The 477,798-nt window shown below is 43.1% G+C and overlaps 2 protein-coding genes and 2 long non-coding RNA genes across 7 annotated transcripts; 2 read left to right on the forward strand and 2 right to left on the reverse strand.

The window, feature by feature from the left end:
* Positions 1-7,570: 7,570 nt before the first annotated feature.
* Positions 7,571-216,933, forward strand: COBL (cordon-bleu WH2 repeat protein). 4 transcript variants are annotated; one of them, XM_084857680.1, is made up of 17 exons: positions 7,571-7,637; positions 8,560-8,689; positions 63,597-63,803; positions 71,422-71,632; positions 74,895-75,123; positions 85,694-85,738; positions 88,376-88,467; positions 97,396-97,485; positions 125,761-125,958; positions 164,411-164,531; positions 166,754-166,924; positions 192,058-192,364; positions 204,733-204,839; positions 206,097-208,111; positions 208,805-208,924; positions 212,806-213,054; positions 215,505-216,933. In XM_084857680.1, exons 2-17 carry the CDS (start codon positions 8,643-8,645, stop codon positions 215,520-215,522), a joined length of 4,227 nt encoding a protein of 1,408 aa, XP_084713806.1. In that variant the 5' UTR covers positions 7,571-7,637; positions 8,560-8,642; the 3' UTR covers positions 215,523-216,933. The 4 variants fall into 4 exon arrangements, with proteins under 4 accessions (XP_084713806.1, XP_084713809.1, XP_084713807.1 ...); XM_084857683.1 differs by lacking the exons at positions 8,560-8,689; positions 85,694-85,738; XM_084857681.1 differs by lacking the exons at positions 85,694-85,738; positions 215,505-216,933 and having other exon boundaries at positions 212,806-213,126.
* LOC146344583 (uncharacterized) lies at positions 125,004-236,196 on the reverse strand. The gene is made up of 3 exons (XR_014792263.1): positions 235,900-236,196; positions 128,046-128,139; positions 125,004-125,908 (listed from the first exon to the last, which is right to left on the reverse strand). It is a non-coding gene; the product is annotated as an uncharacterized LOC146344583 (long non-coding RNA).
* A 69,765-nt stretch (positions 236,197-305,961) lies between these two features.
* Positions 305,962-315,838, reverse strand: LOC146344584 (uncharacterized). The gene is made up of 3 exons (XR_014792264.1): positions 315,445-315,838; positions 311,698-311,818; positions 305,962-310,059 (listed from the first exon to the last, which is right to left on the reverse strand). It is a non-coding gene; the product is annotated as an uncharacterized LOC146344584 (long non-coding RNA).
* Positions 315,839-315,921: 83 nt separating this feature from the next.
* GRB10 (growth factor receptor bound protein 10) lies at positions 315,922-463,011 on the forward strand. The gene is made up of 17 exons (XM_084857685.1): positions 315,922-316,424; positions 356,494-356,592; positions 383,189-383,285; positions 396,415-396,631; positions 399,191-399,332; positions 427,124-427,280; positions 435,993-436,108; positions 440,496-440,570; positions 442,652-442,789; positions 444,078-444,188; positions 446,784-446,882; positions 447,709-447,786; positions 450,498-450,614; positions 451,823-451,889; positions 455,566-455,653; positions 456,626-456,719; positions 458,662-463,011. The coding sequence occupies exons 2-17, from the start codon at positions 356,542-356,544 to the stop codon at positions 458,806-458,808; spliced, it is 1,794 nt and encodes a 597-aa protein (XP_084713811.1). The 5' UTR covers positions 315,922-316,424; positions 356,494-356,541; the 3' UTR covers positions 458,809-463,011.
* The last annotated feature ends 14,787 nt before the right edge of the window (positions 463,012-477,798 follow it).

Below are 477,798 nucleotides of genomic sequence, written 5' to 3' on the forward strand. Positions count from 1 at the left end.
ATTCCAAAAACAGTGGCTCTGACAATGCATTGCATTGCTCTGCGGCGCTTTCTGGGTGAGCTGAAGCTTGTTTCATCCGCTTCCAGGCCTAGAATACTTTTCAGGATGACATGGCCTGGCTGCCCCGTTGACAGATCAGCAGAACCCTAAAAAACAAAATTAAGAAAATACTTTTGGTGTCTCCTAAACACACACACGCAGCATGTCTTTAATAACGATGCTACAAATAATCACACGTACTTGTATTTGAAAGTTTCCTATTAAGGCCATCTTCCATAATGCCACCGGTGATGGCCCCTCTGCTTTAATTTCAGCAGTTTTTCCAAGGCCTTCTGCACCAACATTATTCACACAGGGGTCCTGAAAAAATGGTACAATCTATTATGAAGCTGTATCCTGCCTGTAACCCCTTTGCAAACTTCGGAAACCACCATAAAATATCCCCTCCAACCATCCATCCATACACATAGATAGAAACATTGAAATCTTACCTGTGCTACAATGTTCTCTAGTGAAATGGCTTCCAACATGTTCTGCCACATTTGGGAAACCTCGGCCTCCTCCTCGCGTAGAATTTTAGGTGGTGGAAAAGCAGAGTCATCATAACTGGTACTAATATACCGTTTTCGGTCACGTCCTGCAGCCGGTGGCAGAATACCAGATGGCCCTGGAGAGGTGCTTGGCTGCGCCATGTTCTCTGTGCAGAAAACGTGTCTGGGCATGATAAAAGGCTGTTTTTCTGGGGTCAAGGTGGTCCCTATTGGTCAATGGGGTTGCGGGGCGTGACCTTACAGGGCTAGGCTCTAACACCTCTTCCTATTGGTCCACGGCGGCGTGGCGAGCTCGTAGAGGGGTCACATGACCCCGCAGGACCAATCCGGGCGTGGCTTGGAAAAGGCCCCGCGGGCCATCTCTACACCCGTACCCGCTAGGGCTCTAAAACCAATTCCTATTGGTCCACGGCGGTGTGGTGAGTTCGTAGAGGGGTCACATGACCCCGCAGGACCACTCCGGGCGCAGCTTGGAAAAGGCCCCGCGGGCCATCTCCGCGCCCGTACCCGCTAGGGCTCTAAAACCAATTCCTATGGGTCCACGGTGGCGTGGCGAGTTCGTAGAGGGGTCACATGACCCCTGTCAGGTGACCCTGAAGGTCATATGTGGGGCTTCCGGCTAGGGCGGGACTTCCCATCTCAACGGGGGGCGGCGCAACTGTCACCTTCGCAAACGGGGCGTGGTATAGAGTTTGACGCGGGCCCCCCTCCTTTACTACTGATGGGTGAGAATTTCATTTCAGAATGTTTTTGATAACAATTTGCCAAACTGTGCACAATTCTTCATATTTGGGAGAGACAACTTGAGATTTAAGAAGCTTTAATGCAGAGAGAAACTGACAGATCCGCTCATCCCTATACTCAATCTCCTTCCATTTCCTAATCTAACCAAGGCATCAGTGGTGTCTGGTGATGTGTAGAGTAGAGCAGTTTCTGGTCACAGTAGCCAAAGCTGGAAGCAGAGGCATGCAAGTTAACTGCCCTACACTGTTTCACACAAGATCATAAGTTTAAAGCAGAGGGCTTTGGGGGGGGGTGTCTAATCCATGCTACAACACAAAAGCCCCATTTTGAGCATACACAACTCACAAAAGCAGTCCTTTGGATTCACTTTTTTTCCCTGCCTGGCAATATCTTTGCATGTTTCCCTCTCTCTAGCCTGTTCCTCCCCACAGGGCAGTTTGTGGAAAGAGAGGGAACAATCTAGCTGCAGCAGGAGCAGGAGCCTGGCGTCATCTTCACCTGCCCACCTCACTCTCCTTTGCTTAAAAAAAAATTAAAAAATTAAAATAACTTTGGCATTTATTTTCACAAACCAAACATAGCTGCTATTCTTGGAAGACTTTCACTTGTAACAACTTGCTGAAAATTCAGTATCAATTATTAATTGTGATCTTGGGGTGGGAGGGGAGCAGGTGCAGGAGGGTCCAATGTCTTCTTTACATGCCTCCCAGTACTCTTTATTTTCCCATAGGGCAGCTGGTGGTAGATGGCTCCTTTTATCCATGCATAGTACTATTTTGGCTACATAAGAACTGGCACTCAGGGAATTGAGATCCAGGTAGTATACATTATGCTAATGGAATCTCCATAGAAGCTCTCTGCTCCATATAGATAACATTCCTTGTGGGGTGGAGGGAAGAAAGCTGCACTCAGATTTACTTCTTTGAAGTGAGGAAGACACTGTGTTTTTAGAGTGAGTAGGTATATCTTCTTTCCTTGGTAACATGCAAAAGGAGTGATAAATGATTGCATCCAAGACTGGACTATTTGACAGATATCCACAGAAAATGTACACTTGAACATTCAGCTTATTCATTCAAAACTGGAATAAAGTGCACTCATTCCTTGGATAAGAGAGGAGCTTGAAGATAAGTTAACTCTGCTTAGCTTTAATTGTTCCGGCAAACCATACAGCATTTTGTACACCGAGAGGCCAATATCATGCTCTGCTGTACAGCAGTAGCAAAGCAGGTATTTAAGTGCAGGGCTCACTAAGAGAGACTAACAAGAGAATCTCTTGTCACCCTTGCTTAGTGAGGAGGAGCAAGCCCTCTTGTCTATCCCAGGGCAAAAATAGTAATTAGGGGTGATGCGGGCACCTGATTCTGTCCGGGAATCTGGTGGAACTGCCCCTGCCCGCACCCCCAAGCCCCGCTTGCCCAGTCCCCTGCCTGCACTTGGCGAACAGCCTGCATTCACGTTGCAGCCTCGTCGAGCTTCGCAGTCACCATTTTTTGAGAAATAAAATGGCAATCGCAAAAATGTGCATATTTGTGTATGCATGAGCATGCTCATTTTTGCAAATGCGCATAATTTGCGTATGCGAGAGTGCACATTTGGGAGTGCACATTTTGTGTATGCACAAAAAATGTGCACTTTCGCAAAATGCGCATTTTCACACATACACAAATATGCACATTCACAAAAATGTGCATTTTCACACATGTGCAAATATGCACATTTTGCGATTGCTATTTTATGTTTCAAAAAATGGTGACCGAAGAGCTCGACAAGGCTGCTGGTGTGAGTGCAGGCTGCTGGCCAAGTGTGGGTGGGGCTTGAGCACAGTCCGGGGACCAGCAACTGGAGGCAGGGGCTGGGCAGGTGCTCCAAGAACCTGGACGGGCATGAGTTCCCACATCCCTAATAGTAATAAGAGCTATTCTGAATTTTGGGAAATGCCCTGGTCTGATGCAGGAATATGTCATACATTCCTTGGTCTTGCAGACTCACCCTCCCTGAGTGCGCTCCCTTTCCACTATCATAACTCCCCATTCAATCAGGCCTTGTCTGATTACTGCCCAGAAAGAGAGGTCAAGGTGAGTAGAGACTGCTCCTCTTTCCCCTTGCTCATGTCACTGCTCATGCATTTGGAGAGGACAGGTGAAGAGGCAGAAACATCAAGAAGGAAGAGGATCAAAGTTAGAGGGCTGGCAATGCCCCCCCCCCCGCCCCCCGTTCGGCTGTGGGCCACAGCAGGCATCCAAAGATGCCAATCCTGTGGGAGGTGAGGGGTGGTGGTGCTAGAGTTTCTGATGGCTCCCTGTATGATCCCTGAATGCCATGTCCACCTACCACTGGAACAAACTGAAACAACAAAAAGATGTACAATGGAGGGGAACACTGAAAAACAGGTGGAGCAGAGCTGAAGTTGTGTTTCCCTTGCATAATATGCTGCTATAGCAGTTGATGGTACAAGCGTTTGCTTTTAACATAATACCAGCAGATAGGATCAGACTAAAATAATGCTAGTTATCCCCTTTCTTATGCTTCATAATCCCTGAGGAACAAAATACTAGTGCCAAAAAACTGCTTAACAGTTCAGTTTTGAAATATTGTAAGCCACACTGAGTGGGCATTTTGCCTAGGAAGACAGGGTGTACATTTAATAATTAAATTCTATACATGCTTACTCAGACATAAGTCCTACAGTGTTCAGTTGGCCTTACTCTCAGGTAACCATGCATGGGACAGCAGAAATAACTTATGATTAGCAAATTATTTTTTTCCTTCATTTTCGGAAAAGGTTAAAACTGGAACCAACTAGGGCAAACATATTTTACTTACAAATAAGTATAAAAATTATTGTGAAACTGTTGTTTTGGAAAGCATGGTTAGTATATTCTGCCAAATTTAATTGACAGCAGAATTTGATTAAAAACAAAAAGTGATTCTGTCAAATAAATGAACCCTTTTTGTCAAAATCTGCATGTTCATTGACAAAGCTTCAGTTAATACATGGGGATAGTTACACATGCATGTTTTTACTTGGCTTCACCACAAAATTTCTAGCAGTGAACTCATGGTGGACCTATAGTGCTGTACTCTCCAGTCCTTTCATACCAGCTAGATAAAAAAAGGCTCCACCTAGCATAGCTTACATGATCATAAATTGTGAACCATGGTAGCAAGGTGGTGAATGCATTCAGGTGCAATGTCCAGTTACTATAAAGCCCATATGAAGTCCATCAAGATTTTCACCATTCTCATGTAAGTAGTCCAGAACACAAAATCTGGGCTGTCATGTGTTGGGCATTGAAGCTCTCTATGATACCTTTGAAGAACTGTTCAACTAGGGATGTGCAAATCAGCAAAAGTCAAGCTCACCGAAGTACTCCGAATTCCATTTCAAAGCTTGTTCCAACTTGAGTCCGTATGAGATGCAAGCTTTGTTTTTCTTTCTACATGAAAACCCATGTGTATTTTCAAGCATATTTTTCAAACTGTACACATCAATTCTGTGCATCTTTTAAATGTATGCATTCTTCCATGGATTAAAGCGTATTTGTGTGCATTTTTCAAATGCTGTCAAACAAATTTTTTGATCCGCAAATCACATTACAATCTCGGAAATCTATGGACTTCAACCACGGACTGAGTGCAGATCCATATTCAATCCGGAAGGTGCGAACTGGGTAAATCCTGATGAAAAACGAAGTGAATTTCTCATAATCCCTACCAAAAACCAGTACCAGGCCCACCACCGCACTGTAAGATAATCTCCATTAGCTTGCCCTCTATACCAGAAAGCAACTACTACTACTTGTAACAGGCTTTTTCCCCTTATTTTCATGTAGGACTCATGATTGGTTGCCAGTGATGCAACATGGGCGAGTATATGTGCTATAGTATGTCTATAAAACAGCTATCAATATATGCATACATACAAGATAGTAAAATGCTTTGCCCTCCATCATAGCATAAGTATTGTTAGATGCATAGAAACCTGATTCTGTCCACAGAGCATCCAAGCCAACATCTACCATGTGCTGGCCAATTGCCAAGGGGTGTAATGTGGTTTACATTAATTAAAATAGTCCAAAGCCATGTTTTGGCCATAATTTCTGGTGTTTTGTCACTCATTACACCTGTCATAGCATTACACCTGTCAAAGATAGACTTCCACTGCTACTATATCCTTGATAGCACAGCTCTTCACCTTCATTTTGGTGTATAGTATGTCCAAATTGATTCATTATTTTCAGAGTTGTCACAGTTTCCCTAAAAGCAGCCTAACCCGTGCCATACAGTGGTATGTGACCTTACATTTTTATTTATTTATTTAAGAGCGCAGTCCTATCCAGATAGGTGGCTGACCGCCTATCCAAAGCAGGGCAGGAGAAACATGGAGGGGATTGTTCCCGCCGCGCTTCTCCTGCCCTGCACTTTCAGCCGATTGCTGCTGTCTAGCTGTGGGAGGGCTGAGTGGGGAAGGAGGTTGCTGTACGACACATCCAATGTGTTGTACAGGCATTTCCACCCTCCCCATCCCAGAACGCCCCCAGCCACGCCCCTTTTCGGCTGCTCCGTGCTCCAGTGGGGGGAGGTTGGTTCTCCAGGAACTGTCCTCGGAGTGCGGACTCCGAGGTCAGTTCCCGGAAAACAAGATATCCTATGGCCATCTAGCTGCTGTCGAGTGGCTATAGGATTGCTCCCTATAGCATTTTACTCTGCTTGGGGGGGGGGAAGGCTCCCAGAGATCAACAATTAGTCCCTGCCCTCAGGGTTACAATCTAAGGCTTTAAAAAACACACCAAGGTCAGTATTTGAGGGTGGTATCCACCTACATCTTATTTGTCATCCAATGTGCAATTGATCTGACATGGGTGCCTGCATTTAACACCCCAATGTCAGTAACAAATTCTCTGCAGGAATTTCTGGGTGTTGACTGGCCTACGTATAGTACATTCTGGCCAAGTCTCCTACCTCCCACATTTTTAAAAACTCAATTACCACAGGAAGGGAAAATTGGAGTAAATAGAATTAGTGATGCAGAGACTAATGAGTCCAATAATCTTCTTATGGGGCACTACTGGGAAAAATGTCCACCTTATCAGCAACATCCTATCTCTAAAGCCTTTTAATTTGGCCTCACTGAACACAGGGCAAACTGCATATTATTGTTGTTATTGATATGAGCTCCATGTAGCTCTAACTTCCATGGAGATGCTAAGGGCTGCAGATACTGTACGTGCTAGAAATGGATGTGTAATAGACTGGAGTTGGACTCTGCCCACCAACTCTCTACCCCAATCTTTAAAAAAGAAAACCCTTTCTGCATTTAAATAGCAGTGTAAAGGTTTGGTGAGATGGCTGCTGAAAGAGAAATCGTTAAGAAACACTTTGGGGCGCATGAACTATTACGTATACTCACACACGATTGCTTGTGCTAATGCATATCACCACTCTAACCATTTGCTTGAAACATAACCATTTGCTTGGAAACAAGTACTATTTATTTTATGTAACCCAATTCTGTATATGGCTGTCTTTGGTTCCACTGAAATGTATGCTTCCTACTGCCATGTCATTGAGTTTTGGGTCATGATGCTAGACTGAATTAATTTCAGTGGTATTAAATGGTTTTAAATGAAAGTGTGTGACTGATCAGACGATTCAGCTGTTATTTACATTACAGAAAATAAATTGATTAGGAATTAAGTTATGGCATGATATTGCAAAGTGGTTACCACCCCCTCTTTATATACCTACATCGGTGTCGTGATCAGAGCTGATGTATCCGCGTTTACATGTATTCAGACTAGAGTGGCAGGGAAGCAAAGACTCCTGTCCTCGTGTTCTGATTTCCTGGTATCTTTATAAACCACACACGTGACCCTTGGGAAACTAGCGATTTGTGGGATAATAATGCACAACTCCCCTCTTGTACTCTGGAGGGCGGGTGATTTCTTCCCTGTGCCCTATTTGGGTTACGAAAGCAAGGAGTTTCCTCTCGCTCCTGGTTTGGCTAGCTTTTGCTTATGGGCGCGATTAAAGGGCGTGCTGCGAGGCTAGATCCGCGCGCGCCCCCCCCCCTCTTTGTTTTGTTTCGTTCCTGAGAGATTCCTCCGTTGCTGTGTTTGTATTTGTCTGGGCAGTCACATGGAAACGCAGTGCTCGCTACTGCCGCAAGACCCAACGCCGCCTCCCCCAGTCCTCCTGGCTTAAACTTCATTCTGGCTCGCTGCCATTTGAAAAACCTTGCTCGGCGAGTTCGCCTTTCAACCTGTCGAAGGGGACTTGCGGCGTGACGAGTTCCGGCCCGGGCTAAAGCAAGAGTCGCTGTGCACAGACAGCCACAAGGTAATTGGATCGGAGCAGCGTATTGGTAGCAATTGCGTTCACTGCGCTGCTGCAGTTTGTACTATTCCGATAGTTTAACTTCTGAGACAGGTGCTGCCGCAGTTTGAAATCCAGAGCTATGAAGGCTGGTTGAGCTGATTTACTTGGTCCAAATGTATGCATGCTTGCTCGAAAGCGAGCCTCACCACGCTGAATGGGAGTTGTGCACATTATGACACTGTAGCCTTCGCGGTAATTTAAAAATACTCCGCATGTGCTCAAAGGCACTTCTTACTTGTGTTCCAGCATTGTGCTTGCCTCCGAAACCGGATTCTGGGACTCTCCTAGCTCGATTTCAAACCAGCTCTGTCTGGTTTTGCATTCGCTCACCGTTAGCCTTGTGCATTCTGCCACGCCGTTGAGGGAATTGTGTTACGTTCTGGCTGGCTGGCCTTGTGCAGCTGCCAGCGAGACTTTCACCTTGTTTTAGACTAAGCCGCTTTGCTCAGAAAGAAAATACCTGCTGGAAGCATAAATATTGTATCGCGTCCCTCGGGCGTCCCCACCCACCCCCACAAGCTGAGGCTCAGATACCCAGCGGGTATTCCTGCCCCGCAGCCGGGACGCAAGAGGAGAGGCTGCCCTTGTCGGTGGCCCCCTCTCCCCGGACTGGTTCGAGCCCTGGGACCGAGGCTGCTTCAGCATTTGCTCGCTGGATGACAGGCAGCAGTAACTTTACTCTCTGCGTAACTTTACGCTCTGCGTGCTGTGTGCCTCCTTTTAGGCGCCTCGCACAGATGAGGGCAGGATGGTTCGAACTCCTCAGAGCGAGAGTGAAGCGTGAAGGAAGGCAGGCGACCGCGCGCGAGAGAAATCGGCTCTGCGGAGGTGTTTCTTGTGTGTGTTTTTAAAATTTCGCCTCTCTCCCTCCGCCAATTGGAAGTTGACCAAGCTCCAGCAGTTGCAGCTTCATTCAGAAAGCAGCTGAGGCCGCCGCCGCCGCCGCCGCTTTCCAGAAAGCCGACCATGGAAACTACGGTGCTTCAGCCCGGGGATTATAAACCCCCCAGCGGGTAAGAAAGGGCCCTGGGAGGACTATAGGCAGACATTTAAATTTTGTGTGTGTGTTTGTGTACTTTTTGGAAACCCTTTTTTGGTGGGTGGGGAGAGCAAGGAAGAACTGCTGTTATTTATTTGCCCTTCCACGGTGGCCCGCGCGTCTTATTTCCCCCCTGCGAGCTGCTCTGAGGAAGGGAGGGAAAATGCAAGCCTCGTCCGATGCATTGCGCTAGCCGCACAAAGAAAAGCGCGCCGTTTTGGTGAGTCTGTTTTGCCTTTCTAATGGTCCGGGAAACTTTTTGAGGTTCAACAGATGTAGGTTGGGCGCTCCCTCCCTCCCTCCCTCCCTCCCTCCCTGACGTTCCTTCGCAAGACCCCTGCGCCTTTCAACGGGGCAGTCAGAAATGAGGCAGGCGAATCTCTTCCTCGACGCCGGAATCTCCCTGCTGGGGGAAGGCAGCCCAGTATTCCTCTGCGAATGGCTACCGCCGAGCCTCCACCGAACAAAAGGTGCTCCTGCTGGCGCTTGGGCCAGGAGGAGCGCCCTGGGATTTCGCCCCCGCGCCCTCTCGCCCGCCCCGCCTCGTTAGCTGTTGACAGGGCTGGGGAGGAGCTGGAGCCCGGCTGGCAGCTGAGAGGATGGAGGTGGAAGGCGAGCCGCTCGCAGGCAGCGAAAGGGCAGGCTCCCTTCTGGGCGCTTGCCGAGAGGAGGCTCAGGCAGACGAGCGTTGCGTGACAGGTGGAGGAAGAGGTTGCTCTGGAGGAGGAAAGAACAACCCCTCCTCAGACCTCTCCTAAAAGGGGAAAGAGAGAGTGGGATGCTGCAGTAAAAAGACCCAAAACGAAGAACCTTGGAGGGGCTTCAAAAGAGAAGTTCCTGAAGCCTGGGAAAGTGGGAGGTGGGGTGCAGATGGTAATGAGACAGTATGTCATTTCACATGTCTTACGGGCAATGCACTTTAAAAGCCCAGGACTTCTCTAAGCAGAGGAGCTTCTCTGCATCAGCCTAAAATCCTGCATTTAAAATGGGGCTTTCTGCTTCCGTTTTAAATGCAGGATCACAACTCCCTTTTTCACCTGCTTCCTTTCCCCCTCCTTCTCCCTGTATCTGAATCTTCCATATCTTTCATTGATCTTGCTCCTCTTCTTGCCACTTTTCCTCTTTTCACGGAGGGAACTCAAGCGGAACACAACTGGGTAATTGGATAGCTCATTAGCTGCAATCTATTTAAAAATGGAACAAAGGGCATTTGGTGCAGGAGATGCCCTGGAGGTTCTTGGTGGCATCTAAAGAGCCTGCAAACTTCTGTGATTGAGCAGTCTCAATAGGATAAAAGCTCCTTGTGAAGGAGTCCTAGATCTATGCTACTGCTTTATAGAGGTATTGGAGTGCACTGATAACTGTTGGGGCACATTACACATTCAATATACTGCTTATGTAGTGTTATTTCCTGCTTTTTGTTCCACATTATCCAATATACCGCAACAAATGTCATTGTGTGTCCTACGAGGAATACATGTGCAAGAGGGATATAGAGTTACCATGATGGGATCATAATCATGTGACACAAGGTGTAGATCTCGCCCAGGTTTCCCTACAGTGTTCATGTTCACAACATGAAGGAGCCTGAGGTGGGTGGGTAAAATTGTATGGATTGTAATTTGTGAGCTGGCTATGTGGTGAAGAAACTATAGATCCAAGAGAGGATACCCACAAGTTCTCTTGTTTTTGTGGGGGATACACAAAAAACATTGTAAATTCAGAAGTTCCTCTGCCTCTTTGAAACCCAGCTTGTACTTCCGGTAGTGACCTGAATTAAATTCACCCATGCTTGTCCATTTTAGTTCACTGATTCCCAAGATGTCGATGTTCAATCTTGCCATCTCATGTTTGACCACCTCCAGCTTACCTTGATTCACTGATCTTACATTCCAGGTTCCTAAACAATATTGTTCTTTACAGCATCGGATTTTCTTTTCACCACCACACACATCCACAGCTGAGTGTCCTTTCGGCTTTGGCCCAGCCGCTTCACTCTTTCTGGCGCTACTTGGAAATTCCCTCTGCTCTTCCCCAGAACTATATTGGATACCTTCCAACCTGAGGGTCTCATCTTCCGGCGTCATCTCTTTTAGCCTTGTGATACGTTCCATGGGGTTTTCTTGGCAAGAATACTGGAGTGGGTTGCCATTTCCTTCTCTGGTGGACCACATTTTGTCAGAACTCTCCGCCATGACCTGTCCATCTTGGGTGGCCCTGCACAGCATAGCTTATGGCTTCACTGAGTTACGCAAGCCCCTTCGCCACAACAGGGCAGTGATCCATGAAGGGGAATAGTTAGCACTATGATGTAGTTAATTTTCTTTGCTTGCACCAAGACATTTTCTTGAAACAGCAAAGATTTCCACTCCATTCAGCTCTTTGTCTCCATTTCTAAAGGTGTTTATTCTTTTAATTTTTTTCTTTCTTTTTAGCAACAAACCATAACACAGTTCACTCTGATGCAGAGTTGTAAAATGAATTCATTAGTGGATAATTACACTAGATGCTAAATAGCATCAACAAATGTTGGTGATCACTTGGGAGTTACAGATGCTATTTCCTTTGTTTCATTTCTCAAAGCTTAAATGTGGTTCTCTTAACTGCAGTTTTTATTTCATGTAAAGCATAGCGAGTGAGAACAAAATAATTCTTAATCCAGCATTTAAACTGTTTGAGTTCTTGGTTTCAAGTTTTTTCCATGTCTAGTTCCAGTTTTTGTTTAGGATTAACATTAAAGTAAGAGACTTTAATCTCAGAATCTTTTTGTTTCTCTGATATCAGAAGTAATACTTGGGCTGATGATATTAAAATTAGATCAAATCTAATGTCATGCAAGTGGATGTCTACTAGCGCAACAAGACTTTCTCCCTCTCTCCTTCCCCCTACAGCCCCCCCCACCACTGCCCTATAATCTGCTCTGGAGGGTTTCCCAGACCCCCAGAACAGATTTTGAGGGCAAGCCCAGGGGCAAGGATTGCTGCTTCCTGGTTTTGCTGATGGAACAATTTCCATCAGCAGAACTACAGTGTTAGATCCAAACCTATGTCTGGATCTTGAGTAAATTCTTATTAAGGGCAGTGACATGACCAAACTAGTTATCAACATGATCTGAAACTATTGTGATGCATGGGAGAATGAGTTTGTCACTATAGGTATGAGTACTTAATCGGTGGCAACATAATATAACCAGACAAAGAATTAGAAGTGATCCAGTGATTTTAATTATCTGTGGCAAGCATGTTTTGTAGATCTTTGATGTGAGACTTATTTTTGTGTGTCTTTTGGAATAACGTAAACTATACATATTTAGTATCATAGACATTTGGGGAGTAAGGAGTAATATTTTATCTTGTGTATTAAATCCGTAACCTTCAGGGAGCATGCAGGCCACATCCTAAGCTCATGCATACCTTCAGTATAAATTAATTTTATTTATATACTGCCTTCCTACCAAAGCATTCTAGATGTCTTACTATATAATACTAAAACAAACAAAAGTTATAAAAGTACAGACTTGTCTCAGGTCATTGGTGGTCTCTTTACAAAAGCTGATGGTATAAGCTCCTTTCTTTTACTTTCCTGAGGGTACACAGGGTTTTTTTTTGTGAACTACTCAGAGGTTTGGCTATTGGGCGGCATGGAAATGTAATAAATAAATTAAATAAATAGCAGTCATTGTAAAGGTGTGGGAGGGTATGCCCTAAATTTTCTGCCATTCTGTTGATGTTTTTTTCAGGTGCTCATGCCATCAACTCCTGGCCTTCACGTCCCTTCTTCTGCCTTCCCTTCAAGCCACACTGGTCTTTTCTTAGGTTAGCGTCTACTTCATGACTCCACCAGAAACAGCATGATTTCAAGCTACCTCTGGCTATAAGGTCTGTGGTGGCAGTGTCATGTGCCCTCCAACAGCAGACCACACGTCTGTCTTCTTAAATTATAGGTAGAGACTTGAGTTAGAGGATGAAGTTTGGTCCGAAGCAAAAAGTGGGTTGTATACAATGTGCAAAGACGCTTATGCAAGGGAAATGCCTTGCCACCTCTTCTCTGCTGTAGCGCATTGGTTGGGGGATCCTCAGGACACTCCTGGGATGTGGGATGGGGGGCTGCAGTGGCAATGGGGAATTGGGGAAAATCAGATGTAGTGGTGGGAAATTTTGATAGTTACAATAATGCTTGTGTACACTTGTGAATTTATATTAGAGCTTGTTCTCATGTTATCAGAAACCCTGTATTATATGAACAATGAATTCTCAGAAATATGTAGTTAGCTGTCATATTATTATATGGGACTTTATTGTGTAAGCTGCCCTGGGGGGCTCTTGCCCTGAAAGGTGACGTAGAAATATTTTAAATAAATAAAATATACATTTTACTTTTTAAACACTTGCTAGCTGGGTAGATGCATAGGCCAGTGCATGGCTGAACTTATTGATGTTAATATGGACAACAGAGTTCCAGGTAAAGTTTTAGGGCCAAAACCAGATGTGAAATCGCATCAGAGATCTGTGATCATATCTCCTAATTTTAAAAAAGTTGAAAGTAACTGTGGGGAACTTCAATTTTGATAGGAGTAGAGGTGCTAGATGGCAGAGTGAGGGGGAATGGTGTCCTAATCCGTTCTCCCTTTGCTGTTTTCCTGATTGAGAACACCCCCCTGAAGCTGTTATTAGCCCTGCAGGGGGGTGGGAAGGCAGGCATAGTACAGGTACTTGCAACTCCCTGAAGCTACTAGCTCCATCAGGGGAGAATCTTGATGAGGCGGAGGGTTAGCCCTTCTTCATACCACCCCCATATTACATCTGATGTTAGTTTATGGGGAGTCATTTCAGACCTTTTACAAGAAAATCACATGATGGTTGATAAGTAACAGCAGTTTTAAAGATGGCTACCATATGCTCCGTTATGTACTCTGAATAATGTATTTTTCTTACCTAAACCAAGAGGTAACAGCTTTCTGTATTTGGACTGTAGCCAGTCTCTCATGTCTTTCATACTGGAATACTAAGCGGGTGCCACCGATTGTCACTGGGAACGTGTGACCTGTGGCATTGTTTGTTACCTACCCTCCCCCCACAGATCTAATTGGGCCAGTATTGAATTTCTATGCTTACTATTTGATACTGGTGGGAATTTGCTTCTTTTGCCTACTTTATCTAGAAAATGGATGAAATGGGTGAGGAATGCCTTTTAGATTTCTTTCATTGGCTTATGTGTAATATTAGGAAAACTGATATTTTAAAGTTATGTGAATTATTGCTATGTCTTTGAGAACATTGGTTCTGCAAAGGGAAGACCTAGAAGAAAATAAATTATGCATAGGGAGGAAACAGGCTTATTGCTCCATGCGCAGCACTCACTTAAAATAGCAAGTTTCAAGGACTTTTCAATCTGCACTTTTCAACAGAACTATAAAGCAAGCTTCCATCGTTTCTGGTTAAATCATTAATAGCAGTATTATTTGCAGTCGTTGTTAGATGTGAGCAAAATTAATGTCTTGTCTAGTATACTGAACAGATTTGCTGCAGATAAATGGTATTATAAAGTGTTGTGTGGCTTCTGAAAATTGATACTGGTCTTTGTTTTAAAATAAGTTGAGGGCACAGTCAGCTGGAGTCTTGCCGGATTTATTTTGGTATGTGTCATCTTTGTCAAACATTTAGAATGTATGACTTATTACTTCCAGTTATCAAAAGGAGTTAACATTTAATAATGCATTGTTTGTATTAACTTTGGACATGTATTAAAATAATCCAGTTGTTTTATTGAATTCATTGGGTTTAATTAGCTGCGATTTTACTGACTGCTATTTCTGGTTCATACTTGTTTTTATTTGTATTTGTTGGTTTTAAAATTTTAATTCAGTTTTTTTAAGTGATTATGGTAGTTTTGGGCTGTTTTGCTAGTGTCAAGCTTGGGGCCTGGCTTGCAACATGGACAGTGGGTCTGATCTAGGCTGATTGGCCAGAAACATGGTCATGAACAGGATGGAGGTCAGGTACTGCATGAGGCGAATGGGACCAGAGGCAGGAGACATAATCACAGACAGGCTAAAGGTCAAGTACCAATGACAAGGTGAGCCAGGTTAGATTTGAGGCAAGAGAGTGAGAGAGTGTCTGTAGTGCTGCCTGATGGGACAAGTTGCTCAGACTGCCAGACCAGCCTGAAAGGAGAAGGGTTTTATCAGGCCTGATGCCTCTCCATTAGGCTACAAGGTCAGCTGACCATCTTCAGGCTGTGAGATCAGCTGACTGCACTTAGACCAGTTCTACAGCCTAGAGGGTGCCCTTGGCTGGCTGGCTGGCTGGCTGGCTGGCTGAAGGCCCAGGCTACTGGTGGAGCAGGATGTAAGGTGCTAAAGGCTGGCTGTTGCAGAGCCTGGTTCAAAACCCTTCTCAGCACCGTACAGTTAGTTGCTTTGAAGACTTTTCATGGAAAAGCAACTCATAAATGTTTTACAGTTAAAATGCATAGTAATAAGCCACATAGTGGGGGCTCTTTTCTTAGTGTTTCCTCATAGAAGAGCCTATACAAAGGACTCTGCGAAAGGATTATCCATTCCTTGATTTGTTTTTCATTTTCAATGGATTAATCAACAAAATTAAATTAAAAGCACAGTTAACTACAGCTGGTAGAAGTGAGGTAGTTGTTGCTCTGTGCAACTTCTAGGTTTTCTTCTAGTGAGGGAACAACTGGTCATATATAATCCTCCCTTTATAACCACTGATGTTTTTGAAGTATTATTAATAACTAACAGAAGTGATCACTTGTATTCTCAGTCTTTTTATTACATTCAGCTGTGTATATATAAGCTGCTAATATACTAACTAGAGTGCCTTATATGCCCATTTTCTTCCCAGTCCACCATTTCTTCTCAGAGAAAAATCTCTCTGGCAAAATTTCGGTTCAACACTAGACTCTCTATGAGGGGATTGGGACAGAGAGAGGACATTCTGAGAAAAGATAAAGATTGGAGAGGGGACAGAGAGATTAAGGTGATTTCAGAAAGGGAGAGAATAAAAAGAAACCATCCATGTAAGACTGAAGGAGAGAGCAGCCACCACCTTCTGCCCTCACACCGCAACTTTTATTCAACAGCAGGTCCACCACCAGTGTGTGACAGAGCCTAAGGCCTATACTTGCATTGCAGGGACAAGCCTGAGAGATTCTGAATGCTCACCTTTGTCTAACTCCATCCACTTCTACTTTAGTAAGCAGGGAGAGCAATCCTGTGCCCACCAGACAGTGTCTGGCGGGGCATAGGTTTCTTTGGTTTCCTGGCTCCGATCTCAGAGCCAGAAAACCATGCTCCCCACCCCCTCCCCTAGCTGGTGTGGAGAGAACCATGCTGGCTACCTCTCCATGCTCAGGAAACAGAGTGCAGAGATGGGGAAAAGAGTACATTCCTGGGGGAGAGGAGGAGACCAGGGTGGCAGCCATACAATGAATCCTATGGCCACCCCAGCCTCCTTCCCTCCCCCTCCCTGAAGCCTTCACTAGACAGGTGAAAACACCTATCTAGTTTAAATGCAGAGCAGCAGGCGCAATGTGCCTCTTGCTCTGCACAGGATAAGCCTCTGAGTTCAGAGGCTTACGAGTACCCAGGGCGCATCCCATAGGATTGTGCCCTTAGAAACTTACTTTAAGTTGTATGCCTACCTAAGCTGCTCCTCTTGCTTCCTCTCCTTTTCTCTGCTCCCTTTTAAATAAGTCCTAGCTTTTTTTCTATTCTATCAAGTTGTACAGTGGTTGTTTCCCCTATCTCCTTTCAGAAGAGTATTTTGGTGGCCCTGGCATTCTTTCTCCTCATCTGTTCCATTAGCATTTTAACCAGAGTCCTGAAGTTCCCTCTTCAACAAGGGATTGCTGGTAGAGAAAATGTGATTTCATTTGGAGGCACTGTTGGGATTCCATTCAAAAGAGAAAGGGGCCACTTGTTTCCACAGCGAATTGTGAAGTCCTCAGTCATCTTGATGATCTCCAAGCAAAACAAGAACTTGTCTTCAGCTTTTGGAGAATCTCTGAGACATTTCGGGACTTTGCTCATTTTTCTTTCCTCAGCAACTGCTGGCACAACATGGGGTCTTCTCTAATACCAAGGTAGCTCTGGACTGTAAATTTGTTGACCTGCATTAGAAATGCCACTAACCCGGCCGCCACAATGAATTCTAATAACTAGTTATTTCAGAAAAACATCTGAAAAAATATTCTGGAAAATAAAACTAAAAGTACAGAACTCCTCCTGAATTCAGTCTTCAGACTGTTATAACTGTGGACTTTGCTGCAACAATATTATGCCCATTTTTTCCCTCCCATCCCCTCGTGCATTAATAACTTGGCTCCTTGCGCCTGACTCTTTACATAGGGAAAACCTACATATCTTTGTATAAGTGGCCACTTTTTAAATAAAGCAAACACAGTTTTTATTGAAAGGAGATGGTTTGTTTAAAAGAGTCTGGAATGCCACCTAACCCGTTTCTGGGCAGTGGGCTCTGAGTAGAAAGTGTGGAGACTCTCTTATGCTTTTTGTACACATATAAATGTGGACATGGGAGAAGTAATAAGACATAACAGAAACAAAATAATGTACAGTAAGAATCTCTGTATGCGTGACACTTTGGCGGTGAGTCTACATCACTGGAGGGCCCAGTTAGCCTATAGTATAATCCAGGGGCATCCTTGCAAGGGACCTGCACATGAGATGTCTCCACCCATATGGGGAGAGTAATCCAGAGGATTGGGTATCAGATGGGGTGATTTTGGGAACCTGGCTATTGTCAATAGTTTGATCTTTGGGCTGGTTCACACATTACGTAAGCCAGAATTGCTGAGAATTCTGACTTAACATGAACGAGCAGGTGTGCTCGTGCATGCTGCTTAGTTCCTCCTGCTAGTGGGAACAGCTAAACAAAGCAGGGAACCTTCATCCATAATTTGTCTAATGTTATGTCTGAACCGGGATTTCTGATTTGTTGCTCTCCTAACAAGCCAGAATTGTAAGATGGGACTTGTACTTGGCTTATGATTCTGGCTTGTTAGGAGAGCAACAAATCAGAGATCCTGGTTAGCATTATGCTAAACAAATCACAGAAGGAGGTTCCCTGATTTGTTTAGATGCTTCTGCTGGCAGAAGGAGCCAAGCGGGAGAAATCAAGCTGTGTACACTAGTATACTTGCTCATTCATGGCAATTCTGATTTGCTGTGCGAAATGGGCCATGTGTATATTTGTAGGCAGGAAAATGTGTAACAAACACCTTTGTAAACTGGGCAATTAAGTGGGACATAGAAGATACAAGAGCTACAATGTTTTATTTTTTAATTCTCTATTCAGAAATACCCTGTGTATTTGGGAACTGTGGATAATCATGCTCTTCCTTAAGTGATGGACCATCACTTAGGCAAGCAGACTGAAGGTTGTGGCCTCTGCATCACAATGACTGCAAGTCTTAACAACTGAGCTCCAGTGTCAGTTTCTGTAGCTGAAGAATAGAGAGAAACTGGGTTGACAGCATGTATATAATATCTTGGAATGGGTGAGGGTCTGAATTAGGGTTTTGGTAAAATTGTCTCTTCCCCACTTTTTATAGGGTTGAATGAGTCCATATATTGTCATTGGTTTAAGCATGGGGGTTTGAGGGTATGTAATAATGGCTTTTCACATGATATAGAAGCAGGCATGAGTGAGTTAAGCACCCTCTCTGTATTTCCATGATCTTTGGGGAATTAGTGCATTTCCCCTGCAAGAAGATTAGTATGCTCTCAGTGAATGGGCATCCTGCACATCACAGGGAGAGATGTATGAGTTCCCCTTTCAAACAAAAAAGTGGAAGCATGGGAGACAATGCACAAATCACTTGTATGTTATTACATCATATGCAAAATAGATATGCACATCTCTGTCTGTTTTCAAGACAGAGATAAATGGTGGGAACTAGAAAGAGATTTTCATTCTTTTAGGGAAATTTGGGGATTTTACCAAATTTAACTTTTCAGAGTAGTTTGGCAGTCAATATAATATGAATTCTACTCATTAAGAGGCTTAGCTGCTGCAGTACCCTGTAATGGATATGTAATGTGAATTGTTAGAAAATGTCTAAATTAACATACGGTGTATTTTCGGGATCACTAAGCAAGTGATCTTGTGAATCAGTATATCGTTGTCATAGTTTCAGTATGACAGCATCATAAATGAAAGGAGCCAGGATTTAGTGCATGCCAAAACATGAGTCAGAGTGATTGCATGGCATGGCATGGCTGGGGAATGAAATGAAATGCAATATCTGATACCTACATTTAGAACTTCTCCAGTCAGAAGCAAGTTTGTCTTCTGAATGATTTTGTTGTTGCACTATCCAAATATCTAGCAACATTTTTAGCAGCGAAGCACATGTTGTCGAGCCGGTAGGAAAACTTATGTGGAAAAATGGTATGGATTACAACTCATCTTACTATGTACAGAAATAAAAATGTTGTGTTGTTCATTACCACTTATTCTGTTATAACTTATTTGACATGAGAGGCCATCTCCTCCCTCTATACTGTGTTAACTCTGCTGTCCCAGAATTCCCATGAATCCACACTGAAAGCAAAAAGATGAACATAGGCATGGGAATAAACAATTTACTAATTAATAATTTCAGAGAGAAAAATGTGAGGAAAATATTTTGGGAAAAGACGAAATAATGACGTGTGAATAACTCCTCCTGACTTCAATCTTCAGTCTATTATTCTCCCCCTCCGTTCCCCCCCCTTTTGTGTAGCATCCAGTCTAATGAAGAGTTCTGGAAAACCTGAGAGCCTGCTCACAACTTGACGTTTTGGTTGTCAACCAGGGATGGGGAACCTTTTTTTAGGCTGAGGGCCACATTTGCATCTGGGAAGGCAGTCAAGAGCCTCATGCCAACTGTAGCGAGGGCCACCCACCTCCCCCTGCATCCCATTCATACAAAGACAAACACACGCACACGATTAATATCACAATACACTCATACTGGAGAGCACAGGGGAAGATCATTGGGAGGGGAGGTTTAAACCTCCTACTGCACTGCTCAGCTCAGTGGAACTTCCAAATGGCTTTGCTCTGCCCTAAACCTTTCCTGGCAGAAAATTTGTTTCATACTTTATAGAAAGCTAGATAGAGATCAGAATTATTGCCACTATTAGCATTTGAGAATTTTATAGCAATACTAAGGGAATCTAGACTTCAACTGCATAGCCATCACTAAGACATCAGCATTTTATTGCAGTTCAATTTGAATACAGTTCATTTGAATGCAGTCCTAAGTTTGATGTCAAGATTGGGCAGCACTGGACTTTAAATTGCTCCCATCAGTATACTTTCACAAGCAGACAATATCCTTAATTCCGTTAAAGGTGTTTATGGGCTAGGAAAGGAAAAATAAACTGTTAGCAGACAGAATATAAAAGGTGCAACAATGGTGCTTAAGTGAAGGACTTGTGACAAGTGGGTTTTAAAAAATGTTTAAAAGAGGAGAGGGAACTGGCATGATGTAAGACGGCTGTAAGAATTGATATGGCAGATAGTGCAAACGGGGAGTAGCAAGGGAACAAGGGGAACTCAGAGCACATGAACTTCTGTACTGTAGTGGTGGAGCAGCAAGGGGAGCTTAATGATTCAGAAGGTGACAGGAAGTTGTTGAAGGGGAGACATGTCTGACTGGTCCACAGTGGAGCTTCACTACCTCCTTAAAAAATAGTTTCTAGGTTGTGTGTTCCCAAGCCAGTGCTGGAGTACATTTAAACGTTTTCCTTCTCTGTGTTTTTCTTTGCTTCTTTCAGGGTGGATTTATTTAAATCAGCAAGAAAAAAGGCAGAGCATCTCCACACCAGCCTAAAATCCCGCATTTAAAATGGGGCTTTCTGCTTCTGTTTTAAATGTAGGATCACAACGGACTCCCTCTACACGTGCTTCCTTCCCCCTTTTCCGCCTTATCTAAGTCTTCCATATGTTTCATTATACAGCCGCGAGATGGCGCTGTGGTCTAGCTCCTCTTATTGCGGTTTTTCCTTTTTCAGGAGGGAACTCAAGCATGGTAATTTGATAGCTCATTATCACCAATCTTTAAAAAAAATGGAATAAAGGTCATTTAGTGCGGGAGACACCATGGAGGTTAACGGCGTTATCTAAAGGACCCTTAAATTTTCGTGAGTAACCAATCTCAATAGCAGGATAAAAGCTCCTTGTGAAGAAGCTGACTGATTTGAATTACTGATTGAATCAAGTTTCCTATTAATACTTCTTCATATATTCTGTGAACAGTGGCACAAATCTGACCACTAAACCATGTTAATTTATAACTATATATAGCCAGGGTGCACAACCTTTTTGGCCCTGAGAGCTGCATGTGATGCATTATGAGTGTTGCTCATAATGAGTGTTACTCCCAGCCAATCACAGAGAAACTGCAGCGCAGTCCCCCCAGTCGCCTTCCCTGAGCCTTGGAATTGGTTTTTTGCTTTTGCTTTCTCCCCTTTGCACTGAGTGGTGCGTGGGTGGAGGGAACAACAAGGAGCTGAGCTGGACAAAGATGTGTGTGCAGCCAAGGCAGCAGAGAAGAGCTGAAGCTGGCTGCAAACATGTACAGTTGGTGGAGGGGTCTCTCGGGTGGGTGAGTGGGAAGCAGCAGCTCACTGCCCTGCCTGCCCTAAATGACAGACAGTCCGGCATTGCTCCTTTTTCCTTCATGCTGCCTTGGTCTGGCCCAACCCCCACTTATCAAAGGAGCAAACAAAAATGAAAGCCAGTGACTGATAGGTTGAAGGAAGCTCTGATAGTTACTGAGGTGAAAATATGGCTTGGATCCAGAGAATAGCATATGTAAAGGGACTGGCAGAAGGTGACTTCAGCCAGCCCTTTTAAGTGCATTTTTCTCTGGATCCTATCATTGTTTAGTAGGTAGGGTGTAAATATTAATATTTAAGAAATGATCAAATCAGGGCACAGTTGGGTGGTGCCCTTGATGCTTGTAAGCCCCTGAACTTGGAGGTTTACAAGCATCCTATGCAGGGCAGGAGGAGTGGCAGAAGTGATCTTTGCCTCCCCGTCTTCCCAGCCTGCATTTTTGCCTGATGGCCTTTTTTGCCCATCTAATGAAAACATTTTGGAGGGGGAGGAGGCTGGAGAGGCCTCAGGATAGCTCGTATCCTGGCCTCTCCAGTCTCCTCCCCTCCCTCCCCACCAAAACACCCCCTTTTCCCCCTCTCCAAGGTCATGTTCCTGACCTTGGAGAGCAGCCGGCTCTTTCTGCACCAGCTGTGGGGTGGGGGGAGCACCGAATGCTGTCTCCGACTTCAGAGCTGGGAATCTGAAATATGCTATGGCCCCTCAGACGCTATCTGGAGCCATAGGATGTCTCCCTTAGTTCATTGACATAGAAAAACCTCCTTTAACTCAATGTATTTGGTAGAAAGCATTGATTCAGTTTAGAGATTAACTATAGGGCTAACATGCTTTTATTCAGATTATTTAATATTAAGTCATTCTTTAAGAGAAAGTGTGTGTGTGTGTGTGTATATATTGTTTAAAATATTAAAAATCCATTTAATTTTTTGAAAACCCTGATTTAAATAAAAACAAACATCTTTTAATCCACCCTAGCCTTCGTGGACAGTTTGACCTTCCACCTGGCCAGTGAAGGCTTATACTGTGCAATGCTTTGACTCTCTGGTAAACAGATCCTGGAGCTCTTTAGTGCTGCCAGCCCCTGATCTTGTTGGTACCCTCTAAGTTCTGGCTCTGGTGGTGGACACTGGAAAACTAGAGGAGGATGTCGAGTTGTAGACCAAGAACCTTCCTTTCCCATCCACAAAGAACTAAGATTTGCTGAATGCCCCCTGAGTGAAGCCTCTTTGATCCATATTGGGTTTTTGAGGGCAATTACTCCCCTGCCTCCCTATCATCTCAAACTGATTTGGGTAGGAAGGGGTACTGCTTTAGTATAATAATGCTTCTCTGTATATTTTCATTTCATTTCTATACCACCCAATAGCCAAAGCTGTCTGGGCGGTTCACAAAAATTAAACCCAAAAAGCGCAGGGTAAAATAATATAAAATATAAAAGCATTAAAACCACAACATAACAGTACAACCAGAATAAAACCTAGCAGCAGTGCAGATATTTAAAATGCAGATTTAAAACACCAAAACTAAAAGACTAGAAAGCTAAAATGCCTGTGAGAATAAAAAGGTCTTCACCTGGCTCCGGAAGGAATACGACGTAGGTGCCAGGCGATCCTCACTAGGGAGCTCATTCCACACCTGGGGTGCCACAGCACAAAAGGCCCTCTTCCTAGTAGCCACCCACCTGACTTCCTTTGGCAGGGGCTTACGGGGAAGGACCGCTGAGGATGATCTTAAGGTCTGGGTAGGCACATAGGGGAAGAAGTGATCCTTCAGGTAACCTGGCCCCAAGCTGTTAAGGGGTTTGAATATTAATACCAGCACTTTGAATCAGGCCTGGAAAAGGACTGGCAGCCAGTGCAGCTGGAAAAGTATTGGCGTAATATGAGCTCATTGGCCAGTCCCTGTTAACAATCTTGCTGCCCTATTTTGGACCAGCTGAAGTTTCCGGACCATTTTCAGAGGCAGCCCCATGTATAATGCATTGCAGTAATCCAGACGAGAAGTTATCAGAGCATGGATAACTGTAGCTAAGCTATCTCTGTCCAGGTAAGGGCATAGTTGGTATAACAGCCTAAACTGATTAAAAAGTGCTTTCTGCCACTGAGTTCAGCTGTGCCTCAAGTGACAGTTCTGGATCCAAGAGCACCCCCAAACTATGAACCTGATCCTTTAGGGGGAGTGCAACCCCCTCCAGAACAGGTTGAATATCACCTAGCGGGGCAGACAAACCACCCACTAACAGTACTTCTGTCTTGTGTGGATTGAGTTTCAGTTTATTGGCCCTCATCCAGTCCATTACCGTGCCCAGACGCTGATTCAGAACAGCCACTGCCTCACCTGGTTTTGATGAGAAAGAGAGGTAGAGCTGGGTGTCATCCGCATATTGATGGCACCTCAGCCCACACCTCCGGATAACCTCCCCCAGCGGTTTCATGTAGATGTTAAACAGCATGGGGGATAAAATAAGAGCCCCTTGGAACCCCAAGGCATAATTGCTAAGGCACAGAGCAATAATCCTCCAGCACCACCTTCTAGAATCAGCCATCCAAGTAGGAGCGGAACCACTGCAGTGCAGTGCCTCCACCTCCCAACCAGACAACCTATCCAGAAGGATACCATGGTTGATGGTATTGAAACCACTGAGAGGTCCAGGAGAATCAACAGGGTCGCACTCCCCCTGTCCCTCTCCCGGCAGAGGTCATCCTGCAGGGTGACCAAGGCAGTTTCCATTCCAAAACCAAGCCTGAAGCCCAATTGAAATGGATCTAGATAAGTTGTCCTGCAACTCAAGCACCTTGCCCAGGAACGGGATGTTGGCCACTGGCCTATAATTGTTATCATCCTCCAGGTCCAGGTTAGGCTTTTGCAGGAGTGGTCTGATTATGGCCTCTTTTAAAGAGTCTGGCACCACTTCCTCTTTCAAGGAGGAATTTACAACCTCCTGGACTCAGCCAGACATCCCCTCCCTGTTTGATGCAATAAGCCATGAAGGGCAAGGGTCAAGCACACAAGTGGTCAGTCGGACTTGGCCAGGCACCTTGTCCTCATCCTCAGGCCTCAATAACTGAAACTCATCCAATAAAACTGGACCAGACGGTGCTCTGAATGCCTCTACCAATGGAACTGCATTAATGGTGGTGTCCGATTCATGACAAATCTGAGCAACTTTATCTTCAAAGTGCCGTGCAAACTCGTCACAGTATGCTATCGAGGGTTCCACCGTCTCTCTCCCTGGCCCAGAATAGAAAAGGATTATATAGATGGATATGGATATGGGAGCTGGTTGAAGATCTTCTGTCCTATTCATCTTGTGTTGGCACTGTTGAATTAATGCTCTAGTCTGCAGTTGATTTATGCAGCCACACACTTATGACTGTGTTCAAGGATCTATGCATGCTCAATGGCAGAACAGATGGTTGGTGCAGAAGAGAGAGGAAGATCTTAAAAGAGGCCAAGTGTAAACAGTTTGAGAAACTCTGCAATACTTGGTTCAGATCTCCATTTGGCTGCCTGTAGCCCAATTATGTCAGAGTCTTTTCCGGCAAAAGTCCACAATTGTATTTTAAAACTAGGAGGTTGTGAAGGGTTGTCTCTGGTTGCCATGTTGAAAGGTAAGGGCTTTTATTGGGACTGGGAGGGCCTGAGGTTTTTCTTTTCTTGACTTAAGGACACTTGAGATAAGGCTGAGAACCTTTTAACCAGTTGTCTGGAATCTTTTCAGACTTGGGATCTACCTTTGGACTAAGTGTGCATTATGGGACCTATTTCTTTCCCTTTTTTAACCATATACAGTACTGTGCAAAAGTCTTAGGCCACCATTAGATTTGTTGTTTTAGCAATGGTATAATGACCATATATAATTATTTCTCCATCTCTTCATTAGAATACAACCAGAAAATACAGGAAATTTGTATGCAGTGTTCAACAATAGAAAAAAAATCAGAAAAAACTGCTTCCATAGGCTAAAGTGGCAAGTATTTAGTGTGACCTCCCCTACACTAGAGTAACAGCAGGCGCCTGGCTAGGAATGGTCTTCGTGGAAGGGTAGCAGCCAAGAAACCACTTTTGCGGAAGGGGAACAGGGTGAAAAGGCTGAGATATGCTAAAGTTCACAAAGATTGGAATGAAGATCAGTGGAAAAGAGTATTATGGAGTGATGAATCCAAGTTTGAAATTTTGGGGTCCAATCATTGACAATATGTGAGAAGAAGAAGAGTTGGAGAGAGATGGATGAATGAGTGCTTGCAGCCTTCAGTGAAACATGGTGGAGGGTCTGTCCTGGTTTGGGGCTGCCAGTGGTGTTGGCGATCTTGTCCATATTAATGGGATCATGAATGCTGAAAAGTACAGACAGGTTTTAATTCATCATGCCATTCCTTCTGGAAAGCGCCTGATTGGGAATGGTTTCATTTTTCAGCATGATAACGATCCCAAGCACACTGCTAATGCAGCGAAATCATATTTAGCAAGGAAAACAGCTGATAAAACACCGACAGTCATGGACTGGCCTCCACAGAGTCCAGACCTGAATATTATAGAGGCAGTATGGGATCACCTGGACAGAGAAAGAAATAAAAGACAACCTACATCTAAGGAAGAACTCTGGGAAGTGCTGAAAGAAGCCTGGTATAATATACCAGAAGATAACTTCAGAAAACTTCAGGATAGTCTCCCCGAAAGAGTTCAAGATGTGCTTAGAGCCAAGGGAGGTCACACTAAATATGGCTTTTGCCTGTACATATTTCCTTTATGTACACAATTTACAAACATTGTGTTTGTATCTTAATACAGAGACCGAAAAATAATTATGGATGGTCATTAAAACTTTGCTAAAACAACAAAGTTGGTGGTGGCCTAAGACTTTTGCACAGTACTGTATGTATATAGCCTAGATAGCATCACCAATGCAATGAATATGTACCTGAGCACACTCCGGGAGAGAGCGGAGGACAGGAGGGCCTGGCGTGCTGTGGTCCGTGGGGTCACGAAGAGTCGGACACGACTTAACGACTGAACAACAAGTATGTATATAGTGGCCCACATATGTATATGGGGACACTCTTTTTAAGTCAGACTGTGACTAAGTTGCAGCTTCTGGCATTGAAAAATCCATGTAAATTAAATACTGACATTTATAAATGTACTTCTATGCTGTCTTGTACTAGAAAGGTTTTTTTAAAATAGCTGTTAGATATTTGTGTTAGATAGTACAAATCCTTTTTTAATACTTACAAGTAATAGTACTATTTTTCACTCTTGATATTCAGAAGTAAACCCCACCCAGATTAGTCTCTATTTATTACAAAATGTTCTCAAGTCAGAAAACAATTTTGAAACTCAATGTCACTCCTTGCCCTCCAGTAGCTGAGGGCTTTGTTTTTAGTAGCAGAAAGCATGTGAGCCTACTAAAAGAGGATATAGCAATGTAAAAAGTGCCTTGTTTGCAGAGCCTATTTACACACAGTCCTTGGCTTTCCTGCAAGGAAAAAGCAGTGCAAATTTTCCTGTTCTGTTTTCCATAAAACATTTGGCACAGAATGGCATTTTCAGTGCTGTTAGGATTGCCTGATTTTCAGTGGCCAATTTAATACATGAAGCTACTGTGTATTGCGTGTGTGTGTGTGTGTGTGTGTATGAGAGAGAGACAGAGACAGAGAGACAGAATATAAATTCACACCAAGGTTAAATAGATATGGCACACTTGGAGAGTTCTCAAGTTCGGTATAGATATGGATTGAAGCCTATGTGTAGTGGGGTCTCCACCGCAAGTGCAGCTGTTGCCTGGATTTGCCTGTCTTCCATGTATTGTGCATAATGTTTGAATAGGGATCTACATGTATATAGCTCAATGCACTTATGCTCAATCCATGTGATTGCTAATTCCTAATTTTTTAGCATTTATGTGGATTAGGCCTAAATGAACAGAATCTTCCATCTCACACTCCTGAACTTGCTTTGTCTGGAGGGATATTGCAGGGTGAAGGTTGTCTAGATAACTGAGTAAGTTGGCTAGGTCCAATACCATCAAAGGCAAAGTTGGATCTTGAGCAATTCTAGAGCCATTTCACAGATAATTAGTTTCCTATACTGTTGCTGCACATCCTCATTCACACACAGCTAGTGTGTGTATACATGTAACAAGCAACATGGATCTATGGGAACTTTTAACTAGAGGTATGCACACACAGCGGATTTATGTGCTACATACTAAATCATTTGGGGAATAGCTACTTTTGAATTGGGGAAATTAGTTCAAACACACACGCTTTAAATGTCCAAGCACATAGACTATTTTACTGGCTTTTGTTCTTACCATATACGTATTCATTACAGAAAGAGAAAACAGTTTGGTTAGTATACCCACTCCCTAGCATATGGGATGGCATACTGATTCTAACAGACCTAACTAATAGAAAAGACAAAGATTGGAGACATTAGCGTTGCCGGATAATTGGGGTAAAGGTGATATTAGGGAAATGGCAGAGAAGGAGATTGGGAGGCTATCCAACCACATGAGCTCGGACGCCAATGAAAAGTTGGACCATGGGGCAGAAACTGATAGAATTGAGGGAGAAAAGAAACAAAGCACAGCTATACTTACCTGACTCAGATGAAGAGGAACCCAATGGGCTTCACTTCTGGGTTGGTTGCAAAAAGTTATAAAGTTCCATATGCAGCCAAAGGCCTGGAAAATAAGGGAAATCCCAAAGAGTTCCGAAGGGCAATGGCGAAGAACAGAGCTCTGGAAAAGAACGCAGAGCATCGAAGAGCTCCCAACAAGCAGCAGAAAACAACATAGAAGAATGAAGATTTCGGAAAAGGATTGAAAACCATGACAGTACTTCAAGATGCAGGAAAAGTAAAGGATGGCCACAGAGAAGTCAGGAAGAAGCCGGAAAACTTTAGAAGTGCATAGATTGAATTCTGGCTTTTTTCAAGCAAAAAATAAAAGCAAGGATGTGTGGTGGAGGACAGTGGCTGGATAGTATGGAGAACTTCATGGGCCATATTGGGAGATGTGCTGAATTCACCCTGTGGGCCAAAGGTTCCCTGTCCCTGAATAGAGGCCTACCCACTCTCATTCTTTTTGGTGTCTAGACTACTGTAATGTACTCTGTGTGAGACTGAAAATTGTTTGAAAATTTCCCATTGATGGGCGTGGATGCCAATTTGTTTTTGGGCCCAGTTCAAGGCGGTGGTTCTTACCTTTTAAAAGCCCTACATAGTTAGCAACTTGATTATCTGTTTCTGGGAAGATTGTTTTCTGTATGAACTCTCCTGGCACTCCGGACCTTTTGATGAAGCTCTGTTATATATTCCATCTAATAGGTAGGCTGGTTAGCCTCTAACCAGAAGTTGGGATTTCTTGGTAGCAGTCTTGATACTCTGAAACTCCCTTCCAAGAGAGGTTCACACAGCCACCTCCCTGCTGCCTTTCTGGAGGTGGGCGATGATTCTTTCTTTAAAAGGTTTTGGAAAAGATTGGTGACTTACAGTCCTTTTTTACATACTTCTTTAATGCTCTGCTTTATGCTTCAGGTACTGCTGCTGCTGTTTTTTCTTTGTTGTGTTTTATTGGAATATTTTAGATGTTATAATAAGCATGTAAGCCACTGAGAAATTGCATATGAATAGTGGTAAATATGTTAAATAAAATAAGTGTGGCAAAAGAGAAATATGTGCATGTGTATATGTGGACTATGGGCAATTTCCTACATGACACTGATATTCATATAGTAAATTCATCACATATTCCTAGAATCCTCTATCTACAATGTGCTGAAGTTCTGTGTCAGCTGTGCAGAAGTTCCTCGATGGATAAGTCCATGTAAAACAGTTCCCTTTAGGTAGAAAGTTTCTAAAGCCACTGCTATAAATAGGAAGTTCCGTTGCCTGGAATATAGCCCACTAGCAGCACACAATGAATATCTTGGTTGTAATTTTGTTAGAATGTGCTTTTATCTTGAGCATGTACTCAATGGGATCATTTCATAAGACACAGCATAGAAGCTCAGATTGCAGCAGGCCCTTGCACTGTGTTATTACTTGACTCAGTGTGTGCTATTGTACCTGGATGGTTATAAATCTTTTATAAGTATTATTCAGATTGAAACAAATAATCACAAGCTACTACACTCAGCAAGTGAGGGTTTCCTGTATTAAATTTATTTCTCCTGAAATTATTTAAGGTTGAAACCAAATTAGTCAGGGAATGCTGTGAATGAAAGAAACCCCTTCACTATATAGAGGGAAAGCAGTCTGTGTTAGAATAATAGGTTACATTATTCTGATACTTTTGTTTTTTGAAAAATATACTTTCCCTAACTTTAAATACCTTATAGCAGTCCACCCAAACTGTTACATGTTTTGGGGTCAGTGGCCTTGCTTGTTCACAAAATGGTTGCCATGGTGGACGTGGTCAGTCGCAAAAAAACAAAAACAAAAAAGATCATTTCCCAGAAAGCAAACTAGTGAGAATAAATGACAGTAACGTGTCCAAGTATCTAAGTACAAGGCAGAGTTAGGGTCTGAACTCAAATACACAACGTCTTTTTTGAATCCACAATTTTGTGCTCCACCCATTTCACAGAAGAAAAATTGATGAGGCTCAGGGACAAGTAATTTGTCCAAGAGTCAAGATAGAGGTGGGATCTGAGTGCAATATGCCAAGTCACATATTTCCCCCCACAAAGCACAACAAAATATCCATTTCATAGAAAGCAAAAAGGTGATGCTCAGAGAGAAACACATACAGGCAAAACACACATGCATCCACAGGTAACTTCCTCCCCCCAGAGAAAACACACACAACAGGGAAAACACCCATGCAGGCAAAACACACACTGCACCAAAACAAACAAAAGCAGCTAAGGGCTTCTCTACACAGTACTTATATCATGCGATCAAGATTTGTTATTCATGGAAGTTTGTGGGTCCTTTACATGTCATCATCAATCTCCAGGGCCCCTCCCATAGTTTATGACTTTTTTCCCTCCTTTATAAAATGCAGGGAAAGTCCGCTTTTTCTCTAGGAAGCACAATGAAGCGCTTTACTTGCTGGGTGTACTTCCATAAGGGCACTCCAACAGCAGCACCATCTAGTAGCTGTAAAATGAAACATAGAATTTGCCAAGAAATATAAACAGTGCATGTCAGCCAGTGTAAAGTAGATGATCTTAATCCTGCAAAGAATCTGGAAGCAGAAGCCTCAGTAAGGATGTGGGATTTTAGCCTCGTGTGCTGAAGCCCAAAGATATATAACATACACACTTCCACCAACACACCATTGCCAAACAGGCAAAACGCTTACACTCGCACACATGCATACACAGAGGATAGGCAGAACACCCCCTCTAGCCCCACAGGACATTCCCTGCCACTTCCAGCTTTTTGTTTTTTCTGAGCATCTGGGTGTGCTTCAAAATGAAACACTGGGCCGCAGCCACTTGGCACTTCTACTTTCTAAGAAAGCCTCTAGTGCATTCGTGGTAATAAAGATGGTGCTGGAGGTCAGCACTTTGGTTTGCAGCACACTGGCTTCTGAGTTAAAAGAAGTAAATTACTTTTTTTTAGAAGTATTTAAAAATCGAAATTCATAGCAGAAGTGGTGCAAAATTAGTAGCAGAAGTGGTGCAAAATTACTAGTTGCAGATATCAAGGGAGTTGTCTGCAGGTACTGTGTTGGAGATGCTAGCCTTGCTGTATTTTTGGACAAGAGTATGATACAAAAATAAATTCCTTTATTTTACAGGTGACTTTAATAGGCCTAGAAGAGAACTGATTGGATGTTAGTGGACTAGGTGCATAATTTAGAATTTTTAACAGAACCGCTCCATTGGTGTTACCAGCGTTTACTCTTGTGCTTTCTACCAAACACTTCATCAGCTGCAATTATGTGTATTATTTTGCCTGGAGCTGTTACGAAATGAATGATATTTTGTGTAGTGAGGTGCATCGCTATATGGGAATGGTTTTGTTGTGATGCGTATTAATCTCATAATTGGTATGCCATTTTTGAATTGAGAAATATTATTTCTCCTGAAGTCTAACATCTGACACTTAGTCGTATTCAAAAAAGATTGTTTGGATAAACTTAAAGGGGGCTGTAGATCCTTATAGTACTGGCTTGCATTTGTCGCTGCCTGCTTTGACAATACTGATCACCAGAGGAGAGCTCAGTTCATTCTTCCCACTGAGCCCAAAATAGGTGATAGGTAGCTGTGAAGCTGACCATCTGTTTAGTGGATGTGTCCATTGACCTGATATGGCATGGCTCACTTGTACATCCGGACCTTGTTCTTAACTTACACAGCAGCCTTTTGCATGCAGATGTGATTTTGAGGATGATATGTCATGCATGGAAGCTTGCTTGAGTTGTTGTTGTTGTTCAGTCGTTCAGTCATGTCCAACTCTTCGTGACCCCATAGACCATAGCACGCCAGGCCTTCCTGTCCTCCGCTCTCTCCCGGAGTGTGCTCAAGTTCATATTCATTGCATCGGTGATGCTATCTAGCCATCTCATCCTCTGCTGTCCCCTTCTCCTTTTGCCTTCAGTCTTTCCCAGCATCAGGGTCTTTTCCAGAGAGTTTTCTCTTTGCATTAGGTGGCCAAAATATTTGAGCTTCAGCTTCAGTATCTGTCCTTCCAGTGAGCACTCAAGGTTGATTTCCTTTAGGATGGACTGATTTGACCTCCTTGTAGTCCAGGGGACTCGTAAGAGTCTTCTCCAGCACCACAGTTCGAAAGCATCAATTCTTCGGCGCTCAGCCTTCCTTATAGTCCAGCTCTCACAGCCATACATTACTACGGGGAAAACCATAGCTTTGATTATGTGGACCTTTGTCGGCAAGGTGATGTCTCTGCTTCTTACTATGCTGTCTAGGTTTGCCATAGCTTTCCTCCCAAGGAGCAAGCGTCTTTTAATTTCATGGCTACAGTCACCGTCTGCGGTGATCTTGGAGCCCAAGAAAGTAAAATCTGTCACTGCTTCCATTTCTTCCCCTTCTATATGCCAGGAAGTGATGGGGCCAGATGCCATGATCTTCGTTTTTTTAATGTTGAGTTTCAAACCAGCTTTTGCACTCTCCTCTTTCACCCTCAACAAGAGGCTGTTGAGATCCTCTTCGCTTTCTGCCATTAGGGTGGTATCGTCTGCATATCGGAGGTTGTTGATAATTCTCCCGGCAATCTTAATTCTGACCTGTGATTCATCCAACCCAGCGTTTCTCATGATGTACTCTGCATATAAGTTAAATAAGCAGGGTGACAATATGTTCTCTCACGCAAATTTTGAATCAGTGAAAAATACAGATCTTCACACCCATCCCACTTTTTTTTTAACCAGTAAACTTAAGATAGGAAGTCTTTGGCCTCCTTTTTAAAATACAGTGTCCTATTACTTTTCACTATAATTAAGTCTAACAAGAAAAAATACAGTGGAACTCTTGAATACTGCTAGATCTTGCATATTTTTGTTAAGTAAACACCATTTCGAAGTACGTTGGCTCATGTATTCCCAAGAGACATGTCTAATAAATAAATGGATCACTCTTCCCCTCATAAATCATCTTGAATTTACCAGTTGAAGAAAATATTAATTTCCATCATATTTATTTGGTACTAGGCAAGCTTTATTTACCTGGAGACCATTGATGAATCTAAATTATGCCTATTGCCTTTCAGAAGAAACTTTTCTGCTTCTAAATATACCAGCACATTTTAATTAAGAAGACCCTTGCATGATTGCTGTACATTCAGAGCTGGGCTCCTAGATGTGGAGGGCCTATTGGTAATCTGAGAGGAGGAGCAGAGGCTAAATTAGCCTCTAAATTGTTAATAGCAAGGCTATGACTGTCTGCTGGGAAATGATCCTCTTTAGATGTATATAGCTTGTTGAGGTTCTTCAGAATTCCTAGTATGCAGTTGCTCTTTGGCTGTGATTTGTATAAGTGTTAGACCCATAATTTGACCATGCATGTTGTTAGATGTTCAGCTTTTTTGCAGTGGTAATGAAGAACAAACTTACGAAGTAAATAGTGATATTGGGGCAGCAGCCCCATGCGGAGTTCCTTGTGCAATTTTGACCTTAGTAACAGTTGTAAAACAAAAGCATTTGGTTATATTTTCCTTTTGTCTTGTTCCACCATTTAAATGGAAAAATGACATTGTCTTTATGGGTTATGTCCCAAGTACACTATTAAAGTTGCTCTCTTGTGTACACTTGACAGTAAGATCCAGTGAACTCTATTTCAGAGAAGCTTCAGACATGCTGGCTCTGTGACATGTGTATTGTGCACTATATATCTAATTGGCATTACTGTGACACCTTGGCTCAAGAATCCATTTTGGTTCCGAGAGGCGCAGCCTGAAAAACAGCCAGGCGCGTCATCAGTAAGGCTCTGACTGCCTCAAAGGTATAGGAACTAGAATGTGTACGTGCTTCTTTGATTAAAGAGAGTTGTTCCCTGTCACTGTGGAAATAGATAGATGTCTGCCTGATTGCCATGCCGCCACCACCCAGTGGATTGAACCACAATGGTACCTTTGAATTTCCTAATCCAGGGTCTGGATTAGCAAATTCCAGGAAAAGTGACCCAAACCTGAAAATATCCACCTCCCAGACAGATCAGCTAGGACAAGAGCTAAATGAGCACTCATGATGACACTTCTTGTTTTGAATAGAGTGCTATACTGCTCTGTATAGCTGGCCAGTTTTAAATTAATCAAGGGACAAGGATCCTCCCTGAGATTTCTGTTCATTTGCCAGAACCAAAATATTGTTCCCTTTGTTTTGACCCATCCTGAGTCCAGCCTCTGAATCATCAGAGGCTGGACCCTTTATTTTGAACCCTATAACTGCCTTGGGAGTTTGGGCAACCGTTGTTAATTCTTTCTGCTTGGGCATCCTTTGCATTAGTATGCCTCTTTGCTCTAAGAATAACTTGGGGTCCAATTGGCTTTACTGTTCTTTGTGACTGTTCCCTAGCATGATTCTGTGCTCCATTCTGGTGCCTATCCCATATTTCCAGGGACAGAGTCCCCTGCTTTCCAACTGAATCACCTTACTACTGAGTTTTACTCAGGGATATCAGTTTGCCTTATATATCTGAAGAGAAACTTTTACCATCCCTGCTAAAGTGCCCACTGAGTTTCAAAGCCACATTCTATATATGCAGGAATACAGTTTGACCTGTGAGGCCACTCAGGCAGTCTGCAACCTCTGTTATAGTGAATTATTCTCTTTGAATCCAAGGGAGGTGTCAGGAAGTGAGCCTAGATATTGGGAAGCAGCTGCCAAAAAGTCTCTGCTTGAATGCAGTTCCTGAATCTTATTGGGAACTCTAAGGAGAAGCCCCATTGGCAAGGCTCTCCAGTGGAGTAAACATGCTTGTTCGGAGTAAACATGCTTGGATTGAGCTGTACCTTTGTTAACTTTATTAGCATCCTGATGTGCAAAAACGTTGTGGGTTAAGCTTTTCCTGGCATGAATAAACTTTATCTGCTTAATTTCCAAATGCCAGGCTGCTGTTAAGATGCATGTGCAATGTGCAAAGGCCCCCAAAAGTTCCTGAATGTTTCATGTTGTTTGGTTCTGGATCGCTACTTTGAAAATGGATGGTTGTGATTATCTGTAACCACTTGCAAAGTATTGTTTTCCTATGGAACTGTTAGGTGACTGATTTATCGACAATGAATCACAAATGAGTGGTGCTCTTAATTTTGGGTGTGTGTGGATGCTATAAAACTGCTACACCCTTTCAGACATGCCGTTCAGATACCTTCCTGCTTCCCTAGCAAGATCTATAATTATAGTTAAAAGTGTTACATTAATGTGGTAGTTATTTCGGACCACTCCTTCAGGACATGGGTGTTGCCGCAAGTACTGGATAACTCGTGGGGGAACAAATATTTGTATTTTTATTTGCAATGTTCAGACTTAAATATCAAAATAGAAACACGTACTCTTAAGACCTCACATCAGAGGTAATTTCTATGACTTATACATTCAAGTCTAATTTACTAGGAAAAAATGAAGACTCCTGCATCTCTAGCAAAGCTCCTGCTTTAATAATTTCTAGATTGTTGTTGTTTTTAATGGGACCAAACCATGCAGCCTTCATGTGGGAATGCTTTCTGTTTTGGCAGTCTGTAGAACAGTTACAATATGTGGAAGAACTTTGATAGATAAGGTAAAATGGGATCTGGCTCACTGCAGATTTCAGGCCAGAGGTCCCCAGTGTAGCACCTGCAGGGACCTCCAATGCACCTATGAAGCTCTCTGTTCCCTGTCTCCTTCAAAACATTTTTTTAAATAAAAACCTTGAAAAATATTAGTTGTCTTTCTCTCCCTTTTTAGCCTCTAGCCTTGTTCACGTCTACCCCTTTGCCTTGCTATTTCTCTCTCCCACCCAACCTCCAGCCTCACTGTTCCCCCCACCTCTTTAGCTCATTATTCCCCCCCCCCCCGGCCCTAGCTTCACTGTTTCTCTCCCCACCTCTTTACCTTGCAATTTCTCCCGGCTCCCAGCCTGTAGTCTTGCTCTTTCTTACCCCTCTACCTATTTGTCTTGCTATTTCCTCCTCCCTCCCAGCCTCTAGCCTCACTCCTCCCCACCACCTCTTTATCTCACTTTTGACTAGCCAGGCCCCCATTGCAGCCATTATGTGACTAGCCACATCTGCCATGGGAGCCCTTTTGTAGTGGTGTCCTCAGCTGTTTTTCAAATTCCCAAATGTGCCTATGGGTCCAAAAAGGTTGGGGACCCCAGCTTTAGGCATTTGTTAGAGATAGTTGTTGGTCCCAGGGGATTCATAGTCAGGCAACAGGTTCCTTATTGGACCATCTGTGGGTTTATATGTGAAACCCATTTATGGGTTTCAAAGAACTCTGCATTAGGAGGTGAAGTTCTCTGTGGAACTTGAATGTTTCCCCACCAGTGCCCCATTGATTCTTCCCATCTCTTATGCAGGGGAAATTGCAACATGATCCTGCCTTCTAAAACTACCTGTCATGGTGCCTGATTTGCATAATGTGTTCCAGTTGTATTCTTTCTCAAGTGTGGAATGGTAGATCACCTGATTATAGATTATGAATAAGTAGATGAAACAAAGAACTAAAAGAAGACATGCAAAACAATGTTGGCTTAACACCCACCCACCCCCAGTATATATAATGCCTCCCTACATCTCTCAAAATCCAAGTACAGATGTTGATTCTGAGCTTAGGCAGAAATTAAGCCCTTCTAAATGTCAAGCTTTAATTAATGAATCAGTTATATTTTTATCCTGCTTTTAAAGTACATCATAGCAGTCAAACTCCAATGTAAATGACAAATTAAATGCAATACAATACTGAATACATTGGATTGGATTCAGATTTAGGCATGTGCAACTGGACTGGTGGAAACTGACTTCTCTTCCCCCTCCTCTTTGCAGCAGCCCTTCCAGCCTCTGTGCTACACAGAGGGTCAGGGGACCTTGCTAAATGGGGGAGAGGGGATCTCCCAAAATTGGGCAGAACAGAAGCACCATCTGTGAGCAGAGCTCTTCCGTCAATAGAAGGCAGATCCTGGATTCAACCATAATGGGATTGATCCTGAAAATGTTGCACAGACAATACAAGTCAGTGTAACTTTCCCCCATATTTTTACCCAAGGGATTACTTCCAGTTCCTCCTTGACTATGGAATATCACATTATTTAATTATGGAATTTACATCCGCCCCATAACTCCACAGGACCATCGGGCAGTTTCATAACACAAGATAAAATAGAATAAAATACAGTATCAAAATCAACAGAGCAGAAACTCCAAAGCATAAAACATTAAAAAAACCCAAGCTTCCCTGTTGAATTAGCCTGTGTTCTGGATTGTCAGTTGGTGGTTGCCCGTATCTCTTCGCATGAAACTACAACCTGAAATCTTGGCAATCCAAATGTCTTCCCAGTTGTTTTTTGCTCATCTGCATATGTTGAGGGCACTTACAAGAATTATGGGCTTTTCTGTATGAGGCATTTATCATGAGCTGGTCATTCCCTACTTGTGGTTGTTTATGGGTTCTTTAGACGACATTGTGACCCTCCAGTTTCACTTCTGTGTCTAACCACCACTTTTGGTGAGTTTTTTTAGAGCAGGGAAAATGTGACATTTAATTATGAAAGCAAAAGAAAGCACGATTTCCTTTTGTGTATTTGTGCTGTTCTGCTATAACACAGTGTCACCTAGCGGTTATGTAGTGGAAAAGCGGGAAAGGAAACACTCCTCATGTAGTGCTCAGATCTCAATTCTGCAACAAAATGACTAACAGCTGATTAACAGCCTCATGTAGAAACGCTAGTATCTTGCCATTTTTATTTATATTTTATGGCCATGTGTTTCCTTTTTAGTTGGCATTTTGCTTACTCCAGGCTTTGACAATTTTGTTTTAACATGGAGGTGTTGAAGTAGCTTGGCTTACACTTTTTATATTAGCATTTTGACTTTGTTTCATTAAAAATGGGGTCTTTCATGCCAACTCAAAGCCATTAACCCATATTATCTACCTGACTTCATTCTAGAGACCTGGAGTAAAATACATGCTATTATGTGTTATATTATTTTTGGCCCGAAGGTTACTAAAACAACACAGGTGCACATGAATTGGTTTTGGAACAGAAGAGGCAAATCCACATCAAAGGATGTTGTACATATTTAGGATTTTACTATATCTCTGATCACATAATTCATTTAATTTTTCAAGGACACAGCAGCTGGCAAAAAGAATGGTATAGACTAGGAGAGGGGAACTTTGTTTCAGCCCAAGGGCTGAATTGGCTCCAGGAAAGCAAGTCAGGAGCCACATAACAGCAGTGGGAATGGCTACCCACACAACTCCCTGACATGATTGCCAAGGTCCTATTCACACCCCCATCCCTACTCATACATATCTCCATTCATACACCCCCCTCCCACTTCTACACATATACATCTATTATTACACACAATGCACACTTACCTCTCCCCAAAATGCCTCTCCGCATGGCATTTCAGCTTTTTAAGGCCTCCTGGTTGCAGCGTGGGGGGGGGGAATTTGGAGGGAGGGTCACAGCATTCGGGGATGGGATGGTCAGCCGTCCCCTCCCCAACATGCAGTCTCCTCCCCAGAATGCCTGGATTGAGGGTGAAAGAGGGGATCCCTGAAAACTGGATGGAGGCATGTCCCCACTCACACCACAGCCTACTCTATTCATCAGGGCCCATTGCCCTGTGTCACATTTTCAGGTGGTTGGAGGAGTTGCTATGGGGAAGAGAGGGTGGAGAAGTCTGCTTCTGCCAGCCCAGTTTCACCTACCTAAATCTGAATTCAGCCCTGTGTACGTTGTGTTGGTACTAATTATAATTAATAAATAAAGTCTGTGGATGGTTGCAAGGATTGGGAGGAGGGCATTTTCTTTTTTTTTTTGTAGGATCTTCCTTGTAAGGCCTTCTTAAAGAAAAAGTTCTAAATCCCAAAATTATCCATTATTTTCTTTGGTTTTAACACTAGTCTTTGTATTTATTTCTGTGCCTTCTACATCTGTTTTAGCAACAGATTCTGGTTCACTTTGCCAAAGTACTATCACTAAGTGTTATTAAGCCAACATGCTGTATATTCCTATGTAAATGTTGCTTTAAAGCAACATGTTTGATCCCAAATTCAGACTAAAGCGCAACATATTTTTGCAGTAAATTACGTGCTTCACTTTTGCCAATAATAATAATAATAATAATAAATTCAATTTATAACCTGCCTACATACAAATACTCTAGGCGGTGTACAAAGTAAAAAACAATTTAACAAAAAATCTAACAATAGAAACAACACAGCATAAAAACAGTATAAAAGAGTCAACAAACAGGAATGAGAGTTCTGAAAAAGGAAGGCCTGCCGGAATAATCTAGTCTTTAATTCCTGATTTAAAAACTTCAAAGAGGTTAGCAGGTGCATTTCAACCGGCTGGTCATTTCACAACTGAGGGACAGCAAAGAAAAAGGTCCTCTTGCATGTGGCTGCTAATCTCACATTAGGCAGCTGCAGCAGATAGCCCTCAGAGGACCTTAGGTGGCGGACTGAGATGTAAAGAAGAAGACACTCCCTAAGGTGCCTAGTTATACTTAGGAATGGTGTAGATCTCGGATCACATTTAATTTTTCCAAGGACACAGCAGTTGACAAAGAGAATGATATAGACCAGGAGAGTGGAATGTCAGTTTTGGTTTCTCTCTTTCTCACTTTTCCAGTCTTACATTTGGTGTGTCCCAGACCTTGAGAATATGTCCAATCCTAAACTTGGTTGAGACTGAATTCTGATAATTAAAAAAGTTTGCATGAAAGTTAATATGCATTTTTATGTGCATTTCTCCAAATAACATGCATTTTTATATGCAATTTTGCCTAATATATACATTTTTTTCAAGCAGTGTTCCTAATATAATGCATTTTAGTGTTACTTTTCATTAATATATGCATTTTGGTATGAATTTTTTATGGGAGAACTCCATTGCAAAATTTGGAGAAGTGTGAATTTCAAAGGATAACTGAATTTCAGTTTCTGTATTGGTTCAAAAGTATAAAATTAGGTAAGTTCACATTAACATGCAAACCAAAGTAATTTCTCCCCCATCCCTAGTTATCCCCACCTTTTTTCTATTAGAAATCCTTTTTAAAAGCCTGTCTCCTGTCCCATATGAAATGTTGCCTGTGCTAAGAAAGACCTTTTTGTTTTACTTCAAACAGAGGAGCTGCTCATGATTGTGATCAGTGAAGTTATGAATATAGAACCCAGATCAAAGAAAAATAATGCGGAGTTTTGTTTATGCAGTGAAAATAATTTCTTTTTCATGGCTACTTTAGTATAATATAGTACTTCAGGATTTGTGCAACTCTCAACTGCTCTGATATAACAACGTCATTCATTTCAGTAGGACTAGTGGCAGCATTTCACCATCATGTGTTGGTTTAACATAGATTATATTAGGGACGATGCATACTCTAGTTACGAGAGGGCACAGCCTCCAAAGAACTTTTTTTTAAGGCAATGTTTTAGTAAAATAGAGCTCTGGTGGGTGGATAATGATGGTTATATTGGTATAGTGTCATGCGTGTACATGATGCTTTACAGAATAACATATGCAGACAATTTGTTCCTGATCCAAGGAGCTTACAATCTATATTTAGACTCGGAAGGTGAGGGGAGAAGCAGGGTAACCAAGGGACGATGGGAACAAATGTTAGCCCTGCTGGTATTAATCACTTAACTACATGAGTGCTCCTGCATTCTGCCTCTCAAAAAGCAAGCAAACAAACACTGGTGTAGTTCACAAATTTATTTGGTGAGGGAGTTGTGTTACTATGATGTCACAGCAAAACCCAAGCCTGTGATACTTAAACCATCACATCCACTTACAATCACAAAGACTCGAGTAGGGTGTGTGTGTGGGGTGGGGGGATGGGACAGGATGAGTTGAGAACACATTTTTGGTTACGCTGTGGGGGGGGGGTTTATCGCTCTTGTTACGTGTATGTACACATTCATTCCCTGTTCTACAATCATATTATGGTAATGTGTTTGGCACACATTCTCCAGGGTGTGTATGTGTTAATATCTTAGAAATAACATCATTCAATTTTTTATAGTTGAATACAATAAGCTTACCCAACATGTAATTAAGCCTGCAATAGCTATCATATTTAAAGTATAAATACTAAGGACAAGATAGAAAGTTAACATAAAAAGCCTTTCTTAGACCACTGATATCTCTTAAAACATTAAGAAAGACTTCTACCATAATGTGTATCCCATTTTCTTGGTGGTAAGTTAATGCTTCCGCTTCTTTCTCACTCCAAAATTGGATACTGTGGAAGGGTTATTGTATGAGCACAAGTAATAGGGACAGTGGTCTTTTCTTGCGCACAATGGTTTACTTGTAACTATAAAGACTAGATTTCAGCTGTAAAAGAGCAGATACAGTAGGTCTCTTGCAGTTCCTTGTTTCACTGCAAATTCTTTTTGGCTTTAAAGCATAGCATTTTTTTTTTTTTTACAGATGTTTGATTTAAAATCCTGTGGCTTTCCCATTTATAATACAACAAAGATTCCAAATTGAAAAAGGGACCATTGTAAGCCATGAGGCACAATATCTCCCCCCCTCCCCACTTTAAAATGTTTTATAGTGAACTGTACTTGATGGAAGAATTCACTGTGCTAATTTGTACTACATATAAAAAGCAGATAAATCTTATGAGTTATTTTGCATTAAGAATCTTGGCTATGGTAGCATTTCTATTTATTGTTTTATTTGAAATTATTTTTAGGCCGCATTTAAGGGTAAAACCCTCGCATATCTATTCTACCTACCCACGTGGAGTTTTTCAGGAACCACCTGTGTGTACATTTTACATGTTCATTGTGTTCATTTTACATGTTCATTTTACAACACCTATTTTAGATCACCTAAGGGCTTATGTGAACCCAGTGGGATTTTTCTTCTCTTTTTTTCTTCTCCTACTTCAGACAGAGAACTGTACCATATTATAAACTGGTTTGAATCTCCTCTCAGCTTCATATGCTATTCAAATTGTTGAGTTGCTATAAACACCAGTCCAAATAAGCTTCCTTGGATTTATGAAATTAATCATGCACTTATTTGAATCCTAGTCCTTGAATGGTTTTAGGCAGTTACTTGGAAAGGAAATGTGGCTTCTTCTATTTCTATTTTTACATAGTCTCAAGAAGCTTCAAGTTGTAACAGAACCAGAAACTCTGCTAACTTGTGTGGAGAATTGCATGAAGACCTTTTCCCCCACCTTTTGCATAAATGATACTTTGTCTCAAAGCAGATATTTAGGTTTAGGGCAGTAAGCGCTGATCTTGAATCAGAAAAGGTTTCACGCATATGAACTAGGACACAACAGAAACATTGTATTAAACTTTTAAAAAATCCTTCAAAAGTGTTTGCTCTTTTGAGCACATCGCCCTTAGAGTTAATATTAGCTACAATTTCAGGCAGATAAAGCTGAGATGCAGAGATCAACAGGTCAGTCCAATTCCCCTCCCATAATGTCACTTGCAAACTTAGTAAAATACTGTTGGGAGGGACAACCTGTCAGTGCCTGAGTGACTACTTCTTTGGCCAGAACAGACTTTAAGGAATGAAGGCTGTACAAGGACCTCCAAGAAAGGTGCAGTTATTATTGAATGTGAGAGGGTTTTTTCAGGGATATTTGCTGCAGGCAATGGGTGGAATGGCTTAGGTGAGTTCTCATAGACAGTAGAACTTTTTACAGTTGCAACCATTTCAGGGTGTTGTTTATGGATGTTCACTTCACAGTCAGTTTGTCATGTCTATTTTGAACGTTTTGTAATGGACTTGTTAAAGCAATGGCTTTCAAACTGCATTTTGGGGAATCCTAAAGTTTTTCAGTGAGAAGATGAATAATGGAGACTAACATGCTTCCTTGGAAGACAGCATGCCTGCTGTTAAAAGTCTTCACTTGTAACATATGGCCACAGGAAATTGTTTAGTGTGTGTTCTGAGTCTCACACTCAGTTCACTTCAGTGAGGCTGAGAGACCTGGCCAGTTTTATTGTTAAGGTTGAAGGTTTTGTTGTTAGTATGTAAAGTCCTGAACACCTTGGGACTTGGTTACCTGTAAGTCCACGTTCTTTCCTGTAGGCCCATTTGATCCTTGAGGTGCTTCAAGGTGAAGCAGTCCTGGTGGTGCCACATACTTCTGAGGTCCACTGTACAGTCACCCGGAGTAGAGAATTTAGTGTAGCGGTACCCACCATGTGGAATAGTCTTCCCTGACATAAGACATGCACCAGCATTTTTTATTTTTAGATGGAGGTTGAAGACCAGTTTATACAAGCCTTCCCTGTGTAGTGTAGCCTACCATCTTCTGGAGATATGATAGATTCTATGTATTAGTCTTTATTTTTATATTTCTATGATTGGGTACACCACTTTGAGATAAGTGTGACCTAGAACATGTCCCAGAATATTCTGCAATATTTAAGTTGTTCCTCAGCAGACTAGTTGATGTAAAAAGGATTCGTAGAAGATAGAAAGTTTCAAAACCATTGTTCTGGTAAAAAGGACCTGCGCAATTTAGGCTGTGTCCATAGAACCACAGAATTGTAGGGTTGGAAGGGGCCCATAAGGCCATCGAGTCCAACCCCCAGGTAACTGATATAGCAGTGAAGTGCCAAACTGAAATGCAAGGAAGAAGGTACCTCAAGAAAAAGCACCCAAATGTTTTTTTGTTTGTTTTCTGCAACAGCCACTCTTCTGGATTGCCACCTGTGCTAATCCTGCAAGACCCTCGATCTGCTGTTTTTAGATTGGCAATGATCAGCATAGTCTAAGTGTGAATTATGAGTGTCATGTATGATGCATCAACATACTGACATTCCTCCTTGCACAGAGCATACCCCTCCTATGTCTGGAAGCGCCCATAGATAGTTTCTATGGTATTAATGGTATCTTGTCCTAATGTGCAAGATGAATATGCTATATATGAATAGCTGTAGATATAAATACTAAATATGTATTTCATCCCTGATGTCTCAAGGGCTTGGGAGGAATTAATTCTCTTTTATTTATTTTGGTAGTAGGCATTATATTTAGGCGCTGCATGAAAGGATGTGTGGAATTTAAGCTCAACCCACATACTTGTTTAACTTTTTTTTTTCCAGCTAGACTGGTTAAACAGTACCACTGTGTATGGATGATTTTATTTACACTTGTCAATCTAATTGCTGTTTTGGATGTTAGTTGAAAGATTATTGTTAATTCTTGGCTAGGAGGAGCAGTGAAGGCATAACAAAATTATACTGTGGTTTGTCTTCGAAAAATATGTTTGATCAGTTGATATTGGAAGTGGTGTTGATGTTGCCTAATTGTCTTAAGACAATGTTGATAATGCTTGTTGAGATCTCTTGTTGAAACTTCATCACTTCCATGACAATTACTGAATTATCCTATGTGTTCAAGTTGAAGGGGGGTGTCAGCAGCTGGTAGGGATCATTGTTTACTCCATCCCTCTATTGGTGCTGGTGCTGACTTGCTTTGGCTGCTGTGCTCTGATGGCTGCAGATGAGATCAGCAGCAAATTCCGGATGTCCATAGGCTGTCTCTGGCAGTTCACGCTGCAAGAGCAGTGCAAATAGGCGAGGAGGTCTTGGCCAGCCATCAGCTGGGGGATATTTAAACCCCAGCTGTCTGAGCAAGGGGGAGAGAAGGGTAGGGAGTGGGAGAGCCAAAGCAGGAAGAACATGAATAAGGAGCACAGGGGGGAGAGGTAGAGAGGCGAGGAAACGTGGGACAAAGAAGAAAGGAGGAAGTGGTCAGGAACTAGAGGAGCTGGCCGAAGAGATCAGAAGGATAAAGAAGTAGGTGCGATTTATTTATTTAATTATTAGCATTTATATCATACTCTTCCTAAATAAGCTTAGGTGACATGCGTAAGGTTCTCCTTGGAACAACCCTGTTGTTGCTCTGCAGCTGCAATTTTTTGCACTATCATGGTTCAACCACCATAAGATTCCTGCCTCCAAGTTCTCCTATCAGAGTAATGAGGCCAGTTAGGTTTATTTCATTCTAGGTTTTGTCAGGGAGAAAACTATTTTCACACCCACTTCTATCTGTAATACATTATTCAGAGAATATGAATGTAGGCAATGGTGCTTAATTTGATCAATGTACTCTGATAACTGAGTCTTCTCACAGGTATATTTAAAAGTTTTTCAGCGATAGAAGTCTAAGAATCTCTGCCATGTTTCTTTACCAATGTTTGACATTGGCCACAGTCCTCCAAGCACTGCTGCTATGTATTTTCTTATATGTTTCAGTGGGGTTTGCCTCGTACTTGCAGTTTTATCTTCTCATTCCTCCCAGAGGAATAAAATTCCTTCTCTTCCTTGTCTGTTACTATTAATTTGTATGCCAGTTTTCCACACAAGTGTTCCCAAAGCCAGTGCAGTTTAGTGGTTATAAAATAAAAAGAAGGACCAAATGACCTTACTGGGTATCCTGGAAGAAGTTTAAAGAAGCTATATTGATGTTTGTGTGCTCTCCTTCAGCTTTATCCGCCTGGCTACGTGACAAAGCTGCGCCCTTAGTTTACATCTTGATGCTTGCCAACAGGATGTACAAACACTGTAGTTCCACAGCTCTTTTTTTAAACTTTTTTTAGCTTGATAGGTCGTAGTGTGAATGTATGACAGGCCCCTTGGTTCAGCAGCTAATATCTCCTGTTTCTTCTTCGTGGTCTCTGTGCAGTCCCAAATATGGGTTCTTTGCCTGCGCAGAGCAAAATTCGGAACTTGCTAGAGCTAGGCAAAAGTGGTTTTGCCTATCTCAACCTTCATTGTGCATGCTCAAAGGGGTCCCGCCATCCCATACAACAGACCATGCCAGTGGTAGCATTAGAAGGAATACTTGCTTTTTCCTCAGAGAGTATGAGCTAGGCCTTCTTTCTTCATTACTTTCTCTTCTACAGTAGTGTTCTTCGTATAATTGCATTTTGTTTTAGTCCATTTTATGCCAGTGGATTCCTTCGCCGCTCTCAGATGGCTTTCGGAAGTGTTCTGTTTGTGGCAGCAAGTAACTCTTCACTGCCAGACATGATTTCTGCCTTAGTGTGGGATATGTAGCAGATACATGTTCTCACTGGCAATGTTTCACCAGGCAGGCATGCTGAAACTACATTCTGACTACATGCAATGTTGTAGGAGCGGGCCCTCTTGGCAGTCCCACAAACTACATGACTTGTCTCCAAGTTTCATTGCTGCAGGCTCCAATCTCCTTTCTACCTCACTCTTCAGCTGCCATGTCATTACTTTCTGCATTCACTTTGACCGTCTCATTGCTAACTTCCATGGCCTTCTTCATGGTACCTTCAGTACTACTGATATTGCTACCATCTGTGTCCTTGGTACTAAAGCTGCATACATTGTCTGCTGCACTGTGAGTATCTTCGTCCTTGGACTTGGTTAAGTCTGCTGACTGACATGTTGCTCCTTCGGATGCCGACAGCCACATATTGGACTCAGAAACCTTCTCCTGAGACTTTGCCTCTAACTGTTCATCCATCATCAATGTTGGGGAACGGAACTCTCCTTAATCCACAGAGGCTTCTCTTTGGTCCCCCATGGCTTATTCCAAGCAGCTACTCCATACCACCAAGGCTCTTGGCTTGTAAATCAACCAGTCCCCACTGCTTGTTAACAACGTGGAATTGCAGTTGTTTCATGCAGATACTACTGCACTTGTCACTATCCCCCCAATATTTGCCTTGCTCAAAGTTGCTAGAGAATAATGGGACAAGTTTTCTTTCATGCTCCCTTCATCTAGACAACTGGAGAATTTACCGTCATGTGAAAAAGAAAATACACCCTCTTTGAGTTCTATGGTTTTACATATCAGGACATAACAAAAATCATCTGGTCCTTAGCAGGTCTTAAAAATAGGTAAATACAACCTCAGATGAACAACAACACATGACATATTACACCGTGTCATTATTTATTTTACAGAATTGCAAAATAAATTTTTTGCATTTTACAGAATTGCAAAATAAAAATAAACGCATTATTTATTTTACAGAACTGTGGCACCTCGAGTATTCTCCTAGACTCTGTGAACAGCCATTATGCATTTGGCAGAGCTCAATTCCTTATTAGATTGTCTACCAGCATAGTTATTGGATGCAGCCACCTGGTCATCCAGATCCAGAGGATCCTAGAGCTAATGGTTCAACTGAGGATATACCCTCTTTAGTGTTGATTCCTAGATGTGTTCTATCTGGGGCTGGACTCTCAGGCCAAGTATCTCTTCCTGCCTTTAGAAATTTGATTTTATCTTTGGTAGTGGACACAGCCCTAGGCACTTGTCCATGGGACCTTGCTCACCCCTTGGTCCTCAGCTGCTAAAGTCACTACCAATGTGTTTTGACAAGTGTGGGGGATATACTGTGCAGGATTCAGGATCAGTGCTATGTGGTACCAGTGCTGTCCTGGTGGAGAGGCTTCACATAATTGCTTCAAGCTCTTGGTTGTCATCAATGCCTTCGGTAATTCAAGATCTCTTTTCACGCTCATGCTGTACAGGTGGCACTCCAGGTTGCCCAACCTTCCTAAATGTGCCAGGCAGTAGAAAGGTCCCTTTCTCTTCCCCCCACATTTTAAAAGTCAGTTTTGGCATGCGGTTGGGCTTGCTGAAATGCAAAGCAAGGATCTCCAGCCACCATTCCATCTTCCTTTAAAGAAGAACTCTTAGGATTCTGAGCCCAGAAGCATTCTGGGGATGGGAAAGGAAAAGGCTAGAGAGGCTGGAGATTGGTGTTTTGCTTTTCTGCCCAGCTGTCCAAGGTAAAAAAATAAAAATAAAACAGTGTTTTAAAAAGCAAAAATCAGGAGGGGCAAGGGGGCCTTGGCACATGCCAGGGGGTGTCCAGGGGCGCTATGGTACCTGTGGGCATTGCATTGGGGACCCCAGCCATAGAAAATTGTATGCACTTATTGTGAATAGTTAACTTAATTTATTATTATACCCTGCTTTTCTGTTTAAAAATACAAATTAAATTACAGAAAAACAAAATACAACCCAAAATACAAGATCCAATGACAAAACGGAACTAAAAATAGTAACATCGCAGCACTGAACATATTAGTTAAAAGCAGAGCAAATTCTAAAAGTTAAACATTGAAAGATTGCTGAAGTAAAAAAGTCTTTAACACATGCCTGAACAGCATACAAGGAAAGGAGCCCAGCACATCTTCACAGGGAACTGGGAACCCATTCTGGAGTTTTGCTCCTGTGGCTGGAAAGGCCCTGCCTCTTGCACTCATTCATCTAATCTCACATGACTATGGGACTAAGAGCAGAGTCCCTGAAGGTGATTTTAAAGCTTGGGCAGGTTCATATGGGAGAAAGCAAATTCTTGGTTCAATCTACACCATTGATGGTGAAACCAGCGTGTTAAATTGAATTGGGAAACAAATGGCTGGCAAATGTACTTAAAATGTTGGGTTTCAAAACTGGCGAACTTCCCCGATGTTCTTTAGAAATATTTGATACAACTTTAGCAAGTTAGTTGCTAACTGTAGTAATTATATACTCTCCACGGCATTTTCAGTTACATTAGTTAAAATTTGATAGAGAAATGTCAAGTATTTTGTTACATTGGAATACCTTACACCGGTATAGGCACGAAAATATGCAGAGGTTGTATACAGTTATAATGTTTGTTAACAGTATGAATGTTCTTCCTCCTCCTCCTCCAGTAAATGTCTTTCAAGAGTTTAAGGAAAACACAAGCTGAAATGAAAGCTGGCCTAATTCAGCCATTTAGTGCAAGAAACCCAAATTATATTAAACATGCAAATTATGTTGTGGAATTTTCTAATAGCAGCTGAGGCATCTAATCATTATGATCCAGCAACAACACTGTTATTGTCCTAAAGCTGGACACTTCATTACCTCACTGGCGATGCCATTAACAGTGTGAAACGCACTGAGAAACTGAACTTTTATCTGATTCCATCCCCCCTTGGTTCAAATTATGAACCAGCTTTGAATGTCAGTTAATATGTGTACAATGCCCTTGTACTCCTGTATTCAACTGTTACAACAGCAAATGCATATGTAGAACAGGATCTCCTAATATTAGGAAGAGGGAATGCTGGAAGCTTGATAAGAATGTGAGAGGAATGGGAACATGTTAGGAGAGTGACAGGAACATGGCATTCTTAACCAAATCATGGGTAGTGTGGCTCAAAATATATAGGTGGGTCAGGCAGTGAAAATAGACCTGATTGATCCTGTCTGGGTGGGCAGAGTGTATGGCACAGTTCATTGGTGTGCAATTTCCCCAGGTTCCCAGGTGAAGAACAGAAAGAACATCACAAGGTTTTAAGTCTCTAAAGAAAGGCTTGGCAAAACATATTTGAGATCTGTTGAAGTAAAATATACTTTGCAGTTCCTATATTCAGTATAGACAATGAACTGTGCCTTTGTGTACAGATTAATGAAATACTGCATCACGATCCCATTGAAAATTGTATATTACACCTATTTAAAGGGACTGTAAATGGTACAGTGTTTTGGTAACACTAGAGATGTAAAATTTCCAGAAATTTTGAAGCCATGGAAAAAAACGGGGGGTTTCCTGTTTTTTCAGAAAAAATGGACATTTTGGGAAAAATTGAAAAATAAGCAATACTTATTTTTAAGCACACTTTACAGATCTAAAGTCACTTTGTTGCTTTAGGTCAGCCTTCCCCAACCTGTGCCCTCCAGATATTTCGGACTTCAGCTCCTATCAGCCTCAGGCAGGATGGCCAGTGGTCAGGAATGCTGGCCATTGTAGTCCAAAGCATACGTAGGGCACCAGGTTGTGGAAAGTAAACTCAGTAAATTTGTCATTATTGTCTGAATAAACTATACCTTCAAAATTTAATATAACAAAAATTATTAATTTATGAGCAAACCAAGTTATACATAGCATATTTTAGATTCCTAGTTTATGTCTGACCAGACCAAAGGGAACTTCAGCAAGTAGTCCCTGAAACATTGTAATTATAGAAGCCAGAAGAATCGGGAAGAACTGGAGGCAAAGGAAGACAAGTCCAGAAACACAGGACTCTGTAGAACAAAACCCAAACTGTCAAGAATGTACCGTTTCTTCCATATTATGATATGGTGACTCTATTCCCATGTTGGGAAACAGAGCATGACTTGGAACATCTCAAAATGTCTGTCGGTAAAAGATACATTGGATCAATAATTTTAATAAGAAATGGAAGAAATAACTGTGCTGAGAATCTTGCAGAGATGATTGAAAAACATTTCCCCCCATGGCTTCATTATTTCCAGACATTTTAAATCTCTAGTCTTTCTATAAAAGTCTTCTTATTGCATAGTTTTTGGAAATCACTTTGCGGGGAGTAAAGACTAAACAAGATATAAACACGTCATCTTAAATTATAAAAGAAAATATTTCATAATCCAAACCTGTTGAATTTTTTGGAAAAAGCCAAAAATGGTACTTGCGGGGGGAAAGGGTTTTTTTTCCTGAATTTTCCAGGATTTTTTTTCCAGGCCTTCACATCTCTAGGTAACACCCACAGGTGATGTTACTTTTTTGTTTAGTGGCTTTTCAACATATGTGGAGACCTGCTCCCCTTCCACCAGTCATGGATGTATAAATCTGAGTGCCAGTGTTAATAACTACCTGGATTTTCAGCTTATCTTATTAATAACTAACTTGTTCATATTTCCAGCCCCAGAATCTCTCTCCCAAGTTTATCTGAACTTTATTTGACAAATAAAGATGCCACTGTGGAGCTATTGTGTTCTGGTAGGAAGTTGTACTATGCTGTACTGTGCCATGTTTGGATTGAGGGGGGCAAATACATATCCGCTGTGCTTGATCTGGGAAGAATGAAGGGAGACCACCTCCCCAGAGCTCAGATGGAAAAACAGGCTGCAGCTTTATTATAAACAATCCAAACAATTTGGCAAATAGAGAACTAGGATCCAACCATGGTAGCATACTACCCACCTGGGAAAAAAAGAATTAGTGGAGACTGGCAACTTGTGGAAGAGCCATAATTCTTTCTATTTTCATGTCCCAGGACTAGACCTGAGAAAAGTAGCTTTCAGCTAGGTTTTGTCCCTACCATATTGCCCCTGTCCAGAGCTGCCACTACAGTGGCCTGATTCAAATAATCATATCTTGGTTTAAGAAGCCAAGATACTCGTAGCCCTTCTGCTCATGCACACAGCTCCTTCACCCCTTTCATGGTGCACCTCAATAAGCCAGGAAACCTCTACTCAACCATGGTTTCCCATTTTGTCTGATCTTAAGTTTGTTTAAGATTCTGGCTTGTTCCAAAGCTAATAATATTAGTTTCCCAGTGTAGACCAAATGGGAAACTGGGGTTAGTTTGAGACTTTCTGGCTTATTGAGGCACACTATGAAGGGAAGAGCAAAGGGGCTGCATGCACTTGGCTTTTAAAGCCAAGATATGATCACTGAATGTGGCCTGCATAGCATCATCTGTTAGATGGTGGGATGTCTACAGGACAGTATGGTCAGAAGGGAAAGCCGAGATTTGTGTCAGCCTTCTGTGCCAGCTCCATTGCCTCATTGTGTCTCTCCATCCTACTTCCAAACTGACAATACAAAGACATTACCCAAGGTGAGAAAGACCTGAAAAGACCTGTAGTCCAGTGGGAAGGCCCTTCCTGCACCCCACTGACAAACCAGAACAAAAGGGAGGTAGGGCACAACAAATCAGCAGGAGGAAACAGTTTAGCAGTAAGCAAACACTGGTGTTTTCCCTGCTGGATATCCTGACCATATCCCGCCTCTTCATTCTGGTTGGTCAGAGGTGTGCAGGAGCAGTCTTCCCATTGGGCTATGCTAGGAAGGCCACCCCTGCACACCTCTGATGAACCCAAATGAAAAGAAAGTGGGGCACATCCATGAATGGAAATGCCAGGGCTTGCTTGCTACTGAACTGTCCCTTCTGCTGATTGGAGTGAAGCTGGAATCCTTGGTGAGCAGGGAACTAAGTTTACTTCCTAGGGAAGGTGAAGAAAGGGTAGATTTGGTCTGGGGCAATGTTGGGTGGGGGGAGAACCTCAGGGAGTTTATCCTGCTAATGTGGGTGGTGGTGGTGATGAAAAGAAGCAACATGAAACTTTGCTTAGAAGTAACTCCATAAGGTGAAATTAGGGGGATACCTATCAAGTGCCTATCAAATGCTGGTTGGTTTGTCATAGGAAATTTTGGAGACGAAAACAGTGCAGACTGCATTACCTTGTAGGAGGCAAACAAGCCCTTTAGAAGCAGAGAGAGAAAAAGTGGCATGTGGATTGGTGGCAACCAAGAGGCTTGAGAGAGAGAGAGAGAGAGAGAGAGAGAGTCTAAGGTGTAAATTAGCTCTTGATGGGATTCATTAATGAGTTCCAGTGGGAAAACGATGTAAGGTTAAGTGGAGGTGTCAGCTTTCCGCTTATTTGAGTCGTTCCCCTTTTTGCTTTGCTTACTTTTAACACTTCTCTCTCTTTGGGTTTCTCCATATTAGCAAAAATCCCACAGCATTACCGGGGCTTTGTCATCCATAGTCTTTGTAGGTTTAATGCTTGGCACAATAATGTCTGTGTGTCCCCCGCCGCCGCCACTTGTTTTTACTGGTTTCTTTCCCCTTGTTTCATTTATACCACCAGCAGATGGCGATATCTTATTGCACAATTTCAATTTATTACAGCATTTTCTGGGTTTTATAAAATGGCAGATTCTAACTTGAAAATGGCAGGACTGATGCATTGACATAAAAAGGACCCATGAACTTCTATGAGTGAACAGTCATGAGTGCATGATAAATGCCTTGTGTAGAGTTTCAGTCTCTTTCTCTCTCTCTCTCTCTCTCTCTTTTTCTCTCTCTCTCTGTGAGCAACCATTTTATTGCATGGAGGCTCTGCAATCCAAAAGGCAGAAAAGGGCTTAACTGTTCATTCTCTATATGTGTCTAGGAAGGTGGTGAGGACCACAGGGCAATTATGAGGGTGGGAGTGGTGAGCTTTCTTTACTAAGTTCTGTTCACTCAGTATATTATTTCGCAACAAAACCAAAGAGAGCGTCACCTATGGCATCTCTCTATGCAAAAAATGGTTAAAAGTATCTTTAGTGAAAAAAATATTTTAAGGCAAAATGGGAGTTGTAGGACTTTTTCCTGTCTAAACATGCATAGGATTGCCCTAATGTTCATCCCATTTTGGGCCTCATATGCCCTTCCTCAGGAAAGTTTAGGTTGCAATCATATGTATGCTTTCCTGGCAATAAGCAACATTGAACTCAATGGGATTTACTTCTGATTGCTCTGTGAGAATTGCTTCTAAGAGATGCTGCTTGCTTCCTCTCTTCCTCTAATATTTATTTTATTTATTAAATTTCTTAATCGCCCATCTGGCTGGTCACCTGGCCACTCTGGGTGATGAACAATGATACGAACACTTTAAAAACAATAAAATTGCACATTAAAACATCATTTTCTAAAATTTCCCTAGCCCACCCCAAATGCCTGCCTGAACAACCAAGTTTTCAGCACGTGGCAGAAGCTCATTAAAGAGCTTCTTCATGGCGGAGTTCCCTAGGGAGGGAGTTCCACAGAGTGGGGGCCACCACAGAGAAGGCCCTCTCCCTCGTCCTCACCAGCCTAGCTGTCCTGGCTGATGGGACAGAGAGAAGGCCATCCGAGGCTGATCTTGTTGAGCGGCCTGTCTGGTGTTGCTGGAAGGGCTCCTTAAGATAGGCTGGGCCGGAACCATATAGGGTTTTAAAGGTCAAAACTAACACCTTGAATTTGGCCCGGAAAACAACTGGTAACCAGTGCAACTCCTTCAGCACTGGAGTGATGTGATCACACCGGCGGTTGCCTTTAATCAGGTGAGGCGCAGTGTTCTGTACCAGCTGCAGTTTCTGAACCGTCTTCAAGGGTAACCCCACGTAGAGCGCATTACAGTACTCTAGATGAGAGGAGACCAGGGCATGTACTACCGATGGGAGCAGATGGTTGGGAAGGTAGGGGCGCAGCCATCGTATCAGATGGAGTTGGTACAGCTCTGTCCACCTCACAGTTGACACCTGAGCCTCCATGGACAGCTGGGAGTCCAAAATGACCCCCAGGCTGCGGACCTGGTCTTTCAAGGGTAGCCATACCCCATTCAACACCAGGTCAACATCCCCCAACCTCCTCTTGTCTCCCACCAAAAGTACCTCAGTCTTGTTAGGGTTCAGCTTATTCCTCCCCATCCAGCCATTCACTGTCTCCTGACATTTGGACAGGGATTCTACGGCCAACCTTGGTGAAGATTGAAATGAGAGGTAGAGCTGCGTGTCATCTGCATATTGATAAAGATCAACTTTCTGTCCAGTGGACTATATATCCAATAAGTGAAGCCCAGTTTGAATGGAAATTACATCCAAATGTTTCTACATCCACTTACGTTGTAAATCATCAGAACCTTCTATGTTCAATTAAGATTTTCATGTAACTTGGATTAAATGTGTTCCTTCAACTAAGCACACTTTCCAGGGAGTAAACACCACTGAACTCAATGGGGCTTACATCTGAGTAAACATGTGTGGGGTCAGTCTGTGTATGGAGATGCAATCAGGTTGCACAGGGGAGGCTGGGAGAACTTTAATTCCTTTTGTGGCTTCCAGCATTTGCAATGGACCATGCCTCCACCCACAGCAGCCCTTTTGTGGTGGTGCCTACCACACTTCCCAAGGGTCCATTTCACTGGTTCTCAACCAGTGGTATGCATACCGCTAGTGGTACACAGAAGTAATCTAGGTGGGACGCAGGGTTTTTATAGCAACTACTAAGAATTCACTCTCCCTCAATGCCCTTGTCCACCTGCAAGTGTGATATGCTGTCTCCAGCACCCTACCTGCCATGGATTATCCATCAGTGACCTTTTGGCATGCTAACAGTAACCTTTTAAACTACCAATGGAATTATTGTTTTTGTTTGTGTTTTAGTCATAGCAATAAAATGTATTCCAAATAATACTACTGCAGTTTTTAATTTATTATGTTTGTGTTGTACTGTTACTGGTAGCAGTAAAGTTTATACCCAACGGTATTATTATAGTTTTCAACAACTAATGCAATTATATTTTTTGTTTATTTGTGTTTTAAAGCCATAGCATTAAAATTTACTCCTAACAATACTGCTGCAATTTTTATGACCTTAAAACCTATCATAAATGATAAATATAATAACAGAATGCCTGTAAATATATAACGTCCTTTTCAGAAAAAGTGGGATTTTTGTTTCTATCATGGTGGGATTCATCTTTGACAGAGCAATTGTTGGGAGGTGTAAGATATGAATGACTGAGAATCGCTGCATTAGACAACCCCTGCTTAAGATGTCACTTTGATGTGTGATACACATTTGCATTTTGTTTAAAAGAACTAGGGTTTTTTTCCTCTGAATTCTGTGTGCTGTAAAATATTTAGGTTAAAAGTTACATGTAAATTGAACAAATGTATCTGATTTTATCCGTTAAGGTGGGGATGTGGGGAGGGACAATGAGAAGCTCATAAAATTTATATTTGTGTCCAAACCACATGTTCCCCACTTAATTCAGGGTGGTCTTTTCACATGCTTCAAGAGATCGTTGCTACACCCTTTTGGTGTGCCCTTAGGAATCCAGCAGCATTAAAAATATATTGAAAATTCTAGTATTGCTTTGAAATTTGAAGCAAAAAAAGGAGTTCAGTTAGCAAAGTTACATGAAGTGAAATTCAGTCTTTGCTCAGCTTTGGGGATGGATCTACATGGCAACAGAATGCGAAGCGCTTTCATGTTTAATGCAGATTTTCATGAAATCAGCTTTGGTCCGTCAGGGACACACATAGCCAGAAAAGTGGAGTATAGAGTACCTTAAAACGCACTTTCACAGGTCACACTGCACATCAATCCTCTTTTCTTTGGGGTTGTGTGGGCAGAGTCCTGCTACTTGCACTGAATGTCATCAAACACATAGATGCTGCTGAGCAAATGAGAGGCTTGCTCCCCGCCCCTGACCACACTCCCCTGCTCAGGGAAGTTTGGAAGCGGTGAATTAATCTCCCCTACTTTAACCCCACACCTCTCCCCTCTCATTCACCATTGGGATATTGTGAAAAAGTAAAGATTAAAACTGCGCTTTTATGAATGAAGAAAACAGGCTGCATTCTGTGAGTGAGTCAAGCCACTAAATTGACACATCGGAATTGCGAGGCTGCGACTTTAAGAAGGGAGAAAACAGGCTGGATTCTATGAATGAGTCAAGCTTCTAATGGGAAAGCAGCTGGGGTGGGGAGGGGTTCCGATTTTCGCAATGCGGGAAAGACGCTACAGAGATGGTGGGGAGGGCAAGTGGCAGCAGAACGGCATCTCCTTATGGTACCCCTTTGGCTCGCTTTCTTGCCTCTGCTGCTTCATCTGAGTAGACCTAGTAGGCTATTCTCCCAACCCCTCTCTCCAGACCAAGCACAGACACACCCCTATGCACTCCCAGCATGTAGGATTAAATTCGGGTAAATTTAGCAGCAAGAGCCACATTTAAGGTAAAATACATGCTAAAACAACTTTCAGGGGTGGCCACGACGTCATGTGTCTCGAACGACCCTGAAGTGCTTTCCCTCTGCAGAGAATCACACATGTAAATTGGCTTCAGGACCCAAGCATGGGGGAAGGGGAGGATACAGTTTCACCAGGGACCATCGATACAGGGGTCTGGTCCAGGTTTTAACCTCATTACCATGAGGAAAAATGTGATGCAGTGTTGTACATCATTTGAGGATATTTAAGGTAACCTACTTCCCTGAATCTATGTATCATCCGGATCTTGAGAGATTTGCTGGAGCCCATCAAAAAGCAGAACAGAACAAGTAATATTCTGAACAGTGTTGCTGACCCAGGCCCTTCCTAGAACAGAGAGTGTGTGCTTGTGCAGCACCTGTAGTTTGAGAGGCAGAGAGATCTGTGGTTTCCTACGTAACATACTTTTTCAAGAACTAACAGTCCCAGAGTTCTTTGTGCATAGGCAGGAGGGAGGGACAAAGCACCAAAAGGACCAGGGATATTGATTTCAGGTTGGATTTTATTTATGTTATGTTAAACATAACTAAGTGGGACTTATTTCTGAGGAGACATCTATAGGATTATGCTGCTAACCTTAAATCGTCATGGGTGCTGGTCATAAGAAAGACCCTATATGGGAATATTTTACAGACATTTCCTGTACAGGTAAAAAAGGAAAACATGCAAAATATATACAGTGAGACAAAGAGATGTAAAGCCTGCTTGTAAGAATGAAGCAGTGTAAATAATAGTATATTTAGTTCTAATTAACATGGTTTAGTGGTCAGGTTTGCACCATTGTTTAGGAAATATATGAAAAGGTTTCATTGGGAAAACTCTTTTCTTCCTGGTTTAAATCACTGAATCAAATCAATCCACCCTGCTGAGGGCACAAAGAGCCTTGTTGGTGCAGAGCGTCTTTGATCATCTCAGGTTGGTGTACCAACTATTACCCTATCAGAACAGAGATAGTCTAGCTAACTTATCTACGCTCTGGTTTGGAATTCCTGCAACGTGTTATATGTGGGGCTGCCTTTCAAAATGGTCTGCTGGACCAAAATAGGACAGCAAGATTGTTACCAGGGAGTGGACAATACAATCATATTGTATTGTGATATTCACTGGCTTCCAGTCCATTTCTGGGCACAATTCAAAGTGCCCAGAACCTTTAAAGCCCTAAATGGCTTGGGGTCAGGTTATCTAAAAGACTTTCTCGTCTGGGTAATGCTGCCAAATGAGGTGAGGTGGATAGCTACTAACGAGAGGGTGGAAGTGCCCTAATTGTGGAATACCCTTGCACATATGTTGCGGTCTTTTCAGCAGCAGGGGAAGACCTTTTTACATGTTCAGACTTTATAGACCTTCAGTTTGTAAAAACTGTGTTTGAGCTTTTTTGAACTTAGTGCTGCTGTTGGTTTTACTTTGGTTGCAATCTGTAGCTGGTTTTCTTTTTCTATTTTCAGTTTTATGTTTTGTTTTATTACATTCTTATATTTTATGAAGATCTATTTTGTGAACCGCCTAAAGTGCTTCAACTCTTGGGTGGTATAGAAATGTGATAAATAAATAAAATAATACATTCATGGAGGATAAAGTTATAGCTATATGCTACCTCTAGGAACAGAGGCAGCATGCCTCTAAATACCAGTTTATGGAAAACAACCACCAGAGAAAGGTATTGCCCTCATGTCCTGCTTCTGTGCTTCCCATAAGCATCTGGTTGACCAATGTGGAAAACAGAATGCTGGTTTAGCTGGGCCTTTGATCTCATCCAGTAAGGTAATTCTTACGTTCATTAGGGATATTCTGAGTTCAGGGAACCTGTTAGTAGCGCTTAGACAATCTCTTTGCATCCCTTCATAATTGTGCAGCCACAATCCAGAATGCCTGAAAGTAGGTTTCCAAAAGGAAATCTGCATACATGGACATTCTTCTCTACATGCATCTCTTTTCACAGAAGAAAATGCGTGTGTAAGGCACTCCAGGTAACATATTAACAGCTTATGTCTGCGCTGTTCAATGTAATAAAAATACTGAGAACATGTTATTGCTACTGATAGCCATTAGTGATAATAAATACTTCAAAAACATCAATGGTTGTAAATGGTAGACTCTAACCAGTTGTTCCCTGACCAGCAGAAAAGTCATGAGTTACACAGGGTAACTAACTCACATTTACCAGATTTTAATTTAATTTTGTTGATTAATCTGTTGAACAATCAAAAACAAATCAAGGAATGGATAATCCTATTGCAGAATACTTCGTATAGGCTCTTCCACAAGGATACGCAAAGAATGTGCCCCTACTGTGTGGCTTATTACTGTACGTCCTAACTTTAGAACTTCTATGAGTTGCTTTTCCACTAAAGTAGAATTTGAGTAGGAGCTCCATGATGGTGGCAAGGCAAACCATATTTATTTCCAAGACTGCCCTGTTCATGCATAAAGCAGTCGTGGTCTCATTTTAACATCAAAAGAGGCATGTGAGTAAAAGGAGCAGAACTTCTCCCCTGTCTTCCCTCCCTGTGGAACATTACCCCACCTTTCATCTACCCTGGCTCACTTCTGCTACTTCGAGCCAGGTGCAGGGAGATCAAGGAGTTTGGGCAAGGCTTCTTGTTGAATAACAAAGGTGGCTGCTGTCATCGTGCCTACCTAGAGATGTGAAGGCCTGGAAAAAAACCGGAAACATTCGGGAGGGAAATGTGTTTTTTCCCAGTTTTTTTTCTGAGGACCATTTTTGTTTTTTTCTGAAAAATTGAACAGTTTTGGATTATGAAATATTTTCTTTTAGGATTTAAGTCAAAGTATTTATATATTGTTACCTAGCCTTTACTACCCCCCCCCCCACAATGATTTCTAAAAACTATGTAATAAGAACACTTTTGTAGAAAGACTAGAGAGGTAAAATGTCTGGAAATAATGAGGCCATGGGGAACATTTTTTTTTAAAATCCTCTCTGAAAGATTCCCAGCATATTTCTTTCTTTCATTCCTTGTTAGAATTATTGATCTAAGGTATATTTTACTGATAGACATTTATGCTCAGTATCTCAACACATGACTAGAGTCACTAATGTGCATTCTTGACAGTAAATGTTAATTCTTGACAGTTTGATTTTTGTTCTATAGAGTCCTGTGTTTCTGATGCTGTAGCAGTCATTTAATGTAGTTCTATTCGGACAATAATTACAAATTTACTAACTGAGTTTGCTTTTAAAAGTTTTAGAATATAATGATAATTTTATGAGCAAACTAAAGTATATAGAAAATAACTTTAGGAACAGAAAGGCTGCTTTATGATCTTTAAGCAGCCCTCCCCAACTTGGTGCCCTCTGGACATTTTGGAGTACAGTGCCCAGCATCCCTGACCATTGGCCATGCTGCCTGAGGATAATGGGAGCTGAAGTCCAAAATATCTGGAGGGCACCCGGTTGGGGAAGGGTGACCTAACGCAACAAAGTGACTTTAGATCTGTAAAGAGCACTAAAAAAAAAGTATTGCTTATTTTTCAGTTTTTCCCCAAATGTCTGTTTTTCCAGGGGTGAAAAACGGGGAAAAAACAGTTTTTTCCATGGTCTCAAAATTTCTGGAAATTTTATCTCTCTGTGCCTACTTACTTTAGGTGCAAGACTTAGATATGAAAACTTCTCCTCCTGTATAACTTCATGTTAACAGAATCCTCTAGAAACATTTTCCTATTTAGCAAAATTCTCACTATATGTTTGTTTATTTATTTTATTTATTTATTGCATTTATATCCCGCCTTTTTTCCTCCTTAAGGAACCCAAGGCGGCATACATAGTCCTCCTTCTCCTCCATTTTATCCTCACAACAACAACCCTCTGAGATGGGTTGGGCTGAGAGTCTGTGACTGTCCCAAAGTCACCCAGTGAGCTTCCATGGCTGAGTGGGGACTAGAACCTGGATCTCCTGACTCCCAGGCCAACACTCTAGCCACTACACCACACTGGCTTGGTTTGGGGTGCTGCTCAACACTGTATAAACTCATGAGGTTGTACATAGTGTAGTTCTGCTCGCTCCCTTGCAAGAGACTGAAGCAGGTGAGCAAGTATATGTAATTCCCAAATTCATATATTTGCCCCCAAATCCAGTTAAAGACACAAGACACCAGTTTCTTGGGTACCTCACTGGAAACTTCGTTTGTTCAGGTCACATGTTTTGTATGCTGAAGGTGGAGATCTTGGGTTTGCTGCGGTTTTCACTTCCATCTTCATATATAGTACTATCAGTGTACATGGTGCCTTATGAAGTTGGCTTGAAGAAAGGAATGCTTAGTGCTTTCTGTAAAGCATCAGGCAGAATGCCATTTGTGTGTTCCTTAGTCGAGCTTGGTATGCCAAGGTTACATTGTTGGTGATCTTTATTAATAGATAACTAAAACAAGTATCGGTCCAAAGGGCTTTGACTTGTTCTTATTGCATTCCAGGGTCTGACTGTCTGTATCTCTTGGAAATTGTATTTATGTTACTTTAGTTCTGGGGTACCATTGCTTTTCCTTTTGGGGCATCTTCTGCCAAGATGTTTATTCTGAGAAGGAAGATAATATAAGCAGGTAATGTGTTTTTATCAGCCATTGAATTACATTGCTAAGGTATCAGGATTGCTCAGTTTGCAGTATAATGGTATAATACCTTTAACCTTTGCAAACATAACTTCTACACAAGGAGATGTACAGCATTTTACGCAATATAGGAAACAATATGCTTTAACTTAATCTGACACGTCAAACTTGAAATATTTTCAGCCATGGCTTTGTATTTTCTATAAAATTAGTGCAAAATTCACAGTTTTCTTTGGGAATGTATTCTCTTGATTGAGAATCTGATGTAGATTGAGGTTAGGCGAGTATAATTATGTTAAGCTTCATTTTTGTGTTTTGTACAATGTCCAGGTGTTTCTAGAGGGATATTATAAAGTATTTGCATCTGTCACTGACAGGTTGCTCTTTGTATTAGAAATATGTTATTTAGTTCTCCTTGTTGTCAAACCTAGCTTGTCATCAGTGACGTGGTCTAGCTGTATATCATAACTTGAATTTTTATTGACGTTGCTTAACAGCAGAATGCTTTTTCCCCACAGAGATGGTGCAGAAATCAGTTTGATTTGCAAGTTCAAGCCTGAGTGCATAGCATGGCAATACATTAGAAAAACATAAGAGTTATAGCATCCATCACAAAAAGCAATAATTCAGTTGGTGCAGCAGCTTGAAGTCATAAAGGAAAATCCCTTCACTAGGTATCACCCTCTTCTGCCCCTCCCCAAGAATTTGTAATAATAATGCAAAATGCCTTGGGTAAAACTAAAGGAATCTTGTAATGCTTTCAAAAGAAGTTATTAATTTCCCCTTTCTCAAACTGGTGCCTTCCAGTTATTTTGGACTTCAACTCCCATTAGCCACAACCAGCATGGCTCATGGTCAGGAATGCTTGGAGTTGTAGTCTAAAACATCTGGAGAGGACCAGGTTGGTGAAGGTATCAAAGGTTTTGTCTCCTGAATTTTGACTTTTATAACAAATTAGGGTCTGAATATCAAAAGCCCCGGTTCAGATGATAGTACTGCACAATAGTAAAGACTAGAGAGGTTGTCAGGCTCTGATAATTCCCTAAATTTGTTTTATTGCTCATCTCAGAGTATCAATGTTTCAATTACAATTGATCAGGCCTCTGGCAAGAGCAACCTGTCCCTCCCCCAGTAGACTGCTGGACAGGGAGGGAGGAAGAGAGGGCGAGTGTACAAAAGGGGTGACAGAGAGAAAAAGGAGTGGCCCCACCCATTTTCCACCTGTCTCTGTGCCCCACTGGCATGTGGCCTCTGACAGATTACCACCAAGGAAATGTGGCCCTCTACAGAAAAAAGATTCCCCACCACTGCTATATAAGGTGCCAAAGCTGGCACAGGTGCAGAACCTATATGTGTGTGTGACTGCACAGATGAATGCTTGAAGAAGCAATTACACATTTGCAACCTGTTGTTTTGTAAACAGGGAGGCATTTCATCATTTATGATTATGATTTAGATTGGAGTAGTTACAAATGGAGCCCTGCAACAAAATATTGCACTGTGGAGTTTTTATCTTCAGTGTTCCAGGTCCAGTCACTCCATTCTGTCCCCTGGTTCCCCCTCACCCTCGCTCAAAATTCGGTCAGCATTCCATGCTCACTGAGCATGCTCATGATTGATTTTTTTCTTCTTCTCCATTTGGGTTTTCACCCTCTCTTTTTGGGGGGCAGGGGTTGGAGTGGAGTGTCGTGGAACACATGTGTCCAATCCCAGCTAGCTTAAATTGTTTTATTTCTTCACTGAAGTATATGGGCAGCTCTCTCTCATGTCCTTGGGGACATCTAAAAATAGCTTCTTAGTTTGAACCAAGAATTGTTCTATCCAGAAGACTGGTTCTTCCTACCATATATTTTGCTTGCATGCATGCATATATTATAGGGTTGCTTTGGGGTTTTTTTTTTCCTGAGGATGCTTTGGGTATCTGAAAACCTCAGAGTTACCCCAAGGCTTATATGTGTGTGTGTGATGTGGTTTTGGCTACATACGCTTGAGCACGGGAACACTCTAATCAGTATTAGTATATCTGATAATATATACTGGCTTTCAATAAACCATCCTCAAAATGGTTTTTGTAGTAACTTCTGGCAAAACTAAAACACCCAAAAATAACTTCAAAAGTTTTTTTAAACTAGAGTTTCAAACACATTCTTCTTTGAGGCTTGTAGGCCTCATCATGCAGATTATATCAGCAGCTCCTGACATTTGGAACTTTTGGTGGAGGAAGCTGTTGGAGGTGCTGGGAGAACAGTGATGTAAAATGTCCTCTCCATAGGCCTCTTGCTGTTGCTGTAGCCTCTCTGGGCTTACAGTGGCCAAAAATAATTCTCCTGTCTTGGAAGTGTGTTACCAAGCAGTAGCCCAGGTTATTCAAGCAGATAGTGCCAAAAAAAAGCAGGGTCTTCTCACCTGGGCAGATGGTATCAACTGCTCTTATAGAGCATAAATAAAACCAACCAACTCTCTACTGTCTTTTTTGTTTTCAGGCGAAGAATGAAGGCTCGTGCTCCCCCTCCACCAAACCAACCTTCTACGGCCTGTAAAAGTAATAATGAACACAATTTAACCACAGAGCTGGGAATGCTGCCTGATCAAGCTATGATAAATATGAAGGAAAATCTGATTAGCAGGACAGTGGACTTCACAGTTGTTTTTCCAGATGGAGAAGAACAGAAAAATACTGTGCAGGGGAGGTAAGGCTTTCCAACAGTTGAAACAAATTGTAGTTCAATTCCTCTGTCTCTTAAAAATATTTTAATGAGGGGAGTTTAGATAACGGTGTTCACTCTAGGCACATGTTCTCCTTTTCTTCTAGTGTTTATTACCCACCAGTACATGTTGAGTTAAGAGCTCCTGTTTGTTTTCCCATATTCTTAGTTCCTTTTTAATCTAGATCTCTTTATCCAGCACAAGAAGAGTGGTTTACTACATTCTTGCTATTTGAAAGCCAGGCCTGCACAACTGATGATGCAGCAAGGCTGAATGCGGTTCATCAGCCATGTATTGTGAATTGCCAGGTGCTTGCAAGTTACCATCATTTTGCAGTCTCAGTCAGGAAACAAGAACAGGAAGTTTATGGAACTTCTGTGGAAATGGCTGGTTGTCTGTATTTGGGGTCACAAGTTGTTCAGATATGTTTGATGTACTGTGGAAAGATTCAAAGGCACTGAATCCTTTGTTCATGATATATATCTTGATATATATGCATTGGTCATGATACAAAAGAACCATGGCTCTCATAGCTTCCCTTTCTCTTCTAAGAGAAGAAAATTTCACATGTGCAAGGGCAGTCCCCTTGTGTTATACTGGGGTTTCCCTTTCTATGAAAGAGAAAGAGCTGCTCCTGTGGAGTGGGTAGTGGAGGTCTGGATAACAGCTGTTGTGTATTTTCTCCGGATTCATGTCTACCTTTTGACCAATTTCTAGAATGGGTGAGCAGCTTGAGGCCTTCCACATGTTTTGGCCGACAACTCCCATGATCCCTCACCATTGGCTATGGTGGCTAGGGCTGATGGGAGTTGTAGGCCAAAACATTTGGAGGGCCACAAGTTGCCCACCCCCCTGATACTTTGCTAGAAACAAGTGAAAAGCTATCAGGGCCATTTATTTAATGTAACAGGGGTAAATGTGCCCCAGATATAACATGTGAAAAATTCAGTCCTTTTTCAAACATTTCCTTCTTGAGCAAGGTGCTAGAGTGTGTTGGGGTCACCAAGCTCTAGATTTTTCTAGTTGAGCCTGATTATCTAGATCAGCAGTTCTTGGGCTTTTGTTTTTTGGCAGACCACTTGAAAATTACTGGAGGTCTTGGTGGCCCATTTAATAAATGTCTTTTGTTCTACGAATCAAAGCACATATGTAACTCATACTTTCATAATATTATTGTCTCCTGTGCCAGCATCGTAATCACAACCAATGCCATATTATGAAAATAATGAGCCCTAGGCCAAGCTCCTGAGAAGAGCCCCTTGAACTGGTAAATTTTTAGGGAAATATTAGACTGCACCATCTTTTGAAAATGATGGCCCCTAGGCCAGGACCTTGTTAGCCCTTTCAATAATCCAGCCCTAGTCAAAACAGCCTTGATCTCTGTTGACAGAACAAATAAATCAAGTGCAGGACCAAGTGCAAGTATTCTTGACTGTCCTGCAAGCTTGCTGTCAGGGTGGACACTGAGCCCATAGAATCCCAGAGTAGTTCTGATTCTGAGGAAGAGCAGTCGCTCCTGGGAGGGGAGCGCACTCCTCTTTCCCAGGGCCAACAGCTGACGGAGATTCCTCCCACCAACATTCCTAGCTTAGATAGCAGTCCAGGGAGTAACAGAGAGTGGATAGCAAACTTGGTGGACGTGCGACGCAGACGCAGAGAGCGGCGCCAGATGGAGGGCGCGGAAAGGAGTCGTAGTGCCCGGTTGGCGCGCAAACAACGGCTGCGCCCAGAGGATTCAAGGGAAAAGGGGAGGGACTCTCCCTAGTCCTTAAGTTCAGGGGTCTGCCAGTAATTCCCTTTCAAACGGGGACCAACTGTTCCAACTTAGGGCATAGGTACTGTGCTGCTCAGATCTAGTTGCAAACTGTATAGTTAAGTTGTACAAGAAGAATAAAGCTTTGAAAGGAATCCCTTTGTCTGTGTCTGGACTTGGCTGCTGGATTAGACTGAGAGAGGCCTCCAAGGAGCCCTTGACACTTGCATGCCACAGTTTGAGAATCTCTGATCCTGATCCTTTCCAGTCTACATTCTGATCTAATTTTGAGACTGAAACTGCCTTGGTTGCACTATAGGCCAATCTGTGTCAGGAGATGGGATGTGTGCATGTATCTCTGTGTATGTGATCCTATTGATTCTCCTAGACTTCTCAGTGACATTTGATACTATTGGCCTTTCTAGGCCACTTTGTTCATTTGGGGGTGCAGGATACCATACTTAGGTTGCTCCAGTCTTCCTTTGAGGGCAGGTTTCAAAAGATGGTATTGGGAGATAGTTGCGCCACCCATTAGCTGGTAGCTTATTGGTTTCACAGGGTACATCTTTTCTCCAATGCTTTTCTAGCATCTGCATGAAGTCACCAGATAAGGTCATGCAGGGATTTGGGCTGTCATGTTATCAGTAGGCTGACAGCATCCAGCTCTTCCCTTCCTTTTTCTCAGATCCTAGGGAGGTCATGGTGGTTCTAAATCCGTGACTGACATCAGTGATAAACTCTGTGCAAGTGAATAAACTGAAACATAATCCAGATAAAATGGAATACTAGCAGCTTGGGAATAATCTGATCTGGGATCGATTCTCCTTTTGTTTTGAGTGCGATTGTACTCCCCACTTAAGAAGCAGGTTTATAGCATGAGGATAGGGATGAGAGAGCCAGAAAGTTTTGAGCTTACCTAAATTCTTTGAAAATCATGTTGAAGCTTGTTTTCGCCAGCTCCTGTTTTTGTTTTTAGCTCGTTCAAATGGGAGAATTGCTAATTTTGAATGGTTAAAGTGCGCATCTCTGCATATTTTTCAAAAGTGTGCATTCCCCCATTGATTAAAGCGTGAAAAATTGTATTTTTTTCAAAATACACATTTTTTGGAACATGATTGCAAATTTAGGAATTTACGAACATTACTTGAAAAAAAGCACTCTTGCTCTCATTCAGGATTGTAAACAGGACATGTTTGCATGATTTGTGAACAGAAACAAAATTGTCATACATCCCTACTTGAAGGATGGTCATGGGTCTGGAATGGCTGGGAGTGTGTTCTACCAGCTTAGGCTAGTGTTCCAGCTGCTAATGTGAGGTAGAATTCCTTGTCCCAAGTTTAAAAGCAAGAAACAAAAATATCACACTCTTTCAGATTTTTTTAATAAGGTGGACTGCGTGTGTACTAAAATTCAAATTTATATCTAGAAGTACCTTAACAATGTTGATACCCTGTGACTGAGTAAGGCTCAGATGTCTCTTGACATATACAGTGTACTTGTGATCTGTCAAAAATGTTGTAAAACATTTTTGCAATCTCAACATATGTCATTTCTGTTTTTTCCAGTCCTTTAGTATAAATTTAGTGTGCAAATACTTCTAGAATAATTACAAACAGTAAAGTTAGTTACTGTTTAATTGTACAGTATATCTGCATTGGTGAGGTATAAGAAGGATGAAATAGTGATTGTAAAACATTTTTGCAATTTAAAAGGATAAACTGAAGACACATTCTCTCTCACTAACACATACCACAATCCCAGTCATGCATCCTCTTTCCATCCACCTACATATACACACCCCAAGACGGTTTTGCTGGAGGGTTCCCAATACTCCTGTTTTACAAGTTTGAGAAGCTAAAGTGTTGTATTCTGGCAGAAAGCAATTTTGCTAGGAAATATGTAAAAGATTTTAAGTTTGCATTGAATACTATTTGATCCAAAAGTACTGGCGTTCTTATTAGCAGAGCCCTACTTACTGTGTGCTGTTGTGCCAATCTTCCTGTATTTCCCTTTTTAATGTCTACCACCTGAACATTCATTGTTTATTGACATAAGTTATTTGCAATGTAAATACGTCTGTCTGTGTTGGAATAGGTTTGTATGAGTAAATATGTTAGTATTCATTTTGAGGGCAGGGAAATGGATAGGGCAGGGCATAACAGTCAAGAAAAATGTGCAGGAATTCCTCTTATTAATTAACCCAAGGCTATGTACTGTCAAAACTAAAATTAGGGTTTAGGTCTGTACTGTATTAATGTGTGTGGTAGACCCTGTGCCGAGCCATGTTTTGGTGTCCCACGCATCTCATTCTCTTGCCTGCAGTTATACAAGAACACTAGTTTAAGTTCTTCTTAAATACTTCCCCACAAATTCTGTTTTCTCCTGGAGCCTTGCCCTTGGATAACACTGAAATTATGTCTGCCATTTCAGCTTCAGCAACTCATGGTCATGTATCTAGATCAGGGGTAGGCAATATGGTGCCTTGGACACCTTTCTTCGTACCTGCTGAGATAGCCTACCCCTTCCACTTTTTATTTTAAAAGTAAATTAACAAATTTTCTTACCAGTATCTGAGATCGCTTCAAAGTAAAGTGAGGGCCTCCAGCCACTGCTGTCTTCCTTTCCAATTAATGCCTCTGGGCCATATGTGGGGCTCAGACACATCCTTAGGAAATGAAGATGGTGCACAGCTGCAGGCCAATGCTTTCCTCTGCAGTGTGCCCAGCCACCAAGAAGGGAAAAAGAGACTCCAGTCACTTCTGCCTGGTAAGCCAAGGTTGGAGGTGAAAAAAGCAGGGGAGCTAGGAAGGGCACTGGTAAGCCAGCTGGGAGCAACCCAGCTGGGTGTTGGGGCAGGTTGTATGAGTGCATGTTTGAATGGATGGGGGCTGCATGTGTGTGTGAGAGAGAGGGAGGGAGGGAGAGAGAGAAAGGAGTTAGGGGAAATGTAGGGATCCTGAAAAAGAGCGGGTGGGGTTTTTCATTTACTTGTAGTGAGGAAGAGAAGGGTGGGGTCAGCGTGTGTGTGTGTAAGTACGTATACTTGCATGATGGATACATGGGGTGTGTATATTGAGGTGGATGGAAAGAGGATGCATGACTGGGATTGTGGTATGTGTGTGTGAGAGATAATGAGTTAGAGAGAGCAAGAGAGAGAGTGTCTGTGGGTGGTGAGCTGGGGTATGAGAGAGAGACGGTGTGCGTGGGTGGTAATCCAGAGCTGGCAGAGAGGGTGCGGAGAAAAACAGTTTGACTTCTGTGATATAGTTTCTGTTGGCACTGAAAATTGTGAGTTCAAAGGAGTTGTTTGATATGTTAGGACCCAGACGTCACCTCTGACTTGTACTCAGTCTTTTGGGCAGGTTGCATGTCCTTTGTGACAAGCCTCCTATGGCACCCATTTTGTGATGGTGCCCAGGGTGGTTTATCAAATTGCCAAATGTGCTCATGGGCCCCCAAAGTTTGCCTACCCTGATCTACGTAATCTCACCCAAGGAAAGGTTCTAAATCATTTGTTTTGGGAGTTGGGTTCTTCAAAAATAGAGTGAAAATAATGTATCTGTTTATGTTGTGGGACATTTGGGTTAGTATCCAATGTTAGTCCTATGTAAAGTAGACCCATTGAAAGGAATAAATCTTATTAGTCATGACTAACTTAAGTCCCAGTCATTTGAATGGGTCCACTCTACAAAGGACTAACACTGGATAATACCCTTGGAACCAATTCATTTCTATCAGGCTTCGTACCAAAACTGACTATTTGCTAAAATGTTGCCTGATCTTTAAGTTCCGTTGCTTGAACTAGATCCATCCAAAGCTGGGTTTGAAATGCAAGTTTTTCCTTATATTCCTTTTTAGATTTTAAAAGCACTTCCATAGTTTGGGAAGTAAAATTTATTTTCTTCTTGTTGATTGATGGATAGATCTCTTTTTGAGTTGACATTCTTTATCAAATCCTGACTAGCCCTTCAGATGTAATATATTTTTTCCTATAGGGGTTGCTAAAGAAGATCTAACTAACTCAGTTAAAGACCTAAAGGTATTCAAAATCTGAGGTGAATCAAAATTGGAACGTAATAACTGTCCCCTTAGCTTAATACAATGTATTCAGAGGGAAGAAATCAGTTCATCCCAATGACATCTTTTAGGGCACAATCCTATGCATGTTTAGACAGAAAAAAAGTTCCACAACTCCTCAGCATCCCTCTAGCCAGCCATGCATCTAAACATGCACCGGATTTCACCTTCAGTGCCTTTTTCACATATGATTTAGTAAATCAGCCTGGTTTAGCCTTAGTCTGCCAGGGGTAGTTTTAAAAATGATTCAGTTATGTTGTGAACATACAGCTGTATAAATATACCAGTTACAAAAACATGAAAATAACAAATTGCCTCTATACTTAAAAAGAAAAGACCTAAAGTCTGAAACACAACTTCTGTGCAAGCCTAACTTACAGTCCAATTTAAAAGTCAGTCTGAGTGAAATTTAGGTTGGATTCAGAATGCATTGTGATGTAAGCCTCAACATTTTCCAGCTTTTTATGAGAGCATTGTAATCAAAAAGTAATTTAATTCTGTTATGTGATATGAAGCAGGACCCTCTATATTCTAAGCTTCTAATAGCTTTTATTATCTAGAAATGATGCATTTATACATTACATTTCATTGCTTGCTTCCTTCAAGGATGTTAGTGCAAGTGGGATTTAACCCATTTTCTCTTCACAGCATGAGGTAGTTAGGGGAGAATGTCAGTTTACTAATCAGGATCTTAAACCAGCATCAAACTGTGGTTTACGATCCTGGTTAGTGAACAGTCCATGGGCCAGAAGGGTTGGTCATTACCATCTGGAGTGAGTAAATGAGGTAGCCTTTTTTTGATAGCTTATGACCCTAGTGAAATAGCCTATGACCCTAGTGAAATCATTATCCATGATGGCCAACTGTAATGAGTAGCCTTCACTGAAAAAGCACCTTAATTGTCTAAAACAAAATAGCTGGAAATACATAATACTTGTTTGAGACTATAAGTTTGACACCTTTTGCCTGATTAGGGCCCAAAAGGGCTCAAAGTGACCAGAAAAAATCCATAACATATTGTAATAATTTTTGGAGCATAACTGAAACGGTGCAGAACGCACAATACAAAATCTGTAAGTCATGCGTAGAAAAATGTTTTTTATATTTCACTTATGCATAAAATTGTTCATAGAGGCTAAGGTGTGGTCCGTCTTTGTATATTATACAACAAAAATTTCCCCACTTAGCCTGTTATCTAGAACTGAGCAATGAGTGGTCATAACTCTATTGAGGTAACATTACCAATGTACAACAGTAACCCCACACAGTAATCACATTTGCCAGTACAGTTCCTTCCAAATACAATGGATCTTTACATGGAATGGTTGGTACCATCTTGAATGTGATTCAGCTAGTTTTTAAAAAATAGCCTATGACCCTATTAAAATTAGTAATGGTAATGAGTAGCTTTTACTGAAAAAAGCACCTTTATTGTGTAAAATAAAAAAAAATGCCAGAAATACATTATACTCAAATTTGAGCACAAGGTTTTGACAAATGCAACATATGCTAGGTGAAATAAAAGTCAAGAGAGATGAAAATGAAAGAGAATTTGATTCCATGAGAATACTTCAACGGGGAAATCAGTGTAGCAGCTAATACTATTTGCATTGCAGCAGGGTAGTTTATGCTAGTTTATGCTAGAGTAGTTTACACTAATTTACATTAGTGGTTGAATCCCATTGGATACTGTCTATTAACCCCTCCTTCTCTTCCAGTTTATTCTAGTTAGCCTGTTTCTGAATAACCCCCTAATGTCTTCTTCCATACAGTAAAGCTGTGATGGACTTGTTAGTTGACTTGTGCAGCCGGCACCACTTAAATCCAGCCCACCACACTCTTGAGCTGCAGTCTTTGGGGACCCAACAGCCTTTGCATTACAAGCCAAATACTTTGATAGGGGCACTGGATGTACAGAAGATACTTCTGAAGGAGAAAGTTCTTGAAGGAAAGACCAAGCGGCCTCCACCCAGGATTCCTGAGGTCAGAACTTTGTGCTGTGTAATTGTGTGTCACAGAAATGTAAAGAATGGTGGGGATAGTCTTCTTTCCATATGTATTATATTGAATGATCCTGATATCACTGACACTTGGTTTGGAGCCTAACATTATGGTCTTACCATTATAGTGTATTAATAACTTTATCTGACAGCCAGTGCGGAGCCTGGCATGTGAAGCAATTGCAGTGGCTACTGATGGTGAGGGCTATTTTGAGTTGACAGTGGCATCCCATAGGTTGGAAAGTGTCAACTTGTAAAGCATTACACAAATATGGTAGTATGGTCTTATGGAGCATGCATACAATTTAATCTGGACCTGACTGGTGTCCACTTTGCCAGTAGACCTAGGTCTCCCCACCCCTCTATCCATCAGCTACATCAAGTACATCAGCTACATCAAATGCCCAAAGGCTTGAGATAATTGCCCACTCCTTGGTTCATGGTTATATTACAGTATAGTGTTGTTAACACACGTCCTCTGTATTTATGTATAACCTTGCAAATTAAAGGGATCTTTGAACTTGAGGTGCAGTGTAACACAACTAGGGATGGATGGACTCACCTCCATCTGTGGTCTCCAGGTGCTCCTTGAGCTGCTGCCATCACCCACATCCACTCGCCTGTAATGTTGCATACATGGCCCCTTTACGGCAATATTACTTTTATAGGGAAACCCGAGCTGCCATTTTTACGCAAAATGGCGGCTTGCTAAGGGGACGGACAGCTGCTGGGCCGCATGAGTGCCCAGTGAATGGGTCTGGTAAGTAGTGACAGCTCAGCGAGCAGAGTCTGGGGGTCTGAGTGGGGTGGGAGTGCTGCAACATCCCTAATCACAATGGATACTTTTTACCTAGTGGGCATGCTCACACACAGACACACAGGTCAAGAATAGTAAAATTTATTTAAACAAGCAAATAAAAACAAAAAGTACAGAAAGATCATAGGGACTAGTACCATATACAGTCATTCAATCACAGGTGTGTGACAGCTAAAATGAATGGAAAGGACATTTCTGGGATGCAAGTTCAGAGGAGGAAGCCCTCATTCTAATCAGGAAAACAAGGGTAAGGAGAATGTGACTGAGCAAGGGATAAGCTTAGGCAAATAAAGAGCCTGAGTGCTCTTGGGAGTGGGGTACAGAGGTACCAGAAGGCTGAAGCTAGGAATGGAGGGGTCACTGATATGAGTAGGGATTGAAGCAACATGGTCTAGTTCTTGGAGATGGCAGAGTGGACCCAGCTTGCAGTATTACAGAAGTGGGTAAAGAGAGGGAGGGGGGATTGAAAACTTTTGGTGATAATTGGTATTTAGTCTGCTGATCAAATGGCACTAGACCTCTAGTGATCTGATGCTGCTGGGGAGAGCAAATTTAAAGTCAAAGCAAAGGTCCCCATTCTTCTGTAGCTGAAACTTCTAGATGTTGCAGGCGTATAGAAGAAATATCCTGGGGATCTCTTAGAGGCTTTGCCTCAGTTCTCACCACTAAACCGGGGAGATTGCTCACAGAGGGGCTAAAGCACAACCTATCCTAGACTAAAAGTAGATTTAGTACAACAGACATGCACACAAACATAGAGCAAATGAGGTAGGATAGTAGTGGTCGGAGCCTCAGAATTTGTGGGGAAATCTTCCAGAAAATAGGGCATACCTTTCCACTTGGTCTGCTGATTCCTGAAGCTGGATGGACAGGCATTAACAGGATGCAGAGGCAGCAGGAGACACCAGCCTTAGAATCCAGCAGTGCCGTAGCAAAATGCCCTTAGTTCTTACTTTAACCACAAGAGAGGTAAATCACTGAACCTAAAGCCATCAACTCATAACAGTCCTGCTATTTACTCCAACTGCAAGACAAAGGATTTTCCGTAGCTCCAAAAGAACTAACTCTCAAGGGCCCGCAGTTCCAGCGTTGTGTCTGTGCACACAGAGTGGAAACCCCTCTGAGCTCCCCAACCCCAGGCAAGTTGCCAGCTCCCAGTGTGGTTGGGCATCACCACTGAAGTGGAAATTGCCTAAATGCAACAATAGTGCTTCACAGGAAATGAAGCTGCAAAGACTTTGGGCCTAGAAACTTGGCTTTGGCCCCAGAATGAGGGATAGTATTAGGAGCAGATCACAAGGAACGAGCAGTGTGCCAGGTGAACACCAGGAGAATCTCAGATCAAGGCAACAAAGTGTCTGGATGTGCCAGATCCTGTGATCACAGCCTGAGTAGTAGTTATAGGGACACATGCAAAGGATTCAAAGGGGATAATGACTTCGAGCATGCTTGTGTTTGGTCAAATAGAAGATTCAATAGTTCAGACTGCAGACTGAATAGAAACCTTCCTTAGACTCCTGGTTTCATGACTGAATTTGGGCAGGCCAGTTTATGCATTAAAAAGCCGTGCTTCTGATAGAGGTACTGGTGGAAGATGACAGTTGGATGGGGCGGGGGGGGGGGGTGTAACTTTCCATTAGGTAACAAGAACGATCCTGGGTGCTTTATTGAGTTAGGCACTAGAAAAGCCTTTTGCAGGGAGTTGTCCATTGTTTATCGGTCTGGTTGTTTAACATAATATATATATGGTCACATCTGGGAGGGCTGATTCTTGCTGAGTCATTGACAAGAATATTCTCAGAGGTACAGGACTTGAGGTATTAACCCTTTCCTACATTTCCCACCTTGAAAACATTTATATAGTCGTCGCATACTGTGAATGCTAAATTTTGGAAGGGAGAAAGTAAAATGGACAAAGTTGCAACATAATGAAAGATTCTGCACCTGGTGGAGTTTTAGAGTTAGTTTAGTTTTTCAGTGAGGGAGGGGACTTCTGTTCCGAAATGGGAAAAATCTGCATGGTTCACCTGTAGGTCTTGCAACTACTTTATGAAAGACATTGCAGGGAATCTAGGGGTCATTATGGCTCAGATGGTTTCTGTAAGTTTGTGTATCCCTGATCTCTCTAAATCTGGTATTTGAATAATTGTTATCTCTCTCCTTCTCAGTTAATGTTTTTTCAGCATTGTATATGCAAGTACTTCATTAGTGATTTAAATGTGTTGATACCTACAAGAAAAATGCTCTAAGGAATCCTGTTCTTTCTCTATAGGGCCCTTTTGCCTCAACGAATGCAGACACTCCTTGATCTTTCATTAACCTTCTTGTCCAGTATTAATAATCTGTTTTGATTCTACTGTTTGAAATCTACTGTTGAGGTTCTGTGGCTCATAGACACTTTCTTCTGTTCCCATTTTGCTTTCCCCAGAAAACCGTGAGGCTGGTAGTAAATTACCTCAAGACACAAAAGGCAGTGGTTCGAGTGAGCCCCGAGGTGCCCCTCCAGAGTATAATCCCAGCCATTTGTGAAAAATGTGAGGTCAGTCAGGAATACCTTGTCCTCTTGAGAGATACCTTCAGTGGGGAGGAGTTGGAACTTACAAAATCATTGAATGAACTGGGGATAAAGGAACTCTATGCATGGGACAGGAAAAGAGGTAAGTCAAGACATATGCTAATGTACCATGAAGAAACTGTGTACCAGAACTGGGGTGGGCAGAGGTCAGGCTTGTGGGATCTTTGTTATTTCTAACTGGTTGTTGTTGTTGTTCAGTCGTTCAGTCATGTCCGACTCTTCGTGACCCCATGGACCATAGCACGCCAGGCCTTCCTGTCCTGCGCTCTCTCCCGGAGCGTGCTCAAGTTCATATTCATTGCATCCGTGATGCTATCTAGCCATCTCATCCTCTGCCGTCCCCTTCTCCTTTTGCCTTCAGTCTTTCCCAGCATCAGGGTCTTTTCCAGGGAGTTTTCTCTTCGCATTAGGTGGCCAAAATATTTGAGCCTCAGCTTCAGTATCTGTCCTTCCAATAAGCAGTCAGGGTTGATTTCCTTTAAGATTGACTGATTGGACCTCCTTGCAGTCCAGGGGACTCTAACTGGTGCCTGGTGCTAAAGAGTTACACTTAGAATTAAATAATTATACACCCAAGAATTTTTGGGAGTACCAGAACTGAATGGAGCTCATAGTCCTTCCACACAAAAATCCACTCCTGGTTATCCCAAACTTTCTTCATTCCAACAGTATAATTTAGGGCAGAAGGGGAGTCATTTCATTTCTGTTATTCTTTAAAAAAAATGGGAGTCAGAAATCATTGCTGATCTCCTGCAAATCATTTAGAGATATACCAATAGAGCCAGATCTACCTTCTGCCCAGATAGTGCTGACAGATGTGCACAGCGATGGGACAAGGAAAGTCATGGGGGAATGCATCCAGTTTTTTTTTTTAATTTGGGGGTGTATAGAGGCTGCTTTTTCCTCAAACTTATGTTTTGCAATGCACCCAAACTTCCCATACCCAACGTGGAACTCCCAGCAACTCTTAGGTTGAATGGCATGGATAGGGATGTCTCCATTATTCATTGTGTGCTATTGTAAGTTGTGTTGCAGAGTAAATGGAAGAGAGAAGGATCTCTGTCCTCCTCCCAAATTGGAGTGGTCCTTCTTAAGCCTACATTTTTTTATGCCAGTGAAGTAGTGGTGGTGGTAGCTTTTTGGAGTAGTCTTGGTTGAAAGCTGCAGGAACGTAGGGACAGTATTATTGGAAGATTGGAATAGAGCACCAGGTTACAAGCCAGAGAATGTTCTGATGCCTTTAAATGCAGCCATGGTTTCTCCTGCCTGTTCTTTCATTCACTTGCCAGGGAGAGCAGTACTCCGTGTGTGCTGCTCACCAGATGAGAGAGAGAGAGAGAGAAATTCGTTGTGGATGGCAAGGCCAAGGATGTTATGGGTGGGAGAAGCCACAATTGCCTTGTCTCTCACTGCAATGGATATTTTAAAGGTATATGGATGTTCTCCAGGTTACAAGCTGGCAGTCCTAAGCAGGAAGAGAAACTATGCTGAAGTAGATTTGAGGACACAGAATGGCAGTACAGGAAGCACAGCACAGAATGGATTATGGCAGGGGCTGGCAACATGGCACCCACAGGCACACTAGCACCACTGCCAGGACCACTGAGTGTGCCCACTGGACCCCATTGCCAGACCCCTTTCTCCTCCATACCTCTTCCTCACCCATCTGCTTGCTCACTGTCTGCTGCTTCCCTTCACCTCTGCAGCCAGGAAGCAGGAATTCTCCCAGTCAGATGACTTTCTGCTTCCTCGCTGCTAAGGTGACTCAGAAGTGGGGGCGACAGGTGGTTGCCAGGAGATGCAGCAGCAGATGGGCGAAGTGATGGTGGTGGCAGGTGTAGTGGCGGCAGGTAGCAGAAGTGGTCAGAAGGAGGGGGGTCCAGAAAAGCGGAAATTGAAGGAAGAGGTAGTCAAGAAAAGTGGGAATCCAAGAAGGGGAGGCAAGAAAAGTGGGAATCAAAGAAAGGGGCAAGAAAAAATGCCTGTGGCCCCGGAAAAGAAGTCACATGTGCCTGCGGGCTGAAAAGGTTGCCTACCCCTGGATTAGAGTATGGAAAAGGGTGAATTGCTTTGGCAATGTGAAGCAGGCAAGTTGCCTCCCTATCCCTGCTCCTCATGTTGTGATCACAGTATCTCCACTTATTTGGCTTTGCAACATGACTTAAATCAGAATAGCGATGTATCCTCCTCTCTGTTGGATCCATAAGTTAGCCTAGCAGCTGTAACAGAAGCATGTGCAGCTGCCACTGAACTGCAAATAGTGTGCCTTGTTCCCAGGCATCATGCCAGCTAGCAGCTGTCAAGCAGATGATTGGCCCAATCTGCGCGCACAAGGTGGGGCAGCCATCCCTCTGAATGCTGTTGTCAACAGGCAACTAAGCAGCTCTGGAGTCATTTCTAGGAAGGCACTGGTTATCTGCCTTTGTGGCAAGAGCCTTGAAGTGTTGAACGTACCACAGTCATGGCAGCTGTCAATGCTCAGAAGAGCCGAGATGGACAAGGAATCCTGCTTCTGAGGGACAACTGCAACTAAACTCAGATTTAGTTTAAAACAAACACAGGGAAAACCTGTTTACTCATCCTGAAGAGGAATAAAGGAGGTATCTTTATTCTAAACATTGCTTCCTTTCTCCTAAACTGAAAACAAGGCAGGTGCCATGACAGATTCCTAAAATAGCAGCTGATTTCAGATGACATGAATAAGTATTTAAGTTAACATTAAAAATCATGTTTTTCCTCGGAATACTTTTTAGCAGAATCTCTGGTTTCATTTATTGTATCACCCTATTTAAAGAACTAGGCAGACATGTTTTATTTACGTAGTAATTTATTCATGTGTAGTCTTTCCTTTCAAATCCCTTTGATATATGACCTTTTTTCTTTTTAAAAGAAACCTTCTGGCATTTAAAAAAACTTTGGCAAATTTAGTTTCTTAAGGGTATAATCCTACGCACACTTAGCTGTGAATAAGCCCCATTTAACATAGCAGAACTTGCTTCTGAGATACCATGCGTTGGCTTGTACTGTAAATAAACAAGGCTTGTTTATCATTCTTGATTTCTATTCAGTCTGAAGTGCTCATACCTGCATGAACTGCAACAAATGTTTCTCAGCTGCCCAGTTGATAACTGAGTATTTTGCATCTGTTGAACAGGAGGATTTAGATTACATTTATACAACATATATAAGGATTTTCATCCCCTCAGAGCAGGGGTATGTTAATGTCATATTAGAAAAATAAATGGTCTGAACTACCTTAAACATTTCTTTTGAAAATTAAAGATAAAATGCAAGAACATTTTAAAAAAACATGCAGTTCACTAGAATAAATTAATCAAATGTAGGCTATTGTTCTAGTTCTGAAATAATTGGATAGAACCTTTGTATCCTGCTAACAGTTGCTCTTGAACCCCTGAAGTCACAGTAGCTGACTACTACAGAATATGAAAAATAAAATGCCATTAGAATGATCAGCATGTAGTACCGATAATAAAATCAAACTTCCCAAATGGTATAATATTAGCATATAATAATATATATAAAACCTCAGCAGATTATTTTTTTTAAATCAGAGGTGGAGTTCCTTTCTTTCCCGTAGAAAGGAACTCCACCTGCATAGGAAAGGAACTCCACGCTGTCTATTACCTTTATAGAAAAACAAATGTATAGAATGGTCCTGTGTCACTCCTTCAACTCTTATGTCAGTGCAACTTTGTTAAAAAAGCAAAGCAAAATTACCCCTGGATCACAAAGCTTTACAATTGGGCGATCTTTCCTTTCAAAATTGTTGTCAGGGTCAATGTTTTTCTTTCATTTCCAAAACTCACACTGGCAAAAGCGCCATTGTATTAGATTAAAGACCCAGCCATTTCATTTTCAGGGCCTTTTAACACAGTGTACAGCTGCAGGTGCAGGTTTTCCCCAAAGGTATACTTGATAGGGATATACAGCCCACTTTGGTTCTATCATTGTATATGTATGAGAGAGAGAAGGGGGGAGAGATTTGGAAAGTCAAGCCTGTCTCCACTTGTTGCTCGATAGCATAGTAGTAGAGCACATGATTTGTTCAATCCCTGGCATCTCAAGGTAAAGGAGCTTAATTATCTGGACTGGGAAAGACCTGTGCGTGGGATACTGGAGAGTCCACAGCCACTCAGAGTAATGAATATTAGACTAGATGCACCAAAACAGTATAAAGCAGCTTCATATGTTCACATATTAAAGTGGATTCTTAAAATTGTTGTTGTTGTTGTTCAGTCGTTCAGTCATGTCCGACTCTTCGTGACCCCATGGACCATAGCACGCCAGGCCTTCCTGTCCTGCGCTCTCTCCCGGAGCGTGCTCAAGTTCATATTCATTGCATCCGTGATGCTATCTAGCCATCTCATCCTCTGCCGTCCCCTTCTCCTTTTGCCTTCAGTCTTTCCCAGCATCAGGGTCTTTTCCAGGGAGTTTTCTCTTCGCATTAGGTGGCCAAAATATTGGAGCTTCAGCTTCATTATCTGTCCTTCCAATGAGCACTCAGGGTTGATTTCCTTTAGGATGGACTGATTTGACCTCCTTGCAGTCCAGGGGACTCGTAAGAGTCTTCTCCAGCACCACAGTTCGAAAGCATCAATTCTTCGGCGCTCAGCCTTCCTTATAGTCCAGCTCTCACAGCCATACATTACTACTGGGAAAACCATAGCTTTGATTATGTGGACCTTTGTCGGCAAGGTGATGTCTCTGCTTCTTACTATGCTGTCTAGGTTGGCCATAGCTTTCCTCCCAAGGAGCAAGCGTCTTTTAATTTCATGGCTACAGTCACCACCTGCGGTGATCTTGGAGCCCAAGAAAGTAAAATCTGTCACTGCTTCCATTTCTTCCCCTTCTATATGCCAGGAAGTGATGGGGCCAGATGACATGATCTTCGTTTTTTTAATGTTGAGTTTCAAACCAGCTTTTGCACTCTCCTCTTTCACCCTCAACAAGAGGCTCTTTAGATCTTCTTTGCTTTCTGCCATTAGGGTGGTATCGTCTGCATATCGGAGGTTGTTGATAATTCTCCCGGCAATCTTAATTCCGACCTCTGATTCATCCAACCCGGCATTTCTCATGATGTACTCTGCATATAAGTTAAATAAGCAGGGTGACAATATGCAGCCTTGTCGTACTCCTTTCCCAATTTTGAGCCAATCGGTTGTTCCATGTCTGGTTCTTACTGTTGCTTCTTGACCCTCGTACAGGTTTCTCAGGAGACAGGTAAGGTGGTCTGGTACTCCCATCACTTTAAGAATTTGCCACAGTTTGTTGTGATCCACACAATCAAAGGCTTTAGCATAGTCAATGAAGCAGAAATAGACGTTTTTCTGGAATTCTCTTGCTTTCTCCATGATGCAGCGAATGTTGGCGATTTGATCTCTCTGCCTCTTCTAAACCCAGCTTGTACTTCCGGTAGTTCTCGGTTCGCATACTGATGAAGCCTAGCTTGTAGGATTTTGAGCATCACCTTGCTGGCATGTGAAATGAGCGCAATGGTGCGGTAGTTTGAACACTCTTTGGCGTTGCCCTTCTTTGGAATTGGAATGTAAACTGACCTTTTCCAGTCTTGTGGCCACTGTTGAGTGTTCCAGATTTGTTGGCATATTGAATGCAGCACTTTAACAGCATCATCTTTTAGGATTTTAAATAGCTCGGCTGGAATACTGTCATCTCCGCTAGCTTTGTTGTTACTAATGCTTCCTAAGGCCCACTTGACTTCACTCTCAAGTTCAGTGACCGCACTATCATGGCTATCAGGGACATTAAGATCTTTCCTGTATAGTTCTTCTGTGTATTCTTGCCACTTCTTCTTAATCTCATCTGCTTCTGTTAGGTCCCTGCCTTCTTTATCCTTTATCATGCCCATCTTTGCACAAAACGCTCCCTTGAGATCTCTGATTTTCTTGAAGAGATCTCTAGTCTTTCCCATTCTGTTGTTTTCCTCGATTTCTTTGCATTGTTCACTTAAGAAGGCCTTCTTGTCTCTCCTTGCTATTCTCTGGAACTCTATTCTCTGGAATTCAGTTGGGTATATCTTCCCCTTTCTCCCTTGCTTTTTGCTTCCCTTCTTTCGTGAGCTACTTGTAAAGCCTCATCAGACAGCCACTTGGCTTTCTTGCATTTCTTTTTCTTTGGGATGGATTGAGTTGCTGCCTCCTGAACAATGTTACGGACCTCCGTCCATAGTTCCTCAGGCACTCTGTCTATCAGGTCTAATCCCTGAAATCTATTCCTCACCTCCACTGTATATTCATCAGGGATATGATTTAGGTCATACCTGAACGGTTTAGTGGTTTTCCCGACGTTCTTCAATTTCAGCCGAAATTTTGCAAGAAGCAGCTCATGATCTGAGCCACAGTCAGCTCCAGGTCTTGTTTTTACTGTCTGTATGGAGCTTCTCCATCTTTGGCTGCAAAGGACATAATCAATCTGATTTCGATATTGACCATCTGGTGACGTCCATGTGTAGAGTCGCCTCTTGTGCTGTTGGAAAAGAGTGTTTGCTATGATCAGCATGTTCTCTTGGCAAAACTCTATTAGCTTTTGTGCTGCTTCATTTTGTACACCAAGGCCATGCCTGCCTGTTATCCCGGTGATTTCTTGACTTCCTACTTTAGCATTCCAATCCCCTATGATGAAGAGGACATCTTTTTTTGGTGTTAGTTCTAGAAGGTGTTGTAGGTCTTCATAGAACCGATCAACCTCAGCTTCTTCGGCCTCAGTGGTTGGGGCATAGACTTGAATTACTGTGATTTTGAATGGTTTGCCTTGGATTCGTACTGAGATCATTCTATCATTTTTAAGATTGTACCCCAGTACTGCTTTTCCCACCCTTTTGTTGACTATGAGTGCTACTCCATTTCTTCTAAGGGATTCTTGCCCACAATAGTAGATATAATGGTCACCTGAATTAAAATCGCCCATGCCTGTCCATTTTAGTTCGCTGATTCCCAAGATGTCGATGTTCAATCTTGCCATCTCATGTTTGACCACCTCCAGCTTACCTTGATTCATTGATCTGACATTCCAGGTTCCTAAACAATATTGTTCTTTACAGCATCGGATTTTCTTTTCACCACCAGACACATCCACAGCTGAGTGTCCTTTCGGGTTTGGCCCAGCCGCTTCACTCTTTCTGGCGCTACTTGGAAATTCCCTCTGCTCTTCCCCAGTAGCATATTGGACACCTTCCGACCTGAGGGGCTCATCTTCCGGCGTCATCTCTTTTAGCCTTGTGATACGTTCCATGGGGTTTTCTTGGCAAGAATACTGGAGTGGGTTGCCATTTCCTTCTCCAGTGGACCACATTTTGTCAGAACTCTCTGCCATGACCTGTCCGTCTTGGGTGGCCCTGCACGGCATAGCTTATGGCTTCACTGAGTTACGCAAGCCCCTTCGCCACAACAAGGCAGTGATCCATGAAGGGGATTCTTAAAATATCTTGCTTTAAACCTAGAAAAAGTCAGTGTGTGAACTGACCTTTGCAATATGACCTTCAAACCTGGGTAATTATCATTATAGTAGAGGTGCTAGAAACAAATGACACCACCGTCCTTGTATATTCATGAATAAGCCCATAAGTTCTAGAAACTAGAATCTTAAACAACTGGCACTGCCTTACACGTTCAGTTTTTCTGTTATGCTATGATCTCTGGTTAAACTGGTTATGTAGTAATTCAAACTGTATTCTGGAAAAGCCAAAACTAGCCCTCTGAAGTATAGCCGGTGCCACTGCAATAGTTATGTGTATGTTTTTCTCTGACCGTTACAGGCACTTCTTGGGTGGTGCCCATGATGAGTAACACAGAACAAAAGAAAGCACCCTAGAAATAGCCGTCTATAGATATATTGATAAATGAACTTTTGAAATGACAAACAGTACAATTATAATTACTGATGGTCAGGTTTGACTTTATGAGTCATTATAACTGTGTCAATTGCCTGTTACAATCACTGTTCTTTATATTCTTTTGTGAGCCTTGTTGTGAATTATTATATTTACCTTGTTCGGTCTAACTTGCTCAGCAAGTACCCTTCCATTGTCAGGGCAATTTTAGAATTGTTTCTAAGATTAAAAAAAAAAAAAATGAAAGGAAGAGCACTTATCTGCATAAGCACCCAGACAATGCATAAACATCTTCCGAGAGTGTGTGCTCCCCCTCTCCAGCCCTTTAATTTATATTTTAAAACTATTTGGACTTAAAGGTACAGATAGGCCTTTTTCTTTACAAGAAAAGTATTTCATCCTCCCCTCTATTGTTATTAAGACAATGAAGCAGAATTTGGGCGAGTGCTGTAATGGTAAGGGGAAGTTGCTCCACAGATAGATTTGTTCGTACACAACAGGAGCAACTGTCTTTTTCTCAGAATCAAGAATGGAATATTATCCTATAATTCAGGAGCCTACATGTCACCAGTTACTAACAGAGTTCTTAATATTAACTGAATGGAGCATAGGGTGGAATAGAGTTTCATTCCTTTTCACAGTTGAGGAATTCGAAACAATTCAGTAACTTGACCCATGAATCTGCAGAGTTGAGCCCAACGTCTTACTCTTTTAACCATCCCTGCTGCCATTCATTTTTTCATTGCATTCTTGTTTGGCACTCACAGCTTCTTTCTGTTTGGATGTCATGGAAGACACTACTTCCTGCTAGCTTAATTTATTTTTAATACAGTTCAGAAATAAAAACAAAATCTTCCTCTACTGACTGTCCACTGACTTGCCATATAGTTGTGCTTATTTTCCAAGTGTTTTATAAATACAACAGTTTCTCAGTTTGTATCTCATTCTATCTTTGCAACAACATCCTGCGATAGCAACAGCCCTTATTTTGTTGATCAGGGACCAAAAACAGACTTGTCCAAGGGCATCAGGTTACTCCCAAACTTGAGCTGGGATTTTACCTAGATTTCCTAGACACAGGTAAATTATGATGATAATACTTGGCGTTTATGTAGCTAGCACTTTAGAATATTGAAACCACACGTACTATTTCAGTAATTTTTCAACAGTCCTGAAAGATAGATCAGTATTGTTACCCCATATTGATGATGAGGGGCTGAGGCTGAACAATACAAGTATTGGCTGTAAATGTTCTTCACCTAAATCCAAACCCAACTCCACTCTACTTAGGGTCAAACTAGACATATATATCAAAGGGGTGGGCAGATATCAGACTTGTAGGATCTATTTTACTTTTTGACTGATCACTAAATTCTTCCACTGGAGCCAGAGACAAAATGGTGGCTTGGGGGCGGATTCAGTTATCACAGAATCATAGAATAGTAGGGTTGGAAGGGGCCTACAAGGCCATCGAGTCCAACCCCTATGATCAACCTATCTATGATCAATTATGAACCATACACTGATACATATACAAATCTACATGTGAGTTACTAAAGATCAGGGATTCTAACACAACACTCTGAAACGGGCTAGCAGAGCTGAACAAAGACCTGGTCAAAAATTTTATGGATCTGGAACACTGAGGCTCAGAGTTAAGCAATTACCAGAAGGCCACCCATGGCAAATATTTTTTCTTTTTAAAATGCACTTGATCTCATTAATATACTGTGAGTCTGGAGATGTACTGTGAATCACCCAGAGATCTATTAGTTGCTCCCAATCTACCTTCTACCAACCTTTTATATAGTAGACATTTCAGGCTACTATATAAGGACAGTCTTGAATAGAGGAGGCAGGGGTGGGGGCAGTGTCAGCTGCTGAACTCTTTCCCTTTCTGGCATTTTTCTTCTCAAAATGGCACTGCCAACCTGCTTTTCCACCCATGAAGAAAAGGTGTGGGTACCCATCTTTTCTCCTTCATAATTGGAAAAGCAATTTCAGGGTACCATTTTGAGTGGGGGGAAATGGTCACAGGTGAAAGGGTTAAAGTTGGAGGGGACTTTACTTAAGCTTGCAGTTCCCAAAGCTGGTTTCACATGACTAAGTGAAACATCTAATTTGGTTCTTATGCCTAAAACTGAGTTTATGGTAGAGGCAAGATTTGAACCCGGTTCAAGCTCAGTTGTTCAGCCAGTAATGCAGTAGCACTTTCTCCATTAGTTCTTATAATATAAATCTTACATAGTCTTGTGGCTTGTATTTGAGCATGGCTGAACCTGATTCAGTGAGTGGGCTTTAAAAGGGGAATAAGAAGCAAGAAGAGGTGGGTCCGAGAAAACAAACAGAAGCGCCAGAGTGTGGTGTGAGGTGAAGAAAGCTGCCCTGACAGGACCTGGAAGATAGAAGTTCCAGGTCCTGTCATGAGCATGAGGATCCCTGCTCTAGGAATATGCAGTGTCACCCATTTGATCAATAAGGAAAAAGATGATAATTCAGCTTGGAAGGGTTGGGGATAATTCAGCTTGGAAGATGCTAAGGCAAGGGCCTTAAGAAAAAGGGATTAAGTCCTAGTGATGGAACATGGGCCTGTTCCCTGAATATAAACCCTAACCAACTTATGTTTAACTCCTGGTTGATTATGAGTTGCTGCATTTAGCTAAGAGGGGGACATGGGGGCTGCTGCTCTCAACCCTGTGAGATTCATGAGAACAAATATTCAGGGCTAATGTGTTTATCTTTTAATAATTCTTTTTTTGTCCTTTCCACTTCCTGTCCTTTCCAGTTCTTCCATCAAAAGCTCAATCTGAACCTTCTCTGAACTATAGAGGTACTGTAAAATGAGGATTGGCGAGAAAGGATTTCCCTTTTCAATTTTTCTTCTGCATGCCTTTGATAACTAATGCATTTTAAGTTCACTGTGTAAGCTACTACTGGCATCATAGTACATAACCAGCAAATAACTCAAAGCAGACCTTTCTTACTGAGCTCATCCTTTATGAGCATGCATATAAACTGGCAAGCATTCATATCTGTAATCTGAAACATGTATGGCAGCTAACCACACATTTCAGAGCATTCATACATTTGCAGAAAATAAGACATACTTATCCCTCTTCGGGCATGTTTGTCTTCAAACTGGGATTTGTAAATATGGCCCCAGTTTCCTCATGTTTCTCTTTATGACATGCAGGCTCCATGGATACCCCTGCTTAGTTTTATTCTGTTTTATTTACATGAAGTGTAAATATTAGTTGAGCATGATTATCATGGTCTGTTTCATATCAGAGTTGAAACAAAAGACTGTCATTAGCAATTTTTAACATGGAAAAACTTGTGTGTGTTTGCTGCTGGAATTTGTTCATATGTGCAGTACTTATTCCTCTGCCATGCCTTAATATACCATTTAATGCATTTTAATATCACAGTTTGTAGTAATTTTATTTGATAGTTAACACGGTCTAAATTGTAGTGGTCAGTGCAAAAGAGATGGTACGTGCCATGAAATCATAGGACTATTTTACAATAGAGAGCCCTCATTACTGAATTTCTTGTGGGATGCATCATCTATGCACAGTATAAATTATCTTCTTCTTTTTTGCCCTATCCTTGGAGCAGTTAGTTCAGTCCTTATGCAACATTAAATGCAAGGATGCATATCCCAGGAAAACAGGGTAAAGTGGTATTATCTACAGATGATAGAAGGGCAGGAATGTTTGAAAAGCGGTGAGAGGAAGGAATGGTTGGGTGCAAAGAAGCAGTAGGAGGAGGACTGCTTAATACTCCCCATTCAAAATTAGCCTCAAATGGTTTCCGCTACTTGGAGTTAAGTGCCCCTTTCCCTGTTGCTTCTTTGTTCCCAATTGTCCCCTTCCTGAAGCATCTTTTCAGACAGAGAGAGGATGTCAGGGTACACTTTTACATGCATTTGTGTGTACTATGTAGTTTAAGTCCACAGTACATTTCCTTACCGATCCAACAAATCTTTCCAGCTGCTGTACAGAATATACATAAATACAGAGGGTTTTTTTTATAAATACATTATCAATTGCGTTATGTCGGAAGTATTTCATATTAACTTATAACAAATTGTACATATTCTAAAAACAAAATATATACATTTGTTGGGTAAATAGACATGGGAAATACAGCAGAATACCATGATGGTTTTAAGCCTAAATGCTTACTAGTAAAATGTTTGAAAGTTGGACTAAAAGACAGGTAAGTAAAATTGGGTCTAAATCAGTAACTTGGAAATATGCCACATGGCCTCTCTCTTGTGAGTAATTCATACTGCAGTATTGTGGTGTGGGTTTTCTGGAAAAATGTCCTATGTAAATTAGGGTAATTTGATAGGGTAATTTGCTTAAGAAAACTTTCTTGCATCTTAGAGAGTGATCTCATTTAGCTAGCTTATTTTACATGGGCAGTATCCAATTATGCCCATGTACCAGCGGGACCCACTACTGCTAGTGGTTCCTGAAGCATCCAGAAATGATCTGAAAAGCTCATTTCCGGAATGGAACAGTTCAGCGGAGCTAGCGGAAGGGAGCTCTACTGACATGTCCTGCTTGGGAAACTAACGTTTCGGCTCATTTCCGGGGCTGCTTTAGGAAGTGCTCGCTTCAAGTGGTGGGTCCTGCTCGCCCAGGATACTGAGCAGAGGCATAGCAGTGGCATTGGATACTGCTCTTTGCATTTGGTAAGTAACAAAGCTAAAAAACAAGTACCTCATGGGCGGTTTCTTTCTTTTTGTGTGTGTCCCAATACACCACAAGTATTTGGCCTGAAATATTTGATGGGAAATAATTAAAGCATACTTAATTTAAGTATGCTTTAAATCACATACTTAATGTGATTTAAATATTACATTATGTAGAAATTGTGGAATACTTGTAAAAATTTAAAGATGTATTTCCCTTAAATTGTTTTAATTTAAGAAAAAACTAAAGGTACTGAAAACTGGTAAGAAACTAATAGGTTTTAGCAACCCAAACAACTGTGCATGATATGCTGACAGCTGCTTGTCTATTTCAGTTTTTACAATGTGTACAATCATTAAAAACGAGTAGATTACATAATCACTCCTGATGTTTGTTGTTTTTATTCCCCATCCCCTACTAGCAAATCAGTGACACGTATGCGTTCTCTCACATATTTGCTAGGGATAATCATCTTAAAAACATTAATTAAATTTTTAAACTGCCAAGTTTGCCTAATAATGCATTCACAGTTGGTATCCATTCATTGTTACTAATGAACTTATGAAATGGAAAAATTTTCACAGAAAAATGAAGCACTGGAAAATTTTCTGCCCCACACTGCTGCTGCAGTAGCCAAGATTAGAAATGTTTGGTATATACATCCATGTCCTAACACCTGCTGATTTCTATGATCAAATAAAGTTAATAAATTTATTACTTAATCTATTCTTTGGAGAAGTTATGATAAATTGTGTGTATTACAGAAACAAGAAATTCTTCAGCAAGCTGCGATACAACCGAAAAAGAAAAGAAAAGATTTCTGGGATTTTTCAAGACTAATAAAAGAAATAGTAAGGTAAATGTTTTCCTTAATTTATTAAATTCCGTTTGGTTTGTGTGTGTGCTTTCCCCTCAATGATTTGTACTTTGCATTTGTTTGTGACAGTTGTGATTACATGAGTTGTAATCAGAATTTCCTAGATCACAGTGAGTAAGCTTTAATGACAGTTCTAATAATGGTTGCTGGGAAAGCTTTCAACGTTCTTTTATTTTAACAAGTTTATTTTCATTAATATGTGAAAGTAGTAGTTGTTGTTAATCATTAAATCGTGTCCGACTCTTCATGACCCCATGGACCATAGCACGCCAGGCCTTCCTGTCCTCCGCTCTCTCCCGGAGTGTGCTCAAATTCATGTTCATTGCATCGGTGATGCTATCTAGCCATCTCATCCTCTGCTGTCCCCTTCTCCTTTTGCCTTCAATCTTTCCCAGCATCAGGGTCTTTTCCAGTGAGTTTTCTCTTCTCATTAGGTGGTCAGAATATTTGTGCTTCAGCTTCAGTATCTGTCCTTCCATTGAGCACACAGGGTTGATTTCCTTTAGGACTGATTGATTTAACCTCCTTGCAGTCCAGGGGACTTGTAAGAGTCTTCTCCAGCACCACAGTTCGAAAGCATCGATTCTTTGGCACTCAGCCTTCCTTATAGTCCAGCTCTCACAGCCATATGTTACTACTGGGAAAACCACAGCTTTGATTATGTGGACCTTTGTCGGCAAGGTGATGTCTCTGCTTCTTACTATGCTGTCTAGGTTTGCCATAGCTTTCCTCCCAAGGAGCAAGTGTCCTTTAATTTCATGGCTACAGTCACCGTCTGTGGTCATCTTGGAGCCCAAGAAAGTAAAATCTGTCACTGCTTCCATTTCTTCCCCTTCTATATGCCAGGAAGTGATGGGGCCAGATGCCACGATCTTAGTTTTTTTAATGTTGAGTTTCAAACCAGCTTTTGCACTCTCCACTTTCACCCTCAGCAAGAGGCTGTTTAGATCCTCTTCGCTTTCTGCCATTAGGGTGGTGTCATCTGCATATCTGAGGTTGTTGATAATTCTCCCAGCAGTCTTAATTCCAACCTGTGATTCATCCAACCCGGCGTTTCTCATGATGTACTCTGCATATAAATTAAATAAGCAGGGCGACAATATGCAGCCTTGTCGTACTCCTTTCCCAATTTTGAACCAATCGGTTGTTCCATGCCCACTTCTTACTGTTGCTTCTTGACCCTTGTACAGGTTTCTCAGGGGATAGGTAAGGTGGTCTGGTACTCACATCTCTTTAAGAATTTGCCACAGTTTGTTGTGATCCACACAATCAAAGGCTTTAGTGTAGTCAATGAAGCAGAAATAGACATTTTTCTGGCATTCTCTTGCTTTCTCCATGATCCAGTGAATGTTGGCGATTTGATCTCTAGTTCCTCTGCCTCTTTGAAACCCAGCTTGTACTTCCGGTAGTTCTCGGTTCACATACTGCTGAAGCCTAGCTTGTAGGATTTTGAGCATCACCTTGCTGGCATGTGAAATGAGCGCAATTGTATGGTAGTTTGAACACTCTTTGGCATTGCCCTTCTTTGGAATTAGAATATAAACTGACCTTTTCCAGTCTTGTGGCCACTGTTGAGTGTTCCAAATTTGTTGGCATATTGAGTGCAGCACTTTAACAGCATCATCTTTTAGATTTTAAATAGCTCAGCTGGAATACTGTCATCTCCGCTAGCTTTGTTGTTAGTAATGCTTCCTAAGGCCCATTTGACTTCTCTCTCTAGGATGTCCAGCTCAAGTTCAGTGACCACACTGTCATGGCTATCAGGGACATTAAGATCTTTCCTGTATAGTTCTTCTGTGTATTCTTTCCACCTCTTCTTAATCTCATCCGCTTCTGTTAGGTCCCTGCCTTTTTTGTCCTTTATCATGCCCGTCTTTGCACAAAACGTTCCCTTGAGATCTCCGATTTTCTTGAAGAGATCTCTAGTCTTTCCCATTCTGTTCTTTTCCTCGATTTCTTTGCATTGTTCATTTAAGAAGGCCTTCTTGTCTCTCCTTGCTATTCTCTGGAACTCTGCATTCAGTTGGGTATATCTTCCCCTTTCTCCCTTGCTTTTCGCTTCCCTTCTTTCCTCAGCTACTTGTAAAGCCTCATCAGACAGCCACTTGGCTTTCTTGCATTTCTTTTTCTTTGGGATGGATTTCGTTGCTGCCTCCTGAACAATGTTATGGACCTCCGTCCATAGTTCCTCAGGCACTCTGTCTATCAGGTCTAATCCCTGAAATCTATTCCTCACCTCCACTGTATATTCATAAGGGATATGATTTAGGTCATACCTGAACGGTTTAGTGGTTTTCCCGACGTTCTTCAATTTCAGCCGAAATTTTGCAAGAAGCAGCTCATGATCTGAGCCACAGTCAGCTCCAGGTCTTGTTTTTACTGACTGTATAGAGCTTCTCCATCTTTGGCTGCAAAGGACATAATCAATCTGGTTTCGATATTGACCATCTGGTGATGTCTATGTGTAGAGTCGCCTCTTGTGCTGTTGGAAAAGAGTGTTTGCTATGATCAGCGTGTTCTCTTGGCAAAACTCTATTAGCCTTTGTGCTGCTTCATTTTGTACACCAAGGCCATGCTTGCCTGTTATCCCGGTGATTTCATGACTTCCTACTTTAGCATTCCAATCCCCTATGATGAAGAGGACATCTTTTTTTGGTGTTAGTTCTAGAAGGTGTTGCAGGTCTTCATAGAACCGATCAACCTCAGCTTCTTCGGCCTCAGTGGTTGGGGCATAGACTTGAATTACTGTGATGTTGAATGGTTTGCCTTGGATTCATACTGAGATCATTCGATCGTTTTTGAGATTGTACCCCAGTACTGCTTTTCCCACCCTTTTGTTGACTATGAGTGCTACTCTATTTCTTCTAAGGGATTCTTGCCCACAGTAGCAGATATAATGGTCACCTGAATTAAATTCGCCCATGCCTGTCCATTTTAGTTCACTGATTCCCAAGATGTCGATGTTCAATCTTGCCATCTCATGTTTGACCACCTCCAGCTTACCTTGATTCATCGATCTGACATTCCAGGTTCCTAAACAATATTGTTCTTTACAGCATCGGGCTTTCTTTTCACCACCAGACACATCCACAGCTGAGTGTCCTTTCGGGTTTGGCCCAGCCGCTTCATTCTTTCTGGCACTACTTGGAAATTCCCTCTGCTCTTCCCCAGTAGTATATTGGACACCTTCCGACCTGAGGGTCTCATCTTCCGGCGTCATATCGTTTAGCCTTGTGATACGTTCCATGGGGTTTTCTTGGCCAGAATACTGGAGTGGGTTGCCATTTCCTTCTCCAGTGGACCACATTTTGTCAGAACTCTCCACCATGACCTGTCCGTCTTGGGTGGCCCTGCACGGCATAGCTTATAGCTTCACTGAGTTACACAAGCCCCTTCGCCACAACAAGGCAGTGTTCCATGAAGGGGGTGAAAGTAGTACATAACGATTAATCTGGGAATGCGTTTGTGTCTCCTGCTGCCCCCAACCCTGAGAAATGTGTTTTCAGACTTTTTAATGTTACATTTTTTTAAAAAAAGTTCAGAATAATTGAGTCTGCCATCATTCAGCTTTAACTGAAAAAGCAACAGACTGTTAATTGCTAAGTGCTTTTGGAAGTCGGTATTTATTAATTCACTTCCTTTCTCTGTTAATAAATGAATTAATAAATTGGGCTAGAATGTCATAAATTATGGTTCAGCACTAATCTGTGGCTTTTTCTTCAAAAATACAGTAGAGGCTAGACTTGTATCTCAAGATAGCAAGGAAAACATACAGTTCTTACACACTTCTGTAAGCATGGAAAAGGCAGAATTCCACACTTCGTGTGTGTGCCTGTGTGTGACACTGGCAGATGTTAAGATAGAAGTCTTGTTTGGCTTTGGTTGATAGCTGCTGCACTCAGTATTATTTTTCTCAGACAGAGGTTGTTTTCCTTCCAAGGAAAAATCATGGTACACCTGTGTACAAAGTTTATTATTTAATTAATTAATTAATTACATTTCTATGCCACCCAATAGCCGGAGCTCTCTGGGTGGTTTACAAAGATTACAAGCATTAAAAATACAGTATGAGGAGATTAAAAACCATTTACATAAAAAACATGAACAGAAAATATACACAAAAGAAACATATATCTAAAACAACTTCAAACAAACAATCTCAAAAGCAAACAACCGTAAATATAAGACATTCTCTTAAGACATAAGAGTTGTGTATATGTTAGGGGTAATGTCAGTTGAACAGGCAGTGTGCATAACACCTGGCCATTGTGTGCATTCACTCTGCCTCATGGAGAATGTGCACACTGTCTCCGTCTCTCTCATTCTCTGTCACTCACTCACATGCACACACCCTATCCATCCATTCACAAGTCTCTTGTGTGTGTATGTGTGGATGGATGTGTGGGTGTCTGAGGGAAAAGGAGTGAGAGAAAATCACTACCCCCCCATTCTTTCTCACCCTCCAACACCCCACATCCATCCATCCATCCATCCATCCTCTCTGTCTGTCTGTCTGTCTCTCTCTCTCTCTCACACACACACACATACACACACAGAGTATTTGTGCATGTATGTGTGGTGTGTGTGTGCGTGAGAGAATGAGAGAGCAAGAGAGAGAGAGAAGATGGATTCACACACCTCCTCACCTCCCATCCATCCATTCATGCAGCTGAGTAATGAGGAAACAGCTGAGCAGTAGGAAGGAAGGGCTGCTGCTGCAGAATCTCACTGCTCAGCTGATCAGTAAGGCCCAGCTTCCCTTTCCCCACTGTTCATCTATTCCCTGCCAAGTAGTGGGGAGGTTAACCCTTCCCTCCCCTGCAATCCCAGTGAAGAATTGCCCTCTGCGTACACTGGTGTTAAGCTTTTTTAGCAAGCTGAATAGCAGCACAGGCGTGGGGTAGATTTCATTAAGATTTGGGGGAGAAGGGAAGGTTTAAATCTCCCTTTCCCCCATGATTCGCCCTCACACTGCTCAGTTAATTGTCAAGGAGCAGCTGAACAGTAGGGAAAAGGAGGCTGCAGAACCATACCCTTTTCCCCCCTGCTCAGCTGATCAGTGAGGGGGTGAGAATGATCCCCCCCCCGGTTGATTTATGTGAATCACATAAAATTAGATAGCAGGCTGGGGGCAACAGATTGCCCACGTCTGAACAAGAGATAGAAGCTAAGAACATATTTTCTGAAGAATATGGATATTGCCCAAAGAATGTACTAAATGCAGTTGAGAAATGCACATTTCTCAAAGCCTGTTAGAGAGTATGTATAATAACTGGGAAATGTGCACAATTCCCTCTGCATTAACAGATTATGCACGTATTCTCCATGAACTATGGTGGATGATCATAGAGACTAGTTGTTATGCACATTAGCCTTTCAACTTACATTGCCCTTAATATATATAAACTGGGAGGGAAAGCAAAAGTAACTGTGTTGACCAGAAGAAAAATCCCCCAATCCATGTTAGTATAATACCTTGATTAGGCCAAGCAAAAGATCACAAAAACAGTACAAGCTTTTGAGATCTCCAGATCTCTTCATCAGGCAAGCTGTTCAAAAAGGAGGTTTGGCCAAGGCAGGGTGAGGGTGGGGATTTATTGGTGAAGTCACAATAAAATGTCTTCAAATGTTCCAAGATGAAGTGGGAGAGGAGGGGTCTGGAGACATGCAAATGAAACTTTGCAGGTCATGTGATAGTTACAGGTTGGAGCTGCTCCTCAGGTTGCTGGGAGCAAGAAAATGAAAAAAGTTGAATCCCCCACTTTGGAAAGCACACAGACCACTTTTGTCAGCGGATCACAAAGAGAAATGAGATAGTCTTAATATTAACCAAGCTGGGGATAATTTTAGATATTGCAATAGGTTAAAAAAAGTCAGTAGAAGCCAAATTGGGTAGGTTTACCTAGTAGTTGATGGGATGAACCCTTGCAGGGGTTCCTAACCTTTTTGGGCCAGTGGGCACATTTGGAATGTTGACTGTGTCATGGGCACTCTCACAAAATGGTTGCCATCAGAGGCTTGCCTACTCACAAAATGGCTGCTATTGTGGGTGTCACAAGTCACAAAACACCAGTTTTCAAGAAGGTAACTGCTGAGGCTAAAATAAAAGTAGCTTGCCCAAGAACTTGAGTACCAGGCAGAGGTGGGATCTGAGTTCCAAAACACAAAACCACTCTTTTGAACCCACTGTTTTCTGCTCCAACACCCATTGCACAGAAGGCAAACTGTTGATACTTAGAGAAAATCACGCACGCACAAAGCACATACAAAACGCTTACCCTCTGTCCTCTCCAGCCCCTCTTGCCCGCCAGGATGTTCCCTACTATCCACCCAAAAAAGAAAAGGTGAGCTGATGGATAATAGGGATCATCCCAGAGGGCTTCCTCTGGACTGCAGTGTTGGGTGGCTGCAGCCCAGTGTTTTGTTCTGAAGCTGTTCCTTTTCTTTTCTTTTTTGGGTGGCTGGGCACGCTTCAGAACAAAGCACTGGGCTGCAGCCACCCAACACTGCAGTCCAGAGGCATTCTTGTAAATGAAGATGATACCAGATGCCAACACTTCACCTTACAGTCCATCTGGGGTCCCAGTCTGGCCCTCCAGGAACTGCAGGTGGTCATGCTCCATTCCCCCGTCCACCGATTGTTTGGTGGTTTCCCGGCTTTTGTGCAGTTCCTCCCACCCCCTTCTAAAAGGTTGAGATGCCTAAGTCTCCTAAGACTTAGTTACTGGCATTAAGAGCTTTAAGCTGAAATACGCTGATACTTTTTGTAGTTTTGGGACCCCTGTCCTCCACAGGAATGTGGTCCACAGGAGCTTCTCCAAAAAGCTTCTCCAAAATGGAGATTTTGCTTCTCCAAAATCTCAGGCAGGCAAAGATTCTATATCCCTACCTTACAGCATGCCAGCCTCCCAGTTAACAAACAAACAAACAAACTAAAGAAAAAAATCAGGAGGGGGCAGGAAGCCAGGTGGGCATCAAAGGAGGTGTCTGGGGGCATGTTGGGGACCCCCAGCTGCAGTGGATGAAGTCCCAGCTTCAGGTTGTCTAAAATCCCCTTCCTTTAGTGTACAGTCCTGCTATAGAACAGCTAAATTCAGTATTTTCCAAGTCACGAAAAAATGGAGGAAACACTGGAGAAGAGCATTTTACAGTACCTGAAGCTGGACTTTTAGTCTTTGTATATGAAGTAAATGTTTTGTAATAATACTGATTAGGTGGGGATAACCCACAAACAACATGTTCAGTGCAGTCATAAAGGCCCGGTTCACATGTCAAGAGAAGCCATCATGGGTGGATTTCCCTGTGGGGGTTTTGATTGTGGTGGCAGCTACTATTTTGCATATTCGGGTGCGGTGGGGGTGCACTGTAGCATTTCATTATATGTGGACTGTTGGGATGGTTGACAAGCCACCGTAGCTTCTCAAACCTGGTGAGAGTGGGTTGTTGGGGTGGTTGACAAGCCACCACATCCCTAAATTGGTCCATGGGTTCTGGGTGGCTTATCAACCACCCCAACAACCCACCCTCAATGGGTTCACACGTAACAAGAAGCTATGGCACGCTCCCATCATGCCCCGAATATTCAAAATGGCGGTGGCCACCGCAACAAAAAGCCCCACAGGGAAATTCACCCGTGGTGGCTTCTTGTTCTGTGTGAACCAGATCAAAGTCTCAAAGCTTTTCTTTTCTCTGGCTGACAGAGGCTTAAGAGAAATGAAGAAGCAGGTCCTTAATAGGAGGGCAGCAAGATTGTTGGCAGGGATTGGAAGATACAACCATATTATGTCAGTGTTTTATGATCTGTTCTAGTGTTCAATCCATTTCTGGACTCAATTCAAAGTGCAGGCATTAACCTTTAACACGCTAAACAGCCTGGGACCCTTACTTGAAGGATCATCTCCTCTCATATATACCCACCTGGACCCTAAGATCATCTTCAGAGGTCTTCCTCTGGGTGCCCCCATCAAATGAAGTGAGGCAAGTGGCTACTAAGTAGTGGGCCTTTTCAGTGGTGGCACCCTTGTTGTGGAATACCCTTCCTCAGAGAGAGTTGCCTGGTACTTAACATTTATATACCGCTCCACATCTAAACAGATTTTGGAGTGGTACCTATATTGTTTTTGGCACCAGATGAAGACTGTTGCTCTCCCAGGCTTTTTAGTCCTTCATATTTCAAAACCTGTGTCCATGCTTTTTAGATCTTTCCACTGCTGTAGGTTTTACTTCGGTTTTATTCTGTAGCTGTTTTTAATTTTTCAAAAGATTTTTATGCAATGTTTTATTCTAATATTTTATGGCTTTTACGCCTTATTTTGTGAACTGCCCAGCTTGGCTATTGCGCGGTATAGAATTGTAATGAATGAATGAATATGCCTCGGCTCCTCCTCCACACCAAGGATGGTTACGCTCAGCCCAGCTACCACCTCCTGGCAATAAGCGTGTTCCTCTTGGGGTGGGGAGGGCACCTACCTTTTCCAAGAGACCCCCATTGTATTCTGCTGTGCTGAGCAGGCATAGGTGGAGCTGGCGTGCTATATTCCCTAAATGTGACAGATGTTCTACACAGTACATTAGAGATTTACTTCCAAGTTTGAGGGACTTGTATGTATGCCCCAGTGTCGTTATTTCTTGTTCATGAGCTAATAAACTCGTTGTTTGGTTAATTTATGTTAAATACTATTGCATTCCTCTCTACTCTGTGCCCATGATGGGTTCCTCTGTCTTTTCTAGATTTTCTTTTAATATCAACATCACTGTGGCAGCTTTCCAAAATACTAAATAAATGACCTTTATATTGATGGTTAGCTTTCCCACCCACTCAATGGTCTATCCTGTCTCCATTGTTCATAGCTGACATGGAATGTGGAGAGTTGATTTTTTTAGAGAGGTTGTGTATTTCTGTTCCAGGCAGAAGAGTACTTGACAACAAAGATGGATGGGGCTTGTGGCAGTGAAGAGCCTTTAAAATCCACAACAGCAAGTGAACAGAGCCTTGATGTAAGTACTAACCTTACATTTCATGTCCACTAAGTGGTGCTGCTGCAATATAAAATAACTCTTATAGGCTAGTTGCTTGCTGGAACATTTCTTGAGCTGCAAGAGACTGTATTCTTGTGCCAGTGGAACTCGGTCCGTGTAATATGTCTGGGTTAGAACTACAACAAAACAAACTTAGGCACACGCAACGACAAACAGAAAAGGGAGAAAGGTGCATTCAGTACTGCATAGTAACCTTAAGGAGGAGCACACTCAAATAGGCAAGGTAATGAGATTCTTTATATCAGCCTTCCCCAACCTGGTGCTGTCCAGATGTGTTGGGCCAGAACTCTCATCAACACTGTGATAATAAAGTCCCAACAGAAGGACAATGCAGTGAAGAAGCTCTGTCTGCTGCACGCCAACATTATTTTAGAGCCTATCCATCTGTGAAGGGGTCAGAATATTCCAACCTCTGAAAGTAGGGTGCCTTCAAAAATGCAGACCTGGCTATCCCTGGTCTAAAGCAAACCAAAATACTAAGCGAAAGCTGCCACTTGATGTCTCTGTCTTCTCAAGAAAAGTGGATGTATATGTAATGCGAGGCTCATACCATTAAGGGCTAAAATTAGTTGCATTTATTTTAAGAGTCTTTATAGTTCCATAAATCAAGAATAAGGAAAACATATCCCAAGTACTGAACCATTTGGATATCAAATGTGCAGCTTGTTTACGTTCTCAGAATTGGACCCAAACTGAATTAGTCATGCTTTAGCCCCTCTGAAATCAGTGGGACAAAGTTAGTCATGAGTAATTTAAGTCGCAATGATTTTCAGTGGGACTGAAGCATTGACCACCTTGGTGTGGACCCAACTCTAAATCACTTTGTGGGGAGGGGTTGAAAAGAATAAGAACTGAAGCCAGGCTCTTTCCCAGAGGTTCTCTTCCTCTGGGGAAAACAAATAGGAGGAAAGTTTGGGGCAGATTGTGATGTTCGGAATGAAACCTCACTTTATAGACTACTGAGAAAAAACATATTATAATTTTTCTGTTGTTGTTGTTGCATTGGTTTGGAAATCGCAAATATGTGCTATATAAGTGATAGAAGATTTGCAAAGCAGAGTTTGCTGACAATCTGCTCAGTTGTGTTAAATGGATTGTGTCTTGTCAGGTAGTACACAGCCCAGGTATCTTCTTCAGTTCAAACACAATATTGCTTAGGCAGACAGTTAGTTTGTTGCAGGATTAAGATCCTTGGCAGTTAGTAGCATCAAGGTGCCCGAAGTGTTGGGAAACATATACACACCTGTAGCTAATTAGCTGTAGTTGTTAACTCTGGCTGGAGTGAATTTAATAAGGTTCCATGCAGCTGTGTGGGAGAGGAGATAATTAACAGGAGGAGTGGTGCTCCAAAGAACTAGTATATTTGAGTATGGTGAAACAAGATCACGATCAGGCAGATGTGTCAGGACTGATGTTTAGGAAGTTAACCATGTTCATGGAAAGGGGCAACAATCTGGTTATGCCAGTTGATTAGATGTCCAAAGGCAGAGGTGCAGGGCCATAGCCAGCCTTCCTCACTAGGTAGGGCTGCCACATTTCTAGCCAGGGATTTAAAGAAATGAATGGAAAAATCAGTGATTTTCCTCATGTTCAGCAGACAGTAATCCTGTTGCCATGCCCATGGGCATCTCTACATTAAGGAAAAAACATCCTTACCAGTCTTTCTTCTTGTAGAGTCTTTATGCGTTGACTGTGGGCTCCTTTAGATGGTGACCACATGATTTGTAATTGAAAACTCCCCCTATTGGCAATGCTCTGTAAGGTTCAGTGAAACAGCACCATCTAGTGGCTTTATTATAGCGCAATGCCAACTTTACAAACTAGGGACATCTCGTGATAATTTAAAATAGTGCATTATCTTCAATCTTTTTAAAAGCAAGATTATGGGGGGGCGCACAGGAGATACCCTGGAGGTTGGCGACGTCATGTAAAGGACACACAAACTTCTGTGAGTGGCCAATCACGAGCGTGCAATAACTTGGAGATGTGGAGAAGCCTCATGTGTCTGTGCAGAAACTTTTACGTGGAATGAGGACAGTTGTTTTAAGTTACCTACTTAAAGTGAGCAACTTCCTTAATTAACTCTTGGATTTAAAGAGGAGTTTAAGCGGTTTGGTGAAATTCATTAAAGTTGTTGGGCTGATGGAATTACTTTCATCAGTGGAAGTAGGAAGGGATGATTCCCCCTTGTCCTGGCAGCCCCCCCTTGCCCCCCCATCCTCAAATCTGTTCCAGATGGTAGAGGATCCTCTCAAGCAGATTTCAGGTGACAATGGGGGAGGAGGAGAATATTTTATTATTATTTTTATTTATTTAAAACATTTGTATCCCACCCTATAACATTAAGATCTCGTTGTGTGAATGGAAGTCACCCACATGACTTTGGATTCTGCCCCCTGTATGAAAGTTGAATTTAATAATTTTTTTTTAAATACAAACTCCTTGAACTAAATGACTGGTATATTTTTGTTTCATAAGAATGATTGTGTTAACAAGAGGTAGTAAAATGTGTTGTCAGAATTGTTGACAGTATAACTGGGGAATGAACAAAATAGCTACAGCTTATTTTCTTCTTTAAAAACCAGCAAATCAGCTCAAAATAATAGGTCACAAAATGGAGTAAGAGCAAATCCAGCCAAAGTTATACACTTTCAAATCTCATTGTTTTCAATGAGGGAGCATTGCTGAGCACCTGATTAACTTGCTGTTGAAATTACAGTGCTTAACTTGGTTCAGTGTCGCCCCAGATATTTTACAAGAAATACCAAATTTAAGAAATGCTGGTGAGTCATTGAACAACTTGTTGAATGAATGGCCCGTATTAGAAAAGAAAATGAACTCATAGCCAGCTGTAATACAAGCAAAGGTCTTTGCTGCAGCTGAAGTTTATATATGTAAATGTCATTATTTGCTGATAAATGGCTTGAAGGGACATTTGGATCCTCAAGAGTTCTTTTGTCGGGACCATGCAGTGATCATTTCATTGTTTCAGAAAAGTTTTGGTCCATTCATTCTGGATAATGTGTATGACTTCATTTTAGCCAGTATAACTGAGTTTGCCATAGTACTTAAAGGAGGGAAGGAGTCATAAAGTGATCTTGAAATATACATGCTTTTTAAAGTTGCTCCTTGTGCCTTTTATACTCTCTTCCATACTCACAATCATAGTGAGGTTTTTTCAAGGTATGCTTAATGCTACTTTTATTTTGACGAAAGACCAGCCAATCAGCAGCTGTTGCGGGCAAGGAGAGGCAATCAAACATAAATAGCCAGCTCTTCTCACTTCCCCTGCCCTGCAGGGTGGAAAAAAGCGGGGGGGGGGGGACAGAAAGACCCCTGGAACCTCCCCTCTGCAGTTCCTCCACTTCAGATTTCTTCCACTTCTACAGAGGAGAGTGGGGAAACATGCAAGCAAGAGGATTCTCTCTTGTGCACCCTGTCTGGGCACTGTTGGGTAGGATTGGGCTCTTAGTGGTTCTGCCTATAGAGAAAGTGAAAGCAGACACTTCTGCCCACTCACTCACCCTCTCTCCCTGAGTGGTATGATGTTGGGGACTGGGCTCAATTAGCTCTATCCTCACCGCCCAACGAGAGATGGTGAGTGAGAGGAAATTGCTACCTCCACACGATCATTACCTCTCTCGGTAGTCAGGATTGGGCAAGATTCGCAGTGGGTATCTTGGGTGGGCACTGCGTAATGGGTGGTGGCTGAAGAACTATCACTTTTGGGGCACCAGTTAGTATTGATTTTTAATTTATTTTAGTCAGATGTTTTCCTTTTCTGAAGGTAAGTGCTTGTTCTTTAAATGTGAAGTCGCAAATGTAAACGCCACTTAAAAAAACCTTAGGTCAGTGAAGCCATTGGCGCCACCCCTGACTAAAGCCCTGCAGAAATGGTATAGTAGAATGATGAACAGAGGAAGGATGAAGAGGCAGCCATGGGTTAAGGGAAATGAGAGCATCATGGGAATAGATATTAGGACCTATGTCATGGACCAGGAAACTGAACCATCATCCTCAGAGGTTCCTGACCCCTTGTCCTCTTATGAAGAGGCTTCAGCGTTAACAGTTCAGGGAGAAGATTTATTCACAGAAAGACATCACAAGGCTTCCACCTCTCTTTGACCCAGTTCCCCAGAAGGATTCCAGGAGTCAGCTTCCCTGCGTCCAGGGAAGGTTGCTTTGACATCTTTGGACTTTGAGGACTCTGGCCATGAGGCCACTCACATGCCACAGCCATTCCCATGTGGTTGCAGCTTGAGGCTGCAAAAACAAGCCAGGCCCCTTTAAGACACAAAGCTTCAGTCTTTGTGGAGGCGGAACCAACCAGCCTATAGGCAGCCATTGCTTAGTTAAGGCTCAGTCTCGATCTGCTCCTTGTTGGAGCAATATACAGACAACCTTGTCTGGTGTCCAACCCTACTCCGAGCTTTCCATGATGCTGTCAGGAGTGCCCTTGCTGCCTTCTGAAATCCTCAAGTAGCCAGAATCAACACGTAGATGATAGGGCTCTTTTCCAAGGCTTTATTTCCATTCAACCTAATGACGCTTGCAGATGCTAATTGCCTGAGCCTAAACTTAAGAGAGCTGCCTGTCCAGGGTTTCTAGCCTTAGGGAATCAGTTGGTCTCCGTTTGGAGGGAAAAGGCGGGAAGCCTCTGAACTTAAGGGCTAGGAGGCAAAAGTCCACCCCTTTCCCGTGGGGCATTGGGGCACTGCTGTTGCTGTTGCACCAAGCGGGCTGAGCACCTCCTCTCGGCGTCCTCCATCTCCCGCTTGTCCCGGCACCTAGTGTCCCTAAGCTCCAGTTGTCCCTCCCCCTGCCTGCCAGGGTCGCTACCACTCTCGGGAATGTGAGCCGGGAGGGGCTCTCCCTCCAGCGGCGCCTCTGAACGGCGCGCGCGTTCCTCTCCCATGATTTCTATCTCTTCCTCAGAATCAGAACTGCTTTGGGGCTCTATGGGCTCCAGTCCAACCCTGACAGATGCTAATCTCTCTCTGTCTTGCTTCCTGGAGGAACCTGACTGAACTGAACCTAACCCCTGCTAAAGAACTGACCTACAGTAGAACCCTGCAGCCCAGGCTACAGCAAAGAGCATCAACAAAACTCACAGCCTGAAATGGTATGGCTAGGGAATAAGGAACCAGAGCAGGGAGAGGAAATCCATTCCAAGAATAATAAATAGTTGCATTAAACCTAGCATTTGTAGAGTGCTTTTGATTATTCAAATTCATTTACATACATGATTTTTGTATAATCCTTCAAGAGTCCTGTAAGCTAGGTCAGTATTACCTCCATATTGTGTTGCGAGGGGTTGCTGAGAGAGAAAGGTTTCCCTAAGGCCATGTAATGCAGGAGTAGACAACCTTTTTGGACTGTGGGAACATTTGGCAATATGAGAAACTGTCCTGGGCATTACCACAAAATGGCTACCATGCGAAGCACAGCTAGTCACAATGGAGAAGTAACCGGCCCAACATACCGGGAACAAGGCAAAAGTGAGGTCTGAGCCCCAACCAGGGGAGGGCAACCTTTGGCCCATGGGCCTAATCCAGCCTGTGCTGGGGACTAGTCCAGCCCATGGAGGGTTGAGGACCATCTGCAGGCCCCTCACCTTGGGGGAGAAAAATCCCCATGTTCTTTCCAGTCAGAGATAGCACAGGAATTCCCCTTTGTGCCACTCACCCTCCCACAAAGGGCAAGCAATGCAAAGGGGAAATCCCTTTGTTGTGTTTGTTCAGAGATCAAATATGTGGTTTCCCCTGCACCACATATTTCTGTGCCCCAATCAGGACATGAGCGTGGTGCGGGAAGAAAGAACCAGTCTCAGTTGGGGCTTGCAGGCTCCATGCCTCTCTCTGCACAGAGATTTTTTTAAGTGGGTGGCATGGGAGCAGATGACACAGGAGGGGAAGGGCTTCAGGTGGGCCCTGCCCCCTTGATGGCATCTGGCCTCCTGGTTTGGTCCAGGGGGGTGGTAATCCGGCCCACAGACCAAAAGAGGTTGACCTCCCCTGCACTAAACAACTCTTTTGAACCCATAGTTTTCAGCACCAAAGAAACCTATTTCACAGCAACCCCAGCTGGTTGGGTAAGAAAATGTGTTAATTTCTTTTTAAGTGGGAGGGGTAGGGCACCTTGACAGGCCCCAAGAAAGGTGTCAGGAGGCACACTGGGGCCTGTGAGCACCACATTGCCTACCCTTGACCTAATGAGTTGGACTGAGGTGAGATTTAAACCAGGGAGATCCTGGATTGGACTGAAGTTTCTTCCCAAAGCTGCTGGTAGTGCTACTTGTGGGGAAAAGATAGGTGAGAGAGCAGCTTCAGGTGAGGTGAGGAGGGTTTCATTCAGGTAAAGAGCACGAGAAAAAAAGTTTGCCCTCCTGTCCCAGTGCCACTTCTGACCAAACAGCTGCTTTGACGTTCTTAAAACACATCTAGAAATCCAGTCCCAGAACTCCCATGTAATGTGTAGTTTGGCTGTTAAACAAGCTTTTGCAAAGCATGACCAATCTTGTTATTTTTACTTGGTGACTGGAGAACGTTGAATCTGTGGCAAAGTGATCAGTTACTTTATCATATGCCCACAGATTATGATTTATGCTGTGGTCAGCACGCTCAACAGATGCCATGCAACCTGCATCACATCACTCTTCAGTCGTTATTTGAATTAGCCTTTATTTTCAGTAATTGAAAGAAGAGCTGGGTAGGCAGCAAAGTTTTCAGAGGTGATGGGTGACTAAAGAACATCAACCGTCTTATATACTGTTTAAAGACTTTCCAGATAATATGTTTGACAACAAATAAATAGTGTGAACTGAATGAGAACACTTCCTGAGGGACTGAGATCAGCTGATAAGCATAGAAATAGGAGGGAAAGCTGGTAATGTTCCCATGCTGAGGATTATGATTACCTGGCAGGGCTGCTGTATGTGACTGTATAACCTCGGCTTTTTCGTCAGCAAATTCTTCACTATTATTTAAGAATATATAGTTTGACAATATAATCCAACCAAGAGCATCACATTTATTGTGGCATAAGATTTTCTGAGCCAGAGCCCATTTAGTCAGCTGTACTCACAGTGGGTTCTGACACATTAAAGCTTATGACTTAATATATTTGTTAGCCTATGTAAATTAGTTAGCCCCCTTGTTTTTGCCTGATTACTCTTCAAGGGGCCAAAGAGTCTTTATTTTCATCCCGATAGGCTAAAATCATCAGTCCTCTGGAATTGTATGCACTGTAGAGGTGCCTGTGTTAAGGCCCATTTGTACACTGAACATTCTGCCATGTTAAGTAGTTTGTGTGTGTGTGTGTTCTAACCTTTATAACGTTGAAAAGGTTTGATCAGATCTTTCTGAAAAGTTCAGGTGCCAGAAAGAAGTACTCATTATATATACTCTGAAGATTTCAGGAAGATTCATAAAATTTTGAGGGAGAATGAGCAGTTTAAGGACAAAAAAAGTAGACCCCCCCCCCATCAAAAATGAATTTCATAAATGTATTGGCAACCTTTGTTTAGTCACAGTTTCTGAAGGATTCTCACCTAAAACATTGTTAGGTTTTTATTCTTGTCTTGAAGTTGGTGGGAAACTATTTTTGTTCAAAGTTCATTTTGTTCATTTCATTTAGTTTTTCAAGTAAGGTTTTTTTTTACATGTAATGATAGTCAGTGGGTCTAACGGTAAACCCAGGCATGCTCAGAAGCTCTCTCTCTCTCCCTCCCTCCCCCATCACAGTGGATTTAGAATATTGGGAGGGGGGACGACTGCTGTTTACCACATATTATTAGTAGCTAAGAAGGTGAGCTACTTGGTGACCTGGGAGCAGGCTGAATCTGCTGGACCCCCTGATTCTGCTGGGAAACTGGCAGTTTCCCAGCAGATTCACCCCTTCACCAGCCCGCCAACAGAACTTGATAGGAGCTGGGAGGACTCCTTGAATTCTGTTGAAGGGAGTAAAAGTATAATGGTTAGACTAACAATGCTGTGTGAGTCCTGAGTCCGGGGGGCGGTTCAGTTGCCTCCAGTTGCAACTCCACTTCAGTTGCCTCCAGGAAAAGCAGACAGAAATTCAACTGGGAAAATTGGTGGTCCCATCTCTGTATGAGACGTTTGGCATGAACCAGGTGAACATCTGCCTGCCTTCATAGGAGCTGGGAGGATTCCTTGAGTTCTACTAAAGGGAATAAGGTACGGTGGTTAGAGCAATAATTGTCGGTCAGCCTTGGGCCCTGTCTAATGATGAATGGGGGGAAATTCAGTTGTGCATCGGTTTCCCAGTAAATTCAGGGCCCACCACCCCGCCAAACAGCTGTTTGGCAGGCTGCTGGAGAGGGGGCTGACGATTCTGCTGGGAAGCTGGCGCACGAGGTGGACTCTCCTAATGCACCCATTTTCAAGCAGATTCAGCACTTCACCACCACCCAGCTAAATAGCTGTTTGATGAGCTGGTATGGAGTGGGGGATTGTGGAATGAGATTACCCATGCAATCCTATTTGTCTGCTCAGAAGTAAGTCCTACTTAGTTCAGGGGGACTCACTGCCAAGTAAATAGGTACAGGATTGCAGCCTAAATGAAAAAAATAATAATTCACAGAAGCTAGCAGTTTTGGAAAGCAGTGATACCTGAAACACAGGTGCAGACCATCCCCACTTGCAGGTAAAATGGAATAATAAATCGTAAAGGAAACATTTTAATTATTTATTACTTCATAATTAATATTTTATTTTATTGTACATCCCAGTACTAAATGCATTTTTTAAAGTGCCATTGATTATGACGGACTTCCTTTCATTTACAGTGCAAACGTATATGTATCCCACTAAGTACAATGGGGCATAATCCCAAGTAAGTAGGGATGCTGGAGAATTCCGCTGCACTTAACCTCCAGGTCCAGAGGAGTTCCTGCGGGGCGGCTCTCCGGCTCCCTATAAGACACGATACGCTAATGGCAGACAAGTTATTGCAGGCAAGTTACAGCTGTAAATGATGTATTGTACGCCATTTGCAGCCATAAAGCACTTACTTTGACCTAAATACAGCCATAAACAACTGCAATTTAGGCCAAAGTCAGTGCTTTATGGCCGCAAATGGCATACAATATGCCATTTACGGCTGTATTTTTCCCACAATAGGCTAATGGCAGCTGCTGTTAGTGTATCACGTCTTATAGGGAGCCGGAGAGCAGTTCTGCCAACTCCAGTGGATGCAGCTGGCCTCCAGAGGATTCCACGGGGCCCTGAGCAGCCCAAATTGCCCCTCCATGGACTCCCCCCCCCCGACAGTGCGGGGTTCATACATCCCTACAAGTAAGTGAGTATAGGATTTTAGCCTTGGTATATTACTATCAGAGAGCGTAACTTTGTAGGCCCATTTATTAATTTGAAAATGGGTTTGAACTCATAACCCCGGCTTTGATTTTATATTAGATGTTGACATGGTATAAAGTCCAGGCTGCAAGTGGCTTGTTTGCCAACTAAATAATATCTACAGTTCAATTCCTCTGTTAAACAAACCATGGAATTCAATACACCAAAAACTGGTGGTTTACCAAAAAGAAGTGAAGGCTATCAGTTTTCAACCAAGCACCAAAAAAACAGGGAAATTGTGAGCTAAGGCTCTCAAGCCTTAACACTGCATCTTCCCTAAGGAGACAGAAAGTGCAACTGAAATTCCCATTCTCCCAAAATAGATAAACCATGTGGACAGGATTGATATGCAAAGGTGACTGTGGGGTTGTGAAAAACTGATGATGAACAACTTAAGGCTACCCACATTTCTTTTATTTGAAAGCAGCCTTCCCCAAACTGGTGCCCTTCAGGTGTGTTGGCGTGCAACTCCCATCACTGCCAGCCAACTCTAGAATTTACGTGCTTGACAGGGTGCACTTTAATTATGTATCGTTCCAAACCTATAGGTATGTAATTATAATTCCATTCCCTATGTCTTCTTTCCCTTCCCATCATTCTATTACTTCATTCAACACACACACAGTGGGTTGTATCCAACGTTAGTTCTACGTAGAGTAGACCCATTAAAATGAATGGGACTTAAGTTAGACTAACATTGGATATAACCCACAGCATCTAACGAATATATAAATGTTGCACAGTTAACCTAAGATTCAGGACTTGATTCTGACCTTGCTAAATATATACTTAAGTGTAATTAAAATCCAACTCTAGTAGAGTATGGTTATGTGATGTGCTCTTGTTAGACCCCTGTACAAAGTTGCTCATGTTCCGAGAGTCACACATCTGCTTATAAGGAATCTTTAGACATTGGCAAATACAGAGTCTATGGCTAAGAAGGTGATTCCCACCCAAAGAGATCCACTCTCAGACACTGTTGAAGAGGATAACGCCACAGTGGCGCATTTATTGAGGTTTACAGAGGTTCAAATGCACAAGCTGGTGTTGGGAGAATTAGCTGAGCGAATGGATTTGTTAACACGAGCACCAATTGGGGATGCTCCAGCCTTCACCAAGTTATGCCTTGATGGGGAAATTAGCTGCATTCTTGGCGAAGCTGAGCTCCAGATCTAAAAGTAGTTTTTGAGATCATGGGAAGGAGTCTTCTGAAGGTATGCTTGAAGCATACACACATACGTACACACGGGAAAGAGGGGTTGGATGCTACAATTTGTACTAAGAACCTCCAAGAGCAATACACCTTTCCCTGGGCTGAGGCCCTTTCCTGCAGTCAAGAACTAGTGAGTGTTGCAACTCCTGGTCTCAGGTGAAGAGGAAGGAAAACAGGAAGCCTTGACACTGGAAGGCAAGGCACCCAATGATGGCACCTTCCTCTGGCAAGCAAGGAGCCTAGTGATTTCAGTGGGAAGGAGTGATTTCAGCATGGAGCCTTTCCTCTGGGAGGAGAGACTGAGTGATTTTGGCAGCAGCAGCTTGGCACCTTACGCCTGGGCAGTGAGGCACCTAGTGATTTCAGGAGCATGGCCCCATGCCTTTGGGAAGAGGGGGACTCTGGCTGCCCAAACTTGAGGGTTCTTGTACAGTTCAGAGAAAAGCTGTGACATCACAACTTTGATGAACCAGGCAACACTCAGAACCACTGTAAATGATGATACTTGCTGTGGGACAAAGACCGAGCTGGCTCTTCATCCTGTATAACAAAAGAAAGATGGCTGGGTAAGATGGCTGTATTGTTGTTGTTGTTGTTCAGTCGTTCAGTCGTGTCCGACTCTTCGTGACCCCATGGACCATAGCACGCTAGGCCTTCCTGTCCTGCGCTCTCTCCCGGAGTGGGCTCAAGTTCATATTCATTGCATCGGTGATGCTATCTAGCCATCTCATCCTCTGTCGTCCCCTTCTCCTTTTGCCTTCAGTCTTTCCCAGCATCAGGGTCTTTTCCAGAGAGTTTTCTCTTCGCATTAGGTGGCCAAAATATTGGAGCTTCAGCTTCAGTATCTGTCCTTCCAATGAGCACTCAGGGTTGATTTCCTTTAGGATGGACTGATTTGACCTCCTTGCAGTCCAGGGGACTCGTAAGAGTCTTCTCCAGCACCACAGTTCGAAAGCATCAATTCTTCAGCGCTCAGCCTTCCTTATAGTCCAGCTCTCACAGCCATACATTACTACTGGGAAAACCACAGCTTTGATTATGTGGACCTTTGTCGGCAAGGTGATGTCTCTGCTTCTTACTATGCTGTCTAGGTTGGCCATAGCTTTCCTCCCAAGGAGCAAGCGTCTTTTAATTTCATGGCTACAGTCACCGTCTGCGGTGATCTTGGAGCCCAAGAAAGTAAAATCTGTCACTGCTTCCATTTCTTCCCCTTCTATATGCCAGGAAGTGATGGGGCCAGATGCCATGATCTTCGTTTTTTTAATGTTGAGTTTCAAACCAGCTTTTGCACTCTCCTCTTTCACCCTCAACAAGAGGCTCTTGAGATCCTCTTCGCTTTCTGCCATTAGGGTGGTATCGTCTGCATATCGGAGGTTGTTGAGAATTCTCCCGGCAATCTTAATTCCGACCTGTGATTCATCCAACCCAGCGTTTCTCATGATGTACTCTGCATATAAGTTAAATAAGCAGGGTGACAATATGCAGTCTTGTCGTACTCCTTTCCCAATTTTGAACCACTCGGTTGTTCCATGTCTGGTTCTTATTGTTGCTTCTTGACCCTGGTACAGGTTTCTCAGGAGACAGGTAAGGTGGTCTGCTACTCCCATCTCTTTAAGAATTTGCCACAGTTTGTTGTGATCCACACAATCAAAGGCTTTAGCGTAGTCAATGAAGCAGAAATAGATGTTTTTCTGGAATTCTCTTGCTTTCTCCATGATCCAGCGAACATTGGCGATTTGATCTCTAGTTCCTCTGATCTCTTCAAAACCCAGTTGATCTCTTCAAAACCCAGCTTGTACTTCCGGTAGTTCTCGGTTCGCATACTGCTGAAGCCTAGCTTGTAGGATTTTGAGCATCACCTTGCTGGCATGTGAAATGAGCTCAATTGTGCGGTAGTTTGAACACTCTTTGGCGTTGCCCTTCTTTGGAATTGGAATGTAAACTGACCTTTTCCCGTCTTGTGGCCATTGTTGAGTGTTCCAAATTTGTTGGCATATTGAATGCAGCACTTTAACAGCATCATCTTTTAGGATTTTAAATAGCTCAGCTGGAATACTGTCATCTCCGCTAGCTTTGTTGTTACTAATGCTTCCTAAGGCCCACTTGACTTCACTCTCAAGGATGTCCGGCTCAAGTTCAGTGACCGCACTATCATGGCTATCAGGGACATTAAGATCTTTTCTGTGTAGTTCTTCTGTGTATTCTAGCCACCTCTTCTTAATCTCATCTGCTTCTGTTAGGTCCCTGCCTTCTTTGTCCTTTATCATGCCCGTCTTTGCACAAAATGTTCCCTTGAGATCTCCAATTTTCTTGAAGAGATCTCTAGTCTTTCCCATTCTATTGTTTTCCTCGATTTCTTTGCATTGTTCATTTAAGAAGGCCTTCTTGTCTCTCCTTGCTATTCTCTGGAACTCTGCATTCAGTTGGATAGATCTTCCCCTTTCTCCCTTGCTTTTCACTTCCCTTCTTTCGTCAGCTACTTGTAAAGCCTCATCAGACAGCCACTTGGCTTTCTTGCATTTCTTTTTCTTTGGGATGTATTGAGTTGCTGCCTCCTGAACAATGTTACAGACCTCCGTCCATAGTTCCTCAGGCACTCTGTCTATCAGGTCTAATCCCTGAAATCTATTCCTCACCTCCACTGTATATTCATCAGGGATATGATTTAGGTCATACCGGAATGGTTTAGTGGTTTTCCCTACGTTCTACAATTTAAACTGAAATTTTGCAAGAAGCAGCTCATGATCTGAGCCACAGTCAGCTCCAGGTCTTGTTTTTACTGATTGTATAGAGCTTCTCCATCTTTGGCTGCAAAGGACATAATCAATCTGATTTCGATATTGACCATCTGGTGATGTCCATGTGTAGAGTTGCCTCTTGTGCTGTTGGAAAAGAGTGTTTGCTATGATCAGCGTGTTCTCTTGGCAAAACTCTATTAGCCTTTGTCCTGCTTCATTTTGTACACCAAGGCCATGCCTGCCTGTTATCCCAGTGATTCCTTGACTTCCTACTTTAGCATTCCAATCCCCTATGATGAAGAGGACATCTTTTTTTGGTGTTAGTTCTAGAAGGTGTTGTAGGTCTTCATAGAACCGATCAACCTCAGCTTCTTCGGCCTCAGTGGTTGGGGCATAGACTTGAATTACTGTGATGTTGAATGGTTTGCCTTGGATTCATACTGAGATCATTCTATCGTTTTTAAGATTGTACCCCAATACTGCTTTTCCCACCCTTTTGTTGACTATGAGTGCTACTCCATTTCTTCTAAGGGATTCTTGCCCACAGTAGTAGATATAATGGTCACCTGAATTAAAATCGCCCATGCCTGTCCATTTTAGTTCACTGATTCCCAAGATGTCGATGTTCAATCTTGCCATCTCATGTTTGACCACCTCCAGCTTACCTTGATTCATTGATCTGACATTCCAGGTTCCTAAACAATATTGTTCTTTACAGCATCGGATTTTCTTTTCACCACCAGACACATCCACAGTGGAGTGTCCTTTCGGCTTTGGCCCAGCCGCTTCACTCTTTCTGGCGCTACTTGGAAATACCCTCTGCTCTTCCCCAGTAGCATATTGGACACCTTCCGACCTGAGGGTCTCATCTTCCGGCGTCATCTCTTTTAGCCTTGTGATATGTTCCATGGGGTTTTCTTGGCAAGAATACTGGAGTGGGTTGCCATTTCCTTCTCCAGTGGACCACATTTTGTCAGAACTCTCTGCCATGACCTGTCCGTCTTGGGTGGCCCTGCACGGCATAGCTTATGGCTTCACTGAGTTACGCAAGCCCCTTCGCCACAACAAGGCAGCGATCCATAAAGGGGAGATGGCTGTATATCTGGAAACAAAAGTCCTACTGGGTTCTTCCTACTGTCTCTACTCTGTTAACAAAACATGACCTTTCACACTAATGACTGTGTTAATGACACATGTCAAGGCTGGAGTACAACAGTAGGAGCACAATGAAAGTAGTTGACCAGGTACCTTACCAGATATCACTCTTGGTTTTCAGCACATTCATGATCTGCTCAATTTTTACCCCCACCTTTGCCATTGGGTATGCATTTTAGGAAGTCCATTAGAAACTTAATTGCTTGATCTAGTCTTACATGGTCACTCTCAACCCTATTCCTGTGCCTTTCTCCCATCTTTGCTGAAGCAGGGAATGAAGACACCTGGCTTATTAGCTTTGTCTCAAAATGGAGCCAGTACCATTCACCAAGGGCTTCTTCACACGGAGCTTTTATCCTGCTATTGAGATTGGTTACGCAAGGAAGTTTGCAGGTCCTTCAGATAATGTCATCAGCCACCAGGGTGTCTCCCGCATTAATTGACCTTTATTCCATTTTTTCAAAGATCGGAGATAATGAGCTATCAAAATTACTGCCCTTGAGTTCCACTTGAGTTCCCTCGTGAAAAGAAGAAAACCCCCAATAAGAGGAGCTAGACCACAGCACCATCTAGAGGCTGTATAATGAAACATATGGAAGACTAAGATAAGCGGGGGGGGGGAATGCGTGTAAAAGGAGTCTGTCGTGATCCTGCATTTAAAACGGAAGCAGAAAGTCCCTTTTTAAATGTGGGATTTCAGACTGGTGTAGAGATGCTCTATAATGGAAGGGTTCTTTGTAACAGTATGATTTATGCTGGATCCACAGAACCTCTAATGAAGCTAGAAATAGGTGTGCATATTGAAGTAAAGAAAGTTTGCATTGCTAAAAATCCTGATGGAAATAGATTTCACCAACAGGGGTTAAAAACACATTGAAGACTATTAATCATGAGTTTCCAGCAGCAAGCGTTTTTTTGCTTTCACTCTGGCATCTGTACAGATGAGATATTGAGCAGAGACTGTTTCAGTGCAAACAGAGAGAGCTCTTCAAATGTAAACATTTGAGCAGCTGGCAACAGAGATTAACAAAGCTTGGTTGGGAGTGGAGGAATAGTGGACAGTGGCGCCATGTAAATTTAAATGAAGCCAGATCAGACCCTTATTCAAGTACAAGGGGCATAGGTCAGAAAAACGAATTGAACTTAAGAATATTGGCTGTTACAGTAGTGTGCGCGTGTGTGTGTGTGTGCGGGGGAGTAATTAAGTGGGCATTATAATTAGAGTTGTCCCCTTTTGTTAACCCTGTTTTGGGAGGAATTAAACAAGTTTTCCAGGGACCCAGATTAAACTTTGTTCTAGTATTCATAATAACCTGCTGCATAAGTTGTTTGCATCCAACAATAATGTTTCAACATGAATTGTAAAAAGACGGTTAAATGTTACATTAGATTTGTTACTTCGTATGTTTTTATAAATTTAAAATCAATCCTTATTGTGTGTGTGTGTGTGTGTGTGTTTTGATACTGGCCATGCCACATTTTTCATTGTTATATCTCCTTCTGCTTTGGTAGGCTGGACACATGAATGTTCTGTCACAACTAGATTCTAGATTAATTGTAAAGGGACAGTGGTGTATGCAAATCATAATCTTTCCTTAAGTAATTTGGGTGGTAAAGTGCCTATCAGTTTTGAAACTAAACAGTGCCAAAAATAAGGGAGTGGTTTCTACATGCTTGGGGGACTCCCTTTACTGCTGCTTAGAAATTTGTAAATTAAAAACAACATCAACAACAAGGCATGGCAAGGACATAAGCTTCCGGGATTGAGAGCATAGAGATAAGAAAATTCTAGAGTAACTCAGCTGATTAAGGGCATAGAGATAAGAAAATACTTCAGTAACTCAACTGATTGTCTGAAGAGAGAACTTCTGGGTTGACACTGGACACCAAAAGCAAGATCTCCTGTCTTTGCTGCTGCTTTTTGTTTGCGGGGGAAAGATTGCTATCCAGTCATAGATAACAGTGTGTTCTCAGGATGTAACAAATTATAATTCCTAGGTAGCTTTGAGGGAAGCCATCACAGTTGAAATAGTATAAGAAAAGTTTGTAATGCAGATGTGTCCAAGCCTTTCATGTGCAGTGAGCTTAACAAACTGGAGTGGTTCTGTGACTCCACCAGCCTCTCTTTGCCCATCAAACTTGATCTTTTCCACAATTTGTGTTGCAAACGCTACTTTCCCTATATATCTCAGTGTACAGAACTAAACCAAACTCCCCCCCACCCAATTATATACATTGTTTTTGACAACTGTATAGGTGGCAACATTTTAAAGGATTAGATGGACATGGTTTATGATGAAGCATTATATGTTATATGATAAATCCTACTTGCACTTTTGAATTTACAATCCCTAGCTCAGTAACCACCAATTTAGTAATTTAACAGGCGATACGTTACCTGATCCTGTGTATGTTTGCACTGAAGCAAGTCCCAGAAGTTTCAGTGGGACTCAAGGCCAAAACAGATGAAACGTTAAATATGTAAATACATTTAATATGACTGCATATTTCCTTTAACACTAGGAATTTCATGGCAGAAGGAAGCAAGCTGGATCAAGACCATAGAGTGCAAGGAAAGGGGCATTTAACTTTTCCCTCCCCCCCATGTCCCCATCTCATGGTCCCACTGAAAATCTCCACTCCCAAAGTTATTAGCCCTGGAAGGGAAACCTTTCTCCTTGGGCTAATAGCAGCTTTAGGAGGCAAGTTTTTTGGCTGGACCTCAGCATGGAGGGCGGGGTTAAATTCCCCCTCCCGGCACACCATGGTCCTACTCCTGTTCCCTCCTTTGTGGCTGCTATTGTTAGAGAAAAAAGAAATGTTAAATACATTCACAAATTTACCACCATGTATATTTTGGCCTTTACTTCCAAGTAACTGGTGCACAGGATTGTAGCCTTAGCCGTGACTTGACTCAGTTTGCTGTTGATTTACCAATCATCTTTCAAAATCATGACCACTAATTTTTTGGGTTCATAATCTGATGCAAATGAAATGCTTCAGTTGTTTCATTCTTGTTGCTTACAAAGCACACACACCTTGTTCCCATTGGAAGAACACCAAACCAGTTGAGAACTGGATGGAGATGAGTTAAGTGTAAAAGAATGCAAGTGGCTTGGCTGAACATAACTTGCTGAAGGAAATATCTGTGCTCTAATTAGCCAGAGTTTTTGAACATCAGGGTGAACTCCTGGATTTAGCTATGATGCAGATTCATTTGAGATGAAGATTCCAGTGTTCATTTTATTGCCCAAGGTCTACATAGTAGCTTATTTCAGCAGAAATGCTTGGCAGTAATTTACATGCATTGCACCATGTGCTATCCATCCAGGCTGTCCCTGGATTAGAAATATTCTCCTGCTACTTTATTGGCAGGAGGTTTGCTTGTTATTCATTCTAATTAATGGTCTTTTTATATGTTATCTACCTGTATCTTCCATCTGTCAGTATGCAAAGAAGTGTATCTATGCCGCACATTTGCTCCTCGTTCTCCCCCCCCCCCCCCCGATCTGTTAAGCTGCTGTGGGTCAAGGAGGTTGTGTTGGAAAGCAGAGTGGGAGGGCAAGGAAGAAGCTGCATTTAGGGAATCTATAACCCTTCATCTGGGAAAGAGCCCACAGCTCCCATAATGCCCCTTCTTCCAGAACACCACCAGCAGAACCCTTGTCTATTGAGTAGGGCGCCTTTATGACATCAGTAAGCAGTAGGTCAGTTGTCTTCACCTGCCCACACACATTTCCATGTTTGGAAATTCTTGTTGGCAAGATTATACTATGCCGTGCTGCTGATCACAAAAGTTAAGGTAGAGGTCTATGAACTGTTACCACATGCTGATTGATATACAGGTGTGCACTCACTAGGGATGGACAAATCTGTTTATTTCAGTTTCACTCACCTTCTCATTTTTTCCAAACTTAAGTTAATTTCATCATTTTTCCACATTGGTTTGTGATTTTAAAAAGAATACACATTTTTTCAAGCAATTTCCCAAATATTTTTTTTTCACTTCTGTACATTATTTTCACTAATATACTCATTTGGTTCCACATGGACCTATGGCCCAATTGGAGTTCTTCCGAAGAAGAGCCTGTGGTGGCCCCCTTTCTTTGGAACTCCTTGCCTCTGGAGGTCAGGCAGGCACCAACTCTTTGTTGCTTCCGGCACCTCCTGAAGACAATTCTGTTCCAGGAAGCATTCCTTAAATGACCAGTCACGGTTTTTATTGGCATTCTGTTTTTAATAATTTTAATACAGTGTTTTAATCTTTTATCTTTTTTACTGTTGTGCCTCTTATGTTCACCACTTTGGAATCTGTTTTAGATGGGGAGCGGAATAAAAGGTTGTAAATAAATACATTTTATTGTACACTTTTCCTAATAAATGCAATTTGTGCACCCCTTTTGATTGGAGCACTGCATTGCAAAATTCAGAAAAGTACAAATACTGAAGTATAATTGTGTCAATTTGCATATTGGTTCTGGAAGTGTGCATTAGGTAAGTTTGCATTACATTGCAAACCAAATAAATTTCTCCCCCCTTGCACCCACATGTTCAACCCAAACGTGGGTATAGGATTTTTTAGACAGGAGTCTATGAGGACAGGAAACTTTAGCGAAATCAAGGAGCTGGAGTAAAGGATTTTGAAAAAGATAGTATGAATTGTTTATTAGAATTAAAATTTAGAAGGTTAAACACTTTATTTAAAGCATATAAATAAGAATCAGCATTTAAAATATAGACATCCAATTATCCTAGCAAGTCTCTGTGAAAGCGGCTCGGTAAAAACAGAAGTGAACATGTGTTTTTTCTGGTAACTGGGCGTATAACCTAATATGGGAAGGAGGAAAGTATAGGGAAGAATGACATGGGTGGAATCCAGTTAGGGTGATGGTTTTCTAAATGGGAGAGTTCCTGGGGTGAAATTGCTAAGGAGGTTTAGAGCAAGGTTTAGAGTGCAAATAGATTAAAGATCGCTGCAAGGAGAGGAGGGATTTGCGGGTAGAGGGAGAGGTGTTCACAGGATGTGTTTTGTGGAGAAATAGGTTTTTTTTATGTCCACACAATGCATAATTAATTTACAGAGTTTGCTGCCACATAATTTGGTGATGGATACTAGCTTAGACGACCTTAAAAGGAAACCTAGCAAAGCTGGGTTCTTTCACTGTGTTCTGAAAGCACCCATACTTTCCTTCTTTATTTGCCTGTTGGCATAGTCCAAACTGACTAATATGGGCAATAACTATAGAGTACTAGGCCTGAATGAGCATATATGTTTATAATGAACTTGGAGTGTTTTGCAAATGTTAGTCCCAAGGACTCTGTATTAATGTTAAGACCTGGTATGTCCATTGTCTTTTTTTCTAAATTTCAGAATACTCATTAGTGAGTTTTCTATGGATACAGATTCAAAGTGGATTGTGAACTGAGGAAACTAAAGTGGCATGTGTGAGAATAGAGAGGACTGAAGTGGCTGAAAGTCCTCAGAGTGGCCCTGTTGAGATAAGGGCTATTGGTTTGAATTATGATTTCAAGCTAGATGTCTTTATGGGACCCTGGCTCTGATCTTTAGCCGTTATGAAATTAATAATGTGCTGTTTTGCCATTTTAGAGCATGCAAAATTCAAAAACATTTTAATGAAAGAAAAATTAGACCTCACCTGGAAGAAGTAAGAAAATGTTTGACAAACGTTGGATAGATAAACTTCACTCAGCTTGTCCACCTATGTCTTGGTGACATGTGCCAGGCTCTTCATCCACAATTTAATTTAATTTGTCTCCCCAGGCATATAGTGCAACACCAACATAGAGGTTTGGGAACAAGGCTTGCTGTCATCTGTAAGGAATCTGTCTCCTTCACCAGGAGACCAGTCCATTCAGATGACAGGGTTGAGTGTTTATACCAGAGGGACGGATTACATTAGGGATTCTCCTGCTGTACTGACCACCACATTGTCCATCAGGCATCCTGTCTGAGCTGGCTGAAATGATCCCTGGAGTGGTGTTAGAATATACCAAGATAGTTGTTCTTGGAGATTTCAAAATGCATGCTGGGGGCTGCCTTAGGGGTCCACCTTGGGACTTCATGGCTGCCATGAGAACCATGGAGCTGTCTCAATATGTTATTGGCCCTACATACTCTGCACAACATACCTTTGGCCTTGTTCTCAACTGAGTGAAAGGCTGGAGGTCTAGAAATAGGTGGGGTCTTGGTGACCCTGTCATGTTCAGAGTACTGGCTGGTGAACTTTACATTGACAGTGACGATACCATTCCACAGGGGTGGTGGGCCAGTTGAGATGGTCCTCCCTCCAGAGACTTATGAATGTGATAGATTCCTTCGTGCTCTTGGGGAGTTTTCAGTTGACATGGCTCGTGCTTCTGTCAAAGTTTTTGTCTCACTGTGGAATGGTGGGGTGGAACTCACCCTAGCTCCCTGATTTACAGAGGAGCTACGGTCTAAGGAGTAGGCTGGATGATGACTAGAATGCAGATGGTGCGAATCTCATAGTGTTTTTAATCGAACAGAAGTGAGAGCATACTGTCGTGCCTGCTTTGTGGCAGTGTTGTCGGTGAAGCGGTTACACTTCTCTGCTTGCATTGCATCCTTGAGTAGCCATCCAGAAAGGCTTTTCCAGATGATAAATGGGTTAGTGAAATCTTAGTGGGGATGTAGTAGAATGTTCAGAGGTGTTCTGTGACAAATTTGCAGCTCTTGGAGAGTAAAGTGGCTTATCTTCACCTTGTTCTTGACACTATTGTTGAAACAGTTGCTGTGGAGGTTGACAGAGCACCATCTGGACTAGTTATGTGAAACATCAGTTTCAGTTGATGTGGTCTAAGTGCTTGGAGGAATGCAGCTGACCACTGGTATTCTTGATGCTTGTCCACGGGGGTGTCTCCATGAGTGCTTTACTCAGAGCTGGCTTCATTTGGAGGTTGTTAGAGATATATGATGTTGTGGCCAGCAGCCACCCCGGAGCTTATCAGGGAAAAACCGGATTTCCTGAGACTGCTTAAAATCCTATTCTTTTCCTTAAGTCAGGTTCTCCCCGGTATAGTTACTATGTCCCCCCAACCCTTGCATTTACCTCGGGTAGGCTAGCTCTGCTCAGAGATGTGCCTTTCACCCTGACCTGTTTCCTGTGTGTTTCCCATCCCAACACAAACCAGTTAGTGTCTACTCAGAAGTAACTCCCATTGTGCTCAATGAGGCTTGTCCCCTGAATGCCCGCATCTGAATTTACAGAGATCCCCCTCAGTTGAAATAGCACCGTTTAAAGCACAAATTCCCTAAATGCTCTAAAGCATTATCTCGATTCTCTGATTCTCTGTTGTTTGGTTTATTGCCTTAGGAAGTAACTACTTTGCACCTTCATTATAGAGATCCTGTACATAATCAGGTTAGAAAGGGGGCTGGTTTCCCATCCCTGTGTTCCCCTGTTCTTTCCCAGCACAAGCATGTGTGTGTCTACTCAGAAGGAACTCCCGTTGTGCCCAATGAGGCTTGCTCCTGAAATGCCGGTGCATCTGGAGCTTCAGGGGAAAGGAGAAGGGGGGGGAGGGGGGAGCCTTTTTTATTGGCTGAGCAGCCCCTGCTAGTCAGATGATGTTCACTCCAACCCTCACCCAGAAGTATGCTCTGTAAAGCGACTTTTACTGGTGTGGAGCACTCGCTCATGGAGCCCTGCATGGACCAAAGCACAGCAAAGCTGATTCCTTTTAAAACATCCAGTACTGTATTGGCCCCAGGAGCATGGCCAAGTCATTTATAGTGTGAGAGGGGCCTAGAGATCCATAATGCTTGCTTAAGTTAATTACTGGTGCAACTCCCATGCTAGTAAGCCTCTGAGCATGTGCAGATGAGTCAAAAGGCCAGTAACAGCCTTCTCAGTGCATTCCTTACTAAAGACTAGAAAGCCTTATCAAGCACTCTGCCTGGGAAGCGAAGTTTTTTTACAGGTGGCTGTGCTTGAGAACCAAACACTTCTAGCCTAGGCTGGGAATGAACGCTAGGGGCGCTTGCTAGTGTCGTGCTGACATGTATGGTATAAAACCCATTTGACCCAGTGGCTCGTGGTTCAGAGACGCTATCTGATCCAACCATTGGGTACGCCTGTGTGCTGTAAGTTACTCAATAAAGTCTCCTTGTAAGCAAACCTCTGAGTCAGATTTATCACTATCTTGGCACTTCTAACCTAAGCGTTCAACGCCCACTGCAGGGGCGACACAAGTGCTCCTCCATTCACTCTCCTTCCGTTGTCATGGAAATACCCCCCCACATTGGCTATTAATTGCTAGCCACGGGCAGGGAATTGAGTGGGTGGATCCATGTGGTATTTGATGATTATTTACAAAAGGGGGTGGTCCAAGCTAAAATAGGTAGATGTGAAACCACTCTTAAGGAAATCCTCTCTGTCCCAAGAATTTTAAGAACTATTTCCCTTTTGGGCAAGGTCCTGGAGAAGGTGGTCGAGGTTCAACTCCAGACACTTTTAGATGAAATGGATTATCTAGACCACACTTCCACAACCTGATGGGAGTTGAAGTCCAGAACATCTGGAGGGCAGCAGCTTGGGGAAGGCTGATCTAGACCCAATTCAATCCAGGTTTAGGCCCACGTTTTGGTACTGAAACAGCCTTGGTCACTCTATGATTGACCTTTGGGGGAGTATGGCCCAGTTGATTCTCCTTGATTTCTCATGGGCTTTTGATACCACATTTACCATGGTTTCTTGGTTTACCAGCTCTGCAGATCAGCTATCAGAAGCATGGTAATATGGTGGTTCTGCTCCTATCTGCTTGGGGTTTCTGCTTGATACCATGGCTTTTGAGCTAGGGGTTCATGCAAGGTTCCATCTTGTAGCAACCCATGCTTTCTCACACATATATGAAGCTGCTGGGTGTAGTCATTAGAGCAACATCCAGGAGTCTGGGGGCTGCACACACACACCCCCCGCCACCATTGTTGAATTTGCCGCATTGGTGGAAAAAACCACAGTAATTTCAAAACGAAACAAGGCACACGGGGAGTGCACATCTTGTGTGCAGAACTGTGTTCCCAAGAGGTTTCCAGGAACACAATTCTCCTTGCGAACAAGGTACATGCTCCCTGTGTGCCTTGTTTCCTTGCCAAATCACCAGCTTGCTTGCTTGCTTTATTTATTTATTTTGCTGCTGCTGCAGCAAGCCCAGGAGGACACAAAAAAGGCCATTCATGCAGGCCACATGTTGCCCAGCCCTGCTTTAGAGGCACATCCTGCTTTAGAGGACCGATGTTACAGTCCTTATGGTGCCTGGTCAAAACTGTTTTGTTTGCCTGGACATTTTAAGTTAGGTTGTTTGTTTTATGTTCAATGTTTTATGTTGTTTTATGTCTTACTGTTTTTGCTATCTCTTTATTGTTTTGATGGTTGCATTTTATTATGTTACTGTATTTTGTATGTATATGACTATTTATATTCTTATTATAAATACTTTCCTAAGGATGAAGGACAGTTTATAAATTATTTTAATTAATAATAATAACTAAATGTACAATTAAAATCACCTGTAGCTTGAACCCAGCTAATGTTGACAACTATAGGCCAGTGGCTAGGATATCCTTCCTGTGCAAGGTGATTGAGACAGTCTGGTCTAGCATGGTGGTTCTTATGTTAAAGATGACTGGAGTTGGCTGGCAGTCTAGTTCAGCATTCTGTTCACACAGTGGCTAACTAGATGCCCATGGGAAGCCCACAAGCAGGAGTTGAATGCAACGGCACCCTCCCGCTTGTGTTCCCAAACAGATGGTATACTGAAGCATGCTACCTCTGATACTGGAGGGAATATACAGAAGGTGGTGCTGGGTGCTTACCTCTTGACCCTCTTGGCAGTAGGGATGTACGAAAGTCACTTACTTTTTTGCGGATTCTGTTCATGGGGGGGGGGAGGCGTTCCGTCCTTCCCCCCGGAATCCTCGACTGCCAGCTGTGCTCCGCGGCGGCTCTGCGGAGCAGCTGGCCAGGCCCAGGCCGGGGCTGTCCGCAGCCGGATTTCCGGCCGCAGAGAGCTCTGGGTAAAAAAAAAACAAAAAACGCCTACGCAAATGGCGGCTATGGCCGCCACCATTTGCATTCCTTATTTTTCACCGTCTTAGTCTACGTCAATATTTACGTAGACTAAGACGAAGAAAAGAAAGGGGAACGCAAATAGCGTAGTGGGCGCTATTTGCGTTCCCCTTTCTTTTCTTCGTCTTAGTCTATGTAAATATTGACGTAGACTAAGATGGCAAAAAATAAGGAACGCAAATGGTGGCAGCCATAGCCGCCACCATTTGCGTACGCTTTTTTTTTTTTTAAACCCAGACATGATAGGCTACATAAGTCTTTATGTAGCCTATCACGTCTATGGGGGAAAAAAAAGAAAAAGACTAGACTGCAAATGGCGGCGGCGGCAGCAGCTGGTCAGAAGACCAGCCGCCGCCGAAGCCACCGCTGGAGCGGCCGCCATCCGGAACATCCGCCCCAGGTAAGTCTCATCCCTGGGGGGATCCGGGGGGGGGGATGGCAGGCTGTTCCGCGATGGATTTCGGGGGGCCGAATGCACTGGCATTCGGCCTCACTGAGATCCATCACGGAATTCTCTGACATCCCTACTTGGCAGTCATGCTTCAGGCATGGTAATGGGCTGGATGAGGGTGAATAAACTCAGACTCAATCCAGACAAGATGGAGGTATTGCTGTTCCGTGGTTTGTCCATCTAGGTAAATGGTGTTCAGCCTATTCTAGATGGGCTGCACTCACCTAAAAGGATGAGGCTTGCTGTCTGGGGGAGATTACTGATCCAGCATTGTCATTTGAAGTTCAAGTGACCTCTGTGCCGTGAAGCACCTTTTATCAGGTTCAGCTGATACACTCCACTCTAGTGGCTGACATATGCTGGGGACTGGATGGTGGAGTGCAGACCTCTTGGCCCTGCTGAATATCTCAGTGGTATTTGACATGATTGATCATAGTATCCTTTTGTCTTGATTATCTGATTCAGAGTTAGGAGGTACAGCACAATGGTGGCTCACTTCCATTTGGATAGCCAATCACAGAAAGTTGTGTTGTGAGAATTTTGTTCCATGTTGCCTTTGATTTGTGGGGTGCCTCAGAGATCAATCTTATTTCCTGTGCTTTTCAATATCTATATGAAGCCAGTGGGTGAAGTTACCTCTCCCCTGTGCGGGTGAGTCCTGTCACCCCTCAACCCCCAGTGAGATCCTAGATCCTTTCTCTATGCTGTTGAAGCACAGAGGGGGGGAAAGGGGAGGTGATGTTAGTGGGCAGGGCCATGCCCCCTGATGTGATGTCAGGGATAGGGCCGTACCCCCTGACATCATCTGGCCTATGGTGGGTCTGGTGGGGAGCCATCCAGCACCCACCACAAAACAGTTCTGCACCCCTGCACTAAAGCTAACAAGGTTGTTTCTGTTTCAAGCCCTGGCTAGGGTCGACACTGAAATGGATCCAAATTATCTTCTTCTAGCACTGCCTGGAATTGAAGAGCCAACACCCTTTCTAGAACTTCGCTTTTAAAAGGGAGATTGAACACCAGACAATAATTGTTCCAATCCATGGGTTTTAAGCAATTTTTTTTTCCAGAATAGGTAGTTCAGTTGCCTTCTTGAGGTCAGAAGGGGCCTCTTACCCTCCTGCAGGCAGGCATTCACCACCTATGAGGTCCAGGTCTTCAACTTTCCCCTGGCAGCCTTGATGGGCAAGAATCCAGAGGGCAGGTAGTGGGTTGGAAACCTCCAAGCAATTTGTCCACATCCTCTGACTGAACAAACTGAAAGGTGTCCAACACAAAATAATTGTACACCACCCAGAGAATTTTAGTTATTGGGCAGTTTGAAAACGTAAAAAATAAAATCAATTCACTGTAAGAGCATTTATTGTGGATACTATTATAAGGTTATTACCTTGTAATTACCAATATTGTTGAGGAATAGTCACATGTGGTCTGTGATTGCTTCCTACCTAAATTGCATCTTTAGTATAAAAGTTGAAAAAGAGTCTCACAGTTTATTTTTAAGCAGGTCTGCTTCTTACTGTAAAATCTACAGTGTAGATAAGGAGTAAAATTAACTCAGTTACTGCAGATCTAGTGGGATTGTCCATTGAACCATAATTCTTCTGGAATAAAATGTGCTGACATAAATCCCTCACCATTAGCAATGCTGGCCAGGGCTGATGGAAGTTGTGGGCCAAAACATGTGGAGAGCCACAAGTTGCCCACCCCTTATGTAAATCCAGTATTACTGGAATGTATATATTTATGTGAGCACATTTTATTCCAGAAGAATCATGGGTCAATGCACAATCCCACTAGATCTGCAGTAACTGAATTAATTTGGATAATGCAAGACGAGCAATATGGAACGTATACTTTCAGTTCTCTGGTGCTCCAAATGGCCATTTTACTACCATTCAGTGCATCACCAAGATGTTCGTCCTACTAAAATGTATGCTTCCAAATTTAATAGACGTTCCTATTGACTGATGGATTTAATTGTACAGGCCTTGATTTCATTTCCCCAAAACATTCATACACAGAAATCTGTGTTTTGTCAAAGGTTGTTTTGTTTTGTGTTTTGCTTTATCTTCTTCCCTTCTGTCATGGCTACAAAAGAAAAAATGCTCCTGTAACTCCTGTATCTGTTAACTCTGACTTTTAAAACAAAGCCAATTGATTAATTTTGACTTAAGACCTTCATCTACGCATGGGGAAATGACTTAACAAGACAAGACAGTGCAATTAAGCAGGTTTTGTCACAGGGTTGCAGAAGAAAGGTTTACTCTAATAAATCCCCCTCCAAGAAAAGAACATAACATGTTAAAAAACTATTTAAGATGGAGGGAGAACAGGAAACCTAATCACTCCCACAGGCAGACTATGTTCCTTTTGTAACTGACCTTTAAATACTACTTTGTGTCCCGTGAAAAGAGAGGAAACTCCAAGAACACAAGAATTATTATTAAAGCAATGTTTAATAACTGCGATGACTTTCTGCATAGGTAGTATAAGTGTGGGTGACAACTTCAGTACAGTGTTCAATCTTACTGAAACCTGTAGCTAACCAGTCTTGCACCCAAGCTTATTTGTATTCCTCAGAGCAAAACATAAGGAGATGTGTGTTGGATCAGACCACAGGCCTTTATAGTCCAGCATTCTGGTTCAGCATTCTGTTCCCACAGTGACCAACAAAATCCCCACAGAAAATCCACAAATAGGACATGAGTGCAGTAGCACCCTCTTGCTCGTGTCCCCCAGCAACTAATATAGAGACTCATACTGCCTCTGATACTGGAGATAATATATAGCCATCATGACTAATAACCATGGATAATTTTATTGTCCATGAATTTGTCTAACCCCACTTTAAAACAATCCATGTTGGTGGCTATCACTACATCTTGTGGTAGCAAGTTACATCTTGAAGCTCAGAAATCAATGCTTGATAGGTTTGAGAGTTGGTGATGTTAAGTTGTAGAAGCAGCCACTTCTAGTACATTCATTCATTTTATTTGTACCTTGCCTTTCTACCAAAAAATGGCACTCAAGGTGGCTTGAGGGATCCAAAGCACACCCAAAGCATGAGGGAAATGTTTCAAGATAGATGTTAGCATAAGAGGACATTTATTTTGCTTAAGTTACTGTATATGTTATGAGGACTGGCTTTGAGCATTTATTTTAAGAGATTTTCATGAGGTTGTTAATCTACTTGCAGGGAGTTACGACAGCGCCAAATTCTCCTTCAGTGAATTCACGTTCCATTCCGCTGGGTCCATCACTGTCTCTTGGGAACATCTCAGGAATGACTGGGAGCACTGAATTAAAAAAGCGGAGAGCGCCTCCTCCTCCAGTCACAGTGATTCCTCAGTTGCAGAGCGGGGAGACAAATGGACAAGAACAGATACTGAGTCAGGTAAGGATTGTAGGTTAAAAATACAAACTTAGTTATGAAAGCTCAGTAAATTCTCCAGATCAACAGACACCAGCTAGATGGGTTGGTAAAGTTTGGCACAGAAGCAGTTACAGCCGTGAGTGGTAGTCTTCAAATCTGTAGCTTCAGCTAAATGTTTGAGATAAGCTGCAATAGTCAAGAGTTGAAGTGATCAGAGGATGGCCAGGCATCCATGCTGACATAACAGGTACTCTAGGCTTCCCTCAGTAGGTTCACACCTACCCACACACCCCCTCCTACCACGTGGCCAAATATTTGAGTAGCAGGTTTGGAGAGGAAATTCAGGTCTGAGGGCAACTTGCAACTTTAACTGTGGTGTGGCAATTTGTGCAGCATGTGTTGCTTCCACACTGCTCTAGTAACACCTGGCTACTTGGGAGGAGCCCTCAGTGTGGCTTTGTTCCTCTCTTACGTTGTCCCTCTTGGGAACTGGGATACTGGCATGGGAAGGAATTGTATCATGGTTCATCTTATGTGACTTGGATCTCCTGATATTCTGAGAATGACGTGGAATGGGTACATGCTGCATCAGCTTCCACACTGGTAAATGTAGCATCTCAGTGGGCCCTTAAAAAAGCTGAAAGGGAAAGAGCGGCAAGTCTTGGGCATGACTTGCAAGTCAGAGGGGAAGAAAAGGGCAGCATCAGGTCTCACTAGAAATTATGAGAGACAGAGCTGCACCAGTTGCAGTGTCTTGTTCAATGCAATGCATGTCATGCTGCCATTGCCCTGTGCATTGTCCGGCCCCACATAATTTCCTCTTTACAATGCATAAGATGATATATCATAATTTGTGTTCAAATAGACATTATGGGGTAGTACGGTAAAGGAGACACAGAGCGGTAGTAGCCCTTTTAAATGTCTCATTAGAATTTTGAAGAATGGAATTGTTGACTCTGAGGTATTTCTCACTTTCAGGCCTAATCAACTAAGATTTAGCTCTGGACCTGGGTAACAATATCTCTTATCTGCTAACATTCAAAAGACAATGCTTTTCTTCCCGACCCCATCAGATACTTTAGGTCTTGAAAATACCCCTAATTTTCAGGAATATTTAGATAATGGAAATAACACTTCCAAGAATAATTGTATTCGTTAAAATTCCAGAAGGGGTAGCCTTAAAGACTACGTATATATTGTAGCATAAGATTTTATAGCTTTTTATAAGATTTTATAAAATTTCATTGTAGCATAAGATTTTATGGACTAGATCCCATTTCATCAGATCCAGGAAATGGTATTCTAAGTTGGTAATCAACAGCAAACATTGTAGTTCTGAAACTCTCAGTTGTTTTGAAAGCTGAACATTGTCTTTGCTGAAGTTAATTTTATTTATGAAAGGGAAATTCAATGGTTATATTGAAATTTTCAGTTTGTTTCTGTAAGGTGAATGAGTTAGCACTACCACAGAAAAATAGAAGCACAGAAGGAAGGTTTTCATTGTAACACACAGAACTAATACAGAATGTAGGAAAGGGTTTTTAGCTTACCATAGTAGAGATTTTAATTTGGTTAAGCTCAACTAATAAAATAAGGAAGATGAGCATCCCAGAATCATCATTTCAGGGCCAAAGTAGATGTTATAAGATACTTGCCACTGTTGCCTCTCATATCTCTTCTTTCCATTGTTACAACCAATTGTGTGACATGTCGTTGAACTATGCATCTCTGCTTCCCTGGCATGCCAGCCAGTGATGTAAGATGAGAGTGGGGAGATGGACAGCATGATGTCACTTCATACCTTGTTTGTGTCAGATGTTACAAAGAAGGGAGAGAAAGAAGAGATACGAAACGGTGGCAGCCCTGAATAAAAGTTGTATTGCTGAGGCTTGGATGTAATAGGTCACTTAACACTGGATAAACCCTGTAGATATATTATGATTGAAAGAAACAGAAATTAGTCAACATCTTTCTCTGGCTGAAAACCGGGGCTGGATATGGGAGTACACTTGACATTTTTCTGTGACAAAAAATCTTATTGGAGGGTTTTTACCTGTATGGGTCTGCAAATCAGATATGAGTATGACAGAGAATCTAATTAGGCCTACCTGTGTATCTGCAAGTAGACTTGAGTGAATTGTCCCCACATCAACAGTTTTCATCACAAGAGTGAGACTAGAACTTGTAACATGGAAATTAGTCCTGAGGGAAGAAGGAACAGAAGGCATCATTACGTGGAAAGGAAGCAATGGGAGTAGTGTTTGTTTGGAAACACCAGCAAGCATACCTTATCTATGTGTAGGTTACCCAGTCTGCTGTGAAAATGGAATAAAAACAATATCAGTATGTTCATTTATTTCTTTAGTTTGTGGGGATGGATTTGCAAAAAAAAAAAAAAATTCTTTCAGGGAAGAACGTCAATTCCTCATTAATGAACTTCCTTCCATAAAAAGATAAGAGGTTTGTTTACAGAACTTTATTTATGTGCAACTGTTACTAACAGGAAGATCCTGCAATGGGAGAACATGTTTACTTTCAGAGAGACTACTAGATTTTTAATAGGAAAAGGAGGCTATATTTTGTGTACTAACTTACTCAATGGAATACGTTCTCTAAGAATCAAGTAAGGAGTACAGAATAGAAACTTTAAAACATTCTAACCTTCCTAAAGCCTTGCCTAAATCCTGTGATAGTGTAGCCCAGCATTCCCCAATCTGGTAACCCTCCAGATGTTTTAGACTTCAACTCTCAACAGTCCCAGCCAGCATGGCCAATCCAAAACATCTGGAAGGCACCAATTTGGGAAGTCTTGTGTAGAGAAACATATAAGAAAACTCTACACAAAAAGTTAGTTATGGCCGAGGCTTCAGTCATATGCAAGCTTACCTTGGAAAAAGCCCAGCTGAAAACAGTGGGACTTGCTAAAGTAAATCATACTACTTACTTGCAGACACACTCCAATGTCTTATTATTTTTCATACATTTCAAGTGTAATACTCCCTTTTTCAATGGCAGTAATAACTCCAGTGAGGAATTACACTGGACGGACGGACACACACACACACACACACCAATGCTTTATTTCTCCATCGGGATCCAGACATGTGTTTACTCTAGCAAACGTGCATATTGAGCCTATGAAGAGAAACCAGCAAGGAGTGTGATTTGGGGTGGAAGAATGGCATTCTTGTACTCAAAATTGCTTGCTCTTAAAGCTGATTTCATTTTAAAGGGTCTGAACTTTGTTATTTTTGTGTGTAATGTGTAGTTTGCTCCTCAGCAGCCCCTCACACTACAAGCAGAAGCATTTTCTGCTCACACAGTGCTGTTTAGATTCTGAACAATGTAAACCGCAAGGGTGTAAAAATGAAGCATGATTAAATCATATCACTTTAAATTATATTTTCTGTCTCTACCTCTTTATTGTTTCTTCTGTATTACTAAAAACATTGGGAGCATTTTGAAATTATTGTTAAAATCCCCTTTGGGCAATTGCTTTATAAGAAATGCATTATAGGAGAAAGCAGACTATGTCTTGCAGGGTAACTTTATAAAAATGGGAATCAATGCACTTTAATTGTAAGCTCAGTGGTCCAAGTGCTGATGGTCAGCTTCTTCACAAAACAGTCTTGCCCAAATGAGGAAAAACAGAACGGAGCACAAACTTGCACAAAGGAGATGCAAGCAGACAATAATAGATGCAAAAAAGCATTTTGTGGCGCCTATCACTAACAAATTCAAGGCCAACAATAAAGAATTCTTCAAATATATCAGAAGCAGGAAACCAGCTAGGGAGGATGACAAAGAAGTTAAAGGAGTACTAAAGGAGGATAAGGAGACTGCAGAGAAGCTGAATGAATTCTTTTCATCTGTCTTCACTGCAAAAGATATAGGACAGATATCTCTATCTAACAGAACTGCTGCTTTCAGGAAGGGAGTCTGAGGAACTGAGACAAATAGTGGTGACAAAAGATGACCTTCTCAACCTTATTGACAAACTGAAAGTTAATAAATTACCAGGCCCAGATGGTGTCCATCCTAGAATTCTTAAAGAACTCAAATATAAAATTGCTAAGATCAGCCTCTGTACCAGAAGACTGGAGAATGGCCAATGTAACAGTAATTCTTAAAAAGGGATCCAGGGGATCCTGGAAATTACAGGCTGGTTAGCTTAATGTCTGTTCCTAGTAAATTGGCTGGAAGCATTATTAAAGATAAAATTATTAAGCATATAGGACAAGTCCTGCTGAAAAAGAACCAACATAGCTTCTGCAAAGATAAGTCCTGTCTCACTGACCCTTTAGAGTTCTTTAAGAGTGTCAGTAAACATGTGGACAGGAGTAATCTCACAGACATTGTGTACTTGGACTTCCAAAAGGCTTTTGCCAAAGAGTCCTGAGCAAACTTAGCAGTCATGGAATAAGAGGAGAGGTCCTCTTATGGATCAGTAACTATTTAAAGAACAGAAAGCAAAGAGTAGGAATAAATGGTAAATTCTCCTAGTGGAGGGATCTGTATTGGTGCCAATGTATTTCAACTAATTCATACATGATCTGGAATTAGGAGTGAGCCGTGAAGTGGCCAGATTTGCTGATGACACCAAATTATTTATGGTGGTTAAAACAAAAAAGGATTGGAAGGAACTCCAACAAGATCTCTCCAAACTGGGAGAATGGGCATCAAAATGTCAAAAATGGTTTAGTATGAGCAAGTATAAAGTGATGCTTGTTGGGGCAAAAAGCCGAACTTCAAGTATAAACTTATGTGATCTAAGCTAGCTGTGACTGACCAAGAACAAGATCTTGGGATTGTGGCACGCTCAAAGAAGATGTTGACCCAGTGCGTGGCTGCTGTGAAAAAGGAAAATGTTAGGCATAATTAGGAAAGGAATTGAAAATAAGACTACCAAGATCATATTCCCTTTATACAAATCTATGGTATGACCACACTTAGAATATTGTGTACAGTCCTGGTCTCCACACCTAAAAAAGGATATTGTAGAGTTGGAAAAGGTGCAGAAAAGGGTAACTAAACGGATCAAGGGGCTGCAGCATCTCCCCTATGAGGAAAGGTTACAACATCTGGAGCTGTTTAACTTAGAAAGAAGGTGAGTCATGAGAGACGTGATGGGGTTTACAAAATGATTTATGGTGTGAAGAAAGTGAATAGGGAGACGTTTTTCTCCCTGTGGTCATCCCATGAAGCTGATTGGTGGGAGATGCAGGACAGATAAAAGGAAGGACTTCTTCACACAGCGCATAGTTAAATTATGGAATTCACTCCACAACATGTAGTGATGGCCGCCTATTTGGATGGCTTTAAACAGGATTGGACAAATACATGAAGGCATAGGCTATCAATGGCTACTAGTCCTGATAGCTATATGCTACTGCCAGTATCAGAGGCAGTGTGCCTGTGGACACCAGTTGCTAGGGAACATGGGCGGGAGGATGCTGTTCCACTCAGGTCCTGCTTGTGGATTTCCCATGGGCAGCTGGTTGGCCACTGTGTGAACAGGATGCTGGACTAGATGGACCATTGGTCTGATTCAGCAGGGCTCTTATGTTCTTAAAACAGCCCTTTAGTGTTCTAAAACTTGTTTTTGCACTCATTTTTTTATTCTGATCTTTAGCTCCAAGCCTCTGTGAGTGCTTCATAGTCATCGCAAATATGACAGTGAGCATGCAAGAAGACCTTGTAGCAACTTGTGCAGGCAGGTGATCTGGTGGCCAGGAATTGCAGCACACTTATTTGGGAATAAACTCCCACTGAACTCAGTGGGACTTTCTTCTGAGTAGACATGTATAGGATTGCACTTACAGAATAATTCAGCTATTTTACGGTTCCATGTTGGTGATTTTAAAGCAGATGTTTAAAGACTTCATTGGATATACCAAATGAGCCTGCAGGTATACCAGATGGGGTTTCAAGGTTGGCAGGGTGGGCATGGAAGATCTACTCCACTTAATAAGTCTATGTATGGGCCCGATATCATAAAGGTTTAGAAAGACTGCATTAATGAGAATAGTCTATCCATGCTGGTTCTGATTGTCTTACAAATGTAGTCTATTATGGAAGCACTGTAGGTGTTCTTTATTTATTAAAACTTAGGGTTGGATCCAGATTTAGCCATGTGTAACTGGGCTGGCTGAAGTTGACCTCCCCACAGTAACCCCTGCTAGGTCAAGGGACCCTGCTTAATGGGGTGAGCTGTGGTATAAGGAGATCCCTGAAAATTGGGCAAATCCCTAAAAATTAGAGCCCTTCCATCAACAGAAGGCAGATCCTGGGTTCAGCCTATAATACTTTGACATTGATATAATTCTCTTTACCACCTTTGGAAATGAAGTGTTGTTTTTTAACTCTTCCTTTTGAAGAAGTTTTTATTTTTTTTTATAGAGAAGATAGGATTATATGAGTCATTGTGTTGAGGCTGCCACTGGGAGTTGTGTATATAGCCTTTTTCTCTGTATTAAATTCCTCAAGAACATAGTCTGATCCCTTGGTAGGACCAGAAGAGTGCCAACTGGTAAAGAGCTGTTACACTTTCCATTTTTTATATGTATTCAATCATGTACTTTGTTTGACCTATTTCATTAAATCTCAGGTGTCACTTTTTTATTGACTTGCCTTGGTTTCTGACAAAGAACTTCGCTCTCTGCTCAAATATCTATATATGCATGTATGTGATTTTTCTTTACAAAAATGGAAGGCTGGTACTTACATTTAATTTAATTTATCATTTATCTTATTATTATTATTTATTGGCTGTTCTTCAACCCATGGCTCTCAGAGCCGCTCACAGTAAAGCCACAAAAAAAGTCCAACACAGCATACAAATCAGAGCAGGCAGTTAAAAATCCAGCATAAAGACAAACTGAATAACAGAAACAAGATTAAAAGGCTTGGACAGACAAAAAGGTTTTCACTTGGTGCCAAAATGAAAATAAAGATGGCACAAGGCAAACCTCTTTGGGAAGGGATTTCCAAAGGTGGGGTTGTCACAACTCTTATCTCTGGTCACCTCATAGGGTTCTTGTAAGAATAAAATGGGATAACCCCATGTATGTGTTTCTCTGTCCTCAAAAGAAAAAGTGGGATACAAACATGATAAAATCCCATGTTCCTTGTCCTGGGCTACTTTGTAAACTCAATTGAAGTTAATGGACTTTGTGCAGTACCAGTACTGGGGGGGACTGCTCTCATTATTGACCCTAAAAAATAGACTTACCAGATACTGCTGCTCTTACTATAAAGATGATCAGATGTCTCCTCCTCTTCCCATAATTCACATAAGACATCTAAAATCTGTTGCTTGAGCTAACATCTGCTTATGATGGGGCATATCAGCATGATGTCATAATCTTTTAGTGTTGAAAGTTGGCCCAAACTGATGTACTGTTGCAACAAGATGGGCTGGTATAATGATGTCCGATGCATTTTTGCTGGATATGGTAAGTTATCATGGGAAAGGGTGGAGATGGGACAGGGTGGAACTGCTCACCTATGCACCAGATATGTTCCTGGTGCCACGGAGCTCCCTGATGTGCTTAATAACCTGTTCTAATGGTGTTAGAGTTGGTTTGCGTCTGAGGAAGACAGCCTTGGCTCAAGATATTGCTGTAGCTATGTCAAAGCAAGTCATTATTTGCCCTGCTGCAAACATGCATATCTTTAGGATCAGTATGCCAGGCTTATCATACAAAATCAATTTTGACATGATACACTTGGGAAACAAGAATGGTGTCATGTAGGTCAAATGTATCTGCAAGGCAGTTTTGCAGCTGAATCATCTCATCGTTCTTATTTGCTGCAAAGGTGCTGGTTGGATAAATTAAAGGTACAGTTGAATATGCAAAGAACAATTATCAATATGTGATGGTGGCTTTTTGTTTGTTAGTTCATTTGTTTTTCCTCTGTCCTGTATAGACAGTAACACAAGGTTCCCTTGAACACACTTTGGGTGTAGGTTTTGTAGAAATCCCTCACTGATTCCGTGACAGCTATGTCACACTTAACAGTGCAATCCTATGCATGTTTACTCAGAAATAGCTTCAGTGGGGCTTGCTCTTAGGTAAGTGTTGCAGGCTTAAGTAGATGCCTCAGAGTTCTTTTCCCCTTCTTTTGCTGATGGTTGTGAATTTTAGTTTTACCTATTTAGCCTTTTTTTAACATTTGCCTTTGCATGAGGTCGTGAGCAGTTCATTGTCAGGAACATGTTCCAGTGGAAACATTGGTTCAGCAAAAAGGATGGGTGGGTTAAGATTATTTATCTCTTTTACACCTAAATCAGAAAACACCATCACAAGACATTGGGAAGTAGGAGTTTGTTTTTGCCTTTCTTCAGAGAGGAAGGGAGGTTTCCTTTGATGTCAAGGTCTGGTAGGCCCTATCTTCTTAACCTTTCTCTTATAACACATTTCCTTTGTTCCCTCAACTGAATGGCATCTCTTGTGCATCTAATAGTCTCCTGTGAATAAGAGTAGGTATTTTTCTCGTTCTATTTTCTGAGGCAGGATGTGGTGAATCAGCTTCTCTCATCTGAAGCAAGCTATTGCTCAGGACACATATTTTCCTTCTACAAAGTTTTCCAGTCTGGTGTCCAGTCCTACAAGTCTCCTCAGAACAGGAAAGCAAAGTCGGTTCTCATTTAATAGGGTTCAATTATATGTTGATGGCACTATGTAAATTATTGCATCTTGCAGTGAGCTTCTTTTGCAGAATGGGAATTGTGAGTTATGTGTTTAGCTTACTTGCTGTGCATAATGGAGGACTCAGTGAGGCCAGTGTGCTTAGGTTTTTAAATATGAAGTCTGAGGAGAGGTTCACCCAACAAGTTTGTTGTAGAGTAAAGAATTTGAGTGGCACTTAAGGCATTGCTGTACTCAAAACTGTAAACCAGTTTGAAAATGCTTTAACTGGCTTTCCACTGGAAATGCCCAAAATTGTAGTTTTGCCAGAATGCTAAGAATCCTTTATTAGCGATCTCCCAGACTGTTCACAAAACTACGGTCTCATTCATGGTTGCTTACTTGGGAATCATGATGGTTAAACAGGGTTGAAGTTTGTTTAAATGTATAGCGTAGACATGCCTTCAGCTACTTCCTGAATCACCTGAACGCCATTTTGCTATAATAAATGTTGAGATCCTTACTTTATTCATAGTCAAATTGTTCTTCTAAGGTAAGCACTTCTAAATCCCAATCTTTATATGCCACTTTTTAAAGTCACATTGAGTTCAACAGAGGAGTTATGCATGTGCTGTTGAATTCAGTGTGATTTTAAAATGCTTAACTTTGATTAGGTATGTCCAGGATTAGTCACATAATGTACTTACTACTAACTCTATGCTGGGTACGGCACAGGACATTAATTAGGGTGGCACTCTTTGTCTGGAGACTCTGGATTTCACCATTTTTACAGGTAAGGATTACTAAATCTAAAAGGTGTCTATTGCATTGCAGTAATTTTCTAGGTCTTTTTCATGGTCTGTGTGACTCACACATATGGGTTATGTGCCTGTGCAGAACAGTCATTCAAAACATTCTAGAGCTAAACAGAGCTTTATGCAGGAGTCCTGCACACCTCCTCTGTGCATGCTTTGGGTGTGTCTCCTTTTCGTCCGCTGCAACAACTAGCAGCATTTGGGATATTCTCTTGCCTCACGGCAAAATTTGCAAAAATTCTACTGGGATGCTGAACAGAGTCCTCCTTTCTTCTTTCTCCTTCTCTTCCTTTCTTATTTTCTCTGCATTTTCTTCCTCTTTATTTCACTGACCCCTTTGGGGCACATGGCCTCCAAGCCCTTCTTCAAAAATTGAACTGGTGGTGGTAAGAAAATAATGTTAACCGACTGACACTCCAACTGCCTTCTCTGCCTTGAAGAGGCACATAGGATGGACTCCTATACCCACTGCCAGGCCTTTACGAAAACTTCCAGAACTCTGGCCTCTGTTGTGGGAATAAGCCCTCAAGGTCAATGAGGTCAAATAGACCAAGTCCCATAATAAACACCCTCAGGCATCGGGATCAAAAAAGAGAAAGGCGTCTCATAGGATAGAGTCTGACATTGAACCCGAACCCATGCCAGCTGCCATCGGTACAGATGGCACCTCAAACTCTTATGCAGTCGCTGACACTGATCTTAGTGATGCTACAGCTGTCACATTCCTCCGTCCTCTTTCTTTGCAATTAACATACTCCAGGAAACAAAGCTGCAGACTAACACTACTTTATTGGTTAACAGACTAGCTTAATTACAAATGCAAATTCTAGGAAACTCTCAGACTGCAATGAACCAGCTAATCCACACATCTACGAATATCAATAGAGGATACAAAGTGGAAGTTAGAAAAGTTGCCAGCAGTCTGGGCAAGAACTTCATGGCCAGACTAGATTTGCAGGGATGCCGCTCCCTTAGGGTAGCTCCCTCCTATGTTGGCTGTCACCAGTGGCCAACCTGGTGGAGCGTCTTAGCTCTGCCCCTAGCTTTTCCGCTTTGCTGTGCTACAGACTCTTGTGTCCCTCAAGTCACGCCCTTGCCCCCCCTTTCAACTTGCATTCTCATCGTGGAGGAATGGGGGAGCCATTCAGTCTGTGCCATCTGTGTGTCAAGGTCCTCAGAAGAAAGTCTCTTCATATCTGGGCTCACTGGGGAGGTTGCCTCCTTCTGTTCTGGCTGTTCCCATTCTGAATATGAGCTGCCAGACATCTCCACTTGCTCAGGTTCAATCCTGACAACAGCTGTCCAGGCCCATAACTCCCCAGACAATATCCACCACCTGGGCTCAGTATTGGAGGATGAATCCAGGGAACATTTCTCTCCGGAACTGTGCGATCATCTTTTTCATTCCCCAAGAAAGTATAGGTCTCCTTAGTACTGACAAACCTCATCAGCCTTCTTGGCCTCTTCATGAGATTTTCTCTGCCATTGCTACAATATGCCATGGGAAAGCCATAGGCACCCCTGCTTCTACAGGTCTCCTTCCCATTATTATGAACACCATTCACCGCCAAGACAACACCATTATGAGTGTAGGGATAGAGACTGGCTGCATCACCATTCCCACTGCCAACATTCTCATTTCCTCATTTTCTAAAACGACCTAAGGCATCTTCTAACTGCGCAATACCACACGGTATTGCTAAACTGCCTGACACTCACTTACCGGAAACTACTGCAAGCTTTACGAGTCTGCCACTAGCTGTCTGTCTTCTTCCGGCCAGCTTCTTTCAGGACATAATCCTGAAAAAATTCATGGAACTACCAGCCGCTATGCAATCACCACAGGTGTCGGGTGTCTCTGAGTGCAGGGATAGCAGTTCAGATTCTGAAGGAGAACCATCAGACATGGGGGAGTTGTTTTCCCAGGCTAATCCAGATATGAGTAGGCCGGCTTCTCAGGTTACAAACGTACAGATGGCTGAGCTTGAAGGTCCCTCCTCACCCCTCACCCCCGTGAGAGGCAGCAAACAGGAGATTGACCTAATAGATGCCAGGTGCAGAGCAAAGAGAGAGAAGGCAGGGGTGGAACTTAGACGGTCTACCCGATTGGCCTTGTGTGAGAAGCTGTGCTTAGAGGCCTCGCGAGAAGAGAGGGACCTCCCTGCCTTAAGTTAGGCTAGCGAGACCGCCTCTCTCTCAAAACGGCGGGCAACTCTCGTAAATTCCATTTAGATCCCCTGAAGGCATTCCTTGTAGATGGAGAGTTTCTCTGAGAATTTGCATCTGTATGGCCCTGTGAAGTAATGGAATAAAAGCTGCAGACGGAAGCCTCTCATCTGTGTATGTTTGAGCATTTGAAGTGAAGTGGGGGCTAGGGAATCGTGACAATAGGCACTACAACTCACCCAGCCATCACCGGCCCCTGACACAGAGACACTGCCTAATGCCCCCTCTTCAGTGCAGGACAACTATTGCTCAGACTCGTCTTCCACTTCATCTGTTTGGCCCTCAACCTCCACACCGGACACAGCTGTAGGGGATCAGAATCCCCTCTCCCCATCAGATGACACAAGGCCATACACAGAACAAATCCTGAGAATGGCAAAATCTCTTGTTTTAAACTAAAGTTTAAGTTCCCTGTGGTCCTGGTCACAGATGTGGTCTTTAAAAGAGTACAACCAGAAGTAGACCAGTTACTATCCTGATGCTTCCAACATTATTGCATGTAATCAAAGAAACCTGAGCAAAATGTTCTACTTTCCCACCAATGTCTACAAATACAGAAAACTTGTATAAGGCCCAGGAAGAGAACTACTACTTCTTCAAACACCCCACACCAAACTGCATAATAGTAGAAGCATCCCAATCAAAGACAAGGCAAAAGCCTTACCCTGCCCCTGTGGATTCAGAGGGAAGGAAATTAGACTCAATGGGATGCAGAATTTATTCCACTGCAGCCCTAGCATTTTGTATGGTGAACTACTAGGCATGCATGGCAGCCTGCCAACAGTTCTTATGGGAAAAAGCAGCAACCTTCTTCGACCATCTCCTAGAAGATATCAAAAACCTAGCAGTGATATTCCAAGCTGAAGCTAGGGATGTCAGAGAATTCTGCGATGGATCTCGGTGAGGCCAAATGCCAGTGCATTCGGCCCCCCGAAACCCGTCACAGAACGAAGCCCCCACCCCCCCTCCCCACGAAAGGCGCGCGGGACGAAGTCCCCGCCACCCCCACCCCATGAAAGGTGCGTGAAACGGAGCACTTACCTGCTCCCAGCCGCACTGCTTTGCGAATGGCGGCCGTCCTGCGGCCGCCATTCGCTTCCTCCTCTTCAAGCTGTGATAGGCTACTAAAATACGTAGCCTATCACGGCTAATGCAGGGACGCCATTTGCATCCCTGTGGAGGCCGTGATAGGCTACGTAAGTATTTACGTAGCCTATCACGGTGGGGGGGGGTACCCCAGCGTACGCAAATGGTGGCGGCTACTGCCATTTGCGTATGCTGGGTTTTTTCCCCCCTACTGTGATAGGCTACGTAAGTATTTACGTAGCCTATCACGGCAGGGGAAGAATACTTGCGTAGCCTATCACGGCAGGGGGGAAACAAACCCAGCGTACGCAAATGGCAGTAGCCGCTGCCATTTGCATACGCTAGGGTTTTTCCCCCTGCCGTGATAGGCTACATAAAATATTTACGTAGCCTATCACGGCTCAATACAGGGACGCAAATGGCGGTGGCTTCGACAGCCGCCATTTGCGTCCCTGCAGGGCTGCCCAGCGGCCAGATGTCCGGCTGTGGGCAGCCAGAGCCGGCTGGCGGCTCTGTGGCTTGACCGCAGAGCGGAGCCGACCGGGCAGGATTCTGGGGGGAGGGACGGAGCGCCTCCCCCCCACCACGGATGCCCCTCAGCGGAGCAAGGTAAGGGATTCGTACATCCCTAGCTGAAGCCCACAGATTAGCAGGCCAACAAATTAACACAGCCTACCACATGACCGACTCTGGCTCCAAGGCTATGGCAGCAACTGTCTCTTTGAGACTTTATGCCTGGCTTCATACTGCAGGATTCCACCAGGAGTCCAGATTGAGAATGAAGGAACTAGGGATGTCAGAGAAATCCACTGTGGATTCAAATGAGGCCGGATTCTTTGGAATCCGGCCTCAGTAATCCACAGCGGATCGGGACCACTTACCTTTGCTCCAGGAGGACTAGAGGCAGAACAGCACTCAGCTGCTTCTTGCCAACAAGAGCAGTTCGCCTCCTCCCTGTCCCTGCCGATTGCCATGTCTTTTCTTTAAAAAAAAAAAAAAAAAAGGTCATTGGGAGGATGTGCCCCTCCACCAACTGACCACATCCATACTGCCAACGCCAGCGGCCACCTCAATGCCAACTCAACTCAGGCCTGAACTGAGCTTCCAAACAAGGCTTCAGAGCCCCATTCAGAATAAATACCGCCAACCCACTTGTGGTAAACACCCTGACTGATCCAAATGGCATCTTTGACTCCTACAGAGGAGCCTAATCACCATCTCTTTATACTAGAATAGGGTCCAACCTTTTCTCCCCCCCTGGAGATGCTTCACGACTGTCAGGTGGGTATTCTCTATTATCGCTAGAGGCTATTCCTCTGATTTCGAAAATACCCCCCCCCCCCCGCGCGCACAATATGGGGATCTTCCATTCTACTTGCCCTATTCAGGTTCTAAGAGAAGAAATCACTATACTCTTGAGCAAGGGTGCAATAGAAAAACTCTCCCATGCTCAAAGGATCACCGTTTCCTTCTTCAGGTACTTTACAGTCCTCCCAAAAGATGGCAGTCTTTGACCTATGCTCAGCCTTCAGGATGTAAACCACTACATTCACCCCCCAAAATTCAGGTTGACTACACTCTCCTCTATTCTTCCCTTCCTTCATTGGAGAGACTGGTTCGCAACAGTAGATCTTCGCAATGCTTATTGTCACATCGCTATATACCCTGCCTCTTGTCCCTTTCTCAGATTCACCTTGGCCAACAAACTCTTCCAGTTCATGGTTCTCCCTTTTGGGTTAGCCATGGCTCTGAGAGTCTTCATGAAGTGTACAGTGGTAGTGCTGGCATATCTGAGTCTTCAAGGGATCATCATCTTTTCATACATAGACGACTGGCTCTTCGTAGCCCTTTCTCACTGTTGCCTCAGTACCAACATCAACATTGCCCTGTCACTTCTGGAATCTATCAGCCCACAGGTCAACAAAGAAAAATCCTGTCTCATGCCATCTTGAACCTGACAATTCATAGAGGCACTTCTCAACTCCACTTGAACCAATGCCCACCTACCAGAAGACAGAGTGGACACCTTACAACGCCTCGCACGAGAATTAAAGGCTATCACCAGTGCCAAGCAACCAGCATCCAATGCCTTTCTCGGGCTCATGGCCTCCATCGCCTCAGTAACTCCATAAGCTCACCTCTGTATGAGACCACTCCAGTCATGGTTCCTACAAATCTTCAACCCAGAAACGGACCCCCAGGCTCATATCTTACCTCTTTCCAATGCAGTCCAATGTTCCTTACACTGGTGGATGGTTCCGACACACCTCTTCCAGGGGATCAACTTCTGGACTTCCCATCCGTCCCTGACAGTCACCACAAACACATCCCTTTGCAGCTGGGGAGTCCACTGTAGTTCACTCACAATCGGGACTGTGGTCCCAGCAGGAGAGAACCCTACACATCAATCAACTCAAGCTTCTTGCTGATGCCAAAGCCCTATGGGCGCTAGGGCTGTTGGAGAAATCCTCCATTGGCCCCTCGAAGTCCGCGGAGGATCGGATCTCCTACCTGCACCTCCAGGAGGAATCCTCGCTGGCCAGATCCTCCCTGCCAGCCAGCTCCAGAGCGCCAGCAATACAGCTGCCATTGCTGTATCGCTGGCTGGGCGGATTGACTGAGGACACAAATGGCATTTGGGACACCATTTGCAGCCGTAAAGGCCTTAGTTTAAGGTAAATGCAGCCATTTGCGTCCTCAGGCAGTAGTCCCCTTCAGCCAGCCATGCGGCATGGCAGCCGTATCTCTGGTACTTTGGAGCCGGCTGGCAGCTCCGCAGAATCGCCATGGAGTGGAGCCAGCTGAAGAGGATTCAGGGAGGAGGAATGGCTCGCCTCCCCCCCCGCGGACCCCCGCCCCGGGACGACAGGTAAGCGTTCCACCCATTCCTAATGGGCACTCAAATGTTGCATCGAGGGGCAATCCATCCTAATCACAACAGATAATACCATAGTTGTCTTTTGTATAAGCAAGCAGGGCGGGATGAGATCCCTCCTCTCCAACTCACTCTCAATTTCTGGACCTGGTATATATGTTGCCACATTACTCCCATTGCCATGCACGTTGCCGGAACGTACCACACTTTTGCTTACTCACTCAGCAGGTCAGGAACCACGCCCCATGAGTGGGAGCTCTCTCCAACAGTCACATTCAAATTCTTCTACATGTGGGGCATCCTGATTATTGACCACTTCGTTACATCACTAAACACAAAATGCCAATCTTTCTGCAGCAGAGTTGGTCATGACTCAGACTCTCTGGGAGACGCTTTCCTTCTTGACTGGGGAGCCACCCTAACTTACACATTCCTCCCTTTCCGTCTACTCACATTAGTGGTAAACAAAATACATGACAATGGGGGTCACTGGTTCTTGATAACCCTATGGTGGCTGAGGCAAACATGATTTGTGACATTTCTCCTCCTGTCCAACCACACTTTTCTCAGTCTCCTTCGCCTCCTGGATCTCTTCACAGTAAGCAAGAGGGAGATCAGGCACCCAAACCTGGAGACTCTATACCTCGCTGCATGGAAAGTGGACAACCTCACCAATTCTCTGACAAGATCCTAGCAGTAATGACTGCTTCACACAAACCTTTTACCTGGGTCTCATACACTGCTAAGGGGAAGGCCTTTCTGAAATTTCTCATACTACCTAAAATCCTGTGGTCTCCCAAGTATATTGGACTTTATTCTTTCTTTGAAATCTAGAGGTTTAGCTCTTTCCTCCACCAAAGTTTAGTTAGGAACCATATTGCCTAATCATTACAATACTGAAGGTTTTTCTCTCTTCTCACATCCTCACATTAAATGGTTCCTTAAAGAACTTGCTAACCTGTATACACCAGCCTCTCTGCCAGTCCTGGCCTGGTGTCTGTTCATGGTAGTGGTTCGATTAACAGCCAAACCTTTGAGCCTGTGGCTACAGCCAACCATAGGCTCCTCACAATGAAAGTGGCTTTCATCATTGCTATTACTTCGGCATGAAGAAGGAAAGAATTATGTGCTCTGAGGCGTGACCAATTGTTCCTAACTTTTCATAAGGATAATGTAGTGCTACAACCAGACTGCTCCTTTCTTCCAAAGGTTGTTCCACAATTCCATTTAACTCAGGATATTGTACTACCAGCTTTCCTTCCTCAACCCCAAAAGGGTCACCCGGTGTCATCACAGCACTTCTCCAAGTGGGTGGTTTCAGCTATACTTCTTCCCTATCAACTGGCACGCTTACTGCCCCCCCTCCACAAGTACAGGGTCACTCAACTAGAGCCATAGCATCCTCTGCTGCTTTCCTCGGAGGTATTTTGCTTGCACAACTGTCACTTGGCTCTATTCTGTGGCACCAACAGCTTATTCTAAGGAATCTGATTCTAATAAACTTAATAAATAGTAGGCTTTCCCCTTCTCAGATTGTGTTTGCACTAGCTTTCATTGCAAATGTTCATGCCACTGTAAAGTTCGTCATGGTACTTTGATTCCATTTTATTGAGCTTCTATTGAAGACTAGTGGTACATCCCAGGGACAGCAGGCATGGCTCTAGCATTTTGAATGATTTCTTCAGTTGTCCCAGGTAGAAGTAGATGTACTACAATGTCAGTATTAAATGTAGCATAATCAATGTGTGTAGCCATTGCACAAGAGTAAGGTGTGCAAGACAGTCATTCCCAAAAGGAAAGATATTTGAGAAATGTCATGCATGTTTACAACTCAGATATCTATAATGGAAGCAATGCAGTTACCACTGAAATCAGAACAGGACCAGATGTAATTTCCTGGCAAAGACAAACATACATGTGTGTGTGTTATATGGATCCTGGTATTAAAACCAAATCTTGCCCTAATCAGTTCGACAACTAGGGCAAGAATACAGGCAACAACAAAGTGACTAGACCCTGGAACTGCCAAATGCTTCCATTAATGTCTATTCTATTCCATTAGTATCTGTTGTGTTTGTGAATTGACTTCTGTATTTGAAGAGTGTCAGCTCAGGACATGTTCTGAGTAGCACATTACATAATTATCTGTGATGTGCTGAGAGTCCACTTCCTGTACTTACTATCCAGATTCACACCCACCCTTTCCATCTCTCTAGAGGTTCAACGTTGTTGTTGCACTACCAATGTCACATTTATACAAGTAAGACTGCAGAAAAGTTACAATAATATTTTCCATTTCAGTCAAGCCCTTCCCTTTCCCTGATAATGCTTTAAGCTGTTTTTTCTTCACCTTTTCAATCCTGCTTATAATTCTTGAAGTTTCATACACATAGAAAGCTAAAATTTGGTACAAATAGCCCCATATAACTTCATTACTAGAAAATATGAGAACAAGACATTTTAACCTCGAGTAGCTGCAAAGTAGGCCTCATAATAGCAAGCCAACGTTCCATCACAGAACAAGTTGAGCCACATGTGGGACAGAATGCATCATGATTTTCCTACACATTGGGAATGAATGGAGTTCCAATTGCAGCTAAGAACGTATCTATGTTTGAAGAATACAAGATATATTCAGTAGATGTGTGAGCTTCATTGGTCTATCAGGATGGTGAAGATACTTATACAACAGATAGAAAGATGCAGCTAGGTGCATAGAAAGTTGACTTATATTGGGTTAGACTCTTTGATCTTCTAGCCCAGTATTGTCTCTGGTTGGTGCAGGCTCTCTAGGGCAACCTAAACTTTTAACAGACAAAACTAGAAATGACAGAGATCAAACCTGGGACCTTCTGCATGCAAAGCATGTGCTTCACCTTTGCGTTGCTGTCCTTTCTCTATTCTCTTCTTATGCTGCCTTCTCCTAGGGATTCACTCCAGCTCAGAGGTCTCCAGTCCAGTGGAGTCATTAGGAGTCACTACCATCATTTGGCTTATATAATTTATTTCAATATATTCTACTTTCAGGGCAGAAAACCCTTTCAAGGCAGCTCGCAGAAATAACATAAAAACAATTTTAAAATGCAAAATACACCTATAAAATATTGAAAGTAAAACATCAGTGTAAAACAACTTAAACCCAGACCAGCAATTTCCCTAAAACATAACATAAATAATAAGTGGAAGTTTAAAAATTCAGTTCTACGTTGTTAGTTAAAAGCAGAGTGGAATAAAAAGGTCTTAAATGCCTGTTTTAAAACAGCTGAAGAGGGGGCCAAACGTACAAGCTGTGGAAGGCAGTTCCACAAAGGTGGGGCCATTACTGGAAAGGTCCTATCTCCTCTTCCTACCAATCTGATCGACCTTAATGTCAGGCTTGTGAACAGGGCTTCTACAGCCAATCTTAGGGCCTGAGCAGGATGATATGAGTGCAGGTGATTGTTCAAATAACCTGGTCCCAAACCATTTAAGGCTTTAAAGCAGGGGTGGCCAACATGTGTTCCTCCAGATATTGTTGGACTGCAACTCCCATCAGCTCTAGCCACCATAGCCAGTGGTGAAGGATAATGGGAGTTGTAATTCAACAACCTCTGGAGGGCCACAAGTTGCCCACTCCTGCTTTAAAGGTAACTAACAGCACCATGTTGGTACATTCTGAGTCACTGCACCCACTGGGAGGAGTGGATGTCAGTTAAGCCTATTGTATACAAGACCATTGCTGAGATTCCTGCACAAAAGGATGTCCACGCACGCATGGATTCTTGTTAGCACTATGATCACTGGCATGAGCTATCCTTCTCTCCCAAATGTTCTCATCAATGCCACCCATTGGCAATATTTTTCAAGCCTCCCATGCGGTGCTGAAGTGACAGGTACCAAAGCAGAAGTGACAATGGAGGCTGGTGTGGTAATAATGGCTACCTGGTGAATAGAGGTACCATGTGAAATACGTTTATGTTGGTGCTGAAAACTGGGTTGAAAGGAGTTTAGAGTGTTGGGGTTCAGCCCTGCTGGCCTTCTTAAGGTCTCAGTTGCCTGCAATCCCTTGCTGGGATGAGTCAATACTCCAGCCAATATCTCCTGCATTATGCTGTCCAAGGTCATGACAGTTCTTTGCATTGTTGAGACCCTGCTTTATTTGACATGCTACAAAACCATATTTCGTGCTTCCAGCCAAGCCAGGACAGGTAGAAGGGATAGATTTAAAGCAATATCAGGAGAAAGCCTTCATTTCTTTCTCTAAGTGGGTATATTTACCTATGCCAGAGGAAACAACAGACTTCATTTCTGATGGTTCATAGTTCCATGGAAATTCATAGAGGGCACAGGTACCCTTGCCTTTCAGGGCTGCTGGTCAGTAATGCACAATGGGGTAATCTCCCTAATCCAGAAGACCAACGCTGGTATAGGTGATGGTGGGGGACTAATGGCAGGCCGAGCCATTATTAGGAACTCTTGAGCCCTGCATGGTGCGGAATGCAGTTCAAAAATAGAATTTAGAATGGAGAACAATAAAGCACTGTCCCTTCTTGGACCATGACTAACCTAACAAAAGTAACAAACTTAGAGAGGGGAAAAAGGACTGAAGGAGAGAGGCAAGGAAGGGAAGCCAGCTAAGTGTTGGATGCTCCAGGCTCAAGATCCTACAAAAGCCTAGCATAGGAGTGTAAGAAGAGCCATGCTGGATCAGACCAAGGGTCCATCTAATCCAGCATTCTATTCCCACAGTGGCCAACCAGCTGTCCACGGGAAACCCACAGGCAGGACATGAGTGCAACAGTACCCTCCTGCCCATCTTCCCCAGCAACTGGTGTACATAGGCATACTGCCTCTGATCCTAGAGACAGCATATAGCCATCAGGACTAGTAGCCATTGATAGTCTTATCTTCCATAAATTTGTCTAATCCCTTTTTAAAGCCATCCCAATTAGTGATCATCACTACATCGTGTGAAGTGAATTTTATAGTTTAACTATGAGCTGTATGAAGAAGTACTTCCTTTTATCTGTCCTGAATCTCCCACCAAATCAGCTTCATGAGATGAGCCTGAGTTCTGGTATTATGAGAGAGGGAGAAAAATGTCTCCTTATTCACTTTCTCCACATCATGTATAATTTTGTGCACTTCTATCATGTCTCCCCTTACTCGCCTTACTAAGCTAAACAGTTCCAGACATTGTAACCTTTCCTCATAGGAGAGTTGTGCCAGCCCCTTGATCCTTTCAGTTTCCCTTTTCTACACCTTTTCCAACTTTACAATATCCGTTTGCGGTGTGGTGAACAGAACAATTCACAGTATTCCAAGTGTGGTTGCATTATAGATTTGTATAAGGGCAGTATGATTTTGTATGTTTTATTTTTTATTCCTTTCCTAATTATGCCTAACATGGAATTTGCCTTTTTCACAGCAGCTGCACACTGGGTCAACATTTTCCTTGAGCTGTCCACCACAACCCCAAGATCTCTTTTTTGGTCAGTCACTACTAGGTCAGATCCCATAGTGTATACTTGGAATTTTTTGCCCCAACATGCATCACTTTACACTTGCTTACACTGGACCACATTTGCCATTTTGATGCCCATTTTCCCAGTTTGGAGAGATCCTTTTGGAGCTTGGTGCAATCCCTTTTTGTTTGAACCATCCTAAATAATTTGGTGTCTTCAGCAAATGTGGACACCTCGCTGCCCATCTGAGCAGGTGTAGAAAGCTAACCTCTGCTTGATCAGAAGGAGTAGCCAGTGCCTCCTACCTAGTAAAGAGCTTTGGAAGTTTCTGAGGATCCTGCAGGGATCCCATTTGTATGACTATCCGGATGACCACTTGAAGAACAGGTAAGCATCCTGTCTCTGGCTGCTTTTCTTTGTTTAAAATTACTTCTTTTAATATTCAGAAGTAATGATAAACTGGTAGATAACACGTGAAACCATTCCAGCTGCAGTTATTCCAGTTCAGTCACCAATGTATGACTATGGAGCTTTTTAGTCTCAGAAAAATCTTTGGCATTTTGGGGAATTTTGCCAAGTTGTTTCTTAGCAGTTAAGACTCCACTAGAGTGCACTGATAGTCTGCAAACATTAAATACCTCATTCTTCAGTCTGAAGACTTTCAGACCAGTGTACAGCAATCAAAAAACACAGTAATAGTAAAATCAGTTTGAAAAGTTGTTAAAAACAGCAGAGCAGGTAAGAGTCACAGCACAAAATATATTGAAAGACTAAGATCTAAAAGTTTTTCGCCAAAAAAAATGAGATTCAGCACTAGGTGAGTCTCCTTGGGGAGAGCATTCCACAGCCATCACAGAATACTGGTAGCTTGTCACCCAAGGAGTTCTAACTCCTTTTCTGTTATAGACCACAATCCAGTTAGTTGTCTAGTTTGCGCAGTATGTACAGCATTGCTTGACAAGCTGCTTTTGAAACAGAGGGGCTTTTTAAACATTGTTTGCAATACACCATAGGATGCTGTACATGGGAATAGGGAGCCAAAACCCCTACTTCATATACACAGGGCTCCCAGACAGGGCTCCAAGCGCACCAGTGAGAAAGCATTGTGCAGCTACTCCATCTTTTCTTTGTTAATGGATTTTTTCAAGTAAGAGGAAAGACAAAAGAAGTGGTGGGAAAACTTGTGCGGGGGGCATTGTGAGTTGAAGACAGCAAAGTCTGTCCCCCCTGTAAAATTCTATGAACAAGACAGGGTGATTGCACCATAAAAGCCTCATCTGGAAGTATCCACATTAATTCTCTGTGTTTGCCCCTTAGCATTGCAGCCACAGCTAGCTTAGTAGTCACTAAGAGACTGAACTATGAGTCAGGAAGATCACAGTTCAAATCCTGCCTCTTCTAGAACTCAGTAGGTAGCCTTAGGCAAGCCACAATCTCTCGGCATCAGTTCTCCCATCTGCAATATGAGAATAATACTCCTCATCTACCTTGCAGGGTTGTTGTAAGGATTACAAAATAATCTGTGTGAGCTTCTTTGAAAATTTGAAAGTGCTATATAAATTATTAGCTCCATATACCTGACTCATAAGTGGTAAAGGTCCTACCATCCTGGAGTCAAAAAAGCTCAATTTTTAGCAATACATATTTGAGCTGGATTTCAGTAAACATTGCTAACTGCAAGAATGGTTGGACAGGTTTTTCACATGAAATCTCTTTCCTTGGAGCATTTTTTATTACAATAACCTGCCTTGTCCTCAAAGGCTCATAGTGAGTAACAACTCTATAAAAACAAAAAGTCAGAAGTAGTTATAAAACATTTCAGATATCATTTAGACTGTGTTTTAAAATATATTACCACATTTGCCTCCCAACTTTCTTCCAAACATTTCAGGGCAATGCACAATTACCCGATGAGACAAGTAAGCAATAATGACTGGCCCCAGGAACCCAGTGAGCTTTATTGCTAAGTGGGGATTTGAACCCAGTGTCTGAGAAGCTTCCACCAAGAATGCCTCTTTGTTAGCCCTTGTTTTACTGATTTGTTGTATGTATGGAATGGTTCGGAGGATGCTGTTGGTTGCTCTGCAAGATGGTAGTGACATGTAGGGGTAGAAGTAGGTCATTTATTTATTTAACACTTATAAAATACCCAACATTTTCTAAGCCGTGTACAGATATTGAAAGATGAGACAGTCTCTGCCCACAGGCTCACAGTCTAATCGACATTAAGGAAAAGGAACGGGGAGGCAAGAGTAGGAATAGGATAATCTGTCAAGCTCAGTTTCACTCAGGTTTTCAGTTTTCCATTGCTAAGTCTGTTCTGTCTAGGCTGACCATATGTACCGTTTTAAATGGGACAGTACCATTTTTTTCTTATTTCCCAACCGTCCTGTCATTTTAATATAAATGTCCATTTTGTCCCGTTTTTAATTTTTTGTAAAAAACTGAACACGTTTATCTATGCTAATCAATGCGTGCAGTAAAACTACTAGTGTTACGAAAGGGGAAGTTCCATTTACTTTATCCAGTCAGGACCAGGCTTCTTGAGCTAGCGACGATCAGACGCCGCCCCTTGCTTGTCTGCAGTGGCGGGGAATTGAAGAGGCGGTCGCTAAGCCCCATTCAGCGTGTGGGAGCCAGGAGGGTGAGTCTTACTGTTATTTCTACCATCATTCCCCCTATAGAGATTCTTTCTGCCCTACATTCAGTTTGATTCGGACTTTTCAGACTCATATTTCGGTTCAACAGGCTGTTAGCTATTTTTTTTATTACAGCGGAACTCTCCGGTGGGACATTAGCATATACCAGCATGTGATAGCAGTCGGGGTGTTCATTCCTTTTTTTTTTCTTTTTGGTGTATGTTTATGATTTTTTGCAGTCTGACCACTGCAGTCCTGCATTAGAGTGTTCAGTGTGGTATGCCATACAGATTTGCTTACTGCTCATGTGATATTTTCTAAGTATTTTATATATGTATATTTATGAGTGGTTTTTTGTGTGTATATGCAACAAATTAGTGTTATTCATTTGCGCCCCTTTCCATGTTCTTTTGCAGTGAGTTAAGTTGTTTTTTAGGTCTCTTATAGCCTGAGAGACCACAAAGGGAGCTGCAGTTGTTTTGTGATATTGTGTAGTACGCAATAGGAAGTACAGCACCTGTCAAGACAGTATTTTCTGTTATGAACGGTATGTGGTCAAAGGAGAAATCTAGATTAAGTGTTGAGACAATGAGGGCTATGTTAGTTGTAAAACAAAATTGTTTCACGGAGTGTGAGAAGTTTTATGATAAGGTGTTGAAAGACTGAAATTTGCTGCATAAGATTACTTCATCGGAGAAATATTCATGGTACGATCGTGATGAAATACAGTCCCCCTCTACGTCTACCTAAATTTTTGTATGAGTTCTGTCACTGAAGAATAATTGTTAGCCCAGTATGTTCATGTAATAAAACTTTTGTTATTGTCTTACTTTTTCATGAATACGGAATATTACATAACCCCGTCCCGTTTTTGTCATCCCAATATCCTGTTTTTGTCTCAAGGAAATATGGTCAGCCTAGTTCTGTCCCATTTCTGCATTGGATTGTGATTTTTTTAATAGTCTACATGAACATTTGTGCATATTTTAATGCGCTTTTTTCAAAATGTACAGAATGTTGTGTTCACAGTTTCAAATGGATGTATGTGTTTTTGTGCTCATTTTTTCAAATATATGTTTTATTGTGTGTGGACTTTATTGCAAACTTCATAAAAGTACAGATTTTGCATTCCAGTTTGTGTTCAGGTTCAAGGAATGAGAATTTGGTAAGCTTGCATTGAATCACGAAGCAAACAAACTTCCCTAAGGAAGAGGAAGGCAAGCATTGGAGTAGCTCACTGGCCAGTGGATGAGGCCAGGTTGGTCTCCATCTTACCATGATGTTTTTCTTGGGAGGCAGCAAGTTCAGCCTTCCAGTGGCCCTTGGTTCCCTGGTCGGTGGATGAGGTGAACGTCCATGATATACAAAGCCCAAATTATGAAGGCTTAGTGTATGGAATCTTTCCCCTTCCAGAGGGTTTGATCAGACAACCTTTGAGGTCCTTTCCAATCTTTCTGGCTGAACATCAGGAAAAACTTCCTGACTGTTAGAGCAATACGACAATGGAACCAATTACCTAGGGAGGTGGTGGGCTCTCCCACACTGGAGGCGTTCAAGACAAGGCTGGACAGCCATCTGTCAGGGATGCTCTGACTTGGATCCTGCATTGAGCAGGAGGTTGGACTCGCTGGCCTTGTAGGCCCCTTCCAACCCTACTATTCTATGATTCTATGATTGTGATTTCAAAGTGGGTCTCTGCATGCATTACAGAAAACCACTTGTCTGTTAATCCAATAGCTTTTGCTTTCCCCACCACACAATTTTGCTGCTGTCATGTTACATATGAATCCAGGGTTGATTCAGAGGTCTGTATTTGAAAAAGAAAAAAAAAGCCATGAACAGTTGTTGTCTTGTTTGTTGGTAAATGTGTGAAAGTTACAACCTTGAATTCAAAATAGTTGTACGAAAACTTCTTCATTCCCCCCTAATGTCAGAAATATAACATGGCTTCTGCAATATTACATTTGCTTCTAACTGTCAGTTTATGGAGCAGCTGCCAGGTGTTTCTCAACTGGCTTTGCTACCTATCTTGGGAATAATACCATAACGTACCATCTGGCTGAGATCAAGATACAAGCGCTTGACCTCCACATATAGTCCCCATCAAGTGCTTCATTCAGAGCTGGCAATATGATCAGTACCCAAACATATTGTCCTGTGCAGCCTTGTTATTTGGCAGCACAGAAATGTTCTTTAAATAAACTGAACTCCACCAGGCTTGTCAGACAAATAGGGGCATACGGAGATCTTATTAGGCCTGCACTCTCATGAAATGTGATAAAATTGTATGAAAAGCAGAAACTATCAAAGTTAGTTTTTGAACCGCATGTAAGGAAGTCCCAGTGTCCTAGACCTTGTAAGTTCCCTTCTTCCTCAAGAGCAAAGTAAGCTTTAAAAAAACAACAATTTACTTTGAGGAGGCATTCAGGAGTTTTCCTTTGTCAGGTCTGATCTGTTGGTTAGGGAAGAACTGATGTAAATGGTCATGTTCAGATTACTGAAAGGCGCAGTCCTATGGTTTGTGCTCTGGCTACTTGTAAGCCGCCGAACTCAGAGGCTTACAAGTATCCAATGCAGAGAGGGAGGTGCCTTGCACCTCCCATACTGCATTTTAGCTAGACTGGCGATTTTGCCTGTTTAGCGGAGGCTTCAGGGACGGGGAAGGTAGGAGGCTGGGATGGCGACAGGAAAAGGCTTAAGCCAGCTGCCCCAGCCCCCCCCCCCCCGGAACGCCTTCTTTCTCCCGTCTCTGTGCTCCATTTACCGAGTGTAGAGAGGCAGCCAGCGTGGTTCTCTCCGTGCCGGCTACGAGGGGGAGGGGGCAGAGAGCATGGTTTCCTGGCTCTGAGCTCAGAGCCCTGTCTTTGAGACAGAAAACGGAAAAATCCTATGTCCCCTAGATGCTGTCTAGGGGACATAGGACTGCTCCTTAAATCACTAAGAGCTGATTCACACCTGACATTTTGAATTTGGGTCCAAAAAGTGGCCACATTTAAAACAGAAAAATACACATTCGAGCACCATCAATTGTGAGCATTTAAATGTACATGCGTTGCTCACAATTGATGGATATCATCATTGTTTTTTGTCACTTAAATCTGGGTGTTCTTTTTGTGTCAGTGTTCCAAAAACTAAACTGTGAATTGGCCCTAAAACTACTACGATGCTTCCTATTGCCTTATTTAAAACTATTTACAGATTGTTAGGAATGCATGACTTTGAATAAATACAGTACATGGCTGTATTGAACATCTATAAGATCTTTGTTTGGCATCAGCATTCATTGGGTGCTAATGACTATCTCCATTATGGGTATGATATTGGAGTATATACTATATCCATGGTGTGGTTATATATTTGTGTGTTCACAGTTGTCTGCAGCATAGCCCATTGTACTGGGTGAAAGTTGTGTTTCAGTGTAATCTTGTGCCTGAGCGGGACTGCAATTGTCAAACAACCACTATAACTATGAAACTGAGCTCAACACCCTTCAGAGCTTTTGTGCAAATTTTACCCAATATCATGTACTTTCCCAGTCTGGTTGATCATATAAGTAATATTCATTTATTTTGATTTTCATTAATTCACCAATTCACATCCTAGTAAAACTAAGGAAATAAGTATAAACAAAATTTATCACAGTGAAATTTACATCGCATTGTTGAATATATCATTTCCCTCAGTATAGTCTGATCAGTGCTGGATGAGAGACTGCCTGGGAACCCCCTTGTATGACATCCATGTAGGAAAGGAAGGATAACAGTGAAGTAAGGAAATAATTTTTCTTTCTTTACAATAAGCATCAGGTATTGTTGGGAAAGCATTTTAATCCTGAATGCAAATTGATTGTGTTGGGTTCTGGAGGTTTCTGCACGTGTTTGGAATTTTTTCCCCTTTTTTCCTAAATGAAGACAGCAAAAAGGAGGGTTGCATTGTATTTAGAGAAACAGAGGAAGCAGAATTTTTCTCCTGCCAAAACAAACATCCGCAGACTGGTATAGTCTACACATTTCAATGCGTGTGAAAATATTTGGTGTCACAAAGTGACTTCCTCCAGTGATTTAATAATGAGATTGTGAAGAAAGAGGAAATCACAACTATTTTAGTAATTGAACAGGAGCAATTTGTTTATGAATATAATTTCCTATCTGACACATTCAGCTCAAGAGTAAGTGTTTCAGGAACGGGAGAGGGATATGAACATGTAAAGCTGCCTTATACTGAGTCGATTGGTCCATCTAAGCCCATACTGTCTGCTCTGATGGGCTGTGGTTTTCCAGCATGTTTTGAGTACAGTAAGCAACTACTGATATACAAACATATAGAAAAACACATACAAGTTTTTATTTTAAGAAAATGGAAGGAAAGGAATAGAAACAAATGGATGGAGGCATGCCTTCCCCCATTTACATTAGGGGTTGGTATACTGATACAGCCACTTGTTAGTCCTTGTTTACAGACCAAGTAAAGAACTATTATTCAAGAGTGCCACTGAAGAAGGATTTATTATGAAATGTATTGCTCCTAATACACATTTCCCTGTCCACCTGTAAGTCTCCTCCCTGTTTCTTTCGAAGGAAATCTCAACCAATCTCCATTTTATATACAGTCAGGGCCAGAAATATTGGAACAGGGATAACTGTTTTGGCAGTTGGCCTCTGTACACCACCACATTGAAGTTGGAAGGAAACGCACCCAGATGGGAGCGAAGTCAAGACTTTCAGCTGTAATTCAAGGGGTTTGACAAAAGTGGGGCACTAACCATTCAGGAAGTACAGCCAGTGGCATACACACACACCCATCGTTGGTGGCTCATAAGTAATGGAACAAACCAACATCATGTCAAACTTAAGGATTGCGTTTAATACCTGGATGAAAATCCTTTGCAGTCAATGGCTGCCTGAAGTCTGGAACCCATGGACATGACCAAATGCTGAGTTTCCTCCCTCGAGATGCTTTGCCAGGCCTTTACTGCAGCTGCCTTCAGCTGCTGCTTGTTTGTGGGTCTTTCTGCCTTCAGTCCTGTCTTCAGTAAGTGAAAAGCATGCTCTATTGGGTTGAGATCAGGTGACTGACTTGGCCATTGAAGAACATCCCACTTCTTTGCCTTGAGAAACTCTTGGGTAGCTTTTGCTATATGTCTTGGGTCATTATCCATCTGCAATATGAAGCGGCGTCCTATCAGTTTGGCAGCATTTGGCTGAATCTGAGCAGAAAGTATAGCCCTATACACTTCAGAATTCATCCTGCTGCTTTTATCAGCAGTCAGGTCATCAATAAAGACCAGTGACCCAGTTCCATTGGCAGCCATACATGCCCTGCCTCCTTACACTGCCTCCACCATGTTTGACAGATGATGTGGTATGCTTTGGATCATGAGCTATTCCTTCTCCATATTTTTCTCTTCCTATCATTCTGGTACAAGTTAATCTTGGTTTCATCAGTCCAAATCTCTTTCCAGAACTGGGCAGGTTTTTTTAGGTGTTTGCTGGCAAAGGCTAATCTGGCCTGTCTGTTCTTGAGCGTTAACAGTGGTTTGCACCTTGTTGTGAAGCCTCTGTATTTACATTCATAAACCGTCTCTTGACTGTAGATGTTGACAATGACATGCCTACCTCCTCAAGAGCGTTCTTGACCTGGCTAGATGTTGTGAAAGGGTTCCTCTTCACCATGAGCAGAATTCTGCGGTCATCCCCTTTAGTTGTGTTCCGTGGTCTTCCAGGCCTTTTGCTGTTGCTGAGCTTGCCAGTTAATTCCTTCTTTTTCAGGATGTTCCAAAGTGTTGTGTTGGCCACTCCCACTGTTTTTGCTATTTCTCTGATGGGTTTATTTTGTTTGGACCTCATGTTGGGAGTTCCAGTGAACAGCTACCAAATGCAAATGTAACACTCAGAACCACCTCCAGGCCTTTTATCTGCTTGATTGGTCATGGGATACCCAGGAAACAGGTCACACCTGGCCATGCAGCTCCTTGTCAGCCATTCATTCCATTACTTATGAGCCACCAATGATGGGTGTTTGTGTGTATGCCACTGGCTGTACTTCCTGAATAGTTAGTGCCCCACTTTTGTCAAACCCCTTGAATTACAGCTGAAAGTCCTGACTTCGCTCCCATCTTTCAACTTCAATGTGGTGGTGTACAGAGGCCAACTGCCAAAACAGTTATCCTTGTTCCAATATTTCTGGCCCTGACTGTATGTGTTAGAGAGGTTAGGCTAGAGGCAGACAATAATTTTTTAAGAGAGTTAAAATGATTTGACATCACTTCCCATAATGTCACTTCTGGGCAAACAGGTTTGGCAGGTTTTTGCTTTCTGTTTTAATGTGATGTGCACTATGACTAGTAATCTCTTTTTCAAAGTACCTTCAACTCTTTAAAAAAAAACCTATTGTCTGTTCTTGATTACAAGCCTAATACCTGGCTGCTGAACATACTTGTGTATTCCACTGGTACTAACTCTGTTCTGTATAAAAAGTAGACTTCATTAACATCCATAGGTACTGTCATCTCTGGGAAAAAAGTTGACTATTTATTCTTTCATAAGCAACTTCCTAGTTCCCTATTCACACAAGCTTCGAACCATGTCTACACTTGGCAAGTCAAGTGGAATCACACTCACCCTTCCCACCAGGTGTGCCTGTCCTGCATCTTATGTTCACGACATATGAATAGTGTCCATGTTTGTAGCATCCCACGAGGATGGTTCCAATCTGCAAAATCATCACCTCGCTTTTCTCAGGTAATAGTTATATGAATAGAGCCTACACATGTCGAACTCTCGTTAGTTGACGATCTGTGCCTGGAGATGACTCTGCTACAATAGAAATTATTTGCTCGCAAGTAGAGAATGGGTAGACTACAAAAAGGGCACAACTAAAGCTTGTGATGGACCTATTAAATGAAATCTGCACATTTTTACTTTTGTCGCTGTTCTTGGAAGCCTACATTTTCCTGATAACCTACATTTTCATGGGAAAGCATTTTGACTCATTCTCCAATAATGCATCTGATTTAGGAATGTCATGTTGTAGCTCTAGACATCGCTATTTCCTTTTGTTGTCACTCTTTTAAGCAATTCTATCTGCATTACATCAACTGATCTGATATGGGCAACATAGACTTTTACTAGTTGAAATTCTGGACTGTTATATAAGTGAATATATGCTATAATGCAACATCACTATCTCATAGCCTGATTTAGAATGCACTTTTGTTTATTTTGGGTAGCATGGGTAACTTATTTTGGTCTCCAAATCTGATAAAATGTATGGTGCTTCATATAAATAAATGAAATAGCTAAATATATTTGTGGAGTAGAAATGAGACAGCCTTCTGGTTTCATTGGAGTCCCAAGTAATGATTAAAGAAGCTCTGGTGCCATTTCTAATGAAACCATGGGAGCCTGATCATTCTTTCCAGCGAAATTGTAATGGCTTCGGCCGTATGAAATGGTCTGACTTGGGATTGGCCCCATGTAAAGCAGTCAGTGTGAATATTTTAAAATGCAGGAAGGCGATCTCCACCACGTAGTATCAGTTTCATCCGTGTATTTTATGATATAATGAATGGTCCCCATTACTCAGTTTTGGAGGGTTCGAAAGAGAGAAAGTCAGAGCAAATTTGGTCAAATTGGACAGTGTGGAATTATGTACACTATCCCCCAACATACAATGCTTGTTTCATCCATGTACCTTATCTCATAACTATTGGCCCTGGAATGTGGCTTTGTGGGGCTACCATCCCCTAAACACCCTAGCAGTTGCTCATAAGAGTTGCCGTTTTGGAGATGCCACAACCTTTGTAAGGTGTCTTGACAATCAAGTATTTTGTATCTTATGATGTAAGTATTTTAACACTGGCTGTTGGACAATATGTTTTTGTTGTTGTTGCATAATGAGAAACCCACCTAATAACTCTAGAAAGCTGTCTTTTAAAGTGCTACCAAAAATGAAATGACTGCTGAGAACAGCAAATTATCTGTTGCACTCGGCAAAGGGTATTTATAACAAAGTTTGGATGGGAAATTGCTTCAGATAATATTGTTAAGGCTTGATTTCTTTATAAAAGAAGCAGCCAGCCATAACAAATTATTTTCAACATCTATTGTTTTGCTATACTCCAACGTGAAACAGAAACACAATGTTCTTTGTGCTTTTGCCATTTACATTTTGCCTTCTAGAATTACCAAGGTTGACATTAGCAAACCATGTTTCACCAATTCTGTGACCCAGTGTTGAACTATACACATTTTAATAGGCTTGAATTGCTGGTTTTAAGTACGCTTTTCAACTTCTTCTCTATGTTTGTGAGTGCATAGCACTTAGCTAACAGTATAATGAGCGATGTGTGGGATGTAGGTGTGGCTGGCCAAACCTCCGTTATTGAAACAGTGCACTCAGTGTTTTTATCCTTTTCTTCAAAGATTAAAGTAATTTCTTCCTCTGTACAAGATGCCAGTAAAGAGTATACAGTGGTGAGAAAAAGTGCGTGAACCCTAATGAAAATGAGGGAAATTCCATAGTTTTACCATGATAGTCTTTGTGAATCAAAACCAGTCCTTTTCTAAATATCCAATAGGGTTTATATTAACCAATTTGTTGTCTTGTGAAATAAAACAATGTATAAATTAGGCAGAGAATGAGTACTTAAGAGTCAGGGTATGTGCAAAAGTAAATGAACCTCTGGTCGCATTAGCTCAATGAAAGGGAATAATTAGAAGCAGGTATTTAAGTAATTAGGTAGATCTTCAGGGGTGAGTTTGGGAGGCCCCACCGTATAACAGGATCAGAAACTTTGTGAGGTTGGTCTTCAGCATTCGGTTGTGTGGAAACACGTCATGCCACAATCAGAAGACATCTCCGAGGACCTCAGAAAAGCAGTTATTGCTGCTCATCAGTCTAGAAAGAGTTACAAAACCATTTCTAAGGATCTAGGGCTCTACCAATCCACTGTCAGACAGATAGTGTACAAAAAAAGAAGGTTCAAGACCACAATCACTCTCCCCAGGAGCAGTCGGCCTACCAAAATCTCTCCAAGAACAAACCGGCACATCATCCAAGAAGTCAAAAAACACCCCAGAGTATCTTCCAAGGATCTGCAGGTCACTGTCACTTTGACTAATGTGAGTGTTCATGCCTCAACAATCAGAAAAAGTCTGAACAAGAATGGTGTTAATGGGAGGATAGCCAGGAGGAAACCACTGCTCTCTAAAAAGAACATTGCTGCCCATCTGAAGTTTGCTAGAGATCACATAGATGATCCCTCAGACTTCTGGAATGATGTTCTCAGGACAGACAAGTTAAAGGCAGACCTTTTGGCTTCAATGAGAAATGTTACGTTTGGCAAAAACAAACACCGAGTTCGAACAGAAGACCTTCAAGATGGTGATGGGAATGTGATAGTTTGGGCTTGCTTTGCTGCCTCAGGACCTGGATGGCTTGCTGTCATTGACACAATCATGAATTCTGCAGTATACCAGAAGATTCTAGAAGATAATGTCAGGCCATCCATCTGTGAGCTGAAGCTGAACTGAAAGGGGATCATGCAACATGACAATGATCGTAAACATACAAGCAGATCTACAAAAGAAAAAAATCCATAGTTTAGAATGGCCTAGTCAAAGTCCGGACCTAAACCCCATTGAAATGTGGCAGGACCTGAACTGAACTGCTCATACAAGGAAGCCATCAAATGTCACTGAACTGAAGGAGTACTGTAGGGAGGAATGGGACAAGATTCCTCAAAACTGATGTGAGAGATTGACTAACAGTTGCAGGAAACTTCTTACTTGAAGTCATTGCTACTCAACGGGGTGCCACCAGATACTGAATCTAAAGGTTTACATACTTTATCACATGTGGATATTGAATATTGAATCAGTTGTGAATAAATAAATGTTGAAAAAGCATGTTTGTGTCATTTGTTTAATCGGGTTATCTATAGTTCTTTATCTAGGATTATGAGTTAGATTAAGATCTAATATCATTGTATTTATTTATTTATTTCTGTACCACCCAATAGCCAAGCTCTCTGGGCAGTTCACAAAAATTAAAACTACAAGTACAGCATAAAACAATATAAAATATGAAAGCTTAAAACCACAATATAACAGTACAACCAGAATAAAACCTAGCAGCAATGCAGAGATTTAACATACAGATTTAAAACACCAGAGCTAAAAGACTAGGAAGCTAAAATGCTAAAATACTGGGAGAATAAAAAGGTCTTCACCTGGCGCCAGAAGAAGTACAATGTAGGTGCCAGGTGAACTTCTTTAGGGAGCTCATTCCACAGCCAGGGTGCCACAGCAGAAAAGGCCCTGTTCCTGTTAGCCACCCACCTCACTTCCTTTGGCAGGGGCTCATGGAGAAGAACCGCTGAGGATGATCTTAGGGACTGGGCAGGATATATGAGAGGAGGTGACCCTTCAGATAACCTGGCCCCAAGCCGTTAAGGGCTTTGAATGTTAATACCAGCACTTTGGATCTGGCCTGGAAATGGACTGGCAGCCAGCACAGCTAGAAAAGTACTGGCATAATATGAGCTTGTTGGCCAGTCCCTGTTAACAGTTTTGCTGCCCTATTTTGGACTAACTGAAGTCTCTGAACCATTTTCAAATGCAGCCCTCCATATAATGCATTGCGGTAATCCAGACGAGAACTTATCAGAGCATGGATAACTGTAGCTAAGCTATCTCTGTCCAGATAAGAGCGTAGTTGGTATACCAGCCTAAGCTGATAAAAAGTGCTCCATGCCACTAAGTTCACCTGTGCCTCAGGTGATAGTTCTGGATCCAAGAGCACCCCCAAACTACGAACCTGATCCTTTAGGGGGAGTGCAACCCCCTTCAGAACAGGTTGAATATCACCTAGCCGGGCAGACGAACCACCCACTAACAGTACCTCCGTCTTGTCTGGATTGAGTTTCAGTTTATTAGCCCTCATCCAGTCCATTACCATGCCCAGGCACTGATTCAGAACAGTCACTGCCTCACCTGGTTTTGATGTAAAAGAGAGGTAGAGCTGGGTGTCATCTGCATATTGATGGCACCTGAGCCCACACTTCCAGATAACCTCCCCCAGTGGTTTCATGTAGATGTTGAACAGGATAGAGGATAAAACAGAGCCCTGTGTGACCCCAAGGCATAATTGCCATGGCACAGAGCAATAATCCTCCAGCACCACCTTCTGGAATCGGCCATCCAAATAGGAACAGAACCACTGCAGTGCAGTGCCTTCAATTCCCAACCCAGACAACCTATCCAGAAGAATACCGTGGTTGATGGTATCAAAAACCGCTGAGAGGTCCAGGAGAATCGACAGGGTCGCACGCACCCCTGTCCTTCTCCGAGCAGAGGTCATCCCACAGGGTGACCAAGGCAGTTTCTATTCCAGAACTAGGCCCAAAGCCCGAGTGAAATGGGTCTAGATAATTTATTTCATTCAAGAGTGCCTGGAGTTGTCCTGCAACCACCTGCTCAAGCACCTTGCCCAAGAAGGGGATGTTGGCCACTGGCCTATAGTTGTTACCATCCTCCCGGTCCAGGTTAGGCTTTTTCAGGAGTGACCTGATTACCACCTCTTTTAAAGAGGCCAGCACCACTCCCCCTCTCAAGGAGGAATTTACAACCTCTTGGACCCAGCCAGACATCCCCTCCCTGTTTGATGTAATAAGACATGAAGGGCAAGGATTGAGCACACAGGTGGTCGGCTGGACTTGGTCAAGCACCTCGTCTGCATCCTCTGACCTCAATAACTGAAACTCATCCCATAAAACTGGACCAGACAGTGCTCTGGGCACCTGTACTAATGGAATGGCATTAATCGCAGTGTCCAGTTCATGACAAATCCATTTTAGGTTGGAAATATATGACCCTAAGGGGTTCACAAACTTTATCTCGCCGCTGTAACTTCACAGGCTGAAAATGAGTTGCCACATTCATTCTTTGAGCACAATCCAGTAAAGGCTTGGGATATTTCACATTATATGTGGGTGTATTTTTATATAATAGTTCGGTATACACTTAAGATGATTTTACACCTAAAAATCTAACATGTGAATGTGACCAATATGCGTATGCAAGCATGAATATCATGGCAAACCCAAGTTTCGTGCCATGCAGTGTGCGAAACAACCTAAGCCCCAAATAAGTCTCTTTGGAATTGGTTGAACTTAATTTGATCACAGTTAAGTCACTAATGGCACAATCCTATGTGGATTGCCGGCAGCCCCCGAACTTGGAGGCTGCTGAGTATCCAATGCAGGGCAGGAGGACAGCAGAGGCAATCTTCACCTCTGTGCTCCAGCAGCACTGCATTTCTGCTAGATGGGTGAGTTCACCTGTCTAGCAGCAGCACCTCAGAGGAGGAGGGAAGGAAGCTGGGGCAGCTGTAGGATATGTTGTATCACAGCCACCCCGGTCTCTGCCCTGCCCCCAGGAACACCCCCTTTTCCCCATCTCCATGCTCTGTTTTCCGAGCATAGAGAGGTAGCCAGTGCCATTCTTTCAACACTGGCTATGAGGGGGAGGGGACGGACAGCGTGATTTCTGACCCTGGAGCCAGGAAACCGAACTATCCTATCCCCCCCGGCGGGGGCATAGGATCACTCCCTAACTAGCTTTTGTTGAATTGTGTCATCTTCACACACACTTCCATGAGGATAACATTCTCCTGTGGGAGTACCACAGACTTCTGCGTCCTTCTGTTTCCTGCAGTGCAAAAAGGGGCACCTTTAGAAGCAGGGGAACAGCCAGTGCTTTTGCAACATTCCCATGAACCAGCCTTCTCATCCTGAGTGCCCTCCAGTTTTTTTGGGTGACCACTCCCAGAATTCCTGACCATTGGCCATGCTGGCTGGGGCTGATGGGAGTTGAAGTCAAAAACATCTGGTGGGCATCAGGTTATGGCAAGCTACTGTAAAGTATTGTTTGCTAATTAGGTTAAAACATACATTTTCGTGCTTGGCATCAGTTTTAATGCTGCTCTTATTGATGGTTGAATTAGCCAGGATCTTCAAGAGAGTTGTCAAGCCTGGTTGAAGACACTAGAACACTCTGAAAGAACATTCTTCTTCATCGCTCCATTTTATTTATTTATTACATATGTATCAAGGTAGCCCAGATGGGGTTATCCTCACAGCATCTTGTCAGAGAGGTTAGGTTTAGAGAATATGCCTTTCCCAGCACCTTCTAGGGAGCTTCATGACTGAGCAAGGATTTGAACTTGGGTCTCTGTGGTCCAAACACACATTTCCCATCCCATACTTTGTTGAGGGCTTGGTTACCATTCCCTTAGCTAACCTCTTTGGGTCTCACTGTTTTGTCTTGTTTGAGTGAAGGAGAAGGCAAGTACATTATGCTTGTCAGGCAGCTACAGGGCACATATCTCTGGTCAACCCAGGCCAGTTTGGCAGCAGTGAGTAAGACACCTAACAGCTCACTGACAGGTGTCACATCAATGAAATTACATGGATTGGATATATAGAAAATGTGAAGATACTAGCCTTTTGAAATGAGAGGTTGTGCTTTCTATACAATAGAACCCTCATTATATAACATTCAATTATTAAAATTCATTGAATGGTCCTCAGGGCGTTCTCACAAATAATGCAATGTCATCTTCTAGATGAGCGTATATTTAATGTTTGGCAGTTTAATGGGCAGGCATAAGCTTAAAAAAACTAGGTGTACAATCCATCCTAGTGTGCACACAGAACCTGCCGAAGGAAGGATGCCTATATGGTTTTCATGTTGTATTTCTTACAGGTTATCAAGTAGTTTGGCTTTGTATGTAGCTTTTATAAAAGATATAACTGCATAGACAGAGTTGCCTCCAGTGCTGTTAAACTTTTGAACACATCTTATTCTATTTATGTTGTTGAGTTGCTTGATAAACACTCCTGCAGATATGTCCATAAACATACCTGTATCTTAATAATACCTACCTTTTACATATAAACAGAGTAGAATTTCCTCATAAGACTTTTAGGACGCAATCTTATCTGGATAGTCACTAGCCTCCATAATCGGAGGCTGCCGACTATCCTATGCAGGGTGGCTGGAGCACGGAGGGGATCCTCTCCTCCGTGCTCCAGGCACCCTACATTTTGGCTAGGCGGGCAATTTTGCCCATCTAGCTGTGGCTTCAGGGAAGAGAGGGAAGGAGCCTGGAAACCTGAGAGGAAGCTGCGTAAAGCAGCTTTCACGTTCCCCTCCCCTCCCCCAGGACTGCCCCCCCATCTCTGCACTCCATTTCCAAGATGTAGCCGGTGGGGAGAAAACCATGCCAGCCACAAGGGGGCAGGGAGCACAGAGGTCAGAACTCTGGCTCTGACCTCGGATTCCAGAAACTGAGCAACCCTGTGTCCCCACAGAAGCTGACTAGGGGCCATAGGATTGTTCTCTGCATCTCATAGAGTCTAAATTTGATGCATATGTCAGGCTTCATGGCTGAAATTTTTAGAGCCTTTAGAGGAGATCTCTCCCATCTTTATCATGCTCATTCTGGAAAGAGTAAGAGATGACTAACACTTGCAGTATGAGTGGGGACATATGTCACTGGGGACAAGGATCTCCACTTTTCGTCTGTTGTCTATAGAATTAAAATTTCTACAAATAAGCAAACATGCAGTCTTTCAAACCCCATTTTGTGGCACTTAAAGCCATTTAGAAATAGATTGTTGTTAAAAGTTTGAAAATAGTTATCCCAAAAAAATTGTTCATATATTTAGAAAGTGTTTTCCTCCTCTCTTTGACAGCTGTCCCAAAGCTCTTCACAAAATGAGTTGCAGAAGAAAAAGAGACGTGCCCCTCCACCACCAACTCCTACAATGCCAAACAAGACAGAAGAAATTGAAGACAAGAGGAAAAGCGCAGTTGGTAAGAATTCAGTTTGAACCCAGCGCATATGCTGTATACTGAACTGAACTGCTAGTTGTGTGTGCATTGGCAGTAATACTAAAACATTCTTCCATGGACAAGAAACTATGTTATCTGGAAAATTATTAATATGACAGAATGAAAGTCTGGAAATAACAAAGCATTCAGTATTTTAAGTAACTATTGAAACACTTTGCCAAATAGGTCATATTCTAAAAATATTTTTAGAATATGATAAATATGGGTGAAATTTCAAGATGGAACCATCTTGGCTTTCCCTCTGTACCATTGATCAATGTCTGCTTTACAACATTAGGGTATGATCCAGGTGAATATATGAACTCTCAAGTTACACTGTGGGAGAGATTTAGAGCACGGTCATATACATATCTACTTAGAAGTAAGCCCCACTGAGTTCAGTGAGGCTTATTCCCAGGTAAGTGGGTATAGGATTACAGCCTTAAGTATATAATTAACTCTCCCATTAAAATCAATAGGACTTCAAAGGGCTTGATTTGGCTGGACCATGCGCTGAGTTTTAACAGAGCTGAATGAAGGCCTTCATTGACAGTAATTTAAAATGTTAAGATCTACGAACGTGGGGTGATATATACTCATAGTTAAGCACCTTGAAGTACTATTATTTTAAATGGCAGAGATTTAAATTTAATTTAATATCAAACAGGGCTCTTCCAATGCTCTTCTTATGTGGTTAAAGAACACTTCTGCATGTATATGAACAACTAATTCTGGGTAGCACGTATTAATATAATGGGCAGAGTTATCCCACATTTAGAAATCGTAACATGAAAATCAATACAGGACAAAAAAATTCACACTCCTCCAAAGCTTGAACAAGTTCTGTGCTGCTGTAAATCCCTTTGAGATCAGTTGAAATTATGCTTGATTATATCCCTTGCAAACTGTCTTTTTGATGGATTTCTAAAACCTATGAGATAAGTCATACACAGCAGAAGTAATTAAGCAGTACATTAAAAGGATTGTGTTAAAAGTTCTGTGATGCATTAAGACTGAATCTCCATCTGATGCCTTTAGCCTCATGTTTCATAAAGCAACCAAGACGTGCATATGTGAATAACATAAACGAACACTCTCTCATGTCTAATTGCTTACATTATAAATACCTCTCACTTTAGAAGAAACCTCTTGGCTTTATTTCTACATTTATGTTCACTAAATGCCTCATATTTAATGCCCCAGTATTTAAGTCGCAAGAGGTGTCCATTATCTTGTGATATGCCCTGCATCGCTGACATCTTTATTTATATCCTCTAAGCAGAATGTTACTGTGGTATGGTGATGAAGGACAGTTTTCAGAAAATTGCTAATCTGTTTAATTGCTATAGATGTTATAACCTGTTCCCACCCCTTCCCCCTACAACCTCAGTACTTTTACTGTTGGCATTGGGAGTTATTAGTTATCTCCTGATAATTGTATGCCATTGCCTAGAATGAATGGAGACTGGGTTCAATCCTCTCTCAGTTATGACATTCACTGGTTCTATTCAGCCTGTCACTAACTGTCCACTCAAGTCTACCTCACAGGGTGGTTGTGAAAGTAAAGTGTGTGTGTGTGTGTGTGGGGAGAAATCCATGTATGCAACTCTGAGTTCTTTAGAGGACGGACAGGATATAAATGTAACAAATAAAATGTCTGTCTACAGCAATATGAGTGATGACTTGTTAGCTTATACATAATTTGGTGTGTGTTGGTAGAAATACTTTAAAGTAGCCTTAATGAAATTACCTCAACATAAACCATAATAGCTTCTAGGGATATATGCAGGCTTTAACAACATTTATGTGAATGGGTGTTTGGTTTGGGGTTTCTTTTATTTGTATTATACACAAAGACCAGGCAGAGGAAATAGAATAAAATATGATACAAGGGGATAATGATGGGTCATTTCTCCTGACCTGATCAGATGATTCCAAACCAAAAATGTTATTAAGTAAGCAATTATATGTGACAAGTTGATCCATTATGATATTGTATATGCATGATTTGGAGTTTGGGATTTTCTTGAAAAATAAGTTGAAACTTGCAAATGGCTTATACTTTGTGATAGTCTACTTTCCAGACACTAATCAGTGGGTGATGGTTTGGAAAAGGGTAATTATTACATACATTATAGCAAAGCTAAACAATAGATATTTGATTTGATAAAGTAACTAGTGAATTCCAATTGATTCCCTTATAGGTAATGGACGGCATGTGCCACAAAAGCCTCCTAGAGGCAACACGCGTGGTTCACCCCAGTTAGTGATTCCCCCACCCCCACCATACCCTCCTCCTGACACAGATACTATGGACCCAACTGTGTTGTACAGTGAAGCAGATGTTACAGACCCAACCAAGCTGGTACCTAAACGTATGTTTGAATAATTGTATATTCCTTTTTCTTCACTTTTCTGGCAGCAAAGGGTGGGGGGCTTTTCCAGACTTTCCTCTGTTCACTTTCCAGTCATACATGTGTTTTCCTTTCCAGTCTGTCTCCTTTTTTTAAATGCTCAATGCATTATATTAACTTGACTGATTATTATATTGAGTCCAACAATGTGAAATCTTTACTGATTATATCCATTATCTTGTGAAGATAATGATTGCAAATATGATGCTTCTTGCATTTGGTTGCTAAGATGATAAGGTTTGCTATGTGGTTTTCGTTTCATTTAACTTTGTTTTGTTTTCCTCCTTTTCACTGAACTTTGCAGGCCATTTTCTGTGAAGATACTCCTTTAAGGGTGCAACCCTATACATATTTAGAAAGAAGAAAGTTCTACAACTCCCAGCATTCCCCAGCCAATCGTGCTGGCTGGGGAGTTGTAGGACTTTTTTCTGTCTAAAGGTGCATAGAATTGTGCCCTAAGTTATAGTACTAATTAGCTCACATTCTACCTAGAAGGGTGTGCCTTTTTCAAAAACACTTGAGTTGTGTATACAACAGCATTTATGTGCAACAATATTTAATAGATTGAACCAATCAGGGAGAAAAATGCTTGTCCCAAGTAGGACTTTGTCTGATTTTAGAAATATCAGCAGTATTTTTCTGTGCATACAAATTAAAATTCAGAATCCAAATAATCTGTGATAAAAAGAAAAATCAGCATCCCTATTTATAGGGAACTTGCTAGAGGAATTCAGACAAAATCTAGAACTCACATCTTGAGATCTTTTCCCATATTATTTGCAAGGGAGCAATCTCAACCAGTTAAGAGCCTTGGGTTCTATTGAACACTACCCCAGCCCTCATGATGGGGAGTGGGGAGTAGCATCTGAGTCAGTCTCCAACTCCCATGTGCCCCAGCCTGAATGGCCAATGGTCAGGGATGATGAGAGTTGTAGTCCAATAACTCCTAGAGGGCCACAGGTTCCTACCCCTGCTTTTTAGTCTAGAGAGAATTCTATAGTACCCATTCAGTCCTGTAGGGCCCCAGTCTAAATGTGTACCTGAGTTGAGAATCCTCTTTGTGCAGCAAAAGAGCAGATGCATGCAACCCTCCATACATGTAAGGAACATCTGATAGGAAGGCTTCACTGTATAAGGTTGCGTTCACATGACCTTCCCCCAGTTTTTGAGAGGTAACAATTGCATGGATTGGGCCTATACACCTATGGCCCTACACACAGAGCTCTTGTGTCAGATGGTACCTTATGTAAGAGGCGTGCATCCATTCCTCCACACAAAGAGCATCCATAGCCTGGATAAGTGTATGAATCAGAGCTAGGTAAAGAAGGAAAAACAGATCTAACGATTCAAAATGTAGTGGTTTAAGTGCAGGTTCCAAGATTTGGGGGATCCTTGGGAAAGACAACTTCAGTGGATGCCTTAGAGTACAAATTTGAAAATTCTCCCATGCCCCCTCCTACTTTCTCATCAGGTGTCTTGCTGTGTAAAGAGAAAATAGTGCCCCTGTTGGGGTGGCTGGCACTTCTATGGCACTACCTGAGAAGTGCCTGACCTTTCTACCCTCTGAGGGTAGCTTCATAATTTCTGAAATGTCTACACAGTGAATGGTGCGCTATTCCAGCTGGTGTATGTCGATGTATATTAGATGTAAAATATGGACAGGAGTGTGCGGACGTAATCCCCTTATAATGGTGGCTCTTTTGCTGCAACTTCAAGCTTTCACATGTAGTTACAAAGGCCAGTGAGGGATACAATGGTTGATCTTCACTTGGGATACCTTAGTTCAGATTCCTGCTCAGCTGTGCAATTTTTATAGGGTGACATTTGGGCAAGTTGCTGTCTCTCAGCTCCTCATTGTAAAATTAAGAATAACAGTGACATACATCACATGGAAATCATGAGGACAAGCAGTGTAAAGACTTAGGCAGAGCAATGGGGGCAGGGAAGGGAGAATCTGTAGTGGGGGAACCACTACTTCCAAAACCCTGCTAGGTTTGTGCTGGCCAGGATGGAAGGTGGTAGGGGGTGGGGGCAGCTGGAGGGACAATAACTATACCAGCACCAGGGCTGGTATATTCCTCCCTCACCACCACCCCACCTTGACTGGGGTGTCTTGGGGGAATGGGAGGGCTCTGGATCCTGCAGATCCAGTGCCTCCCTCGACTCTACCACCATTGGAGCACTCATGGTGGTTTCAACAAGGAAGTCTCTGGGGGCACACCTCCTTTTCTGCCTGCAGATAGAGAAGGAGTTCCAGCTGTTGACTCATTTTATATTTTAAAAAATGGGGGAATCTACCATTGTTCGTTTCTTCATTCTAGCAACCTTTGGGGAAGTCCCAGGTGTAAGTTGAAATCATCTCAGTACCTGGTAGGGCCTAATTTGAATGTCTACAGCCCCCTCCCACTTCCCATCTTAAGACTGTAACCAAGTGAAGACTCTTTGGCTTGACTGCTCCCTTTTTTGCTTTGTTTGCTATCTTGCCTGGTGAAGAGTCCTGAAGAACCCCAAAGCTTTGCACAGTATTTTATAACCTTTAGGTTGGCCTAATAAAGGTATTACGCTAATATAGAATGTAGCATTTTTCCTTTGGAATTTTTCTTTTTGTGAATATGTTTGGTCATTTTTATAAAATGACAGTATTTCATTGTTTGTAGCCTCTTTAGTTTCATTTCCATTTTTCTACCATGTTTCCATGTCACTATTTCTTGGTTTTATTCCACCTCATCGGCCAAGTATCTTACTAGAAGAACTATTTGACTGTAAACCGGAAATCCCATAGTAAAGAGTACACCAAGGATTTATATTTGGAAACTATAAAGGATGATATTTCCAAGGATTTATATTTGGAAACTATAAAGGATGATTGCTCTCATCCTATGTGGAACATAGGTTATTGATGAATAGTGTGTGTCTAGTAAGATTTTAGCTCTTCTGTGATAATAGCAAGATCCCCTTCCACAAAGAACAGTACAGCACAGCTGTAAGCTTGCTTGCTGTTTCGCTGTTTGACCTATTTATTCTCCTTTAAATGTTCTATCCTGTTAACATACAGCATACAGATAGGTGTATTGCATACAATTTCAGTATCACTAATCCATGTATGTATTCTCCTCCTTTAATTTACTAATATGCTTTTCTCTGTCCTATTATTCTGGTTTTGACTGCACTTTCACTTGCTTGCATGCATGGTTTATAGAAGTTCTAATGAATGAAAAGCCTCATCAAAACATATTTTCTGGCAACTTAAGTTCCACCGAGCTCAATGGGACATTTAGGATGTATCCTAATGGTGCAATCCTATATGTGTCTACTTGGAAGTAAGTCCCATTGAGTTTAGCTTACTCTCAGGTAAGTATTTATAGGATTGCAGCCTAACTGTTGCACTAAATATTGCTTAGTCATTGCAATACAGTTCGCCATTTTGAAATATTTTGAAACATGGTCCTGTTTAGACATTACTTGGTCACTCTACTCAGAATGAGATCAAGAATGAGCCTGAGCCTTGCATGTCTTGAGGCCTGCTGCTGGTGTCACCCAAGGCTCTCCTGAGAGTCATACTAGACCTATTCCCCAATGCATTATTTTATTACATGGAGGGAATTTTTCATCTAAGGAAGCTTGCAAAAATGCTATCACTTTGCTTGAACTATGAGTGCTCTAGAACACACTCCACTTTTCTGTGGTTGTGTGTTGCAAGAGCAGATTGGTAATGGACAGAGGGAGAGTTGGCTATCAGGGAAGCACGTCCACCATTAGTGACAGTCTCATTGGGGAGTCCCTAAAGAACATCCAAGGAACCTAGGGCAGGTGTGATTCCCCCACCCCAATTTGCTGCTCCGCTTGCTTGTGGTAAATTGGGGGAGGGGGCTTTCCCAATTTTTTCAGGGGGAGATTTATTCCCCAGTTCGGTGGGGTGAGGGGTGCTTACCATTAATAACAACAGAAGCAATTATTTTCTATCCCTTTTAACTGTGTTTTCTCACATCTACCAGGCCACGATTTTGTTTCCCTCTATGATGCCTCTAGACCCTGTTGTTCTGAGGCATCATGAGGAAAAACGGCAGCCACCATTTCCCTCCCACAATGCCCTGGACTGACACAGAATTCAGGGCATTTGAAGTGTGGGGGCTGAGCTGCTGTGAGAGGACCTCTGCTGTTGCTGCTGCTGTTTATGGCAGTCATAAATTAGAAAAGAACCTCTCCTACTGCTGGTAACGATGAGCTTCCCTCAGACCTAGGAGTTAATTTCACACACACACACACACACACACAGACACCAATTGCTGAAATGGCCCCTTATTTCAGGGGCCCGAATTTCACTTCCTATCCCCAATTCAAGCCAAACATTCTCCACTGAGAACGTTTGTCCCATCCCTGCCTTGAAGTTCTTTGAACTTAGTTTGACTGGAGATCTATAGAACAATGTGGCTCCTGAGAATACAGACGTTGACCATACCTGTGCTAGAAGAAGCAGATGCGATTCTGTTTACAGACATGTAATTGAGTTGTCCATGCTAGCAGCAAGCATAAAGGAACACGCTAATGTAAGGTGCAACCCTATACATGTCTACTCAGTACTAATTCCGTTGAGTTCAGTGGGACTTAATCCCAAGTGAGTATAGGAATGTAGCCTAAAATATTTTTGCTCAATGTTTAATGTTTTATTTGCTTTTTTTCTCCAACAGTTTATTGTTGTGCATCATTCCCTTCACGTTCCAAGCCCGTCTGACACAGCTTGCTTCTTCCTATGGTCTCCATACTTCTGAAACCTGTTGCTTCTACTACCCTAACTCTCTTTAAGTTGCCTTTTCCCCCTCCATATGGGAAAAAGTTCATTTTGTCCGACTACCATCTTTCTCTCTCTTTTTCCTTCTGAACTTGCAAATCTTCGTTTAGCATACAGAAAATGTTTTCAGCTACAGTTCATTCACATTTATGAGAATAATTCTCTGCAGGAGTGCAAAGAAATTGTTGTAACTTGCTCAGTATAATGTTGATTCAGAATGACTCACTATTTGTATGCTTCTTTGGGACTAGAATTTAGTTTGATTTAGATGTTAAATTTTTTCATACGTGCAACATTTTGTTGAAAACGCAATGTTTTCTGTGTAATTTTTCATTTTTTTTCTCTTTTGGCTTATAGAGCAGTACTTTTCCAAACACACAGGATATTTTCTTTACTCGTATCGTTCTTTGCCTTTTGGATGAACCAGCACTTGGGTGTGCCTTAACCAAAGCTAAAATACAAGGTGCCTTTCATTGGTTTCCCCACCAGTAAGAAAATAAGCAGCTTACAGTGCAGTCCTCTACATGTCTACTCAGAAGTAAGCTCCACTGAGTTTAATGGGACTTACTCCCAGGCAAGAGTGTATAGGATGGACAGGCAACATGGTGTCCTCCAGATGTCTTAAACTACCAATTCCCAGAATCCTTGACCTTTGGGCTATGCCGGTTGAGGTTTATGGGAGCTCAAGTCCAAAACATCTGCAGGGTACCACGTTGCGTACCCCTGGTATAGGACTGCCATCCCACACATTATCTTTCCCCAACCTGGTGGCCTCCAGATGTTTTAGACAACAACTCCCAGCATTCCTGGCCACTGGTCATGCTGGCTGCGGGTGATGGGAGTGGCAGTCCAAGCATCTCACGGTTACCAGATTGGGGAAGGCTGGTACACATACTCACCTAGGAATAGGTCCTCTTGAACGCAGTATGGCTTACGTCTGAGTAGACACGTGCAGGATTGTATTGTGAGGTTTCAATCCTATACATACTTACCTGGGGGTAAGCACAATTGAAAACAGTAAGACCTACGTCTCAGTAGATGTGTATAGGATTGCACTGCTAAGGGCCTGTCAATCATAGGAACCTGTACAGAAGGCACATTCCTACATTCATTCATAGTCTTTTTTCCCTACTTTTCATACTATTGCCACCTTTAACTATCTTTTTGTGATTCTATAAGTATACAATAAACTGTTTACTATTTCTGTATCAAGTGATTTAAACCACTGCTTCATAAATCTAATTCAAGAAATTTCATTTTTATATTGTTTTCAAGAGTAGTATACATAACATTCTTACATGGTTTTTTAAAAGCAGATCCTGTTTAGCATAATTGCAGACCTCTTGGCAGCAGTGAACGTTTTTCATGTGAAAAGCCCATAGGCATGTTTGTTTTTTTTACTCATGCTGAATCATGAAACATGTGTTTTATGAGCTGAAATAATGTTCACACCCAGAGCTGTATTATGCCCTCAAAAGGTTGTAGGTGTTAGATGTTTTTTTAAAAAATATGTAATACGCTTTGCTGATTTGAATAATTTGTCCTTTTTGCAGAATCACATGAATCTTGGATCATTTCTATGTATGAAAAATACCATGTGTTCACACAAGTAGGGTGAGAAATACCTAAATTGGCTATAACAAATTTATAGTACGCATATTTTGCTTGCATGCTTTGTAATAATTTCCATAAACGTTCAAAACAGAAAACTGGCCCACCTCTTGACTATTTAGTTAGCTTATGTTTTCAATGGGGAAAAAAATCTTGACATCAAAGTGGCTTAACGTATAGTCCCAACCTCCTTTCTGATATTTTTATGTAACATTTTCCAGTAAATTTAACCATTAAAGTTTATTGTTAAACATCATTACTTAAAAGAAGTGTGCTTATCTTTTTCTGAGACCAGCAGTCAAACTGGCATCTCATACTGAAATTCAAGGCTGTTCATTGGGACAAGGCTGTACTTGCAGGATAAGACTTGAGGGACAATTCTCATGTTACCTGCCTACTTGAGGGAACACAAGTATTTGAGTCTCCCTCTTGTTTGCTTTACTGTGCAATCCTATGTATGTTTACTCAGAGATAAGTCCCATTGTGTTCAGTAGGGCTTACTCCCAAGTTAGTGTGCATAGAGTCATAGCCTTAGAATGCCAAAGATGGGAGAAAATACTCTCCTTTCCAAGTATGATGCTTCCAAAGAAGGACCATAATTCAGTGGTGGAGCACATGTTTTGTCTCTGGAAAGCCCCAGGTTCAGTCTCTGGCATCTCCAGTTATATGGATCTCAGACAGCAGGGTCAAGAAAGACCTCTGCGCCAAACCTGGAATGCTCCTGTTGGTCGGGGTAGACAGCATTGGGATAGGCTAGATCACGAATGGGGAACCTCCAGCCTGGAGGCCAAATTCAGCTTGCCAGGATTCCCTCTCTGGCTTGTGAGGATCTTACTGATGCTCTGCCCCCTCCCCATCCAAGAAGGGAGAACAGAGCCAGCTCCACTTGGACCTGCCGCAAAGTGCCTGAAGTGCCTTCAAGTGGTGGTTCCCAATCCTTGACAATCTCAACTTTAGCTGAGAAGAAGTGTATTGCTTCTTTCTCTCCTTTCATATGTACTTCAGATTCAAGATTTCATTGTGAGTAAAACTAGCATTCAGAAAAGCAGCAAATAACTTGCAGGTTTAGACAAATGAGGCTTTTGCTTATGGAGGATGTTATGGTTCTATTTGTTTTATGGAGCAGGCACTCAACTTTCTGTGCATTTAGCCCAATACCCTATAGTGAATGCATTTTCTGGAATGCACGATTATGTCAAGTTTAATTTTGACCAGCAGATGGGGCCCATATAATCCAGGGCCTACAACCAACTCTCGTAAAGACTAGTGGGAAGAGTGGCATATAATTTCTCTGACCTTAACAATTTTGTACAGTTGAAATATTGATTAGTATTATTTGTTTGTTTGTTTTTTTTAAATAACGGGTCTCTTTCTTGTACATAACTATTAGTAGTAATAATACTTAGAGGTCATATAAGGTCACTGTTGACAGTTGTTACCCTATGCCTGAATTAAAACAGGGATGTAAATGATGTTTCTCCCTTGGTCTAAAAGTACAAGAGCTAGAATTATTTTAAACCTGATGTCAGGGAGAAATCAATGAAGTATGGATTCTTGAAGGTTACTTAAATTTATTTAAAAATTAAATTTAATTGAAATACTATACCACTCACAAAAGCACCAAACCCCATAACAATACACAACAATTAAAAAACCAAAGAGCGGGATTTAAAACAGTAACATCAAGGTAGCAACTAGGGATGGGTGAGAAATTTGTTCAATTTGCATTTTAATGCAAACTTCCCACATTCGCACTTACTAGACCTACACATGAACTGGGAATCAGTTATATGGTGCTATTAGCACTTTTCAGAATTTTGCAGTGCAGTTTGCAAATAAAACATGCACACAAAAATGTATATATTTCAGAAAAGTGAGCACAAAAACTCCCTTTTTTAAGATGGAAATTGCTCGCAAGACATATGTATATTTGGAAAAGTACATGCAGAGTTGTGCATATTTTGAGAAGTGTGAAAAAAATGCATTAAAATGAGTTACTTCAAGAAATCTGCACAAAAATATGTATGACTTTTCATGGAGACTTTTTAAAAAATAACCTCAAACTGATGTGAAAATGGCACAGGGCAAACTTGACATTGAAAAAATGAGAAACTGAGCAATTTGGAGAAGTGCAAATTTTGAGGGGTAACCCAGTTTTGGTCCATGTATTGGTTTGAAAGTGCAAAATGAGGTAAGCTTCCATTAAAAGCAAACCTAGCAAATTTCTCCCCCATCCATACTTATGACTATCTCCTTCATACTTCTATTCAAGTGGAAGTAATTGATGGTATGATAAAAGGAAGTTGTGCAGCCCCAAGCTAAAGAAGGCAGTTTCCTTCCTTGCTCCTGGCTCCCATAGTAATATGTGGACATTTCACAGCAGTTGATGTTTTGGGAGGAAGACTAGGTCACAAATGCAACAGACAAACAAAATTATCAAAATAAAATTCTAAGAACACACCATAGAGTTCTTGGATCAATTGTGCAGCTGATCCACAATAAACCTGTGGATTTATATTACACACCCAAATATAGGCACTTTTTTTTTACTTGGCGAAATCTCTACTTCATAGAATGTTGGATTCTCATGTTATCCTTGCCATGTGGAAAGAGCAAGAAGTGAACTGATTTGTGCTGCATTCATTTTGAACTTTGGGGTCTCTGTAACCCTGAAATCTGTGTGTGTGGTCCCCCCCCCCCGCTTTCAAAATCCCAGTTAATCCATTACTTTACTCAGCACACCAAGGGGGCAGTAGAGGGAGCATCTGCCAAGACTCTTCCAAGTGAGATCCCCTCCCCCCAAGTCAAGTGGCCTTAACAATTGAAAACTTTCCAAATGAAATAGATTAGTATATTTATGTGATCAATCAGGTCTGTGTGATAGGCTGCACACATGTGATGTATTCGTTTAACATGCTTGCGCTATGTATCACATATTTATCACTTCATATGCACACACATTCATACATCATTTTAAATATATTCTAAACTTCCTTCACCTTACCAGAATACTTTCCCATTTGTTGTTTGTGGGTATAAGGCAGTAAGTAACTGCGTTTTCAAAAAAATACTCAGTTTACTGCTATACCTCCTAATGAATATTTAGACTTTTATTTACACATAAAATTGATGAGCTGAGAGCCAAGACAAAGTTATGTGCACCTAAGTCCTATTGAAACCAAGCTCATATAACAATTTACTGGATTGCAGCCATGCTGTATTAGGAAGACAAAATATTACTTTACTCCATCCTGCCAAATGACAGCCACATTTTTATGACTGACTCCCAGCTACTGTTTTCATGTTGCAAGAAGTTTCCTCTCAAAGAGGAAAGGAATGGGCCAAGACTAGAGTCACAGAGGAAAAGCTTTCAAGGCCATTATCTACACTACAAACTTTGTTTAGGTTTGATATCAATTAGTTTGGCTCCCCCCCACACCACCACCAAAAAAATAAAAAGAATACTGGGAATTATTTGGTCAATGTACTGTGAGTTCCCTAGCTGCCCTCACAGAACTATATTTCCAAGCATTCCAAGGGAAGAGGGCATGAATATGAAACCAGTTTGAATGGCAGACATGCTATTTCGCAGTAACACCCCACCCTGTCATTCTATAATTGTGTAAGAATATTAGAAAAGATCGTGGTTCTAATGAATTGTGTGCAGGCAAATAATGTGCATAAAAAAAGCAAAATAAATCCTGGAAGACAAAAGCACCCCCGCCAAAGGACGTTAGATGGGTGGCTACAAGCGAGGGGGCATTCTTAGTGGTGGTGCCCTGTTTATGGAATGCCCTCCCAAGGTGGTTTGCCAGGTGCTTCCATTGTTATCTTTTTGGTGCCAGATGAAGGCTTTTATTTCTCCCAGGCATTTTAGAGTTTAGATTTTAATTTTATGGCTGTTTTTGTATATATTTCTGTGCTGTTTGTTGTTTTGTATTGTATTGCATTTTGTATTCTTTTAGCTCTTTGTAATACGCCCAGAGAACACTTGTTATTGGGAGGATTAGAAGTAGAATAAATAAAATAAAAATAAATAAAAGAGGATCTAATGAATAGTCAGAGAGCCCCTGATGCTGCAGCAATATTCAAGCTAAGCAGTTGTGTATTCATTGATGACTGAGCACTCCATAAACATTGGTATAGGCTTTCCAGTGGAAGAGTAGGTAATAAAAAACCCTCTTCTACCTTGCTTTGCTTCTTACAGTCTCTTATTTGTCTCAACAACTCACTAATCTGGACTGAACCAAATATCACAGAGCAAACTATGTTCAGTAGTCATATTCAAGACGGTGGTGCACGTACATCTGTGTATTCATCCTCTTCAGTTGAGGGACAAATACATGAATGCCACCATTTTTGTGGCCAAGCATTTGTGATACAGCCACTTTACATGCTTCCAACTTCAGCTGTTATACATTGAAGGTGAACCCTGACAAGACCGAGGTACTTTTGGTGGGAGACAAGAGGAGGCTGGGGGATGTTGACCTGGTGTTGAATGGAGTACGGTTACCCTTGAAAGACCAGGTCCACAGCCTGGAGGTCATTTTAGACTCCCAGCTGTCCATGGAGGCTCAGGTGTCAGCTGTGAGCCGGACAGCACTGTATCAACTTTATCTGATATGGCGGCTGCACCCCTTCCTTCCCGACCGTCTGCTGCCATCGGTAGTACGTGCCCTGGTCTCCTCTCGTTTAGACTACTGTAATGCGCTACGTGGGGTTACCCTTGAAGATGGTTCAGAAGCTGCAGCTGGTACAGAACGCGGCAGCTCGCCTGATTAAAGGCAGCCGCCGGTGAGATCATATCACTCCAGTGCTGAAGGAGCTGCACTGGTTACCAGTTGTTTTCCGGGCCAAATTCAAGGTGTTGGTTTTGACCTTTAAAACCCTATATAGTTCTGGCCCAGCCTATCTTAAGGAGTGCTTCCAGCAACATCAAACAGGCCGCTTAACAAGATCAGCCTCGGATGGCCTTCTCTCTGTCCCATCAGCCAGGACAGCTAGACTGGTGGGGACGAGGGAGAGGGCCTTTTCTGTGGTGGCCCCCACTCTGTGGAACTCCCTCTCTAGGGAACTCCGCCATGCCCCCTCTGTAATGAGCTTCCGCTGTGCATTAAAAATGTGGTTGTTCAGGCAGGCATTTGGGGTGGGTCAGGGTATTTTAGAAAGCGTTTTTATTGTAGAATTTTATTGTTTTAAACTGTTTTATTATATGCTGTACATCGCCCAGAGTGGCTGGGTGACCAGCCAGATGGGCGATTAATAAATTTAATAAATAAAAATAAATAAATTTGTTGGCCTTCAACTGGAAGGTGGGTAAATGGCACCAATGGGTTTTTTTCCCTTTGCTTTCTAAAAGAAGCAGAGGGCAGAGACACAAAAGCGGAAATTGAGCATCTACGGTAAAAGAGAGAGAAAGAGAGATCAAAGTTTAGGACTAAAGGTGGTCCTGGATCTCCAAATTTGAAGACACCAAAGGCACTTCTACTTGTTGGTTTTAAAGCACTTGTACACTGTGATCTTGTTCATTTTGTTACAGACTATGCAGTTTTCTTGACAATTAATAGAATAAAAATATTCTAAATAGTAAAATGCCCTTCAATATTTTCTTTACCATTTATTAAAATAATACAGTAAAAACAAAGACTCAGTAACAAAATCAGTGTGAACATCGCTCTTAAATGTGCATGAAATACAACCACTATTTATTCACACAGATCTTCTGGTGTAATAGGCAAATTTTATCCAGATGCATACTTTTCTTTTAGAACATTTATTTTCTTTTAGAGCTAATCTGTTGCTTGCAAGTCAGTTTATAATAAAACCTTGCAACAGAGTAGTGGACTGTACAGACAGGGATAATGCAAGATCCTTTGCAGCTGTGCTATGGACAAAGGTAGGATACCAAACTGTCAAATGGAGCTACATCCAGGGGTGTGGGGGGCAATTCAGAAATAGCTTGATTACTCTGGTGGTTTAGTGGTGCTTGCCATGAGAATAACTGTAAAGTGTGAAGGGGAGACCCTAAACAATTGTGGGCACACTCAAGGGCTTGGGTTCCCAACTTGGTGTTCACAGACATTTCTCTTGGTGTTCACCAGGCACTCTGCTCCTCCTATTTGTCCCCCTCACAATTTTTGTTTTGAAATTTTAAAAGAATTGAGAGGCTCAGATGCTGCAAACTGATATGCTGGCCTCCAGCAACATCTTTATTTCCAAGAATGCCTCTGGACCCCACATAGGCCCAGAGGCATTCTTGGAAAAGAAAAATGGCTGATAGCTACAGCTTCGCACCTCATTTTTAAGCACATCCAGCTGTCTAGAAAAAAGAAAAAGGTAGGTTGGAGCAGGGGGAGCATCCTGGAGGGCTACATGGGGTGGCAGAGTTTGGAGGGGGGGGGTTTCCCCTCTACCTGCATGTATATGTACATTGCCTGCTTTGGGGAGAGGTAGTGTGTGTTAAGTGGGTTCTATGTACCTTTGGTTTGGTGTGATGTGGTGTGATTTTGCTTGGGGTTTTGTGTGTGTAGTGTGTGTGCGTGTGTGTGTGTGTTTTGTCGGGGGAGTGTTGGTGAGTAGTATGAGTGGGTGTTTTGCTTTGTGTTTCTCTGAGCATTGCCAGTTTGCTTTCTGTGAAATGGATATTTTGTTATGCATCATGGGGGCAAATACATGTTTTTACCTTTTGTCTCAAACCCCTCCTCTGTTTTGTATGCAGTTTTTTGTCCAAATTACTTTGTCTCTGAGCCTCATCCGTTTTCATTCTGGGAAATGGTTGCTGGACCAGTAAACTGTGGGTTCAGAAAAGTGGTTTTGTATTTTGGAGCTCAGACCCCATTTTGGCCTTGTATCCAGGTTCTTCATCAAGTTACTTTTCATTTATTTACTACATTTCTAGTTAATCACAATTAAAACCATAAAATATAGCACAATAAAACATATATAAACTACCGTATAAAATCAAAGTCAAAACCAATGGTAGTGTAAAAATTTAAAAATACAGTATCACGTTTAAAAACTAAAAAAACTAAAGACCTAAAATCCCTAGGCGAATGAGAAGGTCTTCACCTGGTGTTGAGAAGACCACAACATAGCTACCAGGCAAGCCTCTCTGGGGAGAGAATTCCACAACTGGGGTGCCACCACTAAGGACCACTCCTTAGTAGCCACCCACCTCACCCCATTTGCCGAGGGCACCTTTTAGCCTGCTGGCAAATTGGTGTTTTGTAACTGGCAATGTCCGCTATGGCAGTCATTTTGTGAGAGCACCCACAACTCCAAATATGCTCACCAACCCAAAACTTTTGGGGACTCCTACTCAAGGGAGCCACATCCCCCATTTTTTCCTCCATATATTTCCGGGTGGTAGAAATTGATATTTATAGTCAGTTACCTGACTTGCAAGAATATTCCTTTGATCCCTGGTAGAGCTGGAGCTTTCTTAAGACCTCAGAAAGTTTACTGTATCTCTGGTCTCCTTTAGTGCAGGCACTATCCCAGTGCAGTCATGAACATACAAAATTGCTTTACACCAAGACAGACCATTAGTTCATACAGTTCAGTATTGTCTACTCTGACTCCAAGGTGTTAGAGCACCTTGCTTTCCCTAGCTCTGCTATCTGAGATCCTTCAAGTGAAGATGCAAAGTTCTGAACCTGGGATCAGCATACAAAACTCTACTACTGAGCTACAGACACTCCCCAGGACATGCCTCCCCATTTCCTCCTAAAGCATGATTTTTCCTGAGACTTAAAACCAGGACCTCTCGCACCTGAAGCAAGAATCATGCCCTAAACCAGATGATCCAGATGAAGTTTGAAATCACAACCTCAGTATTGCATTCCAGTTTTCTGCTTTATGGAGATCACACACAGGCTGACTGCAATGCTTTAATTAATATTTTCATAGCGTTACTATTGTTCAACGTAATTGTAACATGTATATTAAGAATAATATTAACTCGCATGCAGTGTAAAAACAACCACCCCAAAACTGAAATACAGCATAACCATATCCGTACACCTGTAAGCCAGATCACTTCTTATTCCAGTTCTGGTTTGTGTTCTTTAATGTCTCCCAAAGTGCTATTGGACTTTGAATGCTGTGGAGTAGTACCTTTCCATCTCTGGACACTTCTTACCAAAATTATACGTCCAGATATATAGCAGAAAACAGCAATTCTATTATACTCCCATAAATCTTGTAGCCAAATAGTGTTCCTTGTAAATTGGACAGAGTAGCAAAAAAAGTTTCTTTCATTTCAGATTTCCTCTCCCCGGAAAAGAACAATCTCTTCCAAGTAATTTAAATCACAAAGTCAATCCTATAGCCTTTAGGACTCAGGGTTTGTTTGTTTTTAGAAAGGTACTTATAAAGAATTTTAATTTGGTGGGGAGGGGGCATGAGGAGAATACAATATTATTGACACTATATATTACCAATCAGCTGCATTTATTTTTGGCATTCCTAAATGTAAAGTAGATAGGGTATATCTCTGTGTGAAACGTTTAATTTTCTGGATCCTCTGTTTACTTTGGGATGATTATAGATACTATTCTTTACAAGTATAGGCAAAGATATGAAACATAATGGGTGAAAACAGTTCTGAACTGAGAGGATGATATTATTCATATTAGCTGAGATTACTATATGTAATTTAAAAAGTTAAACATGTGTTGCCATCAGAGATGAGGACATTATGATAACATTTTTCTTGTTTAGTGCAACTGTTGCTATTTTTAGACCATTTTCAAATACTAACTATATTACGAAAATGGTCCCTCTTCCCTAATAAGCAGCAACAAAGCCACCCTTTCTAGTTCTGGTAAAGGAGAAGCCTTTTTAAACCTGTGTTCGTCAAAGACTCTGCAAACATCTTCCAAGCGGAGACTATATTCCTGTCAGCGGCCACCAGCAATGATTTCAACTTTTCTGGATAACCCTTGCCCACGATATCCCAGTACTTGAGCTCTTCTCATAATTTTCCAAGTTGCTTCCTCTGCCCATAGTGGCCCTTAACGTCTCCCTTCTTCTGGGTTGCTGTACCAATGGTGCAGCATCACAGCTGTCAACAATTGTTACTTGCATCCAGTCCTCTTTTTTGCGTAGTGCCTCTTGGGTTGAGCTGTAAATACTCGTGCTGAGTCTGACCGAACACAGCTAAGAGCCCACTATCAAGCCTACTCTGTGGCGGTGAGGGTAGCAAAGAGACAGTTCTTTTCCACCAGCATTGCATCTTCTCAGTGTTGTCCAGCGGAGATTTTCCGAGTGGTTCGTGGCCTGTTACATTCTGGGCCAGGGAGAGAGACGATGGAACCCTCGGTGGCACGCTGTGATGAGTTTGCAAGGCACTTTGAAGATAAAGTTGCTCAGATTTGTCATGAATTGGACACCACGATTAATGCAGTTCCATTGGTAGAGGCGTTCAGAGCACCGTCGGGTCCAGTTTTATTGAATGAGTTTCAGTTATTGAGGCCTGAGGATGCAGACGAGGTGCTTGGCCAAGTCTGATCGACCACTTGTGTGCTTGACCCTTGCCCTTCATGGCTTATTAAATCAAACAAGGAGGGGATGTCCGGCTGGGTCCAGGAGGTTGTAAATTCCTCCTTGAGAGAGGGAATGGTGCCTGCTGCTTTAAAAGAGGCGGTAATTAGACCACTCATGAAAAAACCTAACCTGGATCCAGAGGTTATAACTATAACAGTTATAGGCCAGTGGCCAACATTCCCTTCCTGGGCAAGGTGCTTGAGCGGGTGGTTGTAGGACAGCTGCAGGCACTGTTGAACGAAACGGATAATCTAGATCCATTTCAATCAGGCTTCAGGCCTGGTTTTGGAACAGAAACTGCCTTGGTCGCCCTGTGGGATGACCTCTGCTGGGAGAGGGACAGGGGGATTGCAACCCTGTTGATTCTCCTGGACCTCTCAGTGGATTTCGATACCATCGACCATGGTATCCTTGTGGATAGGTTGTCTGGGTTGGGAGTTGGAGGCACTGCACTGCAGTGGTTCCGCTCCTACTTGGATGGCCGATTCCAGAAGGTGGTGCTGGGGGATTATTGCTCTGTGCCATGGCAATTGTGCCATGGGGTTCCACAGGGCTCTGTTTTATCCCCTATGCTGTTTAACATCTACATGAAACCACTGGGGGAGGTTATCCGGAGGTGTGGGCTGAGGTGCCATCAATATGCAGATGACACCCAGCTCTACCTCTCTTTCTCATCAAAACCAGGTGAGGCAGTGGCTGTTCTGAATCAGCGTCTGGGCATGGTAATGGACTGGATGAGGGCCAATAAACTGAAACTCAATCCAGACAAGGCGGAAGTACTGTTAGTGGGTGGTTCGTCTGCCTGGCTAGGTGATATTCAACCAGTTCTGGAGGGGGTTGCACTCCCCCTAAAGGATCACATTCATAGTTTGGGGATGCTCTTGGATCCAGAACTGTCACTTGAGGCACAGGTGAACTCAGTGGCACGGAACACTTTTTATCAGCTTAGGCTGGTATACCAACTACGCCCTTATCTGGACAGAGATAGCCTAGCTACAGTTATCCATGCTCTGATAACTTCTCGTCTGGATTACTGCAATGCGTTATACGTGGGGCTGCCTTTGAAAACGGTCCGGAAACTTCAGCTGGTCCAAAATAGGGCAGCAAGATTGTTAACAGGGACTGGCCAGCAAGCTCATATTACGCCAGTACTTTTTCAGCTGCGCTGGCTGCCAGTCCATTTCCGGGCCCAATTCAAAGTGCTGGTATTAACATTGAAAGCCCTTAACGGCTTGGGGCCAGGTTACCTGAAGGATCGCCTCCTCCCATATGTGCCTGCCTGGACCTTAAGATCATCGTCAGCAGCCCTTCTCTGTGAGTCCCTGCCAAAGGAAGTGAGGTGGGTGGCTACTAGGAGGAAGGCTTTTTCTGCTGTGGCACCTTGGCTCTGGAACGAGCTCCCTAGTGAGGTTCACTTGGCACCTACATTGTTTTCCTTTCGGCGCCAGGTGAAGACCTTTTTATTTTCCCAGACGTTTTAGCATTTTAGCTTTCTAGACTTTTAGCTTTGCTGTTTTAAATCTGTATTTTAAACTCCTGCACTGCTGCTAAGTTTTATTGTGGTTGTATTGTTATATTGTGGTTTTAATGTTCTGTATATTTTAAATTGTTCTATTGTGTGTTTGGTTTTAATTTTTGTGAACTGCCCAGAGAGCTTCGGCTATTGGGCGGTATAGAAATGAAATTAAATAAATAGCTTCCTTTTTTTTTTAGCTTTGCAAAATATGTCACACCTGACTGTATTTTGATAGCTCCTATTATGGGCAAAGCCTTATCTATTGTGACAGTGTTTTAAAACCTGGTTTTCAGAAATACAGATCTCCGTTAGAGGTTTTGTGGAATCCTTACATAAATAAGGAATAAATAACTAAGAAAGAAAGAAGGGCTTGAATAAAACCAGAATTCACAAAGGAAGTGATGGTTGAGTTTAAAAACAAAATGGGTTCCTTTCAGGTATGCCTTTCTCCCTCCCACCCACCAAATCAGATAAAGAGTGGGATTACCCTTGAAGTAGAATAATAGTTTTGAGGGTTTGAAAAAAGGAAAACTTTTGAACATTGGGAAGTATGTGCTTTCAGTGTGTTGGAGTCTTTGTTCATAAAAGTGGCTCTTCAAAATCACCTTCACAATCCTTTCAGCTCCTGAAATGTGTACATTATGCCAAATCATTTTTGTAAAGAGGGTGGATTGCCAGACTCTGTCTCTTAATGTTAACAGCGCTTGGAAAAAACATATTTCCTAAAATTCCTCTGTTCAAAATTAGCTTCTGGTTTTGGGATCTCGTGTGTGTGTGTGTGTGCGCGCGCACATATTTTTGCTAGACTCCCCTGCCTTAACCACCAAATAAATGTAATCTTTTTTGCAATTGCAAATATATATTCTCTTACCGATGTTGTTTTCTTGATAACTTGATTACTGGAAAAATACACACACCCACAAAGGCCCAAAGCAGTTGTCTTGTAATACCTGATGCTGCATAGCTGCTGATGCTAAGAGGGTGCAGAGCTGACCAGTACCCTAGATGACAGACTACAAGGAGCCCTATGTCAGAAAAGGGTGTGCATATAATATTTTTAAATAGCCTGTATGTGTCCTGCTTTTCCCTGAGAGCATGGCCTAATAATTTATTTCTGTCAGGGTGGAAACTGAGCCCAGAGAGCCCCAGAGCAGTTCTGATTCTGAGGAGGAACAGCAATCCGAGGGAGAGGAGCCAGCTCATCCCTCACAGGCTCAGCACCTGGCAGAGATTCCTCCTGCTGGCATTCCAGAGATAGATAGTGACCCTGGTAGTGAGGGAGTGCGGGAGGGGGGCTTCTTAGATGCTCGGCGCAGACACAAAGAGCAACGAGCGATGGAGGGTGCAGAAAGGAGGCGTAGCGCCCATTTGGCGTGCAAGCAACGGCCGCCTCCCATGGACCCTAGGGAAAGAGGGAGGATCTCTCCCTAGCCCATAAGTTCTGGGTCTTTGAGTGACTCTTTTTCAAACGGGGATCAACTGCCTACTTGAAGCTTAGGCCACTCTGCTGTTCCTTGCTTTAGTCACTGGTGATTAGCATCTGAAAGAGTCGTTAAGTTGTAAAAGGATTAAAGCTTTGAAAAGAATTCCTTTCATCTGTGTCTTGAGTTGGCTATTGGAATCTACTGAGAGAGGCCGCCGCTCCTGACAATTTCATGGAAGCCATGGAAATGTAGATGTGGTGGCTCAGTATTAGCAGAAGGTTATGACAACTCTCTTGTTAATACATTTGAAGACCATGTCCCCCCAAACTCACCACAACTGGCAGCTAATGGTTTTGAGTAAAACTATGAAGTCTTTTGCATGCTGCTGTGAGACTGCATAGGAACATAATAGGCAGCCCTGTTGGATCAGACTAACGATCCATCTACTCCTGCATCTTGTTTCCAACAATGAACGGCCTGATATTTCTGGGATACTTGCAAGCAGGGCATGAAAGCAACATTCCCGTGCGCACACAGTGCATAGTTAAACTATGGAATTTGCTACCACAAGATGTTGTGATCGCCACTAATTTGGATGGCTTTAAAGGGGGGTTGGACAAATTCCTGGAGGAAAAGGCTATCAATGGCTACTACACCTGATGGCTATGTGCTACCTCCAGTACCAGAGGCAGTGAGCCTATTACACCAGTTGCTGGGGAACATGGGTGGGAGGGTGCTGTTGCGCTCATGCCCTGCTTGTGGGTTCCCAGTAGACAGCTGGTCGGCCTCTGTGTGAACAGAATGCTGGACTAGATGGACCCTTGGTCTGATCCAGCAGGGCTCTTATGTTCTTACACACTCCCCAGCAGCTGGCATTCAGAGGCATATTGCCTCTCAGTCTGGAAATTTCATTTAGCTGTCATAGCTGATAGCCATTGATAGTCTTATCCTCCATTAATTTGTCCAATGAATTCTAATTTGAAAGTATCCTTTTGAGCAATCACATTGGAATGCAAACAGGTGACCCAACCCAGTCTCTATTCTGAGTATTCTATGCTCTCTTATATTGAAGACCTCTAAATAAGTGCAAGGGACTGTTCCCAGTGCTACTGGTAGCAAGTAATATGTCTTGTTTCCCACCCCTGGGGTCTGTCTTCATGAGCAATTTGGTGTGAAGTTACAGCAGTCCGAGGCCCTTCACAACAGATGACATGACCAATCCACTGCCAATCAGGTGCTTTCCTCTTGAAAAGCCATATTGTCTGAAACTCCTTTGGCTTGGCTTTTTTTTTACTGAAAGTGGCTCCTTGGCAGTTTTGCCACAGTGTGCCATGTCCCTCCTGCGTTAAATCCTGGTCGTGCCTCTGTGACCTGGCAGTGACGTGGTCAAAGGGGTGGGATGCCCCATTCCCTCTTGTTTCCCTAATTGAAGTAGTTTTTCCCATATCCCCCCTTCTGTGCATGTTTACTCATAAGTAAGAAATAAATCTCGCTGTCCTGCACTGAATCTTTAACAGAACTCAGTGCATACGGAGCCACAGTAAATAGTTAAAGCATTTAAAGGGTTAAAGGCCAACTTTAGTAACTTGCCCTAAAGTGCTCGTTCGCTTCTCTGTGAAATTACTATCTCGATGCTGTGCTTCTTTGATGTTCTATACTTTCTCTGTTATGTAAAGTTGCAGTACCAATCCTTTGAGATCACGGGAGCTTCTCAGCTCATTGCAAGCAGGAAGAAGGAGAAGGGGGGGTTGGAAGCAATAACTCCACAGCAAAGTGCTGGTATTGGGCAAAATTGGGGGGGGGGGCTGGGCTGCTCTCATGGGAAGCCTTCAGGTGCTGCACTCCAGAATTGGGGATTGGCTTCTCAAGGCAAAAGTGTACACATTGGGGAAAGGGGGGGAGGATAATGAAGTAGTGAGAGGGAGCCTTCAGGATTGTGAATTAGTTGTTCTCCATTCATCATAATGTAGTAGCGGGCGGGGGGACCCTGGACAAGGGGTCAAACAAGGCTCTCTCATTGGTTGAGCAGCCCCTGCCAGTCTGATGATGTTCAGTTCTACTCCCCCCCACCGCACCCGGAAGTATGTTCCTTTCAAGCACTGTGTGACCCCTGAAAACCAGATTTTAAAGGTACAGTACACTCAGCTTTTCTTGCTTTGTGTGTCCCTGATGGACCAAAGCCAATTCCATGAAAATCTGGGTAATCCTCCAGTGCACTGCTCATTCCGTTGTCATGAAGATCCCCACCTGCTTGAAGCTGCTTGCCAGTCTCTTCTAGTCAATCTCATCACTCCATTGACTTGCCAGGGCTTGGGGCATGAGTGGCCAAATTGTGGCATAGGTGCCATAACGATATGTGTCTGTGACATACCTGAGTAAGAGTGCAGTCAGGCTCACTCGCTTGCTTGTTTCTTGCAAGCTGCTGCTTCCTCTATAGCTAAGCAGGTTAGAAGCCAAACCATCACAAGGCAATGGGGGCAGGGGGAGTGGCATTTGTGCCATAGAGCACTAGAATGGTACTATCTCATACTTTGATTTTTAGAGCACTTGCCAAAATGTTTGATTAGGGGAAGCAGTTGCTATAAGGCATTAGGTGAAAGGCTTTTTCCTTTGCAATGAAAGCTTTCTCCCCCCCCCCCATTCCATTATATTTTGTACAGTTGTCACATTACCATTACTTGATAAGGCTAGTGCCAATGTTACAGTAAAAGGGAAGTCAGTACTGTTGCTAAAGATATCTGAAAGCTATCTTTCATATATGCAGCCATTTTATTTGTATAAAGTTGTTAGATTGGAAATAAAGCAAAAATATTCTGGGATAAAAAAGTCTCACATGTCTAGAATTTGCCTACCTCCTTAGCTAGGTAACTTAACAGGCTACGTAGATAATAGCATTAGCAAATCAGCCTTTGTTCTATGGCATTTTAATGGAAATGGTGAAAGCCATTTAATTTTTATATACACACGAATGAGCATCAACATATATTGCATTGTGCATTTATCATAAACCAAATGTCCACTTTGTGTTGCTGTGTACTTCGCTAGTTTGCTAATGTATCTCCTCTTTAATTCTGGCCTTCATACATTTCATTTTTCCACATTGCTGGAAAATATTGTATATGATTTCTGGTGTGGGATAGTGGTTCCGGTCATGTTCTCTAGTTGCAATGTGAATGATTATGTAACATTTTTTCTTTCATCTGTGTTCATATTGATGCTGTTCTGATTTCTTTGATATATTGTACACACACACGTTTGTTTTTCATTTGAAAAACCAGCACCTGGTGATGAAAATTGGATGTTTTCCTGCCTTCCAAATTCTAGGCAGTGCCAGGAACCTTTTGCAGTGCCCTCAGTCATTAATATCAGAATTGGCTGAGCTTTAATTGTGACTTGTAAAGTTGTTTTATTGCTTATGCTGTCAAGAATCAATGTCTGTGCTTAATGGGCAGTGTGTAACTTCAGTCAAGGAGAGTTATTCTTTGATTTTATTTAATATTCCATTGGCAAAGATACACACACAGTACTTTATTCAGAGTTTAATCTCTGGTATGTAACGATCGTATGCCCTAAATTCATGAATAGATTTTTTTATTGTAGTAGTAGCTGTATTTTTTAAATGAATGCTGTGTTTTGCACTTGATCTTGTATGTCCAAAATACGTTAAAGAAAAGAGACTGACAGTGCAATCATATGCATGTCTGCTGAGAAGTAAGTTCAGTGGGGCTTCTTTCAGGTAAGTGTGTTTAGGATTGCTGCCTAAGGACTCCATCTAGACAAAATTAACTATTTTAAGTCATACTGATTTCAGTGGGTATTGTGTTCATGTGGTTAATTATTTTTCCCACTGAAATCAGTGGGATTTTAAATGGCTAGATCATTCTGTAACTATCAGTAGATGTATTGCCAACCATAACATCTGGCAACATGCTTCATCTCCTTCATCAACCTCATTCATATCTATATCTGTATCTATCTATCTATCTATCTATCTATATATATATATATATGCTAATAAAATGACTCATGTAGTTAAGATTAATTGCTTATATGAACATTTACAGGATTAGAGCTTTTCTTCATTTTGAAAGGTACTTCTTCTATTTCTAGTCCATCCTTTACATGTATCTGTTCAATCCCCTGTGCAGTAAAAAAAAAAAAAAAAATACCAGAACTTGTTCAATATCTTTCACTGGTGAAGATGGACCCCCCCACACACAAAAATCAATATACATGACTGAAATCCTGTGGGTCCCTAGGAAGGCATCCCAAGGGTCTGCAGAGAGGGGAGGTCCATGGTGGAGCTCATTTCCTTAAGGTGCTGTGATAATTATTCAAGCTTTTTGAAGTAATTAGATCTTTCTTAAAACAAGCCTACATATGTAAGTCGAAGAGGAGGATTAAGACATCACTATAACCTCAGAAGAATCTAAATGTTAAGTGACTTAAGGATTTCAGATTTTCTTAAAAAAATGTGTTTTCTTTAACATGACAAGCACTTGGGGAAATAATTATCAAGATTAGACTTAGTGTGGAGCCTAGGGATGGGGAGACTTTCATTTTATTCACATTTTGATAACAAACTGACCTAATTCACACTTGCTGAACTAAAACACAAACTGAAACACAGTTATCCCCCTGACTCTCCCTTTCAACTTTCTGTTAACTGATGCCATTATTTCTGAGAAATTTCCTGCTTTAAAATTCAATGTGGCCACGTTGGTCTTTCTGGGCAACTTTTCACTTACATATATTTTGAGAGAGCTTTGGGTTAAATCCAATGTTGCATGAGTAGTCTTCCCCTCACTCAACCCCTTCATCTCCTCCCCCATGCAGCCCTCCACAGCCCCAAAATCTGCTCTGGAGAGTGCCTCAACCCTCTGGAGCAGATCTGTGGCGTGTACGGGGGAGGGAAAAACCGTTCTGCCAGCAGTTTTCATTCCACTGGTAGATGGCGAGATATAACCAAGTAGTTTGACAGTTTACATCTTATACCAAGTCCTGGGTACCACTTAGAATTAAGTCAAGGGTTGCCACCCCTTTACTCAGCTCCATGACTAACTGTTCTAAGGCACAGTCACTTATATCTAGAAATGTAGTCTATCATGTTTTCAACATAGATTTAATCAGTCAATGGGAAGATAATCGGGCATTCATTATTACAGTATTTTCTTCCGTTGGCTGTGTTTCTGAGTTTTTCCTCCATCTTGACATCGCCCTAAGAATTGTGTTTGGGCAGGCAACAAAATATTCCCAGTAAGAAATTACTTGTTGGATCTGATGTTTCTACCCACTGTGGGCGAATTCACATGTAATGCTAAGCCACTCCTGCGAAAAAACTATGCAGTGTGGGTTGTTCGCTGAACAACCCACAGTACGCCCAACAGATGATGGGACTTACCATGGCTTGTTGTCCCCCTTTTTTCCCCTCAGACTTCCAGCCAGTTCTGCCACACATCCCAGAGGACTTTGCAACAAGAACCATCTTGTCTCCTCTGCACTGTGATCACTATCCCTTTTCTTTCCCTGGCTTTTTTTTCTTTGCTACCTCAAAAATGTGCAATTGGGGTCTCTCCAGTCACAACCCCTTTTCGTTCACCACCTTTTTTCGATTCCTTAAAATGCGCAGTTGGGGTCAAAACCATGGTTTTTTGCTTTTCATCAGTCTTTTGCGGGTGCACAAGTGGGCACTTACGGCTGTCTGATATATGGAGTCTTGCCTGGTCAATTCCTTATCTGTTTCAGCAGTCAAAGGGAGCAGTGAAGGGGAGTAGGTAACATACAAGGAAACTGACAAGATGAGGTTGCCTGTTGGCTGATTAGTGTACAGTTGTGAAGGACAGGAGGAGAAATAATACTAAGGGGAAGGAGGAACTCAGTGCCACAATTCAAAAGCACTGAAAACGGGGGGGTGGGGAGCCAAAAGAGTAAGTGTGCCAAAATGGGGGGGGGACACAATATTTTCCCCTTCGCGATGTGTTCCTCTTGATTTTAAGTGTTGGGTTGACACTTCTCACTGTCCACCACCTTTTCAGCACTTTCCCAACTCTCCAGCTACTCCAGAAAGGGGAGATCTTAACTCCCCCTGCCCCTTTTGCCACTTCTTTGGTGATAAATTTTGAAAAAAGAGATTAGTACCGGATTTATGTAATAAGCTGTAGAAGACTGAAGAATGATACTTTACTGGTTTTTGCCATGTTTTGTCTAGGCAACTTACAGCTTTCAAATGATATTCCTAGCATGGATGATGTAGTTCTGGATCTGTCTGAAATAGAGGAGACTACTTCTGTTAGCAGCTGCTTTGCCTCAGAGGACACCACAGAAGATTCAGGTGTAATGAGTTCCCTTTCTGATATTGTATCATTGGATTCTCAAAATGACAGTATGAGGTCAAGAGAGAAGTCGATTGGTGCCCAGGAGACATTGGCTGAAATGGATTCCATGTTTGTTGCAGAGGCTTGTTCTGTAAGGAATAGTTCCTTCAACAGTGATGAGTCTGGGAACATTCACCAAAGGTAAGTCTCATTTGTAAGGCAATCTGGAAGAGTGATCTTTGCTTAGTCTAGTGTTTTGCAAGCTAACCTTTTTTACCTTTTGTTGCTGTATTAACAGCCAGCACCAATTTCACACCTAAGGGTTCATCCTGATGAAGAAGTTTGATGCCAAAACAATCTAATACCATATGTTCATAGCAATTAACATACGTCATTTTTTGTAATTACTTCTGTTGCGGGCTTTTGTTTTCCACATTGAATTCCTCAGTGTCCCTTGTGCCTTCGAGTAATCATGTATTTTTAGCTACTTCTGCAGTGTTAGATACACTGGGTATATCCTGCTCTTTTTCCCTATCTTTCCATATTCTTCCTATACCATAACACAATATTAATTTTGTATCGTGCAAATCTGGGCTCTGGAGTGTAGGTAAAAGGATACTGCCAGGTCAAAAGCAGACTTTGTGGGGGAAGTGTTATTTATGGAACCTAACATTGATTTTCACATGCTTCTGGAAACCAGGATTCGTCCCCTAAATAATTCTGTAAACTTTCTTAACTCCAACACTGTGATATTGACATGGAATAGAAAGCAAGGAAATAAAATAAATTAGAAAGAGGCTATGCAAAATAAAGTTATCAGTGTTTCATGGGGGAAGTCAGTTTGTCTGTAGTTTTAATAAGGTTAACAGGTATCCCCATGCAGAAGGTGACAACGGAACATCGTTCCATGCATGTGATCTTCTAGGCAGGTGTCTATTTGCTTTTCATTGAAGTAATGAGGGTAAAATCATGCTCCATATGGATCCTATCCAACCCTGGAGATGGGAAAGGGCTTGGTGTTTCATTCTTGTCCTGCTCCTTTGGCTCTGACAGGCCCATTAAATTGACCTGGAATTTATAGGGACAAGCCAAACTGAAAGTGTAGAATTCTGTTGACCTCAACCCACTTTGGATATTTGCCCATTCCAAATTTCACTCCGACACAATACTATTTATGAGACATTCTAGTAAAATAGACAAGGAAATGGTTAGTACAAGATAAGATTGTTTCTGCTACTTTAATGCATGCAGAATAAGCCATACTGCACATGGTTTTTTTTTTCATATCTATGCAAGTGGCTCCCAGTATTCAAGATGGTGTCTTGATGGTGTCTATTGGCCGTATACCCATTCTTATTTATTTATTCAAAGACTTAAATCCCACCATTCCAATGCATTTTACATTCCCTAATACATTTTACATTCCAGCTAACAGCAAATACCAATAAAATCACAACACGTCAACTAAAAACAATAAAAATATATTTTAAAATATATTAAAATATATATATGGAGGCATAGCAGATAAAAGCAACTAAAATAAAGAGTTTGCAGACATAAGATGTGAGTTCAGCTGCTCAAATGTCTACCAGGTTAAATAAGTTTTAAAAAGACATTGTTAAGTATGTCAAGGATGGATTATTACTTTGTGAACCAGCTTGAATGCCATTTGGCAGAAAGCTGGCATACAGATCTTTTAAATCAATAAATGCATATTGTTATTTATGTATATTGTGCTATCAGTAGTGGTGCTTCATAACAGGGGTGGGCAACTTGTATGGCTCAAAGGGCCACAAGTGATGTTGCATGGGCAACCAGGGGCCGCACACACACACATACATTTCTGTGCATCTGTGCATACACACACCTCCTGCAGATTTCTGCAGCATGGAGGAGCTTCTAACCTTGCCCCCATCCTAATTATATAACATATTATTCCTGGGATGGTGGCAAGGTTAAATCCTCTCCCTCCCCCAATCACAGTGATCTTATTGGGAAAGAAGGCATGCAGGAATGACTCTCTGGATATGCCCTCTTTCCCAGCATTCTGGGAAACAGGGACCCACATGAGGACAGTCATTCTCATGTGCCCTGCTTCCCAGCAGAATTGGGAAATGGGGTGCATAGGTATGACAGTCATGTGCCCTGTGTTGCAGCAGCCAGTGGGGTTGGGGGTGAGGGCACCCACAGCAGGCTGCATGCAGGTTGGGTGTTGCCCATCGCTGCTTTAATGTAAGAAAAAATATAGGTCCCTGCCCCCAAGGAGTTTATATTTACAATAATCATATCACACATTTATCTGAACTTAGACTAAAGAAGTAGTGCAGGACAGGCCTAGAACACAGAAGTCCTCAATGGTGTGTGTGTGTGTGTGTGTGTGTGTGTGTGTGAGAGAGAGAGAGAGAGAGAGAGAGAGAATGACCAATAACTTCCGTGTAAGATTTTGCTTGTGCTCCAGGAAGTATTAAACAGTCTTGCAAAGATTAGTTCATTTTATCCTTTAATTCATTTTGTCAAGGCTTCAGAGGCCTTCAGGCATGGGTGGCTTTATAACCCAAAAGTAATTATTATCATTATGGTGATTATAAGGGATGTATGACTTAAGTCTGAGAAAGTGAAACTGCAAACCTTTTGAAAACCACAGCAGAGAATTGCAAACACTGCCCATCAGCTTCCAGCTATGAGACAACATGCTACAGACTTCATGCTTGCATATTATCTCGGATGGCTCCCTTTATTTCTCTAAACATTAGGTTTCCTTTCTAATGATTATCTGTGGTTTGCTTAGATTGTAGGATCCTTTGAGCAGCTTGTTTGCACGTTATGGAAAGGCATACAATACCCCTAAGTCCTAGATAAAAAAGCAGTTGCTTAGCCACCACATTCTTCCCATCTCCAGAACTGCCAGTCATTATGACCATCAACTCATAATAATGATAAAGTTTTCTATTTATCTGTGGTAGTTAACCACCAGTGTTAATACTTCCAAAATAAGAGCTACTGTTACTGCAGCCTATCTGCAAGTCATGACATTGAAGCCCATAATCCTAGATTATGTTGGCTGGTGGTACATGTTTAGGGGTGAAAGAAAAGGATGTTGCATAACATTGAAGATACTCTGATCTTTATCATTAATTCATGTGTGTGCCAGGTTGAACTTGGCATTGATTCTGCGGCAAGGAGCTGGTTCACATTGCAACAGTGCTGCCCAATTTAATCTAGGCTACCACATTTGGCTCACTGGTGCCTGTCCACAGATATACACATGGAGGAAGTACTGTGTGAGTCAAATGCGTACATGGGATTACAGAGTTAACTCCTCAAGGGAGAGGAGGTCAGCCAGCTTGAGGTAAGCTTCTGCTCTGAAACCAGGAGGCAAGCACTTGTGTCAACGTCAGGAGGAAACAGTGCTTCCCCTACAATCCCCACACGATTTCCTGCCTCTGAAGGGGGGGCAGATATCAGTGCAAGAACCCACATCAACAACAAGAACAAGAAAAAAGACAGAAGATGCAAAAATGTAAAATACAGAACAGATGTAACATCAGCAGAGGCATGCAGGAGTTGATTGGAGCTCGGTAGGGCCATCACCAGAGTTTTCAAATCCACCCGCCAATTGCACGCCTCTCACTGAACCAGCCACCGATGCAATGAATATGGACTTGAGCACGCTCCGGGAGAGAGCGCAGGACAGGAAGGACTGGCGTGCTATGGTCCATGGGGTCACGAAGAGTCGGACATGACTGAACAACAACACTGAACCAGCACTAGAGGCAATCTTTCCACCCATGAGCTAGATGCCCCTGTTGCTGCCCTCATTTCCAAAGCTCTCCTTCCCTAAGTCCCACCAGCTAACATAATAGAAGCCTCCTTACACAAAGGCTTTGTATGTGCCTCCACAGCACTCCAAGCATCAGTGCCTCTTGTGGCCCATGCCATCTTCACCTGGTCCAACAACATCTACGTAGGTGAAGCAAGCCTGGACGATAAGATGAGAGATGCCCTGCACAAGCTGTCCCATGGCTCGGCCTTTCTAACAGACCCCTCACAAGAGGTCATGGGCATGGGATGTAATGTGGTAGCCAGTTGCAGTCTGTGACTAGGGAATTGGGGTGGGGGGGATGCGAAGTCAAAGGCTAACCTGGCCGGAGCCCCATTCTCAGGAAAACAACTCTTTGATGGCCCCTGGAAAGTACAGAAAGAAGGCTATGTCCAATCCACAAAAAAGAGAGGGCACAAAGCTGAGCAAGCCCACACTCCTTTTGTCCATACAAGAGACCCTGCTCCAGAAAGCAATCCTACAGAGATTCCAAGCCAAGATGGCAACAGTCCACCAAGACCAAGTCGAGCTTCTTGGCCCAGCATGCCAACAAGAAACCCCCCTCTTCATGATTATTCCCTTTCCTTGTTCTACTCCAGCAGTCCCTCCAGACACCAGATAATCTCATTTAGCCGTTCTCTAGCTGCTCCAGATCTGGGACATTAAACATGTCCCCATTCAGGAAAGGAGACTGGGGTTGTATTCAGTATTCTTCAAAACCTCATATGCATGCACACATTCTGAGCAGCAATCCCGATCCAAAAACCGGTTTCTCTACCACTAATAGCTGCAGGGAAACAGCAACCTCTGCATCAGGAGCGCTGGTAGGGAGCAAGGTTAAAGTCCCCCCTTCCAGTGATACCGATCAAAATGGCTCCCCCCGAGCTGCTAATAGTGATGCCAGGAAAGCAGTCTTTTCCCTGCTGTCCAGCTGATTCCTGATCAGCTCAGCTGTGGGGGAAAGTGGGTGGGCAGGCCAGTGTTGTGTCAAGCCACATGGGGAGCAGCTGAGGGCCACATGTGGCCCATGGACCATGGGTTGCTCACCTGGGGTTTAGATAGTCTCTAGGTTCACAATCCAAATGTTTGGATAGTGCCCAATGGGATTGTCATAATAGCTGACATCTCTGAGTTACACAGTACTATAAACAACAATCAAAATTATATTCTACATGCAGCTTTGTAGCTTGCCTGCTTTAAAAAAATTTTTTTTGCAATTATAACAAAACAAAAAAGGAGGGGACCTGCAAACAATAACACCAAAAGCAAGAACATAAGAAAAACAAATAATTAAAATTTCACAGAGATATTTAAATATTGCATTAACTGCAGTGAGCTCTTCCATCTCAGTGATCCCTCACATATGCAATTTTTGTCCTCCCATGCCCCCATTTTTCCCATCTGATGTTCCTTTTCATCACTTGCTGTGTTAAAAACAGGTTCTTTGGTGTATTGGTTGGCCAGTAGTTAACCTGCAGTGCACCTGCACTCTCTCTCTTTCTCTCTCTCTCTCTCTCTCTCTCTCGTGACTTAAAAAGTAATAAATATCACTCCCTCTAATAGCAAACTCGGGAGGTGAAAGTATGCCCAAAGTCTTGTATTCCATCTCCCTGTACTAAGACAGGATCCTCTACTCATTATCTCAAATCGCCAATACTTTTCCATATTAAGAATGTCTTCCAGTGTAGTGGCCTTGGAAAATTTCATCCAAATGCCTATACCACAACCACTAAATATTAAAAAATAATTAGATTATAAAATGCCCAAGTAGCCCTGGAAACTTTCACTGGTCGTTTCTCTCCCTCTTGAAAATCTTGCACAACTTTAATATTTCTTCCTTTAATTACTTCCTTACCTCTTTGCAATATTTTCCTGGATGCTTATCTTTTCCAGTGTGTATCATAGTGAATGATGATAAATCGGGTATTATGCATAGGTTCTTGTGGATCATATCAGCTGCATTTCCCCTTTCAGGAAAAAAAACAAAAACATCTTCGCAAAAGTGTAGCAGATCAATCTGACATACTTTACCTCTGGTGATCCCCTGTGGCTGCTCTTGGCCCATTTTCTATTATGAGTAAGAGGTTATGTCCTCTGATGTCACTCCATTGTCTTTCTCTTTGCAGAGCTTGACCCCACATATCTAATGGGCAGGCTGCTCTGGGGAATTGCACACTGAATTAATAGAAGTTCACTATTCTTAAAGTTAACTAGGATAGTTCATGGAACCTCCATATTCAGGGACAATATACCTCTGATTACCAGATGCTGGGGACGTAAAACAAGAGGAGGGGCTGTTGCCTTCAAACCTAGTTTCTGGGCTTCCCAGAAGCCTCTGGCTGGCCACTGTTGGGAAAAGGATGCGGGACTAGATGGCCCTTTGGTCTGACCCAGATGGACGCGTAAATATTTTTATACCAAAAAGAGCTAGCTTTTCTCTGTTTCAGCTTGCAGCTCACACAAAAGCATTACTCATTCTTTTTTTTTTCCTGAGGCACAAAATAAGTTAGACTCAGAAACTTCTACTGTGCTACAATCCTGTGATCTAATCTGCAACAGAGCCAAACTGTTCTCTTGATGTACTGGAAAGTGCACGTCACTTGGGACTGTTAGATAATAGTCATCATTTGCCTTCAGTACAAAGTTTTCTGGAAGTGTAAGAAATGGTGAATATAACTGCTGCACTTTGTTTTCTTGTTCAATTACAATGTGTCCCCGCTTATATCATTTATGAAATAAATGATAAGAGCACCGATGACGAGCAGACATTTGAAGTGGAACAGGAACTGCTGTCTTAATATACCAGGCACCTACACATCACTGAATTGTTTACCTTTGTCAAAAGGTACAATTTGTGCAGAAGTTGAATTCAGCTGTTACACAAAGTATACGTTGCTTTCAACAGACCTCATTATGTCCTGTAATATTCATAGAAGCAACACTCCTACACATGTGGGAGAACTAGGGGCTGATGCCAGGAGAGGGAGTTGGATGGCTGGACTGAAACACCAGATTAGCTATGGGTGTGTCAGACAGACTTCTGGAGTCAGTTACCCAACACCTGTAAAATAGGGGTAATTGTGGTATACCTTGGAAGGGTAAAGTGGACCTGAATAAGAAAATATTATTATCCAGTCTGAAACTACACAACAAAGGTGGAGGAAAGCAGGGGTGAAAAGCCTAAGACTGCCCTTTTCCCCTAAGCCAGGGGTGGGCAACTTCAGGCGGTCGGGGGGCCAACTCCCTTGCCCAGACATGTTGCGGGCTGCCTGTTCTCTGCTGAATTTGTCAGTTCTAAGCCTCTGTAGTGGCTTGCCGACAGAATTTGGTGGACAACCACTACACCCCTCCCCGCTATATTTTCGTTATTGGTAGTGTGGCAGAGGGCAATGCGGCTGCACTGTGGGGCAGCAAGGGTGACATGGAGGCCATTTGTTGCCCACCCCTGCCTTGCACAATAAAGTGCTCCCAATTTACAAGCAGTATAATACTACTTAGAAAAGAAAGTATCTTGGGGCTTTTACATTAGAAGAATATCTAGGCCATTTTTAGAAGTCATGTTCTCTGATCACTGAGCCATGGTTTGGTGTTCTATAATGAATCATGGGCTCACATGCTTCTCCCGCACCCCCCTCCTCCTGCCCACAGGGGTTCCCCTCTCACTTTTTGATTAGTGATAACTATGATTTCCCATGACTTCTGAAAAAGCACAATGATAGTTATCATTAACCATAGTTTGCTCTCAAATCAGAGATTGAACTCAGGTTTGAAAATGGAAATTGAAACCAGGATTGGATTCCAGTGTCCATTTCTCATCTGAGAGCAAACGGTGGTTATTGGTAACAATGGCTCTACCAGTTCAGACATCATGGTAAGTGGTAGATATCATAAACCAGGGAAGAGGGAGGGAGAAGATTGTGTTAGTCCATTGGAAGTAGTGCACAAGCCTGAGAAGGAAGGAAGAATGGGAAAATGCATGAACCCAAGAGGCACTTTCGATAGTGAAACTATTGCTTGGCTATCAGAGAGCCTGACATCTGAACCAGGTTTTAATGTTTCATAGAGAGTGATTACTAATAATGCAAAATAAATTGTCATTTTAGACTTCAGTCCCTGTTTCCTTTAAGTAGCTTCCTCTGACTGAGGTTACCAGAATTTCTCTTCACAATACTTGGGGTGGGGAGTGGAAGGCTGCAATTACTCATAATGGTGCATTCATCAGCAAGGCTACCTTCAAGTTGTGGCTGTGCTGGAACAAATGTTCACAGTCTGATTTATTGTCAAACCCATATATTTTATATTGCTTTAACCAAAGAATTAGTCCCACACCCGGTGGTTCTGTTGTATTTTTTGTGAAGAGCATATTACTTTTGGTAGCCAATGGCCTCTAATAATAAGTTAGTATTTAAATAGTGCTTTTCACTTATATCTCGGTAGTCCATATAGCAACCCTGTAAAGAAGGCCAGTATTATTATAACCATGTTACACATTGTGAAGACAGGGCTGAGTTTGATAGGGACTTGCCTTAGGCCACCCTTTTGAGTTCTTAGCTGAGGTGAACTATGTATGGCCTAGCCACAGATCATGCTCTTAATTACCACTTTGCATGAGCACTCATAATGATTTTCCTTCATGTCCTATTAGTGGACTTATTTCAAGTATTTCGAATCCATTATTTTTTAAATACCTAATACATTTGGACACGAGCTCTCTCATAAAGGCCCTGCTTCCATGGAGCAGATTTGACAAAGTGCTACTTTAACCTTCACTTTTGTCTGCAGCCGATTAAGTGGCTGCAATGGGGCAATCATACGCTGTGACCTCAGTTTGACAAAATGCAACAGTCAGTAATTTAGCGTTTCTGGGTCTTTGCTGTTCTCAAGTGTTATACACTGTTGTATGAACTTCTGCTAATCCATCTCTTCCTTTAAGACATTCCCAGGTGGTGTAATTTCAACACCTTGTATTCTAGAGACAAAAGGTCCAGAGTTTATCATGTTCTTTCCTGTGTCAAAAAGAGTGTGTGAGAAAGGGCCACTGGCAATAGTTATCTGGCCTGTAAGACGCTATCAGAAAAAGGCCTTGTGTTTTGCTTGAATTCAAGCCAAAGCAGGCCTGACAACAACAACAAAAGATCTATAGAGGCAAGGTTCTTTTTTCAGAAGAGAAAGGAAAGGCCCTGGAAAGAAAGTGTTGTGCTGTGTGTGGTTTTTAAACTGTGCTACTGCTAAATATGCTTGTGTAAAAAAAAACCTGAAAGTCATGAATGGGGAACCTCTGGCCTATGGGCCAAATTCAGCCCACCAGGCCTCTCTGTCTAGTCTGTAAAAGCAGAAGCCACTCCCTGAAGCCCCACCCCCTCAGAGAAGAAAGAGGGATCAAAGGGGCAGTTCCCAACTACGCCACAGCCTCAAGGAGGCTCAAGGACCCTAGCTGGGGAAGGCAAGGGCAGAGAGAAAATGGCTCCCGACTGAGCCATGGGCTCAAGGATCATTCTGTGAGCTGTTGGCTTCATCCGCTTTGCTCCGCCTCACCTATCCTGGCTGGGAAAGGCGAGGGCAGAGCAAAGCTGGCTTCTGTCCAAACCAGCAGCTCAAGGAGTGCCAGGAATGGCGAGGGCAAGTTGGCTCCCAGATGAGCTGGTGGCTGAAGGTGTGATCCTCAAGCCACAGGTTCAGTCTGTTTTGCTCCACCCTTGCCTTTCCTGGTTGGGAAACGCAAGGGTGGAGCAAACGCAGCTCCTGACCAAGCTGTTGGCTCAAGCAGCAACGTTTGAGCCACTGGCTCAGTCTGCTTTACCCCACCTTCACCTTTCCCAACCAGGAAAGGTGAGTGTGGAGCGAAGCTGGCTCCCAGCTGAGCTGCAGTGTCCTCAAGACTGCAGCTCAGTTGGGAGGCACTCCTGGCCTCTCTCCCTTCTGTGTGCATGTCTGTCTGTCTGTGTGAATGAGATGTTTGCCTGTGAATGGGGTGTGAGTGTGTGTGCCAGGAGTGGGTCTGCCCACTTTGGGCAGTGGCCCCAGCTACTGCTGGCATACAGACCCTGACGTCCCAGCACTTGGGATGATAAAGGTTCTTCACCCCTGCTTTAAAGGTATTTTGGTATCATATTGGAGCTGTATTCTACTCAGTCTTTCTGTCTCCAGGTGTGTTGAGGCTCTAGTGCTAGAAACTGCAAAAGAGCCAAGGGTAGCATGAATGCAAAAATTAATAAGAAAGGTGGGTACAAATGGCACTTTCCTAAAAGTTAAATGTGAGACCAAAATACAAATTTCTGTTGCTACCTCTAGTTATAAATTATTACTAGCAGTGTTCTTGTGGAGCTCCAAAAGACTTGTCCGTGGGAAAAGTAATATTTCTTAATTATTATTTCTTTTTCTGCAAGAGGAAGGGAGAGAAAATGAGAGGGAGGAGTGGGACACAGATTATGCAAAAGAACATGGATTTAGCTGGGGAGAGGGGAAGAAAATTCCTGATCATGTTTGTGGTCTCTGTGCAGTACCACATATGGAATCTGTATATACAGAGCCTCCACCAGGATCTTCTAAAACTCTAGCTACAGAGGCCCACTGCCCTAATTTCCTAAAAATCACCGTCATAACCAGCATTGTTCTTTTTAAAGTCCTTTGAGGATAGGGAAATACCATGACTTTTGAAGCATACTGACAATATGTATATTTCATTGTTGGGAATCTTATAGGCATGAGTGTTATATTCTAGTTGATGGTAATGCCTCAAGCTTACTGATGCCCTAAACCACCACAACCACCCATAGGATGTACCCAGACTCAATTGCTATGTCCTTTGCGCTAACATTGCTGGGTTTGTTGCAAATTAATGAACTTGAGGAAGGCTCTGATATTCATTGAGTCACCACCTTCTTCTGAGCACAGATGCCAGCTTTAACCTAGGAACTCTTCCTCCATACACTGTAAAGGTTTATTTCTGAGCAGTGTTACTGAGAAGTTTAGCCATGATGGCTTTTGTACATGTGAAGTTTAGATTTTGCATTTGGGTTGGCATCACTCTAGTGCCTTGTCTAATATGCCAAAGAAGTCTTTTGTTTTAGGAAGAGCTGCACGGGCAAGAGTCTCATGGCAGTTAGGAGCAAGAGAATCTTGATGGTAGTATGTTTGGCTACCCACCTGCATTGTAATAGAAGTTCATGCAGTATGCAGGAACTCCAAATACATTCAGATGCCTTCCTGACTACCTGTTCACCATCCCAGTCAGGCAACCCATGATGATAAAATAAATTAGCCAGTCTAAAGCCTTGGCAGGAAATATGGTTGAAGCAACCTCACCTCAAGATAGATCAACAGGTTTAAAACACCACCATGGTACCCTTTGTTCTAGAAACCCCCACTGAATTGTGTCTCAGCAGCAGGACTTTTGTAATGCTTAATCAGCCAGCTCTAACTCAGCCATACACCTGAGTCCAAAGGAAGGCTCCTATTTGTCCCCAGAGCCACACTATTGTACAATTTGTTCAACCCCACCCTGAGTCTGCCCGAAGTCATTGCCCCTTTGTGCGCTCAACCGGTAGTCTATAACTGCCCTTGAGTTCAGCCACCTAGCGTGCGTTTTTATCATGGGAGCCAACATGGGCAAATACTCGGTCACTCAGATCCAAGATTCACCCGGGGTTTGCTTGGCTTCCATTCCCCATGATCCATTTTTAGCACTCTTCTTCTCCAGTGTCTAACCCATGTTTCCAGGGCCAAAGTTCCTTTCTCCTTGCTTGCATCACATTGTATGCCCTGATAGAGCCATTGCCTTGTATACCCAGATAGAGCTTCACCCCTCGTGAAGTGCCATTGCTGCATTCTGAATGCATCCATCTCAGTGGGGTCACTGACATGCACTGGAAGCCCAGTTGCTTGTCATAAGGAGTACAGGAAGGAGACCTCCGTTTGCATGTGCAGCTGCATTCATGTGGCTGTAGATCTCTATGGCCTACCTTCTTTGACATACAAGGCAACCATGCCTCACAGTGAGGCCACAGGGCTGTTAAGGTCATGGAGTTTAATCTCATTGGGTTTTTAAGTGGACAAGATAGTGGTCTAGGGCATTGGGTTGAGGTGTTTTAGAGTCTTCAATCAATCTCAACTCCATACTTATCTAGCTAGCTTCTTTTCCTTGCCTCCTACCCCAAAGTTCCCTTGCCTCTCTTTATGTTTGCTATTTTCCTCTGAGTCATTGGGATCCAAGGAGAGACCGTGCTCTAGGGCTCTCCATTCTAAATTGTATTTTTGATCTGAATCCTGTGCCTTTGTGGGGCTCTGGAGTCCCTTAGCCAGCCATTCAATCTCCCCATCGTTGCCTTTATTGTCCTGGCCTGAGTGTGACTGAAGACCACAATGTGGTCTGAAGTGATTACCCCATTGCATATCCAAAGTCTGGTAAAAGCCAGGGTAGCCTGTGCCCATGGTGCACGGGTAATGGTGATGGCACTTTCTAGAGCTACTACCATGATAGAAACTGCAGTGGCAGTGTTTACAGAACACACACAAGGGCACTGCTTCATGCAAATGGTTGTGAAAGTATGCTTAGCTCAGCCACAAACCCAACAATTAATGATATGCACTCCCAGTGCAATTGAGTGGGGTCTGCCATCTGAACTGGCCCTTGCTTGAAAAAAAGGGGGGATAAAGTGCAGTATCTGTTCACTTGGGCTGGAATTGATGGGGGTTGAATTTGGTTCAGCAGTACCAATACAAAATGGTACCTTTTCCCATTTTTTTTTAGGAGTAGGGATGATGACAAAATGATGGAAGCTAAGTTTGAGAATGCAGATGTGTTCATTGCAGCTGAGGTGCAACAGACCCTGGATGCGTTGGATGAAGATCTAGCAGGTAGGTTTAAGGTGAACATGCACATCTGTGGCGCAAAAAGAATAAAGGAAAGAGGCAAGTGATGACAGTCCATCAATTAGGCAGGTAAACAGCAGCCAAAACTGGAGACTCAAAGGACGTAGCAAAAATACCATAACCCAAACCCTATCCTAGTAGCACCATCTAACATTATACTTCATGAGACCATCCAGCTTCCATTGCCAGGGCTAACTTGTTTGGGACACCAGTCTGTTACTATGCTTCCACTGTAAATACCATGAGAGCACAGTGAGAATTGGTACAAGCAAATTGGAACAAGCAAATTGATTTCTTGATACCGCTACTTACTCTGGTCATTACATTGGAAGGATATTGACTATCTGTCCCCTGACAGAAGAAATTCAGTAGCAATGGATAGCTTAATTGTCTCTTAGCATATCTTCAGTAGACCTGTGTAGTGAAGAAATTTAGCCCTATGGGTTTTTTATTGCAGTAGAAGACTGCTACCTACAGCTTTGATTGAGAGAGCATACGGTTCCTGCTTGCTTTTTCTGTGCATTGCAAATAAAAATCTGAAAACCCTAAACAGGACTGGAGAGAGAAAGCTATAGCATCATTTCACAGAAATCCACCTATTTAGATACTAGAGTATATTCAGTATTCTGTGTTGCAGGCAAATGCATGTTCCTCTCATAACCTCTGGCAATTCTATCTCAGGGCTTGTTCACATCTTATATCTTCCAGTCCAGGGATTAATACCATGAATTGTATTATTCTTGATACATGGGAAAACAGCATGTGCAAACATGTAATATGTACAATTTGCTTTCTTAAGGGCTATGTTCTCTAAGTATTTGGAAGTGAACTTTGTAGATGACACATTATCCTATACCATTTTCATGGTTGGCCAGATATGGCAGTTGCTCAGTTTATCTGGGCACAATGCAGAGTAAGCAAAAGACATCTTGGAGAAAGTGTAAGTTAAACCAGTAGATTAAGAAATTATGGCTACAAACAGAGAATGGTATATCCAACTCAATGCACCCAATGGAGCTGTTGATTTTTTCTTTCTATCACTGGTCTCCTATTCTGCATGGCAAAGAGCTTTTGCAACGAACGTTTAAAAGGTAGTTTTCAATAAAGAGGGCTGCTGTTCCAAGAAAGTGTTAAATGCCCTTTAGAATCCCTTGGGACGCTCTTGATCATGATAATATTTTGGGATACATTGCAGTATCATGGTACATAGTTGTTGAAAGATTTATTGATTTTTTTTTACAGCGATGGAAGGTCCATATGATGATTCTGAAAGCAGATCTGTATCTAGTGAGATGAATGGTACATCCAGCCTTCTTCCACAAAACGATGAGGCTGCCCAAGATGTTTCACTTCCTGTGCCAGTGACAATCATAGATGAAGTTCTAGAAGATGATATCACAATCCACTCTGATAGAGAGAAAGAAAAACCTTTGTTTTCCAAGACAGATGGTAATGAAGATATTCCAGTTCATCCCATTAGCCTAGGGAAGCTGACCAATGAAAACAATAATACTGTATCTTTCAATAAGGAATATGTAGATGGTGAATCCAAGAGCTTATTACAACAGCAGTCACCTAAAGAAGAGTTTAGGCACCAAACTGAAGAAGAGCAGAAATGTGAGTTTGAGACACACACATCCTCATATGAAATAAAGAACAAGAAGGATGCAGCCCAGGAAGTAGTCTCCAAAAATGGGGTTGATTCTGAAAAATCCAGTGCCAAGGTGATTGTTTCTAACATCAAGCTTATGAATGAAGTTAATGGAGCAAAGGAGAAAGTAAGGCCATTGAATGAGGTGAATACCAAGGAAGGGCTTCCAAGCAAAATTAAAACTGAATTGGAACTCAGGCATGCATCAGCAAAAGCCCGTGATGAGAAGGAACATGTCCCATCACCATCTCTATGGTGTCCTCGTGTTCACAATGGAATTACAAACTATGAACCTAAAATTGGCCTGACAACCTTTAAAGTTGTTCCTCCCAAACCTGAATTAAAATATTTTGACAGAGATGCATCCCTCTCCACTGGTGCCATTAAAATAGATGAGTTAGGCAATCTGGTGACTCCAAATGTTGGTGATAATAGAAATGTCACAGTAAATATGACTTCAAGTGAAACAGAGAAAACTCTCATTGAGAGAGCAAAAGCATACTGGAGATCAAATTCTATGGAAAAACAATTGGAGGAGTCCCCAGTAGGCTGTTCTACTAAGCCAGTGGTCATCATCAATTCCAACCCCCCCAGTAAAATATCCAAAACTAAGCCTGACTGCCTTACAAGTCTGAAAGTTGCAACATCACCACTAGTTGGTTCCAGTTCAGTTGAAAATAATGTTGGGACTGGAAAAGCAAAGCCACCTGTTCATGTCCCACAGTCTTCAGTGAAAGCACTAGCAGTTCCAGTGGTCAACACAGATAAGGTGGAGCTCCCATTTCAGAAGCCCCAAAGAAGAACATCAAGCCATTATGTAGCCTCCGCCATTGCAAAATGCATTGATCCATCCCAGTTTAAAACCAGCCAAGAAAGGTATGACAGTGGAGAAGAGATGAGTAATGGAAAAGGGGTAAAAACAGAACCAATTCCTAAAAGATGTATTGTTATGGCCAAATACTGCACATCAGAAACACAGCCCACAAAAACAAAAGAATCTTACTCAAATATCTTCAGTTGCAGTAAAAATGTATCAAATACACTACCACTTGGTGCTTATTCTGGGCTGACAAATAACACTGCCAATATCAAATCACAGAATCAGACCAAACCTACTAATTGCTACAGGGAGCCATTTACCACAGTATCTTCTAAAGATTGTGGCATCATAAGAGGGGAGCCTGGTTGCAGCTTAATACAAAATATAATAGTTAGAGAAATGCCTTCTGTATTGAATCAAATGAGGGAGCAGGTTGATCAGGCAAACCCGCCCTCCCTTCTTAGATCATCTAATGCTCATTCATCCTCCATCACTTTCAGCTCCTTTGTGAAGTCAACTAGGGGGCATCCTATTAACAGTGGATCGGAATTAAATGGTACACTTACAGTTAACCATGTAGTTTCAGAAAAAGATGAAAAACTTGGCAATGCACCTACAAGGAATGAACCAGAGTTTGATATTAAATATGACAACATCTACAATGTTTTTGGGCCAAAAAAGAAGTTTAAACCAGTCATCCAGAAGCCACTTCCAAAAGATACATCACTACACAGTGCTTTAATGGAAGCCATTCAGACTGCAGGAGGAAGAGAAAACCTTCGAAAGGTAAAATAACTTGGCACAAAGCAGCTTTGGATGTTACAGGAAGCCCCACCAGCTGGATGCATGAACTTCCTGTAACATCAAAAACAGCTCTTAGACTGCTTAAAATGGCAGACGCTACCTTTTCACTTTAGCAGACATCATCCTGTTTCATGACAGCTGTTGTTTCCAGTGAGCTGCTGCACACATCACATTTGAAAACATGTATAATATCAAGATGCTGCACCAAGTTATTGTAAGTTCTGCACATACTGTGTGTTATGCAACAGCAATAACAGCTTCACATCTTTAAAGTACCAAAAGATGTGTAGCTATTTACTGCAGTGAGCAAGAGCTAATAATAATTAGCATATAAGATTAATTCTGTTCTTGTAGAAGTAATAATGTATAATCATGCAATGCATGGAAGAGATCTAATCAAACATAATAACAGAATACCTTAACTGGCACTGCCTTTGGTTCCAGAATATATATGGCAAGCCTGATTTCTTCATCTCTGATTAATAATGTGATCAATACTTCACAGGGCCAGCCAACTCTTATACACAAATAACATTTAATTTTCAGTATATTCAGGTCAGGTAAAGGCCTAGATCAGATAAGCCACCTTCCAACGGAGTGATCTTTCTGATACTCAAATTACCCAAGTTTCCAAACTTTAAGTAAAAAGTTGTGTCTTATTTTGTCATATGCTAGATTTCACCCAGCACAATAAATGGAACTCAGAAGAAGCCATTGTTTACAGAACCAGAGAATGAGCGCTCTGCCCTTCTGGCTGCCATTAGAGGTCATAGTGGAACCTCAAAGCTGAGAAAAGTAAGGACAAAACATTAGCATCCTTTCAGTAGCTTGTTGATCTATTGCACTGCATTATATCTGTGGCCTTGAAATGATGTAAATGAAGCTATGCTCTAGTTAGAAAGCCCTAAGCAAAAATTAAGCCAACACAGGCAAGGTGTTTAATGTCACATAAATTGTTAGCAAAATAGATCCAATTCTACACTCACTGACTCTACTGGACTTATACTACTTGCGACTGAAGATTAACACATTTTAAGTTAATACACATTTATTTGCTTAACATTTTGTTATTTATTTATGTATTTAACAATATTTATGAATCACTTGCATCAAAAGAAATTTCTAAGCAACAGACAAAACAATACGGTTTAAGATCATTATTAAATACGGTATATTATTACTGTATACAGAGGACAAGATTACCTTCCTGGGTATGCTTGTTTGAAAAGGTATGTTTTTAGTAGGCACCGAAAACCCATAAGGGTTGGCACCTTTCTAATTTGTAGTGGTAGGGAGGCCCAGAGAGTATTAAAGACCTTATTCTGAGCTATCATGGACTAGACCTCCGAAATCCTGGGCACCACCACGAGGATGTCTCCTAATGAGTGCAGCAACCAAACTGGTAGGTAAGGGGTCGGGGAATTTCTTAAGTGTCCTGGTCCTGAGTTGTTTAGGGCTTGTAAACAAGTGCAATGTTTTTATCTGAAGTTTTTATCTAAAATCTGTTTGGCAAAGGGACCATAACTCAGTGGTAGAGCATATAAAAGACCTCTACCTGAGATCCTGGAGAGTAGGATCAGAGTTGATAACAATGGGCTAGATGGACAAATAGTTTGACCTGGGGCCCATCTAAATGGAAATGCTTTGTGAAGCAATTTGGGCAAAATCCACATTTTCAAAGAATCGAATTAGTTCTTTCCACAGTACACACAGTGCTGTATTCCTCTGCTTTTGCAGCGTACATGGGAACTGAAGCCACATTAGTTGGAATGGGGTGGATGAGTCCTGCCACAAATAGAAATGAATGTCAGCATTGCTAGGTGTGGGGCATCCAATGAGTGGAGGCTTGCTCCCCCTCCCTCGCATGTTCAACGAAGTGCAATGGAGGACTTGCTTACAAGTACACGTTCATGACAAGCCCCACATACATACACACACAAATTTATGAGGCGGGCAGGCAAGCAGGCAGCCACTGCAGGCCAGAGACTGAGCAGAATGAGTAGGAGTGCAAGAGGCGCTGAGAGCAGAGGGCACGGAGCCAGCGAGAAGGGAGAGTGACTAGCATGTTGTCTGTGATGTATATTAATTGCCCAGTCAACAGGCCCCCCCCCAACAAACACAGGCTCAATGAAGTGCGTCTGAGTACATGTTCATGCAAATCATCTGCCCTGACAATCACCCTTTCTTAGCTGCGCAGCTTCGAATCAACAGGCATCCACCATTTCTCAGCCGTGCTCCTTCATAGCTACACAGTTTCAAAACAGCAGGGCTGGCTTCCCCCCCAACTCCCAAGCCTAGTAACTATTTAAAGTGAGAGGCAGCGACTGAGTCACTGTTTCTCAGCTGTGCTCCTGCATAGCTGCACAGTTTTAAAACAGCAGGGCTAGAAAAGTGGGACTGAAGACAATGAGTTACTTGCAGGTAGACATATTTACCCCTCTTCTCTCCCCATGCCCCTGCCCCACGCTACTTTCCCTTCTGCCAATTAGTGCTGCTTCCACCAGCCTGCACTGAAGCCAGCTGAGGTCACATGGACTCCCGAACAGCACTGAAGGTGCTGTGACAGGAAAATTCGGCACAAAATGAGTTTGAAAAAAAACTGTTTTTTTTTTTTGTTTTTTTTTTTAAACGCTGGTCTAGCTACAGAGAGCAGCATGCGTTATCTGACACTATTGATTTGGGGGTGGAGTAGAACTGGAGTAAAAGTCCCATGTAGATAGGGCTCTGGTAAAAGCTGGCTTCCTATATTCTGACAAGTCTGCTGAGATAAGAGATTTGACAAACAACTACAACTGCGATGAGACAGTAATTTACCATTGGTACCCTAGAGTCACATTATCTCTAGTTCAACCGTTCCTGTATATGGCCTGCTAGCTCAGTGGTACAAGGAGTAGGATTCCTGGATCTATGGCACCTGATAATTATAGGCCGACAGGAAGGTACTCCTGCCTTCCTTGTGGTTCTGTCAGTCAGATTGAAGAATGCTGCTGCGAAGAAGTGATGCTAATGACTTGCTTGCTCTTATATCCTAAATGTTAGCTTCCAATTATGTCATAAGCATTGGGGAAGCTTTTCTCTTTGAAAAACAAGCAGTCCTTTTTTATAGTGCTTTACAGAAACACACCCCTTGTTTTCCTTTTAGCTAATATTCTGTGTCATTAAGGGCCTTTTCATGCATTGTAGAGAGGAAAACCTGAGGTTGCTGCTGAATATACATTCAATGGATAGCAGCAGCCAATCATCACTAAGCGTACCTGTGTGATACACATTTGCAACCTAGACCCTAAAAAATCGAATGTGAAGTAGCCCATAGTACTTAATATACATGTTCTTAGGGCACGTATGTACCAATCCTTGCTGTACCGTTGCTTCAGCAAGCAAAGCAAGAGCATGAGAAATCATTCCTTTGTAACTGAGAACCATATGGCATCGCTGCTGCCACTATGCATGCCATGCCTACCTCACTGGTGCCACAATTGCCCCCATGTGTGATGCAGGCCTGCAGAGACCATACTGTGAGGCTCAGGCGAACACTGCAATCAACCTAATGCTGATTTTGCAAAGCTTCATGGTTCTCTTGCTCTTTGGGGGATTATATGATGACTCACTGACCTTGGTTTCCTACTCTATGGGCTTCTTCACACAGAGTTTTTATCCTGCTATTGAGTTTGGTTACTCACGGATGTTTGTGGGCCTTTAGATGACGTTGTTAACCCCCAGGGCGTCTCCCACACTAAATGACCTTTATTCCATTTTTTAAAAGATCGGAGATAATGAGCTATCAAATTGCCACACTTGAGTTCCGCTTCAGTTCCCTTGTGAAAAAGGAAAAGCTGCAGTAAGAGGTGCTAGATCACAGCACCATCTAGTGGCTGTATAGTGAAACATGGAAAACTCAGATAAGGAGGAAAAGAGGGGGAAGGAAGTGCATGTAAAGGGAGTGCGTCATGATCCTGTGTTTAAAACAGAAGCAAAAAGCCCTGTTTGAAATGCCGGATTTTAGGCTGGTGTAGAGATGCTCTATGAAGTGTGTGGATATTTAATATATTTAGATTTCCTTGACATTTTGAAAGTGAAATGCAGAAGTATGTGTGCTAATAAAGGGCTAATTGTCTTGGAAGAGTGCCTTGTTGATTTGCTTATTCTTGTTACTTCTTTTCAAATGGGATTAAAATGATACATTTTTCTTGAGATTTTAAAACAAATCAAGCTAAATTCAATGGCACAGATTTAGAGTTACCATCACTTTTATCAGTTTGTGATGGAGCTTGTTCCAGGGAAGATGAGGTCACCTAATGCATCATGTTAATTTGAAAACAGTTGTGGTTGTTTTCAACATAATAGAGTGGCGAACTGACAGCATTTTTGCCCTATGTGCCAAAAACAATTCCAGGATGCCAGAGTTCCAGTAAATAAAGGTTGAATTTCTGAGGGTGCTTCAAGGCCACATCCTTGATCCTGGTCACCAGTCCTTTTGAGTGATGTGAGAGAGCCAGAACAGATGTTCAGAATTAATAAACAAACAAAATCTGCTAGAAGTTTTACTTCAGTGGAACAAGCACAATTGTTCAGAGGGGGTGGGGGAGAGAGATTGAAATATGCACCCAGTATCTAATAACCATTGTTCCATTATTACTTTTACCTCCCTCCATCACTCCCAATTTTCTCATTGGTAGATCTCCTCATCTGCTTCTGAAGAGCTGCGGAGTTTCCAAAATGCAGAAGGAGCCTTGCAAAACAGAGCAACCTCTACAATAGAGCAGCAGTGTAATCCGCCACCCCCTCCTTTGCCATCAGCTCCTGCTCAGTTGATAATGAAAACTCCTAGATCCTTTACAAATAGAATAACAGACAACCCAGGGGATGCAAGGCAGGCCCTAATGGAAGCGATCCGCTCAGGCAGTGGGGCAGCACGTTTAAGAAAGGTAAATATTTTTTTTATGAGAAGGATGCTATGAAATTAGGAGGAAGTATGGGTTGGGGCCAGGTGATAGGGTGCAAGGCATTAGATCCAACATTGCATTAGTGGAAGTCCCCTACTGTGATTGGACCTTCTGTCCCCTCCCCACTTGCAGCCCGCCGTACCACCAGAAAATCTGCTCTGAAGGGTTTCTCAGCACTCGACCAGATCTTGAGGGTGCACAGGGGGCTATAGGAGAGGAACTGCCCCCCCCCCAGTTCTCCTGATGGAACTGCTTCTGTCAGAGGAATGGCAGCATTGGATCCAACCCAAGATAGGGAATCAGGAATGGGAGGAAGCACAAGAGGGAGTGGAAAGAAAATAATTCTTAAACTCCCACAAGACAAAGATAACCTTGCCTCAGGATTAGTTTTAAGATTAGCTGTGGGGCAATAAGCTGAATGGCCTGTTAATTTTTTGTAAGTATTTGTCATTCAATTCAGTGTGACTCCACAGAAAACCTCTAAAGAAAATGGAACTGGAGCATAAAGTGATCTGTCTTATGGTACAATAATATTAGGCTTCCATATTTTCACATTAGTCAGAAGCAGCTGTTACAAATTACATATAACTGATATGAGATGAGACTTTGAGCATCCTGATTTTGTTCACTTTTCTGTGGACCAAATCTCAGGACCAATTCAATTACTACCCCTCCCATGTGGAGAGCATTGAAAGACCAAGGGTGGAGGCATGCCTTCTAGGATTAAATTACTTCATTGGGCTCAGCATGGGAGCCCAGCCTCATGCAATATCTCTCTTCCAGCTTCTGGCCTGAATATATTCCACACAATTGGCTTGATTGTAGGAAGACCAGTACAAATATATCCTCCTGCAGAGTGCTTTCATATGGGAGGAGTAACATTTGAAGCTGCCCTCTTTCTCATCTACATGGGGTCCATTTAAATCTCTAGAGAAGATTGGCCTCTTGTACACACTAAGTAACTATGGGAGTGTATTATCCTTCAGTGGTAGAGTGTGGGCTTGCATGTAAGGGGCTTCAGACCAGACTCCAAGCATCTCTGGCAGTGGAGGCTGGTAGCTCCAATGTCAATGGGGCAATGAATCTGCTCCGGGTTTCAGTCAGAACTCCAAAGGAGCTATCCCAGGTGCAGAGCACTTGCATATAGCTCCTTCAGAGTCTGACTGAAACCCAGAGCGAATTCACTGCCCCATTGCCATTGGAACCACCAGCCTCCACTGATCTCAGGTTTGAGGAAACTTCTGCCCGAGATCCTGGAGAAGTCAGGTTTGAGATCTGCTGCCACTGAGTACTGACTGTACTAGGCTGCTTCAATCGGTTGGCCTGGCTCAATGCAAGAAGTCCCCTATTTGGATGTGTAGCACAATATATAAGAAAGGAATTCAAAGGATTCAGTAAAGTTGTTTCAGAATAATGCTAGTGAAACCCATGGAAATAGTTTATTTTTCTGATACTAATGAAGCTGTTCTAGAATTTCCCAGGGAATTAAGAGTATATCTTAACGTGATCTTGTGTGCGCTTGCAAACACAGATGGAATTTTCCCACCTCACTTTTTAAACACAAGTAGTTAAATATTATGTAACCTTATCTGCTTTCCGTTTAAAAGAAAAACAAACCCACAAAAGTCATAAAATCAAATGATACAGCTTTCAAGTCATTTTATAAGGAAGCACAAAGCACAGAAAATCATTACTCACTAAAGAAGAAACCCGTAGTTTTGGGAGCCCAGCATATCACTATAAAAAATGCTGTAAAAACCACAGTGTCAAAGGCCACAGAGAGATAACACTGTCAACAGAGAAGTAGTTTTCCTGATTGTCATAGTCCCTTTTGTACATTTTACCTCAGCTGTTAAGGTCAGATATGGAGTCCACAAAATTTTGCCTTGAAGAATGTAACAAATACAGCAGGGGAAAATTTCTGTTCTATCCTTTCAGAAGGTTGATCCTCACCCATGAGAAATTGTATTTATTTATTTCAGTAATGAAATCCCTATACTTTTAGGACCCAGATGGAGGAAGAGTCTGTTGAACAGTGGAAAGAGGGACTAGGCAGCAGTTGTGGTAGGACATGGATACCCTGAAGGGAGAGAAACTTCCATTGAGTTGGGGAGAAGGCCTGGAGCCTTTCATAGCTGGGTACTCCCTAATTAAATACTTTTGTTACACTGCTGGTCAATGTTTTAGCCAAGGTACGGAAAAATACAATCAAGTGTATGTAAAGTTGTATGTTTCTAAAGCTGGCCATATTAAACCTTGCTTCAAAAGGAAGTATATCTTTCATGCAAATTTTTTAGAAGACTTTTTGTCAATTTGTACATATAAAAGGATCTCATTTTTAAAAACACATATAAAGATAAGTTGAATTAATAATGTCTGGATTTTTGAGGCTGAAAATATCAATTATTATAATACATTTTGTTTTATTTCAGGTTGCTCTGCTTGTTTGAACACTAGATGGCTCCGGTTATCATTTCTTATGTAATTTCACACACATCTTTATCGTCTGGAATGGACACTCATAACAAAAAAATTCCAAGTAGTATATATTTTCCCCTGTGTTTACAGGCCAGTCAAAGTTGTATTGTCTGTGTGCTCCTCTTTATTTTTTAATTGGTTCACAGGTTGCTACACAGCTTCTTTGCCAAGGATTTGGGGGTTGCCTACCTCCAAATAGTTAAACTCTGCCAATAAAACTATCCTTACTGGCCGGTTAATAAGCTTATGAACACTTTATAGTCCTGCATTAATAGTTAAATGTGTTTATGGGAAAAATCAAGCACTTTTTGCTGTGTATCTGAAGCACAACATTCTTTTATTCATAAGCAGTTTAAAATATGGAGCTGTTCTGAATGGTTTAGTTGACTCTTACTTTTTCTTTCTAAATGCAAAAGCAATTAAAACCCCAAAGTGCAGACTATATAGAGCAATAAAAATTAATAGCAAGGGGAAAAAAACTTAATGGCCTAAATTGCCATATGCTGAAGTCACCACTTTTTATAGTCTAACAAGTTTTATTATCTGTAACATTGCAACTACGCAAGTAATCACTAGAGATCCAGAGAAAGAGAGAGAGGATCCATTTGACAAGCTAGTCTAGGGGGTACAACTACAAAATGTTAATATCTACAGATGTGCTGAACTCACAAAGAGAAGTGATGGTAGTCTGCATGCTTAGGGCACAGTCTACCATGAACGTGTCTTGCAAACAAACCCTGTTGAAATGAATGGGAGCAGCAGAACACAATAGTGCTCTTGCAAAGCTCCCATTCTTTTCAATGGAGCTCACACAAGACAGTTTTCCATTTGGTTGTGCCACAAGTCCAAAGTATAACTAAAAGTGCTCTTTTTACTGCTTCCTATGACTGCTAGTTACAATTTGTTTTCAAAACTGCTGCTAGTGGGTCACAATTCCAGCCTCTTCCACTGGGCTCATGTTCATCCGACATATTAGGAATGGACCCAGTTCTCATGGGTCAAGCCCTGAGCATGTTTAAATGGCATTATCTTTTCTTCTTTTTTAAAATCTAAGCTACTTTCATAGATGATGTACATATTTTGGAAATATTTTGTTAAAGATTAACAAAGAATTATGATAATCTTGGTTTTTCACATTTATGCTGTATGTTGGTGAAGGATTATTAAACTGCATCTTCATACATATATTTGGTTTAATCATTATGCACTGGACACAGTCCAAAGTAATGATGCTTTAGTACTAAGATTTTTAAAGGTACTATGTAATATTGCTAACCTCTTAAATTGTACTATTAGCCATCTACAACCCAGTGACTGTATATTATATGCTGTAAAATACTAATTTAATTTAGTGCCACAAATAAATGCAAGATTTAGATGTCATCTTTGCCTCACTGTTGTATGAATGAGACTGGCAAGAGATGTTGGAGGCAACACTGCTTATGGTGTGTTCGTTATCCCACTGTCATACCTGGTAAAAAGATTTTGCAAGTTTTCATAATGATGAAAAACCTGTTTGACCGGGGTGACTTTTCAAAGCCCTCCTTTCAATTACATAAATGCTTGATAGGAATGCAGTGCTTTTAAAAAGTGATACGTTCACATGAATCCCAAGATAGCACTAACAAAACAAGACATCATTGTGTCCTTATGTTATACTTGTAAACCATATTTGGACTAAACCAATACGCAGGCAATGACACCCCAACCACAGTTAACAACCAGCTGTCATGCATCCAGTTTATAAATTTCTAAAGGATTTTTTTTAATATAAACATTTAAAAAATGTGAATCGTTTCAGCATAAATCATCAGCCTGAATCACAAGTGAGAGCATGCAGCAGTGCTGCTTATAAACTTGAGCCAGAACCAATCGGGAACAGACCAGAAACAAGCGTCCAAGGGGAACAAAGATTAACAATCAGCACCTGTGTTAAACAACCAATCAAGCTGCATTAATGAATTTGGGCTTCCATCATGCTGTCGTACACACCCTTCATACTCTTGGTGGCAGTTTTGGATTACAAAATGTGTGGAACTAGTGAGGCCTGGCTTAAAAGTAACGCTGGGTGAGTAATAAAAAGTATATAGCATTTTACAAACCTGGCACCTGGTTTAAACCAGGTTACCTGGATTTGTCATGCAGTGTTAGTGCACTAAGGATTTGTGGACCAGACAGGCATCACACTGGCATGGGAACATTGTACACAGTTTACATGTGAAGCCAGGCACATGGGATGCCATATGGATACTTTACTTTTCATCCAGCACTACCCCTCACTTCCTGAGAAACAAAGACAAAAGCAACGTGTTTTATGTGTACGCTGGCCCAACGTCAGGTTGGGGGGGGGGGACATGCCCCCCCCAAAGCACCACCCTGGTGACCCTGGAACACCACATGGCAGGAACAGGTGGCAGGAGTATGGGGACAGGCAGTGCTGAAAGGGACAGTGTCTCTAGCCGCCCTGTACTACCTCGGTGTGTTACCTTGGTGTGTGAGTGAAAAGCGAAGCACCAAACTGCAGTTGCCATCATCTTCATTTTCTCACATTGCCTCTGTGTCATGATATAGCATCTCAGAAGGGAGCAGAGCTCAGAGGAATTAGGGGTACTGGAGATGGAGACAGCTGCAGCCGCCTGGCCCACGCACATCTCAGTGCCCAGCCCTAGATACTTAAAAAAAAAAAAAAAAGGAGAGATGCCAGCATCAGCTGCAGTGAATGTGGGACCTCAGCATTTGCCCCCAACCGTGTGGTGGGCTGACACCAGGCCTGCGTTCAGGATTGAGTCAATGCTCCTGGTTTGTGCTCTAAGCCTCTGCTGCTACTTTAGCTGTATTTTGCGAGTGTTACCAAGAGATGCTAAATTAAAAGTGCAAATACGTTCGAGGCTGAAGGATCAAAGAGCAATTAAGTAAGAAACTGCTGATGAGTCAATCTTGCCAGCCACTTCCGCACTGAAATAAGTCCTTAAATCTTAGCACAGTTATAAATCCCACCTAATACAGAAAGGCTTGCAACACTGTGTTTTATGCAAATGCTATTAAAATAATGATTTATTTGTGCTGGGGGCAGCGGTCTGACATCCACACAGTTGGTAAGCTAGACCCAACAGAGGGTTAACTACTACTTGCTGAGAAAAGGAATCTAAGCAAAATGCACTTGGAATTTCAGGGGACAGTCCAGTGAGCAGGACCCTGCTCAGGCCTGCTCATGATTTCACCCCCGAAAACCTATATGGAAAATTAAGTCAAATTGCTTTCCCTAAATAAGCACTACAATCAAGCTCACTGTATTTTTTATTTATTTCAGAGAATTTTCTGCTTTTCCTTTTTAAAAACAAACATCTCAAAGTGGTTTACAAGATAAAATCACGATAGAATATAATAAAACCAATCATTAAACAATAAAGAATGATAAAAAACAATAAAATTCATTAAAACAACCAGGGGTAGCTGACAATACTAAAGGTCAGGGAAACACCTGGGCCATCAAGTCTCATTAGTTATCAGCAGAAGCACTCCACAGTAGGAGCTCGCCTGATCTCAGAGATGGTTCCACTTAGTCGGTGCCACAATTGAGAAGGCCCTGCTCTGCACCACAGCTCAATAAACCTCAGGTTGCAATATGGTCAGCAAGCGCTCCCCCTCAGAACATAGAGACCAGGGCAGCCTCTTATGGAGAAAAAGGTGATCCCAAATGAAGAGGCATTGCTAATGAATCTATTTGTGATTTTCTCATCCCAATAATAATACCTAAATGAATAAACTGAACAATAAAGCTACAGCAAGAGCAGCAGTAACCAAAATAGATACAAAGCAGCCAAGCCTTTACAGTTACATAAAACTAGTTGCTGACTCATAAAAACAGAAATAGAAGATACAATGTTTAATATAAGTACAAAAGGGTTAAATAATTGGTAAAATATGAATCAAAATATAAAGCAAAGTAGGAAGTATATAGCCAAAAAGTCAACATGTCATTATATATGCCTTACAAAACAGAAGGAAATATATTCAAATTCAAATGTCTTATAGTCATTCAATTTACTAATTTGGGCAACTGATTAGCCAACTGGCTAATCAGCTGCCCAAATTGGCTTATTGGCTGATTAGCCAATTGGCTTATCCAAGGGTCAGAAGAAGAAATTGGTCAAAGGAAAGAGGCTCAGCAGAACCATTTCCTGTTTTAAAACTGAAAGTTGCTGATAGAGCAAAAATGTCCACCCATGTGGGCAGTCACAGTCATCTAAGCAGTCAAAAAGTAATGTTTGAGAAAAGCCAGTCAAAACAGGATACTGCAAATAGATTTTCCATTGTCCTTGCAAGTGAAGGGGAAATCGAATTAGGGCACAATTCTTTGCATGTTTAGACAGTGGAGCCAGTGGTGAGGAATGATGGGAGTTGTAGGCCAAAACATTTGGAGGTCCATGTGTTGCCCATCCCTGTTCTAGAGCATTTACGGAAGACTCAAGATTGATTGAACAATGGAAGTGGGGAGGCTGGAAGTTACACAGTCTTAAGCGCCAAGCTAGGCACAGCACCATTCACACATTTAGCAACTGTGTTAATGCCTTAAAAAAAAAAAATGCTTGTGCAGGTGGATTAGGAACCTGGTGCATGGGGCTTTAACCCGTTGCTACCGTTCCAATCTGGATTGCGCCCCTTGTGCCTGCATTTGGGGAGGCGGAAGCTTCTCTTGGAATAAATCAATCACCTGTCTTCTAATCAATCCATTGAATAAATGTGCATATTGCTAATACTTCAGTATGTGCCCTTTTCAGGTGTTGACAGACATGTAACGTAACTGACATCTTAAGGAGCCATCTTTATTATTTCCTTTTGCATTCCCTGTTACCACATCCATAACAGCTTCCAAAATGAAGTGTGCCCTTGCATCACAGTACTACTAAGTTAAAATTGGCCCACACCAATTAATCGAATAAAGCTTTCATTCATTCTTCCAGCAATTAAACCAACTAAAGCTTGCAACCTAAAAATAACATCCTCATTCTTGAATGGTCACCAGCATTTTTCTGACAAGCCTTTCCACACAGACTTTTCCACAGTCAAGGTCTAGCAAAGGAATCTGCCCTGGGGGTTTAAGCATGGGGTGGGGGGTTGGCGCATGTAAGACAGTGTCCCTTATATACCAGCAATCTGGTTTAAGATTTTCTTGATATTAGGATACATAGATATTAAGATATTTCTTGATATTAGGATACATAAAGGCAAAACTGAAGTACTTTGGCCACATCATGAGAAGACAGGATACCCTGGAAAAGATGCTGATGCTAGGGGAAGTGGAAGGCAAAAGGAAGAGGGGCCGACTAAGGGCAAGATGGATGGATGATATTCTGGAGGCGACGGACTCGACCTTGGGGGAGCTGGGGGTGGCGATGGCTGACAGGAAGCTCTGGCGTGGGCTGGTCTATGAAGTCATGAAGAGTCGGAAGCGACTGAGTGAATAAACAACAACAAGGATACAGAGCCGTTGGTATGCCTATTTGCTGTTACATCCTTCCCATTTAAGAAGCCAGTCTTACATTGTTCATCATGAACCGTGCAAGTCAGTTCTCCCCAGCATCTTGAGCAGAGGCCATTAATCCTGTGGGATAATTTCTCCCTTTAGATTGGGAGGGAGGATCCAACTCCTGCAGTAAATCCTCCAAGTGGAGGAATTTCCCTGCCCTCCCCCCCAGACCAGTCTGCCTAGTGGTAAATTTATTTATTTATTTATTTCTATACCGCCCAATAGCCGAAGCTCTCTGGGCAGTTCACAAAAATTAAATCCAAGCAACACACAATAAAACAAAATATACAGAACATTAAAACCACAATGTAACAATACAACCACAATAAAACGTAGCAGCAGTGCAGGAGTTTAAAATACAGATTTAAAACAGCAAAGATAAAAATTTATAAAGCTAAAATGCTAAAATGCCTGGGAAAATAAAAAGGTCTTCACCTGGCGCCAAAAGGAATACAACGTAGGCGCCAGGCGAACCTCACTAGGGAGCTCATTCCAGAGCCGGGGTGCCACAGCAGAAAAAGCCCTCCACCTAGTAGCCACCCGCCTCACTTCCTTTGGCAGGGACTCACGGAGAAGGGCTGCTGCTGATGATCTTAAGGTCCGGGCAGGCACATATGGGAGGAGGCGATCCTTCAGATAACCTGGCCCCAAGCCGTTAAGGGCTTTCAATGTTAACATCAGCACTTTGAATCGGGCCCGGAAATGGACTGGCAGCCAGCGCAGCTGGAAAAGTACTGGCATAATATGAGCTCGCAGGCCAGTCCCTGTTAACAATCTTGCTGCCCTATTTTGGACCAGCTGAAGTTTCCGGACCGTTTTCAAAGGCAGCCCCACGTATAACGCATTGCAGTAATCCAGATGAGAAGTTATCAGAGCATGGATAACTGTAGCTAGGCTATCTCTGTCCAGATAAGGGCGTAGTTGGTATACCAGCCTAAGCTGATAAAAAGTGCTCCGTGCCACTGAGTTCACCTGTGCCTCAAGTGACAGTTCTGGATCCAAGAGCACCCCCAAACTACGAACCTGATCCTTTAGGGGGAGTGCAACCCCCTCCAGAACAGGTTGAATATCACCTAGCCAGGCAGACGAACCACCCACTAACAGTACCTCCGTCTTGTCTGGATTGAGGTTCAGTTTATTAGCCCTCATCCAGTCCATTACCATGCCCAGGCACTGATTCAGAACAGTCACTGCCTCACCTGGTTTTGATGTAAAAGAGAGGTAGAGCTGGGTGTCATCTGCATATTGATGGCACCTCAGCCCACACCTCCGGATAACCTCCCCCAGCGGTTTCATGTAGATGTTAAACAGCATGGGGGATAAAATAGAGCCCTGTGGAACCCCATGGCACAATTGCCATGGCACAGAGCAGTAATCCCCCAGCACCACCTTCTGGAATCGGCCATCCAAGTAGGAGCGGAACCACTGTAGTGCAGTGCCTCCTACTCCCAACCCAGACAACCTATCCAGAAGGATACAATGGTCGGTGGTATCGAAATCCACTGAGAGGTCCAGGAGAATCAACAGGGTCACACTCCCCCTGTCCCTCTCCCGGCAGAGGTCATCCCACAGGGCGACCAAGGCAGTTTCCATTCCAAAACCAGGCCTGAAGCCCGATTGAAATGGATCTAGATAATCCGTTTCATTCAACAGTGCCTGGAGCTGTCCTACAACCACCCGCTCAAGCACCTTGCCCAGGAAGGGGACGTTGGCCACTGGCCTATAATTGTTAACATCCTCCCGGTCCAGGTTAGGCTTTTTCAGGAGTGGTCTAATTACTGCCTCTTTTAAAGCGGCAGGCATCACTCCCTCTCTCAAGGAGGAATTTACAACCTCCTGGACCCAGCCGGACAACCCCTCCTTGTTTGATTTAATAAGCCATGAAGAGCAAGGGTCAAGCACACAAGTGGTCAATCAGACTTGGCCAAGCACCTTGTCCGCATCCTCAGGCCTCAATAACTGAAACTCATCCAATAAAACTGGACCAGACGGTGCTCTGAACGCCTCTACCAATGGAACTGCATTAATGGTGGTGTCCAATTCATGACGAATCTGAGCGACTTTATCGTCAAAGTGCCGTGCAAACTCGTCACAGCCTGCTACTGAGGGTTCCACCGTCTCTCTCCCTGGCCCAGAATGTAACAGGCCGCGAACCACTCGGAAAAGCTCCGCTGGACGACACTGAGAAGATGCAATGCTGGTGGAAAAGAACTGTCTCTTTGCCACCCTCACCGCCACAGAGTAGGCTCGATAGTGGGCTCTTACCTGTGTTCGGTCAGACTCAGCACGAGTTTTCCTCCACCTGCGTTCTAGCCGTCTCCCCTCTTGCTTCATTGCCCTCAGCTCAGGTGTATACCAAGGAGCTGGCCGGGCTCTGCTCAGAGGGAGGGGGCACTTGGGCGCGATCGTGTCAACCGCCTGAGTCATCTCTGCATTCCACAGAGCGACCTGGGCTTCGACAGGAGCACCAGCCATACCAGCAGGAAAATCCCCCAGAGCCCTCTGGAATCCATCGGAATCCATTAATCTCCAGGGGTGGACCATTTTAATAGGTCCCCCACCCCTGCAGAGGGGAAAGGCCGCCAGGAGTCTAAACCTCAGCAGGAAGTGATCTGACCATGACAAAGGGACAGATGTTAATTCCTCCACTTTCAGATCACCATCCTCCTGCCCAGTCGAGAAAACCAGATCAAGCGTGTGTCCTTTTGTATGCGTTGGGCCGATGACATGTTGGGACAGCCCCATGGTTGTCATGGCGGCCATGAAGTCCTGAGCCGCCCCAGATACAGCGGCCTCGGCATGGAAGTTGAGATCCCCCAGGACCATCATCCTAGGGGTCCTCAACACCAAGTCCGAGACCACCTCCGTCAGCTCAGGCAGGGAGTCTGATGGGCAGCAGGGTGGGTGGTACACCAACAGAATCCCCAATCTGTCCCGGGTACCCAACACAATATGCAGATGACACCCAGCTCTACCTCTCTTTCTCATCAAAACCAGGTGAGGCAGTGGCTGTTCTGAATCAGTGCCTGGGCACGGTAATGGACTGGATGAGGGCCAATAAACTGAAACTCAATCCAGACAAGACGGAGGTACTGTTAGTGGGTGGTTCGTCTGCCCGGCTAGGTGATATTCAACCTGTTCTGGAGGGGGTTGCACTCCCCCTGAAGGATCAGGTTCATAGTTTGGGGGTGCTCTTGCATCCAGAACTGTCACTTGAGGCACAGGTGAACTCAGCGGCATGGAGCACTTTTTATCAGCTTAGGCTGGTATACCACCTACACCCTTATCTGGACAGAGATAGCCTTGCTACAGTTATCCATGCTCTGATAACTTCTCGTCTGGATTACTGCAATGCATTATACGTGGGGCTGCCTTTGAAAATGGTCCAGAAACTTCAGCTGGTTCAAAATAGGGCAGCAAGATTGTTAACAGGGACTGGCCTGCGAGCTCATATTATGCCAGTACTTTTCCAGCTGCACTGGCTGCCAGTCCATTTCCGGGCCCGATTCAAAGTGCTGGTGTTAACATTCAAAGCCCTTAACGGCTTGGGGCCAGGTTACCTGAAGGATCGCCTCCTCCCATATGTGCCTGCCCAGACCTTAAGATCATTGTCAGCGGCCCTTCTCCGTGAACCCCTGCCAAAGGAAGTGAGGCGGGTGGCTACTAGGTGGAGGGCTTTTTCTGCTGTGGCACCCCGGCTCTGGAATGAGCTCCCTAGTGAGGTTCGCCTGGCATCTACATTGTATTCCTTTTGGCGCCAGGTGAAGACCTTTTTATTTTCCCAGGCATTTTAGCATTTTAGCTTTCTAAATTTTTAGCTTTGCTGTTTTAAATCTGTATTTTAAACTCCTGCACTGCTGCTAGGTTTTATTGTGGTTGTATTGTTATATTGTGGTTTTAATGTTCTATATATTTTAAATTGTTTTATTGTGTGTTGTTTGGTTTTAATTTTTGTGAACCTCCCAGAGAGCTTCGGCTATTGGGCGGTATAGAAATGAAATGAAATGAATAAATAAATAAATATTGGGTGGTTCTTGTTTTTCTCTTCTCAGATTCCTCTTGATTTTTTGCTTTCCCACCCTAATATGGCTTAGCCAGGGACAGGGGCCCTACACAGTTTAGGGGTGAGGAAGGAAACTATCTCCTGTCTTTCCAGGCATGTCTCTATCCCAGGGCCAGACTGGAAGAAGTAGGATGCTGCAAGCTGCCAAGATGCTCAACAAGCAACCTGAGTTAGTGGTGTGCACCAGCAGAGAGCATTTCTACACCAGGCTAAAATTCCCACCCTCCTTACCAGGGCTTCTGCTTCTGGATTCCTTACAAGATTAAGCTCAGCTCCTTTTCACATGGTTTCATCTTTTTTTTACTTTCTAGGCAAGTTCTATATGTTTCATTATACACCCATTAGATGGCGCTGCAATATAGTGTGATTCCAGAATTTCACTGGAAAGTTATTGTGCTTTGAAGTCTGTTATCGCATTTTCCCTGTAGAGAATTAAGCCGCTATAATGGCCAGAAGGGACAGGAGGGGCCCTGGAGGTTGATGAAGTTGTATAAAGGGCCCGCAAAAAAATGCAAGTGACCAATCACAAGCGTACAGTAAAAGCCTCGTGTAGAAATGCTCAGAGTCTTGGCACGTCCTCACTTCTCTCTTCACAGGGCAAGAAGAGGGGATGATGAAGCAGTCCTGCTTCAGATTCCGCAGCCTCTGAACGGGCCCACAATGGGGTGATGACACCACATCAGCTCCAGGAGCAGACATGGCCATCATTTTAGGAGTGTGACATAGTTGCCTGGTGCTAAATGAAGGTGCCTTCAAAACAGAAGGGGGTGAGTAACCTAGAGTTTCCTGGAGATTCCCCCAGGCCTATCCACAGTTTCTCAAATGCATGAAGTCCCACATGACTGTGGCTGAATTTCTGGTGGCTGCTGCTTGGGGAGCGCTGGGTGGGTGGGTTTCGACCTTGGTCCTGTTCCAGGTCTGTGCCCAAAAATGCTGCAAGAGGGGAAAAGCAGCGAAAGCAGCACGTAACACCAAAGCAGTTCTAGGTACAAACGTAAAAGATGTGCCTCACACTCTACTAGCACCTCGTCTGACAGCAGAACGTCGTCATGTAGCTCCCATTCCTGAGTCTGGGTTCTTGAGGATTCCATACTCCCCAATGGTATAAGCACCCCAGACTGTCCTAATAAAGAAAATAATCAGATAATATCCAGGGGCAAAGAAACACAGGGACATATTTAGGATTAAGAGGTCCCATTGCAGGTAGGTGGGTGCTTTCCTGTGATGAAGGGTGCAATCCTATGGGGATAGTCCACCGCCTCCAAACTTGGAAGCGACCCACTGTCCAATGCAGGGTGGGTGGAGCGCGGAGGGGATTTTCTCCTCCATGCTCCGGCCACCCTGCATTTGCAGCTAGATGGCCAATTTCTAGCCGGAGCGGCTCGGAGCGGGGTGGGGGGAGGCCAGAAGGTGCATAGGAAGTCTCATAATGGCACTTCCGCCCCTCTCCGCCTCTGGGAACACCCCCTTTCCTCTGTTCCGAGCTGCTCTTCCAAGTGCGGAGCCAAGGACAAACCTCTCCTCCAACAAGGTGGCAGGGGAAGGGGAGGGGAGGTGGTTTTCTGGGAATCTACCTCAGAGCGCTGGCTCCAAGTTGGTTCTTGAAGACTGAAAAATCCTATGGCCATCTAGCCACTGACTAGCGGCCATAGGATTGCACCCTAAATAACTGTGAACTACCAAAGGCCTGCTGCCCATGCGCTTCTGTGCCAACAGGAACTGCTAGCCAGGTGGGATGCCTGCCATTGTGCCCTGCTCTGAGACAGCTGAAGTGATTGGAAGGGGAGTTGCAATGCCTCAGGGCTGCACAATGGGATGGCAGAGAAGAGTGGAATGCTGGGGGAGGCAAAGATCTAAAGGAAATAAAATACCTGGTCCACATTCATTAGGGCCATCTGAAGACCAAGGAGTATATAAATTCTGGGATTTTGTGAAGCACTTTGCTAATGGGAAATGTCAATAGGTTTGCCAACTTGCGAGATGATTTTATTCATTCTTTTAAAAATTATCCTGCCTTTCCATATTCAATGCCAAAGGTAGCTAACAAGAATAAATCACACAAATTGCAAGGAAAACACATGTCCCAAATTATAGGGAGATTAAAAACAGCAGCCAGCTAAAATTCAATTCCGTAAGATAAAAGAACCATGTAATGAGCAGAGAAATAACCAACTTTGAAAGCTACCCTTTTGAAGACACCCCCACATACAGAGGCCTGTTTTGTCAGGCATGCAGGAAAGGGCTTTCTCCTGTGTTGCTCTAGGACTCTGTAACACAGTCCCGCTGCTGGAGTTACAACTGTTCCCCACTCTCTCTGTATTCAGGAAGCAGGTCAAGACACATCTTCTTAATTTGGCTTTTTAAATTGTTGTTATGGTTTTTAAGGTTGTTTTTAATGTTTTGTTTTTGTTTGTGGTTTTTTGAATATATACTTGTAAATCACCTTGATTGGGTCCCCCCCCCAAAAAAAAAGGTGGTATAGAAATGTTTTAAAACAAACAAACAAATAAACAAACAAACTTGGAACAAAATCCTGGAGGGACATTTTGTGGAAGGCCAATGGCAAAGGAGCTTAGACCCATTAAAATCAATGTGACTCTAAGTATAACTGAGTTTGGATCCAAACAAGAGTCAATATATGAAGCTGCCTTAGATTGAATCAGACTGTTTATCCATCTAGCCCAGAACAGTGATGTGGTTACTGTTCCTGTGCTTTAATGTTTTGTATGGAGTTCTTTTTAATTGTGTTTCTTATTTTTAAATTGTATGCTGCCTCCAAAGAGTTGCACTGAAGAGCAGCCTATATCTAATCTATATAGACTATGAGTATTTCTACACAAGGCTTTTATTGCACACTTATGATTGGTTACTCACGGAGGTTTGCAGGTCCTTTACATGACATCGTCAACCTCCAGGGCATCTCCCATGCTTTCTGACCTTTATCCCGGTTTTTAAACGATCGGGGATAATGCAGTAATAAATGTAAATCCACTTTAATGGCTGTGTGAAATTGTGCAGTTCCACTATAACAAAGCACCATCTAGTGTCTGTATAATGAAACACATAGAACTTGCAGAGACTGGAAGTCCTGGGGGAAAAGCCCTTGTCAGCCCCTGTAAGGAGCTGATCTTAATCCCGCAAAGAATCCGAAAGAGAAGCCCGGTAAGCTGTGGGTGTGGAGAAGCCCTATATGTTATATCATATATATAGATAGATAGATAGATAGATAGATAGATAGATAGATTGACTGATTTACATCACCTGTATATTATATATATATATATATATATATATATATATATACACATATATATATATACACACAGATGAGATAAATCAATAAATATTCTGGGTTCAGTCCACATTCACGCTGTATCAACTGTGCTGGCAGAGGTGGATTTCCCTGCTGCTCTTTTCTATGGCAGCCTCTCCAGCGCCCAGAAAATGCTACACAGAGCGGCAGGAGACCCTGCTGAATGGGGTGAGCTATGGTGTGCATGGGGGAGGGGGATCCCCCAAAACAGGAGGAAGAATCTCTGCGAGCAGAGCCCTTCCTCTCAAGGAAGGCAGATCCTGGATCCAACCCTCTGACAGGCAGTGAATCTCCAAGGTCACAGGCTGGGGTCTTTCCCATCCCTGCTCCCTGAGGTTATTTTGGCTAGAGACTTTGGCTCCAGGACTTGAACCTGGGATCTTCTGCATGCAAAACCCTGCGTTCCACCAGCAAGCGACGGATCCTTCCAATGTTTCTGTCAGTGCTAAGCACATCTCCCTCGCAGCAAAAGCCAAAGGCTGCCTGACACCAGGCACCCTGCATACACACAAGGGAGCAATCTCTCAGCAGGGCCCCACAATGACATCTCTACCAAAAACAATCTGATTTGTTGCACCCTTGGATTTGTATCCTTGTGTGCTTGCTCATCCCTTATAAAAGGTAGTGCAGTTTGCTACAATCTAGAGGTCGTTATGTCTCTGTGAGAGCAGTCAGATTCATCTGATGGCTGCTATATTGTGAGGGGAGCCTACACAGTGCAATGATTTTATGACTTTCCAATGGAGCAAGTCTATTATTCTCCCAGAAAGCTTTGTGACCTTGAAGCTGTATGACAAAAGGTGAGTGTCAGTGCTCTAGCAATAGTCACATGGCCTCTGGAGCAGCGTCATGAATCTTGCATGAAGGGTTAATCTGGCCCATCATTGTTTAAATTGGCATTTGCCTATTAGAGTTAGGTCATACAGATAAAATGATTTGTAATCCGTCAACCTTTCCCAGATCAGAGGTTTTAAAGAAATACTTTTCTTATCATGCTGCTTTAGTGTGATTAATGTTTCTTCATTTTGCCCATATATCGGTATTCAGGCTAATCACGTATTCATTCCACATCATAAATAATGCATGCACCCAACCAAACACAAAAGCGATCCCTTTTGACTCACAGGGTTTCTCCTTTGCCTGAAAGTACTGCAAATGTCAAGAGCAAAAGGTACAATCGAATCTTAATTCAAGCACATACAAAAAAGAGCTTGATGTCTTCTAATGAGGCTAAGGGCAGGCAATACTGCCAAAGGAAAAAAAATATTCGTACCTGGAAAAACATTACTGACTTATACACAGAGAACAAAAATTTCAAGTATGCTTCTAGTCCTCATGGCTATAGAGATCTTTTTGAAAATATATAGGCACAGCCTATCACAGGCTCCAATGGCTAGGCGCAGGAGGCCTTTTTCTAGAATGGCTACCTGCCACTATTTGACTTCCTCAGCAATCCTATTCAGCAGATACGCTGGGGAGTGGGGAGGATATGCAGCCACTACACAGGCACAACAAGCATCAAAAAGGGAGGGGGAAATATATGATTTAGAAAACCCGCAAACTATGCAAAACTGATAGTGTTTATATAGGTACTGCGAAAACTCACAAATCAAAGGCTAGGCTATGGTATGTTACAGATAGAGATGTACAGACTGTGTAAAATCCGCTCTGTCTGTGTTTCATGGATTTTGTTCCGTTGTCCACCCACAGATGGGTGCGAATATTTTTTTTTTTCGTTGTGTGGAGAAATACGCAAATAATTACGTAAGTATTTACGTATTTACATAATTTACTTTAGTATGTACTATTTAGCATATTGTCCCCATTCCATTCAACATTTCCTCAGCAGAAACTTACATATTTTCCTACGAATTTGTATGCGTAAATTTCGGGAAAGTAAAAAAAAATCATCCAGAAGTCCACAGACTCTGCCCTGCCTGAGGGGTTTGCTCTGCAGCAGATTCTGCAGGTTGGATTCTTAGAAATCCAAGCTCGTTTTAGTCCATCTTGAATTTCTCCAGCATCCCTAGTTACAGAGGAGCTTCAAACATGCTGGCTCTGACGCATGTATTGTGAGCTGTGTGATTGGCACTACCCTGGCATTAACCTAGGTGTTTAAACAGCATTGCCTTGGCTCAAGAATCCATTTTGGTTCTGGAACACACGCAGCCTGATGTGTTGGAGGGACATGAGTCCCTGAACTTGAAGGGTTAACATACCTGAGTGAGGTGGGAGGGGATCTCTGGGAGGTTGCTCTGCCTTGTCCTTGTCTCCTCCCTCTACTCTCCTAGCTTCTTCCTTCCTCCTCCTGCAAGGGATGCTGACTTCAGCCGGCTTACCTTGAGAGGTAAGTATCTTCTATCTCCAGTAAAAGCCTGTTCCTCACCCACCACTCCAGTGCGTTTTGTCTACATCCGTGGCTACTCACGGGGGGCTGATTCGGACTTCAATAAGCTGCCAGGACTGCCAGCAATAAGTCTTTGTACTGCCAGGAGGTACAGGAGCCACAGTGGTTCCTCCTTGATTAGATTAAAGGGAAGTTGTTCCTTGTCCCTGCAGAAATATGCCAATGAAATGCATGCCTGATTGCATAGCTTCCCAGTCTTAACTGGCCATTTCAATAGTTCCACCTTGCTCCCTTTATTTGGCAGACACGAATTTCCCCAGTCTTCATTTTCTCTCTGTCTTAGGCCTGTTAAAACTAGTACACTGAACCATCTGCTAGGCCTGCGTGGGTTTCCTAGATGGGTAGTGTGGCCTGCAGCTAGGCCTGCAGCGTGAGTATCCTAGATGCGTGGGTATACACTGTGCCTGTGTGTTTTGAGAAGAAAAGGATGTAAAAATACAGTCTATGCTTTTGGACTTCAATGGGTGTTTGACCTGATTTCCCCATTTTAGAAATAACTGTTCTCCTTTGTAAGAGTACAGTGCATAAATCTGATGTGTGCGCACTACATCTCTGATTTTAGACCCATGTTTATTATTACACTTGCACACATGCAAGTTGTGTGTCCATGTGAAGGAGGACACATAGAATTAGTGGCATCAACACCCCCACACAGACAGAGCCATTGAATTCAGGTTGAAGAGGATACGCTCCTAGGACACCTCCCTCCACCATAACGCACCCCGGCGCCACAGTGCCCTCACCTCCTTGAGCTCCTGTGGTATGAGCAGCAGTGACACGACGGCTGTGAGTCCCCAGGCATCCCTTCAGGCACTATTTCAAAACTCTCCTCATACCGCACACTGCTCACAAGCACCATTTTGGAGTACAATTTCTTTTATAGTTGTGTTTTTAATTGTTTTAATTTGTTCATTTTTAGATTAAGTTTTGATTCAGATTTTGTTTTGAATCTGTATTTTATTGTTCACTGCCTTGAGCACCATTTTTGGGCTGAAAGGCGGGATATACATTAAATTTAATAAATAATAAAAGGAAGGAAGGGGATGTTACACAACACCGCACTCACTTAGCTCCCTTGGCAGGAGGCCTGCACACGGTTCTCCTTGGGATAACATTTCAAGGCCCACCAAGGGAAGGAAGGATTCTTTTGCCAAGCAGGGGTGAGGGAGGGTGGGGGCAGAAAAACAACAAGGGAAGCACAGCCACACACTGACAGCAGCAGTCTCCAGTGGCACACCAAACAGGGCATGAAGTTGCAAATTCAAGCCTCCTCATGGTGAAAGGGGGAAACAACCCACTTGCTTTTTGCATGCCTGGCCAAAAGCAGTCTTGTCATGTCACAGGCAAAGAAAGGGCGCTCCCTTGACTTGAATGAACCCACATTGCCAACACTTTGAGCCATTCCCTAGCCACTCAGCCATAGCAGCAGACAGGAAACAAGACACATCATGGGGCAGTTGTCTTCCCCAGGCGCCCAACCTCATGGCCCAGTCATAAACACCAGAGACACAGCAGCTGTAGAAGGAGCAGCCTGGTGGAACAGCTCGTATATATGCAAGAAATCTCAGAATGGAATCCAGGATACAAGCCCATGCTAGAAAAGGGGTGGGGTGTCCCACAAGGAATGGTTACAATATTTGAGGCTTTTTCGTTTAGAAAACAGGTGAGTGAGGGGGGAAATGTCAGAGGTGTATACAGTTATGCATGGTGTGGAGAAAGTGGGTCGAGAGAAGGTTTTCTCCCTCACAATCCTAGAACAACAAAATCATCCAACCAAGCTGAATGGTGGGAGATTCAGGACATATAAAAGGAACTACCTCTTCACAGAGTGCATGGTTAAATGATGGCATTTGCTGTTACAAGATGTGGAGATGGGCACCAATTTGGATGGGTTTTGAGGGGAATTAGACAAATCCATGGAAGATAAGGCTCTCAGTGACTACTAGTCATAATGGCTTATATCAAGGGTGTGCAACTTGCAGCTGTCCAGGTGTTTTGGCTTACAGGTCCCATCATCCCTCACCATTGGCTATGCTGGCTAGGGCTGATGAGAGTTGTAAGCCAAAATATTTGGAGGGCCACAGGTTGCCCACCCCTGGCATATATAATACCTCCAGGTTCAGAAACAATATGCTTCTGAATATCAGTTGCTGGGGGACAACAACAGGAGAGGACAATTACCCTCATGTCCTGCTTGTGAACTTCTCATAGATCCAGAGCCATGTCAAGGTATTTTGGTCCCCCAAGAGAGGTACCATTTTGCTCCTCCACCACACACACACATATTACCACTGTTAATTCTTGAACAGTATGAAATGGATTCATGGCGCCCCGGGGTGGGGTGGGGACATGGACGGACAACATGTTTCCTGGGATATTGATATCTTCTGTTTCTAATTCATTTGTTTAATATGAAAATATGTATCTGTGCCACTGTACATACTTATGCTTGGAACATAGTATATGCACCCTTTAAACCAGTGGTCTTCAACTTTTCCAGGCCAAGACCCATTGCCGATTCCCAACCTGCAACATGGGACCTACTTTCACACTTTCACTTTTTGTTTATATGGGGGGAGGGCTTCTTTGGGCACACATTGTCCTGTTCCACAAACAACCCCCATTGCACAGAGAATCAAGTGACTTTAAGATCATGAGTGCAAAACAGTGGGGGTAGGAATCCACACAGTCACACAAAATGATGATGATAATGGCAACAACAGAGAAAAGCAGGCTTTGGAACTCAGCAGCAATCCACTGCAGAAGGAGACACTGAGAGATTAGGGGGACCTCTACACCTCAAGTTTATTGCACATTCAGGGTTGCTCACTCACTGAATTGTGCGGGTCCATTACATGACATCATCGTTGTCCAGTCATTATGCCACTATTTCCTCCCACCTTTCCCATGTTTTCCTCAATGGAAAAAATTGGGTATTTTTCCAGATATGTGCACATGGAGGGCCATGTCCTCCCCGTGTATTTCTCCCCTAGTGTGAATGAAGCGCTGAGTGTGGTTGTTGGGGGCGTAGTCATGATGTCAAAGGTTGTGACAAAGGTCTGATGGGCATTCAGCCTTCCCACTCCTGCGTCATTTTGGCTCCTCACCATTTTCATTCTGCCTGTTCAAAACAGAGCAGCAGAAGGGCAGAGCGGCAGAGCAGCAGCAGGGAGTGGGCGGCAGAGCGAGGGGGCGGCAGAACAGCAGGGACTGGCCAAAAGCATGGAAGAGGGAGGCAGGGCTCGGGGAGATCGGGGGGGGGGCTGTCTGTGTGTCAGTCCCCATCCACCAGTAATATGTAAGAGGAAGGAAAGGGGCAGGAGCCCAGGAGCAAGTATTGCCGAACCTGGAACGTGTGTAATGCCTCTTCACGGAAACATAAAGCTATGGGAATGGCCATCTACAGAGAAGGAAGCGCGTGTAAAGGGAATCAGTTGTGATCCTGCATTTAAAATGGAAGTGGAAAGCCCCATTTTAAATGCAGGATTTTAGGCTGGTGTAGAAATCCCCAATGATAATGATATCCTCAGAGCAACAAAGAAAAACATCCCAAACCATCTCTTTCACTGAGCATCTTCACAGATACCCCTCCTCCATAACTCCTCAGAAATAACAGTGAGACGTAGCACAGTACAAAAATCCAGTTTATGTATCTCTACTCACAATTAAGGAGGACTGGATTACTCAGGGGAAAGCATAGCCAGCAAATTCCGAGCATCCAAAATTTACCCCCTCGCTTCAGCACACCCACAGCCAGCCCTCTCCAAACTCTTCAAAAGTAACAGCATGGAACAGCACAGTAAAACCATCTAGTTTATGCATCTCTGCTCACAAGAACAAAGGACTGGATTACTCCTCAGTCAGGAATAATTGCCCAAGCAACAAATAGAGATTAAATCTCCCCACCCCTCACCCAAAGTAGATGAATTTAAATATAAATACAATATAATAAGAAAACAGTACAGGAAAGCACTGCACCAGCCAGGCCAGGCTGCGGCCACGCACCATTTAAAATCACAATATTTTCCTTAGTGTGAGAGCGGCAGTGAGCTGAACTAATCAGATGCTACTTTGGGGACACACAGCCAACAAGGGCCCTGGAACAGTGAGAAGGAGGCCTCTAGCTGTTCCAACACTGTTGGTTCCATTGCAGCAACGCTGTTCCATTGGTTCAGCTCATTACCCCTCACACTAGAGAAAAATATTGCGATTTAAAATGGCACAGCGCTGTAGTCTGGCCAATACAGCACTTGCCTTTAGTGCGCACAAGCCTTGCCTGGCCATTAGTGCTGCCTGCCTGCCTGGTGGTGCTAAGAACATCAGAAGAGCCCTGCTGGATCAGACCAAGGGTCCATCTAGTCCAGCATTCTGTTTACACAGAGGCCAACCAGCTGTCGACTGGGAACCCACAAGCGGGGCATGAGCGCAACAGCATCCTCCCACCCATGTTCCCCAGCAACTGGTGTACATAGGCTCATTGCCTCTGGTACTGGAGGCAGCCATCAGGACTAGTAGCCATTGATAGCCTTTTCCTCCAGGAATTTGTCCAACCCCCCCCCCCCCCGCTTTAAAGCCATCCAAATTGGTGGCCATCACAACATCCTGTGGTAGCGAATTCCATAGTTAAGCTATGCGCTGTGTGAAGAGTCCTTCCTTTTTTCTGTCCCTGGATCTCTTGGTGCCCTAGGCGACCGCCCACTTTGAAAAGGCCCTGCAGACATCTGTTTTGCCACTGTGGGAAATAAGATGCTAGACTTAATGGGCCTTTGGTCTGCTTCAGTAGGGCTCTTCTTATGTTCTTAAACTGAGGAGGAAAATCTGTAGGTTGTGCACGTATCGGTCCTTCAGCACCACGGGGGCAAGATTCCTGAACCCCAGCAGGCATATGTGAAGCAGATGGTGAGAAACATTTGGTCAACGTTGGCCCCCAAACGCTTTATATATATACACTGTGCTATTCCATTCCACAGCTCCTGTTATTACCCACCTCCCATCATCTCCCACTTAGGCATCAGTGAATATCTCTTTGGCCAGACCTTGGATTCTGGTTACCATCTCAACCTGTTGTTGTTCAGTCGTTCAGTCGTATCTGACTCTTCTTGACCCCATGGACCATAGCACACCAGGCCTTCCTGTCCTCCGCTCTCTCCCAGAGTGTGCTCAAGTTCATATTCGTTGCATCGGTGATGCTATCCAGCCATCTCATCCTCTGCCGTCCCCTTCTCCTTTTGCCTTCAATCTTTCCCAGCATCAGGGTCTTTTCCAGGGAGTTTTCTCTTCGCATTAGGTGGCCAAAATATTTGAGCTTCAGCTTCAGTATCTGTCCTTCCAATGAGCAGTCAGGGTTGATTTCCTTTAGGATTGACTGATTTGACCTCCTTGCAATCCAGGGGCTGACCTCATCCTTAACTCATGGTAGATTTCCAGCTTGTTGCCTAGCCCTCTCTCTTCCTGAGCCAAGTATCCAGTCCTTCCTTAGGAAGCTCCCTCCCCACATTCCCTTGCTATTCTTGGCAAATGGTCAGCTCAGCAGCCAAACAACTGAATGGTTCTAACTTTTTGTTCTCTTAAGAGCAGCATGGTTTCCCAGCTGCTTGTGTGGCCCAGATTTTGCGGAAAGGCTTTCTGCTGCTTGAGTGAATCCTGGGAATGGAGCATAAGCCATGGAATATCTCATGTTCTGAAGGTTGGGGAGGAGCACACTTTTCCCAATTATAAATGAAGGCTCTTCTAAGCCAGAAAGGGGGAAAGGACATTATTGATTTGCCAGTAGGGTGACGGACAAGATGCAAAACTGGAAGGTGCTCTGGAACTTTTAATAATAACATTCTGATTGCTGCATCTCAAAAAGAATATTCTACACCTTGAAAAGATGCACTTCCCTAGAGAAAAAGCGAAAGTGTTTGCGGCTTAGTTTAGGAAAACAATGACTCTGGATGTTTCTACACCAGGCATTGATCGTGCACTTGTGATTGGTCACTCACAGAAGTTTGTGGTTCCTATACACGATGTTGTCATCCTCCAGGGCACTTCCTGCTCTTTGCAACCTTTATCGTGTTTTTTTCATGACACAAGTCCGGCATTTCCCCCCCTCCTGCTATGCACTGCGGTAAATCTATGGTGCAATGATGAAATGGCGCTTTATCACAGCAATATCACAGCACCATCTAGTGGCTTTATAATGAAACACATAGAATTTGCCCAGAAAGCGGGTGGGGAAGAGGAGAAAACCATATGGAAAGGAGCAGATCATAATCCCACAAAGAATCCAGAAGCAGAAGCTCCGGTAAAGTTGTGGGATTTTAGGTTCATGTAGAGAAGCCCTAAGTGATGGGTGGGGATAGGCTAGAGGTTTCTACACTTATTAATGGTAGGAAAAGTTTGCTAGACATGACATTTTCTCCTTTTCTCATAACATGAAAACTAAGTTGCCCAATTATATTGATTAACTGTAGATTTTAGGACAGAAAAAAGGAAGTCTTTCTTTATACACCCTATTCTTCACTTATGGAATTTGCTGTTCTAAGATGTGGTGACGGCTAGGGATGCGGGTTGGGGGAGAAATCAGCTCTGTTTGCATGCTCTCCTACCTAATTATGTACTTTTGAACCAATAAATGAACTGAAATACAGTTTTCCCTAAAAATATGCGCTTCTCCAAATTTTTCAGTGGAATTCTCCAATCAAAACATGCATAAAAATGTGAATATTATGGGGAAAGGCACACAAAAATGTGTATATTAGTGAAAATACAATATATTAGTAAAATTACAGCAAAAAATTGCATATTAGGTAGAATTGCATACAAAAATGCATGTTAGAAAAAATGCGTACAAAAATGTGCATGAGCTTTCATGCGGACTTTTCTTTTAAATTTCAATGTTCAGAACTAACTGAACTTTAGCCTGGAAAAATGAGAAATGGAGAGAAACCAATATTGACAGTTTTGGCCATCCCTAGTAATGGGCACTGGCTGAGATGGCTGTTAAAAGAGATTTAGGAAATTCAAGGAGAAATGTTGCTTATTTCTAGAGTTTTATTTCAGGGCAGAAAAAGCAACTCTCAAGAAACAGCATTTAAAAAAAAATTAAATGTAAAATACACTTGTGGAGTTGGATCCAGGACCTGCCTTTTGCAAGAGAAAGGGGCAGATCAAGACCTTGTCTAAAGAACTTGTAAACAACTGTGAGCAAGGAGTCACAAGAGCACAATGCCTCATGTAGAAAAGCTTTGAGATTGAATTCCCCCCACCCCATTCTCACTTAGTACAGGAATCTTGAAGAAAACCTGAATATCAGAGGAGCAAACTAGATGGGGGAGATCTATGATAAGGTTCCCCTTTGATTTTAAAATATGAATTAACAGCTTCATGCAGCAGCTTTGAATATTAGATCAGAACCTGCTGGTGGGGAGAGATTTAACCTTTTTCTCCTATGCCATTTCCCTAATTTAACACACGCACACCCTGCCCGGGTTGCTAATCATTCTTCAAGGGAAAGCATACAGGTACCATACAGGAGACTATGCCATCCTGAGCTTTTTGGAGAAAGGATGGGATGAAAATGTGTGCCAAAAAAGGTAGGCCGGAGTATATACATAATAATCCTTACTGAATCATCTTGCCAACAAGTCAACAGAGATATAGAGGGAGAGGGTGGCATTCTGTCACTTACGCCCTGAACAATTTGGGACATGCTAGTAAAACCTGACTGGGACTGCAGTCCTATGCATATTTGTCTATGTGTTTTTTATATTTTTGCATATTGTACTTCTAATGTTTTAACCTTTGTAAATGGCCCAGAAAGCTTCAGCTATGGGGCGGTGTAGAAATTTAATTAATAATAATCTGCGAGTAAGTCCCATTGAACTCAATAGGGACTACTTCTGAGTAGACATTCCACTGCATTAATTGACGGTGCTGGTGAAGAAAGTATTGCTCAGCACTGAAAATAAACTGAAGTACCATTCTAGAAGATCTTACTTTATCACTGTCATATCTGCTGCTCCCTCTATCCAACTAAAGCCTACCCACACCTGAAGAGACTCTTGCCAGTGCCTTAATCACATCTCAGCAGCAGCATGACACAATGCAAAAGCTGTTTTTGCTCTGGTGAGGTAGCATACATGTCATAATGCGCAGTCCTCAACCAATCAGTGAGAAACGACTTGAGGACAAAGGGCTTTTTAAAAAAACTCTCTCAAATATCCTGAAACATTGCAGGGTATGGACAGATGAAGATGCATGAGGCAGATTCACCGTATGGCTACCTCCCCAGCAGGGTAAGAGAGATGTTTCTTTTCCTTTCCAAACCCAACATGTTCTGTCCTTTCAGTTTGGGACCTATTCTCCTCCCAAATCATAGAATCATAGAATAGTAGCGTTGGAAGGGGCCTACAAGACCATCCAGTCCAACCCCCTGCTTAATGCAGGAATCCAAGTCAGAGCATCCCTGACAGATGGCTGTCCAGCCTCGTCTTGAATGCCTCCAGTGTGAGAGAGCCTACCACCTACCTAGGTAATTGGTTCCATTGTCGTATTGCTCTAACAGCCGGGAAGTTTTTCCTGATGTTTAGCCGGAATCTGGCTTCCCTTAACTCGAGCCCATTATTCCGTGTCCTGCATTCTGGGATAAATTCCCAGATTATTCATCCTCTAATAAGAGAGAAAAAAGGACAGACGAACTGCTACCTCCCTTGAACTTTTCAGTGGCCTTTGGTACCCTTGACCATAGGATTCGTTTGGATAGATGCTTTCAGGTGAGGAAGGGACTGCATTGCAGTGGTTCTGTTCCAACGTGGAGGATCAATTCCAGAAGGTGGTGCTGGGATACTACTGCCTGGCACTGTGGCTCTTGAGCCACAGGGTCCCTCTTGGCCATTTTTGTGGGGCTGCCACTGCCCCACCAAATTTGCTGCCAGAATTTGGTGGCATGGCAGCAGAAAAGGGCTGATTTTTCTCCTTGTTGTAAGGAAAACAAGTAATGGTTTGCCACTGAAATTTGGCAATACAGTGGTGCAGCAGCAGCAAGAAAAAAAGCTCAGTTTTTCTTTGTTTTAAAGAAAAAACAGATCTTCTTTGCTGACGGGCTGCCATACCACTGAATTTTGCAGCAAATTCACATGCTGGTTTGAAACTCAACATTAAAAAAACTAAGATCATGGCATCTGGCCCCAACACTTCCTGGCATATAGAAGGGGAAGAAATGGAAGCAATGACAGATTTTACTTTCTTGGGCTCCAAGATCACCGCAGATGGTGACTGTAGCCATGAAATTAAAAGATGCTTGCTCCTTGGGAGGAAAGCTATGGCAAGCCTAGACAGCATAGTAAGAAGCAGAGACATCACCTTGCCGACAAAGATTCGTATAATCAAAGCTATGGTTTTCCCAGTAGCAATGTATGGCTGTGAGAGCTGGACTATAAGGAAGGCTGAGTGCCGAAGAATTGATGCTTTCAAACTGTGGTGCTGGAGAAGAGTCTTACGAGTCCCCTGGACTGCAAGGAGGTCAAATCAGTCCATCCTAAAGGAAATCAACCCCGACTGCTCATTGGAAGGACAGATACTGAAGCTGAAGCTGAAATATTTTGGCCACCTAATGCGAAGAGAAAACTCCCTGGAAAAGACCCTGATGCTGGGAAAGATTGAAGGCAAAAGGAGAAGGGGATGGCAGAGGATGAGATGGCTAGATAGCATCACCGATGCAATGAATATGAACTTGAGCACGCTCCAGGGGAGAGAGCGCAGGACAGGAAGGCCTGGCGTGCTATGGTCCATGGGGTCACGAAGAGTCAGACATGACTTAACGACTGAACTACAGCAACATATGGCACAGTGACAGTGGTGTGGCCCCTGGTGAGTTCCAGGGGGAGGGGAATTGGCCCCAAGACCTCCAGGCATTGCTCACCCCTGGTATAAGGCAATCTTGCTCCTTGAGGAGGGACTAGTGACAGACTACCTATTGTAACGGACCCATCCTATCATTTGGCCCTTATTTCTCATTATACCCATGGCCTCTGCCCTTCCAACACTGTCACCCTCAGCCAGCCAAAGGTCTCCTCCTCCTTTAGAGGACTCCACCATAGTCTCTTGCTGTTCCTTACACTGAGCATGAAGCTCCAGCCCTGGCTATGCACATGGTGCCACCTCCCTCCCTTCAAATTGCTCTTCAAACCCTCCTTTTCCATGTGGCCTTTGGCTTCTCTCCTTTACCTTAATTCTCAGCTGCTGCCAAGCTTTAAGTACATGTTGCAGCATTTAATTCTTCCCTCTCTCCTTCCCTACTTCCTCCTGTTGTTTCCCAGCTCTGTTTTAATAGATTGAAAACTCCTTGGGAGAACAGTGTTGCCTCTGTAACTTTGTACAGTGTCATGTATGCTGATGATATGTTGTTGTTAATATTAGTTAAATTCTAATTACTTGACATATTAAAAAAAACACACTGGGTTGGATCCAAGATCTGCCTTCCATGGACAGAAAGGCTCAGCTCAGGGAAGTGCCTCTGCTTGATTTTCAGGGTTCCCCTCAGCTCACCCCCTTCAAAAGCATCTCCTGACCTTCTGTGTAGCATTTTCAGGGGTGGCGGTTGGAGGGGCTGCTGTGGTGGTGATGGTGGGAAGTCCACTTTCACCTGCCCTGTTGCATGTGCCTAAATCCGGATCCATCCCACTATTTTCATAGCATAGAACAGGCAGGGCCTCTGCTTTGAATTAAAAAATCCTCTTCTTTTAGTTAATCTGGTTCAAATGCTTCTAGATAGTTTTATTGAGGAAACAATGACAGTATAAAGATCTCTGAAGAGAGCTGGGGGGGATCTTCACGACAACAGAATGAGAAGCGTGTTGGAGGATTACCCGGATTGTCATGGAATCTGCTTTGGTCCGTCAGGGACACATGAAGCAATATGAGCTAAGTGTATCGTACCTTTAAAATCTGGTTTTCAGGGATCACAGAGCACTTGAAAGGAACATACTTCTGGGTGTGGGGGAGCAAAACTGAATGTTATCAACCTGGCAGGGGTTGCTCAACCAATGAGAGAGGGTTGCTTCCCGCCCCTGTCCAGGCTCCGAAGAAGCCAAAATCCCCGCTTCTCGAGTGCAGCATCTGAAGAACCCCTTGAAAGCAGCTCAGCCCCTCAATTTTGCCCCATTCCAGCACTCTGTCCCGGAGTTATTACTTCCACCACCACCCCTTTCTCCTTCTCCTTGCTCACAATGAGAAGCTCCCATAAAAAGATCATTATTGTGATAAAGCAGAGAAGGGACTTTACATATCAACAGAGAAATGAAACTACAGAACATCAAAGAAGCACAACATCACAGTAGCAATTTAAGAGAGCATCAAAGAAGTGAAAGCGCTTTAGGGCGAGTTACTAAAGTTAGCCTTTAACCCTTTCACTGCAGGGGAGTGAGATTTATTTCTTACTTCTGAGTAAACATGCACAGATGGGGGATATGTTAAAGATTAAAAGCAGGCTAGCTAAGGTGAATGAGCATCCCCACTACTCTGGCAATGGGAGGGGCCGCTGCTGCACTCCGGGGGATTTTCTCAATGGGAAAAACTACTTCCAATGGGGAAACAAGAGGGAATGGGGCATCCCACCCCTTTGACCAATCACTGCCAGGTCACAGAGGCATGCCCAGGATTTAATGCAGGTGTGGGGGGACATGGCACACTGTGGTAAAACCGCCAGGGAGCCGCTTTCAGTAAAATAGTCAGAGTAAAAGTAAAAAACTTTTCAAGAGGGAAGTGGCTAGTTGGCAGCAGATTGGTGCTGATGTCATCTGTTGTGAAGGAATTCAGACTGCTCTAACTTCGCACTAAATTGCTTGTGAAGACAGCCCCCTAGATAACCTTAATATTTAGGTACTTTCAGATGGAAGAAGCTATTTCAGCTATTCCCAGCTAATGGAACCAGCTAACGAAACAATGTTCCTCAGTGTTCAATCAGTCCTAGCTTCAGTCAACTCACATGCCCTGTGAAACTTTCTGTAGCTTCTTCCTCCACCCTTCACCATTTACACCTTTATCTGTCTCTGTTTTGTATCTCCTGCCTCGCATGCATTGACAGGCCACCAGATCACAATTTTTCATGAAATTATGTGTGTGTTTTATCCCAAAGCAGTACTATTATTTGCATATCATGTTCATTTCATTTCTAAGAAGCCATACGTTGACATTTTGTTACACAAGATTTTATATGTTTCCAAAGTAAACAACAGCTGTCAAAAGGCCTTTTATTGGATTGGCCTTACTGGCTCAGAGCAAAGGGCCATCTAGTCTTGGCATCCTATTTCCAGCCAGTGACCTGCTAGATCCCTCTGGGAGGTTTTATACACAGGGCATGAAGGCAACAGCACTGCTTTTCTGCCCCTCCCACTAGTTGAAGGTGTCACTTTCCAAAGGCAGAGGAGAGAGATTTCCAGCTATGAAGGAACATCTCATATTATGTTTGCAATGTCCCTGGCTTTCCATTAGTTGCCTGGCAAAAGGCCCATTCACAGTAATCAAGGCAGCCGAACACATCACCAGATGTTGTGTTCTAAGAAATAACATTATCTTCAGGCTTTCCGTAGAATTTGTACTAGGACAGAAGCCTCAATCCTGTGACCCCATCAACCCACAGAGGAATTTCACTCTGCTATATTCTTGGAAATCTGGCGAAGGACACAACACTGCACATTTCAACACACTGGCTTTTCCACAGACAACTTCTTTTTTAGAGATGTGGCTTTATCTGTTTGTTGTGGCTGTTTTGCTGACACGTTACTCTGATAAGCTGGAAGAAAAGAATGATCTTTTTGGTCAAATGTATTTTTAGTCCTGTTAATAATTTCAGAAATGTGTGGATTGGCTCCTGGGTATCCTCTGCTATAGAGGCAAATAGCATCTCCCTTCCCCTATTAATTAATACAGGGCACAATCCACTGGGAAGTTTTTCTGCACAAGCCTCTTCGACATGAACAGGAGCTGAGCACTACAGGGATTTGTAGGAGTTTCTTAAAACCTACATTGCCTCCCTTTCCTTTGCATGGGAGTCTGTTGGGTGACTCTTGGTTGTGCTGTGCCCCATTTCACCATTGTTCCTATCATGCCTTTCCCTTCTTTCCCTGTTTTGCTTTTCTGCACCCAGTTCCGTAGAGGCTAGAGCCACGTGCATGATTCTGTAGTGTACATCTCGATGTGCTGAGTTGTGTTTCCCTGCTAACATATTCCTAGTGCTGTCCTGTGATTGCCTTTTGGGTAAGACATGATCCCCCTATCAGCCTAGTTGCAGAGTTTGCATGTATATGTGTGTGTGTGTGTGGGGGGGAATTCTACAGAAGTGTTCATTGGTGACGTGTTTTGAGTTAACATTTGTTTTCTGGGTACAGTGGTAAGAGTGTTGGACCAGGACTGGGGAGTTCTGGGTTCAAATCTTCACTTAGCCATGAAGGTCATTGGGTGATCTTGGACCAGTCCTTTTCTCTTAGCTGAACCTATCTCACAGGGTTGTTCTGAAGAAAGGGGAGGGACCATGTACATTGCCTTGTGTTTTGGGGAGGAGAGGTAGGATATAAATATAATAAAATAAGTAAATAAGGGTGTAATCCTATGCATGTTTAAAGCGTAGCCAGCTAGGGAATGCTGGGAGTTGTAGGACTTTTTTTGTGCCTAAGCATGCATAAGATTGCACTCTTAGTGAGACACATTATTAACACTTTTCCCAACCTTCTCCTTCTGAGAATGCAGTGGCTGTATCCATTCACTTAGTCTTTGCTGGGAGTTGTAGGACTTTTTTCTGTCTAGACATGCATAGGATTGTGCCTAAATAAAGTACTATTGATTTGGGATTGGTGGAGATGGTGCTGGTTCCTCCTCCCCGTTCCCTGCCCACATTTACCCTGGTGCCATAAAGCTTCTCCAGCAGAATTGGGTTGGTTGGTTGGTTGGTTGGTTGGTTGGTTGGTTGTCTTAGGGCACAATCCTATGGGGATAGGTGGCCGCCTCTGAACTTGGAGATGACTGCCTAGCCAATGCAGGGCAGGAGAAGCATGGTGGAATCGTCCCCTCTGTGCTTCAGCCGCCCTGCATTTGCAGCTAGACAGCTGATTTTGGCTCTCTAGCTGTGGGAAGGCGGAGTGGGGGAAGCAGCGGCTGGACAACATATAGGATGTGTTGTACCAGCATTTCCGCCTTCCCCACCCCAGAACGCCCACCGGAACGCCCCGTTTTCACCGCTCTGAATTCCTCTTCCAAGCGTGGAGCGCTGGGCCATTCTGAGCTGCCTGAGAGGCAGCACGGGAGAGGGGGAAAGTCAGTTATACATGAACCAACCTCGGAGCGATGCATCCAATGGCTGTCTAGCTGCTGTCTGAACTGATGTACTTAAGCTTCTTTACCTACTTCTCCGCAAGCATGGTTAAGGCTGGGCTGTCAGTGCTTTCATAATAGCACAGCTGGCCATTGCTGGGTCAGGTTTTTAAACAATGAAGCCCAGTGCATGCTTTTAAAGGCAATCATAATTCTCAGCACCTGATAGAGCTTAATTTGAATCTCCACCGCACCCGCCTCCCACATTCCATCTCTAAACTTCAGCGAAATGCAGCCACTTTTTCCTCCCTCACCCCACCGCACCCCACCCCATCCCACCCTTTTGGCTTTGTTTACCATCTTGCCTGATGAAGAGTTCTGGAGGACCTTGTGACCTCGAGTTGGCCTAATAAAGGTTTTTTGCCCTAATATGGATGTTAGAATTTAACTTTATTTGTATTGCAACATTTTTTGTCCATTCTGATTTGTTCTAACAATCTGATTTATAAATTGGACAAAGATATCTTAATTTGGAAGCCCAGGTCCAATCAGGTTGTAAGCCAGAGATCTTTTGTTAATTGGGAGAAATGATTTTCTGCCTGTTCACATTAGATTTTTAGCCTGCAAAACTATGGGGTGGGGAGACAGAAACCATTCTGGAGCAGCTAAGAGAGAGCGCTGAATCTGAGTAGGGTATAAATTGAACCAAGGCTTTTTAAATGGACTGTCCCTGAAGAATTTTCTCTTCAGCTTTTCTGGCCGGTTTCCTAGTCAAGTGCAGGGTAATATTATTGGCCCAAGGGAACATTCCTAAGTAATTTGTGCTAAAGATCAACATTATCCACACTCTGTAACAGATATAAAGCCAGACATAACACTGGATTCAACCCCGCATTCCTTTGGGATGTACAGATACATTCATTGTAGATTATATATCTAGATTTATAATGTAGAGATATATATCAAATCAGCATTCGTTTTATTGTTCAGCCAATCAGCCATTGCAAACTCCATTCAAATATTGGAGCAAAACCAGGACAAAGTATATACAAAGTAGGGGTGTGCACAGACCACAAGAATCAGTTCACACCCTGATTCAGTGATTTTTTTTTTAAACAACCTAATTTGGCTTGGATTAATTCAGAGATCATCCGCTTTGATTTGTGTCTGAAAATCAAATCTTCATGCCTCTTACTATCACTGAAAATCAACAAATGGCTATACTGTTTTTCTGTTTGTCAGAATTGGATGAAATTTTCAGGGATAGTAGACAAATAGGGTTTTGTGCTATGCACCTTTAAATTTTGGTGTTTTTAAAAAAAGGAACGGCCAATAGCTGTTTTTATTTCTTTGCCGAATTAGATGAAATTTGCAGGGATAGTTGCCCCTTTTGATGGGGATCAAGGCTAACAAGTTTCAGATGAGTAAGAGCAGAGAGCTTTGTGCAAGAGCAGCCTTTGCAGCTTGGGGGTTTCCAAAAAGGATTCACTTATCTCTCTACTTTTTTGTGGGCAATTCTTACAAAAAATGACATGCGACACAGAAGTGGCCCTACTTAAACCTACAAGTTCTCAGAAGGACACGTGCAGTGCTTTTGTGGAAGGCGAGTGTTCAAATTTGGTAGAGGGGGAGTGGCGGGGGGGGGGGCGTGAGCAGGAGCCACCCTTTGCCAGCCAGGCCCAAAGGACAAACATCCTCTTTGCTTTCTTAAAACGTTCATGCTTAAAATAAATGAAATACAACTGTGTTGACCGCTGTGGACTGGCCCTGCCTGCTTTTCCCTGCACCCCCAGGATGTGCTCCTTGAATGGGCTTCTTGTCTCTAGCAACGCTTTCCCCGGCGATCTGACTCTTTAATGATCATTGGGGTATCAACTAATTCCACAGGGAAGCCAGTCTGTTTAGAGTCCTCAGTACTTACCAGAGAGGGGTAAGTGGAGTCAAGGCTTCCAAGCAGCCCTGGTTTCCATTTTAATGCTGCCAGATGTGGGGCAGAGCACAACGAAGGAGCTGTTCTTTCCCCAAATCCCTCCAGTGCCCTGCCCTACCTTCTTTGTAATGGTTGCTCAACAGATCCAATAGTGGGCCTACTAGTGAAATTTACAGCACAATCCTATGCACAGTTACTCAGAAGTAAGTCCAGTTGTGGTCAGTGTGTCATACTTTTGAATAAATGTGTTTAGGGTTGCATCCTTAGTCTTTGTTTAGCCTCTAACCATCACCACCCTTTGCTGTCAGTCTGGCAACCTCCAAGGTTCCTGCAACCCACTGCTGATGCATCATGTGAAATCTTTGTGATGTGTATGAGTTTTGGAACAGATCTGCGAAACTCCCGACCCTGGGCATCTACTATCCTCTGTCACAGCAATCTGCAGTGAAGAGCATTCTGATGAGGGCTTGTTGCAACTTTTGATCGACTGACAGCTTATGCATTGATTTAATTTTAATGAGCAATATACTCCCAGGCTCTACTTTGGGCCCTTTGTCTGCGTCAGTATTCAATGACAAAATTGATTGTGTAATTTATAGGCTAGGCTGCTTAGCAAGTTGTTGCATTTTCAACTACATCTGTATGTCATCATCTGGGTCCTTATCAGATTCTGTTGATTACTTTAGGGCACAATCCTATACATGTTTAGCTATGCTGGCTGAGGAATGCTGGGAGCTGTAGCACTTTTTCTGTCTAAACATGCATAGGATTCACCCTTAGTGAGACAAATTGTTAACACAGTGAAGCTAATTTTACTTTCCCCAACCCTCTTCTTCTGAGAATGCAGTGGCAGTATCCACTTAGGGCTCAATCCTATGCATTTTTAGACAGAAAAAGTCCTACAACTCCTGGGGTATGCTGGACTTTTTTCTGTCTGAACATGCATAGGATTGTGGCCTTAGTCTTTGACTGCCTTGGCAGGTCAGCATGATGCAATCTCTCCCCCCCCCCCCCCCCGGCTTCTAGAGAGCAAGGAACTGACTGACAAAATAACTGATATTGAGAGCAAATATACAATAAGATTATGAGTGTGAATGATGTATGGATCACATCCACACAGCTCTGGAAGTTCTTGGATAAAATTTATGATACTTGTCAAGGAGATTCTCTTACATGGCCACCTGAGCATCCATCCCAGCTCTGAAAAGATGGCCTTGTTTGGTAAAGTCTGTATAGTCCGTACTATTTTCCTGTACCCCAAACTCTGGGAATTCATTCAAAAGGAGTGTAATTGTTTATGGTTATAGTCTTATTAGTTAGGTCTCCAGTAAACCTTCTACTGGCTTTGCAGATTTCTGGTCACCAACTCAAGAGGTGCTTGTGCCCAGATTTCCACATCTAGAGAGTATGCATATTTCATACCTGACATCTGTGCAAGCCTGTCTGTCTGTCTGTCTGTCTGTCTGTCTGCCTGTCTGTCTTCTCTTGAACCATTTTGGCAGCATGGAAGGATAAGCTATCACTGGAAAGTTGAGGGAACAGGAAGGCAACAGACTTGACTTCAGGGACCCTTTAAGCTTTCACCCAGGAAAGAGGCTCCCAAACATCTGTTCTGTGTAGGTAAGGAACAGGGGAATATTACTACCCCAGAGTGGAATCCTAGGCATGTTTAGACAGAGAAAAGGCCTACAACTCCCAGCATTCCCCAGCCAGCATTCCCTGGCTGGGGAATGCTGGGAGTTGTAGGCCTTTTCTCTGTCTAAACATTCTTAGGATTGTGCCCTTGGAGAGCCATCAGGGCCTTTCTGTCAGCAGCAGCCATTATACTAATTTCCAACGTCTTCTCACATAAATGTGCATGGCTAGCGACCATGCAAACTGCCATGTTTAACAGGCTTAAAAGGAAAGGATCAAGTATTAATGGGGGCATACAACGCTGGGTAACAACAGCCACAATTACTCCATAAACATCCCAACTATTTGGGGACATTTGACTAGTTGTTTGTAAATATTTTCTTGTCTGAATGGGTTTATCATGTGGAGTTGGTTCACAAGTACATGTTTATTAATTTATTATTACATTTATATCCCACCGCTTCTCTTGCAAGGAACCCAAGGCAGCTGGCATGGTCCCCCACCTCTCCATGTTATCCTCACAACAGCCCCGTGAGGTAGGTTAGGCTGAGAGTCAGCAACAGGCTTAAAGTCACCCAGTGAGTGAGCTTCATGGCTGAGCAGGTACTGGAACCCAGACTTTCCGAGTCCCAATCCAGCACTCTAACCACTACACTACACAACCATCACTAAATAATTCAAGCATCAAGTGATGATTTGCATGTGTGAACAGGCCAACAGAGATATGACATTAAGGGCGCAATCCTATCAGGATAGTTGGTTGCCTCCCAACTCGGAGGTGGCTGGCTATCCAGTGCAGGGCGGGCAGACCATGGAGGGGATCCTCTCCTCTGCGCTCCTGCCACCCTGGATTTGTGGCTAGACAGCCAATTTTGGCTGTCTAGCTGGGGATGTTGCAGCAGGAGGTGCGGGAGGCTGGATGGCACATAGGAAGTGTCGTCACAATGCTTCTGTGGTCTCCCCACCCCTGGGAACACCTCCTTTTCACCCGCTCCACGCTGCAGTTACAGGCACAGAGATGAGGAAGAACCGTGCTGCTTATGAAGCAGCAGGGGAGGAGGCAGGGACCATGGTTCCCAGAAACAGAAAAATCCTATGGCCATCTAGGCACTGTCTAGCAGCCATAGGATTGCTGTCTAAAGACTGGATTTTCACACCTTGTTAATTGCAGTGCCATACTTTTCACTCGAATCAGTTCACGTATTCAGCTGCCAGTCATCAGTGCAGAGAATAAAGTGATGCATATGCATACGTGAACCAGCCCAAAGAGGCAGGTCAAACCTCACACAATTAGCCCAACAAAGAGACAACATTTAACATTATAAGCCAAAACCAGGGATGATAAAATAAATTCGTATTTGTGCTGGAAGTAAAATTGCTTTTCCTCTTTGGAACAAAATCCAACATATTTCCAGTGCATTGGAAGCAAATTGGTGGGATATGGCATGCTTAAAGCTGAAATACCTGGGAGTGAGCCCCATTGAACTCAACAGACATGCATAGAATTATCCTGCCATTCCTTTCGTTTCAAGCAAGGTTAGTTTTATAGGGTTGGATCCAGATTTTGTCAGAGTGGACTCACTGAAACCAATGGGACTTAAGTTAGTCATGAGTTAGTCATGCAGCTTAAAATATGCCATATCCCACCAGTTTGGTCCCAATGCAATGGAAACATATGTTGGATCATTAATTTTTAATGATTTACTTTTTTTGAGCACTGCAGGATGGGGGAAGTGCAGCCCACAAGGGGGAGTCTGGGAGGCTGAGCAACTCAGAAAGGCACAATGTTTGGGGCTTTGAAGCATAGACATTAGGTGAGTAAGGAAGGACATGATGGATATGTATAAAATTATGCATGGAGTGAAAAAAGTGGATAGGGAGAAAAAGAATACAATGTGTTACTAAAAAGAATCCTTTCTCATAATACTGGAACACAGGGTCATCCAATGGAGCTGAGTGGTGGGAGATTCAAGAGAGATAAAAGGAAGTACTTATTTACACAACATATAGAGGCTGTTCACACAACACGCTAACTCATACTTAGTGGTTGAGTGCGGGTTATTTTGAACCATGGGTTGTTTGTTGAACTGTGGCTTAGCGTGTTGTCTGAATGCAGCATGTTTTCCACAGCGTGGGTTATTGTGTTGTCTCAACACAGCCAGGGTGGCTTGTTAACCATGCAGTGTGGCTTGTTAACCACCCTGAACAATCCAGCAACAAGCTGTGGGGTCTCAAGGTGGCTTGTTTGAGAAAATAAACCACACTGCATGGTTAACAAGCCACCCTGGCTGCGTTCAGACAAGACACTAACCCATGGTTCAAAATAACCCACACTCAACAACTGAGTGTGGTTTTGTGTGTTGTGTGAACAGCCGCACAGCTAAACTATGGAATTTGCTACCACAAGATGTAATGATGGTCACCAATTTGGATGGCTTTAAAGGGGGATTAGACAAATTCAGGGAGGATAAGGCTATCAATGGCTACTAGTAATGATGGCTAAAAGCTACCTCCAGTATCAGAGACAGTATGCCTCTGCATGCCTGTTGCTGGGAACGTCGTCAGTGGGAGCGTGCTGTTGCACTCATGTCCTACTTGTGGGTTTCCACAGGCAGCTGGATGGCCACCATGTGAACAGAATGCTCGACTAGGTAGGCTTTTTGTGCAATCCAGCATGGCTCTTCTTATTTTCTTAAGGCATTTTCAAGATATATTACCATGGTTACAGTTCCCAGTACCACATGTTCACCAAATAAAATCATTAGCACCACATACATTATATATATAACACTTTTGTGTTTCCAGTCCTTGCCATTCCTCCTTGAACGGAGTGATATGCCAACCCTACAGGGTGTAGCTCTGAGTAATACTTAATTTATTGAATTGTGATTAATTTATTATAACCACAGGAATGCTTTCATGCGTGAAATGTATGATGTCATTGGGAAATTGATGACTAAAGTAGCTGAACTTTCATGCTGTCAGAATCATTAAATAGGATGATCAGGGAACTGATGATACTTCTAATCGTTGAATCATATCTCTTGTTGGATCACTGGCACTGGCAGCATTTAATGGGTTGATCGGCAGTCAGGGGTGTTTGAAATTAATCACCTACTCTAGCTATGATCTGAAGACACACTGACCTTAATAAAACTGAAACATAAATCATTCCCTACCTCAAACACACCCAAGGCTGAGAAGCTATGGAACATCCATTCCACACATTGTTGTACTTTCTATTCCTGTGATAGCTCTGTTGTGTTCTTTCACTGGCACGGCTGTTAGGGTGAAGAACTTCAGAGTGCTGTTAGGAACTTGGGAAGCTGCTTTACATTGAGTCAGACACTTGGTCCATCTAGCCCAGTATTGTAGACACTGACTAGGGATGTTGGAGAAATCTACAATGGAACCAAATGAGTTTGTGTTTTTATGAATCCGACCCACAGATTCTGCAGTGGACCGCTTTCCCCCCTGTCTAGCAGATTCTGCAGACTTGCAGACTATTTTTCCAACTTTCCTGAATTTTGTGCAAATTTTGTCATAGAAAAATACCTCAAAAAACACCTGGCCAAAAATGCACATTCTCCATAGGCTAAAGCATGAAAATGCACATTTGGGGGGAATTTGTGCATTTGGGGGTATTTGTGCATTTTTGCACATTAAAATTCGTGCAAATTCAGAAACTATGAAAGAATCTGATTCCATCGATGGGTGGACAGCAGAACAAAAGGTGCCTGACAATCCATGAAACACAGACGGAATGGATTTTGCACAATCTGTACATCCCTAACACTGACTGTTAGAAACTAGACTTCAGTTCCTGTCTATATTAGATAGCGTTACTGTCCTCCAGAAACAGCTGTCGAGAGAATGGAATATGAAGGGGCAGGATCAGGACCAAAAGTGTTTTGCAAAGTTTCCCTGCTCCTGCCTCTTGCACTACAAAACTTTTCCTGAGCTTCATGTTCCGTTGGGTCTGGTGGAAGCCAAGGGGAGCTCAAGTACTCAGCCATTGACTTCTTCATCTGATGTTTAGCTTGAATAGGCCAGGCCTCCCTGTTGTGTATTTTTCTTGCTGGGGTGGGGTGAGCATGACAACCCATTTTCCTCCTCCATCTCCTCAAAGCCTAATAATGAATGGAGAGGCAAAGATTCCTCCCTGTTGAAGATCAGGCTTGCTGTTGAGGAATGGCCCTTAGTGCTGGATTCTGAAAACCAACCTTCCTTCCTTCCTTCCTTCCTTTCTTTCTTTCTTTCTTTCTTTCTTTCTTTGTACTGGTTTCCCTTGGATGTTCAGAGCTTCAGAAAGATCTGACACATCTGCTGCTAGGGAAGTGAGAGCGCTGTGTGGAAAGAGGCACTTGGTAGTTATCTATCAGTCAACCAATGGTAAAGTTCCATTACAAAATCAGCCACGGACTATACTCATCCCATAACTGTGACTGCTAATCAGACCTATGAGAAGAGTTTCAAAACAAGCCCTAGACATATATAAAGAAGTCATTATGTTTTTCTTAGCCTTACTGCAAGATGTGAATTAACTTCACAAGTTCCATTTCAATATACAGCCAAAATAAAGATGATAGGCCTGTGTTCCCCAATATGACAACTGTGGGCTCCATGGCACCCCCAGAGACATATTATGGTGCTCACAAGGCCCTTTGCTCCCTTCTGGTCCATCTCCCCATCAGTTTGGGGACAGCCAATATGGTGTAGTGGTTAGAGTGTTAGACTAAGACTGGAGAGACCCAGGTTCAAGTTCCTATTCTGCCAGCTGACTTTGGGCCAGTCACTGACTCTCAGCCTAACCTACCTCATGGGGTTGTTGTGAGGATAAAATGAAGGATCATGTACACCACCTTGGGCTCCTTGGAGGAAAGGCGGGGTATAAATGTATTAAATAAATAAATTTTGAGGAAGGACGCAATTGCTACATGGTCTTGCATGATTTTGTGGTAGTTGCAATTTATTGAGAGATTTAATGCTAACTGTGAGATCTTGTGAGATTACACATGAAAGCCACAATCTTTCATGAGATGTCAGAGAGGCTGTCACGGAATCCTCTCATGAGAACTGGAGGAGCTGTGAGTGAAAGGAGAGAGAGAGAGCGCACAGCACAGCGCAGCACAGCCAGAGAGAAAGCAATTAGAGAAAGAGACTGAGGGCATCTCTACACCAGCCTAGAATCCTGCATTTAAAACAGGGCTTTCTGCTTCCATTTTAAATGCAGGATCATGGCTCCCTTTTTCACCCACTTGCTTTCCCCCCACCCCTTCCCCCTCTTTCTCTCCATATCTGAATCTTCCATATCTTTCACTGATCTCGCTCCTCTTCTTGCAGCTTTTCCTCTTTTCTTTGAGGAAATCAAGCGGAAAACAAAGGGGTAATTTGATAGCTCATTATCTGCAATCTATTTAAAAATGGAACAAAGGGCATTTAGTGCAGGAGATGACTTGGATGATCACGGTGTCATGTAAAGAGCCCTCAAACTTCCTTGAAGGAGCAATCTCAATCGCAGGATAAAAGCTCCATTTGAAGAAAGCAATAGAAAGACAGACAGACAGACAGGGCCTAAAACAAGTACAAGCGTGCGTGCGCGCGCACATAAAATGTGTGTGCTCCCAATATTTTGTGATTGGCCAAACCCTCCATCAGCTATTTTGCGGTGGTACCCAGGACACTTTTTCAAAATGCCAAATGTGTACATGGGCCCAAAAATGTTGGAGACTCTTGCAGGAGATTCTAAATCATTAATATGAATTAATATTAAATGGTTGTGAAAAGAACAGAAATCATGGATAAAGGAGACTATCCAGATTACAAACTGCCTGTGGTATAAAGGTTTGGCACCACTCCATCCTATGATTTGTGAAAGCAGCTTTGTAGCTGCAAGTATATACCATCTCCTATTCCACTTTATTTATGAGTTAGCTTCAACAGGAAAGCACAGGAATGAAATGCTTACTGTGGAATGGCTCTAAGATTCCCCCCCTGCCAAGCTCCAGTGGTATGTGTGCCCTCCAGTCTGAGGAAATTTTGTATAAGGTCCTCTACACTCATTACATTTTTTGTGTGTGTAGCTAAAAATGTAAATTATGAATGTAGCACACATGGGTTCCCAACAAGAGAGAACATGTCTCAAGATCCTGGAAAAATAAGTGCTTTATTCCAAGATAAGCCTAAGGCATTTCAGCCCAGTTTTATTTGGGGCCTTCTTCAGGGGCCATAAAAACAGACAATGCAAATATCAGTTTCATACATGTACACTTATTTGGAAGCCAGGATTAGTTACAGCTCCCTACTGAGAGTACACTTGGTGGCCAACCCACATTTGCTCCTGTGTAATGTGTGAAATGGTTCTTTAAAGTGTGGGGTTTTTTTTAACACCTAGGAGTTTAGGGCAGCCAATATAGCTAATCCTAGGCTCTTTATTTTCAACTCAATCTACTTTCACTTTCTTGCATCTGTCTCTCCTTCATCTTTCCTCATTACTAACGACTAAGTTATGTTTTTATTCTCCTTTTCTGCCCACAGTATCGCTTGGCAGGAATTTTTTTCCAGCAGAACAAGCGAGTCACCCCCGCAGTTCTGGGTCCTCACCTCTGGATGGGGCCACCCACAAAGACAGGAGGACTTGGTTGTCTTGCTTTGAACTGGGGACACCCACAGAGCAACTCCCCCGTAATAGCGAGACAATTACGCTATAAATAGAAATACTGTTATAGTCACTATAGAGTTATTATTCCCAATACTAAGAATTTTCTGAAGAACCACTGGCTAATACACACACACGTTCACGTGCACACAAATATTGCTCTCCTTCTTCTTAAGAAACTTATTCTGGACTGTGGCAATACCTGGTAGAAATCTGTGAAGGCAGAATTAAATAGTACAAGAAAAATGGAACTGCTGTTTCTTACTAGTTGCTGGTACCAGCGACTATATCAAAACACGTGATGTGTGATGTCATTGCACTGTGCATTTTTCTGCTCCCATCAGGTTAAACCAATGATATGAAGCAGGGACGAGGAAGCACCACCACCACAACATCACATCATTTGTTGTGCTATAGAGATGTTACCAGGAAGAGGGGGAAAGCACCACAGAACATCAGTGGCTGAATGCTGCTACCCAGGTGCTGAAAGGAGTAGTGAGATATGAGCATATCAGAGGGGGAAATAGCTTGGCATTGCAGGCACAGTGATGCCCACAGGTGCCAAATTGGAGACCCCTGCTCTACAATGTCCCTCTTTAATATTAAAGACTGTTGTTTTGCTCTTAAAGGAGACAACATCAGGACGTCAGCTTCACTGGTATTTGATTTACATCTCACGCTTAAGAAGCTTTGCAGTCTAGTTGAATTAGACATGCCTATGCTATTGAATTCAATTGGCTGAGGTGAACCGGGCAGCCAACATGTCAAATAAACAAACTGCTAAAAGTGTGTTATGAAATTGTGACCGACAGAGCAGTATTCTCATTTCCATAAGAACCTTTGCAGTAAAACCCCAATTATTCGTGTCCAAACCCTACGGGTGGGTGGGAAAACCCGCTCCCATGCCATGGACCCTCAGGGCAACAGGGTCCTTGGTAGTGGGTGCTGGATCTAGCTCCCCCCCAGGCAATTTTCAGCAGGAAGGGTCTTTGTCCTTTCCTAGGTAAGTCAATGGAGTGATTCCACCATTACCTTAAATAGAGACGGGAAAAGCCCCTCCCTGATGAAAATAGTGGGGGGGGGGAGTTGAAGCCCAACCCCTACTAAGGACCCTCTGGGCAATAACGTCCTTGGAGGGGTTGGGCTTTGCCCTCCCTCCAGCCTATTTTTGACAGGGGGACTTTTTCTTGGCCCATGCAAATGAATGGAGAAATTGCTCCATTCACTTGTATGGGAATGGGTAGAAAGGAAGAGAGAAAGAAAGAATTAAAGAGAGGGAGGGAGAAGGAGTCAAAGAGACAGACAGACAGTGAGAAAGAGACGAAACAAAGAAAGGTCAGAGAAAGGGGAAGGAGAGTGGAAGGAAGGAAGGAAGGAAGGAAGGGGGAGGGAGAGAGAGAGAGGAAGGGAGAGAGAGAGAGAGGGAGAGGGAGAGGGGGAGGGGGAGGGAGAGAGGGAGAGGGAGAGGGAGGGGGGGAGGGAGGGAGAGAGAGAGAGCTTCATCACACAGAGCTTTTATCCTGTGATTGGGCTTGCTCCTTCATGGAAGTTTGTGGGCTCTTTACATGATGCTGTTACCCTGCCATGACCCTCCTGCACTAAATGCCCTTTGTTCCATTTTTACAGAGACCTCAGATAATGAGCTATCAAATTACCCCGTTGTGTTCCGCTTCAGTTTCCTCCATGAAAAGAGTTAAAGTGGCAAGAAGAGGAGAGCAATGAAAGATAATGGAAGACTCAGATACGGGGAGAAAGGGAGGGGGAAGGAAGCATGTATAAAGGGAGTCAGTTGTGATCCTGCATTTAAAACGGAAGCAGAAAGCCCCGTTTTAAATGCAGGATTTTAGGCTGTTGTAGAAATGCAGAAAGGAAGGAAGGAAGGAAGGAACCAGAGTGTCCCACTACCTTCCTGCCAGGACAGCCCTGAAACCTGAGGAGACCTCAGAAGAGGAGGATCTTGCCTGTCCTAGTGGTTGTGAGAGTCAGGAGAAGTCAAAGAATGCCGATAGCCTTTCCAAGATCACCAGCGGAAATGGTGCCCCACTCGAGGAGGTTGTAACACTGGAGGAACCTAAGCACATGGACTCAATCCTTTCCCCTGCTTCAGGCCCACCAGGTTCACCCCCACAAGCCCATGAACAAAGGTGGCAGTGGGTCCAGACAGAAGCTCAGAGCTGGAGATGCCGTGCTCTTCTGGAAGCATGTCAGATATCTTTGAGCCGTCCCTTTGAGGGGGAAGCATGCTCTGGATCTGGGCCCTACTGAACCAATCCAGGAAGTGGTGGGGCATCCGCATTCCCTATAAAGCTACTCAGCTAGAGCTTAGTCATTGCTGAAGCAGCACCTTTCTCACTGTGCTCTCTGCTGGACAGCTTCCCTGCTAGACTTAGCTTCCTGGTCCTTGAACTACAGAACTATTCCTGGTAAGGTTGGGAGCTGACTTTCATAACAAGGGATATAGAGAGAGAGAGAAAGAGAGAGAGAGGAAGGAGGAGGAGGCGGCGGCGGCGGCGGCGGCAGCAAAGGGGCAGGGCAAAGAAAGAAAGAAGGGCCAGAGAGAAAGAGGGAGAAAAAGAAAGTGGAGCCAGAGAGAGCGGAAGAAACAAAGAGGAGCCAGAAAAAGAAAGAGAGCCAGAGAGAGAAGCCAGAGTGAACAGCACATACATACTGTGCACATTCATGCACACACACAAACACAGATGGGGGAGGGGCCCTCCCAACATTTTTGTGATTGCCCCCCCTCCATAGCAGCCAATTTATGGTGGTGCCCAGGGAACTTTTTCAAAATGCCAGATGAGCACACAGGCCCCAAAAGGTTGGAGGGGCCCTGCTGTAGAGGATGACCTGTTTCTCTTAGCAGTAACCTGGTTTTTTTTATAGCTGAGGTGGGGAACCTTTTTTTGACCTGAGGTCCACATTGGCAAACTCTAAGTCTTTGGGGCTTCATGCTGGCAGTGGGAGGGGCACAGACCAAAGTGAGTGGGGGCACTCCTGCTCACTGTGATACACACCCCATTCACACACCCCATTGATACACACCGCACATTCCATTCTATTCATTCACGCACACGCACACACCGTCCATACACATGCCTCCCTGCACAGAGGAAGGGGCTGCCCTATTCTCCATGTCCAGAAAAAAAAGATTCCTTAATCAGCAGATCAGAATGCCCTTCTCTGCTGGTAGGGCTTTGGGGAACGGGCAGTGAAAATGAAGGGGAGGCCTCATGGGTTTAATCCAGCTCATGGGCCGGAGGTTCCACACCCCTGTTTTATAGGGATTAAGCAATAGTCAGATGTCTGGCATCTACAGTTTACCTACTTAGAAAACACATAATTGCCTCATAAAATGGGCAACTTTATCATTGTCCATTAAATATTAACATTCTGCTTCCTAGAAATGAGCTGCAATTGTTTTAGTATAGCAATCTGCTGGCAAATCTTATTGAAACGAGAAAAGCACATTCTGACAATTTGCTTTTGTCAGTGAATGCTCTTCCCTTCCAGTACTGCGAAGCAAGCCAAAAATGCCATAGTGCACCCTTTAGATGCAACAAAAGGGCATAAAATGGACATTACACCACAGAACCTGTTTCTGCTCCTGCTGTAGTGTGCTAGTTGTAAGATTTCTGTGAACTTTGACAACAATGTCTGTTCTAAAACATGTTCCCTTTCCAAACCGTCGGCAAGGCTTGCTTTAGTGGCACAGAAAGAACCTGTCTGCAGTGGGTTAAAGACATTTTGCTTTGCTTACTGTTCTATAAGAAGTCAAGGCAAAGGCTATTCCTATGGCTGGCTACCTATCTATAAAACAATAGATTTTATTGTTAATCTGTTATTTAGATTAATTAATTATTGTTAATACAGGAAGATCAATGCTAGCATCCAGAGCAGGACTTCACCATCATATTTAGGGCCAAAAGAGGCACCACTTTAAATTTGTGTCTAACAGCTATGACTCTCCCTTCCCCATTTTACTCAGAGTAGGCACAGGGGTCCTGATCCAGATCTTAAAAGCCCCACTACCCCCCACACTAGAGTCCCAAACCAAATCAGGCCCCTGCACTTACTCTAGAGAAAAATGGGGCGGGGGGAGACGTAGCTGGTATAGATTTCAAGAAATGTCTGTTTTGGCCCATGGACCCTTTGACATCAGTGTCCAAATCTTGACCTCATGAGATTGGACAGGTCTTTTTGAAGGTTTTTGTTCCTTCTGTTTATTTGTTTCAGCTATGGCAGGAAGCCATCGTATTTAAAAAATGAGAACATATATGTGTTTTTGGAAGGTTATGTCTTTATGTTGTTGTTTTGCAGATCACTTGTTTGGCATTTGACTTGGCCTTTTGGGGGTTTTGTTTGCTATTGATAAAATTCAATAGCTGTTTCTCACTGTTTAACTAGGTTTCTATTCATCACGGTGTCATTCTAGGGCAAGTGCTTGTAATTTGTTTTGAATCCGTCCACACATTACAAGCAAACACAAGTTTTCCATTCAATATATTCGCAATGGCATGTCACAGCCAATCCTGGCTTTTTGATGTAACTGCAGGATACACGTTTTTCTATACATGTCTTTTCCTGATTTGCACTTTTTAAGTGTACAAAAGTATAAAAAATATAATATGTAAAGGAAGCTCCCCGCTCCCACTTTAACCAATTGGTCTCATTCTTCTTATTTTTGTGTTGAGTTTGATTTCCGTGAGCCATTCTGGAAATGTTTTTACATTGATAGGTGGGGTCTAAATTCAGCAAATAAATAGTATCATGCATCATAAAGAATGTGAGGATTCTAGTTGAAAAAGAGCACAGCAAGACAGACTTGCTACATATTAGATGTCCCTCTAGGTCAGGCTGGGCCACTTGTACAGCCTTGAGGACCACATGAGGTGATATAATGGGCTGTAACCTGTGTTCAGTCAGATTCAGCATGGGTCTTCCTCCACCTTTGTTCTAGCCATCATCCCACTTACTTAATTGCCCTCCATTCAGATGTATACCAAGGAGATGAGAGGGTGTTTAGGCACAATTGTGTCAACCGCCTGGGACTTGTCTGTGTTCCATGGTGTGACCAGGGCATTGACAGGCGCACCAGCCATACCAACAGGAAAATCCTTCAGAGCCCTCTGGATCCATCAAAATCCATTCGCCTCCAGGGAATGGACCATTTTAATAGGTCCCCCATGCTTGTGGATAGGAAAAACCACTGAAAGTCCAAAGCTCAGCAGGAAATGACAAGGGGAATGGATGTTAACCCCCCCCCCCACAGTCAGATCAGCATCTTCTTGCTCAACTGAGAAGACCACTTTCAGAGTGTGTCTTGACATGTTGCCCCATGGTTGTCATGGCAGCCATGAATTCCTGAGCTGCCTCAGATCCAGTGGATGTTTGTTTGAGGTCCTCCAGAACAAACATTCTGGGGTTCCTCAACACCAAATCTGAGTCCCTTTCTGTCAGTTCAAGCAGGATGATGGGCAGTGGGAAGGGCAGTATATCCGCAGAATCCCTAAACTGTCCCAAGAGCCCAACACAAGATACAAACACTCAAGACTGGAACTCAAACAGAATGGAAGCCTGGAGAGGGAGAGATAATTTCTATAGACTACAGCAACCCTCCCTCCCTGGCCCTGGAGTCTATGTTGGTGTCGCACTGAATATCCAAGAAGACACTGCTGGGACACACTAACTCTTCCTTGTTCCCCCACCAGGTCTTGGTTATGTATACCAGGTTGGTAGGCCAGAGCTCAGTGGTATAACACATGCTTTGCAGAAATTTCCAGGAAGACTGGGAAAGACTGTTGCCTGAAATCCTCGAGAGCTGCTGCCATTCAGAGTAGACAGTACTGAGCTAGATGGACCAATAGTCTGTCTCAGAGCATTTCTACATGAGCGATTTAATGCATGCTTGTGATTGGCCACTCATGGAAGTTTGTGGATCCATTACACGACATTGTTGACATCCAGGGCCCCTCCTGTGCTTTTTCCAGTTTACTCCATTGTAAAAAAAATCCCCTCAGGTAATCAGCTTTTAAAAAATGGTTTAATACAGGGCTTACTGCAATTTTTCAGCTGCTAGATGGCACTATTTCATTGAAAAAATATAGAAAGCTTGCTGTCGAGAAAGGGCATTTTGTCACGTTCCTCCTCTAGGGAGCCAGTCCTCATCATGGCACAGAAATGGAAGCAAAATGTTCCGAGGGTGCCCGGATTTTCCTTTAATGTAGAGGCACCCTGTATAAGCAGCACACTATTTTCCTATGTTGGTCCACCAGGAGCTTGCTCAATTTCCCATTTTTGCTGCCTACCTGGAACTACAAAACGAGAGCAGGGAATGTGAAGTACCTGGCAGGCTACAAAATTGTGAAGGCTTGTACACAACACTACCATGTGTGATAGTTATTAAAATGGCAAGAGATTAATTTCTAGATTGGAAGCCTGCAGGTCAAGGGCCATTGCTAGTTTTAAATGCAGTACCATGCCTAGGCGCTTCAGAAGCGATGATGATTAATTGATTGTTGGAAAAGGAGCACATCAATCAAAATTCCAACTCTGTTTTTGAGATGCTACAACCATAAGTAAATCATATTGCCTCCAAGCTTTATGTAAAATGGTAATAGTTATGAAGTCTGCTGGGGGAGGCAGTAAACTATAATTAGAACTGTATTGAACTGTATGCCCCCCCTTGCAATCCTGCAGTCGACAATTGCTTATTCTAAAGTAAAAATATGCATATTTCACACAGTGTTGTTCAGAGTGCATATTTTATGACTGAACATTAAATATTCATTAATTTTTGGGAAACATAATTATGGCATTTGGTTGTTGTCACAAATCTGCAGTGATGAAGCAAAAATATAACTGTAATTATAACTATTAAAATATGCATTGTCTCAGTCTTATATATTTTGAATTGTTGTGCAGTTACAGACAGCATGCTATAAGAAAGACACTTCAGAACTAGAACATACATGGAAATCCATCTTTTCTGTATTTTTTCCCATATAGTTGGGAAAATGCCATTCAGATAAAACAAAAAACTACTTAATGATTCATTTTTAAGAGAAGGGCAGCATCCATTCTTTTGAAAATTGAGGAAACAAAACAACCTGGGCAAGACTGGATCTCTTATTATAAACATCTAGAGTATAGGAGGATGTGGAATAGACAATGACTTCCTTTTCATGGTCCCATTCCCCATTTATCTTTGTCCTCTTTCTGTCAACAGATTGAATTGCAACGGATGGAACAAGATCCTTCTATAAAAAGAGTACAGCTGCACTGCTGTCCCACATTTGGGGGGTTATCCTTTATTTTCAATACAGTTTTCTAGAACACAACTACAGAACTTCATACTCTGCTTTAAATTATTTATTATGAAAGGTTGATCTCAGATATGCTATCTAGCGGGTCAGAAATGTTAACTGCAAGAAATTATTTTGGATAACTGTTGGGGTTTGTTTTGTTTTTTTGCTATCTTGAAAGATTGGCAGGGTAGCAACAGCGAAGGAGATAGCAAACAGTTTCTTGTTATGAGACATGAGATTTGCAGGATTGGCACTAGTGGTTTGCAAGATTTAATTTAGGTTTTTTTTGTTTTACAACATGTTCCCGAAAACTGCTTCCCCCAAGACAACTCCTCATACCGTTGGTTCCTACCTTCAGTTCCTCTCACTATACTAGCAACAGGAGAAGTGACACAATGAGTAAGACTGTTTTAAAAGTCACATCAGCCAAAATGATGTAATTTCTGGCTGAGAATCAGTGATGGAATATACAACTTTGTAAGCAATCCATATAATTTATGGCTAACTGCCCATTTATGACTAGCTGTTCACCCGGAACCATCTTGCCAAGGGATTGGATAGTGTAGGATGGTGTGTTCTTAGCTTTTGTGTAACCCCTAGTAAGCATATCATAATTCTTTAATGATACTATTTACTGAGCTGTAGGAGATACAAATAATCATAAAATTCAAGGAAATAAAACATTGAATTTACACTTGTAATTTTTGGAATAATCTGGACATGTATGACCATATTTCATTAAGTTCTACAAATATGCAGAGGTTAACTCAACTGGATGTAAGAGCATCTCTACATCAGCCTAAAATCCTGCATTTAAAAGTGGTCTTTCTGTTTCCATTTTAAATACAGGATCACGACGGACTCCCTTCACATGTGCTTCCTTCCCCCAGCCCTTTCCCCCTTATCAGAGTCTTCAATATGTTTCATTATAGAGCTGCTAGATGGCACTGTGGTCTAGCTCCTCTGATTGTGGGGTTTCCCTTTTCAGAAGGGAACTCAGGCGGAACTCAAGCAGGGTAATTTGATAGCTCATTATCTCCAATCTTTTAAAAAATGGAATAAAGGTCATTTAGTACAGGAGATGCCCTGGAGGTTAACAACGTCATTCAAAGGGCCCACAAACTTCCGTGAGTAACCAATTTCAATAGCAGGACAAAAGCTCCATGTGAAGAAGCTCTAAATAACATGGGTTGGATCCAGATTTAAGCTGGGTCAACTGTGCTGGCGGAAGTGGACTTCCCCACTCCATCCAGCCCCCTGCAAATACTATACTATATAGTATTTATATAGTATAGTATTTGACTATATATACAAATATTTTGGCCACCTAATGCGAAGGGAAAACTCACGGGAAAAGACCCTGATGCTGGGAAAGACTGAAGGCAAAAGGAGAAGGGGACGGCAGAGGATGAGATGGCTAGATAGCATCACCGATGCAATGAATATGAACTTGAGCACGCTCCGGGAGAGAGCGGAGGACAGGAAGGCCTGGCATGCTATGGTCCATGGGGTCAAGAAGAGTCGGACACGACTTAACGACTGAACAACAACAACAACAACTATATAGTCAGGAGATCCTCCTGAATGGGGTGAGCTGTTGTGTGTGGGCCTGGTGGGATCCCAAAAGATCAGGAGGGAGGACCTTCCACAAGCAGAGCCCTTTCTCTGATGGAAGATCCTCTCACAGAAGGGAGATCATGATTCAACCCTAATCTGATTCCTAAATCATATTATGTCTGATCACCTCCAGGACAACTGGTATGGCTTGCAGAATATTAAAAAAGAAAAGAAAGATACAGTTTGCTAGATGTTATTGTCATGCATTGGCATGTGGGACATCAATGGAATTTAGATAACTATGAATTTGGATAGTAAAGCATAAAATATCACACCAACTGTAAGGTCTGGGGGAAATCCCCCACTCAATTTAATACCCACAAACAATTCTGGTCAAGTTGCTTGGAACTACATTGTGTGAATTGGGAAGGGCTTCCTTTCAAAGACTTTACCATGGGAAATGGAATAGGCTCAACAATGTCTTTACCAGCTTTGTTTCTGTGCTTTTAGCAGCTGTTGGCCACAAAACAAATTTCCTAGGTGAACATTCCCCATCCCTATTTCCTGCTAAATTTCTGCATGTCAGGCTCCTGTTAAAGACACAAGAGCAAGATCCATTTTAAAAAGAGAGAGACAGCAGCCCTGAAGAGGCAGGAACAACTGAGTAGTGGGCACACATGTAGTATCCAGTTGAAAACCTATATATTTAAATCCAGTTGTGTTGGATAAAATGCACAAGTGCTGATCTGAGTTCATCCGTCTAATTCTTCCACCACAGGGTGGAGCACGGAACCTTCGACAGGGATTAAAACAAGGGGAAGTGAAGTTTGGGTGAAGATGTTGCATGACACACTCTAAGCAGTGAACTGAGACTGCCAGCTAGAAGTTGGGTTAGAGTATGGATGGCTGAAAACTTTGTTTGGTGTGTGTGTGTGTGTTTTTAAAATAAGAATTTACCAGAAAAATGGCAAATGTCTTCATAAGTGGGATTAAAAGAATTTGAGATTTTTAAAAAATTGAATGTGTGAGAAACTGACACATTTGTCCATCCAGGCTGAGTCCTTAGCTCTTAAAAGTCTGGGTCTGAATCCCTTTCACGGTGCTAAATTAGAGTCCCCCCGCCCCCTTTTCCCCTGACAGGCTCCTCATCTTTATCAGCTACCTGACAGGAATGTACAATGTAGTCCTCTCCATGGCAGGAATAGCTGTACCTATTGAATTTGACAGGGGCAGATGGATGAGAATTTATTTTCAGTTTGTTTTTGATAAGTATTTACCAAAATTAACGATTTCTTCATATATGGGACAGAAAGAATCTGAAATTTAAAAAATGCGAATGTGAAAGCAAAACTGACCAACTTGTCCAACCATAGACGGTCAAAGCAAGAAGTGGAGGGAAAACCCAAGACAGGGGGAAGAGAGCTGTGGTGGACACAGCCATAGGCCAGTGAAGAAGTTAAGGAAAGGTTAAAAGTTAACAATGAGCTGGAAGGTGGATGGAGTCAATGGATCCAGCACAGAAGGGAAAAAGAGGGACAGATGAAGAGAGGAGGAAGAAACTGAGGAGTGGGAAGAAAAACAGCAAGGCCTTGCGCTAGGGGAAAACAGGAAGGCCTCATGCTAGGCGCTAGCGTGACAGGTACCAAAGTGCCAAGGCCCTTGCAATTAATGCTGACCAGCCAAGATGGCAACAAGATGGGTGGCAACAAATACAGGTCCAAAGTACCTTTGGGGAAGACACAACCCAGAGCTTTGGAGGACTGAAACTGGGGGAGGCAAAGAGTGGGTGGAGTTAATCTGGCCCAGCCTTATCTGGAGTTTTCCTGGAGTATTACTGTTGATGTGAATAAACCTGTACGTTGTTGAACCCTATGCCATCTTTCTGCATCCGTTATTTTGCAGGACCGGAGTGATGGATATGGAGCCCTATGATGTGGAACTGCCCCCTGCAAGTCAATGTCAGACGTATGATTCAGCAAATCAGTAGCACCATGTTTCTGCTGGGCTGCCCACATTTTTGAGCTATCTGGAGGTTTTTTAAGCAGCGCATGTACATTTATTTTTTTGTACTTTGTTTTTTTTAAAAGCCCACAAACAATTAAAACCTGTTGCAAAACTGCTCCATCGATTGGATAGGTATGTATGTTGGTGACATTACCGATGCTGTCCAATCAATGCTATTTGCAACTGGCTTTTCCTTCGTTTAGAATGACCCACGCTCCAAACTTGCAGAACCAGTTTTTACAGCATTGCCACTGAGGAAGAAAAGAAACATTTGTACTGAACTCAGGAAGGGTGCTTCCAAATTGGCCCTACTGCTCTATCCATATTCTGTCTGTCTCTGTCTTCATTCTTACATGCACTGCTCAGTTGAATTGTATTGCCATTTCCTTTGCTTTGTCTATGGCAAAGGCTGCAGAGGAGTGAGTGGATGCACGTGCATAACCTGATTTCTTAACACTTGATGGCTGGCTGCTGAATGCACAGACTGATTCATCTGAACAGCATGGCGTCTGGGGTGGCATTGTGTGATATAACAGTTCCACCTGTGGTGCCAGATCACCATTCACACATGCAAAATCATCAGCTGCATGGTGAATTGTCTAGCACTTGAAATGGGAACCTTCCCAAATAGGTTGGGTGGGGAGGGGGGCTTGTAAAGCAGAATGCCTTCAGTGGTGGTGATGGGGAAAGAGATTATTTACTATACCAAATGTCTTGTGTAAACTGCCCAGAGAGCTTTGGTGGTGGTGGTGGTGGTAGTAGTAGTAGTAGTAGTAGTAATGTGGGGAATATACTTTATCTGGGGGTTTCAGACTATATGAGATTATTCCTCACCTTTGATCAGCTCAAAGCTTCAAGTTACTGTGTATTGTTATCAAATTAAAGGGGCCAATGCTTTAATCCCTTTATTTATTTTTTTAAAGGAGGTGGGGATGGTTTGTCCTGTGCTGATAACATTGCTTCACTTCTGATGATGATTATATATAATCAATAATCAACAATGATCAGAAGAAAAACACTTGACATTTTCCAGTCTTCCACAATTTAATTATGTATGTACCCAAGAGCAAGAACGTTGAACCTTGCTGAATGTTGCCCCCACTCCCCCAGATTGGTAACACCCCTTACACTTTTACAGGCATCTTATGCAAAAATCTGTATTCCATTCCCAGGATGCCACCAGCTTTGTGTATGGAATTCCTGGCAGGCAGTGCATCCATCATGCCGAAGTGCTTTATAGTGGGGGTACATTTCCCCCCCTTGCAAATATTTTCACAAGTTGTTCCTTGTCATGTGAGCTACCACAGGAGATGTAGGCATTTTATTGGTGCCCAGAATAAAATTTTAAAGGTGCTTGCTTACTCTCCTTTACATACTACTTCCAAATTTAAACTATGATCAAACTTCCTGGAAGTTCCCTTGCAATACCAGACAAATTCTGCAACATGGCCTGGGTAAGTCCCACTGACTTCAGCTCCTACTGGCTGCCTAAACTTCTTGGCTGCTGCCAGTGGGTCCCTCTGTTTTAATATTTTGGAACTACAGATTATACCTCTGCCAGAATTCTAGAAACTGAAATATTCTGAGAACAATTCTTTAAAAAAAATAATAAATTCTGAGAACAGTTCTGAGGAGGCAGATATTGCAGAATTCATGGAACTCTTTTTATGGGAATACAATGAATGTGGAAAATCATGCTAAAATGTTTTCACCCATTGGGGTAACAACTCTGGAAAACTACACTTAACTGGGGTCCCCAAAATGGCTCCTGTGAGCACCGTGGACATGTATCCATGGACATCTCCCATGGCACCCTCCAGTTCTCTGCCCCTCATTATTTTTTTTTCTTTTAAAGATTTTTTTAGTTACATTAAAAAAAAAAAAAAAACCTGGGAGGCTGGTGTGTTGCTGGCCTTGAGCAATATCTTTATTTCCAACAATGCCTCTGGGCTCAGAAGCATTCTTAGAAAACAAAAATGGTGGGCAGCTGGAGTCCAGCACTTTGTTCTGAAGTGTGTCCATGGCTCTCTTCACACCAGGCATTTTATCCCAATACAAAATGGTCCTTTTGATTCCAGATCCTTTCCAGGATTTAGACTGGCCCTGTATAGAGGCATCGCTCATAGCACGTCCCTCCACATTATATCTTTTCCTGGCTGGGCTGAGCTGCACGGAACACTCAGGACAGAAGGGGGCTCCTGGCTCCATGCCCCCTCCCCTCCCCTCCCCTGATCACTGGTTCCTGTAACATGATTGATGGCTCCGCCCCATCCCTCCACTCCTCCACAGCAGGAGGGAAGTCACAAGCCCTTCTAGTGATCTGGATAGCAGGCTATGGGAGCTTGTTCCCTCCTTCCTCTGAGGGAGGGAGAGTCTTCTCGGTGGCTTATCCCCAGGTTGCTGGCACTGCTGGTCCTTCTCTGCTAAATATGTCAGTGTGTGATGGAATTAAATGCAGTATATTGCTTGCACTACTGAGTTTGAAGGGCATACCGATTTCTGGGTTCCCAATTACAGAGGTAAGAAATCCACTAACGGACATGTATACAGTCAAGGCACCAAGCCATCCCTAGCAGCTCCCCCCACCCCCAGTCAACCGCTTCATGGGGGACACTGTCTTCATTAGACCTGGCTTGCTTCCCTCCCCCACGCTGTTGTTGCTCTTCCCCCTTATTCTGGCCTCCCAACGACCCTGCACGGTGGGCTAAGAGACGAGATAGTGGCTGGCTAGGTGGGAGGGAGTACTATGGAAAACCACCACAGCATTACTGCCTTATCTAAAACAACTCCACACCCCAAAAGGAAACTATTAAAATGACCATTCCAAGCTCTGCATGATGAATTTATTCAAGGGAGGAGAAAAGGCACTTTTAGTACCCATTGAAATCCTAACTGTCAAGCCTTTCTCCTGTGTGGCTGAGAAGGGAGACTCCCCCATCCACCTTGGGAGGGAAAAAGCCCATCAATCTGGTGAGCAAAAGGGAGAAGAAGCAGTCAGTGAAGTCAATGGGAGGGGGAGGTTCAAAGTAAAGTAGACTTACAATGCATTCCTGTGCATGCCTACTCAGAAGCAAGCCACACAGATTTCAATGGCACTTACTCCCAGGAAAGGAAGCCTTACAGCCAATGGGTTTACTCAGAAGTAAGCACTGCGGTGTTCAAGGGGATCTCAGAGCCTGTAGTGGAATGGGAGAGAGGCAGAAATAATCACTGGAAGTGGTCCGTGATCTGCCCCCCCCAATTTGTTGTCATGACAATGTTATTCAACACTGCCCAGTGACACCCCCTAGTACACACCCACACAAAGTGGGACAAAATGCTAAAGGGGAAATACACAAGGGGGAAATGACAATTTCACAAGCATAGAAAATACTGGGTTTTCCCCATGCTCAGATAACACAGGAAGAGGGAAGGAAAGTTGTGAGATAGCAGCAGGAAAGCAGCGGCATCATCTAAAGCTCCTGCAAAAACCAGTGATGAAAGAAGAACGATCCTGCTAAAAAAACCTCAGGTGTGAAGTTACTCCAGGAAAAGGAAAAAGATAGGCTTAAGGGGATGGAGATAATCCTGGAAGGCTATGGGGTGGAGGCAGCACCCTGAAGGATTAGAGGGAATGGCAGGGAGTGGGGGGAGTATTTTGCCTGTGTTGTGGTATATGTTAGCTGGCTTGTTTGCTTGCTTCGGTGTGGTGTGTGTTTTGCCTGGTGTGTGTGTGTGTTTCTCTGAGCACCATCAGTTTGCTCTCTGTGAAACTGATATTTTGGTGTGTTTTGTGGGGGAAAATACGTGATTCGATCTTTAGGGCTCAGGCATCACCTCTGCTTTGTACTCAGTTACTTGGCTAATTTACTTGTCTTAGAACCTCATTTGTTTGCCTGCTGTGAAATGGGTGTTGAAACAGAAAACTGTGGGTTCAGAAGAGTGGTGTTGTGTTTTGGAGGTAAGGCCACACCTCTGCCTTGTACTTAGGGTCTTGGGCACATTCCTTTTCCTTTATCCTCACACCTTTACCTTTGGGGAAGGGGTGTTTTGTGACTGGCTATGCCCTCCCCCAGCAACCATTTTCTGACAGTGCTCAAAATTCCAAATGTGCCCACTGGCCCAAAAGGGCCAGGGACCCTTGAATGTTAAAGGACTGCCTAATCCAGTTGAGTGATTTCAGTGACTTTTGTAAATCACACAAGCAAGCAAAAAACCAAACTCAGCATATGAGTAAACATTTATAGTTGGGGAAAACATTTGTAGATCAATAGTTTTGGTAGCAATTTGTTTTACCACTTAATTAGGCTTCAGCTGTCTAAGCAGCCTGTGTGTGTGTGTGTGTGTGTGTGTGTGTGTGTATGGAAGGCCTCCTCTACTTTCACCACTGTCAATAGCAAAGTCCCTTTTGTTTAATTAGGAGAAAGCTGGAGCTGGAAATGCTGATCCCATTAATCTGTCTAACAAGGTGAGCTTGAACCTATCCAGATTCAGGATACACTTGTAATCTGCAACATGGGATTTATTTTCACATTTCAACCTTTTATTGATGCACAATAGTGTAAACAACATGGTATATTCTACTCATAAAACTTATAAAAAAGGCAAACCTACACATAATCCACTGTGCAACAAGCATAATGCCACTTTACTATTATTACAGAACCAAAATCAGATATTTAAATAGACCCTCATTTTAATGGGACATTTGGACACTTTTCTTAAATATTTTATTCAACAGTGGGTGATATTATAAAGGTTGGCTTGCAAGTCATTTCTAGCCATTCCTATCCATTAGTCTGTTTCTTCCTTTTGTTTTAATGGCCATTAGAAAAGAAAATAATTGATACTTGCACTTTAGGAAAACAGTTTTCCCCAGCTGCACCTGCACCAAGAAATAATATGTAGCATTCACAACTATAGGAGGGTGTGCAAGGAAATTCTTGTTTTCTCACTCCATTTGTTTTCATTAGAATGCTGTCATTTATTTCATCACTACATTGCAGCTGTTTTCACCATTTTCATTTGTTTTCATTCCCATTGATTTCAATGGAAGACCTGGGAGCTCTTCTTTTCCTTTTAACCTCTATGTTTTCCATCCATTTTCTGAGGCATTCTTCTGCCTGTCCAAGGGATCAGATCAGTTACATCTCAGACTGATGGGGGAAAGGGTCCATTTTATAAGCAATGAAAGAGGTACACAAACACAGCCTAACTCTTATCTAATAGGGAAAAACCTAAACGCAAGGGAGAGGGGTGCTAGGCTAAAGCAGCAGAGTTTACATGAGCACAGGTTGGAAGGGTGGATTGTGAGGCTGACAACAACAAATAGTGAAAGCCCTAATGATGTTAAGCAGCACAAGGCACAATGGTGGCCTCTTTTTTCAAACACTAGCTACCCCAACATCTCACCCCCCAAGTGCACCGAGAGAGATCTCAGATTATTCAAGCCAATGTATATACCAGGAGCAAGGGTGTGGAGGGAGGACATAAGCAGACAACCAGTATTTCAGATGTTAAACAGAACTGCCAAACACATTGAGAATAAAGATCAGGTCAGATTAGAAAAATCTAGAAAGTAAAATGCTAATAATGAGGAAAGAGAGGGCAAAAGGCTGTGAACTGGATTTCAAAGGCTAAATGCAAATGGCTCAAAAGGAGGTTGGATTAACTTTGGGAGGACACAGCCCTCTTCATGTGTGCTCTTCATGTGTACACTAAGCATGTGCAGAGGGTGGAATCGTCCCACCCCATGCATACATTGAGCAGGACGTGTAAAAAGGATTAGCTATGCATGTACAGTTGTGGTCCTTCCCCCTCTACGCATTTAGTGTACACATGGAACCACACATGAGAAAGGCCATCAATGGCTATTGGTCACAATAACTTAATGCAGTGGAGGCTGGTGGCTCCTATTTCAGTGTGTGGTGAATCGCTGGGTTTCAGTCAGAAGAAAGAAAAGGAGCTATCCAAGGTCCTGAGCCCATTTTGGGGATAGGGTTCAGCACTTTGGATACCTCCTTTAGAGTTCTGCCTGGTTGTGATTGAAACCCTGAATTGATTCACAGGGCTTCTTCACACCAAGCTTTTATCCTGCTATTGAGATTGCTCACTCATGGAAGTTTGTGGGCCCTTTAGATGATGTCGTCAACCTCCAGGGTGTCTCCTGCACGAAATGAGCTTTATTCCATTTTTTAAAAGATCAGAGATAATGAGCTATCAAATTAACCCTGCTTGTGTTCTGCTTGAGTTCCCTCTGTGAATAAGGAAAAGCCGCAAGAAGAGGAGCTAGAGCAATGAAACATATGGAAGACTCAGATAAGGGGGAGAAGGAGGGGGGAAGGAATGTGTGTAAAGGGTGTCCGTTGTGATCCTGAATTTAAAACATAAGCAGAAAGCTCTGTTTTAAATGCAGGATTTTAGGCTGGTGTAGAGATGCTCACAGCCCCACTGAAATAAGAGTCACCAGCCTCCACTGGCTTAATGGTACCTCTAGGTTCAGTGGCAATTCAATATCTCTGAATTGCGTGCTGGAGGCATTCAATGGAAGAGGACTGTTGCCTTCATATCCTTCCCGTGGGCTTCCCAGAAGCACCTGGCATGTCTCCCCTCCATCTGTGATCTTCCACACTCTCCAGTTTAGACTGCAGCCATCTTGGGGCCAGGAACCTCTCTCTTTTTTGGGGTGGCGAAACTCTCAAGTGTCATGCAGCCCAATGGCCCTATATTGAGCCTAGCAGCTGCACACCACATGGGGCAGCGCTGGAGCTTCTAAACATGGAACATTTCTGAGGTTTTTGTCTTAAGGAGAAGGGGAGGTAAAGAATCAGTCCCCTCCCTCCACTGTTATGAATAAGCATCTGTGCAGTGTTTAAAAACCTCACTAAAAAGAACGGCCAGGTAGCAATCCAAGAAACTGCCTGTCTCTTGGAGGAGAAGGAAGCTGGGTCTTCTCCATTCCTGCTCCTCCCTTAATCATTTTGCCCTCCTTCCTCCGTCTCCATTGGTGACATGCTGAAGGCTCATCAGTTTTTGTGGCTCTCATTTGCATGCATTGACAACAGAGCCAATGGACCTCCTTTGGCCTTCACAGCCCATAGACCATGTCCTCAGTACCCTTGGCATAAGGTAGGGGGTTGAATCGGAGGGCTGGATTCCATTTTGGAGAAGCTCTTGGGGGTTTCATTCCAGTGGTGAGTGTGGCCAAGGCAAAAGGGGTGTGGCTGAAGGCAAAAGGGGTGGGGCCAATATTATCGGCGTATTTTAGCTTAAAGCTCTTACTGCCAGTAACGAAGCTGTGCAAGCAGCATCACAACCTTTTAGAATGGGTGGCGGGGGGAACTGCACAAAAGCCAGGAAACCACCAAACCATTGGTGGGAAGGGGGAAGGGCCAGGGAAGGGGGCATGGCTACCTGGGAAACTGGGCTGGATTTGGCCCCTGGGCCTGAGATTCTACACCCCTGGTATAAAGCAGTCTTTCCCAACAGAGCACCCTTCAGATGTATTGGGCTACCATTCCCGTCCTCCCCATTGCCCTGCTGGCTGTGGATGATGGGAATTTTAGTTCAACACATCTGTAGGGGGCTGGGCTAGGGGAGGCTAATATAAGAAGAGGAGGGTCTGGCTTGCGCTGTCCAACCACCCTGTCCAGCTCATTCAAGCTGGCAGAGAAATCTGGGGATGCCTTCAGGTATGAAACGGCCTCATAATTAAGGAGTGGCAAGGGGGAAAGGGAGATCTGGTGAACAGGTGTCTTACTAGCTTTATCAAATGAATTAAAGAGACAATCCGTTTTTACTCCCACTAAAGGAAAATACAGAAGATAGCAAACCTAAAGGCTTTTAAGTAAATTAGGTGATGTGGGGCTTGTACTTGGCTGTAAATGCATGCCCATAGCTCTCCGTCATCCATTACTCCTTTCTGTAAAGAGTCTGTCAGTTTATGACAGGACAGAGCCTGTGCGTGGCTTGAGCTTCCATTCTGATCATGTTAAAACTCAAGTACAAACATAAAACATTAGGCTATAGAAGCTCCACATTGCAAACCTCCCAAGGATGGAGACGTGTTGGAGCTGCAAAATGTTCCCTGCTGAATGTTCCCCCTTCACCTACCTGTGACCGCTTTCATGTACATCGATGTGTGTAGTCGCTGCTGCTTCCTCAGTTGCTCCCACGCTGGTCCGGGCACATAAAAAAATTTCCACCCACATGATTCAGCTTCATGACATGTTTACAAGCTACACAAGCAATGCCCAGTCCCTTGGGAAAGTCCATTTCTTGTGTGATATGTCAACACACAACAGCTGTACCTTGTGGGCAGAAATATTATGCATATATCTGAATCGGCATTGCAGCAATCACTGAGGTAGCATCAACAGCAACCAGGTACATGTAAACAGTAATGGTTGTGTGACTCTTAGTTCAGGGGTGGGCAGAAGGAAGACCTGGATCTACTGGTGGAGCTCTGAGTGGTTTGCAATAGATCAGCAAGAATTTCTGTCTCTTAGGGCACAATCCCATGCATGTTTAGACATACAAAAAGTCTTACAACTCCTAGCATTCCTGGGAATGCTGGGGGTTGTAGGACTTATTTCTGTCTAAACATGCATAGGATTGCTCCCTTAATTGTTTAACAATATAACACAGAGACCCTGCTCTAAAATATATTGCTGAAATAGAAAAAGCCTGGGGCAACCAGGAGTGGATTTTTGTGTATGGAAGGGCTGTGAGTTCCCTTCAGTTATGGTACCCAAAACAAATGCTGAGAATTCTAAGTGCATATCTTTTACATCAGGCTCCAATCTCAGGGTTCTAGTGAAAAAAAAGCAAAATAGATCCTGCACGTCTGAAGTCTTCCCACTCTTTCTTAGTTCTCTAGTCTTGCCATAACCAAAGAGCTAGCATCAGTTGAAAAACAACAACCCTCCCTTAGAGCCAAACTATACATCACCCTAATAGTGTCGTGTGTAACTAAGGCTTGTCTTCTTCTTTTTTTTACTCTAGTGCAAGCACATGTGGCCTCGATTCAGATAGAGACCACCATGCTCTGGGAGAGAAGGGTTAAACCTCCCCTCACTGTTTGGCCCTCCCCAAAATCTCCCCCCATGTGTGGGTGTGTTAAAAAAGGAAGAAGTCTCCATTGCTGTCAATTGAAGCTTTCCCCCTTCTTTCACCCCCTCCCCCCTGTGGTGGTGGGGAGAATATCAAGAGAGAAATTCTGGTGCTGGGAGGTTTAACCCTCCCCTCCTGAAGCATGGTAGTTTCATTAGAGTCAGATAAAAAGATAAACCTTGGCTCCATGCGATTAAAGTTACATGTAGTTTGACTCTCAGGCCTAACTTCTCACAGAGGTGATCAATCTGTGTCCGGATTGTACTATTTCAGATTGCAGATTATGGGCTTCTTCACACAGCACTTTTACCCTGCTATTGAGATTGGTTACTCATGGAAGTTTGCTGGTCCTTTAGATGACACTGTCAGCTTCCAGGGCATCTCCTGTGCTAAATAACCTTTATTCCATTTTTTTTTTTAAGGTCAGAGATAATGAGCTATTAAATTACAGCACTTGAGTTCCCTCATAAAAAGAGGAAAAGCTACAATAAGAGAATCTAGACCGCAGCACCATCTAGGAGCTGTATAGTGAAACATATGGAAGACTCAGATAGGGGGGAAAAGGAGGGGGAAAGGGTGCGGGGAAGGAAGTGTGTGTAAACAGAGTCCATCATGATCCTGCATTTAAAACGGAAGCAGAAAGCCCTGTTTTAAACACGGGATTTTAGGATGATGCAGAGATGCTCTATAACTCATATGACTGAATGCTCCTCCATACAAAAAACCCAAACCAAAAATTCTCCCTGCATATAGGTAATAGGGAGAAAGTCTCTAGCCAAGCCCTCTCCTTGACACACCAGGGTTCTGTGTACAGGTAACATACTTGTATTGAGGAGCTCTTACCTGCAGTCTGAGGTGGTACAGCCCAGACACATATTTATTCCCTTGGCGAGAATTGGCTCATAGCCCCACTGTTCATCTATATCTATTTGATTCTATATATAATATGAATGAAATACATTAGTTGCCTTTCCATAGCAAGTGGTCTCAAGGTTACATGCAGCAATGAAAAAGAAATATAATTAGAATAGATAAAACCAAACATCATCATACTAAATAGTTATAGTTAAAAACAGGAGATAGTTAGAGAACACCTCGGTACTTTAAATGAGTTGAACTCTCCAGGGCCAGAGGAATTACATGCTGGGTGCTGGAGGAGGAGAAGGGAGGGATGTGTATGTATGCGTGATGGTTACATGGGGAACTTGCATGATGTATCCCTAATGTAGCACACTGTTTTAACTGTTTTATTGTTTTAGATTTTAATGGTTGCTTAATGGTTTAATATGTTTTAGGTGTTTAAATTATTTATTGTTTTATACTGCTTAAATTGATTTTATCTGTACACCGCCCTGAGATCTTAATGATATAGAGTGGGATGCAAATGTTTTAAACAAACAAACAAACGTGCATGGATGGAGGATGGATGGGTGTGGTGTGTGTGTGTGTGTGTGTGTAAGAAAGAGAGTGAGTGTCTGTGGGTGATGAGCTGGGGTTAGAAAGAATGAGAGAGAGTGTGTGGGTGGTGATCCACAGCGAGAGAGAAAGAGAGATGTGGGGAATGCGTTGGCTGGCAAAGAGGGGAGAGGGAAAAAGAGTTTGCCTTCCATGAAACAGATTTCTATTGGTGCTGAAAACTGGGTACAAAGTTGTTTAGTATGCTGAGGCTCACCTCCCACCTCTGCCTTTTACTCAGTCTTTCAGACAGGTTACTTGCCCTTTGTGGCTAGCCATGCTTCCCATGGCAGCCATTTTTGGGTAGTGCCCACAGAACAGTTTCTCAAATTGCCAAATTTGCTTATGGGCCCAAAAAGGTTGCCTAGCCCTGGCAAAAGGGATTTCAGGTAGCAAACAGGAAACTTGAGGGGAATGATGCATTATGGTGTGATTATTATAGTTTCTCTGTAGAGAGAGAAATTCGGCACCTCTCCTTCTCCCCTTGCTTGGGATATAGAAGGGCTACAATTGTGGTCTTCCTGTTCCATCTTGCTGCATTTGTGTATTCCATTTACATTTTAATATTCCCCCCATAAGGTTTAAATCCATCTGCCCTACTGCCAGAGAATACTTGGTTGAAACCCAAAGATGTAAGTCCCCTGGGCAGGATCAGAGTGTATAAAATAAAGGGTCTTGACTACACATAATGAGAAAAAAGCCAAAATCTTCTCTCTCATCCATTAATTTGTCTCCATTAACTCTGTTAATGCACTCTCTCAAGACATGGCAGAATCTCAGAGGAAACAGGAAAGCTTTCCTAATATCGAAGCCACTTCGCATCCCAGTTAATGGACTTTTGGAAAGGTTTCAATTGTGTCCGACCAGGAGTACCATATTCTATTCTCTTGCTCTTGAGGCATCATCAGAGTCAAAGCTTGTTAGTTTTATGAGCTCTTTTTGAAAAGAAGCATGCATACTGGAAACACATTATACTTTAGAAAATGTATACTCTATGAGTGTCACTTCATCTTTTTGGTTGCAGTTTTTGTTGTTGCAACTATGGCTTGAGAAAACAAGGCTACCATTTGATGAGTGGTGTATATTTTCCAGATATACGCGCAATATAGTTTATAATGTATTACAGTAAATGTCAGAAACATGGCGAATATTGAAATTTGCCGGTAATTCTTAAGTTAAAACAGCCAATTCTGACATATACTGGTAGGTCTGAAACTAAACTGACACTGGAACTACAGCAGTTATTGCCACCTGTGGGGACAGGGAAACGAACAGCACAATGGCATTATGTCATATGTCTTGCCTCATTAGATGCTACTTGGGGGAAGGGGAGGATAAGACACAGGGCTGCTGTTTTCAGCAGCAGGCACGTAGCTGCCAATATGTCTAGCCTGAGTGCCCTTGAAAATAATCAAATGTCATGTTCCTTTCCATCATTTGCTGGTAAGGGATAACTTTTATCATAGCCAGAGAACAAATGCCAAGAATAAGCCACAAAAATTATCCATTTTTGACATTCACTGGTTCATTCCCAGAACTTCAAAGGTGTCCAATTGATGACCAAATACAATCCTCATTTTCATGCTTATTATTTTTCTTATCATGTATTTCTTGTAATACATTTATATTGATTATATGTAGAGATCACTTTCCAAAGGCATGTTCAAAGTGTCTACCAAGTTTAAAGACAGTGGGTCAGTTCCAAGGCCTGCCTTCCGTTGACAGAAAGACTCTGCTCTCAGAAGCTGCATCCATGCAAGCCAAAAGGTTGGATTTAATCCAAAATTCCATCACCACCTTGCAAGGAGCTGTAGATTTAATTAATGCATCATGGCAAAAAATGGAGATGAAAATTAATGAGCTAGAAGACCAAGTGGCAGGAAATGAAACTATGACACAAATTTGTTTTAAAAATGCCTCTGATAGAATTTCTCAACTGGAGGCCTTCATGAGGAGATCCAATGTACGTATTATTGGGATTAAAAATCTGTCTAATGATGTAAAATTGCCTATTTTTGTGGATAAACTTTTGCATGAGATACTCCCTATCCCATCTGATTATTTACTTGATATTGAGTAGGCATTTCATGAGCCAAATGCTAAAGGGACTGATTACACAATCATAGTTCAATTTGCAAAAGTCTCCACAAAGAATTATATCCTGCATTTGGCAAGAGAGGGTGGAAGCCTTTCCTGGAAACAAGATAAACTTATGTTATTTCCAGACTACATCAAAGAGGTGGCGAATAAAAAAAGGCATTTTATCAAAGCAAAAAATATGGCAAAACAAATGAACTTACAATATTACTTAAAATATCCTGCTACATTTTGTATTGTGTCTGAAGGTCAGATGAAGAAGTTTCAAAATCATGAAATGGCAGAGGCATGGCTGAATGTAAAAATGCATGAGAATTCTGTTACTACCCCATGAACTGGAATCTTTAAACAAGCTTTGTTAACTGTTTGTGTTTAGTCTACATGATCCAGGCTAGCTCAGAAGATAAATGATTATACATATATTGGTTTACTCTCTTTCATCTTTCGTTTTTTCTTGCTTTTTAAAATATTTTAAATTTTTTAATATATCTAGTATAAAATGTCTTACTGTTGAAGGTTTATATTAGGTTTATTATTATATAACACTATATATATATATATATATATATATATATATATAATATAGGCTTCTGGGAATGAATTGTAGGCCTGTTTCTTTGATATAAGATTGATATGATATTGAAATGTAAGGTTGTTTATTAAACTGTAAGATTGTTAAGGTTATATAGTTTTTAAAATAGAATGGCTAGGGATGTCAGAGAATTCCACCACAGACTCCAGTGAGGCTGGATTCTTTAGAATCCAGCTCCCCGGAATCTGTGGCAGAACGGCCTCCCCCCCGCCACCCCGCGGAATCCCCCTGGGATGGAGCTTACCTGGCGGCAGATGCGGCGGTGGTGGCAGATGCGGAGGCTCTGGCGGAGGCTCTGGCGGCGGATGTAGCAGCTCCGGCTGGTCTCCCGGCCGGCTACTGCCTGGCTGCTGCGGCCGCAATGGCAGCCGTCGTAGCGGCTGCCATTTGCATCCTTGCAGTCAGCCGTGATAGGCTACGTAAGTATTTACGTAGCCTATCACGGCAAAGAGCGGGGACGCAAATGGCGGCCGCTACGCCATTTGCGCCCCCGCTCTTTGCCGTGATAGGCTATGTAAGTATTTATGTAGCCTATCATGGTAAAGGCAGCCATGCAAATGGAGTGGAGCTGGCCGGGGAGGATTCCGGGGGGAGGGACAGAGCACCTCCCCCCCCCCGCCACGGATTGCCCGGCATGGAGCAAGGTAAGTGTTTTGTACATCCCTAAGAATAGCATCGGAGGCCAGGGGGTATTGGAGTTTAAGTTTAATTCTTTAAAGGGGAGGGAGAGGGGGAAGGGAGGGGGAGGGGAGGGGAGGGGAGGGGAGGGGAAAGAATCTTCTTTTTTCTACACTTCCTTTTCTCCTCCCTTTTCCTTTTTTTTTTCTTTTTCCTTCTCTCTTTGTTATTGTGGTGTCCTCATCAGAATATTGTATTGTTGGGAAATTGTAGTATTGATCAGGTTGTTGGTAATTTTGGTGTTGTTTATTTCAATTATAAAGATAAAATAAATAAAAATATATTCAAAAAGAAGAAGAAGCTGCATCCACCTCCTCACACCGCAACTCACCCCATTTTACAGGGTCTTCTGACCCTCTGTGTAGCATTTTCAGGAGGCTGCAAGGAATACCATGGAGAGGGTAAGGAAGGCCACTAATCTAACTGGATTAATTTATGCCCCACTGGTTTCAGTAGGCCTACTTTAAGTATGATTAACTCTGGATACAACCCTTGAAAAATAATCTAAGATAATATACAGTCAGGGCCAGAAATATTGCAACAAGGATAACTGTTTTGGCAGTTGGCCTTTGTACACCACCACATTGAAATTGAAACACACCCAGATGGGAGCGAAGTCAGGACTTTCAGCTGTAATTCAAGGGGTTTGACAAAAGTGGGGCACTAACCATTCAGGAAGGACAGCCAGTGGCATGCACACACACCCATCATTGGTGGGTCATAAGTAATGGAACAAACCAACATCATTTCAAACTTAGGGATCGCCTTTAATACCTGGATGAAAATCCTTGGCAGTCAATGACTGCCTGAAGTCTGGAACCCATGGACATGACCAAATGCTGAGTTTCCTCCCTCGAGATACTTTGCAAGGCCTTTACTGCAGCTGCCTTCAGCTGCTGCTTGTTTGTAGGTCTTTCTGCCTTCAGTCCTGCCTTCAGAAAGTGAAAAGCATGCTCTATTGGGTTGAGATCAGACTGACTTGGCCATTGAAGAACATCCCACTTATTTGCCTTGAGAAACTCTTGAGTAGCTTTTGCTGTATGTTTTGGGTCATTATCCATCTGCAAAATGAAGCAGCGTCCTATCAGTTTGGCAGCATTTGGCTGAATCTGAGCAGAAAGTATAGCCCTATACACTTCAGAATTCATCCTGCTGCTTTTATCAGCAGTCAGGTCATCAATAAACACCAGTGACCTCATTCCATTGGCAGCCATACATGCCTATGCCATAACACTGCCTCTACCATGTTTGACAGATGATGTGGTATGCTTTGGATCATGAGCTATTCCTTTCCTTCTCCATACTTTTCTCTTCCCATCGTTCTGGTACAAGTTAATCTTGGTTTCATCAGTCCAAAGAATCTTATTCCAGAACTGGGCAGGCTTTTTTAGGTGTTTGCTGGCAAAGGTTAATCTGGCCTTTCGGTTCTTGAGCGTTACCAGTGGTTTGCACCTTGTTGTGAAGCCTCTGTATTTACATTCATAAAGCCGTCTCTTGACTGTAGATGTTGACAATGACATGCCTACCTCCTCAAGAGCGTTCTTGACCTGGCTAGATGTTGTAAAAGGGTTCCTCTTCACCATGAGCAGAATTCTGCGGTCATCATCCACTTGAGTTGTCTTCCGTGGTCTTCCAGGCCTTTTGCTGTTGCTGAGCTTGCCAGTTGATTCCGTCTTTTTCAGGATGTTCCAAACTGTTGTATTGGCCACTCCCACTGTTTTTGCTATCTCTCTGATGGGTTTATTTTGTTTCCTCAGTCTAATGATGGCCTCCTTCACTCACACGGACACCTCTTTGGACCTCATGTTGGGAGTTCCAATGAACAGCTACCAAATGCAAATGTAACACTCAGAACCACCTCCAGGCCTTTTATCTGCTTGATTGGTCATGGGGTATCCAGGAAGCAGGCCACACCTGGCTGTGCAGCCGCTTTTTAGCCATTCGTTCCATTACTTATGAGCCACCAATGATGGGAGTGTGTGTATGCCACTGGCTGTCCTTCCTGAATGGTTAGTGCCCCACTTTTGTCAAGCCCCTTGAATTACAGCTGAAAGTCTTGACTTCGCTCCCATCTAGGTGTGTTTCCTTTCAACTTCAGTGTGGTGGTGTACAGAGGGCAACTGCCAAAACAGTTATCCTTGTTCTAATATTTCTGGCCCTGACTGTATATTAAAGAAATATTAAAGTTACACAAATTTATCCACTCACCACATAGATATTCACAAATTCCCCTTTTAAATTAAAATGAAGTTGCACCCTGTTGCCAAATGCTAGCAGGAGGATATTCCAGCAAGGCTCCTTGGAGAGGTTACACAGAATTAGGGGCCATAACTGATAAGGCTCTGCTACTAGCCCTGCTGATATTATTTCATGAATTGAGGGGACCTTCAGCAGGGCATTGTCCATAATCATAGGCCAGTGCTATAATGGAATATCGGTCATCCCTTTCATCCGCAGTTGTACGTAGCTCTCTACCTTGCTCTGACTCCAACTATTTTCACTCAGAAGTCCCGCTAATAGAAAGAAGTTAGGCCTGTAGGTGCAGCCATTTGCCAGGTAAATTTGAGGCATCCCTATAATGGGAAGGAGGCTAGACTGCAATCGTATAGCCACTTACTTGGGAGTAAGCCTCATTGAGAGCCAGCATGGTGTGGTGGTGAGAGTGTTGGACTGGGAATCAGAGATCCAGGTTCTAGTCCTCACTTGGCCATGGAAGCTCACTCGGTGACTTTGGGCCAGTCACAGACTCTCAGCCCAACCTACCTCACAGGGTTGTTCTAGAGAGGATAAAATGGAGAGGACGAGGATCATGTAAGCTGCCTTGGGTTCCTTGCAAGAGGAAAAAAGGTGGGATATAAATGCAATAAATGAATAATAAATAATTGAGATAAATGAGACTTGCGTCTGAGTAGATAGCTATAGGATTGTGCAGGTGAGAGTGGTTTGCACATGGGAGCCTTAAATCACCTTTGATCCTCCCTCAGCGAATTTATGTTCATGCCTGACATCGTCCATGAAGAAGAGAATGCAAAGAGCGGAAATGTAATGCAAATGGACATTCTGGCGGATGTAAGTCTTATGTTCATATTACAAACTGACTGAAACAAGAGGCACTTTAAGGCTGCCATCCTATAACACTTACCTTGGAGTAAGCCCCATTGAACTCAGTGGTATTTATTTCTGAGTCATCATGTATAGGATTGCACTGAAAGCTTCCTATGCAAAAACACTCCTGGCTATGACGCATTAATGGATCCTTCGAAGAGGCTCTCTCCCAAGAAGGGAGCAGCCAAAAATAAGCGAACAATACATAATAGCAATATACATATCTAGTACCAAATGGATCTGTTTTGGCAATAGAAACATAATATCATCCAGTTTTGTCCAGTCACTTGGGGCTAAACACTGCATTCCCCCACCCCACCCCCCACCCCTTGTAACCTTTTATGCCTTTCTACACTGGTTTGGAAAAAGAACTTTGTAGAAGTCCAAAGAAACAGAACTTGGTCTCATTACCAGAATTTGTTATGGTATTTTCCTCAAGCAGCACCCATAAATCCTGTAGAGTTCACTCACCTCTGACTATCCTGCATACACCAAGGATACAATTTTCAGCAGTTTCTTTTTTTAACTAGACATAATAGGTACAAAAATAGAATGCCTGAGACAACCATTAGGAGAAACAAACAGTCTCGATAGCAGAAAATGTTGCAATCAAATAGGTTATCCCATTGGGAGAAGAACAGAACATGTTAACAGTTTGTGTTTCTGTTGCATAAGAGCGTCTGAAAATTTACTCCTTTGCATGTTGTGCCATAATCGTAATTAGCTGTCGGCCTTGCAGTAGTGTTGTTGTGTGCATGCAATCTACTTAGGAGTGGTGAGAAGTTTCAGGAGTTCTAACACTTATTCGGGGTTCAATTTCCTTAGAAGGAGGTCACTGGGGACTTAAGGCATTGTGTGAGATTTATTTACATGTATATGCAGGTTGGGCATAAGTAAAAGGTTCACAGCATCCAAAAGTTTCCTGTTCCCCATCAGATTTCTAGGGGAAACCATAGGGCCAAACAATTTCCTGCAGAGAGCGAAGTTGGCTCTTTGCCTCCTTTGCAGACCATTTCAGCAGTAACTTCCTGCAACACACACAGATCTCACTTGTCCCCTCCACTTGTGTTGCAGGTGAAAGACAGGTGAGTCGTCTCCACCCATCACCTATGATTTCTTGGGCTACCCTAACTCCCACTGAAACATGTCTCTGAGGTGTTACTGGCCCTCAGCTGTCCTTTGTTGGGTTTTAAGAGGTATTCCTTCCAGGCATCCACACTTACAGAAATATGTGGGTCAAGAATTCAAGTCAGAAGAGATCTCTTTGCAGTCAGAAACATGGGGCTGTAAGAGACTACTGAAAAGGCCATTTAGAATAACCCCAAACCTATAACAACTTGCTTGGCTGCCACTATAGTACACCAATTTACAGTGGATTGTTCTGCACCTTATTTTCTTGTTATCTGTCTATTGGCATAACATGGGGCATAATCACAAAATGAGTTTTTATCTGTGACATGTCCAAGCTTAAACTGAAAGAGGATACGTTCCTGACTTCACTGAGAAAAAGGAGATTCAAGTAAGGGGTTGAACTAGATAGCTTACAAGACCCCCCCCCCCCCGCCAGCTCTGTGATTCTTATTTTATTTTAAAATATTATATCCCATGCTTCTGTCTTTAAAAAAAATGCCAAGGTAACAACATCAGGATTTTAAAACCACAACACATCAGAATAAAAGAATAACCATGCAAACACAGTTACAGCAGATAAAAACATTACTTATTAGGCTGCAGAGGAAAAAAAATTCTAAATCACAGGCCTGATGGAATAATGCCTTAATTTTGCCATAAGGGAGGGAGCCAGATGGAGCTCCCAAAAATCTCCTGAAGAAGAGCGTTCCACAGCCTGGACACATTGTTACAGAGAAGTCCCTCTCTCATATGACTGCCAGCTAGGGTTGCCAGGTGTCCAGCACTCCAAGGCCTGAGACTCAGGAAGCGCTGCTCAGTGATGTCATAAGCAGGGAGGCCGCTTACATACTGCAAAAACAAAAGAGGACAAAAGATTGCCCTATTTTGCATTATATTTGCATATGCTAACCTATATGTATAAATGCAAATTTAGAGATAGTATAATTTAAGTAGAAACACAATGCATCCCACCATTGTGAGGAAGATTGACTGGTTGACCTGTGTGGCTGCTCAGTCTGCTGTCAGGTGCGAACCATTGATGGGCAGCTTCAAGGCCCCTGCTCACCCTTCTTATGGTTCTTCGACTTGAAACCAGACTTGGTCTGTACAGCCCATCAAACAGAGGACATCTTCAAACAGACTATCCTATGACAGCTCTTCAAACAGAGGACTGTCCTCTGTTAAGTAGGATACCTGACCACTCTAGTCATAAGGCAGTGCTCTGTGATGTCATATGGCTGGCCCTGGTGACATTACAAAGTTGCCAACTCTTTGAAGTCAAGGATCTAATATGTGGGTTGGACCTGGGACTAGGAGCCTGGCCCTTTGGTAAAGGGGTGGAGCTAGAGAAGTTAAGGCCTAGAGAAATGGTGAGGGGGAGCCAAGGAACAGACAGGCAGTCCGAGATCTAATTTGCTGCCCAGAAGCCCTAAGAATACAGCAACCGTATGTACCAGCTGGACTTCTAAAAGCAATGGAATACAAAGTGGGGCCTCCTCTGCTGACCTCAATGGATGGGTAGGGCTAGATGTAATGAGACTGGCCTTTAGGTATCAAGGTTCCATTTAGGTCTTTAAAGCTGTTGAGTTTTTTAGCTGTGCCCCCAAATGGACCAGAAGCCAATGAAACTGAAATAACAATGGAACCACACGCTCAGCAAAACCTGCTCTAGTCAAAACCTTCATGGCAGTATTTGCAACTTGAAGTTTCCAGACACTTTTCAGAAGCAGCAGCAAAGAATATATGAGATCCAAAAGCATATCTGCACTACCAACATTTTATTATGCATCCAAAAAGGTGCAGCATTTAGTGGACAGAATGCATGTGTGAATTTATTCTGCACATTTTTATGGTCAATATGTTCTAAGGATGTGTAGGATTCTCTCTCTCTCTCTCTCTCTCTCTTTCACACACACACACACACACACACACACACACAAAAACCTTTCAAAACCTAAAAAGTAATTGGAAAAGTTCAACTTTTTCCCATTATTTATTTTGCTTTTCTACTTTTTTTGCATGCTGTGGATTTTTCTAACCACACTGTGCAGCTGACAGATATCCACCGAGAGGCTGAACAAATTTAACAAGATATATTAGCATTGCATGCTTTAAATCTACGCACACTTGACAGTTTTATAGTCAAATTATATGAAAATCTAAGATAGTGGACATGGATATAATTCAGGGTGGAGAGAGGTAGGCATTTAAAATGCATTGCTGTTTGCTAGAATCTTGGAGAACTGTTTGCAGCTTCTGCAGGGTGAAAGGTTTTTGTTTTCGAAAAACAAGACAGAACAACGGGGGGGGGGGGTCTTGCAAAGTGTCACTGACAGAAGCCACACTATCAATAGTGATAGCTGGCATAAAGATGCACTAAGGCTCATATTTACCCACCACCTCTTTCCCAGAATGGATTGCATTACCATTTATGCTCATAGTCTCTAATTCACACTAAAAGTCTGCCATGAGTTGGAGGTGGTCCATGTTCCAATATTGGGCCACAGCTCAGAAGCAGAGCAGATACTTTACATATGTCCAGCTGGCTTCTTTTCAAGGAATGGGGGTAGGGGTCATCTTGTCCTTTGCCTCAAGCAGCAAAATGCCTTAGGTTAGCCCTGCCTCATGGTTTGAGTGACTTTTATTTTGTAAAAGGGGAAAGAATCTTGCAAACCAGAGCTCTTGACCACTGCAGTCCACACAAGACGCTATTGTTTGGTTGAGGGGACAGACTCACATTACTCTTCTACAGTATTCTAATGCCACCCATCACTGAACGTATGAAATGGGACAGTCGGATCGGGAGTCGTACAAACCCATCTCAGAGGATCATGGGCAGCCACTGGACTTTGAGCCAAGGAGGAGCAGTGAAGATGCTGTCTCCCAAGAACCACCCATGGGCTCAGGCTGAAGTCTTGACTTGGAAGGTTCTTCCACTTGCTCACTTGCCACCTGGCTTCTCAGAACATTGCCACCGATGGGCCAAATCAGAGATGGCTCAGAGATGGACAGAGATGGAAGAGTGCGAATCCTTGCTTAAATCATACCTTGAATGGATAGATCTATTTTCTGTGTCAAATGTGCTACTACATTATGTGTTCCATGTAGGTTACTGGAAAAAAACATTATGAACTGGTAAGAACAGACAGTAATGGCAGAAAGTGAAGAGGATCTAAACAGCCTCTTGTTGAGGGTGAAAGTGGAGAGTGCAAAAGCTCATTTGAAACTCAACATTAAAAAAACTAAGATCATGGCATCTGGCCCCATCACTTCCTGGCACATAGAAGGGGAAGAAATGGAAGCAGTGACAGATTTTATTTTCTTGGGCTCCAAGATCACCGCAGACGGTGACTGTAGCCATGAAATTAAAAGACGCTTGCTCCTTGGGAGGAAAGCTATGGCAAACCTAGACAGCATAGTAAGAAGCAGAGACATCACCTTGCCGACAAAGGTTCTTATAATCAAAGCTATGGTTTTCCCAGTAGTAATGTATGGCTGTGAGAGCTGGACTATAAGGAAGGCTGAGCGCCGAAGAATTGATGCTTTCTAACTGTGGTGCTGGAGAAGACTCTTATGAGTCCCCTGGACTGCAAGGAGGTCAGATCAGTCCATCCTAAAGGAAATCAACCCTGACTGCTCCTTGGAAGGACAGATACTGAAGCTGAAATATTTTGGCCACCTAATGCGAAGAGAAAACTCCCTGGAAAAGACCCTGATGCTGGGAAAGATTGAAGGCAAAAGGAGAAGGGGACAGCAGAGGATGAGATGGCTAGATAGCATCACCGATGCAATGAATATGAACTTGAGCACACTCGGGGAGAGAGCGGACGACAGGAAGGCCTGGCGTGCTATGGTCCATGGGGTTACGAAGAGTCGGACAAGGCTTAACGACTGAACAACAACAAGAACTGACAGAGAGGCCATGGAACTGCACTCGTTTACAGCAAGTGAAGTTTTGACTCAAATTAAATGCTGACATAGAGAAAGTCAGCAGAATCACAATCTGTTTAGTCTAGAATATTAACGCAAATTTTAATTTAATGTCTGTGCTCGTATTTTTAAATATCATGCAAAAGCAGGAGGCGCATGCAGATGGCAATGCTATTTTCACAGCTTTTAGGATGGGTAACAATATACTTGACATTTTGCTCATTAACAATAAGTGCCTGGTCTGTGGGTAAACATGCAAGGCATCTGTGTTCTAAAATTATCAGTGGGAAAGGCAACAGTTTAATAACTCAATTTAATATTTATTTGTTTGTTTATTTAGAGTATTTCTATCCTGCCTTTCTGAAAACCACCAAGGTGGGGTAAAACGTTTTTTAAAAAATAACAAAAATGACATCAAACATTCAAACAGTGACATCCATCATACAGTAATTAAAAACAGCATTAAAAACTCCCCCTAAAACCATTAAAAAGCTATGTTAAAATGATGTGTCTTGACATCCTTTCTAAAAGCAAAGCAGAGGGATCAATCACAATTAATCAGATCAGTCATAACTCCAGAGGTAGTGCCTTCCGCCGTTTCAAAGAGAAAGCCCTTTCACGTCCTTTCACATCAAGCAGACTTCTCTAAGTAATGGTACCCCCAAAATGGCATCTCCTGCAGTTCTTAATAACTGGACAGGTTCCTAATGAGATAGGTGGTTCCTTAGATAGCCAGGCCGCAAGCCATTTGAAGATTTAAAGGTTAAAACCTGCACCTTGAATTGAGCCCAGAAAATGACTGGCAATTAGTGCAGATATTTCAATACTGGAATGATATGCTAATGTTACTATACACCGGTTAGCAACCTAGCTGCCACATTTTGCACCAACTGAAGCTTCCAGACACGCTTCAAGGGTAGTCCTATGTAGAGCACATTACACTGGTCTTAATATTGATGTAACCAGGACATGGATAACTGTTGCCAAATCAGATTGACTCAGGAAAAGTCTCAGCTGGCACACTAAATGTAGTTCTGCAAATGCTCTCCTTGTTACCGCTGCCACCTGAACATCCAGGGACAGTGTAGGATCAAGGAGGACTCCCAAGTTATGGACCTGTTCTTTCAGGGGGAATGCAACCCCTTCCATAACAGGTTGATTCCCAATCCCTGAGTCAGGCTTTCTGTTGACTAACAGCAGTAGAGCTGGGGGTCACCAGCATATTGGAGGTACCTCACTCAAAGCTCTGGATTACCTCTCTCAGTGGTTTCATGCAGGTATTACCTGGACCCGGAGGATGTTAACAACTATAGGCCAATGGCTAACATCCCCTTCCTGGGCAAGGTGCTTGAGTGGGTGGTTGCAGGACAATTCCAGGCACTCTTGAATGAAATGGATTATCTAGATCCATTTCAATCGGGCTTCAGGCCTGGCTTTGGAATGGCAACTACCTTGGTCGCCCTGTGGGATGACCTTTGATGGGAGAGGGACAGGGGGAGAGTGATCCTGTTAATTCTCCTGGACCTCTCAGCGGCTTTTGATACCATCGACCATGGTATCCTTCTGGATAGCTTGTCTGGTTGGGAGTTGGAGGCACTGCGCTGCAGTGGTTCAGCTCCTGTTTGGGTGGCCAATTCTAGAAGGTGGTGCTGGGGGATTATTGCTCTGTGCCATGGCAACTATGCCATGGGGTTCCACAGGGTTCTATTTTATCCCCCATACTGTTCAACATCTACATGAAACCGCTGGGGGAGGTTATCCGGAGGTTTGGGCTGAGATGCCATCAATATGTGGATGACACCCAGCTCTACCTCTCTTTTTCATCAAATCCAGATGAGGCAGTGGCTGTTCTGAATCAGTGGCTGGGCATGGTAATGGACTGGATGAGGGCCAATAAACTGAGACGCAACCCAGACAAGACAGAGGTACTGTTAGTTAGTGGTTCGTCTGCCCAGCTAGGGGATGTTCAACCTATTCTGGAGGGGGTTGCACTCCCCCTAAAGGATCAAGTTCATAATGTGGGGGTGCTCTTAGATCCAGAACTGTCACTTCAGGCACAGTTGAACTCGGTGGCATGTAGCACTTTTCATCAGCTTAGGCTGATATACCAACTACGCCCTTATCTGGACAGAGGTAGCCCAGCTACAGTTATCTTTGCTCTGATAACCTCTCATCTGGATTACTGCAATGTGTTATATGTGGGACTGGCTTTGAAAATGATCCAGAAACTTCAGCTGGTCCAAAACAGGTCAGCAAGATTGTTAACAGGGACTAGCCAATGAGATCACATTATGCAATTCCAGCTGCACTGGCTACCAGTCTATGTCTGGGCCCAATTCAAAGTGCTGCTACTAACATTCAAAGCCCTAAATGGCCTAGGTCCTGGTTATCTGAAGGATCACCTCCTCCCATATCTACCTGCCTGGACCTTACAATCATCTTCAGGGGTTCTTCTCCAGGAGCCCCTGCCAAAGGAAGTGAGAGGGTAGCTACCAGGAACAGGGCCTTTTCTACTGTGGCACCCCAGCTTATGAATGAGCTCCCTAGAGAGGTTTGCCTGGCACTGACGTTCTACTCCTTTCGGCCGCAGCTGAAGACCTTTTTATTTTCCCAGCATTTTAGCACTCTAGACTTTTAAATTTGCTGTTTTAAATCTGTATTTTAAATCTCTGCATTGCTACTAGGTTTTATTCTGGTTGTACTTTTATATTGTAGTTTTAAATTTTCATATTTTATATTGTTTTATGCTGTACTTGTGGTTTTAGTTTTTTTGAACTGCCCAGACAGCTTCAGCTATTGGGTGGTATATAAATAAATAAACAAACAAACAAACAAACAAATAAATACATATTAAATAACATTGGGGATGATAGAATCTTGTGGGCCACCATAGATAGGTCAATAGCCATGGTGCTGAACAGTAGTTCCCCAGCACTGCCTTCTGGATCCAACCCAACAGGATGGACCGGAACCACTGTAATATAGTGCCCCCACAACCCCAACCCTGCCAGACAGTGCTGAAGGATACCATAGTTGTTGGTATGGAAAGCCACTGAAAGGTTTAAGAGAACTAATAGGGCCGTTATCCCCCCATCCGGTTTCTGGTGCAGGTCATCCACCAAGGTGACCAAAGCACTCTCAGCACCATTCCCCAGTGACAAGCCCAGTTGAAATGGGCCCAGGCAATCAGTTCCCCATTTTAACTCTAAGCAACATTTCTAGGATCTTTGATCCAAGGAAGACATCCACTTCAGCAAAAGTGATGATCCTAGAGGCCTGTGCTCAAATATTTGGCTGGTTTATTTCAGATTAACATAACTTCAGCTTCAGCTTTCCTCCCATCTCCAGCTCTCAGAGACGTGATTGTCTGCTTTCTGCCAATATACTTTCCCAGACTTGCTTCTCTCCTCTGACTTTTTTCTCTTCCTCTCTAGAAACCATTTCCTTCTTCCCATTCCTCACCTTGCTCCTCTGGGGCAGTCGTTTCTCGGGCCGACTCCTCCTCCTTTCCTAGGCTCCTGCTTCTTCTGCCCTTCTCCCTTAAGACCTTGTGGCTGCCTTATCTCTCAGGAAAGACCAGCTTGGCCAGTTGTAGGCAGAGACAGTTAGGTACAGACCACCTTGGACAATGGTAACCCGGGCCGAGAAGGTTTTGCCGACTATGCCCCTCTGTGAAATTAAGGCAGCTCAGCCAACCTATGCCCGATGCATCAACACTGCTGCTGCAACCAACACAAAATCCACTCGCTGTTTATTTCTTGCTGTATAAGAAGAAGGTGGATGTGATCATTTTTTGCATTTTTCCCATCTTAATCTACAGGGTGCCTAAACCTCACCTGCAGCTTACTGAAGATGACATCAGGAAGTTAACAAATCATGTCCTTTCTAATATTTCCTTCTACTGCCAAAAGCAAACCCACAAAACCCTTGATGAGATGTGCAAGTAAGTGGGTTTAAAAACACAAGCACAGAACAAATGTATTCTTAGAGTAGGTTCATATTTGCATAATGATGACCCCAGCATCTTGACTTGCTAGTGTGAAGAGCATAACAGACCAGTGAGCAGCACAGGAGGGAGTGTTAATATCCCTTCAAACAATGCTTTTCAATGGAGTCAGTTCACACACTCAGTTGCTGGGGATAAAGGGGCATTTCCTACACCCCACCTAAATTCTCGGGACACTGCCCCCACCCCCGACCAACTTCTCAGATGCAATGTTACTTTCTATTTGAGGAAAAACGTAATTTCAACCCTATCTTGGTTTCCTGGCATGAAATAGGAATTCATCTCTGATTCCTTCCAAACATGACTAAAGTGCAGTGTTCTTTTTCTATTCTGTGTAGGCTTCTAAATGTCATGGAATGTGACGCTAAGCAACAAAGAGCACACGCAAGGAAAGCTCACAGGTGTGTTGTAGCAGTACATGCTATGCACACGAATTGCAATCACAAAATGCTGTGAAGCTTTGCCCCCCCGCCGGAAAAATCCCAGCAGACACCCATGAACAGAGTTGTGCAAAATTATAAGAAAGCAAGGAGGGTGTATGCTGATGTCACTAACTTGAATTAAAATGTAAGCTAAATCTAATGAGACAGTCATGATTGTGAAATGTTTTTCATTTTTTACTATGGTACTATTTTTGAAATAGAGAAGCCATAGGCATGGTCTCACGGGAAGACTTACATTTCTTTCCATTTCTTTGAGAGTGCATAAACAATACAGGAGTAGCTTGTGCGTGCACACACACGCATACACACGCATACACATGTATACTAATAAACACACTTGCTATTGGCCTCATAGTCTATCGGTATGGTAATAGATAAGTGGCTCATTTTGCATTCCGTGGCTACCACCTTTATCCCTGACAGAGGCTGTGTGCCTTCAACAGAAGCAGTAATTCAACAGTAGCAGCTTTTTTTCTGTGAAGAGACCAGGATGGGATATACCTGTTGAATTTTTTAACCTAAAATGTATTTGCATTTTGCTTCATTTACAAAAAGCAATGGGACGATGTGAATAAAATAAATAAAAATACAGTAACACCATTGCAAACACACATTTAAGCAGTAACCCTGATGAACTGGCTGCAAGGGAGTGACTGGCTCACAGTCACCCAGTAAGCTTCATGGCTGAGCTGAGCAGGGATTTGAAGTGACATCTCCCCAGTCCTAGTCTGACACTCTATAACACCGTATTTGTTTGATAACTGTTGGAAGAAGAATGTTCGAATGGAGAAATTAGTTGCTCAAAGCAATACGTTGCTACTGGGAAAACCATAGCTTTGATTAGACAGACCTTTGTCGGCAAGGTGATGTCTCTGCTTCTTACTATGCTGTCTAGGTTTGCCATAGCTTTCCTCCCAAGGAGCAAGTGTCTTTTAATTTCATGGCTACAGTCACCGTCTGCGGTGATCTTGGAGCCCAAGAAAATAAAATCTGTCACTGCTTCCATTTCTTCTCCTTCCATATGCCAGGAAGTGATGGGGCCAGATGCCATGATCTTAGTTTTTTTAATGTTGAGTTTCAAACCAGCTTTTGCACTCTCCTCTTTCACCCTCAACAAGAGGCTCTTTAGATCCTCTTCACTTTCTGCCATTAGGGTGGTATCATCTGCGTATCTGAGGTTGTTGATAATTCTCCCGGCAATCTTAATTCCGACCTGTGATTCATCCAGCCTGGCATTTCTCATGATGTACTCTGCGTATAAGTTAAATAAGCAGGGCGACAATATGCAGCCTTGTCGTACTCCTTTCCCAATTTTGAACCAATTGGTTGTTCCATGTCTGGTTCTTACTGTTGCTTCTTGACCCTGGTACAGGTTTCTCAGGAGACAGGTAAGGTGGTCTGGTACTCCCATCTCTTTCAGAATTTGCCAGAGTTTGTTGTGATCCACACAATCAAAGGCTTTAGCATAGTCAATGAAGCAGAAATAGACGTTTTCCTGGAATTCTCTTGCTTTCTCCATGATCCAGCGAAAGTTGGCGATTTGATCTCTAGTTCCTCTGCCTCTTCGAAACCCAGTGTGTACTTCCGGTAGTTCTCGGTTCGCATACTGCTGAAGCCTAGCTTGTAGGATTTTGAGCATCACCTTGCTGGCATGTGAAATGAGTGCAATTGTACGGTAGTTTGAACACTCTTTGGCGTTGCCCTTCTTTGGAATTGGAATGTAAACTGACCTTTTCCAGTCTTGTGGCCACTGTTGAGTATTCCAAATTTGTTGGCATATTGAGTGCAGCTCTTTAACAGCATCATCTTTTAGGATTTTAAATAGCTCAGGTGGAAGACAGTCATCTCCGCTAGCTTTGTTGTTAGTAATGCTTCCTAAGGCCCACTTGACTTCACTCTCGAGGATGTCCTGCTCAAGTTCAGCGACCGCACTATCATGGCTATCAGGGACATTAAGATCTTTCCTGTATAGTTCCTCTGTGTATTCTTTCCACCTCTTCTTAATCTCATCTGCTTCTGTTAGGTCTCTGCCTTCTTTGTCCTTTATCATGCCCGTCTTTGCACAAAACGTTCCCTTGAGATCTCCGATTTTCTTGAAGAGATTTCTAGTCTTTCTTATTCTGTTGTTTTCCTCGATTTCTTTGCATTGTTCATTTAAGAAGACCTTCTTGTCTCTCCTTGCTATTCTCTGGAACTCTGCATTCAGTTGGATATATCTTCCCCTTTCTCCCTTGCTTTTCGCTTCCCTTCTTTCTTCAGCTACTTGTAAAGCCTCATCAGATAGCCACTTTGCTTTCTTGCATTTCTTTTGGATTGAGTTGCTGCCTCCTGAACAATGTTACGGACCTCCGTCCATAGTTCCTCAGGCACTCTGTCTATCAGGTCTAATCCCTTAAATCTATTCATCACCTCCACTGTATATTCATAAGGGATATGATTTAGGTCATAGCTGAATGGTTTAGTGGTTTTCCCTACGTTCTTCAATTTCAGCCGAAATTTTGCAACAAGAAGCTCATGATCTGAGCTACAGTCAGCTCCAGGTCTTGTTTTTACTGACTGTATAGAGCTTCTCCATCTTTGGCTGCAAAGGACATAATCAATCTGATTTTGATATTGACCATGTGGTGATGTCCATGTGTAGAGTCGCCTCTTGTGCTGTTGGAAAAGAGTGTTTGCTATGATCAGCGTGTTCTCTTGGCAAAACTCTATTAGCCTTTGTCCTGCTTCATTTTGTACACCAAGGCCATGCTTGCCTGTTATCCTGGTGATTTCTTGACTTCCTACTTTAGCATTCCAATCCCCTATGATGAAGAGGACATCTTTTTTTGGTGTTAGTTCTAGAAGGTGTTGTAGGTCTTCATAGAACCGATCAACCTCAGCTTTTTTGGCCTCAGTGTTTGGGGCATAGACTTGAATTACTGTGATGTTGAATGGTTTGCCTTGGATTTGTACTCAGATCATTCTGTCGTTTTTAAGATTGTACCCCAGTACTGCTTTTCCCACCCTTTTGTTGACTATGAGTGCTGCTCCATTTCTTCTAAGGGATTCTTGCCCACAGTAGTAGATATGATGGTCACCTGAATTCAATTTGCCCATGCTTGTCCATTTTAGTTCGCTGATTCCCAAGATGTTGATGTTCAATCTTGCCATCTCATGTTTGACCACCTCCAGCTTACCTTGATTCATTGATCTTACACAAGAATTTTAATTAAGATGTGTTATTATGCTGCAGATGTGGTGCCAAACTGTTAGAAACATAAATCACACATTTTAATATTGGACATTTTTTATTATTAGGATGTTACGGGGGGGGGGTGTTAATGAAAGAGGTGGAATAATGAGGTTGAATTTGTGAAGGCCTCTGACAGTACAATCCTATATATGAAGTAAATTCTAATGAGTACAGTGGTGCTTACTTCCAGGTAAATGGATATAGGATTGCAGCCTTAATATTGGAAAAATGTTAGCTCTTGATGACCTGTTGAAGATAGCTGTATTTTCTGTTGATGGTGATGAGGGGTTTTTGTTTTTTTTCTGTAATTATGAAGTAATGTATGTTTCATTAATTTAAAATTTAAAGCATATGAAGATAGGAAAAAATAAAAACCACAGGTTAGATTCTGAAGCTTACAATTATTCACAAGTATAGTACATTAGTACAGATTATTAGCATGGAACTTAAAGCTGATTAAGAACTTAAAGTTGATGTGGAATGTAAAGTCAGAACTAATTCCCCTGCTAATGCAGACACATTAGGTATTTATTAACCACTATTTAGTGGAAGGAAAATTTATTTAGGATGCAATCCTATGCATGTTTAGACAGAAAAAAATCCTATAATTGCTAGCATTCTCCAGTCAGCCATGCTGGGAGTTGTAGGACTTTTTTCTTTCTAAACATGCATAAGGATTGCACCCTTAGAATACTCTTGTGTGGGGTGGGGTTTCTGTGCTGCCTTAGCACATTCTGACGCTCAGGTGAACGAGGCAAAGGAAATCATCGGCACAATGCAGATCTACCTTACTAAGGAGGATGCAGATCTAACCATGGGTGAGATCCATGTGACAGTGAGTCCAATGTTAACATTATTAGGAGAGAAGTAGAGATGTGTGCAGTTCTTGGATCTGCTGTTTATATAAATAACGACATATTTGAATCTGTCCTCCAGATTCAGGAAACTGATTAGTAAATCATGAACATTAAAAAAAAAGTGTTTGTCCCTCTTGTCAGCCATTGTCTTCTTGATGGGTGCCTTTTTAGAACAGTTAATTAGTGCCATCTTACTTGATCATGTTCAGCACTTGTGCTTGTTCTTATTTGTTCAATAGGGGCACATTTGCACAATCACTGAGGGCATATAAGCCACAGTTGCTTATTCCCCCCTCCACCACACATCCCAGTTGCGAGCCACCTAATTAGCATAAACACCCTTGCTGGGCACAGGTTGTTGTGATGTCTGAACCCAGCAAGTGTGGGTGGCTGGGGTGGTTTACAAACCACCCTGAAACGCTAGAACAAGCCATGGATTTCAGGGTGGTTTGTAAACCACCCCAGCCACCCACCCTGGCCAGGTTTGGACATCATGATAACCTGAGCTCAGGGAGGGTAATTATGCTAATTAGGTGGCTCACACCCACCTTATTTTCGCTCAGTGGTTGTGCGAACCCGGCCGATATGTCTTCAAGTTGCTGAGGGTTTTTTGCTCATTTCTTTTCCGTTTCTTGGGTTCTAGATTTTGTTTCTGCTCTGCAGTCTTGCTGCCTGTGGCCTTTATACATTGTTCTATTTAATTTAATGGGATGCAGTTACTGAGAATCAAGCATGCTTCTGTCTGCATAGCTCCTCCCTGCTCTCCATTTCTTGGTATGCTAGCGGATAACTATTTGTAGGAATAGCCAACTTCTGTATTCTTGGGGGAGCATTGTGTCCCCCAAACAATAATCTGGGGGCCAGAATTATCCAACCTTCTCACAAAGAGTCAGAAACTATAATAAAGTAGCTGCAGGGGCTACATATGTCTGGAACACATATGTTTGGATGGTACTGCAAAGTACTCAGCAGGAAGGTGATTGCTAGTGGGCCCTTTTCTTTCCAGAATGCACACGAAACAGCAATAGAAGAACAATTCTATGCAATACACATGGTGGAGATTAATTGTTACTTTTCCTCACTACACCTTGCTTACAATTCAGCAGGGCCACTGAGGGCCAGATAAAGTAGCTGAGTACCAGATCTGCCCCTGGGCACTAGCTGACCATTTCTGTGCGGTAGAGTGTGATAAAGAAATGTAAGCCTGGAACAAGCTTCTTGCAATATATGATTCTCTATACTATCTCTTTTCCCAGGCATTTGGCAGCACATGATGAGTTTTATTCAGTCCTGGATGTGTCTTTAGTTATGACTGACTGTTCAAAGTTGTTTTTAGTTATATGTTGTTTGTGTATATTGTCTGTGTGCTTTTATGTAAGTGGCGTTTAAACTTTGCATATTGTATTTTAATGTTTAACTTAAACCGCTCAGAGAGCTTCTGCTATGGGTGGTATAGATATGTAATAATAACAACAACAACAACATCATGGTGGTAGTTGTCCTTGCAATAAGTTGCAATGTTCTTTCCAGTCAAGCAATGGCATTTTTTTCCTGAACTCCGTTCTGCATTTGACATATGGTGTGCCGTAGTTTTTAATTCACCCAAACATTGGGAAATGAGCATAGCTGCCTCCGATTAAAACATACTCTTTATAGACTACTGATATGAGTGTCCATTGCTGTGACTATATTTAAACATTTTGGTGGCGACTCTTCTGATAAACAGCTTTATCACAGAATAGTTTTGTCTCAAATAATGCAGCTGTAGCACAGCACAATTAAACATATCTACCAGCCCTGGTATTTACTCTTCAGAATCTACAGGAAATATTCTTCAGCCACTTTTCATTATTTACTGCTGAATCAGACAAACCATTTGTACTGCCAAACATTTCTGACTGTCTCCTTTCAGAATGGCCTTTAAAAAAATAATGCAAGGAAATTTATGCACAGACACACCACTTAATATCTGTTCAACTGGACACTGTTTCTCATTGTCATAAGCACTTGTGGAGGAATCCATTGACTAGGCAGGCTCCAGCACAAATCATTTTATTGACTATAAAATGTAACATTAATGACATATACTGTACACAATTTAATCCTTTAAAATCATGTGTATTGGCAAATATGCATCCCCTCAGACTTTAATCATTTGAAAGCTAATTTTAGATGCCTACACAAAACAGGAAACAGATGAGTCAACCATTTTACTGGTGGACTGGAGATGCAATACATTCATCCATGGAAGTAAGCCATAGTTAAGCTAGTTCAATGGGTCAAGAAAGACCCCAGGGTCTTTGAGCTCTGTTGTTTTTAATTCTCAGGCGGCAATGCTGACATTAATACACATTCTGGGAAAAAGCTTGTGAGTCACTAGTGTGTATAACTTGATGACTCAAGGCAGGATAACTTGGAAGTGGGTCTGTGGTGATTGGGGAAGTTCCAATAGGTGTTATGACCTTTAGGAATATTCCAGGCCTCTTCTCTGAATTTGGAGGGCTTTGAGGTGGGTTGTTTTCCAGGGGTGGGTGTGGGGAATGAGTTTCTAGCTTTTTTAATTATGGAGATATACAGAAAAATGGGCAGACAATATTCAGCCCACTGTAGGGTGGCCAAGTATCTTCATTTACTGAGGAGAGTTCTCTATTTGAAGGGCTGCCAGAGGGTTGTCTTGTATTTGAAGGTCTGTCCTAACCAATTTCTGTTTAAAGGTCATGATCCCTAAGAACTGTTGCCCAACAAAAATTAGTACATAGACAACAGGCTGAACACACAGGTACACTGGCCACCTGGTCACAGTCTCCTGCAGTATGGTGAGATGTACTGTATTTCTGTTTAAATTATAATAACGACTTCTAAATTTGCATCTATGTATATAAATTAGGATATGCAAATGTTATACAAGACACTTTTTTTGGTGATGCATTTTTTCTAGGGCTGTGCAGGGACCCCCTCCCACCTGCTTCAGAGAGTGATTTGGAACTTCTGGATCGGCCCCAACCCACCTTGGCCTGATTTGGACTCAGTCCAACCTGCTTTGCACTCCAGGTCTGAAACGGGCCTCCTGCCTAGCTGCAGGAGCCCTGCGCCCCCCCCGTGAGCCCCCCCAATGCATGAACCCCCTTCTCCTTACCTGGATCCTTGGGGAGCAGGTTGTTACCCTCTTCGAGGGAGGTGACTTGTCTTTTCCCGGAAATAAAGTCTTATGCAAATGGCGGCTGTAAGGCCATCATGTATGCAACATTACAGGTGTAAATGGCCCATTCACGCCTGTAATGTTGCATGCATGATGGCCTTATGGCTGCCACTTTTGTAAGATTTTATTTCTGGAAAAGACAAGATGCCATTTTAAAAGAAAATGGCAACTCCCTTGAAGAGGGTGACAGGTGCGGGGGGTCCACGTGGGTCCAGGTCAGGAGCAGGGGGGCTCGTGCGGCTGGGCAGGCAGCTGTCTGTACCGGCCTGATGTGCTCCAAAATGCTTCGGGTCAATCTGACCCGCTCCAAACCACTTCAGACCAATCCTGACCTGCTCCAGATCCAGACTGAAGCAGTCCAGATCAGCCCGCTTCGGCTCAGAATTCGCATCTGGAGCTGAAGCGGTGCACAGTCCTAATCCCCCCCTTTTTTGGTGATTCATAAGTGGCCACGAGTGGAGGCTGGTGGCTCTGATTTCAGTGGAGCTGTGAATTGATTCTGGATTTCAGTCAGAACCGGCCAGAATTCTAAAGGACCTATCCAAGGTGCTGAACCTATTTTGGGGATAGGGTTCAGCACCCTGGATAGCTGCTTTAGAATTCAGGCTGGTTCTGACTGAAACCCAGAGCGGATTCAGAGCCCCACCAAAATTGGAGCCACCAGCCTCCACCCTAGTGACCCGTAAGAACTTAACCCGCCCCTGCCTTACAATGTCCTGATCAATACATTCAGAAGAACAAGGATTATTGCCAAGCACCTGGTGCTTTAAAAATGTGCATTACAATTAAATGTTATTAGATGAACTATTAAACAAATTAGGCCACTTAGATTTTTACTATTTTGCTCTAATTGATCATAGTTCCCATCACAAAATACCTGGCCATGGGCCTGCTGGTAATTCTGAAATGGCCAGCCTGATTAGATAGCTGAGCTGTATTATACAAGCTGTGCAACACTCCACAGAGCTATATTGCTCCATCTGTTACATGGAAGTTGGCTGATTTAGGAAAATATTGTCTATCACACATTAACAGGTCTGTCCAGAACTCAGCATAGCACTCCTCATGTTTTTCTGTACAATTATTCAGATTCACTGCATAAGGAACTGATAATTTTCCTTACTTCTTCTGATATGGTTAAAGGTAGGCGGACAGTGGAAAAGTGCAACAGCTCCATCTCCATCAACTTGGGGCCAAACTACACGTTCTACTAATCACGTAGGTGTAGCTCAGGCTATTTTTTCTTACTCTCATAAGGGCATGCACAGTCCTGATTTGGATCAGGACCATGGGGCTCTGGGAGGGAAGGATTAAACCTTCCCCACCCATTTTTCCCTGAAATTCTACCCCCCCCTCCTCTGCAGGGAGCCAGTTGAATAAAGAAAAAAAAGTCTCCACTGGAAAAAATGGAAGGGTGCTTTCCCTCTTTTTTAAGCCCCCCTCCGATGGGGGGGGTGGAATTTGGGGGGGAAACCGACGGGGAGAGGAATGCTTGTTCTGATGAAACCTGAAGCATTCTTTAGTAAGGGGCACCCATTTATCCCGATATGGAAATGTATTGATGCAGCTTCCATCTAAATATTGCTGTTCGTGTTCTTACTAATAAAAATAATATACTGTTACGTGTTCCCCACTTCCTGAAGTAGTGGGAAGTTTCTGGGGCAGTACTTACCTGGGCTTGGCTTCCTTTGGAAAGAGAGGTCACTGGAGACTTAAGGTGTTTTGTAATAGTTGGGTTTATTTGCAATCATATCATACAACTTGAGCATAGGTGGAGACAAAAAGCAGAGCACGCCTACAAGAAGACATCCCAGCACCCACATGCTTTCAGCTCACTCCCCGCCACCACCACCCCTGTCTCTCCTTCTCAGCTCCAACTGCAATTTTGTTTTGTTCCATTTCACACAGACACACCTATACTTTGGGAAAGATGGAGAGAGAAAGATGAGCCACCTTCTCCAAAATTGCTCTCATGGTCCAGGGAGTCTCCAACCATTTCCAAGGCATTCTGGACCATTTGCCTGTAATTTCCCTAACAAAAGATGTGGCTGGCATGCTTGACCACTGACCATTAATTGGGAGTGGGTAGACGTCAGGTTTGTGGGATCAAAGAAAAGTTGATCCCACAAAAAGTTCAGGGAGAAAAGAAGATAGCAGGACTGGTGAGAAAAAGGAACCTGGGGGAGGTAGTGACCAATCACAGGGTCAAGAAAGTGGATTGAACCAAGGAGTGATACAGTCACTGGAAACTCTGAAGAAACTTCTGATCTCTGTAGTGCCTTTGAGAAAGGAGAGAGTCAGAACTCATTCCAACTTTCTGCAGAAGGCTACTTAATAGCAGCAGGTCCTCCTGGTATTGCTTAAGCTGCCATCCTTTAGGAATATGTGAGTGTTGTTGACCTAGTTCACATGACACGACAACCCATAGTGCGTTGTGTCACCTTGTTTTTTTCAGGGTTGCTTGCCATGATGTCCGAACCCAGCACGGTTTCCTCAGCATGGTTTGTAAACCATGCACAAACCACTCTGAGAACCCATGGCTTGTTGTTGGGTTGTTCACCATGGCTTGTTTTAAGAGTGGCTTGTCATGGTGTATGAACCCAGCAAAGTGGCTTATGTATAGCTTGTCAGAAAGGTCTATAGAGCACCTGGCAAGAGTGGCGAAAAACCTGGTCACTCCTTGTGATCTCACTAGTGCCACCTCCTGCCTCCCGCCTCCCTCCTCCCTCCTCCCTCACCATCCGCCCCTTCTCTGATACATTGTTACCACCTTAGACAGAAACACTCCTCCCCCCATCAGGGGGACATGAGCATTTTTAACATTATTTTAAAGATCTCCCCAAAGATTTTTTAAAAACCTCCCCCCCCCGCATTAAATATGCACAAATCTCCCCAAAGGTTGGGGGGGACACACGACGTAAAATATGTGTAAATCTTCCTGAAGGGGAATTTTTTACAAGATAAACATACTCATTAAAGCATTTTTACTTAACTGCAACAGATTTTATTTTTATGTATAACCTACCCTTCCCCACAGAGGGTCCAGAGTGGCTAACAACTTATATAAAACACAGTACACAGTACATCACATACACTACATTAAAATGATGATGATAACAATAATACCGTGCCTCCTACTCACAACCACCGAGCCATTCCAGGAGGTCAATGGTATAGAAAGCTGCCAAGAGGTCGAGAAGAATGAGCTGGGTAGCTCTCCCCGCATCTCTCTAAGTAAGTTGTCAATCAGGGTGACCAAGGCTGTTTCAGCACCATGTCCAGGCCTGAAGCCAGGCTGAAATGGGTTTAGAGACAATCTAGATTTGGAACAGATGGCATTCTTGTTCCAAGTATTCCTGGGAATGAGGTTTGGGAGGCAGAGGGGAATGCAAGTACTAGGGATTTTCACTTGGCAAAATCACAGCTTCTCTATCAATACTGTTTGGAGCTGCCATTTTAGCCAAGTGTCATGATGCTGCATCATCCAAATTGCAGAGTTGTTTTAAGAAGCTTATGAATATGTCAATGCTACCAGCAGGACTTGACAAAACAAAAACCACATCCCAGTTATAGGGTTCTCGGCCATCTTGTGATTATTCAAAGCAGCCTTCGCAGATTGAATAAACAGAATCTGGAGCCTTGCTTAGATATGAATACTACGTGTAGCCACTTCACTGGCACATGCTGGTGGCATCATAGTTTTACAGCCTGACTGGCCCACATCTTGCCTGGTGGGATTTCTGCGGGGCATTTCACACGTTACTACTCAAACACAAACCTGCCACTCAATGTCAACTCAACCCAAAGCGACATTGAATCCCAGATCTCTGATGAGTGTACGATGCGCGTGTATGCAAATAATAGGCTTTCTGTATTTACAGGCCAGGATTCAAAACCCTGTGGAACTGTGATCCCCCACCCCCAAAGGTAAGCCCTCCATGTTACATGGCAGGGGTGATCAACATCGGGAGGTCCAGGGGGCATTTTTACAGGATGCTCAGAAAATAATCAGCAGCAAACTGCTCCATAGCACTGAAAGGGTTAAATTTAGCTTGTTCTCAAGCTAGATTTGAACTTTTAGTGCTTCATAGCAGCTATGGAGTACTAAAAAGGTCAAATTTTGCTTCAGGACAAACTATCATCATCATCGTCACATTTATATCCCGCCTTTTTTCCTCTTGCAAGGAACCTAAGGCAGCTTACATGATCCTCCTCCTCTGACAACAACCCTGTATGGTAGGTTAGGCTGAGAGTCAGCGACCGGCCCGAAGTTGCCCAGTGAGCTTCATGGCTGTGTGAGGACTAGAACTCGGATCTCCGGAGTCCCAGTCAAAACACTCTAATCACTACACCATACTGGCTCTTCTAGTGCTCCATAGCACTAAAAGCACCAGGTTTTTTGTTTAAAAATAATAGTTTTTGCCATTGGTGAATTTGGTGGCGGGGGCCACACAGAGGCTGTGGGCTGCATGTTGCCCACCCCCGGTCTTTGGCATATTTTTTGAAACTGAGGGGACATTGAAAGACAGCTTGTGACAGTGTGGGAATCAGTTTTCCCAAGAAATAACATTTAAAAACCTCACTGAGGTAGGGATTTAGGCACTTTCACCTATAAGGTGTAAACGTCACATGTTTTACATAAATACATGTACAAAAGTTAATGTCAGAAGGAGGCAGTGTATGAATTTGGGGGTTAACTACTAGGATTTTTCTAGATCATTACTCGGCTTCTATTAGAGAGTGCAGCTGCATTGAGCTAATTCAGGTCAAAATCACACCTTAGGCATGAGATCCTTAATTGGATCTCCTGAAGTTTTAATTTTACTCAAAGCAAGTAGAAGAGGGCCCAAATTTTATTGGAACAGCAGCTCTAGGGAAGGGGATGTCTTCCAACCCATTTCTCCCATGCAATTCTATACATCCTATACATGTCTATTGAGAAATATAACACCATTCAGTTCAATGGGACTTACTTTCAGGTGCCCCTGCCAAGCTGTTGTTTGCCCTGTGAGGGAAAGATTACAGGTACCTTTATTTGTTCACCTATGGGGCAAGCAACAACTTTGGGGGCAGGGGAATTTAGATTGGGAAAATGGCATAAAGGCAGAGAGATAAACACCCCTTTGCCTAATCACAGTGCTCCAAAGAAATTCCACCTCACAGCTGCTTTTATAGTGCAGTCCTATCCAAGTCTACTCAGACATAAGTTGTATTAAGTCCACTAGGGCTTACTCCCAGGTGTGTATAGGACTGCAGAAATAAAGAAATAAAAATGTCACAAAAGCCCATCATGGATTTCCCACATAATGTGTAGTTTGGCCTCCAGGTCAAGCCTCTCCTTAGCCCTGACTTGGTCAACCAGCCTCTCTGTAATTTGTCTTGGCTCTAGCTACAAAACTATGATGAATGGTAACTGATTTCCTATCAAGTAGTGTTTTGGCCACTGATCTATCTTTGTTGATGATTATAACTCCTAGTGAAGCTTCATGACCTTTCTAGCCTGACATACCTGCCTTCCCTTGTAATATGCAATTTGCTAGTTCCTGTCTATCCTGTTTCCTGGACCACAGCCTAACATGTTGTTGTGGTACAGGCTTTAAAAGTTTGCCCCCCTCAATATTCCAGGTCCTTCCCCTGAATTCTCACCTTTTATTAAAATACAGTAAATTTCTAGTTCTTTTACTTGTGGGTCTTTTAAAAATATAGCTTATCAGTAAACAAATGTTTTAATTTGTAAAAATTACAGGACAAAACACTTAAAGAGGGCCAAAGAATATATCAAAATATAATGGCATTCAAAGCTATTTGTATTGGTACAGCTATACATGCAATGAAGTAAACAATCTACTACATATAAAGCAAAAAAATGTTGGCCCAAACAAAACATCCAAAATAAAATTTCCAAAATCCATAGCTCCAGAAATACCTTTATTATGCCATCGCAAAGGTCACAAAATCCTGTGCAAACGTTTGGGTTCTTCAGAAGGCAGAATGGTATACAAAGCAAAAAAAAAAAAAAAAGGCTGGGATGATGTTGAAGTCAGAGGAGGTTGGTAGAACCTATATTCAAATTAGGTTCTACCAGGTACAGAGATGGTTTCCGGTTATACCTGGGACTTATGCAAGAGCTGCTGGAAAGAAGACACTAACAAACAGTGGTTCATGCCAATAGACAGACAGGTTCACAGCGCCACTGGACATATATTTCCAGGTCAGCAGGACCCAAGTAACAGTGGCATCACATTATAGCTATGTGCAAATTGCTTCTTGAAATTCTTTACTCGATTTGCGGACAAAGAAACTGGGATAACCATTTCACTGGATTTCTCCAGTGGGAGGAGAAATTCTCCAACAGTTTTTTTGAGGCCTGGTCACCATCAACAGTGGTTGTAGCCCTTCCTTCCTTCCGGTCTTTGTTTTTTATGCTGCTACTGTAAGTGGCAACAGCTGCAGCTGCGTTCGCAGCCTGGCCACTATTTTGTATCCTCTACAATGCCCCATTTTTAGCATCTTTAGCATTGTGTATGTGTGTGTAATGGGGTGGGTGGGTAACCACCACCACCAAAAGGAATGGTGGAGAAAATTCTGCAAAGTGGCCTGCTATTTCTAGAAGAGGGAGGAGAATAAGACAAATCTTGAGAGGTTTGATCAGAAAAATGTCTTCTGAGAAATTTTGGCTCATCTCTAGTTGCCATTCTTCAGGCTTCAGTACCTTCCCCAGGGTCTCCCAAATGTTAAATTTCTGAAGGGGCAGTCATAGATACTTCTTGTCCCTAATGCACATGCTTACAATATTGCTCCTTCCCTGCAAGTCACGTGGTATATGTGTGTGGGGCAGTGTTGCATCTAGCTCCAGGGAAGAGGTGGAGCTAGTGCTCTGCCAAAATCCATCCTCTGATTTCCCAAAAGTTTTCTTCACGCATGAAAGAGGCTTCTGTTTTTCCAACTCATTCTTGGGGTGGTTTAGAATTTCTTTTGGTAGTGTTTTTGAACTTACCTTATCATTTCAAGATGGTTGAAGGTGCTGTGTATGTTTTTTCTGTCTTACATATCTCTCCCATTACTCTGCAGCCTTCCTGGTGTCCCCGCCTCCTGATCTGAAAAAGCCCTGTGAGGAGGAGTTGTCTCATGACATCTTTGCCTGGGTGTTAATTGAAGTATGGGAAACCAGGGAGGCTGCAGGAGAGATGACTGCACAATGAGAGACAGGATGCTCACACACACTCCTCGGGCACCTCATAAATATGGTAAGTGCAAGAACCTCAAACCCCACCCATGAGAGGTTTTCTGAAGTTCTCTCCTTTGAACATTTTTAAAAAGCATTTCCCCCTCTCAAATTGAATAAGAATGGTTGAAACAAAGGTGGGAGAAATTTCTGGCGCATTACTATGTGATCATACCTCCTAGCAGGCCACAGTGGGAATAGTTCAGGTGAGAATGGTCCTAAGTGACTCTGAAAACAACAGCAGCAGCTCCACTGATGTGGAAGAGAACATAAGAAGATCCCTGCTGGATCAGACCAAGGATCCGTGTAGTCCAGCATTCTGTTCACCCAGTGGCCAACCAGCTGTTGACCAGGAACTCACAAGAAGGGCATGAGTCCAACTGCACCCTCCCACCCATGTTCCCCAGCAACTGGTGTACATAGGCTCACTGCCTCTGGTACTGGAGGCAGCACATAGCCATCAGGACTAGTAGCCATTGATAGCCTTTTCCTCCAGCAGGAGCCTTTGAGGAGGCACCTGGACAAGCCAACTTTGGCATCTCTGGCTCAAGCTGAATGGAGCCTTCCTGGAGATGATTTTCATAAGCCAGAGAACCTGTGCCACTGCCCAGCAGAAGACGACAACACCATTAAAGAGTGCTGAGAAAAGTGCATAAGTGAAAGTCAGAATGGTGTACGCGCAACTAATTTTGCACAACCTCCATCAGAACAATCTGACTTCTCTCTTTCCAGAAGGTGTGTTTCTTTGGCTAACTACAGCTTCAGTGTTTAAATTCAGAGTGCTGCTACCCCTCTAAGGGTATCCTGAAAAATGTTTTTAATGTTTTCATTTTGGCTGCTTAATGCAGGGGTGAGCCAAAAAATAGATCCCCAGGTGTTTTGGACTTCAACTCCCAGCATTCCTGGCAGGAGCTTCTGGGAATTGAAGCCCTAAACATCTAGAGATCTCCCTTCTGCACACCCCTACCTTGATGAAACTGTGGTCAGTGGTTTTTATTTGTGTGGACTTAAATGGATTCAGGATATTTCATGTGCTACCTGCATGGGTCGCATTTTTGTACTCAATCCTACTGACTGATAAAAGTTTTTACAGAAGAAACACGCGTGGTGAGCTAGGGTTGGCATAAGACATTTTGCTGCCTGAGGCAAAGCAGCAAATGGCACCCCACACCCCCAAGTCAAGGGACACAGTACCCAAAGCCTTCCAAATTATTTTGGCACCTGAGGCAGAACATCCCACAAGTGCCTCTCCCTCTGCCTGGCAGTAAAAATAAAACAATAATAAATTAAATAACTAAGAGTTTGCTGCTCTTTCGTTACACCCACCATCAGCTGTTTGAGGCAGCTGCCTCACTCTGCCTCGTGGTATGCAGTGAGCACAGAGACCCTGGAAACTCCAGAGGTAGCTCTGGTACTGCTGGCAGACACTGTACTACTAGAGCAGCATGGTGGTTTTCACACCAGCATATCTTGTATCCGAAGCAGTATTTTTCATATGATGGATGAAATGAGCTTGCAGATGGGATTCTCTTAATGCATGAGTAGGGCCATTCAAATAGACATTAAGTTCTCTGAACAGAAGGGACCTAGCAACATGGGTCACTTTGTGTGCAAGAAGTTAAAGTTTAGGCAACTAGGAGCTTCCATTTGCTGCGGCATCAATGTGACAGATCACTGTGCTGAGGCATCCTTCCAATTAACAGTGGGCTAATTATCTCCCCCATACCGCTGTTGTTACAATGACCGAATCAGATCCAAAGTATGTGCACAATTGAGATATAGGGTAATGCATTTCTACTGGTTAATTCTCTTGAATGAACTTTTCAGTTGTGTCCTGTTTCAGAAATACATACTTTCGTGATAGTGAAGCCGAATTTAGCCTTAGCTTCATTTCAAATGCGTCAAGCAAAGAAGCCTGGTTTTCTCACTACAAAATACAATACTCCACCTGTGTAGAGTTGGCTAATACACATTTCTGCTAAACTCTCCAAGGCCTAGCCCAGGTGTGGTCAACTTATAGGCCAAAACATCTGGAGGGCCACAACTCCCATGGCCTAAATGGTCCTTTCCAATTCCATGATTCTGTTTTCCCTCACCACTGGGTATGCTGGCTAGGGCTGATGGGAGTTGCAGGCCAAAGCATCTGGAGGGCCACAAGTTGCTCACCTCTGGTCTTAACTCTGAGCCTCAGTGAAGTTGCCTGGCCTGGCCTTTCCCTCCGAGTAACCCCAATCATTGTCTCACACATCTGAATTAGATGGCTGGATTTCCAAAGCAGAGTGTAGATTCCAGATTGGCTCCAACTCCAACATCTCTCAGTAAAACAGTCCTACACAGAAGGCACTTCTGTGCAAAACATACCTTGCGTGTGTGATTAGCACACAAGCGAACATAAGAACAGCCCTGCTGGATCAGACTAAAGGCCTATCTTCCAGCACCCTAACCAGGTCCCTTTAGGAAGCCCACCGGCAGGGCATGAAGGCTACCTCTGTTGTTCCCCAGCAACTAGCATTCAGAGACAAGGGCCACTGCCTCTGATCCTGGAGGCAGCAGATAGACATGACGATTAGAAGTCATTAAGGGAGCAATCCTTGTTCTCCTTGTTTCTGCAACGCTTCCATTTTCTGAAGGAAGCCTTAGTTTCTCCAATAACTTCCTTGACATGGCTCGTTATCCATGGTGGGACCTCATGGACTTGCTGGTACCCACTGGCAAGGCAACTGGTGGGACAGATGGAAGAGCGGAGCCAAGGAGTTGCAGTGGGCAGAACCAAGGCAGCAACCTATTGCACAAAAAAGGGAAATTGAAGCAAATTAACAGGCTTACAAAGCAGACTGAAAAATAGGAAAAGACAAAAATTGAAAAAAAATAAAAAAAGGAGAAAAACAGCAAGGGTTGGAGAGCATTGGGACAGACCATACACCCCACATGATTGCTCCCATGCCCCCAGGACACCAGGTTAAAACAGTAAAATGGGGGGGGAATGAAAAAAATATGTTAAAGAAATAGGAAAAGTAGCAAGGAGTTGGAAGCTCCAAAGGAACCCTCCCCCCAGTATTTCTTACACACACCCAAGCTTCCAGGTATGAACATATGTATATATGTGTGTGTGTATTAGATATAATTAAAAAAATTAAAATTAAGAAAAATAAAGAACAGTAAAGAGCTACCAGTGTCTCCCACTCAGCGGTGTAATGGTGGTGGGTTGCGCTGGGGCTTTACTCCGGCACTTTTTTTGAAGCCAGCCCCCAGCCGGGTCGCAGTCTGCTAGGGAAGGAGCAGAGGCAGTGCAGGTGGTTGCCTCTTGGCTGCCTCTCGTCTACTACGCAGAGCCGGCCAAACAAAGGGAGCGAGTGAGAGAGGAAGCCTGAGGGAGCCCTGCAGCCTCCTCTCCCTGCCCCCCCAGCTCTTGGCTTCTCTGCCTGTCCCTGCTCTGTGCCTGTGCGCCCAGCGCTGCCCTCATCTCCTGCAACACTGGCCACCCATTCAGGGCTGCTGCTGTCTACAGCAGCAGCAGGAGTGGGGGGGGGGGGGCGCTGCCATCATTATTTACTTATGGGGCAGGGCAGGTGGCTGGTTTGTGCCAGTTTTTAGGATTTATCACACAATCCTATGCATGTTTACTCAGACGTCAGTCCCACTATGTTCAACTGCCAATTGGGCTTTCTCCCAGGTAAGTGTGCGTAGGACTGCAGCCTTAGCTGCCTTCTCAAGATCTCTGTAAATCTAATTTGAAATAAACACCCACTGGATTGCACTGTTAATTCTTGAACATTAATTTCTACAGTAAGCAGAATTGCCAAATGCAACCTGCTCTGTCGGCTACACTTTTTGGTACAAGGCTGGCATGTACCAGGGCAAACAAACTCTGGTGGAGGGAAGGGAAACAGAAAAAAATCAGTTGTGGGGAGGGGCAAAAGAATGTGCGCGTGTGGTTCAATCCAGCTGGGTGTGTTGTGGGCGGGGAGAGATATAATGAAGGAGTTTAGGGAAGGCTAATGGGTAATGTTGGGGTGTTAAAGGAGTGTGCAAGGGGGCTGTTTAAATGAGAAGGGATCTGTCCACGAGGGCTGAGTTGAGAGGGTGAAGCTTCCATAGAGTATCATATTTTGAAAACCTAAAATGTTTGTGTGAGAGCGGGTGAGAAGGTGAAAAAGATTAACACCCCCGCATTTTTTCTCAGACGTCCAATTGAAATACCACTGCCTGACTGTCAGCTGCACTGTTTTTGGATCCCAGTTGAAGGCTGTATATCTTACAAGGTTGTACAATCTTAGAAGGGGGCATGGCTGTGACTGTCACGAAGGGACCCTGCCGTTCTGAATTTGCCACTACACTACTGCTCCCACTCCCACACACCAATTTCTACAAATATTCACAGACACACAATTTAGACTCACACAATTTAGAAGCAATGTACCTTCTGGTGGCGGTGGCTGCCTACATTCCTCCAGTCTATCCCAAGGGCAGACAGGCACAGGAAGAATAAATAATTCACCAGCAAATACACCGATTGGCTGTGGGCATCTTGAATGGACAGCCTGTTTAGAAACACACACTTGGGTCTTGATCGGCTCTGGGGGAACTGATCAGGACCATATTTGCAAACCCAGAAGAGTGTCCAAGAGGACCAATCTGCTTGCAATTGGCAATGCCTCAATCAGCCTATAAGAAGAAAGGGGGAATCAGAGCAGGCTCAGAAGCACCAGGTCAGCCTGGTCCCACCTCTGCCAGTGGCACTGATGTGGCTGGGAGAAGAGAGGACTGCACATGAAATGAACGACTTGCTCTTAATGGCAGGGCACCACCCTCTGCCCTTACAGGGAAATTGCTGGTGGTGGTACCTATCCTGGCCTGCAGTATGCAGTCTAAGTGAGCTGCTATTATTGTAATTCTGAGTAAACCCAAAGCATTTGGGAGAGATTTGATCCTCTTGATTTTCCCTTTCAACATCCTTTATACCAATCCCCTCATATTTTAAAAGCTTTCTCTTTTGAAATAAAATATGACTGTGTTGGACTTCCTTGGCAATTGTCCACTTACATCTACGTTAATGCTTGCATTTCCTTTGTGTGAATTTGTGTGCCTTTTTCTTCTCCTTGTTTAGGCAACTGAAGCTACCCATCAGCAGAACACTTTCTTCTTTGGATGCCTCCCTGACTTCATTCTCCATCTCAAGATCACCCTGAGCATCTTGGTCAGGGGAATGAAACATGTCCCCAGTACTTTGGTGGCCTGTTATTCTCACCCATAGAGATTCCGTGGCAGAGTCTGCCCCTTTTGAGGTTTCTAAAAGGTTGAGGTTGACACCATGCCCTCTTTGATGTACAGAGTGACACCACCTCCAGTAAGTCCTTCCCTGCCCTTCCTATAGAGCAGGGATGCAAAAGCTTAGTTCATGGACCGAATTTGGCCCTCTGAGAGTCCAATACAGCCTTCCAGGATTCCTCAGATGGCTCCACCCCCTTCCCCTGGCACCACATCTTTCCCCCAACCACCAATCATTTGGTGATTTCCTGGCTTTTGCGTGTTTTTCCCGCCATTCTAAAAGGTTGAAATGCTACTCCTCAGGCTTCGTTACTGGCAGTTAGAGCTTTAAGCTAAAACATGCTGGTATTTTTGGTATTTTTTTGCCTTGTTGCTTTGCCACTGGCACTGTCCCATTTTGTCTTCTGTCCTGCCGACCACCAGAACGCAGTCTGGGGGTTTCTCTGAAACTGAATTCAGACCTTGGGCTGAAAGAGGTTCAACACCCCTGCTATACAGCAACCTTCCTCAAGCTGGTGCTTTCCAGATATTTTGGACTACAACTCCCAGAATTCCTGAGCATTAGCCATGCTGTCTGGGGCTGATGGGAGATGAAGACTAAAGCATCTGAAGAGCACCAGATTGGGGAAGGCTGCTATAGAGTTTGCAGTAGGGATGGACAGACTCACCCGTGCCTAGCTTTGTCAGGTGCTTGCTGAGCCGCTGCTGCCCACCCCTGCTTGGGGCGCTGTGCAAGCTTTGTTGCAGCCCGGCACATGCCTAGAGAGCCATGACTGTGCATAATAGTGGCGGCTCAGGCACTTCTGTGTAAGTAATGTTGTGTACTTGGCAGCCATAAAGGCCCCCTTTACGCAACGCTACAGGGGTAAATCAAGCCTGTACTATGGCCGCCAAGTACGCAACATTGCCTATCCGGAAGCACCCAAGCTGCTATTGTACATAGTGGTGGCTTTCTAGGGAGGATGGGCAGCTGCAGGGTGCTCACTGAGCCGTGCTCGCTGAGCAGGTCTGCCAGGACCCTGCAGTTTGGCGAGCAGGGTCTGGGAGCGCGGGGTTGGGGGAGTGTTGGATTTCACTACTCCCGTGGACTCTCGCAACATTCCTAGCTTGTATCCAGAGATGACCGTATCCCACTGGTTGTCTCCATTCCACCAGGTGTCAATTATGTACCCTGTAGCTACGTTCCCCTTTAAAACCAAGCACCGCAACTCCCCCATCTTGGGTTGGAGGCTTCTAGCATCAGCACAGAAACACCAATACATGGTGTCCCTCTCCAAATGTCCGTGGCACGAGTATTTCCTGTATGGCCCTTTGGTCTCTTTGTTTTACTGTATGCTTGTAGCCTATTTTCACCTCATTCCCATTTGAGCAATCAAAAACATTTTCACCTTCATCCCCTAGGGATGATTCAAGTCAAAGTGGAAGCTGCCCAGCTTCTGTCAACTTTCCCCTAAGGTTCAGTTTACAAGCTACTCTGTCACCTTTTTGATGTGAGCACCAACCGTCTGATTCTACTGTGATTCAAGCTGAGCCCATCCCTTTTGTACAGGCTCCTCCTCCTTACCACACCATCCACCTATGCACTGGGATCCTTCAGCTTCCTCTGTTTAGCTGGCCCTGTGCATGGAACAGGTAGCATTTCAGAGAAAGCTATCTCGGAAGTCCTGGCTCTCAGTGTCTACCTAGCAACCTAAATGTGGCTTCCAGGACCTCACAGCTGTATTTCCCCATGTCACTGGCCGCAACCACAGACTGCACCCAGCAATATCTACCAAGCAATCTAGATGATGCATTATATCCACAACTTGTGCACTGAGCAGGCAAATTCACCATGCGGACTACACACGAGGGATGTGAGAACCAGCTTGGGTTCTCCGGGAGCCAGCCGAGCTCTCCCCCCGCTTGCTGGCCCTGTGGGCTGCAGTCAAGCTCCCCCTCCATGCTCGGTAAGCAACCCACAATTTACCCAGGCCTGTTCATCTCTGTCCCGATCGCCATATTTTTTAAAGTAAGCAGGAGCGGGCGCAGCTCGGGGGGCACGGGCACCAGTGGTCCGACAGATTTGCAGACTGAAACGGGCGCCCACACCATCCCTTACTACACACCCATGACAAACCCAGCTGTCTATGCCTCCTAATGATTGAATTGCCCACGACCATGAGCCCACCCCCACTGGCATGAGCTTGGCAAGAGGATATTTTTGTCCCCCAAGGAATGGGTCCCTCGAGAGGGATCATTTCCCTCTTTTTAAGCGTGAAGTCCTCCTTCCCCATGACCCTGATTCTCCATGACAGCAGAGGAGCTGTTAGCCTGGGAGCAGAACGCTGCTATCACTTCCCTGAAGGTCTTGGCCACAATCCTGTCTCTTTCAGTTTGTCCAGGTCAATAACCTTGGCTTCAGAAGAAACTGCACCGAGCACACACCCACAACTTCTGTCTAGCAGGCAGACAGTCATATATGTGACACTCTGCAATACAATGGATAATCCCCACACCTCTCTCTGCTGGCTTTCCACCTACCTAGCTGGTTATAATTATTATCGGGCTCCTTTATGCAAAACCAGCCGAAGGCAGGGAAGGGTTGACTGCCCTGGTGTCCTGTGGCTGAACTCACGCTTGTGCTTAACTCATTTGTGTACTTAACTTCTTTTTACCTCGCCACTTCGTCACTAAGGCCAAGAGGCTTCCTCACTGGGGCTTCTCCTCACATTGGGAGAGCTATTACAGCCCTTCCCTCGTGTTCTGTAGACATGGCTGAAAAATGGAATGGAGGGCGAGTATTTTCTTCCACTTCTGGAGCTAAGCTTTGACCGCTCTTTTTGCACCCAGAACTTGTTGAACAAAGCAACTACGCACACTTACTTGGAAGCGGCGACCTAGTGCAGTCAGGGAGACTTACTTGTGAGTAAACATGCTTAAAATCGCGTGGCACGATCGCAATCCCGGAGCGCACACCCAGTCGGATCCTAGGCACGCATACTCAGGAGTAAATCCCCGCCGCGTGTCCAGCGAGGCTCGACTCCCGGGTAAACGTGTGCGGAGGACCGCAGGCGTACTTTCGAAGCAGGCTTCATTTCACAGCGTGGGGCTGAGCTCCGAGCCCCCGACCCAACCCAACCGCGCAGCACCGCCGTGCTGCACACGCCCAGCTCGCCTTCCTGTGTGCCTTGGCGACGTGAGGAGCGGCGACGGCCCTTCCCCCGCCCGCTGCTGCTGGAACTGCCGGCTTCCCAGAGGCAGCTGCTGGCGAGACCGGCGGTACACGCATGGCCGAGAAGCGGCCGGTTGCGACTGCGTGCAACAACAGCAGGCAGGCAGGCGGCGGGAGGCGGGGAGGTGGGAGGGTTTAAAGCCCATTAAAGGGGGAGGGGAGGCCGCCTAAGCTGGGGAGAGAGTCAGCTGAGTAACGAAGCGAGCGCTCGCTGGTGCTGCTGGAGGCGGCGGCACCACCTCGTTCTCGGCTAAGACCAGGAGCGCTGCGGGGGACGCCGGCGAGGAACCGAACACACCATCGTGCAAGAACCAGAGCCCCCCCCCCCCTCCATCGGGCTTGCCTGGCTATTTCTAGGGAGCGTTTTCTTTTTGCTGTCGGCGCCAGGAGTTTTCCCCTTGCCTGTCTTCAATTTCGAGAAAGAGTTCCGAGGAGGAGCGGGGGGTCTTCTCTTCTTTTTCTCCTCCTCGCCTTTCGCGGGGCTCTTTTCGTTTTTGCACGGCCGTTCGCCGCCTGCCTTAAACTTGATCAAGAGAGAGTCGAGAGAATAAGAGGCGGCGGCGAGGAGGGACACGCCGTTTGCTCGAGTCCTCCGGCCGCAAGAAGGAAAAGGAGGCCACGAGGGCGAAAAAGGGGAGCCGCCGGGAGAGAAGCGCAAGACCTCGCAGGTAAGGGAGCAGCGGGGCTGCAGGCATGGGTGGGAAAGGGGGGGGGGCGCTGCTGGATCGCGCCTCCTCCTCCTCGCCCCTCTCTGCGCTGGTCGCGAGGCGAGCTTGCAGTCGAGCGCAAGGCGCGTGCAAGAGTCGAGGTGCAGCAGTGGCTCTCTGCAAGCGGAAAGGCGGAGAACTTTTGCCGTACTTCTCTTTGCGCCCGTAACGTGAGCCGCGACGCGCTCGGTCCCCCGCCTGCGGAGCGGTGCGGCCCGATGCTGGCCGCGTTTACTCTGAAGAAAGTCCCCTTGAGTTTAGTGGGGCGCTGGGAAGTACGCGGATAGGCTAGGATTGCCGCCTTAACCTTTCTCCTTCCATCTCGACGCGCACGCTTGTCCCAGATAGACTGCAGGCTGGGTGAGGGGCAACTAGGAGTTTATAGGGCCAACCTGGGATTGGCCAGAAAGCTCGAATCTGGCTGTGTGTCTTTTTTCTTTTTCATTCTTTTTTTTTTTTTAAAGGAGGGTGAGGGGCGTATAAACTTCGCTCCTCTGGAGTCTTGGCGTCCTTTCCACATTGCATCATAACCCAGGGTGGAGCCACTCTTTCCCCTCCTCCTTTCCCCTACCCCCTTCCCTAAGTAACTAGGGGCTTGCCCGGCTCTGCCAATCAGTTGTGGTTGGGTGTGCGCTCTGTTCTTTCTTTTCTTTTCTCCTTCGGGGGGAGCCGTTCAGGCTACAGACTGGATGTCTGCGTTGGGAGTGGAGTGGAGGGGAGTGGGGGGGGGGCGGCGGCGAGAGTGAGGATATTTCTAAAGACACAAGGAGGAGACAAGCTGGGGGAAGCCTACCGCTAGGACTGCAGCAGCCCGGTAGTATATAGTCGCCTAGCTGTTGCTTGTTTTTAATACTTACCTGGGAAAAGACCTAGGATTAAAGGTTGTGTGAATGTGGGTCAGAAAACCACATTGTGGGGCCAGTGTTGCGGTATTTGGGTCGCTAACGGGTTGTTTTCCAAAGATTGTGGGTGTGGCACTGAAAATGCTTTGCAAAAGGTTTTAACAAACTTTTGGGTTCCTTGTCCCCTCCCTCTTGGTTAAGCAATATCCATATCTCCTGAAAAGATGAAGAATAGCTTTATTCCTTTGGGGCCAGAGCAGTGGTGGGGCTGGGAAGGTTTTGTGGCAAAGGGCCACGTTTTATTCCAAGAACCAGGTTTTGGGGGGACAAAGATAACACATAGCTTCACAGAAGTGCTTAGGTCTGCATTGCTATCTTTTCTGGTGAAAGGAAATCAACTGCCTGCAAAGTACGTAGGATACTACTGAGAACTGTTGCTGCTTATTGCTGTGATGTAGGAACCACTTGCCAAAACATATCCCAGCCATTTGGCAGCTGATGCTTCCTTTTGCATCTGCTTTGGTGATGGTACCCCTCAGTGCTGGCTCCAGATTTTTAAGGGCCCTTGGGCAAGGCACCCTCAGTGGACCCTCTTCATCCTTGTCACTGCCATTGTTGCCAGCTGCTATTGCTCCTCATCCTCTTATCATTGCTACTACTTGCTTGACAGGCAGAGAACCAGTGAGCAGTGGCATCTACTGCTCCTCCTTTTCATCACTGCTATTTTTGGGGCCAGAGCAAGAGGCAGGTGAAGAACTAGTTTGCAGTGATGAAGAGGAGGAAGTCCAAGGGGCTGTTGTCGGCCCCTGCTGGGGTGTGGGCTCTTGGCAAGTGCCCAGCCTTGCCTACCCTTGACACCAACCCTGGTATCCATGGGGGTGTACTTGGGAGTATCATTTTGTGATTTTTTTTTGCTACTTGTTGAATGTTAGTCAGGAAAACCTGGCCTCTTTTTCCTCCTTGCATTGCAGTTAAAGATACAGCACATGATTTTCCTCTTTCTGTTTCCATTTCATGGTGTGTTTTCCTTCTTGCATACTAGAAACAAGAGAAATGTCAGATTACTGCATCCAAGTAATCCGGTTGAGATGCTTCTGGCAAACAATAGAACATGATCTTGCCAAAGTAAAGATATTGATTTTATAGATAGATTCTGTGCAAGTAAATCTTGTTCTGTTCAGTGGGGCCCTCTTACTGATTTCTAAGGAGAGCTGATCATATTTTTAACTCCTTTCTCGCCCCCCCCATTAGTAAGACTTAAAAGTAATTAACTGTGGCTGAACTGTGCCCATGCCTCCCTTCCTAATGTTGTTTCACAGGCCTGTTTATTTGATTAGTGAGATTGTGGAAAGTAATTGGCCAGTTTTAAGAACAGTAAGGAGTTAAGGTTGTGGCAGTGGCTTTCAAACTTTCTAGCTTCAAAGAAATCTTTCTGCATCAATTTGTCTGCTGTGGAGCCCCTCAGTGTTGCAGAGGATTCTGGGAATTATTCTAGGGCATATCCGTGGTTCACACGCAGATCACACACAGAGTGCCAGCCAGGCTTATAGAGCTTTGCCATTTCTCTGTGTGAACTCACAACGGACCCTAGAATATACCTTGCCCTTTCCTGGAGTGTTGACTATTAGGACAATTGGTGGTGGTAGGCAAGCATATACGCTTGGATATTTGAGCTATTAAAATAAGTTAAAGGGTTCTTATATTCACATGGGCTAACTAGCTTCGTTTTTAGAGGGCTTGAAAACGTACCGCAGAGGGCAGCAAGGCTAATTCTAGGATTAGGAGGAATGAGTTATGAGGACAGACTTTAAAAAAAAAAAAAAAAGTGTGGAAGAGATCTTTTTGCAAATAGAGTGCAAGGGAAGCAAAACCAAATGTGGTTGAAAAACAAAACTTAACTGTCTATTTCCTTGTCCTTATTAAGGCTAATAAAAAGGAAGTGTGTATTTGTGTGCTGATGTTCAGTGTAGACGGTTTGACCAGTGAGGTTTAGGAAGGAGACCGTATCTCTTAAACAGATATTGTTTCATCACATGACTCCTACATTTGTAGGAGTCAGGACTCTGAATTCTTTCAAAACAAACTAGTTCTAAGTTTAATTCTCCCATCTCAAAGCTTCCAGTGATTTTCGAGTAGAGTTGAAAATCTGAATGGTCTGAAAAGTTACTTTAAAAATAGGAGTGGGTATGGCGGAAACTTCTGTTAATGCTGCATTAATAATATTTAACAGAGTGTTCATGGAGCGTACACTTACCTCTGTAATTCTTACAACAGCCTTTGAAAGTATTTCAATATTACCCCCATATTGCAGGTGACTGATGCTGAAAGAGTAGTAGCTTGACCAGTGCATCACTATGTGGATAGTGTCATTACATGGTTTAGTCACTAGGTGGCACTGGAATATCCGGGTGGAGTCAGGAGTTTCCTGTTGGTTTTTCTTGTTACAGAGATAATAAAAGTTCTTTTCTTAGCTTCCTAACTGGTGTTGCCTCTAAGCCTTCCATGACACGAGCTGCATTTGCACATATGCTAAGTCAGGATTGCTTTAACCATGGTTTATTGAACAAGCAGTCTTGCAGCTGAGCAAAGATTCCCCCCCCCCCCAGTTCCTGGCTGGTATTCCAAAATGTTTTCATGGTGGCAGAGGATTGGCATGCAGCTTCATAGTATAATCTGCTCCCTCACCATTGGCTGGCTGCACAAACAAGGCAGGGGAATTTCCTCAGATGATTGGCCATGTTCAGCACCTCAGAAGCCAAACAAGCTTCTCTCCTTTCCCAACATCTTATAAATGCCAATGGTGCTTTGATTCTTGAGTTGATTGTTTATCACCACCAAGGAAGAATGAGTTTTCTCTTCCAGACTGCTTACTGGATCCCTGTGGGATTTTCCTGAAGTCTGTTAGCAGCCCACATAGGGGATTTAGCAGAGGCAAAGGAACATGTGAATACTTACCCTGTTGACACTAAACCACCCCAGAAGGGAAAGCACCCTACATCTCCTCCCCACCTCCCATTGACAATCAGTAGCTCTAAGCATCCAGTAGAGCATTATAAGGGAGGTTTTACCCAGTTACTCCCCAAAGGCTTTCAAGATATCAGACACAGGTGTTACCCTTTTCTCCACATCACCCCAGCAGTTTGCCTGTGTGGAGTACTTGTTGCATTTGGAGATGTTCTAGCCCTTCTCTATGCATCTGGGACCATGGCAGTTGGCAGATAGCTTGCAGCTGAGCAATCCCTGAAATCCCCCCTCGCAAACTCTTCCCTCCTTGCCGCAGCCCACTCATTCGATAAACACACAGCTTTGGTCAGTGAGGTGATAACTACCTCTTGGCCAAAATAAGAATTTCTCTGCCAGAGCTGCAGAGAAAAATTCAAGCCCTGAAGAAAGGTCAGTAATCCTTTGTTGCCTTTGAGAGTTATTTATTTTGCCCTCCATGGAGTAACAGGCAGGGTATCTTGCCAAGCATTCAGTTGTGTTTCCAAAACACAGTCCTGCATAGATGTTAGTAAATCAGGCAGAGGTCCCTTTAAATTTTTCTTTCCTTGCAAAGCAGCAGCAAACCTGGCTTGGGAGGGAAGGGGTGTTCAGGAATAGTGCGGCCAAGTGTTCCTTAGCTTGTGGAACAGCTTCATTTTCTAGCTGTTCTTGCTTGATGACTAGCCTGATAACTAGCGTGGAAACAAAGAATAAGTTGGGATTCCAGCTATTTATTACATTTATATCCCTTCTTTTTTCCTCTTACAAGGAACTCAAGGCAGCTTACATGGTCCTCCTCTCCATTTTACCCTCACAACAACCCTGTGAGGTAGGTTAGGCTGAAAGTCAGCGACTGGCCCAAAGTCACCCAGTGAGCTTAATGGCTGAGTGGGGACTAGAATTTGAGACTCCCCAGTCCTAGTCTGATACTCTAACCACTATACCACACTGGCTCTCTGGCTCATTACATCCAGCTTTAGATGTAATGACAAATCACAGTTAAATCAAGCTGGGATTTGAAGCCAATAACATAGCCTCTCTTCAAGTTGGAGTTTGTTGCTGAAAAATAGACCATTGTTTGTTGCCCAGGGCATGTTTGGACACTCAGACAAGCCACAATTACGTTACACAAATCCTGGCTTAGCACTGTGTGTGAATGCTACTATGTTTCGGAAGTCAGGTTGTAAACCCACAGATGCAGAAGACAACACAAATGGCCCTGTTCCCTGCAGCAGAAGCCTTCACCTTTAATAAACCTGCAGCAGGGCCTGCACAGAAAGAAATATTTGCTTGCTTTCACCTAGCCACAAACCTCCACAAGGAGGAACAAATACTGCAAGTATGTTCATTCGTTTATGCTATTAAGAAAGAAGCTGGCAGTGTTTATAAATCCTATACTTCTGCTGAAAAGGGCCACAAACAGAAGTATATGAGTGTTCTGGCCAAGTTGATACCCATTTCATTCTCAAGAGCAATGTGGCTATCAAAGAGCTCAGAAGCTTGGAGAAATGGAGTCATTTGTTAGGGCCTTGTATGAACAGGCTGAATGCTGTGAGATTCCTGCAGAAAAGGAGGAGCAGTTTAGAGATTGGGGCTTGGAATTGTACACACAGAGCTTTCTGAAAGAATGAGGCAAATAGAGGACCAAAGTCATAGAGATGGGAAGGCAATCTGAGCTGATGACAACACAGATCAGAGAGCAATGGCAACTTGGGAGTGACTTTGAGGAATACACCTCTACTCCACAAAACTTAGAAATGGCCACCGCAGCCATTTTGAAAAGGATGAATTCACTGCTCATGGTTCTGTAAAAGCAGCGCACAAGCAAGCCCAGAAGAAAACAGTCTAGCCATTTTAAAAGCACTCTGAAGCACAAAGGTCTGCTTTTCAGACAGCATGCACACGATGTGGAAAGGTACACAACCTTAGGGAGATTTGCCCAGCTGGAGGATCAGAGTGCAGGAAGTGTTCGAAAACAGGGCATTTTACTATTGTGTATTATACCAAGAAGTGTGTTACCCAAGAAGTGACCACAACAATGGGTGACAATTTTTTCTTCAGCTCCCTATTTTGTAAAGGCACTGGCCCACCCTGTAGAATAAACTCAAGTATTTATGGGGCAACAGTTGATTTCAGAGTAGATTCAGGAGCTGATGCTGCAGTTATTTCAGAGTAAATCTACGCAGGTTTCCAAGAACCCGCCAGACCAGCATACAGCAGAGATCATCCTACGCAATGTTGAAAGCTTTGCCATCAAACAAGCTACAGAGAGGAACACACTGACTCTGTTCAGATGTAATGGTGGCAAATCCTCACAAATCGCACGGGTGAGCACTGTGGCCGAGCCGCTTCCTGTTTCCATTAATAACCCTTGAATGCCGCATTTGAGTGTTGTTTCCACGATGTCCGAACAGAGGCACTTGGGCTTGTGTATAGGTTAAACAACTCCATGTTAACCCAGGAACAAGCCATGGATTAATTTGGGCTTGTTTAACCCACAAACAACCCCGTGCCCCTGTTTGGATGTCACGGAAGCAACCCTCGAATGTGGCATTCAAGGATTGTTAAAGGAAACAGGAAATGGTTCTTGCACAGCGCTCATCCCCAGAAATTGTGGTTTAATTAACTTAGGATTTGCCGCCAGATGCCATTGTGACGTCTGAACAGGGCCTTTGTGTTCACTCTGTATGTGATATGAGGTCAGAAGCTGGTCATTCCTCAGTTGTCAAGTAGCTGGTCTGCTAAAAGGTGATCCTGTTGATATTGTGTTAAGACCTGATGGCAAACTGTATACCCAGTGCCTCCACAGAATCCCTATTCCCTTAATCCATGAGGTGGAAATGGAGCTGAAATGGATGAAGGATATGCTGTAATTAAGGAAATATTTGAGCCTACCTTATATTGTGCACCAATGGTCCCTCTTATCAAGAACAATGGGAAGTTATGCATTTGTGTAGATCTTGAAAAGCTTAATGAAGCTGTAGTCAGTAGAACCTGCATGACTATAGGATCTTCTCCTGAAACTTTGATTTATTTTCTTGCTATTTTTAAAATCGTTATATACCCAGAAGCTCCATAATAGTTGCACTACCAATCTTGAACTACTGTACACTTGCCCTGTTGAAACAACATTTTTGAAGGCTTTTGCCAAGACTGCTTCTGCCTCATGTACAAATGAATTAACCTTGCAGTTAACGCAGGGATGCAAGAACTTATGTGTATGCCATGTTAACAGGTTTTGGATCCCACAGAACTTTGTGTGTGCAGGGTCTCTGGGGAACACAGGCATTCCTATATTCTTCAGCCAATGCCTTGAAGTAAGCACCAGCTTGGTTGAGACTTGTGCAGGGAAAATCTAAGGATATAGGATTTGGTGTAGCATTGTGTCCAAGTGTGAGCTGGGTATTATCTGGGTTAAACCTCACCTTTGCCATACACTCACTAGAAGGCCATAGGCAAGCTGCTATTCTTGGCATCCCATCTGTTACTCTGGCCTACCATACAGGACAGTTATACAGACTACTAAGAATAAATCGGTGTGAAGTGATTTAAAATTAAACTCTTGGAATACAAAATCGTTTCATGGGGTGAAATAGAAGGGACAATTTGTTTTGTTTGTTATTCTTTGTATTTTAACCTCTTACCCAAAACTTGGTTGAGCTACATACCCACACCTGACTGGCAGAAATGGTGTGAATCCAGATCAGTAGTGTACTTCATAAGGGGAAGTGTCTTTTGCATTGGCTTGAAAAGTTCATATGAACTGGCACCTTACTTTAGTTTGCAGTCCTAAAGCCGCTTTAGAGTTAGTGACTACGTGAAAAAATGCCAGAAAGCATGAATGGCTCATTCTTCTGTTTTTGTCAGGGGTAAAGGTGTGAAGCATACATGTGTTACAAGATATAGTGTGCTTTCTAAAAACAAATAAAACATCTCCATATTCTGGCTGAAAGGGGTGCTCTAAACACTCTGCACTTTTATTAACAGTTTGGGTCAGGAGGCATCTGTGCGCTGATTAGACAAACTCTGTTTCTCCTTTTATCAATTTGGATGATGTTGGGGTGCTGAACTGATGCCAGGAATTGCTAATGGATTGGATCAGGACCAAAAAACAAGCTTAATCCAGCCAAGATGTTGTTGCTTGTGTAGTTGGTTGTGTGGTTCTTCTGCCCTGGGAGGTGGTGGTCTTCCAGTTCAAGACATCCCCTTCCAAGTGTCTGGTTCTCAGTCTGAGGGTGCTACTAGATCTGGCCTTGTTTTGGGCAGCTCAGTGGGCTTCCTTGGCATGAAGTGCCTTCCACCAGTTGAGGCTGGTGTGTCAGCTGCAGACCTTTCTGGCCAGAGTTGTTGATCTATTTTGGATTACTACCATACATATATGTGGGGCTGCCTTTGAAGATTATATGAATGCTTCAGTTCATTCAAAATACAGCTCAGAATATGGGGACTGGCTGAATAGAACATCTCACCACTTTTAAAATATCTGTGCAGGCACTTTGGACACAATTCAAGGTAATGGTGTTAATCTTCAAAGCCTAAACAGCATGGGCCCCCGGCATCTCTAGGGCTGCCTTTTTCCACACAAACCTGGCTAGGTATCAAGATCTTCCTCAGAGACCCTTTTCTGGGTCCCTCTACTATTGGAGGTGAGGCGGGTTGTGACTGAACATAGCATCTCCTTAGGGTGGTGATTGAACATAGGATCTCCTCAGTTATAGTGCCCCATCTTTAGAGCTCCCCCCTCATGCTGAGACAGACATCTTTTCAGTGCTAGTGAACCTTCTTTTATTCTTCTAGGCTTCTTAGATCTTTGATTTTAGTTTTGCCTTCTGCTGATACTTTGTTTGCTGTGTTTCCTAAGTACATTTGCTTTGCTGATTTCATTGGTTTTTATATATTATATATTGCACTTTTAGACTGTGTAATAACTGACGTTCTCTGGGTGGTATACAGGCGAATTAAAACATAAAATGTAAAAAGGTAAACAATAATTAAAAAGTACATATTAAAACCAGCAGCAAGAGGTAAAAACAATGTAGCTCATAAAACCAGCAGCAAAATAAAACAGTGTGAAGATGTAAAAGCTGTAAAACCAGTTCTTAAAATGCCTAGGAGAATAAAAAGGTCTTCATCTGGTGCTGAAAAAACCATAACATGGGCACCAGATGAGCCAAGGGGGAGAGGGCATTCCACAGACTGGGTGCCTCCGCTGGAAAGACCCTCTGTCTTGTAGCTGCCTGCTTTGTCAATTTGGTGGGGGGACATGGAGGAAGGTCACAGATTATGACCTTAGTGTCCAGGTAAGCAGACAGGCGGGGAGATGCTCCTTCAGGTAACCTAGTCCTAATCTATTTACGTCTTTAATGGTTAAAACCAGCAGTTTGAATTGTGCAAAGAACTGGCATAATTAGATTGTATCAGCCAGTCCAGCCAACCTGTTTTGGACTAACTGAAGTTTTTAAAGGCAACTCCACATATGACACATTGTAATAATTTAAATGGGAAGTTACTAGAGCATGTGTAAGTGTTGCAATGCTATCTCTGTCCAGGTAGGGTTATAGTTGATAAAAGGTGTTCCAAACCACCAAGCTCACCTGTGTCTCTAGTGAAAATGATGCATCCATGAGTATTGGCAAACCCTGAATCTGCTTCTTTTTTGGATACCGGTAGAGGAGTGTGCACAGCATGAATGTAAGCCTTAATATGTTACTCTAGCTTATTTCAATATATGTTTACCACAAACCTAATATATGTGAAACGTACAGTGAATTTGGTGATAAGAACTCAACATTATTAGCTAATGCATTAAGGAAAAAATAGCCTGAGATAAGATCAGAGTCATGCCAAATAATGAAGGGAAAATAATTATACTACAGAAAGTAGTCACAGCTTTGCTAAATTCTATGAAATTGTATATGTATATATGAGAAACTACCTATAAGAAAAATAGAACCGACTTTTGATATATTTTGATAAAATAGGAATTAAGCCAGTTGCTGAGGGGCATAAAGACTGGCTCAATTGACATATCACTCAGAAGAGGAAATCCATCAGGTTGCTTCTAAACTAAAAAATGAGTCACCTGGGCTCGGTGCTTTTTTATATGGAAATTTTACTAGAAAATATATTAAGGAACAATTGATAAAACATCTAACAATGTTACTTAACAGTATTTGGGATAGAGGTTCAGTTCTCAACACATGAGTGCCATAAGCTTGAAAAGGACTCCAACACAGTACAGCCTTACAAATTGTTCTACTCAATCAAGACATGAAACGTCTTCCAGCTATATTAGCAGTCAGACTAAATACATGTATAACATCCCAGATAGCATTAGATCAGGCAGGATTCATGCCAAATAGGCAATTAGTAGACCTAGTTAGACAGCTCCTCAACGCAGTCCACATTAGCAAAATGAAGAAACAGCCACTAGTGATCCTTGTAAGAGGCTTGTAAACATTTAATTGCTTAACCATACCAAAATAAAAAGAGAAACTGGAGCATTCATAACAATAGAATCAGAAATGACATTAAAACCATTAAAATCGCAACAGAACCATGTAGTCTTCACTGCCTGTCTAAAGCATAGTAGATGGTGCTAGTCTGACCTCCCTAAAGAGGGAGTTTGATAATCAGGGTGCTGATACAGAAAAGGCTCTGACTCAAGTGCCCACCAGCCTAACCTCTGTATTCTGTTTTATTGCTGTTTTTATCTTAATTTTATATATCGCCTCGAGCACCCAGTGGGTGGAGGTGGTGGGGCAATTATAAACATGTTTAATAATACTAAAACGAATTAGCAAAAGCATTAAGAGCTAACCACAAAATAGTAGGTTTAGAAATTGAGAATTCACAACATCTTACGAGTTTATTTACAGATGATATAGTGCTTGTCCTCTGTTATAGAAATCCAACAAAAACTAGTGCAATGTGGAGCTATGGCAGGATTAAAAATACTATACTAAATCTGAATCACTCTGTATAAATATACCTTCACATATCCAACAGCAATTCTTTAAAAAAAATTGGGTCTGACATTGACTAATAATAAGTATACCTATAAAAAGCTTAATCTTAATCAGGCTGTTTCACAAGTTAAACAAAAAAAAATAGAATAAAAGCAATTTGTTCTGGCTAGGGAGAATGGCTAAGTCTTTCCCCCCAAATTATAATTTCTTTTTCAAGTACTCACAGTGATAGTATCAAGAAACCAGCCCAGCTGTGTCCCTGCAGGTCTTGTCTTGTTTTTTGGTGCAGTAGCATTTGGGAGATCAGATGGCTCAATAAGAGGCTCTCTTCCAGCTGTTCCAGCTATTGCGCCTTGTTGCTGTCTGCCACCTGCAGCAGGCTGCCAGTAAGTACCCCTCCAGTGGAAGTAGGCTCCCATGTTTCACTTGTGATTGCCTTTGCAAGCACTTCTGAGAGTGCCAGCTCCCCCCTCAATGGGCCCCCTCCCTCAGTGAGTCTACCTCCTCAGTGCCATTGTCATCAGCTGCTATTGCTCTTCCTCTTTCTCAGCATTGCTCTCGCTTGCTTGCTTGATAGGCAGAGAGCCAGTAAGCGATTAGGCAGTGGCATCTACTGCTCCTCTTTCTCACCACCACTGTTGTCTGGGCCGGAGCAAGAGGCAGGTGAACAAACAGGTTGCAGTGATGAAGAGGCGGAGCAACTCCGAGCGGCTCTTGTGAGTGGACTCTTGCTGGGATGTGGGCCCTTAGCAAGGGCTCAACCACGCTACACTTGACGCTTGCCCTGACCTCCAGGTATCTTTCCTGGAGAAAGGAAAAAAACTGCAGAATAAATTAACACCTGTGAACTTCATCTTGAAACGCAATTGTCCAAAGCAATATTGTATGATACCAGCTAGATGGTAAAAATTGGCAACTGGAGTGGTGGGGGTGGTGTGGCATATTGGCCTTGATCCTAATGAGACCCCTCTTATTAGCTGATTTCCCCCCACATAAGCCATGATACAAAGAACTTCTTAAGCTCCTTCCTCTAACACGAATAGAGTTTGCCCTTTCTGTCAGGAGTGGACAACCTGTGGTCCTCCAGCTGTTGTTGGACTGCAACTCCCATCAGGCCTAAGCAGCATAGATAATGGTGAAGGATGATGGGAGTGGCATTCTAAGAACATCTGGAAGGCCACAACTTTGCCCACCCCTGCTTTATGTACTTTAGGCAAGCAGGACTGAGAGGCTGCGGTGCATAAGGCCAGAACTCTTACAGAGGTTTGGTTGCTGCTCTGTTGTGAACCACAGCCTTTTGCCTGTGTCTTAGAAGGGAGTGGCTGAACTTTATTGTAAGAGCAAGACTCTGTCAAAGCCTCTCTGTCTTTTATTAATATTAAATGTTATAAACATAAAAATGTTAAACATCAAAGAGCCAGCAGTAAAATGAATAATTAGAGTGACAGATTAAAGATTAAATGCCTGCTGGAAGAGAAAGGTCTTAACCTGGTGTCTAAATGTATACGATGAAGACGCCAGCTGAATCTCCTTGGGAACGGCATTCCACAGATGGGGGGCCACTACAATGTAGGCTCTTTCCCTGGTAGCCACCCATCATACCATTGTGGGTGCTGTCACCCAAAGAGCATCCGAAGATGATCTTAGCAACTGGGCAGGAACGTAGTTTAAAACAGGAAGCAGATGTTTCCAATCTTCTCCTTGTGACTGCATTGGAGGATGGGTGTGTGTGAGCATGCGCGTAAGCTGAGCCTCCTTTATGCAGCACTAAACTAGGGTTTAGCAGTGTATCCAAACAGTGCCAATTCTATGTGTTACTGTTTGCCCTGTTCCCTTAATTTTAACTTGAAAGAAAGGTGTGATAGAAATTCATTTAAACCTATTACATCACTTATTTTACAGTTATAGCCTTGCAGATAAGAAGTTGCTAGTTGTATTCCAAGGCTGTTGTGCTGTTGGTATAGCATTATCTCAGACACTGAAAATAGAATGTAAGGGGGGAAGGGGTGGCAACTGAGCCATTAAGGATTCACTGAAGAATAGCAAGGGTGTTTTTTCTTCTCACCAGCCCAGTTCAGTTGTGAAAGCCAAAGTGTGGTTTGGCAACTGGGAATATGCTACAGGCTCATGTCTCCCAGCCCGTGTGCTGATTCCAGCCTCTACTTTCAGGTTTGCGATTACTGTCGTTGGCCATGATAACCAAATCAGGCAAACTATATTATGGGTAATCATAATCTACCTCTAAACCAGGATCAGAAACTTGCTTCAAACTATGTGTATGTGGTTTCTTTTCCAGCTGGTTTGGAGGCAAATTATTGTTAGCAATACCAGTTGGGTCAATCTGACCATAGTGGCAAACTAAGGCTATCATGAGTCAACATCGTGTTCCCAACACCCAAACCGTGGTTTGGCAGCAACATCTAGAATGAAGCACTGTGTACCATATTGGTAAATGTTAGTGGTTTTATTGCTACCAATGTTATTTCTGGTACACCAGGAAAATGGTTATACCTGATATATAATTTCAGGGTTTGGAGGATTTACTGTACCATGGAACAGAAAGGAAAAGAACAGCAGGCATCTACAACTTTTTTGTGGTGGTGGTGGTAAAACAGCTTTCCTCTAGGACTTTCATATGGAACCTCCAAGAGTAGTCCCATGAAAATGCCTGTTTACCTTATAGCTGTACTTCATAAGATTAATAAAGCACACTGTCCCCTATAATTTTTATTTTTAATTAAAAAATATCCTTGGCACTGCAACCAGCAAAGAACTTGAGTACAGTTTGTACCTTTCTTTGTCCACATCAAAAATTGCCAGGTAGGTTTTAAGAGATCCAGTGTGGTGTAGTGGTTAGGGTTGAACTTGGGAGATCTGGGTTCTTGGCCGTGAAGCTCACTGGGTGACTTTAGGCCAGTCACTGACTCTCAGCCTAACTTATCTCATGGGGTTGTTGTGAGGATAAAATGGAGAGGAGGAGGATCACGTAAGCCGCTTTGAGTTCCTTGCAGGAAGAAAAAAGGTAGAATACAAAGGTAATAAAATAAGATACAGATGCCATCAGTTTTCTGAAGCTGCCAAGTGACAAGTCTTTAAATAAACCTGAGCCAGTCTTGAACTAGCTGGTGTATCTCTGTCTATATAACTTTCAATAAGGTCTGGGCATATTTGAAGCCACCTAGCCTCCCAATCTGTATAGACTGTGGGCCCCTTCCGATATTACCTAGCTGCATAGGAGCAGCTTTTTCTAGGAGTGGCTCACCTATGGGTTTAAGTAACCCCACTGCATGGGTTGATTGCATAGGTCTTGACTGTATCCCAACCACATGGTGTCCACATGGCTACGATGAGAATTGGAAGGACTTCTGTCTTAAGTGCTTAGGCAAAGTTTGAGTTTGCTTGCATAATTTATTCAAATTGCAGACTAAAGATGGGGGGGGGGGAGACGGCATTCAGAAGCTCCCAAATCTGCCATCTTTAATACTCTTATGACCAGGAGAGGGCAGATAGGATGAAGTATTTGAGTCCTAGCACTAATGTTTGTTTTGGTGTTTTTAATAGTAGCAAATCTTAAGCAAGAACCTTAAAATTTTGGAGGGTAATAGTGTTATATGGAGCCAGGCCTGAACACTTCCAGGAATATTTTTTTTTTTTTGGCAAAAGTCTTATAAATGGAAGCCTTTACTTGCAAGAAACTGCCTGCATCTGCAGAAACGTCAAGGAAATTGAAATGGTAAATTGTGACTTATAATCTGCTTCTAAAATCTTCTCTAATTAGAGAAGTATTGGAAAATCCACATCTCAGGACATATCCCATAGGGGAGGGCCCTGGTTCAGTTATGGAGCACATGCTTTCCACCTGGGATTTATTCTGGCAATATCTAACTCAAGGAGCTTGGGCAGCAGTGCTGGGAAAACCCTGAGGTCTTGGAGAGCGGCTGCCAGACAAGACGATACCCAGATAGACAGACCAATCTTCTGAGTCATTACATGGCAGCTTCATATGTTCATTGGGTCCATTTTGGTTCCTGTTAGTTGTATGGCTGGTTGAGGGAACCAGAACGATTTGTGTGTTTGCGCGCACAGCTTGGACTTGTTGAAACAGGTCGTTTGTTCCTCTGAAGCTGGAGATCCATGACAACCTGCAAGATTGCCTGCTTAAATCTGACATCTCTACAAAGAATGGGCAGGTTCCAATCTCACTTGACCTACTTATTTTTTTTTACTATAATTCCTGTGTTTCATTCCTATGTGTTAAATGTACAAAGCAAGAATGCACACTTAGGACCCCTGGACTGTTAAGGCATATAACTAACCTCTATTAAGTGACAGGAACATAGGGCGCTGCGTTATTTCTGAGTTAGACCATTGGTTCGAGTAGGTCATTATTGTCTACACCAGGGGTAAACAACCAGGTGCCCTCCAGATGTTTTGGACTATAGGCGGTATCCAGTGGTAGTCCTACTTAGATTAGGCCCATTCACTTCAATAGGTCTACTCTATGTAAGACTACCATTGGATACCTCCTTACAATTCCCACAATCCTTTACCATTGGTCATGCTGGCTGGGACTGGTGGGAGTTGTGTTCCAAAAATCTTGAGGGCACCAGGTTGCCTATATTTGGTCTACACTGACTAGAAGGTGCTCTCTAAGGTTTCAGACAGGGTCTTTGACAGCCCTAACTTGAGACGCTGGGGATTGAATTTGGGACCTTCTGCATACAAAGCATGTGCCCTACCACTGAGCTACAGCCCTTCCCCGGTCTTGTGAAAGAACACAAGTGCCTTGCTCTGCATCCCCCTAGTCTAGCATTCTCTGCAAGGATTCCAGCAAGGACTAGGTGGTCCACCAGAACTGAGGGCTGGTCTGTATGTTACCTTTATTGAGCATTGACCATATGACACTTCCTCTGCATGATGGCTTTGCTGCTGTAAGGTATAGGGCTAGACCCCTGTTGCTCTCCACAACATAGAACATCTCAGTGCTAGTGCTGCACATTTTTTACTGATAAGGAGATGCTTTGTGTGATGTAGAACGGGGCGGGTAGAAAGTAGATGTTTTGGACTCCAGGTCCCAGCATTCATGACCATTGGCCATGCCTGGAGGGGATTCTGGGAGCTGAAGTCCAAAACTTCTGGAGATCTGCCTACCCCTTATGTAGAAAAACAATTTGGTGACCAGTTCTTAATTTTCAGTTTTGGTAGATATTGGCTTGGATTGTCAACTTGGTGGTTCTCACTCTTTGCCCCATGGTTAGAACCAAATGGAGGGTCTCTAGGGAGGAAAATGTTACCCAGCAATATAAGTGGAATTGCTGGCTTATTGAGACAACGCAACTGTTAGCTCAAAACGTCTTTATAGAATTATATTGCTTTAGGTTCTACTGTTTGATGACACTGTAAAAATATAAAAACAGTGAAGCGCTCATGTTCTTACTTGGTACATATATTTATTGATGCTGATGGTGGCAACTGAATGGGAGTGCCATGTAAGATAGGAACTGGTTACGCACCACAGGGACAATGAGATAGGGGGAAGGGCTGTGCTTTGCAGCCCTCAGTAATTACTTTACTGTTCCATTAGACTTCACATCTATAATAAAGAACAAACAGCTGCACAGTGCAGGGATAAGGTTTGGCATTCTCTAATGGGTTGGTAGAGAGAACGGGAGGCTATGTTTGGTAATGTGTGTTGTGTGTCAGTGGGTGTTTGGTATGCTAAAACAAAGACAGGAGAGAGGCTTCTTTACTGATACCAAGCTCTATCATCGCAAGCAGTTACAAGGGATGATCTTGGGAAGATCCTGTGTGTTAGTAATAGGCAAGTTATTGTTACTACTTTTAGTATGAACTTCCATCAGATCCTATTAACCATTTGAAACTTTTGCTGTGACTGACCTTTGTAGTGGTCCTGGATGTTCTTTTTGTCAAAACGAAGGATGGAATAGTCTGTGACGTGTGTGGTGGTCATCTCATGGTACTGGAATGTGTTTGCTCAAAAAATGAGGCTAGTTTTCACTGCATGCTTTTGCCTAGAAAAGAGTTGCTGCTTATTAACTTCCTGTGTTGTAGGATATAATAGGATAATTCCATGTACGTTGTTCTAAGCTCCTTGGAGGAAGGAGAAGATGTTGTTGTTGTTGTTGTTGAGTCGTTCAGTCGTGTACGACTCTTTGTGACCCCATGGACTATAGCACGCCAGGCCTTCCTGTCCTGCGCTCTCTCCCAGAATGTGCTCAGGTTCATATTCATTGCATCGGTGATGGTATCTAGCCATCTCATTCTCTGCCGTCCCCTTCTCCATTTGCCTTCAATCTTTCCCAGCATCAGGGTCTTTTCCAGGGAGTTTTCTCTTCTCATTAGGTGGCCAAAATATTTGAGCTTCAGTATCTGTCCTTCCAAGGAGCAGTCAGGGTTGATTTCCTTTAGGATGGACTGATTTGACCTCCTTGCAGTCCAGGGGACTCGTAAGAGTCTTCTCTAGCACCACAGTTGGAAAGCATCAATTCTTGGGCGCTCAGCCTTCCTTATAGTCCAGCTCTCACAGCCATACGTTACTACTGGGAAAACCATAGCTTTGATTATATGGACCTTTGTCAGCAAGGTGATGTCTCTGCTTCTTACTATGCTGTCTAGGTCTGCCGTAGCTTTCCTCCCAAGGAGAAAGCTTCTTTTAATTTCATGGCTACAGTCGCCGTCTGCGGTGATCTTGGAGCCCAAGAAAATAAAATCTGTCACTGCTTCCATTTCTTCCCCTTCTATATCCAGGAAGTGATGGGGCCAGATGCCATGATCTTAGTTTTTGTAATGTTGAGTTTCAAACCAGCTTTTGCACTCTCCTCTTTCACCCTCAACAAGAGGCTCTTTAGATCCTCTTCGCTTTCTGCCATTAGGGTGGTATCGTCTGCGTATCTGAGGTTGTTGAGAATTCTCCCGGCAATCTTAATTCTGACCTGTGATTCATCCAACCCGGTGTTTCTCATGATGTACTCTGCATATAAGTTAAATCAGCAGGATGACAATATGCAGCCTTGTCGTACTCCTTTCCCAATTTTGAACCAATCGGTTGTTCCATGTCCGGTTCTTACTGTTGCTTCTTGACCCTCGTACAGGTTTCTCAGGAGACAGGTAAGGTGGCCTGGTACTCCCATCTCTTTCAGAATTTGCCAGAGTTTGTTGTGATCCACACAATCAAAGGCTTTAGCGTAGTCAATGAAGCAGAAATAGACATTTTCCTGGAATTCTCTTGCTTTCTCCATGATCCAGCGAATGTTGGCGATTTGATCTCTAGTTCCTCTGCCTCTTCAAAACCCAGCTTGTACTTCCGGTAGTTCTCGGTTCACATACTGCTGAAGCCTAGCTTGTAGGTTTTTGAGCATAACCTTGCTGGCATGTGAAATGAGCACAATTGTGCAGCAGTTTGAACACTCTTTGGCATTGCCCTTCTTTGGAATTGGAATGTAAACTGACCTTTTCCAGTCCTGCGGCCACTGCTGAGTGTTCCAAATGTGTTGGCATATTGAGTGCAGCACTTTAACAGCATCATCTTTTAGGATTTTAAATAGCTCAGGTGGAAGACAGTCATCTCCGCTAGCTTTGTTGTTAGTAATGCTTCCTAAGGCCCACTTGACTTCACTCTCGAGGATGTCCGGCTCAAGTTCAGTGACTGCACTATCATGGCTATCAGGGACATTCAGATCTTTCCTGTATAGTTCTTCTGTGTATTCTTTCCACCTCTTCTTAATCTCATCTGCTTCTGTTATGTCCCTGCCTTCTTTGTCCTTTATCATGCCTGTCTTTGCACAAAACTTTCCCTTGAGATCTCCGATTTTCTTGAAGAGATCTCTAGTCTTTCCCATTCTGTTGTTTTCCTCGATTTCTTTGCATTGTTCATTTAAGAAGACCTTCTTGTCTCTCCTTGCTATTCTCTGGAACTCTGCATTCAGTTGGATAGATCTTCCCCTTTCTCCCTTGCTTTTCGCTTCCCTTCTTTCGTGAGCTACTTGTAAAGCCTCCTCAGACAGCCACTTGGCTTTCTTGCGTTTCTTTTTCTTTGGGATGGATTGAGTTGCTGCCTCCTGAACAATGTTACAGACCTCCGTCCATAGTTCCTCAGGCACTCTGTCTATCAGGTCTAATCCCTTAAATGTACTCCTCACCTTCACTGTATATTCATAAGGGATATGATTTAGGTCATACCTGAATGGTTTAGTGGTTTTCCTTACATTCTTCAATTTCAGCTGAAATTTTGCAGGAAGCAGCTCATGATCTGAGCCACAGTCAGCTCCAGGTCTTGTTTTTACTGACTGTATAGAGCTTCTCCATCTTTGGCTGCAAAGGACATAATCAATCTGATTTCGATATTGACCATCTGGTGATGTCCTTGTGTAGAGTCGCCTCTTGTGCTGTTGGAAAAGAGTGTTTGCTATGATCAGCGTGTTCTCTTGGCAAAACTCTATTAGCCTTTGTCCTGCTTCATTCACGGCCATGCTTGCCTGTTATCCCGGGGATTTCTTGACTTCCTACTTTAGCATTCCAATCCCCTATGATGAAGAGGACATCTTTTTTTGGTGTTAGTTCTAGAAGGTGTTGTAGGTCTTCATAGAACCGATCAACCTCAGCTTCTTCGGCATCAGTGGTTGGGGCATAGACTTGAATTACTGTGATGTTGAATGGTTTGCCTTGGATTCGTACTCAGATCATTCTGTCATTTTTGAGATTGTACCCCAGTACTGCTTTTCCCACCCTTTTGTTGACTATGAGTGCTACTCCATTTCTTCTAAGGGATTCTTGCCCACAGTAGTAGATATGATGGTCACCTGAATTAAATTTGCCCATGCTTGTCCATTTTAGTTTGCTGATTCCCAAGATGTTGATGTTCAGTCTTGCCATCTCATGTTTGACCACCTCCAGCTTACCTTGATTCATTGATCTGACATTCCAGGTTCCTAAACAATATTGTTCTTTACAGCATCGGATTTTCTTTTCACCACCAGACACATCCACAGCTGAGTGTCCTTTCGGCTTTGGCCCAGTCGCTTCACTCTTTCTGGCGCTACTTGGAAATTTCCTCTGCTCTTCCCCAGTAGTATATTGGACACCTTCCGACCTGAGGGGCTCATCTTCCGGCGTCATCTCTTTTAGCCTTGTGATACGTTCCATGGGGTTTTCTTGGCAAGAATACTGGAGTGCGTTGCCATTTCCTTCTCCAGTGGACCACATTTTGTCAGAACTCTCTGTCTTGGGTGGCCCTGCACGGCATAGCTTATGGCTTCACTGAGTTACGCAAGCCCCTTCGCCACAACAAGGCAGTGATCCATGAAGGGGAAGGAGAAGATACAAACATAATAATACCAGTGATATTTATCTGCCTCTTTCCTTCCTTTCTGGCTCATCCCCCTCCCCCTCCAAATATGTTCCAGATTGGTATCCAGGAAATGTTTGTCAGTAGCTTCTACACACAAATAGAGATTTCAAAATCTGGTAAAGATCCTTGCCGTACTTGTTTTCCAAGCCATGATGCCAACTGGCTCTGCTCGGTGGTGGTGAAGCTGCAGTGACACCAATGATATCTGTAAACACCATTGTGTGTTCTGTCACTGTGGGATTTTGGGCATGTATGCCTCTGTGTGAATGCTGGCAGAGGGGGAGAGTGAATCTCCCTTTTTATTTTAAAAGTGCATATCCTGCCTTCTAGCTCTTCAGCTAATTGTAGAATGAAACTGTAGTCTTAACCTTTTGATTTTATTGCATATAACTTAATTTTGTTGGCTGCCTGGAAATACATGTTGTTGAAGGGCAGGATACACATTGATAGAATTTGGGGCAATAGATATTATAGGAAGTGATGATATACGAAGTCATACTGTTGCTCCATCTGGGTTAGTGTTGTCTTCATTTACTGAATGGTAATAGTTCTCCGGGGTTTCAGACTTTCTCCATGCACACACTACCTATCCCCAGATCAGCAGACTGGGAATCTCTCTTCTCTAACCATGCTGTGTTGGTTGCTCATCATTCTTTCTTGTGTGACCCCCAGCCCCATTCTTTCCCCTGCCTTCTAATCACTGCCCTCTCAGTCTCTCTCTGATCTACCACTTTGCTGTTCTTTTGCCAACCTCAGTCTCTTTCCTCTCTTCTCCCTGATGTATGTGATGTTTTTGGCAAGGACTCACTGTCACAAGCACAATATAATATACAATTAAAATAAAATAAAAATGTTGGAACCAAAACATTGGACTCTAACAGATAAGTGTTTGAAGCAGCGACAAACAGGCCTTAGTCAGCAACTGAATGGGTGTAGTGGGTCTCTCTAAGCAAGGAAGGTGCCACTAGCAAGAAGGTCCTTCCCGTAGTCACTTGCTTAACCTCAGAAGGTGGGGATACTCAGGGAAGAAGTGTCCCTTTCTAATCTTGGAGTATGCAGGGGAGCATATTGAAGGAGACATCCCTTCAAGTATCCTTGGCCTAGGCCAGCCTTCCCCAACTTGGTGTCCCCTAGATGTGTTGGACTGCAATTCTCATAATTCCCAGCCAGCATGATGTGATGGCTAAAGACATAGTTCAGTCTTGGGGTCTCTATTTCTCAAATCTGGTCAATATTTCATCAGCACCAGATCAATAATGTACCACTTGCCCAAGGCAGCATAAAATGGAGGAAATCCAGGTAACTGTAGTTTGGGATAGGATGGTTGGGGTGGAAGGGGCCAAGATTGCAGCCCTCCGATCAGGTACTTGAGGGTGTTTGTTGTTGTTTTACTAAAGAGGCCTCTTTAGTCAAGGGGAATCTTGAAACAAGTACTTTTCTGCCATGTTTGTATCCCCGAGTAGTTCTGCAGAGCTGTTCCAAGTAGTCAGAAGTCTGTTTCAACTAGACCCTGTAAAGGATTTATTAGAATTCTCGGATGTCTGCTGTGATAAATTTGCAAGTCACTTTGAAGACAAAATCACTCATATCTGCTCTGATCTTGATGCCATAGTTGAAGCAGTTCCTGTGGAGACATCCAGAGCACCACCTAGTCTGGTTGTATGGGATTAGTTTTGATTTTTGCAGCTACCTGAGGATGTAGACAAGGTAGATGGAAGGGTTTGGCTGACTACCTGTGTATTTGATCCCTGCCTGTCTTGGTTATTTAAATCTAGCTTGTGAGGATTGGCTGGGTGGATCCAGGAGGTGATTAACGCCACCATGTGAGAGGGAGTGATTCCAGCAGACTTGAAGGAGGCAGTTGTATATCCTCTCCTTAAGAAATCCTCTCTGCACCCAGAAGATTGTAATTGCCCAGTCGCAAATATCCCCTTTTTGAGAAGGGTGTCTGAGCAGAGGGGGAAGTTCAATGCCAGGCACTCCTGGGTGAAATGGATTATCAGTGCATTACAATCTGCATTCAGGTTTGGTTTTGGCACTGAAACTGTCTTGGTTGCCTTGATGGATGACCTCTGTCAGGCAGTGTGACCCTGTTATTTCTTGATCTCTCAGTGGCTTTTGATATCATCGATCATGGTTTCTTCCTGGACTGACTTTGTGAGGTGGGAGACACCATGAAATGCTCTCACCAGCAGGGTTGACTCCAGAAAGTAGCATGAGGTTGTGTATTCTGCTTCATTCAATGGCATTTGTGTTATGTTATGGGGTTCTGTGGGGCTCCTTCTTATCCCCCATGCCTTTTAACAGTTGTCTATATGAAGTAGCTAGGTGAGGTCATCTAGGGATTTGGAATTAAGTGCCATCGGTATGCTGATGACACTCAGCTCTATTTCTCTTACTCTTCTGAGTCTGGTGAAGCTAGAAGTGTTGACCTGTTGCCTGGATGTGGTAATGACTTAGATGAGAGCCAGCAAACCTAAATTGAATCCCGCCAAAGACAGAAGCACTGTGGGTAGATGGTTTTCAGATTCAGGAAATTGGTGTTACATCTGTTCTGGATGAGGTTGCACTATCTCTGAAAGACCATGTGCGCAGTTTGGAGGTACTCCTAGATTCAGCTTTGTCACTAGAAGCTCAAGTTGCTTTGGTGGTATAGAGTAGCTTTGGATGGTTCAGCAGCTATAGCCATTTCTGAACAGGGATAGTATGGTCATGGTGATCCATGTTCTGGCACCCTCCTAGATGGGTTACTGCAATCCATTGTATGTGAGGCTGCCCTTGGGGATGATTGGAAGTATCAATTAATGCAGAATACAGCCAACAGAATTTTGACTGGTATTGCCGCTTTCCCCCACTTTCCATATTAGTTGAGGGAACTCCATAGCTGCCTCTTTGGTTCTGGGCCTAATTCAAGGTGCTGGTACTTACTTTAAAGCTCTACATGGCTTGGAATCTAAATACTTGAACGAGCACCTCTTCCCATAACAATCTGCCTGTGCCTCAAGTCTTCTGCTGAGGCCCTTGTTCAGATGCTTCCCATATCCGAGGATGTTGTTCAATAGCCAAGAGAAAAGCTTCTCAGCAGTGGCACACAAGTTGTAAAATACTCTTCCTAAACGGGCTTGCTTGGTTGCCCACAGGGCAATCTTTTCCAGTCTTGCCCGTTGTTGTTGTTCTATGTATACTGTGAGAAAATGTGTTTGTACAGCACCCTGAAATAGGGTGGTACAAAACAGACTTCAGATTGAAAGAGGTTGAACAAAACAAGTGATCCTCCTGCCCCCCGCCCCATATGCATACTTCTGTATTACTTGCAATTAATATAGCTTTTTCAAAATTCACCTGTTCTGGTTGCAAGTGCCAGAACCATTTTTAGATTCAAGGACAATTTCTAGGTTATGTATTGAGACTTTAAACAACAACAGCCAAAACTTTCTTTCGTCTTCAAAAAGCCTGATCCTTGTAACTGTAACAATATGTACAACCTAATATCAACAGAATCAGAATGGCCTGCCAAAAACCTCTGCCCTTTTAAACTAACAAGCCTTCTCGGAAGGCTATACTTCTCAGAGTCTCGTATTCTTGAAAGCAAGAGGAATGCTTGCTGTGGCTGTTAGAAAAACATTTTGTGGTTTGAAATGGGCATTACCCCCATTAGACTCAATTTATTATCATGTATGGGTATTTCCCCTCCACTGTGTGCACAAATTTCTGTTTTGCTTTTAGGGGAAGAACTAAAAAAATATTTAAAAGCTTGAGACTCCTCGTCCAGATATATGGCATGTACACTTGAGTTTAATACTGGAATTTTTTTTCCCAGAATGAGAGAGTGACATATGCCAGCTTTTTGCTGTACAGGCTGTAGTTGAGATACTTAAGTACCCTGCTAAAAATAACACATCTATTTTAGACAAGGCCCCAGTCAGGAGAGAATAACTTGCGGCTCTCCAGCCTGTAATCTGAAGGCACAGGCTGGTATTAAACAAAATGCAAACAAACATTTTCTTGTAATTATGTCTTTGCCTATTTAGCAACCAGCTCTGATATAAATCGGCTCACATCTCTTAGTCACTTCAGCTATTCAGTATTTCTCACCTCACCTCTTTTTTTAAAAAAGGTTGTCTCTTGTACAAGTGGTTCATTTTATACCTACCTTGTGTGTTTTTCAATAGTATTGTAACTTCTAAATGTTCTGGCAGCAATTTATAGAATTCCTAGAAGGCAAGGTTGGACGGAGTGTCAAGAAGTCAAAGACTTTTGGTGTTTGTGAGCTGACGTATATAAATAGTGTTGCAGTTTCTCCATAGCTGATGATGCAGGTCACAGGATTGCATAAGGAAATTGCCTTTTACCAAGGAACTAGGGAAGGTTGTACAGAGAGACAAGGTGGAGGCAAAGGGTGCTATCTTTGTTTTAGCAACAATTCATAATAAAATTGGTATTTGTTTTTGTTGTTTGCAGCTGCACATTTAGAAATCACAGTATCCATATAATGCATGCAGGCTTCTACATTTCAACAGAGCTTCTATTAGCAACAGACTGATTATTATTTGGCTCAACAAATAATAATCCTTAGCATGTTTGAGTGTTCAAAGCACTTCATATGCATTTCTGGTAATCTGCAAGCATCCTGGTGATGGAGGGAGGTAATTCAGTAGTTGTTTTTCCATATTGCAGGTATGTATGAGGGTGAGAAATAACGGACTGTGGGTCCTTGGCTGAAGAAATATGTTAAGTTTCAGATTTTCTTACACTCCACTTTAGGGCCAAATTAAACATTCTTTCTAGCAAGCATGGCGGAGCCATGCATATTACTTTTGTGCAGTCCCAATTTGGATTGGGACCATGGTGCATCAGGAGGGGTGTGTGTTAAATCTTTCCCCTGTTTTTTTTTTGGGGGGGGTGAAATTCCATTTTAAAAAAAGTAAAAAAAAAAAAAAAAAAAGTTCAACTCCAATGGAAGTTTTTCTTTTCTTTTGTTAAACACCCCCCCCACACACACACACACAGGTGGGTGGTGGGTGGAATTTTATGAAAAAAAAATAAGCTTGGAGGGTTAAGGCTTACCCCCCTCCCAGAGCACCACAGTTCTGATCCGAATTGGGGCCACACATGCTTACATGGAGGTAGAGAACTGGCACGTGTGGCTTCACCATGCACGTTAGAAAGAACCTGTAGTTTGATCCTTGATTGTAGCCCAGAAGATATGGGAAATTGGAGTCCTGGGTTGTAACTCAGCAGAAAGGACTTCTTGGAGTAGGCAGCTGACTTGGGGTATGCAGCATTGTCTTATCTTGAGTTATATGGTTGCTACTTGCCCTGTGGTTGGTTCTAAATTGTTTGAGGAATGTACTGCATAACTCTGCAATCTGCCCTAACCGCTTTGCCAGAAGATGTGCACGTTACTGGAAAGGAATGGGAGCAAAACCAAAATGGCAGTAATCGTACTACTCAGGGTAATGTGTAAACCAGGCCTCTTTTTGAAAAGGTAGTTGCTGCCTAAGGCAGCCACAGAAACACAGTGCCAAAGGGTAGAGATTACAAGGGGTATGGCTGGTGTTTGGTTTCCTTTTTAATGTGAGTGGTTATTTGAGTTTTGAAATGTGGCTTATGTGGGTTTGGCTCTTCCTGACTAGGAAGGAATATAAAGCCTTGGTGTTCAGGCTGGAACGTTACCTGGGCAACTTCAGTAGTCACTGGCTCCCAGCCTGTGATTTCCCACTCTGGGTTCCTGGTGCTTGCTCAGTGGTTGCCTGCATCCAAGCTCTGACACCCACATGCACCCCTGGTCCTCCAACTATTACCAGGGGTTGTTCAGACTCCTGGGTATTCATAATGGAGACCTCGGTGTCCTCTGATCAGAATTCCCTCCTCAAACTCAGTGCGTTTTTCCCTTGACCATCTGTTTGTTGTATACTTTTTATCCCCTTTAGCTAGGTAGCCTGCCAAATAGTCACACTTCCTTCCCTCACCCTCTCCTTTCACCTGGGTAGTAACACTTGTGCACCTCTTGGGATGGTGTTTTAAATTTGCAGTCACTGTTTTCTCCTCGGTCTCTTCTTCTCTCTCACTGAATCTTTTCAGCTGACTCTCCCACAACCTCAGAACCCATCAGCCCCCTATCGCAGGACCAGAAAGGGCTGTGCTCCAGGCATCCTGTGGAGGGCTACAATTCACAGGCTTAGACCTATAACTAGCCACACTGGCCTGGTCTCCTGTTTTAAAGAGCTGAACGAGGGCGCGGGGAGAAGAGATGCTTTGCTTCAAGTATGTAATAATGGGATGTTGCACAGTTGATATCCCAATATTAGCATCCAGGAATGGTAGATACCAGCTAACTCATTTTAACTACAGGCTCTTTTGCTCTGTTGGTTCTTTGCCAGACACCATTCTGAGGCACCCTGACAAAACAGATTAGTTCTTTAATGTAGGTGGTTTGGCAAAATCTCATCAGTGAAAGTAAAGGCTCTTCAGCCTGCCTTTTCAGATGTGTACAGTTCTGGGTGCTGCCAAAAATACCCATCTAATTTAAATGGAAGATAATCTTCTTTAAAAGGCTATGAACTATTACTTCATCCTCTCTCACTTTTGCTATGCCCTTCACTGTGTAGGAGGACCAAAACGTTTTTGAGATTTGGTGTTTTTTTGTTCTGATGGGGAATTTTAAGACCACAGGCCTGCCTAAAGAGCAGGGATGTGGATGTGCCTTTTACCAGAAAATGTGAAACTCCCAATTTTCATCTGAAGTGGTGGGAAGGTTTATAAGCAGGAAAAAATAAAATATCTGCTAATTAAAGCATTATGAACTTGAAATGCGACACATAGGTTAAGAAACTTTGTGCTTAATATTTATCACAGGTAGGTAGGAATAATACAGAACTTCACAGCATTGACAGTTTCTGGCATGATGAGCTCCTAAAAATGAAGCCACTGGCCAGGATGTGTTTTGGGCAGGGTTGATAAAAAAATCAATGATTCTTTAATTTTTTAAAAACCTTTTTAAAAAATTTAAGTTGGGTTTTCTTGATTTGAATCGGATTTTGAAATTTTCTTAAAACAATTAGTAAAAAAAGAGCCTAGGTCAAAGGTATCATCATGAATACTAATTATACAACTTCTGATTATATTCTTTGAATATGTTAACAACAGTTTATGTAGATGGGAGATAACCTGATCAGTCCTATTCTGCACTGCAGGTGGCATACAGAAGTGCGCTCTCTCTCTCTCTCTCTCTCTCTCACGCACGTTTGCCTTTCTCTAAGGGCAAAGGTGGAGAAGGTCAATAAATAGAGAATTTGGGGAGACAGAGGAGATCTGAACAAGGAGGAGGAGTCTGGATATAAATGCAAGGGGTAGGTGAGGAGAATAGAAATTGAAACCAAAAGTGAACAGAATACATTCATGAAGTCCTGACTCCTGAGGAAACTTCTGCTGCATGTATCTCCCACTGTGTACCTACCTTCTAATGAAACCTGCATCTCTGAATATGTATTAAGGTGATATTAAGCAATAACGTACTTCTACTAAAAAATGATGATTAAATAGAATCTTCCTCACTAGTGACTTAAACTGTGAATCCTTAAAACTGAGTCTTTCATAGAAGTGACTTCAATCAGTTGATTTAAATTCAATTCGATTTAAATCAAATCAACTCTGGTGTTGGGGAAAAAAAATAGATTTCCTGTGGTGCCCCTATTCTGGACTTCTCCCATGCTGAATAGGAATTCCTTCAAGTGATCAGACAGGAAGCTTTTGTGAATGGAAGAGTTTATTCTCTTGAATGTGCCACATAAAATAGATATACTTGGGCAGGTAACGTAAACAACTTTTATTGATTTATTTGTTAGCGTCGCACTAAAACTTTCCTAATGCTAGGTTTTCATCCCAAATCAGGGTGAGGAGGAGTATGTAGGGTGAGCATAACTTAAGAGTATCCCAGAGCCTGCAAACTTCCCGTTCTTTTGTGAAAGGAAGCACTACTTTGTCCATGTAGATTTGCTGTGGAGTTCTTTGTGTGTTCTGTTCAGCAGCGGAGAGACAGATTATAATAGGAAAGCTTCCTGCTGAGTCGTCTGTGATGAAACTTAGTTTTGACTTCAGTTGTATTATAGTTTGGCCCCAGTGAGTGCTCTGGGAGAACCTTGTTCTCTAGCATTGGTAAAACTAAGGAGATAAGGTCCGGATTGGTACTTGGATGGTGGAAGACTCATTTAAGCTGCAGAAATTTCTAAAATGAAGGCTGGAATAGAAGTAGAAGAATAGAAAACTTAACTTGGGCATCAGACTGATTTTGAGGAGAGAATGTACCTCATTTCAAAAAGAAAACTTAAAAACTTTTAAAAGCAGAAAACTCTTGTCACTAGTATCACTGGGCATTTGTGGTTTCCCTCTTTGGGCCTTTTTCGAAGGGAGAATCCAAGAAGAAGTTTTGGAGCTGGAGGTCTCTTAGTTACATGGTGGATAGCAAGTTATGGCTGGTTAGTTACGTTAACTGTCTTTCTGGTTTGCTGTTTATGCAGTACTTGGTACAAGATTAGTAGTGCTAACTGATTCATGAAGAGAGCAGGAAGCTAAAATCTAATCTTATTCTGGAAAAACACAGTAGTTTGAACTTATGTATCCTTCCTGAAATGTCAGTATACCCCATATAAACATAAAGATTTTAGCAGTGGCCTTGTGTGCCCTGTTATCCTTATGTAGCTCCGCATAGCAACATGAGCCATGATTCTGCAGTCCTGTTCCCTTCTGAACTGTGCAGTGTTTAGTGTCTGCTCTCATTCTAGAAGGACTTTTGGCTATGGATATAAGCAGCTACCTTACACCGAGTCAAATCGGTGGTCCCGTAGCCAAATCCTGCCCACTGTGGCGGCAGCACCTCAGAGGCTCTTGAGTACAGTCTGCTCTCGGCCCTGCAACATGACATCTTGAACAGGAAATGCCAGGGATTCAACCTGGGATTTTCTATTGCCATTGAGCCATGATCCTACCCTTAAACTACACAGGGCAGTTGGCTTCACCTTTTCCACAGTGACTGGAGAATAGAAATTACTTACTGCTCTCTTCTTTTTCTGCCCCTCCCCCCCCAGTATTGGGCAGTGATGTGGACTTTCCAGAGATTTTCTCCTGCCTTAAATTGACTGAGATCTGATCAAGTGTGTTTGACTGACTCCATTTTAGTTTTGTTTATTTAAATGTATGCAATGTTAATCTCCCATACTGTATAAACAACTGAAAAGTTTTTCCAGTGGCCCAAAGTAGTGGAACTGAAATACTTGAGAAGGGGGGAAAAATAACGTGCAGTTAGTGCGGTTTAAATGTTCAAACAAATTCAGAGCTTTACTTGGAAATTATTTTTATTGGAATACTTGTAAATATATTGAGGCATGACTGCTCAATAGCATATACTTCCCTTACACTTAGATTAAGAAAAAAAATGCCCTGAGAACTGGTAACAATTGTAGCATGCCTGAAGAGCAGTATACATAAATATGAGCTTCCTAGGGAAAGTTGCTTGAAAAGTTAATTTCAACATTGACTTTAGATTTGAGTAGTATTGTATGCATTGCAGTTACCCAGTTTGACTGTTGTTGTGTTTGAATCCATTTCCAAACATGGAGAGCCTTTCTCGGAAAAATAATAGTAGTGGAAAATTTCCCACCCCACATAATTTGTGTTGGTTTGGGGGCAGGGGGAGATTAGAAGTGCGACATTACTTCTGTGTTTTCGCCTTCAAATGTGGAGGGTTTGATGTGGCCTTGTTGACTTACTGTTGCCTGGGTCTGAGTACCCAGCAGTAGTAATCCTGATATTGCTTTTCATACAGTGACTTAATAAGAATGGAAGCTGGCATATAGAAGCTTGCCAAGTCTAAACAATTTCAAGAATCTCCAGATGCAAGTCTTGCTGAGTCGAAAAGATGTTTCAACACTGCTGGCCAGGAATTCCAAACAAATTCTGCTTCAGCTTGTCTGGAACCTTGAATATTTTTGCAAGAGGAAGAATTCACTGGGGGTATTTTGGTTAAAAGAATATTGACTTTTAGATCCTATATATAGGTGTCTGTTCACTTTGCCTTCTGTTGTATGTAGTGGCTTTGGCTTTGAATTTAGTGGCTTAAAGTTTATGGACTTAAATAGGTCTGCATGCTTTAATCAGCAAATTGGCTAAAGCTTTAGTTGAATCGTCAGTAGGGATCCATGTTAATTGGTGGGGCTATGAGTTAAGGGCACACTTCTTTATTTTGTGAGGCTATTTTGGTTCTGATATCTTACTCCAGTGGGAAATGGAAAAAGGGAAATATTGAAGTTTAGTTGGTAGCCTGTGAGAAATTGTGGGGGAGAGGTGAAAAACCGTGAAATTTCTTCCCCCTCCTCCAGTAGCACAAGACTGCCGAGCTCTAGGGCTGTGTGAATAGCTTCCTGCTACCTAGACCAAAATTTCAGCAGTCCAGTGCTATAGCACAATTGCTTTATAGTGCTGCCTGCTAGGAGTCAGGCCTAGGTATGCAGGAGGTTATTGGTTTAGCATTAAACCTGAATGGTAGTGGGCAGAGAGAGAAATACTCCTACCTCCCGCTCTCTATGCTGTATGGGAAAGTTTGATGGGGATGCATGCTTCACAGTAGCCCTGTTCATCTGTTATTCACGCATAGGGCCCTCAAACTTTGAGGCAGGAGTGGGACTGTAGTCCTGACTCTTCCCCCAATATCTACATGTTGAACACAGTCATCTTCGAAGGATCCCCTACAAGTGAGCAGCTGTTCATATGTAGGGATTTGTTGTTCACACGTAACAGCATGTAGGTGACCACACTCTACGCACGGACAGTAGCCTGTACTGTGACATCACTCCTGCTTCAGGCACTACACTCCCTACATCCAAGTAGTACATGAAACCTATTTTCAACTCCCTTCCTATTACGGTCACTTTCAGCTTTGAAGAGGACAGAGCCCCAAACATCTTAGGAGTCCGGGGTGGTAATGGTGGTGGAATTTGAACTGGAGGAAGCACTTCTCTGAGCTGAATAAATCCCTCCTTCCCCAAACTTTTCACTTTAAACAGGCCCTTAAAAGCTCCTATCCTCAATGGGGTGGGGAAATTAGGGTTGAGGGGCAGGATGTGCTAGGCCCTTAACCTCCAGGGCACTTTGTCGAGGGTCCCCAACATGGCATCTGTGAGCGCCATGGCACCCTTAGGGACTTCCAATGGCACCCACAAAGCTCTCCACTCCCTTGCCCCCTTCAGAAATGTATTTTTAATAAAAGAACTGGAAAAGGGCACCAAGTTCTCTTTCCTGTTTCTGAACTGCTGCTTATCAGCTGTTGATTAGTCAGTGGGGACTACTCTGCTGTTAATCAACTAAAGCTTTAGCCAATCAATCTGCTGATTAAAGCATGCAGATCAGTGGCAGGAAAAGGAAAGAGTTGCTTCCTGGCCCGACCCAATCTTCTTCCGTCCACACAAGTTTTCCCTTTGCTCTCTCGATCTCTCCACCACCAGCCTCTAGCCTTGTTATTTCTCTCCACCCAACTCCTTTCCTCGCTATTTCTCTCCCTTCCCCATCCCTAGCTGCCTTCTCTCTTTCCCTTTCTAGACCCTAGCCTGATAGCTACCGGACCACCAAGGTCAGCATTAGAACAAATGGGGGCCTGCAATAAATGCTACTGCGTGTCCCCAGCCAATACATCTCCCCACACATAAGAACATATGTCACTTCTGGCCCATTAGCACTCTGCAAAGAAAAGAACCACCAAACTCTGGTTTGGTTTAGAAAATACTCCGTGCATGTTTTCCCAGAGACCGCTCCTGTATAGTCACTATTGGGAACTGGCTATTTATAAGTCTGGATTGCATAAGCTAAACAAGTATTCTAGCAACTATCTTTATAATCGCTATATACTTTAAGTCTCAGTGGCCACTTACAAATGGGGGTGGTTAATCTGCACAGAAACAGCAAAAGGGGGAGGGATGGTCCTGTTGCCCTTCCAAACCATCCAAAGCTAACACAGGCTGAGGGGTGTATATATACACCCTCCTCATGCCACACCTTGATGTGTTGAAGCCTTTGCATAGGCTGCTGCTGCTGCACTAGTAAGGTTTGCCATGAGGAGAGTTGGGCATCTCTTTGTGTGTGTTTTCTAAAGGAACCTTTTCTGCTCACCAAATTGCTTGAGTTCTAAATATCTGCAGCAGTTGGTGATTTTAAGTTTGTTCTTCTCCAAGCTGGACCTCACATCCAGATAATGGCCTAGTTTGCATGTCACAACAACCCAGGTGGTGGTGTTTATTTTTTGAACCCTGGGATGTGGGGAATGTGCAAGCATGCTAGTGTTCACTGCCTGATTATGCCCTCTGGGAGTGGCTAAACAGCCTGGGATGCTCTGTCCCAGGGTTGTTGCTTGAGACATATGAATCGGGAATTCTGCCTTGTCTCTCACCTGATAAGCCAGAGAAATAACCCACAGTAAGTTGTTGGGTTGGAGTGCAAATGTTGTAGGCCATTTTTAACAAGATACTGTCAGTGTGGTTAATGGGGACTGTTGGTACAACTGGTTTCCTTGCTGTTTCCTAATAAGTTCTCCCTACCTGCCAAATTGTTCTCGTAATTCTCATAGAGATCCTGTGTACTACAACCTCCATTTGTGATAAAGGAGTAGAACTGGTGGTGGTGTTTTTCATTGGCTCCGTGTCGGCTTTTGAGTAGGCCAAGGGAGCCAGTGTCACTCTCTGTCTACATCAGGAAGCTTCAGCTTCGCAGCCAACTGTGTTTCACTCTTCCTCTCCTCCATCCCCCACTCCCAAATCTTTGCTAGGTAACTGGAGAGAATGGCCTGGGACATGGTTTCATTAATAAAACAGCCTCTTGGACTAATTCATGCAATCTTTTCTCTTTTCTTAACATCTGAAGAACAGCCATACCATTAAGACTTTCCAGCATGAATTCAGTAGGATTATCTTGAGAATTGTCCGCATGGGGAGTATCCAGCAGCGTCATTCTGCACACTCAAATACCACTAGTGGACCTCTGCTGAATCTTTCCATAGTGCAAGAGGTTGCTTCTTACACTTGTGCAAGCAGTTGCACAAGTGGAATGGGCATCAGGTTGTGCATACATAACTTCAGTTGGATTCTTCTCTTGCATGTAGTTCAGAACCTAGTTTCTGCTAGCTCGCCATCATTTGTGCTAATGGAATGACACAGTTGGATACTGCCCCATGACTTTTGCTCATGGATATAGTGGTGGAAGCTATTTAGTTCTTTTGTATGAAAATGATTAATTGGTGTTTCTTTTGGCTCTTTGGTTCCTGTCCCATTCAGGACACCTAACATCTGTAGAGTCACATCTACAGAACAAACACATCCAGTTTTACAGTCTTATAACTGTCATCATTTTCCTCATGGAAACTTGGAAATTGTAGTGTGCTGAGAATTCTCTTTGATATCCTGTCTTCCTCACAAATGTAGATCTACCTTTAAGTCCTTAGTGTAAATATGCCCAGAGAGGAGTTCATGACAACTTGGTAACTTGGGTTGGATTTTTAAGGGCAAATAAGGCTAGGTTTGGAGGCAAAGTATAGACACAACGATCCAGTATAAAAGCAACCTCTGGCACTGAGAACTTAATCACTTGCTCAGAGGTGGTTCCCTTAATACAAACTCAATATTGCTGCAATATTTGGCATGACATCATGTTCTATCACATTGTACTGGCGTATCTGTTGGTGTGCATTTTTATTTATTTATTACGTCTATATCCCGCCTTTCCTCCTAGAACTCAGATTGTGTAAATGGTTTTTTTTTCCCTTAAGCCCCACACTAACTCTGTGAGAGAGGTTAGGTTGAGAGAGTGACTACCTCAAGGTCACCCTGAGAATTTCGTAGATCAATGGGGATTAGAGCTAAGGTCTCTCTCCCTGATCTAAGTCCAGCAAGGTTGGAAATTCAGTACCTCAGATGGGGGTGTGGTAGGCTGCCTGCTGCACCCTGTGGAGGAGCAGACTGTACCGTTCTGCTGGGACTTCATGATTAGTCATCACCTGACTTCTGTAACTTAAAGAGCTTTGATCTGTATGATGCGTTAGTGTTTGTTTATACATGTGTATCCTGCATTTCTCCAGCATGACCTCCTCTTGGTGCCTCTACGTCAGGCACCAACGATCATGTGCTTTTGACAACTATTAAAAACTTACTTTTCCCAACCATTAACTTGTCTAAATATTGTTGTGCTTTTATAATAATGTATTGCTTTACACTTTGTTGTAAACTGCTTCTGGAATTTTAAAATGGGAAGTGGTATATTCGAAAATACATACATTTCTTACATTCGTGTTCACATGGCTGCCAATAATTGACCCAATTCCCATTTCACTTAATAAAGGCTCTGTACTTAGCTAAAATTAGGCCTGAAACTTTAAATTATGTTGAGGGGATAGGCATTGTATAAATGAGTGAATGCAAAACAGCAAAAATCTCAATACAGGCCCATAGAGTGTGCTAAATAGATTTATTAAATAGATGCCAAGCACTACTCAGTTTGGAAGAAGTACTTCTAACAGAGCAACCTTACGGGATATCTTACATGTTCCTTATCTCTGCAAGTAAAAGGGTAAAGACTTTATTTTCAGGTTCTGTTTTAAAAACAACAAAAGGGCAGGGACCAACTACAGTCCTTGTTCAATTTGCTATTCAAGTGAGTGTATAACATTGTCACAAGCCTTGATTAAAGTAGATAGCTTTCCCTTTTGAAGCCAGAGCAATACCCTGGATTCTCATAACAGACAAACTATTATTTCAGAATATGGCTGATGCAATTTTTACCATCTGTCTAGATATGGATAAATTCATGTTTAGCCAAATGAAGCAACTCAAAATAACGAGCACCATTGCCAAGAATGAATCCTTAATAGCACTGCTTTAGCACCAAATAGCTTCTTGCACAAGGAATAATATTTAGGTTTTAACTCATTGTTCTCTGTACTGCTTCTGTTTCATTAATGCCAGCCATCTGGTAATGTAGGGGGCTACAACCTCCTGCAAATTTAGTGCAGTTAGAATTTGAACCCAAGCTTACTATGTGTAGTAGCACAGGCCCTGTTTATACCAGTCTTTCCTGTGTGGTTGATGCCGCCACAGAAGTTGCTTCCATGTTGGTTTGGATATGTACAATGACTTGAGTCCACAGGGGTGGACTTCTGGCATGTTAACAGACCTTCCCAGGGGGGCACGTGCTGCTTTCATGGTTTGTAAACCATCCAGGAAGCCATACCATGTGACCAGAAATGTTGACATGTGCCTGGCATAGAAGCAGTTGTGGAAGTAACAGCGATCACACTAGGAGAAATGGTTCACATGGTGACAAATAGCATCTTTAGGCTCTGCTCTACGACATCTTTTCAACAAGAGGTATATTTTGGGCTGGTCAAATTTTAGTTGTGGGCAAGGAATTCTTAACGCCCCTTTTCCTCCAACCCCCCACGTTCTCTGTCAAAGTTTTTGCCGTGTGTACTTTGGTTGCTCACTCCATTTGCTTGTATCATGGCTACATGAAGAATGGCCAGCTGAGTTGGATAGCAAGACTTCTCCTTCCCTTGCTGTCCATCTCAGCTGCCCAATCCTGGTGGGAGTAGGGATGTATGGACTGTGTAAAATCTACTCTGTCTGTGGTTCGCGGATTGTCAGGCACCTTTTGTTCCGTCGTCTGCTCAGAGACAGATGCAAATTTTTTTTTCATCATGCGGAAAAGTATTTACATACATATTTACATAATTTACCTTAGTATGTAACATTTAACGTATCCTCCCTCATTCCATAAATTGTTTCCTCAGCAGAAACGTATGTATTTTCATATGGATTTATGTGTGTGAATTTCAGGAAGGTAAAAAAAATCATCTGAAAGCCCACGGACTTCACACGGCCTGAGGGGGTCGCTCTGCAGCGGATTCCACAGGTTGGATTTTTAGAAATCCAAGCTCATTTTAGTCTATCTCAAATTTCTCCAGCATCCCTAGGTGGGAGTGGGTTAAAGGGCCCTTTGAATCTTGGAAGGATTGGCTGAGGGACAATAAGAAGGGAAGGGCTTTCCCTGGATGCCAGAGAGTTGGCAGTGGTGTTTTGATGAAAGCTGCCTTATACCAAGTCAGACCATTGTCTGTCTAGTCTGACAAGCAGCAGCCCTCCAGGGTATAAGGCTGTTTTTCCCAGCCCTCCTGCCTGGGTTCCTGTGAATGGAGATGCCAGGGATGGAACCCGGACCTATTGAATGCAAAACACGTGCTCTTCCACTGAGCTGTGGCATCATCCCCTTTATCTGTGTCTTGGCTCATGTGAGGTAAAGCAGTTTTTCCTCCTCTGAGAGTTGGGGATGGGAGGCAGAACAAGGGCTTGGGATCAGGGGCTGAGCTGCAAAAGTAGTCTTGGCTGCACTGCCAGTAGCCTACTCCTATCTGAAGGTTTTTGCCTTGTTCAGTGGTTTAATGCAGCATATTTGTTCTCAAGCTGACTGTTCTCAAGCCTTTCCCAACCTGGTGCCCTCCAGATGTGTTGGACTACAGCTCATAGCATCTAACACACCTGGAGGGTGCCTGGTTGGGGAAAGCAGTTTCAGCAGGGATGCTGTGCAAGGGATAAGGGCTTTGCTAATAATGCCAACAGGGGAGAGGCTTTGAGAGAGTAACACAGTTTCAGGTGACTCTTGGTAGAACTACTAATATGATTGTCACATGCTTCTGGTCTCAGTCTGGACCTTGATCAGGCATTTGCCTGCCCCTTCGTAACTGTGCCAACTTACCAGAAGAACAGTCTGTAACAGGGGTCCCCAACCTTTTTGGACCTGTGGGCACATTTGGGAATTTGAGATACTGCTGCTGCCACAAAATGCCTAATCAGTGAGTTGCCTCTTTGGCATCTACCTTATGTGTTTATGGATCTTAGGCTGCATCTTATTCAGCAAAAACATTTGCTTCAAGTCTGTTGAATACTGCAGTGTCTCTTTAGTAAGGGGTTGGCCCTGTTCAGACATCACGCTAAGCCATGATGGTTAGGAGTTTTGAGCTAACCATGTTGGCTTGGCATGATGTCTGAAGAGGCATCTGTCCCAGCCATGGTGATTTATTAACCATGGACTAACCATGTTCACGAACCACTTGCTGCAAGGTGGCTAGTAGGTTCTACCGTGGCTTAGCGTGATGTCTGAACAGCCTCCATGGTTCATTGGCAGCTGTCATAGAGCTCCACGGCAAGAGCAGCCAAGCACCAAAATAGCCTTCTGCACCAAGCACCAAAATGGCCGACAGTGCAAAAGCTGCTGGGATGCCTGGCTGCCCATCTGGAGGACTGCGGGTACCCGCAGGAGGAAGGGTGGTTAGAGAATGGTTAGTCTAACCACATTGTGGAACATGGTTACCTGCACGTGTGGCAGTAGTGCTTGCAGTGGTTAGCGATAACCACCCTGCACCGTAGTTAGCCTAACCCCAATGTACATCTGAACTGGGCCATTGTCTATTTCAGCTAATTGCTGGCAGTGCAACACAGCTAATGTTTCTTTTAAACATATGTATTGGCAATATCCAATAGTTGCTTCTTTTTGTGCGGAGATTATTACACAGAAAAAATTTGTACTGGAACAGTCTTCAATATTCAGTGATGTACACACTCTTTTCAATTATTTTACCTGCTTCGTGGAAATTTACAAATGGTCAGCTGTCTTTTGACTGTTAAAAGGCTGATATGACAACATTGGAAGGATAAAAACTCACCTCTATAATGCAATGGATTGAGGACCTTACAACACCTTCAATATTTGAAAGGATGGCATCCACCTTCAAATGGATACTTATTTGGATATTTTATCCCTTTTTGTTACACACCATGTATAATTGCTAGGAAGTTGCATCTCATACAAAGCCATGTATGTATATGAAAAAATGGGAAAAATAATCTTAAAATTCGGGTGCCCGTGCCATGTTGGGAACTTCTGGTCTACAAGTATTTCAGCCCAGTCACATGCTGTCTTTTATACACTGAGGTGATCTGCTGAAATTCCACAATAAAATGAAAGGACACACTTCCACTTTATACTCCTTGTTGTTGTCTGCACATTATAGGTGGCTACCATCCAAAATGGCAGCCCCATATCAAGTAATCAGCCTCTCTCTCGTAATATTTAGGCACACTTCCCATTTCATAACACCGTTTATGCATGTAATGTACAGTTTTGCATGTAATGTGTAGTCCTGTCTTGTATTAGTGATTGAAAGAGCGTTTGTTCACTTCTCAGCGAAGTGAACTTGGATCCTTGTTTTTACAGGGCAGTCCTATGCATGTTTACTCAGAAGTAAGTCCCACTGTATTCAGCGGGGCTTACTCCTAGGTAAGTATGTTCAGTATGTTTATGTATGCTATTGTACATCATTATGCATGTTACATGTGTTACACTCAAAAGCTTTTGGTATAAGTTTATAGGTGTTTGTGGCCTCAAAAGGCCATTCCACCATTATTTGAAGCAGATGCCCTCAGTTTGTCTGACATGGTTCTAAACTGAGAAGTGTGCTCCTTTGTGCCATTAGTGCAGGCTCAGATATAATTTCCTTCCAAGCAGAGAGGTGAAAAGCAGCTGACCCAAGTAGTGAGCTTGTAAATGGAGTTCCTTAGAGGTGATCATCAGCCCAATGGAATATCTGTGTGTTTAGTTAATGAATGCAGGTAGCTAGCAAACACCATGTGATGGGCAGCATACTGCCAACGTAGTCTGCCTTTACTGTGCATGATATGCCAAATACAGAAGACTTGTTATTTTTTGCTGTTAAGTGGCCTGGTGCTTTTGCATATGCATATCACAGGACCATGTAGGTAGAGAGGCATTATGGCCAGACTGATTGTACGGCAAGTTTATAAGTAGCCACTCGCCTGGTTGTCTGTGACAAATAAGAGCCTCCAAGTGACTGGCAGGGAAGCTTCCTTGTAAATGGGAAGAGTAAATGTGGCATGACACCTTCTCTTGCAAGCAGAAGGTGTCATGCCACATGTGACTTATGCAAATATGCGTGGGAACATCAGGTATGCTACTAACATTTTCGGTGGACTAGTGTCAAGGGCTCCTTGGAGGTCTCTCGCTGTCTAAACCAGTAGCCAAGTCCAGACACAGACAAAGGAATTCCTTTCAAAGCTTTATTCTTCTTTTACAACTTAACAACTATACCGTTTGCAACTTGATCTGAGCAGCACAGTACCTATGCCCTACGTTGGAACAGTTGGTCCCCGTTTGAAAGGGAATCACTGGCAGACCCCTGAACTTAAGGGCTAGGGAGAGTCCCTCCCCTTTTCCCTTGGAGCCTCTGGGCGCAGCCGTTGTTTGCACGCCAACCGGGCACTGCGCCTCCTTTCCGTGCCCTCCATCTGGCGCCGCTCTCTGCGTCTGCATCGCGCGTCCACCAAGTCTGCTTCCCACGCTCTGTCACTCCCAGGACTGCTACCTAAGCTAGGAATGCTGGTGGGAGGAATCTCCATCAGCTGTTGGCCCTGGGAAAGAGGAGCGTGCTCCCCTCCCAGGAGCGACTGCTCTTCCTCAGCATCAGAACTACTCTGGGATTCTATGGGCTCAGTGTCCACCCTGACAGCTAGTAGCTTATGTGGACCTCACACAAGCCTTTCCGTTGCACAATAAGGAGAACGTCTCAGAACCTGAATGGTGTAAACCTGGCTGCTCAGCTCCCGGTACTATTACAGTATTAAGACTGGCAGGCTGGTACCAGCTCTCCTCTCTCTCTCTCTCCACCCCAGCCCCTATTCCTCCATCTTCAAATTGTTTGCCATGCTAATCATTTGTTGAAACGCCTCCCATACGGTTTTTCTCACTGTCTTGTTTCTACACTGCAGGTGCTGCGAAGCAGTAGATGTAATTCTGAAGAAACTCTGAAGGCACAAATGGCTTTAGCTGGCTGCCCAGACTCCTTTTTGCACCATCCTTACCGGATAGTAAGTTAAAACTTAAATATATATTTAAAATATATGGAATACAGTTATGGTTGTGGAGTAAATTCTGTTCACTATACTGAGTACTTGGTTGCTGTTTAGGTAATGCACACAGCTTGACAAGTGGTTCATGTGAGCACTCAATTGGGTGGAAAGGCAAATTAATAATACTTCATAGCTGATGCTTCTAGTAAATCCATTAACCATAACTTCTGTTTTCTAATGCGAGTACAGTGAGTGAACATTAGCTGCATACTAGCTAGTGTAGCCTAGTGGCTAAGACTGATCTGTAAACAGGAAGTCCCACATTCAAATTTTTGTCTCTGCTATGAACTCAATAGGTAGCCTTGAACAAGCCACTTCAGACATAATGGGAAACTATGGCTTCCCCCTGTGTCAGGGATGGGCAAGTGCGGGAGGTCCAGGGGCCATTTTTGTCCCCAGACTCCCCTGCAGGCTTAACCCCCCCCCCCACGGCACTGAAAAAATGGATAATTTTCAACAGGGGCATCCATAGTGTTACAGAGTGCTAAAAGTGTCAAATTTAGCTTGCAAACAAGATAAATCTCACCCTTTTGGTGTTCCATAGTGGTACAGATGCCATGTTTTCATTTTTTTTCAAACGGGGGGTAGTGGCGGCCAAATGTGGCTCAGGGCGGCAGGGCTGCATGTGGCTCACAAGCTGTGTGTTACCGTCCTTGTTCTAGCGGAATGAGCCACAGTGGTCTCAGGCTCCCCCCACTCCTTTCCCCTCCTCTGTCCTGCTCCTCCCCATTCACATGCCAGTGGAGGAGATCAGAAGATTTCACTTCTGATTTTAAGCAAATTACAGCTCCCTGCATTGTCTGTCCTCAGAAAATTGATTTGTTTTAAAACTAGGTGATTTCAGATCCTGGCTTGTTCTCATGAATTAGAGTCAGCCAGTCCTTTATTTATGGTCCACTGACCACAAATAATAAAACAACATAATACAAATAAAACTTGATTATATAAAGTGTATAAAAACTACAACAGTAGATAACATTGAATTAAAGCTTGAATTAACATAAAAACAGATCATATTAACATAAAAAACTATCAAGAAATCATAGATGGTAAGCAATATCATTATGTTTATTTTACTTTCTTGCAACTTGCCCTGTAACTAAAGTATTGGAGCCTTTGAGTAAAATGTTCTGCAGAGATTGTGAAGAACGACGTGGAAAAAGTTGCCTAAGAGGGCATATTATAATTTTTCTAACCCCTTGCTAAAAAGAATAGCAGAGACCGTCTCCACCTTGTCACTGTTGCAGGGGCATTTACCAGGACTCTGTCATTTACCAAGGCTAAGTTATATCTACGTTCTAAAAGTTTAGAAGGTAAGATATTAAGATGTGCAAAGGAAATACACTTTTCTGTGTTTGGCAACAGATAGCCAACATTGATAAGACGTTCCATTGCTGGGGTCTGAATGTGGCCGACCCAGTGACCTGGGGAATATGGGCTAGGGATGGACGGATTCCCTACCTTTCGGTCTTCGGGGGTGTCTTCAGGGGGGGGGGGAAGCGATCTGTTCCTCCCCCCGCCCTGGAATCCTCCAGAGCAGCTCCGTGTCCAGAGGCTTTTGCGGAGTTGCACTCTGGCTCCGTAGTGTTTGCGATAAGGTAATGGCGACCACCATTACCATATTGCCGGGAGAAATACAGCCGCAAATGGCATAGTGGATGCCACTTGCAGCTGTAAAGCGCTGTTTTTTTTACCTAAATAGAGCTGTAAATGGCTGCAATTAGGTTAAACTCAGGGCTTTACGGCCGCAAATGGCGTCTAATATGCCATTTGCGTCTGTGTTTAGCCTATCACAGGGAAAAACAGACGCAAATGGCATATTGGACGCTCCTTGCTGCTGTAAAGCCCTGAGTTTAACCTGATTGCAGCTGTTTACGGCTCTATTTAGGTAAAAAACAGCGCTTTACAGCCACAAGTGGCATCCATTACGCCATTTGCGGCTGTATTTCTCCCAGGAATACGGTAATGGTGGCTGCCATTACCTTATCGCAAACGTTACGGAGCTGGGGTGCTGGTCCACGGAAAATCTTCCAGAGTTGGAGGTAAGTTGAGCTGTTCTGCCGCGGATTCTGGAGGCTGGATTCCAAAGAATCTGGCCTCATTTGAGTCCATGGTGGAACTCCCTGACAACTCTAGTATGGGCCCCCAGGTCAACCTGTACAGCTCTTGTACATCAATATCCAGTAGCTGCCTTTTGACAATAAACTTGTGTTTTTCCTATCTCATTGATAGTGGATGAAAAGGAGATAGGCTGCCCAATTTTTTGTACGTGTGAAGCTGTTGTGAACTAGAGTTCAAACAAACCACAGTTTCCAGAGTTTGGATATTACAGGGCATTGCAGTTTGTTTAACATCAAACATGAAATCTCCTGATCTACTCCCAGTGCAGTAAAGGAAGGAGAGTGAGAGCCCAAGGCTGGCCATGGCTCATTTGGGTATCAGGAAACCATGGCTTCATGTTATGTCTGAACCCTACCACTTTTTCTCTACAGCCTTGAATGTGCAATGTGGGCAATGATGGAGTGGTAGTATTTTACAGGGCTGTCTGTAAGGATTCTGGAGTCAGTGTCTGAAATCCAACTTGCACCAATTATTGGGATTACTCTTTGTTGACCAGTCAACAGACTGCTCCCTTGTCTGGGGGCGGGGGATGGTTCTAAAACAGGGTGCAGAATCTCTTTCAGTCCAAGGCTGAATTCCATTTTGGCAAAGCTTTTGGGAGCTGCATTCCAGTGGTGGGTGGGGCCAATGGCAAAAGGGGTGGGACCAAAAATACAAAAAAATACCAGCATTGTTTAGCTTCAAGCTCTTCCTGCCAGACACTAAGCCTCAGGAGAGGCATTTCAACCTTCTTGAATTGGGGAAACTGCACAAAAACCAGGACACCACCAAATGATCAGTAGTTGGGGGAAAGGGGGTTGGGGCAGGCAAAGGGATCTAAAAGATCTAGCACACTTCAGGCCTGCACAAGTTGAGGCCCAGAAGATGCTTCAGGAACCCCCTCCCTGCTAGATTTGCAGTCCCTGGTAGGAAGCAAAAGAAGACTTATCAGTTTCCTGGCGTTCTGGGTCTGGGTTTGGGGTGGCACGTTCCTTCTTCCTCTCCCTTTTCAATCAACACACTCCAGGAAACAAGGCTTCAGGCTAACACTACTTTATTAGTAAACGATTAGCTTCTTTACAAGTGCAGATTCTAGTAAACTCTCAGACTGCAATGAAACAGCTAATCCACACATCTACGAACATCAATAGAGGAGCTGAAGTGGAAGTTAGAGAAGTTGCCAGCAGTCTGGGCAAGAACTTCTCGGCCAGACTTGCTTCGCAGGGATGCCCCTTCTTTAGGATGGCTCCCTCCTATGTTGGCTTCCACGAGTGGCTAATCTGGCAGAGCATCTGAGCCTTGCCCCTTACTTTTCCCTCTTCATTCTGCGACGGACCCTAGCGTCCTTCTAGTCACGCTGCTTGCTCTCCTCCTCCTCTGAAACTTCAGTTCTCATGATGGTGGAGGAATGGGGAAGCCGTTCAGGTTGGGCCATCTGTGTGCCAGGGTACTGGGAAGAAAGTCTCGCCATATTTGGGCTCACTAGGGAGGGTGCCTCCCTCTGTTCTGGCTGTTCCCATTCTTATTCCGAATTTGAGTTGGAGACATCTCCACACACTCAGTTTCATTCCTGATATGGGCATTGTACGTTATTCTGATGGATCCCTTGCAACTACTGTATAGCTATTTTGTTTAGGGTGGGGAAAACCTACAGAGAGCCACTGTGATGTAGCGGTTACAGTGTTGGTCTAGAACTTGGGAGATCTGAGTTCTAGTCCCCACTCAGCCAAGAAACTCACTGGATGACTTTGGGCCAGTCACTGACTCTCAGCCTAACCTACCTCACAGGTTGTTGTGAGGATAAAATGGAGAGGAGGAAGAGGATCATGTACTTTGCCTTGGGCTCCTTGGAGGAAAAGGTGAGATATAAATGGAACAAATAAGTAAATAATAAACGTAAACAGAACTCTGCTATATATTCTACCTCATGAAATCTAAAACAGCAACAATAACCCTCTCTAAACTTCCACTGCCAAGATTTACCCAGGCACTGCCAAAAAGGTGCTACAGAACTCCAACATTTATTTCTAAAATAGGTGCTCACATATAGACTCAGGGCGCCCAACTAGGATGGGAAAGCAGTGTAGATCTGTACTCCACCAGAAAGGCTGTGTGTGGAGGGGTGCTTTAACATTTCCCCCCAAAACATGGCAAGTAAGAGTTACTTTTCTCAAGGTGTCTTGAGACCCATGGCAACAGAAGGCAGTGCAGGGATGCTAGCCCTCCCCACTGGGGCAAGGGAAGGAGCTGACTACACTTCTGCCACAGGACTGCAGTGGAGGGGACAGTATTGGGCTTGGACAGCCGGTGCGCTGTGGCTGAACTAAATCTCTCTCCCCAATTATCAGTTTATTGAGGGAGAAGAAAGGGTGAGCAAAAAGAATATTCTTCTGCCCCCTCCTCTGTTTCCCCCTCCTGTTCTTTGTGCGTTCTTAGATTTCATGAGAGAACTAAAGTATTTGTTGGATGAAGGTTCCTTCAAAGCTTGAGAGTACAAGAGCGCAGTGAGGCATGCTTCAAAAAACCCTTCATTTTTTGCGTTCAGTGCCAGTATGCTATTGGTGGTGGTGAGGGCGAGGCTGGTGTAAACAGTCGTAGAGTCGCTATTTTCTTATGCTGGTGGTACAAATACCTTTGGCGTTAAGAGGATTAAATCAACATGCAGGGTGACTAAAGTTGTCCAGATTGATGGGTCTCACATTCACAACATCGCTTTCATGTTACAGCTAAAATCCACTTTGTGCCTCATCTGTATAACTTCCGAGAAAGGCTCCACCATTTGCTGCTGCCATAAGCTGCAGTCAAACACTGCCAGATAGTCTGTGAAGCCAAGAATGCCATTGTTCAGGTGTTGCCTTGCTGATTTCATTCCATTATGCTGTCATCTGGGAACTAGTGCTAGAGTGCATACTTTGCGTTCAGAAGGTCCCAGGTTCAATCCCTGACATGTCTAGGCAGGGCTGGGAAAGACCCTCGTCTGAAACTCTGCAGAGCAGCTGCCAGTCAGTGTCGGTAGTACGGGGTTAGATGGACCAGTGCTCTTACTTGAAAATAAATGGGAAAGATAGGAAGGAGCCTCATACTTCCTAGGGCAGGAGTGGGGGCTGCTTGTCCCCTAGTCCTGCAGCAGTCAGAGGCAAGCCTAGCAGCATAGCAAAGCTGTTCTTGCTAGCTACCTGCTTTAATTGCTGGCATCTCTAAATACAAACACAAGCAGCTATTGATGTGTTCCAGGATAAAAACCAGTGAGAAGAACTGTTCAGCAAACTGTTCACAAAGAAATATACCTAATACTGCTGAAGCCCTCCTAAAACGAAGGTCCTCTGGGTAGGCACTTCATTTCTTCAGGGAGATAGTGTTCAACCTGTTCTGGATGGGATTTCACTCTTCCTTGAGGATTGGATTCCTAGCTTGGGGTTGATGTTGGATCCAGTCTGAGAAGAGGTGGCAGTGGCCCAGGATACCGTTACAACATGCCAGTGGCAGATGAAAACCCTTTTATTTGCCCAGGCTTTGTAGGATGTGTTAGATTTTGACTGATGGCTTTACCTGGCTTTCAAAAGCTCTCCTGTTTCTCTTGTATGATTTTTTAAAAAAAATTGGTGTGATTTGAAAGGTTGTAGACATTAAAAGCGGTATAAATGCTTAAAATCTTTAAGTTTTAAAAAAGTTATAATCATTTTTAAAATGTCATTTCCCCAAGATTCTGCCTCTCCCCTGGAGTACAGTCCTTTGAAAATAGTCCTACTGTAGTCAGTTGGTCCTATGTACACCACGTAGACTTGCATAAGTTTGAGCTGTTAGGTGCCTGACCCCACACTACACCTTTGTGCAAAGTCAGGGGCCATCCCCTGTTCTCCCAGCTCCGAGTCTGAAACGTGGATGTTCCTTTTCATATTGAAGGATCTTATTTGTCCTTGCCCATCTTATTATTTATTTACGGAACTTTGAAACCACCCAATACCTGAGGTTCTCTGGGTAGCGTATAATACATTAAAACATTCAGTACAAAGAGTAAAACAAAAAATAAAACAGAATAAAACCAAGATAAAACCAGCAGCAAAAAATAAAGCCATTACAACATCATAAAACTTCATTTTGTTTGCTCACCTTGTTTTATAGTCAGTAGAGCAAATTTAGTTTCTCTGCACAACCTTAAGCGGTCATTGAAACCAACACTAAGCGGTCAGAGGAGATAGTCTTGTATTTGGACAAAAGCTTGGTTTGCCTGTTAAAAGCTGGAAGCAGTGTTGATAGGGGACCTTAGTCCTCAGTAAGTCCTTGAACAACTTTTCTGTGCGTAGTATATGCTGCTCCTCTTAGTAGCTCTGCTTAGTGATCCAGGAACTTGTATTTAATCCATTCAGTGTTCAAATGCTTTCCCTTGGAAACTATCTTTTAATTTCTGGGGCCAAAAACACCTCCTTCCATGGGTGTTTTCAGGAGATCTTTCCAAAATTCTGACTCTTTCATTTAAAATAATAATAATTAAATAATCCAGCAGTGAGAATTGGCAGTGCTTATCTTGTGTTCCTGGAAGTGCAGATTGGAGTTCCAGAATTTCTCAGAAAAACGGGATGACTTACTGTGCACGCATTCCTATTCTTACGCAATCGGGAGTCACAGCAGTAATCAAGCTCAGTCACTTGAACTCTTTATTCAGTTAAGGAGGAAATTAATGTTTTTATGTTCTGCTTCTAGTGATATAATCAGTGACTCCTATTCCAGCATAAGGATTCATCATGAAGTTCATAAAAGAAGCCTGAAGGAAACATTCAAAGTTCAGCTGGTCTGTCCCTTCCACCCCATGCCCCCACCCTGCTAACACAAGCCGCAGAAGTAAATGCATTGGATTTCCTCGGTTTCCTATGAGCTAGATAGAAGATGTGCCTAGATGTGAATAACAAGTAACTTCTTGTAAAGGGGAAACACACTTAGTTACAAAGCAAAGGAGGGAAACTCCAGGCTTTGTTTAATGCATTCTCTTGTAGACTTGGATCCAGGCATTAAGGTTGTAAAAGTCCTGCTGTTAGGAACATAGCTTGGCATTGCCACTTCAGAAACTCTGTGTCCTAGTTCTAAAACATTTTCACAGGAATCCTTCAGATTGGGATGTACACTTTAGAGTGACAATTTGACAAGACTTGACTTTGTGTTTTAGTGCTCAAAACCCACATGTTTATAAGTGTGTGTGTGTGCGCGCGCGCATACCAAATGGATCAGCTTTGAAAATTGTGGTGCTGTATTTTGGTTTGTTTGTTCCGCTGTTTGCATTTGGTAAAAGATGCCATGGATGGAATGAACAACCAATTGTTACTGATTTAGGAGCATTTTTAGAGCGAAACTGGAGGCTGACAGAGGCAAACACAGTGGTTTAATTGCCCGCCTGTTCTGTTTGCATCTAAAGCAGGGGGTGAGGAATCGAACTTAAAGCATAAAGTAGGGGACATGGGTGAGAGGTGCCAAACCTTCTCCCTTGCTCAGGTTGGTCACCTGGGCATATTTTCCCAGCAGGTCATCAGAGCTGGCTAGAATAGTGAGGCTAAATGGCAGGGACCAAATTGCTTACCATCACTCATGTCAGCCTGCCCTAAGATCAACAACTGAGACCCTTCTCACATGCCCACTAAGAACAATCAGGTTGGCCCTGCACTTCTAACAGGGTTCAATAGGCCCCCACATTACATGCTTTTAGTAGGGACTTTAAGACCCATTTGTTTTCCACAGCTTTCTTATAAGAGGGTTTTATCGGACTGCTCTTGGTAGTTTTATTTTTATTTGTCTATTGGTTTAGTATTTTTCTGGGCAGGAATCTAAAATGGTTTCTTTTAATACTTGCTTTTATTAATGTTTTATTGTATTGAGGTTTTGTTTTTGAATTTTTTTGGCAGTTGCCTTACAAAGGTTTTCACCCTTAAAGGCAGCATATAAAACTTCTAAATAAACAAATAACTTTTGCATGCACGGATAAAGTGACAATCCTTACTCTGAAAGTAGTTGCGGAGATAAAATGCCTTACTTATTAGCAAAAATGTGCTTGTTCGTTCATGCTTGAAGGATAAACATTGTCTTGCAGTAAATTTCATTTGACTCTTTTGATGTGATAAAGTCTGTGGTATTTTTGAGTTGGTGCGTGTGTGTGTGCGTGAGAGGCGGAGGGGGGAGAAGCTGTTGGATGCGTTAGACTGGCTTCATTAGATTTACTTTTCTTTCTGCTTGGGGTATCGGCAACTTGAAGAAAAGTTTTACGCAATTTAGTACAGCAACCCATCAGTCACCAACTTTGGTTTCAGATTGCATGAAAATATTTTGTCCACTTACTAAATTGTTGGTCTGCTGATATTCAAATGGGAAGAGAACAGGCTGACCTTGTTGCTGTAATTAGCACAGTGCTTCCGAAATGGACCCTCAAGCTCACCATGGAAAACTTGAGGGTGGATCATTTTGGATTCTGCAGTCTGTCTTTTTTGGCATAATGAATATATATCCCATTAGACAGCATTTTCGTGGTATTTTTTACTTGATTTATATTAATAGCATCTGTGCTGGCAATCTCTTCTCTGTTTTTATGGGTGTGTATGTGTGTGAGGAGTGTTTGGGTTTTCTCTTCTCTCTTTTTTAGAAAATGCTATTGAACATTCTGGTATTTTCCCCTCAACAAGTTTGGGCAGCATAAAATGGGCTAAAGGGCTTGGAGGGAGCCTTTCCAACTCAGGACAAGAATCTTAAATGAAGCCAAAGTGGTTTCCTTATAGTAAAAATAAAATAAAATATGGAAATGAATTTCCAGTTGCAACCTGATCTAGCTAAATATCCTAGGGCAGAGGTGAGGAACCTTTTTCAGCCTGAGAGCTGAATTGGCTCCAGGTAAGCTGTAAGCCAGCAATGGGTGGAGTTGCATCCCAACGTGGGTGGGCCCTCCACACTGCTGTCATATGCCCCCCCCCCCACACTCCTCCCTCCTGAAAATGTCCCCTCCTTCAATTAGGCTTTTAAAAATCTGAATTGCAGTGGGGGGGGGGCAATTCTGAGAGGGGTTGCAGACTTGGAAAAAGACTCCAATGGTGTCAGCAAAGGCTTTTTCAAGCCTAATGTGGTGTGGTGGGGGCAAAAGCAGGGAAAATCTGTTATCTCCAGTCTCTGCAGAGATCTGAAATGAGAGATTTTGTTGGGGGGGGGGAGGAGGCAGGGCCAAGGAACAGGGGGTGGAGACAGAGGGACAAGCTGGTGGGCTGGATGGGGACCCTTAGTGTGGCTGTATCAGACCTGCAGGCTGGAGGTTCCGCTTGCCTATTCTAGGGGCTCCGATATTTTGTAGCTTTGCAAAATACAGAGTGAGAGGGTGGTTGCTCATTCCTGGTCAGGTTTCCCTTGCTTGCTTTAGTACTGGGATGTGCCTTAGCACTTAGGTTTTTAAAAGGTGCAGGTAGTGCCTGGTGAAACTTTAGATGATTCCCCCCACCCATGTGCTTTTCCCAGTGCATAGGTTTTCAGACAAGCAGAATTTGAACTTCATGTGCATTATTTTGGCAATCCCTATATTCTCGAAAGGGAGACCAGCATTACTGTTCCACTGTGGCTGATGGTTGGGCTGAGGCTAACTGGTGAATTCGTGGCTGAGGCGAGGCTTTAACTGGGCCCTTCCCAGTACCGCCACTATACCATATTGTCTAACCAAATGTGGTAAGATGTAGTGCAGAGCTGAACTATTGTCAAAACAATATTTCAGAGTCAAATGGGGGTGGGGGGATATGTGAGGGTAAAATAGACCTCTCCCCTAAGCTATGCAACTTTACCTTGAATTTTGCATCTTCTGTGACTGCTGAGCAGCCAAAATGAAGCAAATTTAGCACAGGATGGGGCGAGGCTGCCTCTACCAGCGGGCAACTTTCTTTGCCAGTGCTGACCTGCAGCCTGCTTGGAACAGCCTATGGGGAGAGATGTCAAATTACCCTTGCAATCCAGTGATTCTTTTCCATACTGTTCTGCAATAGTGTGGGAAGAGGGGCAAATGTCCCTTTGCCAGGGTGGCATGAAGTGCTTCCTTCCTCCTGCCTCCAGCACAGTGACAGCTTCGCTAGCTGGTGTAGCTGAGTTGTCCTGGGCAGCTGGATTTCTAAGCATATCGGTTCAAGAGAACTTTTCCAGCTAAGCGTCCAACTGTACACAGCACTTCCTAAGGTTCTCTTTTGGTTTCAATGTTCTGATCTTCGTTCTTATTGTACTTCTGTAAAATTTGGACCTTCTTTGTGTGAGCCAATTTTGGGACACCATTTTTGTGCCTCTCAGAAGCAGGTATGTGGATTTAACTGCTCAGCTGTGTTGTGTTGGTAGAGGGGGCCGATCAAACACCTCAGATCAGTTTCCATGAGCAGGGTGCTCTCTGAATCGAAATTTCTGCTGACAGAAGCTGAGCTGTAGAGCCTTGTGAGACCCCTCCTCTAATGTTGCATCACTTGCATGAATAGATGACTTCTGTGAACAGTTACATGTGGCAAAAATGTTTGAATCAGCTCAGTTCATAGAACCCAATTCAATATAGTCATAACATGTGTGCACAATTGCACTGTATCCCATGCAGATAGAATACTGATTTTTCTACAGACCGTGGTTTGCAAATGGTTTGAGGGAGCCATATTTAGTGATGGTGCACAGGTAACTTGAAACCATGGTTAATCGTAACAGGGGAAGAGAAGGGTGAAATTCACTCAGGAGCTGGAAGGAGCTTGCCTCCAAGAATTCTAATGGTTTGCTTGGAGGCAGCATTACAAATGGAGTGTGTGGCTACACAGAATGGTCGGCAGGAGATACGGGTGACCGAAGTGCCGATGAATCACACACATTCTTCTGCTATATTTTATAATACATCACTTTTGATAGCAAGTGCATGTATAGCAGTGCAAAATTATGGCATGTATAGATCATGTTGAATAGTACAGAGAGAGGGATGTAGGAGATTTTTTTTTTTCACTTCGTTTTTGACCAGAATTTACCCAGTTCACAATTCATGGAACTGAATGTGGATCTGAATGTAGTCTGCGGTCAATGTCTGTACATTTCCAAGCTTGAGATGCTATTTGTGGAACAAAAAAATGTACGCATTCTTCAAACACATTTCAAAAATGTGCCTGAAAAAGTTTGTACTTTTGAAAACTGTGCACAAGCACACTTATCAATGGGAGAAATGCATACATTAAAAAAAGCACAATTAATGTGTAAATCTGGAAAATGCGCACATTTTTGTGAGACACCCCCCCCCCCCCCAACAAAGCTCACAATCTGAGTTGGAATAAGCTTTGAGATGGAATTTGGAGAACCTCAACCAGTTTGGCTTTTGCTGATTTGTACATCTCTACACAGGGATGCCTTAATGGTCCTGTTGGCATTCCTTCAGGAGAGGAAGAAAGGTTGAAATTGATTGGCTACCCCTTGTTTTGTATGCAGTAGTACATTTGTAACTACTGGCACGCAAGAAAATGTCCTCTCCAGTAACATGCTGGTAATTATAGGAGCCTTTTGATCTTGGAGGAATCTTAATGCACCCTAGTGTTTTGGTGTGCTCATACAGTATTAAAAGAACCATTGTAGTTGCTTTTGCAGAAGTGTTGGAATGTACTTTTTCCAAAGCATTGCAGTAATTTCCTTTTGTTTCAAGTGTGTCAATAGCCCTATGTTGAGGGGGAGGGAACAAAAATACAAAACAAGCTGTTGCTTATTTCATTGTTCACAATGCAGTGGAGTAGAAAATGAAGGACTCCCCATGAATTTGAGGTGACTGGCAGTGGGAAGGGCTCGCCTGCCAGTAGGAGAGGATGCCAGTTCATTACAGCTACACTTAACTAGCGTGCACACTCTCTCCTTTTTCTTTCCGTCTATGGGCTGGAGACAAATCGTAGCTTATATCTTATTTGCTTACTATTTTAGATGCAAAGTTTGATTAGTTTTTTCAGAGAATAGTAACAAACTACTGTGCAAGTACTCATTCAGTGTGTGCAGTGCCTGATAGATATTGCTTTGCTCCAAGGAGATCTTTCTTTGAATCCCTACAATACATTTTCATGGAGATAGCCATGAACTTTGTTCCTGCTAATGTCAGCAGTGAACTGGTAGACCGCAGCCTCGAGTGCTTAGTTGACTCGTTCATACTTTCTCTTCCCCTCTCACACACAAATTCACCCCCTCTTTTCAGTTTTTGACTGACCAGGAGGCAGGGATATAGGTTTTCCAGAAAATTTTGAATTGCAGCATTTTCTGATGCCCTAAATTCAATGTGATCTGATTTAGCATGCTTATTTGTCTTCGCGCGTAATTAGCGTACTCCTGCCTGCAAAATTTATACCTACCAACTTCCTTCCTCCAGTGGCCTCAATACCCGGGTTTTTTTCTGTTTCTGATTAGGCATTACTATAGAGTTGGGGGAAAACTTGGAGATAATTTAATCAACCCCCCTCCCCCCACTCAATGCAGGCTCTACAATGTAGGATGCACTTACAGCATCCCTGACAGATGGTAATCCAGCCCTCTTAAATACCTCCAGCAAAGAAGAAACTCACCACTTCCTGAGGCAGTCTGTTCCACTGCCAAATAGCTCTCACTGTTAGGAAGTTTCTCCCAATGTTTAGCAGAAATCTGCTTTCCAGCCATTTCTACTCATTGGTTCTAATTTAATCTAACTCTTCTCTGGACATGCTCCAGTCTGTCAATGACCTTGTTAAAATGTGGCACTCAGAACTTGACACAGGACTCCAAATATGATTTGACTAATGAAGAATAGAGTGGAACTATTTCTCATGGCCTGGAAACTATGGAGCCTAAGATTACATTAGCTTTTTTAGCTGCTGCATCACACTGCTGGCTCGTGTTTAGCTTGCGCTCCACTAAGACAGCTATGTCTTTTTTCATATTGTACTACTGCCAAGCCAGGTCTCCCCCATCCTACACTTGTGCTTTGAGTATTATTTTTTGTCCCTAAATGCAAGACCTTACATTTATTTCTGTTGAATTTCCTCTTGTTAGTTTCATCCTAGCGTTCTAGCCTGTCAAGATCCATTTGAATTTTGATTCTGCCTTGTATGGTGTTGACTATCCCTCCTAAATTTGTCATCTGCAAATCTTATAAGAAACCCCTCTACACCCTCATCCAGGTCATTATATAAACATTGTGAACAGCACAAGGCCTAGGACAGAATCTTGCATCACTCCCTTTGAGTCTACCCTCTAGGAGAACGCTGTGCCATTACTGAGCATTCGTTGAGTATGGTTGCTTAACCAGCTGTTGATCTGTCCCTCTCAGTAGTAAGTCTCCAACCACCACCACACATCTGCTCCTCCTTGGGTTGGTGGTTAAATTCCTCCCATCTATGTGGGGTTGAGTATGTTCCTTAGTGTTCTGTGGAGCGTTAGGGTAGTGTTTCAATTTCAGGTGGCCCAGGATCACTCTCCATAGGGGATGCCTGATACCTCCTTGTAGTTTTGTAGTTCAGTGGCATAGAACGTCTCCTGATCCTTCTGGTACTATGTGTCACGTTCTTCCACTCCCCTGCCTCTTGCCCTTTGTTTTCTCTTCTCTGGAAATTTCCCCTTCTGGTGCTCGCATCTAAAGACCTTTCAGCACAGAAGCGTCCTCGAGGTGCTTAAATCTTCTCTACCGGCAGAGTTACTTCTTTGCACTTGCTCTAGCTGTAGTTCATGCTTCCCTCAGGAAGACAAACATGGCACACACCCTGCAGGTTGCTGGAATAGCTTCCTCAGTATCCATGGTGCTAGGATTTTCAGATGACTCTGCCATTTCCTTGGACTCCCCCCTAAGCCTTCCCCACTAAACTCTCCCATGGAAAAACTCCCCTGTTTGCTCACACCCAGGAAATGGAGAGCTTTGCTTCAGAGCTCACCGGCTCTGTTTACCCCCGTCTGTGGACTGACCTGCACACATAAGCCATAGGCTTTTATAGCATCAGGCTGAGCCCGGTGACCCAGCAATCAAAGCTCCACCCAAATTATTTTTTAAAAGTAGATTAAAAACTCTGCTGCAATAGCAGGTTGAATCAGGTGACTCAACAGCCTAAGCAGAGAGAGGACAAAAGCTCAAACCAAAGGGGAAAGAAACCCCATCAAAAAAGCCACAAACTCTGCTCAAAACTCACAAACGTATCCCACACCCCTTTTGCCTCTTAGGGCAACCCCATGCAAAACTTCTGTTTGCACACTCCAGTCACTCACTCCCAGGAAACAGAGAGCTTTACTACAGAGCTCCTCTGCTGTGGTTGTCCACTGCAGGGTCTTCAAATATCCTGGTCTTCCAGTATCCCAGAGCACTAAAAAACTAGCAGATCTTATGCAAACACTTCCAGCTTCCGCAGTTCGAGAAAAGAAAAACGAGATGCTGTCATGTGTGCGTGTGCTGAAATGAAACAAAAATTAATCAGTTTTAGTTTCGGTTTTGCTTTCACTTCCAGTCTGAGATGAAATGGGAATTTTGCAGACTGGAAGGTCGGCAGGTCAGCAGTTCGAGACCCGAGTGCTGCGTGACGGAGTGAGCTCCCGTCTTCAGTCCCAGCTTCTGCCAACCTAGCAGTTCGAAAGCAAGAAATTGCAAGTAGATAAATAGGTACTGCCTTGGCAGGAAAGGTAGCAGCGTTCCGTGCACCTCGGTGTTCAGTCATGCCGGCCACATGACCACGGAAGCATCTTCGGACAGCGCTGGCTCTTCGGCTTAGAAACGGGGATGAGCACCGCACCCTAGAGTCAGACACGACTGGTTGGGGACACCTTTACCTTTACCTTTTTACACAACCTTACCAAGTGAACCTGTAACTTTATTTTTGGTTTGATTATGTGTATATGTGGTATTATTTTGCCCTGTGTACAGATCAATACAACACATGTACTCTCACACATTTCCTAGGGTTGATCACTGGGAAAAACATTAATTACAATTTTAAAGCTGCCAGGCTTGCCCAATACTAGGCTGGCACCCATTCATTGTTACTGATGAATTTCATGAACCAATGAATTTTTAGAAATGGAAAATTTCCCATGGAAAAATTGAGTACCTGAACATTTTGCATTTTGAAGCATTTTCTTCCACTCAGCATTGCCACGAGGTACTTTGCTTCTGCATTAATATTCTTTTTTAGCCAACATGGCTGTTGCCAGATGCTGTTGTTTATTCGGTCAGTCACTTCCGACTCTTCGTGACTTCATGGACTAGCCCACGCCAGAGCTTTCTGTCGGCCGTCGCCACTCCCAGCTCCCCCAAGGTCGAGTCCGTCACCTCCAGAATATCATCCATCCATCTTGCCCTTGGTCGGCCCCTCTTCCTTTTGCCTTCCACTTCCCCTAGCATCAGCATCTTCTCCAGGGTATCCTGTCTTCTCAAGATGTGGCCAAAGTACTTCAGTTTTGCATTGAATATCCTTCCCTCAAGTGAGCAGTCTGGCTTGATTTCCTGGAGTATGGACTGGTTTGATCTTCTTGCAGTCCAAGGCACTCTCAGAATTTTCCTCCAGCACCACAGTTCAAAAGCATCTATCTTCCTTCGCTCAGCCTTCCTTATGGTCCAGCTCTCGCAGCCATAGGTTACTACGGGGAATACCATTGCTTTAACTATGCGGACCTTGGTTGTCAGTGTGATGTCTCTGCTCTTCACTATTTTATCAAGATTTGTCATTGCTGTCCTCCAAAGAAGTAAACGTCTTCTGATTTCCTGGCTGCAGTCAGCGTCTGCAGTAATCTTTGTGCCTAGAAAGACAAAGTCTGTCACTGCCTGCACGTTTTCTCCCTCTATTTGCCAGTTATCAGTCAAGCTGGTTGCCATAATCTTGGTTTTTTTGAGGTTTAACTGCAACCCAGCTTTTATTTTGGAAGTAACCATGGTTAGCAAAATCCCTGGTGTAGAAGAAGCACTGCCTCATAGTTGCTGAAATGAGTGTGTGTGTGTTTATCTGTGGAATTTGCACCTGGGAGGAGAGAGCATGTAAGCCTGCAGGGTGTTCTTGACCACAGTTTAGGGATCAGGCAGCAGCAAGTCTGCACCAGTATACTCACTGTGGCTGCAATACTATGCACACTCACCTGGAGGAAGTCCCATTGAATTCAGTGGCACTTATTTCTGAGACATTCATAGTATTGTACTGCTGATGCAGGGGTGTCAAATTCCTTTCAGCTCGAGGACTGAATTCAGTTTTGGAGAAGCTGGGAGGGGGCAGAATTCTAGTGGTGGGAGGGGACAAAGGCAGAAGGAGGTGGGTCCAATATACTCAAAACACCAAACACACCAGCATGTATTAGCTGAAAGGTCTTTCTGCTAGTAAGGAAGCCTTGGGAGAGGCAAATTTTCAACCTTTTAGAATAGGAAGAAAACAGCAAAATCTGAGAAACCACCAAATGATGCTCACCACCCACTGGCTGGACATCAGGAGGAATTTCCTGACTGTTAGAGCAATACGACAGTGGGACCCAGTACCTAGGGTGGTAGTGGGCTCTCACGCACTGGAGGCGTTCAAGATGAAGCTGGACAGCCACTTGTCAGGGATGCTTTGACTTGGATTCCTGCATTGAGCAGGGGGCTGGACTCGATGGCCTTGTAGGTCCCTTCCAACCCTACTATTCTATGATTCTATGAAATGATTCATCAGGGGAAAGGGGTGTGGTACTCTGGGGGGCCCCAGGGGGCTGGATTTGGCCTGTAGGCCTGAGGTTTAACACCCGTATGCTAATGTGTGTCCCTCAGGGTCAGAAGCATAAGACTAAAGGTCGTATTCTTCAGAATGAGAAATGGTTGTTGTGCAAAGATGACTGACCTTCACTACTGCTTGCTTCATGTACTGCAAAGAGAGGACTACATAGCCCATAGTAGTATACAAAAGATAAATGCCTTTAAGGCTATTTGTGTAAAATTTCCCTCTGTGCTTCATGTTTCTCAGATGCATCTGCTGGGTTGTAATCCTGCTTCTCTGAAAGCCTTGGGACAGCTCTCAGTAAGATGTTTGGGGAAGAAATACTGAGTTCAGGGTGAAGATGCGGGAAGTTAAATTGCTGAATTGAAGCAGGAACAAAATATTTGCCCCATGAAGAGTGAGGGAACGCAAAGAGGCACCCAGTCTCGGGGAATCGAGAAGCAGAAGAGAGGCTGAATGTTTGGGGAGCAAAGTGCCTGTTAGCCTGTGTCTCTTTTCCTGGGACAATTAGTGTTCAATTACTGCATGGTGATCCCCCCCCCGCCCTCATGTGTCCTTCTAAGGGCTTCGCAGTCGCCATGTTTTGCGGGTTGAGTCAGGTAGCAAAAGTGAGATTGTCGGGGTGTTCATCTACTTTTTTAGGTCACAAGTTATAAAAACCAGCTGTAGACAGGCTTTATTATAAAAGTAAAGGGGGAGGGGGCAGGATTTGCGTGTCAAAGAGGGGAGAAGGAAAGCCGAGGCAACCAGTGGGAGGCTTTAATTTAAATGAACCTGTTGAGAGCTTGTTGATGAATGGAATACATTCTCTGTGTGTAATTTTTTTGCGGGGCGCTTATACTGAATGGTGAATCTCATATTTACCTTGGAGTTTATTCTCAAGTCTTCACACAACCTTCATGAAGCTCAAATTACATTTTTTCCTATTAAAATGCTTTGGTTAAAATTGCCCCCATTGCATAACTTTTTGTTGTTGTTGAGTATTACTTAGGAATGAAGCTATTTGCCTACTGCCTGAGCAATTTGGGATGTCTATACTAGAGATGGATGAGAATTTCATTTTTGTTCTCAAAACATGTGAACGTGCCCCATTCAAAGCTCCAAACGTGAGCAGAGCACATGTCCACCGAAAATATTCGTAAATCGTCAGACATGTGCTTGCATTCATCTCATTTTTGATTCCCAGTTCAAATCTGTGTAAATTTCTTCCATAGGTTGAATCAACTCTGCTTTAGTCTATGGAGGAAATTTGTGTGAACTTTGGGGAATTTGCGCAAATCTCCTGTTTGATCACTGCTTGATTTGTGCAAGTTTCCTGTTCATGCAGAACAAGGAGCAATCACAAACGCGAATGGGAATCAGGCACGAGACAAGCAGCAAGATGACAATCAGAGAATCCTAGGGATCTCAAACCTTGCTCATTCACCCGTCCCTAATCCATACAATGATCAGATGATCAGCATCCCACAGGTGTTTATAGGAAGGATTAGGTGGCATACATAATGTTGACAAGGAGGTTTCTTAGCTTTTTGGAGGTTTAGGGCTGGAATACCTTATTCCTTTGGGTGAGCAACTAAGGCCTTCCCCCAAAGGTATTTTTAAACTTAAGTTCTTCCTGTGGAGTTTTTACTGTAGTCACTAAAAGCTTTTTGCAATGTAACAAAAGGCTTTTGCTTGATTCACAATTATCCTTTCCCAAGCTGATGAACTGCTTCTGTCTAATAAAGCAGTACTTAAAATAGACATACATAATTGTGGAGAAGGTGTAGGGACAACTGTAGATGCTTGCCGCCTTATCACAATTATTGAATAATACATTCTGGATTCTATGTTGGGGATTGGCTATAAATCAAGGATTGGATCCAGAATCTGCCTTCAGCAAGAGGAAGGGCTCTGCTCACATAAAGTCTCTCTGCTCAATTTTGGTGTATTTTCCCTCTCCTGCACACCATAGTTCACCCCATTCAACAAGGTCACCTGACTCCCTTTGTAGCATTTTGTGAGTGCTGAAGGGGCTGTTGTGGGAAGGAGGGGGCAGGGAAGTCCACTTCCAGTAGCACAGTTGATCCATCATAAATCTGTATCGAGCCCCAAATCAAATTGGGCAAGTGAAATGGAAACGGTACTTGTCAAATTTAAATGTCTTTATTTATTTTATTGCATTTCTAATCCGCCTAATAACTAAAGTTCTCTGGGCAGATTACAAACAGTTAAAAAATTAAAATGCCATAGAAAAGCTAAAGGTATAAATTACAGTGCAAATAAAAGAATAAAATACAATGTAATGCCAAACAATAAACAGCATAGAAATCGATAAAGCAGCCATAAAAATCTAGAAATAGGTCTGTAAAATGTCTGGAAGAAAAGAAAGGCCCTATAGGTGCCAAGTGAACCTCTTTGGGGAGTTCATTCCATAAGTGGGGTGCCACAACTGAGAAGGTCCTCTCTCTCGTAGCCATTCATCTAGCTTTCTTTGGCAGGGGCACCTAGAGGAGGGCCTCCATAGATGACCTAAGTGTCCAACCAGGTACATGTGGGAGGAGATGTCCCTTTAGGTACTCTGGCCCCAAGCTGTTTAGGGCTTTAAAGGTCAACACCAACACTTTGAATTGGCTTGGAAATGGACTGGAAACCAATACAGCTGACAAAGCACTGGCATCACATGATCATATAGCCCAGTCCCAGGTAGTAGCCTAGCAGCTCTGTTTTGAACTAATTGACGTTTCTGTACTGTCTTCAAAGGTAGCCCCATGCACAGTGCATTGCAGTAATCCAACCCAGAGATTACTAGAACGTGGATAACTGTCGCTAGGCTCTCTCTGTCCAGGTAGGGCCACAACTGGTATATCAACCTACGCTGATAGAAGGAGCTCATGGCTATGGAGGCCACCTGGGCTTCAAGTGACAGTGATGGATGCAGGAGCACCCCAAGATGCATGTCTGATCTTTCAGGGGAAGTGCCACCCCCCCCCCCAGGATAGGTTGAATGCCACTCAGCTGGGGAGACACACCACCTGCTAATAGTACCTCCGTCTTGTCTGAATTGAGCTTCTCATCTCTGGATAATCTCCCCTAGCAGTTTCATGTAGGTGTTAAATAGCATGGGGGATAAAACTGAGAGCCCCGTGGAGCCCTGTGATGTAATTGTCATGGAAAAGAGCAATAGGGAATTCCTCCCTAGGGAACTCCGCCATGCCCCCTCTTTAATAAGCTTCCGCCATTCATTGAAAACTTGGTGGTTCAGGCAGGCATTTGGGGTGGGTTAAGGTATTTTTAGAATATGATGTTTTAATGTTTAATTGTACTGTTTTAGATTGTTTGTACTGCTGTACATCACCCAGAGTGGCTGGGTGACTGGCCAGATGGGTGATTAAGAAATAAATAAATAAGCCAGCCAGCCAGCCCGCCCGCCCACCCCCAGAGCACCATCTTCTGGAAGTGACCACCCAAGTAGGAATGGAACCACTGTAAAACAGTGTCCCCACCTCCCAACCCAGACAGCCGTTCCAGAAGGATACCATGGTTAATGATACTGAAAGCCCATGAGAGGTCCAAGAGAACCAACAGGGTTGTAGTCCCCCTGTCTGTCTTTCAGCAGAGGTCATCCCACAGGGTGACCAAGGCATGTCCCAAAACTGGGCCTAAAGCCAGATTGAAATGGACCTAGAAAATTAAAGTTATAATTATCTTTTCGCCCCGGGTGATTATCCCTAGGAAGCACATATATTTCTGGGCACAGCTCTTCAGGCGTGCTAAAATTACATTACCAGTTTTCAGTACCTTAAGTTCTAGGGAAGTGTGTGCTGTTGAGTTGTCATGCCTTAAAATATTTACAAGTATTCTAATAAATATAATTTCCAAGTAAAGCTTTGGGTCTGTTTGAACGTAACACTTAAACCACGCTAAGTACATTTTACTGGGTTTTTTTCTAACCAAATATTTCAGTTTAACTACTTCGGGCTATCGGGAGGCGGTGGCAGGGGGATGGGGACGTTCACATACTTATATAACATGTAAAATTAACCCAGCATAGTTTTTCTTTACTAAAGAAAAGTCCAGTATGTTAAATCCAATCTTAGTTGATTTAGGGCAACAGAAAAATGTCCATGAAAACTAAACATTTTATTGAAATTCCCCTTCGCTTACGATAAGGCTATGTTTATGTTGCACTCGCAACAGCTAGAGGAGGTGCTGCAGGCCTGAGAGCCTATATTTTTGCATGTGTAAGGCCAAGTGCTCAATTTCTAGCTGCTTTGAGAAAGTCACCACACTGGGCCAGGTACCCACTTGGATGGAGTGGGTATAACGTGCATTCTTACAATTACCACTGAGCTGAAAACTTCCAAAAATATATATGAACAAAGTCAAAAGTCTGAATCAGCTTTTAAAATCCATTGCTACTTGGTATTAAACGTGGCTGGAAGATTTACTAATTGTGGAGGAAAACATACAGCGCTAGGGAGTAGGACCAACTCTTTGTGGATAGCAACTCTGGGAAATGCTGAATAAATGTGATCAGTAGGACTGCCAGGTTGCAACTTGGAGATTCCCCCTGTACTTAAAAAAAAAAAAAAAATCTGCTGAACAGGGAGAAGAAGCAGCTCCTTTGGTTGGTCCCCATCTCTCACTTGTTGTAAGTGGTAGTCCTCCCTTTTTTGTTAACTTCATGGTACAAGGGAATCTCGAGTTTTTGACCTGTCCATCCTAGAGATAAATCTTTGACTTAAACTGGAAAGCTCAGACACTTTCCTGTCTGTCATCCTAATTACATTGAAGTACTTGATTCATAACTGCCTTAAGAATCCTGCGGGGAGGTTGTTGGAGACCATCAAAAGTGAAGACTTGTGGACAGTGTGGTTAGAGGTACTAAAGTAGAGATGGCCTTTCAGATCATGAGTAAGATTGAATAAGGGAATTCAGGACAAGCTCATTATGTTAATGTTTGTCATCATTACAGGAAACCAATAGTCTTGTACAAAAGAATGTACTGCAAACATTCAAGATGGGAACTATGGCCCTACTGCTTACCTCTAGATCTTACCCAAGAGTAGTTGTTCACTCCTGCTCTTTGTGCGTATTTAGTGTTTTGTTGACTTAAAGTTAAAACCTGCACAGGCTCCTGTTTCCTTTGTTTCAGATGTTTTCTTAAAGGTGCTTCCTATAATTGGATTAAATGGCCTATGTCAGTATTCTTCATTAAGAAAAGCCATGCTGGATCAGATGGAACGTCCATCTAGTCCAGCATTCTGTTCATACAGTGGCCAACCAGCTGTTGACCAAGAACCGACAAGCAGGACACGAGAGCAAGAGCACTCTCCTGCCCATGTTCCCCAGCGACTGGTGTACATTGCAAGGCTTGAGGATCGCAGTTGGCTCCCAGTCACCTCAAGTCTGGCTTTCCATCTCTCTTCCTCTTTGCAGTAGCTGCTCACTCTCAGTAGAGGTTCTCTAGGTTTTCCTTTAGCAGTAGTTTGGCTGCTGTGATCTGGGCTCCTGGAGGAAGCTTCAGGAGTGGGGCATCAGAAGACCAGCTGCTTATTAGTGTAGGGTGGGGGTGGATAGGAGAATGCAGGAACAATCAGCCAATTAGCTGAAGTGAAGGAAGGGCAAAGAGCAATATGATTGGTTAGCTGCAGTGGTACACTGTTCAGGCACTGGAGGTAGAGGGAAAATTAAATGTATGGGTGAAAAAGAGAGAGCAGTGTGAATCTGCATTGGGAGACTTTGCAGCACTGAGTAGTAGTAGACTTTGCTACTCATTTCCCCAAGTGATGAGGAAAGAAAATCCATCCCAATCCAGAGACTGAGAATGAGGCTGTCAGAATGTGCCTGCCTGGTGACTTGGTGACTGACGAGGCCATGCTTGGACAGCATGAAGGGGGATAAGGATGGAAGGCCTGAAAGGCCTCAAGCCAATTCTGGCGACAGCTTTGCCACTTGATTGGGTAGGTAGGTGAGGCCCCCCGCAGCCTGGGGAAGGCTGTCAAATGGCATCGGCAGCGGTGCGTGGAGCCAAAGTGGCTTCTGCGTGGAAATCAGTGAAGACCATTGGCCTGTGTGAACCATTTTTATAGTGGCTAATGTTTAAGGAAGGGTTTTAAAATAACGTTTCGCTTACTGTGATATTAAGTGAAGTCAGACACATGCCTTGGGTTTGGAGCTGAAAGTCTTTATAGTTAGAAGGAAGATGGTAAAGGGATAAATGAAGCATAAAATATTGTGAAATATTGGAAGCCTCGTCTGTGTATGCACAGAATATTTGTTCCCTCTTCAGCGGCCAGGCATGATACAGAACACTTACCGATTGTCTGACCTTGTTCCCATGTCCACCTAGATTGCTGTTGCAAGCTGGCAACATGCCCTTATTTGTCTTCAAACACCTTGTATAAATAGATGGTGGAATGATATGTAGCTGCTTTTTGTTAAGCCAACACGGCTCTTAATGTACAGTCGCAACATAAATAAGTGTATGCCCATCCTTTCACGTCCCTGTTCCCCCTAGCACCACTTTTTAAAACTCCAGTGAAAATGTGTTGCAAAGCTACTTTGGTCAACTTATGCAGTTGAGTTTGTGAGCGCACCACACAGCTCCCTCAGGCAAGAAAAGAGAGCCTTATTTCTGAGGGGGAAATAATAAAGGCCCATTTCAGGTTACAGTTGAAATTGGGGCTTCAGGTGGAATACTGTGTGTCTCCCTTCTCTACCTGGTTTTACCATTGCATGGTGACTGTAATCAATCCAGGCTAAAATGAGGGCCAAAGTAGACATTACTTTAAAGATATGTCTTACAGTTGTGCCTTTTTAATTTTTACTCTAGAGTAGGCTCAGGGGCCCAATCCAGTTTGGGACCCTACCATGGGCAGAGTGGGGCTCTAACCCTTTTCCCCACGCCTGCAATATCTATTGCAAAATAGTGATCCATTAAGCAAATAGGCCACTATTTTGCAATACAAATGGAAGATGTGGGGGTTAACTGTTTTGAGTTAACAATTTAAAGTGGAGATTTGTCCATTAGAAGAAAGGAACATAAGAGTCCCTTTGGGTCTTAACAATAGCTGATAGCTGCTTCATCTTTTTGAACCCAATGATCCTGGATTCCTGCATAAAGATCTTCTGCAATTGTATACAGCTGCAAAGTTATGTATAGCTTGTAAGTGAAAGTCTCCAAAGCAACTAACTAAAGAGCAGTGGATTAATAAAATTTGGGAGACTATGCATATGTATAAACTTAGCAAGTGCAGCGAGGAAGGAATCCTGAAGAAAGATGTTATGACACCATGGTTTCCATTCATTTCCTATGCTGAGGCACTTCAAACTTTTGATAAATTTCCAACAAAATACAGTTGCCTATATTTTCTCTTATTACTATGCACAAACACACAAAATGGCATATACCTGTACGCGCTTCTTTCATATGTTGTAGAACTTGTATTTTTACTATCGTTAGAAATTGAGCTCCTACTTAGATTTATAATTAGTACATTCCTTTGTTTCTTGGGTGATTATGATTTATTATGCACATTCTTCTTTTTGTTGCCTTTATTTTGTCACCCTTGTTTCAAAATAGAATAACATTTCATGATTAAAAAAAAAAGTTGCACTATGTCTGCACTGTCCACCTTTCCTTCTGTCGCGTACTCGGCCTGGAATGGTGGCGTTCAGCTTGGTTGTAGCAACCACCTGCTTTCTTGGATTTTAGGCCACTGGACTGTGGCACACATCATGTAATATGTAGAAATATGTAGGTTAGGCAAATATTTTCAGGACCAAAATTGGTTGGAGTATATAAACCTGTGGAAACCACACTGTAAGCCCTTGTGATGCCTCACTGGCCTTATTGTTGAAAACTAAAAATACATTCACAAGCTTTGTAGCTTGTCTGCCTTCTAGAAGAATTGTTAGATTAGCTCTGTTGACGTTAACCTGGTTTTTGTCAGTAGAAGTTGCTGATATGAATGCCCATGTTCTGTTCTTATTTTATTTATTTGTTACACTTACAGATGACCCAGTAACCAGAGTTCCCTGAGCGGTGGACAGATAAATTAAAAATTACAAGTTTATAGCTAACTCCAAGCCACAGTAATTTGGGAGAGGCTTTCCTATATAGTTTCCATGTGCAGCCCAGAAAGAGAAGGATGGGGATGAGTTATTCATTTTGTCTACAGTAGCTACATTTTGCAAACATATCTGAGGTATTTGTTACATTATTAAGTTAGAGCATTCCACTCTGACCTGAAAGCTTTTTCTTTTTAATCCCAGACAATTGGTGGCAGACTGGGGTTACTTAGTGGTGAGGTAAATGCACTCTGCCTATGCTCTGAGGTTCCCTGTCTTTTCCTGGATTGGTTCATACCTTCCAGGATGTAGCCCAGGCATTGCAAATGAGTTCCATGGACTTGGGTCTACATGAACTGCTAATTATTGCAGGGAAAGCCCCTTGGCTGACAATCCAGGCAAGACATGGGCCTGCTCATAAAGGGTTGACCTCATAGGTTCGCAGGGTGTGTGCTAAAACTGAAATAAAACCCTGTTTTGCCTTTGTTCTTCTGTTGCTTTGTGGAAGGAGTAGTGTAGCCAATTGTGTGTCCTCCGTATACTTTATCCATTGGTGAACTGTGTGTGTGTATGTGTGGGGGGATTAAACAAAATGCTAAGAGTACATATTCAAAGTCCTTAAACTGATTGATGCCAAGTTAAGATGGACTCTTCCTTGAGAACACAAGTGCCTTGTGCTCTTGCTGGGTTAAGTTATGGTACTCCTGATCCAGCATTCTGTTGCAAGTATCCTGTATCAACCAGCAGATACTAAGTGGTTACTGGTGGGCTTTCTGCCCACCCCTAAAGTACAAGTATGCATTGCTTGAAATGAGTGGGGGGAAATTTATTTGAGCGTGTGTGTGTGTGTGCGCAGGAGAAAGAGAGAATATACATATAATGCACACATATTATGTTAGGCTGCAGTAGGTAGGTTCATAGGTCCAATATTACTATGTATGCATGACAATCAACTAGGCTCAGTTTCCCATCAAGTGAGGTGAATTCTGTTAAGTGTGTCTTTACGGATGGGAAGCTGAGGCCATTGGTTACCAGGGATTAGTTGTGAGGGCTGTCAAGCCAGTTTTGCTCCACTCAAACCAACAGGAGTAAACTGGCTTAGTTGCAGGTACCTGCTCAAGTGGCTTGTGGACTGGTCACGTGAGACTTCTTGTCTCAGAAGAAAATATGTCTTAGGAACATAGGAATGTTCCTATACTGAGTCAGACCCTGGGTCCATCTAGCCCAGTACTGTCGACACTGACTGGCAGCAACTCTTCAGGCTTTCAGGCAGGAGTTTTCCAGCCCTACCTGGAGGTGCCAGGGATTGAACCTGGGACCTTTTGCATACGAAGCAGGTGCTCTACCACTGAGCCGCAGCCCTTCTTCTGCTTCTTGAAACTGGTGGCATCTGCCCCCGTGGCAAAATAGAACACCCATATCTTTATTCACTTCCTAGCTGGATTTCTGCCCATAAACTCAAGCAAAGTCCATGAAGTTGTATTGAATTATTTTATTTGAAAAATAACTTTTTAAAATGCAGTGTGATCAAATGATTTGAGGAACGCATTATATAATGTAGCCATTTCCAATTTTGACTTTTGTGAGCTTTCTTCAGCTCATGATGCCATCAGTATTTTTCTTACTGCTTTACAGATGTACCCATTACATCTGAAGAGGCAAAGACTGTTCGTTAGTTCTCAGCAATATTTTTCTGCTTTTCCCCTCGGTGCTTGTTCTAGGACAGCGTAGATCAGACATCGGCACATACTCGGCGGGATCTGGTGGAACCTGGATTCCAAGAACAATCAAGTCGCATCTCGTTAAGTCACCAAGGAGGTAAGGGAACATACTGTACAGGAAGATGGATTGGTCTATAACAGGGGTCCGCAGATTCTGGCCTTCCACGTATTTTGGTCTCCAACTCTCGTCATCCCTCACCAGTGGCTAAGGCTGATGGGGATTGTAGGCCCAGACATCTGGAGGCCACAAGTTGCCCATCCCTGCTGTATAAGAAAAATATCCAAATACAACAATGGTGAGAGCCAGTGCAGTGTAGTGGTTTGCGTCTTGGACTGGGACTTGGGAGACCTGGGTTCTAGTCCCCACTCACTCAGCCGTGGAGCTCACTGGGTGACTTCGGGCCAGTCACAGACTCTCAGCCCAACCTCCCTCACAGGGTTGTTGTTGTGAGGATAAAATGGAGAGGAGGATTACGTACACCGCTTTGGGTTACTCGGAGGGGAAAAGGTGGGATATAAATGAAATAAATAATACCTTTTTCGCAAAAACTAAAAAGTAACGAAAGCAAACTCTTGAGCTCACCAAACTCTTCTTCATGTTGGAATCTAAGGGGAAAAGTGGTGGAAGGGAAGAGAGAGAGATACGTTGTTAGGCATTTGAAAAGCCCCAGAATGCCATTTAGAATGCAATAAATGTCAGGGAATTAAATGGAACAGAGGAGGAATTATGCAGACTTAGGAGCATAGGAAGCTGCAATACACGGAGTCAGACCATCGGTCCATCTAGCCCAGGATTGTCGACACTGAATAGCGGCAGCTCTCTGGGGTTTCGGGCAAGAATTTTTCCAGCCCTACTTGGAGATGCTGGGGATTGAACCTAGGACCTTCTGTCGGCAAAGCATGTGCTCTACCACTGAGCCACCCTTCGCCTTAGTTCAGACTTTGTTCAGATTATGCCTGGTGCAAAAAAGGACCGCTGCAATGTGTCTTATCGTAGAATCATAGGGTTGGAAGGGGCCTGCAAGACCATCGAGTCCAACCCCCTGCTCAATGCAGGAAGCCTGATTCCCAGGCGGTCACCCATCCAAGTACTAGCCAGGACTGACCCTGCTTGGCTTCCAAGATCAGACGAGATCAGGCACATCCAGCCCTTCCTTCTGAAAGTATCAGCCAACAGATATTTGGGACCATCTCCATCATTAGAATCATCCCCTTTCCTAATTTGGTAAAAAGTAAAGGTGTCCCCACCCAGTTGTGTCCGACTCTAGGGTGCGGTGCTCATCCCTGTTTCTAAGCTGAAGAGCCAGCGCTGTCCGAAGACGCTTCCGTGGTCATGTGGCCGGCATGACTGAACACCGAGGTGCACGGAACGCTGCTACCTTTCCCGCCGAGGCGGTACCTATTTATCTACTTGCAATTTCTTGCTTTCGAACTGCTAGGTTGGCAGAAGCTGGGACTGAAGACGGGAGCTCACTCCGTCACGCAGCACTCGGGTCTCGTACTGCTGACCTGCCGACCTTCCAGTCTGCAGTTCAGCGTCTTAACCACTAAGCCACCGCGGCCCCTCTAATTTGGTACTCCAAAGCAAATGGTTGTGTAGTAACTTCTGCTACTCTTCCAGAATCTGATTAGAAAACTGGTGCTTCAGTATTTGGCACCACCTTGAACCTGGTTGGCAGGATGGTGATCTCAATCATCATTCCCCTTCTTTGGCTATAACATGAAAAATACAGAATATACATTACATTCAGTAGTACAGGTTAGCATCAAAACGAAAAAAGAAAGAAAAACAAGACTTACTCTCACTATCAGCCCTACACTCTGCTATATTCCTGTCTAGATTGAAGCCCTTAAACCACAACTTTTGCTACTGATGCATTACCTGGCAGAAATAATGTATTTAAGAAAGCTGTTCTAAACTGCTCCCATGATTGAAAGTTCCCCAAAGCTATCCCAGACTTCGGCATATACTAGTTGAAAAGTAACTTATGCTTCAGAAACTCGTAAGACAGCATGCACTAAATTACTTTCTCTGTTCTTAGAGAAATGAAGAATAGTGTAAACTACTGGGCCCAATTCAAGGTGTTGGTACATGTGTTGTTGCTGTTGTTGTTCAGTCGTTAAGTCGTGTCCGACTGTTCGTGACCCCATGGACCATAGCACGCCAGGCCTTCCTGTCCTCCGCTCTCTCCCGGAGTGTGCTCAAATTCATATTCATTGCATCGGTGATGCTATCTAGCCATCTCATCCTCTGCCGTCTCCTTCTCCTTTTGTCTTCAATCTTTCCCAGCATCAGGGTCTTTTCCAGGGAGTTTTCTCTTGGCATTAGGTGGCCAAAATATTTGAGCTTCAGCTTCAGTATCTGTCCTTCCAATGAGCAGTCAGGGTTGATTTCCTTTAGGATGGACTGATTTGACCTACAAAGCCCTAAAAACATACAACCTAAGTATTTAAAAGATCTCCTCCCCTCAGTCCCAACTGACTTGTGGTTTAACATCAGCTGGGGAGGCCTTGCTTGTGATCCAACCAGTGGGTGCGGTGACTCAAGATGGGGCCTTCTCTGTAGTGGCATCCCAATTCTGGAATTCCTTGGAATTATGGAAAGTTTGATTCACTCCCTATGTTGCTGAGTTTTTAGTGGCATTTAACGTGTCTATTTACCTGAGTTTTGGGGATGTAACCTGGTCCTGGAGCCTTACAGTTTCAGACTGTGTGTGCTGTATAATGTTTGTTCTTTAGAGGTTTTAATTATTTAATTATTAGTGTGTGTGTTTTCGTGTGTTGTCATAGCACTCTGGGCTCCCTTGGGAAAAAGGGCGAAACATAAATAAAATAAATACCTTAAATAGTACCTTAAGCTTTGAACGTTGAATTTGTACATCCCAGGTCATGTTAGCTAAAGAAAGTAGCTTGAGCAATCTAATAGTCGTCCAGCTTCCAATAAAGTAGGATGGGCAGTGACCAGACCTCATAACTTTAGCTTGAGCGTTATTGATAGCTATTTGTTTGTTTGTTTTGGCATTAATCCTACATCTGCATTAGACATCTGAGGGCTATGACTACTTTGAGCTACTAAGGTAATGTAATCAGCCTAGAATAACACTGGAAGTTTTTGATGACCAATTTTAACAGGGAAAAAGCTATCACCTCTCAGTTTGAGCACCATATCTTTTATATATAATTTAGAAACAAAGGAATTAGAATACACCCTATTTAACTCCTCTGGTAGTTGGAATGGACTACTGATAAATTGGTTGTTTAAGTTCATACTTCCTTGGTCACTTGTGTTGTGGTATGAAGCAAACAGGTGTTGACCGATATTGTTCATAATCAAAATAGCTTCCTTGTAGGGTTGAAAACTTACTGAGCCACAATACAGTCAGGATTTGGTTAGAACACTCTCGACCACTGATAGTCTGTTACAAGTGGTTTTGGGAAAGAAGGCTTAATTTTGATACAGCTTCCAAATCAACCAGGGGATTTCTTATCAGCTTTCTGCCCTGCCCGCATTCTGCCCTGGTTAACACATTCTCTTTTTAATAAGGCCTCACAAGGAAAGAAGCTTGCTGGTGGCTGTAGCACCCCCTGATCTCCAAAGCAGGAACAGGTAGCTGTGCCTTAAGATTCTCCTTTTAGACTTGTCCTCATTCCTCACTTCAGGCAAAGAGAGCTGCTTTGCTCACATTTGTGGTGAGAGGTAGGTGTGTGTGTGTGTGTGTGTGTGTGTGTGTGTGTGTAGGCTGAGGGAATAAGAACTAGGACTTTTCTTCTAGCAAAGAGCAGCCGGGTGCCTTGCTGCCAGCGGGATGAGTGTATAATAGCTGTTCTCCTCTTGCCTGAAGAGCAGGATGAGGTGATGGGTGGATCTTGAGGCATGGTTGCCTACAGCTGCTCTGGGGATTGGTGTGACAGCAATTATAGGTGCTTTGGAGCTTCTTTTTCTTTTAGAATCAAATGTAAGAACCAGGGCAAGGAATTGTTGTCTACTGCAGGGCTGGGCAGGCGTCTGGCTTGTGGGATCTACTTTGTTTTTTTACTAGAAACAAGAGATCTACCAACTGCAGCCAGGTGCATAAGACATAGAATTAAAGAATTTGAGCCTAGGAATTTGCTTTGGGTAATGGAACTGAATGGAATTCACAGTCCTTCATCCACTCCTGGTTGCTCCAAACTTTATTCATTTATTCATTTCAGCAATATAATTTGCAGGGGTGGGCGGGTGGAAATTGTGTTGCTGCGGTTGGGAGTCAGAAATCCTTGCTGATCTACTTCAGATTACCCAGGGATCTACCAGTAGGTCCCAATCTACCTTCTGCCACTTCTGCCATCCCTGTTGTACAGAGCAACAATCCTGTATCAACCTCTACTGCTCTTCTTCAGAGGCCTGTTTATTTTTGTGTCTCACACATTGTATTTACCCTTGCAAACTAATAGGTAACTGTGGATCCCAGCAGCTGTTTGAAAAATTTGTAAAACATTTTAGCAAATCTGAACTGCTTCATGCTCCATGTATTCCTCAGTAATTACGGGGTCAGTTGTCCTGTGGTGTTTCACTGAACTTACTAAGCTATCAGGGTTCTGGTTTACTTTTACTGAAATGAATGGGAAAGTGAAGCTACCACACCCCTGAGCTAATTAGGTTCCATTCTATCCCAGCACCTTCTCAAAATAGGGTAGGGGAAAATAACTTAGCATTTTGCCTGTATCATATTCCAGGTTTTGTGGTTATACCTCTTCAAGAGCATGGGAGTAGATAACTTCTGTTTTTGTAATCCCCCCCCCCCAGTAGATTCCGATGTTTACCGTGAAAAAACACACAACTAATTACAAAGAACTGTGGGGGTTTGTGGGATCTCAGGAGTAAATTTTACCTTACCAATTTGACTTTAGGAACACAGGAAGGTGCCTCATCCTGAATCAGTTCATTGACCCATGTTGCTCAGCATTTCTACATTGCCTGGCAGTGGCTCTCCAAGGTTTCAGACAGTGTTCTTTCCCACCCCTACCTGGAGATGCCAGGGATTGAAGCTGGAGTCTTCCGCGTGCAAAGTATGGATGGTCAGCAGGGTGAAAAGATGACAAAGAACCAAAGGGACCAGAGTCTCTTTTTATCATTATTTGTCTGGGAAGGGAGAGGGGTGACTGCCTTACCTGTTTCACCAGTTACGAAAGCTGCACCTTGACAGAAAGACCCACTTGTGATTTTAGGGGCTAGGAAGTGCTAATTGAAAAGGAAGGACCTAATTAAGCTCGAAATGGCTCTGGCTCCCTGTTCTGCGGAGCAGGAAAGATGTGCAGTAGACCCTGCAGAGCCATCTCTGCTATCTTGTTGATTTCTTAGAGACGGACTGTGGGATGGCAAGTCTGCGTTACAACTGTGCTTTTGGAATGGAATACCTGTAATATCTATTGTTAGGTTAAACTGGAGGCATTTTGAATCTAACTTTTAACTTTATTTCCAGCTAGAACTTTAAAGGGGTCCATTGGACCTCAACAGCAGATTGATGCTATCAAAAGGAAATGGTGGGCAAGAGTTAAAAGCACCTTACTCTTCAAGCCATTTCTGTGCATCTATAAATGTAAATGCACAACAGAGAGTGCAATTCGGCTATTTTAAAACTGATTGTACATTCTAGTTAATGTCAGTCTTGCAAATACTTTCTCAGTTGTCACTTGCAGACAATGGCCTAACTATCTGGATGATTGCCATGTGCTATTCTTTCCCCCTTCCTGTGCACCAATAGGAGAAACCTATTAAGGGCCTTGTGTGGGTGAGGAGGGGAGAAGCCCTGATGGAAAATTACATTGCACTGCATAACAGCCTTGCAAAATCCCAAACAATGGAAGCAATATGCCCAAGTTCCTTTCCGGCATGACTGTACCAGACAGGAAGGCATGGTCTGCCAAGAAAAACAGACTCCCAGCACATATGCTTCTAGTAAGTGATTACAGTTCTCTTAACTTTAGATACCTTGCTAATCTGTAAGTGCAGAACCATGTATACAGATACTACTAATGGAGCAGGTAGTCAACCTCACACCTGTAAAGTCCAAAGCATACCACTGTTGCACAACTCCAGAAATCCTCCCATATAGTACTTTCCTATAATAATGCTGCAATTAGAGAGTACAAGTGAGACCTGCAGAAAACACTGCAGTGTGAAGTTGATCTGTGTTCCAGTCGGCTATGCCCTCTTCCAAGATACTTGATTGCACCCCTCCCACATTCCCCCCCCCCCCGCAACAATCAGTTGGCATTCTGTGTAGTGCTGTGCTGAAAATTTCTCCCACTTTTTTTTTTTTTTTTACCATTCTCATTCGATTTGTTAAAAGAGAAATTGCTTTCAAAAAGAAATTCAATGATGAAGAAATTTCGGAGAAATTCTCAGGGGCAGAGTTTGGGTTTCTTGGGCTTACCTTACTTAGGAGGTGGCTGAGGAGTGAGCACAAGTGTCCTGTTTTTCATTGTACAGTCATCTCTCTGGGAGCCTGTAGCCTCCTCAGCTTCCTGCACTTCAATTAAAGCCCAGTTTAAGGCACCATGAGGTAATTCCTCCCATGGGGCTTTTTCAGATCAGGACGTACAGGTAGCCTGGGAGGCTAGCTGTGATTAGATGAGCTCAAAAACACGACAAAAATAAATGATAACATATCCTGAATGAGGCAGAACAATGGAAGCATCTTCCATGGGGGGAGGAATCTTTCAGGAAATTGGAGGTCAGATTTTGGCAGAGCATTAACTCCACCTCATCCCTGGAGCTAGACGCCATACTGCCCCCACCTGCATTGCAGTGGATGCATACTGGGGCCAGCCTGCCAAGACAGTTGATGCTGTTGCAGCAAGAAGACCCCCCAAAACCCTTACCAAAAAAGAAAGAAGCTGTGCTACAAGACCTGCCAATGAGGAGCCCTACTTCGGATAAATGGTTGAGAATTTCCCCTCCCCCTGGAGAAATTTGGTGAAATTATCTCCCAAATTTTTCTGCCCACAAGTAAGGTGGAGAATTTCAAGGGGTCATTTGTGCACAGCTCTAATTCTGTGCCTACTGAGCCTGCTCAGTTCTCATTGGGCTGCTTTGGGTGTCTCCCCACCCCTTTAGGGTTTTTCATACTTCTGCAAACCTTGGGATTCCCTCAGACCTTGTGCCACCTCCCTCTTGTGCATGGATGGTGCTGCTTTGGTTGCATACAGTTCAACACTCAGAGAATGAGTATATAAAATGGCAAGGGCATAAAACTAGCCCTCTTCCAGATACAGGGTGGCACAAAGAACCAAGAATCCTAATGTGGCACTACAAGCCACTGTTCTAGCATGTGTTTTTAAATAGAGACAGGAATTTCTTGTGCAGTGTGTTCTGACTTGTGCTCTGACCACTGCCAGACCTCTGACTAGCACTCACTGAACCCTGATATAATGCAGCTCAGGATGCCTGGTCACTAACGTCTGTGATGTCCAGCTCTGACCCAGTGCTCCACTGTTTTGAATCTGCAGTTGAATCATTGCATACTTAACCTACTTAGTAACATCCTCTGCAGTTTCTGTGAGGCAAGAGAATTCTTTTGTATATTCAGCGCTTCTCCCCCCACTCCAACCATCCTGGCTCAGCTAAGAATTGGACATGGGGCTTTCACATATCAGTACCTGCTGAAGGGCAAAAGTTCCACCAGTGTGTGAGCCTTGCAGGGTTCCATTAACAATTAGCGTGTATTTGGAGTGCCCTTTTTTAGATGCTCACTGACCTGATCTGCATGCATCATATGGCCCTTGAATGAAGGCATTGGTCTGTGTGCCATCTTCAGACATTTTAAAAACAACAACAGTTGATGGGTTTCCTGTTTTTGTTTAAGATATTGAGAATCGATGAAATCTGGAGTTGTGCTTCAGCAGAAAGGAAAATGAAACAACTGGTTAAAACATACTTCCGTATTTGACACAATATGGCCTAACTGCTCCTCTGCCATAAAACCTCAAATGGACCTCTCTCCCTCTACCTGCTTGGGTGGGGGAGAGAATGGGTTAACAACGGTATGGGAGGAGTAGAGAGCAGCCCATTGGCCAAGGATCACCGAACCCTGACTCATCTTTCAAAAAGCAAGAGGCAAACTTTAAAATTAACTCATTGCACATAGTAGCTTTCTGGTTGCTACAGACACTGGAAGAGTTCACCAATGCAGAGTAACTAATTTGCTGGCTGGAGAATGCTAGGAGTTGTAGGACTTCTTTTTCTGTCTATATATGTATAGGATTGCACCCTTGGTTATTCATTACCAGCTCTTGGCTGTTGAGAATGTAAGCACAAAGTGGAGCCCTAGCTGACCAAGCATTTCAGGCCCAGTGAAAAGTTAAGCACCCATGTGAGGAGAAAGTAAGTGAAACCCATTTAATTCATTTATGTCACATTTAATTTATTCAAGGAGGGGAATCCTTTAGAAACTTACCGTTCAGGAGCTAAATACCAGGGGGGAGACACCCGTAGAAGCTGATAGTACTTTCAGTCCTGGTGCAGCAGAGAAAGCTGAGTGGCTGTTGAAAACCTCAACCAGATACTTAATTCAGAATGGCTAAAAAATGAATACATTGCACTGTGTTGAGAAGGGCCACAGTGCACACCTTGCTAGCAGAAAATACTCCATACAAAGCGTAGGCTTAATGTTCAGTTAAGCTTCACTCTAAGCTTTAAGGCTGAGTTTTAGTTCTTTAAGTGCAGTTCATAAACTACAGTTTAGTATAGGCCACTATCCAATTTAAGAGTTCAGCTTTTAGTTCAGTTTTTAAGAACAGTATGAAAAACCACTGTGCGTGTCTAGAAAGTGCAGATTGAGACAGGCTCATCGTGAGTCAGAGCCCATCTGGGAATGCAAGGGTCTAACTACATCCTCCTTAATCCCCTTACCCATTGTCCACTCCCCAGATAAAAATCTCCCTTCCCAGCAGGCTCAGTTGACCTAGATTTCCACTACGGGGGTCTAGTGCAGCCCAGCAGAGCCATAAACTCTTGAATTTTAAACAAGGCCTTTTAATCTAATTGGCTGCAGCAGCAGTTGAGGGAAGCTAGCTAGGAATAAAGTAGGACAGGCTTGTGAGGGAGCCCAGCTTTACAAGTGTTAGGAATCCAGATGATGACACAGCTCAGCTCCAGGGGCACAAAAGTTAAGCACATAGGTGGGTTAAGCACCCATGTATGTTTAGCGACAGGGCAAGGAGACCAGAGCAATAGCCTCCCCTTTCTGATAGTAAAGGCGCAATCCTATGCATGTCTAGGCAGAAAAAAGGCCTACAACTCCCAGCATGCCTCAGCCAGCATGGCTGGGGCATGCTGGGAGTTGTAGGCCTTTTTTCTGTCTAAACATGCATAGGATTGCCCCCTAAATAACTTAGCTTTTGGGGTGAACAAACCCCCAAATAAAAGCAGTTGTGAAAGGAGAAAGCCAGCTGGGATGTGGGGGCTATCCAGTGTATTCCCTGAGTGTCACTTGTATGACTACCTGCACGCTGGACAGAAGCTGTGGGTGTCTGCTTGACTCCTGGTTCTCAGGAAACAAGACTGACCAGGTGTGTTGGACAGCTCAATGAAGACGTCAACCTAGTGTGTGACTGCAGTGAAAAAAAGGTAAATTCCATGTTAGGAACGTTAGGAAAGGAATGGAAATGCTGGACTACATAGGTGTTTGGTCTGATCCAGCTCAGCTGGTCTTATGTTCTTAATAGGTGAAATTAAAAAAAAATAAGTACACTTTTCAGAGGAAGCAGTGCCACCTGCTGGTTTTAGGTCACCATGGCATACATCAAATTTAGGCAAAATGTGTGTGGGGGGATGGGAGGGGGGAATCCAAAATCCATATCTAGGCAATACCTACATTGGGATCAACCAGAATGCCACAAAACATTGTGCAAGCTTTTGAATTCTCCAGAACTCTTCATGAAGCTATGTAGTACAACAGACAGGGATGGGGGAAGAAGCAGAAAAATTAAAAAATCTGGCCAAGTCTGCAGTATAGACATGGTACCAAAATGGTGATTGACTGGTTGACTGAATGGCCCGGTTCGTATGTGATGACAACTCATGAGTTGTTTAAACTATGGATTGTTGGGGCTGTGTAGAAACATATGCCTCCTGCCCTCTCGCAACTTCTGCTTTGCATTTACTTTAATTGGCAACCCAGGAATGCCCTGTTTGATGTGACTTGTGAATCCGGAACTCTGGGTTGTTGAGGGACAAATAACCCAGAGCAAAGCAAAAGCAGTGAGAGTACCAGAGGCAACTCACATGTTCCAGTGCAGCCCCACCAATTCATGGGTTAAACAACCCATGCATTGGCATTACATGCGAACCAGGTCAATGGGTTACTGGGAAGTGTCAGAAGTATCATATAACTGCTAGCATTCTGGGACAAAGAAAGAATGGCTGACTCCCATTTGTGAAAACATGAAATCTGGCTCTGATTCAGATCCTCCTCTTGATTAAATTCTGTGACATGACAATTCTGTGATAATTATGTTATTAATAGTGGCCATTCACAAAACAGTTGATGGGTGATAAGAGACAACCTTGCATTGGTTAAAAAAACAAAAACCTCCTTCCTCAAGCTGCAGAGATAAAGTTAAAACCCTTGAGTTGAGCTGTTTTGTCTTATACTCTGTGTTTGAAGTTCCTTTGTTCAAGACAGGCCACCTTAAGGTTGGTGACGGTGTCTCCTGCTGGGTTGAAGTTTTCCCCATGGGTTTTTGAATATTGCAGTTCCTGATGTCAGATTTGTGGCCCTTTATTCATTTTGTAGAGACTGGCCTGTTGTCCTAGGCAGAATGCAGAGGGGCTACTGGTGGATGATGCTGGCACATGTTACATTGGAAGATGAGCAGGTGTATGAATCCCTGATAATGTGGATGACAATATTAGGTCCTGTAATAGTGTTGCCAGAGTAGATATTGGGGCAGTGTCCAAAGTTCGTATATGGAGGGTGTCCAGAGAAGTAACACTAATTTTATTTTAAGTTTTATATAGCTCCATGGACTCTCGGAGTAGCTAATATCCTGAAGAAAACATAATCACAATATCGATATCGATATACATAAATGAATAAACCTATTGTGTAGCTATAAATTAATAGCAGCAAAATAAAACATTAAACCTGTCGGTAGATTCTCGAAAATATATGCTAGCTCGTTAGTTGACAAAGTTTTTAATTTAGGTTTAGTTAAACTGCATGAGGGAAGCATCTTTAAAGGTGCTCCTTTTGGAAATGTTTGACTTCGCTGAATTCAAAAAGCAGTTTAGTGCTTCTTAAGGGATTTTCTTTTGTGGGGTGGGGTAAACCTAAGAAGGGAAAACAGGAATGCTGTAAATACATACCTTGCAGGAGGTCATCAGAGAGCCAGGGTGGACACTTAGCGGCTCGGCTTACTGTGACTTACCATGAAGAGCAAGCATTGCGGGTTTGTTCTTGGATTATGATTCTGGCTTGTTAGGAGAGCAGCAAGTGAGAGATCCCAGGTCAGACATAATACTAAACAAGCCACAGATGGAGGCTCCCTGGTTTGTTTAGCCATTGTTGCAAGCCAAGCAGGAAGCGATAGAGCAGAGTACTCTAGCATGCTTGCTCATTTGCAGTAAACCAGAGTTCTCTGCAATCGTGGCTTGCCATGACATGGACGTGCAGCCAGTGAGTATAGTCTGTGGCAATCCCAGTTGCCATGTTTTCGTGGAGACTACACATTTCAAATTTTAAGATTTAGATTTTTTTTTTTACTGTGCATGTTAACAAGATTTTGATGTGAGGCTGAAGTTAATATTGGACTTCCCTGGCCAGACTAAGGTGGCTAATCTTCTGCTGATTTGCAAGGATTAGTTGCCTGTTTTCACTTCATCAGGAAAAGTAGATCTTAGAAGAAAGTGGCTGCTAATGATGTAATGTGCATCCTGTACTTTAGTCCTGCCATCAGTAGCTACTTAATGTTGTTTCCTTTTCTGATTAATAAGAAAATAACATGATTGAGTAGGAGGACAGCCATCAAAAACAAACATCTTACCTAGAAGGTACATCTGGTAACACCCTGAAAAAACTGAGCTTTCGAGGTGTATTGTAGCTTCTGAGATTGAACAAAGATATTAGATTCTTAGATATGTGAAGGAATGCTAAGCCAGCCTACCCTACAGCTAATTGTCAACTTCCTCGACATCCTAAGGGTTGTCTTCCCAATGTTTTGGACTTCAACTCCCATCAGCTCCAGCCAGCATCGATAAGGGAGTTGTAGTTCAAAACATCTTGAGTGCATCATGTTGGGGAAGGTGGGCTTAGGGGGCTGTGGTCATGAGGAAGAGGTGATAGCTGGGCAGGTAAGTGCATGAACCAATCTTTAGGATTTCTAGGAAGTTGACAATTAGCTGTATGGTATAAAAAGGCTGCCTTAGCATTCTTTCAGTTCTGTGAAGCACCCCTCAGAAGGTACTTTGGGTCTGTGGGTGCTGGAGATGGGGGTGGGTTGTGCACCAGCTTCTCCACACACAGGATCGTCAGCTGGGGAAGTGAACTGCTGGGTAAGTGAATGGCTGAATTCGGAGACAACTCTAAACCATGGTTTAGCTTAGAGAATGAGCCTTGGGTTTGTTTGCTTCCACTCCCCTCTCCTCCTCTGAAGCAGCCATGGAAAAATAGGGAACTTCCACTTCTGTTTAGACTAACTTCAGTTTAGTGTAGACAGACCCTAAGCTGTGGTTAATCTTCACCATGGTTGGTTGAAACAAGCCAGCTTCATGAACTGTAGTGTGAAGTTGGCTTGTTTCCACTAACCAGAGTAAAGATTAACCACTGTTGGTTGGGCTCAGCCAACATGCCCAGCTCCAGTTAATATAAAACTGAAGTCAGTGCTTCCAAACGCCTCCTTGTGGCTGTGCGGGGGTGTACGCCCAAAGTTCACTAAAGCTTATTCTTGCATCTCTAAACCAGCCTTCCAGATGGTTTTGGCTACAACTCTCATCATCCCCCAGTCAGCAATGGCCATGCTGAGCTGCTGGATGATGGGAGATGTAGTCAATGCATCTGGAAGGCACCAGGTTGGGGGAAGGCTGTGCTAAACTATCATTTAGTGTTGCATAGGAACCAGCCCAATATGTGTTTCCCCCACCTGAGCAATCTTATCCCTCATGATCTGTCTCTCTTATACCCAAATAATGCCACCTTTCCTCATGTTCTGACCTTCATTGTGTCTGCCTCTTTGTATCCTTTCAGATGATGATGTGGACTTGGAAGCTTTAGTTAACGATATGAACTCCTCCTTTGAAAGTCTGTACTCCACCTACAATATGCATTCAGAAAGCACACCACTCCTTCAGAATGGCCAGCTTAATCGCAGCCAGCCACAAGCCTCAGGAACAAATTCACTGCATCCTGTGTCTCCAAGACAGAAAGTACAAAGGTCTCAGCCAGTACGCATCATGGCAGTCAGGTATGGAAGCAATAAAGCAACCACTTTCTTCTTTTGAATAACTCGGGGGCCAGACTATCTTGGCAAACCAGTGTGGCCCAATGGAAGGATTGCTATACTTGGGCCTGGATTCTAATCACAGCCAGGAACTCAGTGGGTTACACTTTCCCCCTGCCTCAGTTGCCCACTCTGTAAAATAGTGGAGATCTACCTCAGTGGTTCCATATCCCATCTCTGAATGGGCTGTAGAGATGCTACTAGCAGTCTTTTGGCCTTATTATTCAATGTATATACTATTTAAATTTTGTACTAAGGCTTCTAAGGCCAAGAACTGGTAGGGGCGTCTCTACAGCCCATTCAGATATGGGATACATCGGTACATAAATTTAACAGTATATAAATTGCATAATATTTAGCACATAATTTCCCAAGTTTGGTTGCTGAAGCACACTTCTGTGTGTAGAAAATATTGATTTTTAAATACATAAAGTGTAGATGGTTAAACATTGCTTGCCTTCAGAAGAGCCAACTCCCTGTTTCTGAATGAATCATTGTTCTGGATTGGCCTTCTGACATGAAGAGCCCTGCTGGAGTAGAGCAAGGGTCCATCTAGTCCTCAGTGACCAACCAAATGCTTCTGGGAAATCTTGGAGTGAGACATGAAGGAAGTAAGCCCAAAGGAGTGATTCATGCAGGCAGACAACAGGCAGCCTTCTGTGGGGATGGGTAGTTCTGCTGTCACTGCGCTGGGAATGACTGAATCTTTCAGGCTGGGTGGAATTACTTGCTCCCAAGTGGAGGCTGATCAGAGGAAGGCAAGGTTAGAGTAGTGATCAGCTTCCTCTATGGGCTGGTGCATTTGGGCTCACAGGACTCTCCATTTTTATTTCTTATGGCACACTATTGTACCTCAGCACGCAGTTTGGAAATGACTAAAGTTGCAATCCTAAAGACACTTGATAGGGAGTAAGTCCCACAGTGGGGCTTGCTTCTGAATAAATATGCTTAGCATGGCCCATCTCAAGAGTACAGAGCACTTAGAAATCAGAAAGAGCCCAGTGAGTTAAGCTAGAAGTAGACATGCCTCTGTGTTAAAAGTATATTAAACATCAGGGCAAAACAAAGCCAACAACACTACTCATTTGGGAAAGCAGTTAATCAAAGTGGTAACGAAGGCCATGTTGAAAAAGATCTACTTCTGCATTGGTTTTCTTTAGAAAAATAGATTCCATCATCCCCAGCCAACATAGCCAGTGGTTTGGTATGATTGTAGCTGTAGTCCCACACATCTGGAGGGCAACAGGTTGGGGAAGGATGGTCTAGATTACCAGGAAAAACCAAGATAATAAGCAGAATGTGAGGGGAGAAGCCCATTTTTTCTGGCTTTTTATAAATGTGCCACTGCTGATGTTCATAAAACCCAAGTATATTTATTTAATTTATTTATTTACAATATTTATATACTGCTCCTCATCAGAAGATTTTGGAGCAGTGAACAACATGACAAAAGAATAAAACAATGGTTAAAAGAGTTAAAACATTTTTAAAATAGCTTTATGCCAATCTAGAGTAGAGCATGTGCCTGTAGTCTCCCAGAATGTTACCAATTAAATGTGAAGCCACTTAAAAACCCATTAAAGAGATGTGTCTTGAACCATAGTCTATGAAGAGGAGAATACTGGTTCCAAATCGCTCTTGTCCAACAGTACTTTGCACAATGCATTCACTGAGTGGCCAGCTGACATGGCCCACCTGAACAGAACTAATGATACCTAATTTAACTGATCTGTAGTGAGTGATGCACAGTCTAGATGCCTTGAACTGTCAGATGTATTCACAGAAAGAACTAAGCTTGCATGTCACAGATCAGAATGCTGGGGTTTGTGTAAGGCAGAGGCAGGCAACGTGTGGGCCTCCAGATGTTTTGGACGAGAACTCCCATCATCCTTCACCAGTGGCTATGCTGGCTAGGGTTGATGGGAGTTGTAGGCCAAAACATCTGGAGGCCCACAAGTTGCCCACCCCTGGTGTAGGGTATTTCCATGCAATATGCTGACAGCCTTAAGTAGCCATGTTGTCCATCCTGAAGTCTGTGAACATTGTAAAGGATACATAGTAGTAGCCAGTCCCCAAGTATGCTTCAAGCTTCCCTCCCTTCTGTTGGTGGACCAGTGACTCAGCTACACAAGGGTTCACAGTTGAACTTGATAAGCCTGTTCCAGCTCTTGTTTTCCTTGAATGGAGGCCCATTGGCTAATTTTAGCCTAATCTATTATTTTGGCAAAGTTTCTCTTGCGGCCTGTGCAGATGTAATGGCTCAATCCAGCCTTCCCCAACCTGGCATCCTCCAGATGCATCCAAAACATGTGGAGGGCACTAGGTTGGGGAAAACTGGCTTCAAGTTTTAACCATGGCTAAACTTTAGAAAACAGGCCATAGGCTTCCCTCCTGTTTCACATGTGGATTCCCACCATCACCACTCTGGCAGCCTCAACCATAATTGGGGTTACTGCTGCACCAGCTCTAACCAAGGTTAATGCTAACCAGGTTCCCCTCTGAAAATCTCCATCTGTTCTGTAGACGCCTACAAGAAGAGGAGCAGCAGTTCAGAACGTCCTCTTTACCTGCCATACCAAATCCCTTTCCTGAGCTTTGCAGCCCCGCAAGCTCACCTGTGTTGGCACCTGGATCTCTACCTCAGAGTCAACCTGCTAATAAACAGGTGAGTTCTGTCTTTTCAGTTGCAATTCTGCAAATGATTGGTTTTTAGCATACAGATTTCCTGGTTTTTGGAGTATGGCAATTGACATTTTAATCACAATGGGGCGGGGGAGCAGCAGGGAAGGAGGAATGTAATATTTTGCTAAAAATAAAATCCCTCTCCTTTGAGCAGTGTAAAGACTTGTAAGCAAGACAGTCTTCAGACAGACTTCAAAGCTTTTTAAAAGCCTTGTAAGGGCAAAGCACATCAAGAATCCTTCTTTCAGTTAATGAGGATTGTTTTGTAGTGAATAGAGCAATAAAAGTTTGGTATCCTCTTTGAATGTTATTAATGTAGGCAATGACTCATTTGATTTGGAAGACTAAAAAAGTTGCTTGGAGTTAGCAACAATGAATTTATACTTCATATCTAGAATTCTTACCTGCCTCGTGTTGATTTAATGTCAGATTTTTGCAGTAGTCACATTAGTGTAAAAAAGCCCTTAATATATCCATGTAACTGAATTCGGGCACAGTCCTATTGGGATAGTCAGCTGCCTCTGAACTCGGAGGTGGCTGGCTATCCAGTGCAGGGCGGGCAGAGCATGGAGGGGATCCTCTCCTCTGCACTCTGGCCGCCCTGCATTTGTGGCTAGACAGCCAATTTTGGCTGTCTAGCTAGGGGTGTTGGAGTGGGAGTGAGGGAGACCGGACAGCGCATAGGAAGCATCATAACAATGCTTCCACAGTCTCCTCCCCTCCCTGCCACTGTGAAACCCCTCTTTTGCCTGCTCCGCACTGCGTTTACGAGTGCAGAGACGGGGAAGAACTGCGCTGCCTGCGAGGGGGCAGGGAGTGAGGTCTCTGGGAAGTGAGGTTGGAACCCTGGCTCCAAGCTCGGTTCCCAGAAACCAAAAAATCCTATGGCTGTCAAGACACTGTCCAGTGGCCATAGGATTGCTCTCTCCGAAGCAATAATTTTGTGTTATACCCTTGTTACCTTTGAAATTAGAGAAGAAAAGGGGAAGGGCCAGGAGGAGAATAGCTATGAATTTTTAGCTTGACTAAAGGGAAGGAGTGTTGCTAAAGAGTGGTGTTACTGAGAACCCCTTGTTTCATGCACTAAAAAGTACGTTGAAATCATTAACTATCTCGGTACCATGTCTGTTACAGTCTATGTTTCTTAATGTATGACTTCACTTTTCTTTGTCTGCAAAGTAATATTGTTGTGAACAAACAGAGGAAGTAATCTAAACTAGACCACCCAAATAAGTAAGGTTTCAGCATTAAAAGGGAGTCTTGGTTATGTTGGAGTTGTGTAAGAGCAGTTCGTTGGGGTGGTTCTTATAAAAAGTGACCTGTATGCACAAGAAATCTAGATCTTGAGGAATGTGTAAACTGCTGGAAAGCTTGGATCAGCAACTTGAGGGATCTTTTTGTAGCAGCAGACAAAGCTGTGAGCATGAACCTCCTAAAACAAAGGTTTTCTCTGTCCCAGAACTTCAAGGCTGGAAGGGAAGCCAGCTGAGGGCAGCCTGAAAAGCTGATAGACACTGTAAAAGGAGACTGCGGTAAGGTCAGGCAGGACAACAACTGGGGTGGTCAAATATTTGATGTGTTAGGGAATAGCAGAACTGACTGGTAATTGGGCAGGCATGGTTCCATGGAGAATCTTTAGTAGTGATGTAATGTTGGCACTCAGTGTGCTAGATGGGAGAGAGCAGGCAGCTTATTTTGAGGCAAGTGAAGTGGTGTGAGGTCCCTGATGTAATGGAGAGTTTCTGTGACAGGTTAGCATAAGAAATATACTGTTTCGTCAGGGCTTGGGACCTGCAAGGGAAGAGGTAAGCTGAGTTGAGCAGATTCAGGTTGAAATCAGTCAGGTTACAGCAAAACAGGCCAGTCAAGTTATAGTGCGTCAGATCCAGTCAAGTAGGTCAGGTCAGGTTGAGGTAATGTGCATTATGACAAGTTGGGTCAGGCTAGGTCAGTTCGCACTGGTGTAGTCATGGCAGGTTCCAGTGAGCAGCAATCAGATCTCTGGATAGCTCCCAGGGCACTCAGTTAGTTGAGTTATAGACAGATGTTGTCTCAGCAAAGGACTGAAATAATCTGAAACCTTAAAAAGGCTAGCAGGGTTTCACATTCAAGTGGCTGAAAGAGTTATCAGTAATCCTTAAATGGCCCATGGCTTATTCTGCAACTGTGTGCAGGAGAGGCTACAAGAAAGTCATTCCCAGAGTCTGAGGATAGTGGGAGAGCCACATTCTCAGGCTGGGAGGGTATAAAGGGAATTCCTTCTTGATGAGGTGGCCTGTGATACATCTGATTCTGAATCTTCCTCAGGACAGTATTAGGATCTAGATACAAGGGACATCATAACAAAGAGTTTGGTTATTAAAAATCCCACACCAATGGCTGGAGTTGAAAAGTTACTTCCTGTACCTTCTATATAAATTTGCAGTGTGTGTTTGGGGCGTGGGGTGGGATGCTAAGCTGAGATATTGAAGAGAACTGCTACAAACTATTAGTTTGAATCATTTAGCATGCTTGGTCATTGGATATCTGTGATATCTGTATATCGTGACCTGCCCTGGGAGCATTTTATGATGAAGGGTAGGATATAAATTTTATAAACAAATAAATAATGCTCACATATCAGTTCATTGCCTTGTGTTTGAAATGTTTTCCTAAAATTACAGCATATAGGTAGTAACAAATCTAAGTTAAAGAGGCTTATTTGTTCTTGTAGCTCTGCTTTTGAGAATGCTGATATAGTGAAGGATTAACTCTTGAGTTCTGTGATTCCAATGATATGTCTTCTGTATGAAATTAAATTCTACCATAATAAAATAAAAACACATAGTATGAGTTCCACTCATGTCAGAGCTCACAAGGTCTTTGTCTCCATCCCCCTCAAACTTTAAACCTTGAGAGGGAAGCTATAGAATATGATGAACTTATAAGTAAATTATGTTTAACAGTGTTAATGAGTGTCAAGAAAAACTCCAATCAGAAAATAAAACCTGTCAAGGCCAAATGTTTATCTGGGGGAAAAAATCAACACTAACAGGCAGCTACATTACCATGACCAATGTTTGGCTTTCTGTTATGGGTATAAACCAAAATCTAACCAGTAATATAAGCTGTAATTTTGGGTTGTGTACAAATATTTTGTGAGAAGCATGCAATAATTACATGTAGGTCACTGCAATGCCACAGGATATTAGTTGAAAGTATCTTGTGGGAGTCAATGAAGCTTTCAGCTGTAAAAATAGGGCAGCCTTCTCACAACCTTTCTCCATACAGCTCCAAAAAACTTCCAGATAGCTGTCTCATGTATCAAACCTATTCACTCTTAAATTAAACTCTGCAAGGTTGTAGGTGCCAATGTCACCTTTGTTCCATAACTTAGTTGTTGTGTGGAGCAACTGCCATAAACCTGTTCCATTTGGATAGTTGCAGGGTAGCATAGACCTACTTAACATTTTCTTTGTTTAATTACAAAGGCTCATTCTGTGTCCTGGGATAGTTCAGGTATATGATGAAAAAAGGGTTCATTCTCCCTGAAGGTAGGCATGCTCAACTGTTGCCATGCAATGACATCTGAGCTGAAAATGACCTTCAAGGTAACTTTTGAGGGTGTCATCCACTCACATCTTCTTTGTTATCCTATGTACAATTAATCTGGATTTTATCATGCCACTGCCAGTAACTCATTTTAAAGCACTTTCTGAATGATGGCTGGCATACTGTTTGGAAGAATCACTTAGCTGGTAAAGTATGCTGTGCAACAGTGATCTGAATCTGCACTGAGGATAGCTGTGTTGCGGCCATCCAAGGGCAACACTGAAGAAGCTAATGTTGTGAGATAAGGGTTGAACCATGTGTTATTGTGGAAATCTGGGTATCTAACAAGTCTTTCAGAATGCTGATATGGGGGCAGCATTTACATGGGAAAATTGGTGGGTGTGAGAAGGTCCGTAACCCATCACTGCCTGCTGAATCTCCCCTAATAATGCCTCCCTCCCCAACTATTTCTTTCTACATATGGGCTTTTGAGTTCAGAAGAAGCTTGGCTGGGGTGGGGAATGATATTAAGGGCATGAGGTGGGGTGAATAAGCAAGTATGGGAGGAGTTACGCAGCCCTCCCTGAAAGTGCCTACCCTTACATTGGGATAGCACTCAGTCTCCTAGAAGGAAAAAAGTTGGATTTAGCTTCAAGTTGGATACATGAATTTACATATGTATAGATAAGTATATCTATATGTTTTTTCATCTGTGACATTTTCCCTCTTGGGAGATGTTGCAACCCTAAGAATTGGGTGTTTTTCAATATGCCCCCTTTGCTTTCTTGTGTCTTGAACTCAAAACTTGATCTTGATCCAATATTGTGGTAACTTAGGCTGCCATGAAGAATAGCAACATTGTCGAACATCACCAAAAACAAGTCCAAATTTTACTTTCCTGACTCTTAGCATGTAGAAAATCAGGGCTTGAAAATCTTGGGCATCTTAAAATTCTATGCTGGAGTTAGGAATATGAAGATTTGGTAGCCCTTGTGTCTGAAATAGTGGGTAGTAGGGGTAAGAAATAGACTGTGTACCTGACTATTGCTTCATTATTTTTTGGAGAAGGATGACTTAGTGATACTGGGATTACTCTTTGCCTTTCTTCCCCGTACTTTTCCTTGTAAAAACAAACACAGGTTTTGCAATATCCTCCTGTGATCATATTCTGATTGCACAAGAATTCTATAAAGTTGAATTACTATAATATACTCACACAGCTGTAGCAATATGCAGCTACAGTAACACAATGTAGATCACAGTACAGTTCTCAATGTGCTTTTAGACCATTGATTTCAATAGGTTTTACCATGCTGTAGCTCTGTGCTGGACTATGGTTAGATTTCCTTTGCTCAATAAGATGAAAGGAAACTTGAATATCTAAAAATCTATTGTGTATATTACATAGGTAGTTTTGGGACAGGGGATGATATTCATGTTTTCCTCGTTGGTTCATATGAATAATGCTTGGCTTAAAATAGCAGACCGCTACATATCTACTATAACAAAGTTTTGTTAATATCTTGTATGTGCTAATTCAGCGATGGGAGTTGGAAACAAATGGACGGACAAGGAATTAGAAAAAATTGTTAATCTGAAAGATAATGACAAAGTGGCTTAATATGAGGGTGTGCTTGTTGAAAAAACAATTTTAAGACTTAAGCTTAAATTCAGCATTTGTTCTTTAGGACTGAATAAAGTGAATTGCGTTTGAAGGGGACATGACTTTAGTAATGGGTTTTTAAAAGTGACTATATCTAATTTTACCTATGTTGTAGGCTTCACTGGGAGAAGTGATTATATTCATTTTGTATATTTCAGATTTTGTAGAGTTACTTGTCACAATATCCTTTTTTTAATGCGCAAGTTAAGTAGAACAGATATTATGCTTTTGCCAGTCTAAAAACCTGGGGATAGAAGGCCTGTCGGCTTTTGTGAAATGGATGATGACATAACATTGCCACAGCAAATCTTAGTGGGTTACTGATCTGTCACAAAACGATTCTGAACCTCCCAAGAATCACCACATCATTTTCAGTGACATTGAACGGCTTTTGCAAAGTTGTTACGGTGAGTTTCTTTCAAAGATGCAAGAGAGGCTGGAGTACTTTGACACATTGCTCATGTATGCTGTCCAGGTGCTGACACTTTCCCTAAAATTCTCAGATCCAGAGCAGGTCTTGGGCTTGAGTGCGCCATCTCCCACTCTGTTCAAAAACTGTGCTGGGAGAACCCATGTCTATTTGAATGCAGGATCTCTCTGACCCTGTAATTCAAGATCTACAACAGACTTCCTGAAAGTTCTGGTAAGCTCCCTTTCTTTTAGTGGTATTTGTGCAGGAGGATTTGCCAGTGGATTGTTTCATTAGCGTAAAGAGTGCCTTCTTTGTAGGTAGTATTTATGCAGCATTATTGTTACGCACCCTTAGTTTGGAAATATACATGCATAAAGGAGAGGGTCCCCCCAAAATACAGAAAAACCACAAACAAAGTCAGTGGAACCCCCCCAAAATGTGACACTGGTAATATTGCTAATAGAACTTGGCAACACAATATATTACAACAATGATACATGAGAAACATATGAGAAAATGATTCACATTTTGGAAGACAGCTGAAAATAACCCTCTGGCCTCATTGGCTCTGGCAAATCAGCATTCTGGATCACGTGGACAGTCTCCACGGATACAGGAGGCTCTGCTCTTCAGCAAGTTGTCCTCCACATGTAGAGGATGATGAATGTGATGATGTAGGGGGGTGGGTGGGGCTAACGCGCTCCCTCTCCTTGTGTGTTTAGTCTTCCTAGACAAAGAAAGTCTGAATAGGGCTCATGTGTATGTGTCTGACAATGAATGTAGGAAAGAAGGGATTTTCTAGAGGAATTCTGTTCACACAGCAGATTGATTCATTGTGCTTCTGTACTGGTTCTGATAGGCCTAACATAGAGATAGAAAAAGATAGAGATTGGGGAAGTTAACATTTGCCAAATAAGGAGTGGAAGGAGGGGTTGTGGAAATGGCAAGGCAGGAGTAGGAAGCTATACGCCAGGGATGAGGAACCCGTGGCCCACAGACGGGTTCCCCATCTAGCCTCACAGCTTGTTCTCCTGGCCCCTCTCCATCTGCTACAGAGGGAGAAGCTGTAATAGCCAATCAGCTGCTGATCAGAGATAAGAGCTTTTCCCTGTGGGGCAGAGGAGGTGGAGCCAGGGGAGGAGGCTGCTGAATGGTTCAGTCCTGCTTCCTTTTCAGCCTTCTCCTGCTTACATCTGAATAGTCATACCAAGGATTGCACTGCTTCCTTCTGAGTAGACATGATGCTCATGCTTACTCATAAGTAGACATGCAGAGGTTTGGTATTTGGATGCTATTTCAAAGTGCTGCTGAGTGATTCAATTCTGCTTACTTCTGCGAAGACATGCACGGGCTTATCCTACATTCTTGTGAATAGACACCCAGAGACTTTGTATTTGGGATGCTATCTGAAAGTCTTGCTGAGTGATTCAGTCCTGCTAGAGGCGTAGCTATTGTTAGGTACCCCAAAGTCACCGCTGTTTGATACAGAAATACAATAAACACGGAGAGTCTTAAAACGGGGCTTCTCCTTAGACTCTGACTACATCAAAGAAAATAACAGAGAGAGGCACGGAGACGTGGCAGAAAAGAGATAAGGAAGGGAACTACCTAGAAAGTTACCCCAAAGGTTTTAAAAAGTGGCTAAATGGTTGCACTTGGCTTGAGTCCTTTTCTAGTAGCTTCCCAGTATTCTAGATTCTCTGCTCAATCACTACCATTGGACTAAAAAACCAGGGGCTTGTATGGAGGTCACAAACCCCCTACGAAGCACTGAGAATGAAAGTAAAAGAGCTTGCAGGTTACGTTGTGTTGTTTCAACATATGGAACCTGGCTTTGGACTCCGTGGGTGAACTATCACGAGGTAAAGCTTTCTCCCTGGATGTACATGGCAATATGGATCTCGCTCTAGACAAAGTGAAGCAACACAGCAGTTCAACAAAAGAAACTGAGAACTCGGGGCCTGAAAATATGGGCTAAGCAGTGGAGTGGACATAGTGCTAGGATTGATCTTGAAGAATGAACTTGGAGATTAATTGAACTCTGGGTTAATCTTAGAGCTGAGCTAAAACCCACAGACATTCTGGATGACCAAGCAAAAAGAAGGAACTGTTGTCCAAGTTCAAGGGCAGTTATATGGTTCAGAACAAGAGTTCATGGAACTCAACAGCTCTGAGGATGTACTCCAGATGGGAACAATAGTTTGACTTTGGGAAATAAAAGGAAATCTCAGGGAGGTTCCTGGCTGCTTAACTGAGTTAATGGTAGCTGGCTGTACACTGGGAGAACCATGCTATGGAAGGCAAGTAGCTATCAGTATGCAACACAGGTATCATGATGGGTGCCAAGGTGGTATCTTAAGCTGCTGAGCTGTCTAGGTGAAACAGTTCAAGATTGGGCCATTTTCCAGCCAAGGCCTTGGATTAGCCATTTTATGGGTATCCTTGTGGATCAGCTGACAGTCATGTAAGCAGTTGCATGTTTCCATAGTCCCGTGAGATCAACTCACTTTAATCAGTGGAGGAAGCACGTATGCAATTACTCTGGCCCGTCTGCAGCCATTCAGAGCACTCTTATTCCTAGTAGTCTCTCAAGCTTGTGTCTCTGCTGCCTTTTCTGGAACTAAAGGAGCTCTTGAGCCAAGGTGTCAGGGCAATGCCAACAAAAATACAAAGCACAGCTACAGGTGCAAAGAGAGCCAGAATGTCTGGACTCCTCTGTAAGAAATATCTTGAGAGACTATCATACAGAGGAAATGGGATCATTTGCAGTGGGATTGGCTTTTCCAGTGCTCAGTTTCAGATAAGATTTAGGTGACCTAGATATGGTTTCTTTCCAAGTAGCCCTTCAGGAGGAACCATGCTGCAACAGTAGTACCTTCAGAACCCATTAAAGACTTAAGTTATTGATGCCAGGAAAGGAATAATATTTCTAGGGCTTCCCCTGTAATGGACTCTCTAACTTCTTGGCTGTTGCCTATGGGTAGAGAGGTTTGCAATATTGAAATTCATTTTACATGCTGTAAAAAGATACTTGCACTGGTGAAATGGCAGTAATGGAACCTTTGGCCTTTCTATCAAATCCTATTGCAATTCGTGTGTGTGTGTGTGTGTGTGTGTGTTTTGGATGCCCAAACCAAAAGAAGGAGCTGATGTCCAAGCTCAAGGGCAGTTATAAGGTTCAGTGTGTGTGTGTGTGTGTGTGTGTGTGTGTGTGCGCGCGCGCGCGCACGCACGCCCACTGCACTAGATCTTGAACATTAAGCAGGTGGAAATTACTCTAGCTGTCAATTCCCTCTACAAAATGTCTTATACAGGAGCAACTTCAGAAAAACTAGTTGGGGAGGAGAAGGGGTTGCTAAGACCATTGTTATGAAAGCAGAATCCATCTCTTCTCTTTTGCCTGTCAACTGAGAAGTGAGCATGACTGAATTACTCAGAAATAAGCATGAGCAGCAATTTTGGAGAGTATCATAAAATCTACCCCTTTGCATGTTGATTCAAAAGTAATACTGGCAAATGTTAAATCCATTCACACACATATACACCCCCCCCCCCATCACACACATACTGCTGGTCTCTGCATGTAGGCTTACAGTCTAATAGTTATACGATGAAAAAGCTTTGGTGAGAAAAGAGGAAAATAAGCAAACCCAGGTACTAGTTCTTGAAGTTACATTGTAGTTCTTATGATGACCAGCCTGAACAGAGATAGTTTAGGGAGAGGAAGAGCCACATGCCACTTTGTCCCAGGCGACTCAGTGGAGTGGGACTTGCTGTCCAAGGCAACATTGTTATGGTTAAAGCCCCCCCCCCCCAATTAGGGTCCCAACCCAGATCAGGCTGCTTTACTTATATTAATTTTGAAAAAGCACATAGCTGCTAGCTGTTTCTTCAAAGTAACATGTAGACTGAGTCTCTCTGAAATCATGGGCTTAAACTTTTTGTACCGTAAATTTTAATTGTATATGATCAAATAAAAATCTATCAACTTCTGTGCTGTTAAAAGGCTTAAATCTTATTGATAAACTCTCAGTTTAATCATAGAATGTCACCATCATTGTATTAGCCAAATATGTAATAACCTACTGTGTAGCAGTGATACCTTGTTTGTTTCCAACTTTTAGTAATTAATCTAGCTCCATCCGAAAAGCGGAAGACTATCTCTCCTCCTTTTTATTAAGTATGCCAACAATACAGCTTTAGGATTCAGTGGAAGTGCTATTGTGGTTCTTCCACATTTTAAAATGCTATATGTACTCTCTTCTGTAGGAGAGCATGTTTCCCCAAATATGGGGGGAAAAAAGACTCCAAAATCTGCTCCCCTGTAAATCATTTGTAATCCCCCAGGAAAGTAATGATATTGAGTTGTTACACTTTTATATTGAATTTCTATTACTTATAGTTTAGGCTTTTTGTCAATTTTATCTTTACACATTTTAAAAACAATTTTTCTATTCTCACCTGGTGTTAGTGGCATTGGAGGTAGAATTTTCATGTATCTTCTTAGCAAACTTGGCAACCACCAGCATTCCTCTTTGTATCACAGATTATCAGAGCTTCAGTAATCTGGTGGCTAGGTCATGCTAACTCATTCAGAATGATGGACAATAACCTGAAGATCTAGCCATCTCATCCTCTGCCATTCCCTTCTCCTTTTGCCTTCAATCTTTCTCAGCATCAGAGTCTTTTCCAGGGAGTTTTCTCTTCGCATTAGGTGGCCAAAATATTTCAGCTTCAGTGTCTGTCGTTCCAATGAGCAGTCGGGGTTGATTTCCTTTAGGATGGACTGATTTGACCTCCTTGCAGTCCAGGGGACTCGTAAGAGTCTTCTCCAGCACCACAGTTCGAAAGCATTGATTCTTCGGCGCTCAGCCTTCCTTATAGTCCAGCTCTCACAGCCATACATTACTACTGGGAAAACCATAGCTTTGATTAGACGTACCTTTGTCGGCAAGGTGATGTCTCTGCTTCTTACCATGCTGTCTAGGTTTGCCATAGCTTTCCTCCCAAGGAGCAAGCGTCTTTTAATTTCATGGCTACAGTCACCGTCTGCAGTGATCTTGGAGCCCAAGAAAGTAAAATCTGTCACTGCTTCCATTTCTTCCCCTTCTATTTGCCAGGAAGTGATGGGGCCAGATGCCATGATCTTAGTTTTTTTTAATGTTGAGTTTCAAACCAGCTTTTGCACTCTCCACTTTCACCCTCAACAAGAGGCTCTTTAGATCCTCTTCGCTTTCTGCCATTAGGGTGGTATCATCTGCGTATCTGAGGTTGTTGATAATTCTCCTGGCAATCTTAATTCCGACCTCTGATTCACCCAACCCGGCATTTCTCATGATGTACCCCGCATATAAGTTAAATAAGCAGGACAACAATATACAGCCTTGTCGTACTCCTTTCCCAGTTTTGAACCAATGGTTGTTCCTTGTCTGGTTCTTACTGTTGCTTCTTGACCCTCGTACAGGTTTCTCAGGAGACAGGTAAGGTGGTCTGGTACTCCCATCTCTTTCAGAATTTGCCAGAGTTTGTTGTGATCCACACAATCAAAGGCTTTAGCGTAGTCAATGAAGCAGAAATAGACATTTTCCTGGAATTCTCTTGCTTTCTCCATGATCCAGCGAATGTTGGCGATTTGATCTCTAGTTCCTCTGCCTCTTCGAAAGCCCGCTTGTACTTCCGGTAGTTCTCGGTTCACATGCTGCTGAAGCCTAGCTTGTAGGATTTTGAGCATCACCTTGCTGGCATGTGAAATGAGCGCAATTGTACGGTAGTTTGAACACCCTTTGGCGTTGCCCTTCTTTGGAATTGGAATGTAAACTGACCTTTTCCAGTCTTGTGGCCACTGCTGAGTGTTCCAAATGTGTTGGCATATTGAGTGCAGCACTTTAACAGCATCATCTTTTAGGATTTTAAATAGCTCAGCTGGAATACTTTCATCTCCGCTAGCTTTGTTGCTAGTAACGGTTCCTAGGGCCCACTTGACTTCACTCTCTAGGATGTCTGGCTCAAGTTCCGTGACCGTACTATCATGGCTATCGGGGACATTAAAATCTTTCCTGTATAGTTCTTCTGTGTATTCTTTCCACCTCTTCTTCATCTCATCTGCTTCTGTTAGGTTCCTGCCTTTTTTGGCCTTTATCATGCCCGTCTTTGCACAAAACGTTCCCTTGAGAACTCCGATTTTCTTGAAAAGATCTCTAGTCTTTCCCATTCTATTGTTTTCCTCGATTTCTTTGCATTGTTCATTTAAGAAGGCCTTCTTGTCTCTCCTTGCTATTCTCTGGAACTCTGCATTCAGTTGGATAGATCTTCCCCTTTCTCCCTTGCTTTTTGCTTCCCTTCTTTCCTCAGCTACTTGTAAAGCCTCATCAGACAGCCACTTGGCTTTCTTGCGTTTCTTTTTCTTTGGGCTGGATTGAGTTGCTGCCTCCTGAACAATGTTACGGACCTCCGTCCATAGTTCCTCAGGCACTCTGTCTCTCAGGTCTAATCCCTTAAATCTACTCCTCACCTCCACTGTATATTCATAAGGGATATGATTTAGGTCATACCTGAATGGTTTAGTGGTTTTCCTTACATTCTTCAATTTAAGCGGAAATTTTGCAAGAAGCAGCTCATGATCTGAGCCACAGTCAGCCCCTGGTCTTGTTTTTATTGACTGTATAGAGCTTCTCCATCTTTGGCTGCAAAGGACATAATCAATCTGATTTCGATATTGACCATCTGGTGATGTCCATGTGTAGAGTCGCCTCTTGTGCTGTTGGAAGAGAGTGTTTGCTATGATCAGCATGTTTTCTTGGCAAAACTCTATTAGCCTTTGTCCTGCTTCATTTTGTACACCAAGGCCATGCTTGCCTGTTATCCCGGTGATTTCTTGACTTCCTACTTTAGCATTCCAATCCCCTATGATGAAGAGGACATCTTTTTTTGGTGTTAGTTCTAGAATGTGTTGTAGGTCTTCATAGAACCGATCAACCTCAGCTTCTTGGGCCTCAGTGGTTGGGGCATAGACTTGAATTACTGTGATGTTGAATGGTTTGCCTTGGATTCGTACTGAGATCATTCTCTTGTTTTTGAGATTGTACCCCAGTACTGCTTTTCCCACCCTTTTGTTGACTATGAGTGCTACTCTATTTCTTCTAAGGGATTCTTGCCCACAGTAGTAGATATAATGGTCACCTGAATTAAAATCGCCCATGCCTGTCCATTTTAGTTCGCTGATTCCCAAGATGTCGATGTTCAGTCTTGCCATCTCATGTTTGACCACCTCCAGCTTGCCTTGATTCATTGATCTTACATTCCAGGTTCCTAAACAATACTGTTCTTTACAGCATCGGACTTTCTTTTCACCACCAGACACATCCACAGCTGAGTGTCCTTTCAGCTTTGGCCCAGCCGCTTCACTCTTTCTGGCGCTACTTGGAAATTCCCTCTGCTCTTCCCAAGTAGTATCTTGGACACCTTCCGACCTGAGGGGCTCATCTTCCAGCGTCATCTCTTTTAGCCTTGTGATACGTTCCATGGGGTTTTCTTGGCAAGAATACTGGAGTGGGTTGCCATTTCCTTCTCCAGTGGATCACATTTTGTCAGAACTCTCTGCCATGACCTGTCCGTCTTGAGTAGCCCTGCATGGCATAGCGTATGGCTTCACTGAGTTACGCAAGCCCCTTCACCACAACAAGGCAGTGATCCATGAAGGGGGCAGTGATGATCTATAAATTCAGCCTTGATGGTGGAGATAGAGGAAGAGTTGATGTTGGGCCACTCTCTGCAAGGCAGTTGAGTGTTCCATAAGCAGCATAAAGGGTGAACTCCATGGAAAGGCCAGTGTCTTAACACTATTAAAATCTTCCTAAATATATAATGTACAAGTGGAAACTTGCATAAACTTCTGTGTGTTGGTTTTTATGCTTAGTAAATCTCTCCTCGCTGCCAACCTCATACAGCCGATCTACACTTTGATTGTACTGAATATTCCTTTATCTCTCTTGAAATGTGATAAATAATAAAGCCTTCTTACAAAAAGCATGTAGGCCTATTCCTAGGTGTAGTGTGCTGCTAATTTATCAAATTTGGGAGCAATTGGAATGTATTTACATATTCCATGACATAAGTGGTTGAACCAATGTTATATTTTCTTCTTGCTAGCCACCATGGACATATTTTTGGTGGATATAAATGCAATAAATAGGTGGATATAAATGTAATAAATAGCTAGGCAGAAGTCATTTCCATCTCCTGAAGCCAGAACTCACACAGCCTATAGTTATGGAGACTTCAAAAACAGCAGCTTGTGTTTACTCAGGGGGTTTTTGGCCAAATTTCTAGTTTGCCAAATTTCTAGTTTGTTGTGGTGTTACACTGAACTGGCCAAACCTGTTTTTCTGCAAGTACCATGTTCTATGTGTGCAATGCCACAGTAACTGCACTAAAAGATAGTTTTTAACTATGTTTTTAGTTTTACTGTTGCTGTGTCTTAAGAGTGACCATGACTACTGAACAAAGAAAACTTTGATGGAGTCCTGTGAAAACGTCCTGGGATAAATTCCCTATACTTGGAGAAGATGAGGCAGCCAGAATTATAATTCAGACATGAGCGAGTCATGAAAGACAGTTCGTCTATCACTACTGTTGCTATCAGTATGCATTGACAGGGGAATATTGGGTGCTCTGGGATGGGTTTTAATTTATGGGTTGGTGAGGAGGCCCAAGAAGGCCCGCCCAAGACCATAGTTGGCACCCTAAGGTGATTGCACACCTTAGAACATTCCTCAATCCTTGGCAGTGCAGAAGGGTTCTATCGTGTCCAGTGGATTGAAGGGGAAAGTGTTTCATTAAGGTAGAAAATCTGAAAGCTGCTGCTGTAAATAAGCCAGCTGTTGAACTTATTCACTTGTATTTCTTTAAATAAACCTGCCTTTGTAAAAGAAAATATTTGCATAAAAGCAGGTGCCTTTCTTTTTCTTAGCTTGCTGTTGGAAAGCTTACCACAGCAGCCAACTATCACTGTAAGCTTGATGGCATACTTCCAAGTATTGCATCAGCAAGGGAGGCTTCCACTTAACTGCTTGTTTCTGGAACTTAAATTGAAAGGGAATCAGATGGGGTGCTCTGAATGGTTTTGGTGACCACACACAAACTATTAGAGCCATCTTACTGAGGAGTTTCAACTTTTAAAACTGAATTTGCAAGGATTTTTGGTTGGATGCAGGGTGGGAGGGAGGCTAATTTGTAATGGAGAGAGCCCCCTTTTTATAAATAATTCTTTTTAGACGAAGAGTTGGAGGTATTAATTCTGGTTGCACAATATAAATTTGCACTCTTGTACTAGTGTAGCAAGCTCCTGGTCCAAGGAGCTCAGTAAATTATTATTGTGTACATAGAGCTGAGCAATAAAACATTCCAGAACTAAAAATCCAGTGTGTGTTTTCCCCGTAATGCTGCTTTGCTTGAAATCTGATTCACTTTGCTAGTAACTTAGGAACCAGTAAGCTAAGTGAAATCACTCCATACTATGCTGCCTATAAAAGAGAGTGGTGGCCAGCTGTTAGCAGTGCTTTGCTATGGCACAACAGAGTGAGCTTGGCAACCTTCCATGTGTGCAAAGAGTTTCCATCAGATGCATAAAGGCATCAGAGTTGCAGTTGTGAAAGGGTGGAAGTGTGAGAGAGACTCTTAGGAAATATGCATAGCAACAGTCACATGCAGCATGGAATCAAGCTGTATCTCAAATTTGCCTTTTTTCCCCTTCCAACAAGGAAGTTTCAAGTCTTTAATTGTGGAGGAAAGAAAGCTGACACGCTGTATAAGGGTTTGTGTGCAGCTTCCTATTGTTTTAGCCTGCTTCCTACTTTGTGATCTGCACACCTCCATGTAGAAAGATGTAACCGGAGACTAACTGACCCATCCTGGCCCCCAACATAATCCCTGATCTAAATAACCTTCCCTCCCTTTATGTACTTCAGCCACTTTTCCCCAAGTTGCAGGCAAATCAAATTACTCTTTAACACTCTTGAACACCCTTCCTCCTCTTCCTCACCCCTCCATCACACCACTGTGAAAAGCTACGGAGTCCTCTTAAATGGTCCATCCTTTAAAAAGATAGATTACTTGCTTTTAATTAATCATTTAGGATAATGGAAAGAGTAGTTACTTGGCACTTGTGGAATTTATTAAGTTAAATGTAATTGATTCAGATGTCTGAATGTTCTTAAAGCAAACTGTCTGAGTTTTGGTTTTAATTTATTTTTCTGAAGTTCTTTGCAATGGCTAAACAAAAGAAAGAATTGGAAGTATAGAGTCTCCGTCAAAGTTTTCCTAAGTTCTCTGTCAAAGTTCTCACTGACACATGAGTCAAGACCAGGAAAGAGTAGCTGAGATACGTAAAGCAAGAGCATTGTTGAAGACTTTGGTGTTCATAGGATTGTTGTTGTTGTTCAGTCGTTCAGTCGTGTCCAACTCTTCGTGACCCCATATAGGGGTCTGTAGGGGTAAGAACTCTATTCTACTGTGCAGAGCAGACTGTAAATATAGAGCCACCAGTGGCAATTACTATGAGGAGGAGGAGGAAGACGATGGGACTGTGCTTCTTGGTGTGATTGCATTATGTTGTAACATCCCGATGAGATGGAGCGACATTTGGCTTGGATTCAAAGAGGGATAAGAATACCTCAGAACAATATCTTTGTGCAATATTGTAGAGACCTGTTGCATTTTTGTATTGTGTAGGTTCCCAACAAATTACATTGAGGTTAATGATGCTGTTCCAGTTTTTGAGATAGTCCTCTCTGGGTGCATTTTGCACTTGTGAACTTCCTAGAAATCCAAGGCATGTGACAGTTGGCTTCAACACACTAAAATTCTTGGGAAAATAGTATCCTAGAAGTAGTATGTAAATGTGGAGCTTTTCCTTACTTCCCTTGTGGCCATGTTGGTTTTCTCCATTTTAATTGTTAGCAGTTTGACAAACACTATATAAATGTATTGAGCACCCCAAAATCTCTTTGGAGAAAACCAGTAGCCAACTTTTACTGAAACAACAACCAAAGCCTGAGGATGTTAGCTTAGTGACTTCTTTTTTTTTTTCCTTTTTTTTTTTTTTAAATCTACTGTTAGTGCACTAGAAATGTGCAAGACTTTCAAAGGCAGGAAACACAAAATTGGCAGGGGGAACCCACTTCTAGTCTCTTTCAAATCGATCTTTCCTGAAAGCTATAACTAAACTCTACAAATTTTGATTTGGATACTTGGTTTGGGGAGACTAATATCAATATTTGTATGTATGACAGAAGTCCCAGCTTCAGGACATAGGATACTGTTCATCTAAACCAGTCTTCCCCAACCTAGTGCCCTTCAGATGTGTCATCCCCATTGGTCATGTTGGCAACAAGGTAACACAAGTGATGTAGTGGGAATTTTTAAATCATATCTTGGGTTATGTGCTGCTTGGATGCTACAAATTTGGAGGGGGAGGCAGTCTCATGGTGCTTTAGCATTTCTCAGATCATCCAGATGCCTATGAAGCAACATACCCTTCTAGCACTTCTACTGTTGAAAGCAAGGATACTTTGTGTACTTGTAACATCCCTGTTTTCATTTTAAGTCTCTCTCCCTAAGTGCTCCTCCTTCACTGTAGCGGTGCATATTGCTGAAGGCTCTATTCCACCTGATGTGTAGTGTATTAATTTATTGACCAGTAGACTGCCCTGCCCTGCTAAAAAACAAAGCAGGAGTGTGTTCAGAGATACTTGAAAACCATAATTGTCCTATAATCTGTTATCAATATTTCAAAATAAAAACTCACCAGGTTCTGTAGGTGAAATGACACATTGTGCATTGCGTTCTGTGCCAGTGTTCAAGTGCATTCATTTCTTGCATCAGCCCCCACTAAAGACTGAATTTCTGCAGGCGATGTTATATAAGGGACTGATACCTGAAAACGTTAACCATTTATGTTAATATGTTTTTAACAAGACACCCCAAAAATCTTCCCATGAGGCAAAAAGCAGGCAGTGATTCACCCCAGGAACAGTTGTCTGAAATAAACTGTCCTTGATAAACAGGGAATATTGTAGCACATAGAGCAGTATCCTTGTTGTCTCTGTTCTAAAGATTTACTTCTCACATCCGTATTTATCAGCTTTATCAAAAAAAGACAGTCTTATGGCACCTCTAATGAATGAATTATGGCATAAGCTTTTGTGGGCTACAGCCCACTTCATCAGATGCATGGCTTGTTATACTGAATAACAAGTATATATGGTTGTACATGTGCTTGTGTGTAAACACTGAAAGAATGAAGTGCAGAGTACAGACAATGGCAATCATGTTATTATCAGTGGCCATTCACAAAACAGTCGTTGCTAATAACATAAATATCCTGGCATTGAGTAAGCCCATTAATGCATGTGGTGTGATTTAAAAAAACCTTTATTCAGATTCAAGCCACAGGAAATAGAATTGGGTTACAACGAAGAGATACAATTAACAGTCTCCCGGTCTAATCTTCCATTGGAGTTTCTTTGCTCCAGTATGGCCACTTTAAGTTTAGAGTATCGTAGGAGTTTGAAGCGTTCTCCCACTGGCTTTTGAATATTGCCATTTCTGATGTCAGATTTGTGTCCATTTCTTTTGCATAGAGACTGGTCTGTTTGCCCCATGGGCATTGCTGGCAGATAATGGCATATATCACATTGGAAGATGAGCAGGTGAATGAACCCTTAATGGGTTCATTGACATTATTAGTAATAGTGTTGCCAGAGTAGATGTGGGGACAGACCTGGCCTTTGAGTTTGTTGCAGGGTCTGGTCTCTGTTTGTCCTTTTGTTAAATGGCCTGTTGCTGGTGAGTAGTTGTTCTAGGTTGAGGGTGCTATCTGTAAGCAAGTACAGGCCTACCACCCAAAGCGTGAGAGGAAATTATCCTTATTTAGCTGGGAGCTACAGGTGACAACAAGGGCTAATCTATCATTTCTCTTCTGAGTCTGTCCTGTGGTAAATTATGTTTGGGTACCTTGCTGATCTGTTTTTTCGCTTTGTTGGGTGGGCATTGTAACATGAGAAATGCCTGATGTAAATCCTTGCAAGTCTCTGTCCACTGAGTCTGAACAGATACAGTTGTATTGTAGGGCTTGGCTTTAGACAGTGCAGTGGATTTTGCAATGTGGTCTGGGTGGAAGCAGGAAACGTGTAAATATGTGTAGCAGTCAGTAGGTTTCTGATATAAGATGGTATTTATATGTCCATTATGTAGTTGCACAGTAGTATCCAGAAAGCGAATCTGTTGCTTAGACTGGTCTAGGCTCAGGAGCAGGGTGTGTGAAAGTTATAGCTGTCCTGATGGAAGTTTGTCACAGCCTCCTGTCCATGAGCTGAAATGATAATCCCAACCCATAATTGCGGGGGGGGGGGGTCTAAGCACAAAAGTGGGCTCAAAGAGGGCCCCCCATCCTCATACAGTCAAGCTGGGTTGCTAGATTGAAGAGGACTTTGAAGCACTGCAGCAACTTCTCTCCATATCATTCATGAACTTCTGTTGTGTTTCCCCTCACCCCCAGTTCTCATTTCTAAACTTAAAATCTTTCTTTGCCTTTTATTCCTAGGGAAAACTCTCAACAAGGGTGCTCTAATAAGTATTTCCACCTTGTGTCTTCAAAACTAGTGCAAAAAGCAAGACAAAAAATGAGTCCTGCTTGGATGTAAGCTCTTAAAAAAATAAAATAAAAATAATGTAAAATTCTTAACCCACCAATTGGTCCGAGTTATCTGTTCCTTTGTGTGTTAGAGCACTGAATGTTCCGCCAATCTGTACTCTGATTGGCTGAACACTCTCACACTTACTTTTGAATACAGGGTGCCTTGTGCAGCTGACGTAACTCAGGACACTTTCTCAGTCATTGTTAAATCAGTTGGCTCTTGTATCTGTGTCCTATGTGGCCAGAGGTCTTTCAGATACAATTTTTGAAATAAATGAGTGATTGCTTTTTAAACATGCTCCCCACCCCCTTTAACCTTAATCATCTTCATGGAAAAATGTTTCCTTGCAATGGGTGTTCAATCCAAGAGGAATCTGCTGTTCTGAGGGGTTTTAGCAGAGGTTTTTGGCCCCTGTCTACTACTTTGCCAGTGAGGTACATTTTTAACCCTAATAAAAATAAACAAATGGAAACATGTTGGGTTCCCTGGTAGCCTAAAAAAAGTGCCCTGGGCTGTTCTTGTTACTTTAACAGTGGTTTGATCTGCATAAATCAGCAGGTAAAGCTTTGCTGCAGTGCAAGACAAAGAGATTAATTATCACCTACCGATCAAACCACAGTTAAAGCCAGATCTACAGAGGCTGGTTGAAAAGTGGGCAACCAGATTTCTCTTATATTATTTTAAAACCTAGATCACATTAGGTATGGACTGCTGCAATATTAAAAACAGCTATAGACAATATTTTTGCATGGAAAACCCTATCACCTGTCATTTAAAAACAAGTTCAGTAAAGGACTACTAATAAGAATTTTTTTTTTTAATACATGTGGCGTAGGAGGATAATCTTATCACTGCTAATGTGGCAGAGAAAGCAGGAGTGGCATTTCTAATGTAGATGAATAATTCTGGCTTGTGTATGATTTTTACATCTTGCTTTACAAACCACCTGCTGTAAGAACTGCTTTAAGCCCTAATACTCTGGTTGTCTGTGGAAGCAAGTTAAGAATTTACCGTGTATCTTGCACAGGGAAGAAGAATGAAATTGGCTGAAAGAGTGCCAGAAACTATAAAATAGTTTGTATCCACAGAATGCAGACTTCCTCAACCTGGTGCTCTCTAGTCATGCTGAACTACAACTCCCATCATCCCCAGACAGCAAGGTGTCAGGTTGGGGAAGCCTGGCATAAAACCTCGTTCCTAGAATTTGCTTTTGAAATAGGCAAGCTTTTTCTTGATTGTGCCAACGCTGAGCTTCTGTGAGAGACTCTTAAGCAATTACTTGGCTGAGCCCTTATAGAGGTAAGGATGGTTCATGTGCTTGCCCTAGGGCAGTAATTCCATGAGAAACAAATTAAATTAAATGATTAAAGGCACCTGTTTGCCCAGAGGACCCACCCATGGAGAAGGGCTGCCTGTTGGATCTTTGCATGATTACTGTTCTGGCCTTGCTTCCTTCCAACCAGCCTCCACTTTGGGGTGGGGAATACTTCTTGGTGTCAGTTGTGGTTGCATCACTCCTAATGCAGAGATGCAGGAGAGTTGTCTTCCCTCAGAGGAGGTATGCCTAGAACAGAAACCCATGCAGAAGCACAAGGGGTGGGCTCCTCTGAGTCTTGGTAGTTCTTGTTCTTTCACATTCTAAAAGTAAACCTGTCCAGATAAAAAAGGAAAGTGGGCCCTTTTCTGGACTAACCAAATGCTTGGCATACTCATTCTTAAGTCCTTTGAATGCCTTCTCCCTGCCCTGTAGCGCCCCCCCCCCCCGGCCCCTAACTTTGCTAGAGTATATTCTTGCCATTCTGGCAAGCTTCCAGCGGACACATAACTAGTCTTCATAAAGAGATTCAGGGACTTTATAGAGAGGTCAAACCATGGAGTCCCCTGAGAGCATCTCTTGGAGAAGGAGCTATTGGTGGGTCTCCTTATACTAGGCTCACAGCTCAGAAGGTGGTGGCCATTCTTCTATCACTGCTGCTGAAATGTGTTTATGATGCACACATAGTGCTTAGGCACTGCATAGCACAAGCTGTTTCAAGAGATCTTTCCTTGATCAGTAGGTGGTCATGTCAGGGAATCTGGCTGGGAGGAGGGAGCAACCACAGAATTGCAAGAGCAAATGAGGAAAGCTGAGGTTGGTAGTATACTTATAGGCAGATTGTTTATGTATGCATTTTCCTCAAATACACTGAATTTCTGCTCAAAGCAACAATACCTTTCCAAACATGAAAAAGTTTGATTCCTAACATGAGCTGGAAGATGGCCCAACTGGCCATATTGCACCAGATTTGGGTATCTGGAAGTAGTAGGATTGCAGTCATGAAAATGTTACATACAGCTTAAGGGGTTTGGGTTCCCAGTATGTAGTTCAACAGGGAGCTTTCATATCCTTCATCCCTCCAAAACTGGCAGTTTGGTAATAGTGATATGATTATGATCCCTATATCCCTCTTCCTCCCCTTCTGACTCTTGCATCTAGATTTGAAATTATATATGATGATATGGGGTCAAGAAAAGTGCTTTGCAAGCAGAAGCCCCCACAGAGCTCCCTGCTCAGGGCGAAGAGATTGGGCATGTTGGGGGTGGGGCTAGTATGCACAGCCCCATTCCTCTTGCATGCATGCCTATGCCCTAAATGCCTGAATAGAGTTACTGTCTTCCTCAGAATTCAACCAGGGGAGGCTATATTTCTTATTGCCAGGAGTAAAAATGTAGTCACTTTACTCTCTTTTGTGCACTCAACCTTGATGACTTTTTAAACCAGTCTTGGTTATGGCATACCAATTATGTAAGAGCATAAGAAGAGCCGTGCTGAATCAGACCAATTTAGTCCAGCATTCTGTTCACACACTGGCCAACCAGCTGCCTGTGGAAAACCCAGAAGTAGGATATGAGTGCAATAGCACCCTCCTGCCCATGTTCTCCAGCAACTGGTATAGAGAGGCATACAGCCTCTTAAACTGGAGGTAGCATATAGCCATCATGACTGGTAGCCACTGATAGCTTTATCCTCCATGAATTTCTCTAATTCCCTTTTAAAGCCATCCAAATTGGTGGCCATTGCTACTTTTTTGGTAGCAAATTCCATAGTTTAACCATGCACGGTGTGAAGAAGTACATCCTTTTTATCTGTCCTGAATGTCCCACCAATTAGCTTCATGGCATGACCCTGAGTTCTACTATTATGGAAGAGGGAATGCCACATTGTTGGTGTGGCATAGTAGCTAAGAGCCTAACTAGACAAGATGGAGACTTGAATTTGTATCTGCTGTTTCTTTACATTTTAGGAAATGAAAACTATAGAGTGGCCACAATTTGGATGCTGAAGGCAGGGGTGGGGGGTGTCAGTTAACCCTTTTCCCCTGGAACCGTGGTCTAGGCAGATCTTTATCTGCTCTAGTTGAGGCTGTTAGAGATGGAGCTGCATTTCCTCCCCTCACATATGGAGGAGGGAAAAGAAGGGGGCTTGCGCAAGCCTGAGGCTTGCCATGGTGTGTTGTTATGTTTGAACTGGGCCTCAGTGCCCTATCTCTTATCTACAATAATTGCAATATGTGAATAGCAGTGCCTACCTCTGTAAGTGGTGGGAGGGGGACCATTTTCCGCCAAGGTGTGCATTCCTTTCTGACCATTCACACACACACGCACCCCCCCCCCCGACACACGGTATATCTGCACCTCCCTCTCCTTCCTTGTGCAGTTCTTAGGCTTGGAAAAGATTCACTTTGGCGCCAGTGGGAGGCTTTTAAAAAATCTAATTTCTGTGTGGGGGAGGGGTGATTTGGACAGGCTCACAGTTCATGGCAGATTAACCCTTCCATCCCGACTCTGACTCTCCCCGACGCACACTGCAGACTTGAAAAAAGCCTTCTATTAGCTGCAGTGGAAGGCTTTTTTGAAGCCTAATCGCATGGGGGAGGAGGGGAGCCTCTGGGCCAGTTGGCCATGGGCTGGAGGTTCCCCACTCCTGTTGTTAAAGGATTACAACAAACAATGTATGTGAGGCAATCGGAATACTCTAAAAGCCCTATATAAATGCTCATTATTATTCGTATAAGGCTTGGAGATGGGGTGAGGTGTGAGCTGTGAGTCTATGGTTTAAATCCTGTCTCAGCTGTGACCTCACTAAGTCACCCCAGACAAGCCATCATCACTCACTTTAAGCCTAACAACTGCAGTATGGAGATAATAATTCTGACTGACTTTCCAGAGCTGTTTGTAAGGGCTATTGAAGAGTATGTGAAGCACTTCCAACATTTGAAATCCACTATATATTGGGGTCCACTTCCCAGGCTCCTCCTCCCTCAGCAGTCATCACCAGCAGCCACTTCTGCAGGCTGAGCTGAGGGAGATGAGAAGCAAGAGCTGGGCCATTCCACCAGCTTTGCTGAAAGAATAATGTCTCCCCATCTTCCCTCGTTTCTTTTTCCAAATGTGTCGTGTCTTTTTAGATTGTATGCCTACAGGCATGGGCTGTCTTGTTTAATTGATTATACATAAGGTACTCTGGGAGCCAATTTGGCTGAGGAGTAGCATAAAAATACTTCAAATAAATAAATAAATATCTGGCCCCCCAGTGGCCAAATTAAGGTGTGGTAGGAAAGTTTGTTTTTAAGTTTCATTTGTAAGGGAAAGAAGCACAAAGCCTCTGTGGGTGTCTGTCTCATATACAGTTGCCAATTCATTTATTTTTTAATGATTTTTAGGTCGCCTTTAAGAGTTAAAGCCTCTCAAGATGGCGTACGTACCAGATTTTTTAAAAATGCAAAAATATACCAATAGGCAATAAATGTACAATAAAGTAATATAAAACACTATGAAAACACAAAAAAGACAAAGAAAAAACAAGGCCCCTCCGATATCTGCCACTTCAGTAGATCTTTGAGTAGCTCCACTGCCTTAATCTGTGATCTCCTATACCAACCACATGCAGGTCCTCCCTACCTTTTAATGACTTTGGTGCCTCCATCAAAGAAATTGGACCTGACTGACCATGAGTGCTGAGGTTGAATTGTTCGGCCTCCAAATGAGTGTGCAGAGAATATAGAGGTTGGCTTTGGGTAATTTAGAGGAATGGCTTAACTAGAGGAAGCACACAAAACCAGTGAGGCAATAAAATAAAATACACATTTATTTCCGGGCTTGCTTTCATGCAACTTGCTTTCAGGTTAGGAGGAGTTTGTGTGGAGCTGAGCATTGTATGGAATGTGTACCTTTGAGAGAGCTGCAGCAACAGGGATTCCCCCTTCCTCTCCCCCCCCCCCACTTCTGAAAGAGCTGGCTCATCCCTGCTGTCAAAAGAAGCCATTTCCTGAATGCACCAGCTTTGAGTCACTTTTTTAGCTCTCATTTGAGTTTTAACTCCTCCCTAGCCATGCCTCTGTGTGTGTAAGTAACGTGACTGTGTGCTGGGGAGAGGGGGGTGGGGAAGAGAGAAGTGGCTGCCGAGGCATTAGATTAATGCAACTGTTAAAGCTAATAGACAGTGTGGATTCTCTGCTCTTAATTGTAGCACGAGAGAGCAGCCCGATTCAGCTGATATTCCTATTTGTTTAAATTGCTGGTTGGTTTTAATGAGAGCTCTGCTCCGCAGCCCTAGAAAGCCTGTGCTGAGCTTTAAAGGGAGCAATGGGGGGAGGGGGCAAGCCTGTGAGGGGGAAGGAAGTGGTAGCCGCAGCCAGCCTCGAAGAAGTTCAAGTGCTTAAGTTGCAACAAGACGACATCAGCCGCTTTCGTGAGGTGTGCAATGGAGAATGATTTGGCAAAGAAACCGGCAATCCAAGGAGTCTGCCTGATTTGGGCTGTGGGATTTCAAACCCCCCACCCCTTTAACTTTTTTGATACTAGAGAGTGGTTTCTGGGTTGCTGCTGTTGTGTGTTAATGTTCTCTTTTTCTCACGCATGTGGGTGGTTATAAAGCAAATGTTAAAAATCTTATTTTCTTCCTGGGGGGCACAATTTGGAAGTCTGTGACTTGTGTGGGAAATGATTACATCAGTCACAGGGAGGGCTAGGATTGGTCTATACAGTGTGGTTTGATTCACTACCTAAAAGATTGTGTGTAACCCTTTGAGTGAGGCTCTGGCAGAGTTGTCTGACTGCCCCAGAAAACAGTGCGCATACAACCCGAGCTCTGTGGCTGGCTCAGGTACAGTAATCCATTGAAATTGCAAAGCAACCTGGATGTTGCAGCTCGGAGTTGTAAGGAAAGAGGCAGAGAACAAACTCTTTCAAGAAAGAGTATCTCTGTTGTAAAATGCCATCTTGTTCTTCTGACTGCTGCCTTTTACATGCTGTTGAGGTAAAATTCCTTTCTCTCTGTCTTTCTTTCCCTCCCTCCCTCCCTTCCCCCAATACATTACCTCAGTCCTTTTCTTTTTCTTTTTAAAAATAATTATCTTGTTTTCTTGGGAACTAGAATATGCCTCTTTAATAAGAGGTTAACACAGGGTTAAATCTTGATGCTGTACCTTCAATCCTATGGGGAACAGTTTTTGCAGTATTAATACTGTTTAAGCAGCATAAGGCTGTAATAGGGAAGCATCAGTCTAATTGAGGAGAGCTTGCTGATTGTAATCTCCTCTCATTAATACTTAGAGTGTAAAGAGTATACATATTCAGTTGCAAGACAATACTGGGTATTGGAGGGGCGGCAGCAGACTAGAGCAAGTGTGAATAATGCTTGCTACTGATCTTTTTTCACTTTATACGGCAAATAGAACTCTCAGAAGTTAGTCACAAATAAGGTAGCCATATTCCCAATGGATAGACTTTTAGCTGGGTTTTGCTGTGAACAATGAAGGGCACAAGGCTCCAAACTGGAGGCTGTGAGATTAGTTCTCCCCTCCCCCAAATAAAATGCTTCTGATGCCATAGCGTTGGGTACAGGGTTCCTTTTTAAACTACTCCTGCTACAAGGAATTTTTTCCTGCTTCATGCATTGTTATATGGCTGTTGAAACTCTGTCCAGCCTTGGAGGGGATAGAGAGGAGGTTCAATCTTGCAAAATAAGATGTGGGCCAGAAGTCTGGCATTCCAAGAGGAATCGTGTGTAGGGCATGATTCTTTGCGAGTACAGAAGTACAGAATATTTGTTTTTAGGCACAGGACTTGGCTTCCTGACAATATCAGTTTTCTTTTTAAAAAATCAAGTTTCTAGCCCTTATGTGGATACAAAGAAGCACTTGAAAGAGTGTGGCTAATGCTAGTTGAAATCTCAGAAGCCCCATGTGTGTACCCTTGAATAAGGTCTCAGTGGCTGGGCATGGGGTTTTCATGTCCTGGTTTAAGATTGGGAAAGGAGTACGGCAGGGTTGTATACTCTCACCCTACCTATTCAACCTGTACGCAGAACACATCATGCGACGTGCTGGGCTTGATGAAGCCAAGGCTGGAATTAAAATCGCTGGGAGAAACATTAACAATCTCCGATATGCAGATGATACCACTTTGATGGCTGAAAGCGAGGAGGAGCTGAGGAACCTTATGACGAAGGTGAAAGAAGAAAGTTCAAAAGCTGGGTTGCAGTTAAACCTCAAAAAAAACAAGCTTATGGCAACCAGCTTGATTGATAACTGGCAAATAGAGGGAGAAAACGTGGAGGCAGTGACAGACTTTGTCTTTCTAGGCGCAAAGATTACTGCAGACGCTGACTGCAGCCAGGAAATCAGAAGACGTTTACTTCTTTGGAGGACATCAATGACAAATCTTGATAAAATAGTGAAGAGCAGAGACATCACACTGACAACCAAGGTCCGCATAGTTAAAGCAATGGTATTCCCCGTAGTAACCTATGGCTGCGAGAGCTGGACCATAAGGAAGGCTGAGCGAAGGAAGATAGATGCTTTTGAACTGTGGTGCTGGAGGAAAATTCTGAGAGTGCCTTGGACTACAAGAAGATCAAACCAGTCCATACTCCAGGAAATCAAGCCAGACTGCTCACTTGAGGGAAGGATATTCAAGGCAAAACTGAAGTACTTTGGCCACATCTTGAGAAGACAGGATACCCTGGAGAAGATGCTGATGCTAGGGAAAGTGGAAGGCAAAAGGAAGAGGGGCCGACCAAGGGCAAGATGGATGGATGATATTCTGGAGGTGACGGGCTCGACCTTGGGGGAGCTGGGGGTGGCGACGGCTGACAGGAAGCTCTGCTGTGGGCTGGTCCATGAAGTCACGAAGAGTCGGAAGCGACTGACCAAATAAACAACAACAAAAATAACTCCTTGCTTCTCCTCATGACTTCAAAACCAGATTAATTTTTCAGACTTGCTTAATTTACCTAATTTGTATGGGTCAAGAAATTCAGCTTTTTGGGGTGCAGGATTTTGATTGTGCCTGGGTGCAGGATTTTAGCACTGTAGTGCTGAGTACAGACAGCATTGATCCTTTTGTAGTAACTGTCTAGTTTCTTATTTCTTCTCTAATTTTTGGAATACAAGGCTGCTGTTTATAATGCATATCATTTTTTTATGTTTCAGGATGTAAAAGTCTTTAGTGAAGATGGGACTTGCAAAGTGGTCGAGATACTAGCGGACATGACGGCCCGGGACCTGTGCCAGCTGCTCGTTTACAAAAGTCATTGCGTGGATGACAACAGCTGGACCCTAGTGGAGCATCATCCTCTCCTAGGGTTAGGTAGGGAGGAATCTGGAAAGGAAGACTGCCTTAAATGTGAATGTAGAATACATAGTAATAAATGGTTCCTGTTCTTCTGGATGATCTGTTAGAAATTCATTCAAAGTATTTAAATCTGTAAGAAGGGCTGGGGGATCACCTAAATTACTTTATGCAACAATTGGGATACTAGACATTTGAGTTATTTAAAAGAGAGAGTGTGTTGATCTTAATATATAACAGAGGATCAGAGCTGGTGACGAGGGTTGGCATGGTCAGGAACCTGCTGAGGGCCCATACTTCACTGAGGGCTCTCTGACAAGAGCCCCCATGACCTGCTCCTCCTGTTCACCATTGCAACCTGCTTGTTCACCCACTTCTCACTCTGGCACAGAGGGGTGTGAGTGAGCAAGCAATGCCGTTGAGAAGCAGTAGTCGTAGCTGCCATTGCCTTCTTACTCACGGACTCCCTGTTGGCCAGCAAACAGGTGGTAGAAATGATGAAATGGTGAGGAAGAGGAGGAGCAGCAGCAGCTAGTGACAATGGTGATGATGGAGTAAACTGAGTGAGGGGGGCCTATTGAAGGTGTCTTGCTTCTCAAAATCTGGAGCTGACGCTGCAGATGTTCAAAATAGCCACATGTCAGTTCTGAATAAATTTTGTGAATGTCATATACATCCCACCCACTGTTGAATATTCACAAGTGAATGCTGCCAATCACATTAAGTGACAATATTCATCAGTGTGTTTCTGATATGTTTAGAGACACTTCTCAAATTTTGGACATACACTGTAGCACATATAATTCTGTTTGCACTGATGACTTTTTGTGGTGTCTCTGTGACTATAGCAAATAGTTTATGCAAATATGTTTGAACTCCCAGGAGAGAGCTGGATTTCCTTGTCAATTCAGCTAATCATCAGCTGAGAGGCTTGTGTCATGAGCATATTGCATCATTCTGGCCTATTTAAGACCAGCCTGATAGAGGTGGCAACACCGCTTCAAGCTGCATCATGGGATGTTCTTACACATACCTTGGTACCTCTCTTTTCCAGGTAGCAGCTCTAGCACCTGGTTGAAATTAAGATGCCATGGTTATAGTTGGCAAGGGAGAGCTATGGGGAATTGATTTAATGGCTCGCTCATACCTGAAAAGATCTTGGATATTGGTATGTCTCTCTCTCACATTGTTTCTTCCAGATTTATTAGTGGTCTGTTGCACTATACAACTTTAGCCTCTTACTCCAAAAAGGTTACAGGTTATAGAATAAGGTGTTCATGTAATAAGGCATTATTAAATATTAACAGACAATTTAATTTAGATGAAATAAAAGCTATGATAGGCAAGGGGAAAAGTAGGCAGGCTGTTAGATGAATTCATTAGATCTTTGTGTCAGTACCTTATAAAGATACATTTTAGAAATGGGGACCATTTAATAGAGATGTTTTACAGAAGAGAGGCAGTTCTCCATATCTGTGATGTCTTAAGTGAACACCATTAACAAAAGATGTTGGGCATAGGTGAAGCTAGGTACTTGTGTTTTGCAAATCCATACAAGTAGAAAATCCTTCTGATTGATTTGTCTTCTGAAAAAAATCAACTACAGGATCAGTACAAAGTAATAAATGTTAGAAAGACACTTGTTAACTCGCTAATACATATGGAAGAAAACAGTGCAACAGACACTCACGTTTTGAACAATATTCCTTTTCTTAACTGATGCTCATTTTAAAAATCTGGGTCCTCTTTTTATAGGCCCTTTCCCATCCGAGATTACTAAGGTATTGTGTAAACAGAGGCTTTTCTCCTTTGTGTCCAACATCCTTCTTCTGCCAGATTCATTCAGTGATGCCACAATTCAGTGTCTGTGACATCACAATAGCTTCCATGGTGACTAATTGTGCTGTCAAACTCTGCTGTGTGACATCTCTGAATGAATTGGGCAGGAGGCTGATTAGGAAATCGAAAGCTTCTGTTTACACACAAGTAACTTCGTAATTAACAATGATGGGAAAGGAGCAATATACTTATCAGTTAATATTTTATTTCTGTTGTGTCCTGAATTTTAGTTGAAATCCATTCTATTCTGATGACAAAAAAGCAATATAGATCCTGGACTTGTGCAGTATGTAAATGAGAGCTTTAGTCCTACTGAAGCCTTTCGATGGTAAAAGAATGATTGCCACCTATAAGTTCCATAGTTGTATGTACCAAACCTTTGTGGTGCTTCTCACTGCTTTCAAAGTGAATGGCCTGGTTTGGATATAATGCTAAACTATGGTTTAGCTTTCAATGTCCTTGGTGCACAAGCCCAGAGACTCATATACATAATGCTAAACCATAGTTTAGCATTATGTACATGAGTCTCTGGGCTTGTGCACCAAGGAGATCGAAAGCTTTTGTTTCTATTTTCAGTTAACCACAGTTTAGTTTTTTGTCTGAAGTCTAAACTGTGGGTTCTCTTAACTATGGCTTATTGAAACAAGCCAACTTCATAAATGATGGTTTGAAGTTGGTTTCTTTCCATTTGAAACTGTGGTTAGTTTAAAAATGGAAGTGAAAGCTTCCGATTTCTTCTTCATGGTCATGGCAAAGGAGGAGAGGGGAGGGTCAGCAGATGAGCCTGAAGCTCATTCATGTAATGCTAAACCATAGTTATTTGAATAGATAGTTCACCAAAAGCTTATTAACACTTTACATTTATGTAGTACTTTAGAGTGTTTGAAGCACTTTACATAAAACATTTATCTCGGTAATCCTTACATGATAAATCAGTAAGATAAGGCAAGTCAGTATTATTATTCCCATAATACAGATGGGAGAGCTCTGGCTGAGATGTAACAGCTTCCACTCATTGAGATCATCAGAGACAAGATTTGAATTGGGGACTTTCTGGTTCATAGTTTAAGGATGCAGTCTTATTACCATGATTGTAAGCCTTTGAAGTTGGAGGGTTATGCTCATCCTGTGCAGGGTGGGAGGAGCGGTGGAGGTGATTTTCACCTCCCTGTCCTTGTGCCCTGCATTTTTGCTAGATGGGCTTTTTTGCCTGTCTAGTGATGTTACTTTGGAGAGGGAGGGAAGAAGGCTGGAGAGCCCTCAGGATAGCTCGTATCCTGGCCTCTATAGTCTCCTCCCCTCCCTGCCCACTGAATCCCCCCCCCCCGCTTCTTTCCACACTGGCTGTCTTTGACCTCAGACCTGGAAATCTGAAGTATCCTATGCCCCCTCAGATGCTGTCTAGGGGCCATAGGATTGCTTCCTTCATCTCTTAGCCACTATGCTACACCTGCTGTCATAGGTAAAAATGGAATATACAGCATTGGTGGATAATTTTTGTGTCATGATGTCTCTGTTTTGTGTATATTCTCCCAGAGTATTTAGGGCTGCAATTGCATACTGCTAGGGGTTATTAGGAATGGGATTGAAAATAAAATGGCCAATATTATAATATTTATTGATTTCCTCTATATATTTGAAGCTTATCAAAATATTAAGCTTTCACTTCTTTCTGACAGTCAGAGATGGATGTGGCCAGGGCACCATTTAATCATATTGTTATGGATAGTTTTCAGCTTGTGCCACCTGACTATGTGGACAGATTGACTGGATGATTGAAGTCCACCACACATACTCTAGATCCTTACCCTTCCTGGCTATTAAAATAGGCCAGAGCTGGGCTGGAGATACTGATCTCAGAGGTGGTGAATGTGAGGAAATGTGTGGTCCCTACTGCCCTAAAGAAGATGGTGCTGAGCCCTTAATTGAAAAAAAGCAAGTTTGGACCTGAATATCTGATGGATAATTACCATCTAGTTTCTAACTTTCCATCCTTGGGTAAGGTATTGGATTATGTGTGGGCTTCTTAAGTCCAGGTGGGTTTGGAGGATATTATTTGGATTCATTCCAATCTAGTTTCAGGCCTGGGTTTGAGGCAGAAACAGTCTTGATTTCCCTGACTTACACCAGAGAATGGGAGAGTGCAAACCTTTTGGTTCTCCTGGACCTCTCCGTGGCTTTCAGTGCCATCAACCATGGTAACCTTCTGGATCTCCTGCCAGGTTTGTCTTAGGAGCCATGGTATTATGGTGGCTCCAGTCCTTCCAGAAGAGTTGGTTCCCAAGCGACAGTGCTGGGGAACTTTTGTTTTAGCCCATGACCGTTGATTTATGGGATCCCTCAGGGCTCTGTCCTACGTGTTATTTAACATCTGAGTGAAAGCTGCTGTGAGGACATCTGGAGGATTGGGCTGCAGTGCACTAGTATGCAGATGACCCACACACTAGGGATGTACAGACTGTAAAATCCGCTCCGTCTGTGTTTCGCAGATTGTCAGGTGCCTTTTGTGCCATCATCCGCTCACAGATGGATGCACATTTTTTTGTCATGTGGAAAAATATGCAAATAATTACATAAGAGGTTTTGTAACAATTTACATATTTTACCTTGGTATGTAACATTTAGTGTAATTGTCCCCCATTCCATTCAACTTTTCCTCAGCAGAGACGCGTGTATTTTCCTACGAATAAATATGCATAAATTTTGAGAAAGTGAAAAAAAAAAAAACCCATTTGAAAGTCCACGGACTCCATGTGGCCTGAGGGGGTCACTCGGCAGCAGATTCCACAGATTGGATTCTTAGAAATCTGAGCTCATTTTAGCCCGTCTCAAATTTCTCCAGCATCCCTACCACACATATCTCTACTTCTTGTTTTCATCTACTCATTCTAGTACAATTGTAGAACTATTGAACTATTGTAGAACTATTGAACCGGTATCTTGAGGTAGTTTGGGGGTGGTTAAGGGGAGTGATGTGGGGCAGAAAATTTTCTAGTGCTTTATTTTTCTGCAGAAAATTTTCCATTTCATGAGTCCATTAGTAATAATGAATGGATTCCAATTGCAAATATAACATTAGGCAAACCTGGCAGTTTCAAAGTTGTAATTAATGTTTTTCAAGTGATTATCCCTTGCAAATATGTGAGAGAAGACATATATGTCACTGAAATACCTATATGTCTCAGCATGAAATGGAAATAATAGGTAGTGGCGGTGAAACTGAAGGTGCCCTAACAACCTTAGTGGAGGAGAGCTGAACTCTCTTGAAAGAGATGAGCATTTGTCAGCAAATGAGAGGTTGCCATGCACAGTTCTGTGGGTTGCTAAAATTAAATTAGCGTAGCCTTCCCCAACCTGGCACCCTCTAGATGTGCTGGACTACAACTCCCAGCATCCCTAGCCAGCCATGCTGACTGAAGGATGTTGGGAGTTGTAATCCAAATTATCTGGAGGGCACGAGGTTGGCGGTGGATGAATTAGCGTCAACCGTTTTCAGTATCTTTGTTCCTTTCTTACATTTAAACAAAGTAAGGGAGGTACACGCTATAGTCTTTAAATTTTTATAAGTATTCCAACAAAAACATCTACATAATATTTAAAGCATTGTAAATGTCCCTTAATTTCCCCCCTCAAATATTTAAGGTCAAATACCTGTGGTGTATTGAGACAAAAAATTAACAAGTGATATTTTTAAAGCGTTGCTGTATGTTTTACTTGTATTTAGTGAACATGCTAAATTAAATTACTCTCTAGAGATTTTCTGATGCAAACTGAAAATTTTCTAATACAAACTGAAAATTTTCCATGTAAATGAACCTATGCAAATTAGGCTAATTTGCACTGGAAAATTTTCCAGTTCAGAATTTTCCAGAACGCCCACATCACTGGTTAAGGACAAACATGCTGAAGCCTAATCCAGACAAGATGGAGGTGCTGGCTGGGGAAGGCTGGGAGTTGTAGGACTTTTCTGTCAAAATATGCCTAAGATGGTGCCCTAAGAGATCAGGAGCAGGCTGTAGTATCAGATGCTCCCTACCTGGTACGAATCTACCACTGCTCCTGATTCTTGTTTAACCATGAGTTGCAAACTTGTTCCGGTTCCTGTGTAATTGAGAACCTACTTAGCCATAGGATGTAATTTTTGACTGTGGTTAAGTCAAGGGTGCAAGAGGAAGTGCACAATCCCACGAACAGCTCCAGGTCTCTTAAATGTGGTAATCCTGTTAACTCTGTACTGACAAACTGAATACCAAACTTGGTTATATCCTCTACAATTAGAAAAAATAGGAAACACCATTAATTTAACCATATTGTTAGGTAGAGGAAACTGTTTTCAGATGCTGCCTTAAGAGTACTTTCCTAGAAATATCTAATAGACCTTGGCATATCACACAGTGGAGTAAGTGTGTGTGTGCATGCATGTGTGTGGGGTGGGGGCAGGCAGGCAGTATGATAGCAATCATTCTTACTACTGTTCCTTCTAATTTTTATGATACTGTTTCCAGTATCTGTTCAGGTATTAGGTACTCATGCGTTCAGGTATTTGGAACTCATGCATACTGAAATTGTGAAGGGGCAAGTGAGATTGCAGGGGCTAGCCACATACCATTGATGATGACACATGCATCAGCCACACACACCCTAGCCAAGGCATGATTGGCTCACTCTTCTATACACATAGGTTTTTCTATGCACATTTCCATGGGGACGAGAACCTGGGTCGATCAGAATTTCTGTCCCTGTGGAGAAAACCATATGTGTGTCAGGGGACATGTGTCAGGAAGAAGAACTCTGACATGCTATTTTTCTCCATGCAGGGTATGCTTTTGTGGTGCAGCATTCAAACATGCAGCCTCTTATCTGCAGTCTGGTCCAGGGGAAAGCTGTACTTTCTACTAATTATATAAACTGACCCTTAATTGTGGCCTTAGCACTTCCACTAAAGATGTAAGCTGCTATTTGCGGTCTTCCATAAACCTCATTGATTCCAGTGTGGTGAATGTAAGATGAGCTTTCTGTGGTTTGCACCCAAAGACGTCCAGAGTCTCTGCTACTGCATGGATTGCTGAGACCAGTGGCTTTAAGTCAAGTGTTCTAGTTTAACTAATTTGTGGGTTAGGCTATAGCTTTTAAAAATTGGTAGCAGAGATGCTTAATTTTCCTTTGTCACTTGTCTTCACTATTTCTTCCAATATTTATATCCTGCTTCCCCTTACACTCAAGGCAACATGCAATAATTAAAATCCTAAAACATTAAAAAAAGCAAAATGCTTTAAAAAAATTAGAAACCACTGAACAGACTTAACTCTTCAAAATCCAGGCTGTTCCTACCGCCAAAGCTCTATAAGAAGGCCAGGACTAGGAGACAGGTCAACTCGAAATCTGTGAAGTACAATATGCCTCCCTTCAGATGAAAGAATACCAAAGCAGTATGAAACTTCCCAACATGAAAGAATACAATGCAGGGCCTTTAGAAGTGATCTAAAGAGGAAGGGCAGTGGGGAAGAGAAGCGGCTCACTAGTCCCATGACTTTTTTTTAATTTGCATTGTGTGAACATTGGATTAAAAATTGGTATACAAGTGAAAGATTCAGGAAAGGTTAATGTATAGCATAAATAAATCAGAAATTGTTTAGACTTAGCTTGCTTTTTATACTAAAATATAATTATTGAAGTACTTAATAAGTTTTATTTCTATCATTATCCAGAATTTCATGCATAGGAAGTTAAACACTCCTAATCTCATCAATTTGACTGCAAGAGAATTAAGCATGTGCTTAACTTCCCCATTGTGGTCAACTCATTTAATTCAACTCTTTTGAAACAAGATTTGTTTTTTCCCTTGACCTTCTCCTGAGTTCTATGGTGTTGTTTTTTTACAGGACGACTGTTGGCTTTGACTGAAATTATTTTTTGGTTTTAACGGGTTGGATTCAGACTTAGAGTAGACCCATTGAAATCATTGGGACTTATTAGTCATAACTGGCTCAAATCCCATTGATTTTAATGGGGTCCTCTCTGAGTAAATCTGGATCCAAATACATTTAGCTGAATCATACCTAAGGATTTTGTATGTCTACACAAGGCAGAGGCATTAAATGATGATGTACCTTTCAATATTGTATGGTAATTGTATAGCTATTTTGTGGCATCTTTTCTTTCACCACCAAATGCTTATGGTTTCCCCAACTTCAGAGGAAACACGCCAACATAAGTAGATGGTTACATTTCCTAGAGGTGTGCCCATTTGAAGAAAATTCCTACATAACATTTTATGGTCTATGCTCTCTTCATATTGAATTATTGTGGAATTCAGAAAGAAATGTAAAAGGGAAATGAAAAGAATTGTGAAGTAATCTGCTTTAGAACAGTGGTTTTCAAACTCTGTTCTGAGGAACCTTTGAGTTCTTGGAAGCGCAACAGCAACTCCTCAATGAGAAGATAAGGAATGGTCAAGCTTTCCTGAAAGAACCCATGGGTAAAATCCACCGTAAGTTCCATGTAGGGTAAACCCATTGAAATGAATCGGACTTAAGTTAGTCATGACTAAACAAAGTCTGATTCATTTCAGTGGGTCTACACTAAGTAGAACATATGTTGGATTTTACCCCATGTTTATCATTACCAATCTTCTGCAGCACCCTGCCATGTGGGAGTGTTGGGTGCATTCTAGGGCACACAGTTCATATGAGGCTTTGGTGAAACTCCCAAAAGTTTAGGCAGCACCCTTCGTTACATGAACAGAATACGAAGTCTGAAACATGTGCCACGGTCCTCTGTTCAGGGGTTCTGCTGTGTCCTGGAATGCCTTCTAGAAAGAAAACACTGGTCTGGAACATGGATCTTTTCTCTGTGTACATTGTGCACTTATATTTTATCTTTTGCCTATAGAGAGGTGCTTGGAAGATCATGAACTTGTTGTTCAAGTTGAATCTACAATGGGGAGTGAAAGTAAATTTTTGTTCAGGAAGAATTATGCAAAATACGAATTCTTTAAGAATCCCGTGGTGAGTATCCTATTTTGTCATAGTCTGTGGCCCTGAAAAATTCTATTCTCTGTATTTGGCTTATATAGTATGAAAAATAGAGCTGGTTTTAAAGACTCCTGTTTGTATCATAATACTAATATGAAAAAATGACCTGGTTCTCAAATAGACCCCATGGTTTATTTAACCTGTGGTTTGTTGCCCTACCCAGGGTTTGTCTGGCAGACAACCGAACAATCTGTGGTTTGTTTTCTCAATCCCTGGGTTGTTTGTTTCTCTCCTCCTTCCCCTGTTCCATTCCTGTATTCCAAATGCCACTGTAGTACTGGCATGTACAGTGGCTAGGGTTTTTCTCACTCTCATCCAGGACCTCTGTAGCCTAGGAAAGCACCCCATGGGTGGGTTCTGAGTTCACACGTAACAACAACCCATGGTTTAAACAACCCAGAGTTCACAACCCACAACAAAACTTAGGTCCTCTTTCTGCATTATTCATGGTTAATAAACCATGGTTTGTTAGCATGGTAGGGTTCCCATATCACAACAATCCCCGAGTTAGCATTATGTGTGAACCAGGTCAATCTTGCAATGTACAAGTCAAATAACTCCCAGCAGAAAACCTTGTAGTAACAAGTAATACTGTCTCTATGTGACTAGTTTTCAAGAGATACATGTCCACAGCTACTGCTCCCTGTTTTTACAAGAAAACCCTTTGCCACCAGCTTGTGCTGAGAATCATGTGGGAAGCAGTGTTATGAAAAGGTACCCCACCATCACTTTGGAGAGGGGCCATAGTTCAGTTGTAGAGTGCATGCCTTGCATGAAGGAGGCCTCAGGTTTGATCCTTGGCTTCTCCAGTTAAAAGCCTCTCAGAAAAGGGTTGGGAAAAGTCTGCAGAGCTGACAGTCAGCACACACAGTACTAGGCTACCAAATGGAATGATGGGCTAACCCTGCATATGGCAGCTTCTTTATTTTCACCATGTGCCTAAAGCAAGTTGCATGGTTGTCTTGATCATATGGCAGTGAATGGTGATTGCTCTGTCTATCTTAAAACCTAGTAGAATCACCTTTTGTTTAACCTGAGTTAATCCCTGTTGAAAGAAAAAGTTCACCTTCTGTAATTTGAGAACCCAATAATTATTTGAGATGTACTATATATAATGGCTTTTAAAGCAGGGGTGGAAAATTGGTGGTCCTCCAAATGTTTTGGTCTACAGCTCCTATCAGCCCTAACCAGCATAGACAATGGTGAGGGATCATAGGAGTTGGAGGTAAAATACCTGGAGAGATGACAGGTTGCCCACCCTGGTTTTAAGGCAAATTAACTGCATCTGTATCACTGTCAGTCCATTCATACAGGTTCACTCTACCTGCTGCTATGAGTGCTTTAGCTATTAAATTAATATTCTGTGGTTGGCAATGTGGTGGGGTAGGGGAAAGAATCCTAGAATCCTAAAATAGTAGGGTTGGAAGGGGCCTACAAGGCCATCGAGTCCAACCCCCTGCTCAATGCAGGAATCCAAGTCAGAGCATCTCTGACAAATGGCTGTCCAGCCTTGTCTTGAAGGCCTCCAGTGTGGGAGAGCCCACCACCTCCCCAGGTAATTGGTTCCATTGTCGTATTACTCTTACAGTCAGGAAGTTTTTCCTGATGTTCAGCCGGAATCTGGCTTCCTGTAACTTGAGCCCATTATTCCGTGTCCTGCACTCTGGGATGATCAAGAAGAGATCCTGGCCTTCTTCTCTGTGACAACCTTTCAAGTACTTGAAGAGTGCTATCATATCTCCCCTCAGTCTTCTCTTCTCAAGGCTAAACATGCACAGTTCTTTCAGTCTCCCTTCATAGGGCTTTGTTTCCAGTCCCCTGATCATCTTTGTTGCCCTCCTCTGAACCCTCTCCAGTTTGTCTGCATCCTTCTTAAAGTGTGGTGCCCAGAACTGGACACAGTACTCCAGATGAGGCCTAACCAGTGCTGAGTAGAGGGGAACTAGTACTTCCCGGGATTTGGAAGCTATGGTTCTATTAATGCAGCCCAAAAGAGCATTTGCCTTTTTTGCAGACACATCACATTGTTGGCTCATATTCAGCTTGTGATTGACAACAATTCCAAGATCCTTCTCGCTTGTAGTGTGGTTGAGCCATGTATCCCTCATCTTGTAACTGTGCATTTGGTTTCTTTTTCCTAGGTGCGGAACTTGGCATTTATCCCTATTAAATGTCATTCTGTTGTTTTCTGCCCAGCGCTCCAGTCTGTCCAGATCACTTTGTCTGTCTTCCAAAGTATTAGCTATCCTGCCCAATTTTATGTCATCTGCAAATTTGATCAGCATTCCCTGCACCTCCTCTTCCAAGTCATTAATAAAAATGTTGAAGAGCACTGGGCCCAGGACTGAGCCCTAAGAAACCATCCTGTTGTACAGTATTTAAAATCGACTAACCCAGGGCAGCTTAAAAAATGTAGATGCAAGCCTATGCAGATAATTACTTAAGATGCCCCTTAGGGTGTTTGTTGGGATCATCAGGAGGCCCGCACAAAGGCCCTTGTGTGCACTGTAAGTAAGTCACATTCATGGGCAAGAAGCAAACATTTGTGTCAACTTGCTGGCACTGGGGCTCTTGACCCAGTCCTGGGAGCTGCTGTGCCAGCAAAGGCAATGCAGAACATTGAGGTCTAAAGTAGGGATGTCCATCACTGAGAAATCTGTTTCATTTTTAGGTTGATGGAGTTCCCTGGCGTGCCTGACTCAGCTCACATTTGCAGCTCAGGACACAGGTTTTTCCTGAACTCCAGGAATCTTTTCCTCATTTTTTTAATTTGCGGAAATAGAGATTTGTGAAAATTGCGGCTGAAATTTGTGCATATTACGTAAATTGCAGCCACAATTTGCACAAATATCTGTTTCTGCAAATAAAACAGAAAATCTGCAAACTCGCCTGACCCGATGCAGTCAAGTCAAGCCAGTTCGCAGAAAAGGAACTAAAGTCCAGGGGGCAGAACCAAGGGAATTTCATTGAGCTCCACACCCCAGGTAGATTCCTCTGACATCCCTAGTCTAAAGTATTGGGCATTGGTGCTTAATTTCTTAAAATAAGAGGTGCCAGGATTTACACCTTCCTATAAATTGTGTTCTCTGACCTGGAAGCACTTTCTCCTAATCCCAGATATGTGAGGGCTAATTAAGATAAAGCAGAGGCACTTTGCACGTACTCAAGGGTATTCTTGGTTGATTGTGCCTTTGAGTGCCATTTTTTTTGGCAGAAAGGTGGGATATAAATAAAATCATAAATAAAGTGTGACTTGAGGTGTTCCAGAGCTGAGCTCCTCAGGAGCTTCAGGTCACATTAATTCCTGCCATGATATTTCCTATAGTTCCATCGGCATATTAAATACTGATAGACGTAGTTGAACCCGAAAGTTTACTGTACATTCCCCTTCAGGCAAGCAGTCTCCCTTAACCTATTGTTTATGTAGTAAACTATAATGTTTGTGTTAATTAATTTTTTGCAGATGAACAGCATCATGCTTTAGATTGTTGGCTGTTTCTTGTAAGCCTGTGTGTGAAAAGCAAAAGAACCGGCTGTCAATTCTATATGTTTTTCACACATTTCAGTATTTAGTCAGGGGCATCGCAAGCCAGAATGGTGCAGTGAGAAGCTAAACTGAAACCATGAGAGTTCTAATCTGGCGGTGGTGGGGAATTACATATATAAAACTAATATTTTTATAATTGTTCTGGGAGCTGATGGCGCTCTGAATCGGATACCCTGTAAAGGTTACAGCAATGTTCTAGGAGCCACTTTTGCTGTAGGTTCATCCCATGATGATGCTGTAATATTTAAAGGCTCACAACCACAGATCCTTCGGACACAATCCGAGCTGGGTGACAGTTTTGCGGTAAAGTTCTGCACAATTGTCTCCCCACCCCGTTGCAGACCTTTTAAATATTACATCAGCATTATGACATGAACCCATGGAAAATTGATTTCCACAGTGCTGTTGGAACATTTAAAGCATGGGTGCAGAAACTCAGGACCAGGGCCCAAATCCCCCTCCCCCGGATTTCATTCCAGCCCTCTGGGGTTCGCTAGATGTCCAAGTCTCCTTCCCCTGGCCCTTTTCCCCAGCCACCAATGGTTTTCTGGTTTCTTAGCTATTGTGCAGTTTTCCCCATTTGAAAAGGTTGAAATGCCTCTCCTAAGGCTTAGTGTCTGATAGTAAGAGCTTGAAGCGAAAATATGCTGGTATTGTGGCCTCACCCCATTAGTATAGGGCCCTTGAGAGTGTCCCCAAAATGGAATTTGGCCCTGATTTGTATATCCAGGCTGTATACATAGAAGTTAGATGAATCCTAATGCTAAGCTGTCTTCTCATCTGTCTGTCTCTCTCTTCCCTACCCACTCCTAGAACTTTTTCCCAGAGCAAATGGTTGCTTGGTGTCAGCAGTCAAATGGCTGTATTCCACAGTCACAGCTCTTACAGGTATGCTAAAGATATTGTAGTTGTCTTGTAGTTGTCTTCTCTGTTGAGCCAAGGAACTAATATGTGATCGAACATATTGGGTAGAACTAGGTGCATACTTTTAAGACTAGCCAATTAGTGAAATAACACAATGTTAAATATAAACTAGTACTGTGCTGGCATTTAAATAAACCTCAGCATATCTGTTTAAAATATTCTGGGTCCTTGCAAATGTTACCATTTCTGGCTGCATGTTACTTCCCTTTTAAAGAAGGGGCAGTAGAAGCTGGATATGATAAAACCATTGATCAGGTTCACATGATTGGCCTGGCTTGTAATAGCAGGCACCATCCTTAAAATTCAAGCTGTAGCCACAGTTTGTTGTGTTGTCTGAACCCGGTGGGGGTGGGTTGTGCAAAGGTTAAACAAGAACCCATTACCTATTTTAGGGTTGTGCAAGGGTTAAACAACCCCTGCGGAACCCATGGCCTATTTTAGGGTTATGCGAGGGTTGTAAAACCCTCACACAACCCACCCTCACCAGGTCCGGCTGACACAACAGGCCGCAGTCATGCCTTGAATATTCAAGATGGCCGTCAGCACGCACTGCAGCCCACCATGGCTTGTTGGTGCAAATAGGCTCATTAGTTCTGCTGAAGACTGGTGAACTTGCAAAAGCCAGTACAAGCCCTAATTGCTCAACTAGGACTAAGCAGGGTTGCCAGATCTCCTGAGGCTCAGGCTAGGAGCTCAAGGGTGGAATTTTCCTTGGGAAAAGAGGGTGGCACCTGGCGTTATGTTTTTGGCTTTTTAAAAGAGATCGCAAGCTTATGCTATGTATTGTGGGAACATTGCTCCTATTTCCCATGTGTTTCCAAACTATATTAATTATATCAATATTGTTTTTTGCCTCTCACCTCTTCTCTCCTGCAGAAAGAGATACTGAGGCTGGAAATAAATGCTGGAAAAATGGACAGCAAAGGCAGGCCTTGTTGTAAATAGCTTGCCACTTTACACTGGCCCCTAACACCGAGATTTTACTCCTTCCCTTGGAAATCTTGAGAAGGAAGCTAAGAATTAGGGTCAAATTCTGAGACTTGCAGTTACAGAACTGTTAACTAGCACTCTAATTATTCAACAGCTTTTCTCCTAAAAGTAGTAACTGAAGTTGCTCTCTGAAAATTATCAGGGAATATGATTTCCAGTAACACAGCTGAGCATCCTCTTCCCCCCAGTGATACCATCAGTTAGTCACAACGTACTCTTCAAGAAGTAATCAGAAGGAGACTCCTTTTGTCCATTGACCCTTTTTGAGTTAACCATTCAGGATATATTTTTTTAAAAGTTTGCTCATCTATTTATTGTGCAGAGTGCCTGGATAGCTCCTTTAGAGTTTTGACTGGTTCTAACTGAAAGCTGGAGCGGATTCACTGCCCCACAAACACTGAAGCCACCAGCCTCCACTGACACGGTGTACAGTATAGTGCATCCCTTCTTAACATAATGTCCATTGGATTGTTCTGTGGTGAGAGTACACCTACAAGCGTTAAGTGTAAATGTGACAAACATGGGTATCATACAGGCACACTAATTGGGGAACCATAGCTTGCTGCAGCACTCTGTGGAGTCTATCCTGAGGGGCATGCCCTTGTCTGCCTTTGTGTAATGGTGAAATGACCTCTACCTTGCCCACTGTCCATGCAATTCCCTCCATGTTGTGATTCCACTCCTGCGCAGTGGACTTTTTATCATTACCATGATACATTCCTAGTGAAGGAGTTAGATTAGAAAACACCACTTCTCCACTGAAGAACTTGGCTATCAATTTAAGGTGGCATTTTTCAAATAAGACTTGGATTCCAACCAGACAAAATGCTACCTGATGCGATAAGCCAGGCTTCCACAACCTGGTGCTCTCCAGAAGTGTTGGACTACAACTCCCATTATCAGCTATGATGGGAATGCTGGGAGTTGCAGTCCAACACATCTGGAGGGCACCAGGTTGTAGAAGACTGTAATAAACCAAACTTGTACCTACTGGTTCTTTTCTTATTTGCTCTTGGCAATGATAGAATTCCACATTTTCATTTAATCTTCAACAGAATTTTTTAAACTCGAATAGCTGTCCAGAAATTCAAGGGTTCTTACATGTGAAAGAACTGGGGAGAAAGTCATGGAAGAAGCTGTATGCTTGTCTGAGGAGATCCGGACTTTATTGCTCTACAAAAGGGTCTTCGAAGGTAATTACACTTAGGTTAGTTTAACAAAGATGGCCTTTAGACTTTTCAGCCATTGCTTCTAGTTTCTGTGATGTGTTTGGGCACAATCCAAGAAGTTCTTCTGCACAAGCTATTTAATTGAACATTAAGCTTCTTGATAACCTCAATGCAAACTAAAAACAAACAAATGTAAATATAAACATCCTTATTCATTGCTCATAATTTTTTAAAAAGAATATGGTACCTTTATTTGCCTTTCTGGCACTAAATGGGCCCCCTAAGGCAACTCAGAACAACTTAAGATATAACTCAAAAGCAAACAAAACCAGGTTTATTTGAACAATAAGCAGGTTATTATATTTAAACAATAAAAACACCCAAAAAGAATAACTAGCTGCAACAGTTCAGTGTATACAAATGGTCAGTTTGAAATAAAATAAAAATAATAAAGCCAATCCATGTGACAGCCCTTTGAAATAGCTTTTTCTAAAAGCTGGAGGAAGAGATTGCCCTCTTCCTTGGTGTCATCACCTTGAACTTCTGAAGGTTGAGGCCTTCATCAGATGTTCTAAGACAGCCTTCCCCAACCTGGTGCCCTCCAGGTGTTTTGGACTACAATTTCCATCAGCCTAACTGACATGGCCATTAGTCAGAAATCTTAGGAGTTGTAGTCCAAAACATCTGGAGGGCACCAAGTTGGGGAATGCTGCTCTAAGATGTGTGTAGTTCATATGAGGGAACATGGTACTTAAATTGCACCCTAAAGTAAATCAGGTTTGGGAGTGGGGGTTGAGTATTTATTTATTTATAGATTACAGTTTTATACAGCCCAATAGCTGAAGCTCTCTAGCTGCATTCAGGTAGAGTATATAAAGCACCTGATTCTGTACCTTATTATCTGCTGGACAAGGACACAGTACAGATATTTAGATCAATCTGTTGAAGTCTTGAGGTTTTTATTATTATGGCCCATGTTGGATAGTTTGCATCCAACAATTGATGGGTAGGGAATGTGTGGTCCTCCAGGTGTTGTTGGACTGCAACTTCCATTATCTTCCACTGTTGGCTATGCTGGCTAGGGCTGATGGGAGTTGTAGGCCAAAACATCTGGAGGGCCTCAAGTTTCCCACCCCTGAATTAAATAGTTTATGGTCTTGCACAGTTGTGTCTTGTAATGGAAGTGGCTGGAATTGAGAAATCCTTTAGTGTGGTTTTACTGCCCTCTTGTGGCTGCATTTTTACTTTGAGAGAATGGATGAGTTGAAGCAGCTTAATGCTGTAGCTTTAATCATTACAAACATTTCCACAGGAACCAAGGCACCTGCAGTTGTTAGCTGACCTTGAAGATAGCAATATCTTCTCATTGATAGCAGGCAAAAAAATGTACAATGCTCCTACAGATTATGGATTTTGTATAAAGGTAATTGTTTACGTTATTTTTTTCTTCAGAAGTAGATAGTTCTGTTCGAAGCGCAGAAACTTTGTAATTAGTGATGTTAAAAATCCTTATGGTTTGTCATGTAACTTCGTAAATAAAATAATGGTTTCTGTTATGTTCTGGAGTTTCCCTTTGTCAGGCCTGACTGGGCAAGGCAACCCAAGATAATGTATCCCAGTTAAATGCATTCAAACACAGAGCCTGGATGCCTTATCAGATTTGAGTGGCTAGTGTTAACCCTATGTATTTGTGCTATGGCTATTTCTCCCATTACAATACAGTATGATGAACTGGAGAAATGTGCCTGCTCTATAAGGGGGATAGGGTAGTAAATTTAGAAGCATGCTCTCCCCCTGCCCTCCCCAATCTAGGCTCTCCAATACAGTTTCGTACAGTCAGGGCCAGAAATATCGGAACAAGGATAACTGTTTTGGCAGTTGGCCTCTGTACACCACCACATTGAAGTTGAAAGGAAACACACCCAGATGGGAGCAAAGTCAGGACTTTCAGCTGTAATTCAAGGGGCTTGACAAAAGTGGGGCACTAACCATTCATGAAGGACAGCCAGTGGCATACATACACCCCCATCGTTGGTGGCTCATAAGTGATGGAACGAATGGCTGACAAGCGGCTGCACGGCCAGGTGTGGCCTGCTTCCTGGGTACCCCATGACTAATCAAGCAGATAAAAGGCTTGGAGGTGGTTCTGAGTGTTACATTTGCATTTGGTAGCTGTTCATTGGAACTCCCAACATGAGGTCCAAAGAGCTGTCCGTGCGAGTGAAGGAGGCCATCATTAGGCTGAGGAAACAAACCCATCAGAGAGATAGCAAAAATATGGGAGTGGCCAACACAACTGTTGGCCACAACATCCTGGAAAAGAAGGAATTAACTGGCAAGCTCAGCAACAGCAAAAGGCTTGGAAGACCACAGAAGACAACTAAAGTGGATGACCGCAGAATTCTGCTCATGGTGAAGAGGAACCCTTTCACAACATCTAGCCAGGTCAAGAATGCTCTTGAGGAGGTAGGCATGTCATTGTCAACATCTACAGTCAAGAGACGGCTTTATGAATGTAAATACAGAGGCTTCACAACAAGGTGCAAACCACTGGGAACACTCAAGAACAGAAAGGCCAGATTAGCCTTTGCTAGCAAACACCTAAAAAAGCCTGCCCAGTTCTGGAATAAGATTCTTTGGACTGATGAAACCAAGATTAACTTGTACCAGAATGATGGGAAGAGAAAAGTATGGAGAAGGAAAGGAATAGCTCATGATCCAAAGCATACCACATCATCTGTCAAACATGGTGAAGGCAGTGTTATGGCATAGGCATGTATGGCTGCCAATGGAACTGGGTCACTGGTGTTTATTGATGACCTGACTGCTGATAAAAGCAACAGGATGAATTCTGAAGTATATAGGGCTATACTTTCTGCTCACATTCAGCCGAATGCTGCCAAACTGATAGGCCGCCGCTTCATATTACAGATGGATAATGAGCCAAAACATACAGCTAGCCAAGAGTTTCTCCAGGCAAAGAAGTGGGATGCTCTTCAGTGGCCAAGTCAGTCACCTGATCTCAACCCAATAGAGCATGCTTTTCACTTACTGAAGACAAGACCGAAGGCAGAAAGACCCACAAACAAGCAGCATCTGAAGGCAGCTGCAGTAAAGGCCTGGCAAAGCATCTCGAGGGAGGAAACTCAGCATTTGGTCATGTCCATGGGTTCCAGACTTCAGGCAGTCATTGACTGCCAAGGATTTTCATCCAGGTATTAAAGGCGATCCCTAAGTTTGAAATGATGTTGGTTTGTTCCATTACTTATGAGCCACCAACAATGGGTGTGTGTGTATGCCACTGGCCATACTTCCTGGATGGTTAGTGCCCCACTTTTGTCAAACCCCTTGAATTACAGCTGAAAGTTCTGACTTCACTCCCATCTGGGTGTTTTTCCTTTCAACTTCAATGTGGTGGTGTACAGAGGCCAACTGCCAAAACAGTTATCCTTGTTCCAGTATTTCTGACCCTGACTGTATATTGTGAGCAATGTTCTATGTTTCTCAGGGTTGCATTTTGAAGAGCTTCAAGGTTTTCATAGAAAAATAGGTTTTCATAGAATTGGAAGCACTCAGATTTGGTGTTAGGTTCACCCAATAACCACGAAGAACTGATGTGGCTTAATGGTGTGAGCAGGGAAATCCTCATTTCAGAGCTCATCTGAACCCTCAACTCACTAGGTGACCTTAGCATGGCCGCCATTCTCTCAGCTCCATGCTTACCTCTGTAATTAGGGGATGGTAATAATAATACTTGTCTGCCTACCATACTAGGTGGCTGTAAGCATTTCCAAGATCACTTTAAAGAAGCCTTCCCACCTTGGTGCCCTCCAGATGTGTTGGACTACAACTCATGTGTTGGACTACAACTGGAGTTGTCATCCAACACATCTGGAGGGAAGGCTGTTCTAAAGTGCTATATAAAAGCTAAGCATTAGGATGCCATACATTATACCTATACTGTATATCTCATGTCTTTGCGATGAGAAGGTAATTATGTTTTGTCCTTGTTTTGTAGCCCAACAGAGTGAGAAATGAAACTAAAGAATTAAGATTGCTGTGTGCTGAGGATGAGCAGAGCAGGACATGTTGGATGACTGCCTTTAGGCTCTTCAAGGTACTGGTTTCCCTTCAGTATTGGGGCAAGTTCACAGTTGTGGTGGCCTCCGTGTCAGGGCCATTGCCATTTTTGCATCTGGATGCCATTCGCACCGATAAGGTGTTTGTGAGAAGCTGTGCCGCTGTATGAACGCTGTGTGCGCAGTCACTCTGATTTACACCATCACAGTATCCCCCAAAGGGCCCATTGTGATCATGTGTGTGGCATGTATTTTCCCTACCTCTAAGTACCATTTTTCACAAAATGGCAGCTCTGCTATCAAGGTGCGTGGGGTGGGGGTGGCTGCTGAAAGCGTGAACTGGGCCTTGTTCAGATGGATACGAGGAATCTTGGTTTTGCTTCTACCCCAGGACAATCCCTCTCCCAAAAATTCTCATGTAATTACTCACCTGAGACATTTCACCAATGGAAGTGGTAGCCCAGCCTTCTTGTGCCAAGTTCAATATGCACTTTGACAGCCTAATAAACAACAAAAACTCTGCTGACCAGCCAGTGCAGCTCCAGCTATTATTTCTCAATGGTCACCTGTCATTCTAAATGTGCAGACATGTAAACAGACTTTGTGGGAAAAGACAACTGTGTGTGAAGATAGAATACCATGTACACATAAGATTGAGAAGGAAGTTATGGTGCAACCCTGCTTTCTCATGTTGCTCTGGCCGAAGGGTTTGTCATTGAAAAGAACTTCATACGGCACTTTAAAGACAGCATTATTCAGCAGCATAGAAATAGTAGGGGAAAGTTAGACTGACACACAACTCCGCACTTTTGCAATTTTAATAAAATAAGCCACTGCATATCTCTTTCTCTCTCCAATCTTCAGTATGGGATGTTGCTGTACCAGAACTACAGAATTCCACAACAGAGGAAAGGTCTGCTTCCACATTTCACCACTCCTGTGGTAAGTTTATAATTTTAAATACAGGCATCTTTTCATTTATACTACAGTCAGTTTTTTCAAGAGTTTAGACAAGAAGTATCTTCATGGTAAACAGTGACCTTGGAGTCACCAAATGATGGATCATGAGGAATAAGATTGCCTGAAAGCGGCTCAGTGAGCAAATGGACTGTGGCTGACACCATGGTTTCCACAGCACTAAGACTTAAATCAACTTGATTCCCACCACCTGGTGGCTATGAAAGCTCTTTGGGAAGTGTTAGAAGAACTGTATCTCTGAATCCCTGCAGAGCTAGCACTTCTTTGTGATTAAGAGAGCAATCCTATGGTTGCTGGGAGAGCATCTCGGGTACTATAGGGTATTGTGGAGTTCCTTCTCAGAGGCTGTAGACACTGTTACAACCTCAGGAGAGGAAATCCTCATGGGGATCTCTCCCGCACCCTTCACAGCCACTGCAGAAAGTACCGCTGCAGCTTTCTCACCTGAGGTTGGAGCTCTCGGAAGGGGGCAGGGAGGTCATAGTCATAAAAGTCATAGTCATAGAATCATAGGGTTGCAGCTGACTGCAGGAAGCCTGATTCCCAGGTGGTCTCCCATCCAAGTACTAACCAGGGCTGACCCTGCTTAGCTTCTGAGATCAGACGAGATCAGGCACACCCAGCCCTTAAGAGTGGCACTGAAGGTCTTCAGGATCCTAAAGCCTTCCAGCTCCTGCCCCTGCCCAAAAGTGTGTCTATTGGAATATCAGCAGAAAGGAGGAGAGAGAGAGACAAAGATTGCCTCCATCACTCCTCCTGCTGTGCTATGAAAAGCATAGGATTTTCAGAGCACTCCCTAGACACCCATGGGATTGTTCTGTAAATAATTCTGGAGCTACATTTGTTCAAGATGTGGAGGGCATGGTAGATAATTACTGTGAAATTGTAGGACATCAGGTCCAGTCTTTCCCCATCCCCCCACTTAAACCTGAACTTAAATGACCTTGCAGACTTTCTCAGATGCGCAAGTCTCAGTTGCCCACTTCATGCACTTGGCAAAATTGAGTCTTGTGCTTTATATCATGCATGATGGTGTGCAGCAGCCTTCTCCAACCTGATGCCCTCCAGATGTTTTGGATCACAACTCCCAGCATTCTTGAGCAATGGCTATGCGGCCTGGGGCTGATGGGAGTTGTGATGTCCAAAACATCTGGAGGACACCATTTTGGGGAAGGCTGGTGTACAGGTTTGGTACATGAAGTTTAACTAGGTCTATAAAAGGAAAGTCTTACATAATGTGTTTCTGAGTGATAAGCATGTTGCATTTCCTTTATGTTTATATTTTCAAGTATCTAAAAAGCTTTAAATCAACTTTAAATTCATTTTGAAGCAGGAATTTCCTGGGCCCTTGCAGAATGGTAATGCAGTCATGTTCCTTACTAGTCTTCATCAGGAATTAATCGCATCAGTGGAAAAGGATATTGTGGAGGCAATGACTCGCAAATCAAAATAGAATGAGATACAATGGTATTATTTCATGGACAGTGAGTTGGATCCAGATTTATGCTGGACCAACTGGCCTGATGGAAGTGGACTTCCTTGCCCCCACCTTTCCACAGAAGCCCCTCCAGCCCCCTGCAAATGCTACACAGAGAGCTGGGAGACCCTGCTGAATGGGGTGAGCTGTGGTATGTAGGGGGAAGGGGGAATCCCAAAAAAATCTGGTGTAGGGACCTTCTACAAGCAGAGCGCTTCCTCTCACAGAAGGTGTCTCCTGGACCCAACCCTATTTAAAAAATAAAAATTGGACAGTGAGTACTCATAGCTATTTCCATCTCCAGCATCCACTCGTTGAGCTCCAGAGAGGCTGTGCTGTGTATTCCATTTCCACAGTAGTTCGCCCTGTTGCAGCTTGGAGCAGGGCCCATCTTTCCCCAGAGTGTCCTTGCCTTTAGAACTCTCCCCCTAAAGAAATGCAGTAGTATTCCATTCTTTGTCTTTTAGAAGGCATGTTAAAGTCCTATTGTCTTGTTCCTCCAGGCTTTCCAATGATTTAGTGTTGGTGTGGGTTTCTTACTTACTTTCAGTGTTTCTGCCAGCTTATCTGATATCTGTTTGTTTTATGGTTTCAATTGTGACTCTATTCAGAGTTCATTTTTATTATGCTATAATCTACTAAGTATGTAGAAAGGCAAAAACTATGGCTACTTTAGGCAAGCCCAAGGGCTTGGCCATGCTCAGTATGATCTTTGACTTGCTTTGAACAGCAGACTCCCCAATGGCATAACACAAGCTGGTTTTGAAAGGCCCTTAGTTTCAAAAATAATTTGCCATTTGTTGGGGAATGGGCTGCTTCTTTTGAGGAAATGTAAGTCCAAAACCTCCTTGAATATACAGAACTAGTTGCACTGTTCTCTAGATCATGCCCTATACATTTTAAAGTCAAAAGGCTGCTCTATAGAGAAGAGCTCTGGGTAATTTGAAAGCTTATTTACTCGTACGCCCACCAAAGCTTGGTGCAGTAAAACACCATTACTATACCCGTATTTACAATTTTTATTCCATGGGCCCTGCATAGCTACATATCTGCCTACACAAAGCTAAGAATAGTTTGGAAATTTGATTATCTCAGACAAGTTGGGAGGAGCACTCAAATGCTAATAAAGATTATGATAATTACAATAATAAATAGTAAATAATAACCAATAGTTTTCTTTTTAAAAACATCATTTCAGAGAAGTGTGTCTGAAAATTCCTTAGTAGCAATGGATTTTTCTGGCCAAATAGGAAGAGTTATTGAAAATCCAGCTGAAGCACAGAGTGCAGCCTTGGAAGAAGGGCATGCTTGGAGGGTAAGGGAGCCCCTGTCTTTACTTGTCAAACAGGTTCCTGTGGTGACAGGTGAAAAAGCTTGTGGCTGTCGTAGTATAGTGCCTGACTGCAAAACCTGAACGACGGACTGAGGGAAGAGCAGGTGATAACATTGCCAGTAGTGGCATGGCTGCTGGTGCTGGTAATGCTTCAAGGAATATGATTGGGTGGGTGGGTGGGTGGGTGGGTGGAGAAATGGCTACTTCTCATGTCAGTATTGCTGGGTATGGGGGTATGCAGAGTGCTGTTTAAGGAGGGCAGATGCATAAAGGGGAATACATCTCCAAATGTATTCCCCTTTATTCATTAATTGCATCAAGGAACAATATATCAATATTTATTAAATATTTTTATCCTGCCCTTCCTCCATAGATTTCACAGGGTTGTATAGATGGTTCTTCTCTTCTTCCCACCAATCCTTGAGGTAGATTAGACTGAGACACAGTCTGTGGCCTGAGATCACCAATTAAACTTTGTGGCTAAGCAGGAATTTGAACCCAGGTCTAAAGAGGATATTCCATGGCCTTGATTGGCATAGGACTAACGTCTTGTTCTTTAGTTTATTGATGGGCTATCCAACAGCCTCTCATATGTTTAAAACAGGTTTAATTTGATTCTCGTCTCATGTGGAGAAAAGGTAGAATTCCCCCCCCTCCCCCCGCATCCTGTTATTTGAACAGAAAAACAATGTTTTATAATAGTATTATTGGGATACAAGGATTGGAGGAACTTGCCTTGACTGTCCACGGCTTTTTCAGTATGGCAGGAGGATATCAGCAATGGCTATTTTAAATGTAAATGTCATGTACCTTTCAAGAATTGGTTGTTTTATCCTGCCTTTTCTCCAGAGAGCTGAGAGTAGTGTATATGGTGGTTCTCTTCCCCCTGCTTAGTCTTACACAGGGTGGTTGTGAGGATAACAGATAGTGACTGGTGTAAAGTCATTCAGTAAGCTTCATGGCTGACTTGGAATTAAAAGCTGAGACAAGAATTTATCACCAGGCATTTTTTAAGATAAAAGGAATGGGCCATAGCTCACACATCCTCACTGGACTGCAAAACATTTTTTGTAATGCCATCAAGAAACTGGAATGGGCTGGACTTTGTAGGTGTAGCATTTTTTTACTACATATATCTGGTAATAGTAACAGTTTGACTTGACTTTTATGCTGAGTGCTTTGTTCTGCAGAAACGCAGCACAAGAATGAACGTCCTGGGTAGCCAAAGTCCACTTCATCCTTCCATACTGACCACAGGTAAGAAAAAATTGAAACAGATACATACATAGAGCTAGATACCCCATTAATTTCAGTTGTTGTTGTTCAGTCGTTCAGTCATGTCCAACTCTTCGTGACCCCATTTAACTCTATTCCATTGAACTCATGGATGATGCCCCTGTTGGTTAAAATTTAACCAAATTTTAGAATGTGACTCAATCCATGCTTGCTGCTTTTGAGTCGGAAGGTTCAAGTATGTTGTTTCTCCTTTTAAACAGGACCATGGGGTTTAATTTGAGCCTCAGGTTCTTTAAAATTTAGCCCCAGAAACTGTTATCAATCCCAGGGCTCAATCTTTGAATACATGGAGTTGGATCTAGACTTATTTTAGTGTAGATCTGTTGAAATGAATGGGACGTAAATTAGTCATGACTAAGATCCACCCATGGATCCAGAGTTAACAGGCAACAGCCTCTCCCATTTTTAGGGCTTTCCTCCTTGATCAAGTTCTTTTTTGCAAAGCAAATGTGCATTTTTTTGCTAGTTGTTGCATCCAGAAGGTACTAAGCATATTTTATTGTATTTTTAGCAACTAGCTATAATACAATTTAAGTGAAAAAGTCTGCTAACCATTTACTTCCATATTGAGGTTTAATCCAGAACAGGATTGTACAAATAAGAAGAATGTGAAAGATAAAGTGTTATGGAGAGAAATAAAATACAAATGAGCATGATGGATCAGTCTGGTTTACGTGTGCTATAGTTTCATATAGTGCAGAAGGAAAATTCTTAGCTAGAAATTTCACAAGTACATCTGAGGCTCATTAGATTTCAGGTGCTTTCTCAGAGCTGCTACAATGAGTTTTCCTGTTTTGACTGACATGCTTGCTTTGCCCAGTAAATGCACTCATTTCTCATGGCTGGAGTTCCTTCTCAATTTTAACAGTAATGGTGGAATATTATTAGTTCATATTTCCAGATACATTTCATACTCCAGTAGAAGAGGTGGGAGATCCTCCACTGCTAATGAATTACAGAAACACACCATAGCACACCAAAGGACATTCCTTGTATGTCCAGTGTGATCTGCCAGGAAAAGCACTCTTCATCGAGCTTGTACGAAGGGAACCCTTAGCTCTCTTTGCATCAGGAATGAGCAGGAATGATGATTATGCTGGAGTATTAAAGATATTATTTACAGAAAGAGAAATCGGCCCAGTTATTTTGAAATGAAACATCTTTCAAAGTTGCAGTGATACTCCTTTGGCTTTGTCCTAGCCCAAGCTAGATAAGGAATTGAAAACCCTAAATTCTGAGCTGCAATAAGGATCTTAGGCCACCAGGAACCAGTCCCCATCTCCTCAAAGGCTTCTACTGCCTGTTCTGAAGCCTTTTGGAAAAATATTTTTCAACCAGTAAAGCAGTGCTAGTTTATATGCCTAACTTTAGTTATGGACAGTCTAATTCTGCTTTAACTAGCTTAATTGATCTTCATTGTACTCTGCCTAGGCACCTACGTTTATTAAACATCTTAAATGTCCAAAAGCCACAGTGGAATACTGTACAATAGTTGGGGCATGATTCTACATTTATATATTTCTAGAGCTAGTTTTACCAAGTTTCCACTTTTTGTCCTGTCGAATCTTAGTAAACCTCTTAAAGTCCTCTCTGCAATTTGGGTTGCTAATTGATATTTGAGTTTGCCATGGATCCACTGAGTGAAAATTTATCCCTAAATAATTAAACCTTATAACTTGTTCTATCCAATATCCATAAGGGGTCTGTTTGTGTAATTGACCTGTTCTACAAAAAAACATAATGTTTGTTTTATCATACTGTACACTCAGCTGCTCATTTAAGAGTACATATTAAATTGCCCTAGTAGCCTATACTGACCAATTTGCATATGAGAAATTAGAATAATTAGAGAGCCAGTGTGGTGTAGTGGTGAGAGTGTTGGACTAGGAGTCGGGAGATCCGGGTTCTAGTCCCCACTCGGCCATGGAAGCCCACTGGGTGACTTTGGGCCAGTCACAGACTCTCAGCCCAACCCACCTCACAGGGTTGTTGTTGTGAGGATAAAATAGAGGAGGAGGATCGTTGTGTAAGCCGCCTTGGGTTCCTTAAGGAGGAAAAAAGGCGGGATATAAATGTAATAAATAAATAAATAATATCATCTGCATATAATAAGATGGTGTATCTTATTTTCAGCCTTTACTGGAAAGATGTGGTATCCTCTTAGAAAAGCTACCACACTTTTCAAATACAGTTTAAAGAGTGAAAGGGCAATAAACAGCTGACCATCAACTCCTATACTAAGCTGCAAAGTTGTGTCAGTATATAAGCTCCTAATGCCATTCAAGAGATTAGTATCAATACCCAAAGAATGGAGTCTGGTCTGTAGCTGACCATGGGCTACTGAGTCAAGTGCTGCTTTTAAATCAGTGGGAGCCAAATAAACCTGGCTAGATAGCCTATTTATTGACTACATGATCCAGAATAAAGTGATGATCTAAGGCTGAAGGCCCTGATCTAAAACCAGCCTGCCCCAGGGCTACCAGGCTATCAAGATCAAGCCACTGCTCTAGTTCATTACACAGATGATGAGTGTGTAATTTAGCAACTTTATCCAAAAGACTTACTGGCGTAGTTCAGACATAATGGTCAATTCCTGGGTTAAACAATGCAAGAATTGGCGTGGCTGCGTGGGAGTGAATGAGCACACTGCCTCCCACCTGCTCACCACCTCCGCTTTCCTAAACAACCCAGAGTTCTCAGGTTCGCATGTCATGACAGCAGCCCAGGAACAGGGCATTCCTGGGTTGTTTTGGAAAGTAGAAGTGGGCGGGAATCCACTTGCTTGCTCATTCATGCTCACAAACAACCCGTGGTTTGTTAACTATGGGTTGTTCAAGTGCAAACCGGTCTCTTGGCATATAGTTGGCTGGATTGGTGTTAGGGCCTTTCTTATATATTGGTATAATTATAGCTGACTGTCACTCAGATGGGAAATAGCCAGAACTATCAATGTGTGATAACAGTTGCACAGATAATGTACACTTTGTACCTAGGAAATCGTAGTATTTCCCCTGAACAGCACATTCATTTGCAATGTAGAATGTGGTTGCACAAGTTTCATGGCCATGTATTAGGTACTATTTGTGAGAAAGTGACAAGTGGTGGAATAGTTCTTGCCCTCACCTTCAAACATGCTTGTGTCCTTTTCTGAACATTCGTTTTTAATTCAATTTTTAGGGTTTTAAAAAATTCTGTGCTCCACTACTGTATGCTTCTGTAAAGGGCTGAGCATTGGGGTATTAAAGGTATAAAGGGCTGAGCATCAGGGTATTAAAGGTGACAAACAGCAGCACATAGTTCCCTTGATAGTCTAGTACCTCCTTGTATTAGACTTACATGGTGGCAATAGGACAGTGCAGGAATCTATTCCAATATGCTGATTGCATTCTCTGAATTCGGTAATCTCACATCATTTGGAGAAACACGGGGTGGGAATGTGCATGCACAGCAGGACATGTGACTGGATTTCTCACATCTGTGCTCTCTGACATTTAGTAGAATGACCAGACCATTGTTGTTACGCAAAAAGCAGGGCAATATATGGCTGTACACTTATTCATCAGAATGCTTGGGGATCTGTGCTTGAAAACCTATGTAGCCCAACATACTGGCGTTTAACAAGTTATGTCTCCTTCAGTTATTCACAGGACACAGCACTGGTTTCATGGCAGGATCTCTAGAGAAGAATCACACAGGATTATTAAGCAACAGGGGCTTGTAGATGGGTAAGCATTTTTCACTGATTATGTAATATTTACCACTGCGCCTAGAGATCCCTATCACAGCCATGATCCTAGTGTCTTCATACGTATATGTGCACCCAGTCTGCATAGCTTGAAAAGCCTTGGCTATTGGGCGGTAATGAAATAAATAAACACACACACACACACCCTGTAATAGTAACTTGCAGTGGCTCTCCAGGGATTCAGACAGGGGTCTCTTTTGGCCCTACCTGGAGATGCCAGGGATTGAAACTGGGAGCTTTTGCATGCAAAGCAGCTTCTCTACCATTGAACGACAACTCTTGCCTAGGATCACCTATATACGAATACTCACATATTTGAGGCATGCATTCTTCTTGCTCTAGCCTTGAGACACTTGATAGAAATGTAAAAACCTCTGCTTGTGTTTTGGTTTTGGGTTTTTGCCCTGAGCATTTGCAAGGTTGTCACAATTTCATCAGCCAGATTCCAGATTAATTATGAATAGACTTAAGGAGCAATCCTATGTCCCCCAAACATAGGATTGTTCAGTTTCTGGGCTCTGAGGTCAGAAGCAGGGCTCTGTCTTTGGAGCCCAGAAACTGCACCCCCCACCTCCTCCCTGTCATAGCCAGTGCAGTTCTGGCAACATCTCTGCGCTCGAAAATAGAGGGGAAAGGGGGCGTTCCTGAGGGAGGGGAGGAGACTGGGGCATTGGCCATATGACGTTTCCTGTGGCCACTTCAGCCTCCTTTCCTTCTGCTCCAAAGCACTGCTGGCAGAAATGCAGGGTGGTTGGTGAGTGGAGGCGAAGACAGCCCCCATGCTTCATCTGCCCTGCATTGGATACTCGGCAGCCTCCAAGTTTGGAGGCTCCCGACTATCTTCATAGGCTTGCATCCTTAGACTCTCATATATGCTGATGACATAATAAAACATTAATTTAGATTAGTCTGGGTAGTCAATTTAATAGTAACATATCATGTTTCTTCCTAGGCTATTTCTACTCCGAGACAGCCAGAGTAATCCAAAGGCATTTGTACTTACTTTGTGCCACCATCAAAAAATTAAGCATTTTCAGATTTTGCCGGTAAGTATAGCACTTTTCCAGTATGGTACAGGTTTTGTCATAGGGCTTATTAAAGATTTCTCAGGAGCCATGCAGTTGACCCAAGCAGCAACTGGATTTTCTCATTTCCCCTTGTATTTTTCTCCCAAGTATGTTATATTGGACAATGCCTCTCTACTGCTCTGGCCCATCACGTAAAAGAGGGCACTTGCCCCACGTCCCTCCATCCAGTGTACCTACACAGTGATGAAACATCTGAATGTGGCTGATGCATATAAAATCCAATGTGCATAGGCCAAAATTGCCCACTCAACCCCCTGGAAAATATCCAGTAATCAACTGTGCAGTTTTGATCTACCGGCATGACATTTAGGCGTGTAGGCTTTATTTGGATGTTTTATCCTAACATAGTTGGTGGAGATACGATAGGTCGGAAAGAAGCCACACACTCTCTTCTCTCCAGGTGTTGGACTGGAACAGGCAAGAGGGCTCATCCAATTTAAGCCTTCATCGGCAATCAAGAAAATGAAGAAGATGCAAAAAGATATGATACACTTTCATTGGCACCAAATTAGGGCTGGGGGGAGCAGGGGTAAGGGCTGTTGTCTTCTGTAATTCTTGGGTGACAATGGCTGCATAATGCCTGGAGTATTTTTAAATTCATTTTCTTAATTACATTTCTATACTGCTTAATAGCCAGAGTGCTCTAGGTGGTTCACAAAAATTAAAACCCCAAACTAAAACATGATAAAACACTATATATATATAACCCTTAAAAGTTTTAAACAATAAAACCAAAGTAAAAACCAAAGTAGAAGTTAGCAGCAGTGCAAAGATCTAAAAACACAATAAACATTTAAAAACTAAATTGAAAGACTAAAAAAATGGGGGGTGGGGGTGAGGGGAGGCCTTCACCTGGTGCTGAAAAGACTACAATGTGGGCTCCAGACGAACCTCTCTTGGGAGGTCATTCCACAGCTGGGGTGCCACCATTGGAAAGGCCCCTCCTTAGTAGGAAATCGCCTTGCCACATTTGGTAAGGACACCCAGAGGGGCATATCACAGAACACTGGCATAACATGATCATATGGACCAGTCCCCATTAACACTCTTGCTGCCCTATTTTGGACCAGCTGCAGTTTCTGGACCATTTTCAAAGGTGCCCCCACATATAATGCATTGCAGTAATCCAAATGAGAGGTTATCAGAGCAAGGATAACTGTAGGCTACCTCTGTCCAGGTAGCGTCATAGTTGGTATATCGGCCTGTGCTGACCAAAGATGTGCCACACCACCAAGGCTACCTGTGCTTCCAGTGACAATGCTGGATCCGAGACCCCAAACTGTAAACCTGATCCTTTAGGGGGAGAACAGCCCCGCCCGCCAGAAAAGGTAGAACATCACTTAGCTGGGCAGACTAAGTGTAAATCTAAAATTCAAATGTCAAAATGATTTTTTTTCAGCGGTGCAGTTAACAGATCTTTGTTACAGAAATCTGAGAAGTGTTATAGTCACCTGAATTCAGAGTCTGCATTGGTGTTTATAACGCACTGTCTATATAAATAATTCTATATAAATAAATTAAAAACGACAGGTCCCTTTGCCAAGTTCCCAAGAGTGGAGGGAAAACAATGGAAGGAGGGAAGGGGAGAGGCAAATGTAATGGGGTGGATATGGGCAAATGCAGTTCCATATATATTAGGCGTCATTTGTGGTTGGGGATGTGGGCTAAGGGTTGAGCCAAAGGGTTCACAGAAGAGGTGGAGCTTTTTCTGCCCTGAAATGTGAAATTTAGATTTTGAATTTCAGATCTGTTTAAATTTCATTTTAACTCATTCACAATTCTGTAGTTCAGCCTTAGCCCAAGATAGCTTCTATCAGTTAACACCCTTCTTTGATGTCATTTGCTGTCTAACTTAGAGAGTTTTAGTATTTCTTTTTTGTTTTTGTTTTAATTTCTCAAGTGCGAAGATGATGGACAGATATTTTTCAGCTTGGATGATGGGAGCACGAAATTCACTGACCTAATACAACTTGTTGAGTTCTACCAACTAAACAAGGGAGTTTTGCCCTGTAAACTGAAACACCACTGCATCCGTGTGGCCTTATGACCTCTGTTCTGATCCATGCTGATGGACTGGCTTTGCTCAAAGACTGGAGTTGCTAGAAAAATATTGTAAAAGAAAGTTGACACTGGGACACTGGCAGATGTGTTTTTTAAAAAACTGAACACAACACAGTTATGCACCTTGGGGACTCAGAAAGGGATGAATTGAGCTGGTGTGCCAACAGACCAAGATTTTGCTGTTTTGTATAACACCCAAGCATGATTGCTGCTGAGTGTCCCAGCAACCCCCCAAAATTGGGAAAGGGTATATAAAATCACTAAACAAAACTGGAAACTGTCCCTTGGCTGGTCCACTTAATAGAATCAAGTTTGTGAAGCAAAATTGTTGAAAAGAATGCTTGCCCTGGAATAATCTTGACAATTTAAGACTTAGTGTGTTTACTTTTTGTATTGATCACTCTCTTTATTTTTTGTTTTTGCACTCCTGTTTTTTGGATATTGCATATGGCCTATATCAGGAGCTGATACAGCTTTTAAATGTATGCAAGATTTGGGTATTGATCTAAACTAGACCCTGCATTACGTGAGTTGCTTCAGCCTAACAAGGATTTAGAGGACAAACATATGTCTGACGTCTCTGGAGACCAGAGGCTTTGTTATGTGCTGATGTTCTTGAAGAAATAATATGGATACACCTCTGCAAACCCCCCCCCCCCCATATACTGCCATATGTACTCTTTAGAGTGATTATTTTTTGACATAATGGCTGTGGCTTGCATGCAGTACATTAGTGACAGGTAGTCATGGAAAGGACTGATTCTATGCACAAATGTTTTGAATCTATTTTATTCTGAGTGTGTCCCCCCGCTAGAGTCCCTTGCTTTTCACCAACACACCCATGGGAAAATCCACTGTCAGTTGCTAGAACAGGGCTGAGTGACCACCATATATGTGTTTGGAACTGGATGGGGTTTTTCCTTTGTGTGTGTGTGTTTCATGGTGGGGGTAGGGATTCAGTTGATTAGTCCATCTGCTGTGAGGGTGCTTCTAGATAGAGGGCTCCTAGTGCTACCAATCAGATGGAATTGTGCAGCAATTCTGTCTTTTTTTTCCTTAACGGATTTTTTTTCTGGAAAAAAAGTTGTGGGAAAACACAGGACAGTTACTGAGGAAGATGTTGTCTAGACATACACATCCTCCCCACCGTGAAACTTTTGTGAAACTTATGCAGGGCAGTAGTGTTATAAAAGCCTCAACTAGAAGAAGCACTCTTAACACAAATTCAGTGTTTTTATTTTTAGCATTATTTCCTTAAATTTTCACACTATCACAGAGCCCCAGTGCAGGTGCAACACTGCCCAGTCTCTTAACTGGTTAGGAGTTCAAGAGTGCCCTGTAAGCTCACATGTTCCATCCCTCCATCCTCTGAACCCGCATTTTTGGTGACCAAAGCATAGTTTGGTAACCAGAGCATAAACTAACCTTGGTTACAAATGGTGGCTTGGTGCTTCTACAGTGAAAATGCTGGTACAGATGGTACCCTATAATTAGCTCCGAAAGGGAGAGGGAAACAGCCATGGAGTACTCCAAGAGCCCAAACAGAGATAACTTTAAATGGATTGTTATTTTGCAGTAGAAAATACATGTGTGGGGCCCCTCATCCAGGTTGGGTCCATAGCGGGTGGGGCAAAAGTTTAAATTGCCCCTGCACCCATGCTAGAGTCCCATCCAGATCGGGACCCCTGCACCTAGAGTAAAAATGAAAACAAAATAGCTGCTAGCTACAACTTTAATGTCTGTTTTGGCCCAGTTTGTCTCCTACTTGTGGCAAGGCCATTGGGTAGTGTTGCATAAGCTCTGGCAGTTTTCCTAAGTGATGGTGTTAATGTAAGAATGATACTCAGCCAGGTAAATATGGGAAATGGCTTCTTCAATTGAACTTGCATTCTACTGGGTTGCCAGAGCTTACACTATGAGCCTGTACAAAGCTGTGGGCATAATATCAGGCACTGCCATGCAGCCTCTCCATCCATTTAAATTCCATTGCAAAGGAAACATACGCAAGTGACACTAGAATGTTTGGATGATAATGTGCAGCAGTGCTGGCGTAATGGCTTGCAACATCTATTTGGAAGTCAGATGTTCAGCCATCCTTGCCATTGCTGGATTTACCATTGACAATTCAGTCAATTGATACTTGGGGATATATTCCCTAAAATATTAAGTGCCAGTATCTGTGGCAAACTAGTTGGATCTTGTTTCAGTCCTGGTTGATCATCAGACAATAAGGCCTGGTTTAAGCTCTCTAAAACCTTCAGTGTAGAACATTCATGTGGCCATGGCTGTGTGGAGCAAGTAACATTTGTCCTACATTGATAGGTGCACTTTCTTGGCTGTAATTTGGGCAAATGTGACAAGCAAAATATAAGCCATTGAAAAGTGACACCTCTCTGTGTAGTTATGCTGGATCAAATATTACTAACCCCACACAGCTCTGGAAGGTTTTACAACATCTGAACCAGAGCAATCCCTTGTTAATATTTAAGTTATTCCATGTTTACATAGTAATGCTTTTTTCCTTCTGGTGATAGCTAACATTAAAGTAAAGTCAGTGTTTATGACTGTCAGATCTTGGAGATGATAGTCAAGTACACACAGGAAGTGTTTAATATACTTTGCATGGTTTATAAAGCAAGAAGTATATTCACCCCAGGAATGTTCAAAGTTACTGTTGTAAGTTGAGTATCTTCTCCCTATCTCCAGAGATCTCATTGAATCACTTTATACAGGTTAAATTTATACTGATTTATCTCATCTTATTAATAGCCCATCTGAATGGCTTAAGTTGGGGAAACAGTTCTTTATTCACAAGGTATTCATATAGTGTTGAGAGTAGCTTAACTTAATATAACCAGCTTAAGTCATACTTATCAGCTGAATTATCAGTGGTATAGAAACACTGTATTTTAGTTTACAGGACACAATCTAGTACCTTTTTGCCATGAAATGTCTACATATACGATGAAGAAACTTGATTTAGTTTTTACTAGAAACTTCTTGGTTTTATGTGTACATATTAAATTTTTACTTGTTCTTTTTGTCAATGTTTTAAACATCAAGTTAAGCTAAGTTGAGTCTCTGATTTCATTGTGCATTTTCTGTTTCACCTCTCCTAGCTTTTTTTTCCAAAAAAATTGTATGGATTTAACATTCTCATTCTCCAGTTTCAATAAGACCATTTAGATTTTTTTTAAATTAAGTTCTTGTGTTTACATACCTTAGTTCCAATAATGCAATTCCCCAGCAATTGTTGCATATTTATAAAACTTGGATTTTTATTTAATTTGAGAATAAAAGTTTTGACTATCAATCATGATTTTGTATGAAGATGGCTGACTATTTTGTACATCCTTTCCCAACTTTAAGATGAGCTGTTCTAAAGAAAATCAACCGCATCAAAGTGGTAGCTACATTACTTGAGCACACCATTATTGCTACCCCTCCTTTTTTTTTAAAGCTGGAAATGAAAATTTTAAAATATCACCCTAAATATTTCCAGCAGATACAGCTGGTTGGCAGCTTAGAAACCAAGGACTGATGGACATTTGACTTCCTAATTTTTTTGTATTTAAATGACATGAATGTAAAGAGGGATGCTCAGGGTTGTTTCTGGAGCCTGTTGAATCTTTTTTTTTTTTTTTTGCCTGTGATTTTTATTTTCTAAAAAAAGGAAAAAAAAGAAAAATGTTATGTAGCAATCTTGGAATATGTTGAGAAGGAAAATGCCAAACGATCTGGTATTTTTTTAAGTTAGTAGATAAGTTATATTATGGTAGGTGTTTTTAAAAAGTACAGCTTTTTTATTTGTTGAATTAATCTTGAAGAAACATGTGCCTCCGTTTTTAGATGTTTTGTCTTATCTTTTCTGCACTAAGTACCTGACCGTTTTGACCAATCAATGCACCTTTCCAGTGGCAAGACTTGCTTATTGTAAATTATATTGTCACACAGCAAAACTTTTTAGTGACTGTAAAATGGAATAAAAGTTAAGTTTTCAGGGAATGCAAAAGGTATTAACTTAAGAGACAAAACCTTACTCAATATACGTTGCTTCATACTGTAAATAGCTCCCCCCCCCCCCCGCTAGTGAACCTAATTGTAATCTTTCAGGTATTTTTGTATAAATGAGGGATTGATTCTGTTTCTTGTAACTAGAAATAAACATTCATACAACGGTATTCACTTTATATCGCTGGTAATGTTTTGTCTTTGTTTTTGGAGGGGATATATGTGTTAACCAAAATTTTACAAAAGGAACAGCTGCACCAATTTGAGTTCTCAGTGCATTTCGACACAGGTCTTTATTAAGGAAACTGAAAAATATGAAATATAAAATACATGATAAATGATATATAATGTACACCAAAGCATTTAAAATACAATTTTACATGTTTCCAAAAAATACTTAAATAATATAAATTCGCTAATTAAAAACTTCAGAACATACTAAACTATCCTAAAAATAATGTTAAAATTCTCTATACTAAGTACATAAGTTTTATCATTAGACAGAAGAATTCAAAAACATGATAAATAATACACACACACACGGCATTTAAAATACAAGTTTTCACATTTTCAACAAAATCTCTGGATACCATAAACTGACTAGTTAAAAACTGCAAAACATATCAACTGGCTTAAAAATGATGATGAGATTCTCTCTGCTGAGATACCCAATGGTGATCAAGCAGGAAAAAGTATAAACTTACTTACAAACTCTTAGAGACTTTTCTGGAGGATTCCCTCTCCCTTCTTCGAAAGAAGACTGAAGGGTATTGTACCTTTCAAGGCATATATACGGGTATCTTCTAACCATCTGATTTTAACAAAATTAAATTGGGCTTAATTAAACTCTTTTTCTCAATCTCAGCTCTTGAAGACAGAATGGTAAAAATCCTGTTAAAAGACTTCCTACCCCTTATATTAAGATCAACTTCAAGATGCAAGCAAGAATGAGTCCATTGTACAGTACAAGAGTACTGATACACATGTTAATCAAAACTACAAAAGCTATTTTAAGAATGGCTGAAGACTTGAAAGCAAAGCCAGCAAACATTACTTCGTTCGTAGTCTCTGTCCACTTTGGTAAACCAAAGCTGGTTGACAACAATCCTGCTCCTTGTTCACACCAGCTTGCAGCCATTTTTCAGGATGGAAATATAGACTAAATGTATACATTTTAAATATTATTACTGCTTTCAAATTGAGAACAAGGCTGAGTAGCAGCTTCCAGTTGACCTGGGATCCAAATGCAGACTCTAAGGCCCACCCAGTACAGTGCTCTGGCTCTCAGCAATTGTGAGACCTGCACAGTATCTCATTAACTACAGTAAATTACCTATTTACTTTATTAAAAGGTTTATAAAACTACTTTTCAGGGTAATTGTCCCCAGAAGGCAGTGTACAGAATAATAACACATTAAACATAATGTTTTTGCAAACCATCAAGTTAAAATCCACATTAAGCCCCTTAAAATAAGCAGTAAAGCTTCATCATTCCATTAATACAAAATAGATAGAAATATGAACATATTTTAAAAGACATCAGTGATGGGGCTGTCTGTACTTCCTGAGGAAGAGCATTCTAAAAGTAGGGGGCCACTACTGAAAAGGCCCTGTCTCTAGTACCTATCAGCCTAACATCCTGATGGGCCAGAGAACAGGGCCTCTGAGAGTGATCTTAAGATCTTGCGCAGGTTCATACAGGTGCAGGCAGTCCTTCGGATACCCTGTTCCCAACTATTAAACATTTTAAAGGCTAAGACCAGCACTAAATTTGCCCCAGAAACAAATACACAGCCAGTGCCACTGGTACAGAAAAGGTATAATGTACTCTCAGGGTTTGGCCCCATAAGTGTTCTGGCTGCTGCATTCTGTACTAATTGAAGTTTCTGAACAGTTTTTAAAGGCAGCCCCATCTACAGTAATCTAGCCTGGATATAATAACAGTATATCTCTTGAGGCAGGATCTACTTCCTCCAGATAGGACTGTAGCTGGTGAACCAACCAAACCTGCTAAAAGGCAGTTGTGGTCATCAGCAGCCGCCTGTACCTCCAGTGTCAGCACTGAGTCCAGGAGAACTCCCAAACCTGATTTTGTGGGAGTGACACCATATCCAGGACCAGTTGTCCACCTCTGGCCAAATCAGATTTCTCGAACCATGGTACCTCCATCTTATTGGGATCAAGTTTCAGTTTGTTTGCCCTCATCCATCCCCAAACTGCCTCCTGACACTTGTTATAAGAAGAGCTGTGCTGAATCAGAGCAAAGGTCCATCTAATCCAGTATTCTATTCATGCATTTGCCAACTAGCGGCCTGCTCGAAGCCCACAAGTAAGACATGAGTACAACAGCACCCTCCTGCTCATGTTCCCCAGCACCTGGTATACATACGCATAATGCCTCTGATATTGGTGGTAGCATATAGCCAATAGGACTAGTAGCCATTGATAGCCTTATTCTCCCTGAATTTGTCTAATCCCCTTTTTAAGCCACCCTGTTCAGAACTTCCACTGCCTCCCTGGGATTAGATGAAGGAAAAGGATAGTGTTTCATCCAGATGAGATGATCCAGAAGGATACCATGGTTGACGAAATCAATACCTACTGAATGGTTCAGGAGAACCAGCAGGGCTGTTCTCCTCGCTGTCAATTTCCCAGCATAAGCAATCCACCAGGTGGTCTCCGTCCCAACCCCATGCCAGAAGCCATACTTATGGCGGGGTTAAACCTCACCCATTTTCTCCTGAAATTCCACTCCCCTCGCAGTGGGAGGGGTTAAAAAAAAAAAGAAAAAGTATCCATCAGAGGCAATGGAGGCTTTCCCCCCTTTTTTTTAAACTGCCCCCCTGCCATGGGGGTGTGTTTGTGTGTATGTGTGTAATTTCAGAATGAAAAGAGGAGAAAGTTTAACGACCCTCCCAGAACACCACAATCTTGATCTGAATTGGGACAACACACACTGGAGTAAGAAACCTCTATCATGCATAGGTCCCCTATGTGTGATGAACTAGTTTGGCCCTTTGTTTCACACCTTTAGGCAGCCTCCCCAACTGACAGTCCCAACACATACACACACATTCTCCTTTCCCACTCGCTAGCATTTTTGCAGGCAGGGCTTACATATGGCTGGAGGTAAGTGTGGCCAGCCATGTGTGTGACCAGGGCACTAACCCCATTCTGTGAGCAATGAACATTTGAATGCTTTGTTTTTACTGACAGATTGGTCCTCTAAGGCTAAAGGATACCATATTCTGGCATGCCATACCTGCCAGAAGGAGACAAGTTCCATGAACTTTCCAGCGTTTTCCCTTCTGTCCTGTTTTGAAAATGCAACATCATGCTCCAAGAGCAAATGACTTCTCAGTAGATAATTTAAGGAAATGATCTTTGAGATGACATGGAACAGTGGGGAAACTGCATGCATTCAATAGTAGCTTCCCTAACTGGGGTATGAATGAGAGGTCTTGGAAACTGTATGTGAAAAGGATAACTCAGAATCTGGATGTACCCCAAAGGACTCCGAATGGCCATTAAAATGCATTGGTTCATTCCGAATGGCCATAGGAAAACACTGGAAGAATGTAGGGACCATCTTCACATCAAAATACCTGCAAGACACAAATATTTGTTTTTTGTAGAAAACAACTCCAAATCAAAACACTTCTTCACAGAGTGGTTATAGGGAACAACTCCTATGACCCCTAACACAGCAGTTTGGTCCCTAAGCATCTTGCAGTTTGAAATACAAACTGTAGCACAGGGGTATTGTTGTATAGGTAGAAGGAATGACTGCAGAATCAACAGGCCTCAAGCCCAACTGTTCTTTAATTCAGCACACCCAGAAGTGACAGCAGAAGCTCTGTCCACTGTTGCTACTCCCAGCTTTACAGGACCTGCCCAGGTTCAAAACAATAAGTCACGCAACCCCCCCACCGATCCGTAATATCCCCCCCCCCAGCTATCATAGTCTTCCAACCAACAGGGGGGTACTCTTTCACAGCACAGTCTCTCCACTTGACTAGCAGGTGTAGCTTGCTCAGCTGACTTCCTTTCAGTAACTTCAGTAGGTAAGGAAGGAGTATTGCTGTCAGCACTTAGTGGTTCTGGTGCTTCAGCTGACAGTGAGAGAAACACATCAGTTCCAGATAGATCTTCAGCAGCTACCTCTGCTGATGACAACCCACTCTGGCCAGAACTCCTTCTCAACTGGTCAACATGGCAATGCCACACTGTCTCATCTGCACACTGGACCTTGTATGACACAGGTCCAGTGACCTCAATGACAGAGGAATGAACCTACCTCAGCCCAGCACCATAGTTCCTAGCAAACACCTGATCTTGTGGGGCAAATGAACGGAGAGTAGGAGCTGAGAAGGCAGCATCCAAAGCTTGCTCCCAATTGCTTTGTAAGTCTTCAGCTAAATCTGGGTGGAGACGGTCGAGGCAAGTTTTTAGATGCCACTCCATAAATAGCTCTGCAGGACTGACTCCTGTTGTTGCACAAGGAGTAATGTGTTGAGCAATGAGAAACCTTTCAAGGCGCATTGGCCAGTCTCCTCCCACAATGCACTGCAAGGCATCTTTTGTGGTCTGCACCATCCGTTCAGCTTGGCCATTTGCTCAGGGATGACGAGGTGCAATGGTGACAGCCTGAATAAGGTTCTCATCTGCAAATGTTTTAAATTCAGCAGCTGTAAAAGCAGTGCCATTGTCTACAGTATCAGGCAACCCATGGGTTGCAAATAGGTGGCGCAGTGCTGTGATTATTGCAGCAACTATCTGTGATGGTACTAAGATGATTTCAAGCCACTTCAAGTAAGAATCTACCACAACCGAGAAGTTTTTTCCTTGAAATGGTCCTGCAAAAACACTATGGATTCTTTACCAAGGCTTCTTGGGTGCTTCCCATGGAAAGATAGGTTCCCTTGGTGGATTGTGCCTAGTGGCTCGACAAGTACCACACCCATTTACAGTTTTTTCAATATCTGAGTCAATACCGGGCCACCAGACATAGCTTCTGGCCCATGCTTTCATGCAAACGATCCCTGCATGAGCTGCAGGCAGCATGGTCAAGATGGTTTGACAACCCTTATCTGGAAAAACACAGTTTCCCCATAGCAGACATCCCTTGTGGACAGACATCTTGTGCTGATGGCGTTTGAATGGCTTAAATTCCTCTGGCAGTTCCTCATCTGGCCATCCCCTCTATACCCATTTTAAAACACAAGCTACTACAGGATCTTGAGCAGTAAGCTTAGCAGTTTGATCAGCTTGAAGAGGTGGGTTAGGAAGGGCTTCGAGCATCAAGACTTCCAGTGAAGGAGGTATAACAAAATCTGGAATTTGAAGTGGTACTTGACTTAATCCATCGACATTAGCTATTGCCTTTCTTGGCTTGTAGACAAGTGTATAATTATAAGCATTGAGCAGAATGCTCCAACACTGCATGCAGGATGATTGTATGTAGGGAGTAGGTTTACCAGGAGAGAAGATTCTTAGAGTCTTGTGGTTTGTGTGCATTTCAAAAGTATGGCCATAGAGATAGCTGTGGACCTTTTTGACTCTTGCAGTGACAGCTAAGGCTTCTCTGCCAATTTGTGCAATGTTCTTTTCAGTGGATGACATAGTCCCTGAATAATAAGCGGTTGGCGCTTCTGTACCATTTGGAAATTTGTGGCTTAGCACAGCCCTAACCCTGTAAGAAGAAGCATCAGTAGTAGGGATGGGGCAGGGGGGTGTCTTCATAATGTACAAGCACAGAATTTGAAGTCAACAAGTGTTTGACATTCTGGAAAGCATTCTCATGCTGGCTGGTCTATTTCCATGGAACTCCTTTTCCCAGCAAGTGATGCAGTGGCTCAGCAATGGTAGCTTTTTGTGGAAGAAACGCCTGATAGAAATTGAGAAGACCCAAGAAGGCTTGAAGTTCCTGCTTTATTTTTGGAGCAGGTGCATCGTGAATGGCATGTACTTTTTCGTCAGTGGGGTGAATGCCAGAAGCATCAACACGGTAGCCCCAAAATGTTACACTGCAGGTTCTAATTTCACATTTCTTCTTTTGTACATGAATGCCAGATGTGTCAAAATGATGTAGGACTTCTTGAAGTTGTTCAGCAAGCTCTTCCTCTGTTGATCCTATGAGCAGAACATCATCAAAATATAATACAACACTTGGAATTCCAGAAAGTAGGAGTTCCATGAATTGTTGAAACATTCCAGGGTCCACAGAAATGTCAAATTGCAGATGCTTTAATCAGAATTAGGGATGTATGAATTTCTGGTGGGAGGGTGGTCCACGGTGGGGGAGGCGATCCGTCCCTCCCCCCAGAATCCTTGCCAGCTGGCTCTGCTCCGCAGCGATTCCACAGAGCCACCGGCCAGCTCCGAAGCCCCAGCGATACGGCCGCCATTGCCATATCGCTGGCTGGACTGACGTACTGCGGATGCAGACGCCATTTGCATCCCTGCTCTTTGACGTGATAGGCTACATAAATCTTTACGTAGCCTATTGCACGAAGGAACAGGGACGCAAATACACCATTTGTGTCCCTGTTTTTTCATGCAGTAGGCTACGTAAAGATTTACATAGCCTATCATGTCAAAGAGCAGGGAGGCAAATGGCGTAGTGGATCGTCAGTCAGTCCGTCAGTCAAGCCAGCGATATGGCAATGGCAGGCGTATTGCTGGGGCTTCGTAGCCGGCTGCAGGCAGGATCCAGCCGGCGAGGACTTTGCAGGGAGGCGGAGGTAAGAGATCCAATCCTTGACGGACTTCAGGGGCCGGATTCAATAGAATCTGGCCTCATTAGGGTTCATGGAGGATTTCTCCAACATCCCTATTCAGAATGCCTCTCGCTGAGTGATTATTGTTTGGGCATCTGCTGTAGAATCATCATCACCAACTGTTGATATGCTGGGGCCAGATCAAGTTTTGCAAAGACCTCCCCTCCACTGAGAACAGTGAGGAGTTGATTGACAGCAGGCACTGGGTATGGCTGTTGCTTAAGTGCCTTATTCACAGTGCACTTGTAATCCCCACAGAGTCTCACCTTCCCATTAGGCTTTAATATTGGCACAATAGGCATAGCCCACTGGGTCTATGTAACTGGTTCTAGCACACTTTGCTTGATGAGATGCTCAAGCTCTTCAGCGTTTTTCCCACAATGCAAAAGTCACATTCCTGGCTTTCATGCAAATTTGTGCAATAGATGGATCCAGATGGAATGACACTGGCTTCCCTTTGCATTCTCCCAATTCTTCAGAAAATACCCTTGGAAATTTATTAGCAAGCCAACCTGCGGTAAGGGCATGAATTCCTTGAATGCTAATCCTTATTGATGAAAACCAGTTTCTCCCCAAGAGATTTTTCTTCTGCCCCTCCACAATGCGGAAGCTTCCCTTGGAAGGAGCTATACTATATATCTGCAGTGCAGCATCCATCGATATCGACCTCCTTTGCATTGTAATCACAGTCACACACGCATGATGGACTTGACAACTCTTTAAATATGTCTTTAAAGGTGTCTGTTAATTATGGATACCCCAGACCCTGATTCCACTCCCATTTTGCACTTCTGGCCATTGATTAATACTGTTGCATACAACACAGAATCATGAGGTTCCTTGCCACAGACCTTCTGAATGTGATATAACTGTGTAAATGGATTCACAGTCCTTGCTGCCTGTATAGCTCTCAGGATCCCACCGTCATGCCACAAAATGTTGTACAGGTAGAAGGAATGACTGCAGAAGCAGCAGGCTTCAAACACAGCCGTTCTTTAATGCAGCACACACAGAAGGGACAACTCAGCAGAAGCTCCAGCCACGGTTGCTACTCCCAGCTTTACGGCACTGCCAAGGTTCAAAACAATAACTAACCCACAGTAACCCTCCCCCTCCCAGATACATAACAGATATTGGACCTCTCACTTCAAGAGCCAAATTCCAGCTCCCGGCCTCTTCCAGTGGCGGGCAGAACCAGAGGCAAAAGGAGGCGAGGCCACACCGCCAGCGTATTTTAGCTTAAAGCTCTTACTGCCAGTAACTAAATGCCTCAGGGGAGACATCCCAACCTTTCAGAATTAGGGATGTACGAAAGTCACTTACCTTTGCGCGGTGGGGGGGAGGCGCCCCGTCCCTCCCGCCGCGAATCCCGGCTGGCCGGGAACGCAAATGGCAGCGGCTGTAGCCGCCACCGTTTGCGTCCCTGCAGTCAGCCGTGATAGGCTACGTAAATGTTTACATAGCCTATCACGGCTGAGTGGGGGGGAAAAACCGTGCGTACACAAATGGCGGCGCCCATGGGCACCGCCATTTGCGTTCCTTATTTTGGCATGTGTAGTCTACGTAAACATTTACGTAGACTACTGCGAAAATAAGGGGAACGCAAATAGCATATGCTATTTGCGTTCCCCTTATTTTCGCCGTACTCTACGTAAATGTTTACGTAGACTACATGTGCCAAAATAAGGAATGCAAATGGCGGCGCCCATGGGCGCTGCCATTTGCATACGCGCGGTTTTTGTTTTTTTTCACTCAGCCGTGATAGGCTACGTAAAGATTTACATAGCCTATCACAATATTTTTTGAAAATCTAGCCATGATAGGCTACGTAAATCTTTACAGAGCCTATCACTTCTTTTTTTTTTTACTGGAAATGGCGGCGGCGGATGGTCGGAAGACCGGCCGCCGCCGGAGCTGCCGCTGCCGCCAGGGAGATTCGCCAAAGGTAAGTCCCGTCCCGGGGGGGCGGGGGGGGCAGACTGTTTCGCCACCGATTTCGGGGGGCCGAATGCGCTGGCATTTGGCCTCCCCGAGATTTGTGGCGAAATTCTCTGACATCCCTATTCAGAATGGGGAAAAATGGAAGGAAATCCTCCAATGATGGGTGATTGAGGGAGGGGTGGGGCCAGAGAAAGGGGTTGTGGCCTTCTGGGGAACCTTGGAGGTCCAGATTTGGCCCTTAGGGCTGAAGTTCCACAGCAGGTATGTCAACATTATTTTACATCAGGCCTGGCAAATCTTTAAGAGTGAGTAGCAGCTCAAACACTTTGGCTGTGGCGAGGACTGTTACCACCTTGTGTTTCCCTCCCACCCCCCTTTCTGCCACTAAGAACCACTGTGGAGTAAAAGACAGCAGCTCGTGCACACACTTAGATCTGTGGTCCAGTGGAGGAAGAACTTCATCCTTCTGCCAGAAAACCTTGTTTTCCTGCCTGCCCTTTTGGAAAGGAAGAACTACTGGGGATAGAGGAGGATGCCAGATGACAGCTTGTAGTCAGGTTTAGAGAAGCCTCCGGTGAGCAGGAGGGAGAATTTGTGGTCCTGTGAGCCATTTTGTAGAGGATACACATGTTTCAAATAATATTTGCTCAAACTAATGTAGGGCAATGCAGTCTATTCCATTGTTCTTACAACAGCAGCTTGGCTGTCGGTGCTTAAGGAATGGAAAGTTAACTGACATTCTGAATGTTGAGGGAACAAAACAAAAAAATATTGTGGAGGGTACAATACAATAGAAGGCAGTATCACAGGCTGTGTCTATGTATACCAGTTGCTGGAGAACATGGGCGCCAAGACGCTGATGCACTCATGTCCTGCTTGTGGGTTTCCCATCGACAGCTGGTTGGCCACTCTGTGAACAGAATGCTGGACGAGATGGAACTTTGGTCTGATCCAGCATAGCTCTTCTTATGTTCTTAATATTTTAAACTTTGCTTTTGTGTGGGAAGTGAAAAGTCAGTTTGGCTGGGATTACAACCTTACAGAGGTTTAGCAATCTGAAGCCCAGAATTTGTACTTTGGTCCTGCCTCCCTGCCCTTGAACAGTCAAAAAACCTGCAGTCCCAGGGAGCAGGCAACAGAACATCTAATCAAGGGACGCAACACAGCAGCCCACCCAAGATGCAGCTGCTCCTCCCTATTTGCCCTTGGGGGGATATGCTGCCCCAAAGCAATGCCATGTGTTGGAGGATAGTAGGAACACACCGCCCCCACGTGTTTGTTGTTGTGTTGCATTGCATGACAGTACATGTTTTTTTGTGTTGCATTTTTATGTAAGCCAGCCTGGGCATCCTTCTGGATCAAAAGGCAGGATAGAACTAAATTTTAACTGTAGAGGAACTGCATGAGCAGCTTAGTAGAACTGGAAAGCTGAGAAGCCCCAAGAGAGAGGGGATTTAATGACCCAAAATCCCAGAGGTGAGGTGTCTGAAGGAGGGTGTCCGAGTAGGAATCACTACTGCTGGGAAGCCAATGGCATCACCACCTCTGTTGGTGTGGTATGAGAAGCAGTTGTGTCATCCACCCTATCCTACATGTTTCCTACACAGAGGTTACTAATGGGGTGTGGAACTCAGCAGTGTGAAAATGCCTCTTCCACCACAATGGTATCATATGAATTGATACTCTATAATAAAGTGTGCAGAGGTGCCTCTAGGACAATGTGGGTAAATTTAGTAAAACAAATCCAGATGGCTTAAGCAAGTAAACCATATGCAGCTGCCAAGTGTTGGGCAAGTTTGCATGGAAGGGGGAGTGGGGAAGCCAGAAACCATTTAGTTAATTTGCTGAATAACACCATCTGTATAGAAATATTTCGTGAACAGAAGCCATCCTGTTAGCTGTGGTGAAGACTGGAAATGAAATGACACTAAATATGTGGGTAGAATCTCTTTAGGCTTTCTGGCACAGATATTTAAATTTATAATGGGCATAGCAGAATGTGGAAATACACATAAACACAGCACATTTCTACATGAGACTTTTCTCCCACACTTTTACCAGGGCTTCTGTTTCTACATTCTTTGCAGGATTAAGATCTGCTCCTTTACATGTGCTTTCTCCCCCGCCCCCTGCGAATTTTTGTTCTCTGCTTTTCTATATGTTTCATTATACAACCACTAGATGGCACTGTGGTATAGTAGAATTGCACAATTACACAGAGCTTTATAAGGCATTTTGTAAATAACAGCAGACTTTCCTCAACAGGAAAAAAAAAAAAAAAGCAATAATGGTTGCAAAAAGGAGAGGCCCTGGAGGAGGACATCGTATAAAGCACTCACAAATGACTGTGAGTGAGCAATCATGAGTGCACACTAAAAGCCTCATGTAGAAAAGGTTGCCTATGGATTAGCAACCAAAGAACCAACTGATGGTACACAAATGCATCCAGTTGCTGATCCCTACAATAAGTTAGCACAGCCCAAATGCAGGTCAAGATTAATTTCCCCAACCAGCACATCTCACTTCAGCTTGGTGTTAAGTTTCTTGTTTCAACCACACCGTTTCAGAATACCTGGGTACTGAGGGAAGAAGATTCTGCAGAAAACACTTAAGGGTGAAACTACATATTGCATTAATTGTGTAGTATATAGCTGCAGCTTTTCTTTAAAGTAGGTGTGTGCAGCCATGATTCAGATTGGGACCACCAAGCACAGGCACCAGGCAGGGAGGATTAAATCTCCCCCCATTGTCTGCTTCCTGAAATCCCCCCTCCACACACACAGGGTTTTAAAAAGGGGGGGGGGTAAAGCCTGCACTGATGCCAATGCACAGTGGTCCTGGGTCTGAATTGGGGCCACGCACATTTTTTTTAAAGGAAGTCTCAATTACATGCTATGCAGTTAACATCTAGTTTGACCCTTAACCACTTGTGCAAGAGAAGTAATTTTCACAGTTGCAGCTTCTTGTGTAGGTTGAGAAAAGCTGCACTTGCTGAAATTCCCTGACAGCTGTTAAAGGCAGGGAAGCCTTGCCTTCTCCTCCTTCACACCACTCAGAAGGGCAACTGAAGGAGCTGGTGCACCAGGCCTGTAGAACTTGTGACACACCAAGTCGAATACAGCTCCACAGCGTCGTTTGCCAGGTTCTTAACCCCTCTGTCTGTGCTGCCCCAGGAAAGCAGGAAGAAGTTTTATCAAGCCCTCCTCCTTCCCATGAGCCATCCATCATCTATGTCTGGTAGGCTCTTTGGCTTGGTAGGTCTGGTCTGGATACAACAGGGGCACACGGGGTTTAGTCTGTTCAGGGGTGGCCCAAGACATTTTGCTGCTTGAAAAGAGGAACAACGTGGCACCCCCTTCTACTGAACTGACAGATGACGCTGTCTTCAACATTGACGATGGGACAACATCTCCTCCTGCACCTGAAGGCAGCAGACTAACTTAGCAGAGGAGGTCACATGGCACACAGGTCTTTGCTCAACACCTTGCTACTACCTCCCAGCCTCTGCCACCTGAGGCAACTGGTTCACTCTGCCTAATGGGAGGGCCGGACCCAAGTCTGTTGGAGGAAACTGGCGATGCCTCAAAGAGAAGGGTTGCGAGGCAGCGTGTCCTCTGGGCTACAGATTAGCTATTCAGAAGGACTTCCATTTGGTGGGAAATCTAGAATGTTTATGCAGCAGAAGTCGGGACAGGTGAGAAAAGGAATAAACAGTTGCATGTATAAATTAATATCTAATGGTGTGCAAGAAGTAGAAGGAGTTTCTACACTGTCTTGAATGCTGCTGCCTGAAACGGTTTTCATTCTGCCAACAGAGGGAGCTCCCACAACTACCGATATTTAGGAGTCTCCACAAAGTATTAGAGGGATGATGCTAGAAGTCAGATTATAGGTTCTTCGAAGTGTTGAAAATGATATGACCTATACATTATTGCCAGTAGTGTGTGTGTGTGTGTGTGTGCGTGCACACACCCATTGCATCATTGTCTTCAGTCAAACAGTTTTGTGGCACTTCAAAAACCTCTCAGAGATTACCAGAGATGATAGCGGGACAAAAGAAATACATATACACAGTGATCAATGTTGCCTTTGTCATGCTACATTCAATTCCCTTAAAGACTATTGTATGTCTCCACCCTTTAGGGTGGCCTTGTGTCCTATTTTGCAGAGGACAGTCCTCTAGTTAAAGGAACATAGGAAGCTGCCTTATATTGAATCAGTTCATTGGTCCATCTAGCCCAGTATTGTTGACACTGACTGGCAGCGGCTCTCCAGGGTTTCAGGCAGGAGATTTTCCTGCCCTACCTGGAGATGCTGGAGATTGAACCCGGGACCTTCTGCATACAAAGCACGTGCTCTACCACTGAGCCACGGCTCCTCCCCTAAAGGTATCCCTTATAGCAGGGGTGCAGAACCTTCTTCAACATGAGGGCCAAATTCCATTTCAGCAAATCCCCCGAGGGCTGCATTCCAGTGGTGGGTGCAGCCCAAGCAAAAGGAGTGAGGCCAAAAGTACTGGCATATTGTAGCTTAGAGCTCTTACTGCCAGTGGTAAAGCCTTAGGAGAGCCATTTCAACCTTTTTTTAATGGGGAAAAGCTTCACAAAAGGCAAGAAACCACCAAAATGATCAGTGCTCAGGGGTGAAGGGGGCATGGCCACCTGGGGAACCCTGGGTGGCCAGACTGGGACTCCAGGTAGGCTGGATTTGGCCACTGGGGCTGAAGTTCTGTACCCCTGTTCTACATGAAGGGCTGTCCAGTCCAATCTGGTTTAGAGATAAAGACCATAACGAGAGAGGGCAGGGGCCTTGGAGTTGCCCATCACAGTTAGCAACTAGACAGCAGATTGAGCAAACACACAGGTTACCTGTTCACAGAGTTCCCCAGTATGGTGAGACATATTGTATTTCTGTTGAAATTATAGTATTCATTTCTAAACTTGCATCTGTTCGTAACACTTTTTTTCAGAGTCTTTAAAGGGACTGACAGCAAAGTCCTTGTACAGGGACAATTAACATATTTATGTATTTATTAAATTTATTAATCGCCCATCTGCCTGGTCACCCAGCCACTCTGGGTGATGTACAACAATAGAACAGTTTAAAACAATAAAATTCTACAGTAAAAACATATTTCTAAAAATACCCTAACCCACCCCAAATGCCTGCCTGAACAACCATGTTTTTAATGCGTGGCGGAAGCTCATTAAAGAGGGGGCATGGTGGAGTTCCCTAGGGAGGGAGTTCCACAGAGTGGGGGCCACCACAGAGAAGGCCCTCTCCCTCGTCCTCACCAGTCTAGCTGTCCTGGCTGATGGGACAGAGAGAAGGCCATCCGAGGCCGATCTTGTTAAGTGGCCTGTCTAGTGTTGCTGGAGGCGCTCCTTAAGATGGGCTGGGCCAGAACCATATAGGGTTTTAAAGGTCAAAACCAACACCTTGAATTTGGCCCGGAAAACAACTGGTAACCAGTGCAACTCCTTCAGCACTGGAGTGATGTCATCTTGCTGGCGGCTGCCTTTAATCAGGCGAGCCGCCGTGTTCTGTACCAGCTGCAGCTTCCGAACCGTCTTCAAGGGTAACCCCACGTAGAGCGCATTACAGTACTCTAAATGAGAGGAGACCAGGGCATGTACTACCGATGGGAGCAGATGGTTGGGAAGGTAGGGGCGCAGCCGTCGTATCAGATGGAGTTGGTACAGCGCTGTCTGGCTCACAGCTGACACCTGAGGCTCCATGGACAGCTGGGAGTCTAAAATGATCTCCAGGCTGTGGACCTGGTCTTTCAAGGGTAGCTGTACCCCATTCAACACTATATCATTTTAATTTCTTAATTAAAACAATAATGCACATGTAATAATTTTACATACATAACAATTCACTTATCACCAAAAACAAAACAGAGCACAGCCCTTCCAAAGTTCTGTCTTTCAGCTTGAGTCCTCAACAAAAAATATATAAATAAAACTTTTCTCTGAAGCCTGATTTATCTGCTGGCTGAGGAAGGAAAACAGTCTATGTTTACTCCAGCTCTCCAGCAATTTTCTCAAGGTGGATAAGTCCAGTAACACAGGAACAACTGTATAAACTGCCCTTTATATAAGAGAACATAAACAAACAAGGACCTCATAGTGTTTATAAAAGTAAAAATAATCATGACTCTTTAAAAAAAATTCAAAAGGAAACGTCCTTACTAACCTGTCTCAAGGGTTCAGGGTCTTGCAGGAAGGAGAAAGGAAGCTTCT

This window comes from Heloderma suspectum, chromosome 5, assembly GCF_057233095.1.
Source record: "Heloderma suspectum isolate Gila_16-S chromosome 5, 16-S_ref, whole genome shotgun sequence".
Taxonomy (NCBI): Eukaryota; Metazoa; Chordata; class Lepidosauria; order Squamata; family Helodermatidae; genus Heloderma; species Heloderma suspectum.

What these genes read in the sequence shown, in the direction of transcription:
- GRB10 (XM_084857685.1), top strand. Translation starts at nt 356,542, where the DNA reads ATGGCTTTAGCTGGCTGCCCAGACTCCTTTTTGCACCATCCTTACCGG. An exon ending in TCCTTCCATACTGACCACAG is followed by an intron (nt 451,890 to 455,565) that starts GTAAGAAAAAAT and finishes TGTCTCCTTCAG; the next exon opens with TTATTCACAGGACACAGCAC. An exon ending in AGCATTTTCAGATTTTGCCG is followed by an intron (nt 456,720 to 458,661) that starts GTAAGTATAGCA and finishes TAATTTCTCAAG; the next exon opens with TGCGAAGATGATGGACAGAT.
- COBL (XM_084857680.1), top strand. Translation starts at nt 8,643, where the DNA reads ATGGAAACTACGGTGCTTCAGCCCGGGGATTATAAACCCCCCAGCGG. An exon ending in AAGAACAGATACTGAGTCAG is followed by an intron (nt 125,959 to 164,410) that starts GTAAGGATTGTA and finishes TCTCTTTGACAG; the next exon opens with CTGTCCCAAAGCTCTTCACA. An exon ending in GTTGGATGAAGATCTAGCAG is followed by an intron (nt 204,840 to 206,096) that starts GTAGGTTTAAGG and finishes TTTTTTTTACAG; the next exon opens with CGATGGAAGGTCCATATGAT.